At 55.5% G+C, this 450,705-nt stretch overlaps 6 protein-coding genes across 21 annotated transcripts; 5 read left to right on the forward strand and 1 right to left on the reverse strand.

Moving 5' to 3' along the window:
* The first annotated feature begins 10,955 nt into the window (after positions 1-10,955).
* Positions 10,956-30,374, forward strand: ZBTB43 (zinc finger and BTB domain containing 43). Of its 2 annotated transcripts, XM_036022243.1 has the most exons (3): positions 10,996-11,140; positions 14,978-15,075; positions 24,953-30,374. In XM_036022243.1, exon 3 carries the CDS (start codon positions 24,976-24,978, stop codon positions 26,377-26,379), a length of 1,404 nt encoding a protein of 467 aa, XP_035878136.1. In that variant the 5' UTR covers positions 10,996-11,140; positions 14,978-15,075; positions 24,953-24,975; the 3' UTR covers positions 26,380-30,374. The 2 variants fall into 2 exon arrangements, with proteins under 2 accessions (XP_028373039.1, XP_035878136.1); XM_028517238.2 differs by lacking the exon at positions 14,978-15,075 and having other exon boundaries at positions 10,956-11,140.
* Positions 30,375-53,759: 23,385 nt separating this feature from the next.
* Positions 53,760-80,582, forward strand: ZBTB34 (zinc finger and BTB domain containing 34). The gene is made up of 2 exons (XM_028517670.2): positions 53,760-53,826; positions 74,093-80,582. The coding sequence occupies exon 2, from the start codon at positions 74,103-74,105 to the stop codon at positions 75,615-75,617; it is 1,515 nt and encodes a 504-aa protein (XP_028373471.1). The 5' UTR covers positions 53,760-53,826; positions 74,093-74,102; the 3' UTR covers positions 75,618-80,582.
* Positions 80,583-88,966: 8,384 nt separating this feature from the next.
* RALGPS1 (Ral GEF with PH domain and SH3 binding motif 1) lies at positions 88,967-322,153 on the forward strand. 9 transcript variants are annotated; one of them, XR_004902354.1, is made up of 21 exons: positions 88,969-89,214; positions 115,651-115,772; positions 118,925-119,032; positions 129,866-129,916; positions 164,739-164,822; positions 174,020-174,109; positions 176,802-176,894; positions 190,351-190,477; positions 272,431-272,568; positions 274,749-274,842; positions 279,765-279,832; positions 292,291-292,417; positions 293,600-293,757; positions 296,019-296,070; positions 305,710-305,793; positions 307,052-307,157; positions 308,735-308,827; positions 308,970-309,075; positions 310,215-310,306; positions 313,863-314,238; positions 322,143-322,153. XR_004902354.1 is itself a non-coding variant. In XM_028512846.2 (20 exons), exons 2-20 carry the CDS (start codon positions 115,716-115,718, stop codon positions 313,890-313,892), a joined length of 1,758 nt encoding a protein of 585 aa, XP_028368647.1. In that variant the 5' UTR covers positions 88,969-89,214; positions 115,651-115,715; the 3' UTR covers positions 313,893-318,332. The 9 variants fall into 9 exon arrangements, 8 of the variants coding, with proteins under 8 accessions (XP_035878142.1, XP_028368647.1, XP_028368655.1 ...); XM_028512846.2 differs by lacking the exon at positions 322,143-322,153 and having other exon boundaries at positions 313,863-318,332; XM_028512854.2 differs by lacking the exon at positions 322,143-322,153 and having other exon boundaries at positions 305,713-305,793; positions 313,863-318,332.
* ANGPTL2 (angiopoietin like 2) lies at positions 203,738-238,244 on the reverse strand. The gene is made up of 5 exons (XM_028512898.2): positions 237,696-238,244; positions 223,113-223,978; positions 208,104-208,297; positions 207,115-207,385; positions 203,738-205,507 (listed from the first exon to the last, which is right to left on the reverse strand). The coding sequence occupies exons 2-5, from the start codon at positions 223,927-223,929 to the stop codon at positions 205,308-205,310; spliced, it is 1,482 nt and encodes a 493-aa protein (XP_028368699.1). The 5' UTR covers positions 223,930-223,978; positions 237,696-238,244; the 3' UTR covers positions 203,738-205,307.
* On the forward strand, positions 320,245-437,459 carry GARNL3 (GTPase activating Rap/RanGAP domain like 3). 6 transcript variants are annotated; one of them, XM_028514249.2, is made up of 30 exons: positions 320,245-320,411; positions 334,443-334,613; positions 353,169-353,238; positions 375,661-375,735; positions 385,053-385,152; positions 386,673-386,791; positions 392,086-392,150; positions 394,526-394,589; positions 396,535-396,561; positions 400,688-400,763; positions 401,655-401,753; positions 403,730-403,833; positions 406,781-406,889; positions 408,722-408,767; positions 409,565-409,671; positions 411,353-411,468; positions 412,146-412,250; positions 413,160-413,234; positions 416,389-416,500; positions 420,026-420,124; positions 420,539-420,655; positions 421,204-421,379; positions 422,025-422,183; positions 427,828-427,894; positions 431,192-431,230; positions 432,578-432,696; positions 433,392-433,530; positions 434,309-434,524; positions 435,745-435,871; positions 436,980-437,459. In XM_028514249.2, the coding sequence occupies exons 1-30, from the start codon at positions 320,320-320,322 to the stop codon at positions 437,155-437,157; spliced, it is 3,168 nt and encodes a 1,055-aa protein (XP_028370050.2). In that variant the 5' UTR covers positions 320,245-320,319; the 3' UTR covers positions 437,158-437,459. The 6 variants fall into 6 exon arrangements, with proteins under 6 accessions (XP_028370050.2, XP_035878137.1, XP_028370047.1 ...); XM_028514246.2 differs by having other exon boundaries at positions 320,246-320,411; positions 431,123-431,230; XM_036022245.1 differs by having other exon boundaries at positions 320,331-320,411; positions 334,448-334,613; positions 431,123-431,230.
* Positions 437,460-439,993: 2,534 nt separating this feature from the next.
* On the forward strand, positions 439,994-447,920 carry SLC2A8 (solute carrier family 2 member 8). 2 transcript variants are annotated; one of them, XM_036022252.1, is made up of 10 exons: positions 439,994-440,155; positions 440,250-440,412; positions 440,655-440,861; positions 442,053-442,152; positions 443,524-443,723; positions 444,331-444,474; positions 444,571-444,679; positions 445,388-445,561; positions 445,985-446,062; positions 447,320-447,920. In XM_036022252.1, the coding sequence occupies exons 1-10, from the start codon at positions 440,100-440,102 to the stop codon at positions 447,829-447,831; spliced, it is 1,743 nt and encodes a 580-aa protein (XP_035878145.1). In that variant the 5' UTR covers positions 439,994-440,099; the 3' UTR covers positions 447,832-447,920. The 2 variants fall into 2 exon arrangements, with proteins under 2 accessions (XP_035878145.1, XP_028372961.1); XM_028517160.2 differs by having other exon boundaries at positions 439,997-440,155; positions 445,917-446,062; positions 447,320-447,914.
* The last annotated feature ends 2,785 nt before the right edge of the window (positions 447,921-450,705 follow it).

The following is a 450,705-nucleotide window of genomic DNA, read 5'->3' on the forward strand; positions in this document are numbered from 1 at the left end:
GCAGCTAAGAATACATGCTCTTCTATATTTAATGTGCAAAGGCCGGGCCCGGTGCTCGCACCGGCATCACCTGCCTGGACCCTGAAGTCATCTGACTTTGTGTCGGTGACACTGGGAAAGACACCCTTCCTTGCCGCCCCCTCCCAAGTCACCACACTCTCTTTCCATTTCCATATGGAGAAAGCAATTTCCACCCATCCCCTAAGGAGGAGTCAGCATCAGAAAGAAGGCCCTTTTCCCATCCTCCTCTCCATTCCCCTCATCTGTGGGGCAAGGCAGGGGACCGGTCTCAGCCTGGACACTGTGCCTCCCCATGTCTGCCCTCCAGAACAGCTCATTGCTCTGTGTCTGTTCCTGCTGCCACACAGCAGCTCAGCAAAGCAGAGACCCCGCCCCCGCCCCGACCCTGGGGGGTGCCACCTGGTCTAATGACTCCCCACAGCTGGGAAAGAAACTCAGGGCGGGAGAAGTCAGGAGCCTCACTTCAGCCCCCAGGTTCAAGCTGCATTCTCCATTTCAGATTTGCCGTTAATGTGGCTGAAGCTATTGTTCCCATTTGATCTCGATTCCCTGTGCCCTATAATGAACCTCTGGCTTGTTTTTTAATTGTCTAGCATAGACTCTCATCCCGTGGGTCTATAAGGGAATTCCCCACTTCATGAGACTTAGAAGGAGATAGAACCCACCTCCCACTGTAGAAGCCCCCAAAAGGCCGGTTAGCTACTTTCCCAGCCTCCCTTGCAGCTAGGAAGCAGGCACAGGACCAGGCTCCTCCAGACAGAGGACTCAGAAGTAGTCATTGGAGGCTCAGGGAGGCAGCTGCAGCACGACTGGCTTCCAAGCCAGCAGAGGCAGCAACAGTGCAGACTGGGGTGCCCATCGGCAGTGGCAATGGTGGTGGCAGCCGCATCCTGGCCACTCCAGTTCTGTGACCCAGTTGTGGGTATGGTTGCATAGTCCCCAAGCCTGATTTTCCAGCCCTCTCTCCCAGACAGTGTGAGCCGCCGCCAATACCCTTTTAGTGAATTCCTCGTCTGTTGAAACCAGATAGACTGCATCTCCGTTCCACGTACCTTCGAACTCCAAGTGATGCTGGTGCCCGCATACCCCAAAGGCCAAAACCCTAGAGGAATGAGATGGTAAATGGTCCCCTGACCACCGCCCCAGCAGCTGCCACACAGACGGTGTGCCAGTTGAGACGGCCTTGCTTGTAAAAAAGCAAAACGAAAGAAAAGCAAAGCCTGAAGCCGACAAGCAATACAGGGAACGTGCTGGTCCACAGGCACTTGGTGCAGACTCTCATCAAGAAACTGATTTCCCTGTGGCTCTTTTTTATGTTTTTCTCAAGTTCACTTTCAGCCCCCTCATTTCGGCCTCTGCAACCACAGGACCTCCTGTCATAGCAATACAATGACTACGAAAGTCCTTGACCCTCCCCCCGCATCCTCCCACGCCATCCCACAGAAGAGAGTCCCTTCCGTTAGCTCCCTTGCAAGTCCTGGGGTGTCCAGATGGGATCACATGCCTGTCCCCGCACACACCAGGGTGGCAGGGAAAGAGGATAAGCTGACTGACTTAAGCAAATCAAAGCCCATCCCTGGAGCTGAATCTTCTCAGACCGCACGGCGAGAATGGGGCCAGTGGTCAAGTCCCCCCCAAAGTCATCTTCCTGTCAGTGGGAAGTGGAGCATGGATGCTGGGAACTTTCGAGGGGCTCAGATATCTGGGGCAGGGCTCAGATCCACCCCAGCCCTCCAGTGTGACCCTGGGCCGGTCCCTTTTCCTCTTCATGCCTACTGGCCAGAGATCTGTACCATGGTGAGGGTGGGGTGTGTTTTGGAACCCTTTTAGCCCTGCTGTTCTGCAGGTCTGGGGGTCTCCAAGGAGGCAGGAGAGAGACATCCAGTCTGTGGCTGTGTGGACAGAATTGCATCTGCCCACCCTCACACACTGATGCCCTAGTGCCCAGTACCTCCAAATGTGCCTGCCTGAGGAGACGGAGCTTTAAAGGGGTGATACATTAAGGTAAGGATGCAAAACTGGTATCCTTATAAGAAGAGGATATTAGGATATTAGGATATGCAGAGAGACACTGGGGCACATGCGTACCACACAGAAAAGGCCAGGTGAGGACGCAGTCAGAAGGTGGCCATGGGTAAAGCCAAGGAGAGAGACCCCAGGAGAAACCAAACCCTGATCTTGGGCTTCTAGCATCCAGAACTGACCCATCCAGTGGCCATGAGCTTGGAGTGTCTGTGAAAGGAGAGGGTCAGTCCAGCCAAGTTCGCATCCCTGCTTTGCTTCTTACCGGGTACATGACCCTGGGCCAGTCACCCCACTTCTCTGAGCCTGGCAGCACCGCTGGAGGACACGCCCTCCGGAAGCGGTTGCTCCGCCCACCGTTTCTGGCGGCCACCTGCAGACTCGGTGATTGGCAAGAGCGGGACCAAAAAGTATTCAAGGGAGCAGATGGGGAGCAAGGGCCAGTCTGTCCACCAGGCTAGTGAAGCTGCAGTGGTCAGACCTTGAACCGTGTGACGTGTACTCCAAGGGCAGGGTGGCCCCCGCTGACCGGTGGCAGGGTTCTCCTCTCGGCCCGACGAGCCCCACCTCCAGCATCCCTACCCTCAGCACCTAGGGATGGAGTGTTGGTGGGGGCTCCTTCTTCCAGACCCCCCATCTGTAAAATGAAGGTAACAGCAGCACCTATTGCGTGGAATTGTTGTAAATACTCAATAGGGTAATGCATGCAAAGGGCTTAGCGCAGTGCCTCCTACAGAGTAAACGCCCAAAGAGTGAGTGCGAAGGCCACTGTCATTCACTGGGCTCAGACTCTGTAAGGCAAGACACTCTGCTTGCCTGAGAGTTAGAGCCGTCCTTGGTTCCCTAAATGCACCCCTACCCCCACACAGCCCCTACCCCTGGGTCGTCAGACCACCCTCCTCACTGGTCTCTCTGCACCCAGGCTCGCCTGCCTCCCTTCCAGCCACCACATGGCAGCCAGCACGATCTTTCCAAACAGCCCCAAACGTGTCACTCCCAGCAGACACTCTCCCCACCCCTGCACCTTTCCTTGTCTTCAGGATCAAGGTCAAGCTCCCCACGCGGCTCATCAGGCCTGCAGTGATCAGAGGCCTGCCCTCCCCTCCAGCCTCATCCCCACCCCTCCTTTCTCCAAGCACCACACTCCCACCAGCTCCTTAAACAGGCTGTGCCCGCTCTCACGCTCTCCCCTCTTCGCCTGCCCCCTCCGTCTGGAACTCGGGTACTTGTCCCGCCTCTTCACTCGGCCAGCTCACCCTTTAGCCTCCTGGTTGGATGTTACCATTTCTGGGAAGCGCTCCTGGCCTGTGAGCCTGAGCTGGGGGCCTCCTCTCTGTTCTTGTGGCCCCCAGCTCCCACGCTGGACTGAAATTCCCTTTTTACCTCTGTTTCCCTGCTATGGCGTAAACTCTGTGAGGGCAAGACCTGTGCCTGTTGGAGTCGCCCCCGAATCCCGCAGGCTGGCCCGGGCAGCCTGGACTATTGCAAACCCCCAAGAACCTTTGATTGCTTGTATTGGTTTCCTATCGCTGCCATAACCAATTACCACCAACGGAGCAGCTTAAAGTGTACAGATTTATTATTCAGTAGTTCTGCAGGGCCGTCCTGTAGAGAGGGGATGTAGGTCGGAAGTCTGACCTGGGCCTCACCCTTTCCGGGGGCTCAGAGGGAGGATCCCGTTCCTTGCTCGTTTGGGTTGCTGGCAGGATTTAATTTCTTCCACGTGAGGGCATGGGCCGTTTCCTTGCTGGCCGTCAGCTGAGGGCCGTTTCCACGCTCTGGAGGCCACACAGACCCCTTGGCTTGTGGTTACCTTCCCTCGTCCTCGAAGCCGGCCACAGCAGGTGAGTCCCTCCAATGCTTCCCATCCCTCCTCCTTGTTTCGCCTAACCTCGGAGCTTGGTGGGGAAGGTGTTTCACTTTTAAGGACTCATAGCGGTCAAACCGGGTCCGCCTAGATAATCCAGGATAACGTCCCCATCTCTGGGCCCGTGGCCTTGGTCACATCTGCAAAGTCCCCTTTTCCATGCGAGGTAGCATACCCACAGGTTCTGGGGATTAGGATGTGGACCTCTTTAGGGAGCTATTATTCTGCCTAATATACTAATCCATGAAAGTTACCGAAAAATCAGCAGAATGTTAGAAACAAGCTTGGGGGGAGGCAGGCCACCCACACGCAGAGAGCCGGACCTGGCCCAGCGCTGCCGGGAAGGTGGAGGAGCTGAGTGGGTGGTCCTCGGGGAGGGTGTGGGACCAGGGGAGGTAGAGGGAGCTGGAGAGGAAGACCCTTCTTCCTGGAGGTAAGGATCAGAGTAGAACTCCTTGGGGCCAGTGATGATGCAGGGTCAGGAAGAATGAGCCTCCCAAGTAGAATGGCGGGGTTGCAAGTGTAATTTCCTTTGGACTAGGAATCGATTCTCCTCCCAGGTATAACCCGGATTTTAACCAGACTCTTGGGCCCTCCAAATACAAATAATGTCGGCCGAAAACACCACCTGTTCTCCTGAGGAGAGCTCAGTGTGCTTCCCAGGTGCCTGCACGTAGCCGGGGTATACCTCTTCCCAGGCACCCCTGGGTCTAAGCACCAGCTTGTGCTGAATTTATTGAATTTCTGTCCCTGCTGCCTTGTCACCTCCAAAGGAACTTGACCTTCCCTTTGATGCACGCGTGCACGCGCACACACACACACACACACACCCCACTTCTTCCACAGGGCCTTTGCGGGTCTAACACCTTTTATTGAAAGTCTAAGATGACAGAGGGGGATTTAACATCACAAACATCCAAGCAAAAGACTCCTTAAATTTACATATTAAATATCCTTTATTGTAAATGAACTTTCGTGCTTCCTACACCAGAGGTTTCTTACTGGCGGCCCCACAAAGCTCCCTGGTTTCTCCATTTCCTTCACCGTCCTCTTCACCCCTCTCTCCTGGAAGGGCTCCCTGGAATCCTTCTCATTCCAAAACACAGAGTAAAGGAGATGCAGGTTGAGCTATTGGCCCAATCCGTCACCCTGCCCTGTCCTTTCCCCACGGGACTTTGCACTGCCCCCACTGGAAGTGGACTTTCCTACCCCCGGACTACTGGCTCGGCCACGTGACTTGCGCTGGCCAGTGAGACGACAGCAGTGGTAGAAGCCAATGCACGGAATGCGTCTGCATGGTGAGGCTTGATCTCTGGCACCCCTCTGTGCCATGGGGAGTGCTCCCCTTGGGCGGCTACTGTCCCTTGGGGGGGTGGACTCCGATGGAAAACACGGGGCGGATCTGAGCCCCACCCGCAAGGAGGAGCCAGGCCCAGCTGGACCCACGGCGGCGTGAGGCAGGCTGCCCATTGAGCCCCGCTGACATCAGCCAGCCCTTAACTGACACGGGAGTGAAGATGAATAACTTGTTCTGCGCCCCCTTTGGGGTAAACTGTGTGTGAGTGTGTGTGTGTGTGTACTTATACACACACACACAAACAGTCTTATCAGTCTTGCCAGGTGCAGTGCCTGTCAGTTTTATTGGTCTCTCCAAAAATCTCACCTCAGGCTTTATTGCTCTTCTTTATTGTGCTTCTGTTTGCGGTTTAATTGATATATGATCTTTTCTTTCCTTCCTTTCACTTTCTTTGGGTTTATTTTGTTTCCTTTTCCCAACCTTTTAAGTCAAGCGATGAACTCATTACCTTTACACTTTTCCTCTACGAACTGAAATATATATATATATGTAATATCTATACATATAGATATTATAACATACAGATATTATATATATATCCCTCTGAAAACTCTTTTTGCTGATAACACAGATTTGGAATATGGTAGTTTCACTGTCCATTGATTCTAAAGAGTTTCAAATCTTCATTATGATCTCTTTGTTTAACCTGTTAATTATTTTCATGTGTGTTTTTAAATGTCCAAATATAGAGAATACTTTGACTTGTGGGGATATAAAATGGTACTACCACTGTGGAAAACAACTTGACAACTTCTTAAAAAGCTGAACATATAAATACAGTAATCCCACTTGTAGCTTTTCTCAAAGGTGAAAACTTAAAACCTACCCATTGACATTTATACTGGCTTTATACCTAATTGCCCAAACCAGGAAACAACTCACACGTTCCTCAGCTGGAAAGTGGATAAACCAACCGTGGTACGTCTATATATGGAATGCCACTCGGCGACAGAAAGGAATAAACTGCTGATACCACAACAACATGGGTTGACCTCAGATGCATTGTGTGCTGAGTCAGAGAAGCCAGTCTCGGGAGGCTCCGTTCTACATACGAGTCTATTTCGGAGCAGGACAAACTACAGAGACAAAAAGAACAGACAGTGGTCCCCCTGCATGAGGGTAATCCACAGGGCAGGAGAAAATATTTTTAAATTACACATCTGATAAAGAATCTATATCCAGGACATATAAACAACCTCAAAACTCAGCCATAAAAATGGAAACAATCCAGTTTTTAAAAAGGGGGGGGCAGAAGACTTGAGTAAACACTTCCCTGAAGATGACAGGTGCGCATGAAGATCGTTCAACATAATCGGTCATCAAACAATGTAAAATAAAGCTGCAGTGAGCTATCACAACACGTCTATTAAATGGCTTTAAAAACAACTATCAACACCAGGTATTAAATCCGAGATGCAGTAGACAGCTCTGAGGAATTCCACAGTCTCCACTAGGATGGTGAATTTGTTGATTTCTTTGTATAGTTCCATCAGCTTTTACTCTAGACCACAGTTGGAAGCCATGATATTATGCGGCTACAACCCAGAATTATTCCGTACTGCTGGTGAGTTGGACCCTTCCCGATCTAAAATAGCCTGTTTGTATTCGTCATCTTTCACTACAGAAGGCTGCAGTCATGACCTGATAGCAGGAAACCCGCACTCACTCTTAGAGCGCCCGCCCGCAAGTGACACGTTTCACACCGCGTTAGTCGAAGAAAGCCACACACCTCCCTTAAAAATCTCCATGGTTTATGACAGCAAACCATGTTTGCTCATCTTTTCACTCATCTTTTTTGGACCCTTTGTAACACTGTCCCTTCTTCATTCTATGTCATCTTCAGTCAAGGATTCAGGCAGAAAGCGTATCCCCACTTGGAACATGATCTTCTTGTGGCAGAGAGAAAGAACAGTGGTTTTTAAAGTTCAGCTCAGGAGTGCATACATCACTTCCATTCGGATTTCAGTGGCTGAGCATGAAGTCCACCAGCTGGGAAGCACAGGCCTGCTCCAGGACAGACGGCAAATTACTGAGAACGAGGACACGATTCGCCACATTATTTCTGGCAACGCTTTTGCCTTGAAGTCTATTTCTCCAATGTTAATATAGCTAACAGATCCCGCAGAATCTCTTTTACCATTCTTTGACTGCAAATTTTCTGCCTTTGTATTTTGAACGTGTAGTTTGATTTTTTTAAAAATCTGATGTTACAGTTTGTCTTTAAACTAGGTGTTGGTTTTTTAAAAATATATTTTAACTGCAATTACTGATATGTTTGAATTTATTTTTCCACTTTATTTTGTGCTTTGTATTTTTTCCAGTTTTTGTGTTCGTTTCTGTCTTTACTTCCTTTCTTTTCTTCCTTTCCTTCTTTTTAACTTTTTAAAAGATTGTATTTATTTATTTTTAGAGAGGGGAAGAGAGGAAGAGGGAGAGAGAAACATCAATGTGTGGTTGCCTTTTGCACACCTGCTACTGGGCACCTGGCCTGCAACCCAGGCATATGCCCTGACTGGAAATAGAACCTGCGACCCTTTGGTTCACAGATTGGCACTCAGTCCACTGAGCCACACCAGCCAGGACCCTTTTCCTTCTTTTTTAAAACATTATTTTTCTTCTTCATGTTTGGTCAATAATTATTCTTTCAATGGTAAGCCTCAAAATTTCAATATTCATATTTCATTAAAAACCCAGTGCCAGTCAATATTTCACAGACAGTGCAAAGACGCTAGATTGAACTAATGACTCCAATTCTTCACCCTCTCTGTATGCAAACCCTTCGCCATAATCCTTCACAGCTCCCTCCTACTATAACTCTGGACTCGGCTACGTGACTCGCTTTGGCCATGACATGTGAGAAGAGTCCTGGGACTAGGCTTGTGTGTTTCCATTTGCTCTCTTATATCTCTTCCATGGATCTTGTCCAGAGTACCTGGCTGGTGAGTAAGAGGCCCATGGAGCAGTGTCAAGGCCAGTGGCTGACAGCCAAGGCCATCATAGATCAGCTGATCCTGGACTTGTAAGCAAGCCAAGTCAACCTCAGCAGACACCAGGTATGTGCGCAATAAACAAGTATAATTGTATGCCTCTGAGGTCTTGTGGCTATTTGTCATGCAATGGATAATTGATGCATACTTTATAATGCTTTAACTTCAATAATCCTTTTACACTTTACATACTGTCATTCCATTATTTGGGTTTTACCTTTTATAGTCCCACAAATTATAAATTGTTCTCATATTTTGCCCTTGATGTTTGTTTATATTTACCCACATTTGCTATTTTGTTTGCCCACCAATCCTTATTTTTCCTCTGACCTTCCTCTTGGAATCATTTTCTCTCTTTTTGAAATATATTTTCTAGAAGATCCTTCAGTTAAATTCTGTTGGTAGTAACTCTTTAGTTTTGTTGATCTGAAAAGTATTTTTTTTTCATTCTTGAAACATTGTTTGCTAAGTACACAATTCTAGGTAGACAGTTATTTTCTCTCATCACATGGAGACTACTATTTCATTAATGATATTATTTCACACTGTTATTGTTATCGTTGCTGCCATTCTGGCCGTTGAACAGTCAGGAGTTAGTATCACTGTCATTTCATTGTAGAGATTTTCTGTTTTTTAAAAGTATCTCTTATTCTTTGGTGTTCTGCAGTTTTACCAGACTGAATCTAGGTTTTCTCTTTCCTTCTCCTACTTGGGATTCATGGTGTCTCCTGAGGATTCTTATCTTCCATCAATTCTGGAAAAATCTCAGCCATCATTAATGGACAATTACCTTGTTCACGTTTACTTTATTATCGCCTTCCACCGTTAACTGATAAGCACATGATAAACCTTCTCACTCTTACCCATTTCCTTGTCTCTCTGGGATGCCTTTTATGTTATATTTTTCACACCAATTTCTCTCCAGTTGTATCTAATTTGGTATTTAACCCTTCCCATGAGTTATACATTTGAAATGGATCTGTATCTGCTGGTCTTCTCTGCTTATTTCTTCATGGGTTTTGTGTTTTTAAACTGTGAGTTCATATTCATTTGGAGGCCTGTCTGGGAATTCTTTGAAACCTGTTCTGACAGTGAGTTCTCCCAGTGAGGACTTGTGTTTGCTTTCCCCAAGTATCATAGGCACTATCTACCCAGGTCCGTCTGGATTTAAATGTTCAGTGTGTGGGGGTTTGGACCATGCAAACAGCATAGCCAGAATTTGGCTACATATCTACTAGGGAAATGTTTTACCTTCTCACCCAGAGCCAAGGCAGAGTGAGACAAATTTCCTTGCTGCCTGCCTCTGAAGGGAAGGTCCCCCCACCTCTAGTTTATCCTTCTCCTGAAGATATATTCCTTCTTGGTCCCAACCCGATGTTCCAATTTGGCTCTCATTCTGCCTGGCCCCAAGCAGATGCCCCTACAGCTGGTAGCAGCATCATTGTTTACCTACCTCAGCAGATCATTTTCTTTTCTTTTTAAAAGATTTTATTTTATTTATTTTTTTAGAGAAATGGGAAGGGAGGGAGAAGGAGGAGAGAAACATCAATGAGAGAGAGAAACATCGACCAGATGCCTCTTGCACAATCCCCAACCAGGGACTGAACCTGCAACCCAGGCATGTGCCCTGACCTGGAATCGATCCCCAAACTTTTGCTTTGTGGTATGACGCCCAACCAATTGAGCCACACCAGTCTGGGTTAGAGATGACTGTCAGAATAGCACATACACCACTTAATTGGCACGAATGCAGGTTGTACCTGTACACAACTCCTGTATATCAACTTTATCTAACCTCCTAGGCCTGTGTTTCTGTTTTCTTCCTGGCCTCAAATGACTTTTCTGACTTTCTCACACATTGATCTACGCATTTAAAAGGGTGTTTTCAATATTTCTCCTAGCAACTTGAATTCATTGCTGTGATATTTGCAGAATTATAGTCTACAATATGGCTAGAAATATAGTCCAAGTAAAAAGTTTATTAGGCTCACAACAAAACGTCCAGGGTTAAACAGTTCAAGCCCGGGAATGTGGCTTTAATGTCGTAGGAGACCTAGGGTCTCTCCAACTTCTGCTTCGAGGGCCTTAGCATTTCCTCGGCATATCTCTTGCACTCGATGGTGATTGAACTTCTAACTTCCACGTCTGCTTAGAGGCAGGAAGGAAATAAAAGCGGCAAAGCAGTAAAGGGGTATACTCAACTAGAAGTCCTAGTTGATCTGTAAAAACAAACCTTTTCCTCACTCAATGACTTCTACAATATTAAGCCCCCTCCCCCCACAGGCTGGTCACGTGACTAAGCCTAGCTCAGCTACCCAACTACCGGGCCCATGAGCATGAGATTTCCATGAATATTCTGGAACAGTAATGAGCCATTTCTTCTAGCTGGGATGAAGGTCCACCTGCCCTGAGATCCAAGGATCGCCTCAAGTACCTGCACAAAATGAGTTTTTTCCTAGGAGACCCAGCACAGCACCTGCCGCACAGAGGGTACTGGTCTTTCAATTAACATTTACGTGCCGAACGTTCTCTGAACGCAGAAACGGACCTGACCCGACCTCTGCTTGGCGAGCTGAGCGAAGTAGGTCAAAGTTTACAAAGGCGGTGGTCTCAAGGTCCCTAAGCTGCTGGACCTACTCAGGGCTACACTGCGCAGGCGCTGGATACCTCGCGGTGCTCGTGGACGTGTGTCACGCATGCGCGCAACGCTTTCTCCTGCAGACGCACCCGCGGAAGCACTGTCAGTTTCGGGGGGCGGCCCCGAGAAGCGTTTCCGGGGGCGGGAGGTACTGGCTGAGGCGGTCGCGGAGGCGACAGCTTGAACGGGCCTGGTTCCGGCCGCGGAAAGTGTCCCGGGCCGGCTATGTGAGCGCCAGCCCTTGGCAGGTACGGCCGGGTTAGACGCCGGGTGGTGCGGGGGGAGGGAGGGAAGCCAGCGGGGTCTGAGGGTCCCGGCGCGCGCGCCCCGGCGGCCCCTCCAGGCCCGTGCGGCGGACCCGGATGCTTAAACCGTGCGCGGGTGGTTAGAGTCCCGGCGCGCCAGGTCCCACTTCTGTGGTCTCCAGCCAGCCCGGGGCATGTACCGCGACACCGAGGCCCCTGAGGTAGCTTCTCGTCCAAGGTCACCCTGCGGTGGCCGACCTCGGGGGACCGGAGCGCTTAGAGATCCAGCCCCCGTCTGTCCGGCGGCCTTTCGCGACCGCCAGGTGGGCGCGGCTGGGCAGCCTCGGGTTCGAGCCTCGCCGGGAGAAAGGCTACGCCGGGACTTAGCTGAAACCTTCCTGTTTTCCTCCGTGTTTCACCTCTGTTGCTGTCTCGGTCACCTGTTGTCACCTGTCCTTTTTGCCTCTCAACTCGGTCCCTGTTAACTTTGTATTTGCCACTATGTGTCTCTCTGGAGCCCATCTCTGAGTATTTCAGTCTTCCCTTTATTTCTGTCTCAAGCTTGCTTTTGTGTCTCTTGACCGTGTGTTTCCCTCCTAGCTCTTATCCTCATTCATGGCCTTCGGTCCCTCTTCAGCCACCCATGCTTCTCTGACTTTGCCACTTCTGCCTTTTCTCTCTTGTTTTTGCCTCTCCTAACTGGGTTTACTTGGGCGAGGCGGGCAGGCCTGCCCAGACCTCTGAGCCACGGAAGGTGACTCATGACCCCTTGAAGCCTCCTGCAGTGGTGACGTTCTCAGTGACTGGGCCGTCGTCTGCCCTCGGCTCTGACAGGTGTCCGCCCCAGCCAAGTGTCAGGGGTCAGGAGCTCTTAGCCGGCAGATAGAAGCCATATCAGAGCCCAGGTAACTTCAGGAACCCTTGCCTCTTCTTACCCAGGGTTTTTCAGGCCTGCGCAGTTGCCTGCCTCCCCTTTGCTCCATCCACTTTCCCCAGGATGGTCTCCAGGGCGGTCTACAGCCAAAGGAAGGGTCAGTGTGAGACCCTCTGCTCTTGAGTCTCAAGGGACAGTAGCAGGATTTCTGGGAGAGCTGTATGCTTAGTTCTGAGATTGTCGGCACATACAGTTCAATTAGGAGAAATCTGGTAATTTGGGCTTCACAAAAGTGGAGAAATAAGTCAGGCACAAAAAGAACAAGTATTGTATGAGTCTGCTTATATGAGATATCTAATACTAGGCAAGTTCATGGAGAAAGAAAGTAGAATATAGTTTACCATATACTCTACTTGGCTGTTGTAAATAATGTTACAGTAAACATAAGGGCCGGGGGAGGAGGGAATGGAGGAGAACTGCTGTTTAATTGGACACTGGGTTTTAGTGTGGGACGATGCATTCCAGACATGGATGGTGGTGGTGGTTGCACCACATTGCGAATGTGCTAAATGCCACAAATTGTGCGCTTTAAAGTGGTTAAAATGGTCAGTTTTACGTTAAGTAGGTTTTACTACAATGCAAAAGAGTTGCTCATTGGAGACCCCTGGAACTAACCAGTTCTTTGAAAATGTGATTTTAGAAATTCACTCTGGAGCTTTTGGGAATAGTGTTTAGTTGAACCTACATTTATTGATACCTGCTCTCTTCACAGCCAGGATCCACAGGAGTTAAAAAATTTCAGTTAGAATCTTCCTCAAGTTTTGTACTTAACAGCAAGTTCCCGCCATGGCTCCCTTCCCTCCCTGTTTCTCGGGTTCAGGCAGGAATCTGCTGCATAAGCAGGAAATTTGAGGAACGTTTTGCTATTCACATGAAGAAAACTCACAGGGATGCAAAAATAGCTCTTTTACTGTAATAATGCAAAATTATGTATTATTTCTTATGTGTATTCTGGTGGGGCAGGCCTTTATTTTTTGCTCTCTTACTTAAGATAGGAGTTGGCCTGTAAGGTAGTTTATCAAACTTTCTTGTAAGATGTAGCAACTGAATTACTACTGTGCTGAATCCTAGATACCATCGGTTATCTTATTACCACCCAGGGGAGAGAAAACACCATTAATTAAGCTATGACATACGCTTTCTTATCATTTAGGCTTTTGAAAACTTTATTGGAAACATTTTTAGACTTACTTAGACATGTTAAGTGATGTGCTAATGCACATATAAAAAGAAAAATGAGTGAAATATGGTGAAAGTGTTCACTGTTAACATTCCTTCTCCTTCGAATGCTTTTCAGTCCAGAGCCGTGTGCGAGCTTTTCCACGGCGCCGCCCTTGTGCCCCCGGACACAGTGGTGAGGCCCTCAGGAACGCTCTGTCATTGTGTCCAGCAGTGACGACTGTTAAATTCCCACCCGGCCACCACAGCCTGATCTAAGAAGTTTGAAGATGAAAATGATACACTCGATATCATTTTCATGAGCTGTTTCTCTTTACAATATTTATATCTACCATAAGTACAGAAAGAGTTTTCTTACTTGTAATATATAGAGTAAAAGACTTTCCTCTTATTGTTGTGGTATGTAGTTAATCGTTCTCATGAAACAAGTGCCGTTCTGCCTCCTGCTTTCTTGACTGGAGCTGCTTCTCCCGAGTGCTAATGGGCACGGGAGGGCGCAGTCAAGAACATCTCCTTGGCTTCGCTGGAATGTAATGGCAGGATGACTGACCAGTTGGGGGTTGGTGGCTGGAACAATACCTTCTTTAAAAGAAATGCTGTTATTGCAGTATAGTTGGCATACAACATTGTATTAGTTCCAACATAACGACTTGACGTTTATAGACCTTAGGAGGTGATCACCAGCTCAGTCTGACAACCATCTGCCACCGTGCAGAGTTCCCACGGTATTTTGACCCTTCCCTGTGCTGTGTGCACTGCGTCTTCACGGCTGATGGACTTCACGTGGCCTGGAAGTCTGTACAGCTTGTTCCCCTTACCTCTTCCACCTACTCGCCATCCCCTCCCTCCGCTCTGGCGGTTGCCAGCTTGTTCTTTGTTCTATGAATCTGTTTTTGTTTTGTTTGTTCTTTTTTTTTTTTTTATATTCCACACATAAGTGAAATCGTATAGTACTTGCCTAACTATTTCAGTCAACATAATACCCTCTGGTTGCATCCATGTTGTCTCAATGGCAAGATTTCATTCTTTTTTAATTTCTGAGTAATATCTCATTGTGTACATACAGTGTAACCTCACCTGGGTTTCTTCACATCTTGGCTATTGTAAATAATGCTACAGCAAACAGAAGGGTGCATAATTCCTTTTTTGTTTAAATCTCAAATTGTTTATCACTATGGAATGTTTGTCCTGAAATTTTAAACCATTCAGCTGTGGCTTAAACTTTAAGGGAGATATGAGTCAAACTGTATAAAGTAAGTAGCTTGTAATTTTTAGAAAGCCTAAAATAGGTTTTACTAAGTTCTTTCTTTCTCTGAAGTATTCCAATTTAAGAAAATTTAGGGGTGCTGATTGATCATCGTCTAGAACCAAAACATTTTCCAAAGGGTGTTTTAACTCTGCAGTCACACAGGCATGGAGCCATGTGGGCTTCTGTGTTTGACAACTGTGTCGTGGCGATGTGGGTTGTCAGCACCAAAGGAAACTGAGTGAGAACTCACAGCATTCTTTACAACTTTTCTGTAAAGCTAACATTATCCCAACATTAAAAGTTTATTTAAAAACCACAGAGGCAGAAGCCAAGCAGGTGCAGAATAGACAATATTACCAAAAATGCCAATCCTGACCGGTCTTCTGCTGCTGCTCTCATTATTTGTTGGCCGGACACGTGGACACGGCGAACAGCACCAGCATCTCCTTTACTTTTTCCACATCATTTTTCCTTTCAGAGGTCAGTGTGATTTTCATTGGAGCAAAACTGAGGAGTGGGTGCCTTTTTCTCATTCATTCATACTGCTTTTTGATGACCAGTGCAGCTTTGCATTAGGTAAGTTATAAACTTGCTAAAAATACAATTTTAAAAATAATCTACCAGAATGGTTTCTCTTTCAGTAAAAGTAAGAATGTAGTTGCATTTCATTGCCTTAGGCCAGAAGTTTCTTGTACTTCTGAGGAGATACTAGAAGGCCAGTCACTGCCATACATTGTCCTGACTGAGCATTGAACTGGAGAGAAACGTTTCTGCTCAGTGGCTTTTTTTTTAACTTAGGAAAAGACTGGGTTTGGAGTTGCACTTCTGTTTGAACCCTGACATACCACTTCTTAGAGAAGCGACCTCGGGCAGGTCTTGTCACCTCCCTGGGCTTCCGTCTACTCCTCTTTGAAAGGAGTGTGACGGTACAGCGCCGTTGTGAGACCTGAGTTTATACAGTCTGCTTTGTAAACCGTAAAGCATTTCACTGAAAATTTTGGTAGGCAGGGTGTGTTGGCATTTTTGTGCACTTGTTCCAGTCCTTAGGTTTACTGAAGTAATACTTACTGTGTTAAAATGTGCCCTCTATAGTAAGCATGCAAATGACTGTGTGTTTCAGCCCCTGCGCCCTCCTTCAGGGACTGGTTGGGCACCGCGAGGTCCCACAGCTCACTGGCGCTCTTTCCCGCCTGCTCTTTTCTTTCCTCTGTGTTTTATTTTAAGTTGTCTCTGTTACTCTGCTTTCAAGTTCACTCATCTTTTCTCCTACATTGTTAATTCTGCTGTTACTCCCATCCGCTGTTTGTTGTGTTTTAATTGGAATTTCACCTGGGGTCTTTTTCCCCCCATCTATTTAATATGCTTAATTTTTCTCTATTGTCTTGAACATATGATCCACTAATTGCGTAAATCTGTCATTCTAGGTCTGTTTCTCTCAGTCGATTTTTTTCTCTCTTATTCGGTACATTTGTTTGTTTGTTTGTTGCATAATGGTGATTTTTAAATGGAGGCCAGACGGGACTTTTACCATGTTGGGTTCTGGATATTTTTCTGTGGTGTAAATATTCTCATGCTTGATTCTGGATCACAAGTTACGTGGAAATAGTTTGGTCCTTTTGAGGCTTATTTTTAAGCTTTATTTAGCGAGACCAGAACTGCATTTTACCTGGGGTTGATTTGTCCCCACTGCAGGACTTTTCTGAATACTTAAGGTTTTCTACTTAGGGAAGTTCTCTTCTACTAAACATTTTATTTGATTACTTCTTCTACTCAGTCGTTGTGTTCCTTCTCTCCAGGATACTAATTAGCCATCTGTCCTGGTAATCTTGATCTCCAGCCTCTGTTTTCCTGTTCTGTTATCTTCTCAGCTGCTGTTCTCATATTTCCGTCCTCCTCCTGAATTCCGATAGAAGTTCCCAAAGAGCCTTCCACATCACTGATTCCGTCTTCTGTAGCCGAAATGCTTCTTATTGCTCGTTTAAATTTCTGCTCTAGTGGTTTCCTTATACCTTTTCTTTAATTCAGTCTGTTCTTTTTTTACGTCATTCTGCTGTTTTTGTCTCATCTTTGCACTTTATTCATAGAGCCCATGTTTTCCCAAGTTGGTGGAAAACTGCGGCTTAAACATGCTATCTGAACTGTACTCTGTTTATCCCTTGCTGTTTTCTTTTTTGTGTTGGTAGAGTTTATTTACAGACCCCATTTACTTAAAAGAATAAAACCATGTTGATTTTATTCATTAATTTTTTTAGAGGGAAAAATTCTGCTGAGCTCTGACATGTTCTCCCTTTAGAGCAGATTGGTTTCGGTCCTTCACCACACCTGGGTGCTGTCGGCATCAGCACTCAGCTCTTGTGCAGACGGACAGCCTGGACCCTGCTGACACCGGGGCTTAGCATAAGTGGAACGGCTGGGGCCGGGGGCCAGGTCTCAGGGGCTCTCAGGAGAGCTTGAGCTCTGTGCACGATCTTCTGTGTTGGTACAGCAGTGACACCAGGGGCCTGCCTGAGTCTCTTTGGCCCAACTGGCAAATGATGGGCTGCCTTTGCCTTCCTCCTAGGCCGCTACTGAGCCCCGCCTTCTCATACCAAGTCTTTTTTTTTTTTTTTTTTTTTTTTTTTTTTTTAAAGAACTCGCTGCTTGGGCAACCTTTGGTATCCCAGTGCAGCCACCTCTGAATGTTGCCAATCTTGGGACGTGTCCCAAGGTCCACCCTCACTTTTCACTTACAGACCTTCCGAATGAGCAGTTACTAGTGATCCTCTGACACAGGTGCTGCTGCTGCTGTGCCGGGGTTACCTGGTGCAGCCGGTGGGTTGCAGGGGCAGGGTCTCCCTGCAGTCTGGCCCCATCCTGTCTGTGTCCTTAAGTAGAGTTTGTGGCATGTAGATGTCCTGGATCCCTAGTTTCTAGGACTCAAACCAATGTTTCTGTATTTCTTAGATTATTTTGGTTAGGATGTATAAAAGGGAAGAATTATAGGTTGCCCTCAGGCCTTCCCCTTAACCTGGTGACACAAACATTTATAGTGACAAGATACATAACTGCGGGGTACACTGGGTTCCCTCCCCCGAGTTCCTCCAGAGTTTGTAATTCTCCTGTGGTGCTTTTTAAAAAAAAAATCAGGATTTACCTTGAATAACACGGTTGTATGGGTGCTTTTTTATCTCCCCTACCACATTTTAGAGTCTGAAAGAGAGATGCCCTGATCATCTTAGAAATCCCTCACAGTACCTTGCATGTAGTATTTTATGTTGTCCTTAGTGAGTTAAAGGCTTTTCAACAATTGAAACAGCAACTATACTATTAATATAGATCTCAGCTACCTGTAACTTTGAAAATGTTACTTAGTAAATATTACTTACATAGCAGAAAACCCTTCAGGAGCTCAGGCTTTGCATGTCACTAAGATCAGGGTGTATGTAGAAATGCCACACTGACCCAGAATTATGGGCAGAGATCAGATACTTATTACATTGCAATTGACAAGGTTAAAAATGTTGGTATATGACTTCCAGTTTTTTAAATGTGTGGTAAAACATAGACGTGTCATTCAGTTTGCCATTTGAACCACTTTCAAGTGCACAGCTCAGAGGTGTTAATTACACTTGTGCAACCAGTGCCACTTTCTATTTCCAAAGCCCTTCCTCGCCCCGGACAGCAGCCCTGCCCGTGAGGCAACGCTCTGCTGAGTTCATGGCAACCTCTACTCTACTTGCTGTCTTTGTGAGCTCGCCCATTCTAGATATTTCACAGAGTGGAATCATACAACATTTGTGCTTCTGTGTCTGGCTTATCTGAGTTAATGTTTAACGTGGTTTTTGGCATAGTGTTTCAGTGTTCATCCACGTTGTGGCATGTATCAGAACTTCATTCCTTTTTGTTTGTGTTCTGTACATGTGTCTTGTAGGTATAATTGATTTATAATATTATTTGATACCTCTGTTTATTTATAGATCTGTCTGGTTGTGCTATCCATTACTGAAAGCAAGGTGTTGCAGTCTGCACCTGTTACTGTAGATATGTCTGTTTCCGTCTTCATTTCTGTCCATTTTTGCTTCATTGTACTTCTCTTGTTAGGTGTATATATGTGTTTATCATTGTTTTATCTTCTTAATAGAGTGAACCTTTTATCAGTATACAATGTATATTATCAGTCCTTCATTCTTGTAACTTTGTAACTTAAAATCAGTTTTGTCTGATGGTGATACAGGGGTGGACAAAAGTAGGCTTACAGTTGCTGGTGTGGGAAATAATACACTAGTTGATAAATAATATGAGAGCAAAGTCTGTGTTTCATCTACTCACAGCTGTAAACCTCCCTTTGCTCACCCCCGTGGAGCCGCTCCAGCTCTGTGTGGTAACTCTTTGCATGGAATATTTTTTCATCATTTTACTTTCAGCCTCTTTATGCCTCTATATCTGAGGTGAGTCTCTTATAGACAACATATAAATAAATTATGTTTTTTAATCCATTCTGCCAGTCTCTGCCTTTTAATTGGAAGGATTTACTTCTACCATTTAGCTATTTGTTTTCAGTAGATCTTGTATGTTTTTTGTTCCTTAGTTCTTCCATGACTGCCTTTTAAAAATACTTGTTTTTTTATTTTATTTTTTGTATTCCATTTTGATTCCCTTCTTTTTGTATATATTGTTAGTTATTTTCCTAGTAGTTACCTTGAGGTTTATAATCAACATTTTTTTTTAAGATTTATTTTTAGAGAGAAGGGAAGGGAAGGAGAGGGAGAGAAACATCAGTGTGTGATTGCCTCTCGCACCCCCTCTGGGGACCTGATTCACAACCCAGGCATGTGCCCTGACTGGTAATCAAACCAGTGACCTTTCAGTTTGCAGGTTGGCACTCAGTCCACCGAGTCACACCAGCCAGGGCTACGGTCAACATCTTAAACTTACAACAACCTAGTTTGACTAATTTGAACTTAGTTTTAATAGTGTGCAAACACTCTGCCTCTATACATCTCCCTCCCGCCCCCTTCATACTGTTATTGTCACAGATTACATCCTAATACATTGTGTGCCTATTAACACAGATTTAGAATTATGTGTTATTCATTTGCCTTTTAAGTCATAAAGAAAAAGAAGTTATAAACCAAAAGTATATTGGTTTCTGTATTTACCTATGTCGTTACCTTTTTCAGTTGTCTTTATTTCTTTACATGGCTTTGAATTATTGTCTTGTGTTCTTTTATCTCATCTTGAAGGACCTTTCCCTCATCATTTCTTACAGAGGAGGTCAAGGAGGTCTGTTGGTAACAACACCCTTGACTTTTGCTTATCTGGAAATGTCTTAATTTCTCCTTCATTCTTGATAGTTTCGCCAAATACAGAATTTTTGGTTGACAGATTTTTTCTTGTAGCATTTTAAATATGTCATACCACTGCCTTCTGGCCACCATGGTTTCTGATGAGAAATTAGCTGTCAGTCTTATTGAGAAGTCCCTTTATGTAGTGAGTCTCTTCTTGCACTCTCAAGATTATCCCTTATCTTTAGCTTTCTACTATTTGAAACATTGACTACAATGTTTCTCATGTGGATCTTTTTAACTTTATCCCGCTTGGAGTTTGTTGAGCTCTTCAGATGAGTAGATGTGTCTTTTATCAAACTTGGGAAGTTTTCAATCATTGTTTCTTTTAATACCTTTTCTGCCCTTTCTTCTTCTGAGACTCCCATGGTGTATATGTTGGTGTTTGTACATTTGATGGTGTCCCACAGAAATCACAGACTGTATTCCTTTTTCTTCACTCTTCTTTCTACTCCTCAGGCTGGATAATGTTACTTGCTTTATCTTTGAATTTTCTGATTTTTTTTTAATGTCAGCCTGCTTATATCTGCTATTGAACTCCTTTTGTGAATTTTTAATTTCAACTTGTATTTGTTTCCTAGGTCTACCATAACAAAATATCATAGACTAGGTGACTTAAATAACAGAATTATTTTTTCCCCACAATTCTGGAGGCTAGGAATCTGAGAGTGTGCCGTTGGAGGAGTTGGTTTCTCCTGAGCACTTCTTAGCTTGCAGATGGCCACTCTTTCACTGTCTTCACACTGTGCACACCCCTGAGGCCTCTCTGTGCGTCCAAGTTTCATTTCTTACAGAAAGGCCAGTCGGCTTGGATTAGGGCCCACCATATGGCCCTATTTTAACTTAATTACTTTTTAAAGTCCTTATGTCCCGGTATAGTCACATTCTGGGGTACTGGGGATTATAGGGCTTCAACATATGAATGGGGGTGGTGACAGTTCTGCCCATGACACACCTATTATACTTTCTAGCTCCAGAACGTCTGTTTGGTTCCTTTTTATGATTTCTAACTCTTCCTTGACATTATGCTCCCGATTTCCTTTAGTTCTCTGTCACATGCATTTTTGTTTTGTTTTGCTTTGCTTTGCTTTTGGGTTTTGATTTGCTTCTAGTGATTTGAATGTATACAAGATGATTGATTTAACATCTTTGACTAGTGATCCCAGTGTCTGGAATCCCTCAGAGATAGTCTCTGATTATTTTTTTTCCTGTGAATGTGCCATTATTTTCCTTTTTCTTTGTAATCTTCATAATTTTAGTTGAGAACTAGAACATTTTGAGTATTCTAATGTGGTAACTCTTGAAATAAGATTTTTCCCCTCCTAGGAGATTTCCTTTTTTCTTTGTTGAGGGCTCAGTTGCCTGTTATCATGGTGATTTTTCCAAACTATTTTTCAAAGTCTAGTATTTCTTTTTGCATGCAGTCACTGAAGTTGCTGTTGCTTTATCTATGTGATCAGCCTGTGGCTTGACAAAGATTTCCTTAAATGCTTTGACCCAGAGAAAAGGCAGGGGAAGTGTGTTTATTTGTTTTTAAATGTTATGATGGGTGCCTCTGGGGAAGCCACTGCAGCCTGAGGGGACAAACAGAGCTGTGGGGGTCTGCCAGAGTGGACAGGATGCAAAACCCCCCTATTTGTAGAGGATGTGATCCTTTTTGTCCACCCTGGCAACGTCCCCCAGGCTGTGGCAAGGCTGAGGAATGGGGATTGTAGCTGGTTTGGGTACAACACTGCTTTCTTAGCAAGGTTCACTAGCCTCACCCTTCACCCAGCATTGCCTTGGTTGCTGTAAGTGTCTGATCAGATTTCAGAGTTCCAAAATAGTTGATGCTGATCATTTTAACAACTCACTACTTTTTGTGGAGGGACTGACCTCTAGAGCTTCCTACTCCACCATTTTCTGTAACATGATTTATTTTTGTAGAACTGTTTTTAAAAGTCTGTTCTCGGCCATTTAAAATTCTACAGCACATACTTGAAATCTTGAAGAAAAGATGGATATTCAATAATAGTGTTGAAAAAGTAGGCTAACCATTTTAGAGGGGGAAGGGCTGGATTTCAGTGTTACTCTTTATGCCAAAGTAAACTCTTTGTATATTACAGGTTTAAGTGCTTTTTTAAAATATGTACCAGGGAAAAAACTAAATGATTCTTTTTACTTTTTAAAAAATAAACCTTGGAGTTGGGAATGCCTTTGTATATCTAACACAAAGCCCTGAAGCCATAAAAGATGGACTGGTTTAATAAATTTCCAAGTTAATTTCCAAGTTAATTTCCTGAATTTACCAAAAAACAACAAATCAATGAGATGAATTGCCCAATTTATTTGAGCAAAGGATATGACTGATAATTTATAGGAAAAAACAAATGCCTTGTAGACATGAGCAAAGAGTACCTTATTCATAATTAAAGAAACATTGGTCAGCCCTGGCCAGTGTGGCTCAGTTGGTTGGAGCCTTGTCCCGTAGCTGACAGGCTCAGTTCCCAGTCCGGGCGTGCACTGGAGGCAGTCGATGCTTCTCTCTTGCACTGGTGTTTCTCCCTTCCTGTCTGTCTGAAAGCAGTGAGAAAATGTCTTCGGGTGAGAATAAAAGAAAAAAAGAAGACAAAAAAGAAATGTTGGTCAAAACAATAGTGAATCATGGATTATTCATTTAGGTGGTTTGCAAATTTTTGTTTTCTCATTTGGTAACATCCAATGTTGGTAAGAGTGTGCAGGAGTAGACACTGTCATTGCTGTTGGTAGGAGTATGACTCACTGCAGCCTTTCTGGAAAGTGCTTTGGTAATACATACCAGAATGTCTAATGCATGGCCCTTTGACCCAGCAATTCCACTGGTAGAGATTAATCTATAGATATTTACACAGATGTCCATTGTAGCATTGCTCGTAATTTCAAAAACTTGGACAATTACAATTCTGTAAGAAGAGAACTGCTTAAGTTATGATATGTCCATACAACAGGAAACTATATAGCCATTTGAACAGAATGAGTTAGCTCTTTTTGTGCTAATTTGGTGTCTTAGTCCATTTGCGATACTGTAACAAAATATCACAGACTGGGTGGCTTAGAAACAGACATTTTATTCCACAGACTCCATTTTATTCCGGAGTCTGGGAAGTCCAAGGTCAAGGGGCCAGAAGATTCAGTGTCTGGTGAGGGCATCACTTCTGGGTTCTCAGATAGAAGTCCCTGTCCTCTCAAGGAATTCTGTGGTGTCTCTTTTATAAGGGAACTAATCCCATTCTTGAGAACTCTGCCCTCATGACCTCAAAACCTCCCCAAGGCCCCACCTCCAATACCATCCCATTGGGGGAATAGGTTTCAACATAAGTTTTGGGAGAAGCATTCAGTCTGCAGCATGTTGGAAGATCTGCCAGGCATCTTAAGTGACAAAAGCTAAGTACAGAATAAAAAGTAGTTAATGAGCCTGTTTGGGTAGGGATTTTTAAAGGACATACGTGATTTATTCTGATACATGCACAAAGATGAGGGTGACTAGGACCAAACGGTGAAGGGTTTTTTTTACAGCTTTCTGTTGTTTTTTTTACATGTTTGTATTAGCCCCTCTCCTCCTTTTTTCCAAAAAACTAAAAACAAAACTCTGCAATGCAGAGGTCTAGCAGAGATTCTGTTTACCCAGATGTAGTTCTTAACATTTGCATCCCTCTGGTCTATGCATTCATACGGTTTTCTTTCCTTTTTGAAAATGCCAACATCTACATGGTTGTTTCCCCATCTTTCTTTGTTTTAAATTATGATAAAATATTTTCAGAGATGTAAACCGTAAGTTAGTACTTCATTCTAAAAACACTGCCTTACCTCTTAAAATTATTAATAACTAATTTGGTCTTTTGACATTTTCTTAAGAGGAGGCAGAATGATAAAACAGGACAAACAGCCTAGGTTTTGGAGTCATAGAAACCTAGGTTCAAGTCCTATCTTAATCAAAACGAGCTTTCATTTTAACCTTGGTAGAACTGCTTGAAACTCCTGAACTTGAGAATATCAATCCCTATATGTGCAGGATTCTTGTAAAGATTAAGCGAAAAAAGATGAACAGCAGTCTCTGGTATGTACTAATTACTCAAGAAACATTAGTTTCTTCTCTTGGCATCTCTCCCTGTCTCTCAAAGAGGACTTGCAGTCTTTGGGTTGTCTGGTTCTTTTTATCTTCGGCTTTTATCTCATACCTGGCATTTAGCAACATTTAGACATAGATGAGGGCTAGATGACACGTCTGCTGGGTTTTCTGGTTTGTTTCCACGTACTGTGGGATTATGGGGCGCGCACAGCATCTCCATCAAAGTGCCTCTTGTTCGTCGCTGTTAGAAATCATCTCTGGTGCCTGACTTACCCAACAAAATACACTTGCAGTAACATCGCAGTTAATCTCTTACTGTTCGCTGTAACTTTATCTTTGGTCTGTCACTGATTTAACAATTTGAAGACCAGCAGGTAAAAGGAACACCTTGCCTTGCCATTTCGTTTGTTTCAGAGGATTGGAGAGCCCCCAAAGGGCCAAAATTCCGACAGCACTGGAGAAGCTCACACTGCCGGGGCCTTAGCCTGTTTACCCTGTGGTGCAGCGGAGCACAGGCACGGTCCTTCTGGCCTGGCCACTGCAGCCGCCTCGCCCGTTGCCGCCTCGCTGGAGCCTAGCCTGGTGGTCTCCTTCCATTGCCTCGGAGTTGCAGAGCTCATTCCCGCCGCGGAGGCTTTGCGTGTTCCCTTCCTTCTGCCCACAATTCCATCTGCACTCCGACTTGGAAATCTGGGTTGAATCTGAGGCCTCTTAAAAATTCTATCATTTTGATACATGCCATGTTTGTTTTGACTAAAAGTAGTTTGATTTACTTACGGGATTTGTGTAGGTTGCAAATCTAATCTCTGTGGGTTGTATTCTCTCACTCCCAAATCAAGAGTTAATGCCATGAAGGGTGGTGGGTGGTTCCTGCCGTTGGCACACATCATACCTGCAAGCCTCGCTCTGGGCAATGAAGGCTCCACCCCCCAGTGTCCACAGGCCAGGGCACGTGGAACTATGGAACCTGCCTTAGTTATCTCAGTGATCAGTAGGTTGCTCTTTGGGCTGAAATCAGTACTAATTTTTCTTTCTTTTGTAGCACTGAACAAGATTTGTGATGAAATGGAGCCTGGAACAAACTCTTTTCGAGTAGAATTTCCTGATTTTTCCAGCACCATTTTGCAGAAACTGAACCAGCAGCGCCAGCAAGGACAATTATGTGATGTCTCCATTGTCGTGCAAGGCCACATCTTCCGGGCACACAAAGCTGTTCTTGCCGCCAGTTCGCCCTACTTTTGTGACCAGGTGCTCCTGAAGAACAGCAGGAGGATTGTTTTGCCTGATGTGATGAACCCAAGAGTATTTGAGAACATTCTCCTGTCTAGTTATACGGGACGTCTCGTAATGCCCGCTCCAGAAATTGTTAGTTACTTAACAGCAGCGAGCTTCCTCCAGATGTGGCATGTGGTAGACAAATGCACGGAGGTTTTAGAGGGAAACCCCACAGTCCTTTGTCAAAAGCTAAATCACAGCAGCGACCACCAGTCTCCAAGCAGCAGTAGTTACAATGGCCTGGTAGAGAGCTTTGAGTTGGGCACTGGGAGCCACGCCGACTTTCCCAAATCCCAAGAACTGAGGGATGGAGAGAATGAAGAGGAGAGCACCAAAGACGAGCTGTCATCTCAGCTCACTGAGCATGAATACCTCCCCAGCAACTCGTCCACAGAGCATGACCGGCTGAGCACTGAAATGACAAGCCAGGACGGGGAGGAAGGGGCCAGCGACAGTGCCGAGTTCCACTACACCCGGCCCCTGTACAGCAAGCCCAGCATAATGGCTCACAAACGCTGGATCCACGTGAAGCCCGAGCGCTTTGAGCAGGCCTGCGAGGGCATGGACGTGCACGCGCCCTATGATGAGCACCAGGTCACGGAGTCCATCAATACCATGCAGACAGAGCACGCCGTCCAGCCTTCGGGAGTGGAGGAAGACTTCCACATCGTGGAGAAAAAAGTGGAAGCAGAGTTTGATGAACAGGCCGATGAAAGCAATTACGACGAGCAGGTGGATTTCTATGGCTCTTCCATGGAGGAGTTTTCTGGAGAGAGGTCGGAGGGAAATCTGGTTGGGCACAGACAGGAGGCTGCCCTGGCAGCAGGCTACAGCGAGAATATTGAAATGGTAACAGGGATTAAAGAAGAAGCTTCCCACTTAGGATTCTCAGCCACCGACAAGCTGTACCCTTGTCAGTGTGGGAAAAGTTTCACGCACAAGAGTCAGAGAGATCGACACATGAGCATGCACCTCGGTCTTCGGCCGTATGGCTGTGGCGTCTGTGGGAAGAAGTTCAAGATGAAGCACCACCTCGTGGGCCACATGAAGATTCACACAGGCATCAAGCCGTATGAGTGTAATATCTGTGCAAAGAGATTCATGTGGAGGGACAGTTTCCACAGGCATGTGACTTCTTGTACCAAGTCTTATGAAGCTGCAAAGGCTGAACAGAATACGACTGAGGCTAACTAAAAATAGTATCCGGCCCTTGAGTGGCAGGCACAAAAATAAACGATGGTAATTATGCAAATCTGGGCACAGATGATGTGTGCTACTTGCTATTATGAGAGAAGCTTAAAAAAAATGGGAGATATTTCTGAAAGACCAGTTCTAAGTAGGCCAATTAAAAAATCTAATTCCTCAGATTTGTATGTTCCAGCCCAGGCCTGCAGTAGGTAAAGGGGGTAAGTTAGCCCACCTCCCAGCTGACCAGGTACACCTTCAGGCCTGTTGTGATGAGGCAGGTGGACTTGGCGATAGAGATTCCTGCCCTTGGAACTGGACTCTGGCCAGCCCACCAGTCCCGCTTCAGGTGGTAGCAGTGTCTGATCACTCATTATTACAAGGTCATGTTGGAATTTTATTTTGCTCTTACTATAGAAACTTAGGTAATGTGGATTTGTTTTGGTAGCTGCTTTACTGAATGACATGCTACTTACATAAAAGCTACAAATAATGTGATGCCTAGGATGCAAAACTGATTAACAGAGCTCTCGTCTGGCTTTATTCTTTCTAAAAGGCTATTTCAACTAAAACTAGGGAAATGTTAAGGAGGTGACAGGCTAAAGTATGAAGGGATTTATGGTACAAGTTTCAGTTTCTGTAAGATGCCACTGTTGCAGTGTGTTTCAGACTCTTGATAAGGCCAAGTTTTGTGTTTCAGTGCTAACACTTAGTTTGAACAGTCGGATCTAATTGTAATTCTCCCATGTGCCCGAGATGGGTATTTCTCATTGGTTTGCTGTCCCGAATCCTCTCTGTTTGTTTATAGCGTCCACACAGTGGGACCTGCTCTGTGGCTAGGAGATGTCTAGCCTGCTGTGACTGACCACGGTACCATTGGCCGCTGTAGCCACTTTGCTCTATCTTAGATTCCGGTGCTTCCCAAAGAGGTCAGTCAGTGACCGCGGTTAGTGGGAAGGAGCCAAAAGTCACGCCTAAGAATTGCCTGTGAATTGCAAGAGCTAGTAGAGTGCTACAGTGACACTCCAACCCGACCGTCAGAGTGAGGAGTTGCCGAGCAGAGAGTTTCGAGCGGCAGGTCGTATTGGAGGGGGCAGAAACTGCACAAGGAAGGAGGAGTCTTGGAAATACTTTGGTAGGGGAGATGTTTATTCTCCTGGAGGGCATGCTGAGCTAATACTGCCAGTTCTTTTAGGAGCTCTGGAATGTGTTTTAAAAGGAGGGAAAGGAAGAGTCCTAATTTTAGAAAGTAGTCTACAGACTCATGCCCCCAAATCACAGATAAAGCTGCATAAATTTGCAAGTCCACATAGGTATACCTACTAAAAACAATAAGGTGAGCAGCTATTCTGAGACCTCTCCCGCCGACCAGCCAGGTGTTGCAGGGTAAGAGCAGCACCCGCTCAGGATGCTTTTACGCCCTGGAGTACACCTGCAGCTGTCCCCGGGGCAGGCCGGGTGCTACTCTGTGTCATCTTTTCCACAAACTTACTGGTCTGTTACTTCCAAGTGGAAACTTTTTTTCCTGAAAATAAAAATAACTTTTCTTGGATTTGGAACGAAATTTTGTTTCGAAAGTTTGGTTTTTCTCTAATGTGATAGACATTGCTGGCAATGGCCGCTGGTCCTTAAGCTCCTGCACCAGGTGTCGACTCGTTGAATGTTGTCTGCAAGGGGAGAGGACTGTTTCCCGGTTAGCTCTTGTAATCACGGAGGCGAAACAGGGATCTACTCATGAACACTGTATCATTCTCGATATATAAAAAAAGCACTTTGTATTTAAAAACTTTATTATAAATATATATATATATATATATATATAGACTTTTTAACTTAGAAACTAGATATTACCTCTTGGTTGTTTCCACATTACTAGCCTCTTCTCTTAGTGTCGAAACTTTACCCGTCGACAGCCCCTGCTCCCCGTGCCGGACAGAGCGGCTGTGCAGTCGAGCCCACCGGCTCCTCCTCTCTTTCTCATGTTGGAAGCCAGTGGGTTTCAGATGTGGTCCTAGCCACTGAGTGTGAGGAGAAAGTCTTTTATGTTACTCCTAATGTCAGTGCTAAGGCAGTGAAGCCATTTTGTTCTGCCAAAAACTGATGACCCTCTTCCATGGTATCAGCAAACCGTTTTCTGCCCGTTTGGAAGGTGTGACACCCTGTTCCCCATTACAGATTCTATTCAAGTGAGCATGGAGACGTTTGAGAAGGGTCCCGGAGGTAAAATTAAAATATTGTGGGGAAATGTTGGTCCTCCAGTCATGCCGCAGCCAGCCAGCGCCCTTGTTGCGACGAAGCGCTCCTGTTCGTCCCCGCGTGGGGTGCGGCCCCCGGGCGGCAGTTGCGGAGGCAGCCGGCTGTGCGGGACCGTCCGTCACGCGCCGTGAGAGCAGATGTGTCTTTTGTGGAAACCCTCATGTGCACAGCATCTGCCGAATGTAGGAGTTAAGGTCTGGAGTTCTTCACATCTGCAGTTTTAAGTTTCTCATGGTAGTTGGGGTTTCCATGGAAATTGGGGTTGTCCATTGGGTCAGCCAGGCCTTGTGAGACGCTGGGCACCTGAACTGCGGGCCGCGGCAGAGACATGGGGAAGGGGGTTGCCTTAGTCTGGATGTTGAAAGTGGATGTTTATAAACTCTGCGTGTTCAGAGTAGGAGATTATACTGTATTACTACCTTTTTTCCCTGCCTGCCCTGGGGCGGATAGTCGGTCTCCTTCGCCTCAATACAGCTTTAGAAAATCTGTCCTTCCAAAGTTTGGATGGTTGTGGGTGACACTTTTCAAACAGCCTTTCAGGGATCCTGTCAGTGGCCTGCCACCAAGGTATTCGTCCTCTACTTTGAGTCTTAACTGTGGTTTTTCTCTACTCCCAGTGGGAAAGGGCTTCGCGGCACCACCGATGTTAATATTAGAACTTATACAATGCCTTTAATCCTAGATACAGACATTACGTCATCCACTTGGTACAGCAGGTACCACTGTCCGAGGAAGGGCCGCGACGGCCTTTCCCAGGTACTGAGGGTACCCTCAGGTGCTCCCAGCCCCGCCTGTTGATTCTGATTTCAAGTCTCGCCTTCCTCCAGTCTCTTCTTCTGGCCACACCTTTCAGAGAGCCTGCCAGAAGGCTCTCGTCTGTGCCAGAGGGCTTTTGCTGAACCGAGCTGACTTCTGACTGTGTGGGAAAGCTGCTGAGTCGCAGCGGCTCCTTCCTGCAGAGGCACGCGCCTCCCCAGGCCGCTGCTGCGGAGAGGGAGCCGAGGCTGAGCTGTGCTTTCCCCCACCCCGGGGTGGGGGCGCGGGTGGGGGTTTGCTACGGTCCTCTGGTCGCTGAGGCCGCCAGGACTCCGTCACACCAAATCCAGGCGTTTGCTTTTGAAAGGTCTCTGATAATTTAGGAATGCTGGAAACTGAGCAACATATTACCCTCCCCCACCCCCCAGCCCTCTCTGTGCCACACTTAATTTTGTGATTTAGGTTGCTTTCATGGGTGACTAACTTTGTTCAGTGAAACCAGGGTTTGTTTGAGTTTTTTCTTTGCTACTTAATATATTTAAAGGTACATGTCTCTTATTTTAGATCTCTACTGATAGTACTCTATGGGAAGATGCTGGAACACATTTTGCAAATGTGACTTTTTTTTTTTTTTTTAGTTTTGCTTGAAGCCTGTGTCACAATGTCAGTTGCTGCTGCCTTCTTTCCTTTTATGAGGTTCCCAATGTTTCTTCCAGAAAATTACTTTATTTATGCAAGTCAGGTGACGCTTAGATCACAAAACCATTTGATGATAAACAGATTATCACTAGGTGCATATCTTATTGATTTTGTGAAATGTTATGCCTGTGTTGCAAAAGTTGAATAGTTTTGTCTTTATATATTGCTGTCTTCAGTGTACAGCATGGTTTTACTTAATTGAATGTTACTGTTTAATATTTTCTTCTTATAGAAGAGACCATGCCCTTTTGTATGACATGTTTTAATAAATGTTATCTGTCAACTTTGTAAAAGTTTTTTCACTCTGGGTAAATGAAACATGTCTTTGTTTTCATTCTGGCTTTGCCACCTGAGAATAAAAGTTATATTGTGGCCTTTTGATAGTAAATGCCAAACGGACAGTCGGATCAAATAGACAGGGAGGCCCGCTGGCCACGCCAGGCACTTACGACGGTCATCTCCTTTTCAGCCCCCACCAGCCCCCTCGCGCGTTGCAGTGTGCGGCAGAGTCCCTGTTTGTCCCCCGTAGGTCCCCTCCCTCCCCGTGCTGCCTCGTCCTGGAGTCCGGCCCCTGGTCAGGACCCACCGGACACGCCAGGAGGAGCCTGGCGTGGGAGAGGAGGGAAGCTGGGGAGCCACTGCCCTGGCTCCTTCCCCCCCAGGTGTGTGTGGACGGTGGCTGGGCCCCTCTGCCGCGGGCGACAGAGCGCCTGCCAGGCAGCTGCAGGGTTTGGGAACCACTCCCTCCGCTTGTCGTTTCCAGCCGAGGATTGGCGTGGGCTCCCTGTTCCGCCAGGCTTCGGCGGGAGTCGGCAGCCCGGCCCACACCCTTCGTCAGCGATCCCTGATCCCTGCGAGAAGCCCTCCTTGGTCACCCCGGCCGAGGAAGCCCTTTGCTTCACACCAGGACGCTGGCGGACGCCCTCAGTGTGCCCGTGTCACCCTGAACCTGCCGCGGCTCAAGGGAAGGCAGGTGCGCTACCAGCGGCGGCGTGGCAGCCGGGGAGTGGCGCTGGGGTCCGGGTGCGGGCCTTCGTGGCTGCCGCACGTGGGCGGCTTTTTCCACTGCTCTGTATGTAACCCTCCGTGCTCTTTAGGTGGGTCCCCGCCTCCCCTCACCTGGCCTTTCCTCTGTCACCCCCACCCCCCGAGAAGAAACCCTCCAGAACAGCAGCAGTGCCCTTTAAAAGTGCCGCAGGCACCGAGGGCCCCACATATTTCCTAACAACAGCTCATTACCAGAGACACTGCTTGTTTTAGACCAAACTTAACCATCTTCCCACACAAACCTTCTGTCACCACTGTTTGTTGTCAGGTCCCCCCCACCCCCCGCCCGCATTGCTGGTTTTGAAGCCAACTACAGATTGCCTGAGCTAGCTCAGCCGTTCTGTGTGTGTGATGAAGTCCAGCAGAACCATTTCTAGCCGCCACCCCCTTCTTTTGAGATGGAGCTTGTCCATCCAAGGGCACAACGTCCCTGTGGCAGGTGACCCTTCTGACCCCAGCTTTCACCCCTCCTGGGGACCCTGCTGAGGCCCCTGGGGACTGGCAGTCCAACCCACCTGGGGGACAGGTTTTTGTACATGGCTCCTGCAGGCCCAGGGCCCCTGGGGTGAGGAGGAGAAGCACAGTGCTCCTTGCGGGGAGACGGGGAAAGGAGAGGCGGCTCCCTCGTGTTGGGGAGCAGAAGCGGGGTGGGAGGCGAGGGGGTGTCACCCAGATGAAGCACATGACACCTGTGCGGTTTATTTAGATCCCCCGTCAATTCAGGGGCGGCTTCCCACCACGCCGCCGGAGCACGCATCTCCTGGGGCCCGGGCCTCTCGGAGGGCGCGAGGCTCTGGAACTCGCCCACAGTGGATGGATCAGTTAGCAGGTCCGCAGCGGGAGATGAGGTGAGCTTGACCTGGATGTACCAGTCACGCATTCTCTGGTGAATGATTTTAAGTATGTTCTCCCTCGGCGCAATATGCAGGAGAGAACGCGGTGCCCTTTCCACTCTGCCCTGTGCCCTTTTGAAAGGAACTTGGACGGCGCTCTGGGTTTGGACTCCAGTAAGTGAGCTCGGGCAGGAGTGGCGTTGTTGTCCCTTCTCGAGAAACCAGGAGGAGAGTGAGGATGGGGAGGGACATCTCATCGGCTTTTTCTGAACTGGTTTGGCTAGTTTGAATCAAAACCAAACATTTGATTTTATAATCTTCCACCCCTTTCTTGTACCAGTGTACGTAGCCCGATGCAATTACAGGATAATCGCAGCTGTCCTTTGAGGGCGTGTGCGGGCTCTATAAAACCCAGGTAATTTATGAGCAATATTGTAGGTAAATATGTATTATTAAAAAACTGGCTTTTTAAGACTCTAATGATTATGAGTTCTGGTTTTTTCTTCTTCGTATTCCAAAATAAGAAACAAGTACTGAAGCCATTAAATGTATTTATAACTTAATAAGACACCAGTGAGTCCCCAGAGCATACTGGCCTGCCTAATGGAACAGCTAACCTGTATTAATGGGAGCGAAAGGCTGCTTCGAGAACTGCCCCAGCCTTGTTGCTCTGGCGTCGGCGATGCTGTGAGAAATCTCACTGTTAGGGTTTGCTGAAAAGATTCTCAGCTGCACGGCAGCTCCCTCACGGTGGATGGATGCCAAATCAGTAAAAGCTGCTAAAACTCCTGCAGGGTCTGGCTTAGTACAAATTGTAGGGTTTTAAATGACAGCAGTGACCTTGAACCAAGCTAGAAAGCGTTGATTTTTTACCACATTTATATAGTATGAAATATCTCTGCCTGCTCACAAGAATGAAGATCCGGAGAGTTTTTCTTGGAGCTTTTTTTTTTTTTTTCTTTCTGCAGTTCTGTGTACTCACTGGGCTCCGCACACCCGTTCAACCCACTGAACGTCATACCACTTTAATGGGTGTAAGGAGAACTGCGGTTATGGGCTGAAAGTAACAGGTATCAGTGAAGGTTTTGTCACGTGTTTAGCATGCGCTAAGTTCTTTACTTGCATTAACTCATTCATTCCTCATACCAGTTCCTTGAGGGAGACTTTTGTCCCAGGCTGCCTCACAGAGCAGGAGAGGATGACAGTTCCCGTTCTGCTGGGGAGAGGTGGTTTGGTTTGGGTTTTTTCTGCTTCAGGGAAACCCCTCCCTCAGCCCTCTTGCCCGGATCAGCAGGGATGCCTGTACCGGAAGGTGACATTGCACAGGTAGTGGTCCCTCTCCACCTGCGGGGCCCTGAGCGTGCCTTCAGGTGCTGGGAGCACGGCCCGGGCCGGATTGGCCTTCTGGGGCTGTGAGGATCTGATGGGTGACTCACCAGCAGCCCCCAGGTTGTTGCATTTCACTCTCTTTGGAGAAATACTGTTCTGTCCAGATCCGGTTCCAGGCCTGGCCTCAGCAGCTAACTCTGCTTGAACTCCTTGGGCTCAGAAAATACATGTAGAAGTTAAACCCAGGAATGGAGAGTCCACTGACTTTCAAACTGGCAGAAAGGTTCCCATCAAGGCCCACTCTGAGGAATGGGCAGGCAAAAGGAGCATAGATTCCCCCACCCCTTCTGACCAGAGCAGCTTTAATTTCACGTGGTGCAGCCGACCCGCTGCTCACTCCTTCGTGGAGCGGAGCTGACATTTACTCCGTCCCTTGTGTTCCGCACTGTTCTAAGCCCCTGCCGTGGATTAACTCTTCACCCTCACAGCAGTCCTGCAAGGTAGGTGAGTGCCATTCCCATCTGTCGGGAGGACTGACAGCAGAGGCGGGATTTGAACCCAGGCAGCCCGAGTCCTGGGCTCCCCTGAGCTACATGCTCTCTCCTACTTCCTGGTAACTTGCCTGCGCCAGGGTTCAGAACCTCCAGAGGAAACCCCGCTCTGCCTGCTCTTGCCCTGGGTGTTAAAGTTCAGACATAAATAATCCAGAGAGGGGTCTGAAGGCCAAGGGCTTATCAGGGCCCCCCGACCACTGCTGTGGGGTTTATCTCCCGGAGGCTGTGGCTCTTGGCACTGGCAGCCCCCGCTTATCTCTGGGTTGGTGGGCTGTGTTCCTGTCACCCTCTGGGGCAGCCGCTTCCTCACAACAGCCTCCACTCTAATGTGGTCTCCCACCACTGGATGGCCCCCAAGCCCTCCGCCTTCCTAAGCAGATCTAATCCTGTCGCCTCCCACGATCCACCTGACAGCATCTTAGCTCCTTAGCTTAGGATCGGGCCCCACCACCACATAGCCTACCTGTTCATTTCTGCTTGCCGGTCCCCACTCGGGCCCTGGCCGCTCTCCTGGGACTTCCCTTGGTCCTCACGTGGACGATTTTCCCCCCTTGAACACTCTTCTCTTTCGTCCACCCCTCCCTCGCCTTTGTCATCTTGGAAAACTCCTTTTTACTGTTCCAGGCTCTGCAAAAATATTCCCTTGAGTGCCTTCCCTCAGCATCCCTGACAATTGTTGACACCACCCTTAGTGTTACCATTTCATTTACCGTTGAACTTGGTTCTGCTGTGGCAGTTGTCACTGTATTGTCGTTTTATGTACGCCATCCACGCTAAGTCACACATGCCCATGTGTTCTGTTAGACAGCGAGTGCCTCAGAGGCAGGAACTGGGCCCCACTTGTCTCCCAGTGGCCGTGCCTGGCACGGCCCCGATCTCGGCCAGCACACGCTGCTGCCCTTAAGAAATAATGCAGGGTTTCCTGTCCAGTCCTCACTCACCAGTGACAGCCATGGACTTTTTGCTTCATCCAGGACCTCTCTTAGGGAGTGAGGGCACTTAGCAACCATAGGAAATGCCCACTTCCCACTGAATGTCATCTAAGTATTGCCGAAATTGCCTGTTAGCCGAGAATTCTAAGATAAGTATAGGTCATCTTCCCTAACGCAAATGAAAGGTTCCATGTCCGAGGAGGAACTTGGCTGTCACACTGGATGTAGGCGAAGCCGGGCAGACGAGGGCAACGGAATTTGTGAAATAGTGACGCCTGGCAGCGGGAAGTCCGTGTTGTGCTCACGCCAGAAGGTCAGTGGAATAACTGACAATCAGTGACTGGCTTTGGACGCAGAGTGAACTGAGTCGCTGTACTCCTCATGAAATATATAGCCTTATAGTGAAGAAAAGTGACTCTGTTCCTTTCTTCTAGAAGCTTGCTCTAGAAGAGGGCGTATTTTCAGTGAGATCTTGGCAGTCTAACACAGATGATTACCTGTTATTGGGTGCTTCATCTACTGTTACAATGTGTGACAGTCGACTGGGGACCAACAGTGGCCCTGGACAACATTTGAATTGAGCCTTAGGTAACAGGAGAGTCATGCAGTCGGGAAGCGGACTCTGGGATAGACAGCAGGAGGGGCCACGTGCAGTAGGAGCAGTTCGTTTCTCGTGAACCGGCCCCAAGGGAGCAGAGCCTGAGACTTCTGACCGTCTGCGCGGGGGAAAGGGCGGTCGTCAGCCTGTGACTCACACGGGGAAGTCTGCTAAAGACGGTGTTAAGCAGTTCTGCTAGGAGTGGTTTCCCAAGCATCTTAGGGCAAATGTTTGTACTTTTCAAGTAGAAGGATCATTTTTTTAATATTAGAAAATTTTGCAGAGTCCCTCCCACACACACATAATAGTTGATCAAGAAAAATTCAAAATCAAAAAACACTATTATGAATTCAGTAATGCTTAAGTGCATTTACGTATATTCTTCAAAAAAGTATATAGTGGAAAAGTATTAGTGTGGATATGTGGTGGGGCGGGTCTAAAAACAAAGTAGCTTCATGCCCTTTGGTCCATTCATCGTCTCATTTACTTACCAAATTTTGATTGGCCACCAGCTCTGGCCCTGGGCTGATGATTGGCTGACCTCCGAGGTAGCAGAAAACACTCAGGAGACAAAGAAATGGATATGTCAGGATAGTCTCTTTGTGTCACAGACGTGACTCCAGACCTGTAAGTAAGATTTAACCATCAACTTGAAGAGAACACTTCTCAAGCAGACCTCACTGTGGGCGGAGCCAGGACGCTGCCAGCTGTGGACGCGGTCTCAGCCCCCGAGCTCAGTTCAGCGGTAGGCCAAGACCCGAGGTCCAGCCGGTTCCTGTAAGAGCTCCCTAGCTGCCCCAAATCCCCGCTGCTCTCCTGGGTTTTCAGGTACCTCATCACTGTCCTTCCTAGGGGAAAAGGGGGCGAGGCTTCCCCACCAGTGTTTCCCGTCTCTGCCTCTCAGGGTTTCCCATTCCCCCACTTTGAGCAGAACCCTTTTCTCATAATCCATCCGCCACAGTTCAGGACATTGCACTCACAAGGGCAATAGGGAAGCTGTAGAATACATCAGGTACAGGCCCTCAAAGAGTGCACTGTCTACTAGGCAGAGTCATGCTTTATAAAAAAAAAAAAAAAAAAAAAAGAGCCTAGCACTATGTGCTATTCTGGGTGCAGGGCATACGGCAACAAAGAACACAAAAATCCCTGCCCTCCTGGAGTTCACACTCTGGAGGCAGGTGGGACTGGCGGCTCGTTAATGCTAATGAGACGTGCGCAGACCCACACGGGGTGACTAGGGGAGGTGGGAAGCCGCCTTAGTCAGCATCTGGGCGGGGCCTGGGAGGGTGGGTGACGTTCTGACCTGCAGAACTGTGGATGAAGTGAAGGAGAGGCCAACCTCCCCTGGAGGGAGAAGTATTAAGAAAGGCGTGGAGATGGGGAAGGATGATGGGAGGGGCTGTGGAAATACCGTTGGAAAGTGTATGGAGCTCGGGGGCCAAGTTGGGACTGCAGCAGTGGGTGTCGGCTGCTGAGCACGTACCGTGTGCCGGGCTGTGCTGTGCTCTTCACCCGGGATGTGTGTTCAGATCCTGACTACACCCAGCTGGAAAGGCATGGGGAGACAGGCTCAGAGAGGGTGGGTGAGTGGCAGAGCCAGGATTCTAAACTAGGTCATCTGACTCTGGAGTCCAGGCTCGTGACAATGACACCATGCTGGTGCCCAAGGTCGTGCAGGGCTGCAGATCCCCGGCTGAAGAGTGTGGCCTTGATTTCACAGGTGAGGCTCAGCGCTGTCAGGAAGATGAGTCCAATGGAATGCTGTGACCCAACACGTGTTGTTTGTACTGCATTCCCCACACGGGCGGAGTGACAGATACTAGGCCTGCCAATGTGGTTTCCTGGGTGTGGAACAGGCCTGGAGGGAGGAGCCACCATGAAGCCAGGTAGGCCAAGTTCAAAGTCAGGGATGGAATCGAGCAACACCACTAAACCGGTAGCCTAATTCGCGAAGGGAGGTGGTCGTTAACCTAGGTACAGCACCCGTTCTCGGCTAAGAACGGGAGTTGCAGGCACTCCCTCCGAACTTGGTTTCCTTTCATGGGATTTCTGCCTCTGGCGCTGGTCGTGCGTCTTCCAGTCTTGCATGCTAGTCAGATTCCAATGAGCAGTTCCTTAAATGTAAGTCAAAAATTGTCCCACGGATGTCCTCAGAAAAGGGCAGTGCTCATCCCTTTCTCTCCACGAAGGTCACGAGGGAAGGACGGCTGAGAGGGAGCCTCAGGATCCAGATCCCCACACACTCAACTGAGAGCACTTGTCTAAGGACTTGGGCTGCCAGCACCCCATCCTCGTTATCGCTCACCCAGATGGCTGAGCCGGCCTGGTCTCCCCACCCCTCTTCATCCTACACACACCTGTCCGCCTCACTCTTTCGTCATGTCACCAGCCTGCTCTGAAACCTCCAGGTGTCCCCACGTGTCCCCAGATGTCCCCTACTGCAGTAGGCCCAAACCCTTCAGCCTGTGGACTTGGACTCACTCCCCTTCTGGTCCGTCCTCCCCATTCCTCCAGCTACCGCTCCCACCCCCTGCCCGGTCCCGCAGGCCTCGAACTTGCGCTCCGCCTCCCTGCGTGAGCACCGCCGAGTGCTCCCTCTGTAAAGGACGGCCACTTCCTCCTCCCCCCGCCAGGGTGCCGCGCTTCAGTCCTGCCCAAAACGAAGTCCGTTTCTAACGCCACCTGCTGGAAGAAGCTGTGGCTGCCCTTCCCATCTCAGTGTCGTCGGTCCTTCCTCAGAGCCCCCATCACTCTCAGGTTGTGTCGCTGGTGCGGGGTCACTTGTACGCACGTTGCTGAGCTCTGTGGGGACTGGAAGGGTGTCAAGACCTGATGTGTCTGTTCCATACACTCTGTGTTCCTTCCAGCCTAGGGCCTGGCACCCCACAAGTCCGTTCAGATGGAGTTAGTCCCCTACAGTCCCTAGGAAGGCTTGAGTGTGGCAGTGGCAGGGCGAGGGACTGGGGAGACCGCAAGGCTCGCTGAGATAGAGACGTGAAATTCCCATCCCGGTGACAGAGCTGGAAATGTACGAAGCTGTCCCGTTGCTGGTTGCAGTCCCTCTCGTAAGTTCAGGCAGCCAGCAAATGTCGATGTGTTTTGTAACCAGCCACCCCAAGCCAGGAAACGCTTCAGAAAGGACGGGGTATTGAGAGCCGGCTTTGTCGTGGTCAGGTCGCTCCCCTCGTGGGGACCTAAATGTGCCGTCGCGCGAAAGGACCCTGCTGTGCCCCACCAGCCTGCGAGCAGCGATCACAGCCTGGAGCCTGGGGTCAGGCACTGAGAGCCGGCCTCAAACCACATCACATAACAATGGTCACGCCCACTGCCGTGCCACTTATGCTTCCCGGGTCTCTCCACCCTCTTTTTTGCAAATGGAGGCTCACGATAATTCAGTGACATTTTATTTTTGAACTTCGAATGACTAGCTCGACTGACTTTAAGAACAGTATCTTCTTGTTCTTTGAGTAATCTTACCAGTCACTAACTACTCCTTTTAGAAATCCAGACCCCAAAGAACCACCCCCCACCCCACCCCACCCCACCCCTCCACTCCACCTTGGGCATGATGACAGTCAACTTGTCAACTTGGTATTCTACAGAATGCCTGGGAGGCAGCCTGTCCTGTGATCAGAGGAGCACTTGGGGGCAGTTATGCAGGCTGGAAGGGCAGCTCGGAATCTGCGGTTGGGAGCCCCTCCCCAGACAGGATTTTTATCCGCTCCAGGGAAAATTGTTACATGTTCTTAAAGACTTTTTCCCGTCAGCAGCTGTACTTGCTAGCAGCTGCCGACCCCTGGCCTCCGTCAGAGGTCCTGATACAGAACTTGCACTGACGGTGATCAAGGAGGCAGCTCTGGGTGAGAGTGCCTGCCCCCCCTGCTCTGCAGGAAAGGAACGTGTTCTCCCAGGAGAGTTTAATGGCCTCTCCGGGGACACGAGGAAGCTGGGCGGGGTGTGCTGGTCTTTCCTAGCCTCCGAAAGATAGCTTAAATTTAAAGAAAGTTACACAAAAGCTTGCATCATCATTGTGTGATTCAGTCCTGGACCTCAGGATTTCCTGCTGGCCACATGCACTTTTTTTTTTTTTCTTTCGTAAGTGAAGTGTGATCCAGCACAAAAGAGCACAACTCACAAATGCGCAGCTCAATGAATTTTCACAAAATGAGTGTGTCCGTGTCACTGGGACCTAGATAAAAAAAAACAGGGGGCTCAGAATTCCCCTCATTCCTCTTTCCAAGCTAACCTCTCCTGACTAGTAGTAGCACCACAGATTAGGTTTGCCCGTCTTGGAACTTCACACAAATGGGACTGTACAAGCGCATGCCCTTGCGTCTGCCTGCCTTCTCTCAGTGTTTTGTTTCCAAGCGTCACCCATGCTGTGTGTGACTAATTCTGATGCTGGTTTTTAATGCACTTGTTCTTTAAACGGGATGGTCCCCAAAGCTGCAGCTTACACTCCATCAGAGCACCGTATTCCACAGCAGACCCTTGCAGTTCCGAGTGAGGTGGTCATGCACATCCTCCGTCTGCTAGAAACGGCATTCCCGTCTACATCAATGAGGCACAAGCGCGGGGAATGATGGGTATCTGGAGAGGCACCTGGGCCCGCACTACAGCTTGAATTCCACTGAGTAAAGGAAAGGCCGTGCTTAGACTTCTGCTTCCAGTTCTTCTGAGTTTCCGGGTCTCCCAACTGCCATGGCACCGTGCTTTGGGATTCAAGGCAGCCCTTCTGCTGACGGAGTTGAGCTGGAGAGAGCGGTGGAGGCTGAAGTATCAGCAAAAGTTCAGGGAAAGCTGCACCCATGTTACGGAAGGGAACGGCTGTCCCTGCGGCGGGTTTCTGAAACGCCTCTGGGTAGCAAGGCTGTTGGCCTGTTGCTGGAAGAGAGGTGGTCTTAGGTGACCGTGGACTCTCCCGCTGGGGGGGAGGGAGCAGTGTCGGCGACACACCGCCCGTAGCACCGGCAGCGTTGCAGGAGCTCCGCTCTTCCGGGCAGACTCCGCCTGGTGTTCGCGTGGGAAGGCAGGGTGAGCCGAGGTTTTGAGAGGGGGTTGGAGTGAGGACCGAGGAGGGCCGGGGTGGCAGGGGAAGGTCTGGCTCCTGGTTGGGGGGGCTCTGTGAATCCGTGCTCCCTCGTTTGGAACCAGCTCACGCTAGTGGGATCTGCCTGGGGCCTGACCGCTTTTTGTTCTTCCTTTGTTCCTTGTTTTAAAGCATGTATTGAGCCCTCGCCTTGTGCCCAGCTTCATGCTGGGCACAGGTGTGACCGTGAGGAACAAGACTCTTAAGTCACAGGAAGCCTTGGTGACAGGAAATGCTGGTAACTGCTAAGAATCGTGAGAGAACTAGACAAGGCCCCCGTGGTAAGCTGCTTACGCCTGACAGACGAGCCAGCAGATGCCCAGGGCTCAGTGTGACAGCTCCAGGCCAAGACTCGGGGGGGAGGGGGGGGGGGAAGCCTGAGCAGGAGGAGAAGACTCATCGGAGCAGCCCCCAGCGTGAACATATGAGCAACTGGTCTTTGCGTCGATCATACATGAGGCTCTTGGTAAAGCCCTTCACGATCCCTGTCTCCTCGGAGCTCCCAGCAGCCCTTTGGGATCAGACCGCTCGCTGTCCGTCTGAAGGGCGAGGGAGCAAGTTCAGAGGAGTTCGGCCTCTCCGAAAACTCGTTCGGTCAGTTTCGCCCGCAGAAACTGTTCTCAGTGTGTCGCCCGGCCGGAAGCCGAACCGCCCCTGCCAGCACTCCAGGACGAGAAGGGCTGCCTGAGAGGCCAGAACGGATGAGCACGTCCAACTTCGTCGAAACCCCGGGAGCCCAAGGGGAAAGAAGCAAGAGGAGGCTTCAGGGAAGAGGGGAATGGTAGAGGTCACTCACTCTCCCGAGTGGCTCGTGAGAACGGGGGACAGGTTAAAAAACAGGAAGCGTTGCCACGTGCATTGGGGGCTAAGCCAGGCTTCCAAGCTGGGAAATAACGGAGGTGCTTTGCTTCCAGCCCGGAGAAGGGATCCAGGCCGAGATACCGAGATTCCCTTAGAGCAGAGGGGCGCCCTGGACAGAGGCAGCCGCTGCCGCCCCCGCTGGCAGTGAGGGCCCAGGTGCCCCGGTGTGCTGCGGGCTGCTGAGTTTCAGAGGGGAGGAACACGGGGTCTCACAACCAGGGCACTAGAAGCGAAAGGGAGCGATCCCCGCCAGTCTCCCTGAGCCTTGACTGACAAGAAAGGCACTTCCCCTTTGAACAGAGGCTGTTCTGCAGGCAGCGAGAGGGGGGGTGAGGGAAGGCGGGAGCAGACCGTTGAGGGGTTTTTCTCGTTAAGTGGCCAGAGGCAAAGATTCCGTGGAGTTAAGCCCCCTGATGAAAGGGGAGCCAGAATGACAGTGTTGGGTGGGGGGAGGGGAGGGAGGGACAGAGCCAGGGTGCCCACGGCACTGCCCGCCCCCCGCCCCCCCCGCCTCTCCCCGCCTTTCTCTCCATTAGCTCAGGCCCTCGTGTTAACAGCTCCCGGGGCTCAGCACCCACCAAATGCCAGGCTCCGAAAACCACTTCACCTGCCATCTTGTAGGGCTCTCGCAGCAGCCGCCTGGGGCAGGCACGGTCACCGCGCCCACTGCATGGAGGAGCAAACCGAAGTTCAGCGCGTCTGAACCAGGGTCTCCTGGTTTCCACCGTGCGGCGCGGTCCTGGAAATGCGGTGGAAGAATGTCTAGTCGTGGTGGAAGCACGGAACCGGAAAGGAAGGCCAGCCCCCTTCTGGGCCAGAGACGGTGGACAGGACGACGGAGCTGAGACCAGGGACGGGGCGGGGCGGGGGGGACACAGGAGCTGGGGAGGAGCAGACCCTGGAGGAGCGCGGCAGGAGAGGACCCGGCAGAGCAGGGCAGGCACACGGGGCTCAGGCACTGCCCAACGCGGCGTCAGCGGGAGGGAGATTCCAGCAGGAGGGCAGGTGCTGCGAGCATCCTCATCTCTGATAGCGAAGGTGAGAGGTTCGGCCTAGTCTCTGCCGTCGGGTGGCACACTGTCCTCTCCCCCGTCTAGTTTTCCACAGCCCTTGTCCTCGTCGAACACGCAGTCGTCTTCTGTTAGTGTGTGCCTCTCTCTCCCTAAGAGCGTGGCTCGTCCAGAAGGGCACAGGGTTGTTGCTGTTGTTTTCCCGCCATCCACTTCTGTATCCCCAGCGCCTACGGCAACGTTTGGCGCTTAACCAGCACTCAGTGCATATGTGTTGAATGAATGAGTATGCAACCGTGATATCATGACAGGGGTCTCAGGCACTGGGTCGCCCCCACTGCCCGGCAGCTCTCCCTGAGCCTGGTGGTCTCTCCTCTCCTGTCAGGCCCACCCGGTCACTGATTTCTGCAGTGCAAACAAGCAAGGTGGGCTGCACGGGGATTCTGGGAAACAGGATCAAAACCCAGGTGCTGAGCACCTGCCTCCATGCTTGGCAACAGCCAGAGAAGCGAGGTCAGGGTGGCCGTTCACAAGTGTTTACGTTGGTCAGCACTCACTGCACCTTATTACGTGAAGTTGATTAAAGGAAACAAGGGTGGACTCTCCTCCTCCGTCCTCCACAATGCCTGGGGACATCCCACCCACCGCCCCCGGGGGACTCTTCCCCCAGGGCTCCCCTCTGTGCAGATGCCGTTGTGAGGAGGAAAGGACTAAAGGACCAGCAGCAGAGGGGAAAAGGTTAGAGAGACACCCTCTCCCCGGTCCTCGTGTTTGAAATCTCTAGTGAGGCTTCCAAACAATCAGATTCTGTGACTTAATTGTAAATGGCTCTCAACTCAAGAAGGAGCCAAAGTCATGTCTGAGGTCAATGGGACTATTTGCTCTAGAAGAACTTACTTAGGGGGAAAAGGTTCCACCTCCCCGGGCATCTTTTCTTAAAGAGTCTTGGTCACCAGAGTCATCCTGCGAAGCCCTTTGACTATTGAGCGAAGGTGAGCGGTGCCTCTGGTCCAGAGTTTGACAGATAGGATGTCGGCTTCACATTAAACACGTGTGGCGGCGTGCACGCTCTTCACGTGCAGTCTGTACGCCCCGTTGAAACCCATGCCGTGCCCAGCAGGTTCGTGCCTGGTCGACGACACTTAGAGCACGAAGTCGCCTTTTCGAACCAGGCTGGACCTTCGCAGCTGTCTCCACTTTCCCGACCTCAGTCAGACGTGTTCTTTGTGAGAAACTGTGAGTGTTGACGGCAGCCCAAGTTCAGACGTGGCTTTCAAGAATACCCTTGGTTTCTGCACTAGATTCTGGATTTATTGACCATGTTTGGGGCAAGCAAACAAAGAAAGCCACAACCAGATTAACCAATGAGTATAACCTAGGATATACTCAGTGATTGTCAGATGTCTTCTAATTCCAGGAATGTCTCAATGTGAACAGGAAAGCATCCTCTATTTAAAAAGGAAACTCAGCCTGGCTGGCGTAGCTCAGTGGATTGAGCGCGGGCTGGGAACCAAAGTGTCCCAGGTTCGATTCCCAGCCAGGGTACATTCCTGGGTTGCAGGCCATAACCCCCAGCAACCGCACATTGATGTTTCTCTCTCTCATTCTCTCTCTCTCCCTCCCTTCCCTCTCTAAAAATAAACAAATAAAATCCTTAAAAAAAAAAAAGGAAACTCAGGAATATTAGGGCCATTTACAGATGAATAAGAAAAAAATTAAAAGATTAAGTGATTTCCCAAAGTAACTCTAAGGGCTTCTCCATTCTCTTGACCAGAATATGACCCCACCTACCACAGTATACATGACTGCGTGTGTGGAACTTTGCAGGTAATGGCCTTGATGAATACAGGACCACAAAACAGTGGTCCCGTGAGTATTCCTGTGTCCTCTCCTGGAGCTCAGCCACCCTCTCTGACCAGGTAGGTGAGTCCTCTGCAGGAGCTGAGGTAGAGAGGACCCATGCAGATGGCCTAAAAGCCTTATTTTCCCAATGAGAATTCCTTACAGATGGGAAGGCCTTTCGCTTCTCACCTGTCCCCTCATGGATCAAGGGAAGCTGCAAGAGAGGCGCTGGTTGGGGCCAGGAGACCACCCACACGGAAGAGGAGACTGGGCCCTACGGCATGAGGCAGGTAAAAGGGGAAGACACACGTTGGGGTTCATTCCCTCAGTTCATCCATTCATTCGTTCTTTGTTTCACTCAGCAAACATTTATTGTTGCCCAGGCAGCAGGAGGTTCTCTGCAGGGCCCAGAGAAAATGGACCCGTTAAACAGCCCCTGCCCTCAAGGAACTTAGAAGCAAAAACAGGCAATCACTCATTATTAATTCAGCAGATTTGTATTGGGTACTAAGCCCTGGAGAAACAGCAGGAAAGGAATCAGACAAAAATCTCATCTCACAGAGTTTATGAGCTACTGGGGGGGACACACACATTAAACTCATAACCGTACAAGTAATTAATTAATTAACATTGTGGTCCATACAAAGCAGGAGAGAGTGCCAGCAGAGCCGGTGACAAGGGGCAGTGGTGGAGAACCAGCAGGGAACCAGGGGACCTGCTCAGACCGGGGAGAACATGACAGCAGGGTTAGGACTCCAGAGGCGGCACCCGGGCCCAGTGGGTGGCCGAGGGGCTCCAGTCGGAGGGAAGCCAGGCCCACCCAGAACTGGACAGGACAGAGCAGGCCAGCTCTCCAGGAAGTGAGAAAAGGCCCCATGGAAATGGGTGGGGGCCCTCAAAGCCATCCTTTCTCCTTTGCTTTCTTGCTGACCAAGAATAATTCTTGAGTGTGCCATGCAGGAAGCCTATGTCACCCAGCAAGGTCCACACCAGCACCCTCCCTACGCAGCCCAAGGAGCCCAACTCTCAGCAGGGTGAATGCCTGCCTTCAGATCAGATCCCGGAGGTCTTGTGTAGCTAAGAGGAGGCGGGGTGGGGCTGGGACCCCAATCTGCTGACCTAGTTAGCCACAGCACTCTCCTGCCCAGGCTTGCCTGTGGAAATGGAGACTCTAAGTCACTTTGTGACCCAAGGGGATGTTCTAGACACTGCAGACATCGAGGGGCTGTTTGGAGAGTCAGGCTTCCCCTGCCGGCCCAGAACTACTCGGGGAGTGAGGCAGGCGGGAGGGGCACGGGAGCGAGGAAATTCCAAGTAACCCATATCATTGTTTCCTTTAAGGGATACTCGTGACTTCCGTGTGTCCTGTGAAGACTCGGACAGGTGCCGTGAGACAGACAATGAGTTTTTGCCAAACTCGGGGGATTTCAAAGTGGGCCCGAGCCACGTAGTGGGGGCTGACTTCTGGCGGGAAGGGTCTCCTGTGTGGAGCGAGAGGCTCGGCTCGGATAACTCGGCTACCCTGACGCTCCCAGTGCTCGGGAACGTGGAGCAGACGGGGAGTGCTTCGGCTGCTCTGTCCTGGGAAGGGAGAGAAGGAAGGAAGGGGAGGGGAATTCCCTTTGACTTTGACATGCACTTCGCATACCGTCTCAGTTAACGAGTGACACCCGGGGCCGGCTGGGCGACGTATTTTAACCAAGTGCCTTGGAAGAAGAGGAAGCGGAGCACAGATATACGGGCTAATACCGGCTGCCTCTGTCACAAATGCAGGCCCCCATCATGGCAAAACCCCTCGTCCACTGGACTGAAGGTTAACCCCGGACTTGGAGGAAATGTGAACTTGACCATTTCATAAATACCGCGGTGGAAACTGGAAACCTGTGGAATAAATTAAAATGAGGCCCACACATTACCCTCCGGACTCTTCTTGATTTCAAATAGGCTGAAAGCTACACCATTGAAACTGCCGAAAAGATGATGGGAAAACAGGAACACATGTGTCCCAGTTGTGAAGGAGTGACAATTTTCTACCTAAAATAGATAGAGATTACAATGAGTTTAACCACAGCAGGAGCAAGGGACTAGAAAATATGAGTTTAATGGCTCAGTGAGGTGGGGGAATAAATATAAATCCAGGAAGGAAATACCAGTATCCGATGGACAGATGGCCAATAACGCTGAGACACTTGGCACAAAGGTTAAATACTTAGGGGCATTTTATTCTGTATAGTCCTTGGTGACAGGCAACTGAGGAACACATTTGGCAAAAGTCAGCTAAAATGGTGAGAACGCCCGCTGGTCCGGAGGGACCCAAGACCCCCATGGGGGGCACATGAACCAGCCCAGCGCTCCGCAGGAAATCTGGCTGGACAGGACACATGCCTTCAAGTTCGTTGATCTTACTCTTGGGGACAGAGCTCAAGGACACAGCTCATGAGGAACAGTAATTAGACCGAGAGTCTGCCCAAGGGCCTGCAGTTAGCAACTGTTTACTTAAAATTCCACGTTCGGAATATTCTGTTGCCATCAGAACTTCCTGTCTGGAGTCAGAGACAAGGGAACTCATCTCAAGTCTGATATTTAGGCATGTGACCTTAGAGATGTCACTTACCTCCGTTCTCTTCTGGATAGAATGGGGGCAATCATAGATGGCTGCCTCCTGGTGGGGTGTTACAGGAGGTCATGGCTATGCAGTGCCCGCACAGTGTTCAACAAGGGGTAGCCGCTGTTATTGGAAGGGGGCTGCTGGGCGGGCCCTGGAGAGTCCGCTCCTGCTTGCAAAGGATGAAGGAGCATCAGGAAGTCTCAGCTTTATATCTTGAAGAGATCTAGTACTTAGAATCCTAGCTTCCTTTTTATTTCAAAATCAGAAAAAAGGAAAACAGATCTCTGCCAACTACGAAGGAGCCCACCAAAATGCAGAGAGAAGCTCTTTAAAGGGAGTTAACTTCGCCTGAAGCTAAGAGCAAAATGTTGGGGCAGGCTCCCACTCCTGCCCGTGTCGAGATTGGGGTGTCTCCAAGAATCCGGCAGTGTACAGGGGGACCTGCTCTGTGATCAACTTTGGAACTTTTATCCCCATTGTGGGGGAGAGGGAATCTGCCCACGGTCCTGTATTTAGTGACCCTGTACGGTAGGTCCCCAGGCCCGAGCTCTGGAAACCGGAACAGCCAGCTTGTGCTGCCTGTCACGTACCAGACCCAATAAGCAAGGACAGGGATCTTCATGGGCACTTCATTCAGATGGCCGGTGATCTGAGAAGACAGTGGGTTTGCACCCTAACAGACCGTCCTCCATTTCCTTTCAAGCCAGCCTTTTTATAATAGAGAAAGTGTGGTGAGGGGTTTGGAATTCAGGGAAAGGCAGATTGAAAAAACAAAGAACAATGCAGCATTCCTGCCCTGGGCCTGGGCCGTTCCCTGTGCCTGAGGCGATTAATCCTTGTCTCTTCCCAGAACACAGTGGCTCAGATACCACCTCGATTGCTCACGGTCTCCTGTGGAGCACAAAGGTCAATCGCCGTGGTCACCTGGAGTCAGGGGGGCCATTTCTACAGTTCAGTTTCGTAGGGACTCAGCTGAATCCCACTTGGAGGAGCCACCCTTATCCTGAGCAGGGCAGTAGGCAATGCCTGATCCCCATAGAGATGAGTTTCTTGACACGGCTTGGCTATATTTTTCTTCAAGGTGCAATTCTTCTTTTCTACCTTCCCAGAAGCCTGAGGTCTCCATGCCATGCGGAGTCTCCACTTCATTCCTAAAAATGTACTAACCTCCTGCGTAATTTCTGAGACAAAAGCAGGTCCATTCGCATTCTGGATGCTGCCAGGAAGGTCAAAGTGAGGGATTAGTTCCTTCAGTAAAGCTTTCACCACCTCCCAGGATTTCCCTGTTCTAGTGGGATGGGCTTCTCTCCATCCCGAAAAGGTGTCAACAGAGACTAACAAATATTTCCACTCTCAGGCCTTTAGTGTCTGAGTCAAGTCTGGTTGCCAGTCCTCAAGTGGGCGCTGTCCTTGGCATTGTTCCCCCTCTTTCTTTTGATGGGGCTCTGTTTTGGGGTTGTTCTTCTGGCACACAGCACACCCAGCAATTACGTTTCCAGGGCCTGTGAGCCATGGTTTGACATAAGCGGTTCACGAGTCTCTCCCATAGTGTGTGGCCTCATGCAAATGCTTCCTGACTGGCTCTGCTAAATGTTTCAGGAAGCAGTACAACTCCTTTCTTACTCTTTTTTTCATTCACTGTCAGGACCTTCTTCATCAAAACCCCAACCTGTAGCTTTCTCTAAGTCTGCAGTCGAATATTCGGGGTCAAATGGTGACCAGCCTAGAACAGGTACAAAGGCACCGCAAATGTTCCTTCGGCAGCCTCTTTCGCTGCTCCATCCGCCCCTTCAGCGCCCTCCTTCTGACGGCCCGGGCAGTGCATGACTGCCACCTATACAGGTACCTAAACAGCCTCTAACAGTTTTAAAATGTTTGCTGCACGGTTCATCTCCTTTTTATTGGAGGTTAATAGTCCTCTTTCCTTCCAGCCTGAACCATGTGCGTGCGTAATTAGGAAAGCTTACCTCGAGTCGGTGTACACATTCACTCTCTCTTTGTGCGACACTTCCAGTGCGCTCGCTGATACCCTCAGTTCAGCTTTCTGCATAAGTGCCGCGCGCTCACCACGGGAGATCGCACAGTCAGTTCAGCTTTCTGAGCAGAGGCTCCCGGTGGCAAGGCCTGGGCCTCCCCTGCTGCATATCCAGCTCCTCCGTTTCCTTTGTCCATGTAACTGCCTCCATCGGCACAGAGAGTCCAGTCTGCCTCTTCTGGAGGGTGGTCCTGTAAGTCAATTCTGCTAGAATATAAGCTTCATCGATTATTTCAGCACTGTCATGTATCAGCGCAGCCGAGTCGGGCTCTGGGAGAAGAGAGGCGGGACTTAACTGACTTGCAGTTTTGAGGGAGATGTTGGGATGGTCGAGACGGATGGCTTAGTACCTGCCCGTTCTCCCAGCAGGGAGCCACATATTTCCCTCTTGCTTCGGCAGGCTCACACTTGGTGGGGCACAGCCCTAGGCTGTCCCAAGGAAAACTGCTCAGCTTCCTGTGAGAGCTCGAGGGTGGCTGCCATAGCTCTCAAGCAGGCTGGCCACCCCTGGACAGTGTGATCTAGTTTCTCTGACAGGTATGCAGTGGGTTGCGCAATGTCACCAAGCGTCTGGGTGAGGACTCCTAGGGCAACGCCCTGCCGTTCGTGCACATATGATTGAAAGGGCTTTAGTAGGTTTGGGAGTTCCAAGGCTGGTGCAGAAGCCGGGTGCACCTGCAGGCGCTCAAAAGCCTGAGTGCACTCCTTCGTCCGCTCTGAAGGGCCACATCCTGGTCCCTTCAGAGCTTCATACCATGGCTTAGCAATGAGCCCAAAGTCTGGAATCCAAATGCGGCGATAGCCTGCCATTCCCGGGAATCCTCTCCACTGTTTCCTGGTGTTGGGAACTCTCATGTGGATTGTGGTCTCTTTTCTGTTTCCGGTGAGACTCCTTTTGCCAGGTTCAAGCAGGAACCCAAGGAACCTCACTGCTTGTTGGCAAATCTGGGCCTTCTGTGCTGAAACTTTACAGCCACGTGCCAGATGGTTCGAGGCAGCTATGGTGTTAGCTAAACATTGCTGAAATGATGTCCTAGTAATTAGGAGGTCATCTACATATTGCAACAGAGTTCCTCCTTCTAGCTTTAGGTCCTTTAAGTTCTGACTCCCGGTCTCCCCCAAAATTGTGAGGGGGGGTTCTCGAACCCTGTGGTAAGGTTGCCCAACAGCACTGAGTCTGGACCTGAGATTCAGGGTCCTGCCGTTCAAAAACAAACAATGGTGGAGAGTCCTGATCAACCGGAATGCAAAAGAAAGCAACTTTTAAGTGCGATACTGAGTACCTGGGGACAGGTATACTCTTCACCAAAGCCTGAGGGTTCAGAACAGTGGGGCAAATGTCCTGTACGATGTCATTTATGGCCCTTAAAGTCTTATACAAACCAATACTCATCCGAGTGAGGTTTCCTGATGGGCCACATGGGGGTATTGTATGGAGAGTGGCAAGGCTGACTAAGTCCATATACCTGAAACTTCTGAATGGGTGTATTCCTTCTAGGGCCTCCTTCTGCAAGGGGTACTGTCTCTTATTGGGAGTCCTCGCCCCTGACTTGAGGCCAACTCTCACAGAGAAGGCCCGCTTAGCTCTCCCTGGCCTTCTTGCAGCCCACACAGCGGGGTTTACCTGGTCCTCAGGTTCTTCTGGCCAAGGATGTGCTTCTTCCCACCCCCTGCATGATGTCGTGAGGAGCTGCCATGCTTGCTCCGGAGGGACCTGCGGGTGAGGCTGCTGTTCCTCATGAGCAAAGGTGATCTGGGCACGGCGTTTCGACAGCAAGTCCCTTCCCAGAAGGGGTATCAGACATTCAGCGATGTGTGAGAAACTATGAGTTAAAAGTGTATCCCCTATGGCACATTCCAACAATTTCAAGGAAAAAAAAATGGCTCTCAGGGCTTCCAGAAATTCCAGTTGCTGTTATAGCCAGCTGCAAGGATTCAGCTAGAGGTCTACTGACCACGGAATACGTTGCTCTAGTATCAATCAAAAAGTCCACAGTTTGCACCCCCCACCCCACTCGTCTTACCCGGGGCTCCTTGGGGGTGCCTTTAGTAGGTCACTTTGATGAGGGAACCTCTGGGCACCATCAGTCATCATCAGAATGATTTCCTCTTTTTAGCATAACTCTTGAGTGCTCAGGCTCTGGCCCCGTCTTCCCTCGCTTGGGACACTTATTTTTCCAGTGCCTTTTTTCTCTTTGCGGTAGGTGCATTGATCAGTGGCGAGTGTTTTAGAAGAGGGTGGGGCACCTCCTGCCCGCGATGGAACTGCCCTGAAGCCTGCTCCGAGAACATGGTGGGCGCTTGGGCCTTCTTCTACTCTCTGTTGCTTTAAACTTTGAAGGCAATGTCTACTAATTGGGAAGGTTTCATGCCTATTCCTCCCTCTAACTTCTGAATTTTTTTTTTCTGACATCAGGTGCACTTTGGGAGATCAAGGTCATATTCATCATTCCAACATTTTCAGGGGCTTGTGGATCTAAATCAGCACCTTTTCTATAGGCCTGGTAGACCCTTCAAGAAACTCAGAAGGGTCCTCTGTGGACTTTTAGTTGCACCACCTGCACCATATTCAGACTCTTTGGCTTAGAGACACCTTTCCTCATTCCCTCAAGGATGCACCTCTTATAATGCTCTAAGAAAGGAAGGCCATTCCCACTAGGGTCCCACTTGGGCTCGGTTAAAGGAATTGCCTTAGTGGGGCTGAGAGCCCCATCTGGATTTTCCTGGTGCACCCTCTGAGCCTCTTCATTTACCTGATCCAACACCAGCCTCCACTCATCCCCTGTAAACAAAATACTTAAGAGGGCTTATATGTCTGCCCAATTGGGGTGATCGGTGGCAGAAACTGATGCAACCAAATCAGTCGTTTTAGTTGGATCATTCCTATGAGAAGGGTTTGAGCTTTAACAGACCTGAGGTAGAAAATGGAGTATGTGCCCACTAGTATCCAGCAGGCTGGCCTGTGGCTCTGCTCCCACTGGAAGTCTCTGTAAAGCACATTGCCCTGCCCTGGTAGGGGCCTGTTCTTCATTGAATTTAGTTCCTGGAGGGTTCGAGACAGGGATACCAGTTCAGGCTCCCTTTCCCCAGTTCTCTCAGCCGAGTAAGGAGGAGGATCCCCCAGGGCTGGAAAGGCCGTGGGAACCCTGACTGTGTTTGCAGCACCCATAATATCCAGATCTCCCTGGGCCCTCTCTTCTGAGCTTCTGCTATCTTTCTTGGGCAAATTCCCTTTTCCCTGAACCATTAACTTGTTACCTTTTAATTCTGCATCTTTATTATGTAAACTCATAAAAGCTTCTATGTGAGGCATTTCATCCAACTTCCCTGATCTTTGACAAAACCACTCTAATTGCAGTACAGTGTGGTCATTTCAAGGCCCATTCAGTGACCAGCGCTCTCTTGAGTCCAGATTATACATACGCCCAACAGTGTTACAGTAAAAAGCCATTTTCTTTTTAGTCATTGGTTTATAGGCATAGGTCAACCAATTAGCCAAAACTCGCCCCAAAGGGCTGTTTTCCAGAATGGAGGATTCCCCTGCACCCCGTATTCTACCAGAGAGAGCCCTGTAAACCAGATGGCACCTTATTAAACCAGAAGACGTCTTTTTACCAGACACATCTTTGTAAACCAGAAGGCACCTTAAATTACTGACGACCTAAGTCGAGCCCAGGATTGTAACCTGAACCAAAGCGCCACGATTTAATCAAATGTGAAAAGCAAGGGAGGTGCCGAGGAGCGTCCCCAGGTGAAATCACTTGGCAGCGGCTAGGGAGCCTCCAAATCCACATCCCGGGGCCCCCCAGTCCAGGCAGCAATCAGGATGACCTGCCAATACCCAAACTTAACGTAGAGTCCCAAAATCAGTCCCGGAAGAGAGTCGCCAGGACATGAAACAGGAAAAGCCAGTGTTTGTGCTGCCGGTCACCTACCAGACCCAATACGCAGAGACAGAGATTGAATCTTTATGGGTGCTTTATTTAGATGGCTGGAGATCTGAGAAGATGGTGGGTTTGTACCCTAACAGACCATCCTACACTTCCTTTCAAGCCAGCCTTTTCATAATAGAGAGCAAAGTGTGGTGAGGGGTTTGGAATTCAGAGAAAATCAGATTTCAAACAACAACAACAACTAGAGCATCCTCGTCCTGGGTGGACAGCTGTGCCTCAGGTGGTGGGTAGGTCGGTCTGTAGGTCATCTGTCCCTTCCTGGAACACAATGAATGGCTCAGATACCACCTAGCTTGCTTATGGTCTCTTGTGGAGCACAAAGGTCAATCGCTATGTTCACCTGGAGTCGGGGTGGACCATGCCTTCTTCAGTTCTGAAACAACAGCTTTTCACATGCATTAAATGCTAGGCTTATTAACTATTTCCTTAAACTAAAATTTTCCCACTCTTGAGTTCCCCATCACTTTGAACTGTTCCTCGCCCAGTGGCACCTTACTGCCTTTGACTGCTCCACCAGGTGCAGCTCAGGTGAGCAGCAGGTACCGGAAAAGCTGTGGGAACCAGGATCTCCGAAGGGGAGAGCTGAGCGCGGTGGGCCCCGGGCCCTGGTGATGGTTTGAGGAGGGTCGTGGCCTCCCACCCATTCCCCTCTGGGAGCCCCGGAGAGTTCCACTGCGCTGCTGCCCTCCTCCCGCCAGCAGGGGGCGCCCAGGAGACCGCGGGCAAGGGGCTTGGAGAGCAGAGCCCCCGCCGCTCTCTTCTGGAGTCAGGACGAAGGCTGCGGCTCTCCCAGTCGTCCGCGGCGAGGCTCCGGGACGTGCTAGAGGCGGAATCCGGGACCCGGAGCCTCGGAGAGAGGTCCCCACCGTTGCACCGCCTTCTCGGTCCGATCCTGCCCGGAAGCGCTGGCACCGAGGGGGCGGGGCCGAGAAGCGCTTCCGGGGGCGGGGGGCGCGGGCTGGGGCGGCTGCCGGAGCGGCGGGGACGGGCCTGGCGCCGGCGGCGGCGGAGGGAGCGCCGCGGGCGGGCGATGTGAGCGCGGCGCCCTCGGCAGGTGAGGCGCACCGGCCGGAAACAGCGGGCGGCGGGCGAGGCTCGGGCACAGCTGGAGGGCGAGGAACAGTCCTCGGCCGCTGTCCGGCTCCCTGTGGGCGCGGCGGGGCGGGAGCTTTTGCGCCTGGTCAGTCCGACCGACCGGCCGGCCGGCGGGTGGGCGGGCGGCGCGGGCTGGAGCAGAGGCCGGGCGGGGTCGGGAGGCCCGGGGCACCTGCTTGGGCCGGACACGCGCCCCTGAGGGGCCAACAGTGCGCGGCCGGGTGTCCGGGCGCCACTGGCGGGCCAGAGGGTCGCGCTCGGCCAGCTGCCCCGGACTCTCCAGCCGCCGCCGCCCTGGGCGTCTGGGGATCCCCTGCTTCCGGGCCCTTCGCCCTCGGGCGCGCTACCCCTTTGTACGAGGAGGCCGGATTAATGAAACCCCTGGATAGCCGGGCCGGGCGGCGGGTTGGCTCTGCTGGTGGCTGCAGCGGAGTCCCTGCCCTACGCCACCGCCTTTCTCCAGGTAAACAGGAGGCGGCGCGTCGTGCTTGGCCCTAGACGTCTTCATGGTCACTCAAGCCCTCAGACGGTCCTGCCATTACGGAGGGCTGGGCTGGGGCTGGACTCGAGGTGTCAAGCGCTCTTCTGTGCTTTGGCGGCTGTGCTTTAGGGTGGCAGTAGTCGAGAGTCAGTCTTGAGGCTTTCAGCAAGCCTCTTCCAAGCTGAGCCTCAGTTTCCCCATCTGGTGAGTGAGGGTTTTAGATTAGCTCTCTGAAGTCCTTTCCAACTCTGTTATTCTGTATATGTCTACAATTGGAAGGGCTGTCCCAGGTTCAAGATACTGGGCAGTTCCACTGAAGACTTTTTGCAAATAGGGACTTTTGGGCCACTTAATACACTAAGTTTCAGACAGGCTTTAAAATGATTCCAAGAAGCTTTTCTAAACCTTACCTCAATCATAATTCATCGCTTGCTTTTGTTCCTAGTAGTAGTTAGTCACATCTCTCTGAGTTTTTGCATGCAAAAAATTTTTTTGTTGTTTATATTTGCCCATTTTCTCTTTGTTCCCTAGTCCAGGCTCTCTTTGCTTCACATCTGGATTATTGCAACTACTTCTTAGCTGGTCTCTGACTTTAGAAGCCCCCCCACCCCCTCTTTTCTTTATGCTAATGCCAAACAATATAGGAAGTCAAGAAAAGAGTTGAGTGTTTGCCTGTTTATTAAATGTCAAGATGCTGTTCTCTGTGGTGGGGGACAGTAAAAGAAGACACAGCCTCTGAGCAGCTTTGCACTGGGTGCTGAGACTTTACCTGTAAAAAGGTAATTCACTAGGCAGGGCTGTGTGCTGTAGCATTAAGGGGAAGGAGAGATGGAGGTCATTATAGGCCAGGGAGTCAGGGAAGGCTTAAAGAGGGAGTGGGGTTCGATCTGGCTGTTAAAGGGTGAGTAGGACTCAGATAGGAAAACAGGAATCAGGTCCGGTGATCTTACGGAGTTCGTGAATAGACCAGCCTCCTGGCAGAGAAGAGTTCCTATAGGAAAGGAGCAGGACGAAGGATTGGTTGGGCTAGTTCCTGAAGGAACTTGAACACTAGGCCAAAGATGAAACTGTTCTAAAGGTAGTGGTGCGGCAGCCCACTCGAGGTGGTTCCTGGTAACTGGTAGGAGAGGGAGGGAGAGCTTAGGGGCCAGGTGATCGACCCAGAGGCCCCGGCATTTATACCGCCCTTCCAGGCTGAGTAGTGACCCCTTGCCTGCCACGGTATGTCCAGTCATTGTCCGCCCTGTCTTTTCAAGGCTTTCCTCCGTGGGCCCCCCCCTCCCCTGCCTGAACCGTATTCCCTGCTTCTCCCTCCGGGAGCCTGTTCCCTTGGGGAGTGAGTTTATGACTGTCTCTAGGGCAGCGGTGTTCAGCCCGTGTGCCGCGAGAGGCGCACTGGGGCGCCACGGGAATGTTTCAAACGTGCAGTACCTGGCCGTTTAGTCAGGGGCAGTGACCTCTTTTCCTCCAGGTTGCCAAATAAAAAAATGACAACCGCCAACACAACAATAGCCAGAGGGCGTGAATGAATCAGAATTATACCTTTTTTTTTTCTTGTCAGATCGGCAAAAAAATGTATTTCTGGGTGTGCTGCAGAATCTTGGTGATGAGTTTATGTGTGCCGTGAGACAGAAAAGGTTGAGAACTGCTGCTCTTGGGCTTTGCTCCCGCTGTTTCCCCTTCTGAAGCGCTGGCCTCCTTTCCTTCTCCTCTGTGTGAATTCTCCATTTCACTTCCTTCAAGCCCCTGCCGAAGATACACTTCCTCCGGAGGGTGTTCCCCGCCCGCCCTACCCCCATGCCTTTGTGGCGCTCGGAGCCTAAAGCACAGGATTCAGCACTTGTTCCTCGCTCATTAGAACTCGTTCTTTTCCTGAGTGGGCTGGGAGTTTTCGGAGGGCGCCGTGTCCTAACGCATCTCTCGGTGCCCTCGTAGTATCTGATACTACAGCTGGACTCTTCTGATAGGCACCAAAATAGTTCTTGATTTTTGCTGATACACTTTTTTTAAAAAAAATTGCCCCACTCCTTTTTTTAAAGGACATCCTGTTACCAGCTCTTTCTGTCCTGTATTACTTATCTCTAGTGCGGCCATTCAAGGTGGATGTTTTCAGTTTTCATCCTTAGGGCATTGATAACATAAAACAAAGTTTTGAAACATTAAAATGTTTACTCTTCATGGTGGGGAAAGATGAAAACATGGACTGCTTTGTCTGGAGGCTGTGGGGAAAGAAAGATCATCAGCTTTTGCCACAGCTCTGGAATCGGGCCTGGGTTTGAATCCCAGCGAGGCTGCTGACCAGCTCTGTGAACTTGGGCAGTTTATGTAATAATGTCTCTGAGCCTCTGTTTTCTCATCTGTGGTGTAGGGATAAAATCTACTTCATGGGGTTATGGTGAGCTTTAAAATGAAAAAAAAATATATATATGTATGAAAAGCAGCCCACTCTGGGGACAGTGCCAGGTGAGGAGTTTGGCTGGGGCGGCACACCTGTCAAACGGTGACGCAGGTGTGCTGAGGTGAGCTCGGGGGGGACAGAAACCTCCCGTGGCGGCGCAGGAGGGCAGGAGCTTGCCCGATCTGGATTTTCAGCACCTAGCAACTGCTTGGTACAGCTTTAATTATCGTCATTATCAATATTAGGTGTATATGTATCAGGGCGGGGGAATGATAGACCGCCGAGCCTCCTCCGTGTATCCGCTGAGCTGCGGGTTTCTGCGTGTCCCCAGATCCTGCTTCTACCTTTCGGCTTAAGCACTCGTCAGAAACGTCAGTCGTGAATCTAGGATGCCGTCATCATGTCTCATTCCCATTCATTTTCATGTTACTTTTGTGTAAATTCTGCTTAATGTGTTTCAGACTTCTCGTGTTCATGTTTTATAACTGACAAAGTGTTGGATTTAGTTTAGTGAAGGTCATTAACTTGGTGCAGTTTAATTTCTAATCGTTATCTCTCTGGTTGGTATTGATGGCATGGAAAACCTCATGGGAGAGTAATTCAAGGTGCACTTTTCTAATCCTTTTGTTCTAACAGGTGGGACTTGAAGTGTCTTCCAGGTCCAGGGCCCCTGCGACAGCAGCAGCCAGCAGATACAGGGTGCTGCTCCTTGCCATTTTTGAGTTCTTTGCCTTAAGAAAGCTCATTCATTCTTTTCCTTGAAACACATCTTTCTAATTCATGATTGGAATTTGAAACATCCATTTGCCCCTTCATAGACAGAAGTCAAAAGAGTGGATATTATGCAGACACATGGGTACACACTACTCAAAGTACAGCAGATCGCACCCCCTTTGTTATCACCGTGTCGGTGCATTGACACGCCCTTAGGTGAAAACTCCTTTCCACTCAAAGTTGACCAGCGCAAGTCCGGCTCCAATAAAAACCCTGCATCTCACCATTGTGCCTGAATTAAAACCTCACTCTTACAGGATTTAAGAATTCTGGCTCTGGAGACGGACAAAGCTAGGCTCAAACCCTGACTCGGCCAGTCTCGGTGACTGTGGGGGAGACTCCCAGTGTGAGTCTGCACCCTCACCCGTGGGACAGGGGTGGTCGCAGTCCCTCCCTCCCAGGTTGTCCTGAAGATCCCGTGAGCAGGTGAAAAGCTTACTTAGCATACAGTACGCAGTAGGAGCTCAATGACTTGGTTTTTTAACGTTGCCAGAAAGGTTCAAGAGGCCATTCCTGCCCTGCTAGGAAAGCGCAGGAGAGGCCTCTGATGTTCTGCGTTGACTGAAAGGCAAGTCTCGCTGGGAAGCCAAACTGCACTCTCAGAGTCAGTGTATCTGAGCAGCCTTGGAGACTGTTAACGCCTTGGTAGGCAATCTAACAGTTTGGATAAAAATGTTCTTTCAGGCTCCTATGAATTAATGCAGTAAGAACTCTAGGCTTGTTCCCTTTTAAATTAGGACGAGCGCTTCATGAATATCCATCGCAGAATGCTGTTTTATTTATTTTTTTGCTGCCCGGGGTTTCAGCAGCACCAGAATGTTCCCGCAGCCCCGGCGTGGTTTGGTTGCTGCTTTCTGGAGGGTTAGGCTGTAATTCAGGGAAGCTCAGTTTTAGTTCTGATCGAGACCCAGGCAGAAGTACCTAGAAACGTTATTTTTATGTGGCTATTACTGCTGCCCCATGCCTGTTGTCCCCCGTGCCTCCATCTGTGGTCTCTTTAATGGCTCTCTGTATGAGAAGGGAGGTTAGGGATTTTCAAGTCTCCGGTGCCCGATAGGGGAGGCCTCGTCTGAGTTGTGTCTTTAGTATCAGCAAGTGACTGAAGCCAGCAGGCGCACCTCTCAGTTGGGGATCACGAGCATCTTGATGGAGAATAATGGGTGCCTCTGGGCGCCTGAAACAACTTTAAATTTGCAGCCTTGCCTTCCTTTCTTGGAGGTGTCACTGGGTGTTTTTAAGTGCAGCGGAGCGCATTACAGTGCCGATAGGCTGAAGGGGGAGGAGCCGACTTGCTAGATCGAGCCTGCTGGCAGCGAGGACGGCCCAACATCTCTCTTGTCTTCAGCAGGGAAAGTTGAAAGCCGAGGGTGCAGCTGTGGGGGCAGTAGTGGACTCTGAGCCACCAACTTGGTTGAGGCTGCCTCAGCTGCCATATGCCGAGAACCCCTCTCTGCAGGACACACTGCTGGGCTCCGGGCACACAGCCCCTGTCCGCAGAGAGCTCAGCGCTGAGAGTGTGCGAGTTCAGCAGCGCTGGAGGCTCAGTAATGTGAGCCCATTGCCAGGTGCCTGTACACCGTTGCTCAGTTGCCACAGGGAAGTGGCCACACGGCTCTGCCTAAGGATGCTGCAGGGGGATCATGGCCCATGTGGGTATTTTGCCCAGATGACATTTACATGTCCTTTCTCATCCTCAGGTTCTCTTCAAAGTAGGTCAGCAGTGTGGGAAGCTATAACTGGTTTTGGTTTTCAATATGTGGTTTCCTTACAGCTTAACAGAATACACGATGCAGAATTTTACTAGTCAGTGAATGACGTGTTAAGGAGCGGGCTACCGTGGGTGCTGCCTCTCTCAGATACCATGTTATAGTTCTTTTGTAGGAGCAAGCAACTTTTCTGTTCTCGGCTTTTTTTTTTTCTGTCTTCTCTCTTGAGTAACCTCTTACCACATCCATTCTCAGTTAGTACAGATTGGTATCTCCGGGTCTCGTTTCTCTGCAGTTCCAGCCCGGTGTTTCCCACTGTTTGTTGGGCAACACTTCTCAGACACCCGGTGGGTACCCTGAACTCGGCTTGCCTGAGGCTGCTCTGACTCGCCTCCTCCGAGAATGGAGAGCACCCCTCAGTCCTCAAGCCCTGCCGAGTCCCTCCCTAGACCCACGTTCACGGTGGCTGCTGCCAGGTCGGGTCCGGTTCCCTCTCCAGCATGCAGGCCCCCCCCCCACATTCCAGCCGAGGTGCTCCTCTTTCCCTGGTCACCCCTCGTTCCTGGACCCTAGCCACTGCCCCCGACGTTTTCACTCCGCTGTTCTCGGCTCTTCCCGTTCTTTCCATCTGGAGTGTTGTGTTCCGTTTAAGTACAAAGCCCTGTTCAAATACTGTTTCCACCATGAAGTTTGTCTTTGTTCATTTTCATTTTTAAAAATCTCTTTTCGGTCACAAGTAATTAGTGTTAATCATTGTTCCTCATAGTTCTTTGTTTCTGTCTCTATAACTGCTTGACACAACAACTGTCCATTTGTAGCCAATGTTTCTCTAGATTCTTTGGTTTAAAAAATTATGTTTTTTGATAAAATCCTGTAACATGTCTAAAACTTTTTTAGCAAGAAAAATACAGCTGTGTGATTTTAAAAATCAAAAAGCATAAAATAAAGTCTGTGTCCCTTTTTTCTCACCAGTCCTTAATCCTCATTCCCCAGAGCCACCGACATTCATGGTTTCGTATGGTTGCTTTTACAGGGGCCGCAGTGGCATCTATTTATTCTTTTAAGAAAAGTACATGAAGGGAATCATACACACACACGCACACACACGCATACAGACACACACACACCTCTCTTATGTATATGTATGGGTTAAACATTAGAGCTCTTGTCAAAGCATACAAATTGCGTGGGCTGTGAACCCAAAGTGTCGTAGGTTCGATTCCCAGTCAGGGCACATGCCTGGGTTGCAGGCCATGACCCCCAGCAACCGCACATTGATGTTTCTCTCTCTCTCTTTCTCCCTCCCTTCCCGCTCTAAAAATAAATAAATAAAATCTTTAAAAAATGTATACCACAGAGATGTGGATTTAAGATGTTTCCTTTAAAAACATACAAATCTATCTATTTATTTATTTTTAGATCTATTATTTTTAATGGCTGTGAGTGTTTCGTTGTTGATTGGTTTTTTGAATCAGTGTTTTGGGGATTTTGAGGTTGTTCCCCAACTTTATTTTATTTTTCACTAAAGCCCGTACAAGTGCTTAGTACATATATCTCAACAAACTTTTGTAAGTATTTGTATATTTGTAGACTCCATTCCTAGCAGTTAATTGAGGACCAAATGGTAAATGCCTTTTACACTTTGATAGCTATTATCAGATTATCCCTCAGGCTTACACTCGCCAGCTCTTTTCAAACGTGTGCAAATCTGATGTGTTAGAATCCTGTCTCATCTTTTCTTTTTGTAATTCGCATGTGTTTAGTCATGAATAAAGCTCAACATTTGTTCGTGTTTTTTGGTCATGTCTTTGTTTTTTGAACTGCTAATATCCTTTGCCCCTTCTTCCATAGGATTTTCTGTGTCACCCCAGCCTGTTTGATTCATAATATAAATTAAAGAATTTGGAAAGTAGCCCTTTGTCAAATGTGCACATATTTTTCTTATCTTTTAAGGGAATTTTTTTGTGGCCATAAACTTACATGTTGTCAAATGTGTTTGTCTCTGCCTCTGTGGCTGCTGGGACTTAGGCTGTGCTCGGAAAGGCCTTTATGTCACCATTGTAAAAAGTTCGTTTATGCTTGCTTTTAGTTACCCTTTAGTGACAGTCAAGTCTTTCTAAGGTACTGTCATAAGAATGAAATGGCATTAAGTGGAAAATAATAAAACCTTCCCGGTGCTTTATAAGAAACCGATAAACATGCGACATATTTGGAAACTCAGGGAGCTGTATTCTCCGTGAATCGGCATTTTGTTTTACGCGACCCGGTGGTGTCATCACATATAAGGGCAGTCGTTGCCTTTTTGCCTCTTTTGCCTGAAACTCAGTGAGAGGAGTGGGGTGAACGGAAGAGCAGGGTGTCGGTTAACTGGTCCCTGTTACCTTCTGAGGGTCAATCAGCGTGTCTGTCTGGTAAGGTTCAGCTGGCTTCCCTGTTGTTGTGAAGTGACTTTTTTAAAAAAGGATTTGTTTATATATTTATAGAGAAAGGGGAAGGGATGGAGAAAGGGAGAGGAAACATCAGTGTGTGGTTGCCTCTCATGTGCCCCTCACTGGGGACCTGGCCCACAACCCAGGCATGTACCCTGACCAGGAATCGAACTGGCAATCCTTTGGTTCGCAGGCTGGCACCCAGTCCACCTAGCCACACAAGCCAGGGCGTGAAGTGACTTTAATTCTGAAGCTCCCAGTTAAAGTGTATTTATTCTTAGTGAGTTTTGGAATCTGGATTAGGCGTGTCATTCCCATGTTTGTGGCATTTTGGAACAGTATCTCTTTGGGTGTGGTGATATGTTCTGCAGCTTTTTGGGTGGAATCTTGTCATATGGTCTTGCACCAGATCTTAATTTAATTTTCAGAACACATATGTATATTGATTTCCAGGATCCCTCTCCTTTGCTTTTTCCTTCAGGAAAAAGGAGGGCTGTCCGGCTTGTGTGGTGACTTACAGGACACTGCCACTCTCCCCTGCGGCGTGCCCACAGTGCCCCTCTGTGCAGATGGGCTCCTCCCGCTGGCCGCCCAGTCTGCCTTCGCGCCTCACTCCCCAGCAAGTGTCTGTTCCTCTGTCTCTCTCCCTGTCTCCCTGTCTCCCTCTCTCTCCCCCTCCCCACCCCATGGTTCTGTCTTGCCCCCAGCCTACGCTGGCCTTGCTGGTGTCGCCAGTGCTTGGTCAGTCCTGGAGAGCCCCTCATGTCTGCTCTTACTTTTTGACCAGTCTCAGTGCTGCTTTGAATTCTGTTCAACTTGGGTTGAACCTGTGTCTTGGCAGCATCTGCTGTCTGTGACTTTCACCTTCACACATGAAAACGACCGTTACTTGAGCCCTAGATCGGTGGTTTCTGATTAGTCAAGGCTTTAGCAAATAAAAATAGCTGTTTACTTAAAGCTGGTAAAATCAGTCAGGGTTAGGGGCTCTGAGGGGACAAGGGATAAAAGCTGTAAATATGGAAGACGTAATATCCTTCACCTGGTGATTTTGATCTAGAGAGGGAGCCGTACTGAATTTCTAGAGCCGGAGTTGCTTGGTCATAGGGGATGTGCTTTCGAAACTTGGATGCGTATTGCTGAAATGTGCTCACAGAGGAAGGAACGGCCCTGGGCAGCAGTCGGATTTTGCCGCCTGTCCCTGTCCCTGGCGACCACGGAATATACCTGGGGCAGGAATGTAACTTAGGGCAGGCTTGCTTTCCATCCCACCTTGCCCTCAGCTCTTCCTGCCCCCTCCTGCAGGTCCTCCCACTCCCAGTGGGCAAGTTAAACAGGACTTCCTGCACACAGGTGTAGATGGGCAGACTTCAGAGCAGTCTGGGAAAGTTAGCCTCTTGGAGCCTCAGCGTCCTCATCCCTGAGGTGAGAGGAATAATACCTGTCCTCCGGGGGAGGGCCGGGAGGACTCGGTGAAATAACGCACAGAAGGCCTCGAGGACATGTGTAGCACGTGTGGGATATTCAGTAAGTGTTGGTTATCCGTGATGGTGCTGCGCTTCCCCGAGTCAGGGGTGAGGGTGAGGGGTGTGGTGGCTGGTGGAAGCGATCCCCTTTTTCAGTTGCCGGGGCTGCTGTGGCAGTGGCAGTGGACGGGTGTTCGGACTGCACACACCAGAGGTGGCCCTTCCCAGGACCCACCGTTGAGGCCTGAGTCAGACCATGGCAGAGGCTGTGTGTGAGGTGAAAGCTGTTTCCAGGGTTGTGAAAGTATTCTCATGTTAAAGAAATTGAAAGAGGACCCCTGGCTGGTGTGGCTCAGTGGACTGAGCGCTGGCCTGTGAACCAAAGGGTCGCTGGTTCGATTCCTAGTCAGGGCACATGCCTGGGTTGAGGGCCAGGTCCCTAGTAGGGGGCGCGGGAGAGGCAACCACACACAATCTTTCTCTCCCTCTCTTCCTCCCTCCCTTCCCTTCTGTCTAAAAATAAATAATTAAAAAGAAGAAGAAGAAATCGCAAGAGCAGGCAGTTTGTGTGTCCATTAGTTGAATGAGCAGAAGAGGATTATGAAGTAGAGGAGTGACAGTTCTGAACTTTCCAACAGACCATTTCAGCTAGTCCTCTCCATGTATGTTTTTCAGAATAAGTATTTCACATTCTTTTCCAAAGTATCATTTTTACAAACAAAAATGAAATAAGTATTGTTGAAATAAGTATGAATGGTATTGAAGAAAAATAGCTTATATATGCTTGTTTTTTAAATTAAGATAAAGCAATGCAAATGCCTAGTTCAGGGGTGGGGTTTTTTTGCTTAATATACTGTGACAGAAAGACCAGTGATTAACCCACTGAATTAAAAACTACTACTCTACTTCCGACCAAGATGGAGGTGTAGGTAGACACACTGTGCCTCCTCGCACAACCAAAAAAGAAGGACAACAGAAATTTAGAAACAAACAAACAAAAAAAACCAACCAGAACTGACAGAAAATTGAACTGTACAGAAGTCTGACAACCAAGGAGTTAAAATAGACACATTCATCCAGACTGGTAGGAAGGGCAGAGTCGGCAGCTGGGCAGAGAGGGGTCACGGCAAAAAAAAAAAAAAGAAAAAGTGGTGGATCGCAGACCCCAGGCTCGCAAGGCAGCAGCTGACAGACCCCGGGCGCACAAGACGGCAGCAGGCGGACCCCTGGTGCGCGGGCGGCCCCGGCAGACTCCAGGCGCAGGGTGGCAACCGGCAGACCCAGCAAGGTGGCAATCGTGAAGCGGGGCACTGCGCACAAGGTTGCTGGCCGACTGGTCGGTCCCACATTTGTGCGCAGATAAACCAGGCAAAGTTGGGGAGCGAGACAGACCGCCAACCCAGGGCCCCAGCCTGAGGAAATAGCCTCAAAACACCGATTGAAAACACCTGTGGCAGTTGAGGTGCCGGGAGAGACCCCCAGCCTCACAGAGGAGTTCGTTGGAGAGACCCACAGGGTCTCAGGATGCACACAAGCCCACCCACCAGGGAATCAGCACCAGAAAGGCCCAGTTTGCTTGGGGAAAGTGGCAGAAGGGACTGAGATTTGACAGAAAGTGGAGCAGGCGCCATCGTTCCCTCTCAGACCCCACCCCCACATACAACTTCACAACCCAGTGACTGGGTTGCCCTCCCTGGTGAAAACCTAAGGCTCCACCCCTCATACATAACAGGAGCGAGCAGACAAAAAGAAAAAGACCCAAACGGAAGAACAGATCAAAGCTCCAGAACAAATACAACTAAGCGACCAGGAGATAGCCAACCTATCAGATGCACAGTTCAAAGCACTGGTGATCAGGATGCTCGCAGAATTGGTCGAATTTGGTCGCAAATTAGATGAAAAAATGAAGGCTATGCTAAGTGAAATGAAGGAAAATTCACAGGGAACCAACAGTGATGGGAGGAAAACTGGGACTCAAATCAATGGAGTGGTCTAGAAGGAAGAAAGAAACAACCAAACAGAAAAGAATGAAGAAACAAGAATTCAAAAAAATGAGGAGAGGCTTAGTAATCTCCAGGACATCTTTGAACATTCCAACATCTGAATTACAGGGGTAGCAGAAGGGGAAGAGGAAGAGCAACAAGTGGAAAAATTATTTCAACAAATAATAAGGGAGAACTTCCCCAATCTGGCAAAGGAAATAGACTTTCAGGAAGTCCAGGAAGCTCAGAGAGTCCCAAAGAAGTTAGACTAAAGGAGGAACACACCAAGGCACATCATAATTGCATTAGCCAGGATTAAAATAAAGGAGAGAATCCTAGAAACAGCAAGAGATAAGGAGACAATAACCTACAAAGGAGTTCCCATCAGACTGTCAACTGATTTCTCAAAAGAGACCTTGCAGGCAAGAAAGAAGTATTCCAAGTCATGGAAGGCAAGGACCTACATCCAAGATTGCTCTATCCAGCAAAGCTTTCATTTAGAGTGGAAGGGCAGATAAAGTGCTTCTCAGATAAGGACAAGTTGAAGGAGTTCATCATCATCAAGCCCTTATCATATGAAATGTTAAAGGGACTTATCTAAGAAAAGGAAGATAAAAAACATGTATAGTAAAATGACAGCAAACTCACAATTATTAACAACCACACCTAAAACAAAAGCAAAAGCAAACAAAACAAACAACTAGAACAGGAACAGAACCACAGAAATGGAGATCACATAAAGGGTTATGAAGAGGGGAGTGGGAGGGGGAAAGAGGGGGAAAGGGTACAGAGAATAAGTAGCATAGATGGTAGGTAGAAAATAGAGAGGGGGAGGGTAAGAATAGTATGGGAAATGTAGAAGCTAAGGAACTCATAACCCATGGACATGAACTAAAGGGGGGGAATGTGGGTGGGAGAGGGTGTGCAGGGTGGAGGGGGATGAAGGGGGGGAGATGGGACAACTGTAACAGCATAATCAATAAAATATATTAAAAAAGAAAAAAAAACTAGTCCTCTGATGTATTTAGTGAGTGGAATAATCAAGTTCATTATTGTTTTCCAAAGCAGCTGCAAACTTAGTCTAAATGAAAAACTAATATAAATCACTTCTCTGCACTATCAAAGTGAATCTCATTCCCACACGTCTGAGCAGGGATGCATCTGCCTGAAGCTTGTACCAAACTGCAAGACAGGGACTCTCACTCGTCTTTGAATTCCCTTTGGTTTTCTGCATGCAGAAGATTGAAATGGAATGAGTATTTCCTATAAACGTAAAAAAATAATTTAAAATTCCCAGTCAGTGTGCCATTTAGTGGTTGCAATTAAATCTAATACGTACTTGCAGCACATACGACAAAAGGCTAATTTCCTTAATTTGCGAAGAGTTCTGACAACTCAGTAAAACGGCAAATATGGGCAAAGGATATGAATAGGCAATTCAAAGACAGACTTAGACAAATTGCCTTTAAACAGGAGAAAAGTGATCATCCTCGTTTATAATTAAATAAATGTACATCAAAGCAAGATACCGTTTTTTAACCCATCAGTTCAGCAGAAGTGAGAAAGTTTAGTAACTGTTATTGGCAGTTAGGGGGGACTAGGCACTTGCATGTGCTGTTGCCGAAAGGGTAGTTGCTGCCCGCTTTGGGGAGGTCGTTTGGCATCATTGATTGAAATGAAAAATTAACCCAGCACTTCCTCTGCCGGCAGGCGATGTTACGACTATTTAAATTATTTCCCATCTTGGCGTCCATTGGGGACTGCTGAAGTACATTGTGACACAGCCAGCCGGGGAGTACTATGGACCGTGGAACAGGCAAAAGTAGGTGAATTTGTGCTGCTGTGGAAGGACTTTTAAAAGCAGAGGACAGTTTATGCGGCTAGATGTCTACAATTTTCTCTGAAAGAATACCCAAAAACTCTGAACCAGCAATTATCTTTGGGAAGAGGAACTGGGGAAGGAGCTTTGCAATTCATTTTATGTTTCTCTCTACAGTGATGTGAAGTTTGACCGTATACATAGGTGTTTTCTTTTGAAGACAAATTAACTGAACATTGATGTACCCTAGGTGTAGGCCCAGTGGCAGTCCACATAGGGGAGATACCGAGACCTGCAGGACACCAGCGGGCAGCCCCTGCCGGGGACGGCTGACCCAGAGGGTTGTTGGACTGCATCTGAGTCTGGCGTCTCTGCAGGGGGGTGCGACTTCCTTTGCCTCCGGCCCACTCGCCGGGCCCCATAAATCAGGGCATTGGGTGCAGACTTGTGATTTTTAATGATGTTTTTACTCCCTCTCCAGCCTGGTAGTGTGCCTGGGACTTAAATCACCTGCGAGCTGCCCACGTGTTGGTGCCTCCGAAGCCACTCGCTCAGGGGCGCTACTCGGTAACAGCGGCGGGCAGGGCCTGAACCTCACGGGCGCTGCCGAGGGCGTGCTGATGCAAAGGCGAGGAGCGCGAAGCGTTTCCTTTCTCGTTTTGCAGAAAAATGGAATCCCTCTCGTAGGTGTTAATCATGGTGTTTCATTTTCTTCTCTTCACTGGTGTTTCTTCAGGTGTAGTTCTCTACTTTTCTTCTGGGAAGATAAAAGGCCACACGGGAGGAGGGAGCTTCGTCGTAGAACCATTTTCAGTTTTACAGGCTCTCACAGAAACACGATATTATTTTCCTTCTTCTGTTGGCTTTCACCCAAGACTCTTTCCCTTGAAAAAGCTAAACCCATCTTCCTTTTGACCTTTAATTTCAAAAGTCACTGTTGACACACCCTTGTGTCATGAAAACAATGCAATGCGCAGGTGACATTTGGGCACTTGGCAGGTGCCAAGCAGTGGCTGTGTTTCCTGGAGGCAGTCTGGCGTGGATATGAGTGCGCCCCCTGCAGCAGACTGGGTCCACCTCTGAGCTCCGGGACCTTTGGCACGCGTCTTAACTTCTTTTCCTGCTTCTTCACCCATAAAGTAGGAACAGTCATAGCGTCTCCCTCCCAGGGCTCACGGGGGTCAGATTGGTTAGTGCATGTGGGAGGCGTCCAGCCCAGGTGAGTACTCATTACAGGTGAGCCGTTCTGCACACGTATTGCCTGGATTCCCCTTGTGTAATGGTCAGGCAGTTGGGTTGGGAAGTAGTTCTTCCCAGACCTTTTCCAGGTAAGGAAGTCGGTGAACCGACTTGTCTGTGGCCACTTAGCTGTGTTCGTGATTATTTTTATTAGAAAGCGGCAGAGCCAGGATTCATGTCCATGTCTGGCTTCCAGGCAGTTTTCTTCGCCACACCGCCCTGGCTCCCTGAGGAGGCCTGCAGCAGCGGCCTCGTGCACCGTGTGCCAGGCGGCCGTGGTGCGAGGTGCTTCCTGCCCCACGCACGTTCCTCAGAACAGTCCGAGACGCAGGGACCACTGCTCCCGTTTTACAGATGAGAAAGCTGAGGCTCAGAAGGGCTACAGAATGCCTTACTTAAGGTTCGGCAAGTGGAAACCTGGTGTCATTTGAACCACATCTGACTCCAGATTCATGCTCCTAATGGCTTTAGCTATGATACTTTATTATCTTTTAAAAACTGGATGAAGTGTCTTAACGTTTTTTAAATGTAGTAAATAATACATTCACACAATTTAGAAAAAAATTTTTAAAGATTTTATTTATTTATTTTTAGAGGGGGGGAAGGGAGGGAGAGAAACATCAGTGTGCAAGAGATGCATCGGTTGCCTCTTAGACACCCCCAACCCAGAACCTGGCCCGCAACCCAGGCGTGCGCCCTGACCAGGAATTGAGCCAGCGGCCTTTCAGTCCGCAGGCTGACTCTCCGTCCACTGAGCCGTGCCAGCCAGGGCTAGTTTAGACATTTTAAGAGTCTAAAAAGATTCACTGAAAGCTAATAGATCTTCCAACTACCCTGCCCCTGTGCAAGAGGCAGTTTGCGTTTTAGTATATCGTTCCAGAAATGTGCTGTGCACATCTGCAGGGTGCGGTGTATGTGTGGAAACAGGCTGAGCCTTTCGTATGGAGGCGCCATGACTGATGAGGGAGGCCCCTTTCGACGGGCATTTGGTTCGGTTTGATTGTCTTGTGGTTACGAGAATGCTGGAGTAAGTTCTTAGAACTGCAGTTACCCCGTCAGAGAGGACGTGCCTTTGTGATTCGATGGATGTGACAAAATGCCCTGCAGAGTGCTTGTGCCGTTTATACTTCTTTCAGTGTTTTTCCACGTATACTTAATATCTGCATATGCATACATACTTTTGGAAATATCCTACTTTTATTGCTACCTGTTTTTAACAGCTTTATTGAGGTGTAACTTACATACCATAAAATCTGCCCATTCTACATGTATAATTCAGTGATTTTTAATAAATTTATATAAAGTCGTACAGCTGTCACCATAATCTGGTTTTAGACCATTTTCATTACTCAGAAAGATCACTCATGCTCATTTGCAGTTGATCTGTTACCTGATTTTTTGCCATGTTGTTAAGTATTTATTCAGCAAACATTTAGTGAATGTCTACTATGTGCCAGGCAGTAATCTGGCAGATAGTAAAACAGATAAAAATCCCTATCCTTAAGGGGGTTACATTTTGAGGAGCAAAGTCTGTATTCTTCTTTAAAATCATTTTAGTAACAGTATTCTGCATATAGGTGCACTAGACTTTACTAATACTCAGTGGTTGGACATGTAAGTTGTTGCCATTGTTTTGCTGTTGTAATTGAATACACTTATGAATAAATTCTGGTGCCTGTAGCCATGATTATTTTTTTATAGTCCATACTGATGAGTTAAGAGAAATGCCCATTTTAATATAAATGTCTAATCTGTCTGCTTTACACCTGAAACTAATATAATACTGTATGTCAACTGTCATTGCAAAGTACTTTTCTAAAGAGAGACATGCCCGCTGTAGGGCTTTTCTTACATGTGCCTCCCAGCACTGCCTGCGCACTGCCTCTCCCCCCAGTGCCAGCTGGGCTGTGTTGTTAAGTCTCGGCAGTTTGAGAAAGAATAACGTGTCTCATGTTAATTTTTCTTCCTTTGTTTATTGATGGAGTCGTTAAGCATTTTTTATCTCTATGTTTAAAATCTATTTTTTTAAATTTCTTAAAAGCATCTGTTCATATTCTTTGCCTAATTTCCAATTGTTATATATGGCTTTTGTTGACTTGTAAGAGAGTTTTATACTTCTATTTTTAATAATTTATCCTTTTTTTTATAAAAGGTGGTTTATAAGTTTTTACTTTTATGGTTAAATCTCCTTTTCTTCTTCTGGTATCTGTCTTTGGGGGCTTAAACATGTTTTCTATAGAAGTTTTTTGGGGGGTATGTTATGAAGAGGGGAATCTAACTTTATTATTATTTATTTATATTATTCAGGCAGCATCTATTTCAAGAACTCCTCCTTTTCCACTATTGGAGATGGTCCACATGGCCCATCCTTGTCCGATCTCTACCTTGACAGCCCCATGGGCCTCTGGGCTTTGGCTCCCCCTCATCCCAGCTGTGCCACTGCCCTTCCCCCCTTCCCGACGCAGACTCCGCCTCTCACCTCTGTCCACGGGGTTCCTTCTGTCTGGGAAACTGGACCGTTTCCCTGCGGCAGCTCTCTCCCCTCGTATCTGGCCAGCCTCTCCTTAGTCTCAGGTCTCAGTTGGAACATCGTTTGTTTCAGTGGTCTTCTCTGACCACTCCCTCATTTGGAAAGATCTCACTGCTTTTATCATAATTTATAACGAGAGAATGGTAGCTCTCCTGGGTCCCTAGTGCCTGGCACAGGGAAGACACTCAGTACATACTTACTGGATGAATTACAGCCTAATCAGACATTTTTACATCTACATGTTATGGCTGCATTTTTCTTTTTCTAGAATATCTTCAACATTTATTCTAGATCTACACTGTCCAATATGGTAGCTGCTAGTCACATGTGGCTACTGAGCGTTTGAAATGTGGTTATTCCAAATTGAGATTTGCTGTCGGTATGAAACACACATCAGATTTCAAAGACTTAAATAATTTTTCTTATTGATTATATGTTGAAATGATGTTTTAGATATACTGGGTTAAATAAATTTGTTAAAATTTTATAGTTTTCTTTTAAACAGTGTAACTTAGAAAACATATGCATATATTAATTGGACAGTAATGTTCTAGAATAATTTTAAAATTGTTTTGTCAAGTTTTAAAAAAATACACCATTGTGGTGCATTATATTTATAAATTAATTTTTTTGGAAAATATCCATCTCTACAGTATTGAGTCTTCTTGCCAGAAACATGCTATGTGTGTTCTTAAAGTCTGGTCATTTTCTCCTGTAGATCCTATTTTCTGTCGCTCCCCCGCCCCCAGGTGTTGTGTATTTCTGCTGCTGCTGTTGGTTGCAGCTTGTCACCGTTGTAACTAACTGCCTTTCTATGTACAGTAACTTTCGAAGCCCTTCACTTACTAGATCTTAATTCTCACAGAAGTGTTTATCTTACGTTTTCTACATAAGAAATATCTGCTTTGAATAGTAACTTTGCCTCCTCTTTAAATGGCCGTATGCATTAATTTTCTCCTCGTCTTGTGGCTTTGGCTGGGACTCTCAGAACAATGTTAAGTGAGAGGAGTGAGGGGCAGACCACCTTGTACCCTCCCAGGCACTAACGGGAACGCCTTCACAAAAGTGTTTGCCAGCATGTGCACCGAGGAACACTAACTCTTTGGAATATTAAGATGTGTACCTTGAGAGAGTTTCATGCTTAAATGAGTGTGCAAACTACTAAGTTAAATGGAATTCTTGTCTGCAGGACTTTTCAGATGGGTTATAATGCTAATGTGTTTTTAACCCCTGGGAGATAGGGATACGAGGCTAGCTCATGGGCATGCGCTACTAAATACATTGTGGGGACATGAAGATATAATGTGGGCCTTTAAAGAATGGTGTTGCCATTGGTTTGCAGTAGATACTGTTATTATATTAAGAAACTGTTGTTATAGTTCTACCTTATTGAGTATTTTTGCCCTATTGAAAAGGGCATTTAGCTTTCCAGAATGCATTTTGGCATTGTATTGATTTGACCATATGGTTTTTCTTCTTTGACTTACTGATGTTGCAGATTATATTCGTGTATTTCCTAACATACAGCCATCCTTGCGTTTGGCCATACTATGATATTCTCTTAATAGGTTATGTTTGCTAGTATTTCCTTTAGGACTTTCAAGTCTGCTCAATTAGTAAAGCTGGCAGTTTTCTTCTTTACGCTGTTTGCCATTTTCTAGTATCAGACTTGTGCCATGTGAACTGAAATGCTTCGAACGTTTTCATAGGCATCCAGGACAGTATGGATGGCCTGAAGATCTTGTGGGCTCTGGTTCTTCTGGTTCTCTTTTATTTGATTTTGCCAGTTTATGTTACCCTAAACATATGTTAATTCTGTACAGATTTCAAAGTGACATCAATTATAAATATAGGCTAAATCAGGGCACAGCATTGCTCTTTAATAACTAAAATGTTTCAGCTCAAATTCTGACATGATAAATACTGATGAGATCTAGTAACACGAACTAATTAATCCTTTCCTGCAGGAGTCTTCAATTTAGTTGCCTATTGTCTTGTGATTTAAAATTATATGCTGTTCTATACTAACTACTTTTTTGCTTTTGGGGGTTTGTTCTTTTTCTAACTTCGTGAGTGATTTTATTAATTTTTATTCTTTATTTGTTTAATAACAATTTTCAGGTACTGGCTTTCCGTTAAATTTTGTTGTTTCAAAATCATCATTTCATTCTGAAAAATTTCAAACATGCAGAAAAGTTGAATTTTACGGTAAACACCTGCATACCCACCATGTGGACTCTACACTTGTTAGCAGTTTACTCTGTTTGCCTTTTCACACATCAGTTCATCTCTTTTTTTTTGACACATTCTCAAGTAAGTTTGAAGACGTAGCAAATTTCACTCCTAAACCTTTGTTGCTGCAGATTTGATGTAAGATTTTTATTTTTCTAAATAGTGTTATTCCTTTTAGATTTTGCTTTTGATTGAGTACTGACCCAGGAAGTGTTTACATTTCTATTGGATGGGTTTTAAAAAATAAAAGTTAGATCTAGTTTTGTTATTTTGGCCAGAGAATACAGCCTGGGCTGTCTACACGTCTGGAGCGCTGAGTGGTTCACTGCTGCGGATTCTAGGCACGGGGCAGCCGGCCTGTGCTGGGTGTGCCGCTGTTGTGAGCACTAGCGGAGGGCCACACACTTGTGATAGCTGGCATTCATTCTTCTTGCGCCTGCTGTCTGAAAACCCCTCGTGGGACACTCGTTCCTGTCCAAAATGCCCACGGATACATTTGGTATAGGCCACAGGGTGCTTGAAATTTGGTGCTATCAAAAACATCCATGAGCATATTTGGTCCATTCCAAGTGGTCAAGGGTCTCCACGGATGCGTTAGGACCAAATGTCTGCTGACCCTAACGACTCCCTGAAAGGGGCTGAGCGCTGCTCTGCGGATCACCAGCCCCAAGAGATGCACAGGTGTGCGGAGCTGAAGGGGAAACAGTGTACGTTAAGACAGCAGCTCACATTCTAAACAGGGTTCAGCTCCATTCACTGTTTCCAGTATGCTGGATATTGACAAACACAAATTGGAAATGCACAAATAAGGCAGAGCATTGAATTTATTTTTTTACAAAGTAAAAATCCTCAGAACGAGGTGAAATGGAGGAATTTTTCCTAAAATTGTGCCAAATGCTTTTTCAGAACCAAAGTGACCCTACTGTACATGTTTTAATTTTGATCAGGATGAAAGTTGGGCAGTTGGGATACTAGGCCGGTCAGTCGTAGGGCTGCTTGTCTCCAGGTGAACTGACCAGGACGTGGGAGGCTGGCAGCAGGCGAGAGGAAGCGTGCCCGGCGGGCCCGAGGAGGCCCCGCGGCTGCGGCGGTGGTGGTCTTCCCGCCGGTGCTTCTGCTGCTCGCACCCAGTGAGGAGTCGTTGTGAATCACGAAACTTTCTCTTTCCGCAGATTACGCTTCATGTCAGTAGAAATGGACAGCAGCAGTTTTATTCAGTTTGACGTGCCCGAGTACAGCAGCACCGTTCTGAGCCAGCTAAACGAGCTCCGCCTGCAAGGGAAACTATGTGACATCATTGTCCACATTCAGGGTCAGCCGTTCCGAGCCCACAAAGCAGTCCTCGCTGCCAGCTCCCCGTACTTCCGGGACCATTCCGCACTAAGTACCATGAGTGGCTTGTCCATATCAGTGATTAAAAACCCCAATGTGTTTGAACAGTTGCTTTCGTTTTGTTACACTGGAAGAATGTCCCTGCAGCTGAAGGACGTGGTCAGTTTTCTGACGGCAGCCAGCTTTCTTCAGATGCAGTGTGTCATCGACAAGTGCACGCAGATCCTGGAGAGCATCCATTCGAAAATCAGCGTCGGGGACGTGGACTCGGTGACCGTCGGCGCCGAGGAGACCCCGGAGAGCCGGAACGGAGTTAAAGACGGCAGCTTCTTCGCCAACCCCGTCGAAATCTCCCCTCCCTACTGCTCTCAGGTACGGCAGCCCGCCGCCGGCAGCGATCTTCGGATGGAGACAACGCCCAGCAAAGCTCTGCGCGGCCGCCTGCAGGAGGAAGGGCACTCGGACCGAGGGAGCAGCGGGAGCGTTTCCGAGTACGAGATCCAGATCGAGGGGGACCATGAGCAAGGGGACCTGCTGGTGAGGGAGAGCCAGATCACCGAGGTGAAGGTGAAGATGGAGAAGTCCGACCGGCCCAGCTGCTCCGACAGCTCCTCCCTGGGGGACGATGGCTACCACACCGAGATGGTCGACGGGGAGCAGGTCGTGGCGGTGAACGTGGGTTCCTACGGGTCTGTGCTCCAGCACGCCTACTCCTATTCCCAGGCAGCCTCCCAGCCCACCAGCGTAGCGGAAGCTTTTGGAAGTTTGAGTAATTCCAGCCCCTCCAGGTCCATGCTGAGCTGTTTCCGAGGAGGGCGTGCCCGCCAAAAGCGGGCTTTGTCTGTCCATCTGCACAGTGATCTGCAGGGGTTGGTGCAGGGGTCAGACAGCGAAGCTGTGATGAGTAACGCCGGGTATGAGAGCAGCCCCCGGGAGAGGAGTGTGAGAGGGCACTGGTACCCGTACAACGAGAGGCTGATCTGTATTTACTGTGGAAAGTCCTTCAACCAGAAAGGCAGCCTCGACAGGCATATGCGACTCCACATGGGAATCACCCCCTTTGTGTGCAAGTTCTGCGGGAAGAAGTACACGCGGAAGGACCAGCTGGAGTACCACATCCGGGGCCACACCGATGACAAACCGTTCCGCTGTGAGATCTGCGGCAAGTGCTTTCCGTTCCAAGGTACCCTCAACCAGCACCTGCGGAAAAACCACCCGGGGGTCGCGGAAGTCAGGAGCCGCATCGAGTCCCCCGAGAGAACAGATGTGTACGTGGAACAGAAACTAGAAAATGACGCGTCGGCCTCCGAGATGGCCCTCGATTCCCGGATGGAAATTCACACAGTGTCCGATGCTCCTGATTAAGATGGTAAAGAAGTGCACCCAAGCAAAGCACATAAATCAATGCATAGTTGTGATTTGCTTTGTTGTAATCTTTAGTTCTCCCAACCATCTGGAAATCTCTTGGTCTCTTGGCAGTTTTTCTAAGGTTTCTGGAAGGAGCACTTCATTGTGTTTATCCTTTCCTCCGTCCTCCCCTCCCCCAAGGAGCTCAAAGCATGAAGGGCATCATATCCAGGGAAAACACAGGCTGACAGTATTCCTCTTTGGCCGAACTCTGAATCCAAAATCTGCCAGTGACTTAGCTATGCCAACTGGTGACCCTATATTTTCCGCCAAGAGGCGTGCGCTCTCGCCGGGGCCGCCACACCCCGGCACCAGTGCACCTCCGTGGAGAGGGGCTGAGATGCCGTCAGCTGATACAAATGGGTAACCTTTTCTAATTTAAAGTTACTTTTACGGAGTAGTTAGACAATTTATATATATATATAATAAAATGATTATTATATATATAGTATATATACATTCTCAAATTCGGTTTTATTCTGGTTGAGGTGAATGTAAGAAGAATATATAATTTAATACAATGTGAACAGAGCTTTTGACTCTGTCTCGTCCCTACCTAATGTGTTAGGGTTTTGCCCCTTTATTTCCCTTACGAAAGAATGTTAATAGGTTTTCATATATATTAATCATTGTGTCCAAAAGCAAGCAAAGCAAATCACAGTGTTCATAGCTCTGCTTCGTAACAAATACATAAACCAAATGCCATAAAATGTATTCAACTCTAGTTGGAAACCATTTGGAATTTCTGTTAGTTGTCCAGTGGGTGAGCTGGACGACCCGTGGTGCTGACCTTTTCACACAGTGTCGTGTTTTATTAGCCAACCCCAAAGGAGCAGCGGTTTTCAGTGTTTTTACTGGCCTCCGAATCTACCTTCATTCCGTACTGTAGAAACATACACACCAGGTAACTAAATCGAATCACTCTCTACCGTGAGTTGCTACTCGCACTAAAGGAAAGGGATTTGTAGTTCTGTCTACAATATTCTCCAAGCAGTGTTGTGGTTGTTTGTTTTTGTTTTGTTTTTTGTTTTTTCCTTTCTTTCTTTCTTTTTTCAAACAGCCAGTTCAGGTGCACAGCAACTTTTTCTACATGCAGTTCCCAGGGAAACTGCAGAACTTGGAATTTGTACTTTTGTAAAGATATACTCTACGGGAATTGCAAGCAATATGTCTCTCTCAGTATCGTGTGTGCTAACGAGAGCCTCCGAGGCTCCCCCACTCAGCGTTTCCTGCGTACAGAAACCAACAGCTCAGAGCCCTCTGAGACACTCTGTGTCACCAAATCCGTGTGTTTCACCTCGTTCTTATTTTGGTCACGTGGTGCTATTTTTATGTTGTGTGTCTTTTTAGGTCAGTATAGCCGTAGAAAATGTGAAATTAAATGGTAATAGTGAATTACAGTTTTTTTCCTCTCCAGTTTATAGCTTGAAAAGAGACCTCAAAAGCATGTGCTGGCAAACACATTACTGTATAAAAACACAGACCTATTTGAATAATGTTTTATTAGTGCTTTAGGAAATGTCCTCAGTTCTATATTTTGTTCACCCGTGTGCTTCTAGCAAACAAAACGGGCTTCACAAGATTGCTTTGGGACTGCACCGTCCGACAGAGCAATCTTGTTGAGAGCAGCAGCCGGGCGGCAGCGTGCGCAGCTGCCAGCTGCCTGTGGGGGGTCAGCACTCCAGGCTCTCTGCCGGAGACCTTGGCTCGGACCCTCACAGCCAGTGCGTCTCCTCCTCCTCCGCGGAGAGCAGCACAAACCACCTAAAAGAAAACAAGCAAAAAGACCAGCCTCAGAGGCTAGGAGTTAAAGGAATACAAAAATAGACGTTTGCTGGTTTTCCATGCTTTTTTGGCTCTTAAAATGCCAAGAATTGCGGGGGAGGGGTCGGGGGGTTGTTTTTTTTGCTTGTTTCGTGGGGGGTTATTTTGAGAAAAGTGAGTCGTTCAGGCCCTTGTGTGTGACCGTCCCCGGGAGCGGCAGCTGTGCGGCGGCATCTCTTCAGCACACGGGGTGTGCTCGCGTGTGGGCTGCGGCGCCCGCACCCGTGTCCCCGCGCACAGTCTGCACTCAGTCCCGCTGCCCCCGAGGGGCGGCCCTGCTGAATCGGGTATACTATGCCTTTTCCTGTCAAACTGCCTAAGTAAGGGGCTTGCCCTCTCCCCGGAGCACTTGCTCAACTCCCGTCAAAGCCGCGTGCCTCACGGGGAGGCTGGACCCCCAGTGTTTACCCACTTAAATGTGTTCTGGGGTTTCAGGTAAATGTTTGTGGCTTTTTTTTTCCTTATACGAATAAGTTTGGTTTTGATTTTTTTTTTTAAAGAATTAAATGCAAAAATTTGTGTTGTGATACAAAATTGAGTTTGTGACAAGAAATGCCCAAATGAAGGACATGAGAGGTGAGGCTCAGGGAAGGAACCTCCTTTTCTCTCAGGCTTGAGGCCCTCGGGGAGGCCTCCAGAGCTCTGCGGTGTGTCCGACCAGGCGGGAGGAGAGAGCACTTGGGGCGAGCACCTCGAATGTCCCGTCCTTGTCACGTGTCCGTCTTAGCCTTCTCTGTACACGGGAGTCTTTGTCCTTGTAAATTCGTGTAACTGGTTTGAGTTTACCAAAGAGTGACTTATCCAAAATTGTCTTTGACAAAAATATACATTGCTTTGATTGTACAGTTCAGGTTCAAACATTGTAATGGGACTATTAAGGGGCAGAAAATTGATTGAGTTTCTCTCGAATAATGATTCCACATTTTGCAAGTTCCACTTGCTCCCATTCGTGTTGCTAACACTTTACCCTTTCCACTGCTAGCAGTGTTAAGAAAGAATTCTCAAGCCATAACACAGTACTGTAGGGTTCCGCAGGGCTTCGAGGGAGCGGCGCTCGGCCGTGCGGCCTCTCTGAGCGTGCGTCCTGCCACGCCTCTCCGTGTGCGTGGCGGGGGAGAGATCACTCCATTCTGATCGGGCAGCAGCGATCACTTGTGCCTTGTCACGTGAGGACGTGCCAGGAGGACTGACGTGACCACAGAACAGAAACATCCTCTCCCCGAAGCTCACGGCCCGTCTCCGCAGACGCAGGACGCTGTGTGACTCCTTAGAACAGCTCTTTTTGAAAAGCGAAGTCCCTCTTTCTGTACAGTTTTAGATTAGGTGTTTCCTTTATGACAAATGCAAAAATCAATTAAGATTAAAGTGATATGTGAAGAAGTCTTTTACAGTAAGATATATCCTGAATTCCTACAGGTTTGTTCATAATTGAGTCTCTTCCTGAGCTACCTTTCCCACACATAGACAATGTGAAGACAGTGGCAGCGTCCTTTTCTATAGGGGTTTTACCTGTTCTTACAAACTGTGAAAACAAAGGATTTTATACTTTATGTGAGTTTGTGGTTCTAAACAGTTATTTTCATTTTAATCAGTTCTCTACCCTCTAATTTCTACTAAAGCTGTAAATACATTTAGAAATTATATTTGTAAATACAGTATATGAAGACAAGTTCATTTTTTGGTCAGTGGAAAACCTCCCAGTTGGCTCTGCCTTGGCCTTTTTTTTTTCTTCTTTTTTTTTTTTTAATAGAAAGGATACTGTCAGTTCACTGTTAAGCAGAATATACTGTAGAACTAAATTGATCATTTTTAAATCTTCCAGAGCATGAGCAAACGCCTTTTCTCATGACAGCAGTTATAACCGAGTCTTTGTTTTCCCTTCGCCCAGACCACGGGCCTGCACATTGCTGTGTGTGGTTTTGCTTTTACTTTTGTCTCTACAGCCTGGACCGTAGGCAGGGTTTGCAGGAACACGACCCAAGGGCTGAGGGGGAGAAATCATTCACGCGAATGAGCTTTACTTTCAAGAAATCAGTGTGTTTTACTTTAACAGCCTTTCTCTTAGTTACTGTGATGTCTCGTCGTCATCGTCGTGTCTGCGTGGTCATTGTTGAATTCTGTAATGGTTTCCTGTGAAGCCTCCACTGAAAGGGACTCAAATATGCAACACCTGAACTATTTTCCAAGGGCACAGGCCCCTTGAATGGTGCTTCTAGACTGGTCAGGGTTATTTATTAAATTTTATATATGAAAGTATTGGGGAACTATGTAAATCCTTTATATGAAACTCTCTAGTTCACAAGTCATAGATTTCACATTACTCAGCGCGACTGAACGCAGCGTTCAGCAGAGTCATTCACATTGCTCCCGGTTTGTGACGGCTGTCACACGCCGCACGCGTCTCTTCTGGTGAGTGCCGGCGCGTGCCCGCCGTCTCTGCTCGACCTCCCGGCCCGGGGGAGGGCCCCCTCCCTCTGGGTCTGCACAGATGGGGCCCTCGTAGTTCTCGGTCAAGTCCCGGAGTGCCCCTGGCAGCAGACGCAGCGCACGGACCTCTTGCTGCCCCTCAGTGACAAGTATGCTGTGAACCCAACCTTTGGACTTGCTGCCTAATAAGCCTTTGGTTGCTGCCCCGATAGAGCAAGAGATACACTTACCTGCTTTCTTTGCGAATGACCGTTTTCCTAATGTGAAAACCATCTCTCTCACCACTCGTACTAGTAGGGCTAACATTGTTTTCCGTTACAAATGGTTGAGCAATTTGAATGACTCGACAGTGTCATTATCTTGCAATATAAACTGGTAACCTCACAACTCCACACTTCATCGCCATATGAAGTAAATGAAGCTAGCTAAGCGGATGCTGTTATCAACTAGTAACTTGCCATTAAGGATTATTTTATAGCATGAATTTAAAACTATTTATTCAAATGATATTTTACTCTTGTATTCATTTTGTTTTCGATTTGTGACATGACTATTTCAGTGCTGCTTAATTTTGTTCTGAATCCTTGTTTCTTGCTTGTAAATGGCTTTTTTATGGTATAAATAAAGTCCATTGAAATTGCTGTTTGTAAATAAAAATGCTGCTAGAGCGAATGTGTCTCCCTCCGTGTCTGCCCCCTGGGGCCCCGGCGAGTCCCACGAGCACCCACAGCGGCACAGTTCCTGTAACCACTGTGTTTGAAAGGTTAGGGTTTCATAAAAGCTCTGGTGCCGCAACGGTGCTGGAAAGAGGACAGAGAAGCTGGCTGGTCTTTGACCTTTCTCGTGTGTGGCAAAGACGGGATTTTCAGGGCCCTGCCAAGCCCACAGGCTCCCCAGAGGAATCCCTGGGGAATCCCTCCCCTCTGGCCTGTAGAGCTGCCCGTGTGGCTCCCTCGAATGTACCCGTTCCTCCTGCCGGGGGGCTTGGAGCAGCGGGAGCGTGTGCTGCTGTCTCCAACTTCTCCCTCTTCAGATTTCAGCTCCTCCAGGGAGCACCGCCCCACAGCAACCCCTCTAGGTCAGGCCCCTGAACAGTTTTGTTGCCGTGTGCCCTGCCCTTCAGGGCGCTTATTTCGGTTGGTAATTGTATATCGACTAGTGAGAGTGTTCAATTAATGTTTCTCCCCCCAGCCTGTAAGTTCCACGACAAAAGTGATCCTGGACCGGCTCCCTCGTCTGTCTGTATGCCCTAAGCACGGGACCTGTCACCCAGGCAGGTACACATTAAGGACCCGAATGAATGAGCAAATGCATGTGTTCTGGGGCGGCGGGGGAGGGGAGGGGAGGGGAGGATCGAGCAGGGCGGGCGTCTGGGAAGTGGGTGGGGGGTACACCTGGCCCCTGTGCTGCTAGAACCCGCTTGCTCCTTGGTGTAAGGCAAGGTCTCTTCCTTCTCCCTAGGGCGCTGTACAGGCGAGTGGGCACTGACCTAGTGCACAGTGCGAGAGGCAGGGTAGGTACCAGCGTCACTTGCTAGCTGGAGGCCTGGGCACTCCTGGGGTACCCACCCGAGGGCATGATGGAGAAAGTGCATTGACTTGCAAGTCTGGAGGTCTGGTGTCTAGCCGTCCATGGCTTTGCCTGGCCGTGACTCACCCCCTTTAGCCCCAGGGTGTCCAGAGTGATGGAGTTGGACTCCTGTGGCTTAGGGAACTTTCGAGGCAGTGGCCTTTTCCGTAAGGCTGGAGAAGTAGCCCAGGGTCAAGGAGCAGGGGTGAGCCTCTCCATTAGAGGAATATCCCCAGGCGACGTGGTTCTGGAAACAGCGCCACCTGAAGCAGACACGGCGGAGTCGGAGCAGAGGCGCAGACGCACTGAACTGTGTTGCTGGCAAAGGCCACTGGCAGTAGCCAGCTCCTTCCATTTGTCCTGAGGGCGTGGTCTGTCTGCACTCGTTTCTTCCGATTATAATTCCTACAACTGACCATGCCTGCCTGGCCGCAGGGACGCGGATGCTGTCCTTCACAGTGTCAGAGGGCCACCGCCAGTCCCCTCTCACTCGCGGGTCCTCGGGTCTGTTTCCCCGGCCTCTGTTTCCTCATGCCTCGATGAGTCAAACACCTCGTTTGAATTTTTTCTTTTGTCTTTCACACCAGGCCTAACTTGCATACCTTTTCAGAATACGAAGGTGAAAAGAGGCCACCTCCAAGGAAACAGATGCCGCGGAACACACCTGCCTGGGGGAACAGCTCCTTAGCCCCAACCTGGGGGAGCGCGCGGAGCCCTCTCTGGGTGGTCACTGTGCCGCGCTGGGCGAGGCGTGTGCAGTAGAGCTCCCTGACCCAGCTGTCATCTGTCAGTGCACTGCTGCTCCCAATGGGGGGGGGAGTGAGATACATACCTGAGAACAGTGGGTTATGATGCCATCACCCACGGGGGAACACGCCCGAGACCGCGGATGCGGAACAGCCTTTCCTCTCCAACTCAAACAGCAAGTAGGTCCCCTGCCTCTCATCACCTTTGGAAGAGGTCGCTTTCTAGGACTTCATTCGTTCCTGACTCTGCCCCTAATAGAGCTTGAATCTAATCAGCCTGGCTGGGCCCTTATGGGAGAAGCGACGTTCTCTTTCGGGGCAGCTGGCTGGGTGTTGCTGGTGGCCATGCTGGCCCCTCCAGCTACGCAGACAAGCCCACCTCCAGCTTTGCTGGGGAGGCAGTGAGGTGCTGGCACTCAGAACATTTCTCCACCCCTTTGGGCCTCAGCCTTGGCACTGGGATCAGCCCTGGGGCGCTCCGTGTCAACACGAGATCTGCCCCTGTTGTGCCCTGGGCCCCACTAGGAGCTGTGCGTGGCCCAACTAGCCGAGCTAGAACGGGTCCTGCAGGTTTGGACTGCTTTCAGGTGCTGCGTGAGTGTGTGTGCTCTTTAAAACGTGTGACCTGGAGGATGAGTCATTTTGAGTTCTGCCCGCTTCCCCAGAGTGCTCGGGGTGGAAGGGACAGTCCCCCGCACTCTCGCAAGAGGAGGAAGGGACACCCCCGGGCTCTCTGCTCCCCGATTCCCGATACTGGGGCTGCTAGAGTGCTCCACAGAAGTCAGCTCCGGTTTCTACTTGCTCATGGAGCCTGGCTGCCTCCCAAGGGACTCCAAGTGGTTGACAGCTTACTGTGACCGAAAGTCCTTCCTTACCCGTAGCCCCAAACCCACTGCCCTGGAGTTAGAGACCCTTGGTTCTCTGTCCTGCTTCCCAGGGCCACAGCGTGCTTTAAATATTCAGTCCCAGCAGCCTGGCCCTCCTGGGGTTTTTCTAGGCTAAAGGTGACTCTGGGCTCTTTTTCCTGGAGGCCAGCCCACGGGGACGTCCTCCCCCTTTCTGTCTGCCCACCTGGTCCCTCTTCAGGACTTGAACAAACGCGATTAGGAGACGCGTTTCCGATAGAATCTTGTTGGAATTTGAGGTGGTGGAATCCATAACTTGGAAGAATACTTCCTTGGCAAAGCAAACAACTTGTGTGTGACTGTTCTTTTAACCAGCCCGCTTCTGCCAGATGTTCTGTTCATTGCGCACCCGGCTCCCTGGAGCTGTTTGCAGGCCTTTTGTTAACTCCTCAGCTTCTTCCCTGCCTCCCCTTACATCTCCGAGCATTAAGGTGAGAGTTGAAAGGCAGCTTTAATTTGGGAGATCTGGGCTCTGAGAATGGACTCTGTCTGGCCTCCGAATTTCCGCCGAGGCTTTGCGCCCATTCCCTCTCCCCGAATGACCGACCCTCCAGCTCCCCAGGGTCCTCTGGCTTGCCCAACCTCACAGGCACTGGTGCCAACCCAGCTGGGCACAGACATTCCTGTCTTGCTCCATTTCATCTTTGCAGGGGGCAGGCACGCGGGTCATTTGCTGGCTTCTTATCGCTTTCCCTTTCCCCTTTCAACACAACTGCCTCCCCATGCTCTGGCCTCACTCACCCCTTCTTGCCTGCTGCACCCTGGCCAGGCTTCTGGCGAAACGAGAATGCTGTTAGGTGTTCAATAACTAAACTGTTAGTTGCCTTCTTTCCCTCCACTGCATGGGTCCCCTTTCCCCAGAATGGGCCTCCAGGGACCTCCTGGCCCCAGGCTCGGTTGAAAGGCCCCACTTTGACTGTGGCCAGGAGATGACCAGCTGCAGGCACTGTGAGAGCCAGAGCCCCCTGCTTGCAAGGCGCAGCCAGCACATCGCTGCCTCCAGTGTGGAAATGCTTCCCTTCGCAAAGAGTCAGGTGCTCTCTGGATACAACGGTCTAAGCCTGGACAGAAAGAGTTGGATGGTTCCTCTGTGGGGGCTCTGATGCTGTCTCTGGGTGGGTAGTGTCAGAACTGAATCGATCCGTAGGAGACCCAGCTGGTAGGGGGAACACTGTGTCCCTTGCACACACAGGGGAGTCAATGACCACAACCTTTCCTTTGTCCCGTCAGCCCTAGGGGCGGGAGCTGCTTCCTTCCATCATTACATGTTTCCTCGGGGTCATAAGATCCTGACAGTACACGTGAAACGATACTACTTGAAGATAGACTCTACTTAAAGACGTACATTGTAAACCTTAGGCCAACCGTTAACATTTTTGAGGCATTTAAATGGCTTAACACACTGTACTGGATTGTCAACAGTTTAGCACCATTCCCCTTCCTGTGGTCCCCCTTGTATCACAGGGTCTGGACGCTTAGGGGAACTACATTTCAAAGCATTCCTTGCCAGAGAGTTGACTTGTTATTTGTAGTAGTGATGCCCTATCCAGTCACTGTGAACACCAATTAAGTCAGCAGCTACTGGTCCGTTGTTCCAACAGGACCTGCACGATGAGGTTGCTGTGAGCCTCCGCACATTCTGGGGAACCCATCAAAACACAACTTTGTTTTATGTGTGCTTCTGTGTAAGGACCCCTTAAAATACACTGTTAATTCCTTAATGTGGAACTCAGGACCAACACCTCTCCAGCTCATGCCTGAGACAAGTTTATCTAAAAGATGCACTTTCTTTGGAAGGCACCTCACTGCCTTCCTGTGCTTAGGAACACTAGACAGAGCTTCAGCACTATGCCTGGGGAATCTTTTAAACGGAGAAATCACCAACAAAAAGCTCAAAAGTGCCCCCCCCCCAAAATATGTGGCACTAAATAGGTTGCAGAAAGGACACATTCACCGTACGAGAGCTGAACAAGAGGGCACAGTGTCACCTCGTTTGACCTCTGCTGGGAGTGTCCACATCGGGTCAAGCCCATTTTTTTCTGCTTGTCTGCGAATGACCTTGAAAGTGCTGCGAGTATGAATTTTTGGATTATAAATCAATTTTAGCAGCAGGCTAATTTGCAAATACGGGAACCATGAATTGTGAGGGTCAATTGTATGTCCATTCCAGCACACCCACTTCTAACATCTACCAGGACAGCTCGGGTACCTCCACCTCACTGAGCACTCACTGGCCATGGGTTTTTGCCGGGCTTCTCAGAGCTACTGCAGTAGCTGGGGTCCTTGCTGGGGTGTTAAACCCCGTGTGCTGAGAAAGTGTCCCCAGGTCAATGAGCTCTTGTTTACCTAGTCTTATGCTCCCACTTCCTTGATTTTGCACCCACAAAGTTCAATCCCAGGGTTACTGCCCTGGCTTCTGCTGGTACATGCTGACTAATTCTTGCAGAGCTCAGGCATATAGTCTGTTTTTGCCCTTTGCCAGTCCCAGTGGTACCCAGCTGGGCTTGTTGGGTTTTAACACCAGTTACCACCCTAGCAGCCTGGAGGGAGGTGGGGGCAGCTCTGAAGGCAGGGGCACCTGTTGTCCGTGAGAAAGGGCTTCAGTGGCACCTGCCAGCTCTGCAGTGGCTCCAGTTCTTACAAAGGAAAGGTGAGCCAGCTTGGCGAGTCTGGGGGAGTCTGGGGTGCATGCTGCAGAGCCACCATCCTCAGGAACACTCATCCATGTGGCCTCGTCACGTGTTTTAGGATCCTAGGTTTTTCCCACCAGGGCCCTGACCTTCACCCCAACAGGCGTGCCTTGCTGGGCATTCAGACATCTCTGGGGCTCTAGACTCTGATAATTAGGTCTTCAGCCCACCACGCAGTGAGTCTGTTCTTCCACTACCATAGGTGATGAGGGCTTCTTTGCAAGCTACCTCCACAGCTCTGTAGGTCTCGCCCTTGGCCATTAACAGCTCCTTAAGAGCTGCCTCTCTTGTCATCCTTCTACAGTACAACTCAGCTGAAACCAGCCAGCTAGCTTCCTCTGTCTTTATCAGCATTGATTTCCCCATTTTTTTCAAACTCTGGCATCATAGCACCTACCAGAGTATGCTCCACAGGGATATTTTCGCAGGTCACTACCAGTAAAACCTTTAGCATTTTGAGCCACACCTGGTTGCCAGGGGCTCTCTGTGTTCCCCCAGGAGAGCAGCCAGTTTGCCTGCTGGGCAGCGGGTGAGCCAATCCTAGTTTTCCTGACCACTCCTGGTGCTTCCCGTGCAAGTCCAGGTTCACTGCAAAGTAGACACCAATGCAGGATCCAGCCCTAAGGGAAGTGGGCAGGGAACCGAGGAGGGCCACGAGAGCCACCAGACGGTGATGCAAGTCTGACCCCCAGTGAAGGAGAGAGGGAAGGCAGTGTGTGGAAGCGTCCCGCACCACACTACGCCTCATGAGGGAGTTCAGAGGGCTGCTGGGTAGCCTTCGAACTAAGAATGATTGTCGGAAGAGTCCCATCATCACCCAGGGACGGGCCCCCCTTAGACTCTCTGCCACTGGGTGCAGCCCATGTATATATGTTGCCTCAGTGCAAATGCATTGCAGTGGTACCTCGGCACTCATTGTTCATTCGTTCCAGAACTTGTGACAAGTTCTGAAACGGACAAGTACTGAACAATGAAGCATTTTCTCTCGAGAGGCTGCTTCGTGACTCATGCAAGTTCTAGCAAGTGTGAAGAGTCCCAAGCAAGCCCTGAGTGCTGAGACTTTTAAATGTGATGAGTACAAGGTTTCACAAGTTCTGAAACTTATGAGTGCCAAGGTGTGACTGTATTTGGCTTCAGAGACCAGGAGCCGGGCCCTTGGTCAAAGGAGCTCCCAGTTTTGGAGGTCCACAGGTGCATCCTCATGGCCACTGGCGGACTCACTCACCTTTCTCAGGAGAACCCTACAAAGTAGGCACTCCAAACACTACCTTCTTATACCTAAGGAAACTGAGGCTTAGAGAGGTTTGGACGCTTGTCTAAGTAAGGCCACACACCTGGGAAGTGGCAAAGCCAGCCTTGTCTCCAGGAAGGGACCCAATTGGAAATTTCATTCTCAACTCCTGTCTTTCCTATCCCTGCCAGCTGCCCATGTTGGTGACTCGCCGTGGGAGCACCTCCATTGCCACTGTTGCGACAATTTTGTCACATATTTTGCAACTTATAACAACACACAGTTGTTATGTCAGTCTCTGTGGGTCAGGAGTCTGGCACAGCTTCGCTGCACCGTCTGCCTCAGGATCTCACAAGGCTGTAATCCAGGTGCTGGCCAGGGATGCAGTCCCATCTGAGGCTAGACGGGAGGGATCCGTGTCTGAGCTCATGTGGTTGTTGGCATCATTCGGTTGCTGCAGGCTGCTGCGCTGAGGGCCCCAGATTCTTGCTGGCTGTTGGCCAGAAACTCGTTTCTGAGGGGTCTTTTCCATAGGGCAGCTTGCTTCTTCAAAGTCAGCAGAAGAGGTTTTCCTATCAAGATGGGCTGTAATCTTGTGTCACATACATCCTAAAACCTCCCACACCCAGGGAACGGGATCACACAAGGCCATGGGCACCAGGAAATAAGGAATGAGGGCCACCCTAGAGTCCACGTGCCACAGCTGCCTCGTTGACCAGCAGCATCTCTAATGAAAATAGCTCCTTGCACTGCTGCAGAGCTGGGCTCTCCAGGAAGCGCAAGTCTGTGCAGAGGCAGCTGACCTGGGGGATCCCCACTGGTGACTTTTCCAACTCTCCTTTCCTCCTGTGGTTCCAAAGATCCTTCCCCTCATTGAGAGTGACTCAAACACTTGAGATGCTGAGAGCTGGCCCTCCCCATCATGTCATGCTTTAAGGGTGGGTGATAAACATGTCCTTTGACTATTATTCTTTTCTTAATGAGAAATGGCAGAAATTTCCCTCAGAGATCCCTGAAGACTTAGAAACGGCTCAATTTCCACTGACTTTGTTTCTTTTCTTCCTTGTTTCTCTCTTTCCCTTCCTGCATCAGCGTGGGGAAACACAATAACTAAATCTTTCCATATTCGGATGCTATTGCAAAATGAATTTGAAAATTGTCAAAACGACATTCTACTTGTCTATGTGTCCAGGAATCACCTAGAGCAAGGCAGGACGTAGGGCCTCTCTTCAGTGGGATGTGGAACAGAGACGTGTGTGCGTGTGTGGTTCCGGATTTCCGAGGCTTCACAGGCCTGGCTTCGACTGTTTGCAACTTATTATCTCTGCAACTTCACCTCTCTATTTACCTCATTGCACTTGGCAGAGAGTAAAGGATCTGGCAGCAGGAAGACAAGAGACAGGCTCATTTCCCAGCTTTGTATCCGTGTGGTCTTGGACAAGACCCTGCACTCATGGGGCCTAATTTTGCCCAGCTGTAAAATAAATGGTTTGGACACAAGGCTCTTTGGGGTTTCTTAAGGTTCTGTGTTCCATGCCTACCTCCCAGTTGTAAAGAATGGGCATTAAGGTGATGTCTGTCACAAAACCATTTCTTGTTGAAAACGGTAAATCCTAGGTAGAAATTTTAGGAGAAATTGCACGAGAGCTGGAAGGATTCATGGGAAACGAGATGCGATGCTATTTCTAGGAAGGGGATGGGCGTGGCGGGGCGCTGAGCCGGTGTGCGGGCAGAGGAGCATCCTTGCAGTCTGACAGCGTCCACCGGCGGGAGCAGCGGGGCCGAGTCCGGAGAGGACCGCGGCCGCAGCGGCTGCGCACTGGCGCGCCCAGCCGTCCGATTGGCGAGTCTCCGCCTTTGCGGCCAGCTGATTGGGAAGGCTAGAGGAGAGCTGCGCGCCGATTGGCTGGGACGCCCGCCGCTCAGGCCCAGGAGCGGACGGTTTCTACTGCGGCTGGGCACCGGCTCTGCTCCAGCGTCGGCCTGCGCTCCAGCTGCGCCCGGCCCGGCCCCGGCCCGGCTCGGCCCGGCCCTGGCCTCCGAGCGAAGGCGCCGCTGCCGCCTGGGCCGGTCCCAGGGCCATGAGGAGGCGGCGGCAGCCACTGCGGCCCGCGTCAAGGTGACCGGCCGGGACTGCGGCGGTGTCGGCGGCGGGAGCGGGCGGTGAGAAGAGCGGCCCGCGGGGCGGGGCGGGGCCCTGAGGGCCGGGCTGGAGGGAGCCGCAGGTGCAGGAGGCGGGGCCTGGAGGGCCGCTGGGCCGGGGAGGGGCCTCAGGGCGGGAGGCGGGCCGGGGGGGGGCGGTTAGGTCGTCCGGGTTTACGGGCGCGGGGGTCGGACCGGGGGCCTTCGTTGCTCTGGTTTGGTGGGGGGCTTTGTACGGAGGGCGGGGGTGTGGGGGTGGAGGTGGGGTGAGGCCGCAGATCGGGGGGCGGGGCTGGCGGAGGCTGTTGGGTGGGGCCGAGGGCTGCAGGGGCGGGGGGCGGGGCCAGGTGGGACCACACGTTTGCCAGGTGAGGCCAAAGCGGCTGGAGAGCTTGAGTCTAAGGAAACCACAGGTGCAAGGGGCGGGGCTCGGTAGACCAGCAGGAGCGGGGGGTGGGGCCCTGAGTGGTTGCAGGTCCGGAAGCGGGCCCCAGGTGAGGAGCGAGCAGAGGTGAGTGGGCGCGGGCGAAGGGAATGCTGCCCTCTCTGTTGTTCAGGGGGCTTGGGTGGAAGCAGGAATTTTGGGCTCTCTGAGGATTCTGGAGGCTTCCAGGGTTGCCACTGGGCCAGAAGGGCCGGCCAGGCCTGCCTGCCTTCTCCTGAGTAGGACTTAGGTCTCAGCTGTCCTGGTTACTAGGCTGGCGGCTTCCCCTGTGTCAGGCTCTAGGACGTACCGTTTTTCACGTCTCAGGGACTTCTGCTGCCGCGGTTGCAAGGGCCACGCCTAGGTTGGGGAGCGCTTGCGTGGCTTTCATTCGATGATCAGCTGGTGAGAAGCGTGTGTGCTTGAAGAGTAGCTGGTGTGAAACTCGAAGGGTCCTGGCTTGCTGGCTCCCCATACAGACACTGCTGCAAATCCTAACAGCAGCAGTCCCCAAAAGCCCGAAATGGCAGCCTGGTTAGGGGGAAGAACAGGAATGAGGGTTCAGAGGTGTCTGCCCCTGTGTTACCTTGGAGAGTCTCTCCTTTGCGAAATGAGCATGATGGTAACTGCCTTGTGTGAGAGGACAGGATGGAACTGTGCTACTGAGCACATCCTTGCGAAGTTATGAGTCTCCCTTGCCTGCGTTGATGGGCGGGTTGGATTCTGGAACTGGGGCCCAAAGAGGAGGAGGTTTCTAAGAGGTGGGGATTTCTAGACCGTTTTCTGTTTGAGTTTGGGATGAGGCTTGTGGCGGGGAGTCCCCAGAAGACTCATTCCTGTCTCTGATGGTGACTGCTCCTCCCTGTGAGGCCCTGGAGGAGCTGTGGGAAGGAACACGGGGAGAAAGAAAGCAGAGGAGCATTTAATTGTTTGCTGACCTTTAGAACTCAACCCCAGTGAGGACTCTGACCTGGAATATGGGGCTTAGGTTTGAGCCGTATGGAATTCCCCTTCTGGTTCAAGTACAAACCCTGAACTTACCACACTAAACAGAGGAGGATGCCAGAACCTCATTAAGTTCCTGCAGGGCAGAGAGGAGAAGGCAAGATGATGGGGCACCCTCCTGGTGAGAAAAGGGTCCCCTATACCTACATGCGTGGCCCTTTATCGTGCGGTGCCTTCATTCCCCCGTAGGCCGGTCCGAACGCAGTTCCTCCTGCGTTGCACGGACAGGAGAGAAGCTGGAGAAGGTTTCTCCTGTTCTGGTCTGCATTTTTCTTCACTTTAGAAGGCATGAGACTTTTGGGGACCAACCACCCTGGTGCTGGCCTCTGTCACTACCACCAGTTTTGCGGCGGTGGCCCAGCGGCATCACGGGGGTGGCGTCTCAGGTACCCACGGGGTCTAGGAGCAGCATGTGTGCGCTGTCCCATTCTGTCCCAGTAGGAACTGTGCACATGGCTGTTGGAGACTGCTGCCCTCTGGATGACCCCCACACTGCGGGTTACAGGGAAAGCCCAGGCGTGGTGGCAGACAAGGGCCAGAACCTGTGTTGGATAGGGAGGGGATAGGCTTTTTGATCATTTATCCTTACAGTAACAATATCCAGGGTCGGGAGGGAAACTTCATTAATGGACAATATTGCATCCGAGGCTCTCTGTGACATAGCCCAGTCCCCCTTTTTAACTCAATTTCCCTGTTCGGTGTGGAGGGGGACATCTCTGGCTTGGAAGGCAGGTCTGCATTTGAAGCGTCATGCACTAGTTTTTTAGTTTCCCACAGCTTTGGTTCCCTTATTTTAAAAACAAAGATGAGTATGCCCGCCTCGAGAGCTCATTATGAAGAACGAACGAGACAAGGTAAGTGAAAGCACCCGATGTGTTAGGCACTCAGTATACAGGGTCCGGTAGAAGTACGGCCTGCTTGGGTGTGGTCGGCAGGGTAATGACACGGGTGTAATCATTTATAGTTTTAATTTGAACACGTCACCTAAAATGTCATGTGGTGTGCTTGAGTGTGTTGTTGTTGTGCTACAGAATCACTTGCTTTTGTTTTGTAATAAAAAAAGAGGCATTATTTGTGCTGGACCCTGTATATTAGGATCTGTTTCTGCCTCTCCCTGCCTCCTCGCCTTTCAACCACCCCGGCCTACGGGGGAATGAAGGCACCGCACGATAAAGGGTCATGCACGTAGGTATAAGGGACCCTTTTCTCACCAGGAGGGTGCCCCATCATCTTGCTTTAACCGCATGTCGAGGACAAGGAGGGCGGGGCTGGTGACTCTGAGGCTTTCATTTCTCCCGTGGCTTGGGTCAAATCCCGTCCCCTCTCCGGGCCTTGGTTCTCTCAGCCGCGTGAGAACGGTGTTAGGCCGCGTGTGCCAGGAGAGCGGTCCTGGCTCTGGCGTTCCGGTTGCCTGCCCGCGTGCTCTCTGACAGGCAGGGAGGGGGAGGCTGATCACCTGTTCTTCAGTTCTGCTTTCCAAAACGTCTGTCTAGCGCCCTGCCTGGCACACAAACTATTGCAACGTTAGTGAAGTTCGTGAACCTCGACATGGCTCCAAAAGGGGTTTAACAGTCCCCTTTCACCCCAGATTAAGTTTGTCCGGCTTACGTTCATAAACATGCATACGTTTTCATGTTGACAGTCATACGTATGTGAATATTTGGGGGAAGGCCAATAAGAGGTGTCTTTAAATGATGTTTTTGCCTTATTTTTAAAAAAATTTAAAAAAATCACATGTGGATTTTTTAAAAAGCAAGCAGTTCAAAGGGGAACGAATGGTAAAGTACTTCTCTTTCTTGTGGTGAGGTCCAGCTCCCAGCCCTCCTCCCTGGAGGCAAGCACTACTACCATTTCTTGTGCATTATGCATTCTTACACAAATAATATTCCACGCACACTCTTGCTCCTTCATTTATTGACTTGATCTATTTTGGAATTGTCCCAACATGGGAACGAGTTCCATTTGGTACATAGAGTTCCTCTTTAATAAATGTTTTTGACTGATATTGTGAGTGTAATTTCTATCCCCGCTGCAAACGCCCCACGATGTTTACTCAGCAATGGTTAACAGCCGTTGTTTAGAGGAATTACATGAGACAGCCCTTCTGCTCCTCTAGGAGAGAAATGGCTTTGACCCCAGGGAACAGTGGACTAAAGGGCAATCCACGTGTTTGGATTCAAGGCAGAGGACAGAGAAAGGAAAAGGGATGTTTTCACTAGTGACTGACAGCTGAGTGTTCATTCACGTATGCTTCCGAGTTCAGCTCCGTCACTCACTGCGTGACTTCAGACAGTTTGCTCATCTTTCGGTGCTTCGGCCTCCTGCTCTGTGGGGCGGATGATGGCAATGGGGTCTGCCTGTCGGGGTTCGTGCAGGGGACCTGAGACCACGCAGGCGGCGCGCCCGCAGCAACGGCAGGTGTAGTCGATCCTCGAGAAGAGGGAGCTGGCGTGCGATTAATAATCTAAAGGTGACTCTTTCATTCTGTGTCAGCAGCTATTTACTTAAAGTTGAGGGTGAGCCACAGAGCATCCCCAAAGTCCTTGCCCCCGAGATGCTCACACCCTGTGCAGGGAGACAGGCACACAAGCCACCGACGACAGAACAAGGTGGTGGGCCTGATGATGGGGGGTGGACAGTGTGGGGGCCACGGGGACAGGAAACGATGACCTCTCCCTGGGTGGTAGGGGAATGGCCTCCCAGCTCCAGTTTCCCCCTCTCTGGGCAAGCTCCCGTCCCCACCTCTGGGCACAAGTGACCTTCCCACCCGTGCTCCCTGACTGTCATCGTGTGCACACACCTTGGTGGAAACGTCGCTGCATGAGTTACCTGGTGCTTGTCTCCTGCCTGCACTGGGAGCCCCCCACTGGCCTCGTTGCTGCATCTCCAGGGTGGGCTTTTGGTGGGCGTTGTGATGGACCTCTGCTCAGACAAGTCATGTCACCAAATACGGCAGCCTCCTACCGATCAGCCCTCAGGTCCGGTGAAGAAACCCAGACTGAGGACTCTATTACTTCATCCCCCAAGTGTGTGGGTGCCAGCTCTGAGACAGGCACGCGCTGTGCCATGTACCAGCTGTGGACTCTGGGTCTGGCCGGTGTTACTTGTCCCACTAAGTCTTAGGGATGGGAAGAAGAAAGGAATATTTGCTACAAGATAAGATGGGGAAGCAGAAAAAAGGACACATTCAGAACCGAACTGCTCTAGCTTGCTGAAACCCTTCACTCCATTCCTCAGAAGTATGGCAGGCTGCTCACCCCTCCCTTGGGCAGGGGGGTTGCGGGGGAGCAGGCCCGAGGGAGAGGAGAAGGCGTCTGTGGATTTCGACCAGGGGTCGGGGGTAGTTGGCCGGGTTGGCCTCAGTGAGGGTCGTCCTGGAGCGTTTCTGGGGCGACTTTGTGGGAGACAAGGTGTCACTCCCTTCATGCGGGCATTCATTCAGCAGCTTTGTTGGGCTCCTGCGCTGGGCCAGACCCTTTGCTGAACGCCAGGCGTACGGAGATGGAGGACCTCCACCCTGACCTTGTGGAGCTGACAGGCAGGCAGGTGGAGGAGTCGCACGCACACAGAAGGCAGTTAGCTGTGATGGAGGCCCTCACGTGAGGTGGCCAAGCAGATGCAGACTCTGGAGGCAGGCAGGCCTGGGTTCAAATCCCAGACCTTCCATCCATGGCCTCTGTGACCTTGGGTGAGTGTGCTCCCCAGTGGGTCTCAGTTTACTGATCTGGAAAATGGGGAGAGCAGTGTTACCTAGCTGGGGGCTGTTGTTGAAGAGTAAGCGAAAAAGTGCCTTGGAGTGTTGAGCACAGGGCCTGACAGGAAGCGGGTGCTTACAGAGGGCTCACTGTCATTTTAGTTACCCTCTGTGCTGCGGGAACACTGACTTTTCTCTGGGTTCCAGGTATGGGGTAATGGTGCTGTTTGGGTGGTGAAAGTGAAGGCGATGGTTGAGGTACCCAGGAAACCAGCACTGAAGCCACAGAGGGCCTTAAGGAGCACGGGAAGCATTCCTCCGGGGCCCTGCTGACCCGGGGCTGCGGGTTTGTCTACAGGTGTCCCCACCCCCCTTTTGCACAAGCTCTTCTCAGCGGGGATTCCCAGCACCATCACAAACGACCACCTGCACCCAGCAACTCTGGGACTTCTCCCTGTGGGGGGGGGGCCTGAGTCAGCCTTGTCTCACCTGCCCTTCCGGGGGAGAGCAGAGACCATGAAGACCCGGAGCCGCAGAACCTTCCCCGGGTTTTCTGCAGAGCTTTCGAGTCCATGGCGTTCTTTGCAGGAGGTTTATCTCCTGAGCATCGGAGAGGCCGGTGGGGCGGCGCTGGTCGGGACGATGTGGGTCCATGCCCTGACTCCCTGCTCACAAGCCCTGGGGCTTCAGGCGAGTGACTGTCCTCTGTGTCCTCAAGGTGCAGGAAGTGGGACAGTACTTACCTCCTCATGTTCTCACAAGGCTTCAAAGGGCTCCCGTGGACACGACTTAGCACCATGCTCGCACACCCCGAGCCCCTGGTAAACGTGAACTAGCATGACGTTCTCTTTTAACCATCGTCAGAGGGCCTGTGGGATGCCCGGGGAAGCCCACGGCAGCGGTGGGCACCGGGGAGGGAGAGGACCGAGTGACCCTGAGGGTGGCCCCCTCTCAGGCCGGTTCAGGGACTGAAGGCTGCTGTGTCCAGCTCTTCTTTATTTTTCTGTGATTCCACATAAATAATGGGTCTTTAATACTTTGATTTTAAAAAAGATTTTATTTTTCTATTTTTTTAGAGAGAGGAGGAAGTGAGGGAGACAGGGAGGGAGACACACACTGATCCGTTGCCTCTCACACGCCCCCTACTGGGGACCGGGCCCACCACCCAGGCCGCCACTCAAGCCAGGAGCCACACCAGGCAGGGCAGATAATGGGTCTTTAATATGAACTAATGCAACATTTTACTCTCCCTCTTTGTTACTTAAATATCTTTATTATGAGGTTTCATTTTAAGTTTAAGACCGTTACTTGAGCAATCAGAAGAAAAATGAAGTGCTTTCCTTCAATAGTCAAAGGTTTCTCTGAAGATCAGCTCGTTGGACACAAAAGAAAGAATAATGAATGTAATTAAGTTCGTGTTTATTGGATACAATAATTCTCACTCTTGTATAAGCTTGATAACTAGGTCAAGGGAAATCTGTGCTTTTGCTGCATGTCTGAGTAATTAAATATGTATGAACAACAAGTTAATAAATTCAGGAGAATTTGCTGTGTCTCTTTTTGTGGCAATCAAGTCTATGACATGGAATTAGGGAATTTCACTGTTTTAAGAGATTTCTTACTTGGTGTCCTTTCCGTGGCTGTGTCTTGTTGTTTTCCCCTCGAGGCTCCCGGTTTCCAGCGCTCGGCCCAGTAGCATTACAGGCTGTTTCCTCACTCGGCTCTCCCGGCCCCCGCCGTAGCACGTAACGACACTGTGTGACCAACAGCGGTGTCATTGGGACCCCCCTGGTGGCCTTTGCAGAGCGAGAGTCTGCATCTGTCCCTCCAGCCCCGGTGATCGGAGTGTGTCGTTCCCTCGGTTTGGAACCCCCCTGCGGCCCCAGTCAGTGTGGCTCGCAGATGGAAAGGTCACTGGTTCGGTCCCTGGTCAGGGCCCGGGCCGGGGCTGCCAGCTTGGTCCCAGGTCGGGGCGCGTGCCGAAGGCAGCCAGGCAGCCAGCCGCTCGATGTCCCTCTGTCATGCTGAAGTTTCTCCTCCAGTCTTCCTCCCTGCCTTCCCTTCTCTCTGAAACAAAACGAACAAACAAAAGAAACCCTCTGTGCTTTCTCATTTCTCTTAGAAAAACGGCCAAATCGTTAGCATGGCCTGCAGGGTATAACTGCTGGTCGTGGCTGTTTCCTGGGGTGCGGTGTGATGCCGTCTCAGCAGATCGGGGGCCGCAGCCGCCCTCCTCTCCCTTGGCTCCTCAGTGCCTGGCGGAGAGCACCTGGCCCCGGCAGGTGCTCCACACGTGTTTGTGGGGCACACAGATGAAGCGAGCGCCCAGGGACTGATTTGAATCCATAAAACGAGGTTGTCGGCTCTGAGGTCCCTTCATTATAAAATATCCTAACACATTATGAAGTCTCTCGACGTGTGATTTTCAGCCTCACGTTGGCTCTGCGTGGCAGGTGGGGGCAGGCTTCGGAGTGCGGAGGAGGAGAGGTGAAGCTCAGAGGGGTCAAGCACGCTGCCCCAGGTGTAGCTGCGGGAGAAGCTGAGGCTCCTGGTCCCAGGCTGCCTGAAGGTGTGGTTTCTGACTCGCAGAGGGGGAGCCACAGGTGAGGTAGGGAGACTGGGATTTATTGAGAAAAGGTATTTGTAATGATTTCTTGTGGTTTTAGATCATTTAATTTCCTGGTCATTGAATCTGGGGAGTCGAGTTCAGTTTGGAGGAATGGGTTTGAGGTTCGGGTTCACCCTGGAGCCCAGGAAACCCTGGGCTTTCTCGAGAGTGGCTCAAGCACTGTGGCTGGCGATGCTGACTGGCCGACAGCTAAGGTTAGGATTCGCCCTTGCTGGGAGACTCTGACAGCTGGAAGTGACTTGCTGGTCGGTATGTAGCATCCTCTTGCTGCTTTGAAAAGATGCTGGTTGCTTCCGTCAGCTTATTTCTCCACCTCCTCTCTGGGCGTACCTGCACCTGGGCTGTGTTGCAGGAGCACCGCTGTGGACTTTGTGCTCATCAGATACAGCGCTCGTCCATCCCGAAGGTTAGAGGTCACTGGGTCCACCCTCCCCGCCTCCCAGATGAGCCTGGGACTTTGCCAGGGTGTTCTACTCAGTGTCCCGATTCCCTGCCCAGCAGAGCCCATTTTACGTTAGCCAGCATCCCCACTGGGTGTCATGGTTTCTCAGCAACCACCTGCAGCGCACGGAACGTGGCTTATGGACCACGTCTGTGAAGAAGCATTTCCCTCCGACGAGAGCGCCGCTTCCCGGGCCTGTGCTCAGTCTTCGGGGTGACTCACTGGAAGAAGGGGGCGGGCCTGACCTGGCGCACAGCTCCGGGGTCCAGGGGTGGCGGCTGGCCGAAGAGAGGCAGTGCCTCTGGTGGTCCGTTAGCAGCACGTGTCAGGGCTGAGAGATTCTTGGAACTTACTTTCTTATCAGTGCAGCCAGTCTACCTGTGGAGCAGAGAGCAGCCCGATGTTACCGAGAGATGGCCGAGTGCGAAGCCAGAGCGCCGGGTGTGGTGTGCCAGTCTGCGCCGAAGCCTGCTGTCCGAGTGAACGGGAGTAGTGCCCCCCCCCTCCCCGCCCACGGGCGTGCGCGTGCATCCTCTCCTTAGCAGGGAGCCACAGTCCTAAAGCCTGGGATTGCTTCGCGAGGGCTGAGTCGGAGTAAAGAGAGCTGACGATATCAAAGTGTCGTACCAGTAAGCAGAGCAGCCTTATTCCTCGTTCCTGCCTTCCGCACCTACCCGCCTGCCAGCCCGCCTGCCAGCGCACCTGCCGGCCCACCCGCCCGTCGGCCTCTCCACCCACCCGCCCAGTGCTTGGGCGGCGCCTGCTGAGCACCGGTGCTCGCTGGCCGTGGGGCCCCAGCAGAGGAGGAAGACCAGTCTGGTCCTTGCTCTCTTTCAGCGTATGGTCTAGTGGCAAAGTTAAAGTATAAAAATAACAAGATACAAAGAATCAGTTACAGGTCTGATGACGATGGCTACAAAGAGGAATACAAGGTGCTCAGAGACCATAGACAGGATGGTCTTACCTGCCAGGAGGGTCGGAGACAGCCTCCCAGAGGACAGATGAGTTGGGGTCAACCTGGTGAAGAGGTGGCGCCCCTATCTGCCGTGGCCCCGGCTGGGGCAGAGGTCTGGTGAATAAAGGATCGACAGCCCGCCGGGGTGGCTGGGGCGCGGAGCATGAGGGAGAGTCACCGTGTCCCCGCCCCGGTGGTCGCGGCACCGCTGATCGCCTGGCCTGTGCTGGAAATCCGCGTTCCTGCAGCCGCCGACTCTGCTTTCTCAGCTCCCATCTGTCGCCAGAGCATCGTTGTGGAACCACTACTCGCCGAGGCTTCCAAGATAGCAGTCGGGCTTGTTTTCATTGCCTTAAAGACTGGCTGCTCCCTGGGCTTCTCCAGGGGACGGAGGAACACCTTGATCTCATCAGCGGTTTTCGTTCGTGATGTCACCGTTTACCGGGCGTGTAACTGGCTCGACCCCTTGCTCTCAGGAGCCCACGGACCTGACAGGTGGGAGTAGATAAATGATGGTGGCGCTGTGGCAGGGGCGGGAAGTGCTGGAAACGGACGCTCGTGGGACCGAGTCCGGAGCCCAGGACGTTCAAGGCGGGGTTCCAGTTTCCCGGGCAAGGGGGCGGGGCAGAGGGAAAGGACTGCTCGGAGATGCCTCAGGCGAGAGCGCGCTGTCTGTCTCAGGCGCGGCGAGCTGCGCTGTTGCTGGCGCGTGAGGCTCGTGGTGAGGGGAGGGGGACGAGGTTGGACAGGTGGTCCGGGGTCAGGATGCAGAGGGACACGCAGGCAGTGGGTGCTTGGGGGTTGGGTGCTGTCCCGTGGTGAGAGGGGAGTCGTCCTGGAGTTGCAGGAGGAGAGGAGCACCGTCGGTCACACTCCTGGTGGAGGACGGGTGGTGCGGGAGGAGACCGGCGTTTGGGAGATGGCTGAGGGGCTGATGCACCTGAACCTGGCCATGGGGAGGGAGGGGAGCAGGCAGGTTGGAGAGAAACCGAGGCAGAGGCCCCTGTCCTTGGAGAGGTAGTGGATGGGAGGGAGGGCAGGGTCAGGTGCCTGACTTCTGTGAGGTGAGGCGCTGGCCGGTCACAGGGATAAGGAACGTGAAAGGGACTAGGAGGAGGCTCTTCTGGGTCTGGGGTGCCCGTGGGGATGCTCTCGGCAGCTGGCCAGCCAGTGTGGGCTTCAGAGAGAGGCCGGGCTCGTGCAGCGGTCCTGGTCCTTTGGGGCATCAGAGTCCTCCGTGGTGCCTGGGGCGGGGAGGCCGGCCATCGCTGTGTTGAAGAGTTTTCGCGGGTGGTTCTGCTGCCCCCACTGGTCTCTAGGGGGACTCAGGTTGTCCCTGTACAGCTGGCCCCTTGAGTGGTAGGAGGGATGCTGGGTCACTCAGGGGGACCCTGGCTGTGCTGCCGGGCAGCCCCAGCTAAAGGGGGGGGAACGCTGTGGAACAGCCAGAGAAGGAGGAAGAGGAGGGTCAGTGAGGACAGAGGAAGACGGTGGTGTGGAACCTGGTGTGCGGGGGTCCCCTCCAGCTCTCTCCTTGCAGGGCCTCTGCCCCTGCCACTGAAGCCGCGTGCTCTGGCACCCCACAGGGGCGCTCACTCGTATTTCCACTGGTGTCCGCCAGCCTCTCGTGAGAGGGGTCGTTCCAGTGACCTCTGCTGCTGCGTGTAAAACACTCGGGAGGAGGCTCTAAGCCATGGTGGCGAACACAAGGCCCGCAGGCCGAATCCCTTCACATTATTTTATCCGGCCCGGCACCTTGCTTCTACCCGGCGGCAGCGCCGAGCTCTCGCTTAACTGTGAAGGAGCAGTCACATTTACAGAGTCCTCAAGTTACATCTGGCCCTCTGAAGGCAGCCGCCAGGCTGATGTGGCCCCCGGTGACAATGAGTCTGACACCCCTGCTCTAAAACCCTTCAAGCCCCTTCGGACCTTCTCGAGCAATCCACTCAAGTCTTCTGCTGGTGATCCTTTGGACTGAAATCCCTGGCTCCTGAAGAAGGAAAGTGGGGGCCTCACTTAACATTCTGGGGTTCAGGATGGGCCTACAGCCTTGGTGGGAAGGGTGCATATCCAGATCCTAGGAACGGCAGCTCTCAGAACTGTTGGGGGGTGGGATTCTGGGAAGATCATACAGCCATTCAGCCTGGACTCATGCAGCATGGGGGCCCTGTGACTGGGGGGTGCATCCCTGGCCCCCTAGGTACCCTGGGCTTGGGGAGCAGGGGAGAGCCTCTGTGGAGTTTCCCGAACGCACAGGTCAGCCTCACAGCTGGACACCCACCCTGGCTGACAGCAGAGGGGAGACCCTGGTCGGCGGCAGTGGGAGTCCCCTGGTGGGTCTGAGTGCCCGGCTGAGGTCCGCTTACGGAGCCCAGGAAGAGCCTTCGATCTGGGAAAGCCGACGGGGGGGGGTGGGGGGGGGCTGGTCTGCCGTCCAGCGTGGGCTTCGTGTCACCCTGAACTCGGGGGCGTGTAGGACCGAGGCGGAGCCCGAGTTGTCACTGACCCTGGTGCTGAAAGCCACCGGGGAGCAGTACTAAGATAGGATCGGGGACGGCTCAAGGGAAGTGGCTGTCCTTAATACCAGGGCCACCCCCCTCCCCTCCGGCCCCAGGGTACGAAGAAGCTGTTTGCTGCTGAGGAAAGGAGAGGAGAGGGGAGGGGAGGGGAGGGGAGGGGAGGGGAGGGGAGGGGAGGGGAGGGGAGGGGAAGCCCCAGGGGCTGGGCAGAGGGGAGGGCGCAGGCGCGTGGACGGGGGCGTGTGGACAGGAGCACGTGTCCCAGTGTGGAACGGGAAGTGTGGCGGGCTCCCGTGGGATAGCGCGCAGGGGAGTGGCTCAGAACAGGGAGCAGACTTAGCTGGGCCCAGCCCTGCCTCTGCCTGAGGACTCGCTGCCCGCGTGGCCTGGGAAGAGGCGGCCGGGGCCCTGCGTTCTCGGCACGCCCAGGGCGACGCGTTGGAGAGCCAGAAGCTGCGGAGGCCTGAGTCTCTGGGCAGGCAGTCAGCGGCGTTCAGTGGGACGAGGGTGTGACGTGCGACAGCATGGTGCTCTCCCTGACTGTGCATGCTTGGGGAAGTGACCGACCTCTCTGGGCCCCAGTTTTCTCACTCGTTTTAGTACCCACCTTAGAGCATCATTCATTGTGAGGACTCTGGCTCGTCACTGTGGGTACAGCGCTCAGCCAAGTGTCACGGCGGCGCGGTTCAGGGAGTGACGGTGCTGACGGCCAGGATGGTGCCGTCGCCTTCTGGGCACCCCTGCAGGTTCCTCGCTGGACCGAACCCCACCAGGACAGCAGAGGTAGGAAGTGCAGAAGACCTCCGGCAGGAACAGACGTTCTGCTGTGGGAACGCCAGCGTGTGGGGGAAGACCCGGTCCGCTGGTGCAAAGACTGGAAGGCCGAGAGGAAGCGCGGCTACGGGGAAATGAAACGCAGAACACGTTTCGTGGTGGGAAACGAAGACGCGCCGGGCCCAGGGACGGCGGAGGCAGAAGGGCAGGGGAGTTTGATTGGCTGTGAAGGAAGGAGGCCGGAGGTTTGGAGTTGAAACTGGAGGTGACGAGGACAATGTAGCCCGTTAGCCTCCATCTCGGGTGCTGGCGGATCTTCGTCACCTCCGCCATCTCCCTGAGTATTTTGGTGGGCACGGGGGGAGTGGAGGGGGGAGGTGGCACCAGAGATTGCTTACGTGGTGCCTGTGGATTAACTCCAAAGTCCGATGTCTGTGACGAAGCTTGTTACCGAGGAGTAACTTGTGTTTTGAGTGGACTGGACGAAAATCAGTCAGTCAGGACCTCAGTTCCTGGCTCTTTCCAGGGAGGTCTGAACGTGGTCATAGTGACAGTACTGTTTCTCCAAGTGTTGGTAAAAATGTAACACAGCTTTAATGAGATATTCTGTAAAACCTGATAAAGTGAGTGGTGCATCTGGAAAAATAAATTGTTAAAAAAATTAAGTTTTTTTAAAAGCAGTGAAATGGCCTTCATTTTTTCCAATTCCTATTCAAATGGCCTTCATTTTTCCCAATTCCTATTCATTCCAACAAATGTTTGCATTTCCCGCTGTGTGTAAGAACAGTGCTAGATCCTTTGTTGGGGGAAACTAGAAATCGGTACCTGTTGTGAGAGAGAGAGATTCCTGTGTGACCCTTACCACTGTCCTTCAGAGGGGGCCACCCTGCAGGCTGGGTGCAGTGACAGGGAAACTCAGAATGACAAGGAAGTAAGATAGGAGTCTCTCTCTCGTGTGCTAGGGGTCCCCGGAGCAGTCAGCTCGCGGGAGGCGCGGAGCCTGCAGGGTCCGAGACCTTCCATTTTGTTGTTCCGTCTCGAGGCGGCTTGGGAATGGCTCAGACACCTGAGCTCATTTCGTGGCCTGAAGTGGCTGTCAGAGCTCCAGCCCTCGCCCCTGCACTCCGGCCTTCAAGGGCCACCTTCAGGAAATCGCGTGGAACACTTTTTGTGTCCCACTGGCCAGACCTCAGTCGTATGGCCACGCCTAGCAGTGAGGGAAGCTGGGAAGTGTGATCTGTGTGCAGGGAAGCCATGTGTCCTCCAAACAGCCAGATGCTCGTCTGCAGAAGAAGAGGGGAGGGTGGCCGCGGAGTCCAGCCTCGCCACCGCTGGCCCCAGCCCACAGATGTGGGGCGGCAGAGTGCTGGAGATCAGCCCAGTGCTGCAGGGCCCGGAGAAGGCCGGACCTTACTAGAAAGCAGTGCTTGGTTAATCCCGTGTGGCACTTGGGTAAAGGCAGGGACGTGGTGGAGAGGAAAGCAGTGACCTCACTGCCAGCGAGCTGGGGAGCTTAGTTCACCAGGCGTGAATTGGACGGCAGCAAGGGAAGGAGGGGCCGTCACCTGGTTGGGGCGTTTGGGTTCCAGCGCTGAAAAGAGTGGATAAGCTTAACCACACGCGCAACAGATTCCACGTGAGTTTGAGTTAAAGGAGGAAAAACAGAGTTGAAGGTGGGAAGATGCGTACCGGCTCCCTAGCAGGACCCAGGAGAAGTGGGTGACAGGGCTCAGCCATGGGGGTCTGCAGGGAGAGCTTCCTGTCACTTCGCAGCTTCCTGTCTGCATAACCCTGAGCAGAGACGGAGGACTGCGTTGCCAGTGTGAGCGGTAGCACGTGTGTGGGCTGCCCTCCTCCCCAGTCCCGTGGGGCGACACCACGGCCCCGGTGCAGGCTGTGCGTCTGTGTCGCAGCCGGGAGACGCTGAGCTTGCGGGGCCTGCGGCTTGGCAGCAGGCAGCGGGCAGCGGGCACGCCTGCTCTCCGTCCCTGAGGAAGACATCGTCTCGTCCCCCAAGGCTGCTCACTGCCAGCACCGCCCTGGCGAGTGGCCTGCGCGCAGGTGGTCAGGACCCTGCGTTCTTTTTTATCTTTCTAAAGGTTAATTTCTTTTCAAAGAGAGGGAAAAGGAGAGAGAGAGGGAGACAAACATAGATGTGTGAGAGAAACATGCCTCTCACACACCCCAACAGGGACCTGGCCCATAACCCAGGCATGTGCCTTGACTGGGACTCGAACCAGTAACCCCTCGGTTTGCAGGATGACACCCAACCCACTGAGCCACACCGGCCAGGGCAGGACCCCGTGTTCTTGGCACAGCCAGTGAGACGTGTTAGAGAGCCAGAGACTGTGGAGGACCGAGTCTCTGAGCAGGGGATGGGCAGCATTCAGCAGCAAGGGGATGAGATGGGGAGAGCAATGGAAGCAAGGACCCGGGCCAATCGTCAGATGGGATGGTTACTGTGTGGGTGTGTTGGAGGTCAGTCTTTAGGAAGCCTGGACAAAGGGGTTATTGTTAAAGCAAGTTTCACCCCATTGTAGTGGAAGCCCCTCTGGGGCGGGCGCACCTGGGTCCTACCTGAGCTGAGCCGGAGCCTGAGTCTGAGCCCAGGGCATTAGCCCTGGTGTTGGTGCCACTGCTCCCTCCCTCCCCCTGTCCCTCTCCCAGTGCTGCAGAGGTGTTTGCACCTGCCCATCTGCCCGAGCACCTTCTGTGATGTCATTTTGCACAGTTCTTGAGCCATTTTTTTTGGCAGCCAATCGGGTGGCTGGGGGTGCCTGGTGGGGTGGCTTAAGCACCGTGGGCTTACTCTGACCTGGCCCTTCCTTCCCATGGCAGGCTGTGGGCATAGTTCGTGCATTTTCATTGTGAACACAACGGACTGCACTGGGTACTCTTCTTGAGAACTGGGGTAACTGAGCCAGTCACTGTGATCAGTACTCCACAGAGGTGGCCTCAGCTCAGGGACTTAGGACATAAAGTGTTTGGACAAGTGCCTGGCACCCGCCCCCCCCCCCCCCACACTGCCCAGTGCTGCTGAGCGCCCACCGGGGCTGCTAGTTAATGCTCTCGTGAGGCGAGCACAGTCCTGTGCCCCTCTGTGCGGAGGGGACACTGCAGCTTCGAGGTGCTTGCCAGCCGCCTCGTTGGTGGTCAACGGCAGCCCCTGGACTCAGACCCAGAGCTGCTGGACTTTCAAGTCCCGACCCCGAGGGAAGATGAGGTGGGCGCGACACCGGTTCAGCAGGGAGGTGCCCAGAGGGAGCAGTGCTGTGACGTGGGGACAGATGCTGCGGCAGGCTAAGTGGAGGGTGCACGGGGGAGGGGCCCTTGACCCACACCTGAAGGTCGGAGGAGAAGAGACAAGTATTCCAGGCGGAGCCCTCCGTGCGACCCACGTGGCTTCCCCGTAGCCTCAGTCTGCTCCGGGCTGCGGCGAGGAGGCACGCTTCAGTCTGTGTGCATGCTCAGTTAGTGGCGAGTCATTTGAGGGCTGGGGTGTGGCTGCTCATTCCGGCCAGACTCCTGGGACCTGGTCCCCCAGCACTCCTGTTGGGAAAGACCCCTCCCCCTCCAAGCACCGTGTGCCTGAGGGCCTGTCACTCTGCTTTATGAATCCCCCAGCCTTCTCAGGGGCACAGGTGCACACGGCCTTGGTTGTGTCTGTGCCATACTGCTCTGTCTCCTGTCCCTCAGGTGAGCAAGCACGGCTGGCTGTCGGCAGGGCTGCTCTGTTGCATGGAAAGGAATGAAGCATGACTATAAGAGCGTGACTGAGAATCTAAGCTAAATAAAGCCCACCATTGCCTGCCACCCCCACAAATCACACTGTGTGTGTTTGCCCGTTTTCCTTCCAGCCCCCGTCCACAGGGCAGGTGGGTTTTCACACAGGTGTGCGTCTTGCCTCCTGCTTCCTTTTTGCAGTTGGAAACGAGATGGCTCGGTTAGGACATGGCCACCAGGTGGCACCACAGCACCGGACATCCCACTCCGACCTCCTCAGTCTGTGATACCCGGTGGTGAGCCCTCCTTGAAGTGCTTGTCGGTGGACGTTCATTTCCAGTGTTCTCTTTAAACGCTGTGCTGCTACTCGTAGGCGTTTGCCATGATGATTTTAAAAGAGATCGAACAGAGGCGTACAAAAAGTAGAAAGAGAAAGTGTTTCACAAGGATACCTTTAAGAGGCCATGTTAAGGAACAGTTGAGTGGATATCCTCACGGACTTCTGTGTGTGCATGTGTGTGCACGTGTGTGCAGAGACAGTTTAAACCCCGTCCAAGTGTCCCTTTCTCAGTGAGGCCTCTCAGACGTCCCCTGCCCCTTCAGAGTGGCAACCCTGTCCCCTCCCCACCCTCCCTGTCCCCCACTCCCACTGTGCTTTCGTCCCCCTCACCAGCTGATGAGCCATATGTTTTACTGGATGCTTTCTTTTTACTTATTGTCTGTTTGCTTTCGGCTTTTTCCTCACTGCTCGGTGCCCAGCACCTGACCAGTGCCTGACACATGCTAGACTGCCAGTAAACGCACGTTGCGAGAATGCTAACACGTCCTGAATTTGTGGACGTTTCTCCACCCATAAACACTGATCCGTCTCATTCTTTCAAACCACTGCCTCGTGTCCCTTGAGGGGGCGCGCTCCGACGGCCTGCCTGGAAACATAGGGATGCAATCTCCCAGTGGTCTCCTGCATTCTGTGGGCGGAGTGCAGTCACGGAGCTCCCTGGACGCCCCCTGGTGGCCCGTCCTCCTGCCATCTCTGTGCTCCGCAGACCCCGGGCTCAGTGCCTCACGCCCAGCGAGTCCGGTGACCCTCACACCGCACACTGCACACCCGTGAAGGGCGCCGCGCTCAGCTCCTCCGCCTGCAGGTGACTAGCCCTCCTGCAGGTGGCGAGCCTGGGCCCGAGACCCCACGTCTGCGGGAGCTGAGCCGTGGCTCCTGGAGGGGCTTCTTTCCGTGTGAAGGGGAGGGCGTCATCATCGGTCACATGATGTCACAAACACCCTTCCCCCAGGGTTTTGGTTTTCAGTCTTTTTCATAATGTCTTCACCTAGTCAGGAGTTGTCATTTTTAATATAGTTAAATCTACCAATAGTTTCTTTCCTTCCTTTTCTGGCTTCTGTATCACCCTAGAGAAGACTTATTTACCCTAAAATTATAAAAAGAGATTTGTGTTTTTATTTGTATTTTTATGGGGATTTTTTGTTTAAATCTTTAATCCACCAGAAATTTATTCTGTGCCCTGACTGGTGTGGCTCAGTCGGTTGGGCCTCGTCCCTTACCGGAAGGGTCGCTGGTTCGATTCCCAGTCAGGGCGCATGCCTGGGTTGCAGGCCAGGTCCCCAGGTTGGGACGTGCCAGAGGCAGCCGGTAGGTGTTTCTCTGGCACATGGACGTGTCTCTCTCTCTCGTTTTCCCTCCCTGCCCCTGTCTCGAAAGGTAAAATAAGTGAAATTGTTTCTTAAAAAGCTTGACAAACATTAAGTTTAAAAAAAACTTATTCTTATCTATAATATTGGGTAAAATTTTAGACTAATCCCCCCTCAAGTGGATAGTCCGTTGCTTCATGGACATTTGTTGAGTTTTCCCGCTCTTCGGAACGCCGTCGCGATCCGCCGTCGGCCCTCATGCGTCCTGGTCCTGCGCCCTGGACTCGGCTCTGTCCCGCAGGCACGCTCGCCCTCCACGGGGCTTGCTGGGGACTGGACCCGTCTCCTTGCGCTTCTCCTTTGGAAACCCCTTAGCTACCTTTAATTATTCTTCCAGATGAGGTTTCAACTCAGTTTGTTGAGTTCCGAAGTGAATTCCCTTGGGATTTAGGATGCGCTTACATTTTTTACACGGCTCGCCTGGGGAGAGTGGGTGTCTGTGCAGCATTGTCTCCTTGTTAGGCGAGGTAAAATCTCTCTCCTTTGATTTTTAAGCCTTCTTGTCTCTTAGTAAAACTTCATCATTTGCTTCAAAGGATGTTTGTGCATTACTTTTAGAGCTTATTTCCAGATATACTTATTTTTGTTAGTAGGCGCTTGTGCCAATCCACTTCCAGCCATTTAGCGTTTGGACAGAGGAAACTGCTGATTTTATGGCTGGATGTCTAACACTCACAGCTTTTCCCTCAAGCCTGTTTTATTTGCTGCTTGTAGGAATTCTTAATTTCTGGCTTCTTAATTTTTTTTTAATTTACTGATTTAAGAGAGAGAGAAAGGGAGTAGGGAGAGAGAAAAACATCGATTTGTTGTTCCGCTTAGTTATGCACTTAGTCGGTCATTGGTTGGTTCTTGCGTGCACCCTGATGGGGCCTCGAACCCACAGCCGTGTGTGGTGCATGGGGTCAGCACTCTCACCAACTGGGAGACCCAGCCAGGGCTGCAACCTAGTTCTTGTTCTCCGTGTTCACTATTTCTTTGGTCATTTCCACGAGCACTGGAGAGGGGAAGACAAATGTATGAGCCCTGTTTGTGACCTCGAAACCGAAGTTTCCCGCTGACTGATCCGCACGGAATGTGGGCTGGTACCTGCAGACAGTTGAGAACCAGGTGGATGTTTCCCGTAAACTTCGGCTCCAACGTCGTGGGGGGCCCTTTGTTCGTCTCCTGGGCTGGGCCCAGACGGTACCCCCCCCACCCCCCGCCTTCCTCCAGGCGGACCTCGCCCACCACCTCACTCCCTCTAGAATAGAGGAGACAGCTTTCCTCTATTCTGTGGGGCACACCAGGCCATGCATCGTGTCAGGAGTCAGTGGTGCTTGTCAGGAAGGCCCCAACATGGGTGTCCTGTTCTGTCAACCTGCTTCTCCCCTCGAGGTTCCTGAGGTCCCCGACCAGAGAAGGAACAGCATCGAAGGAGAATCAGCACGCCTGCATTCTGAGCCGGGCCGGGCTGGGCCGGGCCCCCCGTGCTAGCGCTCTCGGGTCAAAGCTGGTTGAAGCTAGTGATGGACTTATTGCCCCGAGGGGCCTCCCACACCCCCGAAGCTTGATCTGCACCTTGGGCCCGTCCCTCCCTCTGGCTGGCAGCAGCACCCAGGAATGTGCAGGCCGGGGGGCACACTTAGGGGTACACGAGGGAATCGGAGAAGGCTGAGCCCATGCAGGGGCCTGTTCCCGTGGGGTTGCAAAGCAGCACGTGGGGAGAAGGGAGGGCCAGAACCGGGCGTGTGACCTTTCGGCTCTCAGTGATGCTTCTGCAGGGTGCGGCCCAGTTAGTGAGCAGGACCCTTACCCAGTAAGTCCTCTGCGCTTGGCAGGGACTAGGAGAGAGGGCTCCCCTGCTCCGGAGGGGCAACTGCCCCCGGCCCCCGTCCTCCCTGCAGCACGGACAGCGCGTGTTGGGCCCACACGGCACTGGGGTGAAATCCTGAGCCCGCGCACCCGGAGCTGCGACTCCGGAATCCGGGCGAGTGCAGGAGACGGGGAGCCCCTGGTTGTAGGCCTGGGTGTGCGGACTGCGTGTGTGTTGGGGGTGGGGTGGGCTGTGAGGGTGTGGAATCCCTTTGCACTTTCAAACTTTTTACTTTGAAATAACTGTAGACCCAGAGGAAAGTTGCAGAGGAACGAAGGACATTCACGTGTCCCCTGCACGCAGCTTACGTGGCACAGCTCACGTAACGTAGTTAGTTATGTGAGTCAACGTAGGAGCCTTTCCGTGGACTGGACCACGGCCTTTTCCAGGTGTCCCCAGCGTCCTCCTGCTTTTTTCTCTGAGCCAGGATTCAGTCCAGGACTCCTTCCTGTGTTCAGTTGTTGGGTCTCGCCCGTCTCCTCCGGCCTGTGACAGTTCCCTGGTCTGTCCAGAGGGCCACAGCAGACCCACGTCAGACGGAATGTGTGGTCTGGTCCCGTGCTTCTGTCGCACACGTGTGTTGAGTAAAAGCATCTTGTCCGAGAGACTTCCTTGGGCCCGGGTGTCCTTGTAGGCGCCCAGGTGTCCTTGTAGGGGCCCGGGTGTCTTTGTAGGGGCCCGGCTGGCTGGTGCTCCTGTGGAATCGGCCTCTCCTGCCTCCCAGGCCGCCTGCTCCAGGGCGGGTGTGAGCGGCGGCCACTGTTCTTTCTCCAGGGGCAGGGGGAGCTGCTGGCACAGAGTGCGCTGAGCTGCTGGCTGCCTGGAGCCCCACCCCTGCCCCCAAGTCCGGGTGTGCTCTGAGGGCGCCCACGGACCGAAGACTGGGTGCATAAACATGGCGTGCTCTTTCCCAAATTACGTAGCTACTGCTGTGATTATTAAACCACACAACCATTTAAAAGCGTTGGTGATTTATCGTAGCTTTTCCTTATTAACTGGTTTTCTTAACAGATGTCACAAAGAGAACCTGAGTCCTGTCAGTGTTGAGAAGGAAGGTCTGTGAAGTGCATTTTCATGTACATTTGTAATCTGCACGTCTACTTACACGAGTGCAGATGAGGGTGTGTGCCTAAATGCTGCCCCCACCCACACCGTGTGGGCTGGGTGGGCCCAGGTGCAGGGACCAGTGGCCGTTGGGGGAGGAGCCTTTCTTTTCTGTTTTGTACCTTTTTTCCGGTTTATGTAATTTTAACATGCACACGTACTGCTGTTCTGTGGAAAACTCAGGAAGCCCTCCTGCCTGAAAAGGGCAGGCACCCCGGGTGGGACTTGAGGTTTCTGAGGACGAGCTGGACCTCCCTCAGCCCTGCTCCTCCAGCCTTGGTGCGCGGCGGGCGGCCATGGGGGCTCGGTCGGGCCCCGCCATGTGGACCCGCGCACCGCTGCCTGGCTGTGCTGGCCCTGCCTCGGCTCCGTAACTGGGGGCACCTCCCCACGCCAGGAAGAGGCCCGTCCGGCCCTTCCCGCCCAGCCGGCTCAGCTCCGTGGTTCACCGCCCTTTCAGGGCGTCTGCAGACCCTCAGCCTCCGTTCCCAGCCCTCCCCCGGCCTGGAGGGGCTGCTGCTGTCTGTCCTCCGCGGGGGCAGTGGCCTTTGGACTGACGTACCAGTGCCCCCCCTTCCCCTCTCCCTCAGTGAGGAGCTGGGCTGTCGGATGTCGCACGTCCGGCGGGGCGGTGTGGCAGGAGTGGGGGAGGGTGCGGGCGAGCACCGCGGTGAAGGATGGCGTTGCAGTTCCGGCTGCTCACGGGCCGGGCCTGTCTTCGAAAGCCGCCAGACGCCGCTGCTGGCCAGGAAGAGAGGTTTGGCTAGTTTGGGCAGGGTCAGGATGAGGTGGAGGGAACAGCAGCGCCACCCCGAGCAAGGACGGCCTTCCGGAGCTGCTGGCAGGTGGTCCAGCCCCAGAGCTGCTGTGGGGGGAGCCTTTTGGCAACAGAGAGCCCAGTCCTGCGTCTGTGTGTGCGTGCACGCACACTCACCGCTGCTGAAGGGGGCCGAAAACTGGCGGAGGGGGTGTGGGCAGAACCCTGTTTGTGTCCTTCCTCTGAGTCTTTGTCGCAGCTCCGGTCTCCGACACTGGACGGTGGAGCAAGCCCCGACCACGTCTGGAGCGCAGCCGCCCCACGGCCAGGGAGCGGGCCCTGGACCGGGCTTGGCCTCCGTTTCCATGCTCGTCTGCACATTTGGAAGAGATCGCTCTCTTGTAACTGAACGTTCCTGGATGTGTGTGTTTGCTTTGAAACAGCCTCCATAAGCTTAGGAAAAAGTGGTTATTCTGCCTTCCTCGCAGTGGTCTGCCCCAGACGGCCTCGTGTTATTTCCTTGGTTTCCTGAACCTGGAACACGGGAGCGGGATCCTGAGTTTGGAAGGAAACCAGCGTTGGGTCTGGGATTTTCCTGCCCCGCCCTCCTCGGGAGCCCACACGCACCAGACCAGACTCTGCCGTGCAGAAGCAGAGATGTGGGACGGATCCTTCTGTGGTCCTGCCACAGCCACCACGCGCTTGCAGAATTACATCATGAGAACCGCTTTTTCTCCAGCCGTGTTGTGGTTTCCGAGGAGGCGCTGGCCGCCTGAGGGGGCGGGGGTGGGAGGGGGGGGGGAGAGAGAGAGAGTGTGTGTGTGTGTGTGTGTGTGTAGTGAGAGAGGCGGGGGCAGGGTGGAGAGGAGGGAGGGTTTGGGTGTGTGCACACTAGTATGGCCCAACTGAAGAAGCCGGTGCTCTTGCCCTTCGGCTAGGCTGCCTCAGTGCCTCAGGGAGTGCAGTCAGTGCGGGCACGGAAAAACGCACCCCCAAGTTACACTGCGACTGCCCTCTGGGCGCCAGTTTCCTCATTTGTTAAAAGAAAAAATTAGTGCGTATAAAGCCCTAGCCAGCGCCTGAAACAAAGCGCCTACTGAGTTGTCGGGATGACAGTGTTGACCAGGCCTCATGCGAAGTCCCCCAGGCCGGGCCCAGCCCGACTGTGCTGCATGGCTCAGGGCTCAGGGCAAGGTCCGCTGTGCTGGCTGGACGGGCAAGCGGGCGGCCAGGGGCCGATGCTGCTGCCGTGACCGCAGCCCTCTGCTAAACAAACTCTGCCCTGCTTTTTTGCCGCCTGCCCCCAGGGCCGGTGCTGGTCTAAGGCGGACACAGGGCGGGGCGAAGGGGCAGGGGCAGCCTGCTCCCTTGCGCTCCTGGCACGTTGGCCCCTCAGGTGCCTTTTCACACCTCCGCGCTCTATGCCCTCTCCTGGAAACGCTCCCACTCATCCTTGAAGACCCAGCTCCGTGGCCCTTCTCAGCACCGTCTCCTCTGACCCCGCCAAGGGGAACCTGTGGCTGGTGACAGCATCTGTCCTCACTGGACTCCCCCCACCCCACTGCCCAGCAGGGCCCTGGAGGGCAGGGCCGTCTTCCCAGAGCCCGTCCGCCCTGCCGGGGGTCTTGGGGCTGGGCGTGAGGTGAAGGAACGAGTGAACTGCTGATCTGCGTGCGGCTGCTAGGTCAGCGTCTGCCCCGGCACGACAGCCTCAGGCCGCCCTCCTGTCCTTCGCCCTCACCGGCCCCCTGTCCATCTGCAGCCCCTCCCAAACCCACGTCTGTCCCCGCCCCCAGCCAGCCGGGTCATTAGCATCCCCTACCCACTCCTGGCTTCACTGCTCCTTCTTTTTTTTTTTTTGTCACTCTGCAACCCAGTTCTCTGCACAGCAGCTGCTGCGGTCTTCCCCTGCTCAGAGCCCTCCGGGGCGCTCCAGATAAGACCCAGGCTGCCCCCCCAGGCCTGCAAGGCCCTTCCTGCCCCGGCCCCGGCCCCAGCCCCTCTGTCCGCCGCCTCCCACACTGGAAGCCCCAGCCATGACCATCCACCTCCGCCCCGAAGCTGCTCAGCTGGTGCGCGTCTCAGGGTCTCTGCAGAGAATGGCGCTTGCTTCGTGGCCGACCCCTCCCTCAGGGTCAGTCCCAGTATCACATCTGCAGAGAGCCCTGCCCTGACCACCCCGGCAAACACTGTGTTCCACTCTCTCTCACTTTTTCAAGGTACTTCTCGTTGCCCGGGAGGATCTTCTCGGCTCACGTGTGCTCCCCACTCCCGTCCTGGAATGCGGACGCTGTGGGGCCGGCACCTACCCAGTGCCTGGGACGGGGCTGCTGACCAGGCGCTTCTGCAGCTGAGTGGGGAAAAAATGACATTCAGTTTCGCAGACTTCTAAGTGAAGTAGAGAATTCCTCTCAGTTACTGATGCGGACAATGAATCACAATAGTATGAATAGCATCTGGGGCTTGGTCACCAGTGAAAGTCACAGATACTCGCGTGTCACGTAACAGCCCCGGGCGTCTCCGAACGCCTGTGCGCACAGCTGCTCGGAAACCACGGTGGTTCGCAGGCCGACCAGCGGGTCTTGTTATCTAGCGCCATAACAAATGTGTGCGTGTCTGTTCCCTTACTCGAAGAAGTACATATGTCACTGCATTACACATTGTTTTGAAAGTAATTTAATGACTGTGCTTTAATATAGTCGGTTTCCTGAGTAGTCCTGTGTAATCGGCTCCCCGTGTAACTTTATTTTATGCATTTGAAGACATTTCTGTGAGGAAGGGCCCCGAGGCTCCATCAGGCTGCCCGGGGTCCAAGGCACAGAGCAGTTGGGAACTCCCGGCTGGGACAGCGCCTCCCTGACGTGGGAGCCCTAGGGTGGATGGATGGACGGATGGATAGATGGACGGATGGACTGATGGACAGATGGATGACGGCACACACCATCCCTGTTCAGAGGGGCCCCTGCATTTTCCGGGTCACGTTTCTGCTGGCATGAATGAACTTGGTGCTTAGGAAATAGTCTTGGTCAAGGTCTTTTGGAAGTCTGACTGTCTGACCCTGAAAGAGGCATCTAATACAAAGGACGGTGAACCAGGCCCGGGGCTCGCCTTGTCTTCGAGACCCGGCCCTCTCTTCCCCCTCTCTCTGAGCAGCTCCCTCTGAGCGACTGTCCCGGCGCCCGGCAGCGTCTGGCCAGCCTCCACACCCAAGGGCATGGCGCCTCAGTTTGGTTAACCAGCAGAGATTGGCCTCTCAGGGTCCTGAGGTCCCAGGAGAATGAGGTGGCCACTGTGGTCCAGTCAGTCCAGCCTGGGAGGCTTGGTTCCCATCTCCGGGGGCCCCCGTGGGGCTGGGAAAGGGTTCTGAGAGTGGGGCCTGGGCCAGGCTGACTTCCTGGTCGGGAGTCTGGTTCTTGACAAGGAGCTGGGACTTGGCCAGGCCCCAGGGACTGAGGAGGCGTGGGCGGGGTTCCTCTGGGCCCTGGAAAGGACCTTCCCCCCTGCTTGCTTCTGTGTTTCCTCAGCATGTGAAATACTGCTCGTCTGAGAGCTGCTGCCCATTCATTAGGCTGATTTTGTCAGTGGCGAGACAGGCAGGGTTCAGGTTGGGAGCGAGCCCTCTGTCTGCCGTGCTAGCCCCGGCTGCCCGGAGGAAGCGTGGTGGGCGTGCGTGCAGAGAGCATCCAGAGCACAGCGCCACCTCCCTCTCCCCCATCTGCCTCCAGGCCACCTTTCCCGGGGACCTTGGGCTTACCTTGCTCTCCAGGATTGGTTTTCTCATGGGCACCACGCGCAGGTCCAGCCTGTCCCAGATTAAACTCATCACCTTTCCCTGCACATCTGCCACAGCACCTCTGTCCCTTGCCACCCTTCTGGTACCGCCAGCCAGAAACCATTCACCCTCAGCTCGTCCCCCCTGGGTCCTCATCTGTTTCTAGTGAATCTCTGTGCTTACTGTCATTCAGCGCCCCGTCCCCCCCCCCCCGCCCCCCCCGGCGACGTCACCACTACAGCCTTAGCTCAGGGGACCTGCCTTGCCTCATCTGCTGCCCGGATAGTTGCGGCTGGCTTCCCACGGCCACCTCTGCCTTCTCCCCTTCCCTCCCCTGCCTACATTCTCCCTCCCCACCGCGTCACTTTGCTGCTAACAAGTTGGTGTGGCTGCAGTTCTGTGAGGCACAGCGATGTGATAAATGCTCTGCTCGCACCGTGTGCACATCGGCGTGAGGGCAGCTGGTCTGGCTCTGGGTGGGCCGGGCACAGCAGCCGGGGGCAGGACGCTTGAGCAGGGTCTCGAACAACCACAGGGTGGTGGGACCGCGTGAGCGAAGGCACCGAAGCACGAGCTGCTCTCGCTCTCCACGCCGCAGATTCCCCGTGTGTGAGGTGGCCGTGGTGGCAGGACCTGTCTCAGGACTGGCGGATGGCAGGGGACACAGCAGCATCCGGCCGCCGCCTTTGCCAGCCTGCCTTCTCACACGAAGGCTGCAAAGTCTGGCGCCCTCGGGGCAGCTCTGCTGGGCCCGGCTGCTGGTCACCAGGCAGGATGCGGGCTGGAGCTGCCGGGAGTCCCTGTTTTCAGCAAAAGTCAGAAATCCAGAGTTCTGTGTGAAACTTTTTAATTTCTAAACATTAAAAAAAATAATAAACATTGAGGATTAATTAAAAAAAAAATCCCCAAACCTGTACGTGCCCAACAAGCTACACCTGTGGGCCATATTTAGCCTGAAGGCCACCAGCTTATCACCTTTCCTCAGAGGCCGCCCGTAGGGTCGTCTGCTCAAGCCTCACCCCCCTCTTCCCCAGGGCGGGATCTTGGTGGGTGCAGGGCTGAGTGCAGGGCTGGTTTTCACGAGCTCCTTTGCCTTGCAGGGCTTCAGCAGACAGGTTATGTCCCCGGCAGAGGCGGCCCTGAAGCTCCCTGTGGCCTGGAGACTATGTACAAGAGGAATGGTCTGATGGCTAGCGTGTTGGTCACCTCCGCCACTCCACAGGTATGAGACTGCGACACCTGGGCAGGGGCTGGGGCTGGGGCCGGGGGCGGGGCTCTTCTCAGCCCGCCCGGGCTCCCGAGGAGTCCCGGGCAGCAAGGCTGGGGGCTCTGTGAATACCCCCATTCTTAGCGCGCCCAGGCCCATGGCCACGCCAGGCGTGAGATTTGGGAGGCAGTCAGTCCTGAGGATCAGTGTGTTTTCTGAAGTCGTTCCCTTCAAAGAAAAACAAATACCTGCCCAGTCCAGTCCTAGCAAGTGCCACATTCCAGTTGGGTCGCAAGGAGAGATCAGACCTTTCCCAAGAAAAGCCGCTGCTGCTTCTAAGGCACACATTCCGGAATGAAGTCAGACCGAAGTGTCTCCAGCTGGCCCTGTCTTCCTGTTTACCTTGCACGGCGGGAGCGGCTGTCAGGACCGGCCGGCGGTCCGAGAGTGGCCTGGGCGAGGGCCTTTTCCCCCGGGGGCTTGGGGGGCTTGCTCTCCGAGCTCAGCCGTGGAACAGAGGCAGGCAGGGGCAATGGGTGTCGCCTGGGGCCCCGGGGTGCCACCACGCCCGGTGCGCACCACCTGGTCCTGTGACAGACAGGCTGGCAGCGCTCGGTGCTCTGAGCTCACAAGGGCCTCGCGGTTGAGCTGGGCTTTCGAAGTGAGCTTGTGTGATGAGCTAGGCGTTCACAGGAACTAATTCACTTTGCGTACGCCTTTCAGAAGTCTCTCTACTTTGGTCTGTGTTTCTGAAAAGCAGACTGTGGGCGCCTTTTACAGTTCCCCGATGGTGCCAATATAGGTTTAAATAAAGTCACAGCATCGTCACCCCCGCCCCCACCCCCCACCAGCAGCGAGTATATTTGGGGCAGCTTTTGATTAAACAAGGACCCTTGTGTGAGCGAGGGTTCGAGGCAGACACGATGGGCACTGCAGGCAAGGTGTGAGCCCTGAATCCCAGGGGAGGACTCGGTGGTGGCTGGAGGAATCAGACTTCTGTTTCTACTTACGATTTATGCTCTGTCTAGAGCAAACATTCTTCCTTCTCTACTCTCTGCGTGTGTTTGTACGCGTGCGTGCACGCACACACATATCCCAGGGCGTGGTGAGTGCTTGATGAGTAATCTGCTGAAGGAGGGAGTGAGCGCGTGTCCAGTTGAAGTGCTCGGTGACCTTGGGTGCCTGAAGGACACGTGTGCACCCGAGGTTCGTGCTCACTGCACACCAGGCACTGCCGTTTGCCGGCCCACAGGCACTCCCTCACTCAGTCCCCGTGGTGACCCGGTGAGGTGCGGACCGTTGCCGTACCCCCGTTTAGAGATGGGGAAACCGAGGCAGGGAGAGCAGGGTGAATTGGCCTCACATCACGTAGCCAGTCAAAGCCAGGCCCCTGCGGCCCGTGGGCAGCGTGCCCCTCACGGCGATGGCACTGCTCCGCCCTGGAGAAAGCCTGCCCCGTCCTGTGATTCGGCCTGCCCCCTGGAGGGCAGGGGCGGACGTGCGGAGTGACAGCAGGTGCGTGTCTGCTTAGGGCGTGGCTGAGACCACGGGGCGGGAGAGGCCGCCCGTTCCAGGGCTTCCAGGGGCGTTCAGGAGGCCTCAGTGCTGCTTTCAAAAGTGTGATTCTCCCCAGGGGAGACTGTCTCGCTCCCCACACCGCTCTTCAAATAGCCACAGCTGAGCCCACCCAGGCCCCCGAGCCCGAGGGTCAGCGTCTCCCCACGGGGAGGGCGGAGGATTCTGCCAGTCGCTTTGCGAGCTTCGTTCCCTACGACCCACACAGCAGCCCTGGGGGCAGGTTCCAGTGGGGCCAGTTCACAGACGGCGACTGAGACGCGGAACAACGAAGTCGCGCACCGGAGGTCAGGCAGCAGCTCTCGCGGGGCCGGCCTTCAGCCAGGCCCGTCTGACCTCGGCGCCCTTCACCGCCACCTCACACGGCTTCTTCAGATCGTCTAGGGTTTCTGGTCGGGTAGACGCGTCTGTAAGACCCTGGAGTGACACAGTCCTGTGAAAACCTACAGCTTTGAGTTTCTGTTTCTCCTTCTGACCGCACGTTTTCAGTTGCTGACTATCGGTTTCCCTCACTGGCCGAAAAACACCCTAGTTTCCAGTAAGATTGCAAAGTTTTTCCAGATAGAGCCATTTTGGAAAGAGTGAAATAAAGAGGAATTAATAAAAGCATATTCTCTGAGCCCCAGTCCAAGATGTTGAGGTTAATGGAAACCACAAAATCCCTCCTCATGGATTGAGACGAATAAAACCATTTATGAATGGGGTACAATTTTGGGGTGGTAAGTGTGATTGGTTCCCCAAAGTAGAATTCGATGAAATTAAATGAAATTGAAGAGAAGGCGCGTCCGACGTTCTGGGATCCCTGCAGGGTTGGGTTTCACGCAGCCAGCCGCAGCTGGGGAGCCCCAGCGTGCTCCGTTCTGTTCTGGGGGACTCTCCCCTCGCTCGCAGGGCCCGCAGTGTTCTCCCGACGAGGGGCTCTGCTAAATAGAACCTGCGCGCCTGTTGCCAATGCCAGTTGGTTGCCTCTCACCTCATCAGCGGACAGGCTTTGAATTCCGAGTGGCCCATGCACGAAGTAAGCCTTTGGAGCCAGTTTAACATTTTGTGTGACAATTTCCTGCAGTGACTTCGGTAGGAAAAAAAATGGTGAAAGTAGGTGGTGGCTGCAAGACTCCACAAAACAGGAGACCCCAGGAGACCCCAGGCCCCCCGAGATGTGGAGGCCGGCTCTCTGCAGGGGGTGGTGGGCTGGCTGGCTTTGGGCCTCACCCCCACACAGCCAGCGGGGGGCAGGTGGGCTGCAGTGTGCAGGGTGTGTGTGCTGGGATCGGGCGGATACAAGGACAGGTTCACTCTCTCCTTCGCTTTCCCAGCTGACGTGCCTTGGGAAGGTGGCACTGCCCCTGCTTCCTTAGCTGCAGAATGGGAAGGAAAATACTGAGTTGTTATGAGAATGAAGTAAGACTCTGCGTATGAAGTGCTTAGCACTGTGCCTGGAGCGGGCACGCTCAGAGCGAAGCACTGAGCAGCGGAAGATTTACCAGGACCCAGCCCGGCACCCTGGCCGCCTCAGTTCTGAGGAGTGGGGGGCGGTGGCGCTGGCGTCCGCCAGGCTGCTCAGGTGGCGCCGTCTCCCCCTTCCTCCCCAGGGCAGCAGCAGCTCAGACTCTCTGGAGGGCCAGAGCTGCGACTATGCCAGCAAGAGCTACGACGCCGTGGTCTTCGATGTCTTGAAGGTGACTCCCGAGGAGTTTGCTGTAAGTAACAGAACCCATGGGGCGCCGGGCCCACAACCGGGTGCTGGAGGGGGTCACTGCTCAGGGCTTTCGCCCAGGCTGGAGACAGGCCATGTGTATACCCACCAACAGGGGGTTGTTGAACACAGTGTTCTTTCTGAAATGCCACCCAGTGTTAAACAGGACGCCTTCGATCTGGAAATGAGCCACCTTGGGAGGCCTACACATGCATGTGAATGGTAAGTGGGAGGAGCCAGTTACAGCACAATTTATAGGGAACAATGCCATTTTTAGAAAGCATGCACAATACACACATATTTACGTTTGCAGAAGAAAAGGTCTAGATTTAATGTTTACATATTTTAAAAATGATATTATTTACTTATTTTTAGACAGAAGGGAAGGGAAGGAGGAAGAGAGGGAGAGAAACATCAGTGTGTGGTTGCTTCTCACACACCCCCTCCTGGGGATCTGGCCCGCAACCCAGCCATGTGCCCTGACTGGGAATTGAACTGGCAGCCCTTTGATTCGCAGGCTGGCGCTCAATCCACTGAGCCACACCAGCCAGGGCTGATGTTTACATATTTTAAGTATTGGGATATATACAGCCAAACATTTGATTTACTGTAGTTTCTGGTTAGAGAATTCTAGGTCATTGGAATTTAATTTTTCTTATTTTTATTTGTAAATTTCTTTAACGACTGTTTTGTTTTTTTACAATAATACACAGTATTATTTGGGCAATTTTTATAATGGTAAATTTTTAAAAACGTGTTTTTTCTGCAGCCAGTGTGCTGCTGCGGTCTGACCAAGGGGTGGTCTTGTGGTGGAGGGCAGAGCTGGCTCCTCGTCCTGCCCTGACTCGGTTTCTGCCCTTTGCACCTCACGGGCCACGAGAGCACACTGGCTCCGGCCAGCTTGCGCCTGACTGGGGGTGCTGTCCAGGGCTGCATGTCTCTACAGAACCACAGGAGTGTCTCCCGCCCCAGGCCCACGTCACCCTGCCCCCCTTGCTCCAGCAGGTTCCCTGCCCCCCCAGGGTGCCACGGGAGCTGGCCGGGCTCCCTCTTGTCGCCCCGCTGTCGTTAGCTTCCACGGCCACTTCGCCCAGGCCACGCTGACGCGCCGCATGCGTCTCCCCCTTCAGTGTGTCCGAGGGGCCCCTTCACGCCTGCACAGAGCTCTGCAGCGGGTCCCTCATGCTGCAGTGAGACCCAGAGCTGCCACCAGGCCTCCAGTGCCCGCTGCGGTCTGGCCAAGCCGACTCCCCTGCCCGGGCCTGCTTGCTCTCCAGCCACGTGGTGGCTGCCTTTCTCCCCCGGACTCACCGCATCTACTGCTCAGGGCCCTGGGCTCACTCTTCCTGCCGTCCTCACGGCTCTTCTCCACGTGTCCCTCAGCCTCTGTCCAAACATCAGGCCTCGGAGAGCACTTCCCGGCAGCATCGCTCCACCGCCCCCTCTCCCCTTACCCTGCTTAGTGTCTTCATGTCTCTTACTACTTCCTGACACTGTGTTACTTAATAATGTTCTATGGTGTATTTTTTCCCCTGGAACATAAAGTCCCCAAGGACAGAAACTTTGTCTGACTTGTTCACTGCTGCGCCCCTGGTGCCCAGAATAGTGCCCAGCTCACGGCCAGGGCTCTACCAGTCCATGCTGACTGACAGGCATCAGGCCCCAGAACAACCCGATGAGGCAGACGGGAGCCCCCGATTTTCTAATAAAGAAACTCGGGATCTAGGAGGTGGTTCTTCGGGTCAGGTGTGGGCAGAAGGTCTGAGCCCTTCGTCTGAGTGCCCTTTCGTTGGTGCGGGTGGTGATGCAAGGGCGGCTCCCGTGTCTGAGCTGCGTCTATCTAGGTCACGCACTGAACATCTCCCATGCCCTTCCAGCCTGCTTCCCGCAGCAGCCTGGTAAGGCGGGTGTGTCCGTGCTTCCCAGGACACTAACAGACCAGCAGGTTCTTAGCAAACCGCCTCTTCCTTCACACAGTGGGCGGCGCGGTCTGTCGGGGACTTAACCCTGGGGGTCTGACGCTCGAGGCCGGCACTGCCCGAGAGACAGGTGACCTGAGCCCCGTCTGCAGCTTTTACATTTCCTAGTCGCCACATAGAGAAGAGGTGAAATTAGGTTTAAAAGTAGATTTTACTTAACTTAGTACGTTTAAAACATTATCATTTCAACATGTAAGCAACACAACATTATTGAAATAATTTGTATCCCTTTTTCAAAGTGAGTCTTCCGAACTCAACGCGCACCGTAAACTCAGTGCCCGTGAACTTCGGACAGCCGTGCGTGGCTGGGGGCTGGCTTGCTGGGCTGCGCGCCTCGAGGCTCTGTTGCCTCTTCCTCAGAAGGCTTCATGGGCCTTGCCGGCTGCTGGCTGAGCTTCTATACTCCATTTGCTTTTGTTTGCTTGTTGTGTTTTTGAGTTGTATTTCTCAGCCTCAGGAAGGGAATGAAGCAATGATGAGGTTTAAAGTCTCTTCACAGTTGTTCATCGTGAGGAGTGGCAGAGAACTGGGCCGCACGTGGAGCACACCGCCCAGCGGGGCTCCCTGGGGAGACCCGGGGCCTCACCGTCTAGTCTGAGCCCCAGGTGACGCTCGGCCTCTCCTGGGGCAACTCTCTGAGGCTGGGGAGCTTCAGGGAGGGGGCGAGGGCTTTGTGGGTGTAGCACCTACACTCCGGCATGTCCTCAGCTGAGATGCGACGCCAGGTCCCCTGCAGTCCTCGGTCTCCAGGGAAGCACAGGAGTTGCCAGGTGTTGGAGTCGAACCGGACCACCTGGTGTTTCAGTTTCCTGTCTAAGAATATGAAAGAAGGAAACAAGCGAGATACAAAAGCCCATCAGAAATCACTTGCGTGGTTTCGGGGAGCTGGTGGTGGCGAGAGCAGAGCGGCTTGATCTTTCTCAGTCCCCACACGGTGCACTCGGGAACCCGTTCACAGTGTCCACAGTACAGCTGGGCGACAGGCTACCCCGTCCAGCCCGGAACACAGGTGCCGGGCACGGGCCTCCACCCAGACCTGCAGAGTGTCAGCGTCTGTGCGGGAGAAAGCAGCAGCGAGCAGGGGGCTGTCTGGCAACCTGGAGAACAGGAGGGCTCCAGAATTTTCAGCCGGAGTTCGCTGGGAAGTTTGGCAGGTTAATGTGAGGATAGCAACTGGAACAGAAGGACTTTGAGCACTCGAGTGACTGGTGGGTGCAAGAGATCTGTGGACTGGCCCCTACACTCTCTTGAAACCAAGCCACCAGGGCGCACTTCCAGGGCAGGGCTCCACGCCAACGAGAAATCCAGCGTGGGGTGGAGTCAGAAGGATCAGGGCAGGGGAAGTCAGGGTTACGGAAAAATAAAATTGAAAATAAATAAATAAAATGTGTGTGAGAAATCTCAAAAAGCAACTGCATGCTTTAAAAAATGATATTATTCCTTTATTTTTAGACAGAAGGGAAGGGAAGGAGAGAGAGAGAGAAACATCAGTGTGTGGTTGCCTCTCATGTGTCCCCTACTGGGGACCTGGCCTGTAACCCAGGCATGTGCTCTGACTGGGAATCGAACCAGCGACCCTTTGGTTCACAGGACAGCACTCAGTCCACTGAGCTACACCAGCCAGAGACGCAACTGCTTGTTTTTGAACACCATGTGAAGGCCACCAAAAGGAGAACTATATGAAGTTAGAAGAGCTACCTAAAAAGTTCAGAAAAGCTAATTTTGCATAAAAATAAAAAAGATGAAATTATTTTTGTCAAATCTCTATAGATAATGAAAGAATGCCAAAAAGATGTGCCACAAAGCAATCAGAAACTGTAATTCACACTAAGCTCAGGACACTGAGATTATGCTGTGAGCCTTACACAACAGAAATCTGAAGCAGAAAAATCTTAGGAATGAGGGGGCAGAATTTAGGAGAGAAGTGAAAATAAAAATACAATTCTGGAAATGAAAGTTGACCAAGAAGAAGCACAGAGATATAGATCAACATAAGAGAAAATGCCTGGAGGCAGGAAAATTATTAGTATCAAATGAAGAGGGAGATAATAAGACTGAGAAAAAGTGACCGATACTGACGATAGGCAGAGAAGATCCAACACACAGACAATAGAAATGCCAGAAAGGGGAGAATAAAAAGGCAATGGAACTGAACAGATACCTAAACTACAACTTAAAGAAGTTCCATAAAATAAAACAAAAGATTCAAAATTATATGGCGAAAGAGCACGTGATAAAGATGACCGTGGTAACCCAGAGTGGTCAGCACCGTCGACGTGCCCCTGGCAACCTGCTGGACGTTAAAGGAAAAGAGAGCGCTTCGGGCATCCAGACGAAACAGCAAACGGCTTATAAGAGAAATAACATCCGATTGCCGTTCATCTTGTTGACAGAAGCACTTTTTGCCAAAAGAAAGTAGAATAACAAATAAATCAAGGAAGGAAAAGAAAATGTGAGCCAAAAATTTTATGTCCAGCAAAACCTCCAAGTATAAGGGACGCTGCTAAACGGCTAGGAGCGTGCAAGGCCTCAGAGTGTTCCTCGGCGAGCCCTTCCTGCGGACCCCGCTGGAGGGCAAGCTCCAGGCGAGGGAGAGGGGTAGAGACCTGGCCCTCACAAGACCGGTGCAGCGCAGCCAGCGCGCACTTACAGTAGCGTCAAGACTAAGTAGGAGTCAAAGGGGAGAAGGTATAGTGTGCGGTGGCTGTGTGCCCATGTAATACACTTGGCGCGACCAGTGTATTGGGCGCAAACTGTAAGAAAGGAGGAGAATGGAGAGAACATGTGCGGAGTTTCATAACTTTCCTCAGTAGTTATATCGACACTGTTTGCATCGGTGTTGTTCTGAGACCATCGTGCGTGTGCTACAGGAGACAGTAAGTGACCGACTGTGGGGCCCTGTAACCCTACACACCCTGCATCCTTGAGACCCGGACTTCTGATACAGTGGAAGAAAGGAGATACAGCTGTAACACTGTAACAGCTGCTACAGCTGTAACAGAAGGAGTAAGTCAGGGGGGAAAAATGTTCTGAATCTGAATTTGAAATATCAGTATGAATTCCAGATTGTGGTCTTGGAATATTATTTGTCACTGAAAGACTCCATGGCTTCCCAGATAACTGGTTGGTTCCCAAGTCTGGGGCACGACATGTTCAAGACAGCCTGGTGCGTCCTTCCAGTACTAGCGAGGAAGCTGTCAAGGACTCCTAGGGTCAAAGGGACTCAGGAGCTAGCTGGAAGGAACTCCCCCTGCCCAGTGATGGGACAGTATGAGCTGGAAAAGGATAGTACTTGCAATTGATTGAGACCCATCAAACAGCAGGCCGTCACTGGGTGATGATGGGGAGCCAATTTATTTTCTTAGAAACTGAGAAATGTAAGGATAGAATCCAGTGTTTTTCCTGCATTTTACCTTTGAACTATTCTGGGTAACTAAATAGCAGATGAGAGAGAGTTTCTTTCTATTAATTTATTTCAGTCAATACATGGGAAAGAAATGATAGAATTAGAATAGCATCACTTTGTGACTTCAGTGCGGGAATAGATCTAAGCATTGAACGTCAGCAGCCACTCACATCACGAAAGGAGAGGAACTTGGTGCCCCCCAGTGAAACAGCACACCGCCACTCACCCCCAGTGCTGCCACGGGGTCCGACCCATGTCTGATCCAGTCTCCGGGCCCAGCCGCCAGCTGGCAGGGAATGCCGGGGGCAGAGGGGCGCGCCCACCTGCTCCGTGAGCGTGAAGAGCTGTGGGGGTCAGACGGTCGGGTTGTCCAGCAGGTGCCTTGTAAGGAACACAAAGGCGGAGGGAATACCTGTAGATTAAAAGAACTTAAAAGTACACATGAACTTCTACAACAGGCAAGATGCTGCTGCGATGCCTTGGCACACACACTTGGTTGACAAAATTGTAAAGACATCTGAGGAAAGTCAGGATAGTGGTGACTTTTGACAGGAGGAAGGGACTCGTGGTTGGGACCCGGCACAGGGAGGAAGTCGGAGGTGACTTTTTTTACATTGTGGTGAATTACATGTAACATAACACTTACCCTCCTAGCTACATACTTTTATGTCCTTATGCAAGGATGTGTATCTGTTTGGGAGAGACACTCATACATACACATTGATGCGACAGAGAGAGACACACATACACACAGATCGGTTGCCCCCTGTACTCATGGGGACCAGGGATCGCACTTGAAATCTGGGTGTGCGCCCTGACCAGGAATCGAGCCTGCAAACTTCTGGTGTATGAGACGACACTCCTACCAACTGAGCCATGCGACCTGGTCTACCATCTCAACTATTTTTAAGTGTACAGATCAGTAGTATTAAGCCCATTCACATTATTGTGCTATATAACCTCTAGAACTGGATTCATCTCGCCAACCCCAAACTCTGTATCCATTGAACAGCTCTCCATTCCCCACTGCCCTCAGCATCATTCCACGCTCTGTCTCTGTAACGTTGACTACTCGGGGCACCTCCTGTAGCGGAATCACACAGCGTCTGTCTTGCTGTGACTGGCTGATTTCACTCAGTGCAGCGTCCCTGAGGTTCCTCCACCTCGGGGCAGGTTGGAATCAGAATTTCCTTCCTCTTCATGCTGGATAATACCCCATGGTGCACGCGTGCCACACTTTTTTTTTTGTCTCTTCATCTCTTGATTGGCGTGGCTATTTTTGGACCTGAGTGGTGGTTACAAGGTGTTTATTTATAATATTGTTATCGGTCATCAAACCATGCCTTTGTTTAATGCGGTTTTCTGTGAGTATGTGATACTTCATAATGAAAAGGGTTAAAATTACTGAAAGGGTTCTCATTTCCCCTGGGGGTGCTTACAGATGGGTCGCAGCCCCCTTACCCCTTGGCGGCTGAGAGCAGAGCGGAAGGCGTGCAGGAACCTGTCTCTGTCACCAGTCGGTCGGCCGTGGGCGTCTTTCTAGGTCGACACGGCTAGACCCGACCCCCTGTCTTTAACGGCCGCATGGCGTTCTGGAGCGCGGGCACACCCTGGGTTCTTTTCTCCAGCAGGTCCCCTTTGATGGCCTTCTAGGGGGTTTCCAGTTTTTTGCCACCAAAAATGAGGGTGCAGTAAACCTCTGTATTTCTGTCTGTAGCCAAGTGCAGACCTCTGTGCAGAGCCCCCCTACACCGGTGCTGTTCTGTCTGTAGGGGCTGGGTTGCCGGGCCAGCAGCGGGCTCATTTCACTGTGTAGGAGATGATGTCAGCACAGTGAATGATCCTGGAGCAAGACAAAACTGCCATGAGAAACAATATTGAGATAACCAGCAGATTTTGAATGTGGACTGTGTGTTGGAGGATACTGTTGCACTAACGATAAGTTTCCTGGCTGTGGTGAGTTTACCATTATGTAAGCGGGTCATCTTGTTCTCGGGAAGTGACATGCCGAAGGATTTAGGGCCGAAGAGTCATCGTATTCGCATTTTACTCTCAAATGGTTCAGAAGAAATGTGCGTGTATAATTATATACATAGACATAAAGCAACTGAGGGGAAATGCTAATAATTAGTTAAGGTAGGTGAAAGGTTATAAGAGTTCATCATGTTATTCTGGCAACTTTTTTGTAAGTTTGACATTTAAAAAAAAAACACAAAAAGTTAAAAACTTGGATGAGTTACTGCCAGATCACTTTCCCAGAAGAACAGATGAAGCAGCATGTGGTCCCACCGGCCCCGGGTGGCTCTGATGGATGACGGAGCGCATCTTGCTGTTTAATTTGTGTTCACTCGACTCCGGTTCCAAAACTGTGCCGACACGGGCTTCCCGTGGCCCCGGGAGGAGAAGCAGGCACGTGTCTTTGGAGCCGGTCAATGCGTGTCCTGTGAGCCTTCCCGCTTCTGCACTGGCGGTCGATGTGAATGTACGTGGGAAGGGATCGTCCCGCCTAAGGCTCCCCGCTGATTGGCCGACAGCCTTTGTTGTTGCTGTTAGTTTATCTGGGGGCCGGGAGGCCCTTACACTGAGGTTGCAGCCGGGGAGGGAGGGCCGAGGGCCGCTGCTGGAGAGGAGACACGCTGCATTTAACATGCACAAGACATTTCTCTTTTCTTTTTGGCTAAGGAGCTTTCGTTTATCCACAAAATACCACCTTTCCCTAAGGGCCACATCGCGCCGTGGTGCTGTAGGTCTCTCCATCCTGAGGGACGCGTATCGACAGAAATGTTTTGAGATATGCGGCGTTTGGCCATTTCCCTAAAAGGCTGGAATTTTAGGAGGAAGGAGGACATGGGAGAAGGGGTCAGGATTAAAGCACGCGTTGCCAAGTGACTAGCTTAATTGGACATCCTGTGCTGGGGCTTCGCTTCCAGAAATGAGGAGAAGCCATTAAGATGCTTGTTCGTGAGCGTTCTCGTCAGTCCCCGCGTGCGCTCCCCACCACCTCGGGCGTGCGGCCTGGAAATGGTTGGAAAGGGGAGTCTCGTTGTCTGGTGTTTCTGTGGGGGCGGTGCCACACCCCTGGGGGACGCCCTTTCTCTCCAGGAAGCGGGGGCCTCTCCCCAGGGAGGGCTGAGAGCTTGCTGGGGAGCGGGACAGGACCTTGACCGCCCCCCCCCCCAAGCTTTTGGTAAAACTGTCTGCCTTGGGGTCCCCCAACTTCCCGGGAAGGACTGCTCACCAGCCACCTCTTTCACAGGTGTTTGCTTTGTGGTAAAACGCTCTGAAATTGGTGATTGGATGATTTCACCCACATGTTGATATATCCTTGCCTGGACACTGCATCCTTCTTGGATGGAATTGAGCGGATGGAACGCAACCCTCTGAAAACCTCAGGTTGCATGTTTGGGGCCGGCCAGTCTGTTTTAAGCCCGGTGACCCCTGCTCATCCTGTTTGTCTAGAATAAAACACTTGAACGCATTTTCTGGTTTGCAGTCAGCAGGGATCAGAATGTTCGAAACCTTGACCATCCAAAAAGTGTATGAAACATAAAGTCACTATTTTAATAAACCGTTTGGAAATTCAGTAGCAAACCCTAGAGCTGACGGCAGGATGGAGAGGAAACTTTCTCATTTTCACATTAGCAGACTTTTGGTCCTTTTCCTAAACGACCTCGCAAACATCCTGCCGGCTCTCCCGGACGGGAGTTAGCTCGGGCTGGAGCCGCGGGAGGGATTTCCGAGGCCCTGCGAGCTCCCAGCTCAGATCTGCTTTCACAAGGCCGTTCTGTTCCCCGGGACGGCAGAACCGATCCAAGTGGCGGAGCGTGGGGCCAGCAGTCTCCACGGGCCTGGCAGGAGAAGTGCCAGTCTGTTTGCTCTGCCTGGGCCAGACGCGCCGGCCCGGAGGCCTCCGGGCGGAGTCGTCACTGGACGCCCAGATCACGAGGGCAGGTCCACGTGTGCTGGTGTCTAGTGCCCCCTCGCCCCACCGGTGGGTGGACCGGGAGGCGGGAGAGGGCAGCTTCCCTCCAGCGCGACCCGCTGTCTCTCTGCCGGGCTTCCGTGAGTGGCGGCGTGTCCCCTCTGGGCCCGTGAAGAGCACCGGCCTTTCCGAGGGGACGGAGGGGCTCCCCGCCGACGCTGCCTGCTTATTTCCCTCCCTGCCCAGAGAGGTTCTCCCCCGTACGCGTGGGCACAGCGCCTCTCCCTGTGCACGCACACCACGTCCAGCCCCGCCCGCAGCACACGTGTGTACCCAGCGTCTGTCAGGTGCCCGGCCTTCTGCGCCTTCGTCTTGGATTTGCACTGAGATCCTGTAAGACGGAGACTGTCGTTACCGCTTTGCAGATGTGTCAGCTGAGACTGGGAGCGCTGTCAGGTGTCCCGCAGAACACTGCTGTCCGGCGACGGTGCCAGACACGTACCCACGCCCGCGGGTTCCAGAGCCCGTGCTCGGTCCTCAGCATCGCGCCCTCCCCGCTGACCTGTGTTGGGTGGACGGGGCGTTTTCTTCCTGAGGGAGGCACCCAAAGGCCGGCGGCTCGCCTTTCCCTGGGCTTCACAGCGCGTCTGTTATGTGACGCCCAGCATCCCGTGTGGCATGTGGTGACAAGCGGGTCACGTGAACTCAGCTCAGGCCAAGCTTTGGCCCGAGCAGTTGCTGGCGGTGCTGCCCCTGTCACGTTGCTCAGCGGGCTTCCGACGACGGGGACAGCCTTGAACCAGACGTGCGCGTTCCGTGCCCACCACGTTAGTGCTTCTCAGCTAGCTGTGGTGAAGGACCCATTTCTCTTCCATCTCCGACCTATAGAGGACTAATGCTCTGAAAAATACAGTGAGAGTATTGTGGCAAATTGCTGTAAGAGTTTCCAAAAGCTTGCTCTCCAGGTCTGTAGTTATCTCATGCACTGTGGGCTGCGGAGTGAACAGCCTGTGGTCCCGCACTGGCCTGCAGGGGCGTCTTGAATGTCGTGCTACCATATAATTTGGAGGAGCCTTAGATTTCAGAAGACACAGACAATTTCTGTAAGCCGCAATTTAAAAAAATTAAATTGAGAGTAATAGTGTCTCTGTGTAGCATTCTAATTTGTAGTATTGCCAACTTTTTAAAATTACAAAAGTAATTCATGCGTGGAAAAAAAAACTTAAATTGTACAAAAATATCCAAAGTAAAAAATGTCCCCCTTTTTCTCAGTCCCACACTTCAAACTGTTCCCAGTCCTTGAGTTGATCTCACATCCAAGAGAGGAGGGTGTGGGTCAAGATTGATGATGAGGGGAGGGGCGGGAGAGGCGTTTTAGAAGTTTGCCTGTGTTTTCACTCTGTTCCATCTTGGTTTTTGTTCAGGGGGTTGAGTGTAACTTTGGAGAATGTGTCACTGCTCCGTACAGACTCAGAATGATGCGGCAGCTGCCTCTGCATCTTCTAACGCCTCCTCTCTCTCTCGTTGCAGAGCCAGATCACGCTGATGGACATCCCCGTGTTCAAAGCCATCCAGCCGGAGGTCTGTACCTTGTCCTTTACGCGATCCCCACAGCCGTGTCACAGTGACTCCATTTCTCGGTTTCTCTCTTGACGTCTTTGCACGTGCACGTGGTCGATCCCAGCCCCGTTAAAGAGGGTGCCCAGAGACGCCCCACTCTTGATGGCGCTTGCTCCCTGAGCCAGGCGTCTGGACTCCCCAGAGAGTGTCCCCACGTCTGGCCCCCACGTCCGGTCCCCTGCGGCAGGGCTGCGGCCCTGGGTGCCGTGGCCACCGTGCCTGAGCCAGGCCCCGCCACGCTAACTACTCGTCCCCGGCTCTTCCTGCGGGCGGCAGCCCCCGTCAGGAAGCGGCTGTGAGGGAACGTTTTTTCTAGAGAGTTTTCTTTCTGCCAATCCCGAATGCCGGCGGTGGCCTTGTGTCTGACTTTGAAACCAGGTGCTACCGCATAACACATACGTATTTACATCAGATCGCACTGTACATTTGTGGAAACAGCATACTCAATAAAGGAGAAAAAGTTGACTTAAAAAAGCTGATTTTAAAAATTCCTGGAAATGCCGAGCTGTCGATAACAAGGCTTCATAGTGATTTCAGTCGGGGTTCTTCTTTATCAGCAAGGAATAGGAATGCCTTTCAAAGCAGCTGTGACGGGCAGAGGAGGAACTTATTACAGGGGTAGGAGGGGCGTTCCACAGAGCACACGGGGCGGACGTGGCGTTCAGGCCACCTGGAGACCCCGCCAGCGTACAGGCTGCCTGTGCGTCTTGCCCCCGCTTCTCCCTCTCCTCTCTCCCACCTCCGCTCCTGCCTGCCCGCCTGGTTTAACTCGGCCTCCCCACGGGGCCCGCGTTCACGTGGTCCCCACTTACGCCACCCTGCAGACCGAGACCAGCAACTCTCGGTCCACCCAGCCCAGCACAGCCAGGTGTCTGGCGCGGGTGCTGTGACTGAGGGCAGGGGTGCGTGGCCAAGGCGAGTGAGCACAGCGGAGGGGCAGCCTCGTGAGTGGGTGCAGATTTCAGGGAGGAGGGGTGCAGAGCTGTGTATGTCAGAAGGTGTCCGCTGCCCCCAAAAGTGGCTGCTGTGCATTCCCAGCGTGCCCTTGTTACTTGAGGGGAGCTGTCAGGACCGAGAGAAGCAGCACTGAATACAGAGTGAGATGGCGGGCCGGGCCCCTGGGAGCTGGCATCTCACCCGAGCGGGCGCCCACCCTTCCCACGTCTCCGGGCCATGCTGGAAGGAGAGGGGTCGTCTCGGGCCACACAGTAAATAAATACATTGCAACTTGTGATCACACACACAAAAAATCTCACCGTGGTTTAAGTAAATTCACGATATTGTGTTGGGCCGCATTCAGAGCCACCCTGAGCCGCATGCGGCCCGCAGGCCGCCTGTTGGACGCCCCTGCCAGAGCTTAGGAAGAAACCAGCGTCGTTAGCTGCCGCCAGCGTTTACGGGGAGACGGGCAGTGATCTGCACTGTGTGTGTGTGTGCGCGCGTGCACCTCTGTCCTCTCCAGTGAAAACAGCGGAAACAACTCACTCACTACCCTTTGGAGCCTTTTGGGGGAGTAGTGGGTTGACGGTCACCTTAGTTCTCAGCTGAAACTATTTCTGATCATGTTCGCTGCCTAGCCTTCATCTGGAGTGGTTCAGACGTTTAGATCTTTATTCGGGTCCCACTGGGGAGGGCAGTCCAGCGTGCCGTGAGCCTGAACCGAGAGCCTGCGTGCGCCCAGGGAGAGCGGGATTGCTGCGCAGGCTGGCGGGGGGAGGGCCAGGGTGCGGGCTCGTCAGAGGCACAAGCAGGAGCAGACCAAGGCTGTCCTCGGGCACTGCGGTTTGGAAGGCACCTCATCCAAGGCATGGCTGGTTTCAAGTTGTGACAAGACGTTAGGGTAGAGAGGTGTTTTGCTCTCAAGATTCTGTTAGCTTGGAGAAGTGGTTCTCAACTGTGGCTGCGCATCAGAATCGCCTGGGCAGCCTCTGAGACATGGGGTGCCCAGGCGCCACCCAGACCACTGGGTCTGCCTCTCTGGGTCAGGGCCCAGAGCCCAGTCAGCCCTATTTTGTAAAAGCTCACCAGAGGATTCTGGGGCAGAGTGGAGATTAGGAACTAGTTGCTTTGAGGTATCTGGAGAAACCCCAGACTTGAATGCCTTGGATCCATGATACATTAGCTAAAAATGGAAGCATTTGTTCCTCATTGTCATCGTCAACATTGCGGTTAAAAGGAGGACCCTGGGAGCTACCCAGCCTTTTCGCTGTTTTTATTTTTGTTAGCAGACTGAAAACTAGAATTGTTTTTTCCCTTGAAGATGCCCGCCACACTGTGGGTGGCCACCCCGAAGTTGGAAGGACATGAATAGGGGACAGTTTTTAGTTGGTTGTAGGCAAGACTTGCAGGAGGCAGAGGCCAGCATCTGAGAGCAAGACGGGCCGGTGAGCGACCGGCTCCTCCAGGGCGAGGAAGCCTGCGGACCGGTGCCGTGGGCCCTGGCCGTGAGTCCGAGTCAGCGGGGGAGCTCTGTCCAAAACCCGGGTGCCAGGGCTCCGTCCCTGGAGGTTCCGATGCCCAGGGTGCAAGCGGGCTGGGCCCCTGTGTTGCGGTCAGTTGGTCACTGTTTCGTTCGGTGCCTGCGTTGTCCCGTCTCCAGCCAGCGGGAGCCCTTTCCTGTTGTCTACTGTCATCTCCTGTTGCGCACGGCCCGTCCAGTTTTCATGACGCCGTCCTTGCTCTTTGGGACAACCGGAGGTGGTGACCCGGGTGCTGTGGCACGCTTCCTCCCGAACACCCGGACTCGGCTTCCGTTCTTTCGGGGGTGCCGCTGGCGTCTCCCAGTGGAGAGGGGTGCCTAGCAACCGCCGCCCGGGTGCGAGGACGTCCGCTGCTGCTGGGCCACGCGGTCTTTTCCGTGGGCGGGGCTGGGGCGCGGCTATTTTCTGAAGGGAAACCCATGAGACTGCAATTCGGGCAGGTGGTGTCCTTTCTTCACGGTGCTTCCCTCCTCGTCCTCGCCGCAGCTTCCCTGTGGGTGGCGTGTGGTGCCCCCTCGTATAGCTCTTGGGCTTGGCCCTGTGACTGAGGCGCGAGCGGTGGTAATGCGAGTGGCGAACTGAGGTGGAAAGAGGAATTCCACCCTCCGTGGTGGACTGGTGGCTGCTGCTCCTTCAGCCCGAATCCCAAACCCGGAGCCCGGATTCTGGCCCAGCCCAGGGGGGCCCGGCAGAGGCCGGCTGAACTGCAGCCACTCTGCAGACCTCCGAGCGCGGCAGACACACTGTTGCTGGGAGCTGCTGGGATGGGGGGGCTGGGTGTCACCCCGAGTTGTCTTGTATTGATGGGACCGACGCAGTGCTGATCCTCCCGTTCCCAGTCTGACCTGACGGGGTCGTTAACTTCCTTCCCTTGGTTTTCATATGTTGTTTGTGACGTTGACAGCTGGATCCTAACAACCTTAAATAATTACTTGTTTTGTATCATCCCATCACATATAAAAATAGTTTTAAAGTAACAATATCGATGTTACTATTAACCTGCAGACTACTGTTAAAGCTTAGCATTTCTTTGCAGTACTGTTTGTCTTCAGTTCCTCTCCCGATTTCCTCTCCCTCCGGTCCGACCACTGACCTACTGCACCCAGGGGGCCTCCCTCCTTCACTCCCCCGCGGGCCCTCGGAAGCACCAGGGCAGAGAAGGAGGGCCCCGTGCACTTGGTTCTGGTGATCTGCCTCCTGGGAGGCCCTGCCGTTATCCCCGTGCCCGGGACGCAGTGGATCCCCGGTAACTGTGTGTTGAATGAGCGGGGCATGAGTGAGCGAACGAGAGCAGTGCTGCGGCAGAACACTCCTGGCTGTGCCTGGGCGCGCCGCCGGGGGGGCGGGGGGCACCAACCCAGGGACGTCGTTGCCAGGGTGCCTGTTTGCGGTGTGACCACTTCCCCAAAGCAAGGGTTTTGCCTGGTGAGCTCAGCCTTTGAAGGCTCGGGTTTCCAAGCGCCGTCGATAACAGGGTAGAGCTGGCCGCGGCTCCCTTCTGCAAGGGGGGCCGCGCGAGCATCGTCCCGGGGCTCAGAGGAAGCCAGGCAGACGGTGAGTTAAGGGTTGGCAGAGAGCAAGGAAAATGGAAGTTAGCAAATGTGGAGCCATGACGGCCCCGTTCCCTGGTGACTCTAACAAGTGAAAATTTTTATCAAAAGTTGGCGAGTTAACGCAGATACAGCGCTGCAGTATAATAGCTCGCAGCTGTGTTTAACTTACACGCTGTGGCCTAGAACCCTCTCACCACCGCGGGGGATGGGGTTGCAGGGGCTGGGTGGGTTCCTCCCGCCCAGGGGCCGGGGTCAGGGCGAGGGGGCCAGGGCGAGGGCTGCACTGTGGAGGTTGTCTCTCGGAGGGGCCCACCGGCAGCAGCCTTGGGAGAAGGCACGTTTTCAGGTGCCACCTTGTTTCCACCAGCACCCCCACCCCACCCGTCTGTCATTCTGCCCAGCTCCCGGCCCATGGACTGGAAGGTCCGACAGTTTCTCAGAAGCAGGTTTGAGTGCCAGCACTGTTTTAGTCGTTAGTTTCAGCGTGGCGCAGCAACCCCGGGGGGGGGGGGGGGGCTGCCGTTCCTCGAATGTGCTGACAGTGAGCATGGCGTGCACGCTCCGCAGCCCGGGCGCCGGCCAGGCCGGGCTGCCGGCGCTAACCCTGCACGGTGTGCCCACCAGCACGGCCGGGTCCGACAGAGCTGGTCCGCTCCCGGCGCTGCCCCTCCCGGCTCGGCCTCCGCACCAGTCACGGCTCCCTCTCTTCGAGTGTCACTGTTCTGGTGTGTAAAACGGGGGAAGCCGTGGTTTTTACGGTGCGATGGGCACGTGAGAACTGAGCTCAGTGCCCGCACGCAGAGAGTGCCCGGTAGCCTGCGGCTCTCACTTCCCACCGGCAGGAGTCTGAATGGGTGCTACGAGTTACGGCGTGAGGGCGTTCTCGGCAGAAGGGTCAGCGGTGGCCGTGTGGGAGCCCGGGGCGCAGAACAGGAGGCGCTTTCAGTAGCATCGTGGCGAAGAGCACGGGACTCGGAGTCCGTCAGGCGGAGCTCGCAGGCCGGCCGGCCCCGGGAGGGCGGGGGCTGGGGTCTGACGCACACGGGCACCGTGGTGTGCGGAGGGCCCTGCGGACACGGGGCAGGGCGGCTTGCTCCGCCTTGGAGTTGGGGCGTGGACGTGGGGCCTGGAGGCTGAGAGGGACTGCACCTCGTGGGTGGTTTGGGGAATGGGGAGGGAGTCGGGAAGGGCGCTGCAGGCAGAGTGGCCGGCTCGTTGCAAAGGCAGATACTACTCTATTGAGCGAAACGAAGTGCTACCTCTGGTGCTGGTGCCGGGGAGGAGGAAAGTTCACTGAGGGACTTCAAAAGGGGTGTGGCACGACAGGTTTGTATTTTAGGAATTCGTTCTGACCAGCTGAGGTGGAGCCCACTGGAGTCAGGGAGACAGGTGAGCAGGTTCCCCACAGCCCAGGTGAGGCAAGGGTGGTAGGAACAGAGGCGAGTGGGGGCGAGTGGAGGGGGGCCTGGTGCTGCCCGGGTAGGAGGCTGCTGTGGGAGCCGAGACGTGAGAAACAGGGCGGGGAAAGCAGTGGGCTGTGTGCTTGGGGGGTCGAAGGAAGAGCAGAGGTCAAGAAGGAGGCAGCGAAAGTGACCCCAGGGAGAGGAGGAGGCCCAGGGGAGTGTCCTGGAGGTCCAGCTGGGTGGTCCGCAGTGTTTTGCTGGGGCCGGGGGCTGGGGGCGGGGGGGGGGGGGAGGCCAGAAGGGCTGGAGAGTGCCGATGGCCTGGAAGAGTCACAAAGGGCTGAGGGACCAAAAGTCCAGCAGCAGACAAAGCTGAGGTTTGACCAGGAGCAGGGGCGTGAGAGGGAGGCTGGGAGGTCACGCAGGGGGCAGGGGCTCAGAGTTTAGGGTCGAGGAGGCGGGGTGTGGGTGACTGTGCTCGAAGGGGTGACGGCCGTGCCTTTTTGGTGGCTGCGGTGAGTGGAGAGGAGATGAAGGTCTGTCTGGGAGGAACTGAGGAGATGAAGGTCTTTCTGTGACCCGGGGGTGAGACGACAGCAGAGCGGGAGGAGGGACGACAGTGAGCCGGAGCTGGGGGAATGAGGACGTCCCGGGGGTGCGAGCTGACAGCACCCTGGATGGAGGTGGGGGTGCCAGGGGGCAGCTCGAGCTCCCACAGGAGGAAGCTACGGGGTGGGACCAGGAGCCGCATCAGGTGAGGACCCAGTGTCACCAGGGCCTGCCACTGGGGTTGAGGCACAGGCCAGGCGCTCAGTGTCAGCAGAAGGCAGGCAGGGGACGGTCTGGGGGGGCGAGCCGTCCTCAGCCTCGCTCCTCCTCACCGTGGGCCTGGGGGGAGCCTGGTGTCTGAAGGGACGAGTAGAACCTGGAGGGGAGAGAGAGGAGCAGCACCCACAGATGGCTGTTTCGGGACGTTGTCCAGGCAGAGCTCGCGTCCCTCGGGGCACTGCCTCTAGACAGGTTTGGTGGCACCCCCTCCCTCATCAGACCTTGACCCCGGAGCTCGACCTGCCCAGCATCTGCTGGCGGGCAGGAGGGCTGGCCCGCAGGCACGAAGACTCCCCCGAAGCGGGCAGACTCGCTGCGGTTCGGGGAAACGCTGCCTGTGGTCCAGGAGCCCGACCCTCTGGCCTTTCGTCTGGGTGCTGTTTGCCTGCTCCGAGGACGCGGGCATTCCAGAAGGCCGAGGTCAGTGCTGGATGCTGGACAAACCCTGTGTGTCTTTACTGCTCCTTGGAAGCACCGCGCTGGGCCCTGGGAGAAGGCAAGAGCTTTGCCAGCAGCCAGTTATTTGTCAAGAGGAGATCGGTTTCGCTGACATCATTAAAACCCCTCTCTCAGGTCACATGCTGGGCAGTTTCCTTAGGCCATTTCCCTCGCCTGGCCTACGCACTGCCACCTCCCCGGTCACGTCTCCCCAGGGGCAGTCCTGTCCCCCAGCCTCCTCTCAGTGCCCAGAGACATCTTTCCAAAGCCAGAGTCTGACCGCTTCCGGGTCCTGCCTCGCACCCTCGGGGGCTCCCCCCTGCTCTGAGTTTGCAGACCTGCCCACCGGACTCTGTCTGGAAGGCCAGCCACAGCCCTCCCGGGCCCCAGGGCCCCAGCTCCCTGCAGCCCCCTCGGTCCCCCCCCCCCCCACTGCAGCGCCTTCCCACGGCTGTGCCCTCAGCCCCCAGGAGGTGGGGTGAGCAGCTGAGAGCCCCAGGGGGGTGCGGGTTCCCTCGTGTTCCTGCGCACCCCACCACCCGCTGCTTCTCCGGCGTAGCGCTTCTCACCATGGTGCTGGAGTGTCCTGACTTTTAAAAGTTGAATAATGACAGGTCAAGTCTGTCTCCCCCCTGGATTATAAACTCCATTTACACAGGGGCCGTGACAGTCCCACGCCCCCATGTCCGGTGACCCAGTGCAGTGCCCGATGTTGTTTGTTCACTGCGTTTGAACTGAAGTAACCGAAGCCTGCTGACTTCTGCACCGCACTGCTTCCCTCTGCTAGGGCAACCGAGTGAGGTCGTGAGGGCCCGGCCAGGCGCCCTGCGGCGGGGCCGCGGCATGGGCGGGGCCGTGGCTGCTGGCCTGGCGCCCCGCAGAGCTGAGGTGAGCACTGGAGGAAGCCTGAGCTCTGTCTTCTGTCACTGCTCTGAGCTTGCATTTGTCATTTGCTTCTCATTTCCTAGGGACTGCTGTGTCATCGTGACAATTCCTTGCGACAGTAGAAGCGAAGTGGGAACGGGCTTCTTCCCGCTCCACTCATGACGGAGGCAGAGGCGGGAGCCCTCTCCGGGCAGAGGGCGGGAGGGCCTGCCGGGGCAGGGGTCCGCTGGCCTGGGCTGCAGACACAGGCCGGCAGCGTGTTTGATTCGACAAAACCCACTTTGCAACTTCCAGATTTGTTTTTTTTTCTCCCTTCTCGAGTGTAGATATGACATTAGTTCTGGTTAGAAACCAAATTTCCTTTGAAATGAACTAATAACACAAAACAGAACCTTTGGTAAACAGCTCTTTCTGTCTGCAAGGACTTGGCACCTGGAGGTGATTTTTGTCTTCCAGGAAGCAGGGTTCACTTGGGCCCCGGCGGCCGGGGCCACTGCCTGATGGCAGGCGGCTGAGGCAGGGAGGCCTGGGTTCGCACCCCGGCTCCACCACTCCCTGGCTCTGGGGTCCTGGCAAGCACGTCACCGCACAGGGCCTCTGTGCCTTATCCGTGGGACTGAGATGTCACCCCTCTCGTGTGCCGTGGTGGTCACAGGAGACCATGCAGGCCGCCGGCCCGGCCCATGGCAGACGCTGCCAAGGACGGTGGAGAAAGGCCCCGGGGAAGGCCTCCGCTGCCACTCCCCTGCCTCTCACTCCAGCCCCCAAGTCTGGTCCAGCGTGAGGCCGACGGTCGGTGCTCCTTGGTGCTCGTCGGTGCTCATCAATGGAAGGAGTGGGAGGCAGGTAGAACAGCATTTTTTTCCCGTAAGGCCTGCGGCTCACGAGCTTGGCTCTCTGGAGTGAGAGGGCCTGCGTGTGTGGTCTGTGTCAGCTCACTGAGCCTGTCACGGCCTCGGCGTCCGCACGTGTCAGACAGAGATGACAATGTGACTGCCTCCAGAAACTGGACGTGAGGACTGCCCGAGGTTTGTTTTCAGCTTTTGTGAGGCATGGTCGACGTGTAATGAAGCACACGTCAATAAACACTCTGATGAGATGTGTACTGAACCACACGTCAACAAAGCCAGCTCTGTGATGAGTTTGGCTGCACGTGTGTACCCGTGAAACCATCCTCACATCAAGATACTGAGCATCCCCACCACTCAGAAAATATCCTCACGCTCCTTGCAGTCCCCTCTCCCAATCCCCCCACCATCCTGAAGTCAGTGGTCCTTGTAACGCGCTCTCCCGTGTCAGAGCTGTTGGGGCTGTTCCTTCCCATCCCCGGGTGCGTTTTAAAGTCAGCTTGTTGAGTTTATGAGAAGTCTGACAGGCTGCCGATCGAGATTACACTGAACCTGTAGGTCGGTTTGGGGAGAACTGGCATCTCGACACGGCTGACCCCTCGGGCCTGCGCACAGCCTGGCCCTGCGCACAGCCCGTGTCCCTGCGCGTCCGCGCCTCCCTCGTCCCCAGGCCACCTGGGCGGCGCCATGCAGCCCTCAGTGTGCAGGCGGTGCACAGCTCCCGTCAGATTTGTTCCCGAGTGCTTTCTTTTCTGTGCTGTTATAAATGGCATTGTATTTAAGTTAAATTCCACTTTCTCATCACAACTTAGTAGAAATATGACTTATTTTTTAAAATCGACCTTGTATTCTACAACTTTGCTCCACTCACTTATTCCGGTGGATTTTTTGTGGGTTCCGGGGGGTTTTCTGCGCAGGAGGCGATGCCCCTGCGAGCAGTAGCGGTCTCCTCCCTCCTCCTCCCCGATCAGCTGCCTGGGTTTGCTGATTTCGTTGATGTTGAAAAAAGGTTTTGGCTCCATGGATTCTTTTCTGTTGATTTTCCGTTTTCTAATCCATTGGTTTCTGTTCATACTTTTAATAATTTCCTTTCTTCGGCTTGCTTTGAGTTTAATTTGCTCTTCTAGTTTCTTAAAGTAGAAGCTGAGGTCAGTCATCTGAGACCTTTCTTCGCTTCCCGTGGAGGCATCTGGTGTTAGAAATTTCCTTCCAAGCATCGCTCCCCACCCCACACTTTGGTATTTGGGGGATTTTATTTCCATTTAGTTCAAAATGCTTTCTAACTTTCCATTTGATTTTTTTTTGACCCATGAATTATGTAGAAATTTGTTATTTTGTTTCCAAATATTCAGGAATTTTCTAGGTATTTTATGCCTTTGATTTCTAATTCTGGTTTGGTTAGACAACATACTTTGTACAATGTGAATTTCTTTAAACTTACTGAGGTTTATGTTATGGCGCAGAACATGGTCAGTCTTGGGTGAGTTCTGAGTGAGCTTGGAAAAGACGTGCACTTTGCTGCCTGGCACAGTGCCCTCTGAGTGGAGTTCAGGTCACGCTGGTTCAGGGTGTTGAGGTCATCTGTGTCCTGATTCCTACTCATTTGTTCTGTTAACTGTTGAGAGGAGAGTACCGAAATCTCCCACTGTGACAGTAGATTTGTCAGTTTTCCTTTAAGTTCTGTCAGTTTTTGCTCCATGAATTTTGAAATCCTGTTACTAGCTGCATAAACATTTATAATTGTTATGTCTTCCTATTGAATTTACCCTTTATCATTATGAAATGACCTACCCGCCTTATCCCTGGTAGTATTCTTTGCTGTGAAATTCACTTTGTTAGAGAACGTAGCCATCTTTCTTCTCATCAGTGTTAGCATGTGCTGTGATCTGAATGTTTGTGTCCCTCCTAAATGCGAATATGGAAATCCTGACTCCCCAGTGATGGTGTTAGGACATGGGGCCTTTGGGTGGTTGGGCCATGGGACCTTTGGGCAGAGCTGTCATGATTGGGATTAGAGACCTTATCAAAGAGACCTCAGAACACTGGCTCATCCCTTTCCCCATGTGAGGACACAGTGAAGTGACACTGTGTGCAAACCAGGAATTGGGCCCTGAGCAGACACTGAGCCTACCAGCATCTTGATCTTGGACTTCCCATCCCTCAGAGCCGTGAGCAACACATTCCTGTCCTTTGTAAACCACTGCATTTATGGAGTTTGTGTCACGGCAGTCCGAGTGGACTAGACAGAACGATATGTAGTCTTCACCCTTTCGCTTCCAGCCTATTGGTGTCTGTAGAGTGTGTTTGTCATAGGCAGCATATAATTGATTCCTGCATTTTTATCCAGTGTAACAATTTCTGCTTTTAATTGGGATACTTAGACTATATTTAATGTGATTGTTGGTTGGATTTGAATCTATCTTTGTTTCCCTTTTTCTCTCTTTTGACTTCTTTTACAATAATTGAGCAAAATAATTTCATGATTTTATTTTATCTCTTTTGTTGGCTAACTAGCTCTGTTTCCTTTAGTGGTTGGTTTAGGGTTTATAGTGTACATCTGTAACATATCACAGGCTACTTTCAAGTGATCATACAGCATTTGCATGTATAATATAAGAGCTTTACAACAGTATACTTCTATTTGCCTCTCTTCTGTTCTTTGCAGTATTGTTATCATACATTTTACTTCTGCATATATAATAATCTCCACAAAACATTGTTTATTGCATTCACATGAAATAACTATCTGTTAAAGTCAACTTTTAAAGAGATTTTTAAAAATACATAAATAGTAAAGTGCACAGGTATTAAGGGTACAATTCAGTGCATTTTTACAGAGTAAACCAACCATATAACTGCCCGTGGACCAAGATGCAGAACGTACTGATACCCTGGAGACCTGCCGCATGCCCCCTGTGTCATTCACTGCCCACGAGCACAGTCACTGCTCTGACTTCTGCCACTGTCGGTAGTTTTGTCTATACTTGAACTTCATCTAAATGGAATCATACTATGTATACGTTTTGTCTATTTTTAAATTTTTAAATTAAGCATATTGGAGTGACATTGGTTAATAATTGACTATTTTCACTCACCATTATATACATGAGATTTGTCATGTTTCTGCGTATAGCCGGAATCTTACCCTTTTTCATTTTGGCACAGTATTCCCCTCCTTGTATGCATAATCCGTATTTTATTTGTCTTTTCCAGTGCTGATGGATACTTTGGTGGTTTCCAGTTTAAGGCTATTACGAATAATGCTTCTGCAGGCATTCTTGAACATTTTGTTGGACATAAACACCGACTTCCGTTGAGTATAATGTCCAGGAGTGAAATTGCTTGGTCACAAGGAGTGTGTGCGTTCAGTTTAATAGGTACTAGCAAACTGTTCTCGGAAGTTGTTGCACTCACTGATACCCCCGTCAGCAGTGCGTGAGAGGGTCAGTGGTCCCTGATCTGTGTCAACACTTGGTGTTGTCTGAGGACCGAGCACTGGTGACACGGAGCTCACCAGCGCGCTTCCCATCACCCTGGGTCTCGGGCCGCCCATGCTGAGCGCTCCGGCGGCTGTCTGCAGTCTTCCAAGAGCCAGGGTTTGTTGTCGTTACTTTACCCAGTTTATCGTTAATTCGATACTAGTTACTCTGGGAAAGACAGAAGCCTCTTTCTTTATTTTGAAAACTGTCTTCTGTGGGAAAAAGTTATTTTTCTCTAACTAAGGCATTGTTCTTCTCTGGGCGTGCATAGGATGGCCGCAGGTGCTAGCACGTGCGTCTGGGTGATGACAGCGTCACTGTCACGGCATTATGCTGTCTAGCGCGTCCTCGCCGGAAGGAGCCCGTGAAAGTGCCCCTCAGCTGTGTGTGTCCCCGTGCGCGTCCGGCTGTGCCCACGCCGACCCTGGCCTGAGTCGGGACACGGCAGAGGAAGGAGCGCGGTGCAGCTCACATAGTCTTTGGTCTCGCTTGTGTTTTTGTTTCTGTTTCTTATTTTTTAATTACCATATGTTTTATCTCTACCTTTCTTCTTTTTAAATTAAATTTATTGGGATGACATTGCTTAATAAAATTATGTAGGTTTCACGGTCCAGCGATAGGACGCTTAATGAGTGGTCTGGTCACGTGGCACCTGAGAGGGGGACGGGCACAGGCCGCCCAGAGAGTCGTGGGGGGGGGGAGAGGACTGACTGGGGAGAAGAAGGCTTCACTTGGAACGGCCAGAAGTTTTCCCAAATACTATTTCCCTCAACGCAAAACCTTGGTTTTAAGTCCCCTTCAGAAGTGCTGAATGCACGGCTGTGCGGAAGAGGTCTCCCTGACAGGAGGGGGCCTGGCGGAGCCGCACGGCCTGGACCTGCCCTCGCTGAGCGTGGCTCGGGGGCGAGGAGGGAGATGAAAAGCAGTTCCCACGTCAGACAAGGACTTTCCGGGATCGCTGACCCGCGGGCTGTGTTGAAGGGGGCCGTGCCGAGAGCGGCCGCCGTGCCCTTTGTTTTGAAGCTCCTTGCTCGGACTGCCTGCCGTGGCCCCGCGCCCCCCGCCCCTGCTGGGCCTGTCCCCTGCGTGCTGTCAGTGTTCGGGAAGAACCCTCGTGGCTCAGACTCCTTCGGGAAACTTTTCAGTCTTCAAAATGGCCAACAGTTTCTTGCCAAGCTAAGTTTTGACCGAAAGGAATGTCAGGGCGTTCCATCTGCGTGCAGGTGGGACATCTGCTGCGTCCGGCAGCACGCCGGCCTGTGGGCTCGGTGAAGCAAGTTCGATGAAGCAAGAGGGCCCGCCCGCCCGCCCTGTGGCCGGGCTGTTCTGTGCCAGCGTGCGTGGCCGGCAGAGACGGCAGTGGTCCCCGAAGCCCGCAGCCTCACCAGAGCCGGGGCCCCGGGTGCCCGTGCTCCCAGGGGCTTCGCTGGGAAGCGGAGCAGCGCACGCAGCGGCTTCAGCCGCCCGGGAGCTCCCTGGCTCTCCCAAGGACAAGCCTTGAAGAAGTTGCTGAGCTTCACACTGGAGTTCTACCCCCCCACACCTTTTTTTTTTTTAAAGTAAAGCAAAACACACAAAACAGAAAGAGGGATTCATTCATGACTTGGCTTACTTGCTAGATATTTTTGGCCACTCGAATGAGGTAAATCTTTCAGCTCACCATTATGGACGGTTCCGACAAATGGGACGTTCTGGCCATGCCGCCTGCTAAGAGGAGACCGGGTTGGACGCGGCCGAAAACTCTGTGCCGCTGGGAGAGATGTTTGCACAGCCCGGGAGTGGCCGAGTCCTGCTGAGCCTCAGCGGCAGGAATCTGGAGACACCTAGAAACCCCGCCCTTCTCTTTGGAAGGCTGCTTCTGCTCAGAGAATCAGGCAGAGGGAGTGTGGATTCACGGTCCTTCCTTGGGGAAAACTCGTCAGTGGTGGAGACCTTGACCTTGCTTTTGTCATTGGCTCGAGAGAAAAGAAGAGGATGAGGAGGGGATTCAGCAGGAAAATTCTTGGGGAATACTGCTGGCGCGTGACACCTGACGCTCCCTGACTCTCGTGAGCGGGCTTTTGGGGCGACGGATGACCCGGTGGGCCGCAGCCTCCCTTTGGGACTCAGGGTCTGCGGCATCTGTCGGAAACGCAAGAAGTCAGGTTGATGGAGTGTCAAGGTATTATGTGTCAGGGAGCGGCGTGCGTGTCAAGAGATGTTTCCCGGTTTCTGCTTTATATTCAGCGGCAATGACAGCCATACCTGTGTCTATGGGACGCTTCTGCGTCTGTCACTGTTCTAATAACTTCACATGGACTGAACTGTTGAGTATTCATCACGGTCATAAAGGGAAGGCATTTTTATTATTCTCACTTTCAAATGAGAATGAGAGACTGAGGCCGGAGAGGTTACCCGGCCCGCCCGGGGCGGGCCAGCGGCAGAGCCGGACCCACGTCGGCCCCCGGGACGGCCTCTTGCGCCCAACGGCGGTGGACCTCGCCGAGGTTCCTGTGTGCTCCCGTCAGCACAGTTCGGGTTTCTTTTGATTCTCTTTAGGAAGTCGGTATTAATTTTCCTTTTTTGCTTGAAAAAATAGGAGAGAGATAAACAACCTCTGAAAAGACTTTCTTTTCATTTAGATTTAATGTTAAGATAAATTGTGTACAAAATTTCACCTAATTTTTCAACACACGTTTTGCTGAGAAGGGAGCCCATGACTTTCAGTAGCGCCCGAAGGACCCTGAATCTCCAGGGCAGCGACCACACCTGGTGTGCTGTCTCTCGGATGCTTGGCGTGGTGCTGGGCCCAGAGTATTTGCTCAGTACATTTGCGCTGACTCACTGAATAAAAAGTCACTGTGCTTAAAGCATTGTACTGGCACTATCTGGAAAACTCACTTTTTCTAAGCACTGTACTTCCTGCTAATTGCGTGGGACACCACTCATTCATCAGCAGCGAGTTACTCAACATCAACCACAGCCAGGTGCTCAGGAGCTGGTCGTATGAAGGGGAACAGGTTAGGTTCTATCCTCCGGTCCAGAGAGCGAAGACAGACAGTTCAGCAAGGAGGAGCAGTCAGGGCAGTTGCACGTGCACGCAGGAGCGCCGCGCGCTCTGGGCAGTGCTGGGGCCTCAGGGGTGAACCCAGCATTCGTTCCATGTGGCTGGGTCCTGCCGCACAAAGCGGCCGGGCAATGGGAGGGAGAATGCAGATGACATCAGTAGGGTGGGGCGGGGCTCTCGGAGAACTTGGTTTTGCCTGTGTTGGTTTGAGGTGCCTGTGAGACACCCACATGAGATGCCCAGTGCCAGAAGCATGGCTGCAAATAGAATATTTCTCGGAGTCTGTGAGCATTATCTGCACGCCCTTCAGCAGAGCTCTAGGTTCTCAGGAGCTGCTGACCCCCGCTCTGTCCAGAGGAGCTGCTGACCCCTGCTCTGTCCAGAGGAGCTGCTGACCCCCGCTGTGTCCAGAGGAGCTGCTAACCTCTGCTCTGTCTGTCTGAGCTGCTGACCCCTGCTCTGTCCAGAGGAGAACCCCTGGGCTTTTGAAGGGATCTTGGGGGCAGATTTACCAATGGAGACTCGTTAGTGGCCAAAGTGTTGGGGTATTGGTGGGATCTGGGGAAAAAGCAGCCGAAGGGGCAGCCTTGAGAGAAGTGGCCCCAGGGGAAACCAGAGCAGCCAGGATGGGGTGACCTTGAGAGGAGCATCTTGGGTAGGATCCTGGTTTCCTAGAACCCTCCAGAAAGGAGGAGGAAGAGTCAGGGCTCAAACACCTAACCTTGGGGGAGCTTGTGTGGCACCCCAGTTAGTGCGGGAGTTTGGACAGAGCTGAGGTTGAGGTTCCGCGCCGCCACAGACTAGCCGTGGGAATTTGGGCAGGTTCCTTAACATCTCTACATCTCTGTCCTCTTGCCTGTGAAGTAGCGGGGACACTAGCACCTACTTCATAGGCTCTTGGGAAGTGTCATGTGATAACACACTTAAATCCCCGCCGGACACTCTGGCTGGAGCACAGTGCGGGTGGCTGCCGCTGCCTTGCCTTCTCCTTCCCTCCTCTTCTTCCCTGAGCTGCTGCCGCCGTCGCCCCCCAGGTGCCCCTCGGAGACAGATGTAAGCTGGTCTCGAGCCCGAGTCTCTGTGGAGTTAGGGAGGCCAGGGCCTTCTCCCACACACACCGCGTGAGGCGGCAACGTCTTTGGAGACGCCCCTTAAGGAGCCTGTTACAGAGTGCAGGGAGCCACAGAGGCTTCGTGGCAGGGAGCCTTGGGACCTCAGTAACAGCTCCTCTTTTAATCCTCACTCAAGGATATGTTTATTGATGTTTTTTAAAGAGAGAGGAAGGGGGAGAGAGAAGCACCAACTGGTTGCCTCCCATGTGCGCTGTGAGCGGGGGTCAGACCCTCGTCTCTTTGGTGTGCGGGACGATGCGCCAACCAACTGAGCCGCCCGGCCAGGGCCACAGTGATAGCTTTAACCGGCGCTGCAGGCGCCCCTGCTTTTAAAATACCTGTCAGACACGCCGCCAGTGTGGGCCCCTCGGCTGATTCCCGCCCCTTCCAGCTTTCCCAGCTCCTCGTCCCCCCCCCCCCCCCCCTTGGACCACCCATCGCCCGCGCCGTGCAGAGCAGGTCAGATCCCCGGGCACCTGCGGCCCAGCGTGCGTCCCAGACCCGTGCAGGCACCAGCAGGGCAGAGCAGCCTCCGCCCAACGGGGCCGTCTGTGTCGTAAGCGGCCCCTGTGGCATCGGGGTGGCGGAGAGGTCTGATTTCATCATTATTTTTATTGATGGTCACAAATGCTTCTTCGCTCTAGGCCCTCGGCAAACAGTTGGCAGATGAAATCGGCTGGTGGGGTTGGGTAGAGAGCGTGGATTTTGGTGCATGGCCAGAATCCACCTAGGTCGAAACCTTGGCCTTGCCACTTACTGGCCTGTGGCCTCCTGAAATTCTCTTCTTTTCTTTTTTTAAAGGTTTTATTTATTTATTTTTAGAGAGAGGGGAAGGGAAGGAGAAAGAGAGGATGAGAAATACTAATGTGTGCTTGCCTTTCACATGGCCCCAGTGGGGGACCCAGCCCGCAGCCCAGGCACGTGCCCTGACCGGGAATTGAACTGGCGACCCTTTGGTTCACGGGCCAGCACTTCATCCACTGAGCCACACCAGCCAGAGTGGCTTTCCCTTCTTGAAAGCTCCGGGCCCTGGAACAAATGTCCCCCAGGGTGTCTGCGGGGTGGGATACCATCTTAATATCCACCCATTCTCCCCACTTCCCAGAAGGATTAGCACCCCTGGCCCTGGTTTTGTTAAAATTAAATTGACAACCCCTCTGAGCAAAGCAGGACAACAAAGCTGCACTTTCGGGATGTCAACAGATTCTAGGATCTCTGAGTTGGGAGCCACGCCCCCGGTCTGCGGCTCCTGGACCCTGGCTCTTCCGAGGAGGTCTCTGGATTCCCGTGCACTGATGTCCCCGAGAGGGGGGCTTCCCAAGCTCGGCCTCCGCCAGGCCCTCCCTGCCTGCCCCACCCCATGCATTCCCCTCACCGAGGCCACCCAGGCCAACACGCTGTGCGAGCAGAACCTGGGAACCCAGGTGAATCGGGATGTGTTCAGTTCTACATAACAGAAACAGCCCAAGCCAGCTTGACAAGAGCGTAATCTGCCAGCAGAAAGGGGAATTTACTCTAAGCCTCAAGGGGTGTCTTGTGGAAATCAGAAGTGGACAGAGGCTGGGATCCAGGCCCGGAAGCCTGGCCAGACGCGAGTCTTTCATCTCTCTCCTGTGACCTTCCTCACGTCTCTTTCCCGGGCTTCCACCCGGCCTCCTCAGCCTCCCTGGTGGGCGCGGCCGCCGAGAGATGGCTGCGTGGGCTTCTAAGCCCAGGGGGCTGAGTCTCTCTCCCTCCGCCCAGGTTCCAGCTTTGCGCACATGGAGTTATTAATGGCCCGGTGGGGGTCGGGTTCACGTCACTCAGGGTGACTTCACTGGGATGAGGTTTAAGGGAAGGTGTGGACCCCAGGGAAGCCAGAACTGTCAGAAGCTGGGTGGACACTCTCCAAATGCAAGTGATGGGGAGCCAGCGTCCCCTTGTCCTAGTAGGTCATTTGCCTCCTGGGGCCCTCTGGGTCCCCTGAGACCCCCTCTGCTCAGTCAGAGCTGTTCATGGTCCTGCCGTGCAGGCTCCTGAACAGGGCCCACCTGGGCGGGCAGACTCCGCGAGCCAGCGCTGCCTCCTGCACTCTGGAGGGCGCAGGCCGAGGGCAGGCAGGTCCCCCGGCCACCAGGAAGGGAGCCTCCCGCACTCACTGGGGACGAGCCGAGATTCCAGGTTTCAGTAACTCCTCCTGTGGTCCCTGGCGTGCCTCTTCTGGAGGGGGCCAGTCGGCCTCACTGCAGAGCTGTGCTGGCGGGTCCCGGACAGCCGGTGGCCCTCTGGGTTCCTGCGACCTCCCTGGGGGTGGGCGTCCCAGCGCCACCTCGGCTCCCTGCCCTGGGAGTGTGGTCAGGGGAAGGCTCTGCCCCGGCGCCTGGTGCTGAGTGTGGAAGTTCCCTTCCTGTGAGCACGCAGAGTCCAGGTGGCGTGTTGGGCAAATTATCTCTCTAACTGGAAAAAATCTAACTTCATTTAAAATCTTTTATTTATATCTGATACTTAACAAGCCATTTCGATTGGGTCTGTGCCTGTGTGTGGCTGAGACAGTTAGGCTGACTCTCCTTCCCGCCCCAAGACGTCTGAGACAATAAATCCCGTTCAGCGTGACTTTGCTCGCCAAGATCTCGTCTGAGTGTCAGGGTATAAAAATGGGTTTGTGTGTAAGGGGAAGGCTAGCAGGCAGCCCCCGCACCCCGGCCTCCCTCCCAGAGGGGTCCTGGCGGCCCCTTCCTGCCTGTGAATACTTGGTGCTGCCTGACTGGCATGTCGGCAGAAGGGAGAAGCAGCCAGATAATTTTATGACCCATAAATGCAAGCACCAGACATGCCCCGAAATTCATCAGTGTTTGCTCGTCATCACAAATAGCCTGTGCTGTTTGCCTTGCGACTAGACTGGCGGACCTGCAGGGCGCGGAGGGCCCCGGAGCCCCGGCTCTCTTGGCAAGGGAGGGTTGAAAGCAAACTTTGAATTTATGGCCGAGGATCGCTTCTTTCTCTCGAATGGAGGTCTTGAGAGTTTGGATCTGTGGACGTAGGTCAGCTTTTCCTCCAGTGGAAAAGGGGAGCTTGTGGGGTACAACCTGCTCATGAAAAGGGTTGTGATCCCTTGCTGTCTTTCTGCCCCCCTCTGCACTGTGGCTAAACTGTCTGGAGAGGGCGGGCCTCTCAGAATGTTCCCCGGGTGCCTCCCCGTGCAGCCTCGCCCCACTTCGCAGAGCATGGCCCGCTCCCAGGCCGCCCTTCCCTCCTCTGGGTCCCAGGGCACTCGGGGCCAGACCCTGCCCGTATCCCCACGTGTCCGTTTCAGGCCCCACATGAGCCTGCGAGGTGCCGGTGAGGCTGCGGGGGGGCCCGGGGTCGCTGCCCTCCGATGCGGGGATGGCCGGATTGGGACTGAGCAGTCTCAGCTGCAGAGGTGCAGGCCGAGGTTCAGGCGGCCCTTGCAGTCTGAGCGGCGTCTGCAGGAAGGCTGACGTGCCGGGAGGGGGCCAGAGGCCGGAGGCCTCTGCGTGGGGCTGCAGGTGCGAGTGTGCCATGGTTAGAGGAGGTGTCCTCCCACGTGGTCCCATGTGCCCTGTTAGGCCTTCCTGGGCCCGCTTGGAACGGCGGCTCTCACGCCTCCTGCTCAGTCGTCGCGCACGCACTGACTGTGGGAGAGGCTCCCGCCTGGTGTTTCCGGGACACGGGCTGAGGGAGGGATCCCTGGGTGAAAGGGAAGGTGAGGAATTCCTGTAAATAACCACAAGGGCCGCACTGACGGGGACAGACTAAGAAGTGCCGTGCGGGAGGGAGGGCAGCCAGTGCTTCCAGCCAGGGGCAGCGGGCAAAGGGTCCTGTTTGCTCGTGGCCTGGGAAGGGTGTGTGATCTGGGCACAAGGAAGGGCATTCCAGGTGGAGGGAACAGCTCAAGCAAGCAAGGCAGTTGGGAAGAACGTGGCCACGGACGGGGACCAGGGAGCAGATTGGTCGGGCGAGGGCAGAGGAGAGGCGAGGGCGGTGTGGAAAGTCAGACGAGAGAAGAGAGCGGCCCTGTCGCAGAGGTCTACAGCGTCACGCTCAGGACTCGTGGGACCCGGAGCCCCAGGCCCCGGGGGAACTGTGCTGCTTTCACGGAGCTGGACGAGCAGCAGCCGAAACCCTGCAGGCCCCGTGGCCACAGCATGCCCCCAACCAAACCTACGGTTCTTTTTTAGAAAAAAATTTATTTTTTAGAGAGGGGAAGGGAGGGGGAAAGAGAAGGAGGGAAACATCAGTGTGTGGTTGCCTCTCACTCGCCCCCTACTGGGGACCTGGCCCACAACCCAGGCATGTGCTCTGACTGGGAATCGAACCGGTGACCCTTTGATTTGTAGGCTGGCACTCAGTCTGCTGGGCCACAGTAGCCAGGGCCCTGTGATCCTCTCCCCAAGGTCCTACTGTGGTCTCCCACAGCTGGAATGGCAAAACACTGGGTCTGCCCTCAGCGACTCCTCTCTTCCCCGCCTTCTCCACTCCTAGTCAGTCCCTGCCCCTTGTCTCCCTTCTTCCGCTTCCTGTGTCCCCGGTGCCACCTCCCCACAGTGCTGCCCTCTTACTTCCTCCTCAGTTTACATGCTTACCTCCCAGCGGGCACCACCACAGCCACTTCTGTCCCACCCCGCTCTGTCGCCCACCCTGCAGTTTTCCAGTCTCGATCCATATCGCCGAGCTTCAGAATTTCCGCCGGCTTCCCCGGGGCCCTCGGTCCGTTGCCAGTCTTTAAGGTGGGTGAGCAGGTCTTGTGAGGCCGGGCACACCCCTGCCTCCCCAGCCCTTCTCCTGGCCCTTCCCACTCGCTCCTTGGCTTCACCTCCTCCAGCTTCCGCGCAGGCGCTTGGGCCGGCCTCCAGGCCTGCGCACTTGCTGTTCTCTGCCCGGCTTCCGAGCCCCCTGTGCCCTCCTCCCGGCATTATCCGGCTCACCCCTCGGCCCCTGCTCCTTAGCGAAGCCAGCCCCGTCACACTCCCTCCTTGCACTCTGACCTGTCCTTAGGCACTTAGCCACCTGTTCTAACAGACACACTGTTAACGTGTGTCTTCTCCCCTGGAAGACAAATGCCCTGCGTCCTGCTCTGTCCCCCAAGCCTTGCACAGTGCCTGGCACACAGAAGGCGCCCTGCAGAGGCCAGCGGGGCGCTCCTGATTCGATGGGGCTGCAGGCCAGGTGGAGGAGCCGGCCGGGCGTGAGGTTGGGCTTGAGGCCACGGTCTCACAAGGTGGTTTCACACCATCAAAGGCTGGTGGCTCCAGTGTCTGAAAGGTTTCTCACACTTCTAATTTAAATAAGTATCCCTATATAGATCAAACATTTGAAAGGCTGGTTTTTCCTTCGAGCCTTTCGGGAGAGGAAACAGCTTTGCAGAAGGAGCCGTTGCTCCTGGTCTGCGTGCGCACCAGCCGTCTGTGGTCACCGTCGGGCGGTTCGAGTGTCCACACAGCCGGCACTCCGGTGGTACGTCCCATTGGGTAGCCATTCCTGGAATGTGTCGAAAGTCTGGCTCTTTTTCCTGGAAGTCTTGCTCTGTCCAGGGCTTTAAGCTGCTTATGATCAAAACCAAGCCACTGGGGGCGGGGGAAGACTCTTGCAGGGTGGCGTTGAATGGAACTACTATCTTGACGAGTGAAGGCTTACCCTGTGGCGCCCTCCTGCAGCTCTGCCTCCCGTAGCGACTGCAGGGAGGGGCCGGGGCGCGTCCTCAGGGCCAGGACATCCTTGAGACCTTGGGCCACCTCCAGACTCAGCGGTTTCTACGCACCCTGCCTCCCCGTCATGCCGTCAGCCTTTTGTGAGTGGAGTCTGTCTGCGTCCTGGCCCCTGTCTAGCTACCATGCTTAGTGCCTCAGTTTCCCTCTGGGGCCTTTTATGTTAAAAGCTCAGGCTCTGCCGTCTGCCACTTACTCCCTAGATGAACTTGCATAAATTATTTCATCCCTGTGGGCCTCCGTTTCCCCATCTGTAAGATGGGGAACAGTAAGACCTGTGTCACGGTCTGTCTTTGAGCTTAAGCAGAGGAGGTGAAAGCACACGGCACGGCGCCCGGAGTGCAGGAAACACGCAGTGACTCGTAGTTCTCTTCCTTCCGTAACCCTGGTAGTGCCACCTGCCGTGCAGCCCCTGAGTCACTGTCACTCAGAATGTTGGTGGGAGACTGTGGTGGTAACACCCGGCCGGGCTGAGAGCACAGCGGGTAAGAGCCTGGGCTTTGGAGTCACGGAAACCTGGATTTGAACCCCTGTTTTATCACTTATTTGCGGTGCGACCTTGGGCGAGTTGCCTACCCTCTCTGAATCTCGATTTTGCTTATGTGTGAGCTGGAGGCAACAGCAGCCCTTCCCGGTAGACGTGGTCCTTAAAAGATTGAGTGGCATGCTAGAAGAAAAGGATTTGGCCTAGCAGTGCCTGGCACAAAGTAAGCATGCTGTTGGCTGCCGCTGCTCCTGCTGCTGCTGCTGCTGCTGCTGATGATGATGATGATTCTCAGCCTGGACACAGCACTGAGCCTGTGCGGAAGGACCTGCCCCCCTCTCAGAGTGAGAAGGACGTGGGGCGGGCGCTTGGGCATCTCAGTGTGTTCCCCCGTGTTCTTCTCTTCTTCTCTGGGGAGATCTGAGGCCATGTGGTCGGGGTCCCTAGATGCGTCCCACTTGCAGGGTGACTAATGCTTCCTCTTCGGTGTCTGCCAGCTTTCCGTGTCTGCTCCCAGCATGCCTTTTGTTGGGAACGTCGATTGCCGTGTGTGCTGCCCATTCGTTTCTCTCTCCGGGTTCTTCTCCTGCCCTGGACAGCTTGCCGTCCACAGTGGGGCCCTCCCACCCATCCCCCTACCCCCCATTCCCCCCCACTGCCCTGGAGGCACCTCTCTCTGAAGACAGGCTGCTCCCACCCGGGATTTACTCCTGCCGTGGAGCACCTTCCTCTTTCTGCTCTCTGCCTTCTCTGTGCTTCTCTCTCTCCTCCCTCCCTTTTCCTCCCCCATTTCTCCTGGCCCCGCCCCTTCTCTCTCTCTGGAACCTGAGTCTTCAACAGTCAACGGTCATCGGTGTTGCTGTCTACCAGACCCCGTGTGACCCTGCCTCGCCAGACCGTCACGTCCACTCCGTCCCCGTGGGAGAGTGCGGTGCCTCGAAGCCGACCCCTCCCTGACCACGTCTCCCGGACTCGGCCCCGCCGTCCCCCCTCAGAACACCGGGAGGGAGAAGACGACTCTCAGGGCCGACTCCCTGGTATTTTTATGTAAGGCCAGACACGTGACCTTGGCTTCTCTTCGTCTCGTGGACTGGGAGGACTGGGGTGACCTTAGAGACGGTTCAGTGCCACTGTGTGTGTTCCACAGACAGGGCAGCTGAGCCCCCGGGGGGGGAGGTGGGAAGAACTGACCCAAAGTCTCACAGGGGCATTAGGGCACAGCTGGTGGGGGCACAGCTGGTGGGAACCCGGGACTCCTGACCTGGGGTGTCCCCACGAAGCCGCAGCGTTGCCCGTGTGAGCTGCGTCTGTCTTTCTTGACATTTTCACTCCACCTGTAACCTGCGTCCCTCTGACAGCTGCCCCTGGATGTCCCTAACCCATCAGTGACAGCTTCTGCCCCCTCTGAGGGGCAGGGGAGTCGGGGTGGGGACGGACCTTAAGTCAGGAGGAGCCCGCATCAGTCACGTGTTCAGTCTCCCTGCGTGTCCTGGGCCGGCCTGCCTTCCTCTCGGGCTCTTCGCCGTCTGCCCCGGCTCCCCGGCCCCGCTGAGGGGGCTTCTCCACTGTCTCTGGTGCTACGTGACCCTTCCTTTTCAGCAAGTGTATCTTACGTCTCCAAGGCATGCCTGTGTGTTGGACAGAGCCGTGTTTCCCAGCGCGGCGGCCGCGTGCGGCTGTGGGCGCTTGGAACGTGGCCCTCCCAAACTGCGGTGTCCTCTGAGGACAAAGAGCAGACCACACGTCAACAATGACTTGGTATGAAGTAGAGTGCAAACCCTTTAAAAGATAGAGTTGTGGGTATATTGCGTTCAATGAACTGTTAAATTAATTTGATCTTTTTTCCATTTTTAGTCTAGCTATTAGAAAATCTGAAATACGTGTTTTGCGTTGTATTTCTCGGTGACAACTTCTAGGCCAACACTGGGTCGTGGCTTCCAGGCCTTTCTCAGCCAGGGGCCCGGGAGAAAAGTAAGCCTGACGCGCGCAGGCCTGCGCTGTGCGACGGACGAGTGCGCCGTCCTCAGGAGGCCGGAGGACGTCTCGGCGCTCTCCGTGCTCGGCGGTGCGGACAGGGAGCCCCGCTGGGGACTGCCGCGCCGCCCGCTGTTTCCGGCTTCGTTCCGGGTCCGCAGCGTTGCTCTCCGTTGCGTAGTGACGGCTGCTGGTTTGAGACAGATGTTACTGAACTTCTAAGTTGTTGTTTTCTTTTTAAAATCTAAACGAATGTTGCCTTTTACTAATTGCCTTTAAGTAGGCAAAGGGATTATGTCACTTTCTCTTCTTTGACTTATCGACGGGCTGTTATTATGTTAAAATTTTCATAACATCGGCTTGTTCTTATATTTCTTTGACAGGCCTGCTGGGTCATGTAGGATGATTCTGTGCGTGCGTGCATGTGTGCGTGCATGTGTGCGTGCATGCGTGCGTGTGTGCGCAGGAAGTTTATCGGAGAGTGATGAGCGATCGGTAGCTGTGAGTGAGCGGCGGAGGCAGGGCAGAGCCCAGCGAGTTGAACTGCATTTGTACAGACGGACGCGTCTGCGTAGGGCGGCTCCTTTCCCCTTGTTCGGCGTTTGTTAGCTGTTAGGGTTTGGGACCTTTTCCCATCACTTTCTGTGCTCTGGAATAAATTATTTAGTATAAGAAGTAGGTGTTCTTTACAAGTCTGAGAGGACTCACTGGTAAAAGCATATGGTCCTGGAACCTTTGAGTTAACTTTTCCAGTTTCTGGTGTGGTGGTGTTTAGCATACTCACCAGACATAGGAAAGTTTATTTGGCCAAAAAATAGAAAGCGGCATGAAGATCAAATCGGTGCTGGCCTCGTCCCATGAAGCAGGTACTTCCAGAAACTTCATTCTGCGTTCCCAGCGGTGTTCAGGGCGACCCTGCCACATGCGAAGGCCAAGGTTAAGGAGGATTGGACTGTGCTGAAGAACGTGGTTCCTCACCCTCAGTCGCAGTGGAGACAGTGAGCTGCAGATTAGAGACGACGAGACCAAAGCAGAGTTTGAGACAAGCTGGAATTGCCTCCTCCTGGGACTCAGAGGAGAAGTGGAAGGAGACAGATAGGAAGGACCGCTGCTAGGGGGCGTCGTGTGCGTGTGCAGGGGTGCTCCAGACGGAGGGGCGGGCCGAGGGGAGCGGGTGCTGGCGGCTGTGTGGACAGCAGCAGGCTGTAAACCCACAGGCACAGCGTGAGCTCGGTTTTTGAGAGAGTGAGTGTGTGTGCACATGTGTGCGGGCTCTTGCACCTGGTAGTGGGGAGCGTCCCCCGTCCCGGACACAGAGGAGCCTGACACCGACAGGCCTGCCTGAGTGTGGATCTTGGCTCTCACACTGGCCACATCTGAGGACTCGAGCAACTTGTGTAACTTTCCCTGCTGAGCTTTCGTTTCTCCATCTGCAGTATGGGGCAGTAATTGCACCTCTCAGCTAGGGTTGTGAACGCCCGGGGAGCAATGGGTACATGTGTGTAGTACTGATGACCTTGTGCCTGGCACTTGGTAAGCACTCGGTGGCTTTAGCTGCTATTGTACTGACCCCAGCCTAAGCTCTGGTTTTCTCTGGGTATTAGGCTAACAGAGATTTAAACTTTCTTTGGTGGGTTTTCTATATTGCCCGAGTTTTCTGTAATGAGCACATAGTAGGTCCTCAGTAAAAAGCAAAACAGCCCTGGCTGGTGTGGCTCAGTGGGTTGAGCACCAGCTGGTGAACCAAAAGGTCTCTGGTTCAATTCCCAGTGAGGGCACATGCTAAGGTTGAGAGCCAGGTCCCCAGTTGGGGGTCCATGAGAGGCAACCACACATTGATGTTTCTCCCCCTCTCTTTCTGCCTCCCTTCCCCTCTCTCTAAAAATAAATTAAATTAAATTTAAAAAAACCCAACAGTGTATTTTTTAAAAAAGAACATCTGAATGATGTTATTTGGAAAAAACATTTCCCAATACTATGGAGAAAGGGAATTGAGCCATGTCCCCAGTGTAAGTGTCGAAAAGGAAGGGGTGGCCCTGTGGGGCTCGTGTGGGGCTTGGGAGTCTGGGCAGGCTGATCCGTGAGGGCTGCTCCCCGCTCCGCTCCCGGGCCCTTCCTCCAGCACTCCGACAAACGGGAGGCCGTGCACGGGGACGCCCTTGGCTGCCGCCCTGCGCCGACAGCCGGTTCTAATTGTGCAGAGCTGCACGGTGCTAGGGCTGGAAAGGGGATGTTTGGGGAACTTTGCATCATCGTCATGGTCCCAGACCTGCCTGTGTTCTGAGCAGACAGTAGTTGGGGACTTGATGGAACAGTAGTGGCTGTAATGAAGTTGCTGTTCTGTAGAAACCTCGACTGAAGCCTGAGGAGGGTGAATACTTCTGTTCACGCACTGATCTCCCCGCAGCACACGCTCCTACTCCACAGAAGGCGCCCGGTCTGTCCCCAGGGACTCCTCCCCTCTCTGTGGTCTGTCTCGTTGGAGTGCTGAGGCTGCCTCCTTCCTCCCCCCCCGCCCACAGACAGCCCCTGGCAGGAGTTTGTGTCAACTGCCGAAGTGCATTGCTCTCACATGAGAACATTTTAATGTCCCACGTGTGAGAGTCTAGCACAGACTAGGGCACAGCACAGCCTCGTGGTCTGTCTGCCACGTGCTTCCCATGCCATCAGGGCAGTGAGACGCACACGGCCCGAAGCTTTGGAGCCGCCCCTCCTCCATCCCTTCCCGCCCTTCTCAGGATAAAATCCGGTCCTCACCTGCCCTCCAGGCCAGGCCGAGACCTGCTCCCTACCGCCTTCCTTCCCTTCCGCTCCACCCCCACTGCCCCTCAGGCTCGCTCGGCTTTAACCACACCGGCCACCTTGCTGGTCTCGGAGGGCCCATGGTGGGCCTTTGCACGCCCGCTCCCTCCTGCCTGGGAGCCCCTCCCCGGGCACTCTTGGAGCTTCGCCTCACTCACGCCTCCGCTCCAGCGCCAGCTCGTCAGCCAGCCCTCCCAGTGTCCCCTCCCTTCCACCTGAGTGGTGTTCTCCGTGGGACTTGTCCCCCTCCGCTCACTGAAGACCTCTCGCCTCGCTCCCCCCACAGAGCGGGAGCCCCACGAAGGCGGCAGCAGCAGCAGCAGCAGCAGCAGCAGCGGGCGTGACACACGCTGCTCTGGGAAGGAAACGGCGCAGACGTGCTCTGTCCGCCGTCAGTCCCTGTCGCCCCTTCCTCTTCTCGCCCTTGCTTCTCACCCTCGTCGTCCTCCTCACCGCCCGAGAAGGGGCTGCAACACCTCTGCCCCCGACAGCCCCAGAAGGCTTGGACCTGGGCAGTGTCTCGTAGGACTTCAGCCCTGGGGGACAAGGCAGGGAAGGGCAGCTGTCCTCTGTGGCCTCCGGTGTGTCTGTCTCCCCCGGGCGGGACGCCGAGCCCCTCGAGGCCTCGTCCGACTGTCCTGGAACCGCTCAGCACAGTGCTGGCACTTAGCGGCCCCGCCTTCCTCCCGGGTTCCCCCTGCCTTCCTCTCTTCCCTCACCTCCTTTCTCCTTTCCCCTTTTCCTCCTCGCCTTCTCTCTCCCTTCCATTTTCCATCGCAGCTGGTTTTGTTCCAGTGAGGGTGTCTGGAGCCCCTGCCGCGAGCCCCCCAGGAAGCTGTCTGGACTCCCTGGGTGGCTGCTGCTGCCTCCTTGGCGCTTCTCTTGACTGGGGCTCCGACGTCTCTCCGTGGGGTGGGCGTGCTTCCCGCAGGCCCGGCCACTGGGGCATCCGAGTGGGTGCCCCCTCTGCAGGCACCGGGGTGTCCACTGGGCACATGAAGACCAGCGGCTACTTTGAGTGTTGACGCTGCAGGTTGTAGGCTAGTTATGATTTTACAGACATTTGTGCATTTCTGAACCTTGACTCAGCTGTTAAGATTTCATTTTAGGAGGGCAACAGTATGTAATGTGTTGATCAACATGCCAACTACTAAAACTTGTTCGGCGTTGTCCTGTACGCGATGACCAGAGAGTGCAGAAGAGCCCGTGGAAAGGGCCTGACCCCCAGAGGCGAACTCTTCGTACCACTTTTCCTTCCACTGGCGGCTTTTGGGACTTTACTTCGGTCACCAAAACCTCAGTTTCTAATTTCGTCAGCTCTCTGTGGTGGTCCTTGCCTGATCCCTTCCTGTGCTGCTGGTCCCCTCCCCACCTGCCACCGTCTGACAGTCATCCTTCTTCACCGTCGACGAAGTACGTGAACCTTGGACGTTCTGCGGCAACCACCAAGCCCACCACACTTGCCCTAACGTGGGCTCTGGAAGTCGGGAGCCGGCAAACGGCGCGTGGGACTGTTGCAGCTATGTAAATACTATCCCGGCCGCGCTAAGTGGTGCGCCGGGATCGTGTTTCATTCTCTGACGGACCCGAGCGCTCGAGGGAGCGGCCGCCGCCCCCCGGGGACTCGCAGAGCGGCCCGCCTTCCCGCCCGTCAGATGCCCAGCACTGGAGTGTGCACACGCGTGTAACACTCAGGTGGCTGCGACTGTGGAAGCACATCTGAGTATGTTAAGTATGTGCTATTTAAGTGTACATGTATGTAAAGACATAGATAACATTTAAATTCTCACAAATAGGAATTTTTGGTTTTTATTATTCTTAGAGATTATAATTGCTTTGTTTCCTATTATCACTTCCCTTCATCCTGTCCTCAGACCTTTTCAAACTGCCCATTGTATTTTCACTTCTGTCACGTTTTTACTCTAATTCCCCCCAGGGCCCTCCCTCCGGGCCCCGTTGTCCTTCAGCCCTTCCACACAGCTGCGGCCGGGGGCGCCCCCTCACAGTCCCCTGCGGTGGGCCGTTTCCCTTTCCCTTTCCTGAAGCTGTGTTTATTGAGGGTCGATGTCCTCCAGTAGGATTCACCCTTGCCAGTGAGCGGCGTGCGAGCTTCGATAAGCGGGTACTCTCATGTAAACCGCCACGGTCCGGGGAGAGGACACCCACCACTTTAAAACGTCCCCGCTCCGCTCCCCGCGGCAGTCCGTTCGCCCCCTGTCGTCACGCCCCCGGCAGCCAGCGACCTCGCCGTCCCTGCACTTTTTCCTTTTCTCGGGAGGTTGGACGGAGAGAGCCGTGCGGGTCCCGTGCCTGGTTTCCTTCAGTTCGCACAGGGCTCGGGACAGTCGTCCGTGCCGACGCAGTGCATTCCTGGCCTGTTCCTGAGCGCGGTTTGATTACACGGCCCCATCGCGGCTGGTTTATCCCTCCACCGGCTGACGGGACCGGGTTGTTTTTCGTTTGGGGAAATTGGGAACGAAGCTGCCACGATCACACATCTATGGCTTTTCTTGTGCAGACAAGTGTTTGCATCAGTGAGATCGCCGGTCATTTGTCAAGTGTAAGTTTGACGTTATGAGAAACTGCCAAGCTGCTTTCCCACGCTGCGTGCCCGGAGACACCCGGCCCCTCGGGCAGGCCCCACCCCGGCCCTGAACTGGCGTGGCTCCCCCACTGCCACAGTGGGGCCCCCACTCCCTGGGGCGTGTGCAGAGCTCCTGTGACTCATGTGTGACGGTCCCTCCCGCTCTGAAGATGGCCCCAGAGGACGGGGGGGAGGAGCGGGGAGAGCGCGGAGCCGGGAGGAGGAGGAAAAGCGTGCCCTCCAGCGAAGTGGCAGCGCAGTGTTGCTGGCTGCCGGCCGGTGGTGGTCCCCGAGGCCGCATTCGATGGCCTTGCCGTGGGGCGGTGCCTCTGCCGTGCGGGCGTGTTTCGGGAACGTGATTTGGAGAAGACTGCAGTCAGAACTACGCCCGTGTGTGGGGGGGCTCTGTGTAGGCACCGGCTCCCCGTGGCCCGGCGGCCTGCGTCCTGCGCGGGTCTCTAGGGAGGACTCGGGCCACGCCGCACCCACCCCAGACGTGGTCAGGGGCAGGCCTTTCTCGGCCGCTTCAGGACCTCCGACCCCCAGACAGCCAAGCACAAACCTGGCAGCTGGAGGGGACGCTCCTGGCAGCCAGGCCCAGAGGAGCTCCGCGGGGCGGCGAGCTGAAGCCAGCGTTGGCGCTCGCTGTCCCCTCGGAGTGCTGCAGGTGGGGCGCGGAGACCGGCGAGGGACTTCTGTCCATAAACACACTTTCTTTGCAGCAGACACCCTCCTCGGGGGTCAGGGTGGCTGCCTCAGTGAGTCTCACACTGGGGCGTGTTTTTCATGTGCGGCGGCGGCTGGTCAGACGCCCTTTCGGTCTGGGCCTGCTGATTTCCAGGTGCCTGCGGGTGCCAGGGCAGGGCGGCCAGGAGGATGCTGGACACCCTCGTCCGGCCCTCAGGAGAGAAACGGGCTGAACAGAGACGCGTGGTCAAAGCGTGTCAGCGCGTGATCTGCTGGGCGACAGGGACACGGAAGAGTAGAGAAGACAAACCTGGACGACCTTGGGCGGGGGTGGGAGGCGTGTGTCAGGAAAGAAAGAAGCACCTGGGAAATAGGTCTGAGGCGGGGGGGGGGGGTGTGGGAAGTGGGGGGGTACCTGAGAGGGGGTAAGACGACCAGAGGGAGGAGGGTGGTTCCAGTGGGCGGGGTGGGGGTGGGGAATGGAGGAGAGGCGAGCCGGGCGAGACAGTGAGACCTGACAGCCCTTGCAGGAGACTCACCTGTAGGGAGAAGGAAGCGTGAGCAGGAGCTGGAGGAGACGAGAGGCCTAGAAAAGGTGTCTTATTGCTGCCATCACTGTTGTCATCACCCTTATCATCACCATTCATCACCATTATTATGCACATTGAAATGCGAGTGGGAAGAAGAAATCAGAGGGGAAGGGGGTGGAGACACAGGAAGGATGGAGGGCATCAGCTCCTCTGGGGGAGGGGCGGGGTGGCGGGCAGTCAGGACCCAGAGCCGAGGAGGAGGGTGGGTCCTGGGAGAAGAGGGCCTCCCTTCCACTGAAGGCAGAGGAAGGCACGTTTGCATGTTTAGGGGCAGAGAGTTTTCTTCTGACACCCTTCTTCTCCCTGACGAAGGGGCAGCATCCCCGCAGCAGAGCAGAGGCCCCAGGAGCCGCTGGCCAAGGCCCCTCTGTCCAGGCTGTGCTCTCCTTTCACATCCTGTTGGCTTCAGCAGGGCACTCAGGGTCGGGGTGGAGGACCGCCTGGGTGGGACCCCCCGCCCCCACGGCCCCGGGGGCAGCTGAGGGGCTCCTCGGTGACAGTGACACAGGGTTCCCGGGGCCTTAGCAGCTTTAGCCCAGAACCTGTCTCCCTTCTAGAACCAGCCCGGGCTCCTCTGGTCAAGTTTAACTTAAATTACACTCAGACCAGTTCCATAGCATGGGCCTTTTTCAGGCATCAGCGACTGGAAGAGCTCTGCTCTATTACCTCACATTTTCCAGACCCAGTCCGCACAGATGGAATCTCTTGTAACCCTGCCGGGCCAGACCCGGAGAGGAGCAGCGCCGCGGGGGCGGGCTGAGGGCTTGTTTCCGTGGGTAGAACTGCCTGATTTCCTTTGACGTCCTGATAAACCTTTGCACGCGGAACGTGGGAGATCCCGGCCTTGAGGAATGCTCACACTCCTTTCGTCCGGCAGATGCCGCCCGGCCTCTGCCCTGCAGGGCACCCCCTTTGTCGGGCTCTCCCATGGCCTCGGCCACAGTTCCGCGGAGCTAGTGTCCGCGTCCCCGTGTCCGTCTGCGGCGAGGCCGATGCAGAGAGCAGCGAACACGCCTGAGGTCGCCTGGGAAACGGGTGACAGGGCTGGGCTGCGGAGCCAGGGCTTTGGCTCTGAGTCCTTCGCTCCATTTTGCTGAGGAAACTCTTCTACTGTGTTTGCCCCTGCCGGGTTTGGTTTTAAATGTCACATGTCTTCCAGTGCAAAACGGTCCTGAGGGAACTGTCAAAACCCCAGAACCGCACATACGGTTTTTGAGTCAGTGCCTTAGAACTGTTCAGATCAAATAAATTCAGGGCAGATGTATTAACTACGCGCTTTGGTTCCTGCTGCATGACGTCAGCAAAATGAAAGGGAAATAATAATAGACTTTTAAGTAATTCGAGGCAGCCACAAGAGGGTGGTGTGGGAGAGAGCGGGGGTGTGGGGCTAGAGCCGGTTCTGGCGGCAGCCTGACCCCGGGAAGGGGTGGGAGGTAGCGCTGACCATGCGCCTGTCAGGTGCTGGGCTCTGTCGGTGCTCCGGCCCCACGAGTCGTCTGGATGAGGACGCCGGGGTTCCGAGAGGATGAGCACCGCGCAGGCAGGCGGCGGTGGAGGCCGGCCCGCCCCGGCCGGTCTCGCCGGAAGGCCCGCACGGCTCGTCTCAGGACGCCTCCCCGCGTTGCTGGCGGTGGGGGGTGGGACCGCAGACTCAGTTCAGTGTGCCCCACGCACAGACAGGCACACACACGCGCGTGTAATTTCGGCTGCTTATTAAAGATCTCAGGGCAAAGAAAAAACGAAGGAAACAACTGTCAGCCAGAGAGGAGGCCAAACCAGGCCCCAGTCCTCGAAAATCAGATTGATGAATTCCCTTTTATATCGGCTTGCAACCCATCCCTTTCTGGGACTGGCTCTGGGGCTCACGGGGGTGAAGGGCTCTTGACCTCACACTTAGACGTGGAAGCGCAAAAATGCACCCTTCAAACTGACTAAAATAGGTGGACAGGTGGAGCGGGGTGGGAGCGGCACACATACCACAGGTGAGGCAGGAGCACATTTGAGAAGAGGTTCAGGTGTATGTTTCCAGGACCAGGGGAGGCGTGGTACCCAGGGCAACTCTGCGTCTCGGAGAGATTCATGTGCACCCCTGAAAAAGCGTTGAGTCCAAGTGTTGATCCCAGAGGACGAACGATGGAGGCCTGTCTCCTCTGTGTTCGCACGGACCCGCTGAGAGTGGGATGGGGCTGCAGGGAGGGCCCGTCCAGTGCTGGCACGGGGGTCCTCACTAGATGGCGGCGCCCATCAGCACCCTCACTGTCACCACTGTCAGGTCTGAGTGGGGGCGGGGGGACTTGGCAGGGTGACAAAGGGCTGTGGTTTCCCACATGGGGGCTGGCAGGGCGACGGCGCCATTTACAGGAATGAGGGGGCCAGGGGAGACGCTGGGCTTCCTGGCTCCTGGTTGGGTCTCAGTCATCCTCAAGGCCAGGCAGGCCACTCCCCTTGTGTCCAGAGCCGTCCGTTCCATCAGCCAGGCTCCCCACCAGTGCCCGCCTGCGGGTCGTGGTTGGGCCCCGAGGTGCACGCGACGGGCGCGGCCCTTCAGAGGCAGCGCCGCTCAGCCAGAGGTTTCGTCTCGGGCCGGTCCTGCCCCCGCCAACTCCCCAGTGGACCTGGGTCTGTGTCCATTCCAGCTGCTGGGCCGCCGGCTCTCACTAAAGATCTCAGAAAAGTTTCAGGTGTGTGGCAAAAAATGCTATTAATAATACCGAGGCCTGATCGGAATTAAAAGGAGGAGGCCTTGGAACTTAGGGGCAGAGAACTTTAGGAGCTACCCTTTCCCCCACTCTCTGCCAGGGCTGCCAGGCACAAGCTGAGAATGCTAGGCCTGTGGGTGGCGGCTTTTCCCTGGCTCTCTTGTATAACCCCCAAGGAATTCCACTGGATTGCTCCTGTGACCTCCCTTGGGTAGGAGCCCGCCTCACTGACAGGTAAAATCTAGGTGATTTCATCACATTATAACGCTAACCCTGCTGGAAAAGAAGAGCACACGGCCCCAAAGAAGACATCTGAGGGACCTCCCCTTCTGTCCCTGTCGGCTACAGGAGCGGTGGGAGGGCCCAGCCTCAGGAAGGAGTCTGAGCTAATCCCAGAAGCTTCCCTGATTGCAGTGGGCTCGGGTCCGGCTTCCCTTGGCTCCGGGAGTGGAGGATGTCCTGTAGCTGCTGAAATCTGAGCGCCTCCAGCCAGATCTTAATTTTAAGTTTGCCTGTGGGGGATGAATCCTACTAGTTAAAACATTACGTCCTCCCCTGGCCAATGTGGCTCAGTTGGTTGGAGTGTTGTCCTGGAGCCGAAGGGTCGCCGGTTCCATTCCCAGTCAGGGCACACGCCTGGGTGGCAGGTTTGGTCCCCAGTCCGGGCACGTGTGATCCCCAGTCCAGATGCGTACCATCCCCAGTTGGGGCACGTGCGATTCCCGGTCCAGGGGCACAAGGCAGACAACCAATCCATGCTTCTCTCTCGCATCCGCATTTCTCTCTCTCCTTCCTCTCTCTCTAAAAGCAATGAAAAAAATGTCTTGGAGTGAGGATAAAACAAAATAAAAAAAATAAAGACACACTACCCGGGCAGTTGGCATCGAGAAGGGACTTCTGGTCCCAGAGAAACTAGCCGAGTAGCAGTGGTGGGATTAGGAATGTTCTGGCACAGAAGTCCTGGGAGATGTGGCCGGCCACTGCCCCTCTCCTCTAGGGAGCCCCAAGAAGCTCTCCCACCTCGCCTTCCTCCCCAGAGGCAGAGAACCTTCCCGCCCGGGTGAAGATGTGAATGGTCAAGGCCTGCCCTTTCCCCCCTTCGTGTCTGTCCGTGTTCCGTGAGACGCCCCTGGCGTGTTCGCATCCTGATTGGAACCGCTGTTGACATGGACTCTCTGCTTCCTAGGAACTAGCCAGCTGTGGATGGAGTAAGAAGGAGAAACATAGTCTTGCCCCAAACGTTGTGGCCTTTACCCGGAGGTTTAACCAGGTAAGCGGCCCCTTGCATGTGCCTGTCCACACAGCAGTGCTGCCCCCTGTAGGCCGGGAGCCCCGCCAGGGTTCGATCCCAGGCGCCTGGCCCAGGTCCAGGCCCCGCTTCCTGAGCCCTCCCCCGACCTTCAGCCATTCTTGGGCCATCACAGGTGTTCTTTTCACACTGCAGGTGGAGTGAGCACATCTTTCCTGTGTGTAAATGCTTCAGTAGCTTCCAGTTCCACATAAGCTAAGCTTCCAGCACCTTCGTTGCCGCACAAGGGCCTGCGTGGTGGGTCTGGCCCAAGTCCCCCCACCAGCCTCATCTCTGGTCCCCCACACTCTGCAGGCTGCGGCCGCCCCGTCCTTCCTCCTCTCGCCTGACGCACCGTAGCTCTGTCCTGTCAGGCTTCCACTCGCGCTGTCTTCTCAGCTGGGATTCTTCCTCCCCGTTCAGCCCCCAGGCGGACCTCAGCCTGCAGGTCACTTCCTTGGGGACTCTTCCGTGAGTCCCCAGCCTGTATAAGACGTGCCCGTCACGCACGGCCTTGCTGCAGCAGTGCGTCTCCGCGTGGCCCTTGGCTCCCCTGTCCTCGTGCTGTGTGACCCTGTCATCTCATCTTCCTGGCCAGTCCGGGGGCTCCGCGAGGGCAGGAACCGTGTCTGCCTTGTTCAGCACTGCACCCCCCGCCCTTCGCCCAGTGTCAGGCACACAATGGACCCTCCGCCAGTGTGTGGTGTGTGGGGTGCATGAACGAGGTGCTCAGGACATTCCTTGCATGGAATTTCTTGGAATCCCCGATGGCCTGGTCACCAGCCTCCTACGTACTACCACAGACTGACTCGGTCCAGCCAGAACCGCTGCCCCACGTGTGAAGATCTGCACCCTGCTTACGGAGTGATGGTGGGGACTTGGGCTAACTGAAGGGGGTGGGCCTCTGATTGCTCGGTCGGATCTCCCAGAACTTGACCTTTAGTAGAAAACACCCCAAGAGGCTCCCTTTGGGTGGATCAAACCCCAAAATGGTGTTGTTGACAGTTTTCTTCTCTCCTGCTGCTTTTCTGGTTTCAAACAAGGGCAGTGGCCTAGAGGTCGCCTGGTGGGGGTGACTGGACCTCCGGGTGGTGGGCCCGGGTTTCCTTTGGCCTTCCCTCCGGCTGGGCCGTCCCTCTCGGAAACGCTGGGCCCTGTGCATCACCGCCACTCGGTCCTCTCCAGGCTTCCCCAGCCTCGGCGACCCCCCCGGAGTGCAGCAGGAGCCTCAGCGGGGTGGCGGCTGGAGCTGACATTGCTGTTGTCCTACGAGCTGTAACAGGAACTAAGACAGACCTAGATGCATCTGTGGCAGGGACTGCGCACCGTTTGTTTCCGAAAGGAAAGTTCTGAAGCCCTTTTCTTTTTTCTTTGTTTTCAAAAGCTTTTCCTTTTCCACTGAGCTTAGTTAGTTTAAAAAAAAACAGATGTGCACACACTCCCAGGGCTTCATGGTTTCCTCAGCAGAACTGTCCGACCAGGAGCCAGCCCCGGCCCACCTCTGACCGGCCGCTGGCTCCCGGAGGAGGCCCCTGGGGGCTCTGATGTAATCTGCTCTGTGCGCGGAGGCCAGGTCGGCTGGGCAGAGGGCGTGTGGCCTGTTATGCGAGCAACTGCACCGTGTCCAGATCGGACCGATGCGGTGAGCCAGGGCCAAGCTGCGCTTGCCCAGACGGTGCTCTGAGAAACGGTCTTCCTGCCGGCCCGTCGGCTGCGCGGGGCGGGCAGCTCTTGGACGGAGTCCTGGTGCCTCCAGTTTGAAAACTGGCCGGCGGCCAGGCAGCCACCAGGGCTGCCTTCTCGGAGATAAACTGATGGGCATCCCTTCCTGGCGGGCTTCCATATGTGGGAACAGCCGTCCCATCAGCCCCCAGACACAGGGAAGCAGGTCACTTCCATTTCCTGAGCCTCAGTTTCCTTATCTATAAATGAGAGTAGTAACAGCGCTGAAAATTAGATAAAAAAGCCTCTCCAGGGGAGAGGAGAGGGCTGACTGAGGAAATACAGGAAGACTCTGGGGCAGGGACGGTGGCCCAGATGAAAGGGAGATTGTGACTTTGAGAGTGGCCCCCGGGCATGAGCGAAGCTGGTTTTCTGTAGTTGCACTTTGCAGCCTGGGAGTGAGGACATGTAAAGGGCAAATGCGTGGATCCATCCACAGTTGGAGGTTAGTGAGGCTGACTTTTCTGAAGGAGCAAGGGACTGGGGAAGCTGGAGTGCCGACGAAGAAGCAGAAAAGGACGGCCAGGGACCCCGGGGCAGGGACAGAAGGAAGGACAGGCACAGCGGGGGCGCAGGAGACGGTAAGGACTGGGGTGGGGGTGAAAGGCTGTGCCCCGAGACTGGAATTTAAAGTTCCCGGTGCAGAGCAGCTCTGGGAACGATGAGGAGGAGGTGACCGAAGAGGTGGGTGGGTAATGGTTGCTGAAGCGGTCAGACGATCTTGAGGCCGCGGCCATTCACAGTGACGCCGCAGTTGCCCAAGGAAGAAGGCAGGGTTTGGTGTGGAGTGGGCCAGATCCTGAGCTGTTTGTCACTTCTGTAGTTGTACCCTCTTCAGATCTCAGAAAAGGGGAGGAGGGATCGGAAATCAAGAGTCTTCTCACGCCCTGGCTGGTGTGGCTCAGTGGATTGAGCACCGGCCTATGAGCGAAAGGGTCACTGGTTTGATTCCCAGTCAGAGCACGTGCCTGGGTTGTGGGCCAGGTCCCCGGGAGCGGGTGCACAAGAGGCAGCCACACACTGATGTTTCTCTCCCTCCCTTCCCCTTTCTCTAAAAATAAAGAAGTAAAATCTTAAAAAAAAAGAGCCTTTTCCGACTGGCTCTTTTACTCAGCAGTATGCATTTAAGATTCATCCATGTCTTTATATGGCTTAATGTCTTTTTTTTAATTTTATTTTAATCATTGTTCAAGTACAGTTTTCTCCCTTTTACTCCCAGTCCAGCCCCTTGATGTCTTTTTTTAATGAATACTGTCCCACTGTGTGGATACACCAGTTTGTCCATCTACTCCCCTGTTGAAGGATATCTTATTCACTTTCAGCTTTTGATGATTATGAACAAAACTGCTATAAACAAATGCATGCCGTGCGTGTGTGCGTGTGTGAGTGTGAGTGTGTGAGTGTGTGTGTGGGTGCGTGTGTGAGTGAGTGTGTGTGAGTGTGCGTGTGTGTGTGTGTGCGTGCGTGTGTGTGTGTGCGTGTGCGTGTGTGAGTGTGAGTGCACATGCAGAAGGCCTCCGAGGAGCCGGGGAAGCAGCTAGCAGCACAGCGCCCGGGCTGTGCCAGCGCCGTGCTGCACTCCCACCAGCGATGGGTGGGGGTCTGTGCTGCTTCACATCTTTGCCTGCAGGGAGCACTGTCAGGGCTCCACAGTTTCACTCACTTGTTTATTCAGTCCGTTCCGATGGTGTGTATGGTGATCCCACTTTCCTTTGCTTTGTCCCGCCACTCCTGGGTCCCTCGCATGAAGAGCGGGGGAGGCTGCCACACAGGAGTGGCATGTCCGTGTCACAGTGGCCACTGGGCGAGGGGAAAGAAAGCATGTTATGTAAGATCGGGTGGAGGATCTAGGGTTGGACACTCAGGGAGGAGATAGTCAAGGTTTTCCAAGTAACTGAGGGGTCCTTCCGGGGAAGCTGAGTAAGCAGAGCCGAGGGGGCCGGCTCAGGAAGGACGAGGACCAGGGGCCAGGCGTGGGGAGGCAGTGCATACGTCCCGATGGAAGGCAGCTCCCTACCCACGGGCGCTCAGGCGGAGACCGGCCAGGGCTTTGTCACAGCGCCTCAGGGGCAGGGTGGTGTGTCGGGGCAGAGGAACAGGGTCGGCCCTAAAGCGTGTCCCCACTCTAGGTGTCTAGAAAACTGTGAATAGACTTAAGAGAGATTTATGGCAAAGTAGGTTTCTTATAGGAAAAGAGAATTTTTTTAGCTTAAAATTTTCTTTACTTTATGCTTTTATTGTTTATTCATGGTTGATTAAAATTCTTTGTGTTCATAGCTATTCTCCTTTATTCATCTATAATACAGTTGTGAAATTTCCCCAGGGATAGCTTAGTCTTCAGTGGCGAAACTCTTGTTCTAATTATACCACTGGAACAATAATAGTTAATAATGATAGCTTATATGATTTAAAAGCTTCCTAGCACTGTGACCCAGTGGCGTTTAGTCCAGGTACACGTGACTGGTTCTACAGTTGAAAATCAACTAATGCGACCCATTGCATGTACTGGCTAAAGAAGAAGAGTGACATTATCATGCCAGTTGATTCAAACAAGCATTTGACAAAATTCAGTACCCCTACGTGACCAAAAGAGAATCTCAGCAAATTAGGAATGGAGGGGAATTTTCACCTTGATAAAGGACACCCACAGAGTTTTGCAGCCAACATCACACTCAGCGGTGAGACACTGGAGGCTCTCCCGCAGGCTGGGAGCAAGGCAGAGGGGTGCGCTGCCGCCGCTGCCACTCCGCATCCTACTGGGCACCCTGACCCGTGCGGCAGGACCAGAGGAAATGGTACACAGACTGAAAAGAAAGAAAGAAAACTTTATTCACAGATGACACGATCGTCTATGTAGAAAAATCTCAAAGAAATCTATTTTTAAAAATCTCCTGGAACTAATAAGGAGTATACTATATAGCAGGGTTGCAGCTTACAAGATCAATATTCAAAAGCTTTCCTATTCCAGCAGTGAAATTTTGGAATTAGAAATTTTAAAAAAATTATAATAGCACGTACACACACACACACGAAGAAATACGTATAAAACTAACAAATGTGTACTGGTTCCGTCTGCAGAAAACTGTGAAACACAGATGCAGAAACCCAAAGTAGATGGAAATAGATAGAGTTACCTTCTATCCTCAGGGATTAGAAGATTCAGGGTTAAGATGTCAGTTAACCTCAGCAAGCTGTTTTACAAATATCAACAAACTGATGTTAAAGTCTGTGTGGGTAGGCTGGAGACGTGGAGTAACCAAAGCGACTCTGGGAGAGAACAGTCGGAGGACTCAGTCTACCCGATCTCAGGACAGTGAAGCGACAGCCATGGAGGCGGCGTGCTCTTGACCGGAGACTAGACGTCTAGAGCAACGGGACGGAATAGACCTACACAAACATAGTCACTGGGTCTTCCCTTTATAAAGGCTTTATTCACTCTTAGAGAGAGAGGAAAGGAGGGAGAGAGGGAGAGAAACATCGATGTGCGAGAGAAACATCCATCGATTTGCTCTCTCACACCCCCAACTGGGGACCTGGCCCACCAAGCACGCATGCACCGTGACTGGGAGTTGAACTGGTGACCTTTTGCCTTGTGGGACGACGCCCAACCCACTGAGCCATGCCGGTCAGGGCCAGTCACTTGGTCTTTGACAAATGCATGAGGACATTCAATGACGAAAGGCACATTTCTCAACAAATGGTGCTGGAATAATTTATTGGAATTTTTGCATATATAAAAAATTAACCTATACACAGACTTTAGATCTTTCATAAAAATTAACTCAAAATGAGTCATAGACCTAAATGTAAAAGTCAAAACTATAAAACTTTTAGGAAAAAACATGGAAGAAAATCTACATGACCTTTGGTGATGAGTTATTAGATATAACACTGTAAGTACAATTCGTGAAAGAAAAACTTGAAAAGTTGGACTTTATTAAAATTAAAATTTTCCACTCTGCAAAACACATTGCTAAGAGAATAAAAAGACTGGGAAAGTATTTGCAGAACACATGTCTGATAAAAGACTTGTATCCAAAGTATACTCTGAAAACTCAACAATAAGAAAACAGCCCAATTAAAAACTGGGCAGAAGATCTGGACACCTCACTGAAGACATGTGCAGATAGCAAATAAACATGAAAAGATGCTCAACATTATTTGTCTTTGGGGAAATGCAAAACACTACGCACCTATTAAAATGGCTAAAAATACAGGAACTACCCCCGCTCACACACACACAAATACTAGTCTCTGACAAATACCTGAAACAGCGCAAACTCATATCCATCACTGGCAGGAGTGCAGAATGGTACAGACACAACCCAGTAATTGTGCAGCTGGGGATTTGGTTTTCAATACCCTTAAAAGGAACCCAGGCTCCTTGGAGAAGGGGCTGGTTCAGGGCTGGAAGCGTGAGAGGCGCACGGCGAGGCGATGCTCCCACAGGCCCACGGGCCAGCACAGCGCCGGGTTCCTTCAGAGGGAAGGGACGCAGGGACCAGCTGGAAGAGGTCCCGGTGGCCAAAGACGGAACAACCTGAGCAACAAATAAATAACTTAGTATTGGATACAGCTCAAAGTGTAAAATATATATGTGTGAGTCCATTCTGATACACGTGGTTGAATAAATAAATGGAGGAGGCAAGACAAACCTCTTAGGCAGAAGAATTGCCAGTAATTTATGTAGATATTTTGCAAATGAAATTCTAGATATTTTGCAAATGAAATTCATTATGCAAAATGGATTACAGCTGCTTACTTTCCTCTCTAGCTTGGGAAGTTTGAGGTCAAAGTATTATTTATGTAGCCAATTCCCTATTGATGGACATTTTCTTTTTTCTCTTGTTTTGCTTTATAAATGGTGCTTTAGTGAACCTGTGTACATACGTTCCTCTAAGCTCCTATATATTCACAAGATAAATATTCTCAGGAGAATGTAGCTGTCATCTTGAAAGATCTGTTCGAGTTGTTCTTCAGATGGCCCTATGAGTTTATATCTCCTCAAACAGTGTATAAAAGTACCAGCCCCTCCACACTTGGTACAACGTGCGACTCACAAAGGGCTAATGCACTTCCTCTGATGTCGAACGGCCGTTTACTCATCAGTAGTAAGAGGACAGACATCCCAGCAGAGAGATGGGCGAAGGGCCTGAGCAGGGAATTCACACGGCAAATAGCACCAGTGGTCTATAAATATTTGTGACCCCCCACCAAAAAAACCCCTGAAAAAAAGTGCAAAAAGTGTTAACCGAGTAGTCATGAAAGAAATGCAAAATAGACGCAGTGAGACGTTGTGTTGTGCGTAAGCCGAGGAGAGAAGAGAAGAGTTGTGGTAGCCGGCGCATCTGCCCGTGGGGCTGTCCGAATGTGCTGATGAACACATGGACCTGTTCAAGGCCAAGGTTTCTACATACACTTTTGAAAAATGGATACACATCATTTTATTTACTCTATGTTACAGGAACTTATCCCAAGACTTCAGTAAAACTATGCAAAGATACGGGTATAAAGATTTTTACCACAGCCACGGAATAAATAGTAAGCCAACAATAGGGGCTTACTTAATGATGGTGCACCCCTAAGATGAAATACTTAGCAGCTGCTAAAAATTGCATCTTAGAAGAATATCGATTCACTTATAAAGATTCCTGTGACAGTATGATCAATAGGTACCACTTTAGTTGAAAAATAGGAAGGTGAATTCTTTACGCGGAGAAAAGACGAGAAGCACACACACCATAACGTTTACCACGGGGTCTGCGTGTGAGGATTAAAAATCTTTAAAACTGCTCACCCCCCCCCCTTTGCAGTGTCTTTCTTGTCTGCCCCTTCCCCCCATCTGCGTCGCCATGGCCGGCTTTCGGGCCTCCCGTCTCTCACTTAGGCCCTCGCGCCAGCTTCCCCTGGGGCGTCCCTGCAAAGCGCTCTAGCCTCTCGCTCTCCTGCTTGGAAGCCTCCGGGACGCCCTGGGACCCTTCCCACCGCCCTGCCGCACCAGACCCCCAGTCTTCCCCCCCTTTCTTAGTCTCCCTCCGCCCCCGCCCCACAGCATGCCCGCACAGCCGTCCTGCCGGCCTGTTCAGCTCTCCCTGGTCCTGTAGAATCGGCCACACCTCAGTGCTATCTGCACCTGTTGACAGTCTCCCCATCTTTCAAGGCCTGCCCCCTCCAGGAAGCCTTCCTCTATCATCACCTCCCCCGTACTCCACTTCAGGCCACGGTCACCAGCTGCTTGTTAATACAGTGGTTTCCGGAGGGTCCTGCCTCCTCCCTCTGGTCAGCTTCACACCAGGCAAGCACAGAAGGGTCTGGACCCGCGGTGCCCAGGGTCTGCGCACAGTGAGGGCTTCGTGGCCGTCTGTGGGCTTGAACTGGCCCGGAGTTGCCTCTGCATACCGTGTGCTGTAGGTCAGGGTCAACTCTGCCTGTTCCAGAATTATGCCTTTAGTGTGTGTGATTTTTTTGGCATGCAGGAATCGATTAAATTATACAGTACACATGAATGATCACACTTGAGATTATGTGGCATAAAAATGTGCACGTATTAGAATATAAGGTTTATGGATCTCTCACTGGGTACCCAGAATATCTTTCTTCCATAACCACCCATTAAACATTTGAGTCTGAACTTAATTTTAGGCAATTCCTTGGAAAGAATGATTCTATGGGAACCGGGCACGTCCTGGAGGCAGCCACAGATGATTATGCAGAGAAAGCTTCTCTATAATATCCCTGCTTCATAAGAAAAGCAGAGTTTTGATTCTTGGTTACTCTTTCCTTGTTTTCTCATGGAAAAGTGGCAGTACTTGAGTGGAGAGAGTACGTTTGGTTGCAGCCGTCCACGTGCTTCGTTACCTCTAGGATATCCTTAACCTGGATTGCACTGCTTAACTTTGAAACGACTACATTTAATTAGCATTTCAGTGACCGTATCCTAGAAAGTTAAACTTGTTACAGTTGTGCAAATGTTGGTGAATTCTTCTTGTCTTACATCTCACCAGGGATGTGGATATCGTGGGTGGTACTGCCAGGATGCATACCCCTTTGCTCACTTGTCCATCTGTCCATCCGTCTATCTACCCACCCCCGGTCTCCTCACAACTGGGGTCCTTCTGAGTAGGGATCCGGTCTGATTTTTGTCAGAATTCCCCGCAGCACTCTAGAGAGACTTGTCTGTCGTGGAGGCTCAGACCCTCCCCGGGGGACGATGAAGGTACCCACTTCTCCCCGCACATGGAGCGTGTCGGGGGGAGGAGCTGAGAACGTGGGACGTGTTGGCTGGGTTGGTGTCACGAAGGGGCCCTCGCCCGCGCACCCCAGGGCTGTGCTCTCCCAGGCCCCCAGCCTCTGGGAAACCCCGTTAACAGCAGTGGGCAAAGGGTGACATGGGCGGCCTGGCATCTAACAACTTCTCTGGTGTGTGTGTGTCCGTGTGTGTGTGTTTGACTCCGCAGGTCAGTTTTTGGGTTGTACGAGAAATTCTAACAGCACAGACTTTAAAAATAAGGGCAGAAATCCTGAGCCATTTTGTGAAAATAGCCAAGGTAAGCCGTTTTTTTTTTTTTTCCTTCCTCTCTTCTTTCCTTTCTTTCTTCGTCCCAAGATGTGTGTCCTCAGTAATTTGGGTCACCTTTGCACTGGGCCTGCTGGGCAGGGTTCAGACAGGGGGCTGTGCCTGACTTGCACAGACAGAGGCAGCTGGCAGACCAGCCGGGCTGCCCACGCGGGCTCGTAGCCCCCACGCGTGCGTTGGCAGCAAGCCCTTCCACCTCATGACTGTGGCAGCCAACTCTTCCCTCTGGCCTTGCACGCTCTCCATGCGGCCCCAGGGGCTGCCCCTGGGGTCTGTTCATCTGACTTCAGGTCTAGCCAGTGCCGGGGGCTGATGGGTTGGAGTTAGCCTTGTGTGCAATGCCATCACATCCTGCACAACTCTGTCCCCAGTCTGCAAAGCTCCCCCTACCCGTTCTGAGCTTCAGGCCTGGGCCGGATGTCCCTGTGGCTCCGGCTCCCAGCTCCCGTCCCCCAGCCTGATGGGTTCTGTCCTTGCCAGTGGTTGGGTGCCAGGCTCGTGTCTGCGTCCTGCCTTCGCCCGCCTCCTCTTCCCTCGTCTCGGCCAGCCCAGGCTGTGATCCCAGGGGCCTTCCTGGACCACTCCCATCAGTTACACGGCCCGGCCAGCTCCTCCCCCTGCACCGCCCCGAACACCAGGCTTGCCTGACGCCCGGCGGAGCCTCCTCCCCGTGCACATGTTGTCTTCCCACCCAGACCCTGGGCCAGCTGGCCTCACCGAGGCCCCCCACGAGCCAGGCACGGTAGCAGGCGCTGTACTGAAATGACTGTATTCTGTGCTCACATTACTATTATCCCATTTCCAGAGGACAAGGGGAGGCTTAGAGAGCCGAGTGTCCATGCCCAGGGCCCCCAGAGCGTCAGTGGGAGCACGCCCCTGCCCTTGGGGAGCTGCCCTCTGGCCCCAGTGGGACAGTGACGCACACCCATGTGTGAAGTGTGTGTTGCGGGCGGCAGACACTTTGTGTCCTGCGTGTTCCGGAGTGCTCGCGCCAGCCTGGGCCCGACGGCTTCCTGCTGGGCTGCGGGAGAAAGTGGGATCAGGTCACAGCCCACCTGGGGCTTCCAGTTTGGAAATGAGTTTATGGTCTCTCCCAAGGGATCGGAAACGACCCCTTTTTAACCTCTGCCATCTTGGATGGCGGATCGCCACGCTGCACTGCGCCCTGGAATGTTTTTGCGCTTGCCCCTCCTTTCTCGGGGCCTTCGTTTCCCATCTCTTCAACCAGAGGGGGTTCGATGATCTCCCAGAGGGTCCGGACCTTCAGCTCTGAAGAAATTCTGTGGCAGGTGTAAGAGTTCGGATACACGGGTGAAATTCAGTCCATGCAGAGAAACCTGCTGTTACACTGCAGGAAACCGTCAGAACGAGACAGGATGTGTGGCACGCGTGTGAGCTGCGCGGTGCGGGAGCCGCGGGGCTGGGCACGAGGGCTTCTCATTCACTCGTTCACTTCCCTGGGCCCCACTGGGTGTTCCCTGAGAGCAGAGACAAAGCTGCGTCTGCTGCTGTGTCCCGGTGCCTGTCACAGCACACAGTGGGCAGGTAAAAGCAAGTGCAGCCCCGTGTGCGGAGGAGATGCACAGGCTGTCGTGGGACCAGAGGGGGGCGGGCCCCAGCCTGCCCGGACTCGGGAGCGTGGCCAGGAAAGACATCATAAGGGAAGTATCACCTGGGCTTGGACGTACCCAAGATGAGTGCTGGGGACATTTGGGGGGACGAGTCTTCCCAACACAGAGTGAGCAGCCCACGTCACCTTGAGTGCCCGCCCCGGGGTCAGGCAGGGGTCTAGGCAGCTGACGTGAGCTGTGCCAGGGAGCCAGGGGAGCCATGATTCCCTTCCTCGTTTGAAGATGAGGATGCGAAGGCTCAGAAGCAGCGCTCAGAAGCAGTGGCCCGTGCCCAAGGACACCCGAGCACTGGGGGCCGGGGCTGGAGCCCGATCTCTGGGTCCGCGGAGCCTGCTTGCTGACCCCAATGTCGCTGACCCCCCGGGATGAAGAGTGGAGCCCCGGCCCTGTCAGCAGGTGCCCTCGGCGTGAAACCAGGGACAGAGCGATCGCGTTCTCCTGCTCTTCCTCTCGGCTGTGTCTCCTCCTGTTGCCCTCCGTGGCAAGGAACTCGTCTGAGACCGGGTCGAGTCCCAGTGTCCACACTAGTTCGGGGTCCGCTTCGAAGGAGCACGGCCGAGCGATCAGGAAGCCAGAGCTGTGTCCTGCCGGCCGGCCGGCCGAGGGGCTCGTGCAGACGGATGGCATCTGTCCTTAGCCCCTCGCGTTCCCGCGTTAAGGCAGCGCGGGAGTCCCAGTCGGTCTTGGTGGTGCAGCTGAGGTTTCGGTTTACGCGGCCCGTCGGGGCAGCGCCGAGGAGGGTGTTAGTTATCAAGCCTCGTGCTGAGCCGCGTTTCCGCCCGGCGGCAGCCGGACGGACGAGGCAGCTCCCGAGGTCCTGCAGATGCCGTGGGCGCAGGCTCGCCTTGGGGCCGTGTGACGGGGAGGGAAAGAGCATGCGGTTTCTATGAGCTTCCCAGAGCTGTGTTTTCTACGTGAGGTATTTTAAGCGCAATTGAATTTCATAAATACGACAACATTTGGTAACACTTGAGCGTGTTTTTGCTCTGTTGTTTATAGCAGCGAAATAATCTATTCCTTTTCTTTTTTCAGAAACTTCTAGAACTCAACAACCTTCATTCTCTCATGTCTGTGGTGTCAGCGTTACAGAGTGCGCCCATCTTCAGGCTGACAAAAACCTGGGCCGTAAGTGGATCTTCCCAAGTCTGTGCCTTGATCGTTGGCTGTCATTTCGTCAGGGAGGCCCCTCACGCCTTCAGCCCCAGAAGGCTTTCTCTGGCTGTCCGCCCCTCGCCCAACAGCGGACGACTGTGGGTTCACGACGCGCTCCCCTCTCCTTCGGCGACCTCAGCCCCTTTCTGGGGTGAGGGGGTCGGGGACACTGGAGTGCACCGGTCCGGAAGCCTCCTAGAGTGGGCCTTCCCACACCCTGCAGCGCCCTGTGTGGGGGTCGGGTCAGCGACACGACTTCTGCCTGGCACTTGGCTGGCACCGCTCTCTGGCAGGCACGGAACCGCGCTCGGGAAGGTCTCCGGGCTGATGGTTTGCAGCTGCCGCGGGTTGCTAGCCATGCAGCCAGGAGTTTCTCCGGAGAAACCTGTGACCCTCGTGTAAGGAAAAATGATTTTTTTCCTGAAGGCCATGGCTAATTTCAGCTCAGAGGTGGAGTCTGAGAGTTATATAATTGAGTCTGTAGGAAAGTTTTTCTGCTGTAAAAATACTTGAAAACTATCTCAGACCTCTTTCTCCTCCTGAGCTTGGCGCGGGGCCTGACACAGGGAAAGTAATTGCTCTTTCCATAGCTCATTAGCATTCACCTCCCGGCCGCCCGGTGCAGGGTCTCCCACAGCCGCACGGCCCCAGCCCTTCAAGGCCTGTTTCTGTCCCGCGGAACTGGAGGAAACTGGACGGAATTGTCAGCTGCGCCTCTGCAACTCATTTCCCAGCTCCGTTCTGCCCGTCTGTGGGGCTGGGCTCTGTGCCACGCTTGGCCCGTTTGGGAGCTTTTAAACTTCTTAGGGATTATGCTGCAGGTGATCAGATTTGAGCCTTGTTTCTCTCAAGTACGGCTCTCCATAGATGTAGCTCTCCGAAGCCGAGTGGGAAGTGTTAGGCTGGACTCAGGAGACTGGGTTCGCGCTCAGGTGCAGCTCAGAGCGCGACACCGGGGGACTGGTTTCCCCTGTGTACGTACGCAGGCAGGCTGGCCTAGGTCAGCGGTTTTCCGTCAGTGCTCTGGGGGCCCGGAGGGGCGGGGGGAGAAGGGGAGGGTGCCAGGTGGACGGCTGGGGCGCTGTTTCCCCCAGAGCGGCGCTGTTCGGCTCGGTTTCATGCGCTGTGCTTCTGGGTGGGTTTCGGTCGAGCAGTGACTTCAGAGGTCTAAAGCAGGTTCGGAAGCCGCCGGCCTCTGCAGTGGCCGCCAGCCCTGTGCTTCCCCAGCTCCATCTGAGCCGTGAGGCTTTCCAGCAGTTGCCTGGAGCTGCTTTTTTCAGATGAATTTTTCCGTCATTTAGATGCTGTTATTATTTCTTGGGCCGCTGGGAGCGGTGTGCGGACCCGGAGGAATACTGTAATTGTGAATTTCAGGGTGCACAGACCTTATTGTCAGCGATGCCGTGACTCTTGATGACCCCTCTACGTTTAGAGTTGGTGAGGGGCCCTGGGGAGTCTTGCAAGCCCCCTCACACCCACCTGCTCTGCTAGTCCCAGGACACTGGTTTGCACAGAGCCCTTGGGAACTGGACGGGCCAAACACGTCACCTTTCCCCATCCTCCTGGCCACCCCGGCTCTGTGGAATTGGTGGTAGCATTGCGCCCCGCCGTTCTCCCCGCCCCTGTCCTTTCACAACACACAGCCCATCTGCTCTGTGGCTTCATTTACAGGTCTGCCCCCCCTTCTGCCTGCCTTCCTCACTGTCGGGTCTGACTGTTCCCTGTGTCCCTGCTGGGTGCCAGAGCCGACATGGTGCAGCCTTGCCTTGCTGGACCCCATAGTCCATGTTCTTGGCCAGTGTGCCAGCTGACTTGTCAGTGACGGAACCCGGCGTGGGGATCGGGCTGGGCAGAGTGTGGAGACACAGGCACACACGCTGCTTGGGAAGTGGGTCTGGAGGAGTGTGGCCGGTACACTGCCCTGGGGACAGGGCAGGACCGGCTTCCTGGGGTTGCCCGGAAACCCTGGGTAGCTGGGAAACTTGGAGCGGAGTGAGTTTAACAGGTGTGGGAGGAGACCTGCCACTTGGTTGCACCATGGGTGACCCCCAATGAGGGTCACTTGGACAGGCCCCCCTGTCCTACAGCTAATGACCAAGTACCTGGGTGAGCTGGGACAGAACCAAGATTGACACCAAGGATAGGCCTGCGCACTGTAGGCCCGTACTAAGTGCTGGCTAGGTGCACAGACAGGAAGGGAATCAGCTTCTGCTGGCCTGGGAGCATGCAGGCAGGATCTGATGTATCCCAGCACGAGGGCCACTTTGGAGTACTGGCTGCCTCGGAGCCACGAGACCTTAGAAGCTGCATCAGCCAATTCTGATTTCCTGAGTATCCACATTACTGTGTGTACTTATCCATCCTGCAGATCAAATATTTATTGAATGCCTCTTCCACGCCAGGCCCAAGGCTATGCTCAAGGCCCCTGTCTTCATGAGCTTTTTAATGTTACTCCGAGGAGACAGACATGTTATTGAGCGAGAATAAACACATGCCGAGTCTGGCTGGCACAAGGAGTAATCGGTGTTTGTCGAATGCATGAAGTAATGAACAGCGAACTGTCAGATGGGACTAAAACGAAGCAGAAGGCTAAGACAGGAGGACGTGATAGAAATGACGGGGTGTCCGGGGAAGGCCTGTCTGGCCCCTGAGTGACAAAAGGAGCGAGCCGTGCTGAAAGGAGGGCGTGAGCATTCCAGGCAGAGGGCCCGGCCAGTGCAGAGTCCCACGGTGGGCAGAAGCGCAAAGGCCGGTGGTGCGGGAGCACGGACCAGGAGGAGGTGGTACCAGAGGCTGCGGGCGGGAGGTGGGGCTGATCACGGAGGGCTCATGGCCTGGGAGAGGAGTCACGTTGTGTCTAAGTGTAGGAGAGGGGCTTACACAGGAGACCAACGTGATGTGCTTTACAGCTGGTTTTGTTTTTTGTTTTTTAATTACTGTTGCTACTGTGTGGGAGCAAATTGAGTGGGGGATTCTGGAAGAAGCCAAAGCGGAAACGGGGCCTGGTTAGGGGGTTAGGGCCGAGTGCAGGAGAGAGGCCCTGCCGGCTGGGGTGGAGGGCGTGGCAGTGGGCGTGGAGGAAAGCACGCTGGCAGGGAGGGCGCTCTGAAGATGGAGTCGGCAGGTTCTGCGATGGGTGGGATGTTGGAGGTGAGGAAAAGAGAGGGGGAAGGGTGATTCCTAGGTTGGGGGCCTGAGCAACTGGGAAGTGGCCTAACCTGGTCCCAGTAGGAAGCTGACTTATTCGTGAGTGACCTGCGGGATGGAATTCCTGGAGAATGGGTGAGTCACTCGTAACAGTAATTACAGCCATGTGCTACGCATCATCCACACTCATCCACACACACCCACGCGTGCGCACATGTGCACACACGCACACACGCACAGCTAGCTCTGTGCACATTCCTGTTGTGATTCACTCTTTCCTACTGAATTGATCCAGAGATTTAGAGATTTTGACTCATCTGCAGTAGCAGAATGAAAACCGAAGTTTCTGGCTGGGAGGGCATCTCGGCCGTTGGGACGGGAGCAGGCCGGGCCTGCAGGGTGGCAGCCTGGAAGGGGAGCTCTCGGAGAATGGGGCTCCCACTCGCAGACACCTGGGGGTACATGGTCACCGCACTGCAGTTCTGAGAGCGGCTACTTTGCAAATATCCTAGGAAGGCAGATGTGTTTGTATTTTGGATTTTAGAGTTTCCCATCCAGGACGTGTCCCAGTAAGCCCCCTGATGTGGATGAGAAGGTGGTGACAGGCCCCGGCGGCTGCCTGTTCAGGTTTTCCTGAGCCTTGGGTGAGGGGTGAGCAGATGGGGGGTAGAGGAAACCAGCGTGTGCGCCCTCCAGTTGTTCCTCCCCCAGACACTCCTCGGAAGTTCCCAACCGTGAATTCCGCTGGCACTGCCACCCTCGTCCTCCTTCACGTCCTCACAGCACCGGACACTGTTCCTCACCCTCCTCTGGAAACACCTCTTTTCACTTGACTCGGTTCCCTGCCTGCCATCTGTCGGCCGGCCCCTCCCCGCCGGCTTCTGTTCCTCCCCCGCCCACTGAGTGCTCTGGAGGCTCTGGCCCTGGCTCCCACCCTCACCAGCCCCCTTCCCACCCCTGGGGGACGTCCCCAGCTGGGAGAGCGTCGGCCATCACCTCCGTGCCCCGGAGGTGGCTGCCCCCTCGGCCCGCACCCCGGCCTCTCTCCCGGGCCCTAGACCCGCGTTCCCACGCCCGCCCCGCAGCCCTCGGCTTGCGTGTTCCTTCGACAGCTCACAGCCTGGCATGTCTGAGATCCAACTTGGGTTTCCAGGAAGTGACAGCGAGCGCCAGAGGCCTCTCTCAGCGGACTGTGTTTTGGACTCGGAGGCAACATGGCAGACTGAGCTGATGGGGGAAGGCCCCTCCCTCCCAACTGCGTGCCGCAAGCACAGAAACACAAATAAATGCTGGATAAAACGCAACCTCGTTAAAAACCGAGGAGGGACGCCGAGCCAGGAGCTGAGGAAGGGAAGCCAGTACGTGCTAGAAATAAAGAACGTTCTCAGAGTCAGCACAGCACAGCGGGCAGAGTCGGGCGGGACTGCTAAGGCCTTTGCAGCTGGGGCGGGGGTTCCGATGCGTGTGTGGGCCAGTGTGGGGGGGTCCAGGCTGCAGACCCACGGGCCTAGGGGGCTGGCAGTCAGCTCTCCACGGAGATCAGCCGGCCCTCAGGTGTCACCCCATCACAGAACTTCTCTTCATCCCCGGGGAGCATGAACAAAAGAGGTCACCTTTGAAAGGCTGTCACTCTGGCCTGTATCTCAGGTGGCTGCTGTGGGGTCTGAGTACCACATGTCCCGAATTCCTGAATTGGTGTGGGGACCCCAGACCAAGAAATAAGGAGCGGTGTCCCATGGAGATTAGGGGTGTGGACCCTTGAAACATACTTCTCGTCTCAGCCTTGGACCTGCCTCTCATGGCGCGGACGAAAGGAGTAGCTGTGTGAAAAAACGTGTAGAATGACGCCTGGCACCCAGTCAGGTCTCGACAGGTGTCTGCTGCCGCTCTGCTGCCGCTGTTACTGTTACCGTGTCCAGCGCTTCCTGACTGCTCTCGGCCATGCTGGCAGAGCTGCCATCCCCACCAGCCAGGCCCTTTTCTCCAGGACCCGATGTCATCGTCATCTTCCAGCCGGTCTCCTCGCCCCCGGGGTGCCCCGCAGTCCTCCCCCACACCACTGCTGGAGCGATCGCCCCGGCCCAGAGCTGAACAGTCCGCGCTTCCCCGATTCAAGGCCCTCTGGGGGCTCCCCTACCTGGCCCCCCCTCGGTTGGGAGGCCTGGGCTCGCCGCCCCTCCAGAGTGGCATGTTCTGGAAGCCCTTCTGAGGCCGCTCTTGTTAACCCATCACCGGAACTTCATGTCATGTCATCACCGCCAGCTTAGTGCTGTCTGTGTTCTGTCAGCCAGTTTTTAACCATCGCTGGGACTTCTAGCCCTGGACTTCAGTGACCCCACGGAGTGCGGGGAGATCCTGAGCTTGGAAGAGAGAGAGAGGCCCGGCGTGTCTCCGTGGGCATTTTGAGAGGAACGTGTGTTGGGAAACGTGGCGCTGGGTGACAGCTCACGGGCAGTGCGCACCTTGCAGGGCCCGAGGACACGGTAGAGGCATGTTGGCAGTGGCCGCAGACATCGGAATGTTTCATACCTACTTCACACCTACTTCCTGGTCCCGAAAAACACACCATAGACCTTTCAGCTGCGGCCGGCAGAGCAGCCGCCCAGCGCCTCCGGCCGAGTGCGGAAGGGACGCAAGAGTTGGCCAGAGGAATTGCCTGGTCCAGCACGGCCACAGTCAGCTCGCTCTTTCCCCCTCGTCGATTACTATTTGCTGTTCACGCTTAGCTGCTTGTGATCGGCGCCCTGTTTGCACGTTGAGCTGACACATCTGGAAACACAGAATCAGCCGTCGAAATGGTCATCGCTTGCGCACGGTATCCAGAGGGCCACCTCAGAAACGTACCTCGCCGAACGACGAGTTTCCCGCTCTCTCCTGCCTTTGCGGTCTCGTCCAAAGCAGCACATGCCTGCCTTGCTGCTCAGCTGCTGTCCCTGGGGCGTCTCTGTGTTCCTGCCTCCAGGCCGCTGCTTGTGCCTTCCTTGTCCTCCGGGTCCTGCCCAGCCCCATAAGTTCTGTGTGTATGTATGCATGCATGTGAATATCTGTGTGTATGTGCATAGAATCTGTTAAAGGATATTTTTATTTTTAAAGATTTTATTTTTTAGAGGAGAAGGGAGGGAGAAAGAAAGGGAGAGAAACATCCATGTGTGGTTGCCTCTCACGCGCCCCCTACTGGAGGCCTGGGCCACAACCCAGTCATGTGCCCTAACTGGGTATCGAACTGGAGACCCTTTGGTTTGCAGGCCAGCACTCAATCCGCTGAGCCACACCAGACAGGGCAAAAGGATATTTTTAAAACATAAAATCACTGTTCATGCAAATATAAAATGAATACTTGTCAAAGATTTTATTTAACTCGTGAATGAGTGAGAGAACCAATAAGGTAGTACAATTGTATCAGAAGAAAGCCCAGAGTACTTCTAGGCGGGTAAGGAATATTGAAGTCATTTTTTAAATGGGTACGAAACTTGCCAGTAACCCCAGGGCGATAATCTGCCTTTCTAGGGACAGGAATTATTTGCATTATAACATTTTCTACCAGTTAACTTCTATCTGTACAGAATTTAAAACAACTGTGGTCAAAGACAAATACGGACAGCTAGCCAGGACACCTACTAAATTGCAGTCACATTTTTTTCTTATGTTACTTATGACATTCTCCATTGTGTCTAATATTTTACATTAGATAAATGACTTTGCGCTTATTTTTCAGAATCTGATCATTTGTATTTAAAGAAGTGACAATTACTTTTTTTAAGTGCCCTAGTTTCATTCCTTGCTCATTCCACACTCAGTCTGTTGAATCCATTGGTCCATAGATTAGCCACAGCACTAAACATTCTTTCCATACCAACAGCAGAACTGGAATTAAAGGAGAATTTTGAGCCAGTTTTGCATATTTGAAGCAGCAGGCTCTTCGCTGAAAAGCATTTCCGTGCATCAAGAAATGTTCCCCTCTCCAGGCAGTGGGACAAGATACCGAAGTCCTCACAGAGAGGATCCGGAGGGACTTCTCTTTTTTCCTCCACGGAGAAAGATTCGAACTGTTTACCAAAAAGGCGGGGGGGGAGGGGCCTTTGTTATTAGTCACACGCAAGTGCCACGTGCACGCTCTTGGAGCATGACTAGGGAGTTTCCAGAGCAGCGCTCTTCAGGTATTTGACCAAGCCACCTGGCTTTTGACCCTGCGATTTGTGAGTCCCGTTTATCCCTCGCAGGTGACACTTGGCAACATGAAAGTAATTTAAAATCAATATGCAAGTATGGATTTTCACCTTGTAATTTTAGTTTACTTTACCTATGTGGTTATAACCCCTTTCTCAGTCCCAGTGTTGTCTATTTTTGCTTTTTTGCCCTATTTATAGAAGTTTTTTACCTGTTCTATTGATATTTTATAAAAATTAGTTCTTGAGTTTAGTTATCATTTCCATAGGTTTGGTATTTAGTTTTCTTTTTTTTTTTAATTTTATTTTAATCATTGTTCAAGTACAGTTTTCTCCCCCCTACTCCCATTCCAGCTCACCCACCCAACCCTCCGTATTTAGTTTTCTAACAGAACAATGTCCACTCTTATCTATTAATCAATTTCTTATGGCCCTCTCATTTTTCTAGCCTCTTGAGTTGAATGTTTAGTTGATTTATATTCTTAGTTGTTTAATTAGAAAAGAGTTTAAAACCATGTACAGTTTTGGCCTAATCACACAGTTTAACATACAGTGTTTTTATCATTTGTGATTTGTAAGTAGTTTATAATCTTAGCTTTTTCCCCTTTTATCCAAGAATCATTTAAGTGTTCAGATTTGTCCACGGAATTGGGTTTTTAAGTCATCGTTATGAGTTTTGTCACTCTTTTGTTCAGCGAGTATTCAGGCAGTGTTTCCTGGGCGTCGGGACCCATAGCAGGTGCAGGGGACGGTGGAGTGCGTGCAGCCGGCCGGCCGCTGCCTTCCGGGGGGCCGGCAGCTGAGGGGGGCACAGGTGCAACCGCACAGCTGGCCCCGCCATCGTGAGTACTGGGGAAGGAGCCGTCTCCACTCCCCGCACGTGCGCCTGCCTGCTGCAGCTGGGGCCTCTCCTCCCTCTGCCGTGCCTCTCACCCCTCTTCCCGGACTTGAATGCTTTCAGTACCTGTTTGACTCAGGCAGGCAAAAAACTCATTTTCTTGTGTGTCTAATATTTCTACAGGTTTCTTCCTGAAGCTTCCTGTAAACTCTCAAATATAAAGGACCCTCAATTCTTAGGAAGTTTTTAGTTTATAGCTCCACTTGTAATAAAACTTTAAAACATGTATAAGTAAATGCTGCTGTTTTTTTTTAAATAAACACACTCTGTATTTAGAAAATTAAATCTCCAAAGAATTTTTCAGCATGATTAATTTTAAAAAGCACTCGGTGCTGAAAGGCTTAGTGCAACAACAAACACTCCTCTCTCCGTGCCCCATTCATTCCCGGAGGCCACCCACCACTTACCAGCGAAGGGGCTGGTTCTGCTGGTAGTGTCCGCCACATGCCCACCAGTGTGCTTTGGCTGAAATTTCTTGATCCGTTTACTTCAAATGGTATTCAGTGACTCCTTTGTATGATAGATGTTGTTTGGTTTTCCCCAGCTTCCTTCACTCTTCAAACACACTCATGTTACTGCGGTTCGGTCACTCGTTAAATGGGTGTTTAGTGTTTTAATTGTTAGGGATGCGTAAATATGGTTTTCTGTAGTCAGGCAGTAAACCATTAATGACATGTCCTTTATAGAATACTGTTTTTGTTTCCCTGGAATTTCTAATTCCCTTCAAAAACCATTCTTTATCTGCCCTTCCCATTCTAAATGGTAGCTTTGCTGGATAGAGTAATCTAGGTTGTAGGTCCTTGCTTTTCATTGCTTTGAATACTTCTTGCCAGTCCCTTCTTGCCTGCAAAGTTCCTTTTGAGAGATCAGCTGACAGTCTTGTGGAAACTCCTTTGTAGGTCACTCTCTGCTTTTCTCTTGCTGCTTTTAATATTCACTCTCTATCTTCAACCTTTGGCATTTTAATTATGATGTGTCTTGGTGTGGGCCTCTTTGGGTCTGACTTGTTGGGGACCCTCTCCCAGAAAAGATAAAGCTAAAGGAATTCATCATCACCAAGCCATTATTACATGAGATGTTAAAGGGACTTATTTAAGAAGAAAAAGAAGATCAAAACTATGAACATTAAAATGACAACAAACTCAAAGCTATTTATTAACAACTGAATCTAAAAAACAAAAACAAACTAAGCAAACAACCAGAACAGGAACAGAATCACAGGCATGGGGATCATTTGGAGGAGTATCAGCAGGGAGCAGGTGGAGGGAGAATGGGAGAAATGGTGCAGGGATTAAGAAGCATAATTGGCAGGAGCAAAATGGACAGGGGGATGTTAAGAACAGTCTAGGAAAGGGAGAAGCCCAAGAACTTAACGTGCACGACCTGTGGACAGGAACTAAGGAGGGAAGTGGGTACCGGGCAGAGGCAGGCGAAGGGGGGAAATCGAGACAACTGTAACAGCATAATCAATAAAATATACTTAAAAAAGAAAATAAAGAGTGATGATAAGACAAAAAAAATTCTTACTCTAGCAACCTTCTATCTACCGGGTGCTACAAGCACGTGCACCCACACACGCAGCTGACTCTGGGACAACACCGGTTGGAATTGTGCAGCTTGGCTTCTACGCAGATTCTTAAAACTTGACCCACACAGTTTAACTGGCCTGTGGAGTTCAAACCTGCCTTGTCCAAGGGTCCACTGTGTGTGCATGCGTGTGTGTATACATATACATACACATGCACAAAATATTTTGTACATTGTACACGATCTTATTTTATAATATGTGTTCTAATATTATGTTTTAAGTATTGTATAGTATTTTACTAGATTTTTATATATAAGCTCTTAAATTATTTACTTTATTTTTAAACTATATATTTAATAAATATATCTCTCATACAATAAAAATATTCCAACAAGTGTGTGGTCCCATCAGGTTTTCTGTGGTGCCTTCCCTCTTTTTTTTTTTTTTAAGATTTTATTTATCTTTAGAGAGGAAAGGGAGGGAGAAAGAGAGAGAGAGAGAAACATCAATGTGCGTTTGCTGGGGGTCATGGCCTGCAACCCAGGCATGTGCCCTGACTGGGAATTGAACCTGTGACACTTTGGTTCGCAGCCTGTGCTCAATCCACTGAGCTGCTCCAGCCAGGGCCCTGCACCTTCTCTTTCTGTGCACGCGTCTCTTCCGGGATGTGGACCAGGCAGTCCCAAGGCCTGCAGTTCAGCTGTCGTCCCAGCAGCTCCCCTCACTGCTTCTGGATGGGGTCCTCTGCTTCCTGTGTCCCGTGTCTCCCTGCATGTGGTTTATTCCTTTATTTTACTAGAGGAAGTTCTTAAGTGGTTTTCAAATACCTGATTGGGAAATAGATGTTGTGAGTTTTTATGTCATCTGTCATCCTATGTATAATTATCGAAAAATCTGGTGCGACCCTGAATTTCATTTGCGGGCCCAGAGTGGGGCAGATGAGTGAAGTTAACCAGATCCAGCCCTTCTGAAGGCGTGTGCGTGCGTTTATGTGGGGCGGGGGGGTGGGTTGGGAGTAGGTCTTCAGAGGCAAGGCTCACAGAGGGAGGCGCGAACTGGAAGACCTTGGTTTTCAATTTCGGAAGCATGCAAATGTGACTGCCTGTGGTTGGCCCGCTCTGCCCAAGAGCCCCAGTTATTGATTGGAGGTCCACGCTGCAGAGAGATTTCCAGGGACGTCCCCGTGGGCCCTAACCTCGTAGTGGCCTGGTCATATCTATGTCAGGACACAGGTGATGTGGTGCCATGCTCAGAGGCACTTGACAAGCTAGGCAGATGGGCCGAGTGTGGAAGGGGACACGGGCAGTTTCCCACCCGGGCCCCCAGGGCCAGCGGTGTGAGCACCGGGCGCCAGGACGGCTCAGCTGCAGGAAGCGTGAGGACTACGCAGGGGTTTGTGCAGCTGCCGGATGAACACGGGTGGTTGCCAAAGAGTTCAGTGTGGTTCTACGTTGCGTTAATAAAGAGGTGACCTCCCAGTCCAGGGTGCTAGGGGCCTGCTGGCCTTCACAGTGGGGCAGTTCATAACTAGAGTATCTCGTTCTGATCCGGGTGTGTGTTGTTCATTTGGTGCATCTCCCATCCTTGAATGTGTATCCATTTCAAATGCCTCTCTCCATTTGGCTTTCCTTGACGCTTCCCCCACCCATAGCTTACTTATTATCTGTCTGGGTTCTTGGTCTCTCTTTACTTACCATGTTGCTGCCATAGAGATCTCCGCCCTCTGTGAACCGAGTTCCCCCGGGGTATTCAGACAGGCGATTGCGGGCCTGAAATAGAGGCAATAGTCTTGGCCCCATGTGTGTCACGGGGTTGTGCGAGGGTCAGATGCGCTGTTCCACTGTGGGGCTTTACAAACAGCAAATGGGGGTGGTGTTATTTCCTGTTCATCTGTTAATGTGATGAGTAACGGCCTCAAATTAGCAAGCCAGTTAGGCAGCGTTGTCCCCAGCATCTGTGTGGCATCCCCACCCTGGTATGTCCTCAGTCAGAAAAAAAAAGCTTGCTGTTCACTGTCTAACTTCTTCAGCACCAGGACCTTCCTTTTAGCCTATTCTTCTCCCTGTCCTCCTTGAAGTCCTTAAACTGTCATGGCTCAGCTGGGCTGTCACACAGCTGGATCTTCTGTGGCTCCAGAGTCTGGGGATTAAGGAATTGGGCAGGGCCTGCCCATGGCCACGCAGGCTCCCTGGTGCAGCTACGGGCCTGAGTCTGGGGTTTGCAGACCCAGGTCTTGGGAACTGAGCTGCCTTTGTACTAAAGTCAGTCACCTCAAGGGGTTGCTTCAGTCCACGAGGCCCGCTTCCCCTGGCGCTGGGCTTCCCCTGTTATGGTTCCACTTCTCTCTGCTGTTCGACAGGGGCTGTTGGACACTGGCCGACCTCGGCCTGACGAATGTGGCAGCTCTGCTGGCCCAGGTCCTTGCACAGACCATTGGGTCTGAACACCAAGCTTGACCGAAGGTGCTCCAGGACTAAGGTCCTGTTCCATTTATACTCATGAGCTCAGCCATCGATCTAAAATCCCAGAGGCACTGGGTCCTGGAAGCTCAACTGGGGGGAGCCATGTGCTGTGCCACAGCCAGTCCTCTCTTCTCCCAGCGTAGATTCCTCTCCTCAGAGCCATTTTATTCAAGGAGACTTACTGCCCCTTCCTGGCCCTGGGCCTTGACCTGGGACATGCAGGGTGACCACAGCATTCGGGCGTCTATTCCTCCCTTCCAAAAGGCCTCCAATGCACACGGAACCCTCCCCTGCACACCAGAAATCTCAGTCACCGAGGATCTTGCTTCTCTAATCTCTGGGCTGTGGGTGCTGCTCCCCCTGTGTCTTCTGAACCAAGTCATCACTTAGATGACTGCATGTGGATTAAAAGCTTGGCTTCTTTTTTAATTTTATTTTTTAGAAAGAATTTATTTATTTATTTTTAGAGAGAGGGGAAGGAAAGGAGAAAGAGAGGGAGAGAAACATCAGTGTGTGGTTGCCTGCTGTGTGCCTCCCACTGGGGACCTGGCCCGGGACCCAGGCATGTGCCCTGACTGGGAATCAAACCAACGACCCTTTGATTTGTAGGCTGGCACTCAGTCCCCTGAGCCACGCCAGCCAGGGCAAGCTTGGCTTCTCTTGTTAAATTGCCGGGAGTCTGGAGGGGGCAGCCTAGACCGGAGAGGCGGCCTGGCTGTGTGCACAGCGCACACAGGTGAGTCGTGGAGATGTCCTGCGGCCTCCAGCAGCGGCAGAGACATGGAGGAGCAAGCGAGTAGCTGTGGACTCAGGTACAGAGGCCGAGGTAGCTGTGACCCCTCGATTTGCTTGGAGGTGTCACAAATTGCACCTCAGCGTCTGGGACACTGTACAGTTTGCTTTACTCTCTGAGCTCCTCGCTGCCGCAGGGCCTACCCGTCCTGGAGGCAGGTGCTATGCGGGGGATCCTGGCGTTGGTTAGAGCAGTGGACTCGGTAGCTTCAGAGGACGTCTGCCAAGCGGGAGAGTCTGTGGAAAACGGCACACTGAGGCCATGAAACGTCCCGCCTCTGCACGAAACCACTTCTGTGCTGGGGATTTGGCCACCGCAGACGCACCATTGGGGTGTCCCCCTTTAGTCTTCGCCCACAGTTCTCCTTTTTCTGTAGCTTCTTCTGGTTTATTTCCCTTCTCCCTCACCATGCTCTGTGTGTTCTTCTCACCCCAGCTGTTGAATCGAAAAGACAAGACCACCTTCGAGAAGCTGGACTACCTGATGTCCAAGGAAGACAATTACAAGCGGACTCGGGAGTACATCCGAAGCCTGAAGATGGTCCCCAGTATCCCCTACCTAGGTAGGAGTCTGAGTCGACTTGCTATTTTTTAAGAAAACTGTTCACTGCCAAATAAGATGTTTTTACAGTCTCTAACTGAGAAATTCCCAGGGAGCTGCATGGGCCAAGGATAAGGAGGTGATTAATTGGTTGGATCCTTGGGTTGAACAGGCTGTTGCTGCTTCCCAAGGACAGGAACCTTGACGAGGGCCTCGGAACCGGGGGGGTCCTGCTCCTCACACAAGGGACCTGTGAGTCCCAGGTCTCCCAGCCTGCAGCCCGGAAGGGTCACGACTCCTATCTGTTCATCCCCATCTCCCAGACGGAGGGGACTCCGGCCCGAACCCCTCTGTTCTGGCTCTCCTGGCATTATCAACAAGTTTTAGATTTGTACCAACAAAATTCTAATAACGGTGATTCATTCTTCTGATTAGAAAATAATACACACTTATTATAAAGACTTAAGAAGGGAGTAAAGTTAATATAATTTATTATCCCACCTACAGATAATCCTATTTTGCTTCGTGTCTTTTCATTCATTCGGGTGCATTTAAAATATGTGTGTTTATTCTGTTGTGGACACTTAGTGGTGTCACCTGTGTTTCTGTACTATGACTCACTCCCGTCACACTGGAATCTGCTCTCCAATGTTGACATTTAAGTTGTTTCTACATTTTGCTATTAAAATTTTGCCGTGAACATCCTTATTGCAGACACTTCCTGCACACTGTTAGGATTATTACCGTACAATAAATTCCTAGAATTGCTATTACTGGGTCCAAGTGTAAGCAGCATGTTATGCCTTTTCATGCATATTTTTAAAATACTCTCCAGAGAGGTGGTAACAGCTTATACTTTTATTGGAAGGGGATGAAATTACCCGTTTTTCCCACTTGCATGAATACTTTGGACTTTCGTGTGCTTTTTCTTTTCCTTTTTTTTTTTTTTTTACATCTTTGCCAATTTGCTAGGTGAAAAATGCTTCTTATAGTTTGGGTTTCAGGGTTATGCTAATTTTATGAAAAATATTTCTACCTTTTTATGATCTAAAATAGTATTCATAGTAAGGGAAATTAAGGCCTTATAGAAGTGACCTCCAACATTTCCAGGGATGTAGTGCAATTTGTTGAGATACATTTTTGACAACTTCTAACTTTCTTCCATGAGCATTGTTTATTTAGATTTTCTAATTCTCCTAAAACCAATTTAGAAATCTATTTTTTCACAGAAAATCTATTTTTAGTAGAAAATTATCCATTTGATCCAAGTCTTAAAAATGATTAGCATAGAAATTTTCCTCATTTAATTTTTTGACCATAGAGTTTTGTGATATTCTCATAAAATCTAAACTACATATGGTTATATTTGCTTTGTACTCCTAATAGTCTGCATTTTTCTTTTCTCTTCCTTTAATTTGCTTTGCCAGAGGTATGTCAGTTGGTCTTTCTAGGGGATTGGACATTGTATTTGTTTATCAGTCACATTGTCCTTCTGCTTTCTAATTCACTGTATCCCACCAGCCTAGCACATGCTTTCCCCTCCACGGTTTAACACTCTGACGCGGGGACGCATCTTTCAATGCATGGCAACAAGGCGATGTGACATTACTTAATCGGCAGCAGTTTTCTCAGTGATACATAAAATAACGGTGCATTTATAATAGATGGCTTCCTGAATTTGATGACATTTCCGCTTTTGTCTTATAATTCACTTCTCCTGCTCCCCTTAAATTGTTTTGTTTTTTCTATTAATTACTCGGTTGAATTATTGGTTCTTTTTTATACATATTATTTTTGCACTTTAGTTTGGAAAACAGTGGGTATACATTTTCTTCTAACTGCTGATTTTGCTATATCCTCCACACTTTAATGTTTAGTGTTCTCACTGATATTCTTTCATTGTTCTCTAATTATGGTTTCCCTTTTTCTTTTGTCCAAGCATTATTTAAGATAGTGGTTTTTTAATTTCCAAGGGCGTGGTCTTTTTCAAGTGGCCTTGCTGAGATGTAATGCATGTATTATCCGTGTGGAGTGCACTGTTCTGTGGTTTTCAGGATTCTCATAGAGTCGTGCGACCACCAGCACGGTTTAGGGCACTTTAACACCCCGGAGAGAAGCCGCGTATCCATTTGTAGTCACCCCCTTCTTTCTCCGTCACCCCACTCTCCACTCACCCGTCCTCGGCCCTTGGCAGCCACTAGTCCACTTTCTGTCTCCGTAGATTCGCTGATTCTGCACATTTCACGAAAGTTGAATCGACAGCATGCAGTCTCTTACGACTGGCTCTGTTCCTTTCACCTCACCCTGCTTCAAATGTCCGTCCGCGGTGGAGCATGACCAGTCGTACCTCGTCCCTCCTGACTGCCGAGTCGTGCTCCGTTGCGTGGACACACCGAGTTCGATTCGTCCGCCCCCCGTCACTGGGCACGTGGGTGGCCCGCGTTTGGGCTGTCACACAGCGCTGCTGCGCGCAGCTTTGGCCTTGAAAAACGGTCTTTCCTCTCACGCTTTCACATTCGCCTAGAATATGCAACATACGTGCTTTCTGGGTTTTTTAAAGTGTTTGAGATTTTTTTTGCGCATTAATATTACATTACTTTCTGTTAATGTGTCCTGGGCGCTGGAAACAAAAGGTGTAACTTCTCAAATGACTCATCTAATTATTAAATTCTAATATTCAAGTTATTTATTTTCGACAACGTGGTCTACGGACAGGAATGTAGGCTGGAATCTCCTCGCCCCGTATCATTCAGTTTATAGACGTTTATAAAGCCGTTGATTTGTTTCAAAGTGCCCCCTACAAAATGATCTTGATCACGTTTCTTATTTCCCTTTACTTCTTGGAAATGTTTAAGTCTGTGAAATGTTTTATTTTCCCTTTACATTCCTGTTATAAATCCTTGGCTGTGTTTTGGACTCTAACAGTTTAAGCTGGTTTGTGTTACGAGTGGTCCTGGGACACGGAGGGGAGCGGGACCCGACGCGAGAGACCTGCCTTGCGGCCGGGGAGTGGGAGTCTCTGGTTTGCGCAGTCCTACGCCGCGGTGTTGGGTCGAAGACTGTCCTGTGCACTCTTGTTTCGTGTCTCCTCCCTCTTTTCCCGTCTCACCTTACGGCTGGCTGTAAGCTGCAGTGTCTGTCTACTTGGTGGCTGGCAGAGCCCCTGCTCAGGTCCACAGAGGGAGGCCGTGTTGCTATGCATGGCTCCCAAGCCCACGCCCACTTTGCCAGAGCCTACTCAGTGGAGGGCTGCGACGGGTGGTATTAGGGTGAGGGCAAGCCAGTGCAGTCCGCTGGTTCCGTCAGCGGGCGCTCCAGGGTTGGGAAGGATAGCCTCTTCTCTCGTGAAATGATCGCGAGGGCTGCCATGGGCTGTCTGCTTTCCCTGTGCCTGGCACTTGGCTAGGCGTTTGAGTGCATTGTTGCGGTGCGCGCTCACAGCAGCCTAGCGAAGAAGCAGGCTCTGGGAGGTTGCCTGGGGTCACATAACTGGAAAGTAGCAGAGCCAGGATCGGCCCAGATGGTCTGGCTCTAAGCCCCAAGTTCTTGACTCTGCCCTCTCCTGACTCCCCACCTCTAGCGTTCAGGTCACTGTTTCCCTGCTCCTCCTCCCTTGCAGTTGCCACCTGTGCGTCCTCTGCCATTCCTGGCTGTGGCTGGCCTCCCTCGGGCAGGGTGTGAAGTAGGGAGAACTGCGATACTCTATTCTTGGGTCACAAAGCAGTGCTGTCTTGGGTGCCCAAGGGCATTCGTCCATGGGTCTCAGCCAAGGGCAGACTGAACCAATACCATCTCCCCTTCGTGTCCCTTGTCATCTGTCCCAGCATATGCACCTCAGGTCCCCCGCTACAGAGAAGTCCCGTCCTCAGGCCACAGGAAGCTCCTGTTAGAGCTGCAGGGGACAGGAAGCCTGCGCCGGCCCCGAGGCCCTTGGCCGCTGAGTATCGGGTCGGACTCAGCCCCTTGTCCTCGATCACCTCATCTCAGCCGCCCCTTCCTGGCAGGAGAGACTGTGTGCAGGCCTCGTTCTCCTGCACGGCCCTCTCGCTTCTGCCTCTTGGCCAGCCCAGCCTGACTGTCCTCTGCTGTCCCGTGTACCCCCAGGCCAGTGGCACTGCCCTGCGCACGCCCACAGCAGGATGGCTCCTGACACAAACAGGCATTGTAACTGCCATCGATCGCTTCACTAAGGAGCAAATCAAAATCCCGCGCTGAGTCCCAGTGGAGCCACCCACCCGAGGGCAGCCAGGGCCCTCCCCGCACGTCCGGTGGCCTCGGACAGCCGCTGCCCCCATCCAGGCTGTGCTTTCGGTCCTGGGGCTCCTCTGGAGAACCCCGCCTGTCCCAGGGACAGATTCGTTTATTGAAAGAGGTGTTATCACATGATTCCTGGAGAGTACAATATAGGGAAACAATGTCTGAAGCCATTCCCCCCCCCCCCCCCAGTGAAGTCCTCACTGCAGGACTCTCCCTGGGGGACAGGGAGTTCTCCTCAGGAGCAGCCTGAGGCCTTTCCAGCCGCTCTGCCGGCCCCGCTGCCCGAGCGACACGATGACCGTTGACCGCCGGCTGCCGGGCGGGCGTCCGCCTGCAGTGGCGAGTGCGGGTCTCACTCGGTGACGGTTCCTGTGGGCTTCCGCACCCCGTCCTCTGCTAAGGGGACTCCCCGCAGGTGTCCCTGTCTGTGTCTCCCGGTCTGTCCGGCGCGGGCTCTGTGCGCTGGACGCTTCGGTGTGCCACGCTGCCCTTGAAGTACAGTTTAAAAAGCCCTGAGGGGAAAACTACATGTTAAACACAAGACTCTCTGTATCAGAACCTCCTTTTCAGTGGCTTCAAAGAGGAAAAATGGTGGTGGAAAGAGTGTCACGTTGGCTGTTTGCAGCGTGTTTGTGTCTGATGGCCGCTTTAAATGCCCAGTTCACGCTGAGATGACGGGAAGAGCAGGCGGGGGCGGGAGGAGCGCCGCCCCGCGTGTTTCGGAAGAGCCCGGCTGACTTAGCGCGCGTGCGGTTTCCGCTGCCTGAGTCCCCTCCAGGAGGCGGCTAAGTGGAATTGGGAACGGAACGGACTTGAAGAGGGTTAGAGCTGGTTCTACAAGCGGCCGTAGGCAGGCGGAGAACCGCGGTCTGCCAGGGAGCGGAAGGCCGGCGTCTGGCAGTCCTGGAGCGCACGCGAGCCTTTGGGCCTTCCCGGTGCATTTACTCCTTTGGGCTTCTCCTGTGCGGAATGCACTTCTAGAACCCAGGCTGCTCCTCCAGACAGGCAGACCCCTCCTGTCAAAGGTGAACTCGGAAGTTTAGAATAAAGGCCAGCCGTCTCTGAGTGTAACGTAAACAGGCCTACACCGCGGGGTTTCTGAGGGGACTTCACTAAAGAAGTGTCGCTGGTCACAGAGGAGCGTTCAGGCGGGTGCCTCACAGCCCTCAGAGCCTCGGGGTGAGCGAGGGGCTCCCCCTGAGCCTGAGCGTGGCGGCCCTCTGCGAGGTGCGGGTGTCACAGCTGGTCATCGTCCGGCGATGGGCCCCAGACACCAGCTGTGCTCCGGCGGGGCTCGCACCCCGGGCCCGACCCCGGGCAGCGAGCGAGAAACCAGAAGTGAGCCGAGTGCTGTGGAGGAAGGGGCAGAGGAGCCAACAACGGGGGGCCTGACCCGGTCTTGGGGACCAGGGCGGGCGTTCTGGAGGGAAGCCCCAAAGGGGACTACGTGGGGTGAAGGGTGAGAGGCCAGCATGCCAGACAAAGGCAGCAGCTTGTGCAAGAACCATCAAGTGGGGAAAAACATGTTTGCTGGAAAAACTGGCAGGAGAGTAGAGCGTGAGGGGGAGTGTCATGGGAAGCAGCTGGAAGGGAAGGGAGGGGTGAGGTCGCCTGGGGCCTAGATGCTGGGAGAGGGGAGCTCGGGCTCTGACCCCCTGCCCTCCTCCCCATCCCCCGCACCCCCCCCAGAGCAATCGGGAACCACCGAGCAAGGGCATGACCAGACTGGATCTGCACTCAGACAAGTCCCTTTGCCTGCCGTGAGTGGCTTTGAGGCGGTCAGGCTGGAGGCGGGAAGACCAGGGGGGGGACCGTGCAGAGGCCTGCGGCGTGTCACTGCGTTTCAGAAACGGCTGGTGGGGGAAGGGGAGCCCTGTAAAACGGTGCACTTGAGAGCAAAGCCTTGGAAAGACATGAAACAGCTGTCAGCGAGCAGGCCCCTCGCACCTGATGGAGACACATGGCGTTGGCGTGTGCTCGGGCCCTGAGAAGCGACGTGTGCGCCTGAGCGGCGGGCCCCCTGAGAGCGCAGACGGAAGGGCGAGCGCGGGTGCCCCTGACCTGCCCCCAGAAGGCCGGGGGACTGAGCTGGGGGATGCCGCCCGCACGTCCGCCTCCCGGCGCGCGGATTGGAGTGGCTGTCGCCCCTTCGGTGGGGGCTGCAAGTAACCGAGACCACGCCCAGTGGCTCCCGAGTCAGACTTAACACGACATTATCCAGCTGTCCCCGAGTTTGCCAGCATTAAGAATAATCCTTTCCTTTAATACTGAACTGAAAAAATTCCATTCCATATGCAGTAAACCCAGCCTTTCCCCCAGCACCCCTCCCGGCTCCCCACTCCCCGTGCTTCCAGGGATCCCAAGGAATACTCATTTGTTCCACAGATCCATCCTGGTTGCTGCCGGGGCCTCCACCAGCTGCCCGGCCCCAAACCCCAGGCCCCTCCCTCCAGTCATCTCCTGCGTCTTGACCAGCCTCTCCAGCTGGACCTCTGTGGGGCCAGGCTCCTCCTTCCTTTCTTAGCCGGGGCAGCGCAGCCTTGGGATGGATCAGGCGATGCCGGTGCTGCGGAGAAAAGCCGAAGCCTGCCCTCTGCAGTGCCTGCTCTGGAGTCCGCGGGCCCTGCCCTTCCTCCTCTTTGCCCGAGGGCTGTGGGCCACAGGGGCTGACCCGTTGCCTCCCCTCCCCTGGCCCAGGAGAACCTTTGACCAGGGGGGCCCTTCTTCAGAACGGGGCATCCTCCCCGTCTGGGGCCCAGCGAGCAGGGAGACTGCCCTCTGACTCATCTCAGGCAGCACCCGCCCCCCCCCCCCCCCGCCCCCCCGAGCTGAGGGAGCCTTCTCCATCGTCCTGGAGAGTGGTCCGCTGTACATTTTCCCTTCCAGAAGAGAACTTTGCCTTTACTGTTGCAGTCTCAGGACTTGTTACCTTAAAATTTACATTTCTCTGCCTTGCTTCTGAGACTGGGATTTCACGGTCTTGCTCAATGTTTTTAAAAAAGCCAGTGGATGTTACTCAAGTCCTCGTTTTGTGAATTAAAAAAAAAAAACCTAAACAAAACACAACTTGACTTGTGACTTGTCCGATGTCATATGCCAGGCGGAGACCGAGTTTAGCTCAGAGCCTCACGCTCTGGCTGGGGCCCCGCCCGGCCTTCGCCCTGCGCCCTTCATTGACTGTCTCCGTCTCCATGGAGACAAACAGTGAGGGAGGAAAACACGGCGGGGGCGGGGGGGGGGGGGGGGCTGTTTCCTGCATGCTGTGCTGCCTGGAGCGGCACCCGTCCCTTCGGGGGCACCGGGAGGGCTTGCAGCCAGCTGTCCCCTGGGTCAGGAAGCTTCGCCCGGTCCCCAAAAGGAGGCGAGAGCACGAGCCCGTCCTGTGCAGGGAAAGTGTGTTTCCCCGGGAGGGATCCGTGTGCTCACGAGGGCGACTGCTCGCTGTGACCTTTTGGTGTGTGGGTTTCTGGTTAGAAGCTGCGCGTGGTAACGACAATGGCGACAACTCACCCAGGCTTGCCCCTGCAGCACGCGAGAGCTGAGCGCTGCTCTCCTGGCCTCGCTGAATCCTCCCAACACTCCTTCTCTGAGGGAGGCACTGCTCCTTAACTTACTTCACGGCTGCAGGAGCTACACACGGCTTGTGCTCACACCCAGGTCTGGCCCCGGTTTCCAGCCGCTAACCGTGGGCTGTGCCCGCTGCTCCCTCCAGCAGGTCCTTCCCCTCCGGGGAAGCCAGGGAGGGGGCAGAGGAGAGGAGGGTCTCTAGGGATGCTCCTGTGTGGACCCCTTCCCCTGAGCGTGGGCAGAACATGGTGATTTGCTTCCAACAACTAAAATGACAGAAGTAATGGGGCACCCCTTCTGAGACTGGGTTATAAAAAGACTGTGCCTTCTTTGCCGGGTGCTCGCTCCCTCTCGGACCCCACAGCCTGGGGGAATCCAGCTGCCGACCACTTGGCAGCGCTGTGCAGAGGCCCCTATGGCTGGGGACTGGCACCTGCCAACAGCCCCCTGAGCGAGCTTAGAAGTGGACTGTGCCTAAGTGGGGCCTCCGGATGAGGTGGCAGGCCCCACCCAACAGCTTAACTGCATGGCTTGAGACACCTTGGACCAGAGTCGTCTAGCTAAGATACATGCGAGTACCTGACCCACAGAAACTACAAAATAATCAGTGTTTATTGTTGGAAGCCGCTCAAGTTGGGGGCAGCCTGTGGCACGACACTGGATAGCCAGTGCATGCGCAACCAGCATCGCGGCCCCGCACTCCTCACTCAGCCCCATCAGCCACCCCATCTGCACTGGGACGAGATCAGGTGAAAACTGGACACAGAAGACTGCAAGGCTGACCTCTGGGCCAGCAGGAAGCGCTAGGTCCCCCTGAGGCACCAGTTTTGAGGGCAGGAGACCCTGCAGCACAGAGGCGTGGTTGCGCTCCGAGAGGGGGCGAATTCTTGCGACTCCCCGAGGAAGAAGGCTGCCTGAGGAGGGCCTGAAAGTCACCTTCCGGAGGGCTGCGGTTCCCTGTCAGGTGCGTGTTGGCCTGCAGGGGGCATCACGCCCAGACCTGCGGGGGTCCGGGAAACAAGGCTGACCTCGGGAGTGCTCGGGAAGGCTGTGCTGGGAGTGGGCTCAGGACCCACTCATTTTCTCAAAAGCGTATTAAGTTAGAAAGGTAACTTTGTTCGTTGTAAAACTCACACTAAAAAAAGTCTGGGGCATGAAAAGTGAAAACCCCCTCCTTGCTCCCCCGTTGCTCAGAGGCAACCACTGTTGTGGGTGGGCGTGCATTTTTCCAGACCTCTTAATCTACTTGTATGAATATATGCGCGCAGGGATGTGAGAGTAATACTGTGCTTTTTAACCAAAATGGGACATTTTATAGCTCCTGTTTTGCATCTTTTTGTTCCACTTACAGTGCCATCAGTACTTAGTGGCATCGAATACAGAACTTGGCTCTTGCCGATGGCACAGACGCGCGGGACTCGCTGGGTAGTACCCGGGTGTGCGCTCATAGCTCAGCCATGCCCCAGCTGGGGATCCGTAGGCTGCTTCTCCTGCTCCCGGGGCCGACTGTGCGTGGGGAACGTCCCTGCACACGGACCCTCACTCGCCTGTCAGAGCGCTTCTGAACCCCTGCATTCGGGGAGTGGGGCTGCCGGGGCTGCTGCCGGCGTGCCCTCTGCAGGGGTCGCAGTGACGCGTCCAGCGGCACAGCGTGAGCGAGCCTGCGTGTCACCCTCGCGCCAGCACTAGGCACTGCCAACCATTGTTTTTCTGATAAAATGGTAGGCGGAAGAGGACGTCTTTTAACACACATTTCTCTTCCCACCACTGCTTTGTGCTCTTGGAAGGGAAGCCGCTTTTCCCCTCCAGACACATGTTTCCTGGGCCCTTCTGGGGTTAGGCAGCCAGGCCTTCAGCCTCCCACCCAGCTGCTCAGCCGCCCTGCGCTCCTGCTCCTGCTCCTGCGTCCTGAATAGCTGTCCTCAACCGCTCTCCCTGCGCCCCGGCACAGCCCTGCGCCCTGGCACGGCCCCGTGCCATCCTGATCAATGAGGAAAGGCCGCCTGGCCATTGGTCCCTGCTGAGAGGAGGCTGGCAGGAATTCATTCCCCGCGCACACTGGTCTGGGGCTTGGTCAGCATTCTGGGCTCCAGGGAGGCCAAATGCTTCTCATTTTCTCCCTAATTTGAGATGATTAGGGCATTGGCGTCTGTCATCACAGAACCTCAGAAGGGAGTTCTGATTCCATCCCCTCTACCCTAGCTACCCTCCCAGGCTCTGGGCCACTCCCAGCTCTGCTAACGGTCAGGGAAAGTGTGGCCTGTCCACCCTTGCCCAGGGAGCTCTCTTCGTCTTCTTCTTTTTGAGATTTCATTTATTTATTTTTAGAGAGAAGGGTACAGAGGGAGAAAGAGAGGAAGAGAAACACTGATCAGCTGCCTCTCACATACCCCTAACCAGGGGCCTGGCCTGCAACCCACACATGTGCCCTGACTGGGAATCAAACTGGCAACCTTTTGGTTTGCAAGATGCTGTCCAACCCACTGGGCCACACCAGTCAGGGCAAGGAGTTCTCTTCTATCGTGAGATGCCCCTCAGCTTCAGGAGGGTACCTGTGCTAAAGGAGGGGCAGAGGGAGCACGCCCTGACCAGCCCAAGGGGTCAGATGTGAGCACGAGGTGACAGCCAGACCCGCCACAAGAGGGACACTCTGAGTGCCACAGGGTGGGGCTGGGGCTGTAGGTTGTACGATAAGTGGCTCTCTTGTCCCATGAGAGGAAGGGAGAAAGGCAGGGCCCGAGAGCTTTGGTCCTGGCAAAGGGTTGGGAGCCCCAAGAAGCTATGAAATACTCTCCATCATTGCCCTCTGTTATTCTGTGCCCTCCCCACTGCTCTGAAATTGGGCACGTAGCCCTGAGCTGGCTTTCTGACCTCTGGGGACTGCTGTCCACCCAGCTGCCTCTGCACAGCCAGGCTGGCCAGCCACCTCACACACCCGCTCCTGTGGGCAGGAGGCTCCGCGCTGCCGCCATGATTCTTAGGCGTCTCGGGAGTGGTCACGGGCGATGGGAGAGCCTTGGCCACGCAGGTGGATGCTTGGGGGCAGAGATCTGATGCCGCAGAGGCAGGAGCTCAAGTCCTCAGTGTCCCAGACCGCACGTTCCTGGTCAGGGCGCTTGCACCTCTGAGCCTCTGTTTCTGTTGTGTGGAGCAGAGGGTAGTTACAGACCCCGCCCCACAGGCTTGTTGTGAGAGTGCGAGGAGACACCTAATGCACGCCTTTGGTGGTGGGTGGTGGGAGCATCAGCCAGGGCAAAGTGCTGCCAGGAAGACCACCACAGTGGAGACCCTTGAGGCTCATCCACAGAGAGTGCTGAAAAACTCAGCGTATCGAGGAAGGGCAGGCAGAGCCCCATCTGGCCACAGCCAGTTGTTGTGTAGCGACCCAGCGGGGACCAGAGGGGTCGGATGTGCTCTCTGGTGAGGGCCGGGGTCAGCAGTGGAGGGGCTGGGGGTGGGGCGCAACCTACCCAGGATGGAGTGGGACGGAGTGGGACGGAATTCACCTAGCTGGCAAAATCTGGTCCCTGGAGAAGATGGGGACCGGCGAGAGCTGCAGTATAGTCTAGACACTTTTTGGAAATAGACCCAAGCTGTGACCCCTGCTTTTCTGGGAACCTGGGAACTCCCCAGCCTCTCCCACAGCACTGAGCTCCAGCAGCCGTGTTCGTCCCGCCCGCTCGGTGCGGAGGCAGAGTTGGGGGGACTGAGGAGGATGCCCCCCCCGAGGGGCCGGTCGGACCCTCTGGCCGGCAGTTGGCGTGGGAAAGGAGAGGTGCTTCTCGGCCTTTGCCGGCGCCCAGAGCGGGAGGGCGTGTGAGCTCAGGAATTCCGTGCTGGTGAAGGCAGATGGATGTGCCGTGGGAAACGGAGAAGGAGACCCTGCCAGCAAGGAAGAGGAAGGGAAGGGAGAGACGGAGAAAGCTGTTGTCTTGCTTCTTGACGGCCTTCCAGACAGCGTCTGGTTCCCAGCCCTGGGGAGGGGAGGCCCAGCTGCGTCCCTGCGCGTGGACTCTGGGAGACACGTCGTGTCCTTGTGTAACCAGCTTACTAAATGAGCTGGACTCGGCCAGGTGTGGGAAGAAACCAGCTTTGCAGCCTATTTGTTTTATTCCCAGTCGAGGCTGAAAACCTGGCAGGCCCCTTCAGCTGCCTGTTCTTAGGCGTGACAAAGCCCAGTTGTTGCGTCCTGTACGCACAGAGGGCATGATTGAACAGTCACGCCCTGACAGTCACGGCATCCCAGACAGCCCAGGGCCAGAACCGGGAGACTGGGCTCCTGCAGCCGGACCAGACTCGGAGGCCGGGGCTGGGGGTGGGCTCCGGGCAGCGTCCTCACTGGGTCCCGCTGTCCTGCTTCCCCCACTGGCCGGCCTAGGGGTGTGGCCCTTGGGTTGAGGGAGAAGTGAGGGGTAAGGGGTCATCTTTTGTGGCCGGTTGGGTTGTTGTCCAGAACTTGTGCCCCTGCTGTCTCTTCTCCCATGTTCCTGCTGCTGCTTCAGACTTTCCCTCCTGGGCACCACCGACTCAGCTGCCCTGGGAGGGTAAGGCTTCTCTTCCAGCTTACGACTCCTTGATTGGCTGCTGGCCTCCCACACCTTCCGCCTGCCCCCCATCCAGGCCGCCCTCTGGCTCCTAGGAGACCTGAGTGAGTCTGTGCCTCCCTGCCCCCACCAGTGGGCTTGCTGTTTGCTGCCAGCGAGGTCAGCTTCTCGCCGCTCCCTGCCTGAGGCCTGCAGACTCGAGGCCCGGGTCAGACGCTAGTGCTCATGCGTGCCCACGCCAGACTCTTGGATGGTCCCTTGAAGTCCCTCTCACTTGATTGAGAGTGAGGGGCACACCCACCCTCCCTGTGGTGGTGGGGGACAACTCATTCCCTCACCCCAGGATGTTTTTTCTGCACTTCTTTCGCAGGCTGCCGGTGGGCCAGGTGCAGATGCTATAGAACCAGCCCAGGGCCACCCCTGCGGGGATGGTTTTGCACCTGCTCTGGCATGGGGATACGAGCCTTGGGAGGCTAGGTGAAAGCGAGGCAGAAGGAGAGGCGAGTGATCACACTGAGGCAGAGAGCAGGGCTGGAGTGCAGGGATGGGTGGACCTTGGTGAGCGGGAGACAGAAGTCCTTTTTGACCTGAGCAGTTGAGTAGATGGCGCCGTTCGATGGAACGGGACCAGACCTGGAGGAAGGTGTTTTAGGTGCTCATCACACTGCCTGGAGGCGTCTCCAGGACGTCCAGGCTCCGCCCGGAACGCAAGGGGGTGGAGCTCCACGGACCGTCTCAGCCTGAGATGCTGTCGTGGGGCTTCTGCGGTGTCAGTGGGGACCACAGACAGGGAGAGGGTGATTTACATGACTTTGGTGCACGTCCCTGGTGCTGAATCTCCTGGTTTCACTGAGAGAGGCTCTGATATAGGGGGCTCCAGGAGGGCATTCTAAAACATTAACACGCAGTGTAGATACTTCCAAATACCACTGATGGCTTTTATTGCAGATCTGTGCCATTACAAGGATAATCTGGGAATATATTAAAAATGAACCCTCCCTTTTATATACACAAAACACGCTACATGGTACACTTTGTGAGAATGCTGAGGTAATAGGCACACACCCAGACACGGGCAGTTCCAACTGTGCCAACATCTCGCACACCTGGCCCACGCGCCCACCGGGAGGGTCTTCCCTCGACCCATCTCAGCTCCCTGCCTGACGATAGCCCCAGCAGTACCAAGTTGGACACTTCGCAGCCAGCGGGCCTGGAAAGCTACCTTGCTGTGATGCAACAGACAAGGGGCCGGTGGCCCCCGGTTATTCAGTGACTCACGAGAAGTGGCCAGCTCTCATTCAGTGGCGCCTGCGTTCTCCGGGGAAGTGTCGTTAGGGGGTGAGATGTGGACTCTAGTTGGCCTGAGAGCACAGGCCCTGTGGTCTGTAGCCAGCCGGGGGTCCTGATGGTCAGATGATGGCTTCTCTTCAATTGAGTGTCTCTTGGGCAAGGTAGGTTATTATCTCTGTGAAGATTAAAATGACATGTAGGCTAGCGTGTGAATGGAAAATACAAGACTGCAAATGCATTACCTGTGTGGCTGGTAGTTAGCTCCGGGCCTGGCCTGGCCTTTCCTGGCCGGAAAGCTGGAGCCCAGACTGTCTTCCTACTCAGAGGCTAAGGAATCTTGGAAGGACAGCGTGACAGCGAGGGCAAGGAGAAGGCAGGCGTGGAGGGGAGACGAGCAGAAAGGTCCCTGGAAGTGCAGCAAGCGGCCGAGGACTCATGCCCAGGGCACTTGGGGAGCGGGGTTGACCAGATGAAAAGGGAGGGGCGGGCGGGTGGATAGTGATGTCCTGAGAGTGGGGGAGAGTGCAGAGATGGAGACGGAGGGGGAGTTTGCAGTTTGACCAGGTACCCAGAGGGGGCCTTAAGTGAGGAAGCTGGAAACCCGTGTGTGAGAGAGAGAGAGTGTGTGGCACTCCTGGAGGGATTCGGCACGCGGGCGCCAAGGATCAGGCTTTGAAGGACAGAGCTCTGCAGTCTGTGACTCAAGTCACGCAACCTGGGGAAGTGCTGTTCTCCTAAGGGCAGCGCTGGTGGTAAGAGCTCGGGTATATGTGTGTTTAGGTGGAGAAGGCAAACCTATATATGTATCTAGATATATTATATGTGCCATATATCTAAATGCACATATATGCAGTATACACACAAGTGTGCAAGGTCGGCTCATACACGTGTATATTATGAAGGTATCTTGAAGTTGTGTTTTTACTGTAGGGACTTAATTAACTTAAAGAAAGACTGGTCTGCAGTCCTGTCTGGAAACCCGAGGGGCTGTGTGGCGTGAGGACCACTGTGGGGACAGAGAACACTGTCCGATCCAGTTCCATCATCTGCCGCAGTGACTTGGGAAGACAGAACCCAGCATCCCGGTCCTCCCGGCCCCCGGCGGAGTGGCGAGGAGGTGCTTTCTGCTCTGGGGCCGGTGTGGCGGGGGAAGGCTCCGGGCGAAGGCCACGGGAGGTCAGGAGGGGAGCTGGCTTAGTGGAAGGTGTTGGGATTGGGCCGGATCATCATCACCACTTTCTTGAGTGAGTAGGAGCCCCCTCGGAACTCGGCCCAGTAGACTCCGTCCTGGTAGCGGCTCCGGTAGTGGCCCCCGCGGTACCAGACCCCGTTGAGGTTGGAGTGCGCACACGCGTTGTACCACCAGCCTCCCTTCTGGTAGTGGGCACAGTTTCCTGCAGGAGAGAGGGGAACGGGAGGGTGTTAGGGAGGAGGTGGCCTTGCCCATGCCCACTGCTGGCTGGGGGACTTCAGCAGGACACTTTCTGGGAGCGGGGCCTTTGGAGCAAGAATGCTTGAGAGGTGGACGGTGCGTGAGACCCGCTCAGACCTGTGTGCTGAGGCTCGGCCTTCTGACTAACGAGCTGTGTGATCTTGGGCAAGTGACTTAGCCTCGCTGAGCCATCACATCCTCACTGGGAAATGAGGGTCGACATGATGCGTCCCGCACAGGACTGCTGTGGGGATTGAATAAAGGCACATGGCAGGCATGTGGCCCGGGGCCTGGTGCGGAGGGAGCACGGGGGTGGGGGGGCACGGCACACCCTGGGTTTGAACAGAAGATGGCAATGATCTGAGGTGGGCAGGGCAGGAGGCAAAAGATTTGTCTTAGGAGTTTTTTTTAGAGTTGAAACTGTTGGATCGGGAGTCTTTATAGAATGGCAAAGGAAGTGTTTAAGAGAAAATTCTCCTCCCTCCCCAGCCAGCATTCCGGCCAAATATTTTTTTTTAATTTCATAAAAGAAAGATATTTTTATGAAACGTTTGGCACTGTCCTATCAGTCTGGGTTTTTCTGCCAAGGACAAGCTGCTTGGCACCGCAGTAAAAGCGTGGGCAAGGTGCAAGCGGGCGCGGGGGCACCGCCCCCACGGGAGGGCGACGGCGGAGAGGCCACGCTGCTTGGGCTGCTCTTCCGAGTGTCCGGACCAGGCCTAGGAAGCAGGCGGCCACTCAGGGAAAGGGCTGCCCCAGTCAAGCCTGTAGGCTGGGGCCCTGGTGGGCCTGGTGGCCCTGCTGTGGCCAAGGCCTCGGGAGGAGGTGAGGAGGGAGCGGGCCGGCTGAGGCAGAAAGCTGAGGGGAGCCCCGACAGCCCAGGTTCCCCGGCCTGTTTCTCGGGTTCCTCTGAGCCACGCCTCGAGGCCACAAGGACCGAGTGGCAGTGCTGGGTTTGGAGAGCAGGGACGGCCCTGGTCAAAGAGCCAGCCTCCTGTCTGCTGGCGGAGGCCCCTGCTCAGCTCATGCCACATGCCCGCGGGGACCAGGAGCTCAGCTCCTCACTGTCCACTGACCACACTTCTAGGCAGGCCTGACGGCGGCCCCTAAAATAGCCTTCTTCCTGCTCCTCATTGCCACACGTGGAGGCTGAGGCCCAGGCAGATGACGCAGGATGCCCAAGGGCACGTGACTGGTAGGGAATGGGGCCAGCATCACATTCTAGGGCATGTAGCCCAGCGTCCATCCGTGGGGGTGTGTAGCCCTGACACTTGGTGCCTTGGGCAGAGAGGTGACGTGAGTGTACCCAGACTGGCCATCAGAGGTATAATTTGTACGCCTCTTTCCCTTTCCCTTTCCCTTTCTGTAAATGGCACTCTGACCCAGCTTTGCAAAGGGGATCTGCGGGCAGTGCGCAGAGGAGAGGACCTCTGGGGGCAGGGAGAAGGTCACGTGGTGGGGCTCTGGGCCCCGGGCCCCTCCGGTTCCCAGGCCCTGGAGTCTGGGGCTCTGGCTTTGGCGGACCACTTTTCTGTAGTTTCCACCTGGATTTGACCCCACTGGTCCTACCTGTGTAGACATCGTGGTCCCTGTCCAGGGTGGTGAACTGCTTGCCGTTGTGCCAGGTAAAGGAGTCGCCCGCGTTGCCATTGTAGTGCCCCAGCCGCAGCTTGTAATACTCGCTCTCGGGCTCCAGGCGGAAGCTGGCGTACTCCGCGAAGACCTTGCGGCCAGTCCAGTCCTCCATGGTCACCAGCAGTTTGTAGTTGCCTTGGTTCGTCAGCCAATAGATGTTCTCCAGGCCCAGCCAGTACTCGCCGTCAATGTTCCCGAACCCTTGCTGGGGGAAAGGCGGGAGAGCGTTAGCAGGAATAATACGCAGTGCCCTGTCCAGCAGAGCCTGGCCCTCCGACACTCGGCCCCGGGCAGAGGGGCCCAGAAGCAGGTGGAGCCTAAGGCCGGGTGGCACCTGGCCGGCACCCAGCGAGCTGAGCTGCTGTCTGTAGCACCACCGCGTCGGTCCGAGGCGGGAGGCAGAGCCACGGCCCAGTGCTAGCAGCCTTTCCTGCTGTGAGGATGAGCATGCAACCCCCTGGGAATCAGGATCCCTGAGAATGAGCTCTGGAATTAGGACCCGCAGGCCCCTGCGACAGACCCTGGGGAGCCTCTGGACTCGGCCCTTCTGGGTTGTGCGTGAAAACGTCTCTCCCCAGGGACACCGCAGCTGGGAGGAGGCTGCTCCCCACACACCCAGACTCGAGTGAGGGGCCACCGCACACCAGCCTTTCTAAGTCCCCACCCCGTCCGCCGGGCTTGGCGGCCTGGACTGCGGACTCTTGTCTCGCAGAAGCTGAGTGGCAGGCAGGGAGGGGGCCAGCGGGCTGGCAGAACTGACCCTGTCAGTGTCCTTCCTGCCGTGGAGGTTCACAGTGTGGGGTGGCACGGGCCCTGGCGGGTCCGCATGCACCTTCCCTCTGGTGGCCCTTTCCCTGGTCAGCCAGGCTCTCCAGGGGGGCCAGTCTCTCCTTGGGCGGCACAGCGAGGCCTGCAGTCCTCACCTTGTACGTCTCCCAGTTTCTAAAGAAGTTGACAGAGCCGTCCAGGCGCCTCTGGATGACGGTCCAGCCCCCGGGGTCGTGTCGCTGGTCGCACCACACCTGCATGAGCCGGTTGGTGTTCTCGGGCTTCACCAGGTAGATGGAGCTGGTGTCATGGCCGTCCTCCAGGGCCTGCAGGCAGTCTCTCCACGGGCCTGGGACACAGACGTGTGCATGTCACAGCCCTCCCTGTTGCCCATTACCAGAGCCCTGAGTCACATTCACTCACACACATGCACACACACACACATGGCTGCACCCTAAGCAGCCCCAGCCTCGGGGCCGTCATCTCCTTTATCCACGGTTTCACTTCCTGCGGTTTCAGTCCCACAGTCAACCATGGTCTGAAAATATTAAATGGAAAATTCTAGAAATAATTCATAAAACTTAAATTGCATGCCATTTTGAGGAGCGTGTTGAAAGCTCACACCTTCCCACTCTCTCCCGCTGGGGACGTGAATCATCACCCCCCGCCCGGTGGGCCCACACCATGCACCCTCCCCCCCATTCGTCACGGAGCAGCTGCCTCGGTGACCAGGTCAGCTGCCACCGTGCCGCAGCGCTCGTGGTCACTGTGCTCACACACGGCCGCGGAGTATGAGAGCGGTGTGCCAGCAACTCGGACGTGCCACTGAGAAGCCGCCGAGTGCTTCCTTGAAGTGAAAAGGTGAAAGTGACCGCACTGTTAAGGAAAGGGAAAAATGCCTGCTGAGGTTGCTAAGATCTATGATGAGAATGAATATTCTCTTTGTGAAATTGTAAAAAAAGAAAAAGAAGTTTGTGCTACTTTGCTGAGAGAGACAGCACATTCATATAACTTTTGGTATGTTGTTTAGATTCTTTTATTTTCCATTGTTGTTAATCTCTTACTGTGTCAAATTAATATATTAAGCTTTATCACTGGTATGTATGCATATATGGGAAAAAACATCATATGTCTGTCCAGAAGGTATCCAGCCATGCAATATAAAAAACAGAGACATTTATTGAAGATACAAGATACAAGGACCATTAGTACATAGGACAATGACACCTGAGTCCCCTTCAAAGTAGGCATCTTAGGACCTCACACAGCTCTCCCAGTCACCATCAGCTGCCCCATCTATTTTCCTGAATCTCATGAATGGTCTGAAATCTCTTCCCTTTCAAAGGTGGTTTTAGTTTTGGGAAAACCCAGAAGTCGCAGGGCACCAAACATGGGCTGTAGTGGGGCTGAGTCACCTGGGTGTTTTGATGTTTCTCCAAAAAACTCTACATGAGACGTAATGCATGAGCGGGTGTGTTGTCATGATGAAGCTGCCAATCACCAGTTGCCCATAGTTGCTGCCTTCTGAATCATCCAAATAGTGTCCTCAGAGGGATGTTCAAGCTTAATGTAAAACTGGATGCAGATTTGTTGCTCCACTCGCTCAGTCATTTTGAATGGGACAGCCACACAGTGCACATGCTCACTGAATGGCATCTACCCCCCCCACTGACTAGTACAGTGACGTCGTCATTGCTCACTCATGCGCATTCCAGTCCCTTCTCCTTGGCTGCCAGGTTACATCACTGCTGTGCAAACTGTTCTCATTATATTAACAATGGCTGGACTTTTTCTGTCCACTGGACTTCCACTGGACAGACCTCATACATGGTTTGGTACTCTCTGTGGTTCCAGGCACCCACTGGGGATCTTGGAATGCACCCCCCAAGGATAAGGGGAACCGCTGAAATGCGACATAAAGACAAGAGTTCAGGGCTGGGGGTCAGGATGCCTGGACTCGGCCCGCTCCCCCACCCCTCCCTCACAGTGTGATCTGGGCAAGCCTCCTCACCTCTCCAAGCCCTCGGTTTCCCTATTTCCAGAAGGGAGATCATCTTTACCTCATTTAAGGTTGTAAGGGTTACTGAGGCCATCCGTGTGGAGTTCCTGGAGTGACTTTTCTTTTGAAGTTGGTTACGCTGGCAAAGAGAGACATGTGCCCACTGAAATGCAGCGGCATTTCTCAGCCCCTTGCGGGCTCCGGTGGCCTCGCCCCATCCGAGGATGGGCTCACTGCCCTTCTGAGCACCAGGGGCCAAGGCCGGCCAGTGGCACTCGCTCTGACTCCGCACGTGCCTTCTTGCTGACAGCGCTCGGGGGCGGTTGCTGCGGTTTTCAGTAAATGGGCTCGCGTGCAGTCACAGGGGCCCAAGCAGTGCCCTAGATTTGGCCACGTAGCCAGCAATTTCGGGATGCTTTTGGGATTCAGACACTGGCCTCCAAGCATCCTGTGGGGAACCAGGTTCCCTTCCTGCTTCATCTGTGCGTTGTCCAAGCAAAGCTCACTTGGGGCCAAATGCTTCTTGGTCCCACGTTCTGAGGTGGCTGTCCCACAGGCAGGTCTGTGAACTTCAGGGGTGGTGCCCAGGACGCACCCCAATCCCTGCCTCTCTCCCGACTCTGAGACCAGACGCGTTCTGGGACTTTCTGGGCCTTCACTGAGCTTGAGCAGTCCCGCCCCCACCTCCCCGGCGGTTTCCCGAGTCCAGTCGTCAGTGCCGTCGGCAAGGAGGTACAAACCTGAGTTGCCAACGTGCAAACATGCCTGGTTCTTCTTCCTCCTTCATCTGAAGAACATTGGAAAGGTTTTCAGGACCTAGCCATTGACCTACATATTTATTTTAGTAACTTTACATTTTAAAATAAATAAAAGTGCTACACTTTGCTTCAGCTTCTCTTCAAAATATTCCCCAAACCGAGATGCTTAAGATCAAAAGTGCTAGGAAAATTCCATCTTGTTCTTTCTATTAATGTGTGTGTTTACTCAACAAGTATTTATTGAGCCCCAGGCCTGGCAGGTACTGCGCTGGCTGCCAGTGTGGGGCTGCTCTCGGGTCCAGCGAGGGAGGAGCCGACCTCACCCGCCTCCTCTCCGCCTCCGTCTTGGGGAATCACGTCCTTCCCGCCCTGTGTGTGTGGGAGGGGGGTGGGGGGGCAGGGGTGACTCCTGCCGCAGGCGTGCCGAGCTTCACCTGTGCAGATGGAGCTTCTCCATTCCTTCCTGGCTGGTGGTTGGGCTCCATTAGTCCACGTGGGATGGCAGACCAGGAAAAGTGTGGGTCTGGGGGCTTCGTTACACATCTCAGGTGGCCTTTCCCTGGGTCCTTGCCGCTGTGCTTGAGTAGCCTCCTAGAACCTGATGGCAGGCGGGGGGGCTGGCCTGACCCGCCCCGCCCCTCCGTCTGTCCACAGACCCCAGGACAGGGCGGAGAAGAAAGGCTGGCGTGGGCGCTTACCGCCGACAGCTAACCTGGGGCGTGCCTCCCTTCAGCCTCCAGGACCGGCTTCTCGCCCATCTGCCTGTCCCCCAGCTCGCTCTCCCCTCCAGAGGGTGGGCGCCACCCCACGCACCGACTGGCAGCAGATCGGGCACAGGAGGCTGCTTCCCCCTTCGCTTGGTGCCTCTTCCGTCCTGGGAAGGGGCGGCCAGGCCCCAGCAAGAGCATTCACGAAGGAGAAAAAGCTTTGGTTGTGTTCGGCCCACAGCCCCAGGGCCCAGAAGGGGAGTCTGTCCCCAGCAGCTGGAGCAGAGTGGGCAGTGGGCGTGGGGGGCCCCCCCAGCCTTGACCGCGTTAGAAGCACAGGAGGGACTGCCGGGTGCGGGGCTGGGGCCGGAAGACCCGGCAGAAGCCGGCGGAGTAACACGCCCCGGAAGCCAGCAGCCGGGCCCTCACCGCGGGGCTCCTGCGCAGTGCAGGCGGGAAGGCCGCTTTGAGGGCGGTGCCACGTGGGGCGGGGCTTCGGCGGTCCCGGGAGGGGGCCCCTGCCGGCCCCGGGCTACTTTCGTCAACGGTTTTAGCTTTTCCTGGGGCAGTTCTACAGAGAGCTCTCCTGAAAAGGCAAGTGTTTTACATGTTTTGGGATCACCGGTCCCTTTAAGAATTTGGGAAGAGCTCTAGACCCTCTAGTGGGCTTTTCGGCATGACTTGCTTTCTAACCCCACCGAGGAGGTATGCGATGCGGTTACCAAGGACCCCCCCCGTAGGTCCCTGCGCCCTGCCTCTCTCCCGGTAGCCGGGACCCATGAGCTGCCGTCGGCAACCAGGTTTCCCAACGGCTCGCCCTCCGAAACCCACGCAGAGCCCCGGCAGAGCTCCTGCATTCGGAGTCCCTTTTCCTTCCGCGGCGGTCAGGAAATTAAAGGATGGGCGACAATCAGTGAGAAAAGCATTAAGCACAGAACACTGGCGAACGATCAGGTAGCAGAAAACGGCAGCAGCGAGGTGGCCCTGGGACTCCGTGGAGGCGGCTGGTCAGAAGGGCCTGCTGTGCTGCGAAGTCTGTGCCTGTGCCCCGCACGCAGTGTGGCTGCGGGGGGCGAGGCGAGGGGCGGGCTCTGACTGAGGACATCGCGGCGTGAGTGTGGGGCTGGGGCTGGAACCCCGAACTCGGAGGCAGGAGCCCTCCTTGGCTTAGATCTTGGCGGCCTCACCGCCTCGCAGTGGGACTTTGGACAGGCCCTCGGGCCTCGGTGTTTTGTTCTGTGAATGCGGGGAGAGGACCCTACCTCTCCTGAGGGTCTCGCGCACACACGCAAGAGCGCCCAGCAGCACCAGGCCCGCCAGGGCAGGTGCCGGGGCGGGCTCCCCCTCCCTGTCCTTCATAGGTGAAAGCTGACCGTTTTGAAGTGGGCCACTCCCCGCCTCCCCCTGCCCCCCGCCCCACACAAACCAGCCACTGTACCTGCTTTTGAGTTTCCAAGACTCAATGTAAGATTATTTACCGAGAGATGTTTTCCACAAAGGCATATTTCAAAAGCCAGGACTGCAGTGGAGAGGGCCACAAAGATACATTGAACCGAGGAATGGAAATCTTTTTTGTCAATGAGGCGGCACGGTCAGCGTGCGTGGGCGGAGCTCCCCTTCACAACAGCGCGTGCCCGGCGGTGTTTCCCTGGGCGCCCCTTCTGAAGGGGTGGCTGCGCCACAGCGCCGGGGCTCCGAGCGGAGCGAGCTCCCGGACCTCCCCTCCATAAAGGCCGTGTTTACAGTCGGTGGAGGGGCGGCTGGCAGTTCCACGTGAAGGGACTTGCAGCCACTGTGGCCGCACTGAGCCTGCGTAGCCCCTTCGAGACGGGACACAGGGTGTGGAATGCACACAGGGTTGGGGTCAGGAGGCCTCAGGGAGGAGGAGGAGGAGGATGGCAATGGGGCCACAGAGCATACAGGTCTTGGACCCCCAAACCCCAGTGTGGAACCTGGGAAGTGCGGGGGTGATCCGGCTTGGGTACCCAAGTCTCCTCCTTGCCCCCTCCCTCCTGTCTGGGGTTCTCGATGGAAGAGCGATCAGGCACACAGGGAGCATGGCCCCTGGGGAGGCCAGGAAGCCCTGACTGACCGTGAACCCAGGGCAGGCTGTCCCCAGTGCAGGGCCTTTCCGGGAGAGCCGGCGCCTGCGGCCAGGCCAGGCCCACGTGGGGCCCCACTCCCTCCCTGGGTCTGGAGCAGACCTGTGTCACGTCAGCCTGACTCGCGCGCCCCCCCCCCCCCCCCCAGGCCTCTCAGCGGGGCAGTGAGCTCACCAACTGCATCCCTTTGGGTGTGGGCGCCCCTCCTACTACGGAAACGTGGCCTCGTGACCACCTGACCAGGTTGACGGGAAGGCCCCCCCCCCCCCCCCCCGCCCGGAGGCCAGCAGCTGAGAAGGGGGCAGACAGCGGGGCTGTGTGGGCAGCCGACGAGAGGCCTCTTCTCCCCGGCTGTGCCTGGGGAGGGGGGCGGGGGGAGGGGAGCAGAGTCCTTCCCAGACCATGTGGCTGTCCTCCAGCGTCCAGGCCTCTGTGCCCTGCACCCAGGCCTCTGGACCCGACCACCTGAGGCCGTGCAGAGGCCCCTGTGGTCCAGGGGGAACGTTTTTGGGACGTTCTAGCTCCTGCGTGGGCACCAGGGAGAGGCTGCTGGGATGTCACCCAGACACCTGCTGTCACATGAGAACCGTAGGCTGTTTTCAACTGTTCCCACTGATGGTCTCTCTCCGAAACAGCCTCTTCACTGCTCCCTGAAATGTTTCTCTAACAGGAGAAATGACTGGTGGTTGAAACTGGATCTAGAGTTTTTTAGCCAAATTACCCTGTCTGAGAGCCGGGGCGTGTGGAGCACTGAGGTGCGAGTCCCGGCCGGCCCCACGGCAGGAGTGCTGGGCACCGTGCTTGGGCAGGAGAGCGGCACCCCGGCCGTTGGAGGTTGGGGGTGGGGGGGCAGGGCCCATTATAGGCGCTGCTCACCTCTTGTTCATCCGGAAGGCTCGGGAAAGGAACATTTCGGTTACGAGCACAGATGTTCTCTGGTCAGTGCTCACGTTTCAGTGAGCCAGAGTACAAAACAGGAACCTAGACACCGGCACAGCTGGTGTGTTCCCAACGGCATCTCGGGCTCCTGCGGGGCTCAGAGTTGACACAGGGGCGTTACGTCTGGCCCTGCTGGGAGAAGGGCCCACGAGCTGGTGCCCACTGCCCAGGCCGGTCAGCGGGCCCTCCGGCGGTGGGCACAGGGCCTGGCCGGTGGGCTTCTCAGGGGCTCGTGGAAGTGTTCGAGGCCTAAGGAAATTTATGAGCTCTAAAATATGAAAAGAAAACTACAAAATGAAAATTTATAAGCGTGTAGTAAAATGTCTGCAAAATGTAACGTCTTGTCAAATTTGTTAATTGTTAAATTTAGTCTTCATTAAAATGTTATTACTTTTGAAAACAATTTACAGGTAGGTTTTTCTCACTTCCCGAGAATTCCTGAACATGCCTGGGAAATCAGAGCCATCCATAAATCCATTGTCTTACTCTTGGCCCAGTCATTTCAAAAGCAACATTATTATAATCCTCAGGGAATTCTTATAGTAAAAATTACAGCAGATGTGTGAGGCGGGTGTATTTCAAAGCCTTTGCGACACTCTGAGGCCCCCCAAGTTAGGTCTCCTGGGGCCCATGCAGAGCTTACAGAGACCCGCTCCTGCCTGCTGACCTCAGGACAAACGGACATTTCAGTGCCGCTCCCCAGGGAACACTTAGGAAAACACCGTGCTCACTCCTTGGTTTCCATCAATACCCTGGGCAGGAGGAGAAACAAGGACTTCACATTTTTAAAAGGAGAGGTTAGGCTAGGAGGGGCAGTGGTGGGCTCACGGTATGCAGAGGTGAGCAACTCTCCGTGGCTCCCCAAGACCGGTGGGGTGGAACCCCGAGTCTCCCCCAGGGCAGGGGCCCGTGGTGCCCCAAGGCTGCTTGGGTGGGGGAGGTCACAGGTTGCAGAGGCTGCCTGGGTGCAGGGGCGTGGGTGCCGGGACGCTGTCAGCCGGGAGATGGGTGGCCAGGGCTAGGGTCACCGCTCACGGTGCCGGGTGTCCTGTGCTCCGCCAGCGCCTCGGCCTTTTCCGGGAAAGGGAGTCCGCTCATGGGCTTGTTCTTAGAAAACCCCTGTTGGCTTTCATCAATCGCCTTTTAGTCTTCCATGAACTCACAAGCCCCTTTTTATAATCTTTTCCGTAATTTTTGGGGGGTTGACCACAGCCAGTGGGTATCTATTTCTAGTATTTGGTCCTTTTTTCTTTCTGAAAACCGGACACTTGCCCAGCACTAAGTTGGTCTTCGTGATTTCTTGGTAATTGCTAGCAGTAGTTCTGAGCATTCATCCGCAGGGCCCTCAGCCCTCCTCAGCCCTCCTCCAGGAAGTCTTCCCCAACCCGGAAGCCCTACTTCCCTCCTCAGGGTTCCCATAATGTCTCATAGATTTATCTCCGCCGGGTTAGAGTGAGGATGACGAGCACCAGGTATCCAGAGCCTTTACACACCCCGTCGTCTCATCCTCATGAGTCCCTGCCACAGCGAGGAGGCCAAAGCTCAGAGAGACCACACAGCCGCAGGTGCACAGCGGGGAAGCCGAGGCTCAGAGAGACCACACAGCTGCAGGTGCACAGCGAGGAAGGCCGAGGCTCAGAGAGACCACACAGCCGCAGGTGCACAGCGGGGAAGCCGAGGCTCAGAGAGACCACACAGCCGCAGGTGGACAGCCTGGAACTGGGCTCTGCGCCCCGAGCCCTGGCGCCTCCCACTGCACTGCGCCCTGGCCATTACACAGCCTTAGGGTCGGTAGGGGTCTGTCTCCCTGCCAGCCTGTGGGCTCCTTCGGGGCAGGAGCCTTCTTGGGGCAGTGACCATGCGGTGATCTTCCCAGTCTGGCACCCCACGTGCCTCCCCCCATCTCCCGTGTTCTCACCACCGTCAGCCGCAGTCCCTTTGCCATCTTCACTCTAGTCTTTTCAGTGTGAGAACCAACAATAACAAATCCGCCAGAAACAGCGACCCCATGGAAGGCGATAGTCAGGACGCAGACCAGACTGCGGGAAAGGAAGCCTGTGCCGTGCGGATGTCTGGACAGCGTGCAGTAGAAGGTCGGCTCGTTACGAATTTCCTGTTCTTTTGGATGTGCCTCTAGCACGCCACTTAATTGCAACATTTAGAAATTTAATAAAGACAACGATTATATTTGTCACTTAAACTAAATTTTTTTGATGAAATTACTCCCTGTATATACAGCAATTTTAACTTAAATTAATTTATCCCAAAAATCTACTAGGGGAAGTCATTTATTCATTAAAAAAAGAATGTTGTAACACTGCTCTGGGTCCGGTAGCTCCCTGGACTCATCTTGAGATCCAGGGCCTGGATCCTCAGGCTGGTCTCACAGGCTCCACCCCCCGGTCATCACAGGGGGCCGAGGCTGAGCAGCTCTGCAGCAGGGAGGCAGGGATCGTGGGAGGGACCGTCTGCAGTGTTCCCGCGAGCAGTCTCTGCTGCTCGTGTCCTTCCTCGGTCCCGACAGAGACCGATGGGAAATGCACAGCGTTACCCTGCAGGAGCGCACTGCCCACCACGCTCAGCAACCCCGCCCTTGCTTGGTGACTTTGTTCTGACACCACGGTCGGATGCTAACGCAGTTCTGCTCTCCTTATCGTTTTTCCCGGGGAAGCCCATCGGGCATGCAGTGCAGTGGGAGGTGCATTACTTCGCCATAGCACATCCCCTCGGGCACTAGTGAGCCGGCCGCAGATGCCCGAGCTCCAGGACTTTCTAGATAAGGTTCAGTTTGCCAAGCACCAAACTGTTGGGATTTCCCGGCCTTGGGATGCCAGGTCACCACTTCGAACGGTAACAAGTCGATAGTTCATCTCCCGGTGCTGTAAATAGCCTGAGCGTGGAGCCAAACGTCGCCCTTAGAAAAGGCCTGTGTCACAGAGAGGAAGAGCTTACCATCATTCCACTTCCAGTTTCTCTGTGACCTGGTCCCCGGGAGGCCCCCGTGAGGGGGGAAGAGAAAGCAGAGCTGGAAGGAAAACGACCCAGCTCACACTGGACTGGCTTTTGTTTATGAAGAAGCTAGCGAAGAATGCTCTCTGAAATACCACTGCATTACGTAGTTGGAAATGAATTTCGGAATCTGACTTTGGTCAACAATAACATTTTAGAAACGGGACAGCCCAGCGCGGTGAACAGCGTGAGCTCTGCAGGCAAGAGAGCTGGGCTGGGTCCCCCCCACCCCCGCAGGCCTCTGTGGCGTGAAAGGCCCTTCAGCGGTGGCTAGTGCCCCCTCACCATCGTCACAGTTTCCAGAAGCTTCCCCAGCCCCCCACAGCTGTATAGACGTAGAAGCCCAGTCGGCTGGAGCTGGCCCCCCCATCTGACCCATAGCTTTTCACCTGGATTGACAATTGCTTGATCTCCAGAAGGAATGGGGGTCACAGTGTGATAATCTCATTCTCTATCTTAAAACATGCCACTGTGCCAGGGCCCCACAACCTAATTACATACATATTTCCTGCCTCTCAGGGGGAAGCAAAGCAGAAGGAAAAATCCATGTAGGAAAGCACTTGTTCGGGTTGCCCGTGCCTCCCTGGCCTCGGACCGTCTGTTGTGAGGGAGCGGCTGTTCCTGTGTTATCATCAGGGAGGCAACGTGGCTGCCCCTCCCCCGTCCTAGCCGCTCAGAGCTACTCGTTTTTATATAATTAGAGTTAACTTATTTAAACAAATGAGGACTTCATCCCCCACTGGTGTGGCTCAGTGGATTGAGCAGCGGCCTGTGAACCAAGGGGGGTCGCTGGTTGATTCCACGTCAGGGCACATGCCTGGGTTTCGGGCCATGTCTCCAGTAGGGAGCACTCAAGAGGCAACCACACATTGATGTTTCTCTCCCTCTCTTTTTCTCTCACCCTTCCCCTCTGTCTCAAAATAAATAAATAAAATCTGTAAAAAAAAAAAAAATGAGGACTTTAGGCTTAGCTGTACATTGAAATGCTAAGAAGAAACCTAGAGAATTTGTCCAGACTTGATACAATTAAAGGTCAGATTTATCTACAGCCTCAGTTGGGTCCATTTAACATTTATTAGAAGTCAGGTGTACACTATGTTTTCCGTGGGAGAGCTCACGTGGCTTATTATGGTAACTTAATTCTGCTTGCTCTTTGATTTCTTTTTCGGGGGGCGGGGTTCGCCTCAGGGTTATGATCCAGTCCACCACATAAATTCGCCACAGCAGCCCCTTCGTGAGACCAGCGAGCTGGCCCCAGAGGGTGGGTTCAGCTGGTTCCAAGCAAGGAGACAGCGCCATTATCAGTGGGTCTGCAGTGACAACGCCCGTGTTAACTAGGAGCGGGAAGTTCGAGTAGCAAATCCACTGACTCGGTTCCCAGAGCTCTTTTACAAGGAGCTGCCTGGAACCTGGTGCGTGGAACAGTGACAGAGGGTCAGGCCCCGGGCGGCTGGCACCGGGGGCCGGGTCCAGCATTTATAGAGCGACTTTCACACCAGCCCCCCTCCAGCCTTTCCGTGGCAATGCGCAGTGCCCCGGAGCGCCGCGGGCAGACTTGGGTTTGCGCCTTGGCCGAGCTCCTCAGCTAGCCGTGTAATCTTGGCTGAGCTACTCAACCTCCGAACCTCAGCATGTTTGATGCTAGAAGTCTAGGTCTGGTCTCGGCTCTGCCGCCGGCGGGCTCCGGGCCGGGCGGGCTGTGCCAGGGCGGCGGAGAGGCCCTCACTGAGCTCTGGTAACTCACAATTCCGTGGCCCCTTCTGCTTCCGCTGAGAAACAAACTGAGCTGGTTATGTTCTCCTTTCAAGAGTGAAAACGACTAGAAGTGGCTACTCCTCTTGGTTTTTAAAAGGTCCGTTTCAGACAAGGCCTCACCCTGGCAGCTAGGGGCAGCACCGCCTCTCCTTGTCCCATCAGTGCCCAGGGTGTGTGCGTGGTGGGCGCGCTGGCGTGTGCCTGGCTCACGAACGGTGTCCTGGGCCTCCCGGAACCGTGTTGAGAGAAGGCCGGAGCTGAGGCTCCATCCTGTCCTTTTGTTGGCCTCTGAGAGCGTGAGCCCTGCGGCTGTGCTCTTTATGGGGGGCGGAGAGTGTGGGAAGAGCGAAGGGGACAGAGGAAGGAAGGGCAGCAGCAGCAGGACTCCAGGACCCCAGGAGAGAGGGCCACTGGCAGGGCCATTTGGCCCCAGGCCTTATGACAAGCATCATCCTAACCAAAGTGCCCCCAGGTCTGGCCAGACCTGAGAGGGACGGGACAGAGCTCCAGTGAGACCCCTGGGAAGCTGGAAGCTGCCTGGGTCTCCCTCACTCAGGCTCTGAGGCCTGGGCCTGGCCTAGGGCCAGAGTCCGGCTGTCGACTGTTGGGCTGGGAGCGAGCTGGCGAGTGCAGCTTCGGAGAAGCAGCCAGGGCTCCCTCAGTCCCCCAGGGGAGGGCGTGCTGTGGGCTGAGTGGGCTGAGTGGCCTGCACAATGAGGAGAGAGCCCTAGACAATGGGGAGAAAGCGGACGGCTCTGAGATTGCGGAATGAAAGATTTGGAAGCTGCCAAAGCTCGAGTGCAGAAGTGTTTGATGGCAAAGGTGTTTCTGGCTGAGTGATGTCTTCAGGAACAAAGAATCTGTTGGGCAAGAGCATAGAGGAGGTTTTGTTTTCCAGGACCAGCACCTGCCCCTGAGCTCTCGGCACAGGCCTGATAAGAGGCCCTTGCTCATTGGCCAAGAGAGACCCTCAAGTTTTCCTCTCAGTCCGTCCCAACTCCAGGGGAGGGAAGGGCCCCCAGGCATGCGCTTCAGGGCTCTGTCTGCCCCTTCGACTTCACAGCCAGGTGCTCACCCGTCTCGGCTGGCAGCCCTGGTGTGGGAGCTTGGTTGGCAGGTGGGTCATAAGGAATCTGTTACTAACCCTCGGTACCAATGCGTGGGAAGGCCTTGCTTTTTTTTTAAAGGTAAATTATGGCACATCTTACGTTATCACAGAATAAGACCACTGCCTTTCCCTCCCGAGCAGGTGTGCTCTCCTCAGTGGGAGAGACAGGGGTGGGCGAGTGCGGGAGCCTCGCACGGGCCCACGCTGGACAGTGCCCCGAAGCAGCAGGGCCACGCCCCTGCGTCTCTGCCCAGACTCATCCGCATCGGGGCCACCAGCAACGCAGTTTCCCGGTTCCCAAGTCCGCCTGGTGAGCTCTAACACACATCACCGAAGATGCGACACTGAAGTCCCCGCCTCCGTCCAGCTCTCCCCTTCTACCCCAAGCAGACTCGGCCACGCCTCCTACTGTCCCGTGGCACCCGTATGCCCCGCCAAGGGACACGCAGTGCGCTGTGGTGTCACCGCAGTGACCGCCCAGCCCACGGTTTTCCCTGTTTCCGATTTCAGGCACTTGGTTACGTTGGCCCCATAAATTCTCACAACGTTCTGGAGACTGTGGCCTCGACAGGTGCCCCCTCCCAGGGAAAGCCTGTGTCAGACCTGAGGTGCCGATTTTCTGGGAGAGAACTCGTGGGCGATGGATGGGAGGCTCCCAGGGCATTCCCGCATCCGCCACCTCCCCCAGACTGAGTTCCCGGAGGTCAGACACCGTGGTTCTCACCCGCTCCCCAGTCTAGCTCTGTGACAGCACAGTGGGGGGCTCTGCCATTGTCAGCTGTGCCCCAACAGATAACTCATGGCCTATGGGACATAATACGACATGCCTGCCTACAGTGAGTTTCCACAGCAAGCCTGAGTACGATATTAGGGCTCTTGTTCCCATTTTACAGAGGAGAAAATGGAGGCTCAGAGTTAAGTAACTTTCTCATGAGCACACAGCTGACGAGGGTGGAGGCATCCTAAGTCTGCATTCCTACACTATGTATCTGCCAGCTCAGCTGAAGCTCAATAATGTCCCAGCATTGTTGAGTCAGAAACCAGAGATGCTTAGAGATCTATTTGTTGTCTAATGAGGTTGACCTGACTCCCAGCAGGATTATTTGGTGCCCAGCGGGCATGTTCTACCCTCTGGGTATCTGTGAAGATGTAGTAGCACATCCTGCCCTGTCTTTCGGAGCTTCTGACTTAAATAGACACGTGTACAGCTGAACGTGGATCTGTAGCACTGCAGGTCAGCTGCAGCACTGCAGGTCAGCTGTAGCACTGCAGGTCAGCTGCAGCACTGCAGGTCAGCTGTAGAACGCCATGGCTAAAAAGGGGCCGTTTATTCGGCCTCCTTGTTTTGAGATGAAGAGACCAAGACCAAAGGAGACTCGTTGCTGCCTTGTACTGAAGCTTACCACGGGCCAGGACTGTGCTAGACACATTTTTTTTTTTTTTTGCAGGATTGCATTTAATCCTCAGGTAGGCACTATTTTAATCTGCCCCTATTGACAGATGAAGACACTGAGGCTTTGTGGGGAGAAGCAACTCGCTTACCGTCCCAGAGCTAATCAGTACAGGGACCAGAGTCTGAACCCAGCTCAGTCTGCTCCAAAGCGTGTGCTCTCAACCCACACCCCCGGTCAGGGTGCTGTCCTGCAAGGCGCTGTGGGCGGACGCTCTGCCCCACGCCCCCATAGACCTGCAAACAGTGCCGCCCTTGTCTTTTGCAAAGGTGACCCTCCTGGACTCAGGTGCAGCTCCCCTCTGGAATTAGCAAGAAGCTGCTCTTCCCAATCATATTCACGTTTGCAGAAGTGTAAAATAGGATAGTTTGAGTAAAAATAGCTTCCTGCTAATGCAGTGAAGTGGTACCAAAATCACTGACTCAGAGAAGATATGTGGTTAGTTTTTGCAAAGATGAATCTAGTTCTCAATATGACAGCCACTTGGAAGGTTCCCAGGGTCCTGGATGAATGACAGACTGAGCTTCTGGGGGCTGGGCTTATGCTGTCCCCAGAGTGAGGACTCCCTGAGTCCTAGAGCACAGAGGAGGCAGCCCTGGACTTAAAGTGAAAAGGCCAGAAGTCAAATCCGGTCGGAGGGCCCTAACCCCAAGTCTCCCCTAAGGAGCTACAGGAGCTAATCGTGTAATATACATGAAAGCACCCAGCACCAACACCTTGGTCCAGCTGCAGAACTTCCCGGCAACTCCATTCCTCCCCCACAATGATATTCTGAGAATTGCCCTATTTTAATACAAAACATATATTCAAGAGACTGAGGGATCAGCGTTGAAAATTCTAGACAGCAGCAAACTCTAGGAAACGTGTGGGCTTCAGAAAGTAGTCCTTCCTCTCTCTCAGCCCCTACAGTCTGTTTCTCATGCTCTTAACGTGAACACACTTTTTCCTTTGGCCTGTTGTCTCCTCAGTGGGCATTTACCAAACGCCAGTTCTGTGCCAAGCACAGTATGAGAGCTTGCCGGCGAGACAGCCTACGTGCCAACACAGAGCATCTAACGTGGAGCCCAGAACACTACAGGCTCGGGGGTCTTTCTGGTCAGAAGCCGGAGAGCGCTTGCTCTCTCCTGAGACCCCCCCCCCACCCCGTTTCCTGGTTTTGCCTTGGAGCACCCACCGGCTCCAGCAGCTTGACCCAGGGGATTGCTAGGAGACTGTGCAAGTCTGTTGGCTGAAATTCAACTTGCTGTGGCTTTTCCCCAACTGGTGGCCACAGCCAAAGGGAGCCTTGCGCCTGGCTCTGAGGCCTGGGTGGAGCAGGCTCCCGGAAGGAACTTACCCGACGGCTTATCTGTGGAGGACGGGAGGTTGGTGAGGGTGGGCATGGTGGGCAGAGGGGGCGGCAGCACCTTCAGGTTCTGGTCGCTCTGGATCTCGTTGGTGGAGAACTGATTGATGATGCGGTTGTAGGGGGACGGCTGGTAGACCTGGGGCGGGGTGGCGGGGGGCGGCTGGGGCATGGGTCTGGCCGCGGGCACCCGCTGGCAGTGCTCCTCCAGCTGCGCGATGATCTCCGACTGGTTGTGGGCCAGCGTGGCCAGGTGCTGGTACTTGTGCTCCAGGTCCTTGTACTTGCTCGCCAGCTGCAGCATGTCGGCCGTCTGGTTGAGGATCCGGTTCTCCAGCTGGGAGAGCTCCAGCGCGTTGTCCCGCTTGCGGATGATCTCGTGCAGGAGCTGCATGTAGAGCTGCGTGACCCGCGAGTTCATGTTGCGGCTCTCCTTGCGCAGCAGCTTCACCTCGCTCACGATGCCGCCGTCCACCTCCACCAGCTGCTGCAGCGTCTCGATTTGCCGCTTCTGCTTGAGCAGCTCGTTGTTGAGCAGCTCCAGCTCCTGCTTGTGCACACGGTTCTCCAGGAGCACCTCGGGCTCCTTGGAGTTGACGCAGATGGCACCTGTGACCCGTTGCTGGGGCACGATGAAGGTGTAGGTGCACTTGTCTGGGGACTCGCCAGCCCGCTTGTACCTGTTCAGGTAAATGAACTCGCTTGGCGAGCCCTCCTCGGCGCCCTCCAAACCATCCTTCTGGCCGGCGGCAGCTCCCAAGGTAGCCAGCAGTCCCAGCCACCAGCACGTCACGCACAGCGGCCTCATGGTCCTTGCAGAATGGTGGTTCTCCTTTGCAAACAGAGCCTATAACAACCTGAAAGTAAACAGAAGGGGAGACTCAGTAACGGTCCTATCGCTGCCAGTGGCCTGTGCCATGAATGAGCTCAGCCTTCTCACCAGGCAGATCTTTCCAAACACGCAGCTTCGGGAGGCAGCCCTTCTGGAAGCAGCAGCAGGAGACAGGCAGGCCCCGGCAGAGATAGAAAGGAGGAGGGAGGAGACCGGGGCCTCTGCGGCAGGAGGCCGCAACCGTGTTGCGCCTGGAGCCAGCCCCAGCGCCCACAGCCTGAGCCGGCGGCCGGAAGCTGGGAGGGGAGGGGGGCAGAGCAGGGCATTCTCCAGTCTGCCTCCTCCTCGGCCCCACACTCCTCGGGCCTTTGAGTCTCCCCATTCTACACATCCATGACCCCCGGACTTCCCTTTGTGACCCCCATCGCAATGTTGATGAGTCGGAGTTCTTCTCGACGCCTTCCGCTAGACTCCCCGTCCCGCGGGGGCAGACCCTGTGTCTGCTGCCATTCTGTGTTCCCGGGGGGCTGCACCAGGAGAGCTTTCAGCGAGCATGTGTTAGATGAGTGAATTGCCAGATACAGTGGGGGATGTGTTCGGTTTCTAGCGGACAATGTCAAGGAAACGATGTGTCCAGTCCCATGGCTTTGGTCTGTGTCTCAGCCAAGCTGCAGAGCCCAGAGAGGGATGAACAGCTGCGCCCCTGGAAACCCAAACACTCGCCGCAGCCGCAGCTGCACAGTTCCGGTCATCACAACGTGATCCAACCTGGTTCTGCGGGGGCAGAACACAGACCTGGGTCTTTGGAGTTGTCTGAGTTCTATTCTTGGGCCGTTCACACCTTCCCCAGGCGTCCCAGAACACCAGTGGGGTGCCAGGCGGGAGCCGGCCGCTGCAGATGCTTCTGCAGATGGGACAGAGCCCTCCCCAGCCCTCAGGGGCTTCCCCATCGTCCTCGTGGTCCCCGAGTGCTGTGAGGGGAGGGAGCGTGTGCAGCGGAAGAGGGGAACAGGGAACTGCCCTTATTGGAGGGGTCAGGAAAGCTTCCCTGAGAAAATGACCTTTGCTCTGACCCTTGAGGAATGACTGAGGAATTAGTCAGGCCAAAAGGGAGGGGACGGATGTGCCGGGATCGCTCCTCTCACCTACTTATTGAGGCCCTCGCTCCAGGCCTCCGCCCCCATCTCTCCCTGGGATCACATCTCCCCTCAGTCACGCTGTTGTTTCTCTCCGCTTAAAGGTCATCCTCTCTGGACCTCGCATCCCCTTTCCAGCTACCGTCCCGCTTCTCTACTCCCCCTTTTAGCAAAGCCCTTCACAGAGTTCCTGTGCTCCGTCTTTCCCGAGAGCCCCTCTTCCTGCTGTCCCTCGAACTCACTCCTGTCGGGCCTGCTCCCTCCCGTCCACGTCGAGTGCTCTAGGCGCGATCCCCAGTGGCTTCGTTTGCCCGACCGGACGTCCGGTCCTTGGTCCCCACTGATGCTTCGCCTCCCAACGGCGCTCCCTTCCTGGGCTTCCTTTCCCACACGTCACCCTCTCCTCTCCCCTCGCCGGCCGCTGCTCCGCAGTCCTCTCCGCCGGTTCGCTCTCCTCTTTCTGTCCCCAGGGCCCCCCCCACCCACGAGCTCAGTCCACCTTTCTCCCATGGTGGTCTCCTCCCATCTGGGGGCTCCGGCCGCCTGCACACCTTGGTAACAACTCCCACGTTTATTTCTCTAGCCTAGACCTCACCCTTCGATCCCAGGCTCACATATCCAACTCCCTCTTTGATGCTTCCCTCGGCCCTCTGCTAGGCACCCCCAGCGTCGCGCACCCGGAGATGAGCTCCTGGCAGCCCCTGCCGCCACCCCAGCCTGCTCCTCCCAGCTCCTCCTACGTCAGGAAATGGCAACCCCGTTCTTCCGGTCGCTCAGGCCCTCAACCATGAAATCATCCTTCCTTTCTTTCTTACCCACCTCTGCTTCACCACCGAATGATAACAGCAGTATCCCGGAAATGCTCCCAGAATCCTGCTGCCTCCCCCGATTCCCGCACACCCTGGTGCCACCCACCTTCACCTCTTGCCGGGGCCCAGCTGGTCTCCCTGCTCCCGCACATGCCCGCTGCAGTCTGTTCTCATCCCAGCAGCCAGAGCCATCCTCTCCAAGAAGTCACTTCGGGTCTCTCCTCAATTCAGGAGCCTCTCGTGGCTGCGCATCTGGGACCAGAAGCTCGCTGGTCCCTAAGGGCCCCCTGGTCTGGCCCCGCTTCCTCCCTGACCTCATCTCTGTGTCCTCTCCTCCTCGCTCACGGACTGCAGCTGCTCTGTCCCCCCCGGAGTTCCTCACGCACAGTCTGCTCTGTCCCGCCTACAACACCTCCCTCGCTCGCTGCCTCGCTGCTCTCAGGCCTTTGCCGAAATGTCACCTCCCCAGGGAGGCCCTCTCTGCTTACTTAAGATTGCGATCTCACCGCCTTGCCCCTCCAGAGTCCTCACCACCATTAGACCCAGCATCTCCCTACCCCCCCCCACCCCCGTGAGTGTAAGCTCCGTGAGGGCAGGGGGACAGGGGTCTGTTTTGGTCACAGTGCCTAACATGTGGCCTGGAACACTAGGAACCCAGTAAGTATTTGTGGACTGGAAGAAAAGACATGCCCACTGACAGCTGCAGGCAGTGGGAGTGCTGGGGTGGGGACACAGCAGGTGGGCCGGGAGTGACAGCTGGGGTGGGGGACACAGCAGGCAGGCTGGGAGGAGTGACTGCTGGGGTGGGGGACACAGCAGGCAGGCTGGGAGTGACAGCTGGGGTGGGAGGCTGCACAGGAGGCCACTTATTATATTTATTCGTAGTTCTCGTAACACCCATTGACGGAGTGTCCTCTAGGTGCCTGACCCTGCACTGGGCATTTGCATGTGTTTTCGACCTGACCGAAGTCTCTCGACATTCTTCTAAGGTACACACTGTTACACTCATCTCACAGATGAGGAAACTGAGACTCCGAGGCTCGGTAACCGGCCTAAGATCGCGTGGTCCTGGCAACCAGGACTCACCCCCGTCCTGATGCACCCAGACCTGGCGGTGCAAGAAATGTCCAGACCTGCAGAGGATCTCTGTAAGGTGCCAAACGGACGACACTTGCTGGGAAGCAGAATCTCAGTGGATTGAGAAAATGCTCCGGAGAGCGACAGTTCTGTAGCTTATTTTCTACAGTAGAATAAGAGGAGGCGATGTAAGGAGAGTCACACGAACCGTGTGGGCAGTGGATTAAGCGGGGGGAGAAAAAAAGGGGGTGTGTCTGGGATTGGACAAAAAGGCAAAACAGAGAGACACCTGCTTGTTTTATGTTGGTGGGTGCGGAGCACTTACTAACTAACCATTTACGGCGCTTAGAGGTGGTGGGTGTGGGGGGGGGGCGGCGGGATAACAAGCAGGGGCCCTGTGGCGTCCTGCCCAGGGGGAGGAGGTCTTGGGGGTCTCTAAAAGAAGGTCACTGTGACATTTCAAAGGTGTGTTATCCTAGATGCAAAAACACAATAGACAGGCTCATTCCGGGTAGAGACTGGCCTTTGTCGGGGAAGCTACAGGCCTAGGACGTGCCCGCCTGCTATCGCCCGCTTCTGGTTACGGGGTGTGTGTTCAGACCATCCCGTGCAGTCACGTTGGTCTCTGAGCTTGCAGGGCCGACTGTGCAGGCATCCCCCGAGCTTGTCGGGTTCAGTGCGTGGCCCCCTTTTCATCCACAAACCTTCAGACCCTTAGTGACTACACAGAAGTGTCCTGAATCTGGTCTCAGTAGTAAAACAAACATTAGCGTCACCACTCTCTGACTGCACGTGAATTTACGCTACAGTGGCCACAGCAGAGGACCTGAAGGCTTTGTCTCCCGGGGCCCCCCTTGGGGGCTTCTCCGGTGGGCAGCCTGGGTCCAGGCCGCACCCATGACAGCCAGCGGGCAGTGACAGGGCCTGTGTTCTCCGGGGTCACGCTGAGCCGTACTCAGGGAGATGACAGAGCCCAAGCGTGGTGCCAGCGGCCAGCGCAGGCCTTTCAGGCCGGGCAGAGAAAGGTGCCGGGAGCCTCCGGCTTGGGCTGGGCCACGAGGCAGGGCTTCGTGACGTCGGTGGAAACCGGGCTGAGTTTGTGAGTGTGTATGCCTGGTTTCCAACGCACCTCGGCTGCTCTCGCGCCAGCAGCCACACCCGGCCCAGAACAATGGGGAGGAGCCGCCCTCCTGGCTAGGGTGGGCCTGCCCCTGCCTTCCGGGCCCGCTCACCTGCCTCAGCTGGTGACAAACACCTCTCTGTGCTGGAGCCCATGCCAGCACGGGCCTCCGCCAGGGCCCAGAAACTGCCGGAGGCCCAGGGAGGCAGAGGACTCCGGGAAAGGGTGGACTTCCAAACCTCCCCAGGCAGGCCTCCAGAGCAGCCAGGGGCGCACTGTTTACCACTGAGGTCCGTCCCCTCCCGAGTCCCCTCCCGAGTGCGGGCTCCCACGCCTTCCTGGCACCTGAGATCAGGAAGGCCGCACCTCCTCTGGGAGAGTGGGTGTTCCAGCCCCTCTCGTACACTAGGTCGGGAACGTGGAAGGGCTCCCGAAACTGGAGGTGGAGTAACAGAGCCGGGCCCACGGTGAGGAGGGCTGGCCACGCGCCGGCAGGGTGTCCGGCGCTTTTACCGTCTCCTTGAACCCACCCCCTCGCCCCCTGAGACGGTGCCAGAGTTGACCGATCACCCTGCCGCATGGAGCAGGGGCGGCTGTGTCAGCCGGGCTCCGACTGGGGCTCTGGCCGCCTCGCCTCTCCTCCCAGCCCCGGGGCAGCACGCTGGACGCACTGAGTCCGGCTGCCTTAGTGTCCCCAGCGTGTCACACAGCACTGGGCGCAGAGTCGGGGTCAGGGGCGCGCAGATGCCACCAGAGCCTGTGCTGGCCGTGAAGAGCGTTTCTTGAGACCGTCCGCTAGCAAGTGAGCCGAACCCGACAGTCGGCCCTCACGCGCACCGTCTCTCTGAACCGTCACGACACTCAGAGCTCAGGAGCAGTCGTGTGCCGCCCCAGGGGAGGACGCGGAGGCTCGGAAAGACCCCTTCCTGCTCCGGGGCAGCTGCGAGTGGTGGGCCCGGTGGGGAGGCTGCCGGCTCTGGGTCTCCCGTTCGTTACGGTCCCACGGAGTCTGGGTTTGGCGGGAGCGACTTGGAGCTGCTCGGGTTCCAAGAAGGGAAGGAAGGGACAGGCCGCCGTGCTGGGCGCCTGGCAGGTATCCTCTCAGGCAATCCAGTCGGGCTGCTGTGGGCGGGGACACAGAGACCCGGACAGGCTGAGTGACCGTCCCGGGGCCCCATGGCAGACCCGAGTGAGCGCGAGCCAGCCCAGGGCTCCGGTCAGCCCGACACCGAGGGAGTCCAGCTCCCTTGGCCTGGGAGTCCTTTATTTTCCTTGAAGATTCCAGTGCCACACCCCCCTCAGTTTTCTGCTAGTTTGGCAGTTTTCAATGGGCAGTAATGAGTTTGTATACTTTTGCTCTCTTGGTATTTATTCAACTAATTGCATCCCAAGAGAAACAACCCCCTGGGATTCCAACCATTTCAGACCTGGGGAAGAGCTCAATCCCGATCAAAGCCGCGCTCCTCCGTTTCTTCCTGTGACCAACAGAGAATAGCAAATCCAACTATTTTCCTTGGCTTCGATATGAAAATAAAAATGATTCTTGAAATGGCTTTTCCACACTGTATTGTGAGGAGTTTCCATTATGCACGGGTTTCCCTCCCCACAAGCGGGGCTGCTGTGACCGAGCCGCGTGATGGCCTCTGCACACGGGAGGAAGCCCCCCCGGCCTCCGGGGGTCGCTGTGGGCGTCCCTGCGGGGCCTGGCCCAGGGGGACCACACACCGCGTGCCCACGCCCCCTCCACAGCACGGCAGCCAGGCGAGGGGCCCCTTCGTGGGAGCAGCTGTTTCTGCGAGACAGCGCTCCACGTCCCGCCCTGTGGCAGAGGCCGCTGGCCTGGGGTGCGCCGGTGGGTTAGGGCCAGATACAGTAGTGCAGGCAGTTACCGCCCAAGCACTTGTGTGCGGGGTGGGCACAGGTGGGTTCACGGTTGTTCGTGTGGGGAGAGCGGTGCCGGCCGTGGTGACCACAGCAGCTGTACCGGCTGTGTTTCACGTGCTCCGACTGTAGACCTGCCTTCGCCAGCCCCGCACACCACCTCAGTCCCCCGGCGGCCCCGGGGGAGCCCTGCTCCCTCAGCATGGTGGCGCAGGCTGTGCGCAAGGCCGCTCCGGGGAGCGCCGGCCGCTCCCAGGCCTCACCTCTGTAGTTCCGTGTATTTCTATCACGGCAGTTCTCTAATTCCCACAAAAATGCTTTTAAGGCTAACGGCAGGTGAGTAAACTGTTGAGATTCAAAGACCATGAGTCACTTTGCCCAGTCATCGGGCGAAGTGCTGCTAAGTGGCAGAGCCGGTAACAGAACCCCGGGGTGCACTGGGCCGAGCGTGCAGAAGCCGCAGTGCTGAAGTCACAGGCGGCCCCAGGGAGGCTGTTCTCTGACCCTGCCCCGGCATGGGAGAGCAGGGGCTCGCTCAAGGTCCCCGGGTCAGCAGTCCCGGGGAGCCTCTGGGTCGAATCCAGATCTTGGGGGGCACTTCGTCCCAGTCTGAAGGGCTCACAGACCCACCCCTCCCCCCGCAGCCAGCCCCACCCCATCGCTCTGTGACCACAGGTGGCCACAGGAGGCCAGGGATGAGTCCCCCCACCACCCCCGGCACTGCTGAGAGGAGGGCTCCACCAGGCCAGCAAGGGAACCTGCACCGGGCAGCCGGCTGGGAGTGCCCCACTTGCCCCGGATGTGGCTGCTCCCGGCGGCCGGGGAGCGGAGTGGAGTCTGAGGCGGTGTGACAGGTCTGAGTGCCGATGGAGGCTGCTCAGCCCACGCCAGGCCAGACGAGGGACAGTCCGCTCCAGAGCTGGCAGTTTTTCCCACTAAAGCTGGTCGGGATGGATGGCAAGCCAGTGGGGTGGTACCCGCATGAACTGATAGTGCAGGATGTGGGAGGGATCCAAAGGAAAATTCCAGAAGATAAGGTCCTAGCGGGCCCAGCTGACCAGCAGCACAGACAGAACAGCGGTCACGTGTTTGCTGAGGACGGCGCCGTGTCTGGCTGCGCTCCCTCTCGTTAGCACGTGCACAGCCCTGTGCATACGGGACCGTGAGTCCCGGCTGGCCCAGCTGAGGCGTGCTGCCTTCTTAACAGCACCCCCATCACCTTCAAAAGTGCCCTGGTTGGGTAACAAAGTATATGGTCCCTTCACCTGGGAGAAAGTTGTTATTATCTGCATCTCGCAGTAGCAGAAACCCAGGTCCAAAAGGGTCAGGTCCCTTGCCCAAGGTCACTTGGAGTAAACATCAGGGCTAGGGTTCAGCCAGCAGCTGCAAGGTGCATGCCCTCACTTCCACCAGGAGTGTCCCCCCCAACCAGCATGTCTGTCTGTCTGGTGGCCAGGGTGCAGATTACTTCCTGGTCGCTGTTGACCAAGTGGAGATGGCTTTCAGGCCAGCACAAGGGTGAGTTGTGTTTAGACATTAGAAAGAGCTTCTTTGATCATCCAAGTGCTGAGACCCCAAAATGGGCACCTAGGATGAGCAGTGGCGCTCTCACCTCAGACAACCTGGAGCAGGGACTGTGCCTCATTGTCCTAGGTGATTCACCGCCAGCCTGGAGGCCAGGGTGGGGACGGCCACATCGCCAACTGCCATCCCTCCCAGCCCGGGCTCCCTGTGAATCATTCCCCACCAGCAGACCTTGTGGGCACCCAGGGAGGCTGCAGCCAGTTCCCAGACCCTGGCAGCTCAGCTCTCATAAGACCTTCAACAAACCGTGTGTCCATCCATCCACCCGGCCTTCCGTTGCCTGTCCATGTAGCCTCCCTGGCCACTGCGGGCCAGCCCTGTCCCTGGGGGCAGACACACAGGCGAGAGCCGGAGAGGCAGGTAGTGTGGGGTCGGGCAGGCCTGCCTGGAAGAGGGGCGCTGGGGGATCGAGTCCGCCTGACGCCCTGGGCTCTAGTGGTCCCACCAGTGGGGAGCTGCTGGCTCCAGGGGAGGGCTGAGTTCATGGCGGGGGCGGGCCGTGGTCACACTGTGAGATCACAGGGTGAGTGGGGATGTGGTCAGGCGGCGGGGAGCAGGTTCCCTTTGCCAGGTGGACAGCGATGCTGCTGTTACTTTTTCATGGCACATTATCTGGGAGCCATTTTGAGATTCCCCCAAAGCCGGCACGCTGAGCCCTCCGTGCCAGGAGCTCCCGCCAGCAGAGCAGAGGCGGGGAGTCTGCAGAAGCCATTTCAGAGCCCGGCTTCTGAGTTGGCTGCTGTGTTTCCGGCAGGGCCTGATGTGCGCCGGAGCCCTGGAGCTGGGGAGCCTCGGAGGAGAGGGAGAAAGAAGCCTCGGGCTGGGTGGACGGTGCTGCCCCCCGTGGCTTCCGGGGAAGGCCGGGCCTGGCCTGGAGCTGGTCTTCTGGGCCAGGCCGAGTGCCTGGCACCCGGGCCACCTCAGCCTGTTGGCGTGGGCTTACCCTTTGAGCACTGGGACAAGCACTTTTTGTGCCCACCTCACTGATCCCCGCAGCTCTGCGGGGCCGGGGCTATGCTTGCCCCCAGCTCACAGCTGAGGAAACAGAGGTAATGGATGACGCCACTTGGCCAGGGCCACAGGCCCGCCGAGGCGTGGAGCCGGCCTGCAGCCAGGTTCATCCACTCCAGGGCCAAGCTTCTAACCCACCGGTCCCCGCTGGCCTCCTCGCCTCTGGGACAGCACCACTCCAGACCTGACTTTCTAGAACTTAAATCTGGTCTTGTCAGTGTCCTACTGACACACACACACACACACACACACACACAGCCTGTGTCGTCACACCTCCCTGCCCGCCTGCCTTCCTGAGTCGGCCTCATGAGTCCACTTCTTTGTGCAGCCGTCCGTCTGCAGAGCGGGCCCCGCCCTCCTCCAGCTCCCAGGAGCAGCCGTGGCTCCTTCCATCCCAGCACCCGGGACCCAGCCCGTCGCATCGGGTCGTCTACCCCCAGACTGTGAGCTCCTGAAAAGCAAGGTCAGGATGGTACCCGTTCTGCGTCCCCGACAACCAGGATGGCACTGGGGTCACTAAATAGGAATTCACGGATTCCCTTCATTGGACACACTCCCTGAGCATTTCCCCTTCGGCGGCTGTTGCGCTGGGTGCTGGAGGAAGAGCAAGGACAAGGAAGGCCCCTGCCCTCCAGGGCCGCCGGCAGTGGGTGAGACAGAGAGCAGGCACTTGTACTGCAGAGTGATCGGTGTCCTGGTAGGACGGCTCAGATGGCTGTGGTGGCACTTAGCCCGGCTGGGGTGGGGGTTGGGAAGGTGGAGGCACCCTGAAAGAGACCTTAGCTAGACAACAGAGAATGGAATGGTGTGGCACCCAGGCTTGGGAGGCTTGTTTGCCTGGGTCAGAGGCTTGCTTCACTCACTCACTCATTCACTCATTCAGCCACTCATTCAGCCACTCATTCACTCACACATTCACTCACTCACACATTCACTCACTCATTCACTTATTCACTCACTCACACACTCATTCACTGATTCACTCACTCACTCACACATTCACTCACTCACATTCACTCCCTCCCTCCCTCCCTCCCTCCACAGATGCCTTTCTCTGCCTGGCCCTGAGTCCGTGTTGTTGGTTCAGCAGTAACTAAGAGACACCATATTTCCTTCAAGAAGGTTAAAGTGGGACTACCTCAAGCAGGAGTTGGGGCATTCCTGGAGCTGGGCGAGTCCTCAGGCATTTCTTGGAGATAAGAAGAGTTCTGGTCTTTTCTTAGGGGATCTTGGGCCCGCCTTCCTGGAGGGCCCGGGCAGCAGGGGAAGCTGGGGCCCTGGGGCTGCTGGCCCCAGGACAGCCTGGTCTCACCAGAGAATAGACCACACACAATCGCTCGATTGTGAGAGGCTTGCCTGTGCCCCCCACCCCCCGCCCCACTCACATGTGAACACTTCTGTGATCGGAATGTCTTACGGTGATGAACACGTGGAGCGGGACATTGCAGTGTCTCACGGTGCTTACCGTTCTGTGATGCTTTACAGCGGCACGGGGTGATGTCTGCAGCCCCCCCAAAGCGGGCATTAAACTAGTCACATGGCTCACAGTCAGAGTCAGAGAATTAGGATTTTGTCATAGAAACTGCCGTCAGAATGAGGTTCTGATGTGACCTATCACCACAAACTCCAAGCTGCCAGTGGCTGAATAACCCTTCTATTTGGGGTGTTTTATATAAATTTACAGAAAAGAAATGCCATTCAATGAATTGATTCATTCTTGAGATTTCCACAGTGTGTTTGTCCAGGACGGCAGCGGGGCGGGGCAGAACGAGCCCAGATCTGGGTTCGCATCCCCGCTTCCTGGCCCACCCGTGGGGAGACCTGGGCAGAGGGGCTGCGTGCACCTCCGGGCCTCGGTTTCCTCCTCTGTAAAGTGGGACCGCACCGCCCACCCCGCAGGCCCCCATCTTGGCGCCGCAAGTCTCTACAGCTTCCTGCTGCCGCGTGTCTGTGTGATTACCGGCTCCACCTTCCACCTCCTCCCCCCACGCGGCTGTGCACGCAGGAAACAGAGCCCCTCCCCATCCGCCCGCTGTCCACGGAGACCGGGCCGGGTGAAACCAGCTGGGATTAAGAGAGAGGCCAGAGCTGAGTGTACCTGCCGAGGGCGGGGCTGCACTCCGCTGTGTTCGTTCTAAGGCAGCTACCAGGGCCACCTCTCGTGGCTTCCGAGGAATTGCCCGGGCGTGGCCCAGTGTAGACCCTGAGGGCCTGCACTCCGACTCAGCAGGCTGCGGAATCTCCAAGTGCAAGTGCAGGCAGCACGAGGAGGCTCCGCTCCACAGAGCTGGTGCCAGGGTTCCGCGGTGCCAGCGTCGGGGGACGGTGGCGCAGAGCTCCAGGTGCATGGGTTTCTGAAGCCGGACAGCCGGCTGGGAACCCCGTCCCGTCCCCCTCTGGCCGCATTACCGCAGCCACGCGGCGGGACTCTGCAGAGGCTCCTCTGTCAGAGGGTGGCAGCAACGCCTGTTCTGCCTCAGAGGCGGCTTCAGTGACAAGCAAGCATTGCGTCCCAGTCGGGCACGCACGCGGTTTTCAGATGGCCCGTGCAGCATCCTGTAGGACAGCAACCCAAACAGATGCGGCTGCTGGGGGCCATGGGCAGGGACCCAACGACAAGGTCAGGGGAAAAGTCAAGACACCTTGAACAGGGCAGAAGAGTGGGGAAAGGTATGGACTTTGAAGCCAGACTGAGCAGGGGTCAAGTCCTACATAATCATCAACTGTGTGACCTTGGGCAGGCTCCTCACCCTTCCTCAGCCCTAGTTTTCTCATCTCTAAAACGGGATGCTGACACTAGCACCTGCCTCCTGGGGTTCTGGCGAGGACGAAATAGGGTGATGCCCGTGCCTGCCTTAGCTCGGCGGGTGCCTAGTACACCATCGTGTGTGGAGCGGAGCGGTAGCTTCGCCCCACTCGTGAGCTCACCGTCGCACCACGCAGGGTTCCCCCGGGCCACGCGCGTCACACGCTTCAGTCTGCCCTGCCACGACTGCCTTCGCTGACTGATGGCTGAGCCCTTTCTGTTTGCCAGCCGATGAAGTCAGCCGGAGCCTTCGCTCAGCCCAGGCTGCCCAGAGAGCCCAGTGAGCCGCCCCGGTTCCAGGCCGGGGCCTCCGCCGCCCCAGAGGCCTTGTGCTGGAGGAGCACACATTTAACGTCAGCTTTTCAAAACACTTCCAGGAGTTCAGGGAGCCCACCGAGACCTCTGGGGTCTCGGGAGAGAAGCCGCTGTCACTGTCTTGGGCTAAGGTGCACCAGTGTCGCTGGCGTCAGACCCACCAGGCTTGGCCACCATGTGGCCAGACTTGGTGATGGGGTTGGGGGGGCGGTTTGGGGCAGGGGTCTGTGCCTCTCCTTGTGCAGCCCCAGACAGCCTGGCACTGGCCCTCCAATTTCGGGGGCCTCCTATGGCACGGAGGTAGCGCACCCTCCTCACCCTCCTCACCCAGTGTGGTTCTGGCAGAGACCGACAGGCGGACGAGGAGTGCCCGTGTAGGCATGGGGCGCTGCACTGCAGGGCCGGTGTTGGGCACACCGAGTTCCTTTTGTCACCCCTAGTGTGGACTTCCAGGGCCCGGGCGTGCTGCGGGTCGCCCCAGATGTAAAGCCCCCCCCCAAGGCCTGGTGCACTTTCTGACACCCTAGCAGTGCGCCAGGAGAGGGAGTGTGGGTCCCTGCCCTCTCCTCATGAGTCTGCTTGTTACGGTCCGTAACAGGCAGTGACTAACATTTTCTGAGGGTTCGCCGCATACCAGGCACTGGCGCTGAGGCCCTCCTAGAAAGCAGTGGGACGGGGTTCAGAGTGCTGGGTTCAAGTCCTGGGACTGCCGCTTCCTAACCACGCGGCCTCGGGCACAAGCCCTTACTACTCGCTGCGCCCCAGTCCCCTGCCTGTGAAAGGGCAATGGAGGGCAGCACATGGCTTCCGGGGGGTCGTGAGGGCTGGGGAGCGCCGGGGTCCGGTGCGTGCAGCATGAGTGCTAGCCGTTACTGAGAGATGGGCACTGTCGTCACCCCGTTTCACAGAGAAGGAAACTGGGGCTAGGAGGGAAGAGCTGGGTTTGACCCCAGCCGCTGGGCACTGCCTTCCCGCACCTCAGTTCAGAAAAGCACACGTGGGGAGCCCGGGGCTCCCCCTGGGTACTGGGAGCTCCGTCCCCTTTCCTCGGAGGGGGCCCTTCGCCAAGTGACCGGCCGGCCTCTGGGGGCCGTTGTAACCCCATGGCAGGGGAGCGGCTGACCCGTGACACACATGTCACAGGAGGAGCAGGGAGGGCTCAGGGGAGAATTTCTGTTTCGAAATGTTATCTAACACCAAGCGCTTTCAAGGGACGTGGAGTGTGGAGCCTGTGCCGTCCCCCACCCGGTGCCGGACCCCCCCTGTCTCCCAGCCGCGCCCAGCCTGCGGGAGACCGGGGTGCCTGGGCCGCCGTCCCGTGTGAAGGGGGACTGGGCGTCCTCGGACATGCGGAGAGAGCCAGGGCAGCGCTTCGCCCGAGTCACAGCGGCACAGGTCTCCGGCTCGCAGGCCCCTTCCGGCACTGCAGCCCCTCGCCCCCTCCTGCCCGGCCGAGGGGGTGGGCACCGGCTGCTCGGCTCCAGGGAACACTCTGAACAAGGGCTCCCGGCTCTCCCAGGACAGGCTTTGCTTTTGCTTTTGCCTGGGTGCCCTCCCTAGCCGGGGCAGAGCAACCCCAGACTTAAACCGCCTTCCCGGACGTTCAGCTATCCCTGGCGTCTGGGACGCCCCAGCCTACCGGCCCCTCGGGCACACACCTCCACGGAGCGCTCACTCGCGTACACCCCCAGCCCGGGCTGGCCCAGGAGCCGCTGACGGCCCCCAAAGGCTCTTTGTCCGCGGAGGAGAGCGGCTGCCTGACGGAGCCTCAGAGCCCCAGCCCCTGATCGCACGGCTAGAGCACCAGCCTCTGGCCCAGCATCTGCTGGTCCTGCCCCGGCACGCGCCGTGTTCAGCTCCCAGTGAAAGCAGGAGTGACCCCCTCTGTGATCCAGCTGCACACACACCCCAGCTGGAGGGGCCGGGGTCTTGAGCACCAAGACACGGGGCCAGCTGCTGCCTCTTGCCTCCCGCCCCTCCGTGCCACCAAGCTAGCTCCTTACCTCTTCCCTCCTGCCTGGCTCCTGGGGCAGCTCCTCACATGCTTCCCTTTGGCCGTCAGCAAAGCAGCCTGTCCATGGCCTCCAGGAGGGGTCCTCGAGTCGCAGGCTTGCCCGGCCACCCAGCAGCCCTGCCTCGCTGGCCTCTGCCGGCTCTGCTCCGCCTGCACAGTGGAGCTCCGCTGGCCCGGGGCGGGGGCTGGCCGGGGTCCTGCGGGGCTGCTCACAGCCTGCCTCCTCTTGGGGTGGGAGCCGGTGGCTGCCTCAGGGCCATGCTCTGCAGGTCTGGACTCGGGTGGCACAGCTTGGGGCTCGGTCCGTCCGCAGCTCAGGCCGTCCGCTGCAGCCTCATTTGAACTCCCAACTCCTTTGTGGAGCCTTTACATGCCGCCCGCCGGAGGAAACTGTGAGCACAGCCTGACCCTGGTTGGCTGCAGGCACATCTCTCCACCCACCAATGCAAGAGGATCCCCCAGGCCCCAGAAAGGCTCTGGGCCTCCCCTCAGCCCCAGACAGAGGCGGGCCGCCCGGTGATGTCACACTAGCTCCGGCCCCAGCTGGCCTGGCCCCTCCCGCCCCAGCCTGCTTTGGCGGCTTCGGCGGCCCCCTCCTTCCTTGGCACGCGCCGCCTGGCCAGCTCTGCTCCCTGGCCTGCCCGCTCTCCAAAGCCCAGGCAGCTCCTGGTTCTCTCCGAAAGGCAAACAGCTTCCCCTCTGACTCAGGTAAGGGGTTGAGGTCTGCTCCAGCTGTGCAGGCAACTGTGTGCAAGCTGCAGGGAGCAGGGTCCTCCCCCAGCACTGCCCCACAGAGCCAGGTGGGTAGGCAGGGCAGCCCCCTGCGGAAGGCCTTCCTGCGGCCTCCCTCCCACCTCTGAACCCCGGGGAAGGGAGCCCGAGGCTGTCTGTGCAGAAGCCAGTAGCATCTGTGCCGAGAAAGCTCGGGAGGCAGGAGCCCGGGGCAGTGGACACACCACAGCTGGGGGTGAGGGCAGCACCAGAGGAACACTGTCACTTCCCGCCTGCGGGGCCTTGAGTGAGTCACTGGGGCAGTCACCTCTCTGGACATCCCGTTCATGCCTCAGCGGATGAGCGAGTACTAGCAGTCTGCCTGCGAGCACTCTCCTGTGAGGTTGGCCGGGAAAGGGCCCGGCACAGGGCACGATGCCTCCGTGGGCTGAACTCGGACTCGGGGTCCGGTGGGCCAGGGGGGTTGCCCTGACCCCAGCCCTCAGCAGGTTCCTCAGGAAGAAATAATGGGTGACCCTCAGACTCCTCGGCACAGTCTGTCATGGGGAGGGGGGACCTCGTGACTGCCGACAGCGTCAGAGCGAGAGAGGAAGAGCCGGCCCTGGACCCCAGAGCGAGCAGTCCCACAGCGGGCAGAAGGATGGGCTCCGGGGAGGGGGCCGTGGGCACAGGTGTCTCCCTCCGCCGGGGCCACAGCCACGCGAAACAGAGCGGTGACTCTTCTTTCCTTAAAAAAAAAAAAAAGGATGATGGTGGTGGTGGTGGTGGTGGTGGTGGTGCGTGTGTTTGGGCACAGACCGAGAGAGAAACATTAAAGGGGTACCCTCCCCCGCCCGGCACGGTGCATCATGCCCTTGGTCCCTGGGCAGATGGGTCCGTCCTGGCCCTCCCCGCCTAAGAGCTGCCGCTTGTGTCTTTTCGGGGAGCAAAGTTCTCTGCTGGCCTCAGCTTCTGTCAGCGCTCAGACCTCCTCCTTTCTCCATTTGTCGTTCCCACCCCTTTCCAGAAGGTGTGTCTTTACCAAAAGACCCCCGTACATTATAGGCCACATTAGCCAGACCCCTGGATTGGACAGAAACCCTCCCTGCATCTGCCATGGGGATGAAGATGCCCAGCCAGTCTGTGGCGGGCCCGGTGGGGCCGTGGCTGAGCCTGGGTGGCGGAGCCACAGCAGGCTGGGGGCTCAAGGCAGGCAGAGGCGCAGGGGGCAGGGCTGAATTCTTTCTGATCCGCACTGTTGACAGCCTGGAGGCCAGTGGGCATCCTCCTTTCCCCCTTTCCTCTTCCTGTCTCTTCTCCAGGCTGTCTGCCTCTCTCCTCCAGGGTGAGTGGGACCTGCTCTGGGCCAGCACCAGCAAGGCGAAGTCCCCGTGCTTACAGAGCTCCTGGTCAGGGGACAGACTGGGGTGCGTGAGGAGGTCTGGGCGCTGAGGGAGTGTCTGAGCCGGAGCTCCCTCAGGAGCCTGGGCAGGGCAGTCCCCGCGCCTCCCTGACGGAGTGGTGCTTCAGCCGAAACCCGAGCACTCCGTGAGAGTCAGCAGGGGGTGCGGTTGGCGCAAGGACGGTGGTCTGGGCAGAGACAATGGTGGGTAAAGACCACGTGGTGGATCACTTTTTCAGAGAGATGGCCTCAACAGTATCTCCTGGTCCTCAGTGCGACCTCGACACTCCTCCTCTTGAATCTGGGTGGGCGGGCGGGCGACTTGCTGGTAACCAGCAGAATGCAGTGGGGCGGCACCACCGGGGTTCCGGGGCTGGCTGAGCACAGGCAGCGCGGCTTCTGCCTCGAGCCCCGGGGTGCTCTCATTTGGAGCTCTGAGCCAGGCTCGAGCCGGTGAAGTCCAGCTACCCAGGAGCAAGGCAGGGTAGCAAGCTACCCGGGAGCTGCCATGCAGAGGCCGTCGGATGCATAGGTCCTGGCCGAGAGCCAGCATCAACTGCAGACACGTGGGGAGAGATGCCTCTCAATGGTTCCAGCCCCTGGCCCTCGAGCTCCCCACAGCCAGAGGGTCTTCCTGCCGAGGCCTCAGACACCGGGAGCGAAGACAAGCCATCCCAATGCTCCACAGCTGAACTCTTCACGCAGAACCCGCCGGGGTGAGGAAATGGTGGGTTTAGGCCTCCGAGTTTGGGCGATAGTTTGTCGCACAGCCTGAGTGACCGGAGCGGACCCGGCGGGGAGAGCAGGAAGGTGCAGGGAGTTCTCTTGAGGGGCCGAGAAGTGCGTTTGGCTGAGGGGAGAAGGGGGCAGGGCAGAACACAAGGCCTTGTGAGAGATGGGGCTCTGTCCCAAGGACGGCAGAAGCCACTGAAAGGGTTTAAGCATGGCGGTGTTCTGACTTGCTTTTACTTTGAAAGTCCCCATTAGCTGTCGAGTGCAGCCCGGATCGATGGGAACTGCAGGCACGTGGTCCGGAGCTCCTGGGAGGTGGTCGCAGCCAGCCCGGGAGGAGAGGCCGGGGGCATCTCCAGGCCGGGGCAGGGGCATTCCTCGGACTTCCCCTCCGTGTGGAACAGGGGCAGCCCAAGACCCCTGCAAACAGATTTGCTTTCACAGTTCAGAGTCCCCAGGACCTCCTCAAGACGGGGAGGAGCACGGGGGGGCCCTGCCCGTTTGGGTGGCCTTGGACGCTCGAGTGTGCTGCTGGGGAGCGTGGGCCATAGAGTCAAGTTCTAGTTCTACCGCTCAGGAGCGCTGAGCCCCACTTTGCTCCCCTGCAAAATGGGGAGGACCCAAGGACTTACCTCACAGAGCTGATGTGGGGATTAAGAAAGACGTGGCACGCTAAGTGTAGCACGCAGTGGCCGGTGCCCGGGGAGTGCTCAGCGAATGCTGGCGGTGGTAGCGCGTCTCACCTCCTGGGCGGCGAGTCCCCGAGCCCCGGGCACGCGCAGGGCTGGCCGCGGAGAGCGCCCGCCTTGCCCGGCCCAGCGCGCCGGAGTGGACACCCGGACGGCTGACTGGCGGAGGGTGCAGAGCCGTGGCTTGGAGTCCAACGGCCCTTCACCAACCTGGGAAGTTTTCCGGCTCTCTTCCAGACCCCGTTTCCTCGTGTTTAAAAAATGAGTGCTAGCGCTCCTCGGGGTCAGTGGGAGGGTGAAGGCGATGCACCTGAAGCACTGGCTCGGCTGGGCGCCCAGCATTCCCCAACTGGCAGCTGTCGGGGCAGGTGCGCCGCCGCCGCTCCTCCCGCCCCGGCCTGGGCCCCCCGCCCCCTCCCGCCGCACTCTCCCGGAGCGTCTCAGCCCAGAGTCTGCCTGGACTGCTCCTGGCGCTCGGACCCCCCCGACCTTCTGTGGGAGCACTGTTCCCACCTTCCCACCCGCCTGGTGGGCCAGATCATCATGTGACTAACACATTTCAGGAGGGGAGAGTTCTCATTTTTCTTATTAGAGCTTTGGCTGGGACAAAAAAATGTCTGATGTTTGCATGGTGGCAGCGCACAGAGAGCCCTGATGGTGTCTGACGGTCTGTACAAGTGGTTTCCCGCGTCCTCCTGTCTCACCCCTCCCCTGCAGTGGGCAGTCGATGTTTTGTTGTTGTCCTTGGGGATGCCAGGATGTCGACCTTACTGTGTGTGGGGGGGCGGGGGTGGGGAGGGCGTGGGTGCTGTCGCTGCAAGGGAGTGCTTGGGAGGGGAGGAACCGCCTTCCAAGAAGCTTCACGTGTCCCAAGCTAACTGTGTGTTCCCCCTAGAGCTCTTTAAATGCCTTCCCGGTGCCGCCTGGCCTTCGTTGTTTCCGGCCAGAAGTCAGTTCTCCTCCTTGTTGTTGTTCCTGGGTACGTGGTAGGTCTTTCCCCCTCTGGCTGCTTTTAAGGTATCTCCGTGTCTTTGCTTTTCAGTGGTTTGACTGCGGTCTGAGCAGGTGTGGTTTTCGTGGTATTGGTTCTGTGTAGCTTCACTGAGCTGCTCAGATCTATGGGCTGATGTTTTGCACTGAATTTGGTGATGTAGGGGGGGTTTTGCCCATTATGCCTTCAGATATTTTTTCTGCCCAATTCTCTCTCCCCTCCCCTCCCTTCTGGAATTCCATTTACACACTAGGTGTTGTCCCCTGGTCTCTGTATTTATTTATTTTTATCTTTCTTCACTCTGTTCTTCACTTTTGATCATTTCTATTACCTGCCTTCAGCTTCGCAGATCTTTTCTTTGACAGTATCTACTCTGCTATTAATTTCATCCAAACTATGTTTTTTGCTAGGTACTTTATTTTTTGTTCCTAGAATTTACCTAGGTTTATTTTTATAGGTCCATTTCTCCCCTGAGATTCTCTATCCATTTATTTGTTCTGTCCTTCATTTCCCGAAAATCCTGTGTACATTTATCATAGCCATTTTAAAGTCCTTGGTTACTAATTCCCACAGCTGGCTCATCAGTGGGTCCGATTTTATTGAGCGTTACTTCTCTTGATTGTGCGTCGCACTTTTCTGCTTTTTTACATCTGTATATTTTCAATTGTATATTGGGCGTTTTGGATGATACATTAAAAAGGCTGTATATTTTATTGTCTTCCTCTAAAGAATGCTGTGTTTTATTCTAGCTGGCAGTCAGATTACTGTCATACCCACTTGAGATTGTGGAGGCTTGGTGTTCAGGTTTCATTCAGGTGGGTTTATTTTGGTTTTGCCCGTAGCCCTATGGTATAACCCTTAGTACTGGGCTTACTTGTAAGGCGTGGTTTTTCTAGAATTAAATCAAAAGCCGTAAGTGTTTGCTCAGCCCCTTTAATTTAGCAGAACCTGTACTCCAAATTCTACATTCGGGCAGTTGTTGGACTCTCTGCCTCCCTGCCGCTGCTTTCTTTGGGGTCTTCAGAGGGGCTCCCTGGAGTCTCCATCTGTGCCTGTACAACGCAGGGGCTCGCTGAGGGTTCGCGGGGGAGGAATCTGTACGGCAGTTCAGGAGCTTCCCCTCTGTGGTCCCCTCCTGGCTGGCGCTTTCCTCTTCATTGCTCACCCTCCACGTCTAACCTCTTTCCCTCCGTCCCAGCCCACACTTCTGCCACACTGTTTTGGCCCTGGTCTCCCCCGTGTCACCGCAAACTGGGAAGTGCCCTGGCATGCTTCCCACCTTTCAAGGACCACGTCTCCTCCAGTTTCTGTTGCTCTGGGTCGTTTTCAAGGGCTTCTACATAGTGTGTGTATATTGTCCCAATTTTACCGTTGTTGTTGACCAGAGAGTCACTTTAGTACAGTGGCGCCTCCACTTCAGGGACCGGGGCTCCCCGCAGCCCAGCCAAACAGGTCTCCCCACCCAGACCTCCCGCACTCACCGCTATTGTCGCCCCACCGGACGCCTCGCCCGCTGCTTGGCGTCCCCTTCCTCTCTGCTCTTGGTCGTGTCGGCTGGGAATATCAGTCCTAATAATTCACAGGTCGGTTCCGATCAGCGTACCCGCCTGGGCACTGGAAGGTGCCAAAATGCCGTCCCCACAAGCTTGTTAGAGCCCCGTGTTGTACAGCTACCTGTGACTATCAGACATCAGGCTCAACGTTCTTTAAGTATCTTTTTTTTTCTCTTCTCAAACCCTGTGAGGGAAGTGTTATCATTCCGTTCTGCTAACAAGAAGACAGACCTCGGCAGAGCGAAGTCCCTCGCCCCAGGCCACGCAGGCAGCACACGGTGGCCCTGGGAGGAGCGCCTGCCTCAAAGCCAGCAGGGGCACAGTTGTACCGAAAACAAACCGCCTTTTTTCGATTCTAATACACTTTCTCTTATTTTGAGATCTCCGAAATCAGGATACATCTTCAAGTTAATAGCATGTCAGGGTTTAATTGGCAGCACTTTCTGTTTTGTTTTGTTTTGTTAAGATTTTATTTATCTATTTTTAGAGAGGGAAGGGAATGAGAAAGAGAGAGAGAGAGAGTTGCTGGGGGCCGTGGCCTGCAACCTAGGCACATGCCCTGACTGGGAATCGAACCTGCGATGCCTGGTTCACAGGCCGCGCTCAATCCACTGAGCTACACCAGCCGGGGCAGATTATGATGTATTTATCCATTGAGGACTTCTCAGATTCGAGGAGGTTTGGCAGTTCTGGTGACCAAGGTTCCAGTGAAGCTGACCCACACTCAAGGGCCAAAATGGCAAGGCCCCGCCTCTCCTGGTCTGCTGGTCTCGGAAAGGCCCAGGGGAGGGTCTGAGCATCGGGAAGCTGAGGGACTGCCACAACCCCCATCCATCCAGATTTAATCAAACAGCTGCCTGTAAGCTGAGAGTGAGCCAGCTGGTCTTCTTATCCCCTGGGGGTATTGTGGTCAGATCCTGTGACTTGCTTCCCTGTGCCTGGCCGGGAACCACGTGCTCCCGGTCCTGCTGAGAAGTTAGGAGACCCGCCTTCATGGGAGGGTGCTAAGACAGAGCTCCTGGTTACCCTGCTCTGCCCGGCCTCACAGAGGATGCCCAGGCCGAGCGGAAAGCCCTTTGAAGACAGTCTGTGACATGCTTGCCAAACAAATGTCAGCACGGGCGCACGCTCAGTTACAAAGCAGCTTTGAGAGCCTGTTTTTAGCTCGTGTACGATCGAGTGCGTTCCTGACTTCTCAACCCCCCCGCCCCCGGGGACAGAGTCCCGGCAGCACCCCCCCTCAAGTCTGGGTGCTGCTGCTCGGTCAGCAAATGCGCACGAAGCCCGTCCGAACACCGGAGCCTGGGCTCCGGGTCCGCTCGCTCGCGGCCAGGGCGCCGGGACTTGCAGCTGCCTGGTTTTCATTCCGTCATCGCCACGGAATGTGAAGGGGCGCTCATGTGCCTGTCCCTGCGCTCTCATGCTGCCGTGGGGGCCGGGGCCGGTCCCGGGGGGCGGGGGGGGCTCCCCCGCCCCCGGCTGGGGAACAGAGGGAGGAGCGGTTCGATTTTCTTTGTATCTTCCTAATAAAAATTTCACTGGAAATTTTCAAAGCTGGTTTAAATCATCCTCATATGATATAAATTTTTTAAAAAAATTGTGGCTTCTGAAACATTGTCTGTGTGAGACAAGACCTCCATCCCAAACAGGAGATGAGGGACTGCAGGCAGCTCCATGGTTGGTGCAGGAGGGCAGCAGCCCCCTTGCAGATAGCTGCTGGAACCCTCGTCCCAGAGGCAGCGAGCAGTGGGTGACCTTGCTTATCTTTCCTGGGGCCCGAGGAGGCGGCCGGGCAGATAAGGGAGGACTCCTGGCAAGGCACTGTTGCAGCGAGCTTCCCAGGCATGCGGCCAGGGTGAAATCACCAGGCAGAGACGCTTCCAACACCTCGAAATCCACCCTGGGGGGACCCTCCCCATCCCCTTCTATGTGGAGCCCAGACCGTCCCGGTTTCTATGTGTGCAGAGCATTTGGTAAACAGAATGCTTGGGCCCTGACTTTGCTGGAAGGGGCAAATCCCAGCTGACGCCCCAGACGCTCAGCCTATTTTGGGCCTGGTCTGTTCATCCCCCACCCTCTACCCCCCTGCTGAGGTCTGTGGTCTGAGTGTTCGTCTGTCCTAACGCCCCCCCCAGCACCCACTGCGGGGGGTCGAAGAGACGCCCGCCCGCTGTAGGAGCTGGTTTCACGTTCCTTTCCTGCTAGAGACTCGGCCCAGCCAGGCCCCCAACCCCCTGCCCCAGCTGATGCCTGGTATCCACTTAGGAAATGCTCTTGTCCCGCTCCCCCCGTGAATGCTGTGATTCAGCGCACACAGAGAGGAGCTTCACTTAAGAAAGAAAGTATTCACGGCCGCCATCCAGCTCCGGCAGGCGCCGCGAGACAGCTGCCGGCTCCTGCCTGGCCGGGCCGGGAGGGCTGCCCACCCTCCGTACACAGAGGGGTCTCTCCTCCTCATTTTTTTTTTGAGACCCACAGTCTGTCTTGGTTGCTGGACCAAATGCAGCTGAAATCTGCGTTCAGAACACCTCATTAATAAGTAGCAAATTAATAGTCTCCTGGAGTTAAGAGAACGCCACTCATTCAACAAAACACGTGTTTCGGGCCTGCACGTGCCTGGCACCATGCTTGGCTCCTGTGCTGGAGCTGGCGCAGCCTGGGGGACACCACACTGGGCGCCTGCGACCCTCCTCTACCCGGGGCCCCATTCGTGCCTCCCCCCAACCCTGGTGTTTGAAAACACCTATGAATGACAGTAGCCACCGAGTCTGCTGTGAGGTGTGTGGCTGCCGTGTTCCAGGCACAACGCGAAGGAGCTCTTTATTGTCTCAGAGAGCCCACAGCGTACTGTGTGGGAGCGAGGGTGCTGACCTCCCCCGTGCAGGTAAGGAAACAGAGCCGTAGGAGAGTCGGCAGTCTGGTCCAAGGTCACCCAGAGCGAGGTCTGGCCCCAGAGCCGACCCACTCTGTTTCCTTGCTGTGGAAACGCTGCACGTGTCAAGTGAAAGTGAGTGCGGGACCCCTGGTTGTTAACAGGCCGGAGCCGCTGAGCAGCCGGGAGCGACTGCAGAGTGTGTGCGTGATTGTCCTGCCCCACCTCCGGTGCTCGGCTCCTCCCCACGCCCACCCCTGTAAATCCGGCGTGGGCGCTGCTGTGAGGGAGAGGAGGGTCCTGGATGCAAAACAAGTGTCGTTTTGAGACGAGACAGCTGCTTCTCCCCGAGGCCAAGTGAGGAGGCTCTGGCAGAGTCCTTCTCCAGGACTGGGCGTGTGATGCGCCGCAGAGCCCTCAGACCCTCCGTGGGGCGTGGGAGAGCCCCTGGGAGCGGAGAGTGGGGGGCCACGTGCTTTTCAGCCCCCGCTCCCTCCCTGGGGAAGAAGAAGAAGGGGCCGAGTGACGTCAGCCCCTGAAGTTTCGGTCCCGCTGAGCACAGAAACGGGTGTAGAGGTCTCTGAAGGTGGGGCTCGGTGGAATCCGGAGGCGGCGGGTCCCACCCCCCCATTCCAGTTCCCTGTGGCCCGCACAGGGTGTCAGCAGCTGCCCCAGGGTCTCCAGGTGAAGAGGACAGAGGCTGGCAGCAGGGCGGGAGCTGTGGCTGCCCGGGTGGTGGGCCAGCGTAGAGAACGGGTTGGGACATGTGCCCCTTGTGGCAGAGGAGGGCTGGCTGGCTGCTCCTCGGTGATGGAAAGGCCAGGACGCAGCTGAACGGGTCCTTAGGAAGCCTGGATCACCAGCCGTGTGGAGACCGCCCGCGTCTGAGGGGACCAGGCCAGAGAAGGTCCCTCCCACCGCGGACGGGTGACCTGTGTGAGCAGGTCTCTTTTCCCCCCGGAGAGAGGGGCCGGTGAGGTCCGCTGCAGTCGTCTGAAAGCTGCTGGGGGAGGCCGTTGAGGCAGACAAAGGAAAGGGCTTGACCAAGAGCAGAACACTCTCTGTCCCACCTCCTCCGAGCCCCCAGGGAGAGGGGAGGGAGGGGAGGGAGAACTGAGATGCGCTTCAAGTTGGGTTTGAATCAAGTCTCCAGATGAACAGAACCACATCTTAAATCTTGAAATGCGACCATGCTAACAATGGGAAGTGACTGCAGGGGTACAGAATCCCGCCCAGACTCCACGGGGGGCGAGCTGTCCGAAACCGGGAAGCGGAGCCCGCGCAGCGCGGGTGGGGAGTGCGTGGTGGGGAGAATAAACATTTCCCATTTGTGCTCCCAGGGGACTCAGACTCCCCGATAAAGTAGCCATGACCTCAGCCACCCGATGACCCCAGATGCCCAGGAGGACCAGGGCTGCCCAAGGAGCCTGCGCTCTGTGGGAGCGGCGTGACAGCAACGTCCCGCTGAGCTGTGGCCGGCTGCGGCGCTACACCGATGAGCGCCCCGCCCTGCCTGCCCGGTGACGGGGATTCGGTGAAGCGGGAGAAAGACGAGAAAGCAGGAGAAATGCAGACCTTTGTCCCGGCCCCAGAAGCGTGCAAACCTGCGAGCTCTCACCACCCTCACCTTCCTCGTCTCTGTGGGAAGGCGTGCTCATCCCTCTCTTGAGGCCCAGTGTATCTACCTGCGCCTCCATCTTGGCCGGAAGTCCTCACCCCTTTCTCACGGGTGAGATGCCTTCACCGTCCTCGTGGCCGAGGGTCGGGAACCGGGTTGCTTTCCCCCACACCCAGGCTCTTTCCTGCGGCTCTCCAGGTGAAGTCATGCGTGTCACCGCGACCGCTGGCCTCTCACCTGGCAGACCGCACTGGGGCCCTCTCTCCGGGAGAAGCGAGATCTCGTCATGCAGGGGTCACCTGTCTGTCGTGGGAGGGACCTGCTTCGGTCTGGTCCCTTCTGACACAGGTGGCCCTGGTGAGCACCGTCCCCACGCTCTATCCTTCTTGCCGTGTTCTTGGAGGAAGGGAAGGAAGCAGGGACTTCAGAATTGAAACCCGTGGACTCCACGGTACAGAGAAAACAGGTGGTCACAGGAATGACCCCGGGACTTTTCTCTCGCCTTGGATGATGGTTTGTCTTAGTTTGGGCTGCTGTGACAAAATGCAGACAGTCCCAACCTAATGGTGATTGACAGGACTTTTCAACTTGGCGATGGTCTACAGTTACACGTGTTCAGTAATAACCGGGCCGGGAATTTTGAATGGGGATCCTTCCCCAGCCGGCAGCAAGCAGCGCGATCCTCTCCCGTGCCGCTGGGCAGGGCCGCAGCTCTCAGAGGGGCACGTGGCCACAAGCAGCCGATGGTACCCTGCAGCATGGCATCTAATGCATTTTTGACTCCTGTTTTCAACTTACGGTGGGCTTATGGGGAGTAACTCACAAGTTGAGGAGCAGCTGCACCATAAACTGGGTGCCTTACAACAACAAAACTCATTTCTCCAAGTTGTAGGAAGCTGGAAGGTCCAAGATCAAGGCGTTGGTAGGTGTGGCCTCTGGTGAGGGCCACCTCCTGGTTCATAGATACTCATCCTCCCGATGTGTCTGAACAGCGGGGATGGCGTGAGGGAGCGCGCTGGAGTCTCTTTCGAAAGGGTGCTGATCCATCCGTGGGGATGCTCCACCCTCATGACCTGGTGACCCCCTGTGGGCCTTGCCCTCTAATACTGTCACCTTGGGGTTAGGGTTTCAGCACACACATCTCAGGGGCACCCAAACATTCAGTTCACAGCAGGGCTGTATTTTCAGCTGCCCTGTGAGGAGTGGTAACTGAGTTTGACAAGAAGCTCACACCACACCCGGGCAACTGAGACAACTTCCTGTTTGACGAGGCCACCTGCTCCGACGGCCGTTCTCTTTGCCTCTCGGCGTTCACCTCCCACCTAGCCGCCGGCACCCCCGCCCCACCCTCCTTGGGGCTGCCCGGATTTTGTGCTCTAGCCCCTGGTCTTGTGAGCCGTGCTAGGGTTTTCCCCCCTTCTGAAGCTAGTTTCAGGCGAGTTTCAGTCATTTGCAGCCCACGAGGGTTCTGACTTACGCATTCCCCCCCTTCCTGTTGTTTGAGAAGTGCTTGCTGAGCTGGCGCTGGAAGCGGCTGAGAGCCGAGCAGGTGTGGTCACTGACCCTGGGGCCGGTGTCGAATAATCGGTAAATGAGAGGTTAAGGAGTTTGGCAGATGTGGCTTGGAACCCCACTCTGTCACTTGCTGGCCACATGCCCTTGGACAAGTTTAGTTTATCCGAGCCCAGGTCCCGTATCTGTAAGCAGGGCCCCCCTAAGAGCTCAGGGAGGTGTGATGCGGAGCTAGCAGACAGCCCTCAGAGAATGGAGGCCTCTCACATCATTAGGATCAGACTCCTGTAATCGCAGACTGGTTATTACAGAGGAAGAGCCCGAGGCGGCCGGAGGGCTAGGCAGGCAGTGCCCTGGGAGCCAGAGCTGCAGAGTAGGGAGGTCTGCGAAACAGGCGTGACAACGGTAACTCCTTCAGAGACTGTGTGGGGTCCCCATGGGCTCGCTGATGGTCAAGCCCAGTGCCTCACTCCACTGGGGGCCCGGCTAGTGGCACTTACTAGATTAGCATGAACATGCTGGGGCCACAGTTGTTGGTGAATGGGAGCCCTTTCACTGACCAGAAGTTCCAGCATAGACTTGCTCTGAATTCTTCAAGTTCTCGTTCTGGTCCTGGCAGAGATAAGGATCCCAAGTTTGGGCCCCACAGGATTGCTCTGTCTCTCCCTGTACTCTCCTCCCTGGCTCGGCCCCTGCGTCTCCGCTCTGTCCTTACAAGGGGTGGAAGATGATCCTCCTGTGAGAGACACAACCAGACCTCAGGGCAATGGCGCCTTGTCTGGGCTTGCCCTGCCTCAGAGGAGGGCTTGGCTGGAAGTCGGGTCACGCTGTCCTGTGCTGACACGCCGTAGGCCTGGCAAGGCAAGATTTGACCAGCCACCCCGTGGCCCTGTCCCCAAGAGGCTGCTGGTGTGGCCTGTGGCTGGGAGAAATTTCCAGACCTGCCATTCCTGGGCCAGTCTGGGAGGCCGCAGGAGGTTCTGACTTCCAGGGCCATGGGAGACTTGCCTGACCACACCACCCAGTCCACTCCACCCAGTCCTCTGCTTCTTGGGCAGAGGGCACCCTATTCAGTGGCTGCATAAATGCTCCTGAGCCTGCCCCGCTGTGCCTGGCTGTGCTGGCCACAGGTGCCACGGGTGCCGCAGTGGGCACGACTACTAATGGGGGGAGACCTGCGGGGCTCTTCCTGTCTGCGCCAAGGTGGCGCGCGGTGCATGCAGAGCGGCAGAGACTCCCCGGCTGCACCCCCAGGATGACCAAGTGGAAGACGGCTGCACCTGCAGTGGCAGAGACTCAGAATCAAGCTCTTGGGGACCTGGAGCTCCGATGGCAGACAGACCAGTGACACTTCCTTGCAGGATCACATCGTGGTAAAGAGGAAATATGCCAAGTGCCCCCCCACAGTACAGGGCACTCTGCAGCCAAGCACTTCCGCCCGTTGTGGGGCGCCTTGCCAACTCAGTGGTGGAGGACGGCCATAACAATGGCGAGAAGCTCACGCCCACGCCCACCATCCAGCATGCCTTCAAGGTTCTCTACCTGCTCACCGGCAGGGGCCCCCCTGCAGGTGCCGGTGCTGTCCCCAACAGCGGCTCGCGGGAGGACTGGACTCGCACTGGGCGAGCCAGAACCGTGAGACAACAGGCTGTGGGCATGTCCCTTCTGTGCCATGTGAGTCAGGCCATCTGGATGCCCCACACAGGTGCCTGTGGGGCTGCCTTCTGGGCCGTCCAGACCATCGCCAAGCGCCTGGCAGATGAGCTCAGTGTAGCCAATGGCCCCTCCCACCCCTGAGCCGTCAAGAGGACGAGCCCTGACTGGCCGGGCATCATCCCACAAAGCGGAAGGTCGCACATCCGATTTCCGGTCGGGGCACGTGCCTGGGTTGCAGGTTCGCTGCCTGGTTGGAACTCGTGTGAGGGACAACCAATGGGTATGTTCTCACACCGATGTGTCTCTCCCTGTCTTTCTCCCTCCCCTCCTCTCTCTCTAAAAGTAAAACCTTTAAAGAAAAAGAAGAGGAAGAAGGAGGAAGAAGAGGAGGAGGGGGAGGAAAGGAAGAAGGAGAAAGACGAGCTGGAGCGTAAGGCCAAGTTCAGCCATTGACTGCCTGGCTGCAGCCCCAATGAACCTGCCTGCCCTTTGGGACAGCACCACCAAGAAGACAATGGGGATGTGTGGGGAGACGGGTGCCCAGTAGCCAGGGGTGTGGCCCGCAGGGAGGCTGGAGCGCAGAGAGCCCTGGGCCCCGTGTGAGCAGCCGGTGGGTTGGCACGGCGAGGGCAAAGGGGAGAGGCAGGGGCTGCCTCAGCAGGGACCAGGGTGAGGAGGACCCTGGCTCTGGGGTCCGTGACCGCTCCCCAGGGTGCCACCTAACCTCCCTGCGTGTTGTCACACGAGCGCAGGACAGCTGCCGAGCGGGTCTGGTGGGGTAATCCCGTGTTTCCCCAAACTTCGACCTTTGGGACCATCTCCACTATGTGTACTTCTTTCTTACTTTTTCTCTTTAAATCTATTTTACTCATATCTGTGATGTTAGGGTTTGAGATGCTGTAGGTTTTCTAATACACGCTGACAGAGATACAGACGTCCACCCCTGGACCACCCATGAGCCTCTCAGTGAAGTGTGTCCGCACTTGGAGGAAAACAAATGACAGATGTTGTTTGAACTTGACACATGGTGAGCTCCCAACACGGCCAGCTTTTATGGTACTACGATTGCTATTAGTGTTGCATTGTCACAGTTTTGAGTGTGTGAGAGGAAAGGGGCAGGGGGCTTGGGCTCCCTTGTCTCCGCCAGCCCCTCTTCTCCACCCCCGGGGTCTGACCTTGCCCTTTCCTGCCTTTCTTCCCACCTTTGGAGTCGACTCTGGGGCGCCGCGGAAGTTGGGTGCCTGACTGGCAGTCGGACGCGTGGGCTGCACTGTTCACTCCCAGACCCTGGGACCTCCTGGGCACCTGTGCAAAGCGAGAGCTCTGATTGTGTGCATGAGGAAGGGCCTGCGGCAGCCCCTGCCCACACACCCGTCACATGCCTTCACAGAAGGCACCTGGGGTGTCCAGCTCAGTACCGAACTCGGGTTGGGACCCTCCCCTTTCACAGGAGAATGAGACCCCCGGGGCTCCCACCGACGGAGCAGCCCGCCAGCACCGCACAGCAGCGCGCTGGCTGCCGGCTCGTGTCGACGGGCATGTTTGTGTGAGGGGCACACCTCGGTGCGAGTGCTTGTTTCACAGCCGTGGGGTTCCCGGGGGTTACTTTTCTCCTTATGCTTTTATCTGTTTTCCAGGATGAACGTAAATTCCCTTTTAATTGGAAAAGACTAAACATGCTCTTTTAAACATGAAAAAAATGAGGTGGTGTAGGTAGGGAGACAGCAGAGATCCCCAGGTAAACACGGGGTTGGCCAGGGGTCCCCGCTGGAGGAGCTGGGGTGAGGGTGGCCCTGAGGGGAAGGCGGGTGGGGAGCATGGAGGGGCAGAGCAGGGTGCTGCAGGGAGGGACGGCAGCGGGCGGGGGTGCTGGGCAGCTGCTGGGGAAGACCAGCCACCAAAGGGAATGGGTGGGGGGCACCAGGAGGGGTGGGACTGTGGAGGGGCCGGAGGCCAGGGCTGCAGCATGGGGACTGCGGTGGGGTGAGCACCTCCAGCAGCGCCTGGCAGCCCCCCAGGGCTGTGTGGAGGCTGGGAGATAGACGCTCCCCGAGATGGGTGCAGGGCCCGGGCTGTGACGGCCTGCGCCCGGCCAACGAGGAGGGTGCCAGGGGCTGGGGGGTACGAGTGAGATTGGGGTCCAGGTGGTCCAGCCCACGGTGACACAGACACCCTGACAGAAGAAAAGAGGGAAGAGGTGAGCACAAGCTTGAGATTTTTGTGCCAAACTGAAATTTCTACTCACTCCATTTTCAAATATTGGGTAAGTGTTAGAGCTCCTGCAGCCTGCAGCCGCACAGAGCTGCCTCCCGGCCCGGCCGCCTTAGCATCTTCGCTCAGGAGCCACCCTCGGGGCTTCCCAGCTCTGGCCCGCTCGCTCCAGGGCAGCCAACGGCCCGCTGGCCACTGCCGGGGGAGCCGCTGCGGGGGGAGAGCCTCGTGCGGCCTCGGGCCAGTGCGTCCCGGACTTCGATTTTGTGGGCAAGGGGGCCTTCCAAAGGAAACTCTGGGGACTCTCACGGGCCGCAAGCTTGTTTTTAATGGCGAATGAGGAAAATATAAACTGCCATTATTATTTCCTAGAGGAAGGAACATTTTAACACCGACAGTGTAAGCAGGGCGTGATCCCAGAATAAAAGATATTTTGTCCCAAGTATGAACAGTTGGCAGTTTTTTGCTAACGCCGTTTTTAAACGTTTTAAAAAATGTAACCCTTACTTAAAATGTTTTGAATATACAAAGTTACAATGTAAAAATTTATCACAGTTTCCCCTTATTTGTAAGTGAATCTTTGGCACGAATTTGTCCTTTCGGAGTATGTGTTCCACAGCCCCTTGCAGGACGAGGGTTTTCACAGTTGTTTGTAAAGTCCAGCCTCACACAGGTCTGCCGATGAAAGTGGGCGTAACGCCCTGAGTGTCAGCGTCTTCCTTCGGAACATTCCGGGAGGAGAGGCCTCCCGCCTTTTCTTCCGCCTTCTCCCCGGGTGCCGGGGAGTGAGTCGGGGTGGCTGGCAGGCTGGGTACTGGGCTAGCGAAGGCTGCAGGCTCTGCTGCCCGGTGGCAACAAATGCCCAGGGCTCAGTGTCCGAGGCCCGGTCACCTCACAGTGGGCAGTGAGTCCATCCCCACTGACCTGCCAGTGTGCAAGTTAGGGAGGCCCTGGTCTCGGGCTCTGAGAGTGCGGACAGTGTCCGACGGACGGTGTGCGGCACCCCACGCTGCGACTGGTGTGTAGGACAGGCCGCGCCGTGGGTGGCCCGGGACGCCAGGCTGAGTGGGCCGACCTCATTTTGTGGGTGAAGGCCCGTGGGGCAGGGACTCGGGAGGCCACGGGAGGGTGGGCGTGTCCAGAGGGAAGCAGGAACAGGAGCTGCTGGAGGCGCTCCAGGGTCAAGTGAGGTCAGCAAAGCCCTGACCCGGCTGGGGAGGGCTGCAAGGGGCTGCACAGGTCCGTTGTCCTGGCTGCAGAGGAGACCCCCGACCCCCCGCGGGCTTCCCTGAACCTCACAGGCCCCTCACGGTGGGCAACCAGCTAAATCACTGGGCGGAGCAGGGACGCAAGGTTTCCTGGGTCTGGGCAGCAAACCACGCCTCTTCCGGGGCTTTTGACTGCACTCCCGTACATATTGATGTGTGTGCAAACATGTTTACGTACATGTTTTCATAATATAGGATGTGTATGTACTGCTACTTTGGTGAGAAACGTAAATCGGACAGTCAGTATCAGTGATTAGAATCACATTTTACCTTGCTAAAAGATGAATACATTCTCCTTAAAAAATGCAGACACCTGGATGACACTGCTGTAAATGTCTTCAGCACTTAAAACCCCTCCGGCTCAGCACCTGATAATTCCATGTATTTATTCCCATACTTTGTCGTACTGTTTATTTTAAGTTCCTTAGCTGTCTCCCTGCTGTTGGACATTCGGAGGTTTTCAGTTTGCACTTTGCTGTGTTCTGAACCACTGTCGATGTCCCCCAGCGCACCTGCCGCTTTCCCTGCCTTCCACACCATGTGCTCGGGAGAAGCTCCCCAGAGCGGGATCCCCAGCCGTTTTCTGACTCTGGAATCCCGGAGGCTTCCCTGGGAGGCCGCGCCGCCTCACCCCGCCGCCAGCAGCGTCTGGGCCCTCCCCGCCCACCACAGCCCTGCTGGCTGTCGGCGTCGGCCTTGTGGTCTTACTTTACACTTCATGATGTAATGGGTTTCACACGAGAGCTCTTATTCAGTAATTCACACGTCCCCGTGCCCCGCACCTCTCCTCACGGGGCCCCTACGCTCTCCCCGCGTCCCCACGTGGGACTTCACCGCTCTCCTCCCAGACGCCAGGCCCCAGTGAATGAATGAGTGAGTGGTTGTCGGGGCCGCACGGTCTTCCCTGTTTGTGTGGGAACTGCCTCAATGGGCCTCAAAGGAAAGACAGTGGAAAGATGTTTGAACTATAAATAGGTTTGGTGGCACCTCTTATTTGTTCAAGGTGGTCCCCGCAATGAATGCAGGCTCTGTGCTCCTGGGAGTGTGTTTATGTCTCGTTTGAATTCTCGAAGACACCGGAGTCGGAACGTTAGTGCGCAATGTATAATTTGAGCTGGAGATGAAACAGTCCCCGTCAGAAACAACCCCTTCTTTCTGGGCGGCCCGTCATTACCGAGGCAGGGGTCTCGGGGTAGGTAGGGCAGGGCGCGCAGCTGGAGGGAGTCTGGAGGAGACTCGGAGGCCAGCCTCACCCTCTCCTCCTGGCACCTGGCGGGTCAGCCTCAAGGGCAACGCGAGGAGGGGCCGTCTGGGACGAGCCCTGGACCCCTCCTGGTGCCGCCTCCGATGTCGGCTGGAGCCCCGGGCCCTCCGCTTTATTGCATCCGTGCCAAAACCGGGGGGGGGGGGGGGGCAGAGGGGCCGGGGAACTGCCCAGAGGCCACTGGGAGCAGGTCGGTGGCGGCGCTGGCCCTCCCCACAGACCGCCTTGCTCTGGAGCCCCCGCCCCAGTGGCACCGAGAGCACCCACCTCCCAGGCCGGCCTCCGGAGGACTTGGCCCAGCGGCTGCGCCAGAGGGCAGTGGTCCTCCTGCCCCCAAGCCCAGCCTGTCCACACTGGTGGCCATTGGTGTCTTACTGTTAAAGCTGAGAAGTCGCAGGGGGCCGAGTCCCAGGGTTCATGGCCGGGGCAGGGCTGACACCGGAGCGGACGCCTCTACCGAAGGAAGCACTTGGCTTTGAAGGCCTTAGCCCGGGAGTGTGGCCGGGGCAGCTGGAGCAAGATGCGGTGGGGCTTAGACCAGCCTCCGGCTGAGCTCTCGGTAATCCACCTGGAGCCGGGTCCCGCTCTGGCCCACAGGTGTTTCCAGTCCCCACAGGACATCTGCCTGCTCTCGGAGAGCAGGGTGTATGACGCGGCCCTCCAGGCCTGGCCTGGGGGTCTCAAAGGGCCAGGGCCCCAGGGTACAGCTGGTGGCATGAAACAAAACAGAGAGATTCACGCCTGGAAGGCGATCCCCACGGCCCACCCAGCCATGGCCGGGGGGTTGAAAAGCATGGGTTTGGGCCAGCCAGACCTGGATTTAAATCCGGGCTTCTCACACTGCTGGCCAGGAGACCTTTGGGGACTCACCGCACTTCCCTGAGTCTCGGTTTCCCCACCTGGATGGCAGGGTAACGGCGCTTTCATTGAGGTCTTATTGGCGTATGAGCTGAGAATGCGGGTCTGAGGCCCAGCGCACGTGGTCTGGCTGTGAGGGTCGCCCCACAGATGGTGGTGCCCATCCCAGCCCCCTCCTCAGGCTCCACACACTTGTGCACCGTCCCACAGGACCAGGGCGAGGAGGGGCGAGGCGGGGCACGCCGTGGGCCGGAGCCCCGACTCCACAGTGAGACCGGGGCGTGGTCAGGGCTCGGCCACGCACTCGCTGGGTGCTCTTTGACGAACACCTGCCTCTCCGAGGCTCACTTCCCTCTCCTGTACAGTGAGGACCTGAGGGGGTTGTGTGTGTGCGGGTGGGGCTCTTAGCCCAGAGCCTGGCACATAGTAGGAGCTCAACGCCCACAGTCTCAGTCACCGGCATTCGCTGGCCCAAGGCTCCCACTACCCCCCACCCATGCTGGAGCCTCATTTGAGCCCCTGCCTCCCCGCTCCGTCCCTGCGCAGGGAGGTCTTGGTGTGAGGGTGAGGTTTGGGCCAGATCACGGTCAGGAAACCCTGACGAGGTAGGGGCGCAGGCCTCTCCCCGGAGCAGCGCCCACGGCAGCCTGGGAGGTAGGACATTTACACATTGTTCTCCCTCCACCAGTTCCCCAAGGCAGACTTCCACTTCGGCTGAGATGGGCTTTTTCAAACTCCAAAGGGACCTTCTTACTGGGGTCCCCAGCCCCCCTCGCCCCCACCCACCCAGCCCACCCACACTGTTGTCGGCTGCCCTCGGGGCAGCCGCTCCACGGCCAAGCATGGGCTGCTGCTTTCTGGGTACCCAGTGGTCAGGCAGCTGGCAGGAAGCACCCACAGCCCACACTGGACGTGACAGAAATGGCTGTGCTGTGCTGTCACAGCCGGTCACCCGGTGGCCTTTCCCCGGGGCCCCGTAGGGAGGGGTTCATCCTGGGAGCTCACCGGCATCACCCAGGTCCCGTGCAGCTGTGAGAGCCCCCGAGGGCTTGCTCTCCAACCCCGCCGTCGGGGCAGCGTCTGCGGTTCTGGCGGCACAGGGTGCTGACGGGGGCGTGTGGCCAGAGCGCGTGTCATCCGTTCGTGGCGCGTCCAGAAGCTGGCGTCCTCCGAGGCCCTTGGTCGGCGACGGGGAAACAACCCCATAAACTTACATGGAAAAAATGTGCATTGACTGGATTTTACTGCACTCAAAATCATATGTCAAGTCTCTTTGGGTTTTTAGACTTAAGCCCCATAATTACTAGGGGACAATATTTTTCTTCTTAAAAAAAAAATCAGAGCAGTTGACAAACGACCAGATGCCCACTAACATTCGTGAGCAAGCAGTGCTCCCTGCCTCTGGGAAGGCTCTTCCCTCACAGGAAAGCTGTTGGATGGGCGAGCAGTGCCTGTCGCACTGTCCTTGTCGCTGAGGACAGAGTGGCCCCTGCGGCTCACCTGGAGGCGCGTGGTCACTTCTGAGTCTTGCGGGATGCTTTGCTTTTTGGGTTTTGCCCGGGTCTTTGCAGGATTTCCTTTTTACTGCAAACATTTACCTAGGATCTGTCTGAGAACGCACCCCTTCCCCGGGGCCTGGCGCAGAGTCCTCCGTCAGCCCTTCCCTGGGTCGGCGCGCTGTCCCCAGCCAGGCCCCTGCCCCCTTGTGTGCGTCCTTCTCCCACCCTCCCCCCACCCAGGGGACACCCCGCCCCCACCAAGCTGGCCCTCTCATCATTGACATGAGTTTCCAAGGTACCCATTCCACCCGTGGCTGCCTCTGATGTTAATCTTTTTCATTCTCCTGCTGTTTTTTACTTTCCTTGCATTCTCTTACGTTACGCATCTGTTTCTGCCCCTTCTTGCAGTTTCAGTTCTCTCATCACGGCCTTGTCTTCTTGTACCGGTCAGGGTGCCTTGAAACTTTCTTCTAGACTCTGGGGTGGACTGGGGAGATGCGTCCTCACGTCTCGGCCCCTTCTGCGTGCAGGCCAGACCCCGTTATCTGGCAGTGCCTTCCCACGTGCTCTTGTTGGGTTTCCTCTCGCCTGCACGTTTTCTTGAACAAGGTCAAATCTATCATCTTTGGTGTTTACCAGCGGGCGGAGCAGTGGGGTTTCCCTTTGGACACACTCCAGTTCCGGTGCGGCTGCGGCCTGCAGGTGGGTGTGGCACATGGAGGGAAAGAGCTGATGGGAGCGTCCCTAGGTCTGGGGACAGGGTCCGGGAGGGACCAATTGTCTCCATTTCAAAAGACAAGGTCCAGATTTGCTCAACTTCTATTGTCTCCTTCTGCCTATAGTAATTTCCATTTCTCCCTAAATTGTAGCAATAAGGCTATCTGTCAGTCTCAGCTGATAAGATATGTTTCACCTTTTTTCCTAGTCGAAAAAAGTTTAGTGATAAGCCCTGGTTGGTGTGGCTCAGTGGATTGAGTGCTGGACTGCACACGGAAAGGTCACCAGTTCGATTCCCAGGCAGGGCACAAGCCTGTGTTGCAGGCCAGGTCCCTGGTTCCTGTATGTCTTGCACATCGACACTTCTCTCCCTCCTTTCCCCTCTCTCTCAAAATAAATAAATAACATCTTTTAAAATTTTTAGTGATAAGTCAGGGGAGGCTGTATGAGGGGTTATCTAGTCTCTTCTGGAAGGTTTCCAGAAATAGACGAGCACCCCCACCCTTTCTTAAAGGTTTTTGTCTCAAGTAACTTCATGGAGTGCCTGCGTTAGCTACATGCTGTGCCAGTCCTTTGCCTGCATGGTGTCTGCCTTTGTCTTTCCCTTGGCCTGGTGAGCAAGGTACAGGTCCTGCCCCTGTCTCCAACTGGAGAAAGCAGTCAAAGGCCTCATCCAGGGTCACACTGAACAAATAAGCTGCAGTACCAGGGATTGAACACCGACATCTCCAGTTTGGATGTTATTTCTCTTCTGTGTATGCTGAGCTATAAATATTGCATGTAACACGGTGGGTAAGAGTGCTGTCCCTAAAGCCACATGACCCGAGCTCAGATCCTACCTCTCCCGGGTGTGCGCCGGGCGACCTCGGACGGGTTACTTAACACGTCTGGGGCTGAGTGGCTGAGGCAGGGAGGGCAGGCTAATGAGCCCCGTGGGCGCTGAAGATGTGACCAACCCATTTCCGTCTCACATGCCACGGTTCCTCTGAGGTCTCTCCTTGGCACCTGAGGATAATTCTCCGAAGTCAGCGTGTCCTAGAGTATTATTTTCAGCAGTTGCATGCCCTTCATTGTTTGTGTAATCACTGCCTCTCCTGAAGGCCTTGGCTAGTCAGGACACCTCCAGGGGTCAGGTCCTCCCCCGTACCCCTGTGTCTAGGACTTGGGAGGCACTCAGTGAACACTTGGAGCACTGAGGTCCTTTCACAGGGACAGTGGACGTCCCCGAGTGGGCTGGTCCCTAAGCACATCCCCCTGTGCCCTTGTACCTCCCTTCTCCCCACAGTGACCTGCCCCCTTCCTTCATGCCCCTCGCCACTTCTGATTGGTCAGCAGACATGTCTCCCTGCCACTCTGCCCTCTCTCCTCCCTGAAAAGCTTCCCACGGTGATATAACCAGGAGTGTCCTAGTGAGGGTAGGGTTGGCCCCAAAGCCTGCTGGGATGGCCGTGAGCTGGGAAGAAGGGGAGGAGCCAGGGCGGAGTAAAGTTGGTGCTGGAGAACCAACCAGAGTCTGGAGGTCAAGTCTGTTGAATCATTTCTCCGGGGAGTTGAGTCTAGTGGGCAGGGGAGGGCGGCACGGGAGTAGATGTGAGTGGGCCTTCCAGCCCGAAGTGCCACCCTCGCCGGCGCCCTGGCTCTCCTTTTCCCTCCTCCATCCCGCCCACAGGCACGGCCCCAGACCCGCAGGCGTCCCCTGCTGGTGGGGCTGAGCGCTCTCCTGCCCCGTGAGATTGGCTCACAGGCTTGGGGGGAGTAGCCCCTGTCAGCCCCCCACCCCAGACCATGGAGTAAAGGGCAGGCTGGGCCCGGGGCAGCTGGATCTGGCTGGGCCGAATGCCTCCTGTATGCAGCGTGTCCGGGAAGAGGGCAGAGCCCACAGGCATGGCCCCCACTGTGCAGCAGGAAGAGCCCCTGGCCCCCCGAAAGCGGGCTGCTGGGCGGTCCTGCAGGGGCTTGCGTCCCTCTGTCTCTGCGGGGCAAGGCCGGGAGGGTCGGAAACACCTGGCCCGAGGCTGCACATAAACTAGGAGTCAGGTGGCTTCTTCCTCCAAAGGGGCCCCAAAGGAGCCTTTCGGTGTGTCACTTCAGCAGAATCGAAAAAGAGTTTTCTTTAAAAAAGTAAACACCAGTTTGGATCTAGCTAACTCTCCGAGAATCCGTTGCTTGTTTTCCAGAGAATGCAGGGCTTGGCGACTGAGGTTTAGAACGTCGTGTTTTGTTACCCAGTTTCCACTGAGCAAGGACCAACTCCGGCAGTTCTGCCTCTGCCTCCCTGGTTTTTCGTTACACTCCAAGACGAGACGAAGGGTGGTCACAGACACGTGAGCACAGCGGTGGAAGTGGAAAGTACTCCGGTGATGGCAGCGGCCGGCCGTGAGCTCACTCCCTGGCGGGGATCCGGGTGGCCTGGGACGCCCAGGGAGCCCGTCTGCGCACAGTAGCGGATCTGTGAGCCAGGGCTGGAAGGGCCGGCGCGGGTGTTTTCCTTGGCACGTGGGCAGCCTCGGCTCTACCCAACGCGAGGCAGGTTTCCGCAGCTTTCACTGGGGGGATCGTCTTGCATTTCCTTTTGGTGACGTCAGCGGCTCTGGAAGCCCTTTACGGCACTCGGAGAAATGTGGATATTTAGCTTGGAGACAGCGGCACGCAGGCCTGACCCTATCAGGGGCGGAGGGGTGAGGTGCCTGGCAGCCCCAGGTACTCCCTTCCACCACGCAGGGGGGTTTCAGAGGCCAGACGGAAGAGTTGTGTGTGTGTGTGTGTGTGTGTATGTGTGTGCGCAAGCAAAGATGCACACCTGGCCCCATCGCCCCCCACACGTCCGTTCTCCAGGCCCCTCCTGTGCGCTGGGCTCAGCGCTCGGCCCTTGAGAACGCAGAGATGGATGAGACAGCCCTGGCCCCCGAGGAGCGTGTGGTAGACGCTGTCATCGAGGAAGGGCACCCGCCCTAAGTGCCCAGGAGGCACCAGCTAACAGCTGGAGGAGGAGGAGGTCGGAGGGGGCAAAGGGAGGAAACACCTCTGCCGAGCTCGGAGCCATGAAGCAGAGCTCGGAGGCATGAAGCAGAGGGCTCGTGCAGGGAGCCGCAAGGGGCCCAGACGGCTGGAGGAGCTTGCACGAGAGCGGGGGAAGAAAGAAGCCAGAGGTGCTGGCGTGGGCAGAAGCCAGAGGGCCAGGAGCCCTTGCCCGCTGGCATGGAGAGCCTTCGAGTAGCTTTAAGTTGGGGAATGGCACGGTCTGGCCGGGTTTCAGAAAGAGCGCAGGGCGCGGGGTGGGTGGGACGTGGAGACCAAGGACGGGGGCAGGAGTCAGGAGCGATGGAGTGTCCATGACGGCCTGGGCCTGCAGACTCCGGGGCGGCTGGGGAAGCCCATGGCCTTCAAACCGGACCCTAAAGACCAGGCCTTCAGCAGGAGCTGGGAATGTTCGGAAAAACCACTGGCATAAAACACTGCCCCCCTTTTCGCTGCCCAGGGAGTGTTTGCTTCTTCAGTAGTGAGAAGGAAGGAAAGGGAAGGAGGCAGGGAAGGAAGATCTGGCTCTTTTATATTTCTAAAAGTAACACATATTTGTAACCAAAGGCTGAATTAACCTAATATTGTATAAAGCAGAAAATAACCCTAAAATTCTATCCCTAAAGATGGTTACCATTAACAGATTGGGCAATATATTCCATTTCTTTCGCTCTCTCTATCCCCCCCCCCCCCGCCTTGCGTACAAAATCATACCTGATTTGTTTTCCCTAAAAACAACACATCATGAATGTCTCTTATTGTCGGTTCTTAGAGATGTATTTCAGCCTTTTAATAGCTGCACCATAGCCCCCTGCGTGCATAAAAAGTCACTCATCCAGACCACGCTTCCCAGTTATACGTTACAAACGGTGGTGCGTTCCGTTCTTGCTTTGCCAGTTTGCAGGGGTGTTGCTGTAGAACACGTTTCTGGAAGGGGAGTTGCCGGGTCCTGGAAACGCGTGTGAGCGGTTGTCGGTAGGCAGCGCCCGCTCTGCCGCCCCCTCCCCCCTGCCGCCTCCGTCACTTCGCGCTCCAGGCGACCTGCGGCAGGGCCGCCTCTTCCGCGCTCTTGCAGCGGCACCAAGTGCCGTCGACCCTGTTGACCTTTGCCAGTATAAATGGCAAAACAAAACAAAAACAAAAACAAGCTTGTGTTCCTGTGTACGTGCTGATTCTTAGTGAGGCTTGGGCATCTGGGACGTCTTTATTGATCACCGTCTGTGACATTATTTACTTTTATTGCAGGAGGCCTTTATGTATTAGAACTACAGACTGTCTTTAAATTGCAAGTATTTTCCCCATTTTGACACTTGTCTTTCAAGTTGGTGGATGGCATTTCCTTTGGTCTCGCAGAAGTGAGCGTGCCGGTCTTCTTCCGTGGCTCAGGTTTCGTGTCACGCTTAAGCCTTTGTGTGCCGCATGGTTATCAAAATGTTTTCGCCTGTTTTATTCGAGTGCTCGTCTTACCATTGAGATTTCAGTCCTGGATGCACCTGGACTTTACTGTTTCAAGGAATAACACAGGCACCCAGCTTCATGCGGGGTCCGGCGGGAGGGACACCTGCTTCGATGTGGTCGGCAGGGTAATGGTACGGGTGTAATCATTGGTGGCTTTAATTTGAACGCTTCGCCTAAAATGTCATGAGTGTAAAATGGCTTGATTATGGCCATCACAGGCCTGTGATTTTGTAATAAAAGGTTTCCTAATAAAAAGGGGGTGTCATTTGTGCCAGGCCCTGTACTTTCCTACACAGACAACCCTTTGTCCCAAGACCATGTAACTGGAGGACGCGTCCTCTTCCAGCTGATTTAAGTGCCCCTCTGTCTTCCACCTGGTTCCCACGGCTGCGCTTCTCACCCGGTGCCGCTCGCTGGTGTCCGTCCAGTTCGGTCACCGAGCCGCCCTGCTCCGCCCCTTCCGCCTCGTGGCGCGTTTTCACAAGTCTCTTCCTCCCTTCTTCTGTTCAGAACGTTCTGTTTCGTGTATTTACCTTTCTAGGTGAGCCCTGAAATCAGTTTTGAAATTCTATGAATTTCATGCATTATTTGGGACAAGTGCCCGTGGTCATTTTTCGGAAATGTTCTCTTTCCATCCCAGGAGAATCAGTTTGGCGTCAGTTTGGAGTCACGTGAAAGTCGCATGTTCATTAGGCGGTCATTGGCACCATGACCTCCATGCGGAGGCCCCGCCAGCAATAACGCCATGGTTTTCCTCGTCTGTTTACATCTCCTTTCCTGTCTGCCCTTAAGATATTTTCATTTTATGGGTTTTTTATCTTAATTATCAAAGTGTTACAATTCTCATTGTGACAATTAAGATACAGAGTTACAGAGAAATGGTTTATATTTGTAAGAATTGTGCTTTTGTTTCATCAAAGTAGGTTCTTCAAAGAAGAATTAAGCTCAGAATATGTGCTTATTTAATTTCAGTAAAAGTTATATAAGTTTTCTAGGACGTAAGTTTTATTCATGTAGGTCTTACACATTTCTTTTTAAGTTTACCCACAGGAGTTTTATAGTTTTGTTTTTATTGTACATGACCTCCTTTTTTATTTCCCACTTTCTGGTTGATAATTGCTGGTGTATGAGAATACTGTTGATTTCTGTATATTTACTTTGAACTTAACTCTGTTATTTAGTACTGATAGTTTTTCAGTTGACTATTTTAGGTTATTTAATTATATACCGAATATGATAACATTCTATCACTTGAAAATAATAGTAATATTATGTGCATCTCTAATATTTATAACACATTTTTCTTGTCTTATCTCATTGCCTGGTGCATGCAGAGCAGTGTTAAATGATGGCAGAGTGGCGGGTGTTCTTGATTGCTCCCTGGTAAGGGGATTTCGTGTTAAGAACACTGTTTTAACTTTCCTGACATGCATCCCTTATCACATTGAGGAAGTCCGTTACCAGCTCAGTGCTTCATCAGGAATGGATATTAAACTTACCCGTCACTTTTCAGCATCTCTCTCAAGATTGTTGGAAGTGTCGCTGCACTCCTGTGGTAAACCTGTGTGCTTTATTAACCTTTTACATGCTACTTTCTAATATTATTTTAAAACACTGAGTGAGTTCCATAAGACCATTTAGATATTGTACTTTTTAATAATAGTATCTTTTTCAATGTTGTTAATATTTTCCTTTTTATGGGTAATGAAGTTTTTTTGCTTCTTCTTGAGACAATTTGGGGGAGACTTCCCTAGGAAGCCCCGTGTCAGCCGGTTTTCCAGTATGTTGATATGAGCAGCACGCACACCGCCACCGCGTCCACACCCCTCCGTCTCTGGGGGAGAGCCCGCCCCTCCGCCCGCACACGGTACATCTGTGCGCGTTTCTTTCCGCCTCATCACACTGGCCAAGGGGGTCGTCTGCTTCCTTGGCTTTTCAGAGAACCAGCTTGCAGTTTTATTTATCACTTCATTGTTTCTGTTTTTATAGTTCCTTTGTTTCCTTTTACTTTGTTTGGCTTTTTTGGTTTATTTCTAGTTCTCTGTAATGAATACTAATTAATTTCTTTTTGCCCTTCTTAATTATTAATATCAGCACCTGAGGCTGTAGATTTCTCTCTGAGCAGTGACGTGGCTTTGACTGCACCTCATATCTGTATAGTTTGTTATTTTAATTTCTTCTTTCATATCTGAGTCATCTGGAGTGCTCCTACCCCTGGGTCAGGGGAGGAAGTAGAATGACTTCAGACCTACCGAAACCACATGCATCGTGGGTGTGGGAGGAACGATTCCCCCCAAGGGAGAAGTGAGGGCTATTTCCAGAAAAATTGGGAGTGGATGTTAAGGGAACGGAAGTGCCAGTTTCTTCTCGCTGCCAATAGAGTTGCTGAAGGGTTAAATGAGGTAGCACGTGTAGCTAACCTAGCACAGTGTTCAGCACGAAACAGTCCGAACATTGAGGACCAGATTAGTGCCGTCTCCTCATGGCCTCCCCCGTTGCTGGTCAGAACACCAGCATGTGCTGCAGGGTCCCGCGGCTCCCTGGGAGAACATTTGCAAACAGCAGGCGACCCCGTTGCACCTGTAGGTGACCAGGTAATCCCCACGGCACGTGGGGACCTGTGGGCGTGTCCTCATGTCACCTCGGGGAGCCAGGAGGGGACCCTGGATTCTGGGCAGGCTGCAGGACTTTGCCCGAGTGCTTTTGTGATTCATGAGACGCCACACCATGAAATAAGCAAGGCCATGTGCTTGTGGGGAAACACGGTCTCTGACCACCTGCCATGTGACTGCCCGGGCCCGCCCCCTTCCCGCAGACGGGGGAAACATGTGTCTTGGTGTCGGCTGGCTTGCAGCACATTTCACATGAGGAACAGTCTTTACATAGGGTTTTTTTTTCTTGCAGTTCATGTTTTGCATGATTAATATCAATTAGCGGGCACTAATTAATCCTCACAGTCTCCTGCATCTTGACAGGGAGCCGGAGCGGCCCGCTGAGACCTCCCCCTGCAGTGGACGGAATTGCTTTGTACTCTCTTAAAAAAAAAAAAAATCCTAATGAGCTGCTGCTCTGTTATTTCATTTGGAATTCACCGGGGCGGCTGACGCGATCCAACCACACAGTGCGGCTCTGGTGCCAGCACTCCCCGCCTCTGCAGTCCGAAAGCGGTTTTTCCAAGGCAGAGCAGGACAGCACGGAACACAGTCTTTTATCTCCCCCTCTAGAGGACAGCTCGAGAGAATGGAAAGTGTAAGATGGAAATGTGGCGTGTTGTTACGCCGTGGAGGGATTTTTCCCTCAGCACAGCAGAATTTCCCTTGTTAAATAGACAGCTGTGTGAGAAGAGCCCAAACCAGAGTCGGGATGGCAGCGGGACGGGCGGCGGTGGGAGGAACAAGAGGGCAGTGAGTTTCTGGGCTTGTGGTGAAGCGCAGTGCCAGCCATGGGCTCTGGCTCCGGCGGGCCCAGCGCACCCAGCGTCCAGTGGGCTCTGCTCCATGGAGCCCGGCGCCCCTCCGCCTGAGAGAAGGCGTCTGTCTGTTCAGGAGAGCGCCTCCTTTGTCAGCCTGGCGCTCCCTCCTCGGGGTCGGGGCATCTTGCGGACAGACCCTGGTGGGGGGCCTGGATCCACTGTCGGGAAGAGGGTTTGGCCACGTGCCCCTGGGGTTGGGACCAGCCCAGCTGCGGAGGGCATCTACAGCAGAGCGCGCCGAGGGCCGCTCACTGCCGTCGGCCGCACCACGGCAGGCGGGTTGGCACGTACGTTGCAGCCACAGCAACGACACCAGGCCCCGTGTGGGGCATGGCGGGCGGGAGCAGAGCACAGGCGTGTCCAGGTAGCTATCTGTCTTAGAGGAGGTCCAGCCTGCAGGCGGGCAAGCCACAGGCTGCCAGCACCGTCACCGGGGGGGGGTGGGGGGGGTGGGGAAGCAGGGCACAGCAGGGGTCCTCAAGCCCCCATCTCTGTGGCTGGGACCCCTGTCCCTGTGCCAGCCAATGACTTCCAGCCCCAGCATACAGCATTGCTCTCTGTCCCAAATCTTTGGAGTCAGGCAGACCTGAGTTCAAATCCTGACTGCCCCATTTGCAAGCTGTGTGACCTTGGACAAGTCACCTTACTGCTCCAAGCTCTGGTTTACGAATCTGTGAAATGGGAAAAGGAGAGTACCTAAATTCCATGAGACAGGCAGGCCAGCCTTTCCTGTCGCAGAGAGTGGTGGTTACAATTATGGTTGTTTCCTCCAAAGTGTCCGTTCCTCCCAGTCTAGCCCCAGTCCCTGGTACCACTCAGGCCCATGGCAGCCAGGGCCAGTGGCTGGTCTAGTCACTCTGCAGCTTAATGAAGCCAGTGACAGATTCATTGGCTGCAGTAACTCTGTAAAGTAGGAAGGGAGCTGAGACGCCCCAGCTGTGCTGTCCCAGCCCAGATGGAAGCTCCCAGCACTGGCCTGCCGGAGGTGGGTGGCCACCACATGGTCTGCATCTGGGCGCCACCCACGGTTATGGCAAACCCAGCCGGTGCATCCCTCCCGTGGGGCCTCGCCATGGAGCCAGGCTCGAGGTTAGCTCGGCTTCTTGGGCATCTCAGTGGTACAGGCCCCGGGCCAGCAGACTCCTCACAACCACTGTCATTACTCCCCATCACAGTCAAGGAAACTGAGGCCCCGGGGGGTGAAAGGCTTGCCCGAGGCCACCCAGCGTGGCAGCACCAGGGTTCCAAGCCTCCTGGTTTGGAGCCCCACACTCTCCCACTCACACCACAGCTGCCTGTCACGTGGCAGAACTGGCAGGGCCCCCAGGCCTGGGTGGGTGCACTGACAATGAAACCTGGGCAGATGCACCATGACGGGTGCCAGGGAGGCAGTGGGAGGAAGTGGAAGACGCAGGGGGGGAGGTGGCCACGGTACAGCCGCGAGCCTCCTTGGAGGGTGTTGACGCTAAAGGAGAAAGCAGGCAGGGGCGCCGTAGCCTGGAAACCTGTGGGTTCAGCTCGCCTCACCAGCCACCAGGCACCAGAGGACTGGCTGGGGTAAAAAAAAAAAAAAAAAAAAAGAAAGACATTATGGCAGCCCGGACAGACCTGTGTTCGAATCCTGCCTCCATCACATCCCAGCTGTGCGGCCTTAGAAAAGTGAAGTGACTCTGGCAGCTTCAGTGCCCCCCTCTGTGAAAGAGGGAGAACACCCCCCGACAACGCTGGTGTGTCAGGAGTCGGCACTCTGGGCAACGCTCCTAGCTTGGGACCGGGCACGTGGTGCTCAGGCTCATTATCCTCACCACCTGACTCCGTGTCTCTTTACTCGGCCACAAAATGAGGGTAATGATGTCCTTCGTTGGGTTACTGTGTGAATTTAAAAAAATACGGCTTCATTCATGCTTTCCTTCTTTCAGCTAATGTTTACCGAGCGGCTCCCAAGCGCTCTGTTCCAGCCGCTGGGACTGAGCTCGTGGAGCAAGACACGCTTTCTGCTTGCAGGGCCTTGATGCTGCCAGGGACCAGGCACTAAGGGCACGGTGACCCAGATGAGCACGTACTTCCAGGTGCGGTCGTGCGGACCGCGCACGGGGCTTAGCACAGCGCCGGCACAGCACACGTGGGAGGTGGCTGTTTTTATGACTTCATTACGGTGCAGGCTTTTAAATATTTCCAGTTACAGGCTAATAATACCAAAAAGATCTCCCTGGATTTGTGCAGTATTAACTGTGGAAGATTTGCTGCTTTTGGGGTTTTTATTATGGTAGTGAGAGACTTTATTGGCGGTTCTGTCCAGGCACTGCTGCGGATCAAGTTCTCTCCGAGTCCCGGGCCTGGAGGCCTCCTTTGCAAAGTCCCCTCAGTCCTCAGCATGTTGTGGCCTTGGCCCGCCCTCTGTGGTTCTGGGGAGCAGGCAGGTGTCGGGGTCTGCGCATTTCGTGGAGGTGGGTGATGAATGCTCGAACAGTGGCATTTGCTCTTACGAAGTAGTGAGCTCCCCGTGCTCCCAGGGTGCAAGTGGGGGCAGGGCAGTGGAAATGGCCTGCCGGCGCCTTCAAAGGCGAGCCTCTGGCCATTGTTTGCAGAACCCGGCCTCTGTTTGCAGAACCCGGGACCTGAGAGGAAGCAGAGGGACCAGCGCCCATCCTCACAGGACGGAACGGGGCACGGCTTCCATGCTGGGCTGTTACCTGAGAAAAGGCGATTCCCGGTGTGTTCCGATGGTCAATGAAAGGGTGGGAACATGGGCACTGGAGCCAAACAGGCCTGCTCCAAGCCCGCGCGCCTCCCGTGAGGCCTGCGGCAGGTTTCTTCCTTCCTCTGAGCTGCCGTGTTCTCTTTCGTCCTCCTGGGTTGGTGGGAGGATCGCAGGGGTGAGTAAGGAGGGTGAGCTCCCAGCTGGTGGTGAATCCCCAGGGAAGCGTCCATCTCTCTCTCCCTCATCCTGCTCCGTCCTGCTCCGTCCTGCTCCGCAGCGTGTCTGCTGCTGGGCCGAGCGGCACTCAGCCACGCAGAGGCAGCTGGGTTCGAGTCGAGCCTGCACCAGGCTCTCACCTGGAGCGAAGCCGCCCCGTCCCTCATCCCGTCACCTCCAGCTCAGCACAAGGTCAAAGCGGGGGGGGGGGGGGGGGGTGTATTTTCAGGGTGGCCACCGCCGAATCCCTGGGGAGGTAGCTGAGTTACCGTTTTAAGGGGAGAGAGGAAGAACAAGATCCAGAGGAAGAGTAAATTGTGGACCTGAACCTACCAAACCTGGAGCTTCTGGGCAGGGGAAGTTATTTCTAATGACTGGAATTTCGGGCACGTGATCCACTGAGAGAGTGGACGTGGGGATGGTTCCTGTGAGGAGTGTCAGCACGTGTTTCTGTGATTGAACGTTTACCCTAACAACGCGCAGCTCTTTCAGAAGCAGAGGAATGGCTCAGGGCACCCAGCCGCAGCCGCAGCCGCAGCCGCAGCCACTGCCATTGCAGCCGCTGACCGCGGAGTCCTCGGGGGCGGCTGCTCGAGTTGGGCCCCAGTCGCAGTGACCAGCTGTGTGGCCTGGGGCCACTTGCACATCCCGCTGCGCTTCCTGTTCCTCCTCCGGAAAGTGGGGTGTTGTGAGGGTGGATCACGCCCTGGGTGTGTGAGTCAGCACGGTGCTCGCTCACCCGTGCAGAACCCCCCGACGTCTGACCACCTGCTCAGTTACACTGCAGTAACGGTCAGTAGGTTAACGGGAAACTTCTAAGGCTATAGGTTTTCCTCTGATCACCGCTTTAGTCCGATGCCGTGAACTGTTAACGTGTGTTCTTACTGTCGTCTGTAAGTAGATTTTTATTTTAGGTTTTTTGTTTCTATTTGATCTGAGAGCTTCTTGTGGGTGTGTGTATGTGTGCATGTTCGTGTTTCTCAAACGGTTAGACTTTTAAAATATTCATTGTTAAATCCTGCATGTACTATAAGGCCAAAGAGTATGGCTAATTTACTTTTTGAAACTTATTAAACTTTTCTTTACAGTCTAGCAGATAATCAATTTTGTGAGCATTCCATGGATGTTAGAAAAGAATCACACTTTCATTTATGTAATACCAAGCTTGTTGATTTTGTTACTCAAATGCTATATTTATATATGTACAAATATACCCATGTATCTGTGTGTGTGTGTGTGTGTGTGTGTGTGTGTTTTATACACACACAAATTCTAGAAGAGACATGCCCAAGGCCCCTGGGCGGTTATGTCGTTGAATTCACTTGTTATTTCGGACATACTTTTGCTCTGTGCATGTTGATGCAGCGTTGCTCTGGGTCCCGAAGTGCGCAGTCATTAGATCTTCTCAGTCAGCTGTGATTTGATCAGGGATCAATCATCCCTCTTCGCCTTGGCCACTGTTTTCTGCCCCGAGTTCCGCCTTGCATCGCCACTCCCGGTCAGCCCCGCCCACGTCACAGCTGTAGGGCAGTGCTCGGAGGCCGCAGGCCCCCAGAGGGTCTGGGCTGCGCTCCTGGGGCAGGCTAGGGAGCTGAGGGCCGGGAGCGCATCACGCCGCTTCGCCACCCTCCTGCCCACCGCTGGCCAGGCGGCACGTTCCAGCATCCCCCTGGCTGATGTCGGGAGGCCGTGCCGAGGCTCCACACTGGCCTGTCCTGGCTGCACTTTTGTGTCACTGTAACTTTCCTCCTGAGCACCCTCAGGGGAACTCTTTGTTTAGCCTTAGCTTTGTACACCAAGGACTGTTGCTTTTTAACATTTCTTCTTCTGTCTCCTAGTTAATTTATGATGGGGGGGGGTATGTGTGCGCCAGTACAGACAGACACTCAGATGTACAGCAAAGTGAATAAATAAGAACTGAATTCACCCAAATGGGTTCTTCTGGACGCGATACCTTAGACCCCTTAAACTTCATCGGTGGGTGAGAAGCACGAGTGTTCATTCATCTCCTTCACGTCCCGTTATTTCCCACATGGGCTACAAGGAAGAGAATCCTCGCTGCTGAAGAGCGCAGGAACCAGAGGTGCTGAAATCTTGCCGCCGTTCTTTTGGTTGTCACGCAGAGGTTCCATTTATCGCCGGACCATCTGTGTGAAAAGCCAGCCGGGACTGGGGCTGAAGTCCGAGGGTGTCTCAGTCTCCCGTGCGCCGCCCTTGACATTGCCCAGCCGGGCAGCTCTGTTTGCTGCTGTTCTGTCTGGTCGTGGTGAGCACCCCCCGTCACTCAGCACCTTCTCTGCTTTCAGGGATCTATCTTCTGGACTTAATCTACATCGATTCCGCGTACCCTGCCTCAGGCAGCATCATGGAAAACGAGCAAAGGTCCAATCAGATGAACAACATTCTCCGAATCATCGCCGACTTACAAGTCTCCTGCAGCTACGGTGAGTACCCCGGTTGCCGGCACTGAGAAACCCTGCGCCCCTGACGTCTGGGCCCCGCCCCTTGTCCGTGAGAAAGCTCTATCTTGAGCATCACACGTGTGCTCGATTTTTTACGTGCATGGTTGATCTTCACAAACTGTGCAGACCAGAGGTCCCCATCTTTGTACTGCAGGTGAGGAAACTGAGGCATAAACAGGTGGTCACGTGTCTGCACGATCACGTGTCTAGTGAGTGGCAGAGTCCTTGTCTGTCCGGCTCTCAAGCCAGAATATTCGTGAGCTGTGTGGGCAGCTCTTCTGTAGGCGGACTCAGGGGCCCTGCCTCCTCCACTGTGTCCCCCTGCCATGTCCCCGGGCCCCTCCCGACTCCTCCCCTGAACTCGACAGGACGATGCAGGGATAGAGAGCATCACGTGAGACTGGGTTTTGTGGGCCAGACCTGCGTGTGGCACCTCTGCGGAGGGAGGCTGGGAAAGGCAGCCCGGCTGTGGGTCTAGAAGGAAGAGGGAAATGGTGGGCAGACAACTTAGCCAGGCTCTGCCCACCACAGCCAGACCCCAGGTGGGACCGTGAAGGGGGCGGTCTGAAATAACAGGTAGAGGAGATGGTTGTTGGGGGAGGGCCAGGGAGCTGGGCAGTCAGAGTGCTGGGAGGGCCATCCGGCTGTTCTCTGACTGGAGGAGCGGGGGCGGGGGGACTGTGCCCCCCATGCAGCCCTCGCCCCGCCCCCAGGCCCTTTCCACTGACAGTCACATCGGCGCTCAGTGTCCTGCCGGCCAGCAGAGCAATTTCAGACACAGCTGTGGGGTCAGACAGACTAGGGTTCAAATCTCAGCCCTGCCTCTTGAAAAGTCACTTTCTCTCTAAGTCTGAGATGTTCTCATCTGTACACACGTGGACATACATGTGCGGGCCCGGGCGTTTCGTCAGAGCTCAGCAAACGCTCGCTTTCCCACCGTCACCCGCCCCCGCCCCACCGTCAGCTTCGGGAGGCGGTGTCGTCCCCACAGCACAGACGAGAACTCGGACACTCACAGGGGCGTCCAGCGTTCTGGCGTCTCTGCGCCACCCTGGAAGAAGAGGAGTTGTCTTGGGCCACACGTTAAATGCGCTGCAACATGCAATCACACACAAAAAACCTCATAATGTTTTAAGTAAACTTACAATTTTCTGTTGGGCCACTTTCATAGCCATCCTGAGCCGTGTGCAGCCCACAGGCTGCAGGTTGGATGACCCTAAAAAATGACATGTTCAGGATCTCGAAGGTCAAGGGCAGAGCCATCGGGTGCTCCTCATGTGACCCGGATGCACCCCCAAGAGTGAGGGCCCTTCTCCCCCCTCTCTGCTGTTCTTCACAGCCTGCCCCACCACCTCCACCTGTCCTCCAGCTCGTCCTGTGTCCTGCCTCACCCCGAGGGGCACGGCACAGAGGGTCCTAGAGGACTTTAGGCCCCCCCAGAAGTGCAGTGACGCTGACGGTCTGCGGAGAGCAGCTGGCATCAGCCACCCTGGGAAACAGAGGCAGTGTGGGGTGGAAGGTGACCCGGGATCAAAACCCAGCTCTGCCACCCTTCGCTCAGTGACACAAGCTTTGCAAGTTGCCATGGCTTCTTCCTCTGTGAAACGGACATATGTGCCCCCCAAATGAGGCAGCTGTGAGGGCCAAAGCAACTGACTCCTAGGAGTCTCTCGGTACAGAGCCTGGCACGGAGCAGGTGCTTGAGCATCTGGGCCCGCCCCGCCTTCCCAGGATGCAGCAGCTTCAGCCCCTGGGCCAGGTGCTCCAGCTGCGCCAGGATCTAGGTGGGGCCAGGCTGGATGAGGTTTTCTTCATTCATTCTTGCTTTCTTGTCAAATGGGTGGGCAAGCCTGGGAGGCTTCCCAGATGGCCCCAGCGGAAACCTGTTTCAGGACACAGACACCCGGTTGTGGCCTGTTCTGGAGGCCACCTTTCCCCAAGGTCCCTGACCTTTCCCTGACCAAAGAACCGTGGTGCCTCGGGGTGTGGTGTCTATGGCCCAGCCATGTGGGGGCGCTCCGTGAGGGCGGAGCCCAGGCCCGACGGCCCCTCTGTGCCCAGTGCCCGACGTCTGGTGCCAGAGTCAGCGGTTCCTGCATCTCTCACCTGGGGCCTGGGGAGGGGAGAGACTGAAGCCTCTGGGTTTTGTCCGCCTCCGGCAGATCACCTGACCACCCTGCCCCACGTGCAGAAGTACCTGAAGTCCGTGCGCTACATCGAAGAGCTCCAGAAGTTCGTGGAAGACGACAACTACAAGTGAGTGCCCGCCCTCCCTCCCGGCCCAGCACACGCAGAACGCATGTGCGCAGGACGGGACCTCTGACGCCACTGGCCCGCAGCGGTACCGTCTGCCCCAGGCCCCCAGGCCCCCAGGCCCTGAGGAGGGTGTTTGGTGAACTTCGAGGCCTGGCTCTCCCAGATTGTGTGGGCAATGTGGGTTTGGGTTCCAGGCTGCGCGAGGTGCAGGCGCCGGCTCTCACAAGTGATTCCCAGTGCTGGGCGGAAGGACAGCCTTCTGGCCGCATCTCGGAGCCGGCAAACAGAGTTCTCCGAGAGCCTGTTTCATAGACGGGGCGGCTCCCCGTGGCCCCAGCCTTCCGCAGACCCGCGCTGGCCGGCGCTGGCTGCGGCCCCGTGTCCGTCCCACGCAGCCCTCAGGGGCAGAGCGAGTTCCCTGCGGAGCCCCGGGGCCTCTGGCAGCACCTCCCACTCCCCCTGCTCTGGCCTTCAGTTCCGTCTCATCTGTGGCCCCTGGGAACTCAGGCAGCGTTTCTGCCTGTTGGGAGGGAGGCGGAGGGTGTTTCCTGTCCACCCTGCCGGGTTGACGGGACAGCTTCTTGGCTCGTTTGGAGCCTGAGGTCAGCCGTGAGCCCCAGCGGGTTTTCATACAACCTGGCACATCGAGGCAAGTCTCGGCCATCTTGTAACTGATCCTTTGCCCCCCGAATGTCACCTTCACGTGTGTTCTTCTAAACCCCATCTTACCCGTCGCCTCAGGTACGTACACCGCAGCTCCTCTGTCTCCTGTTAGCCGCGGTGTTCGTTTTCACGTCTTCCGGCGCGGGGTCTGAGCGTTGTTGCATCACCCGATTGCTCCTCATCTCAGTCACTGAAAACTGTAGGGGACCGTGGTCCCTAGAGACACCCCCGGGTTACCCACGACTCACTCACCGGGGCCTTGGGAACGGCTGTGCACACCGCCCCGCCTCCGCCAGCCCCACACCAGCAGCCCTCAGCCCTCAGCCCTGGCCGCGGCCGGGCAGCCGGGAGGACTGCGGGCTCCCCAGACGTCGGGGTGGGGCCTGGAAACCGTGGCTCTTCCGAGTTCCGTAGGTGGCCCTGCCGATTGGCGATGACTTTGGGAACGAGACATAATATCTTTGGTTGCTTTTGTGTGATTCTTTGTTAAAATCCAATATGAAATTTTGACCTATTACGTAATAGTAACAACAATAGATGAAAGCCAGAGAATATCATTAAAATTATGCTTGCCACAAATTGAGCTCATTTTACTTACAAAGCACTTGCTGTGCTTAAAAGTGGACCCCGGAGTGTGAAATTATTCCCACGTAGGTTCTGGGGTAATATTTTCCATTCCCGTGCCGGTAGCACTATTAAAGAGACAGTAGTTTTTCATTAACACTAATGTCCCTTAAGGAGAAAAACGTAAATACTTCTGCCCATGAGATAATCCTTGGACAGCCCGCAGGCAGTGAGTCACCGCCCCGTCCCCCCCAAAGGCCTGTGAGCACCCCCAGCGCTTCTCGCCGGATGGCAGTCGGCCTGGACTCCGCAAGGGCCCTTTGTCGTCGTCGTCCACGTGGACAGACCCGGGGAGGAGGCCTGCGTCCGCGGCCCCCGGGCCCGGGCCGTCCAGGGAGTCCCTTCCCAGGCAGCGGGTCCCTTCCCTGGCTCTGAGCGGCTCTGCTCCGGGAACCCACGCCCCACCGCCCAGCGAGAGACGTGCTACGCCCCCGCAAGGACACAGCCGCTTGGCTGATACCTCGAGGGCTGCGTTCCCCACACCCCGCCCCCTCTGCTCCGGAGGTGCCCTGTCCTGCCGGGGTGGGGGGGCCACCCAGTGCTTTGTTCTTCTCAGCGGGTGTTCTGCGTTTGTTTTTAAAACTTAAGAACAATTACCCAAACTCCCCCCAGCGGTAGGCGAACACAGTTCCGGACAGTGCTCCGTGCACAGAAAGTACATGCATGTACACAGAGCGGGGCGGCGGGCAGGCGGATGGATGCGAGGCTAGAATCTGTGCAAGTCGAATCACGCTACACTTGCTGTTTTTAATGAACAGTATGGACTTTCATTTTATTTTAATTTAACCAGAAAAAAAAGGAACGGAAATACAGCATAAGAAATTGCTACTCTTTAGATAAATATTTCCCCACCCCGAAAGGTACTAGTTCCTGAAAGAGCCTTCTAAGGTTAACCAAGAGGCCAGGAAGCCATGAACAGGATCGAGCCCTTCAGTTGTGTCTGAACTTGATTCCCACTGTGAACTGGGGCCCGCGAGACGAGAACGCGGGCGCTCTCCCGCTCCTGACACCCCCACTCCACCACCTTCCAGGTTTCTGCTCGCTGCATTGTTATCCCTGCATAGTCCAAGTTTACAGCACACACATCCCGTTCAGGAATTCCGACTCCCACTGTTCGGCATTTTTAAGCAGATTCCGTTCTTTCCACCTGCTGTTTGCCCGCACGCAGCTCCTCCATCCCGGAGTCTTCATTTCACAGCGGCCCCTCACCTGGGCGAGGTCAGCAGGTGCTCACGAGCCGCGCACGCTCCGATCTCTCTCAGGAACACACCAGCCCCTGGCTTGCGGGGCCGAGCCCCTTCATGCCTCCCCCCCGGGACTCGAGGACCCTGCTCCGTTGCCGCGCGGCCCCGTGTAATGCTGTAGAGAAGCCCCAACTCCGTCCGATCTTTAGCTCTCGTGACGGGTCTCGCTCTGTCTTCCTGGTGGGTGGAGGTGTCCTTGAAGTTCAAGAGCCCAGCCAGGGGCACGCCTGCAGTGGGGGGTCTGTACCATGTTTCCCTGGAACTCGGGGCGCGCTCCTTCACTTCAGAGGGATTCTTTTGGTGCATAACCCTGGCTCCTTCCGCGCCGTTTCTTGGGTTTTCCTCTCCCAGGGGTTCGAGGAGTCCACGTGGTGGATGCCCTCTGCCCTCCGTACCCGTGAGCTCCTGTCTGATCTCCGTCTTTGCGGCCGGGCAGCGGATGCCTGCTGCTGCTTGGGCGTTCGTTCACTCGGTCCTCGGTCTGGTCCCCTGGGGGATGCAGTCCCCCTTCCACCTCGCCCCTCTGCTGTCCCTTCTCGGGCCGGTTTCTCTTCAGCCCACAGTCTGCATGCTGTGTCGGTCCACCGCTGAGGGCGCACACGGGGACTTCCCTGTGCCCCTGGGGCTGCCCTGGGCTGCGCTTTCTCTCCCCCTTTCCTGCGGGAAGGGGGCTTGCTGGGCGGCCCTGCCCTTCCTTTTCATCCCCCTCCCCCGTGAGAGGCCCGTCTGGGTACTCCTCCCTTGGCCACGACAGGGGAAGGAGCGTCAGAGCCTGCCCCCGCGTGTGTGGGGTGGGTTGGTCCTCCTGCTGGGCGGTGAGGTCCAGGGCACCCAGGGGGAGCTTGGGGCTCAGGCTCCACAATGATGGGAGCAAGCAGTCTGTTTCGGGGTGGGGGGCTCTGTCTAAAGACCTGTATCAGGGTTCCCTCCGCCCTGTGGGAAGCTGTACCCCATCCCAGAAAGGGGCGCCTCAAGTGTGTAATTCTCCCCGACAGAGGCTTCATTTCCTCACAGTGTCCACCAGGCTCTCTGTCCGCCCCGCCGTCCCTCCTGGCCAGGGGGCCATTGGGAAGAGCGAAGGGTAAGGGCCCGTCAGGCCCACAGGGACGTCCCGGTGGGCAGGGCAGGAGCCGTGCGGCGTTACCGCTCCTGGTGGGACCTCAGCGTCCCCTCTCTCTTCTCTTGGCTGCTGCACGTTCCTGCAGCTCACGGCTTTGGTTCAGGCCCCTCCCTTGCTGAGGAGCACTGGTGAGTTTGTTCACGCCCAGGCTTTCGTGCTTGTTTGCTGGTTTCGCTGGGAGAGGGAGCGTCCAGCATCTGGCTTCACTCTGTCATCTCCACCCAGAAGTTCTTCATTAATGGTTTTTAAAAAGATTTTTGTTTATGTATTTAGTTACTTATCTATTTATAGAGAAAAGGGGAGGGAGGGAGAAAGAGAGGGAGAGAAATATTGATGTGAGAGAGAAACCTCTATCAGTTGCCTCTCGCACACCCGCAATCGGGGGGACCCGGCCCACAACCCAGGCATGTGCCCTGACTGGGAATTGAACTGGCGACCTGTTGGTTTGCAGCACGACACCCAACCCACTGAGCCACACCAGTCAGGGCTTAATTAATGCCTTTTGAAAATAATAATGATACTGAGGTGCCAATCCTCATAATGTGCCTATTGCCACCTGCGTCTCTGGGGACAACTGAGAGGGAGTGTGTGATGATTAAAAGCCCCACGTGGCCGGTGTGGCCTGGTTGGAGCACTGTCCCGTGAGCCGAAAGGTCGCAGCTTCAGTTCCCCAGTCAGGGCACACGCCCAGGCTGCGGGTCGGCCCTGAGTCAGGGCCGGTAAGAGGCGACCAGCGGATGTTTCCTCTCTCATCGATGTTTCTCTCCCCCTCTCTCTAGCCCTCCCTTCCCCTGGCTCCAAAATCATTACGCATGTCCTCAGGTGAGGATAAAAACCAAAACAACCAAACAAAATAAAACCAGTTCGGGTTCAAACGCTCTGGGGTTTGATGCCCGGCCTCTCGCTGCCCTGGGCACTGGGAGAGCTCCTTCGGCTCACTGCCCTCCGCTCCCCCGTGTATGAGACGGGCAACGCGCCTGCCTAGTTCTCGGGGTCGACTTCACAATGAACATGCTGGTGCCCAGCAGTGATGGGCCGTGATTCCTCTGTTCGCCCTGTCATCCTTACCCATTGTTTCTTGGTCACGGAAGTCCCCTGGGGACTGGGAGGGAAGTGGCTGTGATCCGGAGCAGACCTCGCAGTATTCCTGGGTTTCACGACCGTAACTGTCCTTACGGCAATCCGGTCTGCCGGTTACCAGTGCAGTCACGCTCAGGTCCCCGTCCGAGGCAGCAGAGCCCATCTGACCTTGTGACAATCCTTGTTTTCAGACTGTCGCTCAGAATCGAGCCAGGAAGCAGCTCTCCAAGACTCGTCTCTTCCAAGGAAGACCTCGCAGGTATTGTAGCCGCACCGTACCGAGTGGGGGCGTGCCCGCCAGTGGCCCACATGCGGCTGCCGGCGTCAGTCCTGCCTTTGGGGCCCAAGGGCGCAGTCCAGTTGGCAGGTTGGCGGGCTCAGCTGTCCCTGCTCACGGCCCTCCCATGCCAACCTGCCTGGGCTCCTGCTCCCACGGAACTCCTGGGGGACACCCCTGGGCTGGGGCTCCCTGGAGGAGCCTGGGACCTAAATGCCCCAAGGGAGGCGAGATCAGAACCCCAGGTTGGGAGCACGGAAACCCCAGGGTCTCCTCCAGGTCACCTGAGCCCTTGCCATCAGGCCCAGGGCCCTGGAGCTAACGTGCCCTGGAGGGGCACACAAGGTGCCAGGGCGTTTGGTGCCACCAGCCACAGAGGGCTCAGCTCCCTGGAGCACCAGTTCTGTTCACATATTTAGGACACATACACACAGCGTCCCCTAGTGATTAGGGACCCGGCTTTGAAGTCAGCCTGATGAGCTGTGCTGTTTCCTAGCTTTGTCATCTTACCTGTCTGGTCTCTGCTGGCCTCGACCGCACAACGGAGGTAATGCTAGCAGTCACCTTGCAGGGTTGCTGTGATGCCCGGGCAGGTTCGCGCCTGTAAAGCACGCTGCCCACGTGGGCACGTGGTGAAAGCGCTTCGTCGCTATCGCTGTAACGGTTTCCTCTCATCTGTCTTCCAACCAGCTTCCTGTCCCAGGGCCCCTCCTCCCCCAGCCCAGGTCAGCACCACCACCTCACCTCCCACTGCTCGTGGGAGGGTTGGAGACCAGCAGCCCGGCTCCGAAAACTACCACTGCTGGTTGGGGGCCTCAGGGGCAGGCCCTCGACAGGCTCTGTGGCCGGGAAGGAGGGGCCGCATTCACCTGAGACCCCTGCCTAGGACGGAAGCAGTGCCTGGAGCCGGGCCGCACCCCCAGCCCACCCCCTCAAGGTCAGCCAGACTCCCCTCCCCCCCACCCACCCCCACCCCCACCCCCACCCCCACCTGGCTCTGTTGTTCACGGGACCCCCAGCGCCCAGCACGTTGAGGAACCCCCAGCATCAGCGGGAATCCTGGCGGGGGACAGAATTAGTTGCCCCTGAAGGCCCACGGGGAGAGACGGAGTGAAGCTGAAGGAAGCAGCGGGAACAAGAACAAGCGCTTCCCACAGAGCGCGGCGAGGCACCCGGTACCCCTGGCTGGGGGACCCGGGGGGGAACAGTGTCCCCGCGCCCAGCGACTGTGGAGCCCCAGAGAGGGCTCGGGTGTGCGGGGTCAGACAGAACCCGCGGCACCCGCCACGGCTCAGTTCCCCCATCTGTATGTAAGGGGCACTCGGACCCCTCCCTCGAGGGTGGTGGTGGGAGTTCACTGGCGCCCCAGGTGTAAAGCCCTGAGCGCTGAGCCGGACACACGGAGCTCGTTCAGCAAGTGTAACACCTGTTGTTGGGATGTTGTTGTTATTGTCAGCGTTGTGATTCCCATTAGCATCGAATCACCCTTCAGGTGTTAGCAGGACGTCACTGCCTCGGGGAAGCATTTCCTCCCACCCAGCCCCCCACCCGTCCCAGACCAGGTCAGGCCACCCCCCTGTCCCACCCCCACCCCACCTGTTACACCAGGGGTGGCACAGGAAGGGCCAAACCCACGGCCCCTGTTTGTGTCGGAGCACAGCCACACCCGTCCATGGACTATTATTGTCCGTGGCCGCTCTCACACTGCAGTGGCAGAACTGAGTGGGCGGGGCACACACAGCCACCCCACCCACGCCCGGCCCTGCAAAGCCTGAAATGCTCACTAGCCGGCCCTTCCCAGGGCTCCCCTTTCACGACTCTCCGGGCCTCTCCCTAGCCCTTCCTTCCTGTGCATCAGACGCTTGTCCTTGTTTGTGTGCCCCGGGTCTGCCTTCCCTCCCCCCGGGACCGAGGTCCCCGGGGTAAGAACCCTGTCTGCTGCCCTCATCCCTTCAGCCCAGGCCGCTGAGCTCCTTGCGGGGCCCTGCAGACACCTGGTTCCCGAAGGAGCTCCGGAGCCAGCACTGCTGTCTCTGCACTCCCTCCCAGGGAAGTGCCGACGCCAGCAGTTTTCCCGCCGAGGAGCAGCCGGCCCACGGGGGTGTCTCCCGCCCGTTCCCCACACCCCCGCTGCAGCCCTGGGCCAGGATGCTAAGGCTTTCGCCGATCACCAGAGGGCTGGAAAGCTTCAGAGCCGCTCAGTGGTCCTGGCTTCCCACCCACGGCCTCTGCAGCCCCGGGACAGCCAGGGGTCTGTGGAGGGCGGGGCCCGAGGGGCCGCTCCGAAGGGGCCTGCCCCGGCCTGGCAGTCAGACCGGGCTGCGTGGCAGGAGCCCGAGCAGACCCCGGGACAGGAATGTGCCTCTTCCAGTCGGGAACGGCAGGAACGTGGCCTCCCTCGGCTCCTCGGGAGGGGCCCGAGCTGCTGCTCCGGGCTCTCTTCCCAGCAGCCGGGCACCCCCACACCTGCCAAGGGAGGCCGGCCCCAGGATGTGTTCATGGATTCCTTCCCTCAAGACTTCCCGGCCAACGGCCTGCTGTGAACCAGGCAGCCGCCGTGGGCCACAGGCCCAGGGGCGAGGCACAGGCCTGCCCTCATGGAGCTGGCACATCAGTGGGGGCAACGGGTGGCGGAAGCCATGGGGGGCAAGGCATGGCATGCCGAGGAGCCGGCAGGAGGCCGGGGGGAGCTCCCCGACTCTGTGGCCACGCCCCCTTCTCTGACCAGCTTGCTTGCCTGGGGCTCAGGGACCACAGACTCTGGCTCCGCCTCTGCAGAGGTCCCCACACCCCCCCCAACGGAGACCTGCCCCCGCTCTGCGCCCTGGGGAGTGGCTATGCCAGCAAGCGGACAGCCTGTGAGAAAGGAAACGCAGAGACCTCCTCCGTCTCTGGTCCGTGGAGACAGCCCGACCAGGAATGCCACGTTTTCGGTTTCCCCCCGTATGTAATGTTTCCTTTATGTAGATGAAATAATACTTTCCTGGAGAGCAGAAATTATAAAGAACACTGACCCCCAGAGAGGGCGCAATCATGTTTGCGTGTGCCTTGGAGCGGGTGAAGACAGCCCCAGACTCTGTGAGCCCTGCCTCCACGCGGCTGAACCAACGACAGGCTCTCTCTGAAGAGTCCTTGGCAGCAAAGCGGGTCCGTGGAAGGGCTCGGCCCGCGCCTCGGGTTCCCGTACTTGTCCCTTCCGCACTGTCCCCCCCCACACACACACCTCTCTGTCCTCCTCGTTTTCCCGCCTCCTGAGTCCGGCAGTCCGGGTTCAAAGCCCGGCTCTGGCACTCAGCTGTGGGACCTCAGGCAATCGGCCGAGTCCCTCGGAGCCTCAGTTTTCGTGCTGGTGAAATGGAAACAGGAGTAAATAATTCCCTTTGGCTTACTTCTCGGAGCCGAGGCGGTGCCGGGAAAGCCCTCAGCACAGTGCCTGGTGCTCAGTACCGCGCAGAGCGCCCGCTCTGGCGCGCCGATGCAGTGTGAGTCTGGTGCACGGACAGCCACTCTGTTGCACGCGTAGGCTCTGTGAGTCAGGGAGCCGGCAGGACACGGACGGCCAGCTTGTCTCTGCTGCACCGCATCCGGGGCCGCAGCTGGGGGGACTGGAAGACTGAGAGGGCCCCAAGGCCCAGGGCTGGAGTCTCTGGACGTGCTTGGTGCTGGCGGTCGGCTGGAGCTGCCGCCGGGCAGAGCCTGTGGGTGCATGCCGCCTCCCGTGGGCCCGGGGCCACCTCACCGCGTGGCAGCCTCTAGGTCCCCAGACTCTCTGGCAGTGACTCCCCAGAAGACAGGGTGGCCCAAGGGCAGGGTGGAAGCTGCCTTGCAGCGTCGGTGTGACCCCCCTCGGAAGCCACGCAGCCTGGCTTTTGCCACAGTGTGTAGGTCAGGGCTGCCGCAGAGGCCGGCCCAGGTCCAAGGAGAGGGGACGTAGACAGGACCACCCAGTGGGAGCAGTGTCAGAGAATCCGTGCACGTGTGTGAGAGCCGCCACACGCTGGTTCCCGGCAGGGAACAGGGGCGCAGGGACGACAGCAGTGGCAGCTGCCCCGTGCTGAGCACGCGCTCTCTCCTCGGCCCCGCCCAGGGGTTCACTCGGTGACCCGCGCACCGGCCTGTGACCTGGGGCGCCGATCTCCCCATTCTCCGGGTGAGGGGCCTCACCTCACGCGGCGGGGCAGGGGCAGGGCCTCTTGCTGAGCCCAGGCAGGGGTCTGGACCGGTCACGCTTGCACCGGCAGCGGAAGAAGCGGGGTGCAGGCGAGGGCCCAGCGCGCTCTGGGCTCGGTGCCGCTGCCCCTGCATCACAGTGCTGTGCGCACCCCGTCCCCGGTGACGGCCTTGGCGTACCTGTGACCGGCCTGCGGCCACTCTGAGGCCCACACGGCTCGAGCGCGGGCCTCAGAGGGCTGGCTCCGTGTAAGAATCAGAACTCCAAACCCCGGTTTGGCATAAAATCTCTCTCTCGCCCGAGCCCGGGGCTTCGGGCTGACGGCCCGTGGCGGGAGAGCGGGGTGCTGGGCTCTTCTCCCCCCCCCCCCCCCCGAAGCGTTCCCTGCCTCTCGCAGCTTGCTGGCCGTGGGCCACTGGAGGGAAGGACAGTCTTAGCGGTGGGTGCTGCTGTCTTGGGACACAGGTGGCCGCCCCAGGTGGCAGCTGCTGGCACTAATGCTTCCTCTCCCTTGGGCTTCTCAGAGAACCAACCCAGAGGTCTGACCTGGGCAGGCGCAAACCCATCCCGGGCGCCACGGCAGCCCCTCCCGTGGCCCGCCGCATCTGCCCATCCGGCCCTTGCTGCTCGGGCCCTCTCCGCTCCATGCCGGCGCTCCTCACGGGCCACCTTGGGCCTTGGAGGCCTCCCCTTCCTTGTCCCGACAGATCTGCCAGCGCAGCTGAGCCCCAAGCGGCCACCGCTGTCCTGGGGCTATGGCCATGTTGGCTTCTCAGCCCAGGGTCAGACACTGGTTGTCCCCTGGGTCTTCCAACTGCTGGGGACATATGTCAAGCTCCCCAGGTGGTCTGTGGAGACGCCCCACGCTATGACTGAGTAGAAGAAGTGGCCCTATGGGCGAGGGGCGGGGACTCCCCTTCCACACACTCCTCTTCCTCCCTTTATTCTCGGAATGGGCGGGGGGCCCTAGGCGAGGGGCTGTGGGGCTGGGAAGCCAGTTTTCACCAGTGCCCCTGGCAGGGTGCATCTGCCTTGTCTGGAAGTGCCCTGTCCTACAGCCCAGTACGGCAGGGTCAGGCTAAGGAGCCGAGACTCCAGCCTGGTTCTGCCCGACTCCGCCGCCCTGCTGCGGCCCAGCTCCCCCTGTGGCGCCAGTGCCGCCCCTGGCGTTCCTCGTGGCTCCCCGTGGCCTGGGAGTCTCGGCCCTCCAACTGCGAGGGGGCGTCTGGGCCTCATCGCAGCTGAAGGGTGATCGCTCACAATAGAGACCCGTGAGAGCCGCATGTGTAAGAAACCAAGAATGTGTGTGAATGTGGACGGGATCGGCTCCCAGGCTCGACCGTGAAACCTGGCCAGAGAAAGGTTTCAACACAAACAGGCTTTCTGTGCAGAGGGGCCCGTGCGTCCCAGCGTGCTGCAGGGCTCTGGCAGACCCGGAGGAAGGCCGGCCCCTGCCCTGGGAACAGGGTCTGAGCAGCGCGGGAAAGAACGTCCCCCTCCGCCCCCCGCTGCTTCAGGCTGGAAGGAAGGATGCCCTGTGCCTCACACACCCGGGAGGGCGGTGCTGTCAAGAGCGCCAGGTCACGGCTGTTATCACTCCCCTTCTCCAGGGATGAGACTGGGCCACGAGCTCCCAGCTCCGCCCCGGGCAGAGGCGAGACTGGAACACAAGTCTTGTGACTCCAAGTCGGGTCGCCTCCTCTCTGCCACAGCTGCCTCCCATTAATGTCCAGTGCGTGAGACTTGGAACGCACCCCCGAAGGCAGCAGCAGGGCCGCCAGACTGCTGAAATCGGGCAGTGCTGACCCAGGGCAGGGCTGCCCGGGCGCTGCTGGAAACCCGTGGGAACCCGGCTCCCCATCCCGGGCCGTGTCCTCCTTGGCAGAGCCGCCGCCTCTGCAGCCCTGAGCCCCACGCCCAGCCACTCGGCACACACGCTGCTCTCCGCTGGTCCTGCCCCGCGCTGCGCACTGGGACGCGGCCCTGCCTCCCGGGGTCTGGTGGGAGAGCCGGACGGTCAGCAGGAAATCTCAGTCCTTAGTTACAGATGTGCGGGCGCTGCAGTGGCAAAGTGTGGGTCCAGGAGGCCTGGGCCCGGGAGGAGGGGTCACCGCCCTCCTCGTGAGAACTCACTCTGTGAAGCGTGGGTTCGGGCTCGTGTCCCAGTGTCAGCCCTCACCGTCGTCTAACCGAGCCCCTCAAGGCGGGAGATCGGCGGTTCTTACCCTCTGTTCTCTCCCTTCTCCCAAGAGAAACTTCCAGGGTGGAGAGGAGGGCATTGCGGGGCATGCCGAGCTGTCTGCGGTGGTCCACAGGGCTCCGGGCAATGCTCTGGCACTGGCTGGCAGGCAAGGCCCCTCCGGTTGGGTCTCCGGAGACCCGGACCGGAAGAAAGGGGAGCACTGCTATGTGGAACATTTGGCCACAAGGATGGTGCTGCCTGCCCGGCCGCCTCTGGGCGGGATGACGCACTCGCTGAGGCCGGGGGCTGCCGGGGCCAGGGGCTGCTGGGGCTTTGCTTCCGGGGCGCCTCCCTTTAGAGTCCCAAACAAAGCAAGATGCATGCCCCATGCACCTAAAATGACGCTTCTCCCAAGTAGCTGATTTTACACAAGGTCCTTTGTCTTCTCGTCACCCCACAAATGCCACCACTGTCCTGGCTTTCTGCCCCAGGCTTTCCTTCTTCTTAGTGAGCTCACAACCCTGGACGATCTCACGCCCTCTGGGGCCCCATGCACCCTTGTGCTGTCACCTCACACACATCTGTCCCCTGCTGCCATCTGTCTCCTGAGTGTCGCCCCCATCTACCCAAGGGCCTCCCGACATCAGTCCCAAACTGAATTTCTCATCGTCCCCAAGTGAACGGACCAGCCTCCACTGAGGGTTACCTGCACACCTGGTCCCACCACACACCCCCACTGGCCTACCTCCTAGATATCTCCCACCCCCATCTCTCCCTCCCAGCCTGTGGTCTCCGCCGTGTCCACGTGCTTTCCAGCCACAGTGAGCTTTCTAGGGTGCAAATCTGAACACTTTACTGCCCCTCCTAAAAATCTCCACATCTTCCCCTCCTTAAACTCTAGGCCCCTCCCCTGGCCCAGCAGCTCCACTGCTTTCACGCACACGCACACGCACACGCACACGCACATTCCCACCCTCAGCTCTTCAGCTAGTTTTCTCTGCGGCTTTACTGCCGTCTCTTTTCTCGGGGTCTTCGCGTGTGCTGCTCCCTCTGCATCTGCCGCCACCCTGCGGAACTCCTGGCCAGCCTGGAGGTCAGACCCGCAGGTCCCCCACGGCTCCCCTGCTCCCCAGCTGCTCTCCCGGGGAGCTCCGAAACCCTTCCGACCTCAGGGCCCCCACCGCGGCACGGAGACAGCGGCAGTGCCTGTGTGCGAGGGGGGCGCCACTTCTGGCGCTTTGTAGGTGCTCGCGGAATGCCGGCCGTTGGCACTACCACCGCCGTTATTGCCGGGGTAGCTCTACTGTTGGGGTTGCTGCTGGGACCCGATTTGTTGTTGGGGTTCTCCTGTCGAAGCGTGTGTCTGTCCGGGTGTAACCACCTGGCTCCTGTCCCTGTCCCACTAGGCTGTGAACCCCAGCACAGCAGCTCTCCGGTTTGACTGGCTGTGCGGCACCCGGCCCGGCCCGGGCCCCCTCGCCGCAGGAGGGAGGGCGGGACACGAGTCCTTTTCTCCTCCCGGGGAGTCTGCCGGGGCAGGTCACTGCTCCCGCCTGGTCAACGTGCAGCTCAGGCTGAGAGGTGCAAGGTAGCTCGCCCTTCGCTCAGCCTGCGAGCGGCAAATACCAGTGGGAGCCCAGGCCTGTCTGCCCCTGGGTCCCAAGGTCTTCGCCATGGCCGCCCGTCATCCTTGACCTTGCCCACGCCTAAGCCACGCTTAGGAGGCCTGTGCTGTGTTCTCTGCCGGTCAACACGTGGTCTGCTGGGCAGAGCCTGTTGGTTTCTTGAGAAAAATGTAATGAAAACCAGACTTTTTTTCCTACATGATATCTCACTCCCCACAGACTGTCAGCTCTCATATATTCCAATAAAACTGCTAAAGAAACAGCCACTTAAAGAGCTTTAAAGATTATTCATGGAAAAATTATGCTGAGGAAAAACAGAGCAATCCTCTGAGATAGTCAAGCCACATGGTCAGTTTTTCCAGCTGTCCGTGCCATATCAGGCCCGGCGGCGGGGACCACTCTCTGCTAAGGGAGGCCAGAGCCCCGGCTCGTTAGCACCGCCCCGCCCCGGCCCCTGCCCGCAGGACACGGAGAAAACAGCACTTGGCGGCTGCCCAGCTCAGAAACGGTCTCGGAAGACACGTGTCCCCGGTGCTGTCACATGGTGGCCGTCCCAGGCTCAGTGGTGCGGGAACGTGAGGCCTTTCGGTAGCAGAGAGTGCCGCTCGCTGCCAAAGAGGCCACCCCCGTTCCTCGGTCCCAGCTGAATGGAAATTCCTCTGCCCCGGCGTCAGACCCAGGCCGTCGGTCAACAATGCAGCGGGCGGGAGTGGCCGAGGCCCAGGGCATCCAGAGCGCGATCCTTTGACACTGGGCCCGGGGAGATCGCAGCCACTTTTGCTTGGGCCCCCCACCCTTCCCCCAGCTGTGCTGAGGGGCATCTGAGGCCAGGCATGCCTCCCAAGGCCATCGGAGGCTCCAAGAAGAGGGGGCAGATCCGGGCCTCTTCCCAGAGGGAGAGTCCAGAGCCAAATGGAAGACAGCGGTCGCACTGGAGGCACGAGGGAACCGGAAGGTGGTGGTGAGAGACAGCAGTCAAGCCCAGGGAGACAGATGGGGAAGGAGTGAGCAGGAAGGCCTAGGAGGAGCCTCGAGGGTCCAGCCCTCGCTGCACTCGAGGCCGGTTGGGAGAACACACCCGGCCCCCCTCCAGCGCGTGACCAGGTGTGCCCCGAGCGTCCCCTGGAAAATGGTGATGGTCGAGGCAGCCAGTGTGTGGGACTCAGTGAACTGGGGCGTGGAAGTGTTCAGACAAGCCAGGAGCACCGCCGTCGGGGCATCACGTGCAGGTCTCCTTCCCCTCCCTCCCTGCATGAGCCTCAGCCACCTCCTTCATCACACACTGCCCCTGCCCAGAGGAAGAGCTTCCTGCCCTCAGCTCCCCTTGAGGTGTCACCGTGTTCCTCCTCCCTCTGAACTGGGGGGTCTCCTCCCCCACCACGCCGCACCCCTGTGTTCAAGTCCTGTGTGTGTGAGACGTGCACGCCCGGGCTTTCTGTCCTGTCAAATGGGCCTACTAAGTGTGCCCACTTAGTGAATGGCAGCCCATGCACATAGTGTGGTGCCAGGCGCGGGGTGTCCCACGTGATTGTCACAGTTGTTACTGCTCCGGCACCAGGGAGTCGAGTTCCAGTTCCAACCGCAGGGGGGAGGGGCCCCGCTACTTGACCTTTACAAAACATTCTCTGAACCAGGGGTAGGAGCCAGAGTGACTCAGGCGGGGCGGCCGTAATCCCACTGGTAAACAAGGCGAATTCCGCCCTCTGCACGACTCTGGCTGAGCCACGTGCCCAGAAGGAAAACAAAGCAGCGTAGCTTCCATCCTGCCTTTTCCTCCTGGGAGCGCTGCTGCACGAGACCTCGCCTCCAGGACGGAGCTTGCTTTCGCTCCAGCTCTGCGGGCAGGAGCTCTCCCGCCGGGCGTCCCCAGAGTGGCCGGAGCGCCACCGCAGCCTGCCCACCCGAGGCGCTGCAGGCGGGGCCTCGTTCCCACACACTGGCCCTCGGACGCAGGTGCCGGCCCTGGGCGAGGGCTGCGGCCTCAGGGAAGCCCGTGGGCAGTGCGGGGCGGCTCGCCAGGGAAGTGTGCAGCGCGCAGCGTTTGTGTTTCAGCTGCGGTGTCGGCGCCTCCACACGCGGCGCCGTGGCTGTCCTGACGCCACCGTGCAGCACACTGTCCGCATGTTCATGGTGGTGTCGGCGTGAACGAGCCTGCCGCACCGCCACCGTGTAAAGGCGTAGCACGAACAACTATGTCGAGTGCGTGAGACTTATGAATGATAATACGTGCCTATGTTCCTGGTCTGTGTATTTACTGCACTTTTAATCATAATTTTAGAGGGTATCCTTTCCACTTGCAGGAAAACCTTCGCTGGAAAACAGCGTGCTGTATCGCACCAGCAGCAGCCTCACGCGTCTCGTGGTGTCCGAGCCTGGGCTGCGTCATTTTCTCCTGTGCTCGGCCTAGTCTGCTGTCGTCCGAACAGGGCCGTGCGCGCGGGCTCCTGGCCTGAGCGCGGGAGCCCAGGAGCAGTGCCGTGCAGCCCGGGCGTGTGGCAGGCTGCGCCGCCCAGGTTCGGTCCAGCGCACGCTGAACATGTCCCGTCGTTAAGCAGCGCGTGGCGGTCTTAGGGGTAGGTCCATCAGAGCCGTGTTCGTGAGCCGCCGTGTACAGGCTGGAATTGCTACCCAGGACGGTGCGCCCCGTGCCCTGCCACCGGGCTGGGTTGTCCAGGTGGCTGCACCCAGAGGCAGTGAGGCGTGGCGGGATCCCCTCATTAAGGTTCCGCGGGCTGCGAACAGTGGCGTCACTGGCGTGCCAAGGGCTCTGGCGAGAAGCCGATGCGTGTTGGTTGGTTTGCAAAAATGAGGTCACTGGAATGTCGTTAGATCTTAGTGCCTTGAGGGGCAAGTGAGAGAGACAGAGGCGGAGCAGCAAGGAGCACAGGCCTCCGCCTGAAGAAGCTCTGGGGCCAAGGGACCTCAGTTCACAGGAGATGAGAGACCAGGGTGTGTTTGCAGGCTGGGGAAGGGGCCAGAAAGAGAAGGGATAGTGATGGAGCGGGTGCTCCCAGGAAGCAGAGAGGACTGGAGAGCAGAGATTGGCCTTGGACGGAGGGCCCCCCGCTCCGCCCAGGCCTGACAGGAAGGCTAGTGTGGATGGGGTGCACAGAGGGACTGCAGGCCCGGGGGGAGGTGGGACTCGTGAGCCACAGCATCTTCGTGGAAGGAGAGGGTGCCATCGTCTGAGAGTGAGGGGGGCTTTGATCTGTGCGGGGGCTTCCGGAGAGAGGTGACGTTTGGGAGGAGTTGTTGAGGGGAACAGCGGAGAAGGTTGGCCGTGACCTAGTGAAGGGATCGGTGGTGGGGCCCTGGAGGAATGAAGGAGAAGGTGTGTGTGCAGAGCGGGGTGGGAGGGGGAGCAGGGACTCAGAGCCCGAGGAGACGCGAGTCGCCCTGCCTCAGGAACCTTCCCAAGTGCCAGAAGGGAGCCAGACCGTGTGCAATGGACGGGCTGTGGTATTAAAGAAATAAAAGTTGCTGGTGGATCTGCAGCCGCTTGTGGTGGGGGACCTGGAGCCCCGGGTGCAGTGCAGGCCTCGCAGGGACCCCGGAACGCTCCCCAGCACGGCCAGGCAGCAGCCCCCCCCATTGGCTGGGTGTGCTGTGCTCTATAGGAAGTGCAGTGCCCTGGCCCCACCTCCAGTGTCTGTCCCAGGTCCCCTCCCTTCCTGAGCCCCAGGGTGCAGTCAGTACTAAAGAGTACAGCAGTGGGCAGGACCGCGCCCCTCAAACGTGGCTGTGGGTATGGCCAGCAGGAAGGTTCCGTGGTGCTCCGTGGGGTTTGTGGCTCCAACTTTCCGACTCTGGTGACCCCCAGTGGTCCCCATGCTGGGGCGGGAGAATGTGCTAGTAATTGTAACAAAACAAGTATGAGTGCTGACTGTGAAACTCTGCACATGTTACCTCGTGGCTCCTCCCAGCCCCCTGCAAGGTGAGTTGAATTATTTCCACATTTCAGATGAGGAAACTGAGTCTCAAGAGAAGGAGTTAAATAACCTGTCCAAGGTCACCCAGGCCGTAACTGACGGGCCCGGGGCCCGAGCCCCTGCCTGCCCAGCTGTGCCCTCACTCGGGAAGTCCTCTGCCTCCCCTCCCAAGCTCTCTGTCCCTTTTGTCGCACAAGTGGGTAGAGAAAGCGGCCGTGGAGGGGCTCGGGTGAGGGCACCAGCCTTGGAGTCAGGAGACCTACTGCCAAGTCCCCGCTCGTTACCCGGCTGGGTGGCCTCGTGTAAGCCGTGCCCATCAGGGGCGCCGCGCACAGCAGGACACTGGCCGTCCTGACTGCCCTGGGCATCAGCTATACTGGGGCCGAGGGGTCAGAGTCTCGCGAGCAGAAAGCCACGGGGCTTGATGACCCTCGTCTGCCTGTGACAGCTGGGCCAGGCGCCTTGCCCCAGAGCCGGGCCCCGGCCCCTGTGCCGCGCAGCCCCCATGACCGCGCTCTCTGCTCTGTTCACAGGCCCCTCCTCCAGCTCCAGCTCTGCGAGGTTCGGCCGGCGGCCCACCTGCCCGGACACATCTGTTGCCGGCAGCCTCCCCACACCCCCGGTCCCGAGACACAGGAAGAGCCACAGCCTGGGAAACAAGTGGGTACCCGAGCGAGCCCCACTCAGACCGGAGATGGGCCGAGCGTGGGCTGTGGGCTGAAGGGCTGCTGGGAGTGCTTGCCCACCAGAGTCCCCCCTACCCATCTGCGAGGTGCCGACGAGCACTCTGGGTATCCCCAGCTGGTGCCCTCCCCCCACACTGGCAAGGAGGAGCCCAGGGCGGTGCCGGTGACAGCTGTCACCAGCTCAGTAACCGATGGAGGACACATGCAGGGACTCCTCCCCGAGTTCGCCCAGCTCCGTTAGCGCCGCCCTCGTGTGAGCCCCGAGTCCAGGGGCCTCTGTGACTGCCATGCAGGCAGCGCTGGATGTCTCACGGTGCCTGCCGGTCTCAGGGCTCCGTGGCTCGGCCTGCTGAGTGCTGGAGGGAGCCCGCAGAACAGTGACCTCGTGGGGTTGACAGCTAGGGGACATGTGTGGTCCTCGGCGTGGCCAGGGACAGTCATCCCCGTGTCCCCGGGGTGTCGCACACAGGCTCCTGCCACAGTTGGGTCCATCCCTCCCTCCCACACTCTGTTCCTTCCTGCTTTCCTCCCTCCTTCCCATCTTCCCTTTTCCTTCCTGCCTGCCTGCCTTTCGCCACTAAGACACAAGCTGCAGCCGGCCCAGGCTGGTGCTGGAGCCCCTCGGGCTGGAGGAGAGAGTGGTTGCTCTCAGTGTTCTGGGCCTGCTCCGTGCCAGGCACCCTGCTCCATGCCTGTCGGCATGATCTCACCGAGCTCCCGCGGGCTTCCAGGTCAGTGCCGTGCAGTGGGCGCCGCCACAGTGAGTCCGGTGAGGTTCGGGGCGGCGGGGGCATCAGGTTGGAGCGAGGCTCTGGCCCACGTGTGTGCGACTCCAGAAGCAGACGTGATGACCGCAGGGGCACGCTCCCCCGCCACTGTGTGCCCCGTCCCTCGCAAGCGCCACCCACTCACCTGAGCCTCATAACCATCTGGGGAGACAGGCAGGGCAAGGACTGTTAGTCTCCACCTGACAGGGGGGCAGGTGACTTGCCCAAGGTCACACCGAGAGACGGGGCAGAGCCCAGACTCACACCCGGTTCTGGGCGGAGCTCCTGGTCCTGCAGGCGCGCCGTCTACGCTGGAGCCCAGGGCAGGTGCGCCACGGTGACTCCACAGATAAGGAGCTTTGCCTTCTCTCTTCCTTTCCGTTTTCCAGTATGATGTGTCAGTTGAGTGTAGTTGAGAGTAAGAGTGCAACTTTCCCGTCGGAGAAAGCGAGGCACCTGCTGGACGACAGCGTCCTAGAGTCCCGCAGCCCCCGCAGGGGCCTCGCCCTTGCCTCCTCCTCCGCCGTCACCAATGGACTCTCCCTAGGTAAGCGTCTCCGGCCCGCACGCGCCGCGGGGGCCGTGGCCCGGGCGTGCTCGTGTCTGTCTGTCGCTGTGCAATGCCCGGTGGCCCCGCAGCCCCACAGAGAGGGCTCCCCGCAGGAGTCCCCAGAGCCAGGGGGCGTCACCAAGTGCCCTGGGCTCGTCCTCACCCTGCTGATGGCCCTGAGCATGGCAAGTGGAAGGGGCGGCCTGACACATTCCGGAGACCCGCCGTCAAAGCTGGGCCGAGGCCCCGTTTGGGCGGCCGCCCCCGGGGGAGCCACAGGCCCCTGCCAGCCAGCGGGGCAGAGCTGGGGACGCTGCCTGAGGACGGCCGCTGACGGGCCGCCGGGCGTGCACGTGTGTCCTTGTCCTCCCGCCGGAAAGTCGGGGTTGCTGGGGTGGGTGGGTGAGGAAGCGACCTCCAGGGGTGAGATGGCATGCCTGAGCTTCCTCCAGAAATGGCGCTCGCGTCAGCAGAGGGGACCGCGCTGCTCAGGCGGGCTGGGAGGCGGTCGAGGTCAGAGCAGAGGATGGCGTGGCGCTCTGCTCTGGGGTCCGCCCCTGCAGCGCCCAGGCCACCTGTCACGACCACCATCAGACAAGAGCGCTCTCTGCTGGCCGTGCCCTTTCAGTGTGCCTGTGCTTCTGGAGTCCTTGTGTCTGCATATCTGTCTGCTGTCCTTAGTGAGGGGCCCTTCCGGGGCCAGGGGTGGCTTAGACAGCTGCCAGCCTGGGGTTTGACCTGGTGAGGCCTGCAGGGAGAAGGGCCCATGTGCCTGAGGAGGAGGGGGGTGCGGGGGCAGGAAAAATGGGCAGGAGTCTCACGTCCTACGTGCCTGTGACCTGCGGCCAGTGTCCGAGGCGGTATCACTGCAGGGACGGCCGTCTCCCACCACCAGAAGGTGACAGGCAGGGTCCTGTCTGCCTTCTCTCTTGGGACGGGGCCATCCTGTTGGGCCCTAGTCGGGGGCGGACAGCGGTGTGGCTCAGGGGTGCATACCCCTCAGAGAAGAGTCCTGGGGGCGTTATATCGGGAGAAGGCTGGTTAAGCCAGGTGAGGTGAGCGGCCCTCTTCTCGGAGACCCTAAAATGCTGAGGGCATCATGGGTCACCAGGAGGCAGCAGAGTCTGCAGGCTCCCCGGTATCTGAGGGTTCCCCTGGAACCCCCTCCTCAGGGCACAGGGCGGGATGTGGCCTGAACCGGGCTGGAAATGCCGGCCCGAGAGCCTCCAGCCGTTGACATCCAGGAACTCCCTGAGCTGTGCATGCTGCAGCGGCCCAGGCCCTGCTCTCCCCGGACAGGACACTGAGTGGGTACAGCGCTCCCCAGTGCCCCGGCGGGAGGCCAATGGGCACCCCGGTTCCCAGCTCCCGCATTCGAGGAGCTCGTGTGTGTCTGCAGCCGGAGCCCCCTGAGAGCCCGGGAGCAGGTTGCCGCGCGCAGGCGCCCCCGTGTGGAGCCGCGCTGGTCCTCTCCGTCCTGTCGCTCCCGCTCTCATCGGGCCGGAGACCCCCGCCTCCCCTTTCCCGCTGCCCGGGCCGTGGTGCCAGCCGGCAGCCCAGGCAGCACGTGCCGAGCCCAGGTGCCTTGAGGCCCGAGGGGCAGTACCGAGGCCTGTGGCACCAGTGAAGGGACAGAAGAAGATCTGTCTCCCTGCTGTCCTTGCGGCTGGGGGCAGGCCCCGGGGGCCCCGAGAGGCGGGGTGTCTGAGGCAGCCCTCAAGAAGCAGGCCTGGTGGGGAGGTCGAGCTCCCGCCTGTTTGGAAAGCAGCCGGTTGTCTGAAGGGGCCCTCCCTTGAGGCTCCTGTCTAGTGCCCGGCAGCTGCCCGGTGACCAGTGTCTAGTTAGGGCCTGACCTTTGGGGGAAGAAATGCTTGTGTGGCCTCTGTCCTCACCGGGTGAGGGCTGTGCTGGCACCGGTGTTCCCTGGCCAGAAGGGAGACAGCGGGGAGCCGGGCCGGGCCCACATGGAGGCCTAAGGACCCCAGTGGTCCCGGGAGAGGCTGCTGCAGTGCCCCTGGGGGGGCAGCGGGGAGGGAGTGGGGTCCCACCTGGGAACAGTGGGACCCTCCCAGGACAGAGAGGCAGACATAGGAGCAGCGACCCGCCATCCACAGTGACACCGACAGGGTCAGGAAGCTGTTGGCTCCAGCACATCCCCAGAGCCCGAGGGCCTGGGCCCGGGGAGCCAGGAGGAGAGGCCCCTCGGGGGCTGGCCCCGGGCGTGGCTGCCCTGCTCACCCTCTGTGTTCCTTTTCCAGGCAGTAGTGAGAGCTCAGAGCTTAGTGAAGAGATGTCGTCAGGGCTGGAAAGGTGAGTGTGGCCTCACCGCCGGCCCAGCCGGTGAGGCTGCTCGGCCGCTCCTCAGGCCCGCTCGGCCCGGGGGCAGGGCCACCTGAAGTGGGGGTGGGGGTGGGGTGGGGGGCTGGGCCCCAGCCCGTGTTCTGAGCAGCCTCCTCGTTGTCCGGCCCAGAGCAAGCCCAGGAGCCTGAGTCCACGCCTCTTCCTCAGGCCGGGCTGCTGGGGAGGCTGGGGAGCAGACTTAGTCTGAAACGTGGGCTCCTGAAACTGGAGGCCTGGGCCTGGGCCTGGTCTGCGGACGTGGCTCCGCCTGTGGGGACCGAGTGTGCCCGCCCACGTGGCCTCGGGCCGACACCCGGCGTGCTGGGCACCGGTGACAGCACAGGGGCCCCTCCGTGGGTTTGGCTGCCCGCAGACGGCCGGGCTGCCCAGGGGGTCGGGCCCCCCCCCTCCGCCCCGCTCAGGATTCGCCTTCAGCACCTGCTCCGCACGCGGGTGCTTTCTCTGCGCCAGAGCCACAGCGCCACGCAAGGCGAAGGTCATTGCGGTGACCTTGGGGGGAGGCAGGCAGAAATCCACTGACACGGAACGTCATGAGAGGCAGGTCTGCACCGTCCTTCCGAGTGGCCTGTCCCCCCTGGGGACCTGTGCGCACAGGCAGGCACACGCAGTCACACATGCTCACACACACTACACACCCTGGACACACACGTCCTCACACACACATTCACACGATTGCACATGTGTTCCTCACACAGATCCACATGTCACACACACACATGTCCTCTGGTGCTGGAGCCTCCTGTCGCCTCAGCCCCCACAGCTGTAAAACGGCCAGGGAGGAGGGGGCTCCCCCCAGCAAGTCCTTGCAGGGCAGGAGGGTGCGAGTGGTGGTGAGTGGCTCCTGTCGAGGGTCCCCTGCGTGCCGGCGCTGTCTTGGCCTCAAGCACTTTTGCACAGCCGTTCCTCAGGGGGTCCCCGTGTGCGCACATGGACAGTGAGGCTCAGGTGGGCGGAGCGCCCTGCCTTGCTTCACGGCCTCTGCAGGGCCGCGCCGCCCCCAGTCCATGTCTTCCTGGCCACTGAGCCCACCGCTTTGCCGCCGGTCCCGGCCTCGCCCAGCGCGCTGCTGCGACAGCCACAGGCACCGGCCCCAGGTCGGCTGGTCGGTCCGTCTGTCCTGTGAAAGCCCAGAGGGAGGACAGGAAGTGGGGAGCAACGGCACAGGGTCCCTGGCCTCTGTCCCAGCTCTGGGACTCAGAGAGGGATGTTTTCCCTCCTGCTCTTGTGCTCTCGGGCGGGTGGCCCCGCCGCCCTCACTCAGGGCCACCCCAGCAGTGGGGCGGGAGAAGCGGCAGGCACCGGGGGCGCACTCCGGGTCTGCTGAGCAAGAGTTTGACAACTCTCAGCACCGGTCAGAGGGCTCCAGGAGAGCCTGGGGGAGAGGCTCGCAGGCCGGCCAGCATCTTTCCTGGCCACGGGCCAGTGAGGGGGCATCGAGTGGGGAGCGCAGGCACCACGCCAAGGTCCTGAGCACCATCGGGCCTGGACCTATTCATTCATTCACCCCTCCCTCCCCCCTTCCCCCCATTCCATCCTCCTCCCTTCCTCCCTTCCTTCCTTCCTTCTTCTCCTCCCTTCCTCCCTCCCTTCCTCCTCCCTCCCCCCTTCCCCCCATTCCATCCTCCTCCCTTCCTCCCTTCCTTCCTTCTTCCCCTCCCTTCCTCCCTCCCTTCCTCCTCCCTCCCCCCTTCCCCCCATTCCATCCTCCTCCCTTCCTCCCTTCCTTCCTTCCTTCTTCCCCTCCCTTCCTCCCTACCTTCCTCCTCCCTCCCCCCTTCCCCCCATTCCATCCTGCCTTCCTTCCTCCCTCCCTTCCTCCCTCCCTTCCTCCCTTCCTTCCTTCCTTCCTTCCTTCCTTCTTCCCCTCCCTCTCTCCCTCCCTTCCTCCTCTCTCCCCCCTTCCCCCCATTCCATCCTGCCTGCCTTCCTCCCCTCATTCCCTCACTCGTTCATTTATTCCCTTCACATGCACTAAGCAGCCGCTCCCTGTCGGACACCAGCCCGAGGCGGCAGAAGCAGCTGCTGCCGAGCACCCAGGGCTGAGACGAGAGCTGGCGGGGAGGAGGACGCAGAGGGCCCTTCTGACCCAGAGAGACACCGCTGCACCCAGCTCAGTGGGGGGCGCTGCGGAGTAGCACGTCCCTCTTCTCCCCTTCGAGTAGAAAGGAGCATTAGGTTCGCCGTCCGTCCGAACGCCTGCAGCAGGTGTTCTGAGGCGGGATCTCCTGCGGGCGCCGATCGCGCAGCGAGCTCACCTGTGCAGGTGCCCCGCGGCCTTCGGGACAGTCCGTAAAAGCGAACAGGTGCTCCTTTGTGCCTGATTTGCCACTCGTAGCGAGAACAAGAATATCAGCCTGAAAGTTAAACATTTTAAAGAAGGTTTTTAAAAAACTATATTTTATTGAAAACTATATTTTATTTTATTCTATGCTGTTGCAGTTGTCCTGATTTTCCCCCCTTGGTCCCCCCTCCACTGAGCACCCCCAACTCCCTCAGACAGTCCCCCCACCATTATTGATGTCCATGGGTCATGGTATAAGTTCTTTGGCTGCTCCATTTCCTGTACTGTGCTTTACCTCCCCCTGGCTGTTCTGTACCTGTTTGTACTCCCGATGCCCTCACCTCCTCACGCATCCCCGCACCCCCTCCCACCTGGCACCCATCCAAACGCTGTCTGTATCCATGATTCTGTCTCTGTTCTTCCTGTTTGCTTACTTTGTTTTTTTAGATTCAGTTGTGGATAGATATGTATTTTTTGCCATTTTATTGTTCCTAGTTTTGATCTTTTTCTAAAATAAGCCTCTTTAACATTTCATATAATAGTGGTTTGGTGATAATGAACCCCTTTAGTTTTTTCTTGTTTGGGAAGCTCTTCATCTGCCCTTTGATTCTAAATGACATCTTTGCTGCAGGGAGCAGTCTTGGCTGTAGGTCCCCGCTTTTCATGACTCTGAATGTTTGTTGCCAGTCTTTCTAGCCTGCAAAGTTTCTTTTGAGAAATCAGCTGACACTTTTATGGGAACTCCCCTGTAGGTAACTAGCATTTTTTTCTCTTGCTGCTTTTAAGATTCTCTCTTTATTTTTAACCTCTGGCCTTTTAATTGTGATGTGTCTTGGAGTGGGCCTCTCTGCATCCATCTTGTTTGGGGATTCTCGGTGCTTCCTGGATTTGCATGTCTACTTACTTTTCCAAATTAGAGAAGTTTTCTTTCATTATTTTTTCAAATACATCTCCAATTTCTTGCTCTTTCTCCTCTCCTTCTGGCACTATGGTATGAAGGTTGGACCTCTTGAAGTTATCCCAGAGGCTGTTTATATTGTCCTCATTTTCTTGGATTCTTTTTTCTTCTTGTTTTGTGTGGTGGTTTTTTGCTTCATTATGTTCCAAATCACTGATTTGAAACTCAGCTTCATCCACTCTACTGTTATTTCCCTGTAAATTGTTCTTTATTTCAATTAGTGTGTCCTTCATTTCTGACTGGATCTTTTTTATGCTGCTGAGGTCTTCACCAATTTCCTTGAGCATCCTTATAACCAGTGTTTTGAACTCTGGATCTGATAGATTGCTTATCTCCATTTTGTTTAGCTCTTTTTCTGGAGTTTTGATCTGTTCTTTCATTTGGGCCATGTTTCTTTGTCTCCTCGTTTTGGCAGCCTCCCTGAGTTTGTTTCTATGTATTAGGAGCAGCTGCTTTGACTCCGTGTCTTGGTAGTGTGGCCTAATGCAGTAGGCGCCCTGGAGGGTCCAGTGGCACAGCCTCCCTATCGCCCAAGCTGGTACTCAGGTGCACCCTTTGTGTGGGCTGAGTACACCCTCCTCCTGTAGTTGAGACGTGGTTGCTGTTGGCAGATCAGTGGGAGGGATTTGCCCGGGCCAGTCAGCTGCAAGGATTGGCTGTGATCACTGACCACCAATCTCCGCCCTCCGTGGAGGATCAGCTGTGCAGGGGCAGGTGGTGGTCCTCTGACGTGGTCTGTAGCTGTCCACTGGGCGCTCTGGCCCTGGGGTTTCCTGGGTGGTGCAGGCCAAGGTCAGCCCCCACCTGTGTTTTGCCCGGGTCCACTCAGCCTGAGCTATAAAGCAATCTGAGATGGCTGCTGCTTGTGCTGGGCTTGGAGGTTCTCAAGTGAAGCCAAGCTGTGAATCTAGGCCGGCTGCTGCTAGTGCCAGGCCTGGGGCTTACCAAGGCCAGCTGTTGCTTGTTTGAGAGGATTTAGGAAGTTGTGAAGCAAGAGCCAGGCCAGCCGTTCTTTTGGAAAAGCAGCTTGGGTGGGCCCATAAATTGGGTGCGGTGGAGTCTCTGGGGATCTCCAAGGCAGGTCAAACAGTGTTAGCCTGGTTGATGGAATCTCAGATATGGAACCAGCTTGCCAGCTCTGTTGGGGGAGGGCTTAGAAAAGGGACAATGGCCTCTGCTCACCTTGGTGGCAGACACTTCAGTTCCTGCCTGTGTACCACTGGTGCCTTTCAAGCTGCTACCCGGTGCTGGAGCTCAGAGGGAGTGAGTCTGAGTAGGTGAGTCCGTGGGTGGGTTCTTTAAGAGGAACTGCTTGGGGCTCCAGCAGTTTCTTAGACTGACCCAACCCCTGCTGGGTTTTGTAGCCAGAGGTTGTAGGGACTTATCTTCCTGGCACTGGACCCTGGGCGGGGGTGGGCCTGGTGTAGGGCTGGGACTCTTTGCTCCTAGTATTTCCCTCCCGAATTTTTATCCACCACATGTGGGTGAGGGACCGGCCAGTTCTGTGTCTGTGCCCCTCCTACCAGTCTGGATGGATGTGGTTTCTTTAATTCCATAGTGTCAGACTCCCATTCAACTGGATTTCTGATGTTCTGAGTGATGCTTTTTGTATATTTTAGTTGTAATTTTGATGTGGTTGTGCAAAGAGGTGAGCCATGCCTGCCTACGCCGCCATCTTGACCGGAAGCCTTAAATGAGGTTTTTAAAATGAAGGACAAAGTAATCGCTAGAGACGGACACATGTGTAGGCATGAAAATACATGACATCATCCATCTCGGTCATCTCTGAGTTGCAGCTTTATTGAGTTAGTTTCTTTCCTTCACTTTTTCCCCCCGTATTCTCCAGATTTTCCGTAATGGGTAAAAGTTTCTCTTAAACCCAGAGAAAAGTAACATTTAACTTTTTCAAAGATGATATCATCGGAAGTGTGTACTGATCCGTTTCTCAGAGGTGAAGCGGGAGGCACATCACACAGCTCATCACCGAGCCCTCAGCCGCCCGTCCTCTCCAGTCTGACGGGGCCTGTCTGTGCGGAAGGGCATGAGAGAGAGGCGGGCCCGCCATCCGAGTGGCAGAAAGACCAGGAATTGGAGGGGGGGCCCTTGGAGGAGGAAGCGCCCCGCTGGTGGGAGGTGGAGAGGGAGAGGGGAGTGTGACGGCCCCTTGGGCGCACAGCTGGTTCTCGCTCCTTCCCACGACGGAGCAGGACCTGGTCACGGCTCACAGCTGAGCTGGGAGACAGAGACCAGGGAGGCCAGGTTCCCAGGGGATCAGCCACGGGAATGTCCAGCAGGGACCAAGTCAGACTGCAGGTTCTGGCGTATCCCCTGCAGAGATGGTTCGGCAGAAGTCCAAGGGCATGTGGTAAAGAGGGACCACAGTGGACCCTCGAGGGGGTCCTAGGACCTGAGGAGGCCATGAGTCCTGAGTCGTGTGCCAGGATGGGAGAGGTGGCCCAGGAATGCTTCGTGTCTCTGAGAGTCGCTGCAGGAGAGGCGGGCTCCAGGGTGCACCCTGGTCTCTGAGGTTCCCGATGGACCGCGCAGTGAAAGATGATGGTCTGGCTTCTGGATGCTGCCTGTGGCGCTGGGACGGGCCTGCAGCCCGGCTGCTCACTGTCTTCGTGACCTTGGGCTTGTCTCTGGACCCCCTCTGAGCCTCAGGCCCCTCCACTCTGCAGGGAGGGTGCTCGCAGGAAGCAGCACATGGGTGGAATGGCTGCATTTGGGAAGGTGGCTGTGGGGTTTCTCTGAATTCCACTCAGTGGGCATCTCTCGCCAGCAAGCGCTCTGGGAACATCCCCAGACGGCGGTCGGTCATTTCGGAGGGGTGGGCTGTAATGAAGGCAGGTGTCCACCAGCCCCGGCTGGCCACTGGACAGCGGGAAGGCCCCTTGGGAGAGCGCTGCCTACAGGCGGCCGCACGCATACTCTCGGGTGTTGAGGGGGTTGGCTGTTGCCGTTTCTGCCCTGTGCGCGGCTCTCTTGTTCTGAGCTGGCGGAATCTTCCCACGCCCTCCGGGAGACCCGGGGCGGGGGGCGGGGGCGCGGCAGTGGAGCCCCAAGCCTGACGCCTCCAGTCGGAGTTTCTGAAGACACTCTTGTCCTTCCTGGAGAAGATCGGAGACTCGGGCAGATGCCGGTTTCGCGGGAACAAGGGTGCCCCTCGAGCCCCAGACCCCACAGCAGTTGGGAGAGGGACGGGGAGCCCTGGGGCTCTGGAGGTGAGGGGGCCCTTTCAACGGAAGTGTACCCATGGGGGCGGCTGTGTTCAGGGAGTGAGACCCCCGCACCCCGAGGCTGGGGGCCCGGAGTGCCCCAGGCTTGTGTCCCTCATCTGTCATCTGTCCCTCCGCAGTCTGGTTTTCCAGCTGCACCCTGCCCTGGTCCTCCGTTCTGCTGCTCTGCCGCGGGAGGCGGCCCGGCTGGGTGATGAGCCGAGCTGCCAATGCCGGTTGCCCTCGGAGATGCCGTGTGCTGCCTCGCCCTCAGCAGCAGACACCGAGGTCTGGCACCCGCAGCTCGACCCGGGAGCTCAGGCCCCTCTGAGAGACAGCAGCGGGCCGCAGGCGGTACCGGCCTTCTCTTGACCCTGTCCTTGGGCCCCAGCCGACAAGGGCTGGGCCCTGCCCACAGGCTGCTGCAGCAGCTTCACAGGTTGCCGAGGAGTCTGCCACAACCCCTTGGTCCACCAGAACAGCCCCAGAGTCAGGTCCTGGGAAGCGGGCAGGACTGTCCGCCTGTCTCACATCGATCCTTCTTGATGTCTGTCTGCTCCGCTCCCCTCTGTCCCTGCAGACCAGACCCCTACTCTAGACTTCTCGGCTCCCAGAGGGGAAGGTGGACACCTCCCGGCTCCCGAGGCTACATGTTACGGCTTCGCCCAGCCACGGAGCCTGACTTCCAGTTTTTCAAACTCGGCCCCTAATGGCCAGGAGAGAGAGCCTGGTAGACTTGGCTGGGGTGTGCCCAGCGGAACTTTCAGTGCAAATGCGGCTCCTAGCGACCCACTCAGCGGGTCAGGGTCGTTGCCCAGAGGACAGTGCATGCGTGACTCATAGGCAGTAAAAGCCCTTTAACAAGCACTGCTGGGGAGACATCCCGGGACTCGGCACAACTTGGGGTGGCAGCTTCCTGCCTGCAGGTGAGGGCGAGTCACCAGGAAGCGGGCAGGGTCGAGTCCTGGCCGATGGGGACGGTGGCCCGTGCAGGGGTTGCCGGTGCAGGTGGGCCCTGCTGACGAGCAGTGCCCTGGCCCCTTCCACAGGCCCACTCCTGCCGGGGGCTCTGTGCAGGGGGGGCAGAAGCATGGGGGGATCCCGGTTCTGCTAAGACAAGATTACTGAGGCCTCAGTGAGATTGTCATCCAAGACTTCTCCCTGCACCCCAGCCTCCTAGACCAGTAACAGGGACTCCAGGTGAGACTGTGAAACTCAGTCCCCAAGATAGCTGCCACCCAGCGTGCACCCAGGAAACTGTCAAGGGGAAGACATGTCCCAGACCCGTCCCAGCCAGTCTGCGTTCTCACGGTGCTTGGGCCCGAGCAGGGCCCTGGCTGCTCCCACCTCAGCAGCGCCACCCACTCCTCCTGTTCCTAGTGTTGTGACCTTGGGCAAGTTACCCCCCCCCGCCCCCAAGCCTCAGAGCCCCGCTCTGCGGGGGTGGGGATGAGAACAGTGCCTGCCCCCGCTGCCGCCGGAGCCAACAGGACAGTGAGCGGGTGCTGCTCGCTCAGCACGTTGCCGGGCGCCAGCCTCCCCTCCCGCACCACCACCCATCATCCGCACCACCCCATCGCCCCACAGTCCCGCCGCCGCCATCACCACCACCGCCTTCACCCCCGTGGGACTGTGGTGCTGTTCTCGTGGTTGCCGGCCCACGTCTCTGAGGACCGTGTGGGAAAGTCCTTACTTGTCTCGTGGTCAGCAGTCGACGAGCAGCAGCTGCTCTTCAGTGCCCGGAAGCCAGAGCCACCGGGAAAACACTCCGAGGGGGAAGCCCAGGGCCCAGGGGCCCAGGAGGGGGCCCCGCCCCGGGACATCCGGGCCTACAGACTGGGTGGCCTTCCAGTGTCATGGGCGCCGACAGAGTCCACCCAGCGTGAGCTGCAGCAGACACCTACACGAAGTGGAGCCTCCGGAGAAGAATGCCAGGAAGCCGCCCCCTCAGAGCTGGCTTTGAACCTGGGCCCAGGCCCGTGGCAGATTCCACCGCTCCGGTCACCTTAGCCTCTTTCCACCCTGAAACGCGTGGGCGGAGCTTGGGCTGTGGAGTGAGTCAGACAGACCCAGGTTCAAACCCGCCTACCTAGGCCCATGCCTCTGTCCCAAGTCCTCTGGGCTCTGAGCCTCAGCTCCCCCGTTCTGGGGCGGGTGGTGGCACTTGAACAAAGAAAGCTCCAGTGGGCAAGAGTGCATGGCCTGGCGCACGGGGGCGCTCACCAACTGGTGACTCCCCCGGGAGCCGCCTCGGTGGCCCTGGCGTCCCTGCGCACTCCCACCAGCCCAGGGAGAACACGAGGAGGATGCCGACCTGAAGCTCTTCATCAACGCAGGTCACTCCTGCCAGACTTCTGTGCGCAGGCAGCCACGGGCTGTCTCAAAAAGGGGACAGGGTGACGGAGAGAAGGGGCAGCACCCACCCTGTCACCCCGTCCAGGAACTACTGGTGGTAGCGTACAGTCCCCTGTTGTCACACACGTCCCTGGGGCACCGGGGGAAGGAGCCTCCTGAGAAGGAAGGTGGAGAGGAGGGGCCCGAGGACCCAGCTCCGGGAAGCGGGGTCCGCCTCACGTGCTGCACCAGCAGCGGCTCCGCAGGAATTCAGATCGAATGAGGAGGCTCCCGCTGCGCACGAGGGGCATCGCCAGGGCACCACTGGCCTGCAGACCCTGCCCCGATTCGGAAGAGACCCCTGCGGGGGCCGGGGGGCGGGGGGAAGCGGCCCTGGGGGTGGGGGGCTGTGGCGCATTGTGGCGTCCCACCCGGCTGTGCGGTGCTCAGCGTCACGGGTCATGGGCGAAGCCCTGGGGCTCTTCAGATCTCAGGGCTGGTTCCCCGTTTCCTGCGGACCCCCCCCCACCCCCACTCACTCGCTGCGCTGCGGGCACTGGAGGAAATAGTCACCTGGGGTGCTGGGGACTTGCCCGGGTGGAGCCCTGGAACCCTCTGTTCACGGCCTGGCCGCTCAGATGTGCCCGAAGCCTGAGCCAGGAGGAGGGGGGGGAGGAGGGAGGACTTGGGGCTGGGGTCCCTGAGCTAATAATGGCCACAGTCCGAGACGCTCTTGCCCCCTTGGGAGTCTCTGCCTTCCCAGCCCGCCGCTAAAACTCCGCCTTTTCCCTCCGAAGCAGGGGACGTCTCTACGCCACCCTGGGGCCCAACTGGCGGGTTCCCGTTCGGAATTCTCCCAGAACCCGGAGCTGTGTCTACAGGTACTCCTTCATTCGCACGTTCGTCTGCTCGGCAGGGAACCAGAGGGTGCTTGTTGGGTGCTTGTTGGGTGCTTGTTGGGTGCTTGCTGGGCGCTGGGCTGGAGGCCCCACCGCGGTCCACGGGGCTGCTGGAGAAGAGACAGAAAGTCGCAGGTGCCCACGGCCCCAGAACTGGCGGCTGCTCTGGCGGGGAAAAAGACTGGAAGGGTGATAGGAATTACCCTGATTAAATAAAGGGAGGGAGGGGAGGCGGAGGGGAAATAAGAGTGCCCGCAGGCCAAGGGGCGGTCCAGGGGGCCTGGGGGCAGGAAGAGGAGGGTGACTGGGAATGAAGGGAAGTCGGTGTTGTGAGGATGAGAGGAGATGAGGCTGGGAAGGTGGGCACAGCCTCGTCTTGGTTGGGGGGGGGGCGGTGAGGGCAGTGGTCTCAAAGGCAATGGAGGCAGTGTTGGGTGTTGGAGGGAGGGTGGGGGGTGTGGCATGACTAGGTCATCCGGGCCGCCCGTGGAGAGCACACGGGAGGAGGGCAGGGGTGGATGCTGTGAGGCCAGGGGTGAGCATGGGCAGTCGGTCCAGGGAAGGTCAAGTTCTGCCCTAAGCTGGGGGAAGTGGGATGGCTGAGATGGAGGGACGGTCAGGCATTGCAGGGGTGGCGGGGTAAGAGGAGAACACCCCGAGGTTCCTGGCTCAAGCAGCCAGGTGGACGGCAGTGCTGGTCACTGGTTCGCAGCGGAAGAGCAGCTTGGGGGACCCCGCTGGGCGGAGGGAGCTGGGCTCCTGCTTGCTGAGATGGAGCTTAGGACAGAGGTCTGGGCTGGTGCTGCACTTGGACGCCTTCACCTATAGGTGGCGCCAGAAGCCCTGTGGTGAGGGTGAGAGAAGGAGCCCTGAGGAAGAGGTGCTGGGCATGGCGGTGTGTGGCCCCTGAGCCCCCTTTGTCACTTCACCCGCACCCCCCTACTTCCTTGACGCTCCTCCCAGGCTCCTGCCAACACAAAAAGGAGGGGCTGCATAGTCCCCGAGGTCCCCAAGTGCAGAGGAAGCCACCACAGAGGTCAGGGTAAGGTGCGGGTGCTGGGAGGCACCTGGGTTACGGGGAGCTTGGCCACCAAGCACAGCGCTCAGCAGCGCTCACACAGGTCAGGGGTGAGAGTTCCCAGGGCCACGGTCCTGCACGCTCTCTGCGGCCTCGGGGTCCTCCCATCCCAGCCTGGCCCCAGCTCCTCCAGGCGGCGTCTGACCGGTGGTCTCCCCGCAGCCCCACCGGCCCGTGCATCTGTACGCTGGGGAGCTCGGCAGCAGTGCCCACCATGGAGGGGCCTTTGAGAAGGAAAACGCTGCTCAAGGAGGGTCGGAAGCCGGCGGTGAGTGCAGACACACCTCGGTCCGCAAGCAGCAGGGGCCTCAGCGAGGGCCTGGGCTCTGGAGGCCGACCGCGCGGGGCTCCAGCCCTGGCTGCGCCACTGCGTGGGCGAGCAGCGCGGCTCCCACAGCTGCACGTGGGGATGGGATAGTGCCGCCGCCCTGAAGGACTCGGCGAGAGCGCCACGTGCACCACGGTGCACACACTGAGCACGCCGTGGACAGGGCTCGGCGGTTGTCTCGGGGACAAGCGGGAGCCTGGAGACCTGGGGATGGGGGCGCACTGCGCCTGGGAAGGGCAGCGCAGCCCGGGAGAGTCCCAGACCCAGTCCTCTCTCCCTCCCTCTGGCAGCTGCACAAAACAAGTCCCGAGACATGGGGACAAGGAATCAGGAGGCCTTGCAGGCTCCACCACTAGCCCCCAGGCCGCCCACGCTGGACCCAGCTGTCACTGGCCCACGGCCCCCACCCGTGGCAGGGCCTTAGTCCCTTGCAAAGGCCTCTCTGTTTTTTCCACCCACGGCAAGCGGCCTGCACACCCGCTGTGAGCTGCGTCGCCAGGCGGCATCCGATTGTGTCTGCTCTGCCTTCCTCCCCTGCTCTGCCCCTGCCTTCCGCTGTCCACTGCCCATGGAGCCCCGGGGAGATGCCCCCTCCTGCCAGCACCCATGAAGGTGCCACGGCCCTAGCCCAGCTGCCGCCTCCATGCCTTCCCGTCTGCTGGTGCCAGACGGTTCCTGCGTGAGGAGGAATCTTCACCCCAGCCCTGGGCCACACTCTGTCCTTGGACCCAGAGCGTCCCAAAGCATCCTGTGACATGGGGCCCTACACCCAGCCCATTACAGCGACTGCCTGCCTCTCTCCTGTTCCCAGAGTCAAGGCCTCAGCCACTCTGAGGCCAGAGCAAGGCAGCGCCCTGAAAGCGGTGTTTTCCCCGGTGCTGGGCCGCCTGGCAGGGGGGCGACACCAGTCCAGGGGTCACGGCCCGTTTTCTGGAGTAAAATAGAAACGTGACGGAGTCCTTACACTGAGGGAAGCCGAGTGTCGTCTCACGAAGCTGCTTCAGTGTGACACGCACACACCCGTGTGCCTGTACACCTGTGGGCGTCCTCACGAAGGTCCGGAAGCCGCTGCTCTCACTTCTGTGGCAACCCAGCGCCACCGGCCTGGGGAGGGGCCCGTGGGCTGTGATCGGCCCCGCCCGCTCAGCCCTCCTCTTCCGAGGGGGGACGTTGGCTCGGCCTCTGCAGAGCCGGAAAGCCCGCCGAGGCAGTTTTCCCCGAACCAGAGGGCGGAGCCCCTGAAGGGCCAGCCGCGGCCCTTGGGCCCAGGTCGCCTGACCACTTAGAAACGGTGCCTCGTCGCCACCCTAGACAGGGCGAAAGAGGAAGGGCTCTCTGAGTGAGGGCACGGGAGGCTGAGGGCTGATGCGCTCAGAGGCACGGAAGAGGACAGTGTGTTCCTCCAGGTGTTGGGTGGAGGTGGCGTGGAGGGAGAGGTGGGGTCAATTAGGAGGGGCCAGGCCCGCCCCCACCACCTACATGTTGTCACCCCGCCTCCCCTTCCCCTTCCGGTGCAGCTGTCCTCGTGGACCAGGTACTGGGTCACGCTCTCAGGATCCACCCTCCTGTACTACGGAGCCAAGTCCTTGCGGGGCACGGACAGAAAGCACGTGAGTCCCATGGAAGGACTCTCCACTTGGTGAACTGCAGGGAGCGGAGGGGCCAGAGCCAGGGCCAGCGGCGGGGTGGGAGGGTGGCCCTCCTTGGGGAAGGGGGGATGTGAGGCGCCACTGAGCTGGTCTTCCTCTCCAGTACAAATCCACGCCTGGCAAAAAGGTCTCCATCGTGGGCTGGATGGTACAACTGCCCGACGACCCCGAGCACCCGGATATCTTCCAGCTGAACAACCCCGACAAAGGTGGGCGGCGGGCCCGGAGCTGGGTGCCGGCAGTGCCTCTCGCCCCCATTTCCTCTTCTGCTAAATGTGTGTTGGAAATAGCGGGAACTTTTGAGGTTGCTGCTTTTCCTTTGCTTTAGGTTCTCATGTTCGCAGGGTCCCCTCCCTAGTCCTCAAAGCTGTTTAGACCATGGTCAGCGCCCACAGCGTGTGGCTCCGGGAACCTTTCTGTGGCCACTGGGGCCCGTGACCCCTGGAGCTGTGGCCTCGGGCTCCTGGAATAAATAATACGATGCTGGATGAGGTGGCGACCGTGTGGACGGACGGGTCTCAGGAGATTTCGGGGACACCCCGGACATGACCCGTGCCGTGTCCTGACCAGGGCCAAACCTGAAAAGAGCCCTTTTACCACCAAAGCTCCAGCGTGAACTTGCCCAGCTGCCTCCCTGTTCCTCTTGGTTCTGCCCTTACCCCTGACCGTGCTGAGGGGAAGGGACAGTTCTGGGCACCATCTTGTCCGGGAGCCTTGTCCACGTTGTCACTCAGAAAAGGTCACACTAGTCTCCTTGGTAGCCGGTGTCACGTGACAAAACCCCACATGCCCAGGCCTTGGATCCTAAACAGCCAGAATAATTGCAATACCCGTGGTTTCACCTCCCCGAGAAGCCACAGGTGTTCCCCTGTCACATACTGTCACAACATCTCAGGACGCCGTTTACGCCCATCTCTGTGAGGTTGCAGGACACTTCAGACCCGTCCCTGGGGCTCGTATTCGCGCATTGATGAGGAAGCACAAATAGAGCTCCATCACTCATCTGTTGCTTAGTAGTCTGACCCCTGTATCTCAGTGTTGATTTCCCTCGAATTTCATGTTACGCATCTGAAACCATTCTTCCGGGAAGGGTCCACAGGCTGCACCAGAGCCAGAGGCACCATGGGTTGCGAGCCCTGGTCCAAAGGGACAGCCAGAAGCAGGGCGGGGGGGGGGGGGGGGTCAGGGATGGGGGGCTCCTCCCCAGCAAGCCCCAGCCCTGCCTCGGGCTGCTCCTGACCTTTCTTCGTTTAGTTCCCCTCGTCCACAGTCGTCTTCATGTCACAGTCGCGGGCAGACCCTCCTGTGTGACCCTCGCCTCCCTAACCCGTGCTTCTCTGCCCGCCAGGCAACGTTTACAAGTTCCAGGCCGGCTCCCGGTTCCACGCGATCCTGTGGCACAAGCACTTGGACGACGCGTGTAAAAGCAACAGGCCTCAGGTGAGGTCACCGGGACCCTGCCTGTCACCCGCAACACCCCTCCCACCCTTGGGACTAGGTCCCAGCCAGACACCAGGGCTCCCTCCCTCCCCGGGAGCCTGTCAGCCAGGCTCTCAGGCACACTCCCACAAGGCCGGCACCCCCGCCCCCGCTCGGCTCGCCGCAGAGCCCGGCTTCAGACCAGAGCGCTGAGTCTAGCCCCCATGCTCTGCGCACTAAGGGAAATGCACAGGAGTGTCCCTCAGGGCTAGCAAGGCAGCGGGTGCTGCATCGCCCCAGGGTTCAGGCCACAGCATCAGTTGAGGTCATCCCCCCAAAAGGTAGTTCGTGGGAATGCTACCGATGGACTAGCCGGCCTCCAGCCCCTGCACTCCCCAGGAATGGCAACAGTGACAGTAACAGCTCACGCGCAGAGAGTCCGCCGAGGCTGCTGCTAAAGGGGGCTGTGGGCTGCCAGGCCCCACCCCCCACCCCAGCACCAGGCACTGCTCGGAAGGCTTCCCAGGCAGGGGTTGACCCAGTCCCCCCCGACATCCCCCTGAGGCAGGTCCTCTCACGGTCTCCATTTTACCCAGAGGACCCTGGGGCTCAGAAGGTGGCAGCATTAACCAGGGGACCTACCCAGGCCTGGCCTGCAGCAGAGTCTGCACCTGCCGCCCCTGAGCTCTCCCACACCGCACCCCCCAGGGGCCTCTGGCCAGTGAGGGGCATGACCACCCACCCTCAGCACCACACAAGGGCAGGCCGGAGCCTGCGGACCCTGGGAGTCGGGGGGCGGGGCGGGCGGCACCTGGCGGCCCCCGAGTTCCCCAGGATCCGCCAGAAGAGGGAGCTGGAGAGCTGGGCGCCGCTCCACGGGGGAAAGCGCACCTGGGCTCGGAGTATAGCGCGGCAGCTGCCCGGAGGAGGTGGGAGCAGCTGGGAGGCGGCAGCCCCGGGCTGGTGGACCTCAGCCAAGGCGAGTTCACAGGACCCTCAGCTGTGCCGGTCACCCCACGGTCACCACTTCCCGGCCCTCAGAGCTGCTCTCTCATAAGCAGCGGGAAGGTCCATGGTGATGAGTCCCCTCACTCTGCGCTCAGTGTGGTCCTGTTCCGGATTTTCTTTTGTAACATGGATGGGGACACGTGATGAGCTGATCGAATTGTAGGTGATAAGAAGCTAGAAAGCAAAATTAGCAGGAAGTCTGTGACAAACAAACAGTGTTCGAGACCCATGCGGGACTAAACTTGTGGTACCACCAGGAAGCTGGGAGTGACCTGCACTCCAGCCCGCTGACGCACCTACCCACCCGCCAGGAGTTTGTCCGAGGGGTGTGCTCACACGCGTGTACAAAGCACGTGGCTAGCGACACACACTGCTCGTCGTCCTTGATAGAAAAGGGCCCTGGGCGCCCCCGAGAGCCTCGGTCAGTCCCCCCGGGGCATCAGCTGAGCTGGGTCATCACCTGAGCTGGGTCATCACCTGAGTAGCGAGGAAGGCGGAGGCAGGTCTGCGTGTGACCTCCCGCAGGTGCCAGGACGAGAGCGAGAAAGCAGAGGGTCAAACGCACGTGAGGGCGACCTCATTTGTGTGAAGATACACGTGCATACTTATTATCGGCGTGTTTGCACATGTGCAGTTTTAAATGGTGTCCGAGAAACCATGGCTCTGGTTCCTAACGTGTCCGCAGGCACCGCTCGCATCAAAGACATGCGGCCGGCCGCCCGCCTGCACGGTGCAGTGCCGGGGTTTCGGTGCCTGGCGGCCCGTCCCCTCTGATGATGCCAAGCAAATGAGGCATTGGCGCTTGGACAAGGCTAGTGCCACCTCAGGTCACAGGAGGAGAGGAAGAGCATCCTGTCCCCACTTCACTGGTCACACCGTGTGTGTCTGGGTCCCCCTGTTAGTGCTGAGGGACCTGGGAGCAGGAGGCTGGGCCGACTCCAGGCCTGACGGGGACTGGCGCCCGAGGGAGCCACCAGCAGAGTGGGGGAAGGGGAGGGAGCAGGGCCCGGCCGGGGGCACCTATGGGCGGGCACTCGGAGTGAAAGCCGTGGTCCCTCTCTGGGAGGGCAGCCAGGCGCGGCAGCAGGGTCGCAGCGGGCAGCCGGGAACTGGGTCAAACCCACGCGGCAGAGCAGGCGCGCGGCCAGAAGGACCAGTGGGCTGAGTTTCCTGTGCGGCCACGGCAAGGCCTTGCTGCTCTTTGTGTGTGTGTCCAGTTTTCAGACCTCGGGGAAAAGGAGCATTTATTTTTCTCCTCTCTTCCCTTTTCGTTTCTAACTTGCTTCCCACCAAGCATCTCCACGGCGGGCTGCATGTGTTACAGCAGCAGACCGCTGGCAGCAACTGAGCAGCCCGCAGCAGAGGAGCTGACCTGCGCGATTTCAGCGAGCCGCGGTCTTCCGGGTGGCGGCACGCGAGCAGGGCGCGGGGTCGGGCCCCAGAATGCACTGCTCCCGGGGAGTCCCAGCGCCTGAGGTCGCTTTTCTTCGGCGGCGGAGGGGATTAAACTTCTTACAGTTGTTTGCAGTGGCCTTGAGATCTCGCAGCCCCGTACCCCTGCTTTGCCGGTTTCCCGTGTCTGTCCGGTGTCAGCACATGCATGCGCTCCTCGCTCTGTCGCCTGCGGCCCGTGTTTTCTAGGGTCCTTGTCAACGGAGCCGTAACTGTCTCTCTCCTCCTGGGACTTGCTCTCCTCCTGCGTGGGTTCCCGAGGTTCCCTGTGTCCACGTGTGCAGCGTTCGCTCGTTGACTCGCTCTGAGTGTTTTGAATCAGTTCTCGGCGAGCCCCAAACCACTTCCTGCCTTTTGCTGTTTCGGGCAGCGCCCGTCCCGGTCTCGTCACTCTGTCCGGGTGCGAGGAGCCGTGCTGTTCCCAGTTCGTTGCTCTGGCCACACTGGTACCATTTGTTTCTGATGAAATTGCCTCTCATCAAATCCCCCAGAAGCCTCCCCAACCCCGCCCGCCGGCAGTGCCCCGGGGGTGGGGACGTCCTGGGGCTGGGGGCATGTCAGCAGCTTTGAGGGGAGCAGCAACACCCTGACCTTGGGCCTGTTGGTCCCCCAGTGCAGGGAGCTGGGATCCTGGCCCGGGACATAACTATGGGGAGGCCCTGGGCTCCAGATCCCCACCGTCTTGCAGCCCCTGTGCCCTGTTCCTGAGGGATCTGTGTCCTCTCGGTCCCTTTCGGACCCAGGGACGGCGGTGGTGGGCATCCCAGCCCTGCCCCACGCTGGCTGTGCACTCACCTCTCTGAGCCTCGGCCCCCTCGGCTCTGTCATGGGGACCCTCCGGTCCTGCCTCACGGGGCTGCTGTGAGGACTCGAGGACGTGATGCGGGTGAAGTCTTCAGAGCGGGGCCTGGCCCGCAGTCATCCCCTGACGGGCGGTGGTGGCCGTCACTGCTGCACCCCGTGCCCCAACCTGCTCGCTCACAGACTAACTGGGCAAGGCCCAGCCCGTCCTTCGGGGGCCCCCCCTCGAAGGACGGGGGCCCCCCCTCCCCATCCCCCTCCCCGTCCCCATCCGAAAGGCCGGAATGTCGACAACAGGCTGAGCTTTCTCTTCCAGGTACCTGCAAACCTTATGTCGTTCGAATAAGTGTCTGCAGAACTCGGCGTGACTTCAGAGGCTCCGGGAGCCCCGCCTGGGACTGGTGGCGCGCACGAGTCCTGGGCATGGGCCGTCGGCCAGGGTGCTGGGAGACTGACGGCCGGACTCCAGGGCCCGTGGCCTGTGGCCTCGCGGTCCAGAGGGCCCCACCGGTGCAGGGGCTGCCGCCACTCCCCAGCGACCGTCATGGCACCCACTCAGCAGCTACCCCCACAACCCCTCTCTGGGACTCGTCCATCCACCAGCTGCTGCTGCCGCCGCTGCTGCCGGGACTAGAGAGCCCTCGGCCCCTGTTGGGTCCCCGGGGCTTTCTCCTGCTCCAGAGATGGACAGTGTCGCCTGCACGAGGGGCCGGAGAGCAGGGACCGGCTGTGGGACCGGCTCTTCATGCCCCAGGTGCACGGGGTCGCTCGCCCACAGGGCCCCTCGGATTTTGTACGACCCAGAAGCGCTCTCTGCGTGTGCGTGCCATATACGTGTGTGTGCAAGCGAGTGTGAACTCTTCGAGAAACATGCATTTTGGCACAAGACTCGTGACATCGCTCATGCATGGGCCTGGAGGCCCCGCTTTAACCTTCAGTGACAGCCTCGCCCAGCGAGAAAGGTCGGAGTGAGAGCCCAGACCCCTCCCGTGTTAAGGGCCCCTTGCATTCTTTTACTGTAAACAAACAATGCCTTAAACCGTGTCTCGTTTTCTGTTCCTATGGGTGCTATTCATCAGGAAGGCCTGCTTCCTGGGCCCGGGCCCTCCCAGGCCTTGTGGTGTCAGCTCTTCTGAGACCGGACCGGCTTCAGGACTGTGGACTGGGCCGCCGGCCTGCTCGCTTCCTCCCACGCCCTTCCCTCGGGGTCCGAAGGCCCTCCTCTGCCCTCCCCCGCCCCCTCGCCCACACGGGAGGCTGGGGCGCTTCTCAGCCGCGGCCGCTCGGAGGCCGCCACGCTCGCTCACAGCGCACGGCCACGCCGCCTCCACCTGCAGGCCAAGGCTTCTGCTCCGCCGTCTCACCCCTCTGCCTCCACTGCCAGGGCGGGGCCCACCGGGGCCCTCATTACACCGGGGGGTTGAGCGACACTGAGGCCTTAGGCTCCCCCAGTATCGCCCCCGATCCAGTCACCAGCAAGTTCAAGGGCGCAATTGTTCACGGCCTCGGTGACGAGAGCGCAAAGCCCTGGGGAGTGAGCGGCCCAGCCCCGCACTCGGTGACGAGCTCGTCACATGAACAACGTCCTTACCTGTCACTGTCATACGTTTAAGTGACTTTTGTTTTGCACAAACACATTTTTATTCAAAATTATGAATAAAAATAAACTTTATTTATGGTAGCTTTATCACCATATCTTCCCCCCCCCCCCCCAACCTGGGCATCTTAGCTCTGAGAAGGAAACCCTACAGCGGTACCAGGAACAACGCCGTCTCTGGGTCCTTGTTGCCGTCACAGCTCCGTAGCTCCCACGGATCACACGATGGATGTCGGACCGCCCCGGCGGTTTCCGGGCAGACGCCTCAGAGCGATGTCTCAGCCGGCCCTCCACGATCGCTCAGCCTCAGAACAACCAAAGGACCCACCGGTGCATTTCGATCAAAGGATGACAACGTTTCTGCAAGTGTGAAGGAGTCGGTGAGGAAAGGTCGTCATCGGGGCCTTTTTCTGCGGTCGAGCCTCACCGGGCCGGTAACGCGCCCCCCTTCGGGGCGCAGTCCGGAGTGCTTTCACGCCAGGAGAAACCGCAGCGGCCAAGGCGAGGCCGTCACACCGCGGCCCTCGGTGCCGTGCGCACTCCCCTGCAGCTGGGGTCCGGATGCACGCACCTGGTTCGTGGCGGCGGCCGGGAAGCAGCATCCAGAGGCCGGATGGAGACGCGAACGCCCCCAGCATCTCTCACCAGAACCCGTCCCCGTTGGCTCGAACCTGCGTTCCATCTGATTCCGCCCGCTAATTTTTTAAAAGTCTCAAGTCTGGATGGACGTGTCAGAATGGAACATCAGCAACGTATTTTCCTTGGTGTTCTCCGTTCTCCAGTTGTCCTGGGTTTGCTCACGTGAAACAGGACAGACGTCCGTCCAAAAAACCTCAGAATTTGAGGCTCCACTAAGTCCGATCATTTTCTGCCTTGGACACATTTGTCTTCTCTCCCACAAATGTTTTCTTCCGAGCCCATTTTGAAATGGCACAACCGCTATTCTTCTCAAAGTGTTTGTTAGTCTTTTCACTGGTCGACACTGATCCTACATCCCACCCTGGAAATATTCTTAGGTTGGATTCTTGAAGAATCTTTGAAGACCTCATGGGCGAAGTCCCTGTAGAACTGGTAAAGACCTTGAACTACAGGAAGGTCCTGGAGACAAGCCGAGAGACCCTGGGCTCCCCCAGCAGGGGCTGGGGCCAAGCGTCTGAGTGAAGAGCAGATGGATGGCCCCCCAGCGTTGGGTGGCCCCCCGGGCTGCCTGTGAGGAGGCCCGTGAGGCTGGGCCAGGAGGGGCCGGCACAGAGCCCGAGGGGGATGGTCCGAGAGTGGACTCTGACCCCGGAAGGAAGCGTTTCCGGCTTTTGCTCTATGTCCGTAGTGCACAGGTGTTTGTGAAACCATTGAAGATGGTATGTCTTGCATGCATAGGCTGTATCTTTTTTTTTTTAAAGCAAACAGGTCACAACATCCCGAAAGGAAACGTACACAATGCTGTCTACAGACGGGAGTAGGTCGGTCGGTCGTTGGTGTCATCATTACGATGCCCAAGAACAGCTCCCTTTGCATCGAACACGTTTCCCCCCCTTCCCATCGAACACGTTCTGGAACTCGAGGTCAGCCGAGCGAGTTCTGATGGCTGAAGTACTTCCTGGAGGACTGATGTGACGGACAGCGGTGGAAACGCTGTTCTGAGCGTGCTCAGTGAAAACGCGCGTTCTCTGCTTCCCCGAGGAAGCCCGCCATCACCCTGTCCCACGGCGGAACCTGAAAAGGAAGACACTTGAGGGGATTCTATATGGGAAAGAACCCCACCCTCTCTTGCCAACTGAATTTGCAGAGCATTTCTCTTCTTGCCAAGATGGCCAGTGTTTCTTTCATCATCTTCCTCCCACCTCCGAAGCCCAAGATGCGCACCTGTTAGGACGCCGTCTGACAGACAGGTGGAGCCGCACCGCCGCTCCTCCCGCACCACCGATGCGTGTGATCAGGTGAACGCTGCCAAACACACAGCCTCGCTTATTTCCAGTGGCCGCAGAAATGACTTCAGTCAGCCCCACGCCACACTGACGTGTGGGGTGATTCCATGTTTAAAAAAGAAAAAAATAACGAGTCCCTTTGAAAGAACAGATTCGCTGCGCAAAACCACCCATTCATTCATTCGTTCGCTCACATCTCCAGCGAGTGTTTCCTGTGAGCCGGGCTCTCTCCCCGGGATGTACAGGGCTGAAAGTGAGAGGGACCGATCCCGCCCTCCACGAGCTGCCCACTCATCAAACTAACAGCCCTCCCACTGCATCTCCTCCGGCAAGACCCTGCCCGTCTCCCAGCACCGAGCACACACCCTGCGCAGGTTCCCCGACAGAGGCTTCAAGAGGCTCCACAGACTGAACAGCCTCTTGACCCGAGAGTTCAGGGGCCAGGAGGACTCGCTGGAGTCTCTGCCCTGGAGGCTGGCTGGAGCGGAGCAGGCAGGCGCGGCTGGGCACGCAGAGGACTCCGAGGGGGAACGAGAGCAGGGTCAGCGTGTTCACGGTGTGTACTCCAGAGGTGGTTTCGGCTTTAATTTCACGGTAAATGGAAGCACAGCGCGGGCAAGAGCTGCATTTCTGGAGTGTTGAGACCTCGCGCCGTGGGCCGCCTCGCAGGCTGCACCGCGGGGTGCACGCCAGGGGCAGCCCGGGTCCCCTTCTGCAGCCGCCGCAGCACCGTGGAGCGTCATCCGTTCTGCACCCACCAGTGTCTCCCCCCGTTTCTGAGCAGCTGTGACCGTTCGGTAATGAAACGGTAGTGATTAATTTATTGTATGGTATAATCTTTAAATAAATTTTGTGCCAAAATGCATGGTTTTTCACTTAGCATTCAAAACGTTGCGTAGAGAGTATTTTAAGTACCAATTTCTTACGTATTCTCCAAAGTAAGTTGAAAATCAGTTTCTACCTTTTACTCCTTCTCTCGTTGACGCTGTTGCCCTCTCTCGGGCTGTCTTTTCCCCAGCAGACCCCCTGCATGCGGTTGTGTAAGGACTTTCTCTGATTCCCGCGAAGCGTCTCGCCCACCGTAACACTGAACAGCAGCTCTCCGGGGTTCTTTAGATTTTGGTGAAGTATTTTGTTACCTCAGTCTTGTATCAAGTTGCTGTATTTTTCAGCTTGTTACACTGATAATAATTGTTTCACTAATTAAATACTTTAATGTACAAACATCTTTGTTTACTTTGAAATTAAATGTGTTTTCCAATGACTATTGCTCAATTTATTAAAGTCACATGCATCCCACTCAGCAAACAGTTGCTGTGCCAGACGCAGACACGAAGGGGGTGCGAGGCAGCTGGGGCCCAGTTAAGGGGTTCATAGAACATGAATGGCACGTAGGACCAGCGGCGTCAGGAAGGACAGTTGGTGCTGTGGATACTCCGGGAGGGAGGTGGGGGACCTGGGGGCACTTTAGGGGATAGCGGACACTTGGAGATTCATTTCAGAGACCTCTGGACACATGGAGGCAAAGAGACTGACAGGAGGAAGAGCAGGATGGGGGCGGGAATAGCAACCAGCCCCCTCTCGCTGTGTGAAGGGCTTGGGGGAGTAACGGGACCCGAGTCTGAAAGGACATGTACTCTAGAGCGAATTCACGGTGTTAAGCAGAAGCCAAGAACCCACTCACGCTTGCTTAAGAGAGGACAGGAGGCTGCCGTGGGAGGCAGGGAGGCTCTTTCACGAGGGTTGTCTCTGGAGACCTGAGGGGAGGAGCAAAGTGGGTTCTCAAGGCCAGAAGGAGAAACCGAAGGCCCTCCCGGTCATCTCTCTCCCGCCCCTTCGTTCCCTCTCCAGACTGGCTTCTTTGCTGGACGGTGAAGCAAGCAAGAGAGCCCTGGGGAAGCAAGTTCCTGAGGCAGCGTGCACCAGGGAGGGGCCTGATCCAGGCTGACCTGGGAGCCCCTGGCCTTGCCTGCCTCAGTTTCCCAGCTAGTGCCTTCCCACGCTGCAGTGGCCGACTCTCCGAGCACAAGCTTCCCACACACACTCCTCAGGCTTTACTCCACCACGACAGTTCCAGGCCAGTATGGCCGCACTTCCCCAGCCAAGACAGGCCCTGCTAACTGGGGGACCCTAGTGCACCTTCCTGCTCACAGTTTAGATGGCACAGTGGTCCCCAGCTTTAGCCAGATGGGGTCGCTGCCCTGGGCCCTAGTGGAGTGTCTAAGACTCTGAGACCAGAGCATCTGACTTGGGGAGGAGGTGAAGATGGTGGGGTGTGATGGTTGTCACACAGCTGGAAAATGATGCAGTGAAAACTCGAACACACGGTTGGTAGCCTGTAAAGCTCCAGCCCCCAGGCTCACTGCATCGGGCGCCACAAACGACCTCCAGGAGGCCGGAATATCGCCTCTTGGTCGATGGAGAGATCTGCGAGCCAACGCCGACTGTGCAGAAGAATGCCCATTTGGCCTCGAAGGAGGGCATGGCACTCCTGCGCACAGGGAACCGGGGTCTCGGCGCTGGAGGCGTTGAGCTGGAATGGGCGGGGCCAGGAGCGCCGGCAGAGCCAGGTTGGGGCGGGGCTGAGGGCAGAGCCCCGGGGTTGCGGAGGGTCGCTGGAGTGAGCTCTGCAGTCTGGGGGCTTTGGAGAGAAAAGGCGGAGCCGTGCCTGTAGGCGAATCACGGGGAAGGGCGGCTTCCAGAGGAGCAGTGTTTCCTTAGAAAGGGCGGGGGGTACTGAGCTGTGAAGGAGCAACGCTCCAGAAAGCCGACTCTTGGGGTGAGGGCAGGGGCCGCGCTTGAGCTCAGTAGTGGAGCGGAAGGTGGGTGCGGCCTGGGTCAGTGCTGAGGGGCCAGAAGCGGGAGGGGCGGGGTCGTAGACCTTCCAGAGTGGGCGTTTGGTGAGTGTAGGCCGAGCAGAGGTGCAGAGAGTTGGCACTGGGGACCCAGGGGGGCCGGCGCGGGATGGGCGTGGCAGGAGTGCGGGAGGGGCTGGTGCGGGTCGCTGAGCCCGGCGGAGGAGTGTCTAGTGGGAGGGGCTGAAGTTCTGGGGGTGGGGAGGCCAGGGCGGGGCCTGGACCCCTCCGAGGAGCAAGGAGTGGGAGGGGCCGGAGTTCTGGGCGGGGCCGGAGCGCGCAGGGCGGGGCGTGGGCTGCAGCGCGTGAGCCGAGCGGCCCTCCGAGCCCCGCCGAGCCCCGCCGAAGCCCGAGCCCACCCGAGTGCGCCCGAGCCCGCGGTCCCCGCCCGGGGCGATGGAGCCGGAGTTTGGTGGGGAGGCGGCTGCGCTCCTGCGGCAGAAGAGGGCGGCGCTGCGGCGCAGGGGGTGCAGCTTCGAGAGCCCCAGGTACCGCGGCCGGGAGGGGTGCGGCCGGGAGGGGCAGAAGCGGGAGACGGCCGCGTTGCGGGGGGCAAAAGGGGGTGACGGTCGTAGGGAAACAGGGGCTGCGAGACGACAGCGCAGGGAGGGGTCGCTGCGGGCAGGCGGGCGGTCTGAGGGTATCGGGCGAGGCGCCCGGGCCGAGCGGACAGGGGTTGTGGGGGGACTGGGGCGCCTGAGCGGCAGGTGCGGAATGGGGGTCGCTCCAGAGAGGCACCTGGAGCGTCGGGAACCCAGACCTGACGAGACTCCCGCAAAGCGTCGGCTGTGTGGCAGGCCCCGAGCAAAGCCGCGGTTCTGGGCGGATTTCAGGCTGTGGCGAAACGAACGTGCCCTGCCTGCCTCTCGTCAACTGCTCAAGGACAAGGGCGGGGAATAGCCCCACTAAACCCCAGGAAGGTCTCCCTCTTCCTGGGAGCAGTTCTGCGCTGCCCCAGGACCCGGGCCGGCAGCAGGCTCCACGTCCTGGCTCCGCCGGCCGCGCACACCTGCTGCCTCGCCGCCCCGCCCATCCTGGCGCGGCCGGCGAGCCCCTCGCGCCTCTCGCGCCCGCGGGCTCCCTTCCTCCGCCGCGAGTGCCCGTGCCCCGCCGGGCCCCCTTCCCCCGGCCTGGGGAACTCCCCTGAGATGTTCAGTTCCTTCGCCTCCCTGGAACCTTGACCCACAAACACGGGCTGCACGGCGCTCCCTCCGCTCTGCCAGACTCATTCCCTCAGCGAGCATTTTCCTAACTTGGAGTGCCTTCGCCCGCTCCGGCGTCGCCGAAGTTGGCCCTGCCATTTTCCAGCTCCACCCCCTCCCCCCGCGCTTCTTCTGGATGACTCCAGCAGCCTCCCCACCAGACCTCCCGTCTGCCTTCTCTCTCCTCTCCGATCCACATCCTCACTGGCCGCAGGAGGGGTCTTACCGAAACTGTCCGCTGTGCTCCTCCGCCGCCTAGCCACCCCGCCCCCACTGCCAGCCCGCCCCCAGGAACCCTCCGTCTCCCTCCGCAGTGATGGGGACTGGGGTGGGACACAAGGAGACAGGAGAGAGGGCTCTGGTCCTCGCTGAGGCCAGAAAGAGGCTTCGCTTGCTCAACTAAAAAACAAAGCAAAGCAGGATCCTAGATACAGGAAGTGAGGTCCTCGCCCACCTCGCCTCACCCCTGAGGTGCTCCGCACTGCTGGGCCAGAGTGTAAGCATCCTGAGAACAGGAGCGCTGCCGTCCTGTCCCTTGCTCTGTCCCCAGAACCTGGCTCGGGCCTGGGCCGTCACAGACATTTACTCTCTGTGGAGTGAGTCGATGCCTGACCAGCTGGTAATTTTTCTCTTAGGCCATGCCTCTTCTCGTCTGTGCCTTTACTCAAGCCTTGCTCCTTTCTCTGCTTAGAATAGTCTTTTCTCTCCTTGTTGGATAATGCCCACCCCTCCTGCTTTGGGAAGGCTTCCCTGGCCCTGAGCTCTGTGCTCTGTCCACAGTCCGCGCACACGACGTTCTTCCACGATGCGTTAATGACCTGGGCGATAGGCGGTTGCCACTGGACTGAGAGACCCAGACAGATGCTTTCTGGGCTGTTCCCATGCCTATGCTCCTGTTGCTGGAACGTGAGGATGAGAGAGGGTGTACCAAGAGATGAGGGAGAAGAGACGAGCCCAAAGCTGGGCCCAGGCTTGGGGAAGAACGGTTCCAGTGGTGCAGGGTGGTGGGACTTTCAGGTCACCCTGTGGTCCCTGCGGTCTGATGCTGTAGCCAGTGGCACTTGTGGCTCTCAAGACTACTTGAAATACAGCGAATGCAGCTAAGAAATGGAGTTAAAATCTTATTTAACTTTCCTTAACTTAAATTTAAATAGCCCCGCATGACTGATGTTGACAATATTAGACAGCACCAGATAGGAAATGTTTTTCCTCCTCTGAATTCTCACTTTTAGCACCGCCCCCCCTCCTTGGTCCTTGTGACCTTGTACCTGAAAGACTAAATGACTTCTTGGCTTCCAGGGGGTTTTCCCCGGCTCTATGCAACACCCCATGGTACTAGCATACAGACCTCAGAAACAGGGATGACCACTTTCTGTTGATGAAAATAATTTATGTTGGCCTGGCTGGCGTAGCTCAGTGGATTGAGCTCGGGCTGCGAACTAAAGCATCGCAGGTTCGATTCCCAGTCAGGGCACATGCCTGGGTTGCGGGCCACATCCCCAGTGGGGAGCCATGTGAGAGGCAACCACACATTGATGTTTCTCTCTCTCTCTTTCTCCCTCCCTTCCCCTCTCTAAAAACAATAAATAAATAAAAATAAAATCTTTAAAAAAATAAACCATATTTAAAAAAAAGAAAATATGTTTGTTGGAGGACAATTTATTTAACTCATCCTTTATTATTGTATATGCACTTTATTGCCAGCCAGTTTCTCATTTTCACTAAAGGCACATTGAGCCCATGTGCATTAGCCTGCGCATGAAGAGGCAATCATTTCCTTAAGATAAATGTGGAGAAGCGATGGGGATTATTGGATCCAAGAAAATGAACACTTGGCATAGTGCCAAAGTGCCCACTGGACAATGGGGCCGGTCCACAGCTCTCCCAAGGACACGTAAATGTGCCTGCTTTTACCCAGCCCGCGCTAGGCATCACCATTCGCAAATGCTCCCCAAAGCTGCACCTTATTGTAACTGAAATTTCTTTGTTTAATCGGGGGATGAAACTGTTCTCGTACTTATTTACAGTTTGTACTTTTAATGAAATATATGCATCCACTTTGTCCATTTTTCCTTTGGAATGTTTATTTTTTATTGAATTGGAGAGCTTTTTATTTGTTGAGGGGATTAATTTTTTGGCAAATATGTAGCAGATATTTTTTGCAGTTCACTATTTGTGTTTTAACTTTGTTTATGGCATTTGTTGATAAAGCTTTTACTATCTTTTTTTTTTTTTAATTTAGTCAAATCTATTTATTCCTCCTGTTTGGGCTTAATTAGAAAAGACGTCTCTAACTTAAAACAGATCAATGGCCATCTACAATTTCTCCTAAGTTTTGGGGTTTTTAAACAATTTTTTAAAGATTTCATTTATTTATTTTTAGAGAGAGGGGAAGGGGAGGAGAAAGAGAGGGAGAGAAACGTCAATGTGTGGCTGCCTCTCACACGCCCCCTACTGGGGACCTGGCCCACAACCCAGGCACATGCCCTGACTGGGAATCAAACTGGTGACTCTTTGGTTCACAGGCCCACACTCAGTCCACTGAGCTACACTAGCCAGGGCTATTTTTGTTGTTTTTAAACAAAATCCCTGTTTAATCTACTAATGAGAATAGTCTCACTCTTAAGTGAAATTGTGAAGAGCTGCCTTCCGTTGGACAGAGTGGGCTTTTGTTGCCGACAGAAGAGTTAACCTGTGAAACTTCGTAACCACGCACGTGTGTGGGCCCCTACCGCATGGCTGTTGTTCCGGAGAGGCCAGGGCGGTAAGGGGGTGTGTGGGTGCTCAGGAAGTTCTGCAGGTGATTCTGCTGGGTGGCAGCAGTGAGAGCCTGTTCGCACTGGTGGGCACGTTGCCAGCTTAGCCTCCCTTACTCCAAAGTCCCCACTTACTCCTCATTTCCTATGGTATCGAGTTTAAATGCCACTGCTTCCTGTCTAGCGTCTGGTCCAACAGTATTTGCTCAGTCACCTCGTGGGCATCGGAGAAAAAAGAGGCATTTCTTTCAGGGTAGCAACTCTCTTTGCTAAAGGCCCCCGTCAGCTCTGCTGACTGGCCAACAGACACAGAACATAATGCATGTGCAGGAGCGCGGAGCGGCCCGGGCGGGCGGCATCCAGGCAGGTGGCAGTGGGAAAGGCTCGCTGGGAGGTCTGGAGGCTATGGGGGCGAGGCGCTTATGCTGTGAAGCCACTTGCCTAGATGCATGGGTCCCGATTTTGTAGGAAGGCATCTCATAGAGCGTTCGAGAACCAGGGCTTTGGAATGAGGCAGACCTGGGTTCAAGTTTCTGTCCTTGCACGTGCTGTGTGTGTGGCCTTGGACAAGTTGCTGAGCCCTCTGAGCCCTGGATAACTCATTTGAAAAATGACAGCCACGCCTGTCTCACGGAATGGAGCGGAGTGTTAAGTGAGCTGATTTATGCAAAGTGCTGAAACCAGTGTCTGGCACAAAGCATACTAAATGGTAACATTTTCGGACAAAAGCAATGAACGTTTATATGAAAGTTCTCCATCTTTCCCTTCCTTTGCCTTGTTAAAATCCTAGCTCTGCCCGTTCAATGTTTCCCCCTCCCCTACCCCCAGAGCAAAGCCCTCCCTTTCTTTCTCCCGTGTTTGAGCTGTAGACACGAGAATAGAGGGGTTGAGGAGGGTGATAGGTGTGCAGTGCTGGTTAGGACTGGCTAGAAAAACACTTTCAGGGGGTGATTCAGAAACACCTGCTTTGTATGAGGGAGGCCAATAGGTCTCCCTATTGTGATTGTTGCTTTAAGATATATTCCAAAAATATACCTGTTATCTTTTGTGACTTTGTGGATACGGTTAATGAACCCGAGTTATTTTTAACTGCTCCACGTTAGCTGAGCTGGGTCATTTGGGCTGCGGCACTTCACGGAGCCGACACAGGTGAGCCAGGGCGTTACCAGGGTTACATACCAGCAGGACTGGCTTGCAAGGCCCACCCCAGAGGTCAGAGAACCTCTACACTGATGGAACCTGAGGCATCCCAGAGATCGGCCTTCAAGACAGTGGTTCCCGGAGCGCGGTCTCTGGACCAGCAGCACCAGCCCTATCCAGAAATGCACATTCTTGAGCTCCAGCTCCGATCTGCTCACGCAGCGTCCCCGGGGCTGGGGCTCAGGAAACCATGAGAACTGGCACTCTCTAGTCTGACACGGTGGTTCCCAGTCCTCACGTACCTGAGAGTCGCCGGGAGGGTCCCCATGCTTCACCCGCAGACATGCACTACGTCAGGGTGGGCCCGTGACTGTATTTCCACCAAGCTCACAGGGAACGCCCGTGCTGCCGCCCTGAGAACGCAGCCAAAGTGGATGGTCCAACCACTCCATTGGGGCACCTCAGGGTTCTCTTCCATGACCGCGCTTGCAGCCGGCCCTCCAGCCTCTGTCAGTCGTGTCTACGGGGCATAACCACGTCGCAAGGCAAGCCTTTGGGTTACTGGGCAGCTCTGTTGCCTTTCCCTGACCACAAAGGTGAAGGTCACTTCATCGTACCTGTCAGCCATCACTCATGCTTGTGGCTCTGATTCCAGGTGACAGCGGAGGCTGGGACCGCAGGGCGCAGACTCAGAGGCACGTGGGTCTCACTCCCGACTACCCGGCAGTCACCACCACGGGGCAGTGCTTCGGCCACTAGCAGGACTAGTAACTCACTGGTGTCTGTTCTGATTGGTGCCTGGCCAGCTGCTAAATGTTTTTAGAAGATTATTGACAGCTATGAATGACATGCCAAGGAGAATTCTTGGTTCGTGCAATTGCCAAATGCTGGGCACGACCACGCTTTGGGAGAAGACAGGTCCAGGTGCCCCAGTGATGTCATCAGGAGTCTCGTCTCCTTTCTGGGTTGGCTTTCTTCTTCTCCACGTCTTTCCTCATGGAGGTGAAGAAAGTTAACTATTCCAGGCATGCTTTCTACCAATGTGCAGTCCCAACAGAAAGACAGGGCCTCTTTCTCATTGGTTCGAGAATGTTACAGGCTTAACCTTCATTGGCTCTCTTGGGTTCTGTGCTCATACCTGAACCAATCATTTTGGCCAGGCAGGGGTAAAACATGCTGGCTGGCCGGGCTGGGTCACGTGCCCAGCCCGGAAGTGAGGGGTTGGATCACTTCCATCCACAAGAGACAAAGACATAGCGATGGTCCACAGGACAGAAGTCACAGTACTGTTCAGTTGGCCAAAAAGTCTGCTGTTTTTTCCATAAAATAAGACATGTGTTTTTTTTATTTTTACCAATAACTTTATTGATTTGGATATTTTGAGTCTGTTGGCTATTTTCTGCTCTTCCTTTCTAGCGGTTAGAGGCCAGGAGTGCTGCTAAACACCCTACAGTGCACAAGACAGCCCACAGCAGAGCTGTCGCTATTTGGCCCCATTTGGCCAAAATGTCAATAGGACCAAGAAACTCCGCAAACGACATTTGACATGTTCAATAGGTCACAGCACCTTCTCCATGCCTGCACAAGTCTTTTTTTTTTGCGTGTCTGTTGCATTTTTACCTTTCTTGAAATAATAACGCATACTACGCCAACAGTGTAGCTTATTTTTTCCATCCTCAACATTAAAATGGCTGCACAAAAATGCACCAGTTCTGATAAGCTTTTTTTTAAATGAATGCTGATATACAGCTGTCACAAAAGTGTTTCAAATGAACTTAAAGACAACTAAGTGCTACTAGAGCCACCCTACAGAAAAAACGTAGTGGGCTTTTGGCCAACCCAATATTACCATAAGAGAGGTGGGTACTGGCTTAGCAAAAAAAAACAAAAACAAAAAAACAAAGGACCATTATATCCGGGAAGCTTTCCGAAATACCGATACCAGCCCAGAGTCACAGAGCTGGGGTTTCTGTGTGCGTGCTTTAAGCCCTTGTCATGACAGACTGCCTTGGCTGAGCGGTCACACTGTGCCTGCTACATTTGGGCACAGTGGGCACAGAGCCTTGCATGGGCAGAAGCTTGTGAGTTACAAATGGAAAACAACATATTTCCTACTTTCCCAAATATTGCTTCCTACATAGCGGCTTCCTGATTAGGGATGCATCTAACCCACGCCTCGCAAGAACATATTTGATGCCAAACAAATGCCTCCTCGTTCCTGCATATGGCGTCCCAGGCCGAGGCTGGATCAGAAAAGAACAATTATCCATTATGCATTGGGTCACCTACTTTTCCTCTCTTCCTTCTGTTTCTCCCGACTCATAGATTCCTAACAGATTTTTGTCGGTTTGTTTGTTTTTTCCAGGAGACACGTTTTTCCAGGTAGTTTTGTAAACAGCTATCTTAATGTACGCTGTTTACATAGTCTTCCTTCTCCCATATTCTGTCATTATTCTTTTTGTGTGAGTCAGGGCTGTGACTGTTTAATCACAAATAAGTCTGCTGCTGTCGGCTTCGTGTGGAAAAACAGCAGACTTCCTGGGAAGGACTATTAACTGCTGCCCTGTGTTGGGCTGACCTAATGGGCTCCCAGGGCCAGCAGAAGAAAATTAATTTTCATATTACGTCTGCTCTCCGATGAGAAGGAGAAAAACCATCTTTTATTATTCACTAAGAGTTTATGTTAATACAAACCAGCTTCCTTTCTTGGAGGAAGACAGCAGTCAAATTAGTTTTGCTTTGGGAAGTTAATATGAGAAATTACGTTTGGCTGTCTGGTTTCCAGAGCTGAAGGTCCGAACAGAGATGAAGTCGGACAGATAACGCTGTAAGAAAATCATAAGTGGTTTGGCCTGAGCAGTGGGACCTGCTGCTGGTTTTTCCCGGTGGGGGTGGGGGGTGGGGAATTCTAAGGCTACGCGTGAATGCACAGATGTGGGGAAGTACAGACCACACCCATGGTGGTCTCAAAGCTAGGAGAAAGATTAAAAATAATGAAGATGATTTACCTTTTTCCCCTGTACTGTCTGAAATCAGGTGTGCGTTTTATACTCGCAGCACCCCGGTTCACATGGTAGGTGCTTAACAGTCAAATGAGGTTTGGGGCTACCTTACTGGACAGCGCAGGTTTGGGCCCTCGGGTAGGAGATGTTTGAAGGAGGTGTCGAGGCTTTTGTTTCGTCCTGTGCGGTGACTGACTCACTGTGAAACAGGGCAGGGTCAGAAGATGCGGGGGGAGGGTGACAGGAGCCTTTAGGAAAGGGAATCGCTAAGTAACTTCATGGGTCAGGAGGAACGACTGTGATCTGATGGACTTGGGTTAGCCGTGCACATAAATCCCGAGTGAAAGTCAGGCTTCGAGACTTAAAGGTGGAGCCGTCGTGTCATGGATACATGATGGCGTTAAAGACATTTTTATTTGGGGAAATTGGTGTAAATAAGCAGTGAAAAAATGGAGAGGGAATGATTTCTCTGTGTCAGACGCTGCTGATGGTCCAACAAAATGAAGAACTAAGAACTGGCCATTGGGCTTGGTGTGACGTGTCCGCTGGTGGCCTTGACAAGAGCCGTTCCTCGGGGAGGGCAAGGGCGGGGGTCTCCCTGAACGGGCCTCAGGAGATAATGCAGGGGGAGGGACTGCAAACAGTGGGCATCATCAGCTCTGCACGGGGGAGGAGGGGGTGCAAGTTGAAAAATTGGTTGTTTGATTTGACTTGTTTTGGGTCTTTTTTTCTTTGGCCTTTGTTTTATAAAGATGTTTATATCTGCTGGGAATGATCCAGTAAAGGGAAAAGATTTGCATAGGGGAGGGGTATATCACTTGAAAAAGAGAAAATTCATGCAGGATGTAATAGCTGCCTTGCCACATTTGAAAAGGTGTCACGAATAAGGACTGAGGTCGCCCCGCCTCTGGCCCTGAGCTAGCCCTCAAATCACCGAGGGCTCGGGGGTAATGAAACAGCCCGGACTCAGGGCACGGAAGTGCATCCCAGCAGCCAGTGCGCCCCACGCGGCTCACTCACTGCAAGACGCAGCACCGTTTGTATCACCGGAGACGTGAAAGCATCTCTAGGTCAGACTTGTGTTTCTCAGCTTCCCTGTGTTCTCAGCCACACGCAGAGTTGGTCCAACAGTTTCTGGCGGCGCCCTCCAGAGGACTCAAAACCCCATGTAGCAGGTCCGTGACAGTGGCGCACGGTCACTGCTCCAGGACGGCAGGGACCTTAGAAGCATCTGCAGTCAGTGTGCTGCTCTCTGGTTGCCCTTCAGCCCCGCCTTGCTCTTTGAGCAGAAAGCTCAGTGCTTGGTCCAGCTCGGTTTCACACTCACACGGCAGAGTTCCTACGCAACCCCACTAGAGCACACCGCCTCTGTTCGCTGCCCACTGGAACCGATGCTGTTGCTCCAGCCGGAAGGGAGCGGTGCCCTGCCCTCCGCTCTGCACCGGGCCCCATGAACTGGCGGGCTCAAAATCCATTGTGACAGCGGTTACTGTGGCCGTTCGTGATCTGTTGCCTACCACAGAATGCGCTCCGCCTCCTGGAAGCAGACGAGATTTAACAGCGATAGGAGGAATCACACGCTCACAAAGTTGTCGGTGGGCTGGGACGGCAGACACCCGTCTGAGCTCCCAGGAACAGCTCCAAGCCCCCAGGACCACCGTGCCCCGTGTGATTGGGGGAGCTGCCACTTCATAACAGGAAACCGAGTGGTCCAGAGGCTGCTGCCACCTTCACTCACTGCACAGCCACCCTCCCGACTCTGCTCTGAGCCCCAGAGCTGCCACCGCTGCTTCAGAAGGCGACAGAACCCACAACCCGCCGCCTCCAGAACGGCCCCAGCTCTGCGGCGGCCCACAAATGGTGCCCCGGGTCCTCTCCCCGCATCTGCCTGGCTCCGCTCCAGATCACAGCCTCTCCTGAGCGCATCTGAGTTGAGGGACCTAAGTCCCAGGCAGAACCCCGAACTGCAAAGGAGGTGAGGACGTTGACCTTGTGGTTTTCCGGCTTCTGCACCCTGGAGTGGGGTCGCAATGGGCCCTGAGCAAGTGGCCCCACCATACCTGCCACACACGGCATCTTCCTTCGATCTAGCAAAAATAAACCAGACACATTGATCGGACACCGGTAGCACGCTAGGAAGGGTGCCTGAACGTTGGCGTGCCGCTGCGTGCCTGGCACGCCAGCCTGGGAGCTGCTTCAGAGGGTGCGCTGGTAAACACGGGAGACCCAGCCTCCAGTGACTGCCTGCAGTGGGCTTCCCAACCGTGAGTGACAGTGATTCCAGACCCTGAGCGCAAATGGAAGTCAGGACAGAAATGCCTGTCTTCCGGTCTTTGGAGGAGCTGCCAGCCAGGAAGTGTTTTGTAGAATCACTGCCATCGGCCCGGCCTGGAGCAGTGCTCTGCAGAGGGATCCGCCCGCTCCCTGCGACTGTCAGTCCTGACACAGCAGCTGCCTGTCAGAGACCGGCAACAAAACTGAGCGGCTCCCACAGTGGTCTGCTGCAGCCACCAGGGACCTCATTCAGGAAAGGCCAAGCCCTGGCCAGTGCGGCTCAGTTCTCTGGAGCGTTGTCCCAGAAACTGGAGGGGCTGCGGGTTCGATTCCCTGTCAGAGCACATTTCTGGGTTGCAGGTCCGGTCCTGTATAGGAGGCAACCGACCAATGTTTCTCTCTTGCATCGATGTTTCTCTCCCTCTCCCCGCCTCCCTTCCCCTCTCTGAAATCAATAACCACGTCCCCGGGTGAGGATACAGGAAAAGGAAGACCAAATCAGCCTGACTGCGTGCCCCTGTTCCACATGACTCTTTCCCTCACGGTTGTGGCACTCACATGGTCACTATCCATCCGACCACTGTTTGCTGAGCACGTCTGTGTGCTAAGCACTGGGGACACACCGTGGGCAAGATCTCGGGGGTCCTGCTGCCGTGGCGCTGACATTCTAGTGGGCGGGGGCAGACAGTGTTCCAGCAGGAAAACGCACAACTGGAGAGCTTTGCATTGTGCTGAGTGCTGTGCGGGGAGAGGGGTACAGGACAGGGGGCGGCTATGTGTGGGCGGGGGCAGTTTAGATTTGGGGACAGAGGGAATGTGTCCCCACCGGTGCCCCCACTCTGCAGGAGACTGCTGCTCCCTTGCCTGCTGCGCCAGCTCAGAGCCCAAAAGCAGATGTGGGTTTGAAGACAGGCAAGAAGGATGATCTGGGCTTGGGCTGAGGTCGTTTTCAGCCCCTGGACCGAGCAAGGCATCGTGCAACAGAGTGGGCGTGGCTCCGGCAGTTCCTCGGCTTCTCGGTTCCTCAGGCACTTGGGCTGAAGCTCAGTGATCCGTGCGGCCTGCGCTGGGGGCGATGCCTGCCATGTCCAAGGAGCCGGAGCCCAGACCTCGCCCCCTGTCGGGCCACTCTGCTGCACGCAGGGGTCTACCTGCCAGCGTTTGAGACGGACCAGGGCCATGGTTGTGTTCCTCTGGCCTGTTTCTCGCTGCAGCGCTGCGCCCCAGCAGGCCTGGCCTTGCCGCCGCAGAGGCTCACCCCCTGCGGCCCCGCCCCCAGCTCTCCGTGACTGCTATTGCTCCCTCGTGGCCCTCGGCGGAGGGCTCACTGGGAAGCAGGCCACGTTTCTCGTCACTGCCCTCCATTTAGACTCTCAGTACTAACACTCAGGGCGCACTGAGGGCTTGGGAGTCACAGCGGAGGAGGAGGAAACTGGGAGCTGTGGCTTGTGAGAGCTGTCCCCAGTCTAATGAAAAACCCCACACACGCCCTCACAGGCGCCCTGCTTTCTTCTCCGCAGGCCCGTTCCCCCGCCACCCCTGTCCAGGGAAGCACCTCCGCACTGTGAATCAGCTTTCTTCCTGCCACATGCTGGCAGCTTTATCCCGGAGCCTTGTGAAGTCTGCCTTGCATGATTTGATCTTTTGTTTTGAGAGGTTCTTGCTCTTTCATTTTCTTGAGAAAACAGAGCTTATATATTGTTCATCTGATCCCTGTTAGAAATCTTCTGATCTAAACCCCACACCTGCCTTTGCAAACCTCATTTCACAGGCCCAGTGCTAGTTGATCCCTGGCCGTTCATCTCTGAACCCGAGCACTTCCGCCTGGGTCTGCGCATGCCTGGTGATGACAGGGGCCGGCCCCCTGGAGCCCCCTTGCCTGTCTGTCTGAGCAACAGGGAATCTCTTTCAGTCCTTGGGCTGCAGCTCCGGCCTGGCCTCCTCTCGGGCGGTGGGAGCGTACAGGGAGGGGCTGTGGGGACGGACCATCTGTACTCTGTCCCCAGGCGTCCCCCGATCTGGAGGGTCCCCTGTGCCTGTGGTGTGTGCGACCCACGGCAGGACCTCCCTTGAATTTTCAGCTGTCCCCACGACCCTGCCTTTAGGACAAACAGGTCTCTCCAAAAAGGGCCTCGGTCGGTGTGATTTTCTGACTCATGGGCCTTTTTGTAGGGGGTCCAAATAGGCCTTTGGTTAATATCATTCTAGAGTTCAAACAGCTCCTAAGATAGACTTTTTCTTCTCTCCTTCAGCCTTGCTCAGGTTAGGCCACAGCCTACGTATTAGAAAGCTGGGGCCCTGGGAGGAAAGAGGAAGCAGCAGCAGCAGCAGCAGCTCCTGCCCGAGCGGCCCACGCTGCCGCTGCCCGGCCTCCTCCGCCAGCAGCTGGGCCTCGCGAGCACGCACGCTCGTTTCCCTACCGCGCTAGACGCAGAGCTGGGGTTCGCTCTCCGCTCGTGCACACTCTGCTGTGCGCACGGACCTTCCGAGTTACAGCACGGAGGTGGCTATTCTCTTGTTCCAACGGGTTTCCTTCGACTATTGGGCTATTTTTGGTTATTTTCATGGGGTCCAAAGAGTTGTGCGAGTGAGCACGTACTCCAGCGGCTTCCCAAGAAGTTCTTCCACTGCTGGCAATTAAGATAAAGCATGTCGGAAGATTAGAGGACTGTACATTTTTTAAATTAGGAAGTTCAGACTGGGAAAGATAACGGAGATGAGTGAAAGGATTAAAGTGAACAGTGATGAGGCCGAATCTGAGCGGTTAGACAAGGAAGCTGAAGAATTAGATGCAAGCATAAAAAAAAGACCCCAGAAACTAGGGGTAGAGTTATGACAAAAAGATAAAATGAAATAATGGGAAGGGTTTTAAAGAACTAGCATTTAGGTATTTTTAAACAGAATTTAAAGTGTAAAGGGCTAAAACAGAAATAATCTTAGTAATTCAAGATTAAAATAGAAGATAGAATGTAAGCTGTCAGAGGGGAGAGGAGTTAGGGGGTTGGATGAAAAAGGTGAAGGGATTAAGGGAAAAAAAACCCCAAGCAAATGAACAAGCTCATGGGCACAGACAGCAGCCTGGTGATGACCAGAGGGGGGAGGGGTGGGGGTGGAAGAGGACACGGTGGGGTGGTGGGTAAACAGTGGTGGGAGGAGACCTGGAGTGACGAGCACACAGTACAGTGTACAGATGACGTGTTACGGAATTGTACACCTAAAAAACTATAGTTTTATCAACCACTGTCACCCCAATGAACTCAGTAAAAATAAGTTACACAGAAGACATAACGAGCTCCTTCTCATTTTTATTTCCCATTTTCAAGTCACTGGGTCTTGTTTGCTTGTCCGCCCGTCACTTGAGGGAGAGGTGAGTCGAGAACCGGCTCACTGGCTCAGAAGGTAGTTCCGCCCGGGGAGCAGGGTGCCTACCTGTTCCCAGCAAAGCAGCCGCCCCCCCGCCCCTCACCCCCCAGCCACCGCCCCACCTTCCTCGCTGGGGCCCCGCCGGAGGGAGCAGCCAGGCTTCGGGGATGCAGTTCTCAATCTGTTCCCACGAACCACCCGCGCATCAGTTCAGCAAGCGCCCACTGCTCGCGTACCCTCTGCCCGTCCGCCCTCTGGACGTGTGGGTTTGGTCCTCTGTGTCTGCAGTGCTGTGGGCAGTGTAAGTCCTTCCCGTGGCTTTTCGGGGACACTTCAGGGGGAAAGTAGGCGACAGCCTCAGCTCCCCTGGATGAACACCGGGCAGGGCATGAGGTCCCACCACTAACCATTCCCCCAGAGCACTCCAGACGTAGCTGCCTGCCCCTTCCTTCCGGGGTGAATGCTGCCCTTTCCTCAATGAGTCCGTTGTGGTGTAAATGCTCACTGTCCTCCTCGTCCCCTGACCCCCGCTGACCACACAGCGTGGATGACGTCACTCGTTGCTGAGGGACGCTGTAGAGTGTGGACGGTGCCGTCTGGCCCCCAGCACGCTCGGGCATCACTTCCTGCAGTAAGGGCGTGATGCGGGCTTGGCGGGACCCCTGGACCCCTAACTGGCGAATGGGGCTGGCCTCTGGGTGGTGGTGCCAGCGTCGGCCAGCGACTGGCCCGCACGTCTCATTCTCTGTTCTCAGTGCCTTTCCCGACTCCCTCTGCTTCAGTACAGCACTCCAGCCTCCAGGCCCGCCGATGGATCCGCTGACGAAGGGGTCCTGCGGGGGTCAGGTCGCACACTCCCTCCTCTGGAAAGCAAAGTCGTCTCTCTCCTTTGGCATCCAGTCCCTGCAGCCATGGCCGATGAAAGACCCTGAAGTAGAGTCCCAGGTCAACCTGTAAGTAAGTAACAGAAACATCACCTGTTCGGGCTCGCGTTCCCCGTACCCTAGAATCCCTCACTGCCCAGGGAGAAAATTACCTTTTGTGGGGAGCGCAGGGAGGGAGAAGGAGTGGATATTGAGTTGGGAGATTTCGTTTTTGTTCTTAGCAATGTCTTATTCATATACTTATTTGATGTACTTAGCAATATTTACTGAGTACCTACTCAGCCAGGCACCCCCATAGCGAGCAAAATAGATTCAGTGCTTGTCGTCAGGGGGTTTACAGCTCGTGGGACAGGGAGCCGTTGGTCAAGTAACTGCACAGAGAGATGCTAACTACTGGCCGATAAGAGCTATGACATGCGTTGCCTTGATTCAGTGAGGATTTGCAGAATGCCTTCTGTGTGCCAGCAACATACTGGGGATATAAGGAAATAAGAGATTTCCTTAACCTTGAATAGCAAATAGTATCTAGAGGGAGGAAATATCCAATATTATTCAGAAGTGGTAATAACTATCCTTTAACTAATATGTTCGTAGGTTCTAAGTCCCATAGGGTGGTGACTGTGTTTTCCTGTTTGCTCCCGAATCCCCAGGGTTTGGTTGTGGTTGCAGTAATGTTTGTTGGATGAATGAATGAGTAAGTGCTGGAAGAAGGTAGTACAAGGCAGGGTGCGTACCTTTCCAGGGGAGTCAAAGGCAACGAGGTACCTTAAAAACAAGGGAGATGCTTCATCCATTCAATGCAGCGAATATTTACTGATGCTCAGGGTACCCAGTGCTTCTGTGGAGCTAATTCCTAGCCAGGGGCATGGAACAAGATCACCTGTGGGGCTTAAGAGACAACTTACGCCCAAGGCCCGCCCCCAGAGATTCTGATTCAGCGGCTCTGGCGTGGCTAAAAGAGGGTCATTCAGGACCCTTCTCCAGGAGCTTACAGCCTTTGCAGGGAGACACAGTGACCGAGGAACTCCAGGGCCGCTGGAGACCAACACACACCTGGTGCTGCAGGAGTAAGAAAGCTGCCGGAGCACGGGGGAGGAGAGGGTAGCAGCTGAGCTCAGCCAGGCAGGAAGAGCAAAGAAGACCACCCGAAACAGAGCGAACTGCAGAGCTAAGGGAGCGGTCAGATCCATGAGAGTGTGTTCTGGCGGTGTTGGCAGGCAGCCCTCAGTCCCGGCTGCATGTGAGAACCATCCTGGGATCTTTAAAAACATACGGAAGCCTGCACCCCATCCCCACCCCCAGGATTCCGAGGTTTAGGGTTGACACAATCCCAATGTTTTGGGAAGCTCCCTGGTGGTTCTCACCTGCAGCAGATGTTGAGAAAGGCTGTTTTAAAAAACGTATCTACACATTAGCCAATACAGAATATTGACGGAGCACCGTATATGCTTAGCTAAGAGGTCTGAACTTTGTATCGTAGGCAAGGGGGAGCCACTGGTAGCTTTTGGACATTAAGAGATCATGCAGTTTGAGGCAGACAAGGTTCGCAGAGTCTGGGTACATTTATACCGCTGGTTCCGTCCAGTGGATTCTGCAGGGAAACCAGGGGGTCACTGCCACCTTCCAGAGCCACCACCACACATTCCACAAATGGCCCCTGACGTCCGTTTATGAGAATATGGGAATTGAACGTTTCCTTGATTCGAAACTGAAATCTAAAATTTCAGTGAATGCTGAATTTTCTGAGCAAAAGGGGCTCATTTTTTGGAGGCCGCTGGTAACCAGAGTCCTGGGTAGCCCTGGCACGCCGCAGGGAAGGAAAGGGACGCTGAGGCTCCATCTGCCAACGGTGGGGTGGGGAGAAGTGTCCCTTCTGTCTTCCTCCCAGCACCAAGCGGAGGGACAGTCCTCACAGTTGGGCGGCAGGCACCGCCTTTTAGCTATAAACTACCGAACCCACAGTGCATTGCGCGGGGTGATGCTGTCAAAGGGGCGGGCAGAGCTGCGGCAGAGCCTATGAGCAGCGAGGAAGCAGCCCTTGCCGGTGTCTTCTGGGCCCTATTGGTGAACCTGGCTAGGGGCGGGGCCAAGCCCTGGTGCTAAGCGGCCTCAGGGCTAGCGAGGCCGTTGAGGGATGGAGTCCGTAGGGGTCTTGAAACTGATTCTACCAAAAAACAGATGTTGGGGTTTCGGGAAAACGTGCTAGAAAGATGAGCCTTTAAAAACTGCCAGTCTGTGTGCCACTCATTAACTTGTTCATTCAACAAACATTTATTGATTACTTGCATACCAGGTACTTGCGCAAACACCCTAAACACGTTTACTTATTTAGTCTTCATACACACACGCGCACGCGCACGCAACCCGAAATGAAGTAGCTACTGTTAGCTTCATTTTACAGGTAAGGAAGCTGGGGGACCAGAAGATTAAGAGACGTGTCCAGGACACACAGCTTGTAAGGGACAGCTGTAAGGGATTCGAACCTAGGTCTTGCTGGCTCCAGTGCCCACAACCTAACCTCACTATGCTTAACCGTGCAGTGGGGAGCAAAGTGTTTATGGGATGCCAGTGTCTGCAGGGCGTCATGGTACTCTCCAGTGATGACTATAACGGTACCACACTGGACATCAGTCAAGCTGACCAAGCATGAAGTGGGGCCTTGTGCCAGGAACTGTGGAGACACAAAGACCCACTCTCTGCCAGAAAAGGCGTCTGGTATCTATTAGACCATTTACTGAGCATGCGTGTGTTGTGCTGAGCCTTGTGCTAGGCGCTGGGGATGCAAAGAAAACGTCTCTTTCCAGACCAAGTGGGGCATTAAGAAAGTGCTGTTACCTAGGCCATTCTAAGGAGATTCTGGGCAGAGGGGAGACTTGAAGGATGGGAAGCTCCCCAAGCAGAGGTCGGGGGGACCTTCCCGGACACACGTGCATGTATGCAGAGGCCAGCAGCCCTGAAGCACTGTGGGTGTCGAGGGGACCACGAACCGTCCGGTTTGGCCGGCACTCCCTGAGGAGTGGTGAGCAGTGAGTCTGGGAAGGCAGACGGGAGCCAGTTCACCGGGGAGCGGGAGGGCTTGGCTGCCCTGCTGAGAAGCGGGATCCGACTCCATGGGGCCGGGCAGAGCGTGTCAGAGTTGCCTACCGGAAAGGTAGCTGGTGTCTGTGGGCAGCCGGACTGCAGTATCCAGGCTGATGGCCAGGAGACCTGTCAAAGTGGGCAGGTAAGAGACAGTAAGCAGAGGCAATGAGGCTGATTTAAGACACATTGAGGAGGAAGGTTAAAGTGCACCAGGGAAACTTACAGGTGGTGGAATGTGGAAGGGGAACCATGGAGTTTGACTCGGGCAGCTGGAAGGTTGCTCTTACCGTTAATAAGAGGACCCTGAGAAAAGACAGCACAGAATCCAAGATGGAATAAGACAAGTTCATTAGATAAATGCCGTCAGGTGCCAGAGGGGTCCCACCACATCTTGGGGGACAGAGGGCACTTAGGAAAGGATTTTTTGGAGAGAATAATGTGAACTGGGCCTTGACCAAGGAGTAGCTCCTTCCTTTCCTTCTTTGCTTTCTCTTGAGTAGGTTTTCTGAGGCAGAGACGGGGGAGCAGGATGCCCCAGGTGGCCTATCCCGGTTTGCCTCCTGTGTGGCAGGAGGTCTGGAGAGTCAGAGTGAGGGACATACTATGAAAGATGTACCTCATCCTTGGGACATTGGCTTTGAATGGATTTTGAGACAGGCAAGGGATGGTTTGAGCTCTGATTTTTAAAAGCTAATTTCACAGCTGTGCACAGTAGGGAGGCCAGGAGACCAACGAATAAATGGACTGGGGAGGGGCTTGTTGATTGTAAGTGACAGAAAACCAACTCAAGGTAGCCTAAGCCAACAAAGGAGCACATAGGGGGTCATGCAACCAGACTAAGGAAAGGGACAGATCTGAAGACTCAAATGCTGCGGCCAGCCCATTTTCCTCTCCTCCTATCACCTCCCATCACATAGCCCTGCTTCCAAAACCCTTGAAAGAGTTAGTTTGCTCCTGAGCCACTTTATTCTAAAACATGGTGCGGGAAAGCAGGCTCTTCCATTGGCTGTTCGGGGAAAGTCGACTCCCCGGTCCTCGTGTTTCCGTGAAGAAACTTCTGCTTCCTTCCTGTGGAGGGAAGGTTGGCCGGCTGCCCCGTCCCCTCCCCTCTGGCCTCTCTCGCTTTTTCGGGATCTGATTTCCCACGGAGCTGTGTGTCGCATCCTCTCCCGTTCCCGCGTGGAAAAGCACACCCGAGTCTTCCAGAGTCAGGTGCGGGGCCCCGTCTGCCCCGGCCTCCCCTGTTGAAGGGAGATCGACAGTGGAGACTGACGCAGCAAACCCCCTGGCAACCGGGCGTGTGCCCCTGCACAGAGCAGACTCTCCCATGGGGGGCTGTTCCCGGGCAGCGCAGCGGGGAGAGTGGGCGGTAGGAAACCTGTCTGGCTCTCGGGCTCCGTTTGCTAATGAAACTCTGGCAGTGAGGAAATTGGCGTTTTGATTTCCATTTGCCTGGTTCCTGTCACTAATTCCCGGCCGATGGCACACAGAGATGGGAGCGCCTTGATTTATTGACGAGCTTGCAAAGCTCCAACAACGGCGAGACGGGTGGGTGCTCTGCGGGGATCTGGTCAGGACAGGCTGCTTTGGTTTGGTTGGTTCCGAGTCTCCATCCGGCATGTGGAAAAGGCTCGCTAGATGTACTTGCTGGTGTGAGTTAAGGGTAGCAGAGCAGAGATGCCGGTCAGAAGGCTTCTGCAGCGATGAAAGTCTGGGCTGAGGCAGAGAAGGTGGAAGTGGGAAGAAGGAGCAAGGGACTCAGAGACGTGGGCTTCCGCGCACGTCCTCAGGGCCACACGGCACGGCCGAGGCTGTGCGTCGCAGCCTGGTGGTCATTCGCCCAGGGAACTGGATACCTAAAATGCTATGTGGCCATAAGAAAAAAATACAGGAGCTCTTCGGTACTGGTTCGGAAAGATCACCGAGACACACGAGATGAAAAAATAACACGGATGAGGGGTAGAGTCATGCACGGTTTGCTGCTGTTCGTGTAAAGAAAGGGGGAAGGGATGTGCATCCCTTTCTTTGAAAACGCATCCAGCTGCCCCGGAGATAATGCAATAATAAGCCGGGCTGACGATGGGGAGAGGAAGTGCGGGGCTGAGCGAGTAGGAGAGGGGGGCTTTGCCCGTGCAGCCCTGTAACTTGGAACCAAGCGGATGTGTTAACTCTTCAAAGAATGAAATACACACGCACAGATACACACCTACAACTTTTGCAAGCAACGCCGTGCGGGGAGCAGTCACAGGGCCTGGTGACTGATCAGATGCTGGGCGTGAGAGAAGACGGAGGTGACTCTGGACGTGGTCCCTTGAGTGACGCAGCCGAGGGAGGGAGTGGGATTTGGGAGTGGAGTTTGGGCCAGGGTATGCATTGGGGCTGCCGGAATGCCCAGGGAAGCGTGCCCAGCAGTGGGAAGTCGGAATCTGTGGTGGGAGAGAAAGAGCCAAGTCGGAGATAGGGTTTGCAGAGTCGCTGGCGCAGAGGCTCAGGAGCGGTGAGGTCCCCAGGGAGGGAGGCGGCCCGAGTGAAGGGAGGGGAATGTGGGTCTCCGTCCTGCAGGGGTGTCGGGCCCTGACGGCACGTGCTGGGCAGGAGCACGGGCTCGCTCCGCAGGACACCCTGGCCCTGCGCTGGGAACGGAAGCTGCAGACGCCCCGCTCCCCACGGAGCTCCACATCCCCTGGAGGGGCGGCTGCTAAAAGCGATCGTTTTTTCCTCAAGGAGGCTGTGCCATTACTAAGAACGGAATTCCTTTGACGATTCCAGTTTTCTATTCTTTCAAATGTTCCGGTCCTCACGGGCCGACGACAACCCATTTTCGGTGCTTGGCTCCTCGCAAAGGACAGAACACCGGGAGGACACACTATAAATAGTGGCTAGATGTTATTATTCTTTTCACCATCGCGTCTAAGGGACAAGATGAAACAGTTTAGGCTCCCCTGCCCTAAATGGACGCCCGCCCACACTCGTTTCTGTAAATCCCAGTTCGGCAGTGGAAGCAGGCAGGTGGTTCTCCTGTCCTCTCCTCTGGAAATAGATGTGCTTGGTGAAAACTCACTTGCCTCCTGCATTCCTATACGTTTGGCTGATCTATGTTGCTTTCTTTAAAGAACACCCCCACCTCCTCCCCTCCCCACTGTCCCTCCCCCACAGTTTCATTTTCTTAGACTATCTCAGAATCAGAGGAGCTTAGTGAAGTAAAAAATTTTAGAAAATCTTTCGAATACAGTGTTTGACCCGAAAAGCACGGCGTAAGCTTCTTTGCTTGTGACTACGTGCTCTGAATGCGCCTGGGAGAAGACAGGACAGAGAAGCTTGGAATGGGTCCAAACGGGTCCAGAAAATTATCATGCGATGCAGAGATTATTTCAAAATGAGCCTGGGCCTTCTCCCTCTCTTAGGTTACCTCAAGGTGAAATCCAGTCCGTTCTACACCATTTATTTTTATGTTTGAGGCTAGGAAGTTTTCACCGAGTGGTATCGGCTCCGAAGGAGATCGGAATATGCCCACCTGAAAATACGCCACTTTGGCCTGAGGACGATTTCCAGCTGAAGGCAACTGAGAAAAAGCAGACGCAGGGAGAAATCTCTGCACTCCCTCCCTCTGCCTAAAAGCAGGGCAGAAACTCCCTTTTGTAAAGCCTGCCCCTCCTCCCGCCTGTACCGGGAGGAGGGGAACAAACACCACTATGGACAGGGAAGGCACGGAGATGAGTCTCCGTGCAGAAACCTTTCCCAGTAACCCACCCCCAGAGGCCAGCAGCTGCCCCCGCAGTCCACCTGCCCGCTCCCGGGAGCCCCGACCCCTTTCCCTGTGTGTCATCACTGCTCCACAATTTGTCACCCTTTGTTAGAACGGTATATGGGTGCCTGCGTCCACCTGCCTCTTTAGGCTTGCTTTTCGGGGGAGCCCCGGTGCCCATCAAATTAAAAAGAAAACTCGCGTGCCTTTTCTCCTGTCAGTCTGCCTTTAGTCCGTTTGACTCACAAGCCCCAGTCTTAGAACCTAACGGGGTGGAGGGACAGTCTTTCCTCCCCAGCAGCCAAGTCCCTAAAATGAGAAAATCTTGATAACAGCAAATTCTGGCTTGCCCCTACTTGCCCCAAAGAGCCTCCTTTTCCCCTCCTTGTGCTGCTCTCCCAGCGCGCGCCCGTCTTCTTCCTAACGGCAGGCGTGGCTGCGCGACCTCCGACCTCTGTCTGTCCGAATAGCTGTCATGCTCAGCTCGACGCCACGCCAAGGGCTCTGTATGCATTTTTTCCCATCAAAACCCATAGGCCTATGAGGAAGTCACCGTGGCCATCCGTATGTGTTGAGTGAGTTAGCTAATGACGCCCCGTGTTACGGCGGCAGACCTGACGGCTCGTCACAGAGCTGCTTCTTGCCTAAGACCAGGCAGCGACTGGGGGCGGGTTAGGCCAGGCTAAGTAAACATCGGGCCACATTTATTCCCCTGTGACACCTGTACGCATGTAGATATTACTTCATTGAAGTTTAGGGTCCAGTTCTGTATTTTCTCTGGGTGGCATTTAAAAGTAAATATTTTGTTGAGCTGGGTGAGTTTGCCACTTGCCACTGATTCACTGTCTAGAGTTACAGTGTCAACCAGTTGCCCTTAATCGTATCACGTGTTTTTTTTAAAGATTTTATTTATTTATCTTTAGAGAGGGGAGGGAGGGATATAGAGAGAGAGAGAAACATCAATGTGCGGTTGCTGGGGGTCATGGCCTGCAACCCAGGCCTGTGCCCTGACTGGGAATTGAACCTGCGACACTTTGGTTCGCAGCCCGCGCTCAATCCACTGAGCTACGCCAGCCTGGGCTGTATCACGTGTTTTTTAAAAGGCGCCGGTCACTGGGCACAGCAGACGTGAGCTTCATCAGGAGCTCACGGCCGGGCAATGGTGTCACCGTTTGTTTATCGAGGTGGTTCCCACAAGCGTTTGTTTGCTGGTTTTACTGGCGTTGTATTAACCTCTGAGATGAATTTTTGGAGCTTAACCTGAGGTGACGTTCACAGGGTCTTCATGCCCACTCAAAGGCAGATTCCGCGAGCACGCAGCTGTGGCAGCAGAGTGCCCGGGGCGCCTCTCCGGGCCGGTCCCAGAGGAAGCTGCCCAGCAGCCGGTGGGCGGGTTTGTCCTGCCCGTCCTCCAGGCACAGCGTCGCTCACCCCACCCTCCCGTGCCACTCTCGACCCCTGTGAAGAAGAAAGCCCTTAGGGGTCATGATGGCTTCCCTCAAATGTTTGTGTGAAGAGCTGTCCTGTGGAAGTGATCATAACTTGTTCTGTACAGTCTGGTTGCCTTTCGTCCACCCATCTATCCACCCATCCGCCACCTCACAAACCCCCCAAGAGGTACCTGTGCCAAGCATCACGTTAGGTGGTAAGAAGTTTGCATTGGGTTAAACCAATAAGGCACACACCACAGCAGGGCTTACAGCCTAGTGGGGGAGGCAGAGGTCAATCCAATGCCGTCCTTGTCATTTCTAGTCTGGGAGAGGGGGGTGGGTCTGGGAAGAAGGGGTGTGGGGGAAGCATTCTAGGTCCTCAGACGAGAAGCAGCTCAGCAAGCGGAAGGAAAAGGGGGCTGGAGCGCTGAGAGGCAGGGGAGGGCTGGCCAGACGAGACGGGGGGCCGGGGGTGTGGGAGCGATGAGGGAGGCGTTAGAAAATGAAAGGGTGAAAATGTAGAAGCAGCTGGTGGAAATGAAGGTGTGAGAGATTTCAACTCAATATAGAAAAACACGGTTTACCCGGAAGAACGGGGGGCTCTGGGACGTCATGTGTTTGTCATCCCCGATGGTGTGTAAGTAGAGACTGGAGGGCTGGTTTTCAAGTATCCGAGAGAGGACACACAATTGCAGGTGACGGGCAGGGCACCAGATGTTCCTTAAGCTTCTTGACCTGGAAGTCTCCACCGCCCTCTGCTCCTATGATGCCGGGGCGGAGGACGGGCAGGGCTGTGCCAGAGTCTGAGTGGGAAACCGTGAGGGTCTGTCCGACCGAGGGACTGGGCTGGGCCATGCGGGAGGTGATCGCGGATGCTATTTCGTGATTGACTGTGGATCTCGAAAGACAGGGAGAAGGCAAAGGTGATTCCATGGCTGGGAGCCTGTGAAAATCCTCATGTGCCAACAGAAGTGGGACCAGGTTATTGGATGAGTTTCGGGAAAAACCATACTGAGCTGCTGGTGCTTCTGGGAGAATTAGGAAAGGGGCCCAAGCCTGGTTAACCGAGAAGTACACGTGAGCGTGTCAGTAATGTTGCTGCTGTGTGAGCAAGTGAACCCTTCAGAGGGCAGGCCCTGGGGAGCACCTCAAGTCTGGGGACAGAAGAGAAGGGATGAGCCAGCGAGGGACACAGAGATGACACGCATCCTGGAACTTTGCCGAGGAGACACTCCCACGGGCATCCAGTGGGCAGGGAGCAGACCTGCCGGCGTTTCCTAGAATTACTTTTAGAATTTGTTTTCGTTAAAACTGTGAGTGCGCCCTGACCAGTGCGGCTCAGTTGGTTGGACGGAGTCCCACAAGGCATAATAAGGTCACCGGTTCGGTCCTCGGTCAGGGTGCACGCCTGGGTTGCGGGCTTGGTCCCTGGTCAGGGTGGGTACAAGAGGCAACCCGTCGATGTTTCTCTCCCTTTCTTTCTCCCTCCCTTCCCCTCTCTTGTAAGACAAAAACAAACAAACAAAAAACTAAAAGGAAACACTACAATGCTTTAGGTCTCACTCCTGAAGATTCTGATTGAGGTCAGGGGGAAAACTGGGCATTTATATATTTAGATGAAAACTTTAAAACTTTTGCAAGGAGTGATAGGAGACTACCTTTATGCCATCCTGATGGCGAAGGATTTTTTTAAGTCAGAAAAACAAAGAGCATTCAAGGAAAAGACCCAAAATATCTACATTAGAATTTTAAATTTTCTACACGATAAAAGATATCAGGAAAACAGCTTAAAAAAGGAAAAACACTCTCTGGAAAAAGACATCTGTAATTTGTTAACTGAAAAAGTGTTGACATTCAGAATATATGAATTATTCCTGCAAATCAGTTAAGAGAAGACCGGCAACCTACAAAAAGGGGCACAGGATTTGGGGTAGGCAAGTCACAGAAATGGCAGCTCAGATGGCTGACAAGCTCAGGAAAAGAGGTTCAAGCTATTGAGGCATCAGAGGAATGCAAATTACAACCACAACTCCTCGAGACACCATTTTATATCCTTCAGATGGACAAAAACCAATTTCTGACAATCCCAAGTGTCGGCTAGGATGTGGAGCAAACAGCACTCAAGCGCTGCTGAAGGGAGAGGAAGCTGGTACACTGGGAGTCCTCGCTTAGCCTCATCGACAGGTTCTTAGAGCCGCAGTGAGGCTCACACAGCAAAACCAGGTTTACGGCAGGCTGACTGATATAAGCAAGAGTGGAGTTCCTCCAGCACCTCATCAGCGTCGTAACAAAACGACGTTAGCCCAGGACCTGCTGTACTCGCTTTGGAAAGCACGTTCGGCAACATGTAGAAAAATACAGACGCGCACTTCACGATCCAGCAGTCACCCTCCCAGGCGTGGATCTAGGGAAGTGACTGCCCCTGGGTTCGGGGTTCATTTCAGCACTGTTTGAGAATTGGAAACAACCGAGATGCTCAGCAACAGGGGGAGGGAGGACCACTTGGGTGTGGATACAGCGGGGTGCAGCCGTGTAAGGGAGCGCAGTAGGGCTGCAGGTATTGACACACGCCAACCTCAGAAACAAACTGTTAGCCCTGGCTGGCGTAGCTCAGTGGATTGAGCGTGGGCTGCGAACCAAAGTGTCACAGGTTCGATTCCCAGTCTGGGTACATGCCTGGGTTGCAGGCCATGACTCCCAGCAACCACACAGTGATGTTTCTCTCTCTCTTTCTCCCTCCTAAAAATAAATAAATAAAATCTTAAAAAAAAAAAGAAACAAACTGTTTAGCCGGAGAAGCTGGTCACAGGCAGGTGTGCACACGGTATGGTGTTCTGTTGTGTAAAATTTTACAGCATCCCAAATAATGCCGTTTATTTTTCTTTAAGATTTGATTTATTTATTTTTAGACAGAAGGGGAGGGTGGGAGAAAGAGGAGAGAAACATCAATCTGTGGTTGCCTCTCATGAGCCCCCCACTGGGGACCTGGCCTGCAACCCAGGCATGTGCCCTGACTGGGAATCGAACCAGCAACCTTTTGGTTTGCAGGCCTGCACTCAATCCACTGAGCTATACCATCTAAGGTATGTATATTGTTTTGGATAAGCATACAGTCAGTACAAATATAGAAATGTAAGCAGGAAGTATAAACTAAATTATTTGGTAGTTTCAGGGGGGGAGAGAGGTACACAGGAGTTTCAACTCTGTTGAAAATGTGCATTATGTTCCTTTTTCCGCCTTGAAATGTTTCATAATAAAACAAATAGAGGAGAAATCCAGATGACCCCAATAATAGCTGGGATCAGAACCAAGGTCTAGAGTCCCATGTGCATGTGCATCCTTGGGAGGAATTTTGTTAAAATGCTGATTCTGTTTCAGTAGGTCTCGGGTGGGGAGCTCAGGGTCTAGGCCCACACTCAGCAGCAAGGGCCAGAGTGGCCTTGACGTTGTCTAGGATTCTCGCTGCCAGGGGGACGGCTCAGAAGCACCCCCTCTGGGTCACACGCTTCCTTCAGGGTCCAGGTGCAGCTGGAGGCAGAGCGTGTGAAGGAACCTCAGCGGGGAAACGTGGGGAACCTCGGGACAGAGGCTCCGGAAGGATTCCCCCAAGAAGCAGAACTCACAGGTGGTGGGAGGCAGGCACCAGCATATGTCGTCTGCTGATTTTTTCCCTAAAACAATTTCTGCTTAACCCTTTGTGGCCATGCATGTATAAGGCTCCCGTGGGCAGCGCTTCCCCTACCAAATCATACATAGGGCTGGAAACCCCTCCGGTCTTGACCTTACAGGAGGGGAGAAGCCAAGGTCACTGAAGAGGGTGCAGGGGGGAGCAGATGCCCAGACGCTACGCTTTGCAGGAGTGAGTTTGTGGATCAGGGTTCCCAGGTTTCTGGACGGCGGGGCCTTGAGCTGAGAGAGAGAGAGACAGAGAGACAGAGAGAGACAGACAGAGAGAGAGAGAGAGAGAGCCGAGAGAGCGTGACAAAGCTCCCAGGCGTCTGCCCTGGGCCCCGCCCCGAAGGCCGCAGGCACCACTTATGAAGGGGGCGAAAAGAGGCCGGCTGACCATTTACCAGGTTGCTCCACGCAGGTGTGCTTTGCCTGCACAGTTTTTCCCCCCCCCGGGGCATCCTGTGCGCTCTACCTTTCCTACCACACTGCGCGTGCTCGCAGCAGGGACCACGCTCCTCAGGCTGAGCACCTGCTACCCACGGGTGCCCAGTAGCTGCTTACTGGGTGAGTGAGAGGGCTTTGGCTCAGAGACAGTGTGTTAAACGAAACCTTTCATTTTGAGAGAACCATGGATTCATATGTAGCTGTAAGAAATGGGACAGAGAGACCCCCTGTCCCTTCTGCCCAGTTTCCTCCAATGGCAACGTCATCGACACAGCCCCTCCGTGTGAGACATCCCCTTTTATGCCCCACGTGGTCACACTTGTAAGGTCATTCGTCCACCACCTCAGACAAGACCCAGTCCCCCCCTCCCCTCCCCCACCTCCCTGTTCCCTCGATAATGCGGTCATTTCAGGAAGGTGGTACAAACAGGGTCATACGGGACGTAAGCTTTTAGGGTTGGCCTTTTCCACTCAGTGTCATTCCCTGGAGATTGACCCGAGTTGTTGCGTGTATCAGTAGTTAGTTCCTTGAAATTGCCGAGTTACGTTCTGCGGTGTGGCTGCACCACAGTTTAACTGCTCTCCCTTTAAAGGACACCTAGGCCTTTTCCAGCTGGGGGACACTATGAATAATGCTGCTGTGAACATGTGTGTCAGGTTTTTGTGACTACACGTCTGCATTTCCCTGGGACACGTGCCTGAGAGCACCCTTCCTGGGTCACGAGGTGATGTTCAAGTTTATAAGAAACTGCCCAGTGTCTTCCAAAGAGGCTTCGCTGACCGTCTCACGTTCCCACCCACGCCCTCGCCAGCGTGCCCTGTGGTTGCTGCGTCTTTACCGAGAGAGAGGATTGCAAAGGCACTGGTAGGGACCGCGATTGAAAGGAGCCTTGCAGGGAGTCACTGCCAGACTTCCTGAACGGTAGCAAACCAGGCGAGCTCCTGGGACACATGCCGTGGTCAGAAACCTGGTGGACACGCAAATACAGCGGGAGGACCACGTGCCAGCGTGCCTGAGAAAGGAGGCTTAGAAAGAGAAAGATGACCGAGTAACGGCGAAAGTCACATCAGATGTCCCTGAGGCTTGTCGGAATATCTAAGGGGGGCAGGGGTGGCGGGAGGGGCAGGGGGTAGCAGGCAGGAGCCCGTCTGTGTTCAGGCAGAGCAGAAGCGAGCAGAGGTGTCAGTTGTGCGAGACTTCACTCACTCAGCAAATACCTGTTGGGCGGCCCGGTCCAAGGCAGGCCCTCTGCACGACGCACGGGGCATGGGGGTGACAGGAGAGGCAGGGGCCCCAGCAGAGTCCCCACCCCTTGTCTGGCGGCTACTGTGTGGCAGGTGCTGCCCTCAGCACTCGAGATACCTTTCTGTCCTCCCACGGAGACGCGTGCCCCTTTCCGCCCACGTGACAGAGGAGGACACGGGCTCAGCGAGGGGAAGTGACCTGCCCGGGCTCACAGCGCCAGTGTGCCCGGAACCCAAAGGCGGGCCCGTCTGACCGTGCCGCGGCCGCGGAGCTCGTCCGGGGCGGTGAGCCCCAGATCCTGGTACGAGAAGTGTGGCCCCACAGCCCCAGGGAGCCCCCCAGGGCCACCGGGGTGGGGGTCTGGAGCAGGAGACAGGGGCTCCGAGTGCCCGAGACCCTTCCCCTCTGGGAAGCTTCCCACTTACTTCCCAGCCTCTCAAATCTGTTGTCCTAAATCTCCCCAAAAGCGGTCAGAGAACCTTCCATTGCACCATTAGAAACCACTGGCATCTCTGGTATCATTGACACCTCTGCTCCTCTGTGTCACCTCCAGAAGGAAAGACGGCGGGTCTCCGTTACGCAACCAGCTACTCTAGAACCTGCCACTAGAAGGTTCCGGGCTCCCTCTAAGCCTAAGTTGGCGGTCTGGCACATGCTTTACCTTCTCTGTCCCTCACAGAGGGGGTCCCTTCCGTCTGTCCGTCACTACTGCGTGCTTAGCAAGGGGGCTGCCCGATGTTTCTCAGCGTCTCCGCCGACCCAGGAAGAGCCCCATTCTTGCTGTCGGCTTTACCTCTCCCGGCAGGACCGGACGTGGCCGCGGCCTGGATTGGCGGGGCCTGGCCAGTCCTTAGCCATAGGGCTCATCTCTGGGAGAGCTGACGAAGGACCGGTATTGAGTTCAGCTTCCTGCTTTCTCCCCATTCAGTCTCCATGGCTTTCCCTCTTTGAAGGGGGTTGTCCTGCTTTCCAGGAACCGACTTACGTAATGGTTGTTTTCCAGCCTCTGCTTGGAGCTGGAAGTCTTTGCTTTCACCCTGGGCCCTGTTTAGAGATGTCACCCGAAGGTCCTCAGCTCCGTCCATGCTTGTGGAGCGTGACCCAGCAGCCTCATGCATTCATTTGCTGGAACAGAGGCGTTTATATTTAGAACCTGGATCACATTGCATGTGAGGAACTTGAACTCTCTGGTGTGGTTTGGACGTGCCTTGTTCTGGTGAAAGTCCTCTCCGTCCCGGGGACTTTCCTGGTGAGGCCAGACGACTGCTCAGTCAACACTTTAGGGAGGAGAGGCCGGATGAGCTGTGGTGCTGCCCCCGGCCCTACCCCCGGAGGCCTGCGGCTGGGCCCCGGGTCTCCCTTTCTCCTGCAGGGGGGCAAAGAAGTCATCTTTTTAAAAACTCAATTAAACGTCAGTAATCATCCTCCTGGCTGGTGTGGCTCAGGGGATTGAGCGCCAGCCTGGGAACTGAAGGGTCGCCGGTTTGATTCCCAGTCAGGGCACGTGCCTGGGCTGCGGTCCAGGTCCCCAGTAGGGGGCACAGGAGAGGAAACCACACATTGATGTTTCTCTCCCTCTCTCTTCCTCTCTTTCTCTCTTCCTTCTCCTCTCTCTAAAAATAAATAAAATCTAAAAAAAAGTCATTTCTCATTCATATCATAGCCCAATGGGGTAGTTCTAGTTGGGATCTTCCATGGGGTCACTTGGAGCCCAAGGCTCATCCTTGGCTCCTCCCAGCCCTCCCCGTTCAGCTAGCAAGCTGAGCAAAGATTCATGGGAAATCGGATGGGCTGGGTCTGGAGGAGGTGCCCATCACTTCTGCCCACATTTCCTTGGCCAGACGCTTACTGTTTGGGGCCCAGACACAGAGTGATTTCTCAAGCCCACGAGGCCCTTTGTCTCTGGGCTCTCTCCATTCTCCGCTGTCTTTGCTCGACGCCCATCCAGCTCTGGCCCAGGCTCGTCTCTCCCTTGTCAGGAACCCTCGCCTCGGTCAGCGGGGCGGAGCCAGTGCCCAGCGCCCCTCTGACCTGCCCTGGCCCTTTCCTAGAGGGGCAGGCCTGGAGGCTCAGGCCCGTCTTCTGCGTCACTGCAGGAGTGAGTTTACCACGTGTTTTCTTACTTTATAACGTGGATCTCCCTCTTCCAGCCGCCAGTTTCCGCGTTGGCTGCTGCCTGCCCACTAAGCCCATACCATGTGTTATAGGTCGTTGTTATGGTAACACCCCACTGCCGGGTACCGACCTCCGCGTTAGCTCAGGGCACACAGCAGCTTTCACAGGCAAACCCAAGTTCTATGCGCTTAACTCAGCATTCGTCCCTCGCTCACACCAGGTCCCAGAACAGATGCTCGGGGAGTGTGAGCTTCCACTCGGTCGTTCAGACACCCAGGCTTTTCCATGTCCAAGCTCTGCATTTCCGTGGGTCCTTATAGTCCTCCGCACCTGCTGGCCCTGGGGAAGCAGAGGAAGTGACCCCCAAGGGATGCTCCCGGCATCGCTTCCGCCCATGTTCCCTTGGCCAGCTCGCCATTGTAAGGCCACGCTTACTGCAAGAGGGGCCGGGAAACGCCGTCCAACCACAAGGCCGAGAGGAAAGGAGAACAGGTGTGGCGTGCACCTGGCAGCGTCTGCCTCTGGGGCCAGGACTGTCTGGACTGAGGGAATAACAACCAGGGACCTGTCAGCAAGAAAGCCAGCAGGTAGCCTGCCTTGGTGCTCACGAGGGCGCTAACACGTGGTGGCTAGTAAGATCCAAGTATGTGCCAATATCTTCATTAATGCAACCGACGCTCACTGCACGTCCACTCTGTGCCAGGCAGGGGGCCAGACTCTGGAGACCTGGAGGAGAACAAAGCTCCTCTCGGAGCTCTAGGGGACCCCCTCTCATCACCCCTTTGCGCCGGAAGCTGAGGGGCCAGAGGGCCTAGGGAGGGAGAAGGAGAGTGGGGAGGGTTCTTAAACACGCTGCTCCGAGTGCTTCCGGCAGCCCTGGAAGCACAGCCCCTGTGGTCCTGCCTGTCTCCTGCCGTCAGCAATGTGCCAGATGACGGGCAGTGACCGGGAGAAGAGGGCGCCGAGAGCAGAGGTTCTGTTCATATCTGTCCCGGATTCTTCCTGGGACGTTGTTTTCCCTCTCTGAGGCCGCTCCGAGATGCAGAGTTGCACCCCTGCTGTGTGTGTCTCTGGCTGTGGGCAAAGCTCGGGAGCTGGTGCTGCGTCTAGAACTGGACCCCCTCCCCAAGTGGTCCTGAGGGCACACAGGGTGGGGCCCGGAGCTCAGCATCCTGCTCTGTTCACGTCGCTGGCCCTTCCTGTTAGAAGCTGCTGCTGGCATTGACTGCATAGTGGACCCGCTGAAAACCGAGGCGGTCGCTGAGCTCCGGGCACGTAGAGCTTTCAGTCAGCAGCCGCTGAGCTGCGTGCTCTGTGCCCCGTGGAGCTCTGTCCAAGTGCACGGACGCTCCCCCCTCCGGAGCCCACTCTCCCCGCAGCTGAGGGTGGCCGGGAGGGACCTTGCACCTGCTGTGGAGGGCTGTGGCAACATTCTCGGGCAGGGTTTTCAAAACGAGCCGAGAAGCTGGGCACAGAGGACACGTTTAACATGGACCAGAATAGACCATGGGAGGGGAGTTTTTGCATCTCTTTCGGAGGTTTGGTTTTTGGTTTTGTTTTTTTTTTGGTAGAAAATCATGTCACTGGGAGCAGGAAGGTAATACCTAGGACGCCCTCGAGAGCCGCCTTCATTAATTTGTTGCCCATTTTCAGCCAAGGAAGTGAGAACGACAAAAGGTTAAATTTCTCACATCAAATTAATTCAGCCATCCCTGTGCAATGGTGGGAGCAGAATGCCATTAGGCTCTCTAATCTCATTTCTCTCACGCTGTCTTTCTCGGAGCCTATCAGATAGGGCTCTGGCAGCGAGGCAGTTCTGTGGCTGCAAAGCCTCAGGCTCGGTCTCTTCCCGAAACGTGCCAAGAGGGCTGTAAGGTAGAACATGTAGCCTGCCTTTTTAAGGAAGGATGAAAAGGTACTGACTGCACCTTTCTTTGCATGCCAGACCCCAGATGTTTTGGCTAGCTTACACACGGGATTCCTGTGTCATTTTAGCATCCGTGTTTTATGAGAGTTATTTGCATGACGTATTAGAACGAAACTTATTAAAACTGCTTGTATTCGCGGGTCTGTGGCGGTTTCCTGGGTACTGTTTGGGGTCCTAGCTAGTCGATAAGATACATGTCTTTTGAGTGCGGAACTATGCATTCGAGATGCAAATGCAGGGGCAATTTTGCCCGGGTTTTAATTGCTCTGCTTCAATAATGCATGTGATTGCTCTTACCTGATTTAAGTCATTTCTGAGGGGGAAGGGGGTGGGGAAGTATTAGCCACTGCTATGTCAAAAGCTAAATATCCTTGGAAATTGGATATTCAGATTTTTTTTTATTTGTGAGCCCTGATCTTTTTCCTGTTGTCATAAACTAGAGGGGGGGTGGGGCCTTGCTGGATTTTGAAGATGTTTTTTTCCTCCTGTATATAAAGTTTTATTTCTCCTGTATAGCATCAGATAACGGTGGTATTTTTAGGTGGAACATTCAGGACAAACAGGCTGTCTTAAACGGGAGAGCACTGCAAGCTTTATCCCCTGCCTCAAGGGTGCTGCCGGGCTCCTCTCCCCTTTGCTCAGACAGAAATGAAATTATAACCCACCAGTAGCCTTGGAAACTTCAATCGATTCCAAATGACTAAATATTTAATTCCGCCACTGCCGAGACTTCCAGGCATGACTCGGGGGTTTTTCTTTTCCCTGAGGGCTCCCGAGAGCCGGCCATGCAATGGCTGCTGAGGCCGGCGCCCGTGGTGGCCGGGAGGCTCCCCTGCAGTGAGGAGCCGGGGGCTGGCCGGCCAGCTCCCTCCACGGCAGCCCTTTTTGCAAACGGTAGTGGATTTTTGCAGAAGGTTTGTGGCCAGATCGCTATGTATAATACTGATGAAGCATTTTTGTTCCAGCTCTGTCTCGGAAGACCTAGGCTGTAGACGAGGGGATTTCAGTAGGAAGCATTATGGATCTGTGGAGCTGGTAAGTGGACACTGTGGCTCGGTGGTGGTGGTGGTGGCTGCCGGGTGCTGACTGCCGGAGCGGGCGAGGGCGTGGAGGGACCGGCTGCGGGCAGACGACTGACAGTCAGGAGACTATGTAGCAGTCCGACCCCCTTCGCTTGTTCTCATCCTCACGTACTTTCGGCCTCTGCCTTTCAGGTGGTTAAGAACCTGCCGTGGCTCGGTATTTTCATCTGTTACTGACATAGATCATTTTTAAGTGATTTATGAATTAGGAAAGCCTTTGGTTTTCATATTATCTTGTTCCTAAAAGTTTATAAATCTAGCTTTTGAGGTTTGAATGGTACTGACATACATATTCTGATTTTTTTTTTGTACCTTTGCTCTCTGGATACATGATAAGAGTTAGGATATTATGAATTTTCTTCATTTTCTCATTAAAAGTATATTTGTTGGACTAGATACATGACTGTAATAGATGATCAGTATGTGGAATGCAAACGCCCACGTTTTTCTTACTGAGAGACGCTGGGGTTCGAGGTATGATTTTTAAAGACAGTATGCTTTCTTTCTGCAAGAGACATAATGAAGGCATATGTTAGCCTCGATTCTTTTTAAAGACAGAATTGTGATTTTTTTTTCTCCCCAACTGCATGGATATTTGAACACATTTTCAGGGACATGTGCTCATAAAATTCTCTTTATTATTATTTAATGTTATTAAAAACATTAAATTGACTATTTCTACTTACCAAAAAAAAGTGTCGATCAGACCCATGCGCATGGCACCCCGTCATCCTCACTCACATCAGCTGCATTTATTCCTCCAGGGCTTCGGTGGCAGGAAAAGGGGCGCCAGCATTGAACCCCCGTGGCATGCTACTGGAATTCAAGCATGCACTATAGGCTTGATTGTATGTCTGCCCCAGGGGTGAATATTCCTGAAAATATAAAATAAGTAGAAGATTTGGTCCTTGTTCTGAAGGTGCTCACTGTCCTCCAGCTGGGCTGATCAGATACGTAAACTATCTAAGGAATGAGTGTGGTCACATAGAAGACACTGATGGACTCAGCCAGTGCCAGTCCCGTATCAGACACCAGGCCCACTGAGACCGCCGCCGCCCCCCGCCCTGGAAGGCACATGTGCAGAACTGTGATGCGGGGGGTGTGGGAGGGGGAGCTGGCCAACACGGGGGTCCGCAGAGGGACCACCTGCCCGAGTGTGGTGGGTAGGGTAGTGATGTGGGTGTAATAATGTATAGTTTTAATTTGAACAGTTCATTTAAAATGCCATATGGTGTGCTTGAGTGTGATGCTACCGTTATGTTACAGAATGACATGCTTATGATTTTGTCTTGGAAAGGGGGCGTTATTTGCGCCGGCCCCTGTATTGTGAGAGGTATACAACTGGGCAAGGAGGGTTGAGGAACGGGAGACAGCGGCCCCTTCCAGCCAGGGGTCTTGGGGACGCGACCCGGAAGGCCTCAAGGAGCCCGGAGGATGTGGGTTGGTGGCGAGGAAGATGAGACAGAAGACATTTGCCAGCATCATAACTTCTGGCAGTGGTGTGTTCCAAGGGCAGCGGGCGAATGTCTCCGCCGGGCAGAGAGCGTAAGGCGGCAGGGCCTAGTGGTCGGAAAGCAGGGGGCTCTGGAATCCGAAGGGCCTGGGTTCCCGTACCAGCTCCTCCCTTACTGTGTCTGTGAACCTCTCTGGACCTCGGGGGTGCTTAAGACCTTGCACTCCAAAAGCACTCTCGTTTCATCATTTACCGGCGGTGTGATCTTGGACTTCTTTTGGCCTCGGTGTTCTCATCTGGGAAACGGGCGTGTTGGCGTGTAGCATTGCTACCATGTAGCATTGTTAGAGGATTAAGTGAGGTAATGACTGCGCAGAAGCACAGTCCATGTGAACTAGCTGTGCTAGTGAAGATGAAATTCAGCAGCAAAAGTCGAACCCGGCTCTCGGGTGAGACTTTGAACCTGATCTGACAGGTCGTGTGTGGTTCCAGTGCACAGTGAGAGTGGCGTGGGGCGAGACGGCACACGATGACAGGCAGACCCTTCATAGGCGTGTAGGAGTCACGGAGTGGCAGGCTGTGGGGCGGGGGGGGGGTTCTCGAGAGCAGCGGCCTCCGACTGGAAACACGCCTCAGGAGCACCCGGAGAGTTTACCAAAGCAGATGGCTGGACCCCTCCCCAGGGTTTCCGAGGCGGGAGGTCTGGGGCTCACACAGAATGTGCGTTTCTACCGAGTTCCCAGGTGACGCTGTGGCTGCCGTTACCAGGGCCACCCCAGAGAGCCCGCCTTCGTAGAACCCCAGACTAGTCTTGTGCTGCCCTGGACGTCCTCCCGGCCGCCACTTGCTCAGGGGTTTACTCTGGGGTCGTGAGCGTGTGTGTGTGTGTGTGTGTGTGTGAGAAAATGTGTGAGTGTGTGCGAGCGATCGACCTTTGAAAGCACTGCAAAGGAAATTTTCAACACATGTCTACATTCCGTGTATCATTTCACCACCTCGCATGCGTGTTTTCGTCTCCTTTCCGCACCGCCCATCTGTGTAGCCACAGATGCCTTTGCTACAGGGTTGTCATCAAATTATCCATTTCACGTCGCACCCCTCTCTCCTCGTCAGCTCTGTTTTGTAAGTGCCTTCTTCTCGCCGTTTGTTTTCGTTCGGCGCTGTCATTCTCATTGGCACGCGACAGCCCGACGTGGTGACAAACCATTCTCTGTGTCTCCGTTTCCCTCCTTTTGTAAAATTAGGTTGTTTCCAGTGTTCCCGTGTGAGAAACGGCACGCAGTGGCGTTTGGGGTGGTTGAGAAAAGTGGCATTAAAGCCGAGTCCCATTTGTGCTATTCAAGGTTTTAAGGAAGGAGAGGGATCTCTCACCTACGAACCGCAGAGACTGCTAAATCAAAACCCGTGTTAGGTGTTCTTGTGCTTATAAGACGGTGAATTTACATGTCTTGTTCCTGGCTTGATGAATATTCTTGGGGACCCAGTCAGTCCTGGGCATCCTGGAACTCAAACGCTGTAGGGGGCACCCAGGGCTCTGTACAACTGAAATGTTAGCATACACTTCCCCTGACCTTGAACAAGGGAGGAGGAAGTCCTTGTGAAGAGCTGAGCTTGGCCACTCAAGTCAGTGATGCGGGCCGCCGGCGGGGCTGCGGTTTACCTCGGGGGTAAATTGGGTGCGAGCGTGGACGCTCAGCTCTCTGCAGCCTCACGGGACAGGTCTCCGGGCCCCATTCAGTGACTGTGTGCTGATGGCCTGCCACCGAGCGTGGGGCACTGTGCCAGGCACCGAGGGACAGGAGGAAGTTAGTTGTTCTGCTCTCAAAGGGCTGTAGGGACCAACCGCCTCAAACTTTCAGTCCCGTGGCTGCTGCTTCACTGGATTCCAGGCTTGTGCTCCAAAATCACTCTTGTTTCATCATTTACCAGTGGTGTGATCTTGGATTTCTTTTGGCCTCAGTTTCCTCATCTGGGAAACGGGGGTGGTGACGTGATCTACCGTGGAGAGTCGTTAGAGGATTAAATGAGGTGATTAATGCACAGAAGCGCAGTCCATGTGAACTAGCTGTGCTAGTAAAGATGAAATTCTTTTCCCGGCCTTAACCAGGGACTGTAACCTCTAGTTTATTTTCTGTCTCTGTGAATTTGCCTGTTCCAGGTCCCTCATGTAAGTGGGATTAGATAATGTTTGTCCCTTTGTGTCTGGTTTATTGCACTTAGCACAGTATCTTCGAGATTCGCCCATGTTATAGCACGTGTCAGGGTTCCGTTGCTTTGGATGGCTGGAGAACATTCCACCGTGTGTACGTGCCGGATTTGGTTTGTCTGTCGATGGAGGCTTGGGGGTTTTACACCTTTTCAGCTGTTGTGAGTAATGTTGCTGTGAACATCGGTGTGTACACAGGTGCTCAGGTGCCCGCACTCAGCTGTTCGGGTATGGGAGTAAGGAGAGGGATGCGCATGTTACATTCCCGCCAGCAGGACACAGGGCTCCACCCTCTCCCCACTGCTGTTTCCGCCCCTCCCCCCACTCCCTAATAGCCACGCTGATAGGTGTGAAGTGGTACTCGGAGTTGTTTAGACCTGCCTGTCACTGCTGAGCAGTGATGCGGAGCACCCTTGCTGTGCTCCTTGGCCATCTGCGAGCCTTCCGTGGAGGAGGGGTATTCCAGTCCTGGGACTGAGTTCTAACTGGGTGTTTGCTTCGTTGTTGAGCTGTAGGAATTCTTCACGTATTCTGGATATTAATCCCTCATCAGACAGATGATTTGCGACTATTTTCTGCTCTCCTGTGTGCTGTCTCTTTTCCCTCTATTGATAGTGTCCTTCGATGCACGAAGGTTTCCAGCTCCCATGAAGTCCCATCATCTGTAGTTTCCTTCTGGGGCCTGTACCTGTGGCGTTACACCCAAGAAGTCATTGCCAAGTCCGGTGTCATCAAGATTTCCCCCTACGTTTTCCTCTCAGAGAAGAGCTTTAAAGCTGCAGCGCTTACGCTTATGTCTTTGGTCCATTCTGAATGGGTTTCGTCTGTGGCATCGGGTCAGGGGCAGCTTCGTTCTTCTGCGTGGGACCCTCCAGCCTTCCCAGCACCACCTGTAGAGAAGACTGTCCTTTGCCCACTGAGGGGTCCTGGCACCCTCGTCAGAAACCCACTCACCTCGCAGGGGTCAGCTTCTGGGCTTTCTCTTCCATCTCATTGACCCGTATGGTCGCCCTTCAGCCAGAGTGATGTTTTATAATGTTGGTGCTGCGGTATCTTTTCTTCCTTGAAACCCTCCCTTGGCTGCCCAGGGCACCGCCTGTCCAGGCCCTTTTCCAGGTCCCATGAGAACCTACAAGGTCCCCGTCCCACCTCCCTCTCCCACCTTCACTCGGGCCACTTGCGCCTTCCCACACCTGGCCTTGTTTCGGTCTCTGGAACACACCGAGTTCCTCTTGGTCCCGGGAACCCGGCACCTGTGTTTCCTCCCCCTGGACCAGGCCTCCCCAGCCCGTCGGATGCCTGGTCTCAGTTCAGACGCCCCCTCCTCAGAGGCCCCCCACTGCGCACCCTGTCTAGAGTCGTCCCCCTCTCCAACTCTGCATCCCGTTGGTTTTCTTTAAAGCCTTTATCTCGATCTGTATTTATCTCATTTATTTGTGCAGTAACTGCTCTCTCGTGTACTAGAGGTGTCTGTTTGTTCATTGCTGCGTTCTGGGCTCAGCCACGTACTACGTTCTCATCGAATGTTCTTTATTACTAAGTCGGTTTCCAGCTCCCCAGCCCTCATGGTCCTACAGCTCTGTTGCCCATTGTAGTCTGTTCCTCCCAGGGTCCTAAGTTCAAAGTCCAAGTGGAACGGTACGGCATGGCTGCTCTGGTTCAGGTACCAACCCCTGATATGGGTTCAGGTCGTGGGGTCATGTGATGTACATATGGCCTCCCGTGTCCTCAGCGAAGTCTGTGGATGGGGCGGGTTCTCTCTGAAGAGGATGGAGGCGAAAGTCAGTTTCAAGGAGCGTGAGCTGGGCGGGAACCCCCAGAGGGTGTCCCTTCCCCCCACTCATGCAGATGATTTAAAAGCGCCCGTGAAAATTTCTTCCTCTGCTGGTGGACTGTATTCCCTGGCACTTTTTCCACCCCATAAACAAGGATGTAGATTGTGACCCCCCCTAAAGATGGGGATCATGCTTGTTTCCTCGCCACTGTGTTCCTGGCACCAAGCACAGTGCTTAGCATGAGTAACTTAGTATTGGCTGAAGGAGTGAGTGGCTCAACTTGGTTGAAACTGGAGAGTAGCCTAACCCAACAACAATATATAAAGGAAAGGAAAAACGAGCCTCTTTGACTCCCCCTCCCTAAAATACAGCGAGACTCATTGGCTTGCAGTGCTTCCCACCCCCTCCACCCCCACCCACGCGCACCATTCTTCTCCTTGATGAGTTGCGGTGGTCTCTCGAGGCAGCGCTCCAAGCCAGGCGCAGCTGCTGCCCCATCGACCACCCTTCATCACTCCGTGTTGAAATCCGTCAGCAAGAGCATAAGTTTGTTTGTAGCTCTCCTTGACCTTCCCTCGGCCTTTGACGCAGTGGGCAAAACACCGACGTGGGACGAATGGCAAGCAGAGTGGGCGCAGTGGAGAGCCCTCTCCTGCCCGCGGCCTGACACTTCCCGGGAGGTCCCAGCCTGCAGGTCGTCTCGGGTCAGGGTCCAGTGGGGTGCCGTGTGGTCCATCCCTTTTTCAGCATGCACCCGAATGACTGAAGGCCGCCTTGGGCGAGCTCCCTGCTCCCCGCTGCGTCGGAAAGACACAGGGAAATGCTCGTCTCGGAGGAGAGCGTGGCTCGGTGCTGGTGGACTCAGGGTAGCCTCGGAGGGTAGCGGTCTGGGCTGTTTCATTGTCATCAAGAGAAGAGTTTACTGTGGACTTGCTTGGCCTCCACACAGCTTAACGTTTGCGGTTCCGACTGTCTGGGGCCTCCCGAGGCCTGATCGACATCTTCTGCGTTTCTGCACAGGCCCACGTCTGCATTGCGCCGGCGGGGTGGGGGTGGGGGGGCTGCCTGCGTGAGAAAGACGGCCCTTGGCTCCGGGTGACTCGGCCGCCCATCCAGCATCCCTCATCCGGCGCCATTCTGTCCTCTGTTAGGGTGGAGGAGGCTGTTTTGGTTTTCATAGGCATGTCATGGGAGAAATTATATTCTCTGTGGTTCTGCCAAATCGAGAGGTCAGAGAAGGTCCCAGCCTATCTCCCTCAGGAACGCCAGAACATCAAGACTTGAACATTCTGCAGCCAGACTCTGAATGTTGACAGATGTCCTCAATATGGAGCTGGCTTGGGTCTCCGTCCTCTGGAGCCGGCTGGCGCGTGTGGGGACCACAACATTCGTCTCAGAGCCCTCGCCACTAAGCGGACCTGGTTTCAAACTGCGGGGGCCGCGCTTGGCTGCCTTTGATGCCTTTGAGGGTGATGGGAATGCTGACTTGGAGCCCTTTCCAGGCTAAAATTATTGCAACCACTTCTGCTGAGGTAGAGCTGGGAGACCTTAACCATGCCACTATTTATGCATTAGAAGGGAAGCAGAAATCTTTCACCATGATTATGATTTTGTTATTGCTATTGTTAGTTTCAACATGTATGGAAAGCTTCGTGGGTGCCGGTTATGGAGATGAACTTTTAGATGCATTTACCTACTTAACCCTCACAAACGACCACCGGTGGGAGGTGGTATCTGATGATGCCGCACACTGGGGGTGCTCTGAAGACATGGGTGGGTATTGAGGGGAGCCCCATTTAACTGATGATCTTGGGGAGGTCCCGCCGCTAGTGGGTGTAGAGGTGCCACCAGAACCCGGGTCTGTCTGACCCCGAGAGCCCCCGGGCCTGACCGCTCTGTCTCGGAACCTGCTGCTTCCAGCCCGTACGCCTGCAGGCAGTTTTCTAGGGAAACCAGGTCGATGGTCCCAGCAGACACCTCTGCCCGTGCGTGTAGCGGCAGAGCGGAGCCCTGGGCTAGGTTTTAGCTCAAATGTATCATTTCAAACGTTCTCCTCTCCAAACCTTAGGGAACGTGTGGTTTCAAGAACGTTTATAAGGAATTATCCAAAGAGCTGTCCGTGTCGTGCAGGGTTTAAGTTGAAAACCCGGATTAGTCCCAACCTTCAGTGGCCACGATCACTGGGCCCGCCGTTCTTGGCCCTCTCAGGTTCGTTCGCTGCTGCAGGTCTGTGCCTGGGTGTTCTGCCTGCACCTCTTGCTGACAGACAGGGTGGCAGAGAGCCAGGTGGAGCTGCTGCGTGGCCCGTGTCCTGTCGGGTGCTCATGAGGGTTCGTCTCAGGCCACCACAAGTGTGTCTTTTAAGAGGACCTCTCAGTCCTGGCTGGCGTAGCTAGTGGATTGAGCGTGGGCTGTGAACCAAGGTGTCACAGGTTGGATTCCCAGTCAGGGCACATGCCTGGGTTGCAGGCCACAGCCCCCAGCAACTGCACATTGATGTTTCGCTCTCTCTCTCTCTCTCTTTCTCCCTCCCTTCCCTCTCTAAAAATAAATAAATAAAATCTTTTTAAAAATCTAAAAAAAAAAAAGGACCTCTGAGTACCAGGACCGGAAAGTGCCGTGCTGCTGCGAGGCCGCTCTCTTGTCACCCTGACAGGCACAGGAATCCTGCAGATGACGGGTTTCCCTCTTCGCCTTGGCCTCCAGGAAGCTCAGAACCCTCGTTCTGGCTTGCCTTGCAGGGCTTAATAGCGTGCCCCTTAAGGTTGTGCTTATGCTTTCAGTGTGTTTACCCACACCTAGTTTTCCCTTGTTCTGAGCTTGCTCACTGTCTAATTTTGTCCTTTAAGTAAGATATAGTTCAGTAAGCTGCTTTAAATATATTTTTTAAATAACATAGAGCAAAAACAAAAATGGCACTTCTGTGTCCAGCCCTTGACAGTGCATCCTCTGTCCCCTGTCAATGGCGAGTCTAGTCTACAGGACGGTTTCCACCCTTGTCACACACACCCCCATCTTTCTGATGGAGTGCAATGTTATGACCTGTTTTCCTGGGACCTGCAACTCTTGGGCAGAAGCAGCACCTCCTGAGCAGCCATTGGGTGACCATCTTGAACACTGAGCTCTGTGTTAATGGTATAGCTGGGGCACAAAGCCAGACCAAATGCACCTGCCAAACACACACTGTGATACGAATAGCAGACAGGTCTCCCGCACTCCCCAGGCAGAGGCCCGGGAAGCAGCCACCGCTGTGACATCCAGCACCAGCATGCTCTCAGCACCTTCCTTTCAGCAGCTAATTGCAGAACCAGGCCATAGCCCACGTCCAGTCGCTCACCAGATCCTACCAGTGACACGGTGTGAAACAGACTTCATGGCCAAGTTGCTCTTCATCCACCAGGACATGCACGGGCGATGCCAGGCAGTGATGGGGGCACCCCCGCACCCCCTCCCCACATACACGGAAATGGGATGCATGCGCATGGACTGCGCATGTCCCGATGTCGATTTCACAGCCACCCGATGAGGTGTAGAGCCCGTCATTACCCCCATTTCACCGCTGAGGGAGCTGAGGTTCAGAGCGATTCATTGACTCGGCCAAGTTCTGGAGCTCGTTCCCCGCCCCGCCCACAGTGGGGTTCGGTGACGTCAGAGCCCTGTGCTGCGGCCCAGCGTCCGTCCAGCTTCATGACCATAGTGATCAATCCCAGAGTCTGTCTGAACTTCAGGTGACAATGCGGTGTAGCCGAGTGGGCGGAAGGGAGTGCGTGTTTCACAGGGACAGGACTGTTTCTGTGTCCACCCTTTTTCGTGTGACATGCCTGTCACCCCCTCTCTCCCCGAGCTCCCCGATTTCCGTAGCGCTGTAAAAAAGTCCCCACCGCACCGCTCTGCAGCACCGCCTTTGTGCTCCGGCACCAGCAAGTGACGACAGCAACAACAGAACACCCTCGGCGTCCCTCCTGCGCTTGCGGAACGGAAAGCAGGCGCTCTGAGCCCGACGCCGAAGCTCTCCCAGGCTCGCTCTCACCTCCCTCTGGAGCCTTCGCGCGCACGGTCCAGCCGAACCGGGCTTTGCCCACTGGGACCGGCCTCTGGGCGTCTCTGCGCCTCCCCCTCCTTCCAGAACACCGCCCTGAAGCGCGCCTCCGCCAGGCCTCGGTTTTCCAAGCAGCCTTCTCTGATTCTCCGGCGGGAAAGTTTTCGTTCGCGCTCTCTGCGCAACTCTCTCTGTTTCTCTGTGGCACCTGTCCCAGTCACACTGTCATTGCTGGCGGGCATTTCTCACCTTTTCCAGTGGGCAGGGCTCGTGGTTCTCTCCTGGTTGTCTCCCCAGGGGCACTGCATTCCCCGCCGCATGGCTACAGATTAGCTGCTAGACCATCAGTTTTGCTAAAAAAAAAAAAAAAAAAAAAAAAAACCCTGATGTCTGATGAATTCTTTTTTCTTTTCTTAAACTTTTTATCTTACTTTCCATTCTTTGTGCGTGTGATACCCGTGCATGCCGATACACTGTTCTGATTACAGAAGGGATACACGCCCATTATAGAAAACTGGAAATGCACTGAAAAGCACAGGAACATTGAATTCATCTATAATCCTACCGCCTGAGGGTAATCACTGTTAAGATTTAGTGTGTATATCCCTTTCGTAATTACATGTATATACAAAGTGGGTCTGCATATTGTATTGTGCTTCTTTACTTAAAAACAAAGTATAGCCCTGGCTGGCGTAGCTCAGTGGATTGAGCTCATGCTGCCAACCAAAGCATCGCAGGTTCGATTCCCAGTCAGGGCACATGCCTGGGTTGCAGGCCACAGCCCCCAGCAACCGCACATTGATGTTTTTTTCTCTCTCTCTTTCTCCCTCCCTTCCCTCTCTAAAAAATAAATAAATAAAATCTTAAAAAATAATAAAAAAAACAAAGTATAATAATCTTTTGAAGGCATAGATATTCTTCTACAAACAATTTTGTCTCACCCCATCCAAACTTCTTACTTCTTCTTCACGTCTGATTGTGGTGGCCATTATTCATTCCAGGGCCATCTTAAGCATCCCCTTTCGGGAGTTCCCGGGTGAGCTTTTTGGGCAGGGCCGGGAGGTATCTCTTCTCAATCTGAGGATCTCTCCAGGTACGCCTTCTAGAAGAACAGCTGGGCCGGTTTTACCTTTCTGAGTCATCACCCGGGTCATCACACGTGACTGAGTCATCACGTCTCTTTCTCTCAAAACCTCACACGTTTTGATCTGTTATTATGTTAGGATCCTAGGCCTACTATAACAAATTACCCCAAAGCAAATGGCTTCAAATAACAGAAAAATTTTTTCTCTTATAGCCCTAGAGGCCAGGAGGCCAGGACTGAGATGTTCGCAGAGCTGCACTCTCCCCGCTGAAGGCTGGAGGGAAAAATCGGTCCTTGCCTCTTCTAGGCTCCGGGGCTGCCGGCCCCGGCCGACACCCCGTGGCCCGCAGCCACAGCGCTGCGGTCTCTGGCTCTGTCATCGCCCGGCCACCTTTCCCGAGTCTCTGCGTCTGCGTCTCCCTCTTTTCTCTTGTAAAGACACCTGCCGTTGGGCTTAGGGCCCACCCTGATCCAGTAGGGCCTCCCCCCCACCCACGAACTACACCCGCAAGGACCTCTGCAAGCAAAGGCACATCCTGATGCTCCAGGTGGACGTACATTTTGGGGGACGCTGTTCAACCCAGTTCAGTTCCCTTCTGTCCCTGGGTGTTCTGCAGAGAGGTCCGAGGCCGTTTAACTTGTTTTCTTTCTTGGTGCCCTTTCCTGCCTGGATTTTTCTCAGATCTTCTTCTTTATTCTTTTATTTAAAAAATGTTTCCCCTGATCTCTCTACATGTTTCTTCTTTATTAATTTTGCCTAGAGCGCTGTGTCTGAGCGATTGGTTCTTAGACCCAGGTCTTTTGTCACAGCTGAATGTTTTCTTCCGCTGTGTCTTTGAATGTTGTTCCTTTCCCACCTCCAGACAGTAAGAAAGGTCTTTTCACCTGCCCTCCGTACTCTCTTTTCTCCCGCATTGTATTTTGTTCCTTCTCTTCCTGGGAGCGCATCTCAGATGGTGCGCGTGTTACTGTCCGTTTCCCACGTGAACAGGCAGCTTTCCTCCTCCAATGAGGAGCTCAGTCTCACATTTGCATATTTTGGTCCCCTTTTTTCTCTTTTCTTTTCTTTTCTTCTCTTCTCTTCTCTTCTCTTCACTTTTCTTTTCTTTTCTTTTCTTTTCTTTTCTTTTCTTTTCTTTTCTTTTCTTTTCTTTTTCTCTCCCCCACTTCCACAAGCTTTATACACTTGTTGCAAAGATCACGTCTTCTGCCCTGGCTGGCATAGCTCAGTGGATTGAGCGCGGGCTGTGAACCGTAGCATCGCAGGTTCGATTCCCAGTCAGGGCACATGCCTGGGTTGCAGGCCACAGCCCCCAGCAACCACACATTGATGTTTCTCTCTCCCTCTCTCTTTCTCCCTCCCTTCCCTCTCTAAAAATAAATTAAAAAAAAAAAAAGATCATGCCTTCTGCCTTATTGAAGGTAATAACTGCTTTTTCCAAAATTTTATTTCAGTTTCATAGTAAACACAATACCATCTTTCATTTTCAGGATCATATGTAGCATTTTTTCATAGCTCCCATGTTGGTTTTTGTTGTTGTTGTTGTTGTTGTTGTTTTAATGAAATCTTCAAACAGAGCTGTTCAGACCTTGTATTTTTCAACAGGCAGCACGTATAGCTCGCCTCCGGGACTGCGGCTTCTCCGAGCCACATGGCTGGAGGGCCACCGACTGGGCAGAGCTCCCCGATCGGCATCCAGTGCCGCTCTGATGGGGTGAGACAGGGATGCTCTCCGGGTGCTCGGCTGAGAGCACCCGGAGAGCATCCTCTGAACCAGCGGCTCCAGAATGTACATGTAAGGCAGAGGCTTTGGGGGCCGGACGGCAGTCTTGCTAGGAGAGCAGTATGGAAGCCATGTTTGCTCAGCTCTTTACAGAAGCTCAGGAGAACGGTGTCTGTGTACATTCAAGAACTGGGCGGAGATTATGAACAGGGGAATCTCTCCCCATCCCCCCCCACCACCCTTTGGTGGCCAACTGCCCTGCTCCCAAGACGCTTCCTGACTTCCCCCCTGCATGTGGAACTCTGCTGATTAAGACAGCATTCTCTAAATGGGCTTTCTCGTCCTCCCTCTTACTTCTTGCCAAGCGTTTTCTTGGAGAGGTGCTAACATGGCCGCGGGCCCCTGAAATGCGATGCCATGCAGTAAAGGGGTGACTCCCAGTGTTTTCTGGGACCCTTCCCGTAGGACCAGTGCCTCTCAGCCAAAATGACGTGGTGGCGGCGGGGGGGGGGTGGCGGGGGCGGGGGGGAACGGCCCTCCGACTTTCTGCGCTGACCGCTGATCTGCTCTGTTGCAGGCAGCGAAGCCCGTGACCAAATGTGTTTTCAGTTTTCTCGCTGGCCGTGTGGTCAGTAGGACTGCCCTGGTGTCTGGGCCGTGGGGCGGGCAGTCTGTCTTCAGACCCCGGAATTGTCGTCACCCTTTGTGCCGAATCCTCGCAGCTATTTCCCTGGCGAGTTTGAGCCTCAGGGACCGCTAGTCAGGTGGGAGTTTAACGAGGAAACCAGGACAGGTGTGTTCGACATGGAGGCTTAGATGACAGACTCCCCCTGACTTGCCTGACATCTCTCAGTGCAATGAGTACGCAGGTCACAGGTCACCTCTTAAAAGAAAGGCTATTTCGGGGATGGTGACTGACAAGTAAGGACGAGGCAGGAGCTGTCACGGGCAGTGAGGAAGGAAGGGCTGACAGGAGTGGGGCGCGGGAGAGAAGATGCAGCCACGGTCCAGCGCGTGAGCCTGTCGGAGGCCCAGTCGTCGGAAGCTTTCGCTTCTCTGAGCACAGACACGCGAGAGGGGGGCTGCTGTGGGCGGGGGGCGGTGAGCGCTGGGACTCAGCTCTGCGGACCCGACCAGCCGGCAGTGCCTGGCAGGGCCTGCGTGTTGTGCAGCGCGGGGCTGCTGGCACTGACCGCAGGTCCCTGGCGAGAACGTGTGCCGGTGTGGCGAGCGCATATTTGCGCTGTGCGTTGTGCATGGCAAAGCCATGAGTGAGATCAAGGGCGGTTAGTGAATTTGACAAAGTGGAAGGCCAGGAGCTCAAAGCACCGGATGAATCATCGTGGTGGATGTTGAGTTTGCTGAGGATGGTGGCCGAGGATCAATGATAGTTTTTTTAAAAAAATCTGAGCCCAGATCTGAGGCCGTGGTGGCTCTCCTTCCGCCAACATTTATGCTCCTGGCTGGGGAGCCCTCCGACCCCCCTCCCCCCTGGGTGTTCTGACACGCACCCAGGTGCTCCCCACTTGAGTGGCTCAACCCCCCAAATAGTGTCCCTGTCCCCTGGCACACATGGCATAGGCCTGAGGTGAGGAAGTCTCCTCTGGCCCCTGCTCTCCTCTCCCTGAAGGCAGCGGAAGTGCCCGAGGGTGACCAGGGGACAGGGCCTGGGGACAGCACTCACCAGAAAGGGGTGGCTCATCTACCTACATGTAGGTCTGGACCCCCCCAAACCCCCAAACACACTCCTTTTTTGACAGAAACATTTAAACATTCTTTCATCCCTCTGGGCAGTACCAGTACTTTCTAATTCAGGTGGTGGTGGTGTGTGTGTGTATGTGTGATCTGCACATACAGGGTAAATAGGTCTTCTTGGCCAGTGTTTGTACTTTAAAAAAAAAATCTGCTTATGTTGGAAATCATTTCTCGAAGGTCCCGTATATCTTCCAGAATAAATCACATTACAGCAATGAAACCGCCTCCAGCTCCCCAGGGCAGCATTGGCTCTGCAGCCTCCGACCTCCCCCAGCACCCCGCCTTGCCCCTCTAGTGGCGTTTAACCGGGCTGCACGGCGATCTGTCCGTGTACGTGTGTGTCTGTCTCTCCCGCTGGGCTCCGTGCTCCTGCAGGCCAGGCATCACGGCACACTTGTCTTCCTAAGTCCGGCAGTCGGTGCCGGCCCTGAGAAATAGCTTCTGATGGTGTCTGCCCGGCTGACAGGTGTTTAGACAGAGCAGCCGGGAGTCTGAAGACAGCGTTCAGACGGTTCGGCCATGACGATAATAAGCAGAACCTTCTATCCATTACTTTACTGTGTGTGGTGATCAACATGTCATGAGCACTTCTGGTGTCTGGGCACTATCTGAGGCTCATCACGTGTTTTATTTTGTTGAGTCCTCCCCACAAAGCCTAGAAGTGGCTGCGATCATGGTCCCCATGTTAAAGATGAGGAGAAATCAAGAGCACAGAGCCGAAAGTGCAGCACGAGATTTGAACCTGATGAGCTGATTGCCAAAATCCATATTCATAACCACTCGTTTTGAAGAGAGGAGAGGGAGGGAGGCGGGTCTGAAATAGTCATTTAAAGATATACTTTACATAAGCGTTCGGAGGCTTGATTCTGGGTTAAAATGCTGCTTCTGTGCTTCACCGGCCCGGGTGCCGCGTGCGCGGTGCGTGGTAGGCAGAGGCCGCAGGCCCCCCAGCCCTGCTTGAGCACGGACACGGACACCGGCCGAAGAAACGGGGTGGTTAGATGGAGGGGAGAAAGCCTTTTGTTTTTGAAAAATTATGTATTTGTGTTACTTTAGGAAATATTCTCATTCAACTGCCTATAGTGTTAAGCTATAGGCAGTTTATAGTAGTTAATGAAGAACACTTGCTGCTTCTTGGTTTTTAAAATATTTTCTTTTAAATTAATTTGGTACATCGTACAAATGGATATTATTACTTGGAAGTTACTTTCTTCCAGAAACAAAACATCTAAAACATCGGACACGGCTACAGCTTTGGCTGCTACTGGACCCAAGCCTCCATTCGGGATGTTAAATTGCATGAATTTCCTCTGTTTTGGGGGTGCTTAACTCACTGAGGGAGTTTCAGCCTGAGAAGCCGGTTTGACCGCCACCCCCAGAGCTGCATCGATGATCAGCCTGCCCCGGTCCGGTCCGGTCCGGTCCAAGCACTTCCTTGTGTCTGTCCAGGGGAGTGGCCCCAGGTAGCTATTGAACTTGCAATGTAACAAGTGTAGCCGAGGAACTGGACATTTCTCATTTTAATTAATTTAATTTAATTTAATTTAATTTTAATTGTTGTTGCAGTACAATTTTCTGTCTTTTACTCCCATCCCAGCCCACCCGCCCAGCCCTCCCCTCCTCCCTCCCATTTTCACCCGCCCCTAGTTTTTGTCCATGTGTCCTTTATACTTCTTCCTGTGAACCCTTCCCATTGTCCCCTGAAATTCCCTCCCCTCTCCCCTCTGGTCACTGTCAGCCTGTCCTCTATTTCAGTGTCTTTGGTTATATTTTGCTTGTTTCTTTGTTTTGTTGTTTAGGTTCCTGTTAAAGGTGAGATCATATGGTATTTGTCTTTCACCACCTGGCTTATTTTGCTTAACATAATGCTTTCCAGCTCCATCCATGCTGTTGCAAAGGGTAGGAGCTCCTTCCTTCTTTCTGCTGCATAGAATTCCATCATTTTAATTAATTTTAAATGAAATGTAAATGGTGCCAGTGGCTACAGGATTGGATGACGCAAGAACGCCAAAGGAACCCGCCCAGGCAGTGCCCGGCAGATTCCAGCCTTCTCCCTTTCCTTTTGCGATGTGACCAGATCAGATGTTAAGACCAAGACAAGTAAAATAAAATGAAAATCCTGCCCTCTTTTCTCAGCATTGCTGATGTGCAATATGTATTAACACCCCTGAACTTCTGCACCAGAATGACTGCAAAAGAACCTGCTCCTTCCTTCTCCTCCCAGGCAGCGCTGCCCTGCTCTCCTATGAGTGAGCATGTGCGGTCCTGTGGCATGCGGGGCTGTGGGGGGGCAGGCCTGTCATGGGGGGCCTGGCCCAGCACCACCTCTGAAAACCCTCCAGGCCCCGGTGGCCTCTGTCGGGCAGCGTTTGATCAGTTCTACAGACAGTTCTTGGTACATTCAGGTTTCTTTCTCGCCTTAAGATAGTTTTCATTGTGTGTATTTTCCGTGAAAGTTTCCATTTCATTCGTGTGTTAAGTAATTGCATAATTTTGTGTCATGTTCTCTCATGCTTTAAAAATCTCTTTCTTCTCAGGGGTTTTGTTTTCTTTATTATCACTATGTGTGTGTGTGTTCTTTGCTTTTTAAAAGCAGACCTGCTAATGGTATCTTGGCTGTGTTTATTGATTCTACTGTCTTTCCAAATCGATAATTTCTGTTCTGATCCTTTATTGATTCCTTTCCCCTGCTCTCCTGGGTTTGTTTCATTGTTCTATTTTTGTATCTTCCAGAGGCTAGTGAGTAGTTCATTGTTTGTATTCTTTCTGGTTTAATATGAAAGGATTTAAGATTATGAATTTTACTGTAAATATAGCATCTCTTGCATTGTTTTAATAGGTACTGTTTTTGTTGTTGATGTCTAAACAGTGTCTAATTTTAATTTTCCTGTTTGACCCAAGAGATTTTTTTCTGATGTATATTTTTAAATTCCCAATTTTTAACCTTTTAATATTAATTTCTCATTCAGTGGCAATATGCTAAAAACTCTGTACTGTTTCTGTTTATAGAATTTATTCATGTTTGCTTTTTATCCAGTATTTGATCATTTTTTTAAGTTTAGCCAGTGTTCTTAAAAAGTGTGTATCCTCTGTTTGTGCCTTGATAAATTAAGCATTTTTCTATTAGATTATGCTTCTTAATTTTATGATTTTATTCCTCTATAAGTCCTTACTAGTTTTTGCCTATCATGATAAAACATGCTAAGATTCCCCATTATAATTACAATTTTATAAACTGCTATTGATTTTTCTGTTTTATAATAAGTGCCTGTGATTATTACATTTTGGGAGTGAGTGGGTTTACTTGTTCAAGTACTGTAACTTTCATTAGCTTGCTATTTTTCTAAGTTCTACCATCCGATTTTATTATTCCGTCATCATTTTCCTTTCCCCCCACTCACCATGAATATTTTTTGCTTCACCTTTATTGCCCATGATTGTTTCATTGTATTAATGTTTTATCGTAATGTGTCTCTTAGTGGTTAGATTTCACTTCTGTTCCCCATCTTTGAGGCTTATTTCCCTTTCAAAGCGAGTGAGTGGCGCCCGTTCTTCATTATGTCTGTGCTGTTCTCCTTGTTGACCTCTAGGGGGCCCAGGTTCTCCTTTACCCACGTGCTCATTTTGCCCCCGCCCTCACTCTGCCCCAGAATGCAGATCTGAATCCAGATCAGATTAAAAACTGTCTTCCTGAACTCCCGGAGGGGCAGAGCTGTGTTCCAGTGCCCTTTTCTCCCGGAGGAAGAACGAAAGGCCGGAGCAGGCTGACCAGCCCCCCCCCCCCCCCCCACACACACCTCTCTGCGACCTCGGAGTGGGGCGATCTCAGACCGCCTTGCTCTCTGCTTTGTTTCGGAACCTTTTAGGCCCGTCTACAAACTGGGTTTCTGATGTACTCTTTTGGGAACATTTTCTTCCGAGTGTCTAATTTTTGGTTCAGCATGCTCACCGGGGGCTGGGGTCTACATGTCAAACTTCAGAAACCACGCGTCACGCCGCGAGCGCGGACGCGCATTGTTCCATTTCACAGGCCGGGCAGCCCCCAAGTCGTTGCCGTGTCAGCGCCACCTGCGGCGGCCCCTGCCTCTGCAGCGAGTTTGTTTCAAAGAACGGCTGCCCCGCTTCCTCCCATCAGTGTCTGCGCCTTAAATTACAGACGCGTCACAGGTCCAACGATATTTTTTTTTTTGCTTTGCTCTTCCTCAGAGGGTATATTAGTTGGCTTAGAACATCAAATTGCAGTTAAGAACAAGCTTATTCACTGTCACCTCCAGCCAGACAGTCTGAGTCTGTGGGTGGCTCTGCCCCGCACACTCTGGGACGCAGGTGGACCCCTGTCTTCACTCCGGACTCCCAGGTCTCCCAGGTCCGTGAGGCTGCGGCCAGAGCAGAGGGCAGAAGGCGTGGGGCAGGCGCCCGCCCTCTCCGAAGGGCCTCGGTCTCCACACGCCACCTCGAACTCTGACCCACTTCCAGTGGGAGGAATTAGGTCAGATGATGGCCCAGAGGGAAATTCGGCCCAGCCACACATCCAGCCTCGGTGTGGCTACTATGGGAGACGGCGAGCGTGGACTTCGGTGGCAGCCAGGACTCTGTGCCACATAGGGTTGGCGGAGAAAGTCCTGGGGAGTGTGGCACTGGCCATTGAGGTGGGTTCCAGGAGACACTGTGCCGTTCCCGAGCCAAATCTCCTTCCAACGAAAGAAGACTTGACCCATTTTTATAGTTTCGACTGACCAGATCAGAGGTCCCTGAGAATGACAGAGGGGAAACCCCTGACAGGCACGGCTCCTCGGCTGTGTTGAAAGGGTTTTTCACCCTGGGCGTCATTCTTTCACCCCCCAGCTCTCCGGAACACTGTTTCCTTTCAGTCGGCCGGCGGGCGTACCAGCCCTCCCCAGGCGCCGGCCGCCGCGGCTCCCTCTGCTGCGTGACGCCGGCGGCCGAGCCAGCTGCAGAGGCGGGGCTGCCGTTCCGCGTGCCAGCCCGGGTCGCTTTCCCAGCGCCACAGGAGGTGGGCTTCCCACCCACTGCCCTGACACCCACTCTCACCTGCGCAGGCCACCGGGTTCGAGGAAGCCACCGCCCAGGCTGACGTGGCCCGGCACGCCGTGACTCAGGGCACTGGTCCCGTCCCTCACTTTGTTTCTTGTGTGAGTGACAGCTCTCCTCTGGTGTCCAGGACCAACGTAGACCTTACCCGGGTTTTCAGTTCCTTTGTCACTTCAACAGGAGTTCTTCCTTCACCTATTTACAGGTTTCTCGTTGGGTAAATATTCCGGGACCATCTGCACCATGGCAGGCAGTGTGCTTAGCTGAGGTGGGGGTGGTGCAATGGCGAGAAGAGAGGTGGTCCCTGCCTTTGTGGGGCTTCTCACGGGGAGCAGAGGGGGTGCATGAGAAGACACAGGCACAGAAGGAATGATCCTCCAAGAAATGGAATCCCAGCTCCGGGGACACTCCAGAACTTCCAGCGGCCTCACCTCCCAGGCCCTGGGGTCGGGGAAGCCCCCTGCAGTGGGCACTGCGGTGAGACTGCGTGAAGAGCATGCCTCGCTAGGGGAGGAGGGGCAGAGGAGGGGGCCCTGGGCGAGGGAGTGACGGGTGCCTGTCCTCAGGTGGGGCGGAGTGGGGTGCTGGCGTAGACGGGATTTCGGGGCTGTCGGGTTTGCAGTTCACTGAAGTCACCGGGCTGCGGGGTGAGGAGTGGGTGGAGAGGAGCGACGGTGGGGGGACGTATGGACCGGTGAGGCGGTGGCTGCAGTCCTCCGGGGGAGCAGTGACAGTGACTTGGATGAAGACGGAGATGGTGGAGGTGGTAAAGGTGGTGGAGTAAACGGATTGGCTTGAGGTCTGAGCTCGGTGCGTGTGGGTTTCGTGAGCAGAGGGCGCTAAGCGCCTTCGAACCATCAGACCATTCAACATGCCCTTCCTCTCTTCTCCTGCAACTTTTCAAGCAAGATAAACAGGAAGCTTCTTGTTCTGATCTCAACAAAGGAAAAGGGCACCCCGGCCTTTGCCTGGCGGTGCCTGAAACGCAGTTGGCAGACGTTTGGGTTGTGTATCTCGAGTGAATCATCGCATGATGTCAGCTCCTCTGCCAAGCCTCCGGGTCCCGGATGAGGCCGGCCGTAGTGCGGACTAGACCTACCCACCTCCAATTGGGGGGTGGGGGGGGTGCACAGTGCTTTTCTCATATGCCAGTGTCAGATGTTATTAATTGATTACAGCTCTTCGTCTCCCCAAGTCCAGACGTGACCTCGGCATGCTTCCCCCGAAGCCCCTGAGGCAGCCGATACCAATAACACTTCCCTTGAAACCTAGTTGCTATTCCCTCCTGAGCCAAGAGGAAATTAACACTGAATCCTCTGAACTTCCCCCGTGAACTTGGCGGTAACCCCAGGAGACCTCAGTTCATCTCGCTCTTGTACTTTAGACACAAACCAGTCCACACGATCCCTCACTGCTGACACCAGCTGCAGGGTGCAGGGGTCCCCGAGGCCGCTCTCGGGTTCCATAATTCGCTGAGACTCACGGCGCTTATTGAAAGCTCTGCTGGGCTCACTTAGGGGTTGTTACAGTGAAAGGGTACCAGTGAGAACCAGCCCAGGGGACTGGCACATGGGACAGCACGCTGGGGAGGGGGCTCCATGTGCAGACCCCCACCACAGGGTCCTAGGCAGCACTCGCTGCTCCGGAATGACCTGTGGCCACCCACAGGGAGCACCGCCAACCGGGGAAGCCCCCCCGAGGCTCCGTGTCCAGAGGTAGTTCTGACACCGTGGGACCCGAAGGCCCCGCTGTAAACCACATCACTCCCCCTTGTGCCTCACAGTCCCCAGGTGAACAGACAGACACTCAGGCAGAGCATCCCAGGGCTGGAGGTCACCTCCCAGGAGCCGAGGCCGACCTCTCCCGGGGCAAGGTTAAGTTCTCGACCACGCGGACTCTTTCGCCCGTCCTCAGTGTGGCGGCAACGTAACGACCTGGTGCCACGAATAGTAAACATACATAAAAGTCTTCTTCGTATCTGTTTTTAAAAAACAGTGTCGCAAGATACAGATGAGGTACACAGACTGGACTTCGTCACGGACATTCGGTGGGGGCTGGTTGGGTGGGGCAGTGGCAGCGGGAGGCAGGGGGTCTCTGGGGTCCAGCTGCCTCTGTTCACACCCCAGGCCCCCCACGCACTGTCACGTGGCTGACGCTGGTGGTGGTTACCTTTCTCTGCCTCCGTTTCCTCCTCTGTGAGTGAGAGTAACGAGGAAGCCCACCGCGTGTGCTTACAAAGGGAATTAAATGACATGGTGTGAAGGCCGGAAGAGTTCACAGCAACGCAGAAGCACTCAGTGAGATATTAGATACTGCTATTTTTATATCCATCATGGAAAAACATTATCAACCTTTCTCAAATAATTTTCCATGGGAAAATGTGGTTTTTTTTCCCCTGACATGTTTCCATTCTCATGCCTTCCTGTCTGTCCACACGAGTGAAAACGAGACGACGGGCTTTCTAAGGGACCTGTGGGGCGTGGGGCTGGGCCAGCCGGGGCTGGAGTGGCGAGAAGAGCCCCTCGGGCAGCTGTGTCCCACGGAGTCTGGGGCGCGGAAGCTGTTGGCAGATCTCGGCTGTGGGCAGGATCCGAAGGTTAAAAAGCAAACCAAAAGATGTCATATTTCCAAGTTGCTCCTGAGCGACCTGGAAGATTTGGGGGAAAATAAGAGCAATCTTGGGTCAGGAGTTTTAGACCGGATGCACCCTGACCTCCTGCCCGCTCCTGCCTCTGTAGGTAGCATCGAGTCCTCTGACGGCCACGGGCGGGCGCCGCACTGCCGGGGCTGAAACACAGCCTGCCAGCCTCGGCGGGGGCTCGGCACCTTCTGGAAACCGTCCCACCCTGACCAAGGCACAGGAGCTCTCTGCGCTGTCAGCGAGCCTTGCGTCCGTGCCGCAAGCTTTCTCGGCTTTCCTGGGCGGGCGGCTGAACCTGGGACTCGGCACCCCGGGGGCCCTCTGTGAGCTGCCCGTGCCCCCGTGCGGTGTGCATGAAAGGCCCTTGTTCCAGAGAGCGCCGCCTGGTGTTTCCCAGGATGGGAGTGCATTCACCTCTGGAACTGACGCTCTTGTTTTCCGCTCCTGAGCGTCAGGGGTTCTGAAGACCCCGGGGCCGACGGTGTGGCGTGAGGAGGGCTTGGCCGACTGAGCTTCCAAAAGACCTTCAGCTTCTAGGCAGGGCCTCCCGCTGTTGTCGGTCGTGGCTCACTCATAGGACGCGTACACACAGGAGACATCGCACGTGGTGACCCAGCCAGCTAACTGAGTGCTCTCTTGTCCCCAGCTCATCTCCAGTGACGCTGACGGAGCCATCCAGAGGGCTGGGCGATTCCGGGTGGAGAATGGCTCATCCGATGAGGTAAGGAAGCCCCCGGGCCCCGTATTGTCGCCAAGCACGTGGTTCTGAGATGTGGCACTGAGGGGCGTGTGAGCCGCGCCACCGCAGAGGACCTTCCGGAATGGGGCCCGGGGCGGGTGAACAGGGCGCTCCAGCGCCCCGCTTGCAGCGCACCTGGCGTTATCCTTCATGTGCAAGGTGCGGTGAATGGGACGGCACATACCCTTTGAAAGATCTGTAATAAAACCAGGTGGACTCCCAAGATGGGACCGAACACCAGTTCACAGCCGCGACACCCTTTGTGAAAGGCCCCCAGAACCCCGGGCCAGCCGCCTCATCACTGCCATAGGAGCCGTCGGGGTCCAGGAGAGGCCGAAGGTCACCGTGATTACCAAGTGTCGTCTGTGTTCACAGACGTCAGCACAGAAGGAGGTGCCTCCTTGGGCCCAAGCCCTCGTTCTGGGCCCCCGGTCTGCCTGGCCCGGCCACCGGGACTCACCTTGCCTTGCCTTCTTCTTTAAAGTTCCCACGCCCTCCTCTGTCCCTTGGGGTCTCCCCCTAGAACTGCAGAGTGCAGGGGAGCCCCCAGTATTTTCCTTCCTTGCTGCTGCTTTGGCACGTTGCCCATCACAGCCCATTGGCACACCCCCGTTTTGCAGTTAGATGAGCCTGAGTGTGAGTACCGGCTCCCCCGCCTCCTGGTGGGAGGTGGGAGGGCCCTGGGCATGTACCCCAGCCGCTCCGAGCCTCGGTCTCTTCATCCGTACAACGGGAACTGTCCTGGGGTGACTGAGAGGGTCCCGTGAGCCAAGCTTGAAGAGCCGCGAGCACTATGCCGGATGTATAGTACGCGCTGAATGAGTGGTGGCTGCGATCGTACAATAATGGTGGCGGTTGTTACCGTAACCAGCGCCTTGTAGCCAGGCTCGCCCCCCTGACCACCCCTTAATCAGATCTCTGGTGAAGGGTTGTAGATTTAACTCAGAAGGCCACGGCATTCGGGAAGTTGTTGCCCGCCTTCACCTTTGCCTGGACTTTTCATACCCATTGACCCAGACGCGTACCTGTTTGCCCAGACATATACCCGTTGACCCAGACATGTACCCATTGACCCAGACGCATACCTGTTGACCTAGACATGTACCTGTTGACCTAGATATGTACCTGTTGACCCAGACGTGTACCCCGCCATTGTTCTGTGAGGCAGAGGGGGCGGTTCCATCTTGGACCAGTCCTCTGAACAGGTGTCCACGTACTTCCTGTGCGGACTGATGTCACCTGACCCACGCAGGAGGAGCTCCCAGGGAAGTCTGCTTCTGAAGCTTGAACGCCGCCCTCCCCAAACGGCCGGCCTCTGAGACGGGCCGTCCAATCGCCCCGGGCTCCGGCAGCGCAGGGTCCCCGGACCAGGTCAGGAGCAGGAGCGCCGAGGCCTCGTCTGCCGGTGCTCAGGAGGCAGCAGCCTCGTGCTGAGGGTCCACTCTGAGACCCTGAGCACCAGAGACCCCAGAGCAGCCAGGGGCCAGGAAGCCCTCCTGCTCCCAAAACCTTGCAGACCCTCAGCCCTCCCAACAGGAACACGCCGCCCGGGGCTTTCCCACCCCCGTTAGCTCCGCTCGGCCCTGCCCACCCCTTTTCCAGAGGGAAGCCACGCCTCCCAGGAAAAACAGAATGGGGCCTTCACGGGGAGGCCCCAGCGTCACCACGCGCTTGGACCATCAAACAGTCCTCACTTGGTGATGTCACCTGGGCCTGCCCTACGAGAGGACGTGTCCTGGGACCCGGTCAGGGACCAGAAGTCACCTGCAGATGGTGGCGGTCAGGAGTGGTGCTAGGGTCAGCCTGCCCGCCGACTCCCACAGCCCACCAGCCGCGTGGCCGTGGGCAGGCCACGTGACCGCTTTGGAACCGTTTGGGGGAGGGGTCGCCTTCCCGGGTCCCCGTGGGCTATAGTGTGCAAAACATAGCCCCGGCTCAGACGGCTCCTCCGGGAACCACGCGGCCAGGCTCGAACATGGCTCCACACCTGCTTCTGCCGGGGACACCGAGCGTGAGTGCTGCGCTGGGGCGCGCCGGCGGGGCTTTGCATGGGTGGTCTTCGGCGAAAAGCTTCGGGAGGGACCTCAGGTTAGAGGAAAACAAACCCAGAGCTGCTTTGCGCTGCGTTAGTGAAAGCACAGGGTGTTAGAAGGCTCCGTACAGCTGCTTAAAAACTCTCAGACCCACAGACAAACAAATCGCAGAGCAGGTTCACCGCTGGGCTGTTTTTCCTTTTGCGGTGGGATGGTAAGAATTCTGTACGCAGTGTGGATGCCAGACCCTTATCAGGTACATGATTTGCAGAAATCTCCTCTCGCTTTGTAGCTTGTCTTTTCCCTGGCTTCCCGGAGTCCTCAGAAGCACAAGGGTCTGTCCGTCCAATGGTGTCTAGTCCATCTGTCCTCTCTCTGGTCGCCTGCGTTCGCGTGTCCTAGCAAAGACACCATCGCCTCATCCCAGGTTGTTGCTTGGTCACTTTCTATAGTCACTGTGGGCGTTACCTTAAAATGTGACATTTGCCTTTTGTTTCTTAAACGCTGTCCGTGTGACGGTTTTACCGCCTGTGGCTGATGATTCCGTGTGTAGAGTCTGCTGCGACTCTCTCCCTGCCATCTGCTGTTCCTCCCGCACGCACTCATGGGCGCCACGTTTCTCTGCGTGCCCAGCAGCCTGGCTGCGTGCTGTTCGTGCTTCAGGTGGATGGTGTCGGAACTGAGTTGAATTGGAGAATGTGTCCCCGCCTGTGTCAGAGGACTGCCTGGTGGTGTGTGCAGGGGAGGGTGGTGGGGGGAGGACATATGTCAGAATTGGTGTCAGAATCGGGGGGAGGATTTGCATTCACTTTTTCCAGACACCTTTAAACTCACTTCCCAGCGTGAGACTTTTTTAAACCACCCGAATGATGGAGCAAGGTGCTACAGAGTCACATGGAGGGTGGCTGCTGGTCAGGACCACTCCCCGCCCAGCCTGCCCAGCCTGCCCAGCCTGCCTGCTCGCCCCGTGGCCGCCTTCCTGCTGTCTGTGGGCAGAGTGGCCTCTTGTGGCCCCGCCTCCCCTTCAGTGTGTGGACCTTTGGGTCCCAGCCTCGTGTGGGGTGGGGTGGGTGTCCTGTCAGACTGACCTACCTCAGCGGGTCCTGGGAAATTGATTCATTTTCACCTGTGTTGCCACATAGCAGTGAGGCGGCAAGGTGAGGCAGTGGGGGCAGTTGTGCAGGCCAACGCACCTGGGTTCACCTGGGTTCACCTGGGCTCGCCTGGGTTCACCTGGGCTCAGGTCTCAGCTCTGCCACTCGCCAGTTCACAACGTCTGCGAGCCGCTGCGTCCTCGCGGGTAGCATGGGTGCGAACTCCTGCTCCGTGGCGGCCGCCCTTCCCCGCCCTGTGCTTTGCACCTACAGGTTGCGTTTGCACTTAGGGTTTTGCACTGTCCACGCTGCATCAGATCTCCTTCGTGTGGCCCAGAGCTGCTGGGCGTGGAGCATTTTTGACATCTTGATTCTGTCACCTGTCCTACTAGCTGACCCCCCAAGAAGCTTTAGATTACCTTGTGCTTCTCCTGCCATCTGTGCACTCGTCCTGATGGTTAATTACGATGAGGGTGACCCTGGGGGGCTCACAGGAGACCGCCCTTACAGCTCACTTGTATATATCAATTAGCATGTGGCGGAGCAGGGGGTCAGACAGTCTTTCAGCTCTTTACAAATCTGTCTTGCTCAGCATGGGGCAGGTTCTCCATAGACGGTTGGAATATGTAAATGAGCACAATCTTTGGGGAGGACAATTAGCAGTAATTAAAAACACATATAGCATCCAGCCAGCAGTTCTACTGTGAGGGTGTGCATGGGAGCATTATTTAAAATCGAAAGGAACACCTGGAAGCCACCTCCATTTCCGTCGGTAGAGGAGCGATTATGGAAATGCTGGTGCGTTCATACAATGGAATGCTTAGCAGCCGGTGGAAAGGGAGGCGGAGAGAGATGTGATAACCGCGGAAAAGCGGTTAGGATACGGTGTTGGGCAGAAAAGCACGTTCCAGATTGATTTGTACGGTATCATCCCGCTTCCTTAAAAACAAGAAAAAAGCAGCTCTGGCTGGCGTAGCTCAGTGGATTGAGCTCGGGCTGCGAACCAAAGCATCGCAGGTTCGATTCCCAGTCAGGGCATATGCCTGGGTTGCAGGCCATGGCCCCCAGCAACCGCACATTGATGTTTCTCTCTCTCTCTCTCTCCCCCTCCCTTCCCTCTCTGAAAATAAATAAATAAAATATTTTAAAAATCTTTAAAGAAAAAAGCTAAACATGCTTGACGACATGCCAGGAAGTTCCCAAAAGAACCCCTCGGCATTCAGCAGGGGCTTCTGGTGCAGAGTGGAATGGGGGGGGCAGGAAAAGGGGCAGGGCCTCACTTGTTTTATACATCTGTACGTGACTGACGTGTTTAATTTGAAAGTGAACCGGGAAAGTTGTTAAAAAGAGCACGGTGATGCTACATGTACTGACATAGCAACATTTGTGCAATATTTTCTTCAGTGAAAGAACCAAATTTCACTGTTGTATCTGTACGGCTTGCCTCGGTTATGAAAACAAGTCATGTGTGTATATACTCACTCGAGTGTGTGTGTGTGTGTAGGTGTGTGTATGAATGTGAACGTGTTGTGCGTGTATTTATGTAAAAGCAAACATGTCTTTGTGAATGCATGAAGAGACAGACGACCATCCGAACCACTCCGGCACCATGGTTGTCACAGGGAGAGTGAGTGGGTCAGGGCAGGGAGGATGGGGGCGGAAACGGATTTCAATTTTTGTGTGGTTTCACTTTTTCAAGCAGTTTATATTTCTATCGACCATTTAAAAGATTTTAGTTTTAGTTGTTCTCTCTCTTTTTTTTAATCTGTCTTCTCACCTTGGCTGGTGTGGCTCAGTGGACTGAGTGTCAGCCTGTGAACCAAAGTGTCACCTGTTCAATTCCCAGTCAGGGCACATGCCTGGGTTGCAGGCCAGGCCCCCAGTAGGGGGCATGCAAGAGGCAACCAACCACGCAGTAATGTTTCTCTCCTCCCTCCCTCCCTCCCTTCCCCTCTCTCTGAAATCAATAAGCACGTCCTCAGATGAGGACAAAAATAATGGCACATTAGCCTCAACTGCCCACTGGTCCCAGGTCCTCTGGTCTTACGGAGCCTCTGTATGTACATACGTAATACACTTGACTGCTTTCTCCTGTTCATCTGTCCCTTGCTAATTTGATCATTAGACCAGCCAGAAGAACTCAGAAGGGCAGAAGGAACATTATTTGTCTCCTCTGGAGCATACACTAAGGCTGGTGCCCTTGACCCGTTTCCGCTGCACGTCATCGGAAGTCCGAACTCTTCTTTACAGGCCTTCCTCTGGGGTCCTGGGAAGAGGGTCTTTTTTTTTTTCTTTTTGCTTAGTTTCCACTTCTGTTGTCGGCTCCTGTGTCTATTCTTGTCTTTACACCTCGTCGTGTGCTTCTGACAAGGGACGGGAAGTGCCTTGCTCTGCGAGACTCACAACTTTTTTGGTGTTGGGCTTTTTTCCCAATTTAGTAAGCGTTCAGTGCAGGTAAACGTTAAACAGGTGACTTTTTGAGCATTAAAAAAAAAGAACCCCCAGTCGGGTGGACGTGTGGGCATGCCACCGGCCAGAGCGCTGTGGGTCACTCTGAGCTGGTGTCTCATTCTGCTTCTCAGTCGGCAGGCCGCGCCCCTGCGGGGCTGGGGGACCGCTGCAGAAAGTCCAGGATCCAGGGTCCTTTCTGAGCCCTTGAACCCCCTCGGCAGTCTGTGGAGCCGGAGACTCCTTAGAATCGTGTTTTCAAATGCGCACGACAAAACACCTGGCGTCACGGAGGAAATCAGTGGTACTGAAATAGTTACCAAGAAGAAGGGGAGGGGTCAGTCGCCAAACGTGTGAGTGTCCCGTGGACGTGGACAGCAGTGTGGGGACCGGCCGTGGGAGCGGGGAAGGGCTGGGCGGAGGAGGGCAAAGGGGAAGGAAGTGGGACAACTGGAATGGAGTGACAACAATAATTTTTAACATTTTAAAAAAGAAAGTTATCAAAATGATTTTTTAAAACCCAATATATAATACTGTAATATACATACTTTTTTTAAAAGTATTGTGGTTTTTTAAAGATTTGTTTATTTATTTTTAGAGAAGGAAGGGAGGGAGAAAGAGAGAGAGAGAGAAACATCAATATGCGGTTGCTGGGGGCCGTGGCCTGCAACCCAAGCATGTGCCCTGACTGGGAATCGAACCCGTGATACTTTGGTTCACAGCCCACACTCAATCCATTGAGCTACACCAGCCAGGGCATATACGTGCTTTTTTAAATTAATGCATTAAGTAACAAACCTAGCAGCAAGTTTCATAACTCTTGTAACTTTGAACAGTGAAGAGTATAAACAGTATTTCAAGATATCTGCCATCACTACCGTGAGTTGTGAAAATATCTGTGATGTTTTTATGACGTGGTTATCAGAGCTTCATTCTATTGTAGGTTTTTGCATGTGCTCATAATTGAATGAAATACTAAACCTTATTAGAAGTTGGGGGAAAAATAAAGATTTTTTTCTTTTTGCCCCATCCAAGTTCATGTCCTCCGTGGGTTTTTTCAGAGCCCCTGGTATAGAGCAGTGGTTCGCACTGCTCAGTGTTCACCCGAATCGCCTGGGTGCCCGTTAGACGTGCGGGTCCTAGGGCCCTGCGGGCAGGAAGCCCAAGGGGGTCTAGAGCCGGCCCAGGGCGCATGTTTATACAAACGTGGAAGCCCTGAGCTGAGATGGGGGCCGCTGCTGCCTCCGAGAAGCCGCTCTGGGCCGGGCCAGTGTTGGAGGCTCCAAAGGCTTGAATGTCCTGGCGACTCAACAGTCCCCTCTCCAGGTTCTGCCGGTGCTTCCACAGAGCCAGGGCCTTGGGACCGTGGCCCCAACCACTGTGGGTCCGCTCTGCTGTGTCCGGCCAGCTGGTGCCTGTGGCTTGGTGGCAGCTCCCGGGGTCATGCACCGCTGTGTGCTGCACGGTGGCGTGGTTGGGGAGAACTGTGGCCAGGAGGGCTGCCGTGGTTCACGGTTATAAATGAATGGCTGTTGATAATGAATCATCCAGAAAGTCTACAGGGAGCAAAATCCAATTGCCTGCCCTTCCTGAGTCACAGCAAAAGGTCAGAGCTAAGAGGCAACATCTCGAACAGGTGATAAATTTAGCGTCACCAATAAGGAACAGGTGGATGTCTTGAAATACAAGAAGGATGGCACCACTTTTGTAGTGTCCTCCTGGGTGTGCACAGCCTGACTCTCATCATGGGGGCAAACCCAAAAGGAGCAATGCTGTACTAAGAGAAAGGGGGCGGCCGGCGTGCTGCATTCTTCACAACGTCAGCGTCATAAAAGACACAGAAAGCCTGTGGGAATGTTCCAGATTAAGGGGATCTAAAGAGACGTGGCACGAAATGACCCTGTACTGAAGGGGGGATGCTTCAAATGACACTGCTGAGTCAGCTGACAAAATCGGAACGCGGACGGCAGATTCAGGTAATGTGTCGAGGTCGCAGGTCCGGAAGTTGATAAAGCCGTGTTGCGGCGGTGCAGGAAGATACCCCTGTTCTTGGGAAATGCACACTGGAGCCTTTAGGAATAAAGGGCTGTTGTTCATGCACCGTAGTCTTAAATGATTGAGGAAGAATTCTGTGTGCGTGTGTGTGCACATGTATGTGCATGTGTGGGGGGAGAAAGATGAGCACACGAAGCGGTGGGATAAGACGCTGCCAGGAGGTGGGTCTGGGGAAGGGCTCTCAGAGGCTCCCCCGTCTTCCCGCTGCTGCGGCTTCCGTATGCGAGTGCATCTATCCAGAACTGGTGGCTGGAAATTCAAGGAAAGCCAATAAAAGCAGGCTCATACTGAGAAACTTGGACCCACTTTTTCACTCCCCGGCAGATTAAAAAGGCAGAACATTAACAAGGACACAGAAGATGACGTAAGGGTTAAGATGAAAAGAGTAAATGTATAAACCTGTGAAACTGGGACTGGTTTCCATTTCCGTTCCACTACTCACTGCCTCCGCCACCGGACACAACAGACGCAATCTCGAGATGCCTCACTCTCCCCGTCCGAAAGTCGGGGGTAACCTCGAGCCTCTCTTGTTGCGTGGGCGGAGGTACCATGGAGCTAATGCTCCGGCCTAGTGCCTGGCACGCAGAGCTCGCTCCCTGCCTGTCCGTCTTCCCAGAGGCAGGGGAAAGACAGAAGCATCCCCATTCACATTCCTTTATTAAGTAACACAAGCCTGAGAGCAGGGCAGAGACCCATTCAGAAAAGAAACCTACGGTTCCATCTCACTGGCAAGCGTGACATGTCGACCTGTGTTTTCCGTGTCCGAGGACGCCCCTGCGCCGCGACCTAGTGGGGTGCCCTCCAGGTGTCTGGGAAGCATTCAGCATCGGGAGAGAACTCACTACAGGACTAGGATTCTCCCCCATTTTACATATTCTCTCCATAGTTGCCCCCCAAAAACCTTTCGGTAAAATTTGACATTTATCCCTAAGAAAAGCCTCTTTGTAACCTTGGACTTGAAGGAAATGTCTTCAACATAATAAAGAAACAGACCACAAATATCTAGGAAATCATTAGAGGCTCGTCGGAATCAGAAAGGTATGTTCCAGACGCCCGTCTTCCCCGCGTGGCACCACGCAGGTATCAGTGGAGTTTTAATCTGTATTGTGGTTCCATTGTGGTTCCACTGGGAGAAGTTACATGGGGCCGCACACGTAGGAGAGACAGAGGAACCGTGGCCAAACCGTTAGCAGTGGTTATCTTTGGGCAGAGGATTCAGACTGTCCATTATGTTTATCTGTATTTGCCACATTGACTTGTATTATGGAAATTTTTTTAATTCTACAAAAAATATGAACTTGACTGAGAGGCTGCCTAGATGTATTCCAGGTGACATGTGCCTTACAGGTGACAAACAGAAGGGCGTGCCTCTAGGGGGGCGCCAACTCCAAGGTAGTATCGTGGCATCTTCTGCCCAGAAAGGAGAGAGACGTGAAACTCAAGTTGGAAACAGCTGACCTCCCGGGTCGCTTGGTCCCTTTTCCACACCCCAGGGTGCCTCTGGGATGTGGGCTTAGACGGGGTGTCTTGTCTAGTGGCGATGTGGCCACAGCCCTGTCTGCACGCTTCTAACAATGACTTTTCTGGTTCTTCGGCCTCGGGTTCGCAGTCAGCTTCTTCTTTACTTTCTAAATAAGGCTCTTAATTGCACCACTTTGTTCCGTTACAGAACGCCGGCGCTCTGCCCGGTACTTGGAGAAGAACAGACGTGCACTTGGAGAACCCAGAATACCACACCAGATGGTACTTCAAGTATTTTTTAGGACAAGGTAATCACACCATCGTGGTGGTTGGGGAGGGAGGCTCTTCAAGATGAAAATCGGTGTTGGTGCCATTTCCGGTGCCTGTATGTGAGGCTGACCCGTCTGGACGCACGGACGGCGGGGCATTTCACCTCAGGGTCGGCAGTAAGCTGTGTAGGTTTGAAGCTTCGACTGAGTCTCAGCTCCAGGAGTTTTTTTCTGTCTCTCCTTTTTTCTTGGGGGGGGGGAGGGAGTGCAGTCACTTTTGTCTCTGGGGAGTTCGAGGGGATTAGAGGATCGGAATCAGTGATTTGAGACATAAGAAGATTTTGCAGGGTGGAAAACAGCTTTAGACTCAGCAAGCCAAGTGCCTCCTCTGCAGCGGGTTTTGAAGACTTAATCCAAGGCCGTGAGGGAAAGAGATAGTTCTGCGAGCTCCGGGGCCCACACGGAACTGGCGAAGGCAGCCAGGACCCCCGCCTTCTCGGAGGCCACGCAGAAAGGATCTGAACCCTGGCTCCGAAGTTGTTAACCACGGGGCCTCACGCTCCTTCCCCTCCGCTCCGCTGAGGCTGAGTTTCCTTGTCTGCAAAGCGGGGCTGTTGCTAGCCCACAGCCGGTGGGTTTGGGCAGATGTTTCGGTGAGACACACAGGGAAACACGATGCCCGGCGCCTGGTGCCGGGCAGGTGCTCAGCCATGGACAGTGATGTACGTTCAAAGTGAGGGGCTTGGGTGAATGCAGGTGGAAGGGCAGAAAACGGGGGGCGGGAGGGGGTCATGACAGAAGTGGGAGGGTGATCACTACTGCAGGATTGGAAACGAGTTAGACACATGTCTTACCAGACTAATACATCTGTTTGTAGAAGGTATGATGCTTGAGCTATAAAATGAGAGTGATCAGACCCAATGGTGTCTTTATAAAAAAAAATCTGATACTGTGCTATGCTGAGAAGTTCACTTATTTGGCAAGGCGTGTCTTGTCACAAAAAATGAAATCAGCGGAAAATGGTTGGCTTCCCGAATGTCCGGAAAGCACAGTGGTGCCCGGGGGGAAATGGGGCTGTCAGATGCCTTCAGCTTCCTCAGCTGGCTCGAACAATAAGAGATACAATAAGAAACCCAGAGAGAGGGCAGGCTCCCGGCTTGGTGGGTTCAGAGGTTCTGTGATGTCATCGAGGCCAGGCCTCCTCAGGGTCGCAAGATGGTTGCAGCAATTCCAGGCATCACTCCTACACACCACCAGCCACAGCTCAAAGGAGCCCATCTTCAACAGTGAGGAAGCCTTTCCAGAACCCCCTTGGCACATGTCTGCTCCTGTCCCATTGGCCAGAATCCGGCCACACGTTCATTCCTGAACCAATCACCAGCCAGGGGAATGGGAGTATGTGATTGGTGGAGTGATCAGGTTCCGTTTCTCGCTGGGTCTGGGATTGCTGGGCCCTGACGGAGTGCGAAGGGCCGGGTGCCCCTGGAGGGCCCCCATCACCTGGGACGGGGAGGACCACGTGCACGTTCACGGTTCTACTAACCCTGCTTCCTCTCCAGTGCATCAGAATTACATCGGAAACGACGCAGAGAAGAGCCCCTTCTTCTTGTCCGTGACCCTTTCGGACCAAAACAATCAGCGCGTCCCTCAGTACCGTGCCATCCTTTGGAGGAAGACCGTGAGTAACCGGCTCGCCCCTGGGGTTGCGTCACCACGTAACCCGGGTGCCGTGCCGCCCGCGTGTATATCAGGGTTCATGTGATGCGTCAGAAACGTTCTTCTGTCTCCGAGCAGGTCCGAGGTGACCCCCCCGATGTAACGGAGAGTTAGGTCTCACTCGTGAATCGCGTCCCGCAGGAAAGTTCCGGCACCAGCCCTCTCCCCCGGCCCCCACAGTCGGGCCCGTCTTGCCATCCGTGTAGCTGTTCTTGAAGCAAAGTCTGTTTTAAAAGATGATGTTGGAGGACTGAGTGTCGGTTTCTCTCAAGCGCATGCGCGAGAGTCTTACCTCGTTGCTCACCTAGCGGGAAGCAATTGCGCCTCCATCCAAAGCCTCCGTCTCCTGCACCAGGGGGCTGGTTTCTGCACGCGCCCCCTCCCCCCGCTTTTAATGTTTGCTAGTTACAGTGTTCCAACCTCTTCTGGCTTAAACATCCTCTTTGGCCTACTCTGTCTCTTTCGGATAAACAATCCATCTTTTGGAGTCCTTTCCCCTCACCGCTCCTCTCAGAGTAGGTATGTGGGTGCCTGGAAGAGGGCCTGTGAGAGCCCCTGGCGGCAGGAGCAGAGGACCCGGATGCGCACGGGGCCCCCTGGGTTCCTTCTGGCTTCCGTCGTGGAGCGGCTCTGGTCTCTGAACTAGCAACCATGGAGATTGACTTGTCCCCTCTGGCTCTCTGGGGTCCCTGAAAGTTCCTGAAACCTGTAGTCTCCGCCATTTGCCCCTCGTTGTGAAGTCGCTGGGTACTGCGAGCTCTTCCGCCTGATCCCGGGTCTCCGGTGTACTGCCTTCGGCCCCTGCGTCTAATCTTGCCGACCATCCCTGCGTGACGCTACCGGGGCGCTGCCCCCACCGTGTTCCGACGGGGTCTGCCTGGCCTCCGGGTCCCCGAGGGAGGCCGTGCTGGGGAGGGAGGGAGCCCCTCGTCCAGACGTCCTCGTGTGTCCCCGGATCTTGCCGTGACACGTTTGCAGCGTCCTCTCCGCCCCTTCCAGGCCTCCCTCGGAATGGGGGAGCCAAGCACCCTGAGTCCAACCCTCAGCTTTCCCATCTCCCGTCTTCGTTCCTTCCCTCCAGTCGGGAAGGGGGAGGTTTCACGCTCCTGCTGCGTTTCAGGAACACATCTCCTCAATGTCACTTCTTCTTCCCTCAGGAAGTCACAGTCACACCACCTCCTCCCCCGGACGCTGCCAGGCACTGGGGGAGAAAGAGTGGGGCGAATGCAGGGGGACAGTTTTGCTTCTTTTCCAGTTCCCGAGGGTATTGTCTCTATTGCACCATGAGCCTAGGCGAGCGCTCTGAAGGAAACCGAGTCCCAAAGTGACACAGGAGACCTGCTGGAGAGGGGGCGGCGCAGGGACCACCTTCCGAGGAGGCGACGTTTAAAGAGACCTGCGGGATGCAAGGGTACCTGCCCCTGAGAGAATGGGGCAGGGCCAGGGGACAGAAGGGACCACCGATACAGGATACAAGACACATGAGGCGTGCTCCAGGGGTCACCGTGGACTGGAATTGGAGACGTCAGGAGGTGGGACGCAGACCCCCAGACCACCATGAGGGCCACAGCCCAGGGCTGGGCACAGTGTTTGTCCCCATCGCTGAGGACTGCCAGCGCCTTCACCCAGAGCTCCCGCCAGGGCCAGTTGTGTGCCCGAGAGGGGGAGCGCCGCAGGGCGGAGCGGCCCTGCGAAATCAGAGCAGAGTGTTGGAGCCCCTTTCTCCCCGATGCTAGAGCCGGAGGCTGTGGAAACCCAGAGAAGTAGATGACTCCCCACCCCCACCCCCTCGAGCTCACACTCTGTTATAAAACAGAGAAGTCGTCAGAGACGTGACCCCTGCCTGAAGCAGTCTCGATTATCTCGGCCATGTTTCTTCCAAACACAGAAACAAGGGCTTTTTCTTTTGAATGATTCAAGCTTATAAAAATCCCGTGGAGACCCTAGAGCAAGTGGAAAAGGAGAGGACAAAGCTGAACTGCTCGGAGATGATCACCGCAGCGTCCTCTGGCATCTGTTCACGCGCACACACTCGGGCCGCACACGTGGGCCGATGGCTGCGGCACACCGGTGTCCTCGCTGTGCTCCGTGTTGTCCGACATGCACATGGGCTTGCCTTTGCCTCCGCACTTGCTGGACCCGCTGGGCAACATCGGACTGCCAGGTGTTTCTACAGGAGCGGCTCTGGGAAGCTACGAAGGGAGAAGATGGGAGGAAGGACCCGGTCGGTTCTCTGCTGGCCAAGGACGTTAGGCTGGGGGGTGGGGGGCGTAGTTTGCATTATGGAGATTTAAAATATTTCAATTTGTTTTCCAAATATAAAGGGATATTATGATAGAAATATGCATTTTCAAATTCCGTGTAACCCACTCATTGAAACCTGAGTTGTTTCTGTGGCTTTGCTTTTTTTTTTTCTTTAAGTATATATTTATTGATTATGCTATTACAGTTGTCCCAATTTTTTCTTCCCTCTATCCCCCTCCACCCTGTGCCCTCCTTCCCTCCAGCATTCCCTGCCCTTAGTTCATGTCCATGGGTCGTACATATAAGCTCTTTGTTTTCTCCATTTCCCTTACTGTCCTTAACCTCCCCCTGTCTATTTTGTACCTACCATTTATGCTTCTTATTCCCTGTACCTTTTCCCCCATTCTCCCCCCACCTCCCTGCTGATAACCCTCCATGTGATCTCCATTTCTGTGATTCTGTTCCTGTTCTAGTTGTTTGCTTGGTTTGTTTTTGTTTTTGTTTTAGGTTCAGTTGTTGATAGTTGTGAGTTTGTTATCATTTTATTTTTCAAAGTTTTGATCTTCTTTTTCTTAGATAAGTCCATTTAACATTTCCTATAATAAGTCCCTTTAACATTTGCTATAATAAGTGATGATGAACTCCTTTAACTTGACCTTACCTAGGAAGCACTTTATCAGTCCTTCCATTCTAAATGACACCTTTGCTGGATAGAGCAATCTGGGATGTAGGTCCTTGCCTTCCATGACTTCAAATACTTCTTTCCAGTCCCTTCTTGCCTGCAAGATTTCTTTTGAAAAATCAGCTGATAGTCTTATGGGAACTCCTTTGTAGGCAACTGTCTCCTTTTCTCTTGCTGCTTTTAAGATTCTCTCTTTATCTTTAATCTTGCGGAATGTAATTATGATGCGCCTTGGTGCGTGCTTCCTTGGGACTCGCTGAGCTTCCTGGACTTGTGTGTCCATTTCCTTCACCAGCTTGGGGAAGTTTTCTTTCATTATGTTATCAAATAAGTTTTCAATTTCTCACTCTTCCTCTTCTCCTTCCGGCACCCCTATGATTCGGATGTTGGAACGTTTAAAGTTGTCCCAGAGGTTCCTAAACCTCTCCTCATTTTTTTGAATTCTTGTTTCTTCATTCTGTTCTGGCTGAATGATTATTTTTTCCTTCTGGTCAAAATTGTTGATGTGAGTCCCAGTTTCCTTCCCTTCACTCTTGGTTCCCTGTACATTTGCCTCTTTTTCACTTTGCATAGCCTTCACTTCTCCCTCTATTTTGCAACCACACTGAACTATTTCTGTGAGCATCCTGATTACCAGTGTTTTGAACTCTGCATCTGATAGGTTGGCTATCTCCCTGTTGCTTAGTTCTTTTTCTGGAGTTTTGATCTGTTCTTTCATTTGGACCATATTTCTCTGTCTCGGCACACCTGTTACGTAGTAAGGAGCAGAGCCGTAGGTATTCGCCAGGATGGGGCAACCCTCTTTGCTGCATTGTGGCGCTGCTTGTGGGGGAGGGTCAGAGAGGGAACAATGCCACTTGCTCAGCTCTCGACCCACTTTCAGGCACTTCCCCCGCTACCCACAAGTCACTCGCACTCTTCTGGTACTGATTCCCGCGTGGGTCAGCTTGTGTATGTTCTAGGAGCCCGTGGGCCCCTCCAACAGACTCTCCTGTGAGGATGGGAGTTTTTGCCGCCACCGCAACCCCCACGGGTTTTTACAGCCAGAGGTTTTTGAAGCTTTCTTTTCCACCACTGGAACCCTAGGTTATGTGGTCTGTCTCTCTCCCCAGTTGTCCCTCCCAGTTTATCTGCACATGAATGTGGGGGGGGGGCCACCCAGCCCACCAGCCCTCACCTCACCATGTGTCCTTTCTGCCCCAGCTGCCTGTCTCTGGCCCTCCTACCTGTCTGGATGAATGATTCTTCTTTAGCTCCTTGGTTGTTGGACTTCCTTACAGTTTGATTTTCTGGCTGTTCTGATTGCTTTGTGTTTTTAAATTGTTTTGTTATCCTTCCTTGGGGTATGTGAGGAAGCAAAGGGTATCTGCCTACGCCTCCACCTTGGCCAGAAGCCTATGGCCTTGCTTTTCTACAGGCCCCAGCCGACCCCATAGTGTGGCCGCCTGTGTGAGATGCCCTCCTGTCTAGAAGATGGTCTTGAACATGACCTCTTGCTCCACCCATACCTTCTCTACCTTTTCTTCCCAACATGCCTTGCAAAGGTAGCTTTACAGAGCATCCAGGGGCATATTGAGGGGCATGTATGGAGCAGAGAGAGAGGACCCAGCTCCCACCCAGGGGCTGGTGACACCTTCAGGAACTGCCTGCACGGAAGTGAAGCCCAGGGCTCGTGGGATTGGCCGTTTATATTTTTCTCCCATGCAAGCTGTATGGATTCCTCGTTCACTCCCTTTCATTTGACCAGTATGTACCGAGTTCTTCCCACGAGTCCGTCACAGCGAGCACTCATTTAGAGAGGAGGAGACAGACTTTCAATAAGTAAGCGCAGACACAGGTAGCAGTGCGCCTCACACACACGCCTGTTCGGGAGAGTCGGGCGATGTCTAGTTCAGCGTGTGTGACCTAGAGCTGTCACGTTTGGGTCCCGCTGAACACGTGGAGGCTGTTTTCTTCTTACGATCTTCGAGGCCGATCTGACTCTTGGCTCAGAGACCCAGCCCCCTTCTCGTCTGGCCCAGATGGCCCACCTGCCCTCCGCAGCACCCGCAGCTCCGGGGGGGCCGTCCGTCCGTCCAGATGTTGAACAGCGCCTCCGTGCCGAAACCCATCGCTACTGGACGTGGGCAGGGGGGCAGGGGGGCAGGGAGATGCTGTCGAGCCTGAGCACAACGTCTCCAACATGGAACGTGTTTTCTCCTGTGCATGCCCCCGCCCCCAGAGGAAATGGAGAAAGGCTGGACGTGGGTTTCTCTGAAATGACGTGGGGAGGCCCTTTTGGAGATGGAAAAGGCCCAGCTCTTCGCTGATCTGGTGTTTTGACTTTCCAGGGCACCCAGAAAATATGCCTTCCCTACAGTCCCACCAAAACGCTCTCCGTGAAGTCCATCCTCAGGTGAGTACGAATGGACAGAAACCCACGCCAGGAACCTCAATGAATGGTTTCCGCGGCGATCGTTCTGTCCACTTTCCAGCCTCTCGCGCCTCGGCCGCCTGCCGGCTGGCTTCCTAAGCACTCGACGGGCATAATTAGCTCGTGTCACCGTCACAGCAGCCCTGTGAGGCCGGTGCCGTCATTGTCCCCATTTCGGAGATGAGGAAACAGAGGCTCAGGGAGCCTGCCAGGGTCACACCGCGAGGGCGTGGTGAGCTGAGGCCCCGCCCAGGTCTGGCTGATTTTGAGTGTCGCCCTCGGCATCTCAGGAAGGCCTTAGTCGCCTGCTTCCTTTTTCTTTGAATGCATGCAGGTGCTTTGGTTTTGTAAAAAAAAAAAAGAAGAAGAAGAAGAAAAAGAAAGAAAAAAAATCAGGAAATATTTTTTCCTTTCATTTTCTGCTTTGAAATAGAAACTTATATCAGCAAATGCTTCTCAGGGAAGAACGTACTTAGTCTCCACCAAACAGAGAGTCAGGTGAGTCGAGCACGCAGCTGTTCCATGCCCGGCCGCCTCTCGCGCGCCCACCTGTCCCCTCCCTGCCGGGTCCCTCCCGGGCTGGGCGGCAGCCTCCCCGGTGAATGCCGCCTCTCAGAGCGGGCCTGTTGCCTTGTCACCGGCTGCGACGTTCCAGCCCAGGAGCAGCAGCTTCTGTTAGGCAGGCGCCGTGCTGAGTGCTTTGCCAGCATCGTCTCCGTGAATCTCTGCACCAGCTCCGCAGGGCTGAGCATTGTCGTCTCCACGCCACCCAGGAGGAGGCGGAGGGACGGGGCAGAGACCTCCCTATCTGGGAACCAGGGAGCCACGGTTGAAACCCGGGCTCAGGGACTCCAGGGCCTGGCTGTGGACCTGCCGTCCCATCACGGGACACGCAAGGGACCTGACTCACTCTTCCATCAGCCGCGGACCCGGGTGGTGGGAGGGGATGGGGTTTGCCGAGTTCCAAGCTGCAACTCCCCGTTGCCAGAGGGTCCATAGGGTGACAGACTTGGCCCCGGCAGCTAGGGTTGCATCTGGCTGGCGAAAGGGCACTGAGATTAAGGAGCAAAAAATGTCATTATCTCAGTGTGAAGGCTGACTGGGTCTCCACGCTGCAGACCGCCTCCTGTCTGCCCGGGGCCTCTGGCGTTCCCTCCTCCGCCCGAAGCCCCGGCTCAGAGAGCGCCAGGAGGAGGTTAACCTGCTCGCCAAGCACAGAAATACCTTTTGCTGTTTCTAAACCGTAACTTGCTTTTAAAGGGACACTTCAAATTATAGTGGCTTAAGAGTGTTGTGAATCTTTTTTTTTTTTCCTAAACAGAAGTTCCCCCAGCTCCTTTCTTCTTTATATTCAAAGACAAGGGAGGTCATGCAGCTACGACCTCAACTGGTTACCTGAGGAGGGCCCTCGCCTCTCAGCCCCCCCCTCACGGCCAGGGCCCCCTTCGCCGAGAACGTAGCTTTAAAGACGTGAAAAATTAGAACTGCTCCAGTTTCTGCCAGTTGAAGGAAAGAGTTTGTCTTCATTGGTTACAATCCTGAACTTGAGAACTTAAGAGGAAATTAAAATATAAGTACTATGGTGTTGGGTAAGCCGAGCCTGAGTTCAGACCTTGGCCCTACCACTGAACGGCTCCGTTACCCTGGCCCGAGCCTCAGTTTCCCCATCTGTCAAATGGAGATAAAACAGTACTCGCCTCACACGGACTAAAGGAGGGTGCCTGGATGGGCAAGCACTCTCTAACATGAGCTGTCATTTTTATCATTCACGTACAAACACAGGGGCCTGAGAGATCACCCATTTCCATTTCCCGGGGCTTCCTCTCAGGCACTTATAGGCTGAAGGGAATTCTGTCGCTCGTCCAAAGTAGAACAAAGAACAACCTTGTTAAGGACAGATGGCCTTTTGCCCTGAGTGGCAGAGGAGTTACCAAAAGAAGAAAGATATATATATCAGGCCACCTTAATTACATTTCATTTTGTCGTTAACTGCTCCGTACACGTCAGTGAGTCGCTGCTGCAGGAAATAAAAGGAAGACCTGTGCAGGCCAGTCAAGGCTGCCTGGAGCAGGCGCGCTCAGCTCCGCCCTCCCTCTCGGACCCGAGTGTCCGTCACATCCTGCGAGCCTGGTCGGGGTCCAGTCGGGGGCGGGCATGCACGGAAAGCACAGTGCGGAGTTTGGCGGCCGCCCTGTGCTCACAGAGCGGACTCCCCCTTTGCCGGTCGTGTCTCCCGTGGGCCAGGCCCCTCATGATTTTCCAGGAGAGAGCATTGGGCCTCTCTCAAGACCCGAGCCGTGTCCCGCGGTCCTGCCGCTTCCACCGCACTGGGCCTCATTCTGTCCATTCTGTTGCAGTGCCATGGATCTGGACAAGTTCGAGAAGGGCCCCCGGGAGATTTTTCACCCTGAGATACAGAAGGTAACGGGACTTTATGCTTCGTAGCCGTGTCCGTCGGGTCAGTGTTAGATAAGAACTACCATCATCCGTGACCCTGAGCCGCGGGTACCGACCGGCGTCACCTGCGGAGCTTGGAAAACGGCATCGTGCCAGAACTCACACCGGCGGTTCTGGTGTGCCGGGGCCGGGGTGCAGGCCAGGAACCCGTATTTTTCAAACGTCCCTTGAGTCATGCTGAGGCTCCTCCATCCATGAGCCGAAAGGTGTGTGTTCAGAGGGACCTTATCAGCCTAAAGCCATTCGTTTTACTGAGTGATGTAGAACTGTGTGGAATGAGAGGGTTTTTTATAATGAATAACATACACAACGTGCTTATCGAGCTTGTAGCTCAGGTGGAAGGCTGTGCTGGGTGCCACAGAGGACAGAGGGTGGCCAGGAAGCTGTCCTGGCCCTTAGGCCTTGGCTGTCAGAACAGCGTGCGCTGGGGGAAAAACACCCGAGTCATTGATCCAGGTGACGGCTCATCAAAAAGATGCCGGCCGCACTTTTGCCTTGCAGTTGCAATCAATTCGGCTTTGGAGCTCTCCACGTGAAACAGAGAGACACGGCCATTCCTAGTGGGATGCCAGCTGTGTGACAGGGACGTCAGGATGGGTGATGGGAGGGGCTGCAGAGGGGTTCCATCCAGCAGGGCGGGGAGCCGGGCGAGTCTCTGGGCAGAGGAGCGCCACACCCACAGCAGCCACCCCAGGAGCAACTCAGGCCGTGGGAGGGGGCAGGCGGGACAATGAGCCGTCTTCGTTTGGAAGCTTTCCAAGTGGTTCGCTTGTGGAGCACAGCTACTAGCTCTCAACTCAGCTCGCCCCAAACATACGGCGTTGTGAATTCCCATAGCTTTTCTCTTGATTGAGTGGTTAAAATCGTATGTGTGCCCTGACTCAGCCCCAAAAGGAACTGAGGCAAAAGCAGGCGTGTGAGGTTCAACTTTAAGCAGCTGCCGGCTCTGCCGTGCGGATAAGTACTTTTCACGGCACACTTAAAATGAATCAGGACTGGAAATACGCCGGTTCCGGTGTACCCTCATCCCTTTGTGTGTGGGGGTTACCGTGCCTGGCCCCTTCCTCCTTGGAGCCGGGTGTGACCCCAGACACCGGGCCCCAGCACCCACAGAGCCCGCTCGATGGCTCTTCGCGCGGCTCGCTGCTGAGGCCACGCGTCTCCGCACGGTCCCCTCCCCTTTCTCTCTCTCCGTAAAGTGACAGGACAAGTAAAAACAAGACTTTCATGCTGTCCTCCCCTGCGTATTTTGACTTTCTTTCCCTTAACAAGTGACTATTCCTGAGCTTTCCCCATCCTGTGTGTGTGTGTGTGTGTGTGTACACGTGAGTGTGTGCATGTGAGTGTGCGATGCAGCAGCGGTAGTTTCACGCCTGTCATCAGGTCTCTGTGGACCTCTCGTAGGAAGCCTCAGGCCACAGGCCTTGGGTTTAGGCAGAAGAGCCCTTACAAATCCCTGGGTCCAAAACTAAACAGAAAATAAGCCGATTGCATTAAAAAGAGGGCATCTTTCCACCAAGTGGGAAGGTGGCAGGTGCTATTTTTAAAATGTTATTTATCTGTTCCTGGCTGCTACGCCCTGTGAACACCTCTCCTGGCCAGAATCTTCCCGGAAGCAGCGTGCGACGAGCCAGCGCTAAACGGCCAGAGAAACCCGGCGTCGGTGTCTGCTCCCGCTGCGGGGCACCCCTCTTTGTCTCCGGGTCATCGTGGCCTCTAATGGGACATTCTGAAATGACCGGGCCTTTTACAAAAAGCTGCAGAGCTCTATTTGAATCTTAAGAGCACTTCAGAGAGGGCGGGGGGAGCCGTGTAAGCACCAGTAGATCAAAGCGTGGCTTTCGTAGGAAGTCAGAATGGAATGATCCCTGTTGAGCATGGCCGTGACTTTTCAAACTTTGTTTGACAGGACCTGCTGGTTCTGGAGGAACAAGAGGTGAGTAATGTGACGCGCTCTCTGTCCCCCGCACCCTGCCTCCGTATTTACGAACAAGCCTCCCCCTCCCCTTCCTCTCAGCTGGACCGCTCCACCCGACCCCACCCCCACCCTCACCCCCACCATAGACCCACACAGTGGGATCTGCTTACTGATGTGGTTTGTCCAGGTTCAGGGTTTCTGTGCAGCTGGCTACCCAAATACGAAAACAATGAAGCTACTTAAACCTGCTTGGAAATACCCAAATGTGAACCTCTTAAATCGCTGTGGGTCATAGGTTTCAATTTTCATTAAAAATAGGGAGTCTGTGCTTCACTACACACTGGGTTTGCAGAAGGCCATGTTTGTCTGTGTGTTTCCAGTCCCCGTTGCCCCACTTAAGAAATGTATTGGGTTTTCTAAGTGCACAGCAAACGGGGAAAGGTCTGCAATATTGTAAATAGGCATTTTGAGTGCATAACTTATGGTTTGTGCATGCCAGCCATACCTCTCAGTAAAGGGAGGTGTCCTTCGCCCAGTTCTCAGGCCAACCTTGGACAAATCCCACACCCCGCTTCCCCTCACACCCTGCGTCTACCCCGTCAGCACGTCCTGCTGACGCTACTGCAACACACACCCCTAAGTCAAGCTTTTCTCAGCGCTCCCCCCACGGCCACGCTGGTTCATCCCCCTGGACACCACCGCCAACCTCTCCAGCCTGGACTCTGCAGTGTCCCCCTGTTCCCGCGCTCACCTCTCTTCTAGTTTCCCTGCTGTGTCCACATGGTCCTTTCACAGTGTGTCAAATCAAGCCATCCCTGCGCTCAAAACTCGAGCGGTTTCCCACCCCACTCAAAGGCAGGCCCGGCAGCCTCGTCGTGGCCTGCCGGAGCCCGTGTGGCCAGGCCATGCTGCCTCCCGGCCCTCGACTCCATCCAGATTGACTTCCTTCTTCCTCCACCTTCTCAGGAAGACTCTGCTGTCCCTCTGCCTCCCCCCACCAAGACGCTCTTCCCCAGGTGTCCTCAGGGGCCACACCCTTACCTGGTTAGGCTCCCTGATCAGAGAGGCCTCCCAGACCACCCTAACATAGCCCCCCGCCCTTCTACACGGCTTTGTGTTTCTGCTTAACTCACGTGTTCTCACTTGTTTATCGTTGCTGCTGCCCCCACCAGAACGTAAGCCCCTTGAGAAGGGGGACCGATTCCGTCTTGCTCACTGCTGTGGCCCCAGGCCGCAGAGCAGGGCAGACAGAGGGTGCACACTATCTGTTGGCAGAAGAGGTGAATTATGTATTGATTGAATGAACTAGGAAATATTCATTCTACCTCCATTAAAAAGAATGAGGTAGACCATTATCTACTGGCATGGAAACATTTCCGCGACATAACATTTACTGAAAAAAGAAGCAAGTCACATGGCAACACTTACAGTATAATCCCAGTTTTTATAAACAAAGACTTGTATGTGTGTTCATTCATTCATTCGTTCATTGATCCATCTAATAGTCACCAAGCTCTCACTGTGTGTGCGCTCTGTACCGGTCCAGGCTTTGGGGACACACTGATGGACAAGACCGTGTCCCTTCTCCATGCCTGCCGCGACCAACGAGCACCACGGAACTTGATAAATGGAAAACGTGGAAGCTCCCCCTCCCCCACTCCCACCCTCCCTCGAAGAACCCCTGTTAACTGTTTGATGTATGTCCACTGAATTTTTTTGGATCTACCAAATTTAAAAAATAAGTAGCAGATCTCTTTATTCCCTTACTAGGGGGGCATTTGCTTGAAGCAACAAGAGCACTCATGACAATATAACTCATGTCCAACACAACAGACATACACACCAAAATGCGTTTGTTCGTTCCCGCCTGCACTTTCCCGAATCCTAAATCCCGCCCGCCCCTCCTCCAGGAGCGCTTGCCCCAGCTCCGCCCGGTCATGCAGATAAACTGTCAGCCGGGAAGACGAGCAGGGGAAATTTAACAAACCACACCAATGACCTTCCTGAAAGGTCCTGTGTTTTGCGAAGTGCTGTCGGTGTCCTGAAGCCCAGGCTCACCGCACCGGTTTGTTGCTCTAGTCCAGCGGGTCTCACAGTGGGTCCCTGGACCACAGCCTCGGCGTCACCGGGGACCTGGTCAGAAATAACAGGAGCACAGCCCAGCACTCTGTGCCTTAACAAGCCTTCCGGTGATTCCCGCGCCCGGGCAGGTTCGAGAACCTCTGCTTCGGTCCCTGCACTGTCGTTCCGACAGGGTGGTCTGCCAGGCCCCAAGCTACCGTGGGTGCTTTTTAAGGGACCGCCGGGGGTGGGAGAGGTGCCGGTGTGTTGGAGACACGTGACCGCTGTCACCGTTGTCCAGACAGAGAAGTTGGAAAGTATACAGCCCTCACGTGGATGGAGACCCATGAAAAAATGCTAAGAAATTTACCAAAAAAAAACGGTTAGGAGGCAGCCTGTGAAAATAAGTTGAGCCTGACTAGTTTTGTCTCCCTTCTGCACACGGGTCATGCACACGGTTGGGCCACGAGTCTTTATGGACCAACCCTCTCGGGGCACCCAGCACCCAGCACCACAGACCGGGTGCAGAGTGAGGCGTGTCCGAGCACCCCCTCCCAGGACGCCCGTGTAGTGGCAAAAGCAGACCAAGATGCGAATGTGATAAAAGCTTGGCAGAGTGGGAACGGGGCTCTTAAGGAAACAAGCAAGGAGCTATGGAGGGGAGTAACAATGAGGGACGCTGGCTTTACTCTGGGGGGCCAGGGAAGGCCTCTCTGGGAATGGACGTTCGAGCTGAGCCCGCATGATGGGACAGCGCCACCAGAGAAGGAGCAGAGGCAGAGCTCCAGGTGCAGGTCCTCCCTCGTCCCTGCTCTACACGGAAAATCACTAGATATAAACTACGATTGCCCTGGCTGGTGTGGCTCCGTGGGTTGGGCGCTGTGCCGTAGACCGAAAGGTTGCCGGTTCGATTCCCGGTCAGGGCACATGCCTGGGTTGCAGCTTTAGTTCCTGGTCAGAGCACGTAGAAGAGGCAGCCAAGCCATGTTTCCCTCCCTCTTTCTCTGCCTCCCTTTCCCTCTCTCTGAAATCAATAAGCATGTCCCCAGGTGAGGATTAAAAAAAACAAAAAACTATGCCTCTGTCCCTCAGGTGTGTTGGGAATGGAAAAAATGTCTGAGACCCTCGCTGCTCTGAGCCATGGGGCTCTAGGACCCAGCGGTCCCAAAGCCTAGTGTTCTGCCTTCCCCTCCCACCCCTGACCCCTGGCCAGTGCTTTAAACACCTCTGTTCCTTGCCTGCCCCTTAGCTGACCATCGAGAATGCCCCCAGCTAGGGGTGGGTCTGACAGCCTTGTCGAGGTTGGTTCTCTTCCAAACTTAGATTTTACCTTCTTACGAAATAGTTCAAGAAGTTTTTTTTAAAAGTATCGAGAATAATATAATGAAGACCTGTAAACCCACGACTTGGCTTAAGAAAAAACAAAACTGTTAAGAACGCACAGAGCTCTCCGGTCCCATTCCACCGTTTTCCGTAGAAGCTATTCCCTTACGTGGGGCATCCATCCTTCCTGCAGGAGCCAGTGTTAATCTAGTGGCGAAAGCTGAGCATCGTGAACATTTGTACCAGCTACTTCTCGATTGCCCCCCTCACCACCACATCTGTTCTGTCGCTTTCTTGAGGTTAAGCATCTTTAGAAATTGGAGGAAGTGAGCTTTTCAAATAAATCGCCTGCCGTTCCCATTTCTATTTTTAAAAGTGTCCACAGGTTTCAGCCTAAGATTTCTGTGTTGAGTTTTGGGGTTTCTGTGTTGAGTTTTGGGGTCTAGGCCGCTGCTGATGGTGGGGGGGTGGTCAGAGATGGTGTCAGTCCCGTGGGTCCTGTGGGCTGTCCATCTTGAGCTCTGCTGGGCCTCAGAACGGACCTGGCACCCTGCAGGTGCCGCTGGCAATGACATTCCAAACGAATTAGCTCACATGAAAGCAAAGCATGTAAGCTGTAAAAACATGCAAAACTAGAGGAATGACGGTCCTTCCTGTGGGTCAGCATTGCCATTTCCCTGAATAACGACCAGCACGTCTCTAACCGTGTGTGCTCTGACGACGACCTTCAAGTCACCACCTTTTCTTGTCCCACTGTAAGGGCTCTGTGAACTTCAAGTTCGGGGTTCTCTATGCCAAAGACGGGCAGCTCACCGACGATGAGATGTTCAGCAACGGTGAGTGTCTCCCCCTCCTTTCTGCGCACGGACCCCCTCTTCTGCCTCACCGAGGTTTTCACGGCCCACGCCGAACTTGCCAGTTGAGTTGCAGCCTTTAAAACAAGGAGCAAGCCCTGGCTGGCGTAGCTCAGTGGATTGAGCTCGGGCTGGGAACCAAAGCGTCCCAGGTTCGATTCCCAGCCAGGGTACATTCCTGGGTTGTAGGCCATGACCCCCAGCAACCGCACATTGATGTTTCTCTCTCTCTCTCTCTCTCTCTCTCTCCCCGCTCCCTTCCCTCTCTAAAAATAAATAAATAAATTTAAAAAAAATACAAGGAGCAGCCGGTAGTTTTACGAGGCTGTGGGGTGACTCTTGTAGGGCAGATGTTGCCCAGTGTCATTCATTTCGTAAATATCGGTCACGTGATATGTGGCGGCCCTGGCCCCAGAGAGGCATCCAGCTGGGAAATTACTCAGGACTCGAAGAAGTCAGTTCTACACAGTCTCAGGAGCAGAAGGTTTTTCTCCTTGATGTTCAGGGTTGGGAGAACTATAAGGTGGTGTCATTGTCCTGTTATTTGCGCTTTTCATGTTCCATACCTGTTTATTATTAGTGGAAACGGTAATGACGTTTTCATCTTGAAATACGAAAACACCTGCAACCCCAGCCTGGTCGGCGGGGGGGTGGGGGCGGAGGTTGGGTGGTCTGACTCTGTGGTCTCCTGTCCGTGGGTTCCTGGGAGTCGTGGGCCCTTCCGCTCGGGACCGTAGAGGCAGGAAGCGTGGCTTCTCCGTTCTCTCCCCGCCGACGCGTCTACAGAGCCTAGTCCGTGTCCAAGCGACTTCGGTTAGGAAACGAGGACTTGCTGATACCACACCTTCCTCACACGTTCCCCTCTTCCTGCAGAAACCGGAAGTGATGCTTTTCAAAAGTTTTTAAACCTCCTGGGTGACACAATCACTCTAAAGGGCTGGACGGGCTACCGCGGCGGTCTGGACACCAAAAGTAAGCTTGCCTCTGGGTGTGTTCTGTTGTGATTTGCGTAACTTTTGTCACCAGCCCCACCTGTGTTTGCGCTGATGCCCACGCTGGGGGAAGAGGACCAGAGGGGGTGAGAGCCTCAAACCTAGGCTGGCGTGGGGGTCGCCGCTCACGTTTGGCGGCTCCATTGAGCTCTGCTCGACTCAGCAGCCCTCACGGCCCCGAGGTGCAGCAGAGTCCCGGTCTGCCCATCAGTTCTTACCCTTGACCTTGTGCTGGGACCGTGCGAGGCTCCGGGGACAAAGCAGTGGGTGAACCAACAGGGTCCCTGCCTTTCTGGGAGCTTGTAGCCCAGCAGACAGCAGGGACGCGGAGCAGGCAAGTGTCAGATGCTTTAGTCCTGCGTGCTAGGAGGAACGAAGAAGGAAGAGTGCAGAGTGCCACGGGGGCGTTGGACCGATCATCAGGCAGAGAAGGCTTCCCCCAGGGGGCGACAACGGGGGGCGGGGGGGTAACTTAAACGTCTAGAGGGGAGTAAAGAGTTCCATGCAGAGGACATTTGCGAAGCTCCTGAGGCAGGAAAGAGCGTGGTATGTTCCAGAAACCAGGAGGATATCGTTGCAGCTGGAGAGAGCGGAGGGACTGGGAGAAAGGGGAGGATTGTCTCACGGGGACTCGTGAGATGCCATTAACAATCCTGGATTGAATTCTAAATGGGATCGGCTTCACGAAAGGGTTTTAAGTCGGGGGAGGTGGGTCAGAATGAGCCTTTGAACAGAACTCACTGGCTGCTGTGTGGAGGGGGTGGGGGGGTCGGAGGGGAGAGGCATGGACGATTCAAGAGCAGGTTTGAAGGTCGAACCGGCGTGATCTACCCACGGCTGATTGAACGTGGGACAAAGAGGAGAAATCAGACGATACCCAGGTCTCCGCCCTGGGCAGTGGGGTGGGTGGGGGCTCTGGCAGCGATACTGGGAGCATCCGAGGGGAAGCCTTCTGGGGTGTGGGGATGAGTAAGGGGGTGAAGGTAAATAAGATGACACGTTTAGATTGGGATTAGGCCGTCTTCCAGTTGCACAGCTTTTCTAGTTGTGCTCCCTCTTGTCGGTCAGCTCTGGGAGTAAGCCAGGCAGCGGAGGCAGAGCTCATGAGGCCTCAATGTGACGGACTTCAGACCTCTGTCCCCTTCCCCCGGGAGCCTCAGCTCCCCCCCGCAGCCCGCACTGGCATCATCTCGGAACAGGAACAGCCAGGCAGGGTGCGAGGCCTGCCCTGCACGGGGAGCGACTTCACCGGCGGCTGCAGGGGTGGAGTCTTTGGCCCCCGGTGTCAGGCCCGTGGGGAGGCCTGTGGGGAGGCCAGGGAGGCCTGCCACTCGTCTCCCGGTGCCAGCCCTCGGCCCCTCACGGCCATGGCTGCCGTCCAGCCAGCCCTCGCTGTGGCCAGGCCCTCTGCTAAGCACTTCGCAGGCAGAGTCTGGTCAACGTCCCTGGGAGCTACGTGCTGTGGTTTATCTCTGTCTTCAGAGGAGGAGACGGGGGCTCAGAGAAAGGCAGGGCGCCTTGTCGCAAGGAACGTAGCCCACGAGAACCCTAGTCCAGGTCTGGCCGACGCTAGCGCCCGCGCTCTCCCTCGCTGGGCAGCTCCGCCGGCACCACATCCCGTTTGTCTGTGGGTGGGACCGCTATTTGCCGGTCCGCCTGTGCTAATGCTGCCCTGGACACCGGCAGTCGGTGGAAGGCGCGGACACTGGCCTTGTCAGCCCAGACTTCTCGGGACGGCCACTGCTCCGAGGGGCGGGGCGTGCCTCAAACAGCACGGGAGCGGAGACGGAGCGCAGGCCCTCCCCGTGGGCAGGACCCAGGCCGTTGCTTCCCCACAGGGGGACGACCGTCTCCCTGTACTGACTGTGCGCCGCGTTCCCGTCATCTGCACAGAGACCCCCTCCTTCTGGTCCCAGAATGCTCTGCACCCACTCAGCACGTGCTTGTGTTTTGCAGACGACACCACAGGGATCCATTCGGTTTATACCGTGTACCAGGGGCACGAGATCATGTTCCACGTCTCCACCATGTTGCCGTATTCCAAAGAGAACAAACAGCAGGTACGTGCGAACACAGGCAGCCCGGGGACGCAGGCCACCGCCTCGTGGCCCGAGTGTGCGGAGGGCACCAGGACGGTTTCACAGGGGGAGAGGCTGTAGGCCACGGCAGGTGGGACGAAGGTCAGACTCCAGTTTAGGGATGCCCTTGACCGTCTCTCCACCTGAACTTGCAATGAGCCTAAGGGAGCGCTGTCCTCTCTGGCACCACCCCTGGCAGGAGGTAAAGGGTTAGAGGTAACAGTGCACATGCGTGTCTGTGTGTGAGCGTGTGTGTGTTTGCACGTATGTGTGTGCAGTGTTGTGGACTCCTGAGAGACTGCTGCACATACCCGTGGCCTTTCCTCTGTGGCTCCTCTCGGTGGGTCCCGTGTCTGGTCCGGGACATAAAGTATGTGGATCCGGAATATTTTTCGGATGCATGCAGGAGGTTGGCTCTGCCTGCTCGGGCTGGGCCAGGCAGGGAAAGACACCGCTGAGGCACCCCTCCCACACCCCGGGGACTGGCCTTTTCCAGGGGAAACGGATTCCAGTTTGCAAAGACACACGCTGCTGGATTTGAAGAGTGGCGGGGGGTGGTTAATTTACCTTTTTATCAGAGTCGTGTCCACTTCTTATGCACTGAAGGCATCCGCATGAATAAATACCATACACGTGAAGGCACGGCTGTTCAGCAAAGATCTATGAGAAATATAGGGACTGTGATGGGGCTAGAAAGGCTTTTTCTGAGCACTTGTAATTTTATGTTAATAAGACTTCAGCAGGGGGCCGACACAAAGCAGATGGGGGGCTAAAATGTGGCGTAGCGGTCATGGGGTGCAAGGCACTCTGGGGACGTGGCGGGGAGGCGCGGGAAGAGCGAGTCCTGTGGGGTGGTTGGGGCCAGGAGAAGGAGCTGGTGCTCGGCTTGGCAGGCAGAGCAGACCCACTGGGGCCTTCCAGCTTGTCCCGGCCTGAGGAGGCTGACTCTGGGGAGGCACAGGTGAGGCAGGAGGAGCCTGGGCCCGCGGAGACGGTCTCAGGGACCGGGAGTCACTCGGTCACACGCTGGGCCGTGTTTTCACCAGGTCTGTGCTGCCAGCAAGGCTCCCCCGCTTTGCGTACCTGAGGGGCCTGCTGCGCGCCACTGCCAGGCTGCACCTCTCAGGGGCTGGGGCTCTTAGCGTCTCGGGGTCACGGGCAGAAGAGAGACCACGCTGTCCTTCCCAGTCACCCTAAGTCGTATCAACCTCCTACATCTCAGTAGTATTGTCACAAGCGGCCATTGAGATATGTTACAATCCCCCTCCTCGCCCAGCCCCCACCCTCTCAGCCCTGTTTCTTTACCAGTGTCACCCGTGTCCTGTGACAGAGGGGCCTGTGTCCTGTGGCAGCCTGAGCAGAGAGGCAGGAGGGGTGGATGTGCCGGCTCAGCCTTCAGCCACCACAGGAGTCTTGAGCCTCATCTCGTGAGGGGGCCGTTAGTACATGAAGGCAAAACGGCCCTCACCAGGAGCACCGGATGTTCCTGGGTGAGCCCTGCTGTTTCCAACCTCCTGCCTGGCTCCCCGGCAGGACCTGGGCCCTCCACTGGCCCAGCATCCGTAGGTAGGAAGAAAATCAAAACCGTGCATTTGCCACTATTGCCAGGAAGACACTGCAGGTAGGAAGAGAGAGAAGAAACTCGGAATGACAGAGCGTTTCATCCTGCGAGGGCAGAGGCCTGCGAACTGGGAGCCTCTCTCTGTGCCCCTCATGGTCCCTCGGGGGCCCAGGTAACAGGCAAAGAGTCAGGGAGGAGCCCGGCCCGTAAAGTCTCGGTGGCTCTTGGACATCCAGAATATTGACGGAGCAGTCCGAGCCACATCCCAAACCTGAAGCAAAGAAACAGAGTCTCACGAAGATTTTGCAGGTCCTGATACTGCAGTCACCTCTTCCATCTCTCTCCGCCCTCCACGCCTGTACGGAACCGCAGCGGGGGGTGAGGGAGGAGCGCGGGTGCTGCCTCACCTTCTTCCTAAGGCGGGCCCGTGGCCTCCCACACCACTGCCTCCCTCCAGTCTCCCAGCCGCGGCTCTGGCTCCGGGTGAGAGCACAGGCTCTGGGATTGGTCGGATCTGGACCGAACCCCAGCGCTGCCAGGCACCGGCTCTGGGTCTCGGGCCGTTTCGTGCACTGCCATGGCCAGGGCTCAGTCTTGGTCCTCTCCTCCTCCTGCCCCCATTCACTCTCTCCCGACCCGGCCGAGACTCGTGGCTGTAAATAGCTCTTCTGTGCAATGACGCCCAGAATTACACCTCCAGCCAGACCCCTCTCCGGAACCCAGGCCCCGTGGGCCGGATCCACGTTCTAATAAAGTGATCTCAGAACACAGCCACGCCCACTCACTCACCTGTGGCCCTGGCGTCTTCTGAACTACAACAGCAGAGCTGCGTGGTTGCAGAGATGATGGGTTCTACAAAACCGAAAATGTTTCCTATCTGGGCCTTTACGGGAGAAAATCTCTGACCTCGCACCTAGGAGGTCATTTTGGAAAGGTCCGCTGGGGTCAGATGGGTAGGGCCGTGTTTTCAGCAGGTCTGTGCCGCAGCCGAAGGCGTATCTAAAAATACCCCCTGGGGAAATCTGACGGAAGGCCTGCCGTTTGGGGGCCTGCAGGGCCGGGCTGAGGGGGCGGCGAATGAAGATGAGCACGGTCAGAGAAGTGCAGTGAGAGGGCGGCAGGGCAGGTGGCCGGCTGGGAGGCTCGTGCAGAAGACGGACGGGGGAGCTCAGGCCTGAATCAGAGCGGAGCGGCGGAGAGGGGTGGCAGTGGAGCCAGAGAGGGGCGGTAAAATGTGGGAGGCAGGAGGTCAAAGATGTCTGAAGTCTGGCCTCTGGCCTTCATGGTCGCTCGTCCTGTGTGGGGGTTTGTCCCTCTGTGCCGTGTGCGAGCGACCCTCTCAGCGACCTTGTCTGTGCCCCCCTCCAGGTGGAAAGGAAGCGCCACATCGGGAACGACATCGTCACCATCGTGTTCCAGGAAGGGGAGGAGCCCTGCCCTGCCTTCAAGCCTTCCATGATCCGCTCCCATTTCACACGTATCCTGGGCTTCGGTGACCACGCAGCTGCGAGCGGTCGGGCAGCCCCGCCGGCCTGGCACGCCCCTCCCGCCAGCGCCGTGGCGGACTCTCGGGGTGCCGTTGTTCTGTGCGGCTCGGCCTCAGACGCACCACCTGGGGCTTCCTCGTCAGCATTGTTCCCCCCTCTCCCTCCATCCATTGGGGTAGCAGATGGGTTCAGTCCCAGGCGGCTCTTGACTGCTGCAGTCTGTCCTTTTCCCTCGGGTGTCTGTGAAGTCAGGGAGACTTCCTCCCACCCATCAGTGAGAAACCCACTGGAAGAATTCTAGTTGACTCCTCTGAGAAGCGTGCAAGGGAAGAAAGATAAAACGCCAGAATGGTGTCTTTGTTGACTCTAAGCCCCAGCAACAGCCGCTGCGTGGTCAGCTCTCACGCTTGGAGAACTCACAGAATTGGTCGTGTTTGCATTTGCTCCCCCTCTGCGCCCTCTAATTTCTGCTTGGCTCACACGGCAGCAAAGCCCTGCTGAAGTTCTGTGTGATGTCCAAGCTCAGCTCAGCCAGGCAGGCAGGCACGGGGCATGAGCTGGCCCGCCCTGCAGACACCCAATGGGGCCCTGTCCCTCTGGGCCACGGGCCAAGACAGGGAGACCCAAGGTGGTGCCTCCGCAGGTTGTACGTAGTTAGTAAAAGGCAACTAACAGGCATTTTCAGGAGACTCCAGTAAGAATGGTGGCAGACGGGACCCTTAAGACTCACTGCATCCAGAAGTAGGTTGCTCTGCAGACGCGGGCTTGTTCGTTGTCACCTAACAATGGAGCTTCGGAGTTTTTGAGAGTTGAAAACTGCCAGACTTCTTCCACGAGGGCAGGGAAGAAAACGGAGGGCACCCGCACTTCACGGCGAACCGTGTCCGCTCCCAGCCCTGCTTACCGGGACAGTCTCTCTGTTGGCTGGGACGCTGGAGCACGTCTCCCTGCCTGCAGCGGCCCTGTGGGCACAGAGCCTCTCCCCGGCCACCACAGGACGGGTCCCGCGGGGAGGGAGGCAGCCCTTGAAGTGACTTGGGGTGCTCGTGCCTTCTAGAGTGTCCTTCAGTGGCGCACGTTAGCTCTGGGGCTTGGCGCATTCGTGTGTGGAGAGGGCTCTCCAGAATCTTCAGGGAGCCTGTGCAGATTCCTTCCTTCCACTGCGTCTAGACGTGGAGACACTTGGAGGAGCTCACTGTGGCTTCTTAGCCCTGGCGAGCAAAGCCAGGCTAGGCGGTGGCAGGGAGGAGGAACCGGGGGCAAAAAGGGAAGCGGCGGGAGGATGGGCACCGTCTTAGCTCCGTGGGCCCGGCACAAGCCGAGCTGAGGCTCCCCAGGGGCTGCTGCCAGCCACGTGGTTTGTTTTGGTTTGTTTAGTCTGCCAAACCCAGAAGGAGGGGGAGAGAGGGAAGGTGTGTGTACCGTGGGAACGTCTGAGTGGCTCGTCTCTTCAAAATGTGTAAGATGAAACCGATGACTAATTTCCTGTTGGGATCCTTACATTTCCAAACGACAGAGTTGCTCTTTTTGCTTTGCTGGCTTCTTCGGTGCTTAGTGGCTTTGTTTATATTGCTTTGCTGACAGATTTGGAGGTTTATTAGCTCTTCCCCCCAAGGATGAACACGCTGAGGGTGAAGCTCTGTCTTCCTGGGCTGTGTCTTTCACAGAAGTCACCCTGAGGGTGACCGGGGCGTGGCCACAAAGGGTGGGTCCAGGATGAGTCTGCACCGGGGGTGGCGGGGGGTCGAGGGGGTGTTCAGAGCGCAAGCTCTTGGCTGTGAGCGCCGGGGCCATTGAGCGAGCTCCTTAACCATCACCGCAGATATCTTTGCCTTAGTGAGGTACGAGCCGCAGAATGACAATTACCGGTAGGTACCGACACTGTCCCCGATTGCCGGCTCTAATTCTCACATCTACTTGTTAATTTAGCCACCGTTTTATGAGGCCCTGGACAGAGGTATTTCTTGATTGACGTGACGTGTCCTCCCCTTAGAGAACTTGCTCCAAGGCCGTCCTCTCTTCCGGAAAACCTCGTCCGTGTGACGTTACCGTGTGTGGCCAACCCAGGGTCTCTCTCACTCTGCAGTGGGCTCCGGTCTGACACACTGGGTCTCGAGCAGAGTACCCCCTCTCCTAGACCACACCCTTCCCGTCTGTCCATCTGTCCTCAGAAACCTCTCTGCAGAGGGCGTCATGCGGTTGTGCAAAGAGTGTGAACTTTGAGCCAAACTGAGCCAAACAGAATCCCAACTCCCCGACTCTGTCACTCATTACCTTTGCAGCTTTGAAAACAGTGCCGCCTTCCCATCACAGGTGATGACAGAATGGAGGTGATGACGCTAGGTTAGCACGTTGGCGAGCACCCACCGACGCTGTGTCTTAAAACGCCAAGTGTGCTGCCCGGGGTGCGGGGGTGCCCAGGGGTGGCCTTTGGTGTTATTCCTGGGGGTGCCTTAGACCGTGAGGGATGCAGGAGGACTGAGTCTCTGCCCTGAAGCACGTGGGAGAGCCGCGTAGCACCCACGGCTCCAGCACCCACAGGAAGGCACGGCCTGCAGAGGGAACATTCCCAACGCATCCCAGGGGCAACCGGACAGATGTGAGGTCAAACTGTCGGTGACGTCCGAAGAAAACAAATAATAATGCTGAAATGTCCTCTACGCAGGCTGAAAATATTTTCGGAAGAAAGCGTGCCGCTCTTCGGCCCACCCTTGCCGTCCCCCCCGGTGTTTACAGACCGCCAGGAATTCAGGGACTTTTTGCTCGTGAAACGTAAGTTCCGTGTTGACATGTTTTGGCTTCTTGTTCCACGCCAGAGTATCTTTTCTCCGGTTCCCCGGGGATGCTGCGTGAGAAAGCATCGTTGTTCGGGCATCGGTCCCGCTCTGTGTTGCTAATCCCTCACCCGACACGTGTTGAGTGGCCTGGCGCCACCGTTGCGCGGGTTTTCCCGAGTCCTCGCCTATACTGACGCCCTCCTCACCCTCAGGGAAGGGGCTTGACTCCTGGGGCTCGGGGGGGGCCGGCCGGCACCACCCAGCAGCACTCAGGACCCTGGTTATCGCTGGGCAGGGTGACACCCTCCAAAGCATGGGGTGGCGGGGCGCGAGGGGTGCAGCCAGAGATTCACGGTGGAGAAGACAGGCTGACGACGGTGGAAAGCAGGTGCTGAAGGCACAGAGGGTGGAGCTGGGCGGGCCCCGGAGGGACAGGCGGGCAGTGGGGATGCAGGCAGAAGCCAAGGCTCAGGCCTCTGAGCTGCAGCCTGGCATTGGTTGGGGCGGGGTGGGTGCAGTGGGCCAGGGGGAACACTCCAGGAGAACAGGAAGTGGCCCAAAACATTTCCACACAACAGTAGAGCTATCCTCCTCTTTCAGCCAAAACCAAGTCATTTGAAATGGGTACTTCTGGGGCACTGAGGAGAAAGTATCCCCACACAAAAACATTCCCCGTCACGGAGTCAGAGGAAAGAATAGATGGGCTGAGTTCAAATTCCTGGGAGGTGGCTGGCTGGCCAGCCGCCCCAGCCCGTCTCCGGCACAGGTCTCCCTGGGAAGCGCCTGTCCCCAGGGAGCCGCACCCCCACCCCGGTCTGCGGCCACCGCCCTTCCTCCGGGACCTCTGGACGAGAACAGGAATCCTTAGTGAGAGCTGACCGTCAGCCTGCTGGGCTCACTCCTCACGTTTGACACCGTTTAACCATTGACAAGGTCCCTGACAAGGAAATGCCGTCACTGGCACCCGTACAAGGTTTACACCCGTTTTACAAGGTAGAGAAGCCAGGCCCCAAGATGCTAAAGAGTTTGCTTAAGCATGTGCAGGTGAGCAGCCCGGCTGCGACCCACACCCGGGACCGGCCTGACCTCAGGCTCCTGGCCCCTGTCGCATGCCTGCCACCGCTCTGTGCTCACACATGTAACCGCACAGTCCACGTCACGGATGCCTGGTGTCCGGTCCGCTAACTCACCAGCTTTCTGTTCCCCAGGAGACGCTTCCGTTAGGCTAAGAAGCAGAGCACTCTGCTGGGGCAGTTGTTACTGTTTTCTAACAAAATGTAGCAAATGCATATATTTCACGCCGTTGAAGGGCGTGCTCGTGGTTTGGCCCCAGTGTTGGACGGGTGGGTGGGTGGACAGATGGGTGGATACTATGGATGGGGTGGCAGATGGGCGCAGGTTGGGTGCGTATCAGGTCTTCAGGGAGTCCGGGGTGCCCTCTGCTCGGGAAGCTTGCGGCCCAACGGGAAAGTCAGGCGCCCACCCCTGCGGAGTGTGAGTTTGTGTATGGGAAGGTGGAGAGTTTGCAAGCTTCCGCCGTGAAGGAGCTACCAGGGGTGATACTGGCGTTAGGCACCCGGGGGTCCTCCATCCGCTATGGGGAGTTTCCTGGAGAAGGACATTCTTCCGTAGCACGTTTGTATTCGTAACTGCCTTTGCAACTTGGTTTATTCCAGTAATCAATGGTGAAAAAGCCACTCTGGAAACCCCCACATTCGCCCAGAAGCGCCGGCGTACGCTGGACATGCTGATCCGATCTCTGTACCAGGATCTGATGCCAGACGTGCATAAGGTAACCGGGGTCCACGGGCCCCTCCCATCCCGCGGGGTCTGAGCGGAGAACACAGGCCCCGGCGAGCAGTCCCGGGTAGGAGAGCACAGGCGATGCCTTGTCCTTGCTGTCACGGCAGCTGGGGCCACCCGGCTGGCGTCCTCGCATTGTTCCCGTGACGAGGAGGGACACTGACTCCCTGTACACGGGAACGTGAGTTTCAGAAGCCGGGGCCCGTGGAAACCGAGGTGCAGGCTGGGGCTGGCGCGTCGAACAGCGATTCCTCAATGGCAGAGCGTGCTTTGTGGCAGGGGGGCGGGGGCTGCACTTGGTGGCGTCACTCGGCAGGACAGCGCCACAGAGCTGGTGGACAGGCAGGCACGGGGGCTGTGCAGAGAGACTGCCGCGTTTTCAAGGTTTTTCAGGTTTGCTTGACTTCGAAGCCCCTGCCGTCCGCCGCCACGCAGCACTGCCTCGCGCACAGCCGGCGGCTCTTTCACCCCCAGCGTCTGGCACAGACCCTGCAAAGGGGGACGGGGCGGGGGGGGGGGGTGTTGCTCCCTAAATGCTCAGCGAGCGGATGGACACAGAAGGCAGAAACGGGAGCATTTGGACCAACAGGCCCGTGCCTTCCGAGAAGCCAGAGAAGGAGGCTTGGCAGGCGTTTGCGGAACTCGTAACGTGTTTTTCTTTTTCAGAACATGCTGAACAGACGCTCTTTCAGCGACGTGCTGCCCGAGTCGCCCAAGTCGGCGCGGAAGAAGGAGGAGGCCCGCCAGGCCGAGTTTGTTCGAATAGGGCAGGTGGGCTGTGTTCCGGGACCTGCAAAGGTTGCACGGTTGCACGCGAGTGCCGGAGCGTGCAGCTTCCCCCGGGCTGACTGCGGGAGCCGTGAGCGAGGTTTCTGACGAGCCTGCAAGGGAGGGTGTGTGCAGGTGTGGGTGACAGGGATGCAGCTGACTCGGAGCGATACCCCCCCACCCCCTGGCCCAGGGAGCGTGTCCCGCTGCCGGCCTGCGGGAACTTTCTGAAGAGCGGGCAGCTGGTTTGGGGAAAGGAGGGAGCAGAGTGGCCGCGTCCTCACAGACAGAAGACCTGAATGTCCACCCTGCCACCTGGACGCAATCGCCACTCCCCCTGTGCCGTGCTCCCACACGACGCTGGTGTTGCTCGGCTCCGAGGGGTGGCACTGCTTTCTGCTGGGCTCCCACATCACAGCAGGGGGGGAAGGCAAGCCACCAGCTGCAGAGGAGGCTCTGACCCAAAAGTAGAGAGCGAGGCAGGGTGACCGAGGGGAGCGCAGAGGCCAAGGTCACTGTTCCCCAAAGCAGGCGCCCTGTGTCGGGGGCCCCCGGCGCTGGTCCTTGGTAAAGATGCCCGACTCCGCCTTCAGATGTTCGATTCGTTTGAACAGAGGGGCCTGACACCTGATTTCCATGCTCATGGTTTGGCCGTCACTGTATTGATGTACTGATTGGTGGAAATGACAGAATGCATGTGGGGTCCCTGGGTTGGGATGCTGAGGTCCCTAGGGCCTCACCCCGTCAGGCCGACGGCAGGCCCTGTCTTCACTGACGGGGCAGTGCAAGAGCCCAGAACTTTAGTCTGAACTTACTCCTGTTTCAGTGTTTCTCAATGTCCGATCGTAATTGTCGACCCTGCTGCCTTTCACTGCCTGATAACACACTTTAAAGAGATCTCTCTTCTCGAAGGCGCTGAAACTGAAATCCATCGTGAGAGTGGACGCCCCACCCAGCTTGGTGGCTTCGGGGATCTGCAAAAAAGAGGTGAGTGGACGAGACTGTCAAGTTCAACACCGGGAATGTTGTTGTCCTCGGTGACGTCACTCAGACCCTTAGAAAGAGGTTTGTGGGGCCGGAGGACGAAGAGCTTGTCTGTTGTCGGGGAGTCCTCGGGGGAAGCACAGGGAAAGCTGGGTAGCAGGGAGTGTGAGCCTCCCTGTGCCCGCTGTATGCATGTGCCTTTTCACACTCACGGGGAGTGGAGCCACGGACGGGGCCTGGCCAGGCAGACGGGGCCTGGCCAGGCAGACGGAGCCGCACAGTGCTCCCCAGGCCCTGAGTGCAGGCAGCTCGCCTGGACATCTTAGCCGGATTCATGCTCCGACCCAGCGGTCCTGGGGCAGGGGCAGGGTCTGCATTTCTGACAAGCGTCACGTGGCACCCTGGCCACGGGCACACTCTGAACAGCGAGGCTCCAGGACCGGGCCTCCAAGCTTTCGTGTGCATGCAAATCAGACCCGGAGCTTCTGACTCAGGAGGTCTGGGGGGTGGCGCCTGAGAATTTGCAGCTGTAACACGTTCCCGGATGATGCTGATGCTGTTGGTTGGAGGACCACAGCCGAGAAACCACTGCCTGCTGGACGGCTTACTCAGCCAACCAAAAATCTCTCGTTTCCACATGGGGAAGGAACCACGTGGGAATCAAGAAGAGAAGAGGAGAGGAAAAACCAAGCTGCAGTACGAACTTGCTGTTGGCATGAATTTGTATTGCAAAGCAACACACGTACTTAATTGTGTCTATGTTCTGAATACGTAAGCTAGTTAAACGGGACAGATTTACGGACAGCACGTCACTGCACAAGTGTCCACGACAAAAGCAAAAGCATTACGAGTGTGCTGACTTCGGCGATGCAGGTGTAGGGGGCCTGTGTCTGCACTGCAGACCCTGCACACGGTTTCCAGGGAAACGATGAGCTCCAAGTGCAATGGATGCAAAAACCACAACCCAAGTTGCACAAGACTGAGAGCAACGCCTCCTTCCCAAAGCTGCAGAGATTCCCACCATCTGCTCGTCCGTGTGAACAGTGGGATTTGCAGGGTTGCCAAGCACTTTATAAATAACGAACTCCAGTGAGGTTTAGTAGCCTTCTTCATCAGCAGTTCCGAGGCATCCGCACAACTAAACGTCCGTGGGCTGGTAGTGTGTTCACCAGGGAACAACGAAGAGCGAGCGTCCACCCTTTGGGTCAATTGAGAACGTGGCGGTGGGCCCCGCGCGGCCGCCGGAGCAGCGCAGCCCCAGCTGGCCTCATGGACTCGCAGCAGTTGGTTCCAGGCAGCCCCAGCCCCACGTGCTACTCCCGAGAGGGGTCAGTTTCCAACGAAGGGGCTTGGTCAGCCTCCGAGGCACCCGGCATTCCGTGAGCTGTGTCGACGTTCTCAGCGAGCGAGGGAACAGCCCTGTGCTGAGGGAGGCCTGGGGACCACATTCCTGCCCCACGGAATGCACACGAGCCCCTCACGAGGCAGGAGGGAGTTCAGTGAGATGGCAAGCGCCATCCAACCTCAGACCCGAGCCTCAGCATCTCTGACACTTTATACAGGATGTCCTCATGTCCTGGAGTCCCCGCCCCCTTCCAGAATTCATGAGAGCAACACACACACACACACACACACATACCCCGGCCCACTAAAATGTACACACGGTGCACACACAACATTGAGAACACAGTTTCTGGGTTTCACAGACCGGGAGGCCGCCCTGGATCCTCTGGGGCCCTTACATCTTCCGGGTCAAGAACCCCGTTCCGCATAAGGGCTCTGAACTCGTGTCCTCGGCTCAGAAGAGACTGTGTTACTGGGAGCTGGTTTCCCGTCTCACTGATACGGGGCCCGGATGTCTCCGTCTGCTCCCGCTTGGCCTGTGTACGGGCTGACTTCCTTTCTCCTGCTCTCCAGTCACAAACGCAGGACTTCCAGAAATCTTCTCCTGGAAATGCCATTTCAGTGAATGGCCTGCACCTGTGTAGCCCTTGTCTGGGTTACGTCTTCCCATTCTTTGTGTGATATTTTCGGAACAATCCGGGCCTCCTTTTAGCCATAGATTGTCCATTTTGAGGCATGTGGGTTTCTTAAAGGGAGAACACACTTTCCTGAGAGTAGATAATACAGAGGCTCTGCCCTCATCCCACATGACACCTTTGAAGGTGACCTCAGAGCCCCCGCTTCCACTTTGAGTCCATGAGCGTGCGTTCACCGGGTGTGCACAAACGCCCACCTGCGTGTGTGAGCTCGCCAGCAGCCCGGGGGGACACCTGAGTGGCAGAGAACGTGACGAGGTGAGGCTTCTGCTCGTCCCTGAGAATCTCCAGAAACTTCCTTGTCTGGTGAGGCCAAGCCCCATGCTCTCGAGACACGTTCACGGTTCTGCTGAAAATGACCGCGATTCTGGAGGGACCGAGAGCCCACTTAAGAGGCCGGCCGACCCCAGGCGTCCACATGCAGCTCTGAGGCAGCAGGCGGGAGGGCCGACTCGCCGTGCCTGAAAGGAAATGAAACCAAGGGCAGAGTCACGGGGTGTGAATCCATCACGGGGGTGGAGGTGGGGGGGTGGGGGGGAATGTCAGCCGGTTCCGTCCCCAGCACTTGCCGTGTTCCTACACGTGTGTTGTTTTTTTCTCTGAGATCCTGTTGCCTCGACCGGGCCAGTAAGCATGTTCCCGTTAAGACAGCATCAACCTCTTGCATTGTGTGTGTTTTAGTAACTTTGCCGAATCAGCAACACAGGAATCTAACACTTTTAAGAGTTTTGTAGGACTCCCTTCTACGATGAACTAGAGTGAATTCTCAAAAAAAAAAAAAAAAAAAAAACGGGCATCCATGGGTCCAACTCCCAGGTGTTAAAAGAAAAACATCTGCTTAAAAAAAAAAAATAGCAACCACCGATGCCTCCCTTGCCCTAAAGAACATTTCCGACACGGGGACAGACGATGGAGTCAGAGACACGGGATGCCGCTCTTTTCCTGGTGCACACGTGTCTGAACGGAGACTCCTGGAGAGAGGGACCCGAGCCCGGAGCCCATGGGGCCACCGGGCGGAGCGTCCGTGCTGCTGCTTTGGGGGCGGGGGGGTACCGTGCGGTGGGCCATGCCGTCTCCTTCCCGTGCACTCACCTCCCGATGCTTGTGTCGCCTCGCAGCCCTGGGAGCCCCAGTGTTTCTGCAGCAACTTCCCCCACGAAGCCGTGTGCGCAGACCCCTGGGGCCAGGCCCTGCTGGTCTCCACGGACGCCGGCGTCTTGCTCGTGGATGGTTAGTGAGTAGCTGCTCCTTCGAATGTCTCTGTTGCGTGTGACTCACAGTGCTTCCAGGATGGGTGACCGCCAGTCAGCGCTCCCTTGACAAATGTGTCCTCAGCCCCTGAGGTTAGCGACGCTGCGTTTCCTGACGAGATTAACCCCTCGTTCCCAGGACAAGCAGAGGGGATATTTTCTGAACCAGCCAGCCGGAGAGACAGTCGTGCGTGATAGGTCCGTCCCCTCCCCGCGTCCATGGGTGCCCTGTGGGTATCAGATGACCCACAGAAAAGAATCCCCGTTCAGCCGGTGCTTGTCACGATGCCAGCCTTCCCCCTAAATGGACAAGTGCGTGTCGTTGTTTAGAGCCGCGCTCTCGGGGGCGGGCTCCCTCGGAGCTCTCTTCCTTTTTTTTTTTAAGTTTCCTGAGTGAAAAAGTACTTGATGTCCAGAACAGCAAGAAGCCTAGATAATCCATTTTTGATGGATATAGAAACAAAAAGATTTTGACAGGAAGACAGATTTCAACTCAATACAAAATCCAACTTCCCGACATCCAAGGGGACCAGGCTGCCTCGGGGGTGGTGGGCGCCCTGTCGGTACAGATCAGCCCCGGCCCCTCGCACCGTCCTCGGCGGGGATGCTGGGGGGGGGGGTCGGCTCCAGGTGGGGGTTTAATTTAGACCCCAGGACCCTGAGCCCCCCCCCCCACAGGAGGCCCCTGTGGGCTGTTCCAGGCTCCCAGTGAACACTGACGGGGCTGAACACTGGTAACAGGCATCTCCCGGGGGCTTCAGAGAGCGCCACGGGCCAGAGACAGCGTCCACCAAGGGCGCACCCTCTGCTGCATAGAAGCAGCTGCCCAGGCTCTGGGTCCCACAGGGATGTGTGGTGAGAGTCCTGAAAGCCACCACTGGGAGAGTGACACGATGGCCTGCACCTGCAGCATCTCCCCGCCCTTGGCCGCGACCTTCCCCCCCGCCTCAGACCCTGGCCCGGCATCTGTGCTAGGTGCCCCCGTAAAGACCAGACGGGCGGGCGAGGCTCCATGACAGACTGTGTCTGACCGTGTCTGTTATCTCTCATAGATGTTTTCATTGCACGCCGGTAACGTAGTTTGTTAAGTTTATATATGTGATTGTGCATGCAACTAACTTACTAAAAGGCAGATGATTTAAAATTCATACTTTAAGAATTTAAATTAGGCCCTGGCTGGCGTAGCTCAGTGGATTGAGCTCAGGCTGCAAACCAAAGTGTCGCAGGTTCAATTCCCAGTCAGGGCACAGGCCTGGGTTGCAGGCCATGACCCCCAGCAACTGCACATTGATGTTTTTCTTTCTCTCTCTCTTTCTCCCTCCATTCCCTCTCTAAAAATAAAAATAAATAAAATCTTTAAAAAAATAGTATTAAAAATGTCTTTAAAGAAAGAATTTAAATTAAATATTTAACTTTAGAAAGTGAAAAACAGCTAGAACAGCTTTCTGATCTGGGAGGAAACAACCTCTCTGAGCTTCAGGCTTCCCGAGAGTGGAGGTAATTCTTTTAAGGGGCCGAAAAGCAGCTTATGGTCCTGAAAAGTGATGAATGAACAAATGGGGGCCGGTCATGGTAACTACAACGAGGAACCGGTGGAGATGAGATTGTCACAGAGGTCAAGTGCTTAACCCGGCGTCTGCACAGAGCCCTCGCCCGTTGAACAGCAGCCCTTGTCTCTTCTGCGTCCTTGTGAACTTGCTACCTGGTACCGGCCCATAGATTCTACCCAAAGTACAACAACAACAAAAAAGAAGAATGTTTTAAACACACACACACCCCTTAGAGGTTCAGTCCGGTCTCTTGGTTTTATAGATGAGGAAACGGAGGCCTGCGGAAGCGCCGGGCTTGCCTGAGGCCCCGCAGCGGGTCAGTGCGCCAGACCCAGACCCCAGAGGTGACGCCCGCCCAGGGCCTTTGCACTAAACCAGTGACTAAACCAGTGACATTTTATTAAAATTAAACTCTACCCATGTTATTGCCTGGACCTTACCACAGATTTCCAACAATACCGTCCTGGGTAAATCATGATGAAAAATGTTATGATGAAAACAGTGTTAAATTCCGTCTCTCTGCCTCGGTGGGGAAGAACGCATGCCTCCTGGGGACTATTGCAAGGCCTGCCCAGAAACAGAAGGAAGAAAAAGTTCTGAGCTAATTCTGTTTCTTGAAATGCAAATCCCAAACCAAGAGTACCAAGTTCCTTCTTGAAGTTTTCATCTTTAAGGATGCACCATTTAGTGGAGGTGTCAGTGGAAGGATTTTTGTGACTTGCCAGGAGATTCTTAGCCTTCAAACCCGAGAGCCACCTCACACGGGGGCGCTGGGGGAGCCCTGCACCCGCCGGACCGCGGTTCGGATCTCCGCCTTCGTTTTCCCGGACGCAGCCAGACACGCATCCCTGTTGGCCTTCGCCGACCAGAGAATAAGGCTTCCCGGGCATCCCTGGTTGTGCTGTGAAGCCACGATCCTCTCATTATTCCCTTGTTTACCTTTTTCTTGTCTACACTTAATCATATTACGAATTGTTTCCTGGAGTGAGCCTCTCCTTCCGCTTCAGGCTGTTTCGTTCTATCCCATTAGCCTCCGCCTAATTTCATCAGACTTAATAACCCCTGGAGAGGCTGCTCCTTCCAAGGTCATTATCAGGAAATCAAGAGCCTTTGTATTCTAAGTGTAGCAAAGCCTACTTTGAAGGGAGACTCAGTGCTGATTAAATGTGCCGTGGCCATTTTTTTTTTTTTTTTTGGTTTCGCAGTAACAGAAACCCCAGCTCTAAAAGATTATTTCTTCACAAAGGGATTATAAAGAAAATCACAAAACAAAACCTGCGTGTCACTTGCTCAGACCCCCGGCCTCCTGTCCTTTCCTGCGCTGGGTGCGCACCACCCGCTCAGCCATCCGGGAGAGGCGCGATGGAGAAGCAAGACCGATGTGCTCCGCACGGGGTCGGGCGGCTGCGCGGCATCGCCCTGCTGTATTCACATAGCAGTTTATTTTTCAGCGACAGTTGGCATGCAACATTATATTAGTTTCAGGTGCACAGCCCAGCGACTAGACCTTATAGAATGTACTGAGCAATCACCCTGATACACCTAGTACCTCTGTGACACCGTACATGATGCACTTATTGGCTGTGATGGTGCCCTGTTGTAAGAGTGAAATGAAGGGCTTCTGTCCTAATTCCTGGCACTGCTGTTGCTTCTGAGACAGGGTTGAGAGACGGGTTGAGAGGTGCTGCTTTTCCTCCAGTGAACGTCGAGGAAATGCAGGTAGTTTGCAGGCCCTGCCGCCGCCGCCGCTGCATTCTCTCTGGGGAGTTTGGATGCCTCTGAGACGGAACAGACTGGTGCTTGAACTGACCGGACAGCCCTCAGGGAAGCTCTAGAGGCTGCCCTCCTTCCTCACCCTGACAGAACCGGGCTCCCGAGCGACCCACAGGCGCGCTTTCTGGGCCCTGGGTGGCGTGGCGGGCTCGCAGCGCTGGGTGACCAGGCTTCCTTTGCAGACGACCTCCCGTCAGTGCCGGTGTTCGACAGGACGCTGCCAGTCAAGCAGATGCACGTGCTCGAGGCTCTGGACCTCCTGATTCTCAGGGCAGACAAAGGTGCTGCTCCCCTCCGGGTGCTGCTCCCCTCTGGGTGCTACTCCCCTCCGGGTGCTGCTCCCCTCCCAGCAGTGGTCCCTGGGAGGAAGGGGAGTGTGCAGCCCTCTGTAACCAGTGCCAAAGGTCATGGGGTCTGACTATACAGGTCATGCCAAACGGCTCTGCTCCTGGCGCCCAGCACTCAGGGTTCCTGGGGGGACCACGGGTTCTCTGAGGAGAGGACAGTGGAGGAGAGACGATGGGGGGGAAACCCTTAAATGCATGGTTAGGTCAAGGCAGGGGGGTTTCTCCCCAGTTCCGAGTCCCGCCTCCTCTAGCACTAGTTTTCCCGCACAGTCCACCCCCTCAGCTCCCCTGGGTCGGGCCATGCTGCCCTCCCCCCCATCGCCTCCTCTGTCCGCCCCGCCTCCCCAGGAAAGGACGCGCGTCTCTTCGTCTTCAGGCTGAGCGCCGTGCAGAGGGGCATCGAGGGCAAGCAGGCCGCTCGAAGCAGGTGCGACTGCAGGGAGAACAAGCTGGAGAAAACCAAAGGTGACTCGGCCTCGGGGTCTGCTGGTTTCGGGTCAGGCTGCCCCGGGTGCACTGAGAATGAAAAGGAGCGGGGGTCTGATTCTGTCGGGTGGCGCTTTACTCGGGAACCTCACAAGGATAATATCACCCATCCCCTTAGAGAAGCCCAGGCGACAGAAAGAAAGGCCTGCTGCGGGCCGAAGGAACCGCTCGGCCCGTGGACCGGGCTCTGGCGGTGGGCCCGGCCCGGTTCGCAGGCCTGGGGAGAGGCTCCCGGGTTTGCAGGCTTCGGTTCCCGCGGGTCTGGTCGCCCCTCACTTTGACTCGTGCCACGCTGTGAGTGCGAAGCTACGGCCACAGACTCTGCCGTACGGGGCACGTCACTCCCTTCATCTCCCTGTGTCTCAACCTGGTGTTTAGTCCAAGCCTTCGTCTCTCCGGGCCGCGGCAACCTTCTCAGCCGAGTTACTGGGTTCTGCTTCGTTTCCAGGGCTCCCGGGTGTTGCCAGGTTGTTGAGGCCCCCACCTCGAGTCACATGACGGGCATCGTTTGTCTCCCCCCCCCCCAGGCTGCCACCTGTACGCCATCAACACGCACCACAGCAGAGAGCTGAGGGTCATCGTCGCCATCCGGAACAAACTGCTTCTGGTCACCAGGAAACACAGCCAGCGGAGCGGGCCGGCCGACCCCGCCCCGCTGTCCCCCGTGTCGGAGTCCCCTGTCGAAGAATTCCAGTACATCCGGGTAGGTTTCTCTCCAGACTGCTGCTGCCCTCCTGGCCCCGGGGTCCGGTCTCAGCCATGCCACGGACGAGCGGGGTGACCATAGGCAGGTCACTCGACCTTTGAGCCCGTTTCCTCACCTGTCACATAGGGGAATAGTCTCGCCCACGTCATGAGGCTGTGGATACGAGGGTCCAGTGAGAACCGTGCCTGGCACCGTGTTCAGGGCTCCACAAAGTCCGCGATTGTCCTTGTTTTATCCTCGTCGTCATTAAATCACAGGACGGGGCCAGACTGCCCGTGGGCTAGCCAAGTTAGCAGTCCCTGTGATTTTTATCCCAGTTGGTACGGTCACTACTGAACCACAGAAGAGGGGGGACCAGACTCCTGGAGGACTACCGCGGACCACCCTGTGGAATGGCTTTTGTAAAATTGTTTCCCAGCCCCTCCCCCATGCAGTGCACCGAGGTCCAGTCTCGAGGACAGGGCATGGGAGGCCGAGTCTGAGGCTATCCCTGCCCCTCTCTGCCACCCCTGCCACCCCGCGGGAGCCCGGGCAGGAGGACCCTCATCTGGGGGTTGGGGGCGGGCAGGCAGGGGGACTTGATGCTAAGGTGGCCGCCCTGTGTCCCCACCCCGCCCTCCCACGCCGCCGCCCGCCGCGCAGGAGATCTGCCTGTCCGACCCCCCCGTGGTGATGACCTTGGTGGACGGGCCGACGGAGGAGAGCGACAACCTCATCTGCGTGGCTTACCGCCACCAGTTCGACGTGGTGAACGAGAGCACCGGGGAGGCCTTCCGGCTGCACCACGTGGAGGCCAGCAGGGTGAGTGGGCGGCCGCAGGGCAGCCGGCCGTCAGGGTCAGCCGGGGGTCGCGTCCTCCACCTGCGTGATGCCCCGTCGTTAGGATTTCTTCGAGACAACAGGCTGGCTGCCCTGTCGGCGTTGCGTGCTGTACCCCGGGCTGTGCCACGGGCCATCGCCCTCTTTGTAGGTCGAGATGGGTCAGTCTAGCGTGGCGGCCCCTTTGCCCTGTTCGGCTTTTCCCGCCTCTCCCCGCGCCGTTCCTCTCTTCCCCCGAAAAGAGAAACGAAGTGTCACAAAGCTACATATAAATAAGTAAGTAAACGAGAGCGTATGTTCAGTGGCGCATCCGGGAACGGCCTCTGGGGAATGCATTTGCTCTGCAGACTCACAGCTCGGGGCCAGGGCATCCGGGGAGGGCACAGTCCTGCCTTTGTCCCCCTGGGAAGGAAGAGGGGACAGAAAGAGAGAGAGAGAGAGAGAGAGCCTATCATCCCAGAGGTCTGCATCCCCAGGCCTGAGCCGCAGAGAGCAGTGACGCCCTGGGTTTGGGTGAAATCTAGGGCCGCCTCCAGCCTGGACGGAGGCTCTGGAGGTGCCTGTGGGTCTGAACGTGAGCGCCCCTGGAGGGCGTGAGCACTCCCCGCGCAGACAGCTGGTGCCCGCCCGCCCGCCTGCCCCCGGAGCTTCCCCGGCCGACGGTGACTCAGCAGACGGTGGTGACTCAGCAGGTTGAAGAGCTCTTCGGCCCACTGATCCCTGAGAAGCAGGGCGAGCCCGGTCACACTCGAGCCACTTCAAGTCCGCACTCCCGCCCAGGGACCAAGGACACCGCAGAATGGGGACAGCAGAAGTATGCTCCCAAGAAATAAGAAGTGCAACTTGTACTGGGACATGCCCTGCATAAATATTCCTTAAAGTTGCTAATTCCTGTATTAAGAACACTGAACACTTCACAACGGCAGTGTTTTAAGAAATAGGAAAATCAGGGGAAAAAATCTAGATCTGACTAGGAGGCCTCTTGTCCTCCGCCGTCGCCTGTCATAGCTCAGTCTGCCGAGCCGTGTTCCTCCCCCAGAGACAGATCTCTGGCGCCCAATTCGCCTGCCATTGGGGTCCCCTAAGAAGCCTCAGAAGCTACCAGTGCCCTTGTCCCCCCTCAGAGATTTCGATGGTCTTGGGTGTGGCCCGGGCTTCGGAATTTTTAAACACTTTTTTTTTTAGATTTTATTTCTTTATTTTTTAGAGAGGGAAGGGAGGGAGAAAGAGAGAGAGAGAAACATCAATGTGTGGTTGCGGGGGGCCGTGGCCTGCAACCCAGGCATGTACCCTGACTGGGAATCGAACCTGCGACACTTTAGTTCGCAGCTCGCGCTCAATCCACTGAGCTACGCCAGCCAGGGCAGGCTTCAGAATTTTTAACCGACCCTCCGGTGATTCTAAAGATCAGACAAGTTTCGAAACCCCCTGTATAGGGCTTCTCAGCTCTGGCTGCGTTGCCAAGAAAGCTGTAGATGGACCCATGCTCTGGCCCTGTCCCCACCCCCAGATCGATTCCATCAGAACCTCTGGGTGGGCGGTACTTGGCGGTGGAATGTTTTAAGCCCCTCCCCCAGCCCTCCCCCGCCCCAGGTGATGCTGACAGGAGCCAGTAGATTGAGTCTGCCCTGAAACTCGTGGGAATTTGAAGTCTGGAGGACTTCCCCTCCATCCCCACGGCTGGGAACCTGTGATCGCTTCCAGCCTCCTGCCTTCCAAGGAGGAAGGGCCTGATTTCGCCTTTTAACCTTCTTTCCTCTCCTTGGCCAGGTGGCTCCATTGGTGGGAGTGTTGTCCCCCGCACACCAAGAGTCTGCGGGTTCGATCCCCGGTCAGGGCACATACCTAGGTTTTTGGGTCCTGAAACTTCTGGCCTCTTCTTGCCTTTCACACGCTCTGCAACCAGCCACAGGGGCAGGAAGATCAAGGTCCAGTCAGCCCAGCCGCCTGTGCCTTAACCTTTTCCCAGCGACTATTATTTTTCACTCATACTTTCACTGCTCTGATCACTCACTGGAGAGTGTGTGGGGTTTTTTCCAAGATGCATAAAGACCCAGGAAAAATTGGGTTAAAACAGTTTTTTTTGTTTTGGGGTTTTTTTTAAGATTTTATTTATTTATTTTTAGAGAGGGAAGGGAGGGAGATAGAGAGAGAGAGAGAAACATCAATGTGGGGTTGCTGGGGGTTCTGGCCTGTAACCCAGGAATGTACCCTGGCTGGGAATTGAACCTGCGACACTTTGGTTCCCAGCCTGCACTCAATCCACTGAGCTACGCCAGCCAGGGCTAAAACAGTTTTTTTTTTTTAATAAAAGTTATGTTTTGTTTTTTCTGAGAGCAATGAGGAACAATTCTAAAATGTTCTCTTTTCTTTCCTATGCTTTTTAAAAGAAAGATACAGAGAAAGAAAGACACAAAGCTTTCCCCTCAGAGAAAAAAAATTTTTTTTAATGTTTAAACCCTTCCCGAGCGGCGGAGACCATAGACACAGGGACCCGCCTGGGCAGGCCTGTCCGGTCTCCCCGGGGCGACGAGCCCTGGAACCCTGAACAACGAGCCCTCGAGCTGCTACGTCAGGAGCGGCCTGCGGGGTCGGAACCAGCGTTTCGCTGTGACATTCCTACAGCGCGGCCCACACCCTGGCGGCAGGAGAGAGCGGGGTGGACTCCGGCCTTTCAGGCTACATGCACGGCCACCTGCCGTGTGCGCGGCCCCGCGTGGACGGGCTGGCCTAGCGTCCTGCTGCCCTTCCTCCTCTGCCCTCTGCCAGCCCACTGGACTCCCAGGTCAGGCTTCAGCCCCACCTCGGGGACGGGGACAGCCCTGGCTCCAGAGAGGAAGTGCTTACGAAGCACCAGAGCAGCATTCTGCAAGTCAACCTCAAGTTCGTCTTGTGACAGGCCTCCTGTGACCTACTGCCCCAGCTCCAGCAGCCAGCGTTGGCCTGCTTCCCGAAAGCCAGGGCTGCTCTGGAAGGAGCCTCGGACCTGGAAACAGGATGAGGTCTCTGGCTTACTCTCCGGGCCCAGGACCCCTGTGGTTCCCGCCTGGCAGCTCACCCCCGAGTGTCACGGGAAGGCGGGACACTGCCCCCACGGGGGCTCCCTCCTCCAGCTGGGGCTGGGAGGGCCGCGGGCAGACTTCGCCTGTCACAGGTCTGTGTTTCGAATTTTCACAGCCACCGTGTGTTACTTTTATCATTTTTAAACCCAATGAAATGAACTACTTCTTTTTAATCAAATAGAAGTTAAAAAGCCTACGCCCATGTCCTACATTAGACCTACTATACCAGGATCGCTAGGAGTGAGAACCCGGCACGTGCGTTTTGTTTTTAAGCTCTCCTGTTGACTCTCACGGCCTCACCTGGTCAGGAAAGACAGACTCCTGCCAGGCCCCTCCCCAGGGGGGAGACGGACTGACGGACGTAGGCATCTGAGCAGGAAGGGGTCTCCCTGTGCGGTGCTAAGAAAGGTCTAAGGAGAAGCTCGAGTCCTCAGGAGGAGCCGGTGAGCTCCCAGCTGTGGCCTCCGCCCCTGACCCCGGCCCCTCCACCTCTGACCGTGGCTGGGGCTCCGCCACTGCCCACCCCCGCAGCCTGAGTCTCTGAAGATGGCCAAGCGCATCCGCCCCGTCAACACAGTCCCGGGATGGTCCCCTGAGGGACCCACCTGATGTCAACTGCTGCCCTGCTGTCTTCTGCCACCACACACAGCCCTCGGTCTGGGCAGCTGCCTGAGCTTCCTCCACCCCTGGGGCCGCCTCGCCGCCCCCGTGCCCCACCACCCCAAACACATCCACAGGCCTCCCCTCTAAACCGCCGGGCGGTCCTGCTCCGCCTCCCCCGCCGAGGTCCACCCTCCCGCCATCATTATGACGTGGCACCTGCGGGCTCCTGGGCGCCGAGCCAGAGCCCTTCACGAGCATCTTCTCACCAAGTCTCCCCGACGGTCGGGGAAAGTGCTGCTCACGTCCCCTTTTTGGCAGACATGGAAACTGAGGCTCAGGAAGGAGGAGTGGCTCATGTACCTACAACCACAGCAGCTGGTGACGATCAGGGGCCTACTGGGACGTGTCAGACCCTGAAGGCCAGGCCCCTAGACCCAGCGTGCTGTGGCGTCCACAGCCACACCACGGGGCATGAGGGGGACGGCAGGTCCCAACTGCAAAGCCGGTGCCCCTGGCCGCTCCCCTGCAGAGGTTCACAGTCCGGCAGAGTGAACTCATACATGCCCATTGGCTGAGATTAGTGTCATCAAACTGACAAGTACTGGGACACCTGAGGAGGACGCGATTCTAAGTCAAAGGGGCGGAGACAGGAAGGTTCTTTTTAGGGGCCCTTGGGGTTCAAGGGCTATCCCCTCGTGTCCAGCAAAGCAAGTGTTGTCGTTGTACCAGTTCACAGATGAGGACCTGAGGCCAGAGGTGAGGCCACTGGCCACAAGCCACAGAGACAGCAAGTGGTGCAGGCAGGATTTGAACTCGGGTTCCTCTGACCAGAGTCCATGCTCCTACCCTCTCCCCACCATGACCTCCCACTTTTTTTTGGATATGGAATGTATTGTGTTGCCTGATGTTGTCAATTTAGAGATTTTAAGCACTGAGTAAATTTGAAGCTATTAAAGTGGGTATTTTTCTAAGTGAGAAAAGAGCCAAGAAGTGGAAGAATAATCTGAAGGGGGAGAGAGGACGGGACGGAGGAGAAGTCACGTGTTAGAGCCAGCGGAGAAGCAGACAGGGAGAGGCCAGAGGTCAGAGGCCAGAGGCGAAGGGGATCTTTGTCTGTTTCTCTGAGGGTTTGGGAGGCCAGGCTGCCGGCGCTGAGAACCCAAGTGAGGAAGCGCAAGAAGCAGGCGATTTTTAGAGGGTGGGAGTCTGGGCGGTTAGGAAGAAGTGAGGACATCATCAGATGGAGCATCGTTCTCTCAGACACGGGAACTGAGGCCCAGAGACACGGGTTTGTCCGGATCACAGAACGAGGTCTTCCGACACCCTTTCCATTCACCGAGTCAGGCCGCCCCCCTCCACATGACGGACAGACAGAGAACAGAAGAGAAGACAGGCCACGGGGATCCAGGACTCAGAGCCCCGCCCTCCGGGTGTGAGGCGGGAGGGGCCCAGCAGAGCGCAGGAAGGAGTGGGGAGATCGAGACCCAGCAGCCGGGTCCCAGTCTCAGCCGCTGCCCTTACTGGCTGAGGGGCGGGAGTGGCTTTGCTGCTCCCAGCCTCACTCTCCTCACCTGGGTAATGGGAGTGCGAGCGTCTCCTGCCCAGAGCTGGCATGACAGTGAAATGAATAGCCCCCCCCCCCCCCAGGAAGAAGCATGGGGAGCCGGGGCACATGGCGTAAATGCGTCATTTTGCCAGAGGGAGCCGAGGTGCCTGCCACAGAGCTGCTCACGGGGATGGGGCGGGGCCGGTCCCGGGGAAGGAGGAGCGCCCCTCCTTTCTTCATACCGACCACATGCTGGAACCGGGCCCCTACGCGGGCACGGGGGTGCTGGAGAGGCGGGAGTGCCCCGCGGGCCCTGACTTCACGGGGTGCCGAGGGCCTGCGCTGGGGCAGTGACTCGGGGATGGCGTGCCTGTGCAGCCAGCCCACGACCACCGCCCGCCCCTTATCATTGCAGGTTCATTTTGTCGCAGCCATTGACGTGTACGAGGACGGGGAGGCCGGGCTGCTCCTGTGTTACAACTGTAAGTGCCCCGTGCTCGTGTCCTCGGCGTCCTTTTCGGGGGGCGAGCTAAAGGGACTTAACCTTAGACCCACCTACTGGATCGCTCCCGGGGCCTTCACTGCACTGCAGGGGGCATCTAAAAATCGCACTCCCGCCCGGGCGCGTGCGTTCCCAGGGCGCCCAGACCTGTGGCCCGGGCCCCAGGGTGTGGGGGCGACAGCGAGGGCAACGGTGCCGTCTGCACGCCCGAGGCTGTGCTCGGGACGCTGTTGTCATCGTCCCTCTGATTCCCAGGTGCCACCATCGCCTGTAGTTGGGAGATAAGGCAGTTGAGGTCGGGAGAGGTGAACTGCCTTTCTCAAGGTCACGCAGTCACTGTTCCACTTTTGCTGTCTCTCAGGTGCTAATGACATCAGCCTCTACCTGGGCTCCTGGTGTCCCAGGTAAACCGGTCAGGTGGCAGGTGGCCTTGGCAGACCAGAAGCGCCACATAGGTTCTTTAAGGATTTCCAGCATTTCCAAAACGAATGTTACGCTACAATAAAAGGGACCTCTTATAGCTAAAAGTAGTCATGTGTTGTCATGGTTACGGCTGCCCAGTCTAACTAAAACAGGGGAACCTATTTTTTCAGCATAAAATTGAATGAATGTAGAGTGGCGATGCTAGTTATATCCCACGCGGCAGATATTTCAATTGATTAATCTTTGATTAATAAGCATGGGAAAGCCGATTATTAGCAGAGAAGCGTATTTGGAAAGCATGATCCTCTGGAACCCGAGATTTACGGGGGCACGTCGGGAGAAGGTGTCACGTGGGGGAGACCCCGTGCACACATCTTTCTGCAGGACGTCTCGGCCTCCGCTCCGTCTGAGCCCCCCCCAGACGAGCAGCCTGTAACAGGACGCTGCGGGAGGAGGGCCACGCGCGAGGCGGCAGGGACGGGCCAGCGTGGGTCCTAGACACCGGTGCTCAGGTGGCCAGGCCACCGCTGCCCTCTGTCCTTGGTTTCTGGGGACAAGGGGCTCAGGGGTCCCATGCTTCAAGTCACTTCCACGAGATGTTCATCTCTTCCCAGTGTGGTCTTTTTTTTTTTTTTAGATTTTATTTATTTATTTTTACAGAGGGAAGGGAGGGAGAAAGAGAGAGAGAGAAAGAAACATCAATGTGTGGTTGCTGGGGGCCATGGCCTGCAACCCAGGCATGTGCCCGACTGGGAATCGAACCTGTGATGCTTTGGTTCACAGCCCGAGCTCAATCCACTGAGCTATGCCAGCCAGGGCCCAAGTGTCTTTTTACTTAACTGAAAAGTCCATGAGAAGAACCTGTGGCAGAATGCTTTAAACACTGATGTAGATTTTTTTCGTTTTAACTTCATGGAAGGATGGGCGAGAAGTTGCGGGCAGAAAGGTAGGGGAGGTTTTTAGAACGAGAGAATGAGTCCCCAGGTGAAAGGGGAGTGTGGAAACAAGTGTCAGTGACGCCCGCTCCGGACCGCACTCGAAGCCCGGGCTACTCAGACAGGCAGGGCGATGGAGCGGCCGCCCCGGGGCTGGTGTGGTCCAGCGGCCACTTCCCCTGGGTTCTCACCTTCTTCGGGTCCCATCTCAGCCAGGGACCGGCGTGCATCTGGTTTCCCAGACCCACCAGCCATCGGAACGTCATCTCTGCATCTTCAGACCCCACATGGGTCAAGGCCTAGGCAGTCCCAGAGGTTCCCAGAGCCCCCTCAGTCTGTCCCAAACTGCGTCACTTCCTCCCATGTCTGTGGGTCAGGAAGGCGGCTGTGGTTTTCCGCCTCCTTCTTTCTCCCAGAAGGTAACGGTCCCCGGAGAGCAAGCCCTGGGGAACCCGTGGGTTTTCCCCAGTGTCCCAGGTCACTTCTGGAACTCGATCCCAGGCACTCGCTCACTTGTGTCGGCTCCTCCCCTTGCCCAGGTCGCAGAGGCCCATGCGGCACAAGCCCCTCCAATAGGCACTGTAGGGTGGTGCTGTTCCCCGCAAACATGAAGCTGATTTTTAGCATTTAAGTCCCTTCCTTCCTGTTAATAAACAAGACAAAATAAAAAATAACTATCCATCAGAGTTTGGTATAGAGAAATTTTTATCTCAGATGTGTTAAGGATGAAAATATTTTATGACAGATATTGTAACTCCTAACCTCTAATTCATGTTATTTGAGAGAAATGTATTTGCAAGATAAACTCTGGGGGGGACTATAACTAGGATGATATGTTAGTGACATTCTTATTTTTTTGTAATTAATCTCTATTTTGAGTACCAGAGTCAGTCTTTGCTTACAAAAAGAAAGAAAAGAAAATGCGGCTGTGACCTTAGCTCACAGTAATGACCTCACCTTTGATACAAATAATCAATTTCGGCACAAAGGGCGAACTCTGTGTGCGCTGGTGTTTTAAAGATAACGACGCGAGGAAAGCTAGAAAAGCTCACCTCCGCCCCTCCTTCTCGACGCGACTGCGTGCAACCCTGCTGCGTCTTAACTTCCAGATAAGCGAGGCTAAGGGCACACCCCTGCTTCTCATGACCTTTGTGGGGATCAAACGCGATTATTCACATAAAACCCGTACACACCGCCAGGCAAGGCAAGGTTTTATTTTCCCTGTTTTCCAGACTCATCAGAGTATTCATGCAAAACCCAGTTTTTAACCTGTGCAGACTTTTCCACGTGCATGAAAGGACTCTTCTTCAAAGAAATGGGTTTTCAAATTAGAAATAGTATCTGTCGCCCCGCTCTCCACCTGCTGGAGGCAGAGGGTCCAAGGAGTCACAGATTCTGAGCTCCTTCCTGTGAAGCCACGTCACTAGAGTCCGGCCCCCGGCCCTGCCCCCTCCAAGGACCGCCATCGCCTGACCCTTTTTCTCTGCAGCCGGGCAGAGCTGTGTTCCCCACCCCCGCCCCATAGCGCTTCTCCTCTCCTGGCCTCAATTTTCTCACCTGTAAAACGAGCGTGATAATAGCGTCTACCCCAGCAGATGCCGCAGATTACACGGGGTAGTGCTCTTACAGCTCCGTGCGTGGCACGCGGCAAATTCTCCCAAAGTGGCCGCGCTGATTGCTGCAGTGGTGCCGACCCGAGAGTCCGGCCCCGTGATGATATCCGCACCAGCTGTGTATACAGAACGCGCAGATAGGATGCTATTCCTGTTGCCTGTTTTTCGGTTTTTTTCTCATTGCAGGGGTCTAAGTATTGTCTCTAACAAAAAGGAGTCACTATTGTTTCGTTGCAGACAGTTGCATCTATAAAAAAGTTTGTCCATTTAATGGGGGCTCTTTTTTGGTTCAACCCTCTGCGTCAGATTTCCAGTTCTGTTGGAACCAGGCTCCTTACGCGATTGGTAAGAAAACCCTTTACCAGAACCCCCTTCCCTGCACAGACGCATCTGAACCGCTCGGTCCCGTGTAAGCCAGCTCGCTGGCTCACTGCCGGATTGCCATGAGTCCCGTGACTCCGGGAACTCGGTGTTCTTTTTCTGCCTTAATTGCTTCCATTGTTCCCCTCTGGGGACTAGCGTCTCCACCGTCTTCACCATCCCTCCCAGTTCTCAGTGCCTGGGCGTGTGCCCCTTTGAGATCCGTGAGATCTCAGCTGTCGGGACTGGGCTACCTTTTGGCATCCTTTCCTTTCCGGGCCTCGCTCGCCACTTTCTAAAATGCGGGAGGAAGGTGTCCAATCCCGGGACCCTGAGCAACTCGGGGGGAGCCCCATGGCGTTTCAGCGCCCTTCCTGTTTTTAGAGCTTGAAAGTCTAGTGCCACACAAACTTTGGGCCCTTTACCTGCCCCTCAAAAGGTCAGGACCAGGGCGGTGGCGCCTCGCTGGTGTGGCTCACGACCCACACTGGGCGTCCGCCTGGGGAGAAGCAGGTCCGAGCCACAACTGTCTGAGTTAGCACCGTTTCCCTCAGGATCGAGTATTCGTTGCGAGGTAGCATCGTAGAGTTCTGACAGGGGAACAGAGGAACAGACCGAGGGGAGGGAGGACTGGTCTGGCTCAGTGACAGCTTCGATGTGGTTAAAAAAAGGGAGGACCGGCTTGAAATGGCTTGAAGGGTCTGAGGCACACAGTGCCCTGGGGAAAGGAAGGAGAGAGGTGTGGGTGGGGTAGAGTCACCGGCGTGCAGCCCAGAGAGAGGGCGCACTCACCGGGGTGAAAGAGGGGGCTTGAGGTGGCGCAGTGGGTGGGGGAGGCAAAGTGGGATCCCTGGGCAACCAGGGAAGCTGTGGGGTTTGGAAGTCCCAATGTGTCGTAAAAATGATGTCGGGAAGAGGGGGGCCCATCTCCGCAAACCCACCGAACGAGGCCAGGGGCGGCGAGGGAAGAGACGCACAACAAGAGAGGGAGAGAGGAGCCACTAGTGGCAGGGGGTGCAGAATGCCTGCCGGCCAGGGGGGGGCTGTGTCTCACGGGACTCAGTAGCCAGCCCCGAGCCCCCCGCTTCCACTGCCCCCGCAGGTCAGCTCTGGCTCCGGGGCTGCAGGAGAAAGGGGGGCAGGCAGCCATGGAGACGGTGCTCTCCTGCCCGAGGTGCTTGGCACCTGCGGGGAGGCTCTCTGGGACCCTGGGCACACGCCCCGTGCAGGAAGGCGAGAGGTGGGAGCTCGCAGAGAAGCGAGGCCGGATGTGAGCAGGTTGCCAGCCGCAGGCCACTGGCCTGGGAGCTGACGCGCCCCGTTGCCTTGCAGTCTGTGCTTTCCCGTACCTCCTGGCCTTCACCACCGACTCCATCGAGATCCGCCTGGTGGTGAACGGGAACCTGGTCCACACGGCTGTTGTGCCGCAGCTGCAGCTCGTGGCCTCCCGGGTGAGTGGGCCGGGGTTTTATGTCCATCTGAGCGGCTTTGGGGGCCCTGAGCTGCAGGAGGCAACGGGCGAGCAGGGACACTCCTCTCAGGCAGTCGGGCAGGTGACAGCTACACCTGTCCTGTGTCAGCACGCCAGCAGGGAGCAAACGAGCCAGAAACAGACACACCGGCTGGGTTTTCACGTGTGGGCGCTGGGGCTCCAGCAGGCCCCTTATCTAAGTTGAATAACGGCTGCGTGCAACGGCTTGTGAAATCCCTGAAATCGGGCTTCCTGCGTCAGCCCCAGCTGGCTCCTGTGTCAGCCCCACTTGATCATGACGGAGCCAGTGCGACCCGGGTGGGCAGGGGAGCACCTGGACCCGGGGCATGGGCGACCCACTGCCCCACCTGGGGGTGGCCCTGCCTGCGTGCGGCGCTCCGGTGCCTGAGACCCTGTGAGGGTGGCGTGTGTTGTGTTGGGTTGGGTTGCGTTGTGTTTGCAGAAGGTGTGTCCACAGACAGAGGAGGAGTGTGGGAAGGCGGACACTCAGGGCGAGCCGAGGGGCTGTGCCAGCTTTCCCAGGGCGCCGCCCCGGCATCGGGCCCTGCACTGCCCGCCCGGGGTGGGCTGGGAGGGGGGAGCCGAGTGAGGAGGGCAGCCATCGGGCGCACAGCCTGCAGGGCCCGCCGCCCTGATGCCTCTCTCCCCTTCCAGTCGGACATCTACTTCACGGCCACCGCAGCCGAGCGTGAGGGCTGGTCCGCGGGCAGCTCCAAGGCAGCCAGCGCCCACAATTCCCCTCAGACGCCGCCGGGCCGGGATGCCAACGTGTTTCCTTCTTCCCTGGGGGAAGGTGAGGCCCGGGTCTTACCGTCTTGTTCACAGGTGTTTCTTTCTAATCCGCTCACTGCCAGACATCCACGTGCAGTTCGCACCTAAGAGAGGCACTGTTTAAAACCACGAAGAGACTTGTATTCTGAATGCTTTGGTTGCATTCTTAAGAAACTTGGTGGTCACACAAAGACAAACCCCATTATGGAAAAAATTGTTTCAATGGGGAGAAGGGGGCTCTGAGAGCGAGAGAGACTCCGGCTCGCTGAGCAAAGGCACGTTCCCTTCAGGCACGTGCACTGGAGCAGGTTTCATGGCCGACAGGGTACGGTCGGGAACCCTACCCGTTCCTCGGCTCACCTAGTCCTGCCCTCAGCCTGCCTTCGCACACGCACCCAGGGGCCTTTGCTGCGGTTACCGGCTGCTCCGGACCCAGCTTCCCCCAGCATCTCGCCACATCAGGCCCTTTGTTGGCTCCGAGTCACAGTAAAGCGCGGGCTGCCCAAGCGGCCTCTGCCGCTGGGGGCCCGGCAGCCGCTCGGTTCTCGTCTGCTTTGCCCCGGTGCAGAGAACCGGTGGTGGGTGCCTTCCATCCACTCTACCCACGACAACGGGGCCCCTCGCAAACCCAGCTGCCGGGCACCGTCCCTTCGCGGCGGCTCCTGATGGGACTCGGGACATCAGCAGGCGACATCCAGTCTTCCTTCGTGCTAACTGTGTTGAGAGGCTGGAGACTTCCCTCCCGCAAATCAGAGGAGGTTTTCTTAAAGTTCTGATGTTCCTCCTACATCGCATTTCAGGTGAAATCCAGTCCAAAAATCTGTACAAGATTCCGCTCAGAAACCTGGTCGGCAGAAGCATCGAGCGGCCGCTGAAGTCACCCTTGGTCTCCAAGGTCATCACCCCGCCCACCTCCGTGGGCCTGGGCATCGCCGCCATCCCCGTCACGCACTCCCTGTCCCTGTCCCGGATGGAGATCAAGGAGATAGCGAGCAGGACCCGCAGGGAACTGCTGGGTAATGGCTCTCAATGTCTTTGTCGCCACTGTTGGTAAATATGCCAGCCGACTTTGTCTTGGGATGTTCACGACCCTCAAAAACAATGAGTTGAAAGGAAGCCTCCCCTTTAGGACAGGACTTACAAGTAAATTGCAGGGTGCCTCCACCGAGGCGTGCGGTGCAGCACACCCCCAACCACGGCGGCCCGGTCTGGGTCTAGCGGTGCGGGAAGGGGCCCAGTCTGAGGGTAAGGGCAGAAAGGCCACTTGTTAATAGTCTGTCTAGTCTGATATGATTTAAAATGTATATGTATATATGATATCCTAGAACAGTATCTAGAAGGGTTTATATCCTACAGTTCTGAGCTAACATTTGATACTCGTATCTCCGTCAGTTTAAATGGACCACGTTTGTCCAGATTTGTGGGGCGGTTCAGGTGTCCCTTCTCCAAGCCCCTCGCCCGTGGGGACAGGTGTGTGGGGTGGCACAGAGGCAGACACGCGCTCTGTCCTTCCCTCGGGGCCTGCAGGCGGGCGGCCGCACCAGAGAGACAGAAAGCACCCAGGCAGCTGGAGCAGGCCAGGCCAGGCCGTTAGAACACTGGTGGCTCCGAATCGTGAAAACAAAATGAGAGGAAATGAAAGTGACACTTGAAGCCAGAAAGAACGGGAATGGGGAGCTGCATGGCGCCCAGCTGGAAGGACAGTGGCCTTAGCACATGCCTGCCCGGGGTCACATTTCCCAAACAGAGAAGGGGACCCCGGCCCCCAGGGGATGCAGGTGTTGACACTGGCAAAGTCGGTTGGTTTCGGCAGTCAGTGCCCCCCGCTGTGCTTTTATAATACGTGGGCTGCTATTCTTAACCCGCTGTGCCCTGTGACAGCTCGATGTCCGACCCCCGTTTTACAAGCCGTGGTGCTTTTCCACGATGCAACCAAACTGAGTTGCAGAATTAACTTCTAGTGGTAGGGTTCTAGACCTTCCCTCCTTCATTTGACTCGAGTCTCTCTATTTGAGTCTTGCAAATCTTCAGCAAGACATATATTCTTTATCATCGAGGGGGAAAGCCTTCCAACTACAAGAAAACCAATTATTTAAATACATACTTTGTCTTCCGTCTTCCTGACTGTATCCCAATAATGCACCGATTCCCAACCAAAAGGAAAAGGGCCTTTTCTGTCTCTGTGGCGGCCCTCTGGTGACGACCCTCTGACCTCTGCTTCCGCCCCGCCATGCAGGCCTCTCCGACGAAGGCGGGCCCAGGTCAGAAGGAACGCCAAAGCCCAAACCCAAAGCCCGGAAGCGGCTAGAAGAAAGCCAAGGAGGCCCCAAGCCAGGGACAGTGAGATCGACCAGCAGCGACAGGTAAAGAAGGAAAAGCAGCCCAGCAGCCCCTGCTCAGGGCAGCGGCCCTTTGAGTCACGGCGCTTCCACGTGGCCCCTGGAGCAGCCGCAGCGCGGGGCTCCCCAGAGAGCACGGCCCACCAGGGAGGGGCCCCGACAAACAGATGACCTCGCCAGCAATCCAGCAAAGGCTCACTGAAACACAGGGAGACAGCTTATAGTTTTGCTCACCGTGTTTGTCGACAGAGGTGTGTTTGACACAAAGATGCTCAGGACAAGCGATGGGGAAAGGCACTCCCGCAAAGCTCGCGGTGGAGATGGCCACTGGCCGCAGCGTCTCTGGGTGGCAGTTTAGTACTGCAGGCCCGTGAGTACGTGTCAGTCCCTCTGATCTGTCTCCCGAGGTCCTCTGGGTCCCTTAAGCATTCCCCTCTATGCATTCCCCTCATTTGCGGAGCGCCCGGCACTCAGCTGGGTCTTAGGGACACAGAGGTGACCTTCAGGGGCTTCCCAGGCCCGTAGGGAAGGCCAGCAAGGACATTCTGGGAAGCACAGCATCCCAGGGTGGCAGGTGGTGCAGCGGAATGCAGGGGGCCGTCCACCCCACACCTGGGGCAGGGAGGGGCTCAAACATCAGAAGGATGGAAGGTCTGTTTTGGGGAGCGGATCAAGGAGGGCTTCTTTGAGGAAGTGGCACTGAGCTGAGCGAGAGACATGGAGACACACAGAGGGATGGGAGGCGGCTGGAGGGGTCCGCAGGGCCTGTGGCCCCGTGGCCCTGTGGGTAGGAGTTTCAGCCTTAGCCTCAGGCCATGGGGGCCACAGGTGGGTTTGAGGTGAGGAGTGAGTTTCCCACGATGGGCACTTGAGAACGGTGAGTAATGCCTCACCCACACGCCCGATGTCACCGCAGGCCTTTAAAACCCACACCATGAGGTGAGGCTCTCGGGCTGCAGGCCTCAAGCCGTGTCTGTTGGGGTGGGGGGTGACCCTGGCAAGTCCCCACCTCCCCCCTAGTGGGTAGGGGGGACAGGCCCAGGAGCTCGGGTGAGCGGGACACCTCCTCCAGGCAGCAGGCCCAGCTCAGGTCTGCTCCCAGTGATCCTCCCCAGCGACTTCTCTCTCCCAGGATCACGTCGGGCTCCCTGGAAAGCCCCTCCACTGCCGAAGCCAATCCCGAGGGGCCTTGCCAGCCCGCAGGCTCCGACCAGGACCCCGGGGCGGACAGAGAAGGCAGCCCCGTCTGGGGCAGCAGCCCCTTCCAGCTCGCAGCCTCCTCGGACGAAGACGTCATTGACTTGAAGTGAACAGAGCGGGAGCGGAGTGCGGAGTGCGCCGCCTTCACCTTTCTTACGGAGGTGTATGCTCTCGGCCCAGTGCCGACACCCGTTCTCGAGGAAACTCGGCTTTCAGCCCGTCCGAGACCTATGGGACCAAACCTGCCGCACCCTCGGGCCGCCCGTCTGGGCCACTCTCCAGCGTCCAGTGCCGTCTCTCTCAGCCTGTCGGTTTCTGTCCGGGAGCCGTCCGTCCCCTTGTAATACAGGTGGTAGGTTTCACTGAGGTTTTAGACTGAGACTTTGAATAAATCGAAAAATGTTCCTTCTTACTTACGGCAGCCTTCTTTTTATACTTTATACACCTGGATGGGAACATTGTTTTTTTCATTACAGGTTTTTGTCACATAACGTGTTTCTTTTCTAAAGAAAAGCCACTGCTTTTCCAGTGTGTTCTAAGCGAGGTCTCCTTCTGCACCCGCGGCCCCGCCACCATTCCGGGGCCCTGCGGCGGGAGCCAGCGCCCTTCCCACCCGTGGACCCTGGAGAAAAGCCGGCCCGCTAGGTCTCAGAAGCTCCTGTTTTCTTCCTCCTTGTGTCCCACAAAAAACAATAAGGTACAAGAAGGAGCTTGCTGAGAGTCTGAAGATGGTTTCGTTGGGTTTCATTGTTACTCTGAAATCAGATAACCAGAGAACAGTCACCCACATCATTCTCAAGTTCCTTCCTCTGGTTCGGGTCTGCTCTGCCCGCTCACGTGAACCAAATGATTAGCCTTCCTCTCATCAGGTATCTGTCTTTCGCCGCTCCCTCCTCAAAGTAAGAAGAAAATGTGGGTTTGGCCAAGTGCAACTGAAACAATAAAATGTCAGCCACTGGCCAGGACAGATCAAAGGGGGGATCTCGTTTTACTGACCGGAAGAACTTTCATGTATGAAGGAGGCGTGGCTTTAGTCTGATAATTCCATTTCATTATATCTCTTCTCAGCTACATTACCCATCACAAGATACTTAAAGCCTTCCCCCGTCAAAGCGGCTCTGAGTTTATATGTGTGTGTGTGTGTGTGTGTGTGTGTTTTCTGTCAGCTTTTTCCTCCTAAAGTTTCTTGCTTCTCAGCCTGGAATAGAAAAACCAAAGGCTTTTTAGACCATTTAGAGCAAAGATTGGCGGCACCAGAGTCACCCCGTGATGTGACACAAGTCACAGATCTGAGGAATAAATGCAGAAAAGGCAAAAGGCGGTGCTTAGCCTACAAAAGGGGGCAAGAGTCTGCACTGGCAGCAGCATTTGCTTACAGTGGTCACGAAGTGAACCACTTCTCACAGGGCGAGCGCGGGTTTGTAGGGGCCGGTGGCTCAGAGGGCTGGCTGGCTGGCTGGCGCTAGCTGGGCTCACTGGAGCATCTGGTTATGTAAGCGTCTCGGCATACGCCCTGGTGAGTTACACAATAAACTGTCTCACTGAGCGTTTTACCCACGGAGTTTGTCATGCATCCACTCTGCAAGCACCAAGCGCTATCTGGACCAGGAGGTCACGTGCATTGGGGGAGGGAGCGAAGTAAACATGTGATCACAAAGCTGTGATAAGAATGTATAACTCTACCTCGAGCACAAGATGCCGCATGGAGCCCAGAGGAGGAGTGGCCTGTCTTTAAAGGTGGTGCAGTCAGGTGGCTGCACTAGGGCAAACAGCTACCACGATCGCATTGGCTAGCATTGGTGCCCGGTGTTGACGTACATTGCCCCTACTCAAAAGTCCCCTGGAAGACAGGTGCTGTCATCCCCTTGCAGAGATGAGGAAACACAGGCCCTGAGAGACACTAGAAACGACGGTAAGCCTCTCACTGGCAGCCCTGGTTCTTTCCAGAATTAAACAGCACTCCACTGTAAGGGGTCTGCGCCCAGAGTTCCATACAAATGGCACACTTCTCCCGAACCCTGACTTCATTCATCATCCTTACTCCAGCAGTGACTCGGATGGACACCTAGAGAGGTTGGCTACTAACATCCACAGGAGACCCAAGGTTGGGAGGTATTTGGATGAAGGTTCAAGAAGTCAGGATTACCTGTGAAGTGAGTGGAATTGAGGGGGTGTGGAGCTCACCACTTAAGCCCTGAGCAGTCACACAAGCGGCATCCCTGCACCTGGAGGTCCTAGTGGTCGTAGGCTCTGTAGCCGTTGACAATCTTAGGGCTCTAAGTGATGACCTGCACGGAGGTGGGCTGCGTAGCGCAATGCCACGCCTCTGCCCCCCCCCCCCCACCCCAGCAACCAGGCTGGAGCGCCCGGGCCAGGCTCTGCGTCTGAGAGGAGAGTGACGCACAGCAGTTATTTGGGTAACTCCAGCCCTGCGGCTCTCGGGGGGCAATAAAAGACACGGGAGAGGGGCCAGGCCCCTCCAACTCAGGCCCCAGAGCAGCGGTTAACAACGCGCAGGAACTGCAGATAGACTACGGTAGGACAGTAGCAGCAGCCCAGAGTGGGGGCGGGAAGTCCTGGGCGTGACCCACGTGCTCCGCCTTCGCCCGGCTCCTAGCCGCATTGGTTGAAGCCACACTGAGAGGCGACCCCAGGGGCAAGTGCAATCCCTGTCCTCCACCCTCATTGGCCGGCTCGGTCAGAGGCAGCTATTAGACCACGCCTAGCTCGCACCACACTCCTATTGGATGATTTGCTCAAGGCCAGCTACAAACTCCGCCCCTCCTGTCATCAGCGAACTCTGTTCTAGGGGCGGTGCCAATGGGTTTCCGCTGTCTCTTCGCTTCCATTGGTTTGCTTTGATTTCAAGGGCGTATCTCAACGCAAAGCTAGTCGTGTCTTGTGTTCCCATTGGCTGCTCCTCATCCACGCCCAGAGCCTCCTAGAGACGCCCACTGGCCGGTTCAGCCCGGAGAGGCTGGTGCGGATATCAGTCGCGGGACTCCTGGCAGTTCAGGCTTCAGAGCGGACGCAGCCAGCGTCGGGCGCGGACATGACGCCCGAGGACCGGGTGGAGGCCCAGCCTCTTCTGCGGCCGCCCGGTGGCAGGTGAGCGAGCTGGTGAGCCCGGACCCGAGGCCCGACCTCGCCCCTCTCCCGGCGCCCATGCCGGCGCCGCTCACCGACCGCCTTATCCCCGCAGCGTTCGCCGCGGCCGCCGCGTCTTCCTTGCCGCCTTCGCCGCTGCCCTGGGTCCGCTCAGCTTTGGCTTCGCGCTCGGCTACAGCTCCCCGGCCATCCCGAGCCTGCGGCGTGCCGCGCCGCCGGCCCCACAGCTGGACGATGAAGCTGCTTCATGGTTTGGGGTGAGATCTCCGGCTGGGACACCACCCCTTTCACCCCTAGGACGGGCTCTGGGGCCCTCTACGCCCACCCCCTCGGACACGTGATGAGACTTTCCCCTGTCGGATGTCACCCTCCCTCTCCCCGACCACCAGCCAGGGACTTAGTCCCCTTCTCTCCGAGGCCACTGGGAGTGGGGTGGAGGGCGAGGTTGGGCCACGATCCCCCTGGCGCCCCCACCCCCTCAGCCGGCGATCGCCCACAGGCCATCGTGACCCTGGGAGCCGCGGCTGGAGGCGTGCTGGGCGGCTGGCTGGTGGACCGCATAGGGCGCAAGCTGAGCCTCCTGTTCTGCACCGTGCCTTTCGTGACCGGCTTTGCCGTCATCACCGCGGCCCAGGACGTGTGGACGCTGCTGGGAGGCCGCCTCCTCACCGGCCTAGCCTGTGGCACTGCCTCGCTAGTGGCCCCGGTGAGTGTCCCCTAGCCTCAGGCCCTGGGACGAGGAAAAGGAGAGACCTTGGGGTATGGCCTCGGAAAGAGCTGCTGTTAGGAGCCCCGTTTGCAGATGAAGTGAGTTTCAGAAAGGTGAAGTCCTTTGTCCAGGCTCCAGTAGGCAGTGGTGAAGCGATTACCCGGGATTGTGCCACTTAACCCGGCCTCCCCTTCGCTCTACAAATAAGATGGCATCTGCGGATGGTCAGCGGAAGCCTCACAGGATGGCTTGGATCGCCCTTGTCACCCCCTTTGCTACAGTTTGGCAAGAAATGCCTGTCAGGTTTGTCCTAGGGGCACAGGCAGCTCACACACCAGTCCTCCCGCTGCTTCCCTGCTTCTCTGCCAGCGCCTGAGCCGGCACTGCCCAACCTGCGCTTCCCAGCCCACGTCCCGGCTCTGCCACTTCCCGGGGTAGCGCGCCTCTCCAGGCCTCAGGTCCGTCCCCTGCACAGTGAGAGTGACAGGTCACCTCGTGCAGTGGGCGAGGGATCGGAGAGACACTGCACGTTAGCCCTGCCGTGGCTTCTGAAGACCTTGGACCCTGCAGCAGGGGCTGCCGGGTGACGGGTCAACCGCTGCTGGCCGTGGGCTTGGATGATCCACCACCCACACCCCAGCCTGGTCGAGACTGACAACTCGGGTCCTCCCTGGCCATCCCTGTTCACCTGCTACTCATTTCACCTGCTTCATTGGGCAGCTGGGTTGGGTTTTATGTTTGGGGATTTTACTGGACAAAAACACACCTGAGTCATGAACGTAAGGCATGGAGTAACCCGGAAGTACAGGCAAGGCCTTCCTGGCCCCTGAGCCCAGTCACCGGTAGCCGTTGAAGCAAAGAGTTCCTGCATTAACTCCCAGGGCACCCCACGGCAGCCCGGGTGCCACCTGGAGCTAGTTAGAAGGGCAGAGTCTTGGGCCCCACTCCAGACCCACTGCACCAGAATCTGCATTTTATCCATGGGGGCAATACCATTACATAAAAGTTTGTAAAGCTCTGTGCCCCCACCCACCCACCCACCTACACACAGCAGCCGCACATACACACCCTTTGAACCCCTGCCGCAGATCACTGGGTGGGACGCAGGGAGGTACGAGGAAGGCCCTGACCTGGGGCTTACAGTCAGGGGCCCACCGGACCTGCAGCTCTCGCCTCACTCACCCACAGGTCTACATCTCCGAAATCGCCTACCCGGAGGTGCGGGGGCTGCTCGGCTCCTGTGTGCAGCTGATGGTCGTCACAGGCATCCTCCTGGCCTACCTGGCAGGTAGAGTTTCCACACGATCTCTTTTGACCCCTGTTAATGGCCGTATGGCCGCTTTACAGACACATAGCGACCAAAGTGCAGAGAGGTCACAGGACTTGCCTGGGGTCCCACAGCCAGTGCCCGAGGTGCTAGGTTCCCAGATCCCCCTCCCCGGGACCCTGGGGCTGGGCGGCCTGGGGAGGTCAGCGCCATGCTGTGCGTGGTCCAACGACTCCAGGCGCAGGTGGGGCACCCCTGAAATCTGCAGCCTGGCAGCTCAGAGGTCCCGAGCCTGCCTCGCTCAGAAATATCAGGACTGGATTGGCGGCGCAAAGGAGGCAGGCTCTGGGGGACCCAAGGTCAGAGCTGGGGCCCCACAGTGGGGACAGCCATGTTTCCACGAGACCTGGGCTGGAAAGGGGCCAGGCTCCGCACCTGACAGCCCCACGCTCATGGAGAGCATCCGCCCCTTCCTGGCTGGGCAGCCTTGGCCTACTCACACAGCTCCTGGGAGCCTCAGTTTCCCTGTCTGTAAGCGGGGATAACCCCCCTCGTCCAAGGCTGCTGAGGGTTGAAACTCAGTGGCATGTGAAAAGCAGCTGGTGGCAGACCCCGAACAAGGGTTTTCCAGGGACGGCCTGAGAACCACGGGGAGGGACAGGGGTTGGAGGCTGGCAGGCCTGATGGGTGTGGCAAGGCCTGGGCCTCGGGCCCTGGGGGGTCTCTAAATTGGTTGATAGGCAGGTCCGTGGTCTTTCATTTTCACCCGCTTACTATCCTGACCCTAACTCAGAGTCCTGCCTGTAGTCTGGCTGCCATGGGGGCCCAGCATGTGCCACAGCCCTGCCGCCATGTACAGACATTGGCATTTGGGACAGACCGTTGGGTTTCAAAATACCCATGAAATTATCTCCACTTCATCATAATGTGCCCTTGCGTTGACCAGTTCCTGTGACTTATGATCCTCTGGTGTTCAGAGAAAAGCCCCCCCCCCCCCCCCCCCCCCGCTGCCCCATCCCGGTCCCCTTCCTCTCCAGGGCACCAGCCGCGCCTGCCTCTGGTGGCCTTCCAGAGGGTCAGCATGAGGACTGCGCGGGGACCATGTATATTGATTCTCCCGCCCTGAAATTTCACACGCACGGTGCCCAGTCATACCCGTCCTTGCACAGCGAGCGCCTCGCTCTTTGTACAACGGCTACGTACATGTTCACTGAGCAGGCGCAGCGTAACGATGTACCCACCATCGTCGCTGCAGTCAACAACAGTAGTGACAATATCGGCAACCAAGAGGGAACCATGCGGAGGGAGCGAGGCCCCCACCCTTTAGGCTGAGTCCCTGGGGCTGGGGAGGGGCCGGCTGGCCCGGGCTCGGACATCTGACCCTCCGTCCAGGCTGGATCCTGGATTGGCGCTGGCTGGCCGTGCTGGGCTGTGTGCCCCCCTCCTTCATGCTGCTGCTCATGTGCTGCATGCCCGAGACCCCGCGCTTCCTGCTGACTCGGCACCAGCGCCAGGAAGCCGCGGCCGCTGCGCAGTTCCTGTGGGGCTCCGAGCAGGGCTGGGAAGAGCCCCCTGTTGGGGCTGAGCACCAGGTGAGGGGCTGGGAGGCGGCGCTGCGGGGAGGGGTCAGTGCGCCATCACCCCTTTGCAGCCAGGGAGGCCGCACAGCCAGTTCCCAAGGATGTACACGCACATGTGGGCGGTACATCCTGACCCTCGATCTTACTGAAAAGAAAGCCCAGGCTGGGTCCCAAGGACACGCGGGCAGACTTGAGGACTCGGATTTGCACCCGGGGGTTACGTAGCAGGGGATGAGATGGATCCTGTGCCATGTGCCTGCGGTGTGACCGTCCCACTGCTAAGCCTCGGTTTCTTCATGTGAAACGGGAGTCCCCCCAGCGCGTGCCCGGTGGTGGCGATGGAGGAGAGGGTTCATTGGGCTGGGGCGACTCTGGAGCCCCTGGCTGTCTGCCCACATGCTCTCCTGGTGGCTCCCCTAGCAAATCAGGAAAGGGGGTGCGGGTGCGACAATCTTGTCACCCTCACAAATGGGGAGGCTGGAGTGGTGCAGAGACCCCGAGGCCCAGACGGGGCCACGACCAGGAGCCGAGGCTCACTCCTTCCTCCAGGCCTTAGGGTGGTGGGCCCACAGCCCGGGGCCCTCGGGAGCACCGATGCCCCGCTTCTGTCGTCCAGCAGGGCTTCCGCCTGGCCCAGCTGCGGCGTCCCAGCATCTACAAGCCCTTCGTCATTGGCGTCTCGCTGATGGCCTTCCAGCAGCTGTCGGGGATCAACGCCGTCATGTTCTACGCGAAGACCATCTTTGAGGAGGCCAAGTTAAGGGTAAAAGGCCTTGCCCAGCTCGCCTCGTCCGGGGGCCATGCAGGTGTGGCTGAGCCCCAGCCCTTTTGCCTGACCCGCCCCTGCCCGCCTCCCCAGGACAGCAGCCTGGCCTCAGTCGTGGTGGGAGTCATCCAGGTGCTGTTCACTGCCATGGCCGCCGTCATCATGGACAGAGCTGGGCGGAGGCTGCTCCTGGCCTTGTCAGGTGAGGCCCCAGGGCTGGGCTCAGCCCTTGCAGGGGCGTGTCCCAGGCCAGGCTCCCCAGCGCAGGCTGGAGGGTCTTTACGGAGACCACTGCGTGGTTCGTGGTTCGAGGAGGAGGGATGCGTCCCTGAGAACCAGAACCAGATTTAACAGGGGCATGCACTTGCCTGCACACGTGGCTCCCCGAGTCGCACCGGAGCCTTTGCAATGAACCCAAAGAAAGTGCCGACCGGGCCCCAGTTCACGATGGGGAAACTGAGGGCCCTGGAGGGGAAGTGGCTTGGAAGCTTGTGGTCTTTTGGGGCAAGCGACTTTACCTCTCTGGACCTCAGTTTCCCCCGTGAAATGGGGGTACTGGTGGCCCATGGTGAAGAGCCGGGGATGGTCCGCGTGCGCCCGTTCGCACATGCTGACGCCCACAAGCACCCAGTGCTGTTGAGGAAGGCGGGGTCCAATGGTGTGCTGCCGCTCTCGCAGCTCCCCCCCCCCTCGGGCTGGGGGGCCCTGCTTTGGGGGGGCTTGTTGGAGTTTGTTGGGGTTTGAGGTCCAGGGCTGGGCCGGGTTGGGTGCTGCCCAGTCAGGGCTGCCGGATGCCGCTCACGGCCCCTCTCAGAGGTGTCGAGACCAACCTCGAGCACCAGCCACGCTGGTCCGAGCCCCCTGCTGCGGGAGCCGCCTCCCCAGCGCCCGCCCCCCACCCCGCCCGCAGGTGTGGTCATGGTGTTCAGCAGCAGTGCCTTCGGCGCCTACTTCAAGCTGACCGCAGGTGGCCCCGGCAACTCCTCACACGCGGACCTCCTGGCGCCCGTCTCCATGGAGCCGGCCGACGCCGGCGCGGGGCTGGCCTGGTTGGCGGTGGGCAGCATGTGCCTCTTCATTGCTGGTGAGAGGGGCCAGCGGGGAAGTTGGGTGGGGACCGATGGGGACACCCTGTCACTGCTGGGTTCCTATGGCTCCCAGCGAGCCCAGGCCTACCTGGCCCCGCCTGTCCACCTGGACCCCCAACACTGTGTTTAGAGCTCTGACCACACGCCAGGCACCGAGCAAAGCCCTTCTCTGCCCTTCCACTCAATGCCCACGTCAGTGTGCTGAGTGGGCCACACCCCCCAGGATCCCATTCCACAGAGAAGGGGCCCGAGTGTAAGAAGCGAAGAGGACGGCCTGAGACCTCAGAGCAGCAGGGCCCAGGCCGGAACCCAGGCCTCCTGGGGGCTCTGACGCCTGCCTCGCTCCCACAGGCTTCGCCGTGGGCTGGGGGCCCATCCCCTGGCTCCTCATGTCCGAGATCTTCCCTCTGCACGTCAAGGGTGTGGCCACCGGCGTCTGCGTCCTCACCAACTGGCTCATGGCCTTCCTGGTGACGAAAGAGTTCGGCAGGCTCATGGTGAGTGCCGGCGCTGGCGGCCGCCCCCACCGTCAGCAGAGAGCGCGCGTTAGAATGGCCCTCGGGGCGGAAGACTCGGGGCCGCGGCCTCGTGCACGGGCTGGGCCCCGCCTGGGGCGCTCTGGCCGTCTCGGTCGGCGGCGAGGGGGAGACAGACGGGCTGGGGCGAGGGGACCCTTCAGGCCGTCTTGGGGGAAGACAGCAGGGCACAGGGCGGGCCCCCCACTGGACAGTGGGCACACAGGTCGGGAAGTGGGGCTGTGTGGGGAAACCCCGGCTTTGGAGTGGGCAGGCGGGGGCTCGAACCCTGCCCGAGCCGTTTCCCTGCCGCTGACCTTCCCTGAACCAGCGTCCTTGGCTGAAAACAGAGGGGGCTGAGGTGCCCTCCTCTTGGGGGCGATGGGAACATCGGTTCAGTTGGACATTTTGCTGCCTCCTCGTGGATGGACTGGCACAGACATGGCCCCCACCTGCGGGGCTTCCCGGCCCCTCGGGGGGCGGGGGGCTGGTCGGTGGTCATCCATTCCCCCAAGTCTCCTGGTCCATGCCACAGCCAGGCTGGTTCCAGAGACAGCCAGGAATGAGACGGCCACGGTCCCCTTTATGACAAAGGCTGGGGCAGCAGGGGACAGTGGTGGGGGAATGGACCAGCTGGAGGCCGGGCCAGGCTGGGGAGGTGTGGATGCCCAGGGCCAGCCTGGAGTCCGCCAGGAGCGCGGGCCCATCCAGGCAGCTGCCCTGAGGAAGGAGAGCTGAGAAGGGAGGGGCCTGTGGTTCTGGGGCTTGGGAGGTCGCGGGGGGGGGGGGGGGGGGGGGGGGGCGGGGCTGGGAGGGTGGGAACTGCTCGCTCTTCCCTCCGCGCCTGCGGGCCCCGCATGTCCGTGTGTGCTCACACGGCCCCATCTCCACCTGCTGTCAGCTCACCCACTCCCTCCGGTTCCGAGACAGACACTTCTCTGGGGGCAGGGACCTCGGAGGGCAGGGCTGAAGCTAAGTGCAGAGGGTGGGTCTGCCAGCTCTGGAGTCAGAGCCCGGGCTTGCGGGGCCCAGCTGTTGCTTGGTGGTGGTGCATCTCTGAGCTGGGAGCAGTCGCTTGATCACAGTGAGCTTCTGTTTCCCCGGCAGCACACAACATCCACACCTTGGCCGGCGCTCAGCCCCAGGCCTGGGCGGGGCAGGCTGGGCCCTGGCTGGGGGTCACGTAAGGGCCCCTGACCTTCTGCGGGGGGTCACCCGTGGCTTCCCCTCTCTCCACAGGAGGTGCTCAGGCCCTACGGCGCTTTCTGGCTCGCCTCCGCCTTCTGCCTCCTCAGTGTCCTTTTCACGCTGTCCTGCGTCCCCGAGACCAAAGGAAAGACTTTGGAGCAAATCACAGCCCATTTCGAGGGGCGATGACAGCCCCTTCCCAGGAGTGGCTGCCCCTCCTAGCCGGGCCGCTTTGGACTTCGGAGGGGACAGAGCCTGCCTGTGACCTTGGGCTGGGCCCCTGCCTGCGCCCAGGGAGCTGGGAGCCAGGACCTCAGTGCCCGGCAGCTTCGTCCTCCAGGCCCCTCCTTCCTGCCCAGGTCTCTCCAGCCCCCCGAGCCACGGGCAGGAGGTTCCCGGTCCCTGGGTCAGTTCTTGCCGCTGCTCTGAGGCTGGGGAGGAGGGGACATCTCGGGGGGTCTTGGCAGCCCCGTGGCCAGACCTCCATGTGCCGTCGCCGTCACGACACGAAAGCGACAGTGGAGGAGAGGGACTCGTGGCTCCTCGTTCTCTGGAGGAGGTGACTCTGCAGGCTGGGTGGTGGCCAGTGGTCTCCTCACAGGGCTGCTTCACCAGGAACTGTGTTTGCCAAATAAAGAGTTGACTCAGAAAATCAGGTCACGGGCTCTCTGTGAGCCACAGTTTGAGAAGGGCGTCTCCCTGTCCTTCCCACAAACTGCCCTGGCCAAGAACACTTACAGGCTTACTTCCCGCCCCATAACCTGCTGTATTCACTCCCCAGGCCGTGCAGCCCCGGGTGCGCCCACCTTGGCCTCTTCTATTGGTTCTCCCGAGGCGGGAGGGCGGGCCCGTGGTCCAGGGCGGAGCGGGACCCCAGGGTTAGTGTCCAGAAGATCGTGCAGGACAGCTCTCGGCTTTAGCAAAATCCAGATTCCCGGGAGCCTTCCAGGAGCGAGGTCGCCTCCCCCGGGTCGATGACTGCCCATCTCTACGTCATTGTTCATGCTGCACGGTGGGCCCGGGACGAGGCTGAGAACCGCGCTGCGATGCTGGCTGGCCAATCAGCGTAGGGGCGTGGTTCGGGTCTCCGGCGTCCCGGCTGGTTTCCTGTCCACGTGCTGCGCCAGCCATAGAGAATGCGCTGCGCACGCAGACCTCTCACCTGCAGGCCTCGGAAGAAACCAAGCCCGTCAACGCCTTGTTCGTGGACTCGGCCTCCAGGACTGTGAGGAGATGTGTTTCTGTTGCTGGAGCCACTCAGTTCACGGTCTTTGTTACATTAGCCCCAGAAAACGGACACGGGTGTGGCAATAAGGGAGCTGGCGGAGACGGAGGAGATGATGGGGGGGGGGGGGGGGGGAGAACTGGAGACAGACCTTGCCCGGGCGACCAGAAATCTCGTGGGATTAGATCGTGGAGGTGTGACTGCTGTTCGAGGAGTTGTGCATCGTGAAAGCTCTCGCTCCGCCCTGTCGGCTGGCACCCCGGAAGGTGACGCACCGGCTGCGTCCGAGAGGGGGTGTTACCCACCGTCCCAGAGTCGTTCTCAGGGAGTCAGCCCTGAAGACCACAGGTTCGGGCACACGTTAGGTGTCCAATGACAGCCTGGGCACCTGTGCAGATCACATCCCCATTCAACTCAGCACAACAGGCCACCCACTGAGCCCCCTTACAGAAGGCCAGTCTTTGTACGGATAGCTTCTTAGGGAGCTCCGGGCAGAGGCTGCTTCCGGCTCCTGCTTCTGCACATGGGAGCTGGCCAAGGACCAGGGGAAGGCGGGGGGATGGGTCACCCCACCCCACACCCCAGGCTGCAGGGGAGATGATTAAACCTGTGGGCAAGGAGAACTTCATGTGGCTTCAAGCCCACCTTGGCCTCTTCCCTCTGTAATCCAGGGGCCGGGAGTCGTGGCAGCTTGGTGAGCAAGCACCAGTGGACCTGGTTCAGATTCTGGCTGTACAACTTACTGTTTGTGTGACCTGGACAAGTCGCTTAGCCTCTCCAGGTCTCAGTTTATGCATCAGTGAAATGGGCATAATGATGCCATCTTCCTCATAGGATTGTTGTGAGGATGGAAGGAGATAATTGCGAAAACCACAGAGATCCGAGGATGTCACAGAATAAGTGTCCGATTGATGCTAGCTGGTGGAGGTAAGAGTGTGGTGGGGACAGGGAGCTGCGTACCAGGCTGGTGTGAGGTCCAAGGTGTGCCTCTGAAGGGGACATCCGAAACCTCTACCCATTGTTCTCTTTATGTTCTATTTCTTACCCTGCTCCCTTAGCTGCTCCCACCCATGCCACCTTCCAATTGCTACCAGCACCCACTTACAGGCACCAACAACTACAGACATGCGTGCTCCTCAGAGGTCCCCTTAGACTCTCCCTCGGGGCCTTCCCAGCAGAGCACAGGATGCTCAGGGACCAAGAGTCAGCCCCAGCTGGCGGCCCTGTGTTCGCCCCCGGAGCCCAGCGCACCACTAACGGACACAGGACCACGGAGAAGAGGGATAGGATAGGACACTCCCAGAAGACGGGTGTAGCAGAAGCTGTGATTTACCCAGGCCACAGAAGAGGGGTCTTTGTGCCAGATAACAGGGTAGAAATCTGCACTGTCTTCCAACACTCACTCCATCTTCCACCCCCACCTCCATCCCCACCCCAAAAAACTTCCAGAATCCTGGCTTCTGCAAACCTAACGACAGGGACTGCCCTAACGCCACTCAGTGGCCACAGGTGGAATTGCATCAGCTGAAGCTTGAAACACCCTGCTACCTCCCAGTGGCCAAGGGTAGGATCAAAATACTAAGGCAGGAAACCCTCTGCTACCGCCTAGTGGCCAGCCTGGGGTTAGCACCTGTCGGGTCTGTGGCTGGGAGCAGAACCGCACCAGCTGGAAGGGGCCAAAAGTCAAGGAATTCGGGCTGCCTCTGGAAGCTGGAAGAGGCAAGGAGACAGATTCTCTCCCCTGGAGCCCCCGGAAGGAACATGACCCAGCCAACACCTTGATTTTAGCCCCACGAGATTCATCAGAAGCCCACAGTAGAGAAGGGCTTATCTCAAAGGCATCTACTGGTGTGACTTGCCTAATGCAGTTAATCCCAGTAAGATTCACAGGGGACCCACAAGGAGAATTATATTGGCAAAACGCTACCAGCGGTGACCTGAGCGAAGGGGACAGAGGCACTGCAACATGAAAAGAGACCTTGGGACCCCCAAACTCATTTCTGTACCCAGGTGACTGCATTCCTATCTTCTTATCGTCAAAAGACCTCTACAACTGAATTGGCTATCCGAAAAATTGCTTGGGTAGGGAAGAGTTTTCATCGGTGCCCTGAGGAAGCCCACTGAAATATCCCCTAGTGCAGCAGGGAAGCCTCCAGGGACAGAATGTTCCAGAATCTCCTCTCGCAACAGTGCTGATCACACACTCTCAAAG

Source organism: Phyllostomus discolor, chromosome 3 (genome assembly GCF_004126475.2).
Source record: "Phyllostomus discolor isolate MPI-MPIP mPhyDis1 chromosome 3, mPhyDis1.pri.v3, whole genome shotgun sequence".
Lineage (NCBI taxonomy): Eukaryota > Metazoa > Chordata > Mammalia > Chiroptera > Phyllostomidae > Phyllostomus > Phyllostomus discolor.

What these genes read in the sequence shown, in the direction of transcription:
- GARNL3 (XM_028514246.2), top strand. Translation starts at nt 320,320, where the DNA reads ATGGAGCCGGAGTTTGGTGGGGAGGCGGCTGCGCTCCTGCGGCAGAAG. An exon ending in TGCAGCTTCGAGAGCCCCAG is followed by an intron (nt 320,412 to 334,442) that starts GTACCGCGGCCG and finishes CCTCTGCTTCAG; the next exon opens with TACAGCACTCCAGCCTCCAG. An exon ending in ATTATGGATCTGTGGAGCTG is followed by an intron (nt 353,239 to 375,660) that starts GTAAGTGGACAC and finishes TCTTGTCCCCAG; the next exon opens with CTCATCTCCAGTGACGCTGA.
- RALGPS1 (XM_028512846.2), top strand. Translation starts at nt 115,716, where the DNA reads ATGTACAAGAGGAATGGTCTGATGGCTAGCGTGTTGGTCACCTCCGCC. An exon ending in CCCCAGTATCCCCTACCTAG is followed by an intron (nt 190,478 to 272,430) that starts GTAGGAGTCTGA and finishes CTCTGCTTTCAG; the next exon opens with GGATCTATCTTCTGGACTTA. An exon ending in ACAAGTCTCCTGCAGCTACG is followed by an intron (nt 272,569 to 274,748) that starts GTGAGTACCCCG and finishes CGCCTCCGGCAG; the next exon opens with ATCACCTGACCACCCTGCCC.
- ZBTB43 (XM_028517238.2), top strand. Translation starts at nt 24,976, where the DNA reads ATGGAGCCTGGAACAAACTCTTTTCGAGTAGAATTTCCTGATTTTTCC.
- ANGPTL2 (XM_028512898.2), bottom strand. Translation starts at nt 223,929, where the DNA reads ATGAGGCCGCTGTGCGTGACGTGCTGGTGGCTGGGACTGCTGGCTACC. An exon ending in CTCCACAGATAAGCCGTCGG is followed by an intron (nt 208,298 to 223,112) that starts GTAAGTTCCTTC and finishes TCTGTGTCCCAG; the next exon opens with GCCCGTGGAGAGACTGCCTG. An exon ending in GGACCACGATGTCTACACAG is followed by an intron (nt 205,508 to 207,114) that starts GTAGGACCAGTG and finishes TCTCTCCTGCAG; the next exon opens with GAAACTGTGCCCACTACCAG.
- SLC2A8 (XM_036022252.1), top strand. Translation starts at nt 440,100, where the DNA reads ATGACGCCCGAGGACCGGGTGGAGGCCCAGCCTCTTCTGCGGCCGCCC. An exon ending in CTGTTGGGGCTGAGCACCAG is followed by an intron (nt 443,724 to 444,330) that starts GTGAGGGGCTGG and finishes GTCGTCCAGCAG; the next exon opens with GGCTTCCGCCTGGCCCAGCT. An exon ending in TTGAGGAGGCCAAGTTAAGG is followed by an intron (nt 444,475 to 444,570) that starts GTAAAAGGCCTT and finishes CCGCCTCCCCAG; the next exon opens with GACAGCAGCCTGGCCTCAGT.
- ZBTB34 (XM_028517670.2), top strand. Translation starts at nt 74,103, where the DNA reads ATGTCAGTAGAAATGGACAGCAGCAGTTTTATTCAGTTTGACGTGCCC.